Raw genomic sequence first — 576,716 nt, 5'->3', positions numbered from 1 at the left:
TTATGTAAATAAATAACATCCTAATTAAATAAATACACTCAGTGGCAATGCATTGAGACAATGGAGACAATTCGCCATTGTCTTAATTTTTTTACTCTGATTACTTTATGGCCCTTTTCCGATACATCAAACTCTTCAAATAATCCCAAACAATAATTCACATAGTCTTGAATGTACAGAAAAGCAAAGATTATCTTTGCAGAAAAGTATTGTTAACAATGACCGATGTCTTTGGCCTTGGGGGGATGATAGTTAGTCAATATTAAATATGTATGTTTTTGTATGTTGTTTCTAAGGAATTCTCAGTCTATAGACCAGCCATTGTCTACCCTACAAAGCTGTCAGAACCAAACCTTATCTTATAACATCTTTCATGAAAGGATATCCATGTAAATGGGAGGTTGATATAACATCAAAAATTCAATCACGCAATTTATTCTTTATTGGTTTAAATGTTGAACGAATTAGATACATGTTGTCATTCTATCATCCTTTATCCACTAGAAAACTGTATATAAGCACTAATACCTTACATTCTATAAAAATATTTGGTAATTTCTTCAAATGGAACAACAAAATTAATTTGTACTGAATTGTTCCCAAAACTAAGGCTGTAACACATTCTCTCTAAAAAAGACAAGTATAAAATTATTTAAAATTTTCCTGAAACTATTATTTTTCTAGATATATAGGGTTCTTATATCATATGTATATATAGATGATAGTAGATAATAGAAGAATAATAATTGAAAATAACACTGTTTCCAAAAATATATATAACTGTAGTGATATTTCTAGATAAAATGAACTGAAACATTTTCCAGACGCATGTTAAAAAAAATTAATATTCATTCAAGATGTACAAAGGCGTTTTGATGCCCTTTTTTGGCTTATGGAATGTATTCTAGAAACATAATCCTACAGTGATGGGTACTTGTGTATGTTCAGCCAGGCATTAGATCACCTTAGTAGTTTCCCCTATCTTGAGCATTGTTGTGAACGCTGAAACAAAATAATTAATGAATAAACATTTTTTTGATGTATTGAATTGGGAAGAGAAAAATATACATATTTCAAAGAACAAGAATATTTAGGGAGGATCATCATCCTTCCTTATTTCTGGGAAAACATATTTAGGTACACAAAAACCTATTTTATTAGCACAAGTTTTTGGTTTCCTACAAAAAGTATTTGGAACTGATGATTCATACAGGATGTTTCAAAATAAAATGCCGAATGCTGATCCTTGGAAAAGCGTATCTATTTCAAATTTCAAGAAAAAAAGTTCAAATATACTCACTATGCAAAATTTATGGCAGATGGCGTATCCAGCCAATAAAAAAAAATATATATCGAAAACGGCCCCAATTTTCATTGGGGCTAAATGTGAGCTTAAAGAGCAAATAAAATAAAATAATGATAGGTGGCGGTCAATGCTTAGAGGACTTGAGCCAAATTCCATAAAAATACCCAGATAGTTAATGAAATATGTGCTCAAGAATCAAGAGCTGTAGGAAATAGGTTTATTTAAACTTTTCTTCATTGAATGTATACAAATTTTATGAACTAGACATAGTTGGATATTAATATTTCAAGTTGTAATTTTGCCAATCAAACTACTATTTCATTTGATTCACTTCTACTATCAGCATTGAATACATGTTTGGAAACAATAAAATGTTTAAGATGTTCCTTGAAATATTCAATAAACTTGTATCACAATAAAATAATAATTATACAAAAAATTGAAATCAATAAATTCTCTCAAAATGAAACAAGAGGTAAAAAACCTAATACCTACACCAATAATAAATTATCAACAAAATGTTTCTAATTGCACTCATATTTCGATCAAATTTTCACATTCAGATTCTATAACATGATACAATTCGATAATGAGGTTTTAGGTGAACCCTCACAGTACATTTTAAATTCCATCAAATTATGGATTTTTTTATTCCACTATTTAACCAATAATTCAATATCAGATCTGCCCTGTATGACTTTAAATTTTTTGATCCTTGCTAAAAAACAGTTAAACCTGGCTTAACATGCACAAGTCGAACATAATATAGACAAATGATTCCCTGAAAGAGCAACAAGAGGTTAAAGGAGCGAGGGAACCAAGCATGATACGTTTAGAAGCATTACTTCTAATGATATAATTATGCCCGCCAGAAATTAGTCCAATGGGACAATGACTGGATACATTTTTGTTAAATGCCGTAAGCAATCGTTTCGAAAGATTCTCGCGAAGAAATAGAAATTACCATTTTTTACGAAGATTTATGACAGGATTAGCGAGTTGTTTGATAAATATCTTGCATTATTAGTAAATCTTCAATCATTAACCATTATCAACCATTAAGCAAGGTTTCACTGTAGTAAAATCAATAAATTTCGAAATACGAAATACAAACTTTTATCAGTTGGATATAAACATTCATGTTTGAACATTTCTGATGAAATCAGCATAATTAAGAAAATTCAATACAGCCAAATCATGCAGAGAAGGCTTATGCATAATATGCTTTACTATTTTCTATGTTAATAATGATTTCCATGCCGCACCATGAAGCAGGAGGACAGCTTTGTGGGATGATTAGTGATTCCTTGTTACATAAAACAGAACAACAAAATCACTAGTCTTCCATACAATTCTGCCCGTATCAGTTAGTAGCAGTAACAGTCCATGATTCCATGTTAGTTAAGAGTTCCTTGAAGGCTTGAATTATATGTTTGAATGATGTATCTAGTGCATATAAGTCGTCGATTTGATATCCAACGATATAACAAAAAAATTACAACTTCCTATCGATATTATTTGCACTAGATATATTATATTATGCAAAAATAAATTTTAATGAGTTTAAATAAGATGGATTACCTCTGCTGTAGAAGGTATTGCGCCATTTGAATTTGGTTTTGTGATCCAGTGATGGTGATAATTCGATCATTCGATCCTGGAAGTGGTTCATCAATGGTAATTCCTGCACCTGAATCCTGACGGATTTTTCTGATACGGCCACCACCCTTTCCAATGATAGCTCCAGCAAGCTGTAAAATATTAAAATTAGGCATTGAAATGATGATTTCATTAATTTCAAGAGTGGTATCCTATTGAATACGAAAACCAATCCAGTTTTTTTCTAAATCCTGTTGATATTCATTTAATACAATTCTAATATAAACAGACAACTATTAGGAAAGTTACAATTCCGAAGTTCGGTCTCAGCAGCTTTTGTAATATTCAATGAAGTTCTGAAAGGTCTTGAAATATAACGAGAAAGAGATTATTATTTTAAATTGCGTTTCAGCTGGGTGGAGATTAAAAAAAAAACAACATTACATTTTTGTAATAGATTGTTACTTATATGAAAAATAGAGAATTGACCTGAAAAGCTTAGGTAGGCTTGCTTCATATAATTGATGCATTTAGATAGAGAACCAAAGTTAGCATGATACTAAGTAGCTCAGACATGATTCGCCTTTTAATATCTCAGCCACCCTCTGAACATGGAATTAATTGGGTTGAATGCTTACGTCTTTAGGAATGGTGACTTGGGTAGAGTTCTTTCCACCACTTATTCCGCTGCCAAGTCCGTTGTGTATAGGGCTGCCTCCTAACATTCCACCTCCTGGGGGTGGTCTGTTCATGGGGGCGTTCAGGGGACTTTCCCAAATATCGCTGCTTCTAAAACTTCCACTGCCATTCAGAGATTGTCGTCCTCTTCCTCCGAAGCTATCGCGACCACCGCTGGACGATCTTTCATTAAATCTGAAAATTATTGCGTCATTAAATTAAAATCCTAAATAGAACAAAACTAGAAAGCCGAGGCACAATGAATAAAGGTATTTTGTGACACATGAAAATGTAGAATCAACTATTATTGAAATTTTGAGGAACTTCGAACTGAATGAAGTGAAAAATAAATTGGCGATAATTTTCACGTGGAAGTTGTATATACGAATGTTCCTTCAATTTCTACTGCCGCGTTCACACCAGAGCTCCAATGCCAACTATATTGACGGTGCCAATTAGTCTTGGGTTTCGAAAAGATTTGAAGGATTCGAAGTCGTGGTATACATCAAATTCATTTAGATGGTCAACAAATATGAAGTCCTTCGGAGAAGATTAATCGTAATCTAGCTTAATGGAGCTATAATAGTTTTAAACGGTCGAATAAAAAATTGTCCCACCTATCTAAAACAAATGAAAAGATTCAGGGAATACTTAATCGCTAATTCGAATTGAAATGCGAAGCAGCCATACTCTAGAAATGGACAATGAACAAGTTGTTTACTGAGGGGATCTAGAGAAGTATAGCGGCTAAAAGAAAACGGATGACACATTTTCGAGCTCTTTTTTCCCGATCGGGAGAAAGTATACCCTCTTATTGCATATCAAGTCAGTTTTTTTTTGCGTTGGTCCACTCCACGTAAAATTTTGCCAGTTCTGTCTGGAACTCGCATTAGATGAGTCATATAAAGCCTATTAAGGGAAGGTAATTCGGAATATATTCGTAATGTGCACTTCAAATTGGCATTCACTTAACATATACAGCAAACACGTCGAATTATTGTGGACCTTACATTTATTTGACATATGAACATGGTGTTACTAGGAATAGGTAATTGTTCGCTTTACCAAACTTAAAACAAATTGGTAGAAACTCCCCTATCGCACGAGTTTGTGACTCTCTTAATATGTTCTGCAGTAATTTGGATTATTTAATTTAACCTTGTGCATATTTGGGAAAAAAGTTAAAAATGTTTCTTAGAGAAAGTTATCTGTTTTAACATTTAGTTTAGTTGAGTTGTTTGGCATCTGTACAAAATCCTGTATTTTAGTAGAAATTGAGCATATTTATAATAGAATCTTTTCTGCTTGTATTCCGAATTTGAAATAAAATGAGAAAAAATTTTTTTAATGCAGAATATTGATTCATTCCATGTAACACTCACTAGCATCTCAAATAAATAAGTTGAGACGAGTACCTGGCGAGTATAAGATTGTGAATTGACAGCAACCATCCCAAAGTTACCTTTATGATAAAAAAACATCCCCTAAATGGATGTCATTACCGAAATATATGTGTATTTCATAGTTTCCTTACCTTCCCCCTCTTGGTGGTGGACCTCTATTACTACTCATTCTGGATGGGCCACCGCCGCGCATATCGCTGCTTCTACCACCACCACCACCTCCACGGCCACTGCCACCGAAGCTACCACCTCCGCCGCCACCACTACCACCTCCTCCACCGCCACCTCGTCTATCATTTCCTCCGTTTTGGTTTCCACCCCAACCGCCATACTCATCGGCGTAGAAGTCATCGTAGTTGTGAGGATCATAATTGTTGACCGCTCCTTTGATGGGGCTCTGTAAATAAAAATATAACATGAAATTGAACCCCTTCTATATTTACAAAAATGAAGATATTGTAATATATAAAGAAAGGCATTGTTAAGAAACTATGTGTCTTGTGTGATAATAAAATATGGAATTACAATGTAGAACAACTGGGACAAATTATTTTTGAATAAGAAATTGAAAATCTGAGGAATTTAGAAATTTTTAAATGCACTTTCCTTCATCCGTTTCGGAAAAAAAAGAAAATAACTGCCTCCAGAGAATTTACTTCCACAAACTGTATTTCGAGATATGATTTCATATAAAGTTCTTGTCCTAGTTTTCGACGTAGCATATGCCATTAAATTTTTTGGCTCAATTTCGTATTATGAAATTTCTGAAAAATATGGAGGAAAATTTTCGAGATACCGTGATTCGGGTGACTTGGGACGATTGTTGATTCTACTTGTCACATTTTTAAAACGGTGACCTATTTTTATCTGAAAAAGAGGTTCGAATATGCTTAATGACTCAGACTATAGATTAAGATATATACCATGCTTCAGAATTCGGATTTAAAAATAAAATATACTTGTCCCAAGTCACCCACCAATTTGGGAGGCTTGGACAAGTTATAATCTATTGATTTCTCAACTCTCAAATGGAATAGGTGACTTGGGACGGTGTATAGTTTCGAAAAATTAGAATCTGTGATTATATAGTTGAAATTCGGTAAGGAAATTAAATGATAAACCCCTATTACAGCGAAAGTAAATATATTGCAACTCAAATGTAAAAATAAACTGAACAAAACAAGGGAACTGTAATTTCTTTCACTCTTTGGTGATTTCTTTGTGGAAATAACGTAAATAATTATATCCTGCGGAAAATCGGCATATTTCCTGCTGCCAATGCGCCGCTTGTATCTATTCGGTATTGTCCCAAGTCACCCTATGAAACAACAAAATAAATGAATGAGATCCGTGTTGGCGTTTGACTTGTAAACAACCTTGTTTCATGACATATCTAATATACCAATATCCCACGTATCCGGAAAAAAAATTACATATGCACTAAGTGAAACACATGTACAGGACACTAAAAAGAAGAAGAAAAAAAATTAATTGTTAAACTAACCGAAAAAACGCTACACAATGTTCTAAGTTTGTCCTTTCACTCATAAATGGTAATAAACAAAGAAATCTGCAAGGGGGGTAATTTTCCCAAGTTACAGGACTGTCCCAAGTCACCCGAATCTACCGGTACCTATTTCTTTAAAATTCTTTTACTGATACGGTTCCAACTAAATTATGATCATATTGATATTCATCAAGTCTTCGTATTATACTTAGCTAGTTACTGAGTATTTTATTTACGGCCGTTTTCAATAATCCCACCTATACATTGTTTCAGTTACTGATGATAGAAAATGCATGGTGATTCCGTTTCTATGATCTATCTGTAGATATATTTTAGAATGGTTACAATTGGTTACTAATCGTCAGTAAGTGAAACGATGAATAGATAGGTTTATAAAACGGCCATAAATTGAGAAGCGTAAACCTATCCTGAAAAATTCGAGTCCTCAGATCATTTCTCTTCGAAGTTAAAGTGTGAAATTTTAAGCAGAACAATAACGCAGTCGTTTCTAGGAACAAGCGTGCAAAAAACTAAAAAAAAATTAGATAGTATTTTAAGAATGTTATATTCTTCAGATAGAAAAGAATTAATTTAGATCAGAGTTATCATCCGCGAAAAATAATAACTGAAGCAAAGAGCCTCGGTTGCCAGAAAAATCACTAAATTCCGTTGGATACTTACTCCTTTTATGAGGGTGATAACCTCACGAACCGTGTCAATGCATTTGTCTGGGTGTCCTTGAATTTGAATGATCCTGTCTGTACTTTGTGGTGCCGCATTCGAGAAGATTTTTACTCGAGCTCCAGTTTGCTGCAACAAAAAATTAATATTGTAGGAAGAGTTTTTATTGAGTTATGATTAGATAAGATCAAATATGTGGTAAATGAAAGCTGATTGCCCAAAAAATTCTGTATATTCTTGTAACACGTTTGAAAATTTCGATAAATAATTGAAAAAGCGGATATTCTTTTTCGAAAACAGTACTATCATTTTCCGAATAGAAAGATGCTGTTTGTCATTCATTAGAGGCAACCTCTGTCAGCTAAACTGCACCCAACAGATAGATAAAAGAAGAATCTCGACCAACTTTCAACTGGATCTAACAGCGAATTGAATCATTTCTTCCATCGCTATTTAATTAAGTTGTAATGGGTTTTATTGGTTTCTGTAGTAAATCTCCCCGGATCTAAACAGAGGATAAGGAAGGGGCGAAGTGGAAAAAGTTATTTGTTTTATGGCGTAATCGAGCTGAAAAATTGAGATGAATTGCGGTTTTTTCAGTGGGGGAAACTCATCGATATCTTTTGAGTTGGCGGTTCGTTATTAATGGGTTTTCGAGGGGCCTACCTTTGTCGAACTCAAAAAAGGGAGTTTCTGGGGCGCCACGAGACAAATCGCCACCTTTTAAATCTATTAAGAGGACGGAAAATCTTTCTCGCCTACCTATTCTTTTCAGGCAAAAATAATGTAGAGCCAGCGAAAACCAGCATCAGTAGAACCGCGGGAAATGAAAAGTTGGGCTTGATGTGTCACATTCAAAGGAGACAAGTGGTCTCCTTTGATGATATCTTTTATTTGAGATGTTGGTAAGAAAGACCTATTGAAAAAAGTATAAACTATAACTCTATGATACAAGAAGTGAACATATTACTAAGGTTAGTAGCCTTGGACAGAATTGATATTTCCCACAAATTCTTCAACAAAATTTTTAATCCAATCAATAGGGGGCATTTTCGGCTCAAAATTTCAAAATTACAGACCATCGAATAAATTCATAACGCAAAAGATTTCGAAATTATGTGGGGGGGGAATGGAAATGGATGGCGCTGAAGTTTTTTTCTAAACCTTAACGATTTTCCTGATATTCGAAGCGAAAGAGAGTAAGTGAATTAGTTAACTACTGCTAGAAGCATCCTCTCCATAAAAACAAGGAATCCAGTGAAACTTCCAAGCTGCATATGCCAAAAGCAGACGTATTTTCTACTACCTCCAAACAACGAAACTTTCTTGCAGACTTTGTAGTAGACTCAACGTTTGTCCTAGCCGGTCCGGCACATAACTTCGGACTTGTTATCCACACACTAGTCGACTACGAAAACTACCCCATAATAAAACTTTTCGCCTCACTTGTTTTCGTAACGTTTGTTTTCGATGCAAAATGATTCTGCCGTGTGCAGGAAGCTTATTCATCTCGAAACGGGCAAACATGCGAAAAACAACGTAAATTATCCTCAATTTCCTTCTCGCGATTGTTTTTGACAAGGCAGCTATATTTTCCCGTTATACCCACTACCTTACGTGAATCTCTGATGACGTATCTATGTTCACGTTTCGAAACTTGCGGAAGTTTCTTCGCGACTCGTTTATCTCATAACGTTCAGAATTGACAACGGTGGGAATTTGAACAAACGGCAGTTACATAATAAGACCTTGAAATATTTCAAATCGAAACGGATGGAAGACAGTTCTTGAACAGAACAACCAGGAACTTCATGAAAAAGGCATTATATTACCATTGTCCTACTTACGTCCAGTTGCAGCAAAGTCCGTTAAAATATAATGCACCATTAAAATTTTAATGGGCTATCAAATCTTTATGGACCTTCCTCTAACTCGCAAGTTGATAGCACTCAATATAATAAATTTTATCATTTATACAAAACTCTAATTTTGATTGTCTAGTAACTAATTGGGATAAAGTGATACGAAAGTTATGAACCAATCATTACGTGGCGACCTCTATTTTGAGTTTTGCTTATTCCTTCGACATTTTCGGAAAAATTATATTTGTAGTTTTCCGTTTGTCGGATGAAAAAAAAATTTAATTTTTGACTGATATATATGTAATTGGTTTTTTGAGCAGCCCCTGCTGACATTTTAAATTTTTACCAGAAATCAGAAAACTGACTTTTTTCCTTATTCATTTTTTAACATTAAATAATTAATTTTTGATAGCTTGATTCATTTTGGATGAATAACGTCTCCAGTTATTTCTTGCTGAAACTAACGATTCTTGAGAAAAAAATAATTTATCAACAGGTACGTAGCATGAGTCATATTATATACATATATTATAAAACATCAAGCTGAAATCAATTTCGAATTTTAATTGACTTACATAGTAGGCGGACATTATGCTGACATTTTTTTATTGTCTTTTCGATCCCATAGAATGTCTCTATTTCATTATTGTTAGTTTTTTTTTAACAAAAAATTAAATAAAAATTGCTTTTCAGAGGACATTTTTTATGGTGAGCTCATGCAGGGTTACTAAGAACTAATACCTAAGAATGGGACCAATCTCATGGCAGATGGTGAACATTGGATTAAAACGAAAAATCTAGGTATCCTTATTCCAATCTAGTTCAGAAAAAAAAAACTAAATTTCGGCTATGAGTTATATGAATTTGTTGGAAAGCTTGAGCATTTAAGAAAAAAGTTCCTTAATTTTCAATTCTCAAAAATGTACTGACAATCATATTTAGTAATTATTGATTATTATCAAGTATCGGTTACATTTTTTGGGGAAATATATTTTTATAATATTGTTTATTCCTTATTAAGCAGGGATTGCTTATCTTCTAAATCTGAATCATCTATTGTTTTTTCGGCATTGCCTATTTTGAATTTGAATTGGTTGTACTCCTAAAGAGAGGAAAAGATAAACGTATTATATCCTGGAAAAAATACGATATTGAATTATATGAAAAATCGATGATTTTTGAATGCCAATTCTCAGTTACAGATGTATGGTGTATTACAAACTAGGAGAGTAGACTATGTGAAAAGTTTCGAAGTGAGAAATAAACAATGTAAAAAATTTACGACAGAAAAGATGGAAATATCACAAGGGTGAAACTGTTTCTTTTCATTTACGAAGCAACACAAGCAAATATCCAGATTACAATTTTTTTGCAAAGGAAGAGCGCGAAAAAACGCCCCAGACCAGCCGTTGTAAAAAATTCTCAACAGAAATAACGTGGATGAAATCGTAGTTTTTAATTTCCAGAGTTTTAATTTTGAAAGAATAAAACTACTACACGTTTGTCCTCCAGCATTTTTAATTAAAATGCAGGAGGCAATACAAAAGGAACGGCTTTCGAAACGGACATGGAGAGCGACAACTGAAACGTGTTCTTGAACTACGGGCTCATCATCTGTTTGTTGAAAAAAAAAATCGCACTAATGAATGACGATGAAGCAGGGAGCAGACGAGAAGTCAATTTTATTTAATTAAGTCCGGAAAAATCGACAAAAAGGAATAACGAGTGTACTTTCCTCGCTCAGCGATTTCCGTTTCATCCGTTTTTATTGCCGGCTTCGGCTCCGAAATGAAAATTCGTGCGATTTTTTCGGCGTGAGCTCTGGAAAATGAGATCGCTCATAATTCTGAATATCAACGCGGATATGGGGTAACGTACCCAAAGAAGTACAGGTCCATAAATCGTACTGCTTTTTCCTTTATATATTGGCAAATACTAATACACAATCTTTGAAGTTTACAGTTTGTTAGTTACTTACATGATGTTAAAAAAGTGTAATTATTCCTTGTTTTATTTGTCTCTTTCTGAGGCGATTGAGTGACCCTTTAGAGTTGATAAGATTTAATATAAATAATAAAAGCACTATTGCGTGTTGTATAATCCATTCACATTTATTTAGTTTTTGTAACTTGAACTGAGTAAGGTTGGCACTCATGAAATATCGTTAATGTCATAACGCCGTGGCCACAACTAATATCAATTTTTATTACGAAAATTGGCGAAAGTGATTGAAAAAAGGTACAGGGTTTCAGGAAGTGCTATTTAGAATTCAGGTCCGTTCATTCAAGTAAAGGGTGTTTCAAATTGCGCGGTTTTTTTCAAGAATAAATAAAATATAGATTGCGCACCGAATTCGTCTGGGTATTATAACATTTAAAAAGTATGATGTATGACATTTATAAAAATGGCTTCGTAAACGATTCAACAACGCGTTCAAATTGTCGAATTATTTCATGAAAATCAGAGTTCTGAGAAAAGTGTTTTCAGAAAATTTCGTGAATTTTATGGTTTACATAATTGTCCATCTGAAAGCACTGTTGGTCGAATTATTAAAAAATTTCAAGAGACCGGTTCGGTGATAATCGAATTTTCGTGGCCTGAATTAAAGAATATTGATCAAGAGGATATTTGGTTTCAATATGATGGCGCTACACCTCACTTTGCAAATGACACAATTGATTTATTGAAACAATAATTTCCTGGACGAATAATCTCCAGAAACGCTGATGTCAATTGGACACTAAGATCATGTGATTTGACACCATTGGACTATTTTCTTTGGGGTTATGTGAAAAGCCAGGTGTGTAAGAATAATCCATAATCGATTCCTGAACTAAAGGATGAAATTATTCGTGTCATTAGTGAGATAGAGCATCAGTTATGTCAAATTTTCATTGAAAATTTTAACAAAAGATTGGACGTCTGTAGAGCTGCAAGAGGAGGCCATTTGGCAGATAGCAATTTGAAACACCCTTTAGTTAGTTATACCCTGATATTCTAAAATCCACAATACGTCAGACGGTAGCGAACATATTCAATGTAAGAGAATTTATATAATGTTTCATCTGAATCTAAACGACTTACATTTCAGCTGAATATTTACACAATCAGAAAGATTGTGAATGAAGAGGATGACAAAGAATTTCCTTCTATTGGGAGACCCAAAAAAGTGGTGGCATTTGAGAATTTATGTTTGATTGAATTAATGCGAAAAGTTTACTACAGGATTTTCGATGGATGTCATCGTAAAATAAGTTCCCGAAAATTGATTTTTCTATTTTTCATTTAACTTGTCCTATACATTGTAAATGTCTTAAGGTACCAATAAATACCTAATTATTATTATTATATCAATGCATTAAGATGAACATCCACAAATACGCGCCAGTTGTCCTGTTAATAGTTTATTCATTCATTCATTTGAAATTTTTGTTCAAAGGTGAAGTTCATCTTGACTTGAAACTTCAATTTCTTTTACTTACATTGATGCAAGATGATTTTTGTTGAAGAATTCAACATTCTTGTAATTATCTGTTAATTATTTCGGGTGATACCCATTCCCAACCACTGCATCATATGCATTTCATCTTCGGGTTAATATTTTGGAAATCTACAACTGATGTAACGTATTCAAACTTTAGCCAAAGAAGATAACGAACATTAACTCTCCTAAAGCTAGTGCATATTATGATATTATACTGATCTCTTGTATTTTCCATGCAAATAACTGGATTTGGTATGCCTTAACTCAGTTTGTATAAACTTCAATTATGTTCGTCACATATTTTCCGAAGAGATTCGACATTGCGATAAAATACGTAATAACAGAAACTTTTACGTAGAACGGGCAACACAGCGTTGATTTAAAACCCAAAAATGTTTTGACAAGCGTCATAACCCCACATTTTCTTACTATACAAAGTGAAATGTGTCAAATTTCCATGGCCAACCGAGTGCTAAAATAAAAGTGAATATATATGTATACATTACACATTTGAAAATTCTTCTTCCAGCGTGTTTACCATGATTGTAGTGCTTCTATTTGTGATTTGACCATGGAGTTCTAACATAACATAATAATCACAAGTGATTCATGAACGTCATTATTCTAAAGGAAATGGACTTTATGCATGGATGCTACACAAATTTTTCTCCTAAATCGATGATAATTATAGTTCACTTTTTAGAAAAGCTCTTTAAAGCAACGGATTTAGCTGCTTCACCATGGTAGGCGCTTTCTTGTACGATCTGAAGATGATGACCTGAAAATATTTCTTGACAATGCGTTCTGGAAGCCATTAAAGTGAGTAGATGCCGCAGTAACCGACATCGTGGGTGTGTTCATAAACTTACTCCGAGAGTAGAGTATGAGTATGGTCAATGCTTAGAGAGCATACTCTGAGGAACTAAAAGTACGTTTGTGAACGCTTCGAGTAATCAGAGCTTACTCAGAGCTTGCTCTGAGTAAGTTTGTGAACGCAACCCGTGACCGATGTGCATGTCATACCGAATACACGACATTTCCATCAACATGCAAGTAATTATATTCGAGGGGTCTCTCAAGGATCTCTTTCGGGACTCCGTTAACGATACAGTTGCCCTCGGCACCGCCAAGATTCGGGAACCGGAGAAGGTCGAGTATCCGGAAATTGAAGACGCGAAAAACACGGAATAAATGAGATTCTTGGATCATTGCCGCCGGGGTTGCCAGATGACGGGACACTTCCCTGGAATGGGGGGAGATTTCGTTATAGGGAATTTTCTCCCAGCAATATGCCTTTCGAACTCTCTGCTTTGAGATATACTTTCTAATTGTTCACTATGCTCGTGATACTCTTGAAACATTCAATTGTTTATTCTTCGCCGAATACTAGGTATGGCGAAAAGTTATTTTTGAATTGGAAATTAATAAGAATCTGGGGAATTTCCAAGTTTCCACAAAAAGACAATGCCAGGACGGAAAATATTTCAACTAGTTGACGTTGCTCGAACTTGAAAATTTTCACTCATTGAAGAAATAACCGAGAGGTATACTACACACAATACACAAAAAGATAATAGAGGATTTCAATTTTGAAGATGAATTTCGCTTTAAACATTAAATGGATGACGTATTCGTGCAAAGTAATTTCTTCTTGGTTGTAATATGGTTGGCATCGCCCAATGAACTACATTTTTCATGGAATATCTTGGAAAATCACATCAAAAGGAGGTCTGCAGCTGGAGAAAAATGTCATTAAAATTTGAATAAATATTCCCGGAGAAATATATTATAGAAATTTTCTCCCAGATATTTCATTTCTTTCTTTTTATTTTTTCACAATTTTTAAACATCAGAATTTTTTCTGATACCCTCAGGCGCAAATTTTTCAACCTTAAATCTTCAATGCATTTACCAAATAGTTTCGTTATCCATTTATGTTTCCGAGCATATGAAACTTCGATTGAACTTGGGCAAACACCTCATAATTTTCTTCTACATCTTGAATCGATCAGAAAATCTCACCCTACACCTTATATTTTTGGTATTCCTCTTCAATTGACCTTGAACCAAGCAGGAATTTTAATTTTCTTTTGTAAGTATACGAGATTCTCAGTGGAATGAGCTGGCAACCCTGATTGCCGCCACTAGCAGTTTTCCGAGAGCTTTTGATGGCTCGCTTGTAATTCTGAATATTCTGATAGTTTTTGCAAGTGGAACAGGGCACAGTCTTGAGAGGACCGCATTCTTTGAGGAGGGTTATTTTCGACATGAATTCGTAGAAGAGGAAGCTGAAAGATATTTCCTTAATAAGGAGGTCAACACTTTGAATTGGAGCAACGAAATCGTATTTTTGAGTTAATAATAAATGAACTTCCTATAACGTTCTCGAAAATAGGTAAAAGGAAACATTATACCAGATAAATTACTTACTTAGGTGATATTTAATCTCTCAACATGTTTCGAGCTCACTAAAGCTCATCTTCAGGAGTAATCACGTAAGTGAAGATGAAAAACATGGAGAAAACATGAAGAAAGCTTAAAAAACAAAATGAAACTTCATTTTGTTTTTCCCAACTATATTTGTATGCCCACATAGTGTATCAATCTACGTTTTTCGAGAAAAAATAAACAAGAATACCGGAACTACATATAACAGAAGATTGAGTCAGCAAAGAGGAATTATCTGAAAAAATTTGTTCATTTCTTTTCTTATGCATGAGAAAATTTTTTGCAAAAATTCGAAATTCACATAAATAAGCGAATTCACAGATTAATAGTACAGGCAATTCAAAACAAAAAAGTTCCTACAGAGTATGGTCCATGTTATGTTTCCACTGAAAAATTGTGGAATGGTTGCAAATTGACTGAAATTCGGCAAGATACAACTTTCACACCCTACCATTGAGCATCAAACTCAATGATAATGCGTATAATATGAAGTACAAATTACTTGATAAATTACTCGAAACTTAATTGTGATGAATTGATGTTGATGATTCAGTTCTATAAAATCCGAGAATATATAAAAGATTTTACTGATGAACGATGCTGCCAATGAAACTGCTATCCCCTTTTTAATCAAGGAAATATCTTTTTCAACCCTCCAAAATTTCCATCAAGTAATGACCAATCGAATCCAATATAAGTAACACGAAAAATTACCGGAGAAAAATCTGAAAACGTTATGGAAAGTAATGAATATTAATGAATGGAAACTCTGGAAAACAAAGTCGAAAATTTAATTAATTCACTTTGTTAGCTACAAAATATCTCAAATTATACGCAAGAAGCATTTTTTGAATACCCCAATCTTGGAATTGCACGATTCACAGATATCAATCATTTTAGAAATAATTTAATTTATGCTCATAAACATATATAAAATCGGAAATATGCGAGCAAATATGATCATCTATTTCAATTCATCCAACTTTATGAATTTATGTTATTTTCTGGATAAACCGAAACTTTCATGCCCAAGAAATCGAGCGCCAAAAATTAATTTGCATATTAATTTCACGAGATCCAGATGAAAGTAAAATATTCGGAATATAATAAGAAATCGGAAATTACAGGCCTGGAATGTTTCAATAGAAACATTAATGAAATTTTTAGGTTCATCTTCATATTTCGTGTCAAACTCAACAATTTATGATTCTTTCAATGGTTCAGTGTTCGATTACTATTTTTGTTTATATATTTGTGACCTAATGATGAACACATACAATGAATCTGCGTGGAAATTGATATTGAAATAATGCTATATTATTTTATAAAATATATTTTATCGAAAAAAAATTATAACATTTTTTCAATATCAATTTCCACACAGTTTCATTGTGTGTGTTTATCATTGTGTCAAAACATATAAACAATAATGGTAATCGAACATTGAACCATTGAAAGAATTATAAATTGTTGAGATTATGTATGTAAAATTCCATACAATTAGCTTTTATAGGTAAATTGTTGAAAATGCTGAGAAATTTATTAAGTTCTGAATTTTTGCTGTCTCAACAGAATTATTACAATGAGAAAATGGAGCAAAATTATCGAGATTATACTCGATTAATCTTTAACATGTTGGGAAAAGTTTAAAAAAATATAATTCTTTTTTTCGATAAATCTATTTAATAAAATGATATATTTTCTTGAACTTTTCCCAATATGTTCAAGATTAATTGAGTATAATCTCGATAACTTTGCTCCATTTTCTCATTGTAATAATTCTGTTGAGACAGCAAAGATTCATAACTTAAGAAATTACCCTTTCTCAGCAGTTTCAAAAATGTACCTATCAGAGCCATTTGCGATTGCTATTTGTATGGAATTTTATATAATCTTCAAGGTGCATTATCAAGAATAAAAGGTTGTCCGATTCAGCGAAGACCTAAGGGATCGTAAAGTGAGAGATGAGTGAAATGACTAATGATTAACTTTTTTGTTATAATAAAAGAAAATAATACGTAGTATCTGAAGGAAAGATAGAAACTACAAATGGAAATCGAAATTATCATAAATAGCAAAGTTTATTTTCAAATGCAATAATCTGATAATGGAAACTGCCGTCGCGTAATGAAAAGTATTCATTCTTTGTTCTCTGAAACGAATAATCTGAAAGAAAAACCACCTGATCATGAAAACCCCACACAATCACCTGTTAATCCACGTCCCTACACACAAAACTCACTGCTTAATCCAGCCCCTCGCTCCCACCAACCTGCACGGCACAACGTTTCTCTAAACCACTGACCGACCATCATCAGGCACAGGTGACTTCGCGATCGCGTACGCAAGCGACGGTAGCGCGCGGCGCTTCCTCGACGACGGCCGTCGAAAGAAAGCGCCGTGCCGTGTCGAGCGTAGCGAGCACAGGCGCTCGGCGTCGTTATTGATTTGGGACGGCGGCGGTGGCGGCCGATGGAAACGGCGACGTGGCGGCACGGCACGCGATGGCGGATCGGGCAGGTGAGAGTTGTCCCGAGCCCACCTGTCGTTAGGGGGTGGATCGGATATGTGGGACAGCGAAAAAACAAGTTATTGGTCGGGAGAAAGAACGAGAACGGTACGCGGAGAGGTCGTATTCATGGGTGCGTTCGTGGCTCGTTAAAAATTAATAGGTTCGGGGTAGACTCGACGCCAGGTCCCTTCGTGATATCCTCGAAAGGAGAATTAACCGGTGTAGTATTATTGATTGACGTGTACTTTATGTCGAAGGTCGATTTTCCTTACGAATCCAATGTCCGATATTTTTATACATATTTCATTTGATTTCTCGAAAAACCGAATACTATTCAGAGAGACAGAGCCTGTTTCCTCTTGGAACTTGAAGCGCTGCAAATACAATAAGATAGTCGAAATGGTTGGCATAGAAGCAAGCCTTCAAAGTCCAGACGGAGCTTAATACATATATGCTCACAGAAGATTACTAACAACTTCTTTAGATTCAACCGCAGAAATAAAATACATATATAAATATAGGGTGTATTTGAAGGTGAGGCTTTTTTTCAACGGTCAAAATGAAGCGTTTCACCAAAAATCACGTGGGCAAAACATTCATAATGACAAAGTTGAAAAAAAAATTGAATATGTTTACTGAATTAGATTCTAATACCTACGACCCTGGAATGTTTGTCAGCTCAATTATCGCAAAGCAGCGGGAAAAAACTTATCTCATGATTCGACCATGTGGTTTTGTTTAGGATATTAGCTCGTTCGATATTTACGTGGTAATGAAAATGGAAACTTAGGATTGCCGAATTGTTCTCATTATTTTTGTAACTTACAGGATTTTATGAAATGGCTCATTTCGATACAAACTGACAGAAGAAACTTAGGACACAAGTGTTAAAATTGGAATAATACTTGAAAATCTCACCAATAAAATATTTTCAACATAACTAACATAAGCATTTTCAAGAAACTGCCTCGATTTTCTACATTTTTTTCACCCTAAATTGCACGATACCACAATTATGATTCTCTCAAAAGTGACCTGATGCATCGAATCCGATGAACTCGGTACTGAACCATTCATTGTCCAGCCAGATGTTTATGTTTTGTTTCGTTTTTGCGATGCCAGAATCACCTTCCACAGTCCCATACTTGAAATTCAATGAAATTTTGTCGAACTTCCAGGGGTTGTATCTCAGCCACCTTGGATATTTTATGTAGACTATTTTTGGTTAAACGACTTATTTTGATGAGTTCTACCTTCTGTCAAAAAAAAAAGCCTCACCTTTGAAAACACCCAGTATATCCTAGGAAAGTATTGGAGGAATACTCAATTTGTTCGATTAAATCTAGAACCTAAATAACAAAATATCTTCGGTGAGTTCATAGACTTATGAGAAAAATTTTAAAGGGTGAATTTTTTAGCCAAAATCGAGGGGTCCATCATATAACTTTTTGTTTGAAACCAAAATATATTCGACTCATTTTAATATCATGTGGTTTGCTTATTATTATTTACTATAATGATTGTTTAATTTCTTATTGTGACATTTACAAAACTGGAAAATTAAAACTGAAAGTCCTTATGAAGTAGGCATTGTACCATACAAACTGCGATTCTATGTGGGGATAGTCTAAATCTCATTTAATTCTTTTGTGATCGAGGAAACAATTTCATGAGAAAACGTTAAGAATAGAAAAGCTTCAGATCAAAAACATCTTTTTAAATATAGAAATGCAGGCATATCAAAAATTCGGATGTAAAATAAGTTAGGGGTTGCTTCTTAACATTTCTCGGTTAAAAAAACAAACTGAAATTTTGCCAGCATAATTTATTTGTTGAACTTTATTTAAATACTCTTTTCGTAGATATTCAATGAAATCCTTGAGTTAACCCTTGAATACTCAAAGATGAAATAGACAATTTTGTCCTAATTTCGAAGGGCTTTCAAATTTGTCGCATAAATTTAGTCACACCCTGCATATGTTATTGGTATATGGGTCAGTGTTTATTACAAATACCAACATGAATATTTGATAATTTTTATTCTCATTATATATATTTTTTTTAAATAAACGTATACAGGATCAGTCTTTGACTATTACATATTTAATTATATTTTAAAAGAAGATTTAACAATTTTCCCTTGGGGTTGAAAGTCCATTAAAAAATGTAATTTCGAGTTATATTTATATCTCACAAAGGATTTGATCGAATGGATTGGTTTCCGGAATATAGTTTTTCATGTGACGAATCTCCTCCGAACATAAAATTCCACCCACATTTTCCAATTTAACCATTATACATACCATAAAAAAGCAAGAAATTCAAGTAACCCGACTCTTGAAAGTATGTTGAATGCTCATGAACTACTGCGGTCGTATAAAAAATAACTATTAGGCATACCTTATGCTTCGTTTTGTTATAGTTCATCTCAGAAGAAGTATGTTCCATGATATGTGCGAAGGCCAAAATTATCTATCGAATAAAGGATATGTCCAAAATTTTGCATTGGAAATGGATCTTATAGTATACGTTGAGTATGTCACCAAAGGCGTATGAACGGGGAAAAAGTGCGTATGAGTAATACAGAGCAGTCAAAAGCGGCATTAATTTTTTTCCCCTGCTCAATTCAAGTATTCAGGTAATAAAACGAGAACGGTCAGCGGAAAAACTGCGGGTTCCTTTCCAATTTCAGAACCCTTCCATGTAGCACCGTTAACCTCGGAAAGTCCCAACCCAAGTGGCAATCTTTCTTCAGCTATTCATTTAGATTTCTCGTAAATTTAGGGAAGGGTCGAATGCATTAAGCAATTTCGCCGTCCGTATTTGTCGGGATATCGATTTCAATCGAATCACACCGCAGGGCGTTCATTTGTACGGGATTTCCTTGATTGACCGACTTTTATCACACACATACTGACGCCCCCGAGACCACTGTCGGCCGCTACGAATGAAGTAAACCGACACTTTGAGGCGGCTCCGAAGGTGGAACATAACAAGGTCCGCCGAATAAATTGGCAGAAAGCGAAAAATTCACGAAAAAGATAGTCATAGTTTCAGAGGTTTCAGGAAATGAAGGGATCTGCTTTCAAAAAGAGCGCAATACTCTGATGAATACAAGGGTTGCACTGTAGAGTTTATACAGATTTCTTAAGAATTAAGTGAGACCTATGAAAAAGAAGAAGTTACTGGGCAGGTGGAGTTCACGCGAAAGCCATCTGCCAATGATGTGTTTATGCAAGAACTAAGACCTAGAAAAGGAAGCAATATAATTGGCAGCTGCCGATCACTTTATATACATCTACCAACAATAAAAATGCTTCCTTTCTTTGTTGAAAATACACCTATAAGGAAGAGTTTTTGGAGAAGGAGGAAACCGAAAGAGAAACACACTGGTTCAGTGGTTCATTAAGACTTAAGACACTCTTGAGCGCAAACGTAAACAGCCAGTGCCTCGGTCTGTAAAATAGGAGGGTTCACTTCCCAGGGCTTTAGAGGATCTTCCATATACGCCAATGCCTGTGCCCTTTTCAGATTTTGATCCATCAGTAAACCAAGTGGATGACTTTCTGACCAAACGACTTACGAAACTTATTGCACTAGGACGGTCAGCTATGATCATTGGCATAACACCCGATGGTTTTGCCAAGAGGTTTGAGTCCAGTTGGTTTTGAGCCACGCTTGAAATTATAAGAAATAAGTGTACAACATTGCTCCTCAAACTTTTCTATCGTTAATTTGCGAAACTATTTCTCTGAAATCATCTGAATTACAACTATTACAAACCAAATTTCCAGTTGCAAACAACTGGATCGAAATGTCCAATAAAAATGTGTAGAAATACCACCTCGCCTAATAGAACAGCTCAGCCCTCATATTCATAATAGCCATATTTCATGGCTAAATGCCGATTAAAATCAGAGTTGCGAGTTTCTTTACGCATCGCCTTTACCGCACGCATTTCCACCCTACCGCGATGTGTTCCAATACGCATTTCACGCCGTTTTAACCCCCGGTTCATTTTTGCCACCATGTGCGAAATATGCAAATTCCTTCCTGAAGGCAATCTAAAATCAACCATTATTACCTTCGAGCTAAATAAGCATACAGGCACACCCTGATATCCACTCGACATCATGGCGCTGGCTTTAGGCTCGGTTCGCAGTAAATAAATAGTTTTCATGGAAGCGACTGAAATGAAGAACAACATCGCCAAAATAGGTAGCAATAAGATTTCGCATATCATAAACCTCCCATGGTCCGAATTTAGTGATTTTCGTATGACCAGATTCTGAGACAAAAAGAAAAGACTACTTTTAGGGGAGAAATTCAGGGAGCTGTAACTCCGAAAGAAAGGACCTTCTGGCGAATATCAATAATAGGGTCTCGAGAAGCTGTGACTAAATTTGTTGCATTAATTTCGAAATCCGAACAATTGTTTTCAAACTTTTTTTTGTATTTCGGTTTTGGGCTGAGCAGGGAAAATATTACAAATAGAGTCTTTTATGTCATATATTCGCAACATTCATAAGAACTGTGAAATCATGTCTCCTGAACTGCAAGTCTCCCGAAGTTAAGATATACAGGGTGAGTCTTTGACTCGTACAAATATTTTAACATTAGATTCTTCTTGAATTTTCATAATGAGCTGTGTGTCACCACTGAAAAAATAGAATTAACTTCAGAATAACTAGCTAAATCTATGATACTTTACGTCTGTAGATCTTTTAAACAGAGTTGTATTCGGTCAAAGTAACTAATTTTTCAAATTTCGCAGATACTTTTTCAATTTTCGACTATCAAATTGCTCGAAAACGATGCATCATACGAGAAAATATGAAGAATACTTTTATTTTACAAAACGTTCAAATATTTATTAGATAGTGTCCAACTTAGTTTTAAGAGTTGGGTTCTTTGAATTTTTGATATTTTTATGATACCTAATAATAATCTGAATTCTGGAAGACGTAGGTCATATCTTGTGTTCGATAAAGATTCATCAAATAAATGAAAAAATATATTCCTGAATTCATTTCATTCGATAAAACCGTTTGTGAGAACACTTCAGACTATGATTTCTAATGGACAAACAATTATTGAACTCCGTTCAATAGTTCATCTCAATTCTTTTTTCCTTCAGAATATTAGTATAAATTCCCCTAGAAAATCCGATGAAGCCCCCCATGCAAATTGCATGGGGGATTTAATTCATGAACTTTTTCTCAATGACAGAAATCAAGGATATGAATCACTGGATTATAGGCCAAATCTCTCGACTGAATGAATGAATCTATACTCCAGTCACATTTATTTTAGCAGTCGGTTGGCCATGAAATAATTTTCTCAAGTTTTTGTAACTAGAACGGAGTAAGGTTGGCACTCATGAAATGTCGTTAATTTCATAACACCGTTGCCACAACTAATATCAATTTTTATTACGAAAATGCCGAAAGTGATTGAAAAAAGAGACAGGGTTTCAGGAAGTGTTATTTTGAATTCAGGTGCACTCATTCATATAGTTATATCCTGATATTCTAAAATCCAGAATACGTCAGACGGTAGCGAACATATTCAATGTAAGTGAATTTATATAATGGATCATCAGAATCTAAACGACTCATATTTCAGCTGAATATTTCCAAAATCGGAAAGATTGTGAATGAAGAGGATGACAAAGAATTTCCTTCTATTGGGAGACCCAAAAAAGTGGTGGCATTTGAGAATTTTATGTTTGATTGAATTAATGCGAAAAGTTTACTACAGGATTTTAAAATTTCCAATGGCCAACCGAGTGCTAAAATAAAAGTGAATGGAGTATAGATCCTTTGATATTTCCTCAGTGACAGAAAAATCGTTTTTCAGGCCATAGAGGCTACAGACAAATATCAATGTCAAACCATGCCTTTGTCCTGTTTATTATACATTAATATCAGCGTCGTTCTTTAAAATATTGACCCTTGCCTCCTTCCGTGCGTTGCCTGCAATTTTCCCAGGTGAACCTATAGCCACAACGGGCGAATCTATTAACATAAAAGGGTGCACACGTAACGAACGGATATGTTACTGATTAAATTCACTGCTCGGCAAGAATTATCTTACCCCATTCTGAATAATCTCGTTCGGTACTTACTGAAGTTATGAGGTAATGATTAGGAACAATATGCGCGCAAACAGAGAGAGCTACCCCGTAAAGGATGTATAGAGGTGCATTCGAATAGAAGGAAGGTAAGGGTCGATTATGAATGAGCCGTTATGGTGAATAATGGAAGGATCGTACGTTGGATTCGGTCCCACAGTCTCACATACATTATTGTCTGAAATATTACGAGCGATTCTGTAATTGCAGATATCAGATGAAAAGGTTGGGAATTCAGCCTAGATCAAGAGTACGCGATTAATGTTTACACCTTCAAAAATGGACGAGTTTAAAAACTTGTAAATATCCGACTACAATCTTACAATGGAAACCTATTTTTTTTTTATTATATCTGTTCCTTTCGGTAGCTTTAAGCATTTTCCAATCCTTGGACTGTCGCTGGTTCTCAAATACTAGTGAAATGGAAGAAAATTTATAATGTATTTTCATGGTAAGTTTTGACATTATTCATTATTTCGTGAATTATATTTATGGTTTCATCCATAGACTAATACATAAGCCATATTTTCGCGATTAAGACGCGTGAAGCTTCTTTAAGCGGTGCTATTCGAGCATAGACATAGAGACATGGACTGAGCAATGTCAGCAAGAAATTGGCTTTTTTTATAGAAAGAGAGAAATGATCGTCGGGAATTTACCTGTCTCTTTTTTGTTCACATAGAGGTGAGTGTAGACCAATCAAAATTCTTGAAAGAGACAACTGCATTCCCGACGTGCGTTTCTCTCTGTCACTTTTTTTGACCGTATTTCATGCATAGATAGAAAGGGAAGGCACAGTCCATGTCTATAGCCATATTTTCGCGATTAAGACGCGTGAAGCGTCTTTAAGCGGTGCTATTCGAGCGAATAAGTCATGACGTCAGTCTTTAAGACGCTTCAAGCGGAACCTGGCGGTCTGTGGAGAGCGCCTGTGTCATAGAGTCATCTTGTCTCTGGCCTGTGTCGTCTTAAGCGGAAAGAGGTAATATAAAGAAGAAGAGAGAATATGTTGTTTATATCGAATTTGATTTGAATTCCTACTAGGGAAGAGGGCTTTTATTGCCAATAATGCAGTTTCTGCATTATCATTTAGAATAAATAAATATTTTTCAAATAATAGCCAAAGAACAGAAATTGAAAAATTCACAATTCGATTCGCTGTCTCATGACAACGACAGATGATTCAACCATCAGCGATATTCTATTTTTGCGATAACAAAATTAATGACGTCACGCTTAAAGACGCTTTAAGACATCGATTAAGACGCTTAATCGCCAAAATATGGCTTATATGTCTATGTATTCGAGCGAATAAGTCATGACGTCAGTCTTTAAGACGCTTTAAGCGGAACCTGGCGGTCTGTGGAGAGCGCCTGTGTCATAGAGTCATCTTGTCTCTGGCCTGTGTCGTCTTAAGCGGAAAGAGGTAATATAAAGAAGAAGGGAGAATATGTTGTTTATATCGAATTTGATTTGAATTCCTACTAGGGAAGAGTGCTTTTATTGCCAATAATGCAGTTTCTGCATTATCATTAAGAATAAATAAATATTTTTCAAATAATAGCCAAAGAACAGAAATTGAAAAATTCACAATTCGATTCGCTGTCTAATGACAACGACAGATGACTCAACCATCAGCGATATTCTATTTTTGCGACAACAAAATTAATGACGTCACGCTTAAAGACGCTTTAAGACATCGATTAAGACGCTTAATCGCCAAAATATGGCTATAATTTATTCATTATTAGACTATGATTTCATCACAGAACGCCTGAACTACTAATGTGTTCTGTGATGAAACTATAGTCTAATCATAGACATATAGACATGGACTGTGCCTTCCCTTTCTATCTATGCATGAAATACGGTCAAAAAAAGTGACAGAGAGAAACGCACGTCGGGAATGCATTGTCTCTTTCTAGAATTTTGATTGGTCCACACTCACCTCTATGTGAACAAAAAAGAGACAGGTAAATTCCCGACGATCATTTCTCTCTTTCTATAAAAAAAAGCCAATTTCATGCTGACATTGCTCAGTCCATAGCCATATTTTCGCGATTAAGACGCGTGAAGCGTCTTTAAGCGGTGCTATTCGAGCGAATAAGTCATGACGTCAGTCTTTAAGACGCTTCAAGCGGAACCTGGCGGTCTGTGGAGAGCGCCTGTGTCATAGAGTCATCTTGTCTCTGGCCTGTGTCGTCTTAAGCGAAAAGAGGTTATATAAAGAAGAAGTAAAGGGAGAATATGTTGTTTATATCGAATTTGATTTGAATTCCTACTAGGGAAGTGTGCTTTCATTGCCAATAAAGCAGTTTCTGCATTATCATTTAGAATAAATAAATATTTTTCAAATAATAGCCAAAGAACAGAAATTGAAAAATTCACAATTCGATTCGCTGTCTAATGACAACGACAGATGACTCAACCATCAGCGATATTCTATTTTTGCGACAACAAAATTAATGACGTCACGCTTAAAGACGCTTTAAGACATCGATTAAGACGCTTATTCGCCAAAATATGGCTCATGTCTCTATGTCTATGAGTCTAATAATGAATAAATTATTTATCTATGGATGAAACCATAAATATAATGCACGAGACACGAAAAAAACGCCTGAATAATGTCAAAACACACCTTGAAAATATAATATAAATTTTCTTTCATATCACTTCATATCAATTCCAAGATTTGTTGGACTGGGGTTTCAGATGCTACTTTGAATTTACCACAGGGCTTAATTATTCCAAATGCCTTAAAAAATATTCCAACTCCAACATTTCCAAATCAAAATTTAATAAAAAAAAAAAGATTATTCCATTTTGTGACTCTCATATCGAAATTGGAATAAAAATGCTCTGTGGTTGATCGAAACTTCTTAACACGAAGCCAAGAAACCAGAGGCTGCGTGTATCGAACACCAAGATGACGGGAATATTGGACCATTTTATGAATATTACTAAAATGTCGTAAATTATTGGAAGGCAACAGGCGGGAAATTTAAATTTACATCCTGACTCCTCTGCCTGCAGAGGGAGAGAGGGAGATACAGGCGGCAATTTTCTACTGGTGGCAGAAATTGAATTTCCACCGAAAATGCGGAAGTTTTATTACAGGAAAGATTGGTAATAAATGCAGGGTTTTTGGGTCATATACGGAAGCTTTTTCTCACTATCAGTTTATCGTCTTTATCAACACCAACAATATGATTTTTTTCTGAAGAAAAGAATTTGAACTTAACTTTTGGGAATTAAAATCACAAAATATTCAAATTGAATGTATTCGATATAATATTTGATTTTCGTTTGAAATATTAGAAACTTAATGATAAGATATTGGAGTAAGTCACTCAAAAATATAAGTTGAGGTGGCAATTTTCCAGAAAAATGATCAAAAAGTATTGAACCTTTGTTGATAGTTCAATGCCATTAACTCCGACCTTCACTGAGGTGAAATACTGACCAGGTCTGTCACCAGTTACAATATTGTCTATAGGATATTTACTAAAGTTGCGACAAAAGGCAGTAGTTGTTTCAGTTATTATATCCTGAAGAAACATTGGGTCAAATATGCACCTATTGCCTTCTGAGAAAGGGTGCCAAAAAGGGAAAATTTTCTCACAGATGTAGGCCAATAAATCCTCGTATTGTTGTAGCTCGAATAATAGACGAGATAATATCTTGTAAATACTATCGTATGCCATTCAAAGCATATCCTCTAACAATTCTGACTAGTAGATCAGTTTAGGTGAGTTAATTCTTCCTTTTCATAGAGTACTACACTACGATTATCAGGATAATATCAAAATGTTCAAAAATCCGATAGTGTTTTGTATTATTTCTGACCATTTTTCTCGAAACTGATTGGACTTGACGAATAAGATCAAGAGGGTTTTTTTTTTTGAAAAATACTGGAAAGTAAGGAGTCTCTTAAGAGGACCCATCATCAAAATGGGTAGCACTTTGACAAAGATCATGAAACACTTTTGTATCAAATTTATTGATTTTCGTACGACAAGAAATTCAAAACGAAATATGCCTTCAATGTTAAAAACAAAAACACGACATCACAAATCTCTGTAGATGTGCATATTGGATCTCAAGTTTATGCAAAAAATAATGTTTTGGACATCATCTCCCATATTTTTGACGCAACATCAGCAGACACACTGTAGGTATGTTTGCATACGTATATTTAACCTTACATCATTTTGATAAGAAAGTGTGTGAAACCACGAAAGATATGCTGGTATCTAGAGAAATTTATCAAGCAAAAACCAAGTTTCTTAGTGGAAATAGCTAGATCACGGTGTTCCCTCTGAAAACTACCCTGCACATAAAAAGTGTCTATGATTTGTACATACTTTTGGAAGATAATACAAATAATTTCTACTGAATGAAAATATTCCAACAACATGACCCATTTCAATGAGGAAATATTTGAGGCTGCCGAAATTTTTCCTGAAACCGCTCAACGGGCTGAATAAACTGCATCCCGTAAAAAATATAAGTACTGAACTTCTCTAGTTTGATCTCCGTTTGAACTGTACGGCCATCTTCCGTCGGAAGATATCAGAGATGCAGCCCACATCAAAAACTTCCGCCATGAACCGCCATCTATTCAACCATTCGGTCGATCCAATTATAACGAAATAGACCTTTGGTAAAAAACTGGAAGTATCTGGCAATACGAGTCAACATCGTTATTTCCAGATTTCCCAACTTGTGTTCCACCTGCTTTGATATTTCATATTTTCATGCGAACAATGTAGAAAAAAGAACAGTTCGATTTTCATCGTTAACTATCCTTTTCAATATCGTTACTTGGTTTTGAACATACTATAATACTACGAGGATGTATTGATATCTAGTTGGCCAAGACCAGTTCCATCCATAAAAAAAATATTGCGTTACCTTAACAACGAACAATAACTCATTAGAAGTGTCAGTGTGAAGTTTGAGGTCAAAAAAGTAAACCAGAGTTACGCAATGAATTAAAAGATATAAGATGTCCACCGAAATTGTGAAAATCGAGAAATTGCAGTATCTAGCCATCATCAAGTACCTGTATTTAAAAGGTTTAAGAGGTGAGCAGATTTACGAAGATATGCTTAATAACCTTGGTAATCAATGTCCTTCGTATGCAACCGTGAAAAATTTGACTGCAAGCTTCAAAAGAGGTAAATTTTCAATTGAAGATGATGACCGATCGGGAAGGCCAGTTTCTTTGTCAGTCCCCGAAAATATCGATACAGTTCATGACATGATTTTATCAAACCATCGAATTGGGCTAAAACGGATATCTGAAGCACTGAATATTTTATACGAACGCGTTCATCATATAGTTCACGTCAATTTGGACATGACAAAAGTTGCTGCAAAATGGATCCCCAAATGTTTGAATGTTGACCAAAAGCGTGCAAGGGTAGAAGCATCGCGTTCGATCTGCGCTCGATTTGAAAGCGATGTAGACTTCTTTAACCGAATTGTTACTATGGATGAGACGTGGGTACATTTCTACGATCCAGAAACAAAGCAACAATCGATGGAATGGCGACACTCTGGTTCTCCAAGACCTAAGAAGTTTCGTATCCAAAAATCTGCTGGAAAAGTTCTTGCTTCAGTTTTTTGGGATTGCCGTGGAGTTGTTTGGTTTGGTAGGCTAAGAATTTTTCAATATATCCTCGTATATCCACGTTTTTTTTTTCATAACAATTTATACATGCATTGAAAACCTGTCTGTGAAGTGAACATACTTCATACTGATTGTACTTCACATACATGCTATGCCTATTTCCTGGCTTTCCAGCCACAACCCTAGCAATCTTCATTAGGATAAAAATCGAGAAAACTGAAAATCAGTCAATTCAGATTTGTTCCAACTGGAATTCCCAGAGAAGTCATGATCGAAACTCAACTGTGAATCGATTTCGGGATCATTGTCTCTCATCAGTACAGTGTAGCGTTAAATATTCCAAACCTCACTTCCTCTGCAGACCAATTCATGGCTCCCAGATTCAACTACTACCTGCAGTCAACGAATAATGAATATATGTACAACAATTCGTTAAGCGACCGCAGGATAAATCAAGATGGTTCGCTCGCCAGGTGGCGCATCGTAATGGGAATTGAAATAATTTCTCAAAACGTCGCCCCGACTTCGATCCTCTGGTTCGAATATTTAACGCTACACTCCACTAAAGAGGGACAATGATCCCGAAACAGGTCTTCAGTTGTGTTTAGATATTTCGACTTTTCTGGGGTTTTCTACGCTCATTCGGGATTAGCTCGCATTATTGGAATTTGTTTTATTGGCCTTCATCCGCACTAAGTTAATGTCTGGGTATTATCAAAAACAAATCTCAGATTTAAATCAAAGTTGATTGTGAGAACGTGAAACAATATCTGCTAACAAAATTCTTAGAAACTCAAACGACAAGGATTTGCCTGGAACTGCAAAAATTATGAAACGAGAAGCAAAAAAAAAAAACAATTCAGAAATGAAAGACATTTGATTTCTTATGGAACTTACATTTGGTGGACAATATCGGTTAAAAAATTTGTGAACTCACTAAATTTTTGTGGAGCAGTATTGCTTATCCAATAGAAATTGAGCGTGTTTTATAAGTTTGTCGAACAATAACCAGCTCATCTTGGTGTTCAGATTTCCATATCATCGATCCAAGATTACCGTATTTGGTGGAGACTTGATGATACCACGATTATTCCGTCATGATATTCAATGGAATTCGAAAACACCCTTTCAGCAACGCAACCAGCCGGAAGTGAGAAATCCCATTTAACCATTATCCAACAAACTTCATACATCGAATTTTCACATAGATACCTATCGCGGATCCGACACACGTCAGTTACTGAATGAAAATGACATTTTTTTCCATCGGAAATAGCATCATATATACCGTCGATATTGAAGATGGTACAGGATAAAATCTGGAACATGTTGAATTTCTCCCTTCAAGCCGCTGTTATTGACAACCTCCGAAGATGAAAGGATGGGAAGAGGAAATAACGAGAAAATATGCAGATATCTTATGTCACCTAAGGACGACGGTACAAGATGAGATCTCGCATGAAAGATATTGATTTGAGTTTGTGAAAGTTCGTAGAGGCCTTCCTCGACCCCCGCGCCATAAATATGGAAATGCGAAACGATATATAAGTGTGAATTCCGGGATGAATTTCAGTTGTGCATTTTTCAAAGTTCGTTCCCATCGGGAAACTAGAGATATACTTATGTCATAAGTGGAGGAATACGCCCGCGTCTATAGCGAATTCAACACTCCGCTGCCTCTAAGTCAGGTAATATGAGAGTGGTTTGAATTTTTCATATGTGTGGGGAAAATCATTTTTCGTTATAACATCTGATGTACAATATACGGCAAATTCGACAGTTGAGTGAGATGGTAACCTTAGTAAAACTCGATATGATTCCCAAAACAACCGAATGTATTTTCAATAAGATTTTTCTCGAGGTGAAATCTTGACAAAGAGAAGTCTGTTTTCATCCCAACCGTCTTCAAGCAGAGCTGAATTCAATAATTGGAAACCATCCTGTATCTCTATGATGAAAAAGGGCTGATAAAAAACCACCAATGTCCGAATCATTCTCAGCAACAAAATCATGTGCATTTCTGTGACATAAAGTTGGGTTTTTATTCATAAAAAAATTGACATGAATTTTGGGAAGAGACTTCGCCACTAAAGCCAATTCAATACTTCCAAAATGAATACTGGAAATAATATTAAATCAAAACAAATTGATAAAACAGATAAAAATTCACATGCAGTATTCGAATAGTAAAAATATTTCAATATTTCTTGAGGTCAAAAGAACCACTTTTTTCCTATACCATTCTTTCAGAATCAGCTTGGGCTAAAAGATACAGGCTGAAGAAAACCCATTAAAAAAATGTTATTCTTAGTTCTATCCCATAAACGTTTTTATCGAATGAAATGAATTTCGAAATATATAGTTTTTCATTTACTTGATGAATCTTTTTCGAACACAAGATATCACCCACGACTTCCAGTTTACTCAGTATGACAGTTACGTAGCATAAAAATACGAAAAATTCGAAGAACCTAACTCTTGAAACTAAGTTGGATGCTATTTGATGAATATTTGAACGTTTTGTAAAATAAAAGTATTCTTCTATTTCGAGTAATTTGCTTGTTATTCTGAAGGGAATTTTATTTCTCCAAAGGTGGCATAGCTCATTGTGAAAACTCAAAATAGCTATATCTTTTTATCAGGGCCGAATCGGAAAAAAAATGGTATAGGAAAAGTGTTTCTTTTAACCTAGAGAATCTACTGTTAAAATATTCGTACTCTCGAATAATCCTAAACATTATGAATTGTTTGCTGGACTGAATGCAACATCCAAGTAATAAAAATTTAATGCTATGGTATGGATCTTTATATCTGAGTGAAAATGCAGATTTCGATAATGCAGGTAGTATTCAAATATCAAACAAATAGAACTGCACATTCAACATTTACTTGATATCAGTAGATGCTTTATACAGGGTGAGTCAACAATGCTAAATTGGTTGATATGTCTTAGACATTTTTGAGGGGAATGATTCAAACTTAGGCGGAATCGACTCTACTTAGGGCATAAACTAAATATGCTTTATAGGGTGGTCCGAGAGTGGTAAATCACTACCACCCAACCTTTTCAAATGAGAATGAATACCCAATTCTTATATTATATTCTCTATCCAAATGAAATTCTGATTTCGAAATATCCCAATTTCATCATTCATCTGTGTGCCTTTTGACGAAGGCTAAACTAGAGATCCTATCTTGAAAATCGTTCGAGATAAATGTTTGATTTCTTTTAAACTGAATTCCCGAATAGTTCTCAGCTTTTTTCGAATGGCAGGCCCTGTAATTTTTTTTTTTTGGATACCCTTGTAGGTGGTTTTAATTTATATAGAAACATTTCGAGCCTTAAATGAATTTTAGAAATGTCCAGGGCAAGCCATTTGAAGAAATGAACTTATTGACATTTCTTAAAGATCATTTTCGAAAAATCAGAGGTTATTTCGGACCACCAGTTGGTAGATCAAATTTTTCAAAAATGACCTATAAAAAATTCCAATAACTCTATTTTTTCGAATGGCAAAACATTTCAGGACTAAAATGAATATTAGAAATGTTCAGGACAAGCCACTTGACAGTGGACAGTTCTTGAAGGTTATTCTGAAAAAATTGCAATGTCTTTCGGACCATCTGTACAGTAATACGAAAATCTGAAAACTTGAAAACTCATAGGGAATTTAGTTAAATCAGAATTTCATGTAGATTCAGAATATGATATAGAAATTGGGTGTAATCAGTTGAAAAAGCATGATGGCACATATCGTGTTCCACCACTTACGGATCATACAAAATAATTTTAGATTATGCGCCTAGTAGAGTCTATTCTCCTCTCGATTCTCCTACTCCAAATGACCCACCTGTATTTTTAAAGGAATTTGACCCATAAATGTGAACTTTGGACTCTGTTTTGCTTCCTAGTAACCATTAAGGGGATATAATACGTCAAAAATCTCCATTCAAAAAGGCATTCACTAGTTCTTAATTTACGCTTTCAATTTCTTACGTAAAGCCTTGATTTTTTTTAAATTGACGTCTTGATGTCACCCCGTCCCTTTTTTCCAATTTAGTTGTTTTTTTAATGCGAAAAAAAACTTGAACTTTTAGTGTCAATAAAACTTGTTTTCACAATCGTTTTTCGACGGTTTTTCGAGATATTTCGATCAAAATAACGACGGGGTTATTTTCATAGCGATGATATAATATGCAAAAATTAGGCTGAAATTCAGGAATAACTGAAAATTATTCAATATTCCTAATTAACCTCTAACGTGGTGATTTCTACTTTTCAACTGACTCAGTACGTAATTCAGGTTATTGCTCAAAGATGTGACACATTTTCGTATTTGTGGTAGCATCCGTAAAGCAACCAATGTCGATAGTCTTGATCTCGATTCTTATGTACCTACTACTTCCCCTTAAACACACTGTGCTTTAATCTTAATATTTCGCACTCTATTTAGTTCACAGTACCTACAATGATGAAGATATGATAAAAACAGTTGTGAGAACAGGCGCAGTTGAGAGGTCAGATGGGGGCACAATAGACCTTGAGGTCGCAGTCACCCCCTTCACCATGTAACCCCCTTATCAAACTAAAACTATAAGATAAAAATAAAAGTTTTGGATGGACGTTACTTTTACCAATCTTGCGAACATCATCGTGGTATAGAAAACCTCTTTACGGTTCGTTTCCATAGCGGCTTTTCCAAGAAATTGTGGAAATAGACCAATCAAATAAACCCAATTCCAGTATCCAATCGTAATCGGATTAATGAATCATCCTCGATGAAAAACCGACAAACAGCCGAGATCCCGAAAACATATTCTGGATATTCGTCTCTCCTGATTCGGATCATGGCCGTCCTCCACCGCCCGTGAGTCCCTACAATTTCAGAAAGGTAAAGATGACGGAAATTCGATAGGAAGCGGAGGCAAACCAATACAATTATTCTAGTTTCCTGGGCGCGAGCACCGCCAACGTGGATTCTTTCCGTGCCGATTTATTTATAGCGAGCTCATGCACAATACGGGGTAGCGACGCGGGGAGTCACGTGTTGCTAAAGGTGAATTTCATCCCCTTTTGGCCTTTTAGGACGGAATCATCCGGGGCAGGGCTGTAGCCAGGAGTTTCTAACGAGGAGAAACATCGATGTTTTGATGTCACGGTTTAGTAGAAAGTAGAAAATATACCTCTAGTTAGCTGCGCTGAACTGCTCTGAACAACTCGATGATGGAACTGCTACTTATACAGGGTGCATTTACTTAAAAGTGAGGCCTTTTTTAACAGGAGGTACAACTGGCGTTTCACCAAAAATCACCTAAATAAAACATTCAAAATGACAAGTTTGAAAAAAAATAGATCGTATACGAGGATGTATTGATATCGGGTTAGCCTAGACCAGTTCCATGCATAAAAAAATATTGCGTTACTATAGCAACGAACATTAACTCATTAAAAGTGTCGGTGTGAAATTTGAGGTCAAAAAAGTAAACCAGAGTTACGCAACAAATTAAAAGAAAAAAGATGTCCACCGAAATTGTGAAAATCGAAAAATTGGAGTATCGAGCCATCATCAAGTACCTGTAAAAGGGTTAAGAGGTAAGCAGATTTACGAAGATGTGCTTAATATCCTTGGTGATCAATGTCCTTCGTATGCAACTGTGAAAAATTGGACTGCAAGTTTCAAAAGAGGTGAATTTTCCATTGAGGATGATGACCGATCGGGAAGGCCAGTTTCTGTGTCGGTCCCCGATAATATCGATGGAGTTCATGACATGATTTGATCAGACCGTCGAATTGGGCTAGAACGGATATCTTAAGCACCGAATATTTCATACGAATGTGTTCATCATATAGTTCACGACAATTTGGACATGAGAAAAATTGCTGCAAAATAGGTCCCCAAATGTTTGAATGTTGACCAAAAGCGTGCAAGGGTAGAAATCGCGTTCGATCTGTGCTCGATTTGAAAACGATGTAGACTTCTTAAATCGCATTGTTACTATGGATACGACTTGGGTACATTTCTACGATCCAGAAACAAAGCAAATATCTTTGAGAAGCACTAAATTGACTAAAACCATTGATTATTAACCTCAAATTGAATACTCAAAGCTAAAACATAAAATGTACCGAGCGATGTTCACCGATGTTGAAGTTTCCAAGCCTGGTTTCCCTGATGATATGAAATATGATATGAAAGAAACATCAGCATTTTTCTACACCCCTCAACCTTACTTAATATGTCAGTGGGAATTTTATCATGAAAGCAGTAGTTTGTGGCTCGGTCGATTCAAAACTTTTTCAGGTAGAAATCGACAAACAAATATAACAGGTATCCTTCTCTGTCAAAGATCAGGTTTATTTAGGAAACCGTATTTCATCGTTTCGGAAAATGAACTCGACTAAAATTCCGACCCGAACACAACAATTCCATAACAAGGTTTTGTTTACAGGAAAGTTGAAATTGAGGGCTGCATTCTTAGAACTTCCGCCATAATGTATAGCCGAAGTTTTAATTGGGATAGGGCAATTCTAGTCGCGTGTTTCTTCTCCCGTTGATAACGGATACACAACGACGTATAAAAACGGTATGTGCTTATACGATGAACAGGACTCCGAACAGTCGGTTTTAATGATTATATAGAGCAGGGTTTCGGAAACACAGAAAGTAATATCTTCTATATCAAATGTTCCGCAAAAACATGCTCGAATATATAGATTTTTATTTAGAGTTACGCAACTTTTTATGTATGATACAATTATTTGAAATGGTATTACACAATATGTATTTATCTATTACGGAATATACACTATAGTGATAGAGGGTGAGCCTCTGATTTGTAGATATATCCTAACAGCAGATGTTTGTGGTAAAAGACACTTTTTTCCTTTACCATTTTTTTTCGATTCGTCCTAGATGAAAAGATATAGCCATTTTAAGTATTATAATGAGCTGTACTATAGATGTACAAACAAAATTCCCAACAGAATAACAAGCTAAATCAATGAACCTACACATACCTGTGGATCTTTTAAATAGGGCTACATTCAGCCAAAATTTTTCGAATTTAACAGATATATTTTTATTTTTGAATATCAATTTACAAGAAAATATGATTTTAATTTCTATTTTCCAAAATGGTTAAATATTCATTTGTGAGCGTTCAACTCATTTTTTAAGAATTGGCATTGAATTTTTGGTATTTTTATGGTCATACTGAAGAAACTGAAAGATGTTGGCGGAATTTTATGTTCGGAGAAGATTCATCCAGTCATTGTGGAAATCATTTCATTCGATAACATCGTTTCTGAAATATAAACCAAAATTACCTTTTTGCATAGATTTTCAACGTATCTTTTCAACCGAGCTGAATTGAAAAAAATAGAAAAGGAAGAAAGTGTTTCTTTCGACCTGAAGAATATTCTGTCAAAATATTTGTACAAGTATATAAATATATTTAAAATTTACAGAAAGAACTTTTCGATGCCACGGAAAAATACAGGGTGTTTCTGTATTGATGCGAAAGATATCAAAGGGTGATGCTTAAGAAAAAATTGAGGGGGTCTTTCATATAACTTTTTGTCAACATCCTTTTTTTCTCCAAGTTACAACCCTTTAAAATTCGTTAAAAAAAGTTGTTTTTATTCAATATATTCACTTTGAAATCAGAAGAAAATCTGGACAACACAACTATTTGTCATATGACTTCATTCGACAGCAGCTTACTCTATTTTTTTAAATAAATACTAACCTCTCTCTGAATTTATGAGGAAAAAGTTTGAATAGTATTTTATTATTTTGTAATCAAACTAACAACTTTATGATGAAAAGTCACGACATAAAAAAGTTGCAGATTGAGTCTGTCTTTTTAAATCAATTTTCAAATAGGAAAATATAGGCGCATTAATAATTTCAGATGCAAAATATTAAACGGGTTGATTTTTTCAGCCTCTTGTGATTACATTTCAGGGTAACAAAAACACTCAGTCAGTTATCTGCCAAATTTCATTGTACTAAATTTTTCCAAAGTGGATATATTGAATAAGGACAATTTTTTTGACCTAATTTCAAAGGGCTGTAACTTGGAGGGAAAAGGGTGTTGAACAAAAAGTTATATGAAAGACACCCCTTAAATTTTGCTGACGAATCACCCATTGAAATCTTTCGCATCAATTCAGAAACACCCTGTATATTTTTCAATATGCAGAAATAGTCAGTCTTGTTTTTTATATATTGCCAACGAATCCTTTTATCCTCCTGCTCTATAAGTCCTTGAATTTCTATCATTACCCCTCCAGATAAGTAGAAATAGGAGTTATCCGCATTGTAATATTTCTCTTTGCTGGTGATTTGTAATTCGTTGCTCATAAGTTATTGTAATGATTCTTTTTCCTGGGATTGCAGCATCAAGTTCAATTGTGAACTCTTTTTTTCTTACTCGAGCTTTCAAGATTTATATATATATATATACATCTCTATATCAGGAATATAATGTAATTTTTTGCATTTTAGTTTTCGCGAACTTTTCCAACCATAATTCTTTCAGTACCGCATAAGCCAATATTCCTACGAGATTTCGAGGCATAAAATCAGTCCTTACATTCTATATTCCAATCAACCCCCCGTCGTCTTTAATATTCATTTCAACAAAGCGAAATCCCGGTTATCAGCGGGTTAAATATAAATGAAATTAATCCATTCTGCTCGAGATGTGACTTCGGGCGATTGTAGTGGATTAAGAGCTCTCAGAAAACGGCTTTATCGTCGAGAAATATTCACGAGTACTTTCCTCGAGAAAGATTGGGCAATATTCGATCCGGAAAAATCCCTAACCAATCGAAAGAACCAATACAATCTTCATTTAACCTTCATTCCGGTTTGGACACTTGAACTGAATTATAAACGAGGTCGAAAATTTCCACTAGCTATTTTATTTATTCACATCTATAAGAGGAGTTTATACCACAAGACGTAAGGGGGGAAATACTACCAAAATGTGGGGTGTTGTCAGAACACTCGAACGATCAGTAGAAGTTACGAATATTACATTAGTTTGCACTTTATATCAGTAGGTTCCGAATTGTGGCGAATGGCAAGAGTTTTCGAGAAATTTTTGTATGTGGAAACTCTTTAAAAAAATCGTTTCACCTCGGAAAGTGAATAACATGAATGAACAATTGTTCTTCAATGAAAAACTTTTTCGAATTTTTTTCCATTTGACGAATAAAAAAAGATAGAAAAGTAGCAGCAGTGCACCAAAGTGGGAACCTAACAACTGCCTCCTTTGCAATCCAGTCTCAAAGTCGAGATTTATTATCATTACAGGATATAAAACATGGTTAAAGTTGATAAAGAATCGCATACAGTTGAAATAATTCATGACATAAGAAACAGTCAGAACCATTTACGACCACAGACACTCAGATAGCAACCATGTGCTAACAACTGTAAAGGAATATTTTGCGATTTCTTAAAAATCCCACGCCTCGTCGCCATATCAAAATGTCCAAAGACTGCGATATCGCCGTTCCTCTGGGAACATTCCTTACAATCGAATATGGCTCATTGATGACGTTATGTTCGGAAACGTGAATGCCATGTGGAACGTTGCTCTAACCACTGGAAAATAGGCTACGCTCAGTTTGACAATCCCTATCCGGAATAACAACAGCGGTTCAGAACTAATTTCACGAGGTTTCGGAGAAGGCTAGAGGTTATTGTGTTTTCTAGCGGTTTTATCGATATTCGTTAGTTGGCCGTGGTGTATTTTCAGTTGTTTGGATGCAACGCTCGTGGAAAGCCACGTACTTTTGTTGAGGAGCGTTCATAAACAAATTTTAATTTTTCTCCTCTAGGCCCTTGAAATGGTTGTGTTTCCAGAGCTAGAAGGGAGTTGATGGGGTCATAAAGAAAAATTGTGTTAGTAGGATTATAATACTGTTGTACAGGGTGCCCCAAATGCGATGTACAGGAAGGGAATCTTCACAGAAAAAAAAAAGAATGCTGAAAACCGTAGCCTTCTACAATCCTTTTTTTTGAGTTATTGGCAAAAATTGAGATTTTGACCATTTCGAAAAGTTCTCAACTTTTTTGTCTTTGAAGTTACAGATCTGAAACTTGAACTTTCTGCAGCCACTTTTATACGTAGAGTCTACTGACAAAAGATTTTTTCCAATTCAAAAATATCAAATTCAATAAAAGTTTGCATTTAAAAAAACGAAAGTTTGCCTAATGATTCGAAATGAAAAAATATTTTCAGCTCGTTAGTGGACTCTATGTGAAAAAGTGCCTGTAGCACGTTTCAGATCTGTAACTGCAAAGACAAAAAAGTTATGAGAACTTTTCGAAATAGTCAAAGTATCATTTTTTTCTAATAACTCAAAAACGAAGGATCCTAGAAGACTATGGTTTTCAGCATTCTTTGCGTCATCAGTTTTGCTCTGGCAAATCTAGTTTCCGAGATCCTCTGCAGCTAAAAAAAAATCCACATATTCAGTTACCATTAGGTACAATTTCAGAAGAGTATAGATGAAGTATTTGATTATTGATTTTCATCTGTTTGATTTAGGATTAGTTTATGATGGTCTGCGTCCTTTCAGGCTTTTCTATCCAAACTTTATTTTTCTTGTTTCACATAGGGCCTGTTCCGATATTGCTGGTAGTACTGGCCCGCAATCGAATAACAATAGAACTCGAACGACTGGGCCAATAGGCATCGTTTCTGAAATACTGACTGTACTGTTCAGGAATATCGGAACAGACGGATAGACGTTTGCTAAATCAAAGCAATCTTCCGAACGTGACTGCAAATTTCAACAAGTACAAACGACAAAAAAATAAATTCTTGAAAAATAATGTAAACATTTTTCAAATATGCTATAATAATTCAATATTCATAGTCCTATCAACCCTCAACAATATTTGAAAAATAATGTTGTTGATAATCACTTTATTTCAGCATTTAAAAATAGAAAAGACTGATGTAAAACCAAAGGAATGTTTTGACAAGCGTTGTAACCTCACATTTTCGTCCCATACAAAGGTGAATATGTCAAATTTCCAAGGCCAACCGACTGCTTTTAAATATTACTCCTGTATGTGCTGCATGTAGTTAGTTCATGATTTTTAATTATAGTTATCAGTTACAATGGACGGCAATAATCGAGCAAAAAGCAGCAATAAATACAATTAGATGCAATTTATTAAATGCGTATGTGGACACAGCTCCGATTAATATCAAATTTCCACGTGTTCTAGTGCATCAAATTACCCAACAGTTTCCGTTAATCTCCCTTGTGAATATGGTATGAAAACATATTCGCGTTCGCAGTATGGCATCATCAACGTAATAAAAAAAAACTATTTCATTTCCAGGGTGGGGTCGTATTATCGTGGTTTGTGACGCTGTTCGTAGGGGCCGAGAAAATACAGTTTCACGTTATTAACAGACTGGCAGCGGAAATTCAATTCGAATTATCCTCTAGTTTTTCGTGTTCCTATTTTTATCGGATTATGTACGGACGGGACTAATGAAAATCGTGCCATTTATTCACACAGCATTGGAATCATGCGTGAACTATACATTAACGAACTTTTTCGGGAGATCGATAATAATAATTATTCAATTGCTGACACGCCAGACTGCACGAAAGGATCCTGGCATCAGCATGTTGTTTTTTTGGAAAACTTACTTGAATTACTTTAATCTCATTTAGATAGGTATATATATTATATTGTATTACTGTATTTGGCTTTATAGGGCCATCTAAGAAAAAGCTGATCAATGTATAATAATGCACTCAAACATATTTAATCCAATGATTTCCATACTATTTTGTACCTCCTTGAGTTTTTCTTTGGTAGAGTTTGATTAGAGTAGGTATAAACTGTGTTGCTTCACAGTGATTTTTTGATAGCTTTAGAATTTAAGGTCACTAATCATCATCCCCGATATTTTTAAATAACTAGGACAATAGTAAAATACAGGGTGTCTGTAAACAAATGCGAAGGACTTGGGGAGATGATTCCTCGATGAAAATAAACAGGGGTAGTTCCTATAATTTTTTTCGAAATCGACCTCTCTTCCAAGATACAGCCTTTAGAAGGTGATTACGAGTTGAAAGTTTTTAATTTTTATTACGGGTTCTAAAAAACACTGAGTCATAAAACTAACAGTTGTTTTTAGATCTCATAACTTTGTTAGGGGTTAAAAATAACAACATGTATTTTACCGGGAGGTAGTGATTCTATGGAACACTTATACGATGAAATGGAATGAACAGTGATCAGAGCTGCTTTTGAGTTTTTATTTATACCGAGAAAAGTATCGACTGTATCGAAATTTTGCAAGAGACTTTTTTTCCCAAGAATTGAATGGGAAACCATTTTTTATTTTTCGAAAATCTATCTCACGAAAACAATTTCTGAAAAAAAATCATAAGGGATTGTTAATTTCAACCCCTGATAATATAGTTATGAGATCTAAAAAAACTGTGTAAAATCTTCTTATTGCTTCATATTATGTATAGTTTTATGAGTCAGTGTTTCTTAGAACCCGTAAAAAAAATAAAAAACTTTAACTCGTCATCACCTTCCAAAGGCTGTATCTTGGAAGGGATGTCGATTTCGAAAATTTTTTATAGCAACTACCCCTGCTTATTTTCATCGAGGAATCATCTCCCTAAGTCCTTCGCATTTGTTTACAGACACCCTGTATATATTATACATTTCTGTATCTGGATTTAAAGGGCACTTTTAAGAAAAAGCTGATCGGTAAATGTATTTTATTCCTCTTTGAGTTTTTCTTTGGTGAAGTTTGATTAGAGTAAGTATAAACTGTGTTGAGGATATTGCTCCACAGTGATTTTCTGATAGCTTTAGAATTTAAGGTCACTATTGATTATTCTCGAAATTAGGATATTTTTTAATAATAATAATGATAATTTTATTCTTCCCTCAGACAAAGTACATTTGTATAGGAAACGTCAAAGAAACCAATTGCTCCAATTAAGAAAACAATAAAATAAAAGGAAACTCTATATAAGAAATGTAACAAAACAACGATGCAGAAGAGAGTGCACCCTACTCCATGATTGCCTGACAATATTCATTCACATCATGATCATAGAAGCACCTTTCAAGTAGCAAGGTAAGAGGTAAGTAGAACAACAATAAAATATAACTGAAAAAACAATAAATGTATAAGAAAGTCAATAAATTTTCAACGAATACCTCTTGACATTCCATTTTTGAACCGCTTGAATAATTTCATTGAGTTGAAGCAGATTCTCCCAATTTTCTAAGTATAGTTGATGTGTGTTTTTGTTAAATATCCTTTTAACGATAACGACAAACAATAAGAATTTGATATTCGGCACGCCTGTGTAACCCTTCAGAGAGAGTAATAAAAATTAGGAATGACATCAGAAAGAACTCACTGTCTTTGATTCACTGAATTTATTTCCAATTAAAAAAACTGGTACAAAGTTATGCTTTTCTGACAAAAATATCTTGCAAAGGAGACGGAGAATACGTTTCGGAAATTTCCCCTTTAAGATCAGTCACCGTGAAATGCAAGAATGATGGCAGAAAATATTGAGGAACTAGTGGACTCATTTTGGGAATATCGTATCGCATGTCAGGAGGGTTCGTTTCACATGATGTTCCGTCATCCCCCTTATTGAATATTTGTGTTTTAGAATTTCCAGACAAACTTCGATTCGTTATTCAATCAGTCAACATTAAAAGCTTCCTGGAACGTATGTTTCCTCGACCATTTTACTACAATAATTTGATGATATACTCGACAGTCTTATAGCAAAACGGTTCTGAAGAAAATATACAGGGTTTAAAAGAATATTTGAGAAAAAAACTAAATGGTGATCCCGTGACGAAAAATTTGCACATTTCATTTTTTTTTTTGAGCAGCCCCTGCTCAGATATAGTTCTCTAAAGATGGCAGCTAAAAAGCTGCCATCATTAACGAACTGAATTCGCAAGCCAAGAGACTCCACTGTATAATTCAGTACCAATAGATTTATGTTCCTCTGAATCGAATCTTGATTGCTATTATTCAACCTCTCAGACGATTTGCATACATTTATGGCCAATTCCTGGCCTCTGCATACAGTCATTAATATTACTACTTTTTCCACTCCGCATCTCTGGAAGTATCAATGAAAGTACTACGATAGAAGTCGATGAACCGAACAAGATTCCAATGTATGCGCTGTAAATATATCACAGCGGAGAAACCGGTCCATTAACGACAATTTATGCGAATACAATATCATTTTATGGATAATCTCCTTTCCTGGACAAGCGATTCCAGATTTTATAATAGCAAATAAAACTAGTAACTTGTGGTCACTCACCTCTCTGATCTCTTTAATTTTCTGTCCGCTTTTGCCAATTACACATCCTGCCTGACTTCTGTGGATCAGCATACGTAAGTCCAATTCTTTCGAGCTTGATCCCGAATGCTGAAAACAGAAAATAAATTAGTTGAGCTGAAAATTCTAGGCATTTGAGTTGGTTGAGAGCCAATCCGGTCGTAAATTCCGTGTGAATTCTATGGAGAATAGCAGGGCTTGGATTCTCAAGTGTTTACTGGATTAGTACTAAATTGACCAATGAAATATATCCATGAATGCTTTCATTAGCACAATTTGGTGATGTCGTAGGCAAGGAATTCAAAAATAATCAGGAATGATTTAATGTGTGATCCGCTTATGTAGTAGAATGTTATAATAAATTATGGTGGGCTTCCATTTTCCGTGAGCTTTTGAGTGAAACAGGGTAAATATTTCCATTGGTTGCTGCTAAGGGGTTGAAGAAAAACCCTGTACTATTCTGTATTGAGTTTGTGGGTTGCTGCAGTAAAACTTCACAGTTGAATAATTAATCAGTTCGTAAAATTTGCAGTTTTCGATTTTTGATACTACAATTCAGCCAACTTTCTTGCGAATCTTAAAATGATGTTGTTATATATCAGTCATTTGACTTGTTATCACTAAGCTAATGATTTTGTTTCTCATTTTCAATCGAAAAGCGTAAAATGTGTGTTACAACTTAAAATAAATCCGTTCAGTTACTTCATCATCAATGTCAATAAAAATAATAATTGATTTGATATCAAAATTAGTTTTCTTTCATCATCTCCCTCTCTTTCGCAATTCAAGCAAACAAATTAATATTGTTTGATTTTCCGCTCTACGGCGTTCGGGCTGACAAATGTATAAATAAAGAAAAATTGCCCACTCAATATGAAAATGCGGATTTATTCGGAGAACTGAAAATATCATTGTGAATGGCTGTGCCATGGAGTCGCAAGGTTATTCACCTCAATTTTCACGTGATATACAGATATCACGTATCGTATACAGATACGAAGACGTCATAGTTTGCGCGACAACCTATCATTTGAAGGATCTTATTGTTTGGGACAGGAATATAGAGAAAAAAAATATAGAGTTGAAAACGATCAGAATTATGGTAATATCGCTGAATTCTGATTGCATGGATGAGCAAGTTTCACGAATCACTTGTTTGCGACTACTAGAGTGATGCGAGAATGCCTGAAAATTGTTTAATTTTCAAAGATTTTTGGGCCCCTGCACTGAAACACTAAGATTTTGAGGAGAAAAAAAAATTCTTAAATACAGAATCCAGAGTTTTCCCAAAATAATATTGTTTAGTTTGTTCAATGAGTATTAGGAACTAGAAGAAATTTTTGTTAATTTATAAGAAATTTATTCATCATACTTGCTGTGTTAGGAAATTTTGGATGGCATGGAAAGATAATAAATAATAGAAAGTTGTCAGTCAGAAATATTTTTTGAGAAGAGTCACTCCTTCAATAGAATAATTGAAATAATTTGCTTTTTATAAGTTACGATTCCGTTGATTGTAATACCAAATGAATTTATAATATAAAATAAATATAAAAAAAAATAAAAAAAAAATATAGCATCGACAGAAAAATATGATTTTCCTGTTGTAGCCAGATGAAATATAACATTTTTCTTTTGGACCACTTTAAAATACTATTTTGAAATGGAAGACAATTATATTAAATATTGTGTGCGTTTAATAAGTAGATATATTCAAATTGAGAAATCCTGATCTAACTTTAATTGAAACAAAATTTAAGTTGTTTCATATAATTTTTTCTTTCAAACTCCATTTTCCAGAGTGACTGCCCTTTGAATAGGTATGGGGGAAAATTTCTGTTTTAATGAAACATCTTCTGTATGAAAAGAATTTATTTTGACAGTTAAGCAAAGCTAATTATATGAGTTTCTGAAATTTTTTCCATGATTCTACCATGGCATTTCATCATACAATATTCTGCGTCATAATTTGGAGGCTTCAATATTTTTAAAAACCATGACTAACTTTATTGGGTTCTAACTGTATCTATTAAATTGTGAGTTTGATACAAAAAAATCAACGGATATGTTGATGGAACAATTTCCACAGAATTATATAGAGAAATGATTAAGGAGAATGGAACTTAGCGTAAGAACACTTTTTCTAAAGCCTAAATGTTATACTGAAAGGGTGAGGAAATCAACCCCTAAAATATTTTCCTAATTTAAGAATTGATTCCAGAAAAAAAAATTGGGTCTTTACGAAAATTGTGAGTGAAATTAAAAAACAAGAGATATTACTCCTATCACTGTAAATTAATTAATAGGATCTGATTTTTCTACCCCAACTTTGGAATCGAAAAAACAGTTAGCGACACTAGTTTAGCGATATTTATCTGCAGAAGTTCATTCTTATGGATTGCTCCATAGGAGACCTTTGATAAAAACTAAATTTCTCCCTCAATTTCGAAGGCAGTAACTCAGAGATTGAAGAGCGCAGAACAATAATTACCTATATGAAAGACCTCCCTCAATATTCATTTTTCAGAAACAGCTGGTAAATACTAATTCCTTTTGCTCATCCCGAACATACATAAGGAATAATAAACGAAAACGATGAGACCTCATGAAAGAATCACTCATCAGCTGAATACTCGCCACATATCCACCAAATCCCTAAAAACCCAACATCATCCATATCAATCAAATACAAATCGCCATATTTCACCGAACGACAAATCCAAGCTCATCGATCGATACCCCCGAAAAGGCGACCCTTTTAATCGCATCCATTTCGCGCTCGTGAAAAACCGCTGAAAATTTTCCCCGCGCAAATTTTCCGATAATCCCAACCGTCGAAGAACACAAACCGAACTTGTCGCAGGAAGTTTCGGTCCTTGGAAGAGCCCTAATTTCCGCTACGGAGTTATTCAAACAATTTAGGACCGGAAGGCAAGCATCCCGGCCGACACTCTTCGCAAACATCTTTTCTTTCCATTTGAATTTTTCGGTTGCGGGGGCAGGGAAAATCCTACCGAAGAACAGCGTTTTTTGTTGGTATCACTATGCTCACGAAAAATAGTGAATACGGATTCGAATGGAATAGATACATATGTTTTTGTCCAATAACAATTCTACATACTTAACCAATCTGAGAGTAACTTAAAAGAAAAAAACGCTCAATAATTAGCTTTGGCGGGTTCATATTTTTGTAGGTTTAGGTCAGAGTATCTCTCACTGTTTGCTTATGTCTGCTTATAATACAAGAACCGCCAAAGGATGACCTGAATGAAAATATTTTTGCTCTACGAGGATGTATTGATATCTAGTCAGCCTAGACCAGTTCCATGCATAAAAAAATGTTGCTTTACCATAACAACGAACAATAACCATTAGAAGTGTCAGTGTGAAGTTTGAGGTCAAAAAAGTAAACTAGAGTTACGCAATAAATCAAAAGAAAGAAGATGTCCACCGAAATTGTGAAAATCGAAAAATTGGAGTATCGAGCCATCATCAAGTACCTGTATTTGAAAGGGTTAAGAGGTAAGCGGATTTACGAAGATATGCTTAATACCCTTGGTGATCAATATCCCACGTATGCGACCGAGAAAAATGGGACTGCAAGCTTCAAAAGAGGTAAATTTTCCATTGAAGTGGATGACCGATCGGGAAGGCCAGTTTCTGTGTCAGTCCAAGAAAATATCGATGCAGTCCATGACATGATTTTATCAGACCGCTGAGTTGGGCTAAAACGTAAAACTGAAGCTCTGAATATTTCATATGAGCGCGTTCAGAGGAAAAGTGGTATAAGTCACAAATTCCGATTTTTGAGTTATACCGATATTTGGGTACCAAAGGTTGCATATTATTCTTCTTATGAGTGGTATGAGTCAAATCGTCATTTTGACCGAGTTATACCCATTTAATGTTTTTCCTCTTAACAAAATTTTCCATACCTATCAATGCCTTTGGTACCCAAATATCGGTATAACTCAAAAATCGGAATTTGTGACTTATACCACTTTTCCTCTGACCAGCTCATATAGTTAACGTCAATTTGGACATGAGAAAAATTGCTGCAAAATGGATCCCCAAATGTTTGAATGTTGACCAAAAGCGTGTAGGGGTAGAAGCATCGCGTTCGATCTGTGCTCTATTCGAAAACGATGTACACTTCTTAAATCGAATTGTTACTATGGACGAGACTTGGGTACATTTCTACGATTCAGAAACAAAGCAACAATCGATAAAATGGCGACACTCTAGTTCTCCAAGACCAAAGAAGTTTCGTGTCCAAAAATCTGCTGGAAGTTCTTGCTTCAGTTTTTTGGGATTGCCATGGAGTAATCATGATTGACCACTCTACACGGAAAAATTAAAGAGAAAAGATGCGGAAAGCTATCCAAAAGTGTTTTGTTTTTGCAGTACATATATCTCATGTTGCCATGCAAAAAATTAGTGAGTGAGGGTTTGAATTACATCCCCTTATTCACCAGATTTGGCTCCATCCGACTATCATCTCTTTCCTAAACTGAAATAAAGGTAGTAAATTTTCTTCCAACGAGGAAGTTATAAAAGCTGTGGGGGTCTAGTTTGCAGTGCAAGAAGAAACATTTGTTTTTGAAAGGCCTAGAGACGCTGCAGGTTCGCTGTAATAAATGTATCCAATTAAGAGGAGAATATGTTGAGTAATAAAATATTTTGACATTGAAATTTTGTTTGGTTTTATAGTAGGCCCAAAAATTTTTCAATATATCCTCGTATGTAGACACATTTCTTAGATCTTTTTTGGTTTACGATGCATGATGCAATTGGAATTCATGACATGTACGATCGAAAGATTCCTCAGTGTCAATTGTCTTCATTAATTATGTTCAAAGACAAATCAATCAGGTGAAGAAATTCGTAAAACATCATTGGAATCTGCATATACATGTCATTTTTAGTCAAGTGATCTTATCCACATAAGACATTCAATAACGTCTACAAAACCAAAAAACTGAAAATTCGACGCAGAACAGCTTCGATACTGATTTCAGAATGTCAAAAACTCTTATACAGGGTGGGTCTTTGACTCGTAGACATATTTTAACACTAGGTTCTTGAGTTCAACTTTTTTCCTTTACCATTTTCTCCGAATCGGCTCGGTTTAAAAAAATACTGAATATTGAATAACCATAAAAAAAAATTTTGTTTTATTTCACAAACGGTTTTATCAAATGAAATGCATTTCAGAATATAGTTTTTCATTTACATATTTGATTAAGCTTTTTCGAACACAAGGTATCACCCACGTCTTCCAGTTTTCTCATTATGACCATTATGATTATGTGCCATAAAAATACCGAAATTTTGAAGAACACAACTCTTTGAACTATGTTGGACGCTATCAAATGAATATCTGAACGTTTTGAAAAATAAAAGTATTTTTCATATTTTCTCGTATGATGCGCCTTTTTCCAGTAATTCGATGTTCAAAAATCAGAAAGTATCTATGAAATTTGAAAAATTGGATACTTTGACTAAATAAAACTCTGTTTAAAAGATCCACAGATGTGTAGTATCACAGATTAAGCTAGTTATTCTGAAAGTAATTTTTCCAGGGGTGACAATAAAAACAATTAAGAAGAAAGCGCGTTATTCTATAATTTGGCTTTTGAAATATTTACTATTAGTATTTTATTCTTCAACGTTTTAACTCGGATTCATCATTGATAAGTAATAAAATGGAAGGACGGCCTACTACAGCATCTTTTCGCAATACGCCCCATCGAGTGCTCCTTTATCGTTTTCTGATGCATGGAAAAACGTCTCCATTTGATATACTGAATATTTCAGTACGTCATCAAGTTGAAGAGAACTGAAACGTTAGCAATTTATACGGAATGGCGAAAAGAAGTATTTCGGAACGGTCTAAGCCTCCTGGATTCTGATACCGATGATGTCAACTGATTCAGGGAGCCGAGGGAAGATACTGAAATCATAAAATTATCCGATGCCGTATGGGGAAGCCAAATAGTTGAGCCTGAGCTGTAAACTGTTTCTGGCGTCAGTTTTTTCTGCCAAACAGAGCACCCATAAACTCTGCCGAAATCGAAACTAGAACAGGGTGATTGATCATAAATGCACCCCTCTCCCTCTTAAACTTTTCTGTGCCACTCTATAAACAATAAGTTTGATGCAACGATTTTATGGTTAAAAATAATTCACAAAAAAAATCTTTCACCAAATAATACAGGGTGTTTCAGAAAGCCTAGGCGTGATCTTACTTCCTTAATTCAAATGGACACCTGATCAGTGATCCTTCCCCTGATCATTCTCAATATTTTTTATCAGACATAACCTATACTTACATAAGACATTGACATCAAAAATAGGAAAGGCAAGTTTTTTAGAACAATGATTATCAAACAAAACAAAAAAAGAAGAAGGTCTCGACCGAATTGTGGATCTTTCAAAAAATCTCAGGCCACAAAAACGACTTGCACATTTTCTAGTCATTCGATATAATTCTCACCGCCAATCTTACGAACACGTTTCTCAATCTGAGTTGAAATGAAATCCTTCCTTCGTCAATCATACGAAATAATTCACTATACAGCAGAAACCCTTCGGGGAAAATTGATTGGGGTTATATAAAACCTCAGATAGAAACCAACCCATATTCCATAAATATTTTAATATCCATCAAATTTGTCATCTGAGCAACGTATATCTTCTGTCAATCTGAAATATATATGTATCGAAAGCATTCGAGTATCCATTTCCTGATCTCATCAAAAATATTTCTCGAAATACAGCACAGTATCGTCTTCAAGGTTAATACGGGCAAGTTTACGTTCATCAGAATCTTGAGATTTATATTCATAAATTTTTGGTTTCTTATTTCCGATAATGAACCTGTGTTATGAAATATGTATGTAACTACTCATCAAATTTCTTTTACACATTACTTGATTACTGAATAAAGGGCCTATTAGGAAATAGGCCTAATCACAATTTCGTGCTGAAAATTTGCATGTAGGTGTTTTTGAACTTTCTCCCTAAAATACTTTCAGACCTGTGAAACTTCCAGTTATATCGAAAAAAGTTCATTACTGTTTCATTGCAAATCTCAGTATATCTTCACATCTTCAGATAGCTGATTTCATGACAATCTCAACAGTGTGCCTCACCTTGAGTAAAAATCAACAGTTCATGAGTTATTGAGATTCTTAGGAAAAAATAGCACACTTTTTTGAATAAGTCCGCTGGCGAGTTTTTTTTACAATTTTTTTACCATTTCGGATTTTTCACTCTATAGCATTATATTTGCTGTTTGGACCGGAGATGTACAGGGTGTTTATGAGAAAATCACGAATTTGAACAAATCGAATTCATAAAATCAAACTACAATTCGATGTCCCGATAAATAATTTCGTCATTTCATAAATTCCCTGTGGATTCTCAACAATTTATCAGATAAAATTTATGAAATGTTAATATTATTTATTGGAACAGAATTCTGTTTTTTTTTTCTGTGGCTCACAGACTTATCTGGCACTTCGAAATGGCTGATTTCCCTTATTCCGAGGGTTAATATAGATAACTCCCCTTTTTTTACATAGAATAGAATGAAACAATGAGTATAATGTTGTTATTTGCAAATTTCAAGTTTTAATGAATTCAATTTGTCCCAATTGATGATCTTATAAACACTCGGTACATTTCAGGTCCAAATAGCTAAGAGAGTTATATTTCATTATGGAAAAATTCAAAATGGTAAAAATTCTTTTAAAAAGCCTCTACAGAAAAACTATCTCAATAAGTGTTTCACTATTTCTTTTATAAGAATCCAAATAACTCATCCAAGAAGAGGCACTGTTGAAATTGCCATGAAATCAGCTATATAAAAATATACCCGGAGTGTCATTTGAAATGAGGAAGGAGTAGGCTATTTCCGAAAGTTGCAGAGGTCTGAAAATATCTTATGGAGAAAGTTCATTATCGTAAACTGCAACATGCAAATTTTCAGCGCAAAACAATGATGAGTTCTCCATAAACGTCTAATAGGCCATCGCGGCGAATCGCCCTGTATGTATAATTATGGGCACATTAAATGCTGCTACATTTCCTAAAAACCCGCATTTGAGTACATTTTTTTTAAATTAGTGTCGCAATAATGACTGGATAAGAGTAAAGGTGAAGGATCAAGCGGAAAATTTCCAAATTGTTTCCTGTGTTGTAACAGAAACTTCCCACCCAGCAAAAAATATTTCTCGTTCATACACCGAACTTACTCTACCGACACCATAACTTTCCGCTACAACAACTTCGGCAATGAATTCTTTCTCCAACTTTTCTGCCAACTCCTCCGAAGACCCAAATATTAACAGGCCTGAATCCGTGAAAATATGGGACGTAAGAATTATGACGAAAGTTATTTCGGTAATGGCCCACAAATTTTAGTGGCTCGTAAATCGAGGGCCGCAAACAGAAAAAGAGAAAACAAAGTCGTAACTAACAATAAAATCAACTTACTTCCTCAAGGTTAGGTACCACATCGTTGATTATATTGCAGATGGTATCCAAGTCCGAAGATAGAGTCAGAATCCTGCAACACGAACTGAATTAGAGAAAATCAAAGCTGTAAAAACTTACGTCCACCTAGCCTGAAACTAGTGCCTACTTTTAAAAGTTCAAACTTTACACTTCGAACAGACGTGATGTATTAATAAGATCAAGTAAGTCGAGAACAATGTAGCAATGTAGTTTCAGACTAGGTGTGCTATTTTGAGATATCTACAGAAAAATAAATTTATAGTTTAGGGTTTTATAATTTCGAAAATGCGATTTGACTATCAGCCAATAAAACCCCAAAGGGAAGAACCATCTCAACGGAAATCAATTTTCAGAAGAACCAAAATTTCCAAGGCCTCTTTGGAATGGGAAAAATTCAAACCGTTCCACTGGAACTTAAGTGAAAGGAAACTGGTGTTTTGGAGCAAAGGAAGAAAATATCAAAACAACGGAAAGGAATATTCAACGAAAGCTAGAAGAGTAACAAAGAGTCATTCAGGGGAGTATATGAAAGAACTGTCTATTAGAATTAATACTGTAAGAATGATTGAGGAACAAGCTGGAATGACATGAAAATTCTAGCGTATAAGTGAAGAGCATGATCGATGGATTTTGGTTCAATGATTTCGAGAAATTTCTCATGGTTCTCCCTTATATGGGATGGAAACACATTGGTGGTAGCTTGGAATTTGTGTTCCATATGAAGAAGAAAACTAATGAATTCTCTTCTCGGGTGGGCAAATTCAAATCTTCGTTAATTTGGGACCTGCAAAAAACTTTCATGATTAATTACAAAAATTTTGTCCGCAACCTAAGGCGAAGCGTTATACGCTAGGTTAGGGGGACGCCACTTATGGGACAAAACTGACATAAACTGGTTGCACCACAGAATAATCATAGAATGGCAGACAAGTGGAAACTTAAAGTTATGATAGCTCTGAATTAAAAGTGTTAAAAAATGCAAGTGTTCAAAGAATCAAGAAAAAAATATTTAAAATAGTATGTTCTAGAAAGAAACAATGCTTGTAACTATAGTTATGGAATATCCTGCTATCCGTATCTTGGCTTGCTTTAGCATTTTTTCTTGATCATGATGAGAAAAAAAGGCAGTTCAAATTGGTAAATTCCATCCTTCAATACAGCATATAGATTGGAGTCTCTACTGAAGAAGCATTCATAGCATTACAACAGTTTTAGTTGTTCAGTCGATTAAGTTGTGTAGTAGTTAATTTTCGGTGAATTTGGATATTCAATTCTCTCTCAGTTGTTGTAGCCCAATAAAGGATTAATTCTTGTGATCTTCTATGACGTTCAAAATATATTGTAGTTGAAAACTGGAGAACATTTGAAAGTAAGTTTAAAAGTGAATGTTGCCACATTTGTTAAGGGTAATCAACAACGGATAGTATTTGAACTACAGCTAATTTTAGCAATATCTTGAATGACAAACTGAGTCAGTTGAAAAGTACAAAATATCACCCGAAAGGTTTGAAACTGATTAGAAAACACTTTTCAGTTATTCATGATATTCAGCTTTATTTTGTACATTTATCCATGAATACCATATCATTGAGTCGAAGTCAGCTTTTGTAGATTGCTGTTCAGCATATTCTTCTTAATCGAAAAACAATTGAATTGGAATAAACGACGCACAGTGACAACAAGACCTCCATTGAGACGAATCAAAACTTTGAGTGAAAAATCACAAGGAAAAATCATGAATTAGTGAATGCAGACAATTTTTTATACTTACGGCTTCAACACTTTACAGATTGTTGAAAGCTTTTATTTAATAATATTCCTCTGAAAATGCAATTCATTCGAGATTATATACTGAATTCAAATTGAAATATATCCTGAACTCATTTGATTCTTTTTTTCAACACTTTCTCGAAATTTTTGCACATGATTAAAACACGACAAAAAGTATAATACAGAGACAATTGAAAATGACTGACAAGCTGTATAATAAAAAATCTGAAGGAGATTTGGGGAAAAAATATAAATGAACAGAATTGCACAATTTTCATTACAATTCAACTTTTGATATAATAGTTTCTTTCATTCAGTTTGACATCTTCAGGTAACTGCAACTGAAATTTTAATTCCTCTACGCAGACCCAATAGGTAGTTACCATTCATTATAGTTTGAAATTGAAAAAAAAAGAATTTTTTTCAGACTTCAAATAACCATTTCCAACTGAAAATTGACTGCTTTGATGTAGATGTTCCTTGATGTAATCTGGCATCATTCAGGGTAAGTAAAGAGGATGAACCTGGTTTTGGTCTTTATCTGTCGTCACCATTATACGATAACTGTTCCTTTCAGGTCCTGCGACCTGGTTTCTTTGAAATTTTTATGAATTTCAGTTCAGTGAACGAACAATGAGACTTCCATTGAGCAGTCAATAAACATAATGATTCAGTTGTGAATTGTAGATTGTTGCTAAAACATTCTTGACTTTGTTTTGACTGCGTCCATTCATCCATCTTCTAAGCGAAAACCTTAGTTTGTCCATGTTATTTCTGAACGTGCATAATCAAGATATCGGTGAGTACTTCAACAGGTATCAGCAGGATATATCCATAACATTGAACTTTTTTGATAAAGTGAAGAAGTAGGAAAAAAAACTTAAAGAGAATAAGAGAAAAACATTAAAAGGCGTGTCTTGCAGTGCAACCAGGGTCGGAGTGAGAACAACTAAATAGAGTGGAATTTATTTTTACCGTTCAGGGCCCGGACAATCAGGGACCGTTATGGAGGCTTTGTACTGTTGATGGGAGTTGTTTCAAAATGGCGGGCATTGGCGGGCAGTCACGTGAATGGGCACAGGCACAGCCGGGGGACAGCCGAGGGACAAACGAAGTCATTAGTTAACGTAGTTTGGTAACAAGTTACTTGGAGGGTGCTGTAATCTCAAAATTATAGAAAAGGGCGGACGCAAGTGAGAAGTGGTCACACTCGCGTGGGCTCTGTTGATTTATGGTCAATGTGTGAGGCAATGTCTATAGGAGGAAGACTGATAACTAGATAGCAAACTGAAAATGTGACTTTTGGTGAATACAGATCCGAACATTTTTCGTCATTGCAGAGGTGACATACTTCACATTTGACATTCTTCTTAATTTTATTGGTTTGTTCTTGCTAGGGCCGTTTTTAAATTCAATATACAGCGTGTTTACTTAAGATTGGGCAAGAACGCCGTATGTGATTCCTTGCTCGAAACATTATCATTCCTTAAAAAAAAACATCGGATCATACATGCAACACTTTTAAGATATGCAGATAAAATAGATGAAATCGAAAATTTTCAACCAAATATCTCCATCCCTTTTTACAAGAGTTTTTTTGACCCCTACAGCTCAGACTGGTGCATATGTATTTGACGTTTCTGCAATAAATAATGTTCTCGATCAAGGAATCACCTCTTGAGTTTTGGCTGCATCTTGAGTGAACGCATCAGCATCAGTTTATAGACGAACAAAATGAAATTCCTTCAATACTGTCATGAAGTTTGCTGCTGCGGGATGAAAATGATAACCAGCATAGGTGCTGATCTTATTTCAATTCTTGAACTTGTACAGGTAATTTGACGTGATACATCAAGCAAAACGAGAAGTTTCAAACAACGAAAATCCACCGGTTCCATTTCTCGACCGGGACAATGACAAAGTACAGTAACCGTTGGGGAAACGCCTCATCAAAATTCTAAAAATGTTTCCATCTGTATTCAGCAAACGTTCACCTGCGTTATGATAAATGAGGTGTCACGATTTAACTGTATTTGATAGTATGCACATCAGGACCTCATTTGTTTCAATTGGTCGCATTGTTTAACCAAGCAGATTTCACCGAAAAAGCTGGGTTAGGATTAATATCAGCAGATTACGTGTAAATCAATTAGCGGACACAAGTTGCTCATTCAATGTGTTAACAGAAGTCTTTTGTTTCGGTAGTTATCTTCTAATCTTGTAATCCTCCGCAGGACCCTTTTGAAACAATGGGTCCATTGGTTTTGGTTTAGGAGGTGTTCACAATAAAAGCATTATTTGATGTGTTACACAGATTTCAACACTGAAATGAATTCATAATTTTATATATGCATGTTTAATTAGCAGATTCATACGATAACGAATTGGCCTTTCAAAACGTATAGCTAGCATAATATATTTATTTTGATAAAAATTATATTTTTGAGCTGAAAATGTTCTCATCATGTTCGTTCCAGGAAGTTCTTTTTTATTTTGAAAATACTCTTGGACCATCTTTCATAGGAATGCAAAAATGTTAATTGATCAACTGCGATATTCAGGGTGATTTTAAATTTGTCCGAAAATTGAGAGTATATAGAGCGATTACAAAAAAAAGTCCCTAAGATTTTTCTTTCTGAATTATAATATTATCCATCATAATAATGAAAAATACTCGGTTGTTTTTTGTAAACAAATCCCAATTTTACTTTTAAGCTCACCTAACGCAATAAAACGTATTTTCTACTTTCTTGCCTTTCAGTTGCAAGAATTTATACCCATACATGTCGAAAGATGACCAGAAATGCTGATCCTAGTTGATCAAAAACCCAACAGTGACCAACAGTTCTGACCCAACCTTGGGGCACAGTATATTTTTTGATGGTCAATTTTGAGAATAAATTGCCTTTTATATATGCTTTCCATTTCTGAACTTCTTTTTAGTATTACCTCGTACAGAGTGTCCCAAATTCGGTGGTCACCGAAACCGTCTCGAGAACTATAAGAGTAGGAGGAAAAAAAGAAAAGATATTTCGAGAATTTCGAAAAAAAATTACGTTACGCTACTTCCAGAGAAATGAGTTACGACTCAGGAGCTAAAAAGATAATTTTCAACAGTTTTTCATTATCAGATTATATTTGTTAAATATCATCATATAGGTTTTTTGAAAATTTCATCAGTTTCAAACTTACAGGGTGAGTCTTTGAATCGTACAAATATTTTAGCAGTAAATTCTTGAGATCAAAAGAAACTTTTTTCCTTCATCATTTTCCGAATCGGCTCAGTTCAAAAGATACAGGCTGTTGAAAAACGATAAGATTAGTTCTGATTTCATTGCAATTTTTTATTGAAATGAAATGTTCTAATGATTCATTTGTTTAGTGGAATAATCAAATTTCAGATCATTTCATACCAATTATATCCCGAAATAAATCTGACTTATTATATATAAGGTGTTTCAATTCATGAACAAATCTAGAACATCTATAACTTCGCAAAAGACTCAACAGCAACTCTGTTGAGAAACATTTATTTATAGGAATTAATGGAAACTATTTTTTGGGCCACGTAAAAGCTAAATTTTAGGTCGCAAAATTACTGAGAAAACCTCCAGGGATCTTTGAAATATCTCAAACAGAAACCAAGATACAGGATATATTTTTCAGAAATTAATCAAGGTACCTATGATCTGAAAAAGTTCGAGACCTTGACTATTTTTATTGTCCAATTTTTATGGTTCTCGAGATACTCTGAGTGGTCATCGAATTTGCGATATCCTGCATAATTGCTATTATTATCCGCTCATTTTGGAATAGCGATTTTTTACTACATCAAATGTTAATTTGCGCCCAATTGAAGTCTTCAGAAACATGAATATCCTGAAAATTATTTTGCCCCTAGACTTTCAATTTGTCCAATTCGAACTAATAAAAATAGTTCACATGGAAAGCAAACCGCTAAAATTTATCAGATAGCAGTGAATACAAATTCACCCCTGCAGTGGTAATATCTTTCATCTGCCATCCACTTCCTGCGGGGGAATGCAACAGATCACTGCAGAAACAGCGGTACGCCGAACGAGGTGGTCTAATCCTTATTTAATCATTATTTAGCGTTGTGTGCGAGCAGAACATTAAATGCGGTTATTTCATCTGTTATGAATATCTATTAAGGCTCGCTACATTCTTGGTAAGCTGGGAAAATGTCCCGGTGGGAAACTCGAGCTAATAAGATTCGGATCTTTTCCAGAAGATTATTATTAATGGTAGACGATTTCCTTGTTTAATTTGCGCACCCGATTTTCTTGAAATTGCAGAGTTTCGGTATCCACTGCCGGCCTAACCAATATGGACCGGTAATATATTGAATAACCCACTTTTGAACAGTTCAATGTTAACATCCCATTACGAGAATTTACTGGGATTTGTCAAATAATAGCTTTCAATATAGGGTCACAACTGAAACAGGAGACTATTCATAATTTCTAATGGTCTCGCCTGAACCCTTTGAGACACTTCCATTTACGATTTTCAGGGGAATTCATTTCATCAATGAAGCTTCAAATATAACTCAACAAGTTGTGAAACAAATGAAGTGACTTCAATTTGAGTATGATCTGGCATAAAGTGTTTTTTACACGTTGGCTAGAAACGTTGAGGATGTGCGAATGAATTATTATTGGCCATTATTTCACTTTGAGGGGAAGTGATACCTTCGCTTGCTTCTGGAAATGAAGATGCTACTTCAGGTAAGTAAATAAATAAGTCAACTTTTAGATTTTAGCTAGCTTGCATAAAAAACTGAGTTAGTTAAAGAGAAGTTATCACGATACAGGTTTGAAACTAAGCCAAACGCAAAATGCATATTATTCAGTACCTATTTCATGATTGTTAGCGCTATTTGTGTACACATATCACTATGGAAGTTGTTGCTGTTTACAGGGAATGAAATCACCGATGTCACTGTTGAGACTTTGAAAGGAATAATAGGTATTCATACAACAAGTGAGTTATATATTTACTCATTAGAAAGAAGTTTAACCCACGAGCCCTAAGGGCGAGTAGGTTCACTGTCTTGAATGAATAATCATTTATAACTCGCGTGTTGTATCCAAAATTTTTTTCCATCTTGATAAGGATTCAAATGATAACACTTTCCAGAGAATAATCTAATTTATGGAATGACATGAAAGGTATCGCTACTATTGATTGTTGCTACGGCATTATTCAACCTATAGCAGCAAGAGCAAGATGACATTTATCCAGTCACGCACATGTTATTGTTCATTCACTTGTGAATTAAAAAAAAAAAATTTCACTAAATGAATAAACGTCACCTTGTTGCTATGCGTTGAATAATGCCCTCTTTAAACGTCAAAATGAAATGAAATGAAAAACCGGGAAAAACAATAATTATGAAGTCAAGTTACATATAAACCAAAATTCAACATAAGTCTCATAATTGGACGAACAATTAAATTGAAAAAACAAGGCACAGTGACATTCTTTAGGCGAAAAATTGCAAAAGTAATCATTAATTGGATGATGCAGTTCTTAATTAACATATACAAGGTCTGAACATCCTTTAATATTATGATATGCGATAACATTCTGTTGGTTTCGAAGTGATCTTTATTAATGTTTTGCTGAATTTTCTTTGTGAAATGTACATCTAACAAATTAATACTGAATTATATGCAGAAAATTGAAGTTGATTTCGAAAAGCCAATTGGTGTAAAAACATATGCTACACCACACTCGGATTGAAAACGACCAATAAAGAAATACGTCGATTGGCCAGGGTTTCCTGTTAAAGTCCGTTTCAGTTGGTACATTTTGTATTCAAAGCTTACATTAGACCATCTATAATGCTGAATACTAATAAAGAATAAAATTTGAAAAAATTAAATAAAAAGAATACTCTAAAATAATGGAAGTACTATAAGAAATTTTTCATCCATAAATAATTGATAAAATTTTGACATTTTCGAACCGAATGATGAAAGACTGTTTCCGCAAAAATTTAGAAGAAAGGAACAAAATATTGTATAATTCTTGAGTGGCGAAACAGAGAACAAAACTCTGAACAAACTTAACTAACAAAATTAAAACTAATGCTCATAATCATAAATAATTTCATATCTAAGGTATAATGAACCATTTAAATATTACAACATGAAAAGATTGTTTTGGTTGGAAAAAGGTAAATTAAAACGTATCTGAATTGAAACGACATAATATGAGAAATAGACGTGACAAGTTAAAAATTTCTTGGAGCATGACAGTGCACGTAGTAATAAGGCGTATTTATCTCCGAGACAAAAAACCTCCCGACAAATGGGATTTTGATGGACCAACTCGTTATCATAATCTGCTTCTATGATAATAACAAGATATAATCAACCTCATCTTTCCAAAACTTACTATGAGGCAACAAGGTAGAAAGTAGCGAGGGAAAAAGGAAAACGCATTAAATTTTCCGCTAAATTACGAGCGGAATTAGCAACCTGTTGCCGTCTTTTCGTGGATCGGCCAAAAACGAATTAACAAATTGAATCGCAACTTGTTACCGCGAATGTCGTCGTCGTCGGGACGCCCACAGCTACGATGACAGGTCAAAGCTGGCTTTGATGAGTGACGGGTTCGGCGAATTTCTGGCGAGAGTTCATAAACTGGGGTAACATCGGTTGCGCTCCGTTGAAGCGGGCGAATTCTGCGTGTACGACCGAAATTCGAAAACAGGAAACGGTCGGTCGCGCCGCGGTCCCATTACTTCCATGTCCGGATGGGGTGGATCCGTTTCGGAACGGATTGTGCGTCGAAAAAAAATAAAAATCGTAAAATTCGGTCGGTACGATGCCAATCTAGATCGAGTTGGCGGCGGAATTCAGGGCACACATATATGAGCAATAAAAACGTCGAGAATTACAGCGAGGATAAAATTATACCTTGAGAATTACAGCGAATTTTTAATTATGACTAATACACAGTCGTTTGAAGTAAATCCCTGGATATTTGCGCAAAAAAATAGGTACAGAATTACAGCGAATATTTTACCGCGTACCAGGTACAATTTTCAATTACAGCGACAAAAATCACTGCTTAATTTCAACGAATAACAACGATGATAGAAATCACACTGAACAATGAAGAATTACAAGTAATTTTTCATCCTCTCTATTCACCAAGTGTTACAGCGTCAAATGCGTTCTATGATGAAAAAGTAGGTAGATTCACATTATTTTGCGGTGAATTCTGATAAACGATAATTACGCAATACGGTGAAAAATTGCGACGAATGTGATCCTCGTGTTACCAATTATTTAATAGCAGTATTGAAAATGCACAATGAAAACTAGATTTGGATCTGAGATAAAAAATTAGACAGTAATGATCAACGTAATTTGTACCGAATTACAGCGGCGGTAATAATGCGATAATTGTGCAATAAGGAGTTGTATAGTTTACAAAGAATTACAGCGATATTATAAGGGTTACATGAAGAATTACAGCGAATGTTCTCCTTACGTCTTTTATGGACAAATCCCTTTTAGTAACTGACTAAATATCTCAGTTTCATCGTCTCAAATGATATTTCTCAAACGATTTGGCTTTGTCAAAAAAAATTTTAAAAAGTGTTACTCATTATGTACAACTATAAAGCTACATGCTTACTGTTTTCATTTCCTCACGCATGGTGCACGAAAACTACCCCTTGAACTTATTTCCAATATCCGACGCCAACAATGCAATTATTTGGCAACAAAATCCTGAAACAGGTCAATTTTTGTTGCACCCTGTGCCTCCTTATCAACACTAAATTTTTTGAATAGGGAAAGTGGTGGTATTTTTTTGGCAAAGTCTTTGTATCTTCTTTACAGGCGTGCAGAAATTTTCAAAAAACAATTGTTTTTTTGAAAAATTAGTTAGTTCAAGAGGTTTTCGGTATGTGCACTTTGTCATGGCTCATTTATTTTGGGACGATGGTCCATATGAAATTTATTACTGAATGTAAGTCGACCATTACAGTTTTGCTCATGAACAACTTTCAACCCCTACGAAGCCTTTAATGGAGAAAAAAATGGAGTGAAGCGCAATCTTTCACACATTCTAATTTTTCACGTGAGGGGGTTGAAAGTTGTGCATGAACAAAACTGTAATGGTCGACTTTCATTCAGTGACAAATTTCATCAGGTACCATCGTCTCAAAGTAAATGAGCCATGAAAAAGTGCACATACTGAAAACCTCTTTGAACTAATTAAAAAAAAAAATTCTTCTTGAAAATTTCTGCACGCATGTAAAGAAGATACAAAGACCTTACCAAAAAAGTACCACTTTCCCTTCAAAAAAATTAGAGGGTTGATGGGGATGGTACAGGGTGCAACAAAAATTCTTCAAAAATGCATAAAAATTTGGTAAAAGTGAAACAAAAATCGACCTGTTTCAGGATTTTGTTACCAAATATGTTTCTTCTGAGAAAATGAATTTGATCCATAATTTAGACGCACACACGAAAAATAATTGACGGAATCGAAATTGTGCAACAAAATAGCCTAAAAAAAAATGAATTTTTTCTATGAGGAACCTATCAGTTCGAGGCATTGCTCGTGAAAGATGTCCGAGTAGGTACTTAACTAAGACTTCGCTCATGGTGAGTTTATACAGCAAAAAAAAAAGAAATTAGGAAATTAAACAAAATAGTGGAAATTAAAATGCACAACACTATGGAAGCGTTTATACAAAAAAATGAAACTAATGAAATCAAAAGATGGCCAACTTTCCTTTTTTCGCGTTTCTTTATTAAATTTTGTTTTTGAAGTGTAAGAAAAATATTGAAACAAAACAATTTTTGTTCGCTTGTTTTCCAGGGATTCATGGAAAAATTTTTTATTGAGATATCACTCTCATAGTAGTTTTTGATTGTGCCATTCTTAGTTCTCATTTAATTTTGTATAAACCATTCATTGGATTCATTATTTCTCATTTCCTTTTTTGTTGCATTTTTATTTCATTTACTGTATAAACCCAAACTTGAGGAGAAATCCTTCATTCCCAAGAGTAAACAAAGCAGGAAAGCAATTTGGCGTGAACCTGATTCTGGTTGAGGTGGCATCAGAGTTCGGCGTCAAAAAATAAATAATGGAATTTCCATCGCCAGCTTCAGGTTGTCCTACAAATTCATTTTGGGGATCTTTCGAAAATTTGTGCATCAGATTGAAATTTAGAGCCCATGAAAATAGCCAGAAGAAAAACGGAAATTGAAATTCGACCTGCTCAATGCATGGCGAACTCTCTCGGACAGAACTGTCGAGTTCGGAAATTAGTTTGTAGAGACGTCAAAGTGGCCAACCCGGATTCCAGTTTGAGTGCACCCCAGTACCGACATCCTGTTTTCAATTAAAATTTCAATCTTGAACAACACTCCCGCAACAACTGGTGCAGAAGGAGAGGAGGATCTTAATCACGGGACTGAGCAAATATTTGTCTACGAATAACGCGATAATTCAGCTGGCAAATTATAAATTCTTGGCGCACTTCCCGCCTTTTAAGCCATTAGTATAATACCCAAGGAAACTCGGCTGGAAATCGGCTCAAGATAATAAAGCGAACGGGGAATTATCTTACTCCGGTTTATGAACATATTGCGACCCCGCAAGGTCTGACCCCCAGGACCCCCTCGCCATATTCTCCCAAGAATTCGTAAGAGATGAAGCAGGATTTGACCATGCGTGCGCAGCGAACCTGTCGAGAGAGCTACCGGATGGCCATTAATGAATAATAAGAGAGAAATGTGATTTTTTTTCTCATTGAGTATACAGGCTGAGTCTTTGACTCGTGAAATACTTTGACAATAAATTCTTGAGGTCACAAGAAACCCTTTTTTCCTATACCATTTTTCCGATTCGGCCCTGATAAAAAGATATAGCCATTTTAAGTTTTCATAATGAGCTGTGCCTTAGATAAGTATAAATAGTTTTAGGAGACTATGATCGTTATCATCGAGGACCATCAACTTCTCAAGATACAGATGATCAAACCATCATAGCATAGGACGACAAGAATATACAATACAATATGCTGAATGAAGAATACATTTTGTGAGGTTTAGAGATGAACACAGGAAAGACAGAAGATCTAGTCTCATGTGAGGAAGCACATTGGCACAAAAATAAATAAAAACCACTGAACCCTTCAAACTCACATTAGAAGGAGGAAGCAATGAAGATATTATATCACCATTGGTCCAAGCTAGAAACGCCATCAGCTTATTGTATAGCCAAAAAGAAACAAAATAAGAATGAACAAGACAAAAGACAATCGTGAAGAGTATACAGGATGTCCCGGCACTACGTGATTTTTCAGGTGTGAATATACCTAGTATGTAAAAACGATTAAGGAATGCTTTAATTCACTTTCATACCACGGCGACGTGACGCCCCCCTGTGAGAAAATGTGCCTACAAATGGTACTCTCATAAATAGGTTTTTTTTTTTTGAGATAACTTTCGAACGACTCAGACGATTCAGGTGATTTTTTCAATTTGAGTCAATACAAATATCAGTAATGATTTGTTTCAACCCCCCCCAGTGAGTACGCGCCTTATGATGGCTGTGAATCATCAGCTGTTATTTTATAAACAAGCCATTGTTCTTTTTATTTTCTAGTAGGCGCTGTTGCCAAATCGTGAACTAGAAACGAAGCGATTTAAATTTCGAAACCTCATATTTGAAGAATGATTTTGAATAGTTTCCGCGGTGCACTTGAAAAGTTCATGAATGAAACTCATAATTATTCAGTTTAAACTTGCATATGCTGTTATAACCCAAATTGAAGAGTATTCCCCATTCTAGGTCCAGGCGAGTACTCCACGCGTACGTATGGATTCACCGATAGATTTACTGTGGACGGCAAATCAATCCTAACGCCACGAGTTGTCGTTCGAGCTTCGGTGTGGACGACGCATTAAAGCATCGACACAAAGTTAATTTGCAATTTTTGGCGAGTTGTCGCTAAGAAAGAATCAATGATATGGAGAATTCTGAACAGCTGGGATTCGAATTCTGAATGAATATTCTCGAACAAGTACCGATAAGCTAACTCCGGAAACATCTCGTAGTTTGGCTATTCACATAATCCGTTCTTTACTTCCATAGTAATGAGGAACATCAAACCGAAAATCGCTCGAAGCCGCATAATCTTAACCCAGTTTATGAACATAACTATAATAAACCCGCATTATCTAACCCGGTAAGGATGAAAGTGCTCTCTGACCATCAGACCAATTTTGATATCGTTCCTAACAAAAGGATTTAATTAAGCAGATCTCCTTTGTTTTCGGTGGATCGTATTGAAGTTAACGTTGTGATTGTTAACAGTCCGGATTACTTGATATCGAAATTGTGCGGTCTGGGGGTTAGCGAACACTCGTTATAGCAATAATAATGAGATGATGTGCAAATCCCAATTTAATACTGACCTGGCTTCTGAGTTTCGTTATGTTCGAGCCTCCCTTACCAATAATGGAACCGGCAACCTGAAAGAAGAAAAAACGTCAAGGGTGATTTTTAATAAGTACACTTTTTTTATTCCAAGTACGACAATTTACATGGAATATTTCATGATGCTCAAATTTCACACTTACAAATATTTCACCTGTGGACCACTCATAATGAAATAAAAAACAGAAAATTTGGGACCCAAGCGAGCTTCGACCTCAAAACGTTAAAGGGGAGTAGGAATACCTTGTGAATCTCCATCCCAAGACAAGATTATTCATGATTTACTCTTTTTCAAATTATGAAATTATTTTGACAGGCAATAATTCATTCCACGTATTTCGATCTCCGCAATTAGGTAGATTTGAAGACATGAATTTCATTTTATTTACAATATTATTCATTCTGCTTCATTCCGCAAGATTATAATAATAATTGTTATAAATAATGAATCAGAATATAATTATCATGTTTTGAAACCTTCGTGCATTTCAAAATTACCAATGCTAGTACATATTAGCATTAACAGCCCCATGTAAAATAGCAAGGGTATGTTCACTAGTCTATTCATTTAGCAACAGGCAGGTAGTGAAGTTTCTCATTCAAAGCACACCATAGTTTACTTTCATCCTTCAAACTGCTACCCTACTCATTCATAGGAACCCAAGGAGGTCGTCCATCGTGTTGATAAAACCGACAACATCCTCAGGGGCCTTGGCTGTTACATCGTGAGTATCCAGGACCCATTTCCCGATATGGACGGTTCTTAGGCCAGCCAGCTCTGGACACTTGCAAACCATGTGTTCAGCTGTTTTTGCTTCTGATTCACAGAAGCTACAAATCTCATCTGCTGACTTCCCCATACGGTACAACTGATATTTGTACCGACAGTGCCCTGTCAGCAGTCCCACCATCACTCGAAGCTCAGCTTGTGACAGCTTTAGCAGTTTTCTGGAATAAGTCCATGAGTGTTTCTCCAGAGAGTTATTCTGCTGTTCAACTCCCATTGCTGAGCCGCATATTGGTCTTTTCCAAGCCCACAGAAAGGCTCAGGTCCAGCAGCTGTTAACCTTGATGCTCTTTTTGCAAGTTCATCGGCTTTTTCATTTCCTTCAACGCCACAATGCCCTACTACCTATAGTAGAGTCACTTTAGTGTCTCTGGCACTTCACTTCATGGTATTACGGCTATCCCATGTCAGCAAAGATCCCTGACAGTGTGATTCGAATCCAAGGACCTTGGCATAGCAAGAGCAAGATGACATTTATCCATTCATGCTCATGTTATAAAGGGTGTAACTAAATAAGTGTAAAACATTTACGGGGGTGATTCCCCATCGAAAAAAAGATAGGAGCTTTCATATGAATTGGAGCATCCCTTGTTGAGGTACAGCCCCTTAAAGGGGGTAAATGCATGGGTTATGTCTGAAGGTAGACAATATATTGGACATTTACTATGATTTCTACATGTTGTGTGTTTTGTTATTAATAAATTAGTTTTGTTAATTACCCTTTAATCGTTTGCTGCAGGTATACTAACTGCAAAATAACAATAAATCCAGTTCGCATTCATTACGATGTATCTTTGTTCGTAAAATAATTTTTTGCTGCGAACTGGTTTATTTTGGGCAAAAAACCCAAAACAATTTTTTGTTAAGAATGAAACAGGCTATCGGAAATACATTTTTAAATGATAAACAAATAATAAGACAAAAATTTAAATTGGAAATAAATTTTAGGGGTTGCGTTTTCCACCCCTTACAACCATGGGCTAAACCAGATAAATTACTGGCTAAGTGTCTTTTAGGTAGTAGAAAACCTCAGGTTAATTTCAATATTGTAACTTTTAGAGTGCTTGTGAAAAAAATTGTTTAAGGGGCTGTACAAGGGATGTCTTAACAAGGGATGCTCCAATGAAATTTCTTTATATGAAAGATCCTATCTTTTTTCCATGAGGAATCACCTCCGTGAATGTTTTACATTTAGTTAGTTACACCCTGTATAATTTTATTGTTAATTAAAACAATAATTTCACTAAATGGGTTGAACAATGTCGTCTTTCAACATCGAAATGGAATTAATATATTTATCCCATTTGACGTTTAAAGATGCCACTATTCAACCCTTAGCAACAAGAGTATGAAGCTTGTTCAGTTTATCTTTTAATTTCACAATAACATGAGCATGAGTGAATACACGTCATCTTGCTCTTGATTGAGTAATGTTCTAACAATCAATCGAAGCTATATCTTTCATGTCAGTTCATAAATAACATAATTCTCTGGAAAGTGTTATCACTTGAAACCTAATTAAAATGGCATAAAATTTTGTATACAACATATTTATGAGTTTTAAACATTCAATTAACTCACTTGTATGAATGACTTTGTGACTGGTATATAGAAACGCAACATGGTGTCGCAGAAATCATTATTTTAAAGAAAAAAAAACATTCCTGCAAGGGATTTTTTCTTCCTGTTCTATACAGAGCACTCAACAACTCTACTATGAGGTCATTACAACTACAGCCTTCGTCAGATCAAGGATGGATGTATCGAATAATGTACCTAATATTCGCCATCAGAAGACGCCTTAACACATCCGGTGACCTCAAACAACCCGGCTGTTCTACCGTTTCCTGTGATGTTCGATTAAGGGGTCTTTAGAAAGGACCTTTCGCCTCTGGTATAAAACATTGCGAAGTTGCAATAACGAGAAAACCCCAGAGGTCAGTTTCGGCAAAGAGCCCAACACCGAATGTAATTAATCGGGATAACTCGATATCGGCAACCCCAGGCTAAAAGGACTTGGGGGTTGTCAGAGGATCGTGAGAACCGTTAAATTCCAATTTTATGAGATGGAGATACCAGTCAGACACTGTTCACTAGATGTGTTCGCATCTCTAGCTTGCGAGATGAATTATTTAGGGGTTCATTTCACCAAACCTACATTTACCACTTTTATGGAATTTTAGGAGCACATAACAAAAGTATAATGTTCCCAGAAATTATTATAATTCGAGAGAAAAATGTGAAAAGTCCACCATAATTTGTAGAAAAAAGCTCGAAAAGTTCAATTTTTATTGGAATTATGCAGTCTTTCACGAATGATTGAGGAGCTTGTCATGATTTTGAAGTGTTATCAAAGCTGAACATTTCACCCCCATAATTGAAAAGGGGTTAATTAAAGAAAAACCCATCCACAAGCATCCTCAGCAACGAAGGGTCTAGCCATTTATGAAGAAATTGCGTAATTTTAGATTGAATTAACACATTTGAACATTTTCTTTAATAGTAGTTAAATGTCCAAGATATTCATCTTTAATCGAATTAGATTCCAAGATTTTGAGCTCGCATTTTCAAATTGAGATCCCATGTCAAGTGATGCTAATGCGTAGTTTCCGAAGGATTGGTGTCCCTCAAAACCTACAGGTAGAAATTTATACGACATCGATTATCAGAAAAGAATTTTGACGTAATTAGCCATGAAGAATGAAATACAACTAATTTTTACATACATTAGGACTACCGTGCAGATAATAACAGTAATTATGACAAGTATTGGTTGGAACTCCATAGAATCTTCCCTATCATTTTTTTCGGCAGACCCTATAATTCACATTCTGTGCGTTAGTGAACAAACATATGGAGCTTATGTCATTTGGTATTTCGAGATCGAGCTATTTAACGAAAGTAGAACATTCTTCTGGTTACCAGATGTCGATAGGTTTTCAGGATCAAAATAAAAATGGTGACTCTTTGATTCGTAAATTCTTAGATGTTTCCCAACATTTGAAACACGGGGAGTAATAATAGAATTGTTTGTTGCGAATGTTCGTGCACCAAACACTATTTGTTAGAAACTATAGTTCAAAACAATATTTCCTACAAAATTATATGGATGTAAAAAGTGCCCATGTAACGACTCGCAGCCTATCTCAGAATCCTTCATCAGAACATGAATAAAAAAAATCTGTATAAATATCGACTTGGCAAGCTTTTTTACACATTTTTGGATATCACAGAAAAACATGGTTTTGTCAGTTGAGTGCTTCTTAGAGAGATGATGGATTATAAGTCATTCAAGTTATAGGGTTTATTTAGAAACCCCTTCTTTTGCTACGTAGAGTCGACTAAAACAATAAAAATGTAGGTTGTAATCTGAAAATCCTCATATTTGATGAAATCCATTTGTCTCAATGATTTTCGCACAAACATACTGAACATAGTGTACAGGGTGGGGAAAATTTGTTATCTACAGAGAGGATCCCGAGAACTATAGCAGCTAGAAGAAAGCTTATTTTCGGAGAAACAAAGAATGGTGAAAACCGCAGCCTCCTACGATACTTCGTGTTTGAGTTTGACAATTTCGTAAAGTTCCAATAACTTTTTTGTCTTTGCAGTTACAAATCTGAAACTTGAACCTTCTAGAGGCACTTTTCTACGTGGAAAATCCACTGATGAGCTCAAAATATTTTTTCATTTCGAATAATTAGGTGAACATTAATTTTTTTAAATGCAAACTTTTATTGAATTTGATATTTTTGAATTCGGAAAAAATTTTTGTCAGTAGATTCTACGTATGAAAGTGCCGAAGAAGGTTCAAATTTTAGATCTGTAACTTCAACGACAAAAAAGTTACGAGAACTTTTCGGAATGGTCAAAATCTCAATATTTTTTATAACTCAATATCTAAAAAAGATTTGCCGATTTTCTTTTTAGATTATGATTAGTCATGAAAAAAGAGCTCGAGAATATGTCATCCGTTTTTTTCTAGCTGTTATAGTTCTCGAGATCCCCTCAGTAGACAACGAATTTTGCCCACCCTGTACACTGTCGTGGTTTTTGAATCATCAGTATACCGTTTAATGATATTAACTTTAAATTCTGAGTAGTGTATGCCTTTTCCGATTCTTCCCTTTTACAGAGCATCATGTTAAAGTTCTTCTCAATGCTTACTTTTCTAATCATAACATCTCTAAAAAATTTCTCTGATGAGATGTACCTGTTTAGAGAGGAACAGGCTCTCTGACTTTGAATTATCTCATAAATGAACCTTCAATAGATATTCTCATAGCTCCAGTGATGCACGCATAGGCAAGCCTTTGTACCTTGTTGTTTCTCGTGCTCGTCTGCTCTGCTTTAGCAACCCAGAATACTGCTCCATAGCTTATAACACCAGTGTGATAATACGACGTAATGCAAAGATTGAAATTGGTAAAGTTTTTCTTGAAAAAAAAAAATGTCCAGAAGAAATGTTCAAAAAAGTGTGAGAACGGTGGTTTTCAGCATATTCCAATAACTCATAAAGCGTTAAGTGTCTACTCTAGGAAATCAGCTATCTTATAATGCAAAGATATGGGTGTGCAATAAAGTACTTAACGAAAGTACATTATTTTTTTTATTTTATGATGCAATAACTCAACAAGGAAAGCGGTTTAACTGGGAAACGGCTTTCAAAACTACTATACTCTCTAATACGGATTGCTCTTGAAGAAAACTATTGTGACACATCATAACAAGAAAAAATAAAAAACTTCCATTCCATTCCAAACCACAAATCGTAGCGTGATATCGATATTTTCATACATCGATGTTATATTTCAAGTTGTTTACATGCCTACGTAACAACTAATGAGGCTTTAAAGTCCATTTCGGAGCTGTCCTTTTCAGTAGATTGAGAACATCAAAGTGGATTCTCGGCGTATCCACATGAGTATTACCCATACTCATTTTAGTGGACCCACATAATGAAGGAAGAGAGCACGAGAATTGATGTAAAACTGTGCTACAATAGGAGTGAAACCGCGCAAAGCTATTTTCCAAAAAACGATATTTCACATTGCGCAGGAAAAACAATTCGATCGTCCATAAATATTTCTGTCCGAGTCCGTTGAACCGTTTCATTCGCAACGACAGAATGCAAACCGAACAAAAAGAAAACAAAATGACGTCTCCGAATTTATGGCGACATTTCGTTCTCATCTTGGCACGAACATGAACCCCCTGTAAATTCGAGAGAACCCTAAATTTCCCCCTTTCATATTGCAGCATTGCCATTCCCATCGCGTTTTTACCTTATTTATCACGATAGGGCTTTCGATGTGGCCAATTTCATTTACACCTTCATGTACTATTTCTATGAGGAAACATTAAACGCGCAATAAAATATATCTCGATTATTGTCGGGAGAGGTTATGAAAGAGTAAAACGCGAGGAGAACGTGCCCGGGTAAATAAAAACTATCGCTTCCACGTTATTTTTAGGTAATTTATTCGCGCTCCTCGATAGTGTACCCTCCGAATCGGCAAATCGGTTTATTCTCGAATCGCCGGATGTGAGCACGGCTAATTTATGTGGAGCATGTCCCTCGTACACCCGTCAAGAGTACCTTTGGAACAACGACTTCCCGGAGCAAAGAAACAGTCGGTTTTTCCGTAATGGGCGGAATCGCGTCGTCCATAAAATACGAATGATGAAATTTGTCGAAGTTCTGGACCACAACCTACAATGTTGAACAGTTCCAGGAGCGAAAGGAAGATCTTATAAATTGGACACAAACGAAATTTGATGATTACTTGGCATGGGTTAATAAAGTGTCGGAAATGTCCGAATTTGTTTAACTTTTTCCAGTTTTTTGAGAAATATTAACAGCTGAATGAATGGGAGATGATTAACGAACCTAAGGGGCATGTAGGGTTCCCTCAACACCGAGCTTAACACTCAAGCAGCAGAAGAACTCGAAAAAACGGAGGAAAGAGTATTCCCTTCAAATAAACTTACGTGTTTCATAATCAAACATTTGCAGGGTTTCATGAAACTTTGATTGTCCGATCAACGTTTTGACAGTCACTCGATTTCTAAAACGAAATCACCGAAAAATTTTCATTACTGAATATATTGAGGAAGTAGCAATTGAGAATGATTTAATGGACGTATGAATATCATAATTTGATGCGAGAATGATATTCTGAATGATTGTGACTGTATTATCGATTAAAAACAAATTGACATCTATTCGTCAATCAAGTATTGATTCCCCAATCAACCTTTATGAAACCCGGGGTTAGTCGCTTAAATTTTAAATCTTCCTTTAACCCTACTAAAAATGACACTACAGGCAGATTTAAGCTTGAAGGGACTTGAAATTTCATTATGAAACTGGACGTAAGTTTGAGTAGCTATAACTTCGATATTGCTTTGGTGAAGCAGGATTTTTACACCGAAATGCAAAGTGTTGTCTGTATGACCTGATAATCCACCCAACAGAAAGAAGAACTTTGTAAGGTCCTCATTGTTCCTGAATTCTTACTTGAAAAGCAGAGATTTTTCTGAAATATAAAAGTTATACTTTTATACATTTTCCTTCATTTCCCTCATTTCAATTTCTCAAATATCACTTTCAAGCAATAGCCAGGGAAATATCCAGATCCAGGTTGTGAGTTTCACAAATTATCAGAATAACATTTTATTCAATACATTATTCAGATAATTAGTAGAGATTTATTAATGAAAAAAACACAATTAAGTCAATGGTACGTATACTCCATTCACATTTATTTTAGCAGTCGATTGTCCATGAAATAATTTTCTCAAGTTTTTGTAACTAGAACGGAGTAAGGTTGGGACTTAATGTCATAACGCCGTTGCCACAACTAATATCAATTTTTATTACGAAAATGCCGAAGTTGATTGAAAAAAGAGACAGGGTTTCAGGAAGTGTTATCGAGAAATCAGGTCCGCTCGTTCAAATACTTATACCCTGATATTCTCAAATCCACAATACGTCAGACGGTAGCGAACATATTCAATGTAATAGAATTTATATAATGTTTCATCTGAATCTAAACGACTTATATTTCAGCTGAATATTTCCACAATCAGGAAGATTGTGAATGAAAAGGATGACAAAGAATTTCCTTCTATTGAGACACCCAAAAAAAGTGGTGGCATTTGAGAATTTTATGTTTGAGAGAATTAATGCGAAAAGTTTACTACAGGATTTTCGATGAATGTCATCGTAGAATAAGTTCCCGAAAATAGATTTTTCATTCTTCATTTGACTTGTCCTATACATTGTAAATATCTTAAGGTACCAATAAATACCTAATTATTATATCAATGTATTAAGATGAACAGCCACAAATACGCTCCAGCTGTCCTGTTAATTGTTTATTCATGTGAAATTTTTGTTCGAAGGTGAAGAAGTTCATCTTGACTTGACACTTCCTTTAATTCCTTGGGGAGATACCCATTCCCAACCACTGCATCATATGCATTTCATCTTCGGGTTAATATTTTTGAAATCTACAACTGATGATGTAATGTATTCAAACTTTAGCCAAAGAAGAAAACGAACATCAACTCTCCTCAAGCTATCGCATATTATACTGATTTCTTATATTTTCCATGCCAATAACTGGATTTGGTATGCCTTCAATCACTTTGTATAAACATCAATTATATTCGTCACGTATTTTCCGAAGAGATTCGACATTGTGATAAAATACGTAATAACAGAAACTTTTGCGTAAAACGGGCAACATAGCGTTTATTTAAAACAAAAAAATGTTTTGACAAGCGTCATAACCCCACATTTTCGTACTATACAGAGTGGAATGTGTCAAATTTCCATGGCCAACCGAGTGCTAAAATAAAAGTGAATGTAGTATAGGCGTCGTGTCGTTTTGTCAGTTTATGTTTTCTGCTTCAAATCGATGAGTGGATGGATCATTAATATGCACTTTTCATCGTTGCTTAAGGCCATAATTCACAGATTACAAGCCCAAATCAAATTAGACCCGGTACAAAATATTAGTTTGTCGACATGATGAAAAATTACAGAAACCATTTCATAATTCACAACGCATCTGTAAAAGATTATGCATCGGTTATTTTTGTATCGTCCGTGCAAGAATTTTCATCATCGACTAGAAATATCGCGGTTAATTCAATTCCGAAATGTTGGCATCCTGCCTAAGAAGTTTTATGTTTACGTTATCCGTGAAATTTCTGACATCGACCGTGCAATAAAATTAAAATATTTACGGCGCTATCCCTGGTATTTTCTCCGAATTCCTCGAGATTCCGCCTATTATGAGGCCCATAGCTGGGGTCCAAATGGATATTTACGTTTTCTTTTATGTTTGTGTTCTGGCGAAGAAGCCTTCCTAATGAACATGTCAAAACAAGTACACTCCATTATTAAGGGTCAAAGGGATATTCGGACTGAAAGCAGACATTTCGCATTCTCTTTATAATAGGCAAGCAAAAAACAAAACAAAAAAAAAACGTTCTCGCAATACTTTTAGCATAAAATGTTCAAGTTTTTGCCAAATAATATATTTAAAAAGACCAGTTTTTGAATAAAACATCAAATTCTCACAAACCACTCCACAGCTCTCCAAAGATGGATTCCCAGGAAAACATCGACAATTTGAAGTGTACGAGGATATATTGAAAAATTCTTAGCCTACTATAGAACCAAACAAAATTTTAATGTCAAAATATTCTATTACTCAACATATTCTCTTCTTAATTGGATACTTTCATTACACCTACCTTGCAACGTCTCCAGACCTTTAAAAAAAAAATTTTTTTCTTGCTCTGCAAATCAGACCTCTACAGCTTTTATTACCTCCTCGTTGATAGACAATTTACGACTTTTTAAACTTTTTTTCAGTTGAGGAAAGAGATGATCGTCGGATGGAGCCAAATCTGGTGAATAAGGGGGGGTGTTCTAGTAATTCAAACCCTAAATCACGAATTTTTTGCATAGCAACATGAGATTTATGTGCAGAGGCGTTATCCTGCAAAAACAAAACACCTTTGGATAGCTTTGCGCGTATTTTCTCTTTAATTTTTCCCGTAGAGTGGTCCGTAATGTCGAATAGTAATCTCCGGTTATTGTTCTACCCTTATCCAAAAAATTAATAATGATTACTCCATGGCAATCCCAAAAAACTGAAGCAAGAACTTTTCCAGCAGATTCTTGGACACGAAACTTCTTAGGTCTTGGAGAACCAGACTTTCGCCATTCCATCGATTCTTTCTGGATCGTAGAAATGTACCAAAGTTTCATCCATTGCAACAATTCGGTTTGAAAAGTTTACATCGTTTTCAAATAGAGCACAGATCGGACGCGATGCTTCTACCCTTGCAAGCTTCTTGTCAACATTCAAACATTTGGGGATCCATTTTGCAGCAATTTTTGTCAGGTCCAAATTGACGTGAACTATATGATGAACGCGTTTGTATGAAATATTCAGTGCTTCAGATATCCGTTGTAGAACAATTCGACGGTCTGATAAAATCATGTCATGAACTGCATCGATAATTTCGGGGACTGACACAGAAACTGGCCTTCCGGATCGTTCATCATCTTCAATGGAAAATTTACCTCTTTTGAAGCTTACAGTCCAATTTTTCACGGTCGCATACGAAGGACATTGATCACCAAGGGTATTAGGCATATATCTTCTTAAATCTGCTTACCTCTTAACCCTTTTAAATACAGGTACTTGATGATGGCTCGATACTCCAATTTTTCGATTTTCACAATTTCGGTGGACATCTTCTTTCTTTTAATTTATTGCCTAACTCTGGTTTACTTTTTTGTCCCCAAACTTACACTGACACTTCTAAAGGGTTATTGTTCGTTGCAATGGTAATGCAATATTTTTTGTGTGTATGGAAGTGGTCTAGGCTAACAGACATCAAAACATCCTCGATCTCATTTTGGTCAGCATTCAAATGGGAGGTCGTGAGCAGGAGACAAAAAATATAACGAAAAACTGAATTCGTTTCCTGCAACTGCAAACACAAAAATATACGAATTCAAGCTTGGTTACCAATTAAAACTTTAACCCCATTCTCAGAGCGCTTGTTATCATTCAAAAGCGTCCAATGCCCTTTATAACAGTATCCAACCTGTTTTATAACGCAGCTCAATCAAGCTAGCGTAGGTCTGTTGAAGAAGTATCTAGAGCCAGATCTAAGGGAATGGGTGAAAGAACCTTTCTGTTCCAGTTCGTCCAATAGGATGAGAAAAGCTTTACTTTGTCTTCGATCATCTGCTAGAAAACAAACTTATCCTTTTGTTCCCATTTCTTGACAGCCATCCCTCGATGTCTAGCTAGTCCAATGAAGAGGGCTTGTCTAATATATCATCCGAATAATTTCGAAAATTATAAAATCTTTCTTAATGTCACTGTCTGAGAATTTTGAAGACGGCAATAATATTGCCAAGCACGAGCTGTCGCGCCCTAAAAGATCCCTTTCCATTCATCGCCCGAGGCGACATCTGTCTGGCGCCCGTCCATGGAAAACCCTCTTCCGGTTAACCCCTTCCAGTATTCTTTGTTTCCTTCATTTCCCTCACAATTAGAATACATAAAACGGACATGAAATATGCAATGCAGCCTTTTTTGCCGATGACACATTTCAGGGGAACAATCGGACGGGGTCCGTCCCAGAAACGGCACTGGCAGTTCGCATTTTTATCTTTCATAATCAGCCGTTTCGCCGCTTTTTCCAACGAAAATTATGGCGGCACGAATGGAATACGCCGAGAAATTTCATTTCCGTTTCAGTTCATATCTGGTCGGATGGGGTTTTTTGATGTCTAGAAATTATTGATTAAATTGTTTACAATCTTTTTTTTTATATCACATCTCAATCTCAGTAGACGGTGCAAGCGGTGATAATAAAACTCATCCACTTTAGGAAGTTTGGGAAAACGTTGGAAAAAGAGTGAACTGTGCGCACTTTTGCCTTTCAAATCGAACGTATTTTTCTCTCAACAAAAAATAGGAAAGAGAAATTCAGTGCACGCATGCCCCGTATTGCGGGTGAGCGTGCGCGTACTCACGGGGTGAGTAAACGCATGTGCGGATAAGTAAACGCATTGCTTAGTTAACCACTCAAACACAACAAACAAGAAGTCATCAAAATGCTGCTTATTGTCAATATAAAAGCTCCTTCCTGGTAAGCACTACACTCGATCCATTTCTCTGTTGGTAGCTCTTCATATTTTTCTGAACAAAGAGGACAATAGTAATAGGGTTCTTTCGCTTTTGAAATGGAATACTTCGTTCTGTCTGGTTCTATGTCTTATTTTCTTCTCGACAGAAGATTGTCTCTTTTTAGCAGAACCAGTTAGGGACAAAGCTGATGGAGGAACCTTTCTTTTCCTCTTCTAGGCGTCTCTTTTCTTCCAGACGTTGTTTATAGAGGCTATCTATAATGATTTGTGATTTTATGGAAACCTTTCCATCCCCGTCTTTTTTCCTTAGCGAATTGGTTAACTGCTGAATTTTGGTTTGAGATATGGTCTGCAGATCTACAAATTTTCTCAGTGCAGGATCCATAAGACGGTTCTGTTGTCAGTAGATCCTCCAACGCAGTCTTTTCTACTGAAGGAGATCTAGGACTCATGAGCTAGCGCAATGTGTTCCCTTGTTGCTCCTATTATTTCAAGTTGTAACGCAGCGTTGTTCAATGATACGTTTGTTTCATTTTTTGTTGATATCCTTGTTGGGTAATGAGAAGCTGTTTCGCGAGGAAAATTTCGCTTATGTAAAAGCAGCTTTAGAAATTTTGGCTAGGGGAATGATACAAACTCCATCGTTTTCGACTACACTTCGCACATAAGCTAAAATATTTTTGACCCTAAAGGATGGTCCGAAATTGGTGAAACACGATACCACCCTGCTCACACCCAATTTTTATATCATATTCTGAATCTAGGGACATGAAATACTGATTTCGAAATACTCCAATTCTTACAATTTATGTACCTATGCCTTTCTGACGTAGGCCACATTTTTTGCCAATTTTCATGATTATGATTGTTTTAACTAGAGATCACATCTTAAAAACCATTCTGAGTTATTTTATTGAATTCCTGAAGAGATTTCAAGTCTTCTTCAGATTTTCGGATCAGGTGGTTCGAGAGGCACTGGGATTTCTCGATAATGATCTAGGTATACAGATCATATACATTTTTTCAAATGCTTAAACTTTTTGTCCATTGGATAACCCATTCACCTAGTGAGTAGTTTTCATTTTATGGAAACATAAAAATGAAATGAATTCCTTTTAAGCCCGTTTGTAACAGCCGAGAATAGGGAATACTCCTTCTGGCGAAAATGATGTATTTTTTATGAAATATCTTTGAAACGTCACATTTGAAATAACCATTTCAACCGTTTCCCAAAAAAAATTATTTTAAGCACTCAAAAATGAAAAATAAAAATGGGTATTTAAAGTTTAAAGCGTTTTGCGAGAATTGCACAAGCTGGCAACATCGACTGAAATATGCCTTGAACATAAAGGACAACAAATGCATTATCTTGATGAGATAGTCAAAGATGGCTATTCTATTCTATTCTATGAAGTCTGCGACGGACGAGGAAGATCGTAAAATTTTATGGGATTTTCATAGCCGGTTGCAGTTGAAGCTCGCCAGTAAGTACGCGCCTGTAGATCAACAGCTGTTATTTCACAAATAAGCTGATCGGACATTGTTCTTTTCATTGTCTTGTATGCGCTGTTGCCAAATCGTAAACTACACACAAAGTGATTTAAATTTCAAAACCTCATGTTTGAAGGATGATTTTGAATAGTTTCCGCGGTGAATTTGAAAAAATCATGAATGAAACTCATAATTATTCAGTTTAAACTTGCATATGCAGTGATAACCCAAATTGAGGAGAATTCCCCATTCCCTGTAGAATTCTCCACCAAATTTTGGTAAGAAAACGGCAAAGATTATTTTGTATGCAACTAAACAGTGAATTCTACCGAAAGTGCGTATGTAACTGTAAAGAATTTACGGCGCATTAATTCTCGAGTAAAATCTCTAGAGAATTCTCGGCTGTTGCAAACGGGCTTTAGACCTAAACTGTATCCATAATAATGAGGAACACCCGCTAGGGTATCTAATAGATGAGAAAAATTCAGGGCAGGTTTTTGTCAAATTGGAAATTGACATGTTTTAAGCTCATTCACGAAAAATCGCGGTGTCTCTCAGACCAACTGTAGAGTGATCCGAAAAACTGCAGAAGACTTGAAAACATATAGTTTCTATACTGCTCTAATTTGCCTCACGCTACAGGTTCTGTTCAGTATAAAGCTGGGTACAGACATGCAACAAAACTTCGCTTCGTAACATCAACACGCAACACCTTTGTTAAGCTGGTCACAGACATATAAAACAATCGCGCAACAAGTATGGAAGGCATGCAATAAAACGTGTTGACGCTGAACAAAATTGTTGTGCGTCGATGTTAAGCTATGAACTTCTGTTGCATGTCTGTACCCAGCTTTGAGCGACGAAGATACCAAGTTTTGTTACACACCGTCCAAACTTGTTGCGCGGTGGTGTTACCAAAGATAAAAGAGACGCTCTCTAGTCTTTTGATGCTACGTTACTCCTTTGAATAGTCAACTCCTTTAATACTCAATGGTTACACGTAAAGTTCGGTTACAGTGCTTTACGTGAAAACCCGTTTTGCCCTCACTACAAATGTATTAGGTTTGTTCGTAGAGTGGTTTGGAACGGTTGTGAATTGTACAGAGCAAGCGCAAATGGATTTTCGCTACCCTAAAATGGAATTGCGCTGGCTCTGTACAGTTCACAACCGTTCCAAACCACTCTACGAACAAACCTATTAGCTCCCGCCCACAGAAATAAACCTGAAAAACCTTGGCATTAAGCATCATGAACACTGAAAGGAAAATCACAGAACGTTGACAATTAATAACCCCTCAATTATCACAATTTTCTGAGGATTTTCATAGGAATGAACTGAAATTGTTGAAAATCAGCCAGATGCATTCCGGCAACTCATTAAATATACCACCACTGATCACAACGATACGGCTCCACGTGAATCAGCTTCCTGTTTCGAACCGCGGAATTTCATATTGCAGATTGAGTCACAACGTTGCGATCTCATAACGCAAATATTACGAATTCAGTAACGTGCGCAAATTATGATTTCCTTATGAAAATTCATCGGCACGACTGTTGGTAATGAATTCGTACCCGTAATATATATCTAGATTTCCAGAAAATCCATTTTACATAAATTATTATGTATCCGTAGGCGATCAACGCAACATATTTTTCCGACCCTGATATATACCGAATGATTCCATTTTCCATTTTATGCTGACGGTATTGAATAAATAAACTTCGATTTGAGCGAACAACAAAACAAATCCCCATGAGATTGAATTTTTCTTGTCCATGTGGAACAAATAGATTCCCTTTGAAAATCCTATATTTTATTTGTTACAATCGAATGTGCTCTCGGAAAAATACCAACTGCTGGCATTTCAAGTTTTACTTAATACAGGTTGAGACCTCCACATGTACCTACATTGATTTCAACTGTAGGTTGCTTAGAATAAGCCCAATTTTTTTAATATTTTTTCCACATTGGCCCTCCATGAAACTTTTTTTTGTATCAGTTGAGAGTTCGATCCCGGGCTAGAGAAGACATTTTCTAGTCGATAAAGGTACGGGACATCATTCACTGTTGTGTTAAAATCAACAGTGGTGTGCCTAAGATGGCGTAAGGACACAGTCACAAAAACAACTGATTATCTGAACTCGTACAAGCTCACAGAGCTTCTGAGGAGTACTTCGGATCCTAGGGAGAATCAGGATTATATAAAAAAATATAAATGTCTCGAAATTACATTCAAATACTTTGAAATTCAAGTAATGAAAGAAAATATTACATGAAGTATCAAGTAAGTGGGTAGAGTTGAAAGTAATGATTTTTAAGAATATGCCACTTTCAAAATCTGGACGTTTTTAACTAGCTGGTTATTCAAAGCCCACCTCATCTATGAAGAGGAATTAAGAAAAGGGGGGTAGAAATTGCTGCCGTTAAAATCAATGTATAGGCCTGCATAATCTGTATATTAGTTAGCATATAATCAGAAATGATAAGTGTGCTATTATTCATAGGTAACATACGCCTAATTTCATTATGAGAACCTCTCAAAAAACATATATGTACCATATATTGTGTAGGAATAAATAATGTTTCGAACAATTTTTTTTTTGTGATACTTTAGGATCTCTCTGAAACGAAATTAATTGAAAAATTTAAATAATTGATCTGCTCCTGTCAGGAGCAATGAGAATGAATAAAATTTATGAGATGTCGATCGTTTGCTGACCAAACTCTTCATACTATAGTGGTTAATGAGTGGAACTTGAATGGAACGCTGAATTGGAAAGAAATTTCACAAAGTTTTATCGGTAGGTAATTAATGTGATTCTACTGCTTAGATAAGTTCGGAAGTGAGGTTCGCGTGAGATGGTTCTCAATAGCTGAGAAAAAGTAACATCAAAGAATCAAATTCCGTCTAAAAATAACTTTCTTTTAGAGTCCATTGGAATGCTACAACTACATTATTTCTAACTGTGATATAAACAACGTTGATGAAACTTATTATGGCGCGATAACAACTAAATCAACATGAAATTATTGGTATAACAACACAGAGATAAGAATTTTCCCCAGTCGTCATTTGTTATTTATTGATAAGCGATAAGCTGTACGGCGATTTGAATTTGAGAGTATTGTGGTTATTGCAGTAAACTTAACATAGAAGAATTCAGAAAATTATCATGAAGTAAATGAAAGACACGATAATTCAGAAAATGACCAACACTTCTAGTGTAGTTTGGGCAAAACTTCAACAAGATTTGTCAATGTGGACCGACTATATGATTTTCTATCTATGGGATAAATATACAAGTATACAGTGTGACCCACGGGTTCGTGCCTGGCCCATAACTTTGTTTCTATCGAAGCTATCAACTTGTATTTCTTTCGAACAATAGGGCCGACAATGAGCATATCCTAAAAAAATTTTCATATGTATACAGGATGAAATAGATGGGTCAGCCTATATACTGTACTTCTCAAGTAACATCGCAAGAAAAATCTGAACGTGAAACTCATAACTGCGTATACAGGATTGGCAAAATTCGTTGTCAACTGAGGGGATCTCGAAAATAACAGCTACATAAAAAAGAATGACAAATTTTCTCTTTTTCCTGAGTAATCCAAATCTGAAAGCAGGGCATTTCCAGATTTTGACTTGAACAAAAATTGAGAAAATATATAGATGCATAGTAAAAATGATTCGACGATCGGTAACAGGCAATACTACTTTTGACGAAAATGGTGTATTTTTTATGGAATATCTTTGAAACGTCACATTTTGAAATAACTATTTCAACCGTTTACCAAAAAGTCATTTTGAGTACTTAAAAATAAAAAATAAAAATAGTTATTTAAAATTTGAAGCGTTTCGTTTCTATTGCACAAGTTGGCAACATCCACTGAAATATGCGTTGATAATAAAGGACAACAAATACACTATCTTGATGAGATGGACAAAGATGGCTGTCTGCGACCAACGAGGAAGGTCGTAAAATTTTATTGGATTTTTATGGCCGGTTGCTTTTGAGGCTCGCCAGTGAGTACGAGCCTTATGATGGCAGTAAATCAACAGCTGTTCATTTACAAATTAGCCATTGTTCTTTTTATTTTCTAGTAAGCGCTGTTGCCAAATCGTAAACTAGAAACGAAGCGATTTCAATTTTAAAACTTCATATTTTAAGAATGATTTTGAATAGTTTCCGCGGTGCATTTGAAAAATTCATGAATGAAACTCATAATTATTCAGTTTAAACTTGCATATGCTGTAATAACCCAAATTGAGGACAATTCCCCATTTCGATCACAGAGTATTTAGTCTGCATATTTAGCAGTCGCTATGGTAACGCGTACTGTCTTATTATTCAATAGTGAAACAGAATGCAGGAAAAAGTTGATATTTTTTCTCATGAAATATTCAGGTGAATAGTTATATATGATACATTTTCGAAATTAGCAAAATGTTTGAAAGATTAATGAACTTTTAACTATAGTTTACATTTGAAAAATAAAAAATGCCTGTTATATCTTGGAAATGGCCAGATCGAAAAATGTAATAAAATTATATTCAAATTACTCATAAAAAAGTGCCTGCAAAATGACAATGATATTCGAGTACGAGTTGGAACAGCATTATTGGAAATGGCAATTTCTCAATATTTGTTCATAACTCAAAATCTAGAAATGAAAGACCGATTCTGTTTTCAGATTCGGATTAGTCAGAAAAAAAGAGTTAGACAATGTGTCATCCGTTTTCTTCTAGTTGCTATAGTTCTCTAGATCCCACCAATAGACAACGAAGTGCACAATGAATAAAAAAACCAAAAAACCAATCCATGATTCTGTAGTTTCTGAAAGCTCGGAAGGTAGAAAAGTGAATTTGCTTATTAATTTTCTCGAATCTACATGTCTCCAAATGTAAATTATGGAAATTCCTTGCGTGATTTCACAGAATCATTATAGAAGATAATAAGTCGATAAAACAACCCATGATTCCCAATTCACATTACACGTTCCCCACTAGGCTGCTAGTGAAAAAAACTTCATACATCCTTCGAGATACCATTGCGGTTACTTGTCGGTACTAAACAACCGCTAAATACAATATCCAAACATCAGGAAATCGATTCGAATAGAAAAAAAAAGTCGCTCACCTTGCTTGGTATTAATAGACGCACTTCCTCATCTCCTCTGCGAGTTCTTTTTTGTGGGGATCCCATATCACCGTCAGCCTCTCGCTTCATGGCTACCTCTGCCTGTAAGGAAAAGGAAAACAATTAGGACACAAGTCTAAGAGCAATAAGCTACAGGATAATTCAATTAGGATTTTATGCTTGAAGGTGATTGGCCTAATCAGAGTATCGATTCCTAGGGAAATTCATCGGAAAGATTGCAAGGCCAGATAGCCTCACGTTCAGAATAAAGTTGAGGGATTGGCAAGAAAAAGCTTGGGGTGAAGAGCTATCGGGGTGGAGATGAACACAATTTTCCAATTAGAACAAAATTCGCTCCTTACATCCATTGATTGGCGAGTCTTTAATTGAAGGCAAATTCCAAGTGGAGAGAACTGCTTTTAACAGTCAGTATCAATTTAAACTGAGTGGCTTCAAAGAAATTACAAACTTTGCATATCATTATACAGTTTTATGATTTCCAATGTCTTTGCTTTAAAAAGTAACGTACGAAATTTATACCTTCGGTACACACTGTTTTGCATAAAAATGTTCGTACAGGTCCATTTGTATCTCAAATTTACTACTATACTTCTTTTCAGGTATAATGACTGAGGAGTTTGTCCTCGAGTTTGTCAAATATCCTCTACAAGAGGTGCAGGGTAGCTGAGCAATCCTAAATGTTTGTGCCACAAATTGATAGACCTTCTGTTACTGGGGCTGTTTTTTGAATTTTTTCATATCGATCCAATTCTTACTATAGAGATGAAATGGTTGAAGTTATTGAAATCGAATTTATTTCGAGGTCAATGATAATCACTCGAGCATTCACTGCAGGATTGATTGATGTTTTCAAAGTGGAAAACATGCCGTTTCCTTAAGGTAGTAATGATGTAAGATGAAATAATAACGTATCAATAAGCAAGCTTATTTATTTTCGTAATAGTGATTTTTATTTCAAATAATTCACACCATATTTAACCAAGAAAACGGCATGTTAAGATAATATTCTAATTTCATCCCTATAATTGAAAAGGTTTGGTTAGGATAACCCATCGAAATCCAAATCATGCTCTGCAAAAAAAAATATCTATTTCTGACACTGTAAGTTAGGGCTGCCACTCAAACAAATGCCTTCCATTCTTTATAGAGGGTGCATGACAATCTCCCCAATTATTCATGAAAGGTGGCGTAATTTAAAATAAAAATTGACCTGTTAGAACAGTTTTCTACGAAATGCCGAAAATTTTGTGCATTACTTTTTCCTTACTGTGTAGACTATTTTTTATATGTGTTTATATCAAAATTCGCAAAAAAAAATACATAATCTTTCATCACCTACAAAAATTCCGAAATACGTGAAATGTAAAAACTACCATTTCATTAGATACAAATATTCGTTTAAGAGGTTTTACGATACTGTATCAAGCAGCAAGAATTAGAGTATTTAAACTCTACTACCCCTGCTTATTTTCATCGAGGAATCATCTCCCTAAGTCCTTCGCATTTCTTTACAGACACCCTGTATATGATACCGAATAATAATCAAATACCTAATATTTCACAAAGGTTGCCATATTTCTGATTTGGAGCTTCCACATTTTAATGAGCCTACGAGCGGAATTCAGCATCAAAAGTATGAACCCTTCATGATATTCCGGAAACGAACTGAAGTGGTTATTTCATCTGGAGTTCAATTTGAGTTTTTCCCCCATTTCTGTATTACACTCTCTTCGAAATAAGTCAAATAAGACTTCCGACTTGGAGTTTAATCAAATTTCGTCCGCTGAAAGTTTTATACTAGCGATGAAAAAGTTTCCCAGTTCTTCCACATGCCTCTACTTCTCTGCTGGTCCATACCCGGAGGGAGGCTGAACTTATTTGACGAAACTCGAAATGAACTCCGATAGAAGGGATCATATGTTGGTCTTTTTATGGCAAATTCGCGGATTTTGCAGTTTTCACACAAATATTATATGACATAACAATACTTCAAGAATAATTAGTGCGGTCTCGCAGTAAAACTACAGGGTGGGCTTTTTAAAACGAAACAGACGAGACAATCACCTTAATTGTTGAAGAAAGTAATTACCAATAATAATAATAATTATTTCGTTATCTAATGTTGACAATTAACGGTTACCATCGTAACCACAGAATGAATTAGTCAAATAATTGATGATTTCACATAGCATGGTTAGCGGAATGACTGGTACTGTACGAAATTCAAAACTAAATATCTCGAAAACGAATGCAATGAATGAGAAAAAAATCAATACGCTGAATTCAGGATAAAAAGGCCTTTCAAATGAGGTATCACTCACCCTATCTTTCCTATTCAAAATTTAGGGGTTGTTGTTCTAACACTAAGGGTTGAAGCGATATAGTTGTGAATTTGACCTCAAAAGTTGTCCCCCTCGAAACAAAAATCGACGTGTCCGAGCATTTTTTCGAAATAAATTTATTCCGCCCGTTATCTCGTCTGTTTCGTTTTAAAAAGCCCACCCTGTATATAAAGAATTCAGATTTTAGTCCGGTTATCGTCATCATTATAATCACTAGCACCATCTATGTTGGAAAACGATAGTGTCAAGTTTGGTGACTTCCACGCTTTGAATGAATATGCATTATTGTAGTCAGTGCGGTAGAACACCAAGTCCGGATATGTCTGTGGATGATGAGGTACCTTTTCTGAAAAAAGATAAGGGAAACACTATGTCCAGGATAAATTGATGCGAGAGAATTAAGACTGTAGTGCTTCAACGATAATTGACGGCAATGTTTTGTTTTTATTGAACATTTTGTTCGTGTCTCGTGACTTGTTCTTTCAAAATGGTAAGTTCGATTTCAAACAGATGAATCAATACTCTTCCCACGTGAATTGATTTATTGAATATCTTCTTATCAATTCAGAATAATGAAATTTGGCAACTTTGAGTATTGAAACTCAAGGTTAATTAGATGTCGCTTTGGCACTCTTAGTGTCGTGACTTTTACACCTTAAATTGTCAGTTTAGTGTCAGTGACCACAATGAAAACTGAATTTTTTCCCAAATTTCGAAGGACAGTAACTTGAAAAGATATAACTTAGAACAAATAATAATCTGAATTCTTTCTTGGAAGAAAAATTAAATTGACTTGGAAATAAGGAAGTATAGTATTTAATCAGAAGTTCGTATAATGAGTAAGCCTTTGAATTTGCTTAATATTTTTGAATCAATGAGAGTTGATAAACGTTGATTTGCAAAAATCAAAAAATCTAAAATGGATCGGTTTATCGTAATAATATCGCACTGATTTTGTATTCATTTTTACTGATTCGAATGTGAATGTTTCGCCGACAAGAATTGAAGTATTCGCAATATGAAAAAATAAGATGTAATACTGTTAGGCCCTTCAAAAACTACCCGGCGGAAATCTCCCATTAAAAATTTTCGATAGATTTATAAAAAAAAATCTATCTTAACATTTCATTCGGTATGGGTGATATAATATTCTCAAGGCCACCATGCCAGAACATCGAGAACATCCTCCATCGACCATACCTTAGATTTCGTCATAAGTCATAACCTGACAAATTAACAGAAACATAGTTTTCGTCAGAAATTTTACTGGTGGTACTTCGCTCGCCGCATGCGTAGTTTAGTTAGAAAACGAGTTTTGCAACCGAAATTCGTACTTATTCTTTTGTACTTGTCTGCATTCCTGAAAGCTTGTTGCCACTACCCCCTACCCCCTACAACCATTACTAGCCGTTGGTCATTGCAAGGTAGTAGAAAGTATATATCCGTAGGCGTCGTCGAGATTATTAGGATAAGTGGCGTTCAAGAAGTGATATTCTTGATTTAAATAAATGGAAAATTTCAGTTAGTGAAGTTATAACTTCACAAGTGAATAATTCTGTGTCTATTTTGTGTTGTGTTATGGAACTTCAGCTACTTCGTATGATGGAAAAAATGAATCTAATTCACTACCATTTTGATGGAATGTACTACAAAGATCTTCACATCATCCTCTTCATATGAACAAGGGTAATGTTTAATGCGTCACTACCAGTATCCAATTCAGATTTAGTTTTTGATAAGATAAGATAAGATAAGTGATTAAGGAAGATGAGATTTGTGACGAAAAACAGGTCTTTTTTTTCAGAAAATCAGATACTTCTCGTATTTTCTACTTTACATGTGCATTATTGTTTGATATTCAAAGAGACCGTTTACATGGTAAGGAGGGGAGACCTTCCATACACCCAGGTATTTTGACCTGGGCTTCATAGACCCTAAGGGGTTTCAGGCATAACTTGAAAATTACCATCAAGCAAGAAATCCTGTATTTTTTCAACAATTCTTTTCGAAGGGGAACATTGGAATATTTGAAACATAAAAGGTGACCCGCAGGCATTCTAGGGCCTAATATTACACTAAATATCATTCAACATCTTCAGCATAGCCCCAGGCCAATTTGAACGTTCTTATTTCTTCGTTGACATCTGTTCGACTTGACTTTTTATTTTACAGTATATGTGAACTATAGATTCTGATCGACTTATAAAAATATTTTAGTAGGTCTCGACAACGAATGAAAAATAAAAATTAATTTATAGTATATTCGAGAGCATCGTCCTTCATATATGACAATATGACCTTTTACCTCGTCTACCTCTTATGCTTCATTTGAGCTTTGCAAGCCTTACCTTCTGAGTACCAATAACTGTCCGATGCTTCATAAAATTTGTTGTCAGAATTTAATTGAATTATTCATAATCTCTTCATATTGATTTTAATGAAATAATGAAAAAGTTTGTTTTTTTTTAGACGAACCAGTAGCATTCATTCAGTTGTGGATCTCCTGAAAACATGTCATTTCTAACGATGTGTCCTTTCGGTGCATGTACCTGATTTTTTCAAGTAGTGAATTCTTCATGAAAAAAGAGGTTTCCAATTAGTCAATTGAAAGACAAAGTTTCATGTTTGAGACATTAAAAGCCATTCCCAATTCCCACAAGGTTCATATCAAGTTAACTTAATTCATTAATGTTTTTGATTTCAATTCTTCAATTTATCTTTGAATTCTTTCTCTAATAATAGTGTTGCTGAAATTTCGATAAAAATAGTAAATTATATCATATTTTATCATGAATGGGGTCCTCAATAGTTTTTTTGATGATAATTGCAAATTTAGAAAAAAAACTCTAAGAGTGTAATTTTTCTTAAGTTGTGTAAAAAACAATATTAGAACTAGAGCAATTGATGAAGTTTTAAAACTCAACAGATTAAGTATCTCTTGGAGAATTATTCTTGCTACTACCTACGAATTGAGCAAAAGAATGTATAAAAGTATGTACTACATGCATAACTTGCTTTATGAATATTCATTTAGCAAGTTAATTTTATGATTTTTCTAGTATTATGGGGGAGAAAACATTTACCTTGACGAATTTGGAACTGGAAAGTTGGGAGAAAATTTAGGAACCTAGCACGAGTAATCTTCTAAACCCTAAAATTTAAATTGAAATAATTTGAAAATCAATTATATATAAAAACTGGCCACGTGGTATATATGTAACAAAAGATTTTTTTGTCATGAATGGAACCTTGAATGGAACTTACACAAAAAACCCTGAAGAGGTGCGAGTAAACCTTCTTGTTAGAGGTTAAATTTTGAATTCTGGACTGAGAAGCAAGGTGGGAAGTTTTGGTTTAAATAGAACCATTAACAATTTGATTCTGCGCGTGCTTATGAAATCCGCTAAAAAGTTATATTTTTTAATATGAACGTAATTTCATACAATTGTTATAATTGCAACATTACTAAATCCATATGCTTTATTGTAGTAATATAAGTTTTGTAAGATCCTATTAGATTTGAAGGCGAAAACCTAGAAGTTACTTGCTACCGCGAACTTTATTCTATGGTCTTTCGATGACAGTTCATTCTTTGGTCCTTCAAAATCCTCTGAGTCATAGAAACTAGAAGTTACTTGCTACCGCGAACTTTATTCTATGGTCTTTCGATGACAGTTCATTCTTTGGTCCTTCAAAATCCTCTGAGTCATAGAAACTTGATGCTGAAATCGAATATAGCTCCGAAAGGTCGCACTGTCTGTACGATCGAGTGTACGATACTAAACTTGGTATTATGAATGGAAAGTTTTTTGTATTATAAAAATTATTGATATTCCTAGGTATGGATAGGTACCAAGTTAGTTACATTCTATATTTTCATGGAACTGAGTGAGATGTGTAAAAATGGAAATAGGAAAAGGAATTTAAGAATTATGTTATAAAGGATCTATGATAAGGTAAGTATGTAAGTATATTGTGGTTACTATGAGATTAAAAACAGTATGGTTGTGAAATTATACTTTTTGACAAGGCGGAAATATTGATATTGTGGAATTTTCAGATTGAGATTTTATGTGAAGAATTATTTTCGAATTCTACCACTCTTCTCGACTTGCTATTATGAATGGAAATATTTTTATTGTGGGATTTCAATTAAGATTCTCGGTGAAAAAATTAATTTTCGAATTCTACCAGGCGAAAATTATTTTCATTGAATAATAAAGGTTATTTTCTAGTTTTTGATAAGGCCAGTGATAAGAATATGGTCAGCATTCGGATACTTGAATAATCTCAAAAAAAAAATGGAATGATATATATTCCTCAATTTCAGAATACATTTCTTTATTTCTAATTAGTCTGTTATTTATCCATCAACTGACATAACGAAAATTTAAAGGAATTCAAGTATTTTTTTCATAGTTTTAATAGAAATTTAAAAGAATATTTCATTGAATATTCCAAGGGGTAAATTTTTACGGAATTCCGTGTACAGATTGTCCGGAATTCCTTCGGAATTCTTTCGGAAATCACGGAATTCTTACGGAATTCCCGGAATTCGTTCGGAATTCAAGGCATTCTCTCGGAATTCCCTCGGAATTCCCTCGGAATTCTCCGGGAATTCCAAACGGAATTTTTGAATTCTAGGAATTTCAAGCCACGTCCAATTTGAACAGCCGGCAAAATATGGATAATATACAAATAGAAAAATACTATGCAGTTTTTTACCTGACACAGTTGTATATTGGCCGTATTTTGTCGGTTGAAGTCAATGATTGTTTTAGAATTAAATTTTTAAAGGAAGATTTAAATCGATTCTACTGACCCAAAGAAGATGACATAGATTCAGTAGATAAAAAATATATTTTTCATGGTCCTATAAACCAATTCCATTCACTATAAGTGAAAGTGAAATGAATATTCCGAGGAATATTCATTTCTTAACAGAAATACTGAGAACCGATGACCATTATATTTATTTCTAGAGCACCTCATATTTTTCCGTATTCATCCTAAGATAAAAGAGATACATATATACGATTTTATAAAATGGCGAATTCGTTGTATCCCATCCGTCTCTATCTTCTTTAAAAGAGGCTGCATTGAAATAAAAAATTTGTTGTTCACGGTGGATTCGATACGGAGTTCGCCTTTCATGAGAATGTGTAGAATTTATTCGATCAATATTGTAATGATTCAGACCCATTTGATGTAAATTTGAAATCATTTGAGCGGTGTATCGAAGGAATTTTTTTTAGTTATTATTTTGTTGTTTTATGTTATGTTGCCACTTATGTACACCATAGGATGTTGTGTAAATAGTTTTTTATGTATCAGAAGATACTTTTCTATGAGTACTTCTTCCTGTTTGTATCACGAAAATGAATAAATAAATAAAACTACGATAGTCAATCATTCCGATGAAATCAATAAGGTATTGCTTCAGGATTGGAGAATGAGAAAGATAATTTCAAAAACACTTAGTACGTAACCAATAAGAAACCTCGTAAAAAACAAAATATAACTTTTTGATTAAGTTCGATGATAATAAAATAAAGAGGAAAAACGAAAATTTTTTTGTTACATTTTCAGCGTGAACGAGTTTTTTTCATTCATCAATTAGGGCCGAGAGGTTTTTACTTAGTTCAATTTCTACCGTTCTGAATTTTTCTACCAACAGTTAAGAATTGTTATGATATTAGATATAAGATATAAGAATTATCGAGGATAGTACTATTTAACCTCGTATTTAACTGACACTATTATTTTTTATCACAAACCAAAACGAAGAGGCATAAAAAGTCATAGGAGGTATTGTTTGAAAAAATATATTCTGTATGATTCATTCAAGATAAGATAAAAAACATATAAAATGCGAGGACATGATTGTCTATAGTCTATGGGGTAATTTATTTGTTCAATTACTAAATGTACAACTTAAAATGTGCGAGAATCAAATTATATCTGCTGGTACGTTAGGAAGACGATTTTCAAGTTTAACCGAGAGTTTAACGCTTGTACTCCTGATATTAATATCTCCATTATAATCGTTTTCACTTCTCAGGGAATCAGTATTTGAGCGAATTTTGGTCATATACAGCAACTTTTTCCTATTCTTTCATAGCAATCATCAGAATGAATTACATACTGGCTTCGCACCGGCATTTTATCGAACCAACGGATTAATAACCACGTGTTCTCATTGATCAATCAACGCTTCAAACATGCTACCAGACGAAAAAAATCGCTTTTTTTCATTCAGAATATTTTTTCAATATAAAATAGAATCAAAAAAATCACCCCAAACATTTGTAAGTTCGTTGCAGTCGAATGCGTAGCACAAGCTTTTGGATCCTAAAATCCTCACAAACAATACTTAACTCTCGAAACTACACACACTTTCACACACACAGAGCACAAAATTTTCAGAAGGGAATTAACTGGAGGGCTCGGAAACTGGGAAACACTTTCAAAAACACATGGAACAACGCATCAACCAAAAATTGGGGTTAGAGCCAGCGCTTCTACTTGGCGTATATGAATTCTCACTCAGAAATGCCGGGCAAACGTTGTTGAATCGTTCGTTGAATGGTAGATAATCAAGTTACGCGTATGTTCCCCTCCTTCCCGCTTATCGAACAGAAGGCCGGCTTGAAATTCTTGCCTCGCTATTGCATCTTGGTTCTTGGCTTGGCATTAGACCTCTTCAAAGGCAAGGGATTGATGACTTGCATTCTTCAACATCGTCCTTCCCCAGAAATCAGCCATCTTTTGATACCTTGGATATCGTCAGTTTGGACATCGAAAGTTAAACTCTAAAACAATAATTTCCCACTACTGATTCAATGTTTTAGTTTAGATAAAATTCAGTTAACAACGCATTCAAGCTTTCAAAAACCTTACGAAAGTTTTCACAATGATTTTTCATTCATCACACATATCCAGTTTCCATGTGTAAAATATATCAGGAATTCAGTAATATAATGAAGAAAGGTTCTGAACAACAAACAAAATAAAAGAGTACTAACTTCGTCTTCTTTTCTCCAATTCCTCAAGATTTCTTGCTATGATTGCAAAAAAAAAGTAACTGGAAACTAACAATGGTTTTTTCCATACTATCGATAACCATTATTTGAAAATATTAGAAAATTATGCTGTTTACTTCAGATACCTCCGTTGAAAATGAATCAATATACTATAATCGATACTGTCAACTATTATCTGTATAGAAATAAATAGGTAGGTAGGTATTATAAACGAAATTTGCAACACAAGTAGGTATAAGTAGATTTTCGGTAATTTTTTCAACTCTTATCATAGGAGTTGTCATGTTGGCAAGAATGGAGGTTTTTGATCAATTAATCTATTACTGAATAATAACGAAATTCAACTGATCGAAAAGAAATTTACGTAGTACCGAAGAAAATTTTTTGAATGAAATATGGTAATGAGGTCGAAGAGCGAATTTCAATTGGATCAAATCGTTCTCGTCTTTTGGGTCAACAAGATGTGTAATCTTTCAAATGCTCGATAATTGTGCTTACATTACTTGAGAGGTAGAGAATACAGGTATTGTTCGGTTTGTGGTTTGCGGTGAGAGGTAAAAAAGAACGTCAAAACTTTGACGAGGGTGAGGGAGCTATTTGTCCAGATTTTAGGAATTGCTTACATTTCTAGAATGATCTGGAATGATCTAGAATGATCTAGAATGATCTAGAATGATCTGGAATGATCTAGATTCTAGATGTACTTTCAACGTTCCTCTTCAGGAATGTGAAATATTTTATTAAGAATTGATATTGATATTGATTGTATGGAACATGAACTAAAAACTCAGTACTCAAACTAGATGATTTAATTCCAAGTGGTGAAATGATTATTGTTTAAATTGAAAGGTGAATATGAAAAAAGGTTTTTTTTTTGAGTTGGTGTGTAGATACGCAGAAAATATACATGACTGATCTGTTCTGTGATATACTGAATAGATTTAGTGGGGAAATATCTCCACAAGGATATCCTGAACCCAATCATCCAAAATAGAGTATCCCATAACTATACCTCCCATTCAATTTTATTTATCTATCAAAGGATTGGCAATAACCAATCACTCCAACAGTACCCGCAGTTTTTACGGATCCTATCGATCGAAAAAAATTTATTCCACCAATACGATCTCGCATTCTTTGTTGAGAATGATTTGAATCAATTCTTACATTTAATCAATTACTAAAAATCCTTATGAATTTGAAGATAAATAAATTCATGATGAAATATGATTTCATAAGGCACTCATTTATTCAATTTTTAACGCAGTCACATATACAGAGTGTTTCCTAATTGAATGTTAATATTTATGGGGGTGATTTTTGGGCCCATTTAAAGAAAAAAACTTCATAAGAACATATGTCCTAAACGTCTTACAATTCTTTCTTACTTACATGCATAATGTAATTTATTTCAATGCAGACAAACGTTTTTTATTTTTATAAGCGAAAACCATGCATCGGATTGAAAAAAACAAGTGATCAACTTTGCTAAGAAATGATTGGGAATTTCAAAAATAATTTTTATTTCAGGAAAAATCTGTGGCGTACCATCAATGTCTGCGAAAATAGGTAGGTCAAATTACGTACGAACGCCACTGGTGGAAATTTAAAAAATAAGTGATACATTAAAGAATGCCACTTGATTCATAGTACATGTATGACAAGTTTCATTAAAATATCTGAAGTGGTATTGTAGATATCAATAAACAATGATATATTTTTGAAAACATTACCACCCTGTATCTCAAAAGGTAAGACGTTTAGGACATATGTTCATATGAAGTTTTTTTCTTAAAATGGGCCCAAAAATCAACCCTATAAATGTTGACATTCTATCAGGAAACACCCTGTATGTACCTTAAAAATCACATAATCGTGAAAATTAAAATTGCTCGAAGCGCATCCACCACTTCTAAAGAGAGTTCACAAAAATAATACTGAAGGGAATTCAAATGTGTACCTAACAGAAAAAATTGAACAATACAGATAATAAAGAAAACCTTATTATTTATAAGTTGTCATCGAAAACCATTGAAAAAAAAGCGATGGTGACGAAGAAAAAATATAATGTAATATTAAATATGAATTACAAAAACTTTTTTCACAATATGAGGGTATATTTTTACGTAAGCTGACTAATTTGATTTCGAATTCAACGAAATCTAAACTAATAAATGCAGTATCTGTCTGTACATTTCGAATACCTGAGGAGAGAAGTAAAGCAGAGCAGACTAGAAAAGTGAAGTAAAGTGAAATGATAGTTGAAATTGAGTACAGAAAACTCATCCTGCAAAGCAGGAGGGTACAGTTAGTATAATATTATTTTGCATTATCTTGGAAAACTTTTTTCAAAATGTGAAAGCTTAGAAAGTATAAAAATCTATTGTATATTATTTGTTTGTTTTTTTCAAGACTGAATAACATGATTTTCACTAACATGAGTTACTTATAACCAAAAGACCCACGTAAAGATGATACTGTCGTGGTTTCGTATGTTATTCAGTGTCTCGTTTGATTCCTATTTATGTTGCGAGATATTCCTGAACGCTATGAATTTCAAATAGAGGACTCCAATGCAAACCCTCGAAAATTATTGACATCGAAATAAATTCTCGCTACTCCAGGTCATCCAAATATATTTTTCCATCGTTTTCGTTCGACTGGAGGATGCCTCCTCACGCTCAAATAATTTTGTGTCGAGTTGTTTCCACGTGCCAAGTGAATAATAAACTGTGAAGGATTGTTACGATACATCAAGTCGTTCACAATGGGATATATCACATTATTATTCCGCACTCGTTTTCAGAGTTTACAATTTTATATGATGTTGAAGAATGTCGGCAACACGTGAAATGCTGCTGCTGCTGCGTACGTAACGTCCGGAGTGCCATCTTGCTCGGTGTTCCGTATGAATTTTCAACGAGGTTTAACATCGAACGATTGTTTTGACATAGCGTCAAGTTTTGGCCCTTTGATAGACGAAAAAATGGGAAACACTGACGTGGGTCGGGGGCTTTTGCGCGCTTGTCAAACTAATAAACAGAGCGTTTATCCAGGAATTAAACTCGTCCATCGCCGCTTGTGGCTAAGAAAAATTAATTATCACAATATTCTCTATTTAAGGTTCCTGTGAAAGTAAGTGTCATCTAGTGAATAGTTAGTTCTGAAATGTCCTTTTTTCAATCGAATTTGACTTGACAGGGTCATCTTGAATATTTTCTGTTGATGATTTTTGATGAAGTCCCCATTGGATGTCAAAAAAGAATCATCTTCAAAAACACCCTGCATGTATGTATAGGGTATCCCAACTTCTAGACTAGATAGGAAAAAACGTTGAAAGAATACCTGGGCTCAATTTTCTTGAAAAGTCCATTAGTGGGAACCTTTTCACGATATCTTCATTTGTCTTGAAGATTATAACCATATTTTAGTATTTTGTCGATTTCGAAAATGTGCCATAACTTCTTCTTTTTCGAAACTATCTAAAAACGATAAAATTTTCATACAGGCACTCATGCATAATGTCTTGTACTTAGGGAGGAAAAAAGCTACTTCGTTATTTCAAATATCTACGTATGATACATACAAAAAGGGAGCTTTTCAAAAAAAAAATATATGTATGTTGATATATAACTTACATCTTCAAGGCTAAATCAGCAAAAAGTGAAATAATCACTAGCTGTCGAGTCTCAAGCGCATTATTCTATGAATGAAGTAGACATTGAATACTTCAATACATTATAATAAGAATGAAAGAGTGAAGGGTGAAAGAGTGGAAGAGATTAATTTTTTTCTCTAGATTATTTCTAAAAAGAAGAATTGCCAACTTGGCAACTTCCATATCAAAATTATCTGGAATCACAAAAATACATTACTTTTCTAATTGGATAATTTATTCAGGAACCTGTGGATGAACGCATGCTACTATTGTCTGGCCAGCAAGATCATCAGACCTCAATCGTTTGGATTTTTTTGTATGGGGATATGTTGAAAATGAAATTGTCGAGGTTCCAGTCAGTTAAAGCAGATAGCCAGAAAAGCCATCAGACATTTCCTGAGTTATGGTGTTAGAAAAAGATGTCGAATTTGTTTGAAGAATAAGGGTAGGTCCTCAATTTGAGAAATTTTTATGAGTTAGGTATTAAAATTAATTAAGGAAATTCAGCTCGATACCTGTTTATTCAAATTAAGTGTATTATAAATTATATGATTTTACTGCAGTTGTGCCAGCTAACAAATGAAATTTTATGAACGGAAAGTTTTAATTCGTATCATGGAGCTGGAGATTTATTGAGTGTGAACAATTTTATGGTCAATGGCTTCATAGAATTCTGTATAAATTGAAATTTCTCTAAAATTTTGATTTTGAGTAAGGAAGTACATAATATAACGACACATATGTGTGAATATTTTGGAAAAGCTATTTTTTATGACATGAAGATATCATCCGTATTTAAAATAAAAAAGTTATTTTTTCCACCCTAATAACAAGACATTTTTAATGTGTCGTATTTCCAGTAAAAAGTGGATATTTTCGAAAATAAAAAGTTGTGAAGTAAGAAATTGAGTAATTTTTGTTTGTTAAACTGTCTGAAAAGTTTCAGGTGCGTAGTGTTATTTAGTTTTATTGCTTTCATTGATCAATATTGTTCTACAGATGATGAACTTCTTCAATAATAGTTGTAAAAGTTTCGAGAAAATATCTGTTGAATAGGCTAAAAGGGAGTGCGGGAGACTTGATCCATGTTATGGTCGGGAGACATAATCAGTGGTATAAATATATATACAAAGGTTCAAAAAAGTAAAAAACATATAGGAAATAAGTGAGAGCGACTTTGAAATAGAAAATATTTATTTCATACGCTCATACATCTGATGATAAAAACCTTGACATAGACGATAGGCTTCACGTAAGAAATTGAAAGCGTAAATTAGGAACTAGTGAATGCCGTTTTTGTATGGAGATTCTTGAGGTATTACTTCCGCTTAAGTGCTTCATAGTGAAAAAGAGTTCAACTCTACCTACTAGTACAATTTCGTACAGGATCGTTTCAATGCCCTTGAGTGTTTCAATTATAGTATGATTTCATAAATCAAGAACTTCATCGAATGAATTATAGTTTTATGTATACTCCATTCACTTTTATTCTAGCACTCGGTTGGCCATGGAAATTTGACACATTTCACTCTGTATAGTACGAAAATGCGGGGTTAAGACGCTTGTCAAAACATTTTTGGGTTTCAAATCAACGCTATGTTGCCCGTTCTACGTAAAAAATTCTGTTATTACGTATTTTATCACAATGTCGAATCTCTTCGGAAAATATGTGACGAACATAATTGTAGTTTATACAAACTGATTGAAGGCGTACCAAATCCAATTATTTGCATTGAAAATACAAGAGATCAGTATAATATCATGATATGCAATAGCTTGAGGAAGGTTAATGTTCGTTATCTTCTTTGGCTAAAGTTTGAATACGTTACATCAGTTGTAGATTTCAAAAATATTAACCCGAAGATGAAATGCCTATGACGCAGTGGTTGGGAATGAGTATCTCCCGAAGGAATTAACAGATAATTATAAAAATGTTAAATTATTCAACAAAAATCATCTTGCATCAATATAAGTAGTAAAAGGAATTAATGGAAGTTTCAAGTCAAGATGAACTTCACCTTTGAACAAAAATTTCACATGAATAAACAGGACAACTGGCGCGTATTTGTGTCTGTTCATCTTAATACATTGATATGATAATAATTGGGTATTTATTGGTACCTTAAGACATTTACAATGTATAGGAAAAGTCAAATGAAAAATAGAAAGAAAAATCAATTTTCGGGAATTTATTCTACTATGACATTCATCGAAAATCCTGTAGTAAACTTTTCGCATTAATTCACTCAAACATAAAATTCTCAAATACCACCACTTTTTTGGGTCTCCCAATAGAAGGAAATTCTTTGTCATTCTCTTCATTCACAATCTTTCTGATTGTGGAAATATTCAGCTGAAATATAAGTCGGTTAGATTCAGATGAAACATTATATAAATTCTCTTACATTGAATATGTTCGTTACCGTCTGACGTATTGTGGATTTTAGAATATCAGGGTATAACTATTTGAATGAGCGGACCTGAATTCAAAATAGCACTTCCTGAAACCCTGTCTCTTTTTTCAATCACTTTCGGCATTTTCGTAATAAAAATTGATATCTCTATGATTGATATTAGTTGTGGCAACGGCGTTATGACATTAACGACATTTCATGAGTGCCAACCTTATTCCGTTCTAGTTACAAAAACTTGAGAAAATTATTTCATGGCCAACCGACTGCTAAAATAAATGTGGATGAGGTATAGTATCAGTCTTTTTTCCGAAATCATACAAGAGTGATAAAGTTTTGGAAAAAGACAGAAAATTCATTTCGGGATATCATTCGAACGTCGTTCGTCAAAGCTGTGTGAAACCGACCTCAGTTTGGCGGATGAATTTTCGATGATGTTCAAATCGGGCCGACATACTGAATGGCGGAATCAAAAGCGGCATAACTGGATGGATCTGGCGTTCATCCGAACTCGAGTGGGGTCCAACGTATTTGTTCAATAATTTACACCTGCCCGTTTTGCGAAAGTTCAACACGAACCGAGATTTAAATTTCCACTCATTGATGGATTGGGTAAATATTGGAATGGTGTTTATCTCTTCGTGGGTATGTGCAGGTGTTTTTTCTACCTCTCGATCGATTACGGCTCACATGAAAGGAACCTCGTGGAAAAGACAGAGGAATCCGTGAAAATTTTTTAGATACACGAGCAGTCGCTTGAGTAGGCAAAAAATCTTTGTGTGGAAGGCTTTCTAATTCATTCGAATCGAATTATCGCCAGGGATGGGCAGTGTTTGAATGATCTACTTGTAATTAAAATACGTGATTGAAATGAAAATATACAGGGTGAGTCTTTGACTCGTACAAATATTTTAATGGTAGATTCTTGAGGTCAAAAGAAACACCTTTTTCTTTTACCGTTTTTCTCGAATCGGCTCGGTTTAAAAGATACATAGTCTGTTGAAACCATATAAAAAAGGTTATTTTAGTTCTATCTCACAAGCGGTTTCATAGAATGAAATGAATTTCGGAATATAGATTTTCATTTATTTGATTAATATTTTTCGAATACGTCTTCCAGTTTTCTCATCATGACCATTGCGTTCCATAAAAATACCAGAATTAAAAGAATCCAACCTCTGAAACTAAGTTGGACGCTATCTAATGAATATTTGAGCGTTTTGTTAAATACAAGTAATCTTTATATTTTCTCGTATAATGCGCAATTTTCGAGTAATTTGATGCTGAAAAATCAAAGAGTATCTGTGAAATTTGAAAAATTGTGTAATTTGGATGAATACAACTCTGTTTAAAAAATCCACAGATGTGTAGTGTCACAGATTTAGCTAGTTATTCTGAAGGTAATTTTGTTTTTCCAGGGAGCATGGCTCATTATGAAAACTTAAAATGGCTTTCTTTTATCAGGGCCCAATCGGAAAAAATAGTATGGGAAAAAAGTGTTTCTTCTGACTTGAAGAAACTTTTGTTGAAATATTTGTAGGAGACTCACCTTGTATATTAGGTATTGGTAATCCATTTAATTCTAGAATACGTAATTTTCAATTGTTTTTTCAAATACCTCACGATTAGATATTTTGTAGTTAGAATAACACTGATTTGGATACCTTTCATAACTCTTTTCCATAGAGAATTACTTAGTTCATTGATTGTTCTAAGAGGCTGGTAATTGAGCTTCCAGGGGGCGTTTAAACTTTTGGATTCGCCAATGAGATACCGTGAACCTCAGTTGAAAAGAAGGTTTAGCTATAACGCCTCTCTTTACCTTTTGCCTTTCCATCTCTATACAAAAAAAAATCCATTCAAAAATACACTATACCACATAGAAATTCCCTTTATTGACAAAAAAGTTCTTCCTTTGCAAGTCCTGCAGCATGACGTCCCTCAAATTTCAATATCTTCTTCTGTTCTAGATCCATAACGAAAATCTTGAATGTGTTATATTCTAAAATTACTTATAACTTCTTTTTTTACAAGCGATTCCCATGAAATTCTGAAATCGTTCAATATTATCGTCATTTAATGAAATTATAATATTTTTATTGAAATCAGCCTCCTAGATTTCAAGATACGACTTTTTTTTCTTATGACGGCCATTTTGAGTTCTCGCATTAAAAATAAATAATAATATTTATATTCAATATTCGATTTAGTTTATTCGAATATATATTTGAATATATTCGAGATATTGTTTTTTTTTTCGTTTTTGTTGGATACGTAGGTCAATTCGAGAATAAAATACATTGCCTTCTTTGTATATGCGCAGATATTTTGAAAAATGTCTCCAAAATTCTCCTTCTCGATTCGAATTTGTACAAGCTGAGAGTGCTAAGACTTATGTTGAATAAAAATATTATTAATAGTTTTTCAATATGGAAAATTGAATATGGCTGCCATAAGAAAAAAATATGTAGTTGAAAGTCGTTTCTTGAAATCTTGAAATTTTTTTGAAAATCATATAATCTGTTTGAGTTCAATATTTTTTGTATACCTTGTTTGAAATAATTTTTGGGTTGTACTGTGGTTTTTGCAGGGATGTATTATTTCATCTAAGCGAATAATGTTGGAAGCTCTCTTATACTTTTCAAAAGAAGAGGAATGTTTCAGATGTGATTGAATTTTTTAGGGAATAATTGAGCAGAAAATGCGAAATTACGAGGATATTTAATCATTTTTCAACTACCACGTTTCGAAACTTAAAATAACGAAATATAGTGGCACAGCGCATAACTTTGAAGACATTTATGTGGCACTGAACTGCAAATAATATACCCTAGCAGCCCAGCTCATAATTTCGAAAGACATTCCTCCGGCACTGGCGCCAATCCAGTGGCTGGTCACAGCAATTTTAGGGTCGAAGGCATTTATTTGACAAAGATTTGTAACTGCTTTCTGACAAGCGCACAGTTCAACAACTTTCATATTTTTGAAAAAGTTTCTTTGGAATGTACCAGCAAATGGTTTGCTCGCTCTAGAAAACAGACCCTTTAGGTAAGCAAGAAATTTTCGCCCTTTTTTGGTGCTTGAGCCTCATCTTTGTCGGTGTTTCGGTGTCTTTATGTTTTGTGACGAAGACGACATTGTGAGAAACAACAATCTGGAATGTTCGGTTACTGGACAGTTCAGTACTCCACCATATGACCATAGGGTCCATAGGGTGTCCCGAAGATTTGCCATGCGGTGGCAGAGCGATGTGTCATTCGTCTGGGCCACAGAGCATTTTTTGGCATCAGTACCTAATTACAGTTTTTATTCAACTTCCTGGAGAATTTGCCCGAAAATGTGCAGTTCATTTGAATTTGTTCTCAAAAGTTATGCTAAAAATACTCCATTCACTTTTATAAAAGCACTCGGTTGGCCATGAAATAATTTTCTTAAGTTCTTGTTACTAGACCGGAGTAAGGTTGGCACTCATGAAATGTTGTTATTGTCATAACGACGTTGCCACAACTATAATATCAATTAATATTACACAAATGCCGAAAGTGATTGAAAAAGACAGAGTATCAGGAAGTGTTATTCAGAATTTAGGGGAATTGAGGGATTCAAATAGTATATTCAAGTATATAGAATATATTCATGTATAAGTAAATTTATATTATGTTTCATCTGAATCTAATCCACTTATATTTTAGCTGAATGTTTCCGCAATCAGAATTATTGTGATTGAGGAGGTTGACAATAGAAGGAATGTTGAAGAATTCATCATTCTTGTAATTATCCATTAATTACTTTGAGAGATTCCCATTCCCTAACACTGCATCAAAATTTCATCTTTGGGTTGATTTTTTTTCAATTCAAAAACTGATGTAACGTCTTCGACATTACTGCCATGCTAACAAGAAAGTTCCTATCTGCAAAATGTGATGAATATAATATAATATATGTAATCCAAAATCTACTAACCGGGAAGAGAGGAATCAAAATTACATCTGTCTTGCAATTAAGTTCTATTCTTCGACATAATATATAAAATAAAACATGAAGACTTTGTTGAAATACTATGTGTTATACAATGAAAAAAATACAAAAACCGGATTTTCTCAAAACCTAAATTTTGGAGATTTTGGAACCTTTCATGTTAGTAACCACCATTAACTCTTCTCAAGCAATTGCATATTATGTGTCAATAATTTAATTTTCTTCCAGAAGCTTCATAGGAAAAACAAATACATTCAAAAACTGATCCCTTTCACTTTCCATTCAAATGAGTAGATTATGAATCTTTTTGATCCGTTTGTACGAACGTTGATTATGTTCATCGCAGATTTTCGAATTCCTTTACGTTCTGACGTAAATTCACATTACGAGAAACACGTAATTACTGAGACTTTTACGTAGAACAGACAACATAGCGCTGATTCAAAAATGGTTTTACGAGCGTCATAACCTCATATTTTCATACTATACAGTGTGGAATGTGTCAGATTTCCATGGCCAACCCAGTGATTCTATAAGAGTGAATGGAATTTACACTACATACAGGATGTCCTGGGAAGAATTCGACAATCAGATGATAGTAGCAAAAGCAGCCAAAATTGAGCAATTTGGGATTTGTACAACATTTCGAGAACAGTCTTAATGAAGATTCACGATGAGGCTCAGCCGCCATTCCTCTAATCGATCCCCCTGTGCTAAAGATGATAAAAAATAAAAATGAAAAAGACCGCCATCTATCAGATAACCAAATGAAAAATGGGTCTAAAACGCCATATTACATCCTAATATCTCACCCGCAAGATATTTATGCCCAACCGTCCGTTCTTCAGTATCGGTCGATCTATTCTCCTTGCAGTAAATAAATTCATCATCCCAACAGATTCCTCCCCGATTCTTCGTTATGGTCAATGTAAAGAAACATCCGTCAAAGCTCGCGGGCATAATGCGATACGGATGACCTGGATCGACGACCCCCCTTACAATGGGAAAAGAGGGTTCATTCCTTATCATTTATAATTTACCGTTTTCCATCGGAAAGCCCGATACGTTTGGGCACTTTGATCCGTCATTCCCGAAATTATTGGGTATGATTGTCAAATAACTTCGAATTATGAAAGCTGTTTCGGCCCCATAACAATGCCATCTGCCACGATCGTTTCCCTTCAAAGACGACGTGTTATCATCAGGCAGTTAGGAAGTTTGTACATAAATGACAGTTATGAAGGGATAAGTCGTTGCAGAGTTTCATTATTTAAGACCATGTGAAAATTTTATTTCGAGGAGGTTAAACATTTTGTTCATCTGTAGGAAGGGAAAATTCTATCAATTGAAAGCAAACTTTTTCCTTAGTTCAAGGCCAAACAAAATCGAAAGAAAAATTTCCTAGCAGTATGTGGTTGGTTAGGAAATTTAGCATAAATTGAAGGTGAAATTTCAAAAGCACTCGGTGCAACATGATTTTTACGATTTCCAGCTAAACCAATAATGGTTCGAGTAATGGTTGTATTCTGCTTTTCATCTGTATGTTACAAATCTGTAGCGCACGATCGATCTGTCAGTGTCCGATTGACAGATTCGTAAATAATGCAATTCTGGAAATGTTCCTGTAACTATCTTCTTTGCAGTGTTACTTTTGAACTACTTATCGTAAATAGTTTCGGATTCCTGTAAGCTACAGATCACTGAAAACGTCTAAATTGCAATTTTCCTGTAAGCTTAAGAAAAGTTACAGATTGGCTTACAGATGACAGAATATCACCATAGTTGTAGAATATTGCAATCTCTGAAACTTTTTATCTACCAATCTCCAAAATAAACTGAAACTCATGGGGAAAATATTATACTAAAAACCGATTTTTGTTTTTCAATTTTTCTTTCTGCAAGAAATAGTATCGATTCAATAAAAATTACTGAAAATATAGATTTTCATGTGTGCAATATTTTTTCTGGAAAGGTAAAATTTGGATGACGAAACTCCCAATTCTCAAATTCCCCAGTGCACATCTTCTGCATCAAAATTGAAAAATTTTTTGTATAAAAAAATTTTGTTTAGAACCAAAAAATTAATCCTGTCAAAATCAGGAAAAAATCCCTCTTTGAGGGACTGCATCCATCCAAGCAGGGGCCTGTCAAATAAAAATTCAATGAAAGACCCACATTATTTTTTGAATCACCCTCTTTCTTTTTTTTTCTGACGAAAAGGAGCTTCAACCCTTGGTTCTCGGCCTCAAATTAAGCACAAATTGAAGTCGACATACACTTACGTGCAGAAATCATTTGTTTCATTTTGAATTGAATTCGGATCAATATTCACTCATTTCAGGGGAATCCCTGATACGTGCCGAAATTAATTTAATTAAGGATGTTGCTACTCGTGACCTACCTACCTTCCTTTTCTATTATAGGAAACCTGGAGCTAAGACATCATATGGGACCTGATTTGCTGAAGTTGGTGCTCGAAACTTGCAATCATACTGGATATTGATGTGAACTTCTGAGGCATACGTCAGAGGAAACCCGCTTGCTAATTAGTTCAAGTTAGAACATTAATTTCACTAATACACATGTGTAACTTCAACTTCCCTCTAATTGGCACTTTCGAATTAAAATGAACGGTACTTTATCGGAATAATTTGTGGAAAACGAGCTATGTAAGATGTGCTCATTAGATTTTGGTAAATTGAAATTTTCTAACGATCACGAATAAAATAAGTAAATCAATAATTCAGAGCAATCCTACATTTTATTTTACCACATTTCACATTGAATCTTCCACTGATGTATCTTCTAAAACGAAATCCACAGTTATGGAATAGGTACATTTTATCTGATTTGATTTTTTTTCAATTAACTAGAATTCTTTCATGAATTCCGGCAAACAGTGTGTTTTATGGTTCAATCTTATGAAATTTCTTGGACCCGGGACTGGATTCCCATGTTTTTTTTTCTAAACCAGTCGATGGAGATGTACAGGTCATATAGGGTGAGTCTTTGACTTGTAAATAGAATTTAACTGTAGATTATTGGGGCCCAAGTAAACACTATTTTTCTTAACCATCCAGCAATTTCGTTATCGATAAATATCGAATATTCTTCTCTTGATTTTTATTTCATTCTCGCTAATAATAACGAATTAAGCTTAGCTCTGATATCTGATATTCATCTTCAATATGTACCATGAATTTTTGTGTTTTTTTCATTTTATTCATTTTGTTATAGTACACGAGATGCAGGAACTGGATTATGTAAGAAACGACTATTTTCTATGCAAATTCCAGAGGTTTTCATTTTGTTTGCTGACTTCAAATTTGGGTTAACCATGCAAACAAAGTGAGGCGACATATATAAAAGCAAACGATAAAGATGAACGTGATCTTTCAAGTTTTGGAAGTTTCCGCATGTGCTTCATTTTCGTCCCTGGTGTCAGGATTATCGCCGTATTATGTTTTGCTCCCTCAGCAATCTTTCGTTAAAAACGTGGTAATCCGTCGGGGATCACAAAATAAATTGCTCCCAATAAATTTTCAATATTATATTTCGTTATTTTTCATGGCCCCCCGGCGTGAACAGGAATTGATAACCTACCACTGAGTTTTCACTTCTACCAGGTATGGAACGATAAATCAATTAAATATCTGAGCGAGCTTTTTTCCCAACATGTTGAAGGATACAGCTATTGAAAGGAATCCTGGAATAGGAGCATTTGGAACATTTTTCTGACTAGAAAACTTCCCCAAATGTAACCCCGAGATTAATGAACTTAGGCTCTATTTGAAGGACATCAACGTAGATTTGAGAAACAGATATGTAACTACAACACATCGAATGTGCCAATCGGAAACTAGAGTTCATTATTTGAACATTATTCTAGATATAATTTTTTTCTGGGAAATTTCAAATGCAATGCTAACTCAAAGCTACAGATAAAATGCGAAATAGATAGGTACCAGTTGACCTGTTAAAACCATAAACTCATATATTTTATTGTTCCGAGGGTGTTGGTATTTTATCAATTCTGATCGCCACTCTTAACGAATCACCCTGAATTAACAATATATTTATCCTATTGGAAAAAATATCAGCAAGATCAATTCTACAAAGAAGACGAAGCAAGTTTGTAGCTTCGTTTTTGGGGTTCCTTGTATAATATGAAAATATACAGGGTGAGTCTTTGACGCGTACAAATATTTTAACAATGGATTATGTAGGTCAAATGAAACACTTTAAAACCATAGCATTTTTTTCCGATTCGGCCCTGATAAAAAGATATAGCCATTTTGAGTTTTCATAATGAGGTGTGTCACCTATGGAAAAACAAAATTACCTTCAGAATAACTAGCTAAATCTGTGACAGTATACATCTCTGGATCTTTTACAGAGTGGTACTACCAAAGTAACTACCCAATTTTTTAAATTTCACAGATACTTTTTAATTTTTGAACATCTAATTACTCGAAAACGGTGCACTATGAGGAAAAATATAAAGAATACTTTTATTTTACACAACGTTCAAATATTCATTAGATAGCGTCCAACTTAGTTTCAAGAGTTGGGTTCTTTAAATATTAGGTGTTTTTATGGTACGTAATGGTCATAACGAGAAAATTAGAAGACGTGGGTGATATCTTGTGTTCGAAAAAGATTAATCAAATAAATGAAAAACTATATTCCGAAATTCATTTCATTCCATAAAACCGTTTGTGAGATAACATTTTTTTATGGTTTTTCAACACCCTGTATCTTTTAAACCGAGCCGATTCATAAAAAATGGTGAAGGAAAAAAGTGTTTCTTGTAACCTCAAGAATCTAATGTTATAGTAATTGTACTAGTCGAACACTCACCCTGTATACGAAACTCTTAAAGGGTCGGTTGTTGGATATCCATAGGTATACTGAAACATTGAGCAAATGGTCTCATGCAAGCTTTGCCAACTAACTCGAAAAGTTTGAGTATCCAAAATTTCATGTACTGTCATGCAGGTGTCTTTCATATAATTAGTATGTAGTGGATACAAAAAGATTATTTAAACGTAACAGCCGTACAATTTTAAGTAATGAATTTTGTTAGATAACTGACACTGAACACTTTAGTTAATGAAATGGAATTAATTATCTGATTGATATCCTTTTTATACAAATGATTGTAGCAATTATTTTTTTGTCCTGAATTTTCCGCATGAAATCATGAAATATGTACTTAAATTGTTCTGATATAAATTCATAGAGGGTTATTATTTAACAAAAAATCTAGTTGGTCGGTATAGAATCTTGAATGGTTAACAAGAAAAGAATGAACGGATTTATTTTGAATTAGTCTATTTTCAGAAATAGGGGGTTATTATTTAAGAAAAAATCTAGTTGGTCGGTATAGAATCTTGAATGGTTAACAAGAAAATAATGAACGGATTTATTTTGAATTAGTCTATTTTCAGAAATGTGTCAATATAGGTAAACATTCCAGGGCAAGTTATATTTTTTGTGCTAAAATTGAAAAGTTTATTTTTATTAGGTTTGAAGGGAACCAAAATTCAATTCAATATTGAATAGTAATATCCTCCCATTATGAATTGTGATAATTTAGTTTTAGTCGGCTCTGAACAACGCGCAGAGTTTGAAATCGTTTCTCATACGAAATAAAATAGAAAGAGAATAGAAATAGAAAGAGGCGACACGATAAAGACCAGCCCATATGCATTCCGGAGGAAGAAAAGGGCAAAATACTGAATAGTCCCAAATTTTAAATTCTTGGAAGATGGTCGAAAACGACCAGTATAACAAAAGAGTGCACTTGTCCCATTATTCGCTCTCCATTTACTATATCGGTAGAAAAAGGTATTATCGTAAAATCCCAGCAAAAAAAGGTCACGCTGGTCAACAATCGATTCTACACCCATTTTCCTTTCCTTCAAAATCAGCTGAAGGACATAAAGGAGAACGCCGATTATTTCATACAAGTTGCTGAGAATAGTGATATACATACCACCATATTAGTTGAGTTGACATATAAAATCGTATATATCTTTTAAGTATATAATAAAGATTGAATTGTTCTTGTAGTTGTAGTTTTTTTCTTATCTATATATTTGTTTAATTGTGTACTATATTTTTTTAGCCCGAACAAGGAAGTTAGGGATTGCCGAAAGAAGTTAGGGATTGCCGAAAGAAAAGCCTGACCAGCGTTTTGTCCATTTGTAATGTGGGGTGCTGAATTCGAAAATAACATTATCGACTAGATTCGAAAATGGCTTTACAATGAAAATGGAGAAAAACCATAAAATTGCAGAATTTTTTTTAGATTTTTGCCCATAAATCCGAAATCACGCATGTTGGAAAAAAAATAACAGCTTATCAAAACGACAACTGATGAAATTTAGCAGAAAATGGTGATACAGTGTGAAGCCTTCAACAACAGAATCTATATTAATAAAAGAGGATCTATGGTTTACTTCAAAATGCTTTATTGTTCAAACGATCGCACCAAATTGGACAATTCTTTTTTTGTTTTATTTATTATTGTTAGGGCAAGGTTTATATAACAAAATATTCCCAAAAAAAATTGTACTTACGACCAATCGAGCAATCATAGAGTACTTATAGGTTTTCGACATTTGGACAAAAAGTTAAGTTATATCGAGTAAATCGAAAATTTAAAATTTTCGATCAGAAGTAACGAGTAAAGAACATATTATAGAATAATTTTATAATCATACTATGTTTAACAATTTTTTAATTATGATGTTTGAATGTATTTTGGGTTGCCTGACAAAAAGTAGACTGAATTCATTCTATTATAATATAAGGATTATTGATGTAAGATGAATCACACAATCACGATGAGTTTGTTATTATTATCTACCCTAGAAATAATTTAAATGGCAAAACTAGGTTTGCCGGGTCAGCTAGTTGTTAAATAATTTGCTAAGAATCCAAAAAAGTTGTGTTTTGCTTAGTTTGAAATTTTTATTCGGTTGTATTCTGATATGAACTCTATAGTACTGTAAGTTGATGAAACATAAAATAAATTTTATTTCATCCTACACTTCCTCCATACAATTCCTTGTAGATTATAAAAGTGCAATAAAATACTAATACAGGATGTTTTATTCAAAAACACCATGTTGTAGATCACTGAAAATATTTTGCTTAAAAAGAGAAACTCCTGCATATATATTTTCAGAAACATATTCATCTTGAAATAGCTGAGTTCACGGGCGTAGCCAGGGGGGGGGGGTTTTAGGGGTTCAAACCCCCCCCGAAATTATATAGGTATACATAATATCATTTTCAAAAAGTCCCACTTTATATGTCAAAATTAGAAAAATTTCATTTAAAACCCCCCCCGAAACTCAACCCTGGCTACGCCCATGGCTGAGTTCGTAATACTCTTTGCTAATAACTTTCGAATTTGACAACTATTGTCAGCTACAATTTTGTTTTGGATTCAAGCATGATTTCAAGACCAACAATACAGTGATGACTTCAATATTTTGAATGACTCCTAATCATCAGTTTTACCGTGAATATGACCAATATTCTGAATGAATATACTTTTTTGTTTTTTAAACCAATTTGGGATGAATAATAATTTAAAATAAGTAATGAAAAAATTCATAGTTTTCTCTGCTTCGAAATTGTTTCTACCCTTCCATAACATGAATTAATATTTACCTGTTTTCAATTAGCTTCGAGACTATCTAGTTACGTACCTGAAACGAAAATAATCTATTAGTAAGTAATTCATAAGTGAGTAAGGCAAGAACAAGAACAGGATTAACATCCATGAACATATATGACAGTAGCGACCATCATCATGGGTCAGCCAAAAATGGTAAGTAGAACAAGAATATACCTATCCATTGCTAATTCTACGGTTACCATGACCAAAGCGATATAGGTACTAGTGTTTTTTAATGAAAACGAATGCGAGAATGTGGTACGGAGGCTGCATCGATTTAATTGTTTGTTTACGTCGCTTCTCTTACGGAATGTTACGTAACACGTGACACGCCTTGCACACCAGAGAATCCTTGGATTTTTATGTTCGTAGTTGCGAATATTTATCTTCCCACTTTTCAAATATCTCCAAGATATCTTGTGAGAAATATAATTATTAGAATATGCAAGTTTTCTTTCTGGGGTGGCTCAGTTGCTTGATCCAAGATCTCCAAAAGTTTCGCGAAGAACGTCCAAAACTAAGAATGACAAAATTTCCCCCATGAAGAATCCGGTTCTTTAACCATAACCCATTCTCTCAAAATTTTACAATCGTTTTTTTTATGAGATCATTCTGGCCTTCACTTTGGAATGTGTTACAAAACCATAAAATTTGAGAAATAATGTACAGGTAAGCACTCGATTCATTGCAATGGATTGCACGAATTTACATCATTCTTTTCATATAGTGATAGCCGAACTCGTATTCTTCTGGGATGTAAGATTGTTGAAGTACGAATCATTCTTTCTTCACATTAGATAATGTCGATTTCTTCATTGAATTATTGAAACCATCAAATGATTAGGTACTTATGATGAAATGTGTGTTTTGGCCTGCTTACGATAATGTTTTTAATTTGAGGTAATTTAAAGAATATGAGGACTGCTATAACGAACAGGAAAATAATGTAGGTAGCTAAATACGTATATTTTAATCTGTTTGAAAGAATGATGGATCCAACTAGCAGTTTTTAGGAAAAACCTCAATTGGACAACATAAGAATGAATGAAGTGGCGGTTAGTCCTTACGTAAGAAAATCATAAAAAACATTGGGACAAGTCGAATTTCAAATTCAATGGTGCACATCTCAAGTCCAGCACAGTCTTTTCTTTCTATTTTAAATTGAACACCCTGTATAGTTTTTGTACTCAAAGCTCCCTCATAACCATTTCAACGAACTATTAAAAATTCATGGTCTTTTATGTATAATCCAGGTAAAATAATTTCAGAAATGCGCAATATTTCCACTACTAAATTGATTTTAGTACATTGGAATAAATGTTCAAAATGTTCCCCATTGTAGTTATTACTTAAATAAGTTATTAGTTTCACTTGTATCTCTCAAACTTAAGATAGTAAATGATTATTCTTGTCATTGTTCAATTTTTCTCCATCTTTGCAAGAACCAATGGCTGCTTTTGCATCAGTGATTTTGATCAGCTCGTTTTCTAGGTAGGTATTCATCAACTGAATTTATACAAGAAACACATGAAAATTGTAATGATGATGAAGTGGTTGTTTTATGTTAAAAAGGAAATTACGTAGCCATTATGAGTTCAAGTGGAAACTCACCAACTGCTTTGTTCTTTCAGGCTGTCTTCTGCGGCCATAAGAACATAAGGAGAGGATTTTCAAATGCAATATTCCAACAAAAACAATAGAGGATTCTTTTATTGAATCCACATATATCTATAATCTTGATAATTAAATTATGTATGAAGGAAAAATTCAAAACGACATGGATATTCTGACAATTTTGATCGATTGACCTATTTTGAGTAGTGAATTTTTGAGTGATACATAGAATAGAAATATTTACGAATCTATCCTTCGACTAGGTGGGTATTTGAAGACAATCTGATGATGATATATGGGTAAAAAGTGTGAATGAGATACTTGGGTCTTGAATTTCTGCATAACTCTCAGTGAATAATATTGAAATGATTTATTTTTTTTTCATTAAAGAGAAGATTGAAGATCAAAGATTCACTTCTTCAAGACAAGAATTACAAATTGCAATTCCAATAGAAAGGAATGTTCAAGATTAAAATTTAATAAAAAACGCCCAGCGTAGTTGAAGTTATGAAGAGAGGTATTTTATGAATCCGAGATGGATAATTCAAGAGAATGTAGGGAATGTAATATGTCAAGATATGATGATGAAAGAAAATATTGGAATAATCACAAAAATCGACTAACGCCATATTATGAGAGTAGAAAAAATTGGAAATACTTAATTATATCTCTCTAAAATGACTTTCTTCTGACTCGGCCCATGATATGCAACGTTCCACGTAATAATAATGTTAATAGCAGAAGGAACTTATAAAAATCTGTTGTCACGATAGGTAAGCTGACTGACTGACAAACAATGTCAGAAATTTTGTATCAAAGAATAATTAATATGGAAAAGGCGATTCTGCGTGAAATTCGAACAAAGTAAGGGACAAAAGAATGTGTTTGTCTCTACGGAAAGGTGTATTTATTAATAACTCCAGCATTGACTCCTAATGTGACAAAAGCGAATCAGACTTGTTTTTGCGGTAAATTGCTACTAGCAACTTTGTCTGAGAATCGCACTGAAAAATTCAGGACTTATTGAACAAATTCTTGAATTTTTGTAATGCTTTCCAGCGGATTAACGCTTCAACACACATCTTAGGTTTAGTTAGAGGTTTTTGGGCAACATTCTGGCAGATATCTACCGACTTTGCGATTGTTTGGTCCACATGCGATGGACTGTGAAAAGTGGGCAATCATGACACCTAACAAGATAGTAAAACGGCGATTATAGGTAAGCGACCACAGTTACGCATGGTACGCAACGCACGGATCGCATTAAAAAGATCAAGCGATGAATCCGGGCAGTGGATTCACTTATATGAGTTTGAGTTTTTATACAAAGCATTCTAAATAATACTTTCGATGCGATCCGTGCGTTGCGTACGATGCGGAACTGTGGACGCTTACCTTATATTATTATTGTACAGGAGCTTTTGAGTGGTTTTTTAAATTGAAAGTCTATCTAATGCCGGGTCCAGACGTACAACCACGTTGCGCGCACGTTTCTATTAAGGTGGGTGGTAATTTGTCAGGCTTTTGAAAACATATTTGCCTGAGAACTTGAACTACCTTCATAAAAACGACGTCCAGACCAACAATGAACAGAGTACATTCCTTTCAAGAATTATTAACATCCCAGTGGGCCTTGAAAGTCCAGACCTAGCTTGTCTGGTCACAAAATCTCCCCAATCATTTCTGTTTCGATATTCGATACATGTAAGTATATAAATATAACCCAGAAAAGTATTTGAAACGAATGAATACTAAAATTCGAAGCAAATGAATCAGCATTCAAAATTGATACAACTATTTTCTCAATTTGTTGATTGAATCAAGAACATAAACAACAGTACAAAACCAAGGGCGTTCAAAAAAAAAATTCGTCGAAATTTTATACCTAAACGTAATTCTTAGCTATTTACTGTACTATTTTCCATGTGAACTGTCAAGTCAACATTTTGGATAGTATTGAAGAGAATTATGAAGATGGTTTTTACGGACGTGCAAAAAGCATTTTCCATTGAACCCTACTTCAAAATTGGTGAGAAAATAGAAGGAGAGTGGAAATATTCTTATGTCCGAGCGACTAGAAGTATCCCAATGTGGCTTTAGATTATTACCAATCTTTCCAGAGTACTGTTTTACGATGTGTTGACGAAACAGGAATGTTCGATCAAAGAATAAAACCCCAGAGTTATTCAGCAATAATGAAAATAGGATGTCAGAAGCTCCACGAACCTCTGTTCGGGTTTTAACTCAAGTGGTTGGAGTATCCGTTTGCAAATGCCACACTATTTTGAAAAGAAAACAGACATCAATTTGTTTACACAAAGATTGACATGTTATCAGAAAATTGAAGACATTGATTACCTACCCTTGTAGCATCAAAAAAATTGCAAGTTCGGTATGCATGAGACAAAGTCAAATTGTGGGACCTATTTTCTTTGATAGAACCTTATGAAGGTTCCATTCATAGCTGAATTGAATTTTGAGAAATTGTCCAATAGTTATGTATCTAGAAGTATCATGACTCAACAGGGAGGCAATAAGCAATGAATAAAATAATAAGAATTATTTCAGATGAATACCACCCACCGATATGAATATACACAAGTGTTATACGATCTGAATTGAGCTAGCTAATTTGCCATCGTCAGGGCCACTAAACGGAGAACTTTCCACCGAAGAAAAGCAGATGCTCACCATGGTCTCGGAGTCATTTGGCCTCGTCTGAACAATATAGCTTTTTCTCCAATTGAAAAACGTTTGGAATTGACGAACTCTTATTCAATGATGGCAGTAATACAGAGTGCGGCCCAGTATGAACCAAGAACCAATTCAATCCCTTCCAGACGATTTATTTTCATGAAATTCAGTTATTTAGTTTAATTATGGATTTTCAGTAATGACCAAATCAATTCAATATGTTCTGCTCCTCTTTTTAAACAGAAATGACGGTACAAAAACAAAAAGGGTCGTTATTCACAGTGCATTATTTTAAGTCAAGAAGGATAATGGGAAATAGGACAGCCTATGAAACACAACTTCTTAAGCGAGCGACGTTTCATCTGTATATTCAGACTTCTGCACAGCTAAAATAGAATAGGTCATTACAGAATGTTTGAGAAACTTTTGGTGGAGGCTCACCCTTAGTTAACTGTTGTAGGCTAAAAGTGTAAAACATAAACCATTGAACACATAGGGTATAGATAAAATCATCGTCAAATATTTACAATTAAAATAATATATTAAAACGGACATTACATTTAAAAATATACGAGACAAAACACACACAATAAATGAATGAATGAAGCTGTCATTTATTGTGTGTTTCCGTATATTTTTGTAATGTCCGTTCCAATTTATTATTTTACTCGTGAATATTTGACGATGATTTTATGTATACCCTATGGTTTATGTTTTACACCTTTGGCCTACAAAAATTAGTAGTACGGGACAATAAACTAAGGGTGAGCCTCCACCAAAAGTTTCTCAAACATTCTGTAATGACCTATTGTCTAAATAAATATATAGACGAAACGTCGCTAGGTTAAGAAGTGGTGTTTCATAGGTTTTCCTATTTCCCATTATCTTGTTGACGTATAGGTATTGAAGGACGTGAAATTGTTGATATGAGTGCATTATTTTGATATTTATTTCATACAACTAACGATTGGTACTACTTGAAGGGAATATCCAATGATGCCCCCTGTGTTGAAACTGATTCATTTGACTCCTCTTGGGGAAAACACCTAAGCCAACGTATTCTTGTTAAATGCGTCGAAACCTCAAGAAATGAAGATTTGCTAAGAGTTTGTTTGAATTTGTTGAAATCATTCAGATAACTCACATCCGTACCTATAGAAGTTCGACCCACACTTGGCCTGGTTCATTATTGTAAACTCAAACAAATGATAACTACAATTTAGTTGGGATTTCACACTTTCTATAGCATCTTAAGGTATATTGAGATAAAACTTCACCCAGAAATACATACACCTGAGCTTGCGTTTCCAAAGATCACTTCCCAACTTTCTCAAGAGCAATATGAAGAAAAAAATTCCCCTCCGATAAACTCCTCACTAACTTTTCCTTCCGCTGCATCGAACCAGGCCAGGCAGGCGAAATCACGGGATCCCGGCATCATTTTTCCCAACCCCAGAAGCCAACAATATGCCTGTTTATATTAAATTTTCCCGAACTAATGTATCCGCAGAGAATATTAAATACGAAACCATGGGGTTTCTATAATAGCCCGCAGGATTGAGTTACCTAGCTTCAATTAACGTACCCTCAAACGGGCTTCCACATCGAGAGTTTGCTCATTAATTCCTTTTGATATTTGCTGGCGGGATATATTGGAGTGTTCGAATAACCGGAATGTTGTGAAATGGTAGCATTCATCAATGGGCTACCATTGTACGGAAGAAGAGTTGAATAAATGGTGAGTGGTATGAAGGCCACATAAACGGAAATGCTGTGCAAGAATTCAGAACTGGAGTATCTCCAGTTTTAAGTGGGACATGGATAAACCGTGTCATTTCGAGAATTTTTTGAATACAATTATGGAGAGTACACTGGATTAATACAGGCCTGAACTGTCTCAGAGCGCTAACCTCAAGTGGGAAATTAATTTCATATCTGTATCTACAGGATGAGTCTTTGGTTCGGACAAATATTTAAATAGTAGATTCTTGGGGTCAAAAGAAACACTTTTCTTCCATACCATTTTTTCCGATTAGGCCCTGATAAAAAGATATAGCCATTTAAAGTTATTATTATGAGCTGTGCCAGCACCCTTGGAAAAAAAAATTGCATTCAGAATAACTAGCTTAATCTGTGATACTACACATCTGTGGATCTTTTAAACAGAGTTGTGTTCATCCAAGGTTCCCAATTTTTCAAATTTCACACAGATACTTTTTAATTCTTCAACATCAAATTACTCGAAAACGGCGAGAAAATATGAAGAATACTTTTATTTTACAAAACGTTCGAATATTCATCAGATAGCTCGCAACTTAGTTTCAAGAGTTGGTTTTTTGAATTTTTGGTATTTTTATGGTATGTACAGGTCCTAATGCGAAAACTGGGGTGATATCTTGTGTTTGAAAAAGATTAATCAAATAAATGAAAAATTATATTCCAAAATTAATTTCATTCGATAAAACCGTTTGTGAGATAAATAAAAACATTTTTTATGGTTTTTCAACAGCCTGTATCTTTTAGACCCAGCCGATTGCGGAAAAAAGTTAAAGGAAAAAAGTGTTTCTTTTGACCTCAAGAATCTACAGTTGAAATATTTGTACGAGTCAAAACTCACCCTGTATACGCCATTTGGAGAATTATGATTACGGGAAAAAAAATTGATAGTTAAATAACGAAAGGTTTATTGTAAACTACTCGCAGTTTTTTGCTGAAAATCTGCATGTTTGGGGTTTTCGACAATGTACATTTCCCTGAAATATTTTCAAACCTCTGTAATTTCCGATTAGATATGCCGGAAACAGCCTCCTACTTTCTTCTTTCAAATGACACACCCAGTATATCTCTGCATCTTAAGATATCTGATTTGATGGTAGTATCCATACCTTGAGGAAAAACTCAACGGTTCATGAGTTATTGGGTGTCCTATGAAAAAATAGTGAAAACCGGAAGTCACACATTTTAGAAACTTTCTGCTGACGGTTTTTTTTTATTCAACATTTGAATTACATAAGGTTATTTGGCCTATACAGCCTATACCTTTATGAGAATATCATCAAGTTCGAAAAATCTAATTTTATGGAATAATATGAAGTGTTCTTTGATATAAAATAGATATACCTTTATAATTGTAATTGTAACCTATATGTTTGGAATAAAACTACTTTGAAACGAATTCTTATTTGAAGACGGAAAGAAAATCATTTTTCGTTATTCGATTTATCAGAAACTGGCACCTGGCACCAGTGGCACCACTAGTTGAAGCTACTCTCAGACAACTGAGTGATCAAAAGTTCTGCTGGTTTAATAAAAATCATAATCATTGCAATATTGGGAAATAACCCAATATTCGCACTTAGAACCAATTGAATCATGTGAGATTAATAAGTCTCAAGAAATGGCGAATGCGCATATACCAACAATTCCCCACGTTGTATAGCCTCCTCCAAACCTAAGCATGCGCTGCAAACTGTTAACAATTCATTCTGATGTTTATTTAATTAAAGTGACTCTCGATGGTTAGTTTCAATAATCTGTAATTTGGCAAATTTAGTGAGATATAAATGACAATACGATATTACTACTTCAGGAAAAGAAGTTTGTATTCCTAGTTTGATTTACTTGAGAATAGTAATCCAGCGACATCTGTGATATGACATTTGGAATACATATGGAAGAAAAAAGTTTGAATGAGAAGGTGTAAAAATTATTATAATAGATTTCTCGCACGTTTTTTCAACTGAGGAACGCCTTACAGAGACGTGATTGCGAAAAATCTGATAACCTATTGAAAAACAACCCTCGATTACTAGTTTCTGCAGCAAGCTTTCCCTCAAGGCCCCTTTTCAAATACACATATAAAAAGATTATTGTAGAATTCCCTCTACTTATTTTGGAGCAAATGAGCGATCGGAGTACCTCTATTGCATCGAGATTATTCAAATACAATAAGAAGCCCACAGAAAATAACGTATCGATTCCCTGAGAAACCGGAAGTCAAAACAAATTTCATCTCTAGAATACTAGTAAGATATTTCTTCCCAATTCAACTTCTTACCACAAAATATGTTCTTATCACTGAAAGTACACGTCACTATCATAAATAATAATAAAGCCTTTTCTACAGAAGATTCAATTACGATAAGGTGAAATGTAGTCTCCTTTTCCAGTTTACCGATGGTATTTTATGCGGAAACTATTTACAGACTGAATAAGTAATTCTTATATATTTCTGGTTCCCTTTAAGTCTCACGATACACATTTTTATCTCTAGCAGTTTGGGTTAAACTGCATCTTGCAATACAAGATTTATTGTTCATGAAATTACAAGTTCAAATGTTCCTCGAACTTTGTGTCTCCAAAGAGAAGATAATTTTCGATCCGATAATTTCAGGGAGTAGTTTTGTAGAATTCGATAAACAATAAATGACTATCTAATGAGGAAATCAATGAATGAATGAGGAAAAATAATAAATCTCCCTGTATCTTGGTAATAAGGAAAGATAGAACAAAACAAAATACAGGGTATCCAGAAGGACCTGTATGCGCATTTAAAAATGAATCACCCTCTATAAAACAATGTTGAAAAAGAATTCCTAGAATTATTGATTAAGTTAGAGTTGGACGATAAGTGTCATGCTTGATGAACCGGAATCCATCTGTTGTTTGGAATTTTATCACTGAGCAGCAAGAAAAAGTTTTTTAACCATTCATAAATACACAGACTATCACAGGACTTCGAAAGAATATACAGGGTGAGTCTTTCTTGAGGTCAAAAGATACCCCTTTTTTCCCTTATCATTTTTTCCCAATCGGCTCGGTTTGAAAGATACAGGCTGTTGAAAACCATAAAAAATATTATATATAGTTCTATCTCACAAACGGTTTTTCATTTATTCGATTGATCTTTTTCGAACACAAGATATCACCCACGTCTTCCAGTTCTCTCATTATGACCTTTACATACCATGAAAATAGCAGAAATTCAAACTAAGTTGGACGCTCTCTGATTTTTAAAATAAAAGTGTTCTTCATATTTTCTCGTATAATGTGCCGTTTCCGAGTAATTTGATGTTCAAACAATGAAAAGTATCTGTGAATTCTGAAAAATTAATACAATTCTGTTTTAAAGATCCAGAGATGTGCAGAGTCACAGATTTAGCTAGTTATTTTGAAAGTTTTTTGGTTTTTCCAGGGGTGGCATAACTCATTATGAAAACTTAAAATGGCTATATCTTTTTATCAGGACCGAATCGGAAAAAAATAGTACAGGACAAAACTATTTCGTTTGACCTCAATAATCTACTGTTAAAATACTTATTTGTATGAGTCGAAGACTCACCCTGTATATACAAGTTGGAGCTGTACGATCAGCGATCAAAATTTGAAGCCTTAAAATAATTCCTTCCTCCTATATCCACCAATCAATATGAAATAAGTATTTGAGCACACACAAGAACTAGAACTCTGCGAACAATGACAATCATATTCTGAAATTTCCCAGATATCATCTTTTTCGTTATTTCCGAGCATATTCGTGACTATAAACCAAGGTTCACTGCACGATAATTCTGCAATTGTGAAAAAATAAGACAAAAAGGTATATGTCACGAGAATTATTGTGTATTTAGTATGCCATCAGGATAGATTATTACCACGCTAACCAGAAATCAGCGTGTTATTTAGAACTCCAACCGCTCACATAAAATTCACTATGGAAGTTGACACCTTTCCATCTATTCATTTAGCAGTGAGCTTGAAAACAAATGACAAATGGTTGTGAACACTAACTGTTGAATGAACGTGTAAAGCAACACCTCATATTCTGATATGGTGTATTTAGTTTGATGGATTATATCCAAGAGAATGTTTGACATTGCCACTGTTGGAAGCAATCAATTATCTCTAATGATCAGAATCAGGCATCTTTCCCTATTAACGACATGATGAGTAAGAGTTTTTGTTACATTTTCAATGCGAATGAGTAATAATCTTCATAGTCAAAATCTCCACAACCTCATTTATTACGTGTTTGAGATATCTAGAAATAGATTCTATTGTATGAACAATCTCTTCAATTGGCCTAACAGCAAAAGACTAACATTGATAAATCCGGATGTCGTGGTGGCCGCCTGATAGAAAACTGACCATGGCATAATTCGCTAGAAGATGTATTTTCATATTTTTATACTTTCTTTCTCCGATTGAAGTTCGCAATGAGCATTTTAATTCATGGTTCTGCTTTTACAATCACATTTTGAATCGAAGCTATTTTTGAGAGAAGGAAAAACATTATTATTTTTGTCGCTTCGTTCTGATCTACCACAGACGAAAGCAAAATCCTTATGGGATAACCATTTCCTGTATCACCTCCACCCCAACGTGACGCCATCTTGTTGGCTTCTGTTTGCACAAGGAAATTGAAATCAAATAATTCATCCAAGTTATAATCAATAAATACGTCCAGGAAATATCCCCTTCAAACAGAAAGGAAAACTCGACTACAATATTATTTTTCGTTTGATATAATAATAAACTGTCCTTATTTGAAATGATTTGATTTGATTCAATTATAAAGATCATAGATCTTATATTTAGATTCCATTTTTAACAAATGAAACAATGAAGTCGTTCAATGAAGGCAATAATTGTTGGTAATTGAAATCGCGTTTCGTAGTATCTAACAAAAGATATTGTTAATGAATTATTCCATGAAAAAGTTAAATCAGAATATTTATCAGTTATGCAATATGCTAGTAATCGTTTCATAGTAAAGAGGAATTTGTAAAACAATAAGGACTGATGATCAGATTTTTGTTTAATGATTTAACATCTATTCTTGTATTTAATATACAGGGTGAGTCTTTGACTCGTACAAAAATTTGAACAGTAGATTCTTGAGGTCAAAAGAAACACTGTTTTCATAAACCATTTTTTTCGAATCGGCTCGGTTTAATAGATACAGGCTACTGAAAAAAAAAAATTGTTATATGTTTTATCGGATGAAATGAATTTCGGTTATTTGATGAATCTTTCTTGAACACTAGATATCACCCACATTTTTACCAGTTTTCTCATTATGACCATCATGTGCCATAAAAATAACAGAAATTCAAAGAACCCAACTCTTGAAACTAAGTTGGACACTATCTTTTGAATATTTGAACATGTTGGAAAATAAAAATATTCCTCATACAGATTTAGCTAGTTATTCTGAAAGTAATTTTGTTTTCCTGAAGGTGGCACATCTGTTTATGAAAACTAAAAATGGCTATATCTTTTTATCAGTGCCGATTCGGAAAAAAGATGAAGGAAAGAAGTGTTTCTTTTGACCTCAAGAATCTACTGTTAAAATATTTGTACGAGTCAAAGAATCACCCTGTAATTTCGAGCACACTAAAAAAATATACCCAAGGTATTCTCGAGATTACTTCCAAACTATGAATGAATATTTCAGCATTCCCAACTTCTGAAATACATAGTTATTTTTCCGCAAAAATTATATCGATGAAGAAATTTTCTCCAATATGATTGGCAATCAGTGAATGCAAAATGCGAGTAGGTACAAAATTCAAATCCATCCCCGTACCCACGTCAATATATTCCCAGAGAATATTATGTTATTGAGGTTGACTTAGATATTGCACAACTTCGCTCGTACATATTGTACCTTCCTTTTTTGCTTGTGTTAACGAATTCTTCAACAATCGGAAACACGAATCTGGTGGAAAGAATAAAGGATTTTGCATACAGACAGCGACTTCATCATTCCTGAAGAATGCAATGGGATTGCATTCTATTGTATGGATATCGTGTCATCAAGATAATGTACAATAAAAATGTTAATAACATTGTCGGAAAGAGTCAACCCGAAAAAATTAGCTATTGTTCATTTGATTATAGTCCAAGTCCAACTTGATGTTTTAACGTTTTTTTTTAAATAGTAAGGGGTAATCAGGACCTGAAATGCATTTGGTGTAGTTGGTGTTACATTTAGCGTCATATTTTGTCTTGAAAGATGAACTTGGAGCCATCTACCCAAGAATAAGGTCACAGCGAATTGTTAATACGAAAAACAACTGTTTCCCCTACAGTGAAAAATTATCTCCCGCAGGAAGTGGAAAAGGTTTCTGATGATACCGATTATTCCTGTTAAGAAATGCCACGGCTGAACACTTGCTTTGTCATTGGGAAGATCTCTATGGAAAAAGGCCATGCCACCTTGGCTCGTGGTTCTTGAAACCAGGTGGTAAGGGGGTTACATTTCACTGCGACCTTAAGATCTCTCTGGCCATTCAGCTCCAGAGTTCCAGTGAACTCCAGTATCAGAGAGGGCTTCAGGAAGGCTAAATCCTCCTATAATTTTTTCGTCCAAGACATTCCTTGTGCAGGCTTGCAATGGCGAGGCATTCTGTAACTAGGTGAACAGGAGTTTTTCCGTCTCCCATAGAATCTACACTTGTCAGTTTCTGGCAAGCCCATTCTCATCGAATTCTTCCTAAGGCGACAATGTCCTGCGAGGAAGCTACTGAGGAGCTGTAACTCATTCTTACTCAGATCCAGATACTTCTTGCATCTTGCAGATTTAAAATTCCAGAGGAATTTTTGGAATGATCCATTCCTGGAAGATTCCTCCAGATTGTTTCTGTTTTAGATTCTTCCTTCACCAGAAACTCTTTCTTATGAGAGTATTTTCCTTTGCCATAGAAAGGCTCTGCGCCAGTAGGTAAGTGGCGTTTGTGCTCGTTTTCTGGCGAGTGTGCTGGCTTCCTCGTTTTCTTTGATTCCAGAGTGACCTGGAACCCATACTAAGAGAGACCTTGTTGTTCTTGCATATTTCATTGAGTTTCCTCCGGCACTCCCATATCAGCTTGGAGTGGATGACATAGGAGTTCAGTGCTTTGATAGCTGGCAGAATGGATCACTATGTCACATCATTGATAGTTTCCTTCCAGGTTTATGTCTACGCATCTCTGTCAGCTTTCAATGAATTGATAATATGGTAGGTAGGTCAATGGTTAGGACTTCTCTACTTTTTAGTAAGAACTGTCTGATGCGATACGATTCTTAATGAGACGAGGCTTGAGATTATTCTCATTATTTTCAACCAAATTTTTAGCTAGTGGACAGCATTCAACGATTATATTAATAGTTGAAAAGACGCTGCTTATTTCAAACGCTGATCCGTTATGTTACATTGCTCCTCTTAGAAATTTTCAGGTTATATTATGAACGAGATTTTTGGGAGGAGATACAATGTTTATTGGGTAACAGCTTGGAACATAGATAGAAGGAATGGCCATTGCAATGCTACGAATGAAAAAAAGAAAAACACTTAATAATTCTTTAGGGCTAATTGCGACTGTGTGCCCTCCTGTGACTGAAGAGACCCAACCGTGACCTACAGATCCTTCCACACTCCGGGCATGGAGAGTCGCCAACCAGATCTGGCCGCCGATGTATCCTTCTGGAGTTTCCATTATAACTGTGCACCATAGACCACCACTGTGACCTGTCCAATGCTAGTTGTTCCCAACTAGCTGCCAATCATAACTATGATTGGCAGTAACTGATTTCAGGGATTGATGTAGTGTATCCTTAAACCGCTTATACTGGCCTCCTGGTTTCCGGGCTCCCTCTGTCAATTCGCCATACAGAGCTATTTTGGGGAGTCCTGTGTCTTTCATCCCCAGAATGTGGCCACTCCATCTGAGCCAGGCCCTCGTTACTTGAATCTCAATTGTTGTACAACTCGCGCGTTGCAAGACTTCTGCAATCGAAACTTTGTGGAACCATCTGATGTGCATCATATGTCTTAGATGACGTTGTTGCGTTTGTTCAAGCTGTTTGATATGTCGCCTGTAGGGCGTCCAGCTTTCGCTTCCGTAAGAAGCGTTGGGAGGACGACTGCTTTGTAAACAGCTGTCTCGGTCGTCAGATTGAGATCGTGATTTTGAAACATTCGATACTCTATCTAACGCGGCATTGAGGCAGTGGCGTAACATGAATAAATTTGTATACTTTCATATCTTTCCGCATTGAAAATTGATGTGACAACAATGTCTGAGCTAACTTTCTCAATTGTGATTGGCGACTAAGCAACTATCTCACTCCAGTCTTTGGACAACAACAAATGTTTATTTTCCATTCCATGTATCTATGTTCCAAGCTACCAGTAGACTTGACTAATTAGAAGACAGTTCTGCCAACTTAACAACATAAGAATGATTTTGAAGATCCTTTCAAGAGCGGGCTTTTTATGATCAATGCCCGGTTACTCCTTCTTGACACCGAATGTTGAAATTCCATTCTTCACACTCATCCCGCACCGTGGCGCGTATCAAATCAAAATTACGACTTTCCTTAGCTTCGTCCTTTGTCGCAAACGATTCTTCCTAATCGTCCAGATCACCCATCACCCCGAAACAGGAATCCTTTCAAATGTCACAGAAAAGAATCCATGGAGCGTGAATCAGCGCCGTCGTTTCGCGTTTTGAACGCGGCAGTTGTATCTTTTCCGGCAGGATGAATCCCGAGTTCCAAATTAATTTCCACACGCCCATAGCTTGCCGCTCGTGTTTCTTCGTCGTATTATCATCCGAATCTCCGGGTTCTTTGATAGTTGTCCCCTGTCGATGATCAAAGCCGTTCGTGCAGGAGACAGGCAGGAATCCTGTCGTTTTCATTATTCGCAATATTCAGCCTGGTGTTTCCTCGTTTCGTAATGATTGGCGTGATTCGTTATAAGGGAAAAATTGCATGGAACGACCTTATTATCTGAATCATCAATTATGCTTCAACGACATTGGGATTATCGATCGGTGATTTTCTTTTAGGCACTGAGAGAATAAGCGACAAATACTTCTTCGAGTGCCTATCCAATAAAGATGTTGGATGCCACATGGGTTTATTTAAGAATAAGAACAGGTTACGAACGTTGCAATAGTAAGCTTTTCAGGTGGAATTCAGTTGAAAGTTGAAAGATCTAGTTGTGAATGCGGGGAACCAGAGGAAACCATAAATCATCTGGTTAATCATTGTCTGATTTATAAATTTTGGATGGTTTTAGGGCTAAACATGCAGTTTCCGAATTTTTTCTGAATTGGGTTGTCAATTTTAGGTCAATCTGACATATTGAATCTAATTTTATTACTTTAACTTTTTCTGCTTTTATTTTCTCCCTATTTCAGATAAAAGTTTCTGGTAATTTGGAGAATACTTTCTGAATTGTCGAAGAATTAATTTTTGCAGTGCGAGATGCCCTTTAATACAAAATATTTCAACTTATTTCGTGAACAACTTCATTTCTTACGATCAACTACACTCACGGGGAGAAAGGGATTTTTTGACAGAGGTTTTTCCCTAAGCTCTTGTATCATACAGCAAATTGTATGGTACCCCTTTTACGCTAACTTCTGCTAAAACTGTATCTCATACACATGCTATAATTATTGTTTGCTGTTAAAGATTGTAATGACCTGTATCGAATGCTCTGAATGCTAGGTTAGAGTAGATCCGAAATATCTACAGGGCAAGTCTTTTACTCGTACAAGTATTTTAACAGTAGATTCTTGAGACTATTTTTCTTTATCATTTTTTCCGAATCGACTCAGTTTAAAAGATACAGGCTGTTGAAAAACCATAAAAAAATGTTATTTCTAGTTCTATCTCACAAACGGCTTTTATCGAATGAAATGAATTTCGGAATATAGTATTTCATTTATTTGTTTAATCTCTTTCGAACACAGAATATAATCCACGTCTTCTAGTTTTCTCATTATGACCATTACGTACCATGCAAATACCAAAAATTCAAAGAAACCAACTCTTGAAACTAAGTTGGAAGCTATCTGATGAATATTTAAACGTTTTGAATGAAAGTATTTTTCTATTTTCTCGTATAATACGCCGTAAGTAATTTGATGTTAAATAATAAATATCTGTGATATTTGGAGAATTAGATACTTTGGCTGAATGCAACTCTGTTTAAAGATTCACAGATGTGTAGTGTCACAGATTAAGCTTGTTATTTTGAAGGAAATTATTTTTCTCCAGGGGTAGCATAGCTCATTATGTTAACTCAAAACCGCTATATCTTTTTATCAGGGCCGAATCGGAAAAAATGGTATAGAAGAAAAGTGTTTCTTTGACCTCAAAATCTACTGTTAAAATACCCTGTTTATGGTGAAGTTTGGTGGTTTTCCGATTTTCTTCACTCCCATTTATACGTTGCAGTAAACTGTTGTTGAGTCCACCTTATTCTCACCATCCATCGGTAAATCATTCTTCAAATACCTCTAGTCTTGTTCAAATTTATATTGCACAATAGTCTTCTTATTTTGTTGAATGATACATCATTATCTGAGGTTTCTGGCAGTTTAGCTTCATCCCGTTCTTTTCGCCTACGTTCACAACCTGCTCTATCTCTTTCTGCATAGTGCCTCAGGTCTCATCACTGTTTGGTACCGTGTCATCGGCCTATCCAGACCATTAATTAAATTTTTTATCTTTTTATTGTGTTCTGATCTCCTGAGAAGACACCAGATGTCATTTTTAGTGTTGTTACTTAATTTCGAAAACACTGGCCTATCCTTGAAGTTCTCTGGTATCTCCAAGAAAAAGACAATTCCTTCGCAAAAAAAACCTCAAATTTGATAGTTCCATTTTTCACATCATCAATTTTATTTTCAAAATCTATCGTGCTTTATTTCTAGATTTACTATTTGCTTCCTACTGAGCTACTTTTTGGCGCTTCAAATTCTTGATTGTCGCGGACTTTAAGTTTCTACAATATAGGTTCTTCTGTAATCGCACTGTATTTCATGAGTGCAGTTCTTAGTGTTTTATTCTGATTCACAGGTTTAACCTCCGGTATATTAACCGTGATTGTATGTTTCGTCTTCCATGCTATTTTATTTGCTACCAATTCTTCTCAGTTTCTGGGATAGCCTTCTTTTCTGTAAATGTGGGCTTCAGTCCATTCTGGTTTATCCTTGTTCTTTCTTAGGAGAGCCGTTTTTCTTCATTCTTAATTACAGCCAATTTCAAATACTCTATGCTCTGTAATGTGGGGGTTTTGAACAACCTTTTTGGTTTTTAAAAATGTAGGTACACGCTGATGAGAGAATGATGCATATTGAGAGCTTTCTGTGTAGTAGAAACTAAACATTTTTCACTCCCAAAAAGCTCACATTTCATATGAAATGTCCAAATCTTAAAATAGTCACACTTATGAAATGAGACTTTTCATTTTCGTGGAAATTTTCCCAACGGAATGTGCATATTGGATTTTGCATATGTTTTTTATATTCCTTCATGGGTCTTTCATCACAAATAATTTCATTTTGTTGAATACTAGGAGGAATAATGATTTATTGGTATATGAACAAAATTTTTCAGGAATAGAATTACCTAAAAACACACATCAATAACTTAGGTCACGGAATGAATCAAAAAGAAACATGGACGTAGCCAGGATTTTTTCTGGGGGTGAGCTGTGAAGCTCAATGTAGTTTAATGCTTGCTTACTGGAAAATTTAGTCGATTTCAGTACCTGGCCCACCCTGGCCCCTACCTATCTACTCCCATGACAAGAAACGTCCACGAACTTTGACCCTCTCAGTAACACAGTTGCCAATTCCCGAAGAGTGTGACATGGCATATATCCTGAGAATTATGTTCGGGGAGTGGATGAATTCGAGAAGCAGCCCCGTTGAAATTCATCGACACGTGAAATTCCAAACGTGTCAACCTCACGTAACCGACTTCTCCTCCGTTGCCACGATGATAGTTCTGGATATCGATCGTTTCTTACGAGCCTCGTACGCCTCAGATTGACATTCACATGTTTTTTCCACGGGTTCGAAGAATCCCATTATCGATACACGTATGCACAATGCGTCAGCAGCCATTTGGTAAGTTCAAAGGGGATTTCACAGGTCTTGTGCCTTTTCTTATATCCTTTCCCCGCATTTTTGAACTCCTGAGGCCTTAGCCTTGCCCACGACATACTTAGAGCTCCCGTAGTGCTAGCAGAACCAGTTTTTTGGACTGTATAGTGTACTAATTTCTTGCGCACCGAGTAAGGGAGGTAAGAGGCAAAAGTCAGCTGATTCAGAGGGTTGAAAAATCGTGCCAAGCAAATACTCTTGATCCTGAAGCCAGATCGGATATGAAAAAAAAGCTTCAGAAATTCGAGACTTTTAACGTTTACCACAGGTGAACAAATCTATATAAGTGTTCCAAAACTGACAAAAAATGAAAGGTGGATCTCTTAGACTGCTAGTTTAAGGCTAATTTGGTAATTTATTGAATTATTTTTCGCTCTACAAAGTGCGGTAGGATTCGCCGGTTCTGCTTCTATTCACTTCTGATCAAACTGCCGTTTTTTTTATATATATTAAGGGTCAGTCTTTATACAGGCTGTTGCAAATCCATAAAAAATGTAATTTTCAGTTATATCCCACAAACGATTTTAAAGAATGGAATGATTTTTGGAATATATAGAAGATAATTGCCGAACACAAATTTCCATCCACATCTTCCAGTTTCTACATTGTGACCACTTCATTTAGCAGAAATACCGAGAGAAATACACGAAATTCTCAACAAAAAAAAGTTTAACGCACAGCGCTCAATAATGAATATTGGACCATTTTGGAAAATAAAAATATTCTTCATATTATTGTGTAGACATTTGAATAATGAATATCAGAATAAACTCTTATTCTATTCTATATTTTCTGGTATAATACGGCGTTTTTGAGAAATTTGAAATTCAAAAATATCTGTGAAATTCGAGAAATTGGGAACTTTGGCTGAATGCAACCCTATTTGAAAGATACACAAAATTGAATACAACATAACACATTACAGATGGGTAGTATCATAGATTTAGAAGTGACCTTGTTGTCATTATAGTGTTCTGTTGTTTGTCAACTTGGCAACGTTTGAGCGTTCGGAGAAAATTTCATTTATTTATTTATTTTTATCGAAATGACAGGCTAAATGTGTTTTGTTTGAATCAGGTAACTCTTGTACGAAATGAAATAAACGAGGATTATAAATTATTACATATTGGAGATGAATATCGGAGCAAATATGGGTGGTTGCAAGTCGAATTCGTTATTATTATCGAAAATCAGGGGAGAATATTTAATATTTCGTTTCTTCTGCACAGCTATCAACTTCGTTATTTTAAATGGAACACCCTATATAAGTATTTATTTTTACATTTTTAAATTCCTTGTTGAATTGAGTTTGATAACACAACTATGTCGGAATTCTCAACGGTTTTCTAGAAATTTGACTTTTTATTAGTATTTTGACAGTTTGTGGTACTCAGATAAAGCATTATAGCTCCGTCCCTATTCTATGTAATTGATTCAAATTTGGATTGTGTCTAGTCAATAAATGATACACTAAAAATTTTCTTTGTAAATTTATTATATACAGGGTCCACGAGAAAGTAGATCAATGATCAAAACAGAAATTCATCGAAATCTTAATTTTTTAAAATGGAAACCCATTTTTTTTCTGTTCTGTGAATCGCCTGGGTTTCTTTCTGGAACATCGTTTCATACTGGGTGGCGCTCTTTGTAACTGTATAGTACTCAGTAGTGCGCTGTGTTACTGGATAGTACTCAGTAGCGCTCGCCAGTAATGAATAAGGGTCCAATAATTCCAAACTTTCTCCATCGGAAAAAAAGCTATGTTGCTCCGACGAGGTCGAATGAGATCGAAACCAGCTAGTTCAGTTCAGATCGTAACACTTGTTGATATTCATATCAGCGGGTAGTATGCATCTGAATTAATTCTTATCATAGTTTTTTAACTTTCATATGGGATATTTATATCAACAGATTTGTCGTTCATTGACAAATCAAACACGTCATGGCGCCAAATCGCAGTAATTCCTGGAGGAATGTTGAAGATCTCATTGAGAACTTCACTGTATTATAAAATTTCTCTCTAATCCCCATTTGAGTGTCAAAATACAAAACTCCGTCCACAATTATTATTCCAAAAGCGGTCACACGATTTGCATCACCATGTTTTTCTACGAATAATAAGATTCAGGTTTGAAGATTCATTCTTCTCGAAATGATAAAACAGAATTTAAAATTGGGCGAAAAGCAGAACGGAATATGACGGAAGAGAAATGAGATTCCAATAAAATGAATTAGAACCAATTAATGAAAACCCACATCTTCCCTACCGGATAATCGGAAAACTAAATACCGGAATCCGGAACAGGACAGGAGAATGACGTCCTGATGGGCCCAACTCTGGAGATAACCCTCATAAAGAAGGAAGAAGGAGATAATTCAATTTCGAATTAGTCTTGGATTCGGGGCGCACGAACGAACGAACAAAATCGTTTTGTGAATCTTGGCATTGTTTAATGACAGTCGGGCACCATTTGAACCTCCGTAGCTCCTCTCATTTTCACTCAGGAGGCTGGGAATGGGGCCGTAGTCCTATTGTTCCTCGCCTTCCACACTGTATCCAGGATGTAGGAAAATAGGGCAGTATCTAATTTTCATGCAGGGAAATGAACATTTCTCTTGATGTAGTAGAACGTAGTTCTGCTAACAATCCGAACTTAACATTTCGTTATGTCAAGATGTAGGATTCACATGCTTGAGAAATGCATTTATACAAGTACACATATGAAGGTTCTCAACCCATTCAAAGACAAACAGCATGGATTTCTACAACTGCCATGATTTCACTGTATAGAATACATCAATGCGTTGCACAAGGCAATAGATAATTCATCAAACCGTTCCTAAAACGTTACACGAAAGACAAACCTCAGAAGCATTCCTGGAAACCACTGGGAAATGCGCATACAATCAGGGTAGATCGAGGAAACCGAGATGCTTCTGAATAACCCATATTTTACAGATCTATCATTCTTTATTTCCAAAATACAAACCGATTGACTGATTTTCCTCATTTTTTTCATTCAATCTCAACTTATTAACCACCCTACACATTTTTGTAATATTTGATTAGCAAGTTCTTTGCCTGGAGCTGTCGCTTAACAATGAAAAATGCGTTATTCCAGATCCGACCTCAAAAATATTAATAATTAGGTTTAGGGTCTAAACAACACCCTGTATATCAATATTTTGCAATTTCATTTACAATTTTGGAAAAAGCAGAAAAAATAAGTAGGTCTAAATGTAGTTGTTGTTTCTGCATACAACACATTCACTTGTTAACTTCAGTTAAATTTAAATGTAACACAAAGTTCAAAACAATATATTTTTTCCTCAAGAAGTACTTTTTCAGCTTGAACCATCAACTATTACTTAATGTCCTAAAATCTGGATTCCTAACCTGATTGCCAAACGTAATGGGATTAAATTTACTATGTCAAACAGCTTGTATGTGTGAATTCAGTATCACATTGGGCCACATTTGAAGAAGAATATAAAAATGAGAAAAACTGTTGGTTTCGGAAAAAACATAATTGTATTTCAAATAAAAATAACGTCGCTACAACAAATCTACATTTTAAAATTGGAAGGTTAGACATATAAACACTTTTTTTGCTAGAAAAAGAATAATCATTGCTCAACACTTATCTATTCTTGATGATAAAAATAAAATAAAGCAGTGTATACCTATTGTTTAATTGAGTTTAATAATATCCTTCAGGTTCGATATCCCATATTGTTGTATTTATAGACCTATAGTTTTTTATTTATTGAAATAAAACTAAATCAATCTAAACCCACAGACTGCTTTACCTACTTTTTTATTATTTTTAGCGGAAATGAATCACAGGAATCAGGCTCACTCTAGCTGAACAAATACATAATTAGAGCCGTATAAAAAATTCAAATCTTCGTATTTTCTGTTTTCTTCATCCTTCAAAACGTACATTTTTCACAACTTTAATTTTGTTCACAATTATGTTATAGGTACTTCATAATGCACATTATATTTATTTCTTATTTTATATTTTTTTCTTCCATGTAGTGCAATGAACAAATTTCATGTTAATCTTTCTTATTACGGTTACATGGTGTTGGAACTCAGTCATTGATAATAATAATTTGTCCCTTTAACAGGCATGTCCTATAGCTTTCTATTAAGATTGGTATCCAGTTAAGAGAATAAGAAGAAGTTGATGTTTTTATGGTATAACTCTGGAAAGAACTATTTGACTGTCTCTATTATTTTTGTAGAATCCACTTATTCAAAAAATGAGAGTGGAGTTAATGTTCTGTATTATAGTGCTCTGCTTGCTAATAAAGTGCCTCAAAAGATGCGCCATAGACAATATAGGCTATATTCCATATCTGAGCATTACGTTCGAAATTCGCCCTAAAATCATATGGTTATTTTCCAATTTTAAAAAACTATCAAGTCGGCCTTTCGAATTTTTGCGAGAATCTACTAGAAATTTTTCTTCAGAAGTTTTCATGTCGATTTACGTCTGTGTCATTGGATGTTCACAAATGCTTATTCTTCGATGAATGGAGAGGTACAAACTAATCTACAGTGATTATCATTTCGTGAATCTTATCATTTTGCATGACGTTACTTGAATTTTCTTCAGGAATTTCCCTCACATCATCATAATAATTTATTTTTTTATTGGAATTACGAAACAGACCATGATCAATTCCATTAAATCGGATAGTTTAATTAACTCTGAGAATAAATTACCTCGGATGAACAACTATCATTTTTTTCTAAATCTGAATGACTTCAACTTCTTTATTGACTAAGACTAACGTTATTCATATATTATATATAATGATGGCAATATGTAATACCTTGGGCCGAATGAAAGGCAAATCAACAACTATTGATCATCGCTAAGTAATGATTGATTTCTTTGGGAATTGAAAGCTCAATCCCAAGAGTCTTCAACGAAAGAAGGTCAAATGATGTAAGCTAATATGCATGTGATGATGGAATATCTTTTTTCCACTCAGGTAAGGCTATTTGTTAATTATTCTGTTAAATCTTATTCTGGTGTTGTCCACGACAAACAAAATTATAAGCTACAGCCACCCTTTTTTAGTTATGCTTCTCTGAAGCAATTTGAAAATTTTACAGGAAATTCAGATCCAGTCCTTAATCGACTAAAATAAGGGTACCTTCTCCTTCATGTAAATTTTTTATTACAACTGAATAATAAGGGAGTTATTAGGTACTCTTATTTCAAAGGGTGAATTTCAAGCTTTCCTCAAAAACGGTTTCTATAACGGAGTTCAAATTTTAGAAACGATTTTAAGACATTAGGATGATTGATTTCATGTCACCACCTATGGAGGATAAGTAAGGGTTGGTACGTCATATTTTTTTAACTCTGAATTGTTTGAAAAATCTCTTTAGACTTTTCTGAGCAAAATGGTGCTCTTGTAGCTCTTGTGGCCTATGCGCAATGCTGTTCAATTTATTAATAACTTCTAGAACTTTGAACACACCAGACGGAGTGTAATTTTCCTCTATAAGTTTACAAGAATCGGGAAGGAATTCTACTGCATGAGTGAAATTTGAAGCGTTTTTTCACTTCTACCCCAAAAATCAAATAGTATTTCATACCGGAGACTTCCCTAAATCATCTTCGGCCATTTCAACCGCGAAAGAATTCGTATAGTTGGCCTCCTAAAAGGTCCCGTTGGAGCGGGTTAATCTCAAGAGTGCGGTATAGAGCTAACCATCGGGATCGGTTTAAATTTCATGCCAGGACGAAGCACGAAACCGGAAACCCCTAATCCGGCCAGGGAACTCGCGAAAATGGACGGGGTGAAGTCTGAAGTCTACACAAAATACGCTTCATTCCATTAGGGAAGTCAGACATTATAGAACGACGTACGCAGACAACGGGAAAGAAGTGGATTTTACATCGATTTATCATTTCAAAACATAGGGAGGAGGCCAACTGAATGGAGAATAAACAATCATCTACTTCTCCAAGATTCATCATGAAATAGGGTCTGTTTGGAGGGAAACATGGACAATGTGGATTAGATGGATTTAGCCATCAGTATATATGGATTAATTCAAGATGAAATGGAGTTTCCGAAACAAAACTACATTTTGTTTGATTCGGGTTCCTCAGGGTTCAGGAGAAACAAGACGAAGAGCATATATGATTACTGATTGAAGGATGTTTTGGGGATTGCTTCCGTGAACTAAAGGGTTTATCCTCTTAGGAGAAAAAACTCTTCAGGAAGCATAATATGAGTGTCCAAACACTGTATATTTCGACAATTACAATACAATACTATGTAACTCAGGTAAATATGGCTTTAGAACTATAGTCCATTCAAGAATGATTGACATTCCGGGTGGCTATGGAAAATCGAATTTAAGTTGGTAATAGCCCATAAGTTGAGATTTTGTGTTGCGGACTTCATGTTGGTATTGTGAATAAACATTGATCTATAGACCTATTATATGTGAATCTATGCACTTACCGACGGTTATTTGAATTTTGTACAGCTGTTTATGCTCTTAATTTAATCGTATAAATTGGTAAAATAGTTGCGTCAATTTTGAATGCTGATTAATATGCTGCAAATCTGAATAGTTCTTATTTTCATATACTTTTCTAGGTTATATTAATATATTCTGTGATTGAAACTACAGAAAGTATTGAAGATCTTTTGTGATCAGATATTAAGCTGCGTCTGGACTTTCAATGCTTACTGGGATGTCAATCATTCTTGAATGGACTGATTGACATCCCAGTAAGCATTGAAAGTCCAGACGCAGCTTAATATCTGATCACAAAAGATCTTCAATACTTTCTGTAGTTTCAATCACAGAACTCGAATATATAAATATAACCTAGAAAAATATTTGAAAAGAAGAAATAATCAAATTCAGAGCCTATTAATCTGCTTTCAAAATTGAAACAACAACAGTACAAAATTCAAATTATTGTTGGTCAGTGCATAGATTCACATATAGTAGGTCTATAGATCAATGTTTAATCACAATACCAACCTGAATTCCGCAACAAAAAATCTTAACTCTGGGACTATTACCAACTTAAATTTGATTTTCCATAGCCACTCGAGATGTCAATCATTCTTGAATGGACTATAGTTTATATCGATCTTGTATCAATATCAAAACGCTGAATGATTTTTCTCTTTTCAACTATAGTGAAGAGAAAAGAAATACTTGATTGTAGATTGAGCAGACTTTTGAATTAATAATTCATCCACTGGTATTTTTCATTTGAAAGGATAGCCGAAGATGGAATTTTGGTGAGTAACAATTAATTTTTTTCGATTTCATACATTTCAGAGAAAAATCTCAAGGATGTGTAACGAACAATGCGTATTTTACGCTGAAAATGGTGGATTCACTCGCGAGCAAATACCATAATATAATACATAGCAAAACTTTTGAATTAATAATTTGGTTCGAAAATATTGTAGCGCAAAAGACAATTGAAAATGAGTGAAGAAAGCTTACCATATTAGAACACCAAAATGTATTTTCAAAAAAGGTTTTTCCCGACTGCTAAGTTTTTTTCAGGATTCACTAATTGATGTCTGCACACCTCTGATTTTTAAAAATATCAAACTTCCTTCAATTAATTGATAAAGGGTGTTTCAGAAAACCTGGCGTGATCCGACTCCCTTATTTCAAATGGTTTCTGTAATACGAGTAGTTGGGGAGCCGAAGAGGGAAATTCGGGATTCACTCGAGCGTGTCAGATTAATATAAGGGGACACAACTTGGACCCTGTGGAGTACCTCTACCAAAAATTAGACCTGTATATAGGGGGAATTGTCTAGGACAGCTTGTCAGAATAGTAAAAAAAAAACGATCATTGTACATACTCGAGCGTGTCAGATTAAGATATATGTGGTTAATTGCATGTTGAAAAGTATATATTCTCTTAATCTGACAATTTAAGCGTGTCGAAAATGTGTGGGAGGGCGCCAAAGTTGCAAAAAAAATGTCACGTGTACATTCTCGAGCGCGGAGGCGTTTGTTTTTATTTTGAAGCTAATGATTCAAGAATAACGGAAAAAATATAATCTGACAGTTTTAGTAAGCCGAAACAATAATAATTGGCCATAAAGCTCACAAAAATCAGTTTTTATGAATTATCCCCTCTCCTGGGCTTCAAATCTTTTTTGCATTCATTATAAAAGTTGTAGAGCATAACATACCTTGTCATTGTGACAATTGGATGAATGTAGATTAGAGTGGGATTCTACATTGACCTTGCCCTTTAGAATGTGTGGCTAAGCTCCTCGCCCTTATCGCTCTCTAACTCGAGAACGGTTAAGAGTATGTAAAATTGCTTCAGACAAAAGTTGTGTAGAATTTTATTATCCATAACTTTCATGATGAATACAAAAACGATTAGAGGTACAGGCAGGGAAATATTCGAAAAAAAGAATTTTTATCATGTTCAAAGTGTCAGATTAGGAAAACCCCCCCTGATTAGTGTCAGATTAATGGGTCAACACGTCTACAACACCGTGATTAACCATCTGTATGAAAATCTAACACGCTCGAGTATGTACAAGTAACGATTTTTTTTTACATTTTCAAAGGACCGCTGTGACCTTGCGTCACGTCCAAATTGTCAGTCCCTTGAAAAAGTAGCTTCCTTTGGTTCCAATTAACATATCCTCCAAAAATTTGACACGCTGGAAATTTTTTTTTTCACAATTTCTAACTTTTTTGCGAAAAAAAATTATTTTTACTTCATTAATCTTTGAAAGAAAGAACATAAAACTTCGGTACACCAAAACTGCATATTATGTGTCAATAATATAATTTTCTTTCAGAGCAAAAATCAATATACTTAAAAACATTGATATCTTGTACTTTCCATGCAAATACATAGATAAGGGATCCCTTCAATCAGTTTACAGATACATATAAACGTTGATTATGTTTATCACATATTTTCTAATTCTTTTATTTTCCGGAGTAAATGCCCAATGTGAGAAATACCTAAAAACTGGGACTTTATTGTAGAACTGACAATAATAAAAACCAAAAAAGTTTTGACAAATGTGAAAACCTCCCATTTTTCGTACTACAGAGTGTGAAATTTCCAAGGCCAACCGACTGCTTCTATAAAAGTGAATGGACCGTATAGGTTATAATTTTCTTTCGTGCTCTATATACTCCAAAGTTTCATTGTTAAAAGAAATGCATAATCGCAATGAATTCGTAATGTGGAACAGACAAACCAATCTGTCGATTCCAATAAGTAGGTATAGTTTGTCGCAAGGACTTACACACGATTAGGCATTGTTTGCATGGTTCCCAAATTGATTCCGTTATAAGTTGAGATTTCCTGGTAACACCAAGACGTCCACAATATGGTCATTTCGATACTCAATCTAGTTCGTGTAGGCCAATAAGTTCGTAATCAATCCCAAACGACATTTTCACGTGACTTGCCACCACCTTTACCCGATTATTATTTCCAGGAGATCAAACAACGGAATTCTAATGAAAATTCGTGTGTCGCTGACTAGGGTTTCCACATCAAACGACCCTAGTGGCGATGAAAAGGTGCTCCGTAGAGAACTGATGGAAATCTTTGCGGAATTCTCGAGTCAGACACTTGTTAAACTTGACTCGATTAAGTATTATAGAATTTCTACCGGATTAGGGAGGTGGGAGCATTTTAAGGATTCGGAATTTCCGGGGGATTCGAACAGATGTCATTTCCAAAGCCTTTCCTGTGGCATCGATCATTATTCGGTACGTAGACATGTAGGTATAACGATTAGTGGTTGTTCCCAAGAGTCCCAACTCGATTTCCAAACGAGACTTTTCTTGGTCTCGTGAAACTGTCTCGTAGTAGTCCCGTCAATACTTTGACAAGGGAGAAGTATTGCTTCCGAATAACATGGGTATCATTTCGTGTGTACAAGCACAAGTTTTTCTTCAGAATATAAAGAAATTATAGTAATACAGGGTGTTTTCAAAGGCGAGGCCTTTTTTTTTGACAGAAGGTGGAACTCATCAAAATAAGTCGTTTTACCAAAAATTTTCTATATAAAATATCCAAGGTGGCTGAGATAGAAATGAGCCAGTTCATAAAATCGTGTAAGTTACCAAAAAATAATGAGAACAATTCTGCAATCGAAGTTTCCATTTTCATTAGCACGTAAATATGGAACGAGCTCAATGTCCTAAACGAAACCACATGGTCGAATCAGGAGATAAGTTTCCCACTGCTTTGCGATAATTCAGCTAACAAACGGTCTAGGGCCGTATTAGGATCTATTTCAGTAATCATTTTCAATTTTTTTTCAACTTTGTCATTTTGAAAGTTTTGTATAGGTGATTTTTGGTGAAACGTTTCATTTTGATCAGTTCTACCTTCTGTTGAAAAAAAAGCCTTACCTTCAAATACACCCTGTATATGGAAAAGCTGTAAATAACGTGCTGTGGAAACATGAGGCATATTCTAAGACAAGAAATTAGTGTTTTATTGGTAAAACGTCCAATGGGCCTGCTGGCAGGACGAATTTATTGTACTCGTAAATCTCTTTATCAATCAAAATTTTTCTTTTTTTTTTTCAGTTGTGGATTCGTTTCAAATTTATTTTGAAAATATAGAAATTCATTGCTATAAAAAACGGCGCCAACTTGTTATGGTCTGTTTTGATCCCCTTTTTTATATTTTGTATGAATTTAATAGAAAATGAATCCACACATCGATAAAACAAAATTCTTCGATTTTAAATTTCACTTTGAAATTGCTATCCCAAAGAGGGTTCTCAGTTAACAAATCCCTTTGTAATTAAACAAAGAAAAACAAAATTTCGAATGATGAAGAGAATTGCATTTGAAGGGGATGTAAAATTGAAAAAAACCCTAAAAAGGATAATTCTATTGATTTGAATAAGTGAAAATAAGAAGGAAAATAAATTCGAATAATAGAATTTCAAGCAATGTCGAATTGAAATTTAAAAACAAAGAATTTTTGTTTATCGTTGTTGTAAATTCGTTTTCGTATTAAATTCATACAAACTTTTAAAAAGGGGTTCAAAATGGAACATAACAATTCGTATATCGAAAATAACAAATATATTGAACAACTTCGAAAACTCAACGTTTCAGCCATTAACTAGATCGAATACAGGACAAATCAAGCATAATTCATTAATCAAATTTTTTTCAGTGAAACTCAGTAGTTGCTGAGCGTTCATAATGATGGATATGTAGAGGATTCCACGCCTATGAAAAATTCTAGTGTACTGCTGGTAGCCAAAAAAAACCCGCGAGAAGGACCAGAAACATTTAAAATGTGTGTACTGCCAGCAGGACTGAGTGTCGTGAACAACTTCCGGAAGGACAATCGCTTGGATAATTATACTGAGTGAATATGTAACGCTTCAATTATCTCGGAAACGGATCGAACGATTTCGATAGATTCTGATGTGCAAGGATCTTGTGATATGGCCGATATTATGGTGATATTCACATTGTTCCCAGATCTTTCCTTTTCCGGAGTAATAAGGAACTTTATTATTTCAAATAATATTTTTTGTCTTCAGAAATACTGAATATATTTCATGTTATCTTCCCAATACCTGAACGCCATAGCTACATTTACATTACACTCCCAAATCTATAACAATCGGGCTATCCGTTGCGAGATAAATTAGGCGTTCAATACATAAAACCATCTCTATATAATTAATTTTTTCAATAATCAACATCTTCGATTGGTTCTGATCAGCAATAGTTTAATACCAAGACTTAGCACCGTTACTGGACAACAATAGATTTTTCTGCAAATCGCTAGGAAAATTTGACATTCCAGACAAAATTTCTGTAAGGAAATATGCATTTCCTTACTGTAAGGAAATTATATTTCCTTACATTACAACATTTTCCGAGAAAGAACTCGTGTTTTTACTCCTGCGCAAGTCCATAAAACGTTTCTCTTGATTTTTTTTGGAAATAATTAATAATTCTTATGAAGCAGTATTCACTGACTCAAACAGCTCTGAAGGAGTTCCAGAAATGGAAAATTCATCATCACTTATCATTTTACACTATTCTGTTTTCGAAAACACCAGCAATTAAATTAATATGCGTCAAGTTTGACAATTCAACATTAATACGTTTCTATAGTAGCGCAACCATTTTCAATACGAATTTCAAAGCACCTTTATTTATGAATAGAATAATTCGCGATTTTTCCAAAGTTAATTAATACTGTCGAATTTTAAACGATTTGCGGAAAATAGTATGTTTAACTCGACTCGCCTCGACTAAGCAATCTTCACAGAAGTGTTAGACACTTACCTACCCGGCAAACAATGTAGTGTTTTTCTACCACGTTTACTGTAAAAGCTTGATATTTCAGGGAATACATCATTTTTCCGGTGCTCGAATCACAAAACTTCATCATTCCGCTTTGTCTCGCTGTCATTTAAAAAATAAAACAAGCCTGAAAAAATGTATCCCTTATCAAAGTATCGATTCTATTCACGCGCGAATACAACTTCGTTTTGCAAATATTGTTCTCGTACATAAATAAAAAAAATGGAGTAAATCAAATTTGGCTCTCATAATTCGCCGGCCTCCTTTGATTCCATTTCGTGCGTCAATCGTGAATTTTTGTTGGGTCACGGGAAATTGCTTTTTGAAAGCTGGATACCTAACTCGATTTCCGATATGAATTTTACATTAAAGAGTACCCCGCTTGTTGTTTAGCGTCGACAGAGGGACGGCAACTGTTGACATAACTCGGTTAATGAGATGTATTTGAATCCTTGTGCTCAGGAAGATTCAACATTTTGAAACCTGAATGCAATTTGAGTTGTCTGTCATCCTCATTTAGACCGCAAAGTAGGATACCTACTTATTTTCATGCCCGATGAATGAATTCATTATAGCGTTTCCACAGATTGGAATCCAGGTCTTCAAAATTTGAAAAAGAAACTTCTACTTCTTCATTAAAAGTGACTGTAACTTATTTTATGACTACTGGATTCCCATCGATCTGGTCGAGCATCCAGTTTAATAATACTAGCAGTTTTTCTTTAAATTAATTACATTTTGTGTTTCCCATCTTCCATGAAAAAAGTATTTGAGTGTAGCAATATTTTTGTCGCCCCGATTCGGAATTCCAAACAAGCGATAAGCCCCCTGGTGTCAATTTTTGTAAATAAAAAGTAGATACACTTTGTTTGTTTGCATAGAGGAACGGAGAATATTTTTGGTGTTTCAATAAGAGTTTCCATAAAAAAATATATTTTAATCTGTTGAAAATATCTTTATCTATCTCGTGACAATGGGAAAAGCTTAGTGTAGTTTTCATAATTTGCATCCTTTGAGCAAATCTTCGATTACGAGTTTCTTGTGAAGATGCCAGTTTTTACTATTTTCCACGATGAAATAAATGAACGTTTAGTCAATTTTTAAGGACATATGTAACTCGTCCTTATTGCATGATATAGTTTTTGTACATTTCAAATTAGTTACGAGGAATAGAAGGTGAATTAGCTAACCTGGATATACAGGGTGTTTCATGAGTCGTTGGTCATAGCTCAATGGTGAATGCAGGTCATCCAGGCCTTTCAGAAAACTTGCTTGTTTTGTATCCTAAGGCTATTAGTTTCGGAGATACGGGGTGATTCATGAACATTGGCCTAAATTTGCGATAGCCATAACTCTGGAATGCAAGGTCCAATTTCGATCAAACTTTATGGGTTTGTTCACTCCGAAAAGCTCTTCCAAACGGTTTATGGAATATTAATATTTGCAGGGCAGTACTCAGAATATCCTGATTTTTCATTCAAGCTCCAAAATCTATATTTTTCACATCCCTTACAGAAATTTAGTTATTACCTCATGGTAATCGCGTCAAAGAACAATAAAAATTATCACCGAAGGAATAAAAACAGGACCGCATTTCGAAAAAATGATATAAAATATGAATTCGTCCGGTTCCTATTCCCTTCTGACAAGTGTGCCATGCAAAGTGAAAACTGAATTCCTTAGAATGGGTTATGTTGTTTTATGAAAAACAACATAACCCATTCTAAGGAATTCAGTTGTTTTATGAAAAACAACATAACCCATTCTAAGGAATTCAGTTTTCACTTTGCATGGCACACTTGTCAGAAGGGAATAGGAACCGGACGAATTCATATTTTATATCATTTTTTCGAAATGCGGTCCTGTTTTTATTCCTTCGGTGATAATTTTTATTGTTCTTTGACGCGATTCTGAATTATTTTGAATTCGGTTCAATGCTTCTTCATTTCAAACCCTCAGCACATACTGAGTGTTCGCAAGAAAGTGTTTAAAAGTATGCCAAGTCGAGCTGTGAATTCTTTTGAAATGACATATTGAATTTAGATACAAATGATGTTAACCCTCTTGAAACATGTAATCCGTAAGTGTATTTACTTCATGAATCACCCCGTATCTCCGATACTAATAGCCTTAGGATACAAAAAAAGCAAGTTTTCTGAAAGACCTGGATGACCTGCATGCACCATTAGGCTATGGCCAACGACTCATGAAACACTCTGTATAACCTCTAATTGAAAGGATTTACACAAAAATCAAATCTGTTTCCCCAGAGGGCCAGAGAGGACTTTTTCCATCTAGTAAGTCGATATACATATAAATTTCGATAACATTCACACAAAATTCATTTAGAAAATCATTTCTGATTACTAGTTCAACTTGAACAAGTTTTCTTACCATCAATGTTGCTATTTTAGCCATTGTATATAATGGAGAAGGCAAGATATCATAGTTGTGGCTCTCCATATAATCAATTTCCTTCTATTATATTATTGTAAAGAAGCAAGTTTGTCGATGTGAGGCTTGCATTCGAGCCGAAGGTGAACACTTTGAACAATTTTTATAGTCCCAAAATCTCCATCGATTATTTCGATTTGAACATAAAAATTAGATTTTTCAAATGCTTGTATCTTTTAAACAAAAACGAATTGGATATATGTTCATGGAAAAAAATGTTCAGAATAAGCACAGCTACCATCTGTCAAAGTTTGTCATAGAGCTTGAGAACACCTTGTATAGTGCTTACGTTACAACAGAAATTTGCAAGGGTTTATAACGAATGTTTAATAATGACCATGTTTGTTGTATGGCCTTCCAACTAAGCAGACCCAAAGGCAGTATTTTTCATTGGGATTTCATATAAATATTTTTATACTTCAAATGAAAAAAAATTTTTTTTTTGAAGAATGAAGTATGAGCATAAATTTTTAACGACATTATCTCCATGTCAGCTTGCTCCACCCATTTCAGTAGTTAACGATCGCATCTCTCTGTATTAGAAAAAAGCTATTATCGTCATAATTTCCAGTTGGAATGAAATGAGTTTTTCAAATGCAGCATACCACTCGGGCTAGGTTTACTTCAATAAATAATCAACGGAGAACAGAAAATAGTTCTTTCAAGTTTGCTCCCCTGAAAACAAATTTATCATGGTCCGATTAAATTTCATGGCAGCTGGGAACCTCAGATCTCAGATACCAAGCTGCTACGAAATTCAAATTAGAAATTGAACAAATACGCAACCTCAAACCATCGCATTCTCGCCTGAAACATTGTCCGAGTTCCCGGCAAATAATTCTCATCCTCTGACAAAACATTTATTCGCTGAATTTCAAATGGGACCGCTAAATGTTGAAACAATAATAAAACTGGGTCTTGAGTTGAAAAAGAAACTTACCGTGTAAATTATAGCGAATGTCGCTTCGTTCCCTCCAAGGGTTGTTTAACGGGCGTCTGAAATGAAGAATTTCATTTTAAAATATAATATTGAAGCGTAAAGCTTGAGAATGAGTCTGAACTTGGAGGCAGCTCTAATTAGAACCTACAGTATTGAAATTCTGATTCAATTGGGGAGGGTGAGACTGAAGGAGCTCTCTATATTTTCTGCAATTATTCGAATGAAATAGGTTTCTCTGACACCTTGGAATTCATTTCATAATATTTTATCAGCTTGTATTTTATAATACCCCAGAGTGAACCGGTGTAGAAAGATTAAATAGCTGTAAAGGAAAATATAAAATTTGACTGTTAAATAAATCTGCTGATGCCTTAAAAATTCACCGCAATAGGAAAAAAGTACAGGATACAAAAACAAAATTGAAAAAAAAAAACAGGATTCCGCATAGATGAAATGAAATGAAATGGTATGGCTTTATTTATATTCATATAGCCTGACCAGAAATCGCCTTATCAACAGCGAAGAATTTTCATTCCATCAGATGGTTGGAGCACCTTCGAAAGTAGAATTTTAAGGCAAAACAACAGACGAGTTCTCCAATATGTTCACTCTTTCCAAATATAACCTTCTTGTCAAAGGAATTCAGTTATTCAGGGCAAATTATAAAATCCTTGAATTAACGAAAAGCGAATATAACTTTCAACTGACAGCGATTTTTCAAAGAACGTAAATTCAAGAAAAATTAATTCACAGAGCATAAAACAGTCTTTAACACAGAGTTATTCGAGATGTACAAATTACAACACTGCGACCATACAGCTGCCGATGCAATTATACAGGCTGAGTCTTTGACTCGTACAAATATTTTAACAGTAGATTCTTGAGCTCAGAATAAACACTTTATTCTTTTACTATTTTCTTCGCATCGGCGAATGAACTTAGTTTCGGCATATAGTTTCTCATTTATTCGATGAATCTCTTTTTAACACAAGATATCGCCCACGTCTTTCAGTTTTCTCATTATGGCCATTACGTAACATAAAAATACCAAAAATTCAAAGATCCCAACACTTGACACTAAGTTGGACGCTATCTAATGAATATTTGAACTTTTTGTGGAACAAAAGTATTCTTCATATTATAATGCATTGTTTTCGGGTGATTTGATGTTCAAAAATTAAAAGTATCTGTGAAATTTGAAAAATTGGGTGCCTTGGCACAACTCTGTTTAAAAGATCCACAGATGTGTAGTGTCTCAGTGTAGCTAGTTATTGTGAAGGTAATTTTGTATTTCCAGGGTGGCACAGCTCATTATGAAATCTTAAAATGGCTATATCTTTTTATCAAGGCCGAATCGAAAAAAATAGTATAAGAAAAAAGTGTTTTCTTTGACCTCAAGAATCAAAGTCAAAGACTCACCGTGTAACTTCATTTTAGTGACCTCCAAAACTGATTGAAAACAGACAAATAATGTTGAAGGATCAGAACAAAATAATAACCAATGACTTAATCAACTCCGCCTGCAGTATCGTCGGGTGGATTGAGTAACTCGATGGTACTGTTGCCGGTCCCAAGCCCGGATAAAGGAGGAGGGTTGTAGCAGCAGGCTAGCTCCCTGCTATATGTGAAAAACTCAACTTGCTAAAAAGCCTAAACATCGCCCCGGAAACATGGACGGATTCACTGGTAAACGACAAAAGCAGAAAAAAAGGATAATGAATATGGGAACATGGAACGTACAGGGAGTAAAACACAAAATCGACATGGTTGTATCAGAAGTGGAAAAACTTGGAATAGATGTGGTTACTCTCACTGAGACAAAGAAAAAAGGCAGTGGTACAGAACGAATTGGTAAATACCTTCATATTTACAGCGGTGTACCGAAAGAAGAACGAGCCAAGAGAGGAGTATCCGTTCTATTAAAGGCAACACTTAAGAACAAAGTAACCAACTACGAAATGATCAATGAGAATATATTGACGGTAAACATCAGGATTCATCAACACGATCTTACCCTGATTGCGGTATACGCTCCTTCCGATGATGAATCTATCGCTAACAAGGATTCATTTTTCGAGATCCTCAATGAAGTTATCAACAAAATTGGGAATTCAAGAGAAATTATTATGATGGGTGATTTCAACAGCCGAACAGGACGAGTATTCAACAGTGATATTGTAGGCCCATTCGGAGAAGATCAAATGAACGATAATGGACATAGACTCATACAATTATGTGAAACTAACAACATGAAAATTACCAACGGCTTTTTTCAACATAAACATATACATCGGTACACCTGGGAACAACCTACACGTAATCTTAAGTCGATAATCGATTACTTTATCATCAAACAAAATTCAAACATACAGATGAATGACGTCAGAGTACTAAGGGGAGCTTTTGGTGGCGGATCAGATCATTTTTTAGTACGGGCCAAAGTATTTTTTCCAGCAAGGCGTCAGGTAAGGAGTAGAGATGATGAATTTATTGGCTTACATAAACTGTCACATACCGAATATAATCTCGATAGCTTTATGCACGACAGCACAGTGTTATTATACCAACAACGACTAAATAGTAAGCTAGTAACAGACATTCAAGAACGAACATTCCGCGAAACCTATGATAATATCATTTCAAGTATACACGAAGCTGCTCAAGAATCGCTAGGAACAAGAAAACAATATGAAAGCAATAAGTTATGGTGGAATGAAAAAATTGCCGATTTAGTAAAACTAAAGAAAGACTTATATCTGAAATGGTTAACAACAAAAAACCCTAATGATCTCGAACAGTACAGGATAATAAAACGTGAGGCAAGAAAATTAATACAAAAAGAAAAAAATCAGCTTTGGGATAAAAAATGTAATGATGTCAATGCTTACATTGGAGGACGGAAAAATGCGGAAGCTTGGAGATTTTTAAAGTCGGTTCGAACATCACATAAAGAAAAAGCCCCTCTGCAGGTAATAAAGACTGAAGCTTGGGTAAATCACTATAAAAGGTTGCTGACCGAGGACAGACAGGAATATTTGAGCAGATCAACCCCTGAAGAAATATCTATACAGGGTGAAACGATTGAAATCACGGAGGATATGGTCAAAAAGGCCATCAAAGGTTTGAAAAATGGGAGAGCTTGTGGACCTGAAGGCATATACACTGAACTCCTTAAGAATGGAACAGAGAAGTTATTCAGAATGATAACATATATATTCAACTTATGCATTAATGGACATCCTGTACCTGAGCAATGGAAATCGGCCTATATAACATCCATATATAAGAAAGGTGATAGAAAACGATGCGAAAACTACAGAGGACTATCAGTAACTAGCACATTCAGTAGACTGTACGGAAAAGTATTACGAGATCTAATAGAGGAAGAATTTAAGGATGAGGAGGAAGAAGAGCAAAGTGGATTTCGTGCAGGAAGAACATGTAATGATAATATATTCTGCCTCAAGCAGATTATTGAGAAGAAAACAGGAACTAACAGAGAAGTACACATTACATTCGTAGATTTACACCAAGCCTACGATACAATTCCAACAGAAAAACTTTGGGAAGTACTGAAAAGCACAAACATCAACCACACTCTGATTACAGCTCTACAGAATCTATACAATGGTATAAAATCGTGCATAAAAATAGGAAGATATGTTACTGATGAATTCACTGTCACTAAAGGTTTGAGGCAGGGTTGTTGTATATCACAGACATTGTTCAAAGTATATGTGGCAGCGGCCTTGAAACAATGGAAAAGAAAAGTTCATGGCATGGGAATAGAACTTAACAACACAACCCTCTATACCCTGCAGTTTGCCGATGATCAGGCAATAATATCCAATGATAAGGAAGATATGGAATATATGGTACGCAAACTAATTGAAGAGTACGAGATTTGGGGTTTGAAGGTCAACATTCAAAAAACCAAGTATCTGTGTGTCGGCGGAGAAGCAAGTGATCTCACGATGAATGATGGAAAAATAATAACACACTGCCAGAACTACAACTATCTGGGAGTTATTTTTGACTCGACCGGAACGGACAATCATGAAATAGAGAGAAGAATAACCACAGCAAAAAAGGCAATATCCTGTCTCAACGGCATATTATGGAATAAAAATATAACTAAAAGAAGAAAGTTCAACATTTATGAAACCTTAGTGAAAAGCAGTCTATTGTATGGGTCAGAGAATTGGAGACTAACTGAAAAATATAAGAGAAAATTGGAAGCAGTTGAAATGGACGCAATGAGAAGATCGCTCAGGATATCAAGGAGGGAAAGAATCAGAAATGAGACCGTTAAAGAAATGATGGGTATTGAAGGAACCCTAATGGATGACATCGAGAAAAGACAGCTGATATGGTACGGCCACATACAACGTATGTCAGAAACGAGACTCCCAAAGCAAGTAATGAACTGGCAGCCCGCAGAACGTAGGAAGAGAGGAAGACCAAAGACCAGTTGGAAACAGGGCGTCGTTAAAGCTATGAGCACAAGAAACTTGCAAGAACTGGACTGGGAAGATAGAAGAAGATGGAGGCAGGGCGTCGGACAACGTCGGAAGACGTTCTGAACCGGCATATATATATATATACTTAATCATATATTTAATAAATAACCAAGAAGCATAGATTTCATTATTATTATTTCATCATTATGGAAATGCAATTGCCTTGGAAAGAGTACTTGACTGAACAAAACTTCAGTTTAAGAAGGATGTGACGTTAAAAGATCCTCTATTGAAAAATGTTCACAAATTCTCCGTCTATGCAGGGTATCTGTAAACAAATGCGAAGGACTATGGGAGATGATACCTCGATGAAAATAAGTAGGGGTAGTTCCTATAAATTTTTTTCGAAATCGACCTCCCGTCCAAGATACAGCCTTTGGAATGAGATGACGAGTTGAAAGTTCTTAATTTTTTTTTACGGGATTTAAAAAACACTGAGTCATAACACTATACATAATATGAAGCACTAAGTAGATATTACTCACACAATTTTTCTAGATCCTTATGATTTTCCTTCAAAAATTGTTTACGTGGGATAGATTTTCGAAAAATAAAATTCTCTTATGGTTTTCCATTCAATTCTGGAGAAAAAAGTCTTTTGCAAAATTTGGATACAGTCAATACTTTTCTCGGAATGAATAAAAATTCACAAGCATTTCTGATTACTGTTCATTCCAATTCATCGTCTTCCATAGAATGACTACCTCCCGCTAAAATACATGTTGTTATTTTCAACCCCTAATAATAAAGTTATGAGATCCTAAAAAATTGTGCGAGTAACATCTACTTACTACTTAGTGTTTCATATTATGTATAGTGTAGGGCTCAGTGTTTTTTAGAACCCGTAAAAAAAATTAAAAACTGTCAACTCGTCATTGCCTTCCAAAGGCTGTATCTTGGAAGGGAGGTCGATTTCGAAAAAAATTTATAGGAACTACCCCTGCTTATTTTCATCGAGAAATCATCTCCCTAAGTCCTTCGCATTTGCTTACAGGCACCTTGTATACCAAATAATTCTATGGGGATTCAATAAATTGAATTGTTCCATCGCAGTTAGCATTGTATCATTCTGTGATACTCCTTACTGAGGGGTTTTTTTGAACTTAATGTCATAGAAATTCGAAATTGACAGCCACTGCGATTTTACGATCCTTTATAAACACCTGTATATAATGATATCATGTGACTGAATCTTTCCATCGAATAAAGGAACATCACCTCATTATATCGCGAAAATAAACTGCTTGAACTGTGTACAATGTAACCATCCACAACGACTAGCAAACTGGCGCATTCCTGTACAACACACACTGTCCCTAAATAGAATCACTTCATTATATCGGAAACACTGATGAGGTAAACAATGGGGGCCTCCTAGTTGCCCCCTGCCAAGGCCACGCAACACCACCGGCTACCTCCAATCAGCAACCCGTTCATTGTACAAATTGAATACATGGAACGTAGCGAGCAAGGGGGGCGATGGAACAAACGAACCAGGATTTTATTTGCCGTAATTATGAATTTTGATGCTGGTTAACAAGCGAAAAAGGCGATATTTTTCCAGTACAAACGTTTCCTCCAAACCGTCCCTTTTTAATCAAACGATAATGGAACAGAGGCGGGCTCGGTAATAAAAGTGGAAAAGCAGATAGACGGCCTGGAACAATGAAGAAGGAAGTGGGTGGTGGGTTATGGTACAACGATGCTTTGGCACCTTTTGATGAATGGCGCGAAAGAGGCCGGGACAATAAATCAATTCGCGAGGGATACAAGTGGAGGTTCGATACATTCAGGGTTGAGTGCGTTTGGTTCAGTTGCAAGGTTTCGTGACAAGTCATGGTAATGGAGTTTCGTCTGTTGAAATTCGTGCATTAGCACGAATTTCTTCCAATTTGGAAAGAGGTGAAAACTGAGACAGGTAGCGGATGCAAATTCATGGATATAATCTGGTAAACGACGGTGAAATATTAAAAAACCCCAGAACATGCATCGATTCGTATAAAAATTTGGGGTTGAGCTCATCTTGACCTTCAGGGTGTGTTGTGGCTCAAGTGTTGAATATTGCAAAATTTTATTTGATTTAGAAAACTAACACTAACAATAAACAAAAATTTGAATTAATTTAATTTGCCCGAGAGGGTTCAGTAAAAAAAATAAGAATTTGAAATATAATTCAAATTTATCTAATTTATAGAATTACAAACCTTATATCCTATAGAATTATAAATGAACAAACTACCAATCTATACTAATGAAATCTAGTCCTTTACACATTGAACAAATTTTTTTTTTAACTCACAGTCTCCGAAATTCCACAATGTCTATGAATCCGTGATTCTATATTCGTCTATGAAGGTTTATTCTTCAATCTATGACTTCGCTCTTTGACTTCCAAATTTTTTATATAAATATCCAATTTAAAAGATAATCCGTGTTTATTCTCCTTCAATATTGGTGATTTTAAATTCGTTGTTCTTGAAAAACCATAGGGATTATTTTCTTGAATGCTATCAAACTTGAATGATGTCTTCTTAATATCTTTACGTAATTTTGGTAAGTTGCTATTTTTTTATTTCAATATTATTTATTCAACAATCCTTTTATTTCAGGATACTATTATCTTTTCAATCTGATTCTCGAAACGATGCTATCTATACCCAATTGTTTCTCAAAAACTCCCTTCTCAAAGCCTTCTTCAAACAATCGTCAATTTCCAAATGTTTCAATGATACTTGATCATGTTTATTTTTATCTTATTAATAAATCATCGGGATCATGTGATCCATGTTAATTTTTGGTGAGTTACTTTTCTTGATACCGATTTTGAATAATTTTAATGCTAAATATAATTTTACATTAAAAATTGTCTAATATCTAAAAATTTTCATTTTGTTTTATCTAGGGTTCATTGATATATAATCAAATGAGCAAATTTTTTTTATAATATCATCCAAAAATCCTTCTTCTTGTTAATAAACACCATACATACATTTTTGATGGAAAATCTAACTTGTTGATTTCAATAAAGAATTTAAAATGACATTTCTTCAATTTGCTACTGGATTTTTATATTTCAAATTTTGTGGTGGAATCGCTATTTTATTTTGAGATATTCTTATTTTCTTGAATAAGGTGACGTATTGAAGTTCTTCTTCTCTAATTTTGAACAATATCAAAAGATAATATCTTGACAGGTGATTCATGAGTCTCTTGTCATAGCCTGATGGTGAATGCAGGTCATCCAGGCCTTTCAGAAAAGTTTCGGATATACGGGGTGGTTCTGTAATACAAGGTCTGATTTCGATCGAAATTCATTTGAATCTAAATTCAAAATGTAATTCCAAAAGAATTCATAGCTTGATTATGCAACTTTAAAACACCTTTTCACGCATACTCACTGAGAACTGAGGGTTTGAAATGAAAAACAGTTGAACAGAATTTGAAGTAATTCAAAATCTCGGCAGAAGACAATAAATTAAATCACCAACGGAATAAAAAGGAGACTACATTTAGAAAAAATTACATAAAAGATGAATTCATCCGGTTTCTATTCTCTTGTAACAAGTGTGCCATGCAAAGTGAAAATTGAATTCCTTAGAATTAATTAGGTAGTTTATCATGGCATAAAGAAATTTGTGTGAGGGATGTAAAAAATATGGATTTTGGGGCTTGAAAGAAAAATCAGTAGGTACTGTCCTGAAAATATTGATATTTCATGATCCGTCTAGAGTCTAGAAGGACCTTCTGAAGTGAACAATCCCATAAAATTTGATCGAAATCGGACCTTAATTGCATTCCTGAGTTATATCTGACTCAAATTTAGGCCAATGTTCATGAATCACCCCGTATCTCCGAAACTAATAGCCTTAGGATACAAAACAAGCAACTAATCTGAACGGCCTGGATGACCTGCGTTCTCCATTAGGCTATGGCCAACAACTCATGAAACACTCTGTATACTTAAAAAATAACCCTATTTCAATGTGTGTTCTTCATTTTTCAGGTGTGAAGGGTCCCTTATTTTCTATGAAGAGTATAAAATTAAGGATAAAGCATTCAGTAGATTAAAAACCAAATATAATATGCTGATTGAAGTTATTTAATCCTGAAGGTATCCTCTACGATGTGTTACAATATTCCAACCCCTTGAAATCTCAATCAAGTTTGGCAAAGTCGAAAAACTGAAAGTCAACTTACCTCTCGAGGAGGACTAATAAATCTTAAAAACTTCAACCAACAGAATAACCACAAATGTTGATATTTGAACCAAAAAAACCTAGTTTTTATGAGAAATGCAACACATAACATGATAAAATCATCATGAAATTTCTTTCGTCGTCCACCTTAACAAAAAATGACATTTTACGCACCAATTTCGAACGAAAAGTAGACAATTTTTGAAGGAAAATACTTTTCGTCTTCATTCACTTTTCGTCCTTAAACACTTTTCGTCCTTAAACACTTCGTCACCTCTGTTCCTCGCTTAGTTAGAGAGGGGCGATGACATTTGCATTGTTCAAAGTAATTCTTTACGAAATCTGCTACATTTTACGAATGAATTGAACGTGGTTGGCATATTAGGAATCATTATAATCAAGAATGGATAGTTATAGCGATATGGATATAAGTAGGTAACACTCCTCCAAAGTTGAGCGAATTGGCAACTACAGCCAGGTTGGATTTATAGCTCACAAGTGAGTACTCACTTTCATAAAAGTATGTGAGGTCGACGATAAAAAGTAAAATGCTTCTAGGTAAAAACTGTCTATATTGTCTCACCTGCATGCTAGCCTCGGTTACGCCTAGGCTATCAATTTGCAGGCTAATAAACAGTTTTTGGTCCTTGGTACATAAATATTCTAAAATGGTAGAAAATTATCGTTATTTTTGGGTTGGCAACTTCGACCGAAGTATCCTATGGGCTCACTATTTTCTTAAATATTGAGGAAATCAATTTAACTTGAACCCACTCCGAGAATTTTGAGGTCCTGGCTTATCTTCCTGAAGTATTTAAGGACAGAACTGAATTTCACCACGAACTCTTCATCAATCAGAAAAACACAATAGTTTGGGACCATTTCCGAAAAATTTCGGAGAATTTGGAAAGTACCGTCATCTGGACAAAATGATAACTCTTGTCCTTGGAACTAACGGGTTGAAAAGGTTTAGGGAATCTTGGAAACATTGTCCTGAAGTACACTTCTCTTGGCGCTCTAAATCTGAAGACAGCCAGGTTTACTTTGAAATATCAGAACCAGGGAAGCAGGACATGCCAAATCGTTGGCATCAACAAAATTGGAAGAGAATGTTGAATTGATGTAGCCGAAATTTGATGAAAATCCATAATTGAACCGAAGACATTCAATTACATTATTTTCTCTAAAATGGGGTACAATTACACGTGTTTTGCGTTCACAATAGCATCCTAAGATGGGCCAAGATGATGCTGTTTCACCTTCGCCCACCTGAAGAAGCGGTGATTGCGAAACACGTGTATGTAATACTTTTGAAGACCTCGATTTGCTTGCTTTCTGTTAGCAGTCATGTGAAAAGTACGGTGAAATACACGTTCGAAAACCACTCTCGACATGTGGACCATGTCTTAGCACGTCTGCAGAATCGTTTGCAAAACTTGTGTTTCAATTTACTATCTGTTCCATCTATTCTTCCTCCAGATAGCTGTTCCTTCGACTGGATTATGATACTACGTCTCAAACCCTTTTGAAAAGAAAAGACATCAGAACAACAAGCAGACAACACACGACTAGATCTGTGAAGCAGAAACGAAGTCATTTGGATCCCCACAAAACGAAAGAAGGAGTCAGAACATTCCTATCATAGTCAAATGAGCTTCGACAAAAAAAAAGAAAAAACCGATCATATACACACTTCAGTTCAACCTGTTGAACTCAGCCGCTCACTTTTACATACACCATGCTCAAAGACCCTACCTTCTGTGGGAAGAACTCGTAGGAGCACCTTCACTATTTGACATCTAGAAGAGAACTGACCACTGGTCACCACAATACCACCAACTTATTGGCGAGAAAATAGTGCCTGGTGAGCACCATTATATCGGAAATGTACGTGGTCACAATTGATTGTTTACACGGTAGCCATGGCGATATTTTGGAATACAAACAATTCCCAGCACATTAGATGAAATTATTCGTGCCCCTTGAAAGAGTGGGGTGATGAATGACGATTGAAAAAGAGAGGGGTGTAGTGCAACAGGGAAGGGTAACATCGGGGGGAAATGTACATCGAAATTATACGTCACAAAGTATTGCATAATATGATTATAATTTAATTATATATAATAAAAAGAGAACGTTTCCTGAATTCCAAATTGTACGGCTCGTAGGTTATTCATGAAATGTTTCTATTCTAAAGGGTGTCCACATGTCCTTGAATGTTTGCTTCATTCGTGGTAAATTAGTGTATTTGGGCGTTTAGACAGATACATACGAGGATAGCCTACTATAGAACCAAACAAAATTTCAATGTCAAAATATTTTATTACTCAACATATTCTCCTCTTAATTGGATACATCTATTACAGCGAACCTGCAACGTTTCTAGACCTTTAAAAAAAAATTTTCTTCTTCTTGCACTGCAAACCAGACTTCTACATCTTTTATTACCTCCTCGTTGGAAGAAAATCTAGTAATTCAAAACCTGAATCAAGAATTTTTTGCAACATGAGATTTGTGTGCAGGGGCGTTGTCCTGCAAAAACAAAACACCTTTGGATAGCTTTCCGCGTCTTTTCTCTTTAATTTTTTCCCGTAGAGTGGTCAGTAATGTCGAATAGTAATATCCGGTTATTGACCTCCCCTTATCCAAAAACTCAATCATGAAACAAGATTTTTGGACACGAAACTTCTTAGGTCTTGGAGAACCAGAGTTTCTGGATCGTAGAAATGTACTCGTGTCTCATCCATAGTAACATTTCGGTTTAAGAAGTCTACATCGTTTTCAAATCGAGCACAGATCGAACGCGATGCTTTTACTCTTGCACGCTTTTGGTCAACATTCAAACATTTGGGGATCCACTTTGCAGCAATTTTTCTCATGTCCAAATTGACGTGATGAACGCGCTGGTATGAAATATTCAGTGCTTCAAATATCCATTTTAGCCCAATTCGACGGTCTGATGTCATGAACCTCATCGATATTTTCGAGGACTGACACAGAAACTGGCCTTCCCGATCGGTCATCATCTTCAATGGAAAATTTACCTCTTTTGAAGCTTGCAGTCCAATTTTTCACGGTCGCATACGATGGACATTGATCACCAAGGGTATTAAGCATATCTTCGTAAATCTGTTTACCCCTTAACCCTTTTAAATACAGGTAATTGATGATGGCTCGATATATGGCAAGATGCTTCAAAATAAGTAGTTTTCTATTCCCGTAGATGGCTGCTGGAAGTGAAGATATTGCTACAATTTGTATATTTTCAAATTTTAGACAAATGTATTGAAGATGTCGCTGAATCTAGATTTTTTCCACTCCATTCTATTATTTATTATTACTCGATGAAAAACAGATTGCATTGATAGATTCTATCTCAGACTTTTCTGATTAATTCTAACAGTATACTGATCACACCCAAAACTTCATAGAATAACAATGGTTAAACCTCTTTAATTTTCGAGATCAAGGGTTGAATACACCAAGAATTGTTGAAAATTTTCGTGAATTTGAATGGATAAGAAGAAATTTTCTGATTTCTTCGCGCTGCAAAATTCTTTCGATGGATTTGGATCTGAATGAAGGTAAAATCAGCTTTCCTGGTTCACTATATACTCATACCTCCGGGTATCAGCTATGAGTTCATACAGGGTGTTTTGTTTACCAATTTCTTTTATTCTCGAATTTTTTTCCTAAAACCAGTAGCTGAAGAGAAAAACCATATTTTATAAATATTTTAATAAATTGAGTGGAAAACAGTAAAGATGTAAAATAAGAAAGGATTCATAATAAATTCTGGAAATGACAACCTCCAGCCAAAATACACGAACCCAGTCTACGTGTCATGGAGTGCCGTAACGTTCAAAGATTTTTGGTGTATTTCTTATAGTGTCACACGCTATTTGAATATACGAAGCTTCTAATCTCGGAAAGGGTAGGCTGAGGAAATTTTGTTATAGGAAAGACCCATCTCAAACAAGCATTCACCTCCTGAAGTTTATCGCATGAATTTAGGAACATCCTGTATATGCTCATTAAATCGTCCTCATATGTATCATTCATATTCACCTAAGAAAGGGATAAAAATGTGGCCCCTCACGCATTCCCCACCAAATCAAGCGCGAGTTTTTCATTAATACGATTCTTGATGAGTTGTACCTTCTGTCAGTGAAAAATTCAGCTTTGAAAACACCCGGTATAAATATTGACGGGAGTATTGAATTGTTCGCCCTCAACAGAACGCTCTTCATTAAAATAACATTTCCATAATCGATCAAATAAAATTCATCATCTTCCGGAAATGGCGCTCAGAATTGAAAATGAATCTTCGACAATTCCAGAAAATCTTGATAAATGCAGAATTATCCACCGTAATCCCCTCAATTCATTCCAGTTTTTGCATTTTAAATTGAATCAAGACGTTGAAAAATTGGAACCATTTTTTCTGGATCAAATCTGGCGGACAATAACCCATTAGAATATAAGAGATGAGTGCTAATTTGGTATCTGACATTCCCTCGGGTGCGTAGAAGGGAATATCTGAAATTGGAAAATCGAATAGCTAGAATCTACGAGAAAGTTTCTAGAAGATTTGAAAATCTCAGATTTTGCATAAAGAGCAATGAGATGTGACCTATCAAGATAATTGAAAACTGATGAATGCTCATGATGCTAGTACCCTCGCATTCCGTCATTCTGATTTTAGATGCATAGAGAATAATCTCGAGAATAATCTATCTACAGATTTAAAAATTTTGATGAATTACCTTTTCGAATGGCGTTTGCGTCTCAACCCAAATAAAACCGAGGTTTCGTGTTTCCATTTGAATAATCACCAAAAATATAGAAAATTGAGTGCAGTTTCCGGTAATTCTTTTTGGAAAATAACTTCAATCCTGAATTGATATTGCTCATGTGCAAAAAATTGATACACAGCTGAATCTTTCCATGAGAACTATAACTGGAACTATTAGATCTTCACCTATTCAATGGTTACCAGTTCTTTCAAACATTTTACCGCCTCATATTCGTAGAAACACTGCGGTTATGAATTCCTGGAATAAATTTCAATCCTTGCCCGACTCCTTTCCAATTCTGTCCTACATTCCAAAAAATACGATTCCAAGACTCAAGTCGCATACACCTTTATGGTCCAACACTTTTCTTAATTCAAATATAAGGGACAAGGACCATTGGCAGTCTGAATGGAATACATCCATTCATTCATTGCTGTATCCCGTTACCGGGAATAAATCTACAAAAAGAAGAAGAAAAAAAAAATTCGAACAGACTTGTAACTTCTTAGTGCTAGTTGCGACTGTGTGCCCTCCTGTGACTAAAGAGACCCAACCGTGACCTGCAGATCCTTCCACACTCAGGGCATGGATAGTCTCCAACCAGATCTGGCCGCCGCTGTATCCTTCTCGATTCTCCATTATAACTGTGGACCAAAGACCTCCACTGTGACCTGTCTAACGCTAGTTGTTCCCAGTTATGATTAGCATTAACTGATTTTAGGGATTGATGTAGTGTATCCTTAAACCGCTTATACTGGCCTCCTGGTTTCCGGGCTCCCTCAGTGAGTTCGCCGTATAGAGCTATTTTGGGGAGTCTTGTGTCTTGCATCCTCAGAATGTGGCCGCTCCATCTGAGTCGGGCCCTCGTTACTTGAGTCTCAATTGTTGTACAACTCGCGCGCTGCAAGACTTCTGCATTCGAAACTTTGTGGAACCATCTGATGTGCATTATCTGTCTTAGATGACGTTGCTGCGTCTGTTCAAGCTGTTTAATATGTCGCCTGTAGGGAGTCCAGCTTTCGCTTCCGTAAAGAAGCGTTGGGAGGACCACTGCTCTGTAAACAGCTGTCTTGGTCTTCAGATTGAGGTCGTGATTTTGGAACACTCTGTCCTTCAGCTTCCAGAATGCCCGTGATGCCGAATTGATACGGTTGTGTATTTCCGTGTCAAGGTTAGCCCTAGTATTTATGAAGTCTCCCAAGTATTTGAACTGCTCGACCTGTTCTAGAGTTTCATTGTCCAGGCTGATATCTGTTTGAAGGCTTTCTGGCGGACTTACCAGGATTTTGGTCTTGTCAATATTGAGTCTAAGGCCTAAAGCTTCGTATATATGTTTATAGGTGTCCATCATTATCTGTAGATCCTCTGAGCTGCTAGCGATGAGTGAACAGTCGTCTGCATATTGAAGTTCCGTGATAAACTTGGTACGGGTTTTTGCTCTGAGGCGCTTCATCTTAAACAGGCCTCCATCAACATCCACTATTTTCAACAAAGAATTAGTTACTGATGCCTCGCATAGAGTTCCTGGTTTTGATCTTCCCAGGAAAATATGGTGAATTCTGAATCGTATAAGAACGAGCACGGACGTTGCGATACTTTACTTTTCAGGTGGAATTCAATTGAAAGCCCTAGTTGTGAATGCGGGGAACCAGAAGAAACCCTAAACATCTGGTTAATCATTGTTCGATTTATTAAGTTCAGGATGGTTTTAGGGCTATACAAGCAGTGTCCAAATCATTTTGAATTGGGTTGTCAATTTTAGATCAATCTAATATATTGAATCTAATTTTATTATTTTACACATTTTCAGCAAAAAATTATTATAAATTTCTCCTAAAACGACTAGTAGGCCATCCCGGTGAATCACCCTGTATAATCAACAGTAGATTCTTTAGGTCAAGAGAAACACTTTTTTTCCATACCATTTTTTCGGATAAAAAGATGTAGCCTTTCAAAGTTTTCATAATGTGCTGTGCCACCCCTTAAAAACAAAATTACCTATAGAATATCTAGCTGAATCTGTGACACTCCACATACCTCTGTGACACAAATACCCAATTTTCCGAATATCGCAGATATTTTTTATTTTCGAACATCAAATTACTCGAAAACGAAGCATTATACGAGAAAATATGAGGAGTACTGTTATTTAAAAAAATGTTCAAATATTCATTAGATAGCGGTAAACTTAAGTTCACTAGAGTTGGGTTCTTTGAATTTTAGGTATTTTTAAGGTACGAAATGATCATAATGAGAAAACTGAAAGAGTGGGTGATATCTTGTATTCGAAGAAGATTCATCAAATAAATAAAAAACTATATTCCGACATTCATTTCATTCGATAAAACCGTTTGTGACACAGAATATTTTTTATGGTTTTTCAACAGCCTGTATCTTTCAAACCAAGTCGATTCGGACAAAATGGTATAAGACCTCAGAAATATAGTGTCAAAATATTTGTACGAGTCAAAGACTCACCCTGTATAGTCCGATTGTGGCAAATAACCTCTAATACAAAATGCAACCCCTTTGGAGGCTCACGTAAAATTACAAATTACTCTGTGTACCTATATGTCCAATAATTTTCAGGATAAAAGAAATGGAGCAAAAGATATTTTGTTGAATGAAGTGAAAAAAATTCAATATTTATTTATCGATAAAACTATGAAAACTATTCAGGTGGGTTATTTCGTCCACAAGTCACTCCTTTTTCATCCATTTCAAAATTTAAAGCTTCAGAACAACTTTGATGCTGTGTGATTCAAACCGAATTTCCACCACCTCAGAAATATTCCTCCTCCGATGTCACGGAAATTCGATAAATGGAGGCGAAGAATTAATTGAATAAAAATTCTTTCCGGACGACTCGAGGGTCTTTTCTAACATCTGCAATTCAAGTACGCTCAGTGATTTCAGGAGTTGATTAATTTAACTCGGAAAAAAAGGAGATTCCACATCATCGCCATTCATAAAAGCGTACTTCTGCGTGTTTTAAGCTTTCCGAGATGAGTTATCCAGTACCGATCGTCGTGGGAGGAAAAATTATGTTCCATAAATTTCTGTATGTGAAGATGACGGGTTGAGTTTGTGAGGGAGTTTAAAAGCCGGAGATGAACTAGTATGAACATGAGAGCAGTTTGCTTGAACTTTATCTGAACGGTATCCACTTTCCATGAGATTTTTATAACTCTGGAGAATAATATGCGCTCCGAACATTACACAGTTTTTGCACTTTGCTTCTTAAATTACTTTTCGAGGGCTGCTCTCTCTTTAAAGCCTTGTGAAACTCAGTTCATTAAAAAAGACATTCATTAATGATTTTTACAGGTATTCCTAAAGCTTTCGTTTGCTCTTGGAAGTGATCGAAGCAACAAGGGATACTACTTCAACTACAAAAATATGCCATTATTAGCAACAGCTTTTTCTCCGAGAAGAAGCTCTGTTGCTCTGACGAGGTCAAATGAGACCGAAACCAAAGTCAGCATCTGCTTTCCTTCGGTGGAACGTTCTCCATTTAGTTGCCCTGACGATGGCAAATTGGCTAGCTCAATTCAGATCGTAACATTTGGTGATATTCATATCAGTGAGTGGTAAGTATCTGAATTAATTCTTATTATTTTATTCATTGTCTCCCTGTTTGTTTAGGCATGATCCATCTTCATTACTTTAAAAATTACTTTCATATATGAAAGTTTCTGATGAATTTTTTATGAAGATTTATTTAATGGAACATAATTCCGAATAATTCCTAACGAATATCATCGGAAAAACGCACTACTACACTGAGAATGACCATAAATATTATATGAACCTGGTTATAGATATAGAGAGCTAATGGGGGTTGTCATCATCATTTGAGCATAAATAAATTTCTGATGCCCCTTTCACACTATACGATTCTCCCAGATGCTGATGTTCATGTAAAAATGGATTTTTTTGGGTCGATTAAAAAGCGTTTTGCATTGACGATGTAACTCATGCTTCCAATTGTTGTAATTTTGTCTGTTCATTATAAGTGGTGAGTTTTGTGACCATTTTGACATGATATTTTGTTCTAATGGATGTTTATCGATTCAAATGTAATATTTCGATATACATGGTAGGGTAGGTATTGAGATCCTTTTTGTTTGGTTATGTAAGTGAATGTAAGCTTATTCAAAATATTGGCACTAGGTGGAACTTTTTGCAGTTTTTTATGAATTAATGTCCACAGTTCAATATTCTGTCAACACATGACATTTTATGATGATCGAATAGAATCGAATACTTAAGAAAGGTATTTATCTTCAATTCGTGTACTGAAACAGCTTAACCCAACAAAACTTATATGCAATCATCCACAAAAAAGTTTTTCGAAATGTCGTCGATATCTAAACAATTCATTTTGAAATATCCTACCACAAAAAAAAACTCAAAGGGAACAAAATTTCAATTTAATTGAAACAACTAAATGAAAGATTTAATGTAAAATGTAGATTTATTGGGAGTTAAGAGTTTAATCGATCATCCATCATTTCATTTGGTCGATACATACATAGATACAGGATTACTAAACACATTATACAGGGTGCTCAAAGATAAATGGGAATAAATTCGGATATAGGTTCAGTACCTTAAAATAACACGATCCGTTGCTTCAAAAGTGAAGACTTCATTATGGACATTCATTCATTTTTTTTTAGAGGGACAAAGATAAATGAATGAAATTTTGCCGTGATATTTTTCAAATAGAGATGTACCTAGAACTCAATTTTTCACTGATTTCTCACAGCTAAAGAGGGCCAAATCGGCAACCCTTTTTGTATTTTCCACCATAACCTTTCTTTGGGGCTCATCAAAAAATATGTATTCAAATGACGATTGTATTCTGGAAACTATATTGCATTTTTACTGTGTCCTGAAAGAATAAAGTAGATCCTTTGATCTGTTTTTGAACAGATATATTAGAATTTCCCATTTGAAAAATGTTTGGCATAATTTGTGCTCAAACTATGTACACAAAAAGGAGTAAACTGTTTACACTAAGCTGGTCAAACTGACTTTCAAAATTACAAAACGTTGAACCTAAGCAACGAGAGAAGATCGTGGCAGTTTTTGATTGGTTGTTGAAAAACAGAGCAAAGGGCACACGAGTATTTTATTTTTTAGGAAAACACTATCATTTTCCCGTTAACAACTCAGGAAACCATAATGTTTTCAAATGAAATTGTCTTTTCGAAGCATAATTTTTAATTGTGATATTCGAAGCCTCTGAATGTTACGGAAGAAAATCAAAAATGGGTGTCCATTTCATCCCTCTCTAGCTATGAGGGATGAGTGGGAAAATTAGTTTCAACTTCATATATATTCGAAAAATACCCCTGCGAAATTTTATGTGTTCATTTTGGTCATACTTTGAAAAAAATCGAATAAATCCATAATCAAGTCTTTTTTGGAGCAACGTAACTAACTCTTCAACGAAGCGTTTGTAGACATACCCCCATGTCCCCACTCTTCTTCTTAAGTCCTGGACCTATATCCAAATTAAAAATTAATCCTGGTATATCCTGTATATTGCGTTCTTTTGGATTACACATCAAAATTTCCTGCAAATATTATCGCTTCACTCTCGATGTAATATCACCACATCGCCAAAAATCAAGTTGAAGAAATATTTTTTTCTGTGTATCATCCCTATCGTCGCCGAATACGCCAAAACCGGGAATGAGTTCGTGTTTTCCACACAGGTAAATCGATTCCCGTTCCACGTATCATCCGAACAGTTGTTAAAACGAATACGCCGAATGTTTTATCGATTTGTTTTGGAAAACCGGTGTGTTCCGCTAACAAAAATATCCCGAAAATAGCTTTCAATATTCGTATTATATTTGCGGTTCGCTTCGGATGACTGATAAATATGAATGAAGCACACCGTGGAAAAGGAACCCTCCACGTCCCTAAATTTCTTCTGGCATATATATGTTTTTGTCGGACGTTTGGCGATGATGGAGCCTAAAGGCAAGCGCACATACAACGGCATCGGACGGACGGCATGGATCGGAATAAATTACTTTCAATGGAACTGTATGGAGCAACGCACATATGTGCGGACGGCAGGCATCGCATTGCATCGCATCCGACGGAATTGAGGAACGAGAATTAAATTCCGACCGATGCGTGCTGTGCCGGCCGATCCCGACATATGTGCGATACCAATCGGAGATTGCCGCGGCATCTGCGTCATTTTACAAGTCTCTACATGCAGCGGCTTGTAGGTAGGGGTAGTCATACGAAATACGAATTCACGGCAAAAGCATGAGTTTTCAGGAGAACTTAATACTGCGCGTACAAAATTATAATGAATTGTACAGGGTGGGCAAATTTCGATGTTTTAGCACTACAGAAAGCTGCTAAAACATCGAAATTACCCGTTTAAAAGTAAACCAGAGGAAATAGACAAAATCTGATACCCCATTCTCGTTCTCTTTTTCCGAGAAACTTACAATAGTAGTAGTGATTTTTGGCCACTTTCTTTTGTTTTCGAGTTATAAGCAAAAATTGGAAAAATGGCGATATCGAAATAAATTTATATCTCCGCTTATACTGATGATAGAGCTCTGAAATCGAAACATTATACAGGCACTTTTTTACGTAGAATCCAGTGGCGTGCTCGCCTTTTTAGCAGGATTTTTAATTACGAAGCTATGATCCAAAGTATGGTTTTTTAAATGGGAACCCTAGTTTTCTGTGCAATTTTTGGAAAGCTTAATTTTTACTGATTTCAAAAATATATAACATCATATGGTTTGTATCAATATAAATGATAAAAAATGGTCAAAAACCTTTTTTCTCAATATTTCTATGGTTTCAACTTTTGATGAGCACAGAAACATATAGCATCGTATGATTACCACTGTCTCCTTCTTTGAGTCTTTTCATTATTATGAAAATTTATTAAATATATCTGATTCAAATTTTGTGAAAATTGGTAATCTGCATAGAAAGAATGACATTGCTGGAAGGAGACGGCTTTTGTTATAGGAAACTCTATTTTTCTGTGCTCGTCTAAATTTAAAACCATAGAAATATTGAGAAAAAAGGTTTTTGACCATTTTCTATTATTTATATTGATACAAACCATAAGATGATATATATTTTTGAAATCAGTAAAAATTAAGCTTTCAAAAAATTGCACAGAAAACTAGTGTTCCCATTTAAAAAAACAAAACTTTGGATCATAGCTTCGTAATTAAAAATCCTGCTAAAAAGGCGAGCACGCCACTGGATTCTACGTGAAAAAGTGCCTGTATAATGTTTCGATTTCAGAGCTCTATCATCAGTATTAGCGGAGATATAAATTTATTTCGATATCGCCATTTTTCCAATTTTTGCTTATAACTCAAAAACAAAAGAAAGTGGCTAAAAATCACTAGTAACTATTGTAAGTTTCTCAGAAAAAGAGAACGAGAATGGGGTATCCGATTTTGTCTATCTCCTCTGGTTTAAAAGCTGTAGTGCAAAAACATCGAAATTTGCCCACCCTGTACAATTTAAGTGACAGAAATTATAGCAACCATTTTTTTTTCGTCCTTCATCAAGTCCGAAAATAAATGAACATATTCTCCAAAATCCTTCCTTTTTTACATATGTCATGTATCCACATTCGTCTACGATTCCTTCGCTTTTGAAACTCTTCTTCCTCCAGAACGAACGCTGGTTCCTCACCGCAACTAATCTATTCCTCCGGAGTCCGGCGATTCCGATGTTATATGTGCGATACCTTCATAAAAATTCCGCCGCTGCCGTGCCGTTCCTTCCATGCCGTCCGTCCGATGCCGTTGTATGTGCGCTTACCTTAAGGGTCAGTTGGATCACTTAGTTATTCCCGGAGTTGAACTTTTTTGTTCGAAAGGATGAGTTACGGCTTTCCAAGTGAAAATTCGGGTATCGTACGCCTTGTTTTCCATTATGGAAAACAGGTTATTTCTTGAATGTAAAAACTACGAAAAAATGGGAAAAGAACTGACATGAAGTCAGAAAATTTTGAGCAATTCTTTAAATTCATAACATTGTTACTTAGATCCAGGTGTTGAATTTGGCCAACGGTGCTTATATTCGAGGAAAAATATTTTCCTAATACATATTTCCAAGAATACAGATCCGGTGGATTTGAAAAGTTACTTATGTTGGCCCTGAAATAATCTGGTTTCAAAGGTTTTTGCTAAAGTGACAGTATCTAACACAGTTGCGACAATGGAGTCACACCAAGGTGTCACAAATCCGCCGTATTCTTTCTTAATTTCTTTGTTTACGTCTTATCTATAATAAAAGTCATTTTATTGAAATATCGATTGAAATTCAATCTGGGAAGATTCTGCATTTTCAAACTTTCAAGGGTTTTAACTCCCAATCTCTGGAACAAAGTAGAAAAAAAAATGGTTGCCTGACAATGAACTGAAAAGAAGTTCCCCTTTTCAGTTCATCGTCAGGCAACAATTTCTTCTACTTGATTTGCTCATGAAAAATTAGTGCAAGAATTTACGCAGGAGCAAATCGTTTATTTCATTTTTTAATTGATTATGTTCCAGAGATTGGGAGTGAAAACCCTAAAAGGTTCAGAAAATTTTATTGAAATGTTCGGTCATTTCATTAAAATGTTTGGTCATTTTATTGAAATGTTTGATCATTTCATCAAAATGTTTAATCATTTTATTAAAATGTTTTGATCATTTTATTAAGATGTTTGGCCATTTCATCGAAATGTTCGGTCATTTTATTGAAAAGTTTAGATTATGTGTGGGTGAAGTTAAGATATCGGAGACAAACACATTGTTTCACTGAAAAACTGTTGAAAACTATGGGTTTTTCGATTCTGAAAGACAAAAATTTTTCGACTGATCCAGAAAAAATGCATCTTGATATTTGAAAAATTAATCTCAATATTCTGAGTACTGTTCTGCTAATTTTGGAATTGCATAAGCCATCTCAAAAGGTTATTGGAAATAAACGAACCCACAAAATTTCATCCAAATCAGGCCACTCATTCGCAAGTTATGAGTTTCGTAAATTTTGAACGAATTCCTAAATCTCTCTGTATCTCCAAAATTCATGGCCTTGGGGTACGAAAGAAGCAAGACTTCCGAAAGGCCTGTATAGCCGTGGATTCATTTATTCCATATAAATTCTTGTATTTGTTTGAAGATCAATACCAGGTTGTTCATGAATTCTGTATGTATGTACCTATGTATGTATGCTACAAAAATCATGAATTTTTTATTGGTAAATCGTCCATTTATTCGAATTGTGCTACTCAATTTCTGTAGGAAATAATGAAATTTCATTTTTTAATATCAATTGTAGATGGAATGCAGCAGTTTTCATAAACTGTCCGTGAGTGTCATTCATTTGATGACCGTCTCGCGCTGATGAGGTCAAGGAAGTCCGAAACAGTTTATGATTATTATGAAAACCGGCATAATTAATTGGATTAATATTAATCAGTTCATATGGATAAATTTCGGAGGTGTTATGTAGCCGGTAGATCAGATCGTTCAGTAAAATTAGTATTTTTTCTTTTGTATTTATACCAAATCTGCTTGTGGCACTTTGAAAAATGGGATTAATTCAAGCTTATTATGGATATTCTCAATGATAATTATCTAAAATATCAAAATACATCTCTAGCAACGCAATTGTTCTCTAATTATTCACCAAACTTATTAAGAAGCGGAAGATTACCACAATCGTGAGTTTTTTCAAGGAGTTATCATCAAAAGAGACGATTTCAGACCCTCAATGTGTTCCAGAGTCAACGTTTATCTATTACTGTTCACTGTTTGGATATTACTTCAAGTTAATATTGGCACTAATCAGAATCAAAATGACATTAGTCAAAATCAAATGGGCATCATCAATTTCAAACTGGCATTAATCAGAAGTAAATTGGCAATAATCAAGTTCAAATTGACATTTATCAATTTCAAATTGACAATAAACAAAATAAAATTGCAACCAAAGATTATAGAGTAGAAAGATAGGAAACGAAGCGACTAGAGTGATGTGAGCGCCATCTGTGTTTCAAATGTGTTTGTAAGGCCCTAAGACTGGTTAAAATTTTAATTCGAGGGACATATGAAATTTTGCGAGATGTCAGAGTCATATGGCCATTTTGATGAAACAGGTTCTGAATGTTTTGATTCTCGTATCCATAGACAACCTCGTATCGCCTTTTGTTTTTCAAGCCCGTTCTAGTTGCTGATTTTTGAAACTTGTGTCTAATTTCTTGGCGAAAAATTCAGAATATCGTTCGAAAATTATTGTATGGTGAAGAGCTGTGGATCAAATAAAACGAATTTTACTAAGGAAAATGGGAATGTAAGCATTAAAACTGGAACATGTGACTCGGTCATTCATTGATTATCATTTTCAGTGCTACGAAGTGGATAAAATTTTCAGGGCGTAGAGGCCTGCAAACACTACTGACCGCACCATGTGCAATGAAAATTTTACTGCAAGTCGATTGAGAACTGTTCATCCACGTAAATTGTTGTATGCAGGAAGCATCCCTTGCATGAAGGGCCCATTTAGGGGAAATTATGACTTTTATACGTCCATTCAAAGATTCTCAATTGCCTTCAATATATTCAGAAATGCAAAAGTTTTATGGATTACGATTTGGGAATCGGGTGACTGTCAAATTGTCGTTTGGAAAGTTTAAGTTTTATGAAACCTTCTGTGTGTTTCGTTCATTCGTCAATCAATTTGTATATTGTGCCATAAAGAGACCATACCATGGAGAAATCATAAAAAAGCATGAAGAAATTATACTGACGGGCTTGAATACAGGTCTTGTATACCTCTATAAGGTTTTTTTCAATTGTGGTTCTGAAAATTTTGTAAATAATATGTAAGTAACGGAAATGTGTATCCTATGACGGTAAATTGAATATTGGTTCATATCAATTTCTGATATAAATTGTACAAATTCAACTCAATTTATTAATTCAAAACGTTTTCACAGAAAAAACACGTTTGACGTACCTAACCATGTACCCTTGTATCCTAGTCAGAGCTCTATTCGTTGTCCATAATTTCAAATTTTTGTGAATTTTTTATAGATTGCAAATAAAAATTTATCACATCTAACAGCGTATTTAATTGATACCAATCGATTCCAAACAATGTTCAGATGAAAACTAACATCCTGGTCACAAAACAAAACCATCCTCTTGTTTTGTCACTCAGGATGTTTGTTTTCCGATCTCAACAAGGTCAATATTGAAATTCAATACAAGGAATAGAATTCGAATTTCGCGCCCCTTAATTATAAAATAGAAAACTGTTACTAAACAGTTTTTCTATATTGATAATACGTTTTCAGCGCCATCTCATTGTCAAATGTGTTTTCACTGGCCAAAATGTAGTCGGTTTTTAGTACTAGCGATATGAGGGCGTTTCCTATCTTTCTACTCTATAATCTTTGATTGCAACTTTAAACATCGAACATCGAAGTTCGAATGAAACTGAATCAGTTGATCACATGGATCAACACACCTTATCAGATCTTTTTCCCTCTCTTTTTCTGAACTTGAAAATGCATAGATACTTCAAGGACAAGAATACTTTATTCCTCAGGTGTGAAATGTCCCCTAAAGGGTGGATATTCGTAATTTTGTATTCAACGTATCTGATTAATCTATTTTGGGTTCAAGACATTCTTTATACCTCTTCATTGTAGTATTTGTAGTGGGGATTCCAAACTGACATCGAATAATGGGGCCGTCAACTAATACCATTTCGTCAGAGTTTGAGTTCTGTTGTTCTGACGAATTCAAATGAGACCGAAACCATGTTTTTTCGACAGAATGGTATTTCTTTTAATACCTTGATAATGGTTTGCTAGTTCGATTCAGATCATAACATTTGTTTATTTTTATCAGACGGTGTGAAGCATCTGAATCTGAATAAATTTCGTTTATTGAAAGTAGAATTTGTCAATGAATTTTATCAAGAATTAACCAGATCACTATTAGCTATTTTCCATTTCTCGTATCGAAAATCGATTAATTCAACTCCTACACGATACACGAAGAGTTCAACAAGTTACGCTATTCCAACTCATCCTTCACCATGTTATCCGTTTATCAAAGTAACCACATAGCGGAAATTGCACCCGAATACGCTTCTGATATTGGAATTTGGAATCCTACCAATTCGAACAAACCGTATATATAGCATATGGAACAGCAACAAACTAATTCATGGTTATATGCAAGCCTGTAACTGTATACGAATATTTTCCACTAATTGGATGAAGCTACAATCGGAAATTTAACAACTATAAAAAACGATATTCAGCATTGATGTAATCCCTCAGCTAGGAATTTGCGTTGGTTGTTCGATTCCAGAATATTCGTAGATTTCAGTCAAATTCTGCAGTTTTTTTACACACACTGTTTCATTAGTTTTGTCCCTTCTTCAGTTCTTCGAGCTGATTCCCTTCAGTTTCTACTATACCTATCTAATTAGAATTATACCAAAACTGTTAACTTGAGGGAATGTCATAAGATTTGAATAGGGTATAAAACAGTAAAAGGACTTAAATTTGTATACTCAAATGAGAAAGAACTGGAGAGTAAAGTGATATCAAAAACAAATCTCACATTCTAGAGACACTTTTTCACGTGGAATGCAGTGGCGTAGGCAAATATTTTTTTCAGTCTGCCATTTCAGTGATATAGTGGTAACTTTTATTTTTTTAAATATAAACTCTATGTTATTTTTACAAATTCCAGTCCCATATTCTTTTCTGATTCAGAATACATAATGTATGTCGTATCTCTAATTGTTCCTTCAATTAAAAAACTCAAAAACTAGTTCGGTCAAGTTGGCAGGTCATTTTCATTGATAATATGATAATGAACTTTATGCTCCTATGTTGTGTCAGGTTATGAGAGATGGAGATCACTTTCATTCCGGATATTCGAGAAGATGCGGAAATTATGAGAATTTTCAAGACTTCATATTTACCAATTTATCTATACTAGTACTGGCACAGCCTTATTTGTGAAGGTGTTTGAAAAGGCTGTGTTATCTTCAAAGTCTTTCATATTAGTAATAATAATGAGGTTCTAGTATTTAGATTATCTACTAGTTGGAAAGGTTTCGGAACATTATTCAGTCGAATCCAGGTTTATAAAATTTTCTTGAAGTAATTCATTCCATATCGGGAAATTTTTCATCTTTCCATATATCCGGAATGAAAGTGATCTCGAAAATCTCTCATATTCGTAATATTAATAAGGTTTATTCTTTGGAATTTACAAGGTTGTTACAATTTTAAAATCTTCTTCTTCTTCTTCCACATATCATAGGCCTTAGGCCTGTGTTTTCCAACTCTCAGTTCTCTTGAGACATTGATGACCACGAATCCATCCTGGATGATAAAACTAAGGAAATCCACTAAAGGCAAAGCCTCTGTCATTTAATATCATCTGAAACTTGAACCTTCTACAGGCACTTTTTACGTAGAATCCACTGATGACCTCAAAATATATTTTTCATTTCGTATCATTAGGTGAACTTTCATTTTTTTAAATGCAAAGTTTTATTAAATTTTTTTTTTGAATTGGAAAAAAATCTTTTGTCGGTAGATTCCGCGTATGAAAGTGACTATGAAGGTTTAAGTTTCAGATCTGTAACTTCAAAGACAAAAAAGTTATGAGAACTTTCCGAAATCATCAAAATCTCAATTTTTGTTTATAACTCGAAATCTAAAAATAATATGCCGATTCTGTCTTCAGATTTGGATTAGTCATCCGTTTTCTTCTAGCTGCTATAGTTCTCGAGATCCTCTCAGTAGACAACGAATTTTATCCACCCTGTACACTTCAGTCACTTGGCTGAATATACATCAACAATGAATTGAGTGAATATTTTTAATGTGTCAGTCAAAAATGCATGGAAAAGTTCCAAATCATTGCCATCGAAATTTTAATGCTAACCACAAACAGAGCGAACGAAAACATTTCCTTCAAGCCACGCTCAAAAGTGTAAACAAAATGAAAGCCCGACAATGTTTCGTGTATTTCCATCCTCATTAGCAAACGGATTACTTCAAAATGACCTATGTGACTTCACAATATAACCAAACTTTTTAATAAATAGACTGCAATGTTGTGATTCTTCAAATCTTTAATATGTAGGTACTATAGAAGATACTTCAATGTCTGAATTCTGTTGAGAAGGTTTTCAAGACATTGCAGATGGAATCCTCAAATTTCTATCAGTAGCTCAATGGCAGAGCGCCTGACCAGTCATCAGGATAGAAGGTTCGATTCCCTCTCCAGGAGGTACTTTTTTTAGACAGAATTCAATTATTGTCTGCGTGCCGTTGAACAACCATCAAATTTAGGTATGCACTATTTTTCAGAAAACAGGTAGAATTGCGGCTAATACATTGAATTAATCTTAAAACGAATATAAAATAGTATTATATATGATATTAAGATTGAGTGGTAGGAGTTTTTTGTTTACGTACATGAATTATACTTGAAGCAGTGTCTAAAATAATAATGAATTGATGCTGCAATAGTGCATTTCTTTTGATTGGTAACTTGTTGAATAATGAAAAACCCATATCTTGATTACCGTATCGTAAATTTTTGATAAACCGATTGACAAATGAGTGAAAAAACATGATTAATTACCATTAATCAACGAGCGTTCATAACTTCCATTCCGATCTTTCAGGAACGATTTTTCACAGTGAAATCGTGAAAAAAAGCACAACATCCCTGTTAGCCCGTCTAGGCTTCTAGTCTAATTGAAGGTGATTACACCTAATGCCTCAGCGCAATTTGTAATCTTCGTTACATTACGAGCAGAAGAAAAATGACCAGGCTGTCCACGGGCAATAACTCAAGAGCACAAACACCAACGTAACAAGTGTATCATTACCGGCATTTTATGATTGTTCACCTGATACGAAGCAAATAATTTCCACGTCGAAACGCTACACTAATTCATTATCCTGATGCGTACTTTTGTATATGTGTATACAAATATACTGGTATGATATGATGCTTGCAATCAAATTAATCCGAATCGTAAACACTCCAGGATAAAACGGTAATGAGTACTCGAAATAATTGACTCGACGCTTGAAATAGCAACCCGTCACTTCGATCGTCGATTGAAGCATTGATTTTTGAGGGTGGACATGCTGTCTACACACACTTCGAAACACGTAGTTCGGCATATAATATTTTCACTACTTTTATTTCGTTCCAACTTCTGTTTGTTTTAGCTCTGAGGCAATGATACGGAAAATAATATCGAAAAATTGGATAGGAATAAAGGTAGAGCGATAATTCTAGCCCATATACGAGTTGACTCGGAAATAAGTGCTTTTTGTCTAATTAAGTTATGTCTGAAACCATAGAAAGGGCCAAACGATAATGGGTTTTTCCAGTATTACTTCCAAAATATAGGTACTGTACGAGTAATACATTCGAATATTGGCTACCTACTATTTGAGGCACCAAGACAGGTTATTGCTTATACTTTTTTGATTCCTCGGGGTCAGTAAGGGTAGTTTTCAAGGGTTTATCAACCCTTTCTGTGTCTATGTTTTTTGTTACCAACTTTTTTAGATGATCCATATATGTAGAAATAGTACTCTATGCAGCTTTTTAATGGGAAAAGGCTCTCTGGATATACAGGGTGTTTTCACATGTGAGGCTTTTTTATTGACAGAACGTAGAAGTAATCAAAATAAGTCATTTCACCAAAAATCGTCTATATAAAATATTCGAGATGGCCTAGCTACAATCCCTTGACAAAATTTCATTGAATTTCAAGTACCTACGGGACTGTGGAAAGTGACTCCGGCACGGAAAAACGAAACAAAATATAAACATATGGCTGGACAATGAATGGTTCATTACTTCCGAGTCTATCTGATTAGTTGCATCAGGTCACTTGAAAAGATTGTTGTATCGTGCGATTTAGGGTGAAAAAGCGTAAAAAATAGGGAAGAATTGACAAACTGCTGTTATTCTAATTCTATTTCATCCCATTTTCACGACGATTGTTGGAGGGTTCGAACAAAAAAAATATTGTGATGACCATTGTAAAAAAATTTGTGAATAATTTAGACGAATTTATTTGTGAGATTTTGAACTAATTTTCAATTTTCCTACACTTGTTCCTCATTATTTTTCTGTCAGTTGGTATCAAAATGAGCCATTTAATAAAATCGTTTAAGTTACTGAATAATGAGAAGAATTCGGCAAGTTTCCATTTTCATTCTCACGTAAAAATCGAACGATATCGTGAACGGACCATATGGTTGATATGGTTGAGTCAATCATCATGAGATAGGATTTTTCCAATTGCTTTGCGATAATTCAGATATGAAATGATCTCAGGCCATACAAGGATGGTAACTATTTCAGTAACTATTTTCAGTTTGTATGGTTGATATTTGGTAAAATGCTTTATTTTGACCAGATCTACATTATTTTGAAAAAAAATCCTCGCCTTTAAATACACCTTGTATAGGGTGACCAATTTCAAAGCATCCATTGAAATTACTCCTTGTGATGAGTCCACGGACTCATTTTCAAATGATAGTTTCAGGGCAGAAAGCAGCCATCGGCCGTAGAAGTTGATTTAAAGGTCAAGAAGGACTCTTGTTTGCAGAATGTTGTTCTTCGTGAAAAACTATTAAAATTTTGTCTCTTTCATTTTTGACATAAAGTGAATCGTTGTGGGGATATGAAGTGTTTAATGCTCAGAATGGCTATGGTGAAAATCATCTACACAAAAACAACTGAGCATATATGAAGAAGTGAGTCTTTATGTAGAGACAAAAAATAAGAAATCAAAAATCAATTTTTCAGATAAAAGAAATGAAATAACACACTCCACAAATTCACAACGACCAGAAAGGGTGTATAGTTCATAAGCGGTTATTCTATACGTTATAACAGAGTACGTCAGCATCATATAATATAGTTGGGAAGCCCAAGAGGGAAATTCGGGATTTACTCGAGCGTGTCAGATAAATATAAGGACCCTGTAGAGTACTTCTACCAGGAAAACCTGTCAGAATAAAAAAATCATTTTTGATGCTCGAGCTTGTCAGATTAAGATGTATGTGGTTAATTACATGTTGAAAAGTATAGGTACATTCTCTGACAATTTAATCGTGACGAAAATGTGTGGGGGAAGCACCAAAAAAACGTCACGTTTCTCGAGCACGGAGGCTTTTTTTCTTATTTTGAAGCTAATGATTTAATTATAACAGAAAAAATATAATCTGACAGTTTCAGCAAGCCGGAACAATCAAAATTGGCCATCAAGGTCACAAAAATCAGTTTTTTTTAATTATCTTCTCTTCTGGGCTTCGAATTATTTTCGCATTCATTATAAAAGTTGTAGAGCATAACATTTTTTACAAATTTTGTTCGAAGCAATTTGTACTACTTTTGAAAGTTTTTAAGATATATGGCGATGAATATACATTAGACTGGGTTTCTACATTGACCTTGACCTTTCGCATGTGTGGCTTAGCTCCTAGCCCTTATCGCCTTCTAATTCGAGAACGGTTAAGGGTATGTTAATATTGCCTCTGATCAAAGTTGTATAAAATTTTATTATCTACAACTATCATAATGGAAAAGATTAGAGGTACAGGAAGGAAGATATTAAAAAGATGCTTTGTTAACATCTTCAAACTGTCAGATTTGGAAAACCCCCCTTATTAGTGTCAGATCAATGAGTCAACACGTCTGCAAAATCGAGATTAACCATCTGTATGAAAATCTGACACGCTCGAGTATGTACAAGTTACGAATTTTTTTGCATTTTCAAAGTACCGCTTTGACCTTGCGTCACGTCCGAATTGTCAGTCTCTTGAAAAGTAGCTTCCCTTGGGTCCAATTAACATATCCTTTAAAAATCAGACGACTCGAAATTATTTTTATTTTTACCATTTTCGACTCTTCCGTACGGTCAGCCCCACCACGCAAACTGTCAGATTAACATGAATTTATCATCAGAGGCACGCAAGGCATATACAGTATCTTAATATGAGCCGCTCGAGTATGTTCATCTGACGAGTTTTTTTACATCTTTGAAAACCTGCAGACGCTTTCTCCACCGCTGAAAAGGCATACATCATAGAATCTTTTTTTCTTTCCTCCATCTTATCTTCAAAATCCACTAGGTCTGCACGACGCTCGAGTTAATCCCGATTTAGCATCGTCGGCTCCCCAATTAATACGCTTCACCTATATCTCTCAAAAATAGAATGGAAGTTTTAACGGCATGCAGATAAGAATTGAATTCTGTACAGCTCACAACCATTGTGAACCACTCTCCTAACAAACCTATTAAATAGTCATCAAAATTGTTCTAAGGTCTATTTCAAGAGATTAAGAAGAAATGGCCTATGATTGAAATTCCTTCGTTTTAAGCCATGAGAGTTGCAAGAAAAAACTCGGCGTGACATGCGTTCGTGTCTCCCAAATTTCAGCCTGAATTTTTAACATTTTAATTGGAGCAGACCTCGACCTGCATGTAGTATCACTCGGCAGTTTAGCCTTTTTATGAATTGAGCGGAAAAGCATCATCTGAAAACTAATAACAGTCTTTCACGGCTACAGGGTTCGGTCCTTCTCTTCCCCCAATGCATTATGGAAAACCTGTTATCAATCATGTGGTCGACTTCTCACACTCTTATTCGATGCAGAACGAGGTTGAATTATATGCAGTGGTAGCGGGACTTTGAAGTAAATTGAGCCATTATGGGTAATTTCGATAAGAAGATGGTGTAATAATTTTTCGTCATTAAAGAGAAGATTTCGATCCATTTGTAACGATATGTGAATTGAGTTGGGAAATTATTGGTTCGATGTTGGGTATTGATTTCAGGAATATTCAGTGTCTTTCACAGAGAACTGTGTTCTCACCTTAAGTTTTTCCTTATTTCAATTTTTTCCACATAAAGTTTCAATTTCAGGTATAGGGTTTATTCAGGTGAACCTTCTTCTTTTTTACGAACAAACGACTGAGATAATAAAAAATATAGGTTGTTATTGGAAAATCTTGATCCTTGCGGAATTCGATTTGTCCAAATTGATCTTCTCATAAACAATCAGTGCCTACATTTTCCGTTAAAATAGCAAAGAGTATTATAATGGCAAAATTGAAAATGGTGGAGATGTTTGTGAAAAGAACTCCCCAACAGCAATTATCAAAAGAGTGTGGTCTCCTGTTTCCATCTTCCATCCCATTAACACATATAGTTGATGAGCCTAAGAGGAAAATTATAATATTGGGGAACCTAGAGAGTACCTCTACCTAAAATTAGACCTGTAAATAGGGGAATTGTCTACGACAGCCTGACAGAATAGTAGAAAAAACAGTTGAGCGTGTCAGATTAAGATAGATACATATACTTCATTCAAATTTATTTTAGCAGTCGGTTGGCCATGAAATAATTTTCTCAAGTTTTTGTAACTAGAACGAAGTTAGGTTGGCGCTCATGAAATGTCGTTAATGTCATAACGCCGTTGCCACAACTTTCATCAATTTTTATTAGGAAAATGTCGAAAGTGTTTCAAAGAGAGAGAAGACAGGGTTTCCGGAAGTGCTATTTAGAACTCAGGGCGCTCATTCAAATAGTTATACCCTGATATTCTAAAATCCACAATACATCGGATGGTAGCAAACATAGTCAATGTAAGAGAATTTATATAATGTTTCATCTAAATCTAAACGACTCATATTTCAGCTGAATATTTCCACAATTAAAGAAAGATTGTGAATGAAGAGGATGACAAAGAATTTCCTTCTATTGGGAGACCCAAAAAAGTGGTGGCATTTGAGAACTTTATGTTTGAGTGAATTAGTGCGAAAAGTTAACTACAGGATTTTCGATAAATGTCATCGGAGAATGAGTTCCCTAAAATGGATTTTTCTGTTTTTCATTTGACTTGTCCTATACAATGTAAATGTCTTAAGGTACTAATAAATACCTAAATATTATAATTACATCAATGTATTAAGATGAATAGCCACAAATACGCGCAAGTTGCCCTGTTACTGTTTATTCATGTGAAATTTTTGTTCAACGGTGAAGTTGCATCTTAACTTGAAACTTCCTTCAACTCCTTTTACTTATATTGATGCAAGATGATTTTTATTGAAACATTTAACATTCTTGTAATTATCTGTTAATTCCTTCGGGAGATACCCATTGCCAACCACTGCATCATATGCATTTCATCTTCGGGTTAATATTTTTGAAATCTACAAATGATGTAAGCCAAAGAAGATAACGAACATTAACTCTCCTCAAGCTAGTGCATATTATGATATTATACTGATGTCTTGTATTTTCCATGCAAATAACTGGATTTCACAGAGTGAAATGTGTCAAATTTCCATGGCCAACCGACTGCTAAAATAAAGTTGAATGAAGTATATATGTGGTTAATTAGGTACATGTTGAAAAGAATACATTCTCTTTATCTGACAATTTAAACGTGACGAAAATGTGTGTGTGGAAGAGCGCCAAACTTTTTTTCTTCTTTTGAAGCTAATGATTCATGAATATCGAAAAAAATATAATCTGACAGTTTCAGCGAGCCGAAACAATAAAAATTGGCCATCAAGGTCAAAAAATAAGTTTTTTGAATTAACTACCCTGCTGGGCTTCAATCGTTTTCGCATTCATTATGAAAGTTGTAGAAAATAACATTTTCTACGAATTTCGTCCGAAGCAATTTTTTTACATCTTAACGTTTTTGAGATATATGGCGATGAATGTACATTTGTGTGACTGGGATTCTACATGCAGACCTTGCCCTTTAGCATGTATGGCTGAGCTAATCGTCCTCATCACCCTCTAGTTCGCAAACACTCGAGAGTAGGTAAAAGTGCTTCAGACAAAAGTTGAATAGAATTTTATTATCTTCAACTTTCATAATAAATACAGAAACGATTACCTACAATTAAAGGAAGAGAGATATTTAAAAATAAATGCATTTTTATCCTCTTCGAACAGTCAGATCAAGAAAACCCTTCCTGATTAGTCATATTAATGGATAAACACGTCTACAACACCGAGATTAACCATCTGTATGAAAATCTGACACTCTTGAGTATGTACAAGTAATGATATTTTTTGCATTCTCAAAGGACCACTGTGACCTTGCGTCATATGTCCGAATTGTCAGAAGTAAATATCTTTGGGTCCAATCAATAAATTCTCTGAAAATCTGACACATTCGAAAATTTTTTTTTATCATTTTCAACTCTTTTGTCCAGCCCAACCACGCAAACTGTCATATTAACGTGAATTTATTATCAGAGACTCGTAGGACACATACAGTACCTCAATGTGACACTCTCGAGTATGTACAGCTGACGATTTTTTTTTACATCTTTGAAAACCTTGCATACATTATAGCATCTTCTATTTTTCTACCATCTAATCTTCAAAATCCACGACGCTCGAGTATATCCCGATTTAGCATTGTGTGCTCCCCAACTAATAAGTCTAATTTCGATTAACAAAACAGGTTTTCCTCTGTTAATCAGCCCCAGTAAGACGGAAAGTTTTTGCGAATTTTGGCCAGTTATATCTCAGAAACTAAGCAAACAATATCATTTAAACTCGCACAATTTCCTAATGACCCACCCATCCCACTACAACATAATAAAATTTCAGCCAATTAGACTGAGAGCCAATTTCCCATATCGTGTTTTCGTGTGGAGTTTTTATTATGCCATATCAATAAAATGTTATAATGTATGCTTAAGTTTTATCTCCTCTCCTCAAGCTTGAATGAAATATTATTGAGTGGAGTATATTCAACCATCCTCTAGGTGCACATATTTGGCAATGGACATCTCAATTCATTGCCATATAAAAACTTCCTGATTCACATTTATGCTGGTTGTTATTGAGTATTTTGAATCCTCTTTTTTTGAGGTTGTTTGGTTTGTCACAATGCCAAAAAAAACTTCTAAAAAAGAAAATACAATAACATAAATATGATTGCGGCGAAAAATTTGGGGTTAGGAAAATACCACGGCACCTGATGCTGACCATTTTATAGAAAAACATACGGTATGACACTGTGAAACAAATGGAGGAGGAACGTAAGTGAAATGATTTATACTTTGGGCTAGGAGAATGATTCAAGAAAAGGCGAAATCAACTAAACTAACGGCTTAGCGGCTTAGCGTATCCAATAAAATTACTTTTTACTTCATACAAAGTGTTGAAACTCGATACTAGCAACCAGCCTATTTTTACAAAAGAGAGCTCAAGCTCTCTATCAAACTATCAATAGTTTTAACCATCATGTAGAGTCCGACCGAACTTTCGGTTTCGTTTTCGGTTTCGGCCTAGTTTCGGCCAAAAAAACAGGTTTCGGCTCAGTTTCGTTTTCGGCCAAAATCCAGCCGAAACTACAGCCGTAACCGAAACTGAGTTCGGTGCAGCTGCGCTGCTAAGGGTTTTCCATAGAATTGTTACTCTTTCGTTATTCATCGCGTATGCGCTCATTGTAATTGTCCTCGCCGGATGATATCGAATCATTTGCGTGACTGGTATTGGCGCAGCGAACTTTGCATTAGTGCTGTTTGCTGTTAAATTTCGTTACGGCTATCATGACCTATAAATTACAACGTTATCCCGAAACGATAGAAGAAGACGAAGACAAAAGTCTTATTTTCTATTGGTTTCATTCACATCATGTATTTGAAATAAAAACTACAATATCATTCACGTTGTCGTCAATAGCGGATTTGCAACCCGCTAGGCACTTAGCCCTGTTGAATTTAGTCAAATTATTTCCACTTACTCTGTTTTTGTCACGAATAGCCGCCCTATCAGGCCTACTTTTGGCCTTAAGGCAAATCCGCCACTGGTTGTCGTTAAATAACGTTGAATAAAGATCTGTACAGCTTTTTTGATCGGCAGTCTGAGTTAACTTTTGTTCATTGACAAGATAGTCATCAAAATGAGCAAAATTTAGAAGATATTCTCTTTTCCTCAAGTTGAAAGAATATTTTTTTGTCTCGTACAATTAAAAATATTGAGAAAAAGTATTTCTGTTTGCATTCTTCATTTCATGTTTTCCACTAGTGTGTGTAATTCGAAGCTTAATGAAATTGGAAAGATATGGAAGGAATTACTCATTTCATTTCCACATTTTTTGAAACCACAAATTATTCACTGGATTAAAAAAATAATTATATGTTTATTTATTTATATTGATTATCAGTTTTAAGATCAGATTATCGAGATTATTATTATGTAACTGAGAAATAATGACTGATTATGATGAATTTTCTTCCACGGAAACATGGCATTATTGAAGTTTTGGTTTCGGTTTCGTTTTCGGCCGAAACTGAGACCGCAGCCGAAATTCCGTTTCGGTTTCGGTTTCGGCCGTAAAAACTAGTTTCGGTCGGACCCTACCATCATGTATTGACAAGCGTTCGAGATGAATGTATTTATGTACTCTAGAAGTGTTCCGAAAGACACTGCGATTTTTCGAAAATGATCTTCAATAAATGTGAATTAAGTTGTTCAAATGGCATGCAATGAACTATTTTTATTTGTTGGATACCCTACTGGGTGGTTTTCATTTTCAGGGAAACATTTGTGACGAAAAATGTTGTGTCATTCGGGCCAACTGTAGAGTAATAAAAAATTGCAGAAGACTTGAAAACACTTCGGGAATTCCATAAAAAAACAAAACGATTTTCAACATATGATCTCTTGAGAGAACCAACATAACCATGGAATTTGTCCAAAAAAAGTGGCCAACGTTGGAAAAGCAAATAAATAATGCAAGAGGAAAAGCTGGGTAGTATCTAAGGTAGTGTCGTGTTTCATCACTTTCAGACCACCCAATAAAGTCAAAAGTAAATTAAGCTTATGCGCTAATTAGAGAAGATTTCGGCAAAGTTTGAATCATTCTCCTACTCCGAAATTTCTGAGAGATATAGACCCCTCGAGCACTGTTAACTCACCCTGTTTGAAACAACACAAGTCGTCAAGGCATTTTTGTGAATGTTTATTGAAGAAAAATCATATTTTTAAATACTGTTGATAGGCATTCTATTTATTAAAAATGATAAATAGGTACGAGATGAAGTACGACTATTGTGTTATATCATCTGTAGGAACTAACTTAAACGAATAAAAAGATCTTGAATTGATTATGATGAACAATGTTATGAACAGGGACAAATTAACGCGAAACTATTCACTCCCTAGCAGAATGAATACCGCATTAAGTGCATTTGACAAGCAGAAAATTGATATTTTCTAGACTCATTATGGCTTCAAAGCTTTTTTGTCTGCCAATGATTTGGGCCATTTTAATTAGAATGTATCTGATAATGATAGAAAAACTGATTGGAGCTCTAATAGTGGGTATTATTATATTACAAATAACATTTTCACGATTTTCAAAACAGATTTCCACTGAATTGAATTGCCAATTACTATAAAGTAGGTATAGCATAAATTTCCAATGATAATAATTATTCTTCTCTTCTGAGATATGCAGACTCCGAAAAATATGCGGACTCCGTATAGATCCTCTCATAATCGATTACTTTTCGAAGTATATATCAACCCAGATTTTGATTTCAATCGAAAAATTTTGAAGGAGGATAATCAAAGGAAAAAGTAAAACATAGTCTATTATGGTACAGGTACACATAATTTATGATTGATAACCGAAATTCTAAAATAAGCCGAAAGGCTCCATGAAAATTGATACCGAGAAAATTCAGGAAATTCGTATTATAGTGAATGTGGAAAAAGGTTGTTTCACGAAAGATTGTGAAGTCTTTCAGTGCAGATGCAGGACATTTTGGGGAGTCTGAATCTGTTCGAAATATGTCCAACTATATTCAATAAATTTAAATCGGCATAACTATTGGATGCCTTCATAGATGTTCATGAAAATTTCAAGAATTGAGTATAGGAGAATGAATAATATTCACATCAAACGACTTGTTGATATCGCAGGTCAGGAAGAAAAAAATTATATTATTTATTCCACATCTTGTAAAACACCCTGTGCCAACATTAAAATTTCGAGAAATGAAATTTTTCTCAGAATTTTAGTGACAACTAAAATCTGTATCAAACAAGCCAATAGCTAAAATGGCACACTTCGTATCAATTTTTCATGTAGCATTGAATATCCTGAATTTTCAATTATACTATATAATAATAATTAATATAAATATTCAAATATTTATAAACGCAGACTTATGAATTTCCTGAGAATGCGTTAATCCAGTTAATCCATATTGAAAGAATAAAATTTCTCAGAAAGAAATCATTCTTACATTACCTTGAAGATTCTCGTTCTCGAATTATTTATCTTAAAATATTTTCCTTTCAGGATGAATGAAACAGATGCTAAAAAACCGAACATTTCATGGAAAAAAACAAAAATCATCATATTATTCATTGTTCTATTGATTGTGTGTCTTAATGGCCTAGGACGATAACGAAATATCTTAATGAAGAGTCTAATAGTTCTATCAATAACTTTATTACACTCGCCATGAATAAAAATGATATTCAAGTAATGCTAATTCATGAAAGCATTTGTATATACAGTAGGTACGATTGAGACGAATGAAAATGAATTTCATTGATGTCAACCATTTTTCTGATGGAATTGTTCGATAGTGGTATGAATAATTGAAACTAAATGCGTAAATATTTTCAGAAACGTGCTATTTGTTGAACATTGGGAATTCCAAACAAGCGATACGCCCCCTCGTTTCAATTTTTGTAAAAAAAAGTTAATGCACTTTTGTTTGTTTACATCGAGAAACGGAGAATTTTTAGGTGTTTCAATAAGAATTTTCATGAAAAATATATCTTAGTCTGTTTGAAATATCTCAATGTATCTCGTGACAATGGGGAAAGCTTAGTGAAGTTTTCATAATTTGCAAATCATCGATCACAAATTTCTTGTGAAGATGTCAGTTTTCACTATTCCCCAAGATGAAATGAACGTTTAGTCAATGTTTAAGGACATATATATCTCGTCCTCATAGCACGGTGAAGTTTTTGTTCATTCCAAATTGGTTACTAAGCATAGAAAGTGAATCAACTAACCTGTATATATAACCTCAAAATGAAAGAATATACACAAAAAACAAATCTGTTTCCCCCAAAGAGAATTTTTCCATCCAGTAAGTTGATATACATATGAATTTCGATAACATTCACACGAAATTCATTTAGAAAATCTTTTCTGATTTCAAATTCAGCTTGGACAAGTTTTCCTAGCATCAATGTTGCAATTTTAATCTTTTATATAATGGAGAAGGCTAGATATCATAGTTGTGGCTCTCCATATAATCAATTTCCTTCTATTATGATCGTGTAAAGAGCCAAGAAGTTCGGATTCAAAATAATTGCTCTCTTTTATCAACTGATTCAGAACATTCAGAACAGTCGGATTTTTTGAAATAAATTCTGATACTTTGATGATATTTATAAATATCTATAATCTATATATATTTGTTTTTCTTTGAATTTTGGTGAATCCCCATAAATGGGTTCATCCTGTCGGGGTTCCTGTTCATGTTTTCATGTAAATGAATAAATAAATAAATTATGTAAATAAATTTATTGACCTAAAATTGATAATAATTTACACACTCAGTGTCCACAACCAATCTTCAAAATTGAGAAAAAACAACTATGAACTGAGAGAAAAGGATTGATTTGAAGAAAATCTCAAAATCCCCTTCAAAATGACAATGACTGCATTAACTTTTTACTTCGAACTGTCATCACTATGTCGCTGCAATCTACTTTTGAATTTCCAATCTAGAAAACGGCCAATTTCTTATTTTTTGTAGGTTTTTAAAAGTACAATCATAATCCGATTTTGGATTTCCAATTGGAAGGAGGAAGTTCCTGATAGAAACTCGAATCAAAATTCACTGTAGAGTTTTTTAAACAAAATGATATAATTTATTCGACATACGAAATGTAGAGCTACTTCCGTAACAATCGAAAGTGAGATCCCGTATAGCACCCTGAAAATGAATTTCATGAATAGATGTACCTATCCTTTCTGGCTATCCGAATAATTTTGGGTGAGGTTAAGACAGAATTACCCTATACATGGTGAGCCTTTGACTCATACAAATAGTTCAACAGTAGATTCTTGAGGCCAGAAGAAACTTTTTTTCTATACCATTTTTTCCGATTCCGTCCTGATAAAAAGATACAGTACTAAATTCTTCGAATTTCGCAGATATTTTTTATTTTTGAACATCAAATAGCTCGAAAACGGCGCATTATACGAGAAAAAATGAAGGATAGATACTTTCATTTTACAAAACATTCAAATATTCATTAGATAGCGTCCGACTTAGTTTCAAAGGTTGGGTTCTTTGAATTTTTGGTATTTTAATGGTACGTAATGGTCAAAATGAGAAAATTAGACGAAGTGGGAGATACCTTGTGTTCGAAAAAGATTCATCAAATAAATGAAAGACTATGTTCTGAAATTAATTTCATTCGATAAAATCGTTTGTGAGATAGAACTAAAAATAACATTTTTTTTATGGTTTTTCAACAGCCTGTATCTTTCAAACCGAGCTGATTCGGCAAAAATGATATCAGAAAAAAGTGTTTCTTTTGACCTCAAAAATCTACTGTTAAAATATTTGTACTAGTAAAATACTCACCCTGTATATGTTTCTTCGAATAATTCGGATACATCATTAAACGGATATTCGAATACGTTAATCCTAGTATGTATGTATTTTGTTATGTATTGAAGTAATCGATTTTGGACATGAATTTTCAACGACCACGTTGCCTTCTGTTTCATTGTGGCATTGTCAACGGCTGAAATGCCTCACGTGCTCGCAAAGTTCTTCTCAACATTTCTGCAAATCAGTCAATAAATTAGTACATTCAGGCGATTCGTCTCTTTGTGCGTATCTGGCAGTTGTGAATCATTCGTAAGAGGAATTACCTGAGATGTAACGTTCTCTGTTGTGATGTAAATGGCGCGCATCCAGGACTAACAGGGGCATTGTCCGTAAATCGGCCTATTGAAATGATTATTCAACAATGTCGGAAACCCTCGCTTGTCATTAAGTGGCTTCTTGCATAGAAACTTAACAACAATGACGCGATAAGATGATATGTATTTATACTTGATGGGTTTAAATTCATAAGCGTTCAAAGTGAATGAGAAAAGGAATTTAGCCGATGCCGATCAATGGAGTGAATATTCCAAGTAGGTATATCATTCAAGGAGCGCTCATCCTGAGAATCGTACTCCTGAGAAGTGATTATTTACATTTTTCATATGAAATTGCTTTAATAACTTGAAACTGACAACAATTCTCACATTGATAACGACTAAATTAACTTAAGATTATTTTGTGAGGGGCTGCTACATCATGAATGAAAAACACCGAAAAGATGGAAAAAAATTGGAATTACAAAATGGTATTGCAGTGAGAAAAACAGTTGAACTTTTCGCAAAAGTCCTCCTTCATTTCAGAAACTTCAGTTTCTCCTCTGTTTTCCAGACAGAACTATGCTATATGCATATTAACCTTGTTGAATTTAATCTATTATAATCGCCTCTAAAATGAATCTTCTTGATTTTAATTATTATGTGAAGGCTCTTCATTAACATACCAAATAGTTTCCACTGATTTGCCATAAAGCGCATAAACCTTTAAATCGTCATAAAAATACCTCTGTTGCGAAAATCTGACACCAACAAATCTCTGTCAAATCATGCAGTACGAATGTTCATCATTGTTACAATTCTACAATAATAACAACTACATGTTTTCCCTTTTAGCAACTAGGTGTGTTACACCTGTATGTGCTGTATTACAAAAAGAACAATTTCAAATGGATTCTTCCTATGTTCATCAACATTACCTACTAGATCTCAAATGTTCAATCTCTTAAAAAAACTTGAATTTGAATTACTAATATGATTTTCGCAAATATAGGTTATTCCACCACTTACTGTGATAACATCTTCAGGATGTTATTGGATGGATTTTCATCGAGTATCGGACACATCAATTCAATATCCATTGTCATACTTTCTGTTCTATTGAAATCAACAGAAAATTCTGGTGGAGCTAATCTAAAAATTGGCAAATGTTACAAGTATTATTCTGGGTCTTTGACTCGTACAAATATTCCAACAGTAGATTCTTGAAATAACAAAACTCTTTTTCATTTTACCATTTTTGTCATTCTGTAATTTTCATCATTTCATATCGAGCTGCTCGTTGTGATACTAAATGGCGAATGCGCCTAAATGATTTCGGTGAAGTGAAGATTTATCTTTCTAGAATCTAGTTTTAGAGTATCGAAAGTTACTATTTCTAACCGACTGTGTCAGAGCTGGTGAAAAAGGTTTTGTGTTTGCTTTCATGGAGTCTAAAACAGATTGAACTTGATGGCAATGAATGTTTATTTAACTTTTGAAATTTAATATATCTTCGATTTCTAGCTCTCCAAATCAAAAAAATACTGAAATTTATTGTGAGTGACCTCGAAATTTCATTTGAATTCGCACAAAACATCGCTAGAACAGCAATGTGAATAAAAGCAGTTATTATATATATTCTAGAAATGAAACAATTCATTTTGAAATCGAAAAAATATCTCGATTTTCTATTTCGCTGTTATTTATACAGGAATAATCCCGATCAAAGTGAAAAATCTGACCCAAGCCAAATCAAAGTGAAAAATCTAATCTTAACGCAATTCCAAATTAAATCAGAACCTTACAATCCGCAAAACCAATTGAAGCCGAAAGATATCAAAGTATCCAATACTGAAAACAACCAATAATATTAATTATAGAGTTTATTGCATGGAAACATCAGTGCAGAAAAACTAACTGGTCCAAGTGTTCTATATGCTCTTTATGGTCACATAAAAGTTGTGGTAATCGGGGTATTCAAATTTTCATAATAAAAACTGTTCATAAGATAGTTTCTGTATAAATTCAAGTTATTTTCGGAGCAAATGTCTTCTGATTTTTGAATCTGAATAAAATTAATTCAAAGTTATTGAGTCCAAATTCATACTTATATTATTTCGACAACCCTTTGATTACTCTACACATATGTCGATTTCATATAACTTCATTATATTTATTTCATAAATATAATATATTTCATTATATTTATTAATTAATTGTTTTGAATTTTGTGGCCATTTCATAGAGGTTCTACCATTCTATACCCCGATTCCAAAAGTTATTGGAGCAAATGAACCAATATGCCAAAAGAAATTGTCCTTATCGGTCATTTCCTCCAAATTTAGTGTTATCATTATACTACTAATTATTCGAAAAAAATGCAACCATTTCGATGCCCCCTTATGATTCTGATGCGTGCTTCTTTGTATGTATAAAATATGGATTCCTAGTGGCCGCACATCGAATATAATCTATTTATCGCGACTCATCGGTTGACGATACTATCGCGTGTCTTTTTGATGGTAACCCAGCAACCGTACTATCACAACGGCAACAACCCCTCCACCCTTCACCCGGCCCTCATTCGAAAACGTTCATAAATTTTTAATCCAGATACCTCATCATTTATTCACCTATAAAATGATTATTGGTTGGGGTGGTATACCTGTATTGACAACTCTTAGGAAACTTTGTTAATTTCTACGTTTTATTAGTTTTCATTTGGCATGTTGCTACGTGGAAAAAACAATTTAATGGCAACGGTAAAACCTAGTTGCTTTTTGGTTCAGTAGCACGCTATCTCATACTTTAGCGGGCCGGTAAACTAGAACCGTTTAAGTAGATTTGTCGTTAATGGTTTTCTCATCTGAGGAATACGCTTCGATATCACTAAAGGTCATTTTATATTAATGGAATGAGGTGGACATATCTGTTCATTGATTTCGAATTTGTAATCTTTGCATAAAATATAAAGCATAAAATGACTGATGCCATGCGATGCAGGTCAAACCGAATGGAATCCTTTGCGAAGAACTAATCGGTTTTTATATTACAGGTCCAAGTTTGGGAACAAAATAATAACTATTCTAGTAATGGTATTTATTACGATTATTGGATTGATGGGTTGGATAGTTGATGAATCCATAATTCTAATAGGGTCTTCCAAAATTATACATAGAACTATAGAAGATAATTTCAGAAAATTCGTTTTCAGTGAGTTTTCTGGAAGAATAATCATAATGCCGTCATATTCAAAGCAGAAAATAATGATTCAAATCAATTCGGATACAAAAGGCCTGTTTAACCTGACGCGCCTCAGAGCAAAAACCCGTACAAAGTTTATCACGGAACTTCAATATGCAGACGACTGCGTACTTATCGCTAGCAGCTCAGAGGATCTACAGATAATGTTGGACACCTATAAACATATATACGGAGCTTCGGCCTTAGACTCAACATCGACAAAACCAAAATCCTGATAAGTCTGCCAGAAAGCCTTCAAACAGATATGAGCCTGAAGAATGAAACTCTAGAACAGGTCGAGCAGTTCAAATACTTGGGAAGCTTCAAGCTAGCCTAGTATTTAATAGGGCTAACTTGGACACGGAAATACACAACTGTATCAATTCAGCATCATGGACATTCTGGAAGCTAAAGGACGGAGTGTTTCAAAATCACGACCTCAATATGAAGACCAAGGCAGCTGTTTACAAAGCAGTGGTCCTCCCAACGCTTCTTTACGGAAGCGAAAGCTTAACTCCCTACAGGCGACACATTGAACAGCTTAAACAAACGCAACAACGTCATCTATGACAAACAATGCACATCAGATGGTTCCACAAAGTTTCAAATGCAGAAGTCTTGCAGCGTGCGAGTAGTATAACAATTGAGACTCAAGTAACGAGGGCCCGACTCAGATGGAGCGGCCACATTCTAAGGATGCAAGACACAAGACTCCCCAAAATAGCTCTGTACGGCGAATTCACAAAGGGAGCCCGGAAACCAGGAGGTCAGTATAAGCGATTCAAGGATTTACTGCATCAATCCCTAAAATTAGTAAATGCCAATCATAACTTGGAACAACTAGCGTTAGACAGATCACAGTGGAGGTCTTTGGTCTTTGGCTATAATGGAGACTCGAGAAGAATACAGCGACGGCCAGATCTGGTGGCTGACTATCCATGCCGAGATCCATGCCCAAAGTGTGGAAGGATCTGTAGGTCACGGTTGAGTCTCTTCAGTCACAGGAGGGTACATAGTCGAAAGTAGCCCTAAGAAATTATAAGTTTGATCGCACCGTTAGTCTTTTTATAGATTTATTCTGGGTAACATTTATTCTGGGATTCAGCAATGAATGAATGAATAAATTGATATAACTATCAACAAATATTAGAATCCTAAACCATCATTCGGTTGGCAACAGAAAAATTATTCCTTCGATTAGAAATATATGGTTACTATGATTTATGTATTTTTGTTGGATTCCCAGAAGGCCTTGGACACAATTAATCATATTTCATTATGTGTAAAAGTTATGTTTAAGTTGTATATGGTTTCACTCCACTTGCTGTTGCTCTGATCAAGTCTTACTTGACACTGCGTGCGTTAGGTGGTTGAGGTAAGTGGTTATGAGTCAGAATTGGTTCTTTTGCGATCTAGTGTTCCGCAGGAATCAATTTTGGGGCCACTTTTTTTCATTAATACCGCCAATCTGTTCGAGGTCTTGAGTTTTGTCTTGCATAGTTCGTTTAAAATGAGTGATCTGGGTGATGCTGTACAGCGTATTAATTGTGACAGAGTGTTTGGGATGTTGCAGCTTCGCATAATTTGAAGTTCAATATCAATAAGTTAAATATTGCATCTTTTCGAGTTCTCGTCAGCACTCCACAGTTGATTTTTCTAGCCGTGTATTTTGAGGACCGCCATTCATCCACTGAAACTAGTTTATACACAGTACACCTTGATAAATTATTTAGAAATTGTCCGAATGCTCGATCTATTCTCATCAAGAATATATATTATAAATAAATTTTTAAGTTTTATTTTTATGTTGTCTTCAATATTTATTGAATATTGATATCAAATTTGGAAGTATATCTACATGTTGCCATCCAGTATGTATATTTCATTTATTTTCCGTATACAGGGTGAGTCGGGAGGTGCCGACCAAACTCCAGGTGTGTATTATACACGTAAAAATAATTTCGAAAAACCCATATGTTCTCATACGATTCCCATTTGTTTTCAAAATATAGCGTAATTACAAAAAAACAAAATTTCCTACATTAACATGATTTCAATCAGAGCGCTGATTCAACAGATGTTCAAAAATACCGCCATTAACCTCTAAACACATTCTACTCCGTCAGCGAAGGGCTCTTGTTGCTTTTTTAGGTGATTAATGTCTTTAATTGACAAGCACTGCCGCATTTCTAATGCGTCGAATTAGGGCCTCTCGGGTGTCGACTTTCACTTTGTACACTTCATTTTTAGTCCAGCCGCAAAAACAATAGTCCAGTTTGGAAATCTTGGAGACCAACTAATTGGACCACCGCTACCAATCAGTACTCCTGGAAACTCTTCGTCCAAATATTTAAAACATTTTAATTACGCCATATCTTGAAAACAAATGAGAATATGAGTTTTTTGAAATTATTTTCACGTGTATAATACACACCTGGAATTTGGTCCGTTCCTCCCGACTCACCCCGTATAAGGATTTTAAATTTCCTCAATGTAATTTTGGATAAGAATACATAAAAAAAATTAAAGTAGGATAGATGATGTACTATATGTATTGTGCAAGAAAATTTGAAAATTCGAAATGAAAAAATTGATCAGAAATAATTGTCTATATACCTACCATTTGATTTCGAAAACCTGTCAGATCTACAGATTTTTTTCCAAAAATGGTTTTTCCTCACTAACATTCGATGTCTATGTTCGAAAGTTTTTCCGATATCTAACATATATGTCGAAAGCCTGTGAAAAATATTTCATACAGATAGTTCAGTTTTACAGTTGGTTCGAGGAATGAGTCACAAAATACAGTGAGTTAAAGAAACACACTGTACACTCGTGCTTGCGGAACGTTTTGAGTTTTACATAATGTTGTTAATACCAAAAGTAAAAAACCAGATAGTTATACAATCTTCAAAAACCTGTGCAACCTATGTTGAAGCCGAAAAAACAAGAAATATTTGCATTTTTTCTTCAAATTCTCAGTACTTAAAATGTTTCACGGAAGAAGCCGTTTGATTAACTTCTGTAGAAGGCTTGATTCGCTATCATTCGAGAATGAAACGAGCTCTCTATGAGCATTGGTTACCAAAATGTACTTAATGAAAAATTGAAAATTTTATCCAAAAAATAAAAAATTTCAAAATACGCATTCCACTGGAAATATCATTGCAAATGATAATGTGAGGTTGAATTAATCAGAATATGATATATAATTGAACAGAGTTCTGATTGAGTTTTGAAAAGAAACGCAAACGAACAATTTTAACCGCCTTTTTATTTTTCATCAATGAAAAAGTGACGTTGAATTTTTTCTTTGAGGTAATACAAACATGCCTCGAAGAAAATAATCTAAGCAAAAGGCCCACTTCACAATGATCATTAATTGATCAATTAATCATTTATCCCTATAAAGGGTGTTCTGTCGTGAACATGTTGGGTTGCCTAACTCGGACTTAGAAAAACGAAAACAAATTTTTCGTCTGTCAATCATAAATCAAGAATAATTTACTCGTCGGACCCACCGAAAGGTTTTTTGAAAAACAAAGTAAAGTTTTTGAGACCCTTGGTTTATAATATGTTCCTGCTTAGTAAGGAATATTAAGTACCTACTACATCTTCTTAGTGTTGCATTTCCATGAAATTGAGTACAAAAAATCACTCTTTTGCCAGCAATATCTACCACACACATAATTCGATTAACATCACAATTCCCTCCAGGGAGAAACGCCAAACCGAAATCTCTAGATGTACAACAGAAAAAGGTCTAATTTATTATTCCGGCGCAATAATGGCTATTCCGCTTTGATGGAAACATTTGAAAATTCGTTGAATATTCTGGGCGAAGTGCTTTCATCGCGGAAAATTTAATAGCTTACATGCATTTCCATTCGCAAGACTCGCCGGGATCTGGATACTACTTGAATAATAAAGAACCGAATTGGATTGTGAACTTATGCACTGGGGCACTCACTAGATTATAAAAATTCTCCACGAATCGGCTCTATATGAAGATTGAGAAGCATTATCCAGCGTAGGTATTGGTAATAGTGAGGCTTATGTAAGGTATCGAGAAAATAGGTGAATAAGAGAGGCGCCACAAAATACAGTGCAACTTAAATATTAAAAAACTGGAGTATTTTAGAAAATATTCGTTATACCGAGGTTATCATTTGCAAAAATTGGATTTCCAGTGAAAGGTTCATCATTTTTAACGATAAGGATGGGAATAAGTCAAACATAGAGTTCTGAGCTCAAAATGGGATTCTCACAAATTACCTGGATGAAGTTTATCTCTCATCTGAGCTACAAGGTGTTAATTTCGAAATTTTTGAATTATTTGGGCCCTTTACTCCGTAGCTTAACTGAACAGCAAATGAAGTGAGACAGCTGAAAAATTGCCTAAGTTTGACTTGTTGTAACTTCGACTTTGATGATTTTGGACTTACACCCCGAGATGTAAAGCCTATATGCCACTGGCACAAAGTGATTTTTTTCAATCACGTCTTGTTTTACAGGATGTAAATATGGGGTAGCCAAAAATGTTCGTTTCTTTGCGAAGAATTGGGAATAGTAGAGGTCTTCACAAAGTTTTTTTGATGCTGGGTGGATTATTAAGTCAACACTTCCGGACGTCTCTGCGTGTTGCTATGGGAATATCGCCATTTTATGAAATCGTCTTTTCTTGAAATTCTAGCTGTAACTTCGACACTTCGTTTTCGTCAGTAATCCTTAGTCTTTAGGAAACTGGACTGGGTGTTAATATAAGGAACTAAAATTTTACATTTTTTCGGCTGACAATTCAGAAACAGTAAGAGCCTTAAAAAATGTTTTTCTCGAGCATGTCAGATTTTTAGAGGATATGTTAGTTGGACCCAAAGGAAGATACTTTTCCAGAGTTGTCAGTCTCTTGAAAAGTATTTCGGATTTCGGACGTGACGCAAGGTCACAGTGGCCCTTTGAAAATGCAAAAAAAAATCGTTGTCAGATTTTCATACAGATAGAGTTTATCTCGGTGTTGCAGACGTGTTAACCCATTAATCGAACACTAATAGGGGGGTTTTCTTAATTTGACAATTTGAAGATAATAACAAGTTATTTTTCGAAATATCCCCTCCTGTACCTCTATTCTTTTCTGTATTCATTATGAAAGTTGTAGATGATAAAATTCTATACAACCATAGACAAGTCAGTTCTCGGATACAACTTCTGACTGAAGTAATTTTGCAAACTCTTAACCGTTTTCGAGTTAGAGGGCGGTAAGGGCGAGCTGCTTAGCCACACATGCGAAAGGCCAACATCAATGTAGAATTCCACTGTAGAAAATGTTATGCTCTATAACTTTTATAATAAGTCCAGGAGAGGAGATCATTCAAAAAAACTGATTTTTGTGACTTTTATTGCCAATTTATATTGTTTCGGCTTGCTGAAACTGATTCAGGGCCGCCGCCAGACGTTTTGACGCCCCCGCAAAATAAAATTTCGCCGCCCCCGCAAAATGATATTTTGCCACCTTGCTAGGACTATATTGAGTTTAAGTACATCATTCTTTATGGAATAACGTACAGCATGTTCATACTGTAGATATTCAGAGAAGTCTTCTTTATAAATTGATATGCCTTAGTAAATGTTGAATCTTAAAAAAAGATAAGAAAAAAAGAATCCAAAAGAGCGGGTTATATATCTACTAACCACGCCGGCGCCGGTATCATACAGTAGAATATATACAGTGAAACGTTTGAAAAATACAGATATAGAATTGACCTTCAACATGATCCAATTTGGAATTCTAAACTCCACAGATAAAGAGACATATGTAAATCTACAACAGTCTCAATTCGTATAAACACGATATACTATTGTGAAGGGTTGATAGGAACTCTTGCTTCTCAAGTATTTTGAATTCCTCCCATAAATTGATATTTCGAATTCAGATTGGCAAATTGACTATAAAAATTATTTATGAATTACCTATCTTGGAAGCCGTCCCAAAAACTATACAGTCTTTGAAGTTTATAGAAGAGACCTTCTAGCAAGAGAGCAAAAAAAGGGACAGTGAGTGGCCGCTGCGATGGGGATATTTACAGGCTGACTTTGATAGTTATTTATGAGTAGAATGTGGCATCTTTGATCGTTTTCCATCTGGCACTGGTGGTATTACCCTTGTTTCTGATTAAAATGCATTCTTATTCGGTACTTTGAGAAGAACATATGTGAATTGTTTGGCGACCAAGTGCAAATAAGCCGCCTTTTTGATTTCACTCTAAAGCCAGCCACAGACACAGAGAGAAGGATGGTTCGGAAGAGATGAATGACGGAGAACATGCAACATTCATGCCCTCACACGAGCGTTGATGGTTGTCCTTCTTTGCATGTTGCACGCCGTCTTCTCTCTGTGTCTGTGGCCGGCTTTATAATTAATAATGTTCGTCTTTTCGATTTTGAAGAAAAAAAAATTGCCGCCCCAGAATGTGCCGCCCCGGCAGGGTGCCCGGTTTGCCGATCCTGACGGGGCGGTCAGATTATATTTTTTCGCACAACATGAAATTGGCCCCATATATCTTAATCTGACACGATCGTTTTTTTCACTATTCTGACAGGCTGCCCTAGACAATTCCCCCTATATAAAGGTCTAATTTTTGGTAGAGTCTACAGTCTACAGGGTCCAAGGAATCTCCCCTTATGTTAATCTGACACGCTCGAGTAGATCCCGAATTTTCCTCTTGGTCTCCCTAACTATAACTGATGATGAGATAAGTTGTGCATGCATTATTGGACTTGCAATCTATAAAAAATGATAATATGGTGGCTGCATTTCAAGTGAAATGTGGTAATTTGCTAATAAAAAATATAAATAATTAAACTGTTCGACTAGAATTTCTTTCGCTACTTGTTAATGGAATTAGATCTGTAGGTTCAATTCTCAAGTAGTGTTGTTGGGTCGGTTGTAATTTCTGCAGAATAATTTCGATAATGGCATTTTGAAATATTTATATTTTTATTGAAATTCTGATATATTTGAATTCATTTATATTCACAAATAACATCAATCATATGAATGAAATGATGGAATCAAATTTTCTGGATTCAAGTTCTTGTAAAATCTTTATCAAAGGGCAGTTACAGCTGCAGGTAAGTTTAGGAGCAACTAGAGCACAATTAATTAATAATCCAATAATTTGATTCAACTATTCTCAGAAATATCGGGATAATCGAAAAAAATCTACATAAACGTTACTTTCACGATAAAGTTTTCGCAATGATTACTTATTTGACGTCATGTTTGTTTACAAGTCGGAGCGCCCTCATCGGAAGTTGGAATGGCCAATAGGTATTCCCCCACCCTAAATGAAAAATACACCACAAAAACATTTCTGACAGCTCATATCCCACAGAACACAAATAAATATCCCCAAATTCTTGAAAACGAAATGTTTCAGCCAATGCTGATAAACAGGAAACAGGCGTGCGTAGCCGCAGGTAAAAGCTAGAAACATATAATAAATAAACCCGGGTAAAGTTTATCCTTTCCAAAAAGAGCTTTTCATAAATAACGGAATAATAAACTTGCCGGGAAGTTGCATGTCGACCAATTTATTTATTTAAGTGCACCCCCGCAGATCGAACATTGGAACATGGAAATAAGTCGAAACAAATTGCCAGTTAATGGCTCGTGTTCGATTGGAAAAAAGAGCCTTAAATATCGGAATTTGTATCAAGCGTGTTACCCGGCAACCGTTCGATTTATCAGAAAAACATTTGACATGTTTTGTTGCATCACGGAAGTCATGGATTTTTTCTTCTTTTGCCCTCTCGTTTTATATCCGAATTAATGGTTTTCTCTCAAATAATTACCTTTCTTTTCACACTGGAAGAATTTCTAAACAGCGAATAGTTATAAAATGTAGCGTGTTCTATTTTACGGAATACAACTTTAGTTCCAACTTCAGACTGGACAATTCTTCTTTAGTGGAACCTAGGCAGGATCGTGATTTGATGAAGATTTCACTTTGAAAAACTGAACAGTATTTTGCATATAACGATTTACTTACTAACCTAACATTGCCAAAAGTTTTAAATGGCCAATTAGAATGTAAAATTAAAAAATTCGATTTCACTTTTTTACATTAGAGGCGAAATAAAAAAAAATAACTAAACTAACTGTAAGTCGTGCCTATTTTTCGGCCATATTCATTGAAAAAGTTGATCTTAATTGAAAACTACGGTAAGACAGCAATATTTTTTAGGGATCAAAGAACACTAAAAAATAGGGTCTTTGTCATGTCCGAAACCGCTTATAGGGTGCTACATTTCTGTTAAAGGGTTTCACGACTTTATAGATCTATCCTGCATAGCATAACCGGAAAGGGATACCTCAATGCTTATTTCATATTTGCGAATCCCAGGGCAAGATACTACCTACATATATTCACCGATTTTCGAGACTCAGTAACAGTGGGCTTAATAAAACTTTGATTGTACGATCAACGATTTAACAGTCACTCAATTTGTAAAACGAAATCACTGAATTCTTTTCATTTCTGAATATATTGAAGAAGTAGCAATTGAGAATGATTGAATGGACTTATTATACACATCATAATTTGCTGCCAGAATGATATGCTGAATAATCATGACTAAATTATCGATTGAGAAAAAAGTTGACGTTTATTCGTCAATCCAGCGTTGATTCCCTGATCAAGCTTTATGAAACCTGGAATAAGAATAGTTTTCAAAGGGCGAGCCACTTTTTTCAACACAGGTATATTTTGGTATCATTTCAACTCAGACTATTCGAATCAAGTGTAACTTTCGAGGTACTAGGGCCACAGCTTACATATATGTGGGATATATCGTTCCAAAATTTAATAAAGAACACAGTTTTCAGACTTTAGGAACGTTTCAAGAAAGATTTTTCTCTTCTTCAGGCTAAAATCCAAAACAATGGTATGAACAAAGTACTATTATAGATCTGAATATACAAGCAATCAAGTAACTCAAAATCAAGAATCAGCAGAGTAAGAAAACAACGAAAATCGCAATTAACTAACAAAAACAATGAAATCACAGAGACAAACAACAATGATACAGTTGATGAATTTCTCTTTCGAATAGATTTTATCATTGTTGTTTGTCTCTGTGATTTCACTGTTTTTGCTAGTTAATTGCGATTTTCGTTGCTTTCTTATTCTGCTGGTTCTTGATTTTCAGTTACTGTTTTTGTATATTTGGATTTATAATAGCATATTGTTCATACCATGATTTTCGATTTCAGGTTGAAGAAGAGAAAAATCTTTCTCGAAACGTTGCTGCGTGAATAGATGTAAATAAACTGTTCCTGAAGACACTCCCTGTAAACTGTGCTAGCGCACAGCATATAATAATGATATCCCAACCACATGCACGTTTGCCGCTGCATAGGCACAAAGCTTTAAAGGTTTAAAACAAATAATAACAAAAAAATATGTTCGAAGAAAACCCTTTAAAAACTATCCCTAGTGAATCCAAATAATGGATGAAGGATAGATAACATGAAAATATCGTGCCTTGCTCGGTACACTCAAATAATACCCAAAAATTGAATGTATTATTTATTATAATATTATATTACCCGATTTGTCAGGATCTTTGTGAGGGGTGTACTACCCGTAATGAGCATTATCGGACATTCATTCATTTCACAAAGTTCACTTATTTTGTGATTTTCTATCGTCGAGATACAACTCGATTTTTCTAATAAGGTACCTTAATGTATTTAATTACTACGGAAAATATATTTTGTTAATTAATAATTGTCACAGGGAATTGGGCAGCAAAAAGAACATTGTAATTTCGCCGACGTTTCGGAACAATTCGTTCCTTCCTCAAGGCTCATTATACAAAGTTAAAAAACACTGTCATATCGAGTAAAATGCTTCCAGGAGTCAAAGGAAGCGTCGGCGAAATTATAATTATTGTCTCATTGCTGCCCAATTGCCCAATAGCCTGTGACAATTCGTAATGGAAACGAACACTGAGGTATACTTTGTTAGTTTTAACATTCAAGCTGTTAGAAAGACCTGCAAACCATGTTCGGTGAAATATGTATGTACACAGTAAATTTTAACAAAATTTATAATGGATGTATTTCCGAAATTTATTGACCGAATTGAGGAGTGTTTCGAAATGGTGGATATATTGCTGCTTCGTTGGATTACCTTACTCTAATTGATGCTATCGATGCTTCCCTTGAAATCAGGGTTGGCCAGTATTTGAGTTACTTGTAATTAAAATACTTAATTGAAATACAAATACATATTTGGTATTTGTGATTCTGTTACTTTTTAAAAATGTTTCAAATTTGCAATTGGTATTTCAAATGCCTGACGCTGAGGTACTATTTCTTTATTTATTATTTGTTATTATATTTCAGTATGTATTTTAATTGAAACGAAGTATGTCTTACACCCAGCTCTGCTTCAGATAACATGTAATTGTTTGTTCTACATTCCTAAATAAGTATTTTCGATATTATATTTAATGAAGAATTTCTATTTCTATAATAGTTTCGACAGTTAACTGTAAAATGATTTCAAAAAACTTCGAACTACAAGTCTTCAACATCAACACTTTCAGGAAGATGGTATTTTTCATGTTTCACTCCTCAACCTCAACCAACAAAATGATGCTGAAATATAGGTATGACATTTACAGCATTTTCACTAGTTTTTTTCTCAACTTCACCTAAGCATCGCGATACCTCAATTGTGAGAGGAATATAATTTCACATTATTTGTTTTCAGAGTTTTAATATTAGAAAAATTTCCCCAAATTGCTGAGTGTAAGGGTAGTTTGGAAATGAAGCTTCAAGGTTGCTAATTCTATAATCCATAGTAAGAAATAAATCAAGTCAAACTAAGCTAGTGCTAGAAATCAACTTCAATCATGATTTCTTTGCCATTTTCGCAAAAGGAACTCAGTTTTATATCTAGTTTTGGTAAGGGGGTTACAATTCACTGCGACCTTAAGATCTATTGTGTCCCTCATCAAGCTGTTCTCACAACTGCACCCTCTGCAGATCGCCCACCAGCTCTAGAGATTCCTACACTTCCTCACAGAATCTGCACTTAATTTCTGATAAGCCCATTCTCATCACATGCTCTCTAAGGCGACAATGTCCTGTGAGGAGGCTTAACTTATTCTTACTCAGATCCAAATACTTCTTGGATCTTTTAAAATTTCTCCAGAGTGTTTTTCTTTTGATTTCCTCCTTCTCCAGAAACTCTTTCATGAAGGCTCATTGTCCTATACCACAGAAAGGGTCTGGGCTAGTAAGTGGTATTTGGCTCCTTTGGTTCCAGTGTGACCTAGAACCCAGACGAAAGAGATCTTGTTGTTCTTGTTCTTGCCTATTTCATTGAGTTTCCTTCGGCACTCCCATGTCAGATTTGAGTCGATAAAGGAGTTCACAGTGCTTTTATAGAGCTTCACTATTAGAATGGATCATTCCTTTCCAGGTTTATGTCCAGGCATCTTTCGATTGCAAGTATTTCTGCCTGAAAAGCAGGAGCCTAACAATAGTGTACACTTGGTGGTTGCCCCTTATATTCCAGCGCCAGCCCCTGTCGTGGTTTTTGAACCATCAGTATACCATTTAATGGTATTATCTTTGAAATTCTGGGTAGTGTATTCCTTTTCCCATTCTTCCCTTTCACAGAGCATCGTGTTAAAGTTCTTCTCAATGCTTAATTTTTCAATCGTATCAATAAGTAGGTTCGCTGATGAGTTATATTTGTTTAGAAAAGACCTCTGACTTTTAATTCACTCATCACCTGTACCTTTTCTATATATTCTGAGCGTGGCCTCTTGGGCTATCCTATCTATCAATAGATGTAGAAGAGTGAGATCTGTGATGACCTCAAGTGTTACAGTTGGGCACGTTCTCATAGCTCCAGACATGCATGCACAGGCAAGCCTTCGTACTTTGTCCAGTATTTTCCTCATACTGTTCCATACATTCGGAACGCGCATGAGTCCCGACGAAATAATTTAATTCGATATTTTAATCCGAATTAATCGGCGACTAACTGAAACCGTTTAAGTCCTAGCTTCGACGACTTATTGAAATTTAATGCACATTTCATTGCTGTTGAGCGAAGAATATTAGCGAGCTCCATTGAAATATTACAGTACTAAAATTCGATTATTTCGGTGGCCATTATTCCCGTATGATTGCGTGAAAAGCACTCCTGATAATTGGGAACAAACAAGTTGGACGTCTAACGGCGCGCTGGCACCATACAACATCGCCATCAATCAGCGCGAATTGAATGAAAATGATACGTGAACGAAAACGGATTGGCATGGCTTCTCAGGGGACTTTCGTATTTTATTTCTGTCCTTTGTTGTGGCAGATCTGAGGACAAGACAGCATTGCTTTGTTGATTCACGGGTACTTTCAACGGATTCTATCGTTAGAATTCCCGGAAAGCGTCGTAGGCCAGTCTGATGTGGTGTTCTCAGAAACCGTATCGATACCCTAAAAATAACAACTTTAGGTGTAGGCTGTAGGGATATGAGTCAGAATAACACATCGATATCGATGTTTTTCTCGGTGCAATGCTTAATTTTAAAACCAGATCAAACTAACCACATTAACAAATACATATTATTATGATGTGTACTCGAATACGCGCTTCAAGAATTATTGACATCGAATCAGGCCTTGAAAGTCAGAAGCAGCTCAATTTCTGTTTACAATTTTTTTTCAATTTCTGTGATTTCATCATGGAAATGAATTATAACCTATAGAAGTATTTGAACTACAGAAATACTCGAACTCAGAACAAATCAATCAGCATTCAGAACTGATACAGTTATCTAACGTGCGTTAAAAAATTCGTCGTCAAGTAGGCTGTGGAATTTTGAACGTCGATATTTCGTGTCTAAACGTAATTCTTAGCTAGTGCTATACTATTTTCCAGGTGAACAGTCATTTTAGCATTTTGGATTGTTGTTGAATTAAAATTATCAGCAAATTAAAAAGATGGTTTTTACGGACGTGTGAAAGGCTTTTACTATTGAATCCTACTTCAAAATTGGGAAGAAAATTGAAGGAGAATGGAATTATTATCCGGCGACTTCATAGAAGCCTATGTTGCTGTAGATTATTAAGTATGAATTTTTCCATTGTACTGTTTTGCGATGTGTTGACGAAACAGGTATGTTCAAACAAAAAAGGAAGTGGTGTCGACCAAAGAAGAAAACTCCAGAGTTCAGCAATAATGAAAACATGATGACAGAAGCTCGACAAACCTCTGTTCAGGTTTTATCTTAAGTGGCTGGAGTATCCGTTGGCATATGCCACCCGATTTTGAAAAAAAGATATCCATTTGTTTCCATAAAGATTGACATGTTATCAGAAAACTGAAAAGATTGTGATTACCTTACCTTGTAGCATCCAAGAAAAATTGGAGTTCAGTATGCATCAGTCAAAGGCAAAATGTGGACCTACTTTCTTTTATGGAACTTTAATAGCAGAACGTTATGAAGGAGAAAGCATCATGCCTTTTTATAGCTGAATTGAATTTTAATAAATTGTCCAATAGCTATTTTTATGTAATTCAGTTCTTTTAGTTTAGTCATGGATTTTCAGTAATTACTGAATCAATTCAATATTTATAGAGAATTAGTAAACATATTATTGAGATTCTTACTGTGATTTATTCATATGACTGAAGTAGCTAGAACCTTCTTACGAAAAAAACCATAATACCACGATCAATTCAAGATTCATGTCTCTTACGTAGGAAAATAGTTGTCGGTTAAAATTTTTATGAAGGATTTTTCTAACCGCCACAGATTGTTTGGATTTTTGTCATCTTACTCAATGAAAGAAATGCTTTTCGAACGTTGGGTGAAATTTACAGGTAACTTTTTCTAAAAATTGCATTTCCGTACAAAATTACGATATATAGGTTAATGTCATCATTGTTTACATTTTGGGAAGATGAAGTAATTCAAGGAAAGACATACGTTCAGCCACCGAACATCAGCCTTCAAAATTTCATAGCCTACTTGAAGACGAATTTTTTTGAAAGCACGTTATTTCATCGTTGCATCGAACCGCAATTCTTTTACTTCGGCCTAGGGATGAAAAATTATTGAATATCGATATCGATAAAATATCAACAATAGTTAGGGTGAAGACGACATCTATTCGTCAAATTATTTTTAGGAAGAAATCGACTATCAGGTTTGCGTTTTCGGAGTTGAGCGATGACTCCTTGAATATTCTTTGAGATTCCTAGGACACCAACTTTCGTTTTACAAATGGAAACCCTATAATTTATCATGATAATTGACTCCTCATGAAATTCTTTTCGAATTTTTTTCTAAATTTAGCTAATGTAAACGCGGCTTTCGATTCTAACGAACTAGGAGTCGTTATAAGAATATAGACATAAAAATAAGTAGCAGAATACTGCGACTACTAAATTATAATTAATTATACAGGGTGACCCAGAGAAGAACCGTCAAACATTCAGGATCGCTTCGTCAAGATAGAATAATGTTTTTTATTACCATAACGATGTGTCCTGACTTGCTTCGTTTTCTAAATACATAAGTACATGGTGTCAATGAAGAAAAAAGAACTGCTCAAAAATATTTTGCCTGTTGTGGATAAAACTAAAATTTATAACAATAAGGGGCTTCTTTCAATGTCCTATGAATTAAATTATTGATTTCTGACTTCTGTTGCATCCCATAAGATAATTCAATTGACAAACTAAACATTGTGAGCTACTAGTTTTTTTTTGTACAAAAATATGTATTCATTATTTTTCTTCAATTATGCAATCCTCTTTTTCTTGGATAATGAGAAAAAAATTAAAAAGTGTTTCCCTACGGATAGTAGATTATGTAGCTCTTGTTACGTGATGAACAGTCCTTTTCATCAAATGAGACCAAAATATTTTGACAAAATCATGAAAAACTTCTTTCAAAAAATATCGACACCCTGTATCTCTGAAACGAAGCGTTAGGACACATGATCACGAAAATAAAAGTTCTTATTTTTACAGATCACTACTCTAGGTATACAGGGTGTCCCGGGAATAACTGTACATAGGAGTGGAACTAGCTGAGTACGGATTGACTATAAAAAATTAATTTCTTGTTTTCCCTGGAAAGCTACAGGGTGATTTTCGAAAATCATGGAAATACTTAGACCATCATAAAAGCTAAAATTATCGACGGAATTCATTGAAACTTGTGAGGTTATCGACACATGTTGAGATCGAGTCAGAGACATATCAGTTATTTCAATATTCCAGGGCCGGACCTATTAATCCTCATTTAAAGTGTTCACTTCGTATTTCGAATTTCAAATTATGGTTTTGCTTTTTAGAAATAACCTAAAAAAAGCATTTATACATGGTACCAATCAAATTTGTCACATCTACAATCGTTTTTTCATGAATTTTTGAAATTGGACGAAGTTGGAAATTTTTTATTTATTCACATTAACAGGACTATGGAACATGAAAGGTGTAATATTCAACCAAAAGAATGAAGTTTGTTGTATCTGCACCAAGATCTTCAATCATCTTCCCAGGCAAATAAGAGAACTAAATGATTTCAAGTTCAATGTGAAACCGATAGAAATTGAATATGTTCCTGAAAATGCAGTGAATAAGAATAGCGTAAAAGGAAAGAACGGGCGAAAGGACCCAAAAAAGAGAAAAGTCAGATTCGCTAAAATCGAGGCTAAATATTAATTAGACTATAAGAAAAATAGTCCAATAGTTGAAACTAAATGCATCAGAATTGAATAAAGCAGAATTATAGTAAACAAAAACGGATTCTTCGGACGTCAAAATATTGTGCACGATAATCTGTGGAAAAATATTTTGCTGAAAATTATGTAGAAGCTCTACCTCAGATTAAAAACATTCGAAGTACTTTCGAAAGAAAATATTTATAAATAAAACATATACAAAAATGTATTCTTTCAAACTGAAAGTATGGTCTCTCGTGTGATTTGCAGAAATAAACATGGCTTTTAAAGTTACTTTTCATTCTTCTTTCTATGAATTTCGTTATAAGTGCAATAAATTTCGATATTTTTTTATAGATAGAATTCTTTATAAGGAATCGAAAGGTATTAGTTTTATTTTAATGTGCGGAGACCTTGAGACCTATAATAGTTCAGCAGCTTAAATTTCTTCTGATTGTAAAATAAGTTGAATTTCTTCAATTCGACATTGTGCTCACTTCAAACTGGGCAAACTTTTAATTAGAGAGTTATGCTTTTTTGAAAATTTCATCAAAATGCATGAGATGAGATATAAAAATATTCTCCTGAGATGTTATATCTTCACTTTTCGTCGCTTGAAAATGACTGAACCTAATCATTCATTACTTTCATTAATGTCTACAAATCCCTCGACAAATCCATGACAACCTACCCTATCCAAAAAATTATCCAGCTCAATTTTCATCCGATATTTATTAAACTTAATTTTTTTTTATGAATTACCTAACTAAAAACTACAAATTGTAAATTTCTGTTTAGGATAACATACGAATTAATGGTGAGTATTCATTGGAATTGACAATAATAAGCTTGCTTCTAAATCAATGTAACAATTGGAATGCATTCTGGGAAAATTTAAAAAATCATAGCTGAAAGTAGAAGTATCCGCAAATTGGGATTAACGCCATTCTATTCAAAAGAGAATCCATGAAAAAATAATCTGAAATAGTCATTTGTTGTTGGCATAAATCGCAGTGGAAGCCAAATAATATTCGTTCAATCGTTTTTTCACTAATTTTATAATTCATTTTTCGTTTTTCCCTCTTTTTATTCGAGTGAATATAGAAAAAGCAAGCATTGAAAAAAAATGAGACGTTTCCTGTTATGGCATTAAGATCTATAATAATTATTAGTCTGTAGTATTGAAATAATCTTCATATTCTATGAAATAATAACCGAAAATTGCAAATACCCCATCCAATTCTCCAGACCTATGTCGAAGTTTGCGAATGAAATATTCAGTAGCGTTTTGAAACAGGCATTAAATATTCTAACCTCAATAACAAATGAACGCGCTAACACATATCTTCTCATGAAATTGAATTGCCACGACGATTCAATAAGTGATGAAATTTAGTATTCCGTTCAGAATCATAGAACAAAAATCTACTGAAATCATCTATTCAATAGTTAAAAAGCTATCCTGCTCGAAGGACCAAATTTGAAGGGCACGAAATGAGTACCCCGGCGTCTGTAGATAAAATCATTACTGGGAAATTCTGTTGATCTTTTGCCACACCTAATAATTGCCTTGATCATGTACTTACCCAATCTGAAGTGTATATATGGTTAGTCGATTGAGAAGTCACAATTTTTGATAATTTCACAAAAATGGCGTCAACAGACCTTAATTAAATGGGCTGTTGATAAATGATAGTGGAATGATACAGCCAAAACGCAGGCGTCGCGACTCGCGGCTCGCGGCAAACAAATGATAAACGATTTCACCTCCTCGATACCAGTAGCGACATCTCATAGGGACACAGAACAACAACCATGCCACTGGTAAGAAATCTCCGAATGTGGTAATATTTGAGGGTGAGTTTTTGACTCTTATAAATATTTCAACAGTAGATTCTTGAGGTCAAAATAAATACTTTTTTCCTATATCATGAGTGCCAATTCGTCCTTGATAAAAAGATATAGCCATTTTAAGTCTTCATAATGCGCTGCGCCATCCCTGAAAAACAAAATTACCTTCAGAACAGAGATATTCTATATCTCTGCTTCAGAATAACTAGCTAATTCTGTGGCACTACACATCTGTGGATCTTTTAAACAGAGTTGTATTCAGCCAAAGTACCCAATTTCTCAAATTTCACAGATACTTTTTCATTTTTGAACATCAAATTACTCGAAAACGACACATTATACGAGAAAATATGAAGAACACTTTTATTTTACAAAACGTTCGAAAATTCATTAGATAGAGCGTCCAACTTAGTTTCACGAGGTGGGTTCTTTGAATTTTTGGTAATTTTTTGATATGTAGTGGTCATAATGAAAAGAAGACGTGAGTGATATTTTGTGTTCGAAAAAGATTCATCAAAATTATGAAAAACTAAATTCCGAAATTCATTTCATTCGATAAAATCGTTTGTGAGATACAACTTAAAGTAACATTCTTTTTCAACAGTCTGTATCTTTTAAACCGAACCAATTCGAAAAAATGGTAAAGGAAAAAAGTGTTTCTTTTGACCTCAAGAATCTACTGTTAAAATATTAGTACGAGTCAAAAACTCATCCTGTATACCTTTTGGAGAGTTATTTTTTTATTTAATCATGATGTACATTGTATATTATGTATAGATTAATATAACTCCTCGATCAAATGAATGACCTCCACGCGTGCACGACATTGTACAACAAAACAACTTTATACCACATACCAGAGTATTGACTTGGTATCTATACTTGGTGGATTCACTGGCTCACAGGCACTCTGTTGTGCGTGATTTTGGATGGTGAAAAAGTTTGAATTTCGTGTATGTACGGTTCAATTTCATTCTGTAATGACCGGGTGATTGTGGGCTTGTTGACATAAACCTCTGATCTCAAAAAACCTCTCGGTGTTAAGAGGAGTTTATCCCACGGGACGCCAACCGTATGAAGGCGTAAAGGGGGAAAGACTACCAGAATGCGGTACGATAGGTAGAAGCAAGAGGAAATCTTTAATGGGTACCACTCACGAGGCGTTTTCTCGGGACTAAACGATAGGGACTATCGAGGAATACCCATCATAAGTCCCCGTGTGTGGTCGACCAGCCCCTACTATCGACATCCCCAACATCTGGGAACATAAAGTGTAAGTCAAGATGGGTATGTTCTGTGTCTGGGAATTTCTCGTACTCGGGCGACCGAGTGATATTCATTGATGCTACACTCCAATAAGGTTCCTAGTCCCGAGTAGGAGCCCCGTGTATGGCCGACCTAGCATAGCCTAGCATCAGATCGCCAGATGTGATCCTCTTCGGCATCGATGCTCTCTACCTGATAGTCCCGAGAAAACTCCTCGTGAGTGGTACCCATAAGAGTTAATCTTTGGTAGAAGTTACGAATATTAAAATAGTTTCCACTTTCGTCGAAAAGGTGGCATCACTTAACGAACGTCCTTTTTCAATTTTACAGGATAGGAATTGTAGCCAATGGAGAATATTTTCGAGAAATTTTTTCATGTGGGAATCCATAGAAGAGATAATTGCACCTCGGAAAGGTAATAAAATAAATGAATATTTGTTCTTCAATGAAAAATTTTTTTTATTTTTTTTTTCGTTTTACAAATAAAAAAATTTCCTACTTTCCGAGATGACGAACTGATGGAATTGAATTATAATGAAAACCTCATATAAATTAATGGTTTCTGACGTAAGGTATTCATTTTCTCTTTTTGAACTGACCACTAAAACGATGCAGACCCCTCAAATCACTAAAATCACACGAACTGGTTATAATTCTGATCGCCGAAACGAGAAGTATAGGACCAGGCAGTTATATTTTTTGCAAAATTTCCTCATATTTCTCGGAAAATCTAAAATGAATGAAAAAGTTAGCCCAGCACTTTTGTTTTTTGCTCCTAAAAATGAATGGAATAATTTGTGCTACATTTGTGCTGACTTGTGCTGTAAATATTTTCTCGAAAAGAACGCCAAGTTCAAGAAAAAGCTAGTCCAGCTCTAAACGAAAACTCGTTAACATATGGAAATGTCTTATGCTACTCGCATACTGAGTTGTGCCGTTGAAAGTCTCACGAAAATTTTTCTAGTTTTTCGAAAAATAATGATTTTGGAAAAATGTTAGTACTTTGTTATGATTTTCAAACAAACTACTGATTATTACTAATATCCACAACTTGAAGAAAAATTTGGGAGCATTTCCTGAAAATCTCAACGGCACAGGTCAGCACAAATGTAGCAAATCTATATAAAACTTTTTCAACAAAAAGTGATGGGCTGACTTAATTACAAAATCTTTATTTTTCGAAAAACTAAGAAAAATTTCATTAGAATTTCAACGGCACAATTTAGTATATGTGTTGCACAATTTTTTTCCTTATGTTTTCGTTAAGGAAAAACATTTCACGAATTTTCGAGATAAAGTTGGACAAAGCAGATTTCCTCAGACTTACTTTGTCACAAACAGGCCCATTTTATATGTCAATCAAATTATATAATAAAATTCCTGCTGAAATCAGAGAATTTTCTGTGAAAGGTTTTAAGACTGTTATAAAGATGTTTCTGATTAAGTATGCATTTTACGCAATAGAGGATTTTTTAAACGAAAACTTGTGTCTTGATCACGCAGGAAACTTGTGTATCAATTTCGATATTTAAATTTGTATTTTGATTATTTATTTATGTAATTGTGAATATGTCCATTTTGTATTTTGACGAGTGCAAACAATTTTTCAATTGTAAAGCATGAATAAAGATTATTATATTATTATTATATATTACTAATGAATAATCCAAGTTTGTGACCTCAAGCGCCGAACGCAGGAATCGAAAAAACCGCGAAAAAATCGTAATTTTTTCAAATTTTGGAGATTATATAACCCTAATAAAGGACTAGTTTTTGGAAAAACTTTTTTTGGACATTCTTGAAGTAGACTAAATTTGCTTCAATATGATACTAGATCCGTCTCTGTAGACCCAATAGCAATAGATTCCGAGATTAAGACTTTCAAAGATAATCAATTTTTCTCGAATTTCGTTATTTTTTGCAGGTCTGTCGTTGTGAATGAATTTTAACCCCTATTATACTAACGAGGCCATTTACTTTTATAAAGGGATGCTGAAAAAGAAAATGGACGATGAATGATGATGTTTAAAGCTAATTTATAAGCTATAAATAATGAAGTAAAAAAGATAAGTACAACATAAGTTATGTGATAAGTTTATATAGGAAATTGACCTAATATTAAAAATAAAAAAAAATTTATTAATTTAATTATCTTACAGCGTTGCCAAATTTCAGTGTCCCTTAGCTAAGTTTTCGGGGGAACCGGTGCAAATGAGAAGATTTTCGAGTGAAACTATGGGGCGTAGTCTTTCTATAAGTGAAACTTAAGTCTGAGTGGAACCTAGCAAAGCAAAGAGGGACTTTTAAGGGTGCAAACAGGCGTTAATCTCGAAAACTACTGGGTCTATAGAGACAATTCTTAGTATCATATTGTAGCAAATTTAATCTACTAAACGTCCTGAAAAAGATCTTTCAAAATCTAGTTCTTTATGGTTATATGTAATCGCCAAAATTTGACAAAATAAAGATTTTTTCGCGGTTTTTTCAATTTTTGACCAAGTAGCGCTCGGCGCTAATAACTTGTATTATTCATTGAGCTACATTCACAATCAATTCAGGGGCCGAAGTGCACTTCGGCACGGAAGCTTAGCAGATGGCGTTCTCCGTTACCATTCACAATGAAATTCAAGACCAAATTTCTTGCAAGTCGCAAACTATCACTTCGTCAAGGAATTTCGTGCCGGCTATAGATGATGCTGATGCTTATGTTTTGATCAGTTACATTTTTGATTCATTTGAGTATATGGTTCCAAGATTATTGCGAATGGTAAATTTCGTGCCGAAGTGCACTTCGGCCCGCGAATTGATTGTGAATGCAGCTTTAGGCCAACATCATAGTGTCTGCAAAAAATCAGAACTACACCGGATTTTACGCATACTACGTCATACTGGTCATACTTTCAGGCAGGGCGGATTTAGGGGGAGGGGGGGGGGTACGTGTGTGTACTGTGGAGAATTCGTAAAAATGAATTTGAGGTTCATTTCTATCAGTTATTGTTGATTTTTTTGCTCGTCTGCCCGGTGTGCCTCCCACCCAGAAAAAAAATCCTCGATCCGCAGGTCACAAAGTTACTGAATTATTTATTCGATATTATTCCTCACCCTCAGTCTCCACCTGTCCCTCACGATACACTACGGTTTTCAAATGATACCAAAGAAAGAAATCGCAGGAATTTAGATAACGGCAACGTGCAGACCGAAAAATTGTCGGACCACCCCATATCAGAGATATATAGAAGGGGCGCCATATCTACCTATTTTGGTACACATTATTTCATTTCATTTTTACGTCTAAAGACGACATTCAACCCATATATAACAACAAGGGTAAGTTGACGTTTATCCATTCAGTGAAATAAATTGAAATAACATGAACATGACACTGGATAAACTTCATACTCGACTATTTATTTTTTCCTGGATATCTGCCTTTGTAGATGATTCTTTCAAAAAACCAGTGTATGCCTACACTTTTGAACTAAATTAATTAAAAATTAAAAATCCATGTCGCCGCAAATTAACATTTGCGGCGACATGGACGAATTCTCACCAGATATCATTCTGCGCGTACAATCACCTTGCTGCGGTGAAAAAAACTCTACAATTCCCTATTTTCCTCGATTTAGCTACGCCCTACGACGTTAGTCGTCCTAATTCAAATCGAAATGATTATATTATATCGATCATGCCCCTGCCTCGCCTCGTCGTACCGTCACCTACGGGTTCAATGCCTGATACTATGCAATCCCGGGTAAATTTTATTCCTTGCCTAAATTCGTATTTCTTCAACTGGACATATCTCACGAAACATCCGCTCTAAGGAGCACTTTTCATCCGGAATAAATGCCGCAGATAAAATAAATACAACCCCATATACCAATAAACCAAAATAAAGTTCTATATGTATATGGGAAAGAGATAATATTTATATAATTATATATTACAAAGAAATTGATCGGCTTCTAAGTATCGAAAAAATAGTTATTTTCCCGACAATTATTGTAGAAAGTGTAACAGACTTATTTAACAATCAGAGTAACATTATTTCTTTTACATTTTCATTATATTCCCTGCACTAATTCAAGTTTTTTTTATAGGTCGAGTATAAAGCTGCAAGTAGTCAACATTAGCATAAATATGTTATCAGAGAAGCTATATGTGCTAATGCTACCAGACGTTGATGCCGATACGTCGCTCATAAGCATGGCCAATGAGTAAAATATGAATAGTTTGGAAACTAATGAATCGTGGTTTTAACAAAAACGTCTTATATTATGATACTTGTTATACCAGGAAATTCCAATGATACTAGGGCAAGATTAATGACATCCCCATATTCAGAGCTCAATTCATACAAAGTTCACAAGGCAAAGCAAAATGCAGTTTAAACCTACAACTCTTTTATACATTTCTACATATTTGTTAGACAAGGCATAGGGTTAGCTTTTTGTGTATTCTTCCGGCTAGAACAATAGAACGAACCAGAACTCCGTAATATGTATATCCATAATGTTGTTTAATCATGTACACAAGATTTAGTTCTGTATATTTCTTTTCAGCCTTTTGGTTCTGATAGATTTTTTAATGCATGTCAACCATAAAGTAATCATTTCTATTGACATGGTTTCAAAACTTCATTCAAGAATTCTTTGCCAGTAGAACAAGGATTACTGTAATCTTATAACTGTATAATGTAAGGAACGATGAATAAATAAGAAAAAATAAGATACCAAACTTAAAAAATTTATTTATATATCAACTTAAATGTTATATGTGGTCTAGCTATTCACAATCAATATTTTTTTTCTCCTCTTGACTCTCCCAACAACTGATGAGTTTCTCCATTTCTGTCTGCTGTGCTCGAACTTGACTTCTCAAATCTTCTATTTCTACTTGGAGTATTGATGACACATTCCTAACCTCGTTTAATTTTTTTTTCAACATTTTCACTTGTTTTTTCAAGTGTTCTCCTTCAATTGACTCAACATCGCACTTACCTGTTTCAGGCCTCCTGGAAACAGGACAGATTTGATTATTATCTTCAACTTAACTCTTTTAATTCAAAGACAAGGTTGGTATTGTGTGAATGAATGTTACCCTTAGATGTCGTAATGTGTTTAATCTTAATCAAAATCTTTCAGAACTGCAAAAGCAGTATGAAGACATAAGCTCTAGGATAGGGAAAAAATTTCAAAACACCATTGAGCAAAATATTTTCTGAAATTAATCTCCTGAGTTCACTAGATCTACTTTCGAAGATGATAATTTAGAAACACTTGTAAAAGGCTTATCGACAGTATTTTTCAGAAAAAAAAAGGCAAAAAATTATGTAGATTTGATGAAATAAGACCTCAGAAAAGAGGGGAATATCTTTTTCATAAAAATCCTACCAAGAAGTTTCTTTGATGATAATAGGTCATTTTGTTTGCATAAAAAGTGTAGCACTTTTCTACACTCGATTTTAGAATTCGTTTGCTGATTGAATTTACAGCAGTGTAGAGGAGGTGTAGTTTATCTACATCTCCTTTTGACTATGTGTAGATAAACTACAATTCCTCTACCCTGGTATAAATCAAATCGAGTGTAGAAAAGTGCTACACTTTTTGTGCAAACGAAAGGACCTAATGTTGTATACTGCTGAAAGTGTTGTGAAAAAATATTTGAATATTCAGTCCTTCTATGCTTGTTTGCACCAACAAATTTAACGTCCAGTTTCATAATCAAATTTAAAGTCACTTTAAACTTTCTTCCGTGTCATTTTTATTGGGGGTGAAAGGAAGCTTCAAAATTAAAGCGACTTCAAGTTTGCTTATGAAACTGACCGTTAATAATGCTTTACAAAATGCTATACTTATTTCAGTGATTCCTACAGTGACTGCAATGGTAATCAGAGAAATGAGTAAGCCTGAAATTTATTGGTGCAAACGGGTATTAATGTCATAAACGTTCAACTGCATTAATCATGTTAATATTAGACGAACTTTATTTGTAATATTTTGAAAAATAAAATAAATGCTTAGTATCAGCAAAGAAGAACACAAGGCTTCTTAGATACAATTTCATCTCTGAAGACAGGCTTATTCACCTATCCTTAGAGCTATTGAACAACAATTTTTAAATAAAAATTTCTGTTGAAATATAAATTTGGCTTCATCAACTAGTTTCCCATTTTTTTATTACCTACCATGCGGGTCCATTGCTTTCTTTCTCTAATTCATGCAGGTTTTTGAGTTTCGTATCAAGATCAATGCTGGTAGATAATTTTTCTATCACAGTAGACATGGCAGTTGACAATAAATTGCTGTTATAATTCACCAACTCATTTTTCACTTTCAGAATAGTAGTTATTTTATCCACATCCTCTAAACTGAAATAAAACGTAGCAATTGAGAATCTCCTCATAGCCAATAATTTGCCTTTATTTCAATTGAATACAAAGCCAGAAAATGGGAAAGAAATCAGGCCGGGACTGGTGCAATATGAATTTAATAAAAACATATTGGCACTAATCAAGACCTGATCTCTAAACCTCATAATATAGTATTCTTGAAAATTGAAAAATTGGATCTCCACATCTGCTTTCCCTGTTAAAATGTTGAAAGTAGTAGGTGTACCAAAAGAAAAAAACCGTTACAAAGGCATTTCAATCAACAAAGGCCGTTGACATCTCACCTCACACAAGACGCTAATTTGTTGATGAATTTTTCAAACTCGTTATGAGCTGCATTAGGATTTTCTCTATAATTAGACATTCTTATTGAAAATTATAATGGAACATCCAAATTTATACTTTTCAAGGAAAAATATACATGAAAAAGTTGCAAACTACAAACCAAAAGTTCAAAACTTAAAGTTCAAGTCACAGAATAATATTTCACCACATGGTTTTGCGCACAGAACATGAGGCATAAGGAGCACAGAACACTAATGGGAGGAGAATCTTTTCTTCGGTCTGTCATTAATTTTATTTTCGGATCGTAATCAAGCATATCATTAGTAAATATTTCTTCTGTTAACTAATGATTAATTCATGCTATCCTGAGGATTTATCAATGTTCCGAATAATGTATACCTTAATGAATGCATTTCTTTTAATGCAAAAAAAAGAATGAGAATTTGTTACTAAAGGTAAAAGTTTTATCATTATTAAATGTGTCATTATCATATAACACCTTAATGTGACCATTTTAGAATCCAATAAACTGAAAAACATGTGTCTAGATTTCTGTGTCTGCTCTTTCCAGTGACCTTGTCTCGACGTTCATTTGTCATTTCCAATCATTTCACCTTGACAAATATTCAACATGGCCACTTGACAGTGACGTTTCTGTTTACATAATTGCCAATATTTAATATTCAGTGATAGAAAAATAATATTCTACAATATAAAAGAAGTTATCAGATAATTGAGAAGTGCATAATATCTATTGTGATATCTGGTGTTATCAGATTTATCATTGTTGTATAGTGAAACATATGATACTAAAATGATAATAACCTAGTTGAAAGTCTTGAAAGTTTTATTCAAAAGCTGAATGTATTGGATATGTTTTGCTCTGTACGTCTTCAAGTAGCTATTGGTCTTCATAACTAAGTAATGTAAGTATTTCTGAAGGATATTTATTATTAAAAAAATTCCAAACTATGTTGATTTAGGCTGACATTTCAATAGAAAGTTCCCTTTGTCTAACATTGGTTTTTGCGACCTAAATACCATTGAACGCGATAATCTACTTATTATTTTCAGTAGTCCGATTACCTATATAGAGAATCATAACAAAAGCCAAATATTGAATATTACGAATCATTTCCTATTTCGATTTCTTATGATGAAGTATATTGAGTTAAAATGAGGATGTAGAATTTAAATGTATTTTGAGTGAGGAAAGGCAATGATGACTTCATGTCGTAATATTGTTACACTATAGATTTTTCTTTCTAGCATTCTGTCTTGAGATAGTTGAGATAATAATGTAGTAATCATTGTTTAAAAATAATACCTCCAATTCCAAATGCTCAGTTGTAGGTTCATGATACTGATAATGTTTAGGTTTAAGATCGAAAAGTTTTGGTGTAGGTGGGTTTCAATTTTAGAGATTACTATAATAATTTTATCGTTCTATCCTCTCTTCTATATTCTGACACAAAAGCTTAACTAGAATAGTACAAGTAAATGAAATCGAAAATGATGACGTATTTGTAGAACCTGCAATCATTTTTCAACACCACGAGTTCTTACTCATTCCTGATTTCACGAAATCTTCTCCTTCTCTACGCCTTTGTTCTTTTTTTGGTACTGTTGATAATAGGTGACTTGATTTGGTTACCAGTTATTGTGTTCTAATGGTCTAATGCCTCTTCATCTTGAGTGATGCTGTTTTGGCTAAGGCTTTCCATTTTCAGTTTATTTTAGAGCTCTTTAACTGTTCTGGACTCTCCCTGCTAGATAATTTTGCGTCAATATTCTCAAGAATGTTAAGGCTGTTATCTGAGGCAGAAAGTTTTTTGGATGGGCAGTTTTCTTTACAAAGGTGCTTCTTTAGGCCACACCTATGAGAAGTAGTTGTTTTTTTCGTAGGAATCATACCTGTTTTAACAAACGATGCCTTAAATTAAGAACACCTAAGCTCATTTACGTGGCAGTTCTGCCAACACAGTAACGATTTCGTTGTCACCAATGTTTAGTTAGAGGACGATATAAAATGTTTCCTGAAAGTTGTGTCCCCAAAATCGTAGCTGTCGTAGTAGAAATGTCACTCAAATGGGCGTAGGTGTCCCTTAAAATTGAAATTTAGAGATAGTTGGTGATTTCACTATAACCAAGTCATCATTCAGGACGAGTGGGACGTAGGAGTTGTTACTCTGATGAAGTCAGATAAGACTGAAACCAAGGAAAACATACTCCGAGTGATGGTGGGTAGCTGGTTCGATTCTAACATTGCTATATGTTTATATCGATTGCTGTTGTGCGTCTCGAATGCTTTATACTGCAGGCAGTACTCCAGTACTGTGTGCTGCTCTTAGGGTGTTCGGTATTGTACTTCGAACTGGTCGGAATTCTGTGAATCGTTCGTTGAAGACAACCAGAAGGAGGGTACTTATCATTGAATATATTCCATCCATAAAACTATGTTACAATGGGACCTGCAAATAGATAGCAGAGGCGAAGCCGAAGCTAGCAAGCGAGCGAGATAGTAGACATTTTTTTTGCCGAGGTGCATTACATTGCTTGACCAAAAATTATTGTGAGGTGAATTGAATAATACAGTAAAATATAAAATTCGATTGGTTGATGGGTAAAATGTTATGCTCTTGGAACAGAACTATTTCTTAAAACAAGGCCGATGAGTTTCGATTTTTTTTATCTTCTTCAGGACTCTATAGTGGAATATACACAATATAGCACAGTCGACAACTAGAAAAGGGACATCACGAACGTGTGAATGTAATCTATAATTATCATTAACCTCATACATACTACATTGTTCTAATATTGCAGTTGATATTAAAGAGCAAACTCAACTTTTTGCACTCGAATCAAATTTTCAGCATTTATCACACAAACAAAATATGGTCCTAAAAAAATACTCATTTCTTTTTAGAGCGTTTTGTGTGGCCCGTATATGCAATAATGGGCTATCGCAACTCATTTGGTGTTGTGTAGTATCATCAATTGTGGATTTACATGTTAAATACGGGTTTAATATGTGTTAGAAGTCATCCAACTTGAACAATTGGTGAGTTGGTTGAACGAAGATTCAACTCAAGAAGTTGCTATTCGTCTCTGGGTTTCTCAAATTATAGTTAGCACTTAAATCGTGGAATCGCCCTCGTACAAGGAAAAGTTCTGCGTATACTCATGGGCGTGGAAGAGCAAGAGCTACAAGCGTCGCATAAAATCGGCTAATACGGTCAACTCCACTATGAAGTACCTTCAGAATATCCCGAATATTGGGATAGTTTCTGGTCAAACAATCCGGAATAATAGCTTCAATTTGAGGGAAAAAGATCCGTCAGGCACTCGCGATTGAGTAGGGGACAGCTGCGTATAAAAATATAAGAAATGGAACACACTGATGGAGATGTTGCAGATTTCGTGTGTATCAGTCTGATGGCGAATGTTGATGTGGCGACAACGGGGGTCAACGACATAATGAAAATTTACAACTCTTTTTGGTGGAGGTTCAGTTTGTAGTTAAGTAGGCATTTGTTTTGATGGACGAACAGGTCATAATATCCTCATTAACGAAACCATGACAGCGACAAGGTATCAAATTAGGACTGAAGAAACCTAACCTAACCTATTAGGTTCCTTTTGCCTGGGACAATTTTATGTTAATTCGACGATAAGGCAACGATCGCACAGAAATGCATGACATTAACTGCAATGTCACAGCAATTACACCGCTTACCTGACCCACCGCAGACATTACAACAGTTCGCCAATACTTTAACGGACATTTGGTAAAGTATTCAAAGGTTTATTTTTTACTCTACTAAAAGCTAAAGGAGGTCACACCTGATATTGAACCTTGATTTAAGGAAGCCTGCAGTCTCCACCAGGTATAATTTACTCTTTTTAGTTCTCTACTATGTTGTCGCTTTAAAGCTGTCTTGTTTACTGTTTACATTTCTGGCAGGTTAACTGTATGTAGACACCTAACTCAGTACATCAGTAGTACCAGTTGATATTCAGGGTGTTTCAAATTAAGTCGGCACTATTGCCAACTCCGTTATTATTGATGCTACAAATTCAGATAAGTGGGCAGATAAGTAGCATTTTTAATGGCCTTCTCGGTGCCGAAAACTAAAACAAAATTGATAGTCGCGTTCTCAAAATTTTTAATAAAATGTGACGGGGTGACATCGGCGATTCAATTCTTTATATAATTATATTTTTTACAATTATATATTGCACAGATTTTCATAGCGATATATGCCAAAATTACGCTGAAATTCAGGAATAACTGAAAATTATTCGATAATCCTAATAATACCTCTCACGTGGTAATTTCTACTTTTCAATTGACTCGGTACGTAATTCAGGCTATTGCTCAAAGATGTCACACCTTTTCGTATTCGAGGTAGCATCCGTAAAGCAACCTTAAGAAAATGAGCGACTTGTATATGCAAATATTTATTTCATTTACTAGTACCTACGACAAATTTCTTTGTTTTGGCGAATAAAACCTCATGAATATCGAAACATCCAATTTTAGTATGACAATATTTTTTTTGGGTTTTTGGACAATCATGATGTTTTTTCGCCAAAACAAAGAAATTTATTGTACTATAAAAAGTGCTGAAAACGTTTACAGGATTTTTATAAGACATTGAAATGCTAGCTGGGTAGTGAATTAAATAAATATTTCCACATAAGTCGGTCATTTTCAAATTTAGGAAGAACGGTGAAATGAGCTTTGTTGTTTATGTTATAACGAATCGAAATGCATAATGAAATATAGTGTTCCATTTATAAAAAAAATTATTTTATTTTCGGCATCGAGAAGACTATTAAAAATGCTACTGGTTTGCCCATTTAACCGAATTCGCAGCATCAATAATAACGGAGTTGGCAATGGTCCGACTTACTTTGAAACACCCTGTATGAAATCGTTTATTCATTTCCCTCATACAGGGTGTTACCGAATAATTGCGGATGATTTTAGGGGCGATTCCTTGCCGAAAATTAAGGAGAAAAAGGGAAAATTAAGTTGTTAAAGTAGGTATATTTTATTTTCAAATAATCACATTTATGAAGAGAAAAAAGAGCAATCTTGAAATGAAACATCTAAGGTGGACATTTTGAACTTAACCACTACCTTCACCTTTTCAGCTAAATTTTCATACACTTCAAATAAAAATACATTATATTGAGGTGCCGCAGCATTGTATCGTTATCTCGTATGAAATATCACAAATATTTGGCAGCTTCCTTTCTCGATCACATTTTTTCAGTCAAGAATGACCGTAAGGAAGAGGTTCACTTCTGAATCAAAAATAACGTCTGGCAATTCCTCTGGATCAATTTACATTAAGCAATCTCAATCTTGATTTATAAAAAAGCCCACACAATTTTTTGATAAGGAATCACTCCTTGAATTTCGTCGCAACTATTCATAAATAATATTATACGATCCGCGAACAAAACCTCAAAACCCTTTTACAAAGTCGGGACTGGGCAAGGATCCCGAATAAGTACAAGAAACTTGTTTGGTAATTGAGTCATTTGATTTCGTCAGTCGGGACTGGACACAGATCCCGAGTCGGGACTCTAGTCACAGCCTTGTTTTTAATAGGAAACTGTTGCATTGAGGACGACAATACAGGAGTCGAAAATATTTGCAATGAATCGTTCTTTGCAACAAATATTTTTGAATTGAATAGATCACAACAAAATTGGAAAAATAGTAGCTTTTTTATTGGTGGAACATGCCCACTTAATGTCATTCCTTCAACTTTCCAGAACTAATTTTCGAAAACGTGCAACTTTACAGGAAAAGTCTAAGAGCTTTATTATACATGAGACAACCCCTTTAATAATAAGTCACCCTCTAAAAACCTAATGATATAGTATATAACATTACTAGCAAGGTAAGAGGGTTTTTACTGGAGAATGGAGCCAGTAAAACCCGTTACCTTTTCTTGTATTGTTTTATATTTTATTTGTTTTTCATTTGTAAAAAGGTTAGATAAATTCCAAAAAAATCTCAATTTGTCGCAAATGTTGTAAGCTATGGAAGCGATGCCATGAACATGTCTGTTTATTTTTCTTTACATTTGTTTTGGCGAAAGCGAAAATGAATGTACCAAAAGAAATTATTGAGGCAGCCAGCAGTGTAGCTTCAAGTTTATTACCTGCAAAATCAGCTTCAAGGTACGAGCGAGAATACGACGACTTCAAAAAGTGGCAAAACAAAAATATTGTGATTGGGGTAACTGAAGATGTTTTGTTGGTCTACTTGAAACTATCAGCTAGATTCAGCCCTAATACTTTATGGGCAAAATGGTCTATGCTGAAAAGCTGCTTGGAAATGGAAAAAAAAGCCCCTGTTCGCAGGTTTGTTTTCCTTAAAAAATTTATTGAAAAATATGACGTTTGGTTGTCATTTGCAGATTTCAAAAGGTAATAGCGTTTCTGAAACGAAAAAATAAGCGTTATACGCCAAAAAACGCCAAGGTATTAAGTAAAGAAGAGGCTGAACAATTTCTTTTACATGCTCCTGATGACCAGTGGTTGCTGGCGAAAATTGTAACAGTATTTGGGATTTTTGGATGTTGTCGATGTGACGAAATTCTCTCCTTAAACATGAATGATGTAGAAGATATGGGAAAATACGTTATTGTGACATTGCGGCAAACAAAAAATTTAACAACAAGAAGATTCACCATAACCGATGATGTCTGCAGCTTCAAGCCTTGCATGTTATACAGAAAATATGTAAATCTTCGGCCTCCTGGAACAGAAAGCCTAAGATTTTTTTTGACATACCGACATGGAAAGTGCATTTCCCTTATTGCTGACCAGCACACTATTGGTGGTGTCCCAAAGCAAATAGCGAAATATTTAGGTTTAAAAGACCCAGAGTTATACACCGGCCACTCTTTTCGCAGAACTGGAGCCACTATGGTTGCGGATTCGGGTGGAGATATTTTAGCACTAAAGCGTGCAGGAGGGTGGAAGAGCACCGAAATTGCGATGAGTTATGTCGATGATTCGGTCAACAAAAAAATCGAAATGTCTAACAAATTATTTGGTAGTAAGGAGAGTACAAATGTTCTGCAGTCCTCGAGCTCAGCAGTTTCTGAGTCAACAGATGGTTCATCATCATCAGTATCAACTCTTTCATCATAAAAAATCTGTGTTACTGGAAATAACAATTGCACCATGATTTTCAACATATATGACGATAAAACAAAATTTTCTTATGTGAATAATACTACTAACTTGTAAAAATTTTGCAAGTTAACTGTCAGTTTTACAAGTTAGTGACTTGATAAAATAAACTTTCTTGATTAATATTGTGATTTTGGAAACTGACGTTTACAAATGAGAAACAAATAAAAATTATTGTAAGCAAAAGTACATATTATAAACTAGAAGTGTGTTGGGTAATGTGCTTGTGTGGAAAGCGGCCATCTGAAATTTCTGCCAGACTACTTGGCTACGTATAGCCCCGTGGCCGCGCGCTCGAGTTACGTGTGTGAATTATAGCGTCGTCTTCATCCGATCGGAATGCGGCATTACGCGCCAGGCGACAGGTGAGGTGAAGTAAAAGTTTCTTTTCACTGTCATCTCTCGCGTACGGAAAGATGGAAGAGAGAGAGATCGTTTAAATGCGTAACGTAAACAAACCACCGTTCTGGAATCGGCGCCGCGGGCGATACCGCATTCCGAGCGTCCCGCGAGAGCTTTCACGGGGCGCTCCGGAATGTTTTTGGGGGACCGCTTTGAGACGCGCCGCCGCCGCCGGCCGTTCCGCGCCCCCGGCGGCGGTCACGTCGAGATTCCCCGTCGCCGAGACGATAATTATCGCATCGGACAATGCCGGTACCGGCTCTAGAAACCGCGAAACGCCAACGTCGTCCGCATTGTTACAATGTAGGAAATGTCAATTAAAAGTCGATAGTATGCTGGTATGTACGAAGGCGTAGAGGGGCCAAGGAATTATTTTATTTCCAATCCCGACTTATGAGTCGGGATCTCGAGATACCTAGATAAAAGTCGGGATTATAACCTATAACTTTATGTCAAAGTCAGCTGACCGTTGTCGTGGGACACAAAGGATTTTATTGAACCGATGTGTGTTGAAGTCTTTGATTTCTATGCTTTTGAGGCTAATGAGAAAATGCCCGCTTTTTTTGTGTAGTCTATACCTTTTCAAGTTCAAATTGGCGCTAATCAAAACCAAAATGACATAAGTCAAAATCAAATTGACAATATCAATTTCAAACTGCCATTAATCAGTAGCAAATTGGCATTAATCAATTTCAAATTGGCATTTATCAATCACAAATTGGCAATAAACAAAATCAAATTGGCAATTCTGAACTTGAATTCTTCATTGGAATAAAATGTATTAATGAAAAAATTTTATTGAATGATATACACAGTAAATAACGTCATAATTAATTAAAACTATACGAGAATAACGAATTTTCTCAAAAAATTTATATCTTGCATATCGAATACAGAAAAAATGAATCTTTGGATATGAGCGATGAATTTTGCACAATTGAAACCGTTGCCTTGCCAATATTATTATGAACGATATTCTCTAATTTCTGGAAATTCTGGATTCTACCATTTCATTTCATTTACAGAACAGAGACGAAAGATCGTGTGTTTTTTAATAGGTTATCATATAAAGAGACGATTTCAGACACCCATTGTGTTTCAGAATCAACTTTTATTACTGTTCGCTGTTCTTTGGATACCTATTAAAATTTCATTTCGTAGAGTATGCAAAGATTTGAGAGAATCCGAATACATACTTAGTAATACTTTTCGAGATGTTGCCATCAGAAAAACTCATAATTTTTGACCGAAAAAGACAGAGAAAAAGAGCTGTGTTGATCTGTGTGATCAACTGATTCAGTTCTATTTGAACGTTGATGTTCGATTTTTACAATTGCAATTTTATTATGTTATATCCATTTGAAATTGAAAAATGCCAATTTGAAATTGATTAATGCCAATTTGCTTCTGATTAATGCCAGTTTGAAATTGATATTGTCGTTTTGATTTTGATTAGCGCCAATTTGAGCTTGAAAAGGTATAGTATGGAAACAGAGGTGAAAGGAACGATGTAAAGTTTTTTAAAATACCTCTTTTCGGAATTTAAAGAAAAAACTCGATCAAACGAACTGTCCATGATTCGGAGATCTAACCGCGGGAATAAAATGATTTCCAAAAATATGCCCAAAACACAATAAAACACCACTTAAACTCACGATAAAGCATGGGGATCAGTGGAGGGAAATACTTGTGTGCCCCTCGGCAATGAAGGGTCAGCTGATTTTGACAAATCGTTAGAGTACCCTATTTAAGATCCCTCTGTGTGTTGACAGGGGTGTGTGCACTTGTCATTTTTTACAAGCATCAACATCTAATCAAGTCGGAGGTATGGGATTAAGTTTCATGGCGGCGCCACCATGTCATTTGCTTCGTTCTATCCTTGTTCTATCAAAGATCACAGATAATAATAGTGATCTGTATAATCCCAATCGGTCAACGAGATCAAAAAATTAACTGGACCATTTTCTCAGCTGTTAATAGAAAATAAATATTTGTTACCCTTTAATTTTCGTTGTAAAAACAAATCTGTAGATATTTTAACACTGTCGAAGGGTACTAATCTTCTACTCTGTTATCTGTGAGGGGAATTCAATGTGATTTCAATAAAACACATCAGTTGGCTAAATATCTAAGTGAGTGTGTTCACACTAAACTCGTAAAGAATATTCGTAGACCAAACTCGAATGGATTCATTTTGTTTTTCCATATACAGGATGATTGGTGACGTAAGGGACAACGGCTAAGTGGAGATAGAGGACCTCAAACTGAATGAGACTTTAGGTTTTAAATGTCCCGTAAGGGTATTCGTTTCAGAGATATAGGGTGTTTTATGAAAAATTTCTGAATCTATAAACTCCTATATCTTCGTTAATATGGTAAAATTTTGGCTTATATTTCACAAGATTGTTCCTATAGGCATTCACCTATCACTATTTTTGTATATAGTCAAGGAAGTAGGTATTTGTACGAAAAATCAATTGTTCATCCTACATTGCGTATGGGGAGTCTGGGCGAATGAAAAAATGGGTAGACAAACATGGATCTATGATGGTTAAACGAACTAACTAACCTGAATTCTTTGCCATTGAAAAAACATCCTCACAATTAGGGGTATATGCTCAGAAAATGCTGGGGAGAAACTTTTCTTCCATATCTCTTGAACGGTGCGTGGCCAATGGAAAAAATGGTTGGACAACTACCTACAAACGACCCTGAATTTTTGGTTTCAAAATTGGAATTTGGGGTGCCAACTTTACAATTTTTTTTATTATTGATTTCAATGATTCGATCTATAATTCCACACCATTCAAGATACGTTCTCTCAATTTGGGGGTGCTGCATCGGTGATTGGGCAAATGAAAAAAATAGGTAAGCAAATATGGACTTACCAAAATTCTCATTTGGGGGCCCCATTGCTCTCGCTAATGTTTGACGCTTGTGTGTTGGATTGACTTCATGGAGACATGTTCTGACTGTGTTTAGGGAAATTGAAGTAGCATCTCAAAGTCATTTACTTGCAATTCTGAGAGGCTTTTTTCTCACCGAAAGAGTTACATGATCACACACCTCGGATCACACTTTGACTAATTTTGAATGAATAACGTCCAGTTGCAGGAAAATCCATTAAAATTCAAAACTTCATTAAAATCTTAATCCTCCATTTTCCCCTTCAAAAATGACAGTTTTAAATTTTGATGGGATATCAAATCTTAATGGACTTTCCTGCAACTGGGCCTAAGCCTCTTGCATTCGTATTCGACCAGTCTGAAACATCCTCAGCACTCTTTTGGCATAGTCATCGGATGAAACTTGTGTTGTTATAATGAAAATTCAATTTTCAATAGCGTAGAACCTTTTGATTTCATCGTACAGTAATGTAGACTGTGGAGGGTAACCTCTAAAAACAGTAAAACGAACAGTCGGCAGAAGACCTTATTTTCTGTTCAGAATGAAGGAATACTATTGATACACCAAAAATTTTAACAGAATCTCGAAACGTGAACTGGAAGATTCAGGGGGTGTATTATTTTTGGTGAATCTTTTCCAGGAATGAATATGTTTGGACAATTTGTTCATAGTATCGATTTAGTTGATTCAATAATTTCCTATTACAACTGACATATTTTCATGAAATGCAATCTAGTAATTTTTACAGATGATGTTGCCTTTACTGCTATCGCCATGGGTACTCCAGGCGATAAAATTAAAGGAAAGGTAGTAGAAGACGAACACCTGGATCCTCCAGAACAAACAACCGAAGACACTCCTTCTGTTAACCTTCCAGCTGCTCAGGCCATCGAAGAAATGGGTTTCCTCTCCGCTCCACCACCCCATCTGCAACCTCTCACAAATGTAAATATTCTACCCCAACCGATTGCATCACCTCAAATAATTGGCAAACCTGAGATATTTTCTTCAAGTAATTTAGAACAGGCTCGTATAGAAGATTATTACAGTCAAACCAAGTTCTATCCGAGCATTTACGAACCAAGTACATCATATTCTATCAGTTCAAGTCAAAAGCCATCTAAAGTATTTTACAGTTCAGAGGAACCCGGCCCATCGGGTTTGCAAACGCAAAAAACAAAACCGAGTACAAGTCTGACCAAAATCAATGTAAAGAAAAAAGTTAAAGCTCCTTCAAATATTCAGTTACCTAAGAAACCATTCACCTGTCAAGTCTGCCAAAAAAGTTACACAAACATCGATAAGCTGAACAAGCACCAACAAATCCACTCGACTGTTTCGCCATTCAAGTGCGAGCACTGCAAAAAATCATTCAGTTCTAAGTTCAAATTAGTAAGGCACATGTTGATCCATTCCGATAGAAAACCGTTTAGTTGTACAGTATGTGAAAGAACATTTCATAGAAAAGATCACCTGAAGAATCACATTAAAGTTCATAGTCCAACCAAAAAAATTTACACATGCGAAAAAGAACACTGTAAAAAAGAATACACATCCCTGCTTAGCTATAAGAAACATCTGGCTCTGCATGCGGCGCAAGAAGGCAGCCTGGAGTGTCAAATATGTTCTAGTGTTTTCAGTACAAAAGACGATATTTTATTTCACCTCAAAATACACGCAGGGAGTCGTACTGTTAAGGACCCCAACGAAAAGAAATACAGATGCGAACATTGCGATAGAAAATTTTTCACCAAGAAGGATGTCAGAAGACATCTGGTAGTACATACTGGTATGAGAGATTTTTTATGTCAATTTTGTCCGCAGAGATTTGGGAGAAAGGATCACTTAGGTAGGCATATCAAAAAATCTCATTCGAAAAATTTACCTCCCGAAGATCTAGATACTTCCTCGGAATCAACTAGTGTCAAAGTTGAAACGATCGTTAAGTCGGAGTTAACAACTCCCGAGTTCGAAATGCCTCAAGAAACAACCGAGGAAATGTTTATTGGTGGCCCCGAAATCATACCCTTTTCTCTTGGAGAGGGTACATCGTCTATGATGAAATACGAACCGAAATTTGAGGATGTAGCAGCAACCGAACCTCAGTTTCCCCAAGCTGCCCTTACAACAGATATATTGGGATATTGTTTAGAAAATGTACAAGAATTCGTTCCACCGAGTTATATTGATCCATTCTTGGAAGAAAATGTCAAAGATGATTTTTCTTTGATATTGTCTTCTCCCTCTCAAAGTGAACTGATACAGATTTTCGACATGCAATCGTCCGCATCCTCTTCAACAGTACCAGAGACTACTGTTTCTGATAACAGCGGCCTGCTAACTGAAACTGAAGTTCTGAGTAACCCAGAAATACAGAGGCTTCTTCAGCCTTCTGAAGAAGCGAATCTACCACTTCCTGGGTTCAGTCAAACGTTTCAGTCTCCCCCACCTCCTCATCCTCCACAGCCACCACCTTAAATTCATTTTTATAATTCTGATATCCCATTTCGATTTTTAACAATTTGTCCATGAATCTATATAATACAGTCGATATGGACACCTATTATAACTCTAATGAATTATTATTATATTGCCTCGAAGTCCATCTGAGGTCCTATCTCTGTGTGTATTCACTGAACTACTCAGTTACTTTTTGACACTAATAACAAAAATTTTTAATAATACACCCGATCGTCTCTAGTAACTAGGAACTTTGTTGTGGATTTTTCAATTTTCAACGATAGATACTCGTAACTTTCACCTACAATATCTGCATAGGGAATATCAATCAATTACATATCATTCATCAAAATGAGAAAATAAACGGTTAATTACCAAAAGCAGGCTCAGTACACAGATTTGTTAATTGTTTCAGAGAACGTATGAAAAAATAAAAGAATTACTATCCCTCCCACACCCGACGATGAAGATCAGAGCCGCTGCCAGTTGTATGTTAATTTTTGATTCGTCTAATTTGATAAAAAAAAATTATGTTGAAATATAGTTTTTGATGTTCCGATATTCTCCCAATTCAGCTACATTTCGGTGAAATTTCTCACATGTTTGTTTCTTTTCCGTTGGACCGAATAAATGAATATTAATGCGAAACTTTCTTCATTTTATCTTCTCTAGTTTCATATTGTCGGAGAATTTATTCCTAATATAGATGTACACAAGTCTATCCAATTCTATTATTTTTCGAAACATCATATAGTTCGAGGAACGAATTGATAATTGATTTTTTGGTTTATATATTTCCACATTTGTATTCCGTGGAATAAAGCATGTTTTTATGTACATTGATTCGAAATAGGGGCCATATTTGCCTATTTAGATATCTTGCATATCGTTACATATTTGCTTTACAAATTTGTGAATCTGAACCTCTTTTATCCATCATATCATACATTCATTTTCAAAATATGTAAGGAAAATCTCAGGGAAATTGTCCGCATACTATAATGTGGCTGAATTATAGTTTTGTTTGTTATCCAACTCAGGAGTGAAATTTTAGTTTATTTTTATTATTTTCAAAGATTCGCAACGTATTTATTATTGTTCATTTTGAATTCGATTTTCTTTCAGAGGTATATTGTATAGATATGGAAATCTCAGTGGTTTATCGAAAATATCAATCGTTTTGTTTACATATTGATGAAATGTGAAGTTTTTGTTGCTTTCAACTCATTTTCTGATCAATTGTTTTCATTTTTTATTTCAGAAGATTGTTTCTGTTGTGTATATACTTGTGTTTTATGTATATTGTTGCAGAGTTCATGTTTCTTGTTTACTATCCAATGTGAAATGAATATTATAACACTGCCTTATTCACATTATTTCCATAAAACAAGCAGCTGCAATATCTGGGAGATGAAATTGTATGTGAGTGTGAGTTGTTAATTATTGAAAATTTAGAGATTTTAACTACGTTCTAACCCCCCTTACTTTTCCTTCTTGATGTTGAAAACTATAAAAAATCTGTTGCTTTTCTATGAATTTTAGGTTATGGTTTGAACCTCATAGGGCCTTCGGATGGTCAAATATTTTATGCCTGTTTGTATGTTATTTATATTTTATAGTACCTACACTGTTGGATTTTTATAAAGATTTATTTATGTTATCCACTTAAAATGCATTTTAGTACAAAATTACCATATATTGGGGACAATCTGATCATTTTAAAATTGTATATTATAAAAGGTGTGATAAAAATGATCGTTTGTCTGATAATGAAGTAATAAAATTTTGGACCCATTTCCGTTACTAATAAGAAATCTACCTCATTTTTGCAACAATTCATTGCTGTAAGATCAGCTAGTCATAGGAATAAGATTGTAAATTTATTTAGTTTTATATTACACTAGTTTTAACTGAATTGTGTATGTATATAAAATATTATTGAAACATATGTACAGTATATATTTTTATACAAATTATAGTATTATTTATATTTAAAATCTTGTCTTATCTTTTTCCTCAGCATACTTCCCTTTCGTAAATTATTCCAAATTATTATTAATCTTTGGAGTATGGAAAATCATAGGGAGTTATCAAAATTTCAGTACACGAATAAGGAGGTGTACATTTTGAGTTATGACGTTTTTAGGGGCAGTTTACTAACTAGGCCAATCCAAGTCATGGTCAGGGGGCGGCAAGGTCTTGGGGACTGCAGAATCAGAATATTTTATAAGTAAAAAATGGTATGCAGTTTTGAAAACCAAAAACTTATTGGGATATTTATTTTTTCATCAATTTTGAATTTTTTTATAATACATTTTATTCTGTTACCTAGTTGAAAAATAAATAAGCCCTACAAAGACAAAAAAACCCTGAAAGGCTAGAAGATTTGTTTTATTGTGGTTAAATGAGTTCTTATTGGCGACTCCTAAAATATTAATACCGTCTAGCGGTGAATCACCGACCTACTAAAACCAGTAACCAGTGTACAACCAAAATACTGTTTTGCCAAGTGACTACACTTCTGGTAAATAAACCGAATGAAATGAATTCCGTCAATGTACTGCTTTGAATCTGGAAGTTTTCTTATTTATTCATATATTTTATTTTACTTTCCTCACTATTCTTTCGCGGGCTTTCTACGAACATATTTGAGGTCCTCTCACACCTCTGTGAAGGTACCTACATATAACATACAGGTTTTTAGCGAAAGAATTATTATCAAAATGAATCTGTCGAGAAAATAATAATTGGAGCATTCGCGGTCTATGGCGATCGTTGGGTAGAAAGTAATGGCTTTCGAAAATTTACACCAAGAAATAAGCCAAATAGGTTAATCTCGATAATAATATTAGCAGATTTAAATGGACTGACCGGATCAGAATGATTAGATTGCGTTGTTTGCAGTTTTTGCGAAAATGCTATTAACGACAAAACGGTCATAGAATAATAAACACACTCAGCAAACAAGAATAGGCGGTAAATAAATGGCACATGAGTTTTGCCACTTTGGCTGCACGTAGGCTCAACGTACCCGTATTTATTACGGATGTTTTGTAATTACAAGCATAGCTAAAAATTACCCACTAGAGATTTGCGCAAAGATTATATAGTAACTCTATAACCTTTGGATTTGCAATAATCTCGCCAATTTCGTTTTGACACGGTGGGTCCGGAACTATTGTGAAATAAAAACAAAAATGCTATATTGGCATTATTAAATGAATAACACTATAGAGGTCGGGGGTCGGTCCTATAGAACCGATTGCTGATTTCGTTGAGACAATAACTATAACTGGTGTCTTTTGTCATTTATGCGCTTATACCACACTTAAGTCTAAAAGTTCGCTGATTAAAAAGCCAGAAATCCTAGAAAAAATGTTAGCAGTTAATAATCATTCGGAGATCTGAAAAAAGCATATGGCCTAGCATTCCGCTGAGCGAACTATGGGAGGCCTTAGGCCTTTTAGAGACTGACTAAAAGGTTATAATAATCAAAAGCTGTAGAATAAATCTATTACTATCATATTGAAATAAAAATTGGCAATACACTCCCCAACTTTCTATACAAGGATGTATATAAGGGGTTCAGAGCTGAAGTGATCCAAGTCCATTCAGCCTAGTTTTGAGATGAATGGCTTAGAAGTTGTTTATCACTAATTAATTCAAAAGTGACTTCTCTAGATTTTAAAAGATTAGAATGTAAGCATATGCTTACATAAGAATAATAATAAATAAAGAAGTCACTTTTGAATTAATTGGAGATAAACAACATCTAAGCCATTATTCATCTAAAAAGTAGGCTGAATGGACTTGGTTCACTTCAGTTCTGAACCCCTCATATAAGCAGGGATGTTGTTTGTTTTACATACGCTCTTTGATCTTTCTAAAAAAAAGTTTGCTGCCATGGAAGCATGAATGTATTATATCATTGCAGTGTAACATTATAGATGCTCTCAAAATCCTACATGATTATTTCTATTTGTCTGTACTAAAGAGGGTGTCCGGTGGCTGATTTGATAATTATTACTGGGTTAGAGTGCACAGCGATCTTATCAGTACATAATACTTTAATACTAAAAGAACTAGTTAGACCGTAGATCTGCTTTAGTGGAAGATTCATCTTTTTGGGCTGCTACGCCTCGGCCGTGGCTCAGGCCTCTGCGGCCCTCATGGTTCGTGGTGGGCCTGATACCTTCCCAAAACAAGATATATTTTCCTTCACAACCTCGAAAAAACGGTTCTCGTAGCTTTCTATGAGACCGAGAAACCACCTTCCCCCACCGATTGGGGAAATTATTACCCCTCCACCCCAAAAATGTTCGCCCTTCCATCTTCTATACTTTGCAACTGTCGCCGAACCACAAGTGTAATCTGTGATTCAGGATTCAGCGCAAGTGTCACCTATGTGACGAGCAACAATCAGAAGAAATTCAAGCCACTCACAGAGTGGGGTGTGTTGTACATCGATGGAAATCATAAAGGAGCGTTCGTTTTTTACCATCGGAGAGATGGTGTTTATCATGATGATTATTCTTTTTCAAGTCAGGATTGAAAAAAAAGATCTATATTGACTGGGTCGTCAGATAATTCATACATGTACATATTACCTTTCGTTTTAGTTCGAAAAATTTTGTTTGAAATGGGTTACACCCCCACCCCTTCTTGAAGGAGAATGCTATTTCTCGGCCCAGGAAAAGAGTTACAGGTACCGTTCTTTCGAATTTGGGATAAAAAAAAATATTTTTTTTGCCCTACCACTTTTTTTGAAGGGAAAGGATCTCGGAGATCTGGACACCTAGGATTTCAGCGACTGTTGCAAAGAGGGGTAACACACGGTCGGGAGGGGGAAGGTAGATCTACGGTCTTACTAGTAAATAATCCGTCTGTTCCGATATTCCTGAACAGTACTGTCAGTATTTCAGAAACGATGCCTATTGGCCCAGTGGTTCGAGTTCTATTGTTATTCGATTGCCGGCCAGTACAACCAGCAATATCGGAACAGAAGGTCTATTGTGCATCCATGCAGAGTGTCCGGCAAACTTTTTACAAAAATGAAACTTTTGACAGATCTTGTTATCTGAACAATAATGCATCATGGACGGCTTGGGCGATTTTAATGAAATGTTGAAAGAGTGGATCCTAATTATATACATTGTTTTTTCGCATATCAGAACATTAGCAATATGGAATCTAGGTTTTTTGGAAACTCAAGAATCACTCAATGAATTCAACATTTATTTGGTTTGGTGTCACGTTAATATCAGTACATATTCATACAAATGTAAATTTCTCAACAATTATACATATTATGACCACGTAAATGGTTGCAACAAAGTACATAATATAATACATAATTTTAACAGCTATAGGTATATGATAAAGCTTACCTTAGGCACATATATATGTACATAATATGAAAAGATATTAAAATGTGGAAAATATGTGGCATTTTATTTTAAGACCACATTTTAATATAAAATGACATGGACGTTTCAAATTCCGAATTTTTATGCAACAATGAGAATTTGATGTATGAGAGTTGGCTGGAAAACATCTTGTACCATTCCTTATATCGATAGCACCAATGCAATTCTGTTTATAAAAACTATAAATGTTTCATTGTTCTCTTAAAGGGGACACCGACTTATTTCAACTCTCATACTCCTAACATTTAATTTGTTTCAATGAAATAAATATTTACAGCAAAGTTTGAGTTAATTCAGGCGACAATTCATTTCGAAGATGTTGATATAGATTTGGAGGTCAGGTATCAGCACCCATCAGCTAATATATTTAATGTTGAGCTTACACAGAGTTACTTAATACGAAGACCCAAGAAAAGAAAAATCTCATTGGCAGATATCGTTCACGTGATCGCTGTCTTATAGTATTAGTTCCCAAGAACTCTGTGTGAACTCACCATAATTAATTATTTCAGACCTCAAATAACGTAGCAAGTCTATTTAGATCGATTGAAATCACTGCTTTATATTAAATAATTAATACCCTTTGCTAATACAGATCTTTCCTTGTAACAGACAGAGATGAGCATTTGCTTCTCATTGCACTAGAAGAATACATCGCAGTACACGTCCAACCCCAAAGCTCGAACCGTTGGATAGCTTTCGAATGGATTTGGAAATCTCTATTGAGAAGAGCCTTCGGTGGTGGACGAGAGTTTATATCAAAGATAATCTTTAATCTTTGGTTTTATCCCAGACGTCTTCAGATGAGTATGTACTTTAGATGGCTGTGGTTATGTAGTATGGTATTGGTACCATTTTATCCAGTGTAATATGTAATGCTTGAATATGCAGTATTAAACAAGAACCACAAATATTCTTTATTACACGAATAATACCACTTCTGATTCTAGGATATTTTCAAAAATGAAATGTTTATTCTCAAAGGAAATTAATAGAAGATGAAAAAGCTTGGAGCCAATGAAGGTTTCTGAAAAATAATTTCTTGAAAATAGAAAAAGAAGAGGATAAGATAAATTTTAATTTCAACATTACCTCAAAAATACCAGCTATGGAACAATTGACTGTTGACATATATTTTTCTAGATAATCCTTTCAGTTTTCGATCTATCATGTTGGAAAAATAAGAAGAGTATACTTCAAAGTATTTATAGTTATAGTTATAGTGAGCAGGGGTTACAGTTCACTTCGACCTTAAGGTCTATTGTGCCCCCTAACAGAGCTGTTTTCAAAGTACTTAGATAGTTGCATAAGAAAATTGAAAGTGTTGTGAAATCATGAATTAAATGGTATCTCATACAAACAAATAATAAATTTCAATGCATTGGTACTGAAAAAATTTCTGACTGAGTCTCCTTTTCGTATTTGTGCCCCCAGATCATTGTGTCGCTTTTCTCTTTCAATTGAGTACATTAGGAAGGAAATGCTCACTGTTTGTTACATAATTCTTTTTTACCTCTTTATCTGTTGCACAATGGAAAATTTGCAAGGTACGGCATTTAATCGGATCACTCAACATTTCCTTCGAATTATTTCAAGGTATTTCACAAATACCAAAATGTTTTCATCAATAAAGACATACACTGAATTTTATCCATTCTGAAAACATGTTGAAAAAATAAACTTTTGTATATACATCTGGAAAATGGGCTTGATTGGACAAAATTCAGAAATTCAACAATTAACAACTACATCGAAAATTCATTGTATAAAAAAACTGGTTTCTGTGTCACTCCACTCATCGAGAACTGGTCCAAAGGAATCATTCAAAAACTGATCTATCTCCTTATACATGTGTATAGTGGTTAGCTTCGTAAATTCGTGAGTTTCATCTGGATATGCCTGAAAATAAGAATTTTCACGTAAAAGAAAATCTTCACTCAAGATCGATCCAAGTTGCTTTAAAAAATAGCATTTTGTTCTGTTTTCAATTACTCTCTGTAGTTACAGATCTCGTTCAGTTATGAGGATCTGTAAGGGCATTAAAATCACCACCTCTTATAATGTACAAATAATGGTATAAATACATAAAAATGGTAAAAACAAATAAGAATGCGGAGGCGGTGTTGGTTGGATATCGAAAGTTATGAATTGTGATCATTTTGTACTTACTAAATGTTGGAAAAGGACATCACGTTGGACTAAAGCCTTGGCAAACATGAAGGAATGTTGTGGAGTTACTGTTGAATCAGAAGTCCCATGAATGAGAAGAAATCGTCGATCTAGAAGGCTTCCGGCCTTTGATAGTAAATCGGCGTTTTCATATGCTTGAGGAAATTTAGATGGGAAGCCCAGATACTTTTCGGTGTAGTAGGAATCTGTAAGGAGAAAAATTATGGAAGTATTAATTTTTCATGGGAGTATAAATGCAGATGTACAGGATGATTCAGAACTCGAAACGAAAAATTGAGGAACGTATACAGGCTGCTATTCTTGATGAAAAAAGTAAAATATAATTTTTGGATATTGCCTTGTTTCCGAGATATACCTAAGTGTTAAAATTTCTGCATATCATCAATTTTAAACTATAAAAGCTGATAAAAAAACAGAAAAATTTGAATGAATTGGTCAAAAATGCCACCATTAGCATCGATACATGCTTGGCAACGCAGAATAAAGGAATTGTACACTAATTGTATGTTTTGCCTATTCTGAGTTGATTCGACTGCATGAATAATTCGTTCCATTAATTGTTCTTTATCATTAATTTCCACTGCGTAAACTTGTTGTTTCAAATGTCCCCATACAAAATAATGGTGATCTCTCTGGCTATAGCACCTTTGATAAGCGTCAGAAAACACCCGGCAAGATGGTTGTCGTCTATTAGGAAATCTCATGTTGTACCTACTCCCGACAAGCTTTTAATGAGTTGCCATCACAAATACCGTACACAAAAATAATATCGTTAGAAAACTGCATGTTTAACAGAAGGACTAAACCAGCAAAGCAATTTTTGAATTGGCAAACAATCAGGTCGATTCTGTTTGGAAATAGTAATATGGTTATAGAAAAGATATTGCTATCACAGCAAAGTTTGAAAAACTGGTATTCTAATCATTGATTTTGAGCAATATGATCTGTCAATTTCTAGAAGATCTTGTTATTTCAGTTTGCTATATTAGCAATATTTTTTAAGTACTTGCTATTTCATAACAAAGTTGGAAATGGCAGTGAATCTCTTGTTTTTATATTTCTTCCAAGCGTTAGAAATTTAAAAAATAGGCAAGTTATTATAAACACGCTTCGTGTTAGTAACTTTTTGGAAACCTTCACTTGAACTTTTCATTTATAGCGAAAGTATGAGACTACGATTTCGATGTATTAGGGACATCAGTAATTCATTTGAATTGCCTGATGAAAAGTTTCTTGAATAAGGAGAGAAGATTTGAATAGATTGGTAGAGGAACCGACCAGTAAAAATACAGTTCCTTTTTACCTACAAGTGGGTGAAAATCCATAGAGAATTTCTAGGAGATTGATTATCAAATCAATTCCATCTGATTTTTTGTTGTTTTCTTATTTTCAGACATGATGCACAGTTCAACCAAAAACTCGCAATCCAAATACCGAATAAAACATTAAACCAAAGAGTATCAATTGATGATACTCTTTGATTAAACACAAGTAACACAACTTATTCTTCTTTTCCATAGAACAATTATAGAATTACATGTTCTTTTCTATGAAATGAGAATCTTTTACCCTTCAAAACAGTGTTGTCAGCTCAAACATTCGATTATTTTTCAACAATATTGCTATGGTCAAAACTCATAACCAATCTTGCGTAAAACGGTGAAACAGAATATTCGTTCGCTCAGTCATATTGCTATATTTTATAATTATAACAATGTTGTAGATTTAGCAATGTTATAACAAGATGCGAACAGAATCGACCTGATTAAGTGTTCTGTCACCAGGTGACATTCATCTCATTTATTTCTAGGCTTACTTATGAAATTTAATTGGTTGCATACAGAAATATTAATGTCCAAAATTCGGAAACGAAGCCTCATCGGCCGAAAATTTTTATGTCCCTCAATTTTTCGCCTCGAGTTTCGAATCACCCTGTATATTGTGGGTTAATTTCTTGCATACCAGCTGTTTGGGTATCATGGCAATTTGTTCTATAATTTCTTGTGACACATGACCAAGGAGGTGTCAAGTCTTTGATTTTTTCGAGCAAGACGAAACCATGCCGATGGTAACGAATGTTTTTCGCATTTTTGATTGTTGATCATATGACATATTATTAAATAATATATGGGGTAATAAGTCTATGGCCACCTCGTGTATAATGAGGTATAAGTATAATGAAATTTATCGTTGTACAGAAAATTTCATTTCTTGTGTATTCAGTGGAACTGAATTTTGCTACAAAACATGAAAAAATACAACATTTAAGAAGTATGAGGAGAATTACAGACATACAAAGCCTCGGCTCGGCATATTATTGATCAGATTGTTGAAGTAGCTTTGATAGTTTTTTCTCTTAAGCTAGCTAGCTAGTTTTGGAGAGTCTGTGGGTGAGGCTGATGCAAATCTTGCTCAACTGCTCAATCCGGATGAAGTCGAGAGACAGAGGGGTGGTCTGAAGTTTATATAACATGAATGCGCACATTCACGTTCTCATGAAGTACCGACAGTTCTGTACACTTAAAATAAATGCCATCCCAGATAGCAACTACTCTACATTCTACCGATGTACGTACGAAAGGAAGTGCCAATACTATCTACTATCTAAAAACTTTCTCGTATCTGCAAAGAAGACGAGCATCCATTCCTCATTTCATCATCGATAAATTTTATTTATTATTTCAATTGAAACCACACCTCCAAAAGACTTTGTTTCATCAAAGAGTAAGAGGTGTTAGGTACTCTTTGGTTGCATTATTTAGATACGTAGTTGTTCTGGATAGGCGCTGCCAGCAACAGGAACCGATCTTGTGCACGTGTCTGTTGTAGCATCTTGAATCTCATACAAATTTAGGCCTCCAAATCATGCTTTATCCAACCTGATGAATTATGATTGAAAACGATTTGTTTCATTGCGAACGAAAAAAATTGCTATTTTCAGAAAGGGTTAAGGAATCAATTTAAAAAAAGGTGATGAACATGATACTATTGATATCTCAGAAATGTATCGCAATGTAAACTCTAGCTTTTAGTTTACATGGATCAAAAACAAAGTTTATCAACGAGACCCTAAGGATTCACTCTCATTCTGGAAACTTTCGTTTGAAACATCCTGGAGTGGTAGGGGATGAAAACGACAGCTGATGTTCATTCGTTGTGCAACTCGAAATTCGATTGGTTGCACAAATTACTCTTTTGACTGTTGCGAATTCTGGCCGCAATATTTCTGGCGCGTAGTGTCTCCCCACTTCAAGGTTTAAATTCCATGAGTCGGATTTTACCTTGTAAATTGACAAAGGGAATTGTCTTGTAAATACTCTTTGATCCATTTTGTGTAGCTGAGTTGCATTCTGCTGACAACTGTTATCGGTCGTTTCTTTCATTAAAGTACTTACTGTAATTCATCCAATTCGTAATAGGCGACAGACTGACGGAGCAATTGATAACTTGATGAAAATCTTGAATCATCATCATAGCAGAAGCATATCCTCCATATCCTTTACCGATGGTACAAATTTTACCACGGTCTATGAATTTGAAAGTATCTCGGAGGTAGGTCAGAACATTCAGCTGGTCTTGAATTTCGATGGTTCCAAGTCTTCTTTGAATTTCGCTCCTCATTTTTATTCCTTGATATCCCGATCCGCGAGCATCTATTTGAGCCACTACATAGCTTCTGGTGCTCGCCAGGTACCAGGCCCAGTCTATGTCCCATTTTGAAGACACCGTTTGTGAGAAGGGTGCAGCATCTCTGAAAGTATTTCAACATGAGAAACTGTTTTCTGGTAGGTTGAGAGTTGAGATTTTTATACTAGAACAACATAAGAAAAGGCTATTAATTCAGTTATTGAGTGAATTTTTTTATTTTCACTGCAGAATCTCCACACAGAGTCCTTTATCGAGTGGAACCTTGGAACATAGATGCAAGTAATGGAAAATAAACATTTGTTGTTGTGCGAAGACTGGAGTGAGCTATCTGCCTAGTGTCGCCAATCACAATTGAGATAGTTTACTCTGATATCATTGTCACATGAATTTTAGATACGAAAAGGTCGGGACGTATGACGTATGTGCTAGACAGAGAAGTTTATGGAATGTGTGTACCAAAACAACTACATTCGTAGCACTGTGATGGCCATTCTATGTATTTATGTTCCAAGACTGAAACCATTTCATGAATCATAGGAGAAACAATTAAATGTGTGAGATATCTTTTTTATCTGTGCACTGAGCACGGATTTGCTTGTGATAATGCTTTGTACTTACACCAGAAGCACCATAGGGAACGCTACATCCTCATATTCCCTCAAAACAGGCGGTAGATACATCTTCACCTGAGCCTTGTAACCAAATTCGATCTCAACCTGAATCTTCTTGATCTGAGGCTGTGCAAACTTGTTCACATTCTTTCTCAGCCTAGATCCGGTATCCAGCACTGCCATTCTCACATTTTGAGCAGTTTCTACAAGGAACACTACAGGAATATCTGGTCCCAAACATTCTTGGATGTAGTATTTGAAAGATTTACTGAATATCACATTGTTGTAGTCGCATTTATAGTCCGAGAGTAGACTATTGTTCAGCATTGTTTCGTTAATGTATTCTGCGAAATAGGCGTTCGTTACGTTGGGGTCGATTTTAGGCTGACAGGTGAGGCAAGTCCAAGATTGACTTGAGTTCATATCGCCTAATTTGAAGAGATGCCGAACGCCAGGTTGATTTTCGTTGGTGGCTATAGCATATCTGCAACAAGATCAGAACGAGTTATTGAAATTTTTCGATGTCTCCTTTCGGTTATTCAAGGATGTAACGAAGTTTGATTTTTTTTTAACAGAAATCCACCTTTCATGAAGTTTCGGCGAATTTTTCCGTTTTCAGTTCCAATCAGTATAATTTTAATTCCGATTCAGGATTCAGACATCGTTGGTTACCGTTGACGTTATAACGTTCCGGACTGTTTTTATCTCTTTCTTAGTTCTGAAAAACGATGCAGGACCGTGAAAAATAATCCCGAAATTGGAGATAACCGCGTTTTTGTTCGTCAGTACCGATAAGCCAGAGTGAAGTCATTTTCATCGACGCAAATTTTACCGATTTTTGGCACATGAGAAACATAACGTTTCCACAACCCGCAGATGGATGAAATTTTCAGAATATGTATCACATTTCCATCTACGGTTACTTTTATTGAGAGATAAACGACTCGAAAGCTGACCTTCGAAAAATCCTGAAAAATATGGGTTCAGTTAAAAATTCGTCAAGACCGAACAGTTGCGCCAAGATGGATGAAATTCTCAGATTTACTAAAAGACTTGCTCTCTCAGAATATGTATCACATTTGCATCTACAGTCACTTTTTTTTTAGAGATAAACGACTCGAATGCTGACATTCGAAAAATCCTGAAAAAGATGGGTTCAGTTAAAAATTCGTCAAGACCGAACGGTTGCGCCAAGATGGATGAAATTTTCAGATTTATCACTAGAATAGTTGCCCTTTCAGAATATGTATCACATTTCTATCTACGGTTACTTTTATTGAGAGATAAACGCCATTTTAACTGAATCTTATCAGCACAATCGACATAAATCGGCAAATTTACGTCTGATCTCGGTTTATGTCCTCGGTGAAATTGGTCCTAAGTGAAAAATACTCATAAAAAGAACCTATAATTCATCAAAAGCGGTACTTACAAAATATGTTTTTCCTCGTCCCAACCTAAAATTTTCGTTATTTCGAAAGCACCATGTGTCAGTGGCACGACGTTGCTATTAAATACTTGACAAGCGTGCATGTAGTGTCCATTAGCACCATCTTTTACAGGAAGTCTCACCAAAGCCTGTGTCCCGTTGTAGGAATAAACCGGATGAAAAATTGGCTCGGTCCAACCGATGTGTTCTTTTTCTACATGAAACTGCAAATAAATGGAACAAATGGGAACCACGGAAGAATTTTTCAGGAACATTTATCTCTTATACGCTAGTTTCCGCCTGTTTGCAATTATTTTACTTTCAATATACGTAGCGCAAGTTGAAATTTTAAATGTACAGGGTATCCCATTTTCGTAGGTCGTGAACAGATTGAATAGTGATCCCCTTTTTGTGCTGTAGGGTGATCTTAAGCATTTGACATTTTCAAACTCCACCTATACCTCGAATATATGTCCCATATAGGTAACGCATCACTCAATAAGCGAATTTTATTTTAGAAGTTCTACATAAAACATACTCTCATCACTCAAGAGTGATACAATCATTCCAACATTCTTGGGAAAGGGCAATATCCAAAATTCAAACAAAAAACAAGCATTAGATTTGAAGCTTCAATTGTGTCTTTTGAGCCTTAGGACATGCGTTTTTTCCTCCAATAGAGTCCAGAATTGCGAGTTGCATCATATTATATTCACACTTCTTGAAATTATAAGGAGGACAAAAAATCTTTCTTAAATTTTCTATTGCAAATGGATTTTGGAAGAAGAAGCGCTGAAAATGTTTCTTTCAAAAGGCTTATAGTGATCGATTTAATCAAAATCACTGCGTATAAGTGAACCAGTGCATTCACCATTTTGTTTGAATTCTTAGGAAAACTGGAGAACCGAAAAAGTTTGCTGTAAAATTTGATATCATGATATGATTTATTTCATTTATTATGTAACTATTCAATCGATAATTAATTCATGAACATTCCAAATATTATTCTTGCATTAAATTGATATACATATTATGATTCCCAGTTGCTACTTTTTCTCAATAAGTATAAGACATATCTAGGAATAAAAAAGTTTTACGTCCAGTTTCATAATAAAATTTAAAGTCACTTTAAGTTTGCAGCTTCTTTTACGTCCAGTTTCATAATCGAATTTATAGTCACTTTAAGCTTAAAACTTCCTTTAGTGTCATTTTTAGTAGGGTTAAAGGAAGCTTTAAAATTAAAGCGACTGTAGGTTTGATTATGAAACCGGCCGTAGGTGTCATTTTCAGTAGGGTTAAAGGAAGCTTTAAAATTAAACCGACTTTAGGTTTGATTATGAAACCGGCCTTTAGTGCATGTTTTGATTGTGGAAACCTAATGACAATCAAATCGTTGATCGGGCAACCTTGGGTCTATGAAAATATTTTGTCACATTGTCGGGATATTGTAACAACCGAAAATTTATTCTCTGAAAGATTTCATTGAATTCTGGATACAAATTCTGATACTCACATCTGTACAATTATAACTATTTTGAGCATCACAGCTGACCATCACGGATACATTCTGATTCCTGTTCAACCACACCAAATTCACGCCATTTTCAGCGTAGAAACTTGCATGAGTGATGTAGCTGCCAAGATCAACACTTGCTGTTGGCTTTAGTTCTACAGGGAATAAATACTTTGGAGTGGTAAGGTTTACTATCCAAGCTTTCACTTCTGGATTTGGAGTATCAGGCTGAAATCGAAATATTCATTATGAATGAAGTGTTATTATGTTTATGAACAGATATTATATATACAGGGTGTCCCAGGATTAATGGGAATGAATTTGGATATAGACTCATTCATTCATTGCTGTATCCCGTTACCGGGAATTAATCTACAAAAAGACATAAAAAAAGACTTATAATTTCTTGGGACTAATTGCGACTGTGTGCCATCCTGTGACTGAAGAGACCCAACCGTGACCTACAGATCCTTCCACACCCTGGGCATGGATAGTCACCAACCAGATCTGGCCGCCGCTGAATTCTTCTCGAGTCTCCATTATAACTGTGCACCATAGACCTCCTCTGTGACCTGTCTAACGCTAGTTGTTCCCAGTTATGATTGGCATTAATTGATTTTAGGGATTGATGTAGTGTAGGTATCCTTAAACCGCTTATACTGGTCTCCTGGTTTCCGGGCTCCCTCTGCCAATTCGCTATACAGAGCTATTTTGGGGAGTCTTGTATCTTGCATCCTCAGAATGTGGCCGCTCCATCTGAGTCGGGCCCTCGTTACTTGAGTCTCAATTGTTGTACAAACTCGCGCGTTGCAAAACTTCTGCATTCGAAACTTTGTGGAACCATCTGATGTGCATTATCTGTCTTAGATGATGTTGTTGCGTTTGTTCAAGGTGTTTAATATGTCTCCTGTAGGGCGTCCAGCTTTTGCTTCCGTAAAGAAGCGTTGGGAGAACGACTGCTATGTAAACAGCTGTCTTGGTCGTGATTTTGAAACACTCTGACCTTTAGCTTCCAGAATGTCCGTGATGCCGAATTCGTATATATGTTTATAGGTGTACAGCATTATCTGTAGATCCTCTGGGCTGCTAGCGATAAGTGCGCAGAGTCGTCTGCATATTGAAGGTGATAACCTTTGAACGGGATTTGCTCTGAGGCGCTTTAGGTTAAATATGCCTCCATCAAATCTGAATCTTATTCCAACTCCTTTTACAGGCATACTCATGTCAGCAATTATCGGGACACCTATGGCGAAAATATTGAACAGTAAAGGCGCTAACACGCAGCCTTGTTTTATTCCATATATAATGATATAGACTCAGAACCTCAAAATAAGACGAAAAATTTATATGGAGTTATGTTCGGTAACGCAATGTTGAAAATTTACATTGCTTTAGAGATGACTTGATTATGGATATATTCAATTATTGTAAAGCGGGACAGAGATAAACAAATGGAATTTTGCAATAGTATTTTTAAAATACAGATGCACCCTAGAACTCCATTTCGTTTTCATCCCCCAGCTACAGAGAAATGAAATTGACAACGTTCAAAAGGAATATAAATCGATAATCAATAATCAATAAATCTTTGAAGCAACGTAAAGCATAGAAAACTTTTCATCACATTTTAAGATTCTGAAACTACATCCAAATTTATTTCCATTACTCCGGAGACACCCTGTATATCCAATGGTTTATAAAGAAAAAAACTGATGGACTAATGCAGCTGAACCATTCGAATATAGGAGTATTGGATTGCTGTATATATGGCCAATACTTGATGAAAATCAATAACTAAACTGAAGAAACTGAGATATCCATTGAATTTCAATCTGGAGGACTCTGCATCTTCTGAAATTCTTTAGGGCTTTCACTCCCAGTCTCTGACATAAAATCAATTAAAAAATTGAAGTGATCGATTTGCTCCTGTAATATAATATTTCCGATTGGTCATGTACAGGGTGGGCAAATTTCGATGTTTTAGCACTACAGTTTTTAAACCAGAGGAGATACACAAAATCTGATACCCCATTCTCGTTCTCTTTTTCTGAGAAACTAAATATAGTAGTAGTCATTTTTGGCCACTTTCTTTTGTTTTCGAGTTATAAGCGAAAATTGGAAAAATGGCGATTTCGAAATAAATTTATATCTCCGCTAATACTGATAATAGAGCTCTGAAATTGAAACATTATACAGGCACTTTTTTACGTAAAATCCAGTGGCGTGCTCGGCTTTTTAGCAGGATTTTTAATTACCAAGCTATGACCCAAAGTTATGTTTTTTTAAATGGGAACACTAGTTTTCTGTGCAATTTTTTGAAAGCTTAATTTTTACTGATTTCAAAAATATATAACATCATATGGTTTGTATCAATTTAAATAATAGAAAATGGTCAAAAACCTTTTTTCTCAATATTTCTATGGTTTCAACTTCTGATAAGCATAGAAAAATGTAGCATCGTATGATTACCAGTGTCTCTTCCTATAAGTCCTTTCATTATTATGAAAATTCATGTAATATATCTTGATTCAAATTTTGTGAAAATTGGTAAAAAGCATAGAAAGAATGACATTGCCGGAAGGAGACTGCTTTCGTTATAGGAAACTCTATTTTTCTGTGCTCGTCAAAAGTTGAAACCATAGAAATATTGGGAAAAAGTGTTTTTGACAATTTTCTGTTATGTATGTTGATACAAACCATATGATGTTATATATTTTTGAAATCAGTAAAAATTGAGCTTTCAAAAAATTGCACAGAAACCTAGTGATCCCATTTAAAAAAACAAAACTTTGGGTCATAGCTGCGTAATTAAAAATTCTGCTAAAAAGGCGAGCACGCCACTGGATTCTACGTAAAAAAGTGTCTGTATAATGTTTCAATTTCAGAGCTCTATTATCAGTATTAGCGGAGATATAAATTTATTTCGATATCGCCATTTTTCCAATTTTTGCTTATAACTCGAAAACAAAAGAAAGTGGCCAAAAATCATTACTACTATTGTAAGTTTCTCAGAAAAAGAGAACGAGAATGGGGTATCAGATTTTGTCTATCTCCTCTTGTTTAAAAACTGTAGTGCTAAAACATCAAAATTTGCCCACCCTGTACAAGAAACCATTTTTCTTGCAGACGAAATATTCTTGAAAATTATAACTCTAAAAAATTTTTCGTTAATTCCTCCAGTTCTTGAGGTCTGGGGAAAGTCTGGGCCGGACCTGGACAGCAAAACAAGTTTGAGAGGTAGGGTCCTGACACTCCTGACCCTCTCCAGAAGGCTTTGGAAGCTATCCTTATGAACTTCCGTCTAGAGTTCGAGTTTCTGAAGTATACTGTGGATATGTTGAACGCAAATATAAACGGTATAGCCAATTCTATTTTGTTGAAAGTTTAGCGGAATGTAGAGCATGTCCACGAAGGTGCATAAGAGTTAAAGGTGGGGCCTTCTTCATCGAAATATATTTTCGAACATTAAAAAAAACAGCTCAACTTTTGTTTTGGGGGGAAGGGAAGGGCCAATTTCCATCATTCATGTTTGTTCCGAAAAGAAAAACACCTGCATGAAGTATCAACCCCCAAAATTTTTTCAATAGGTAGGGTATGTCGATTGTTGAGAGTTATATAATATCTTCTGTACACAACCCAGTTAAAATTTTCAAAATCGGTCTATTATTCACGAAATAATGAAATAATGTAGACTATACCATTTTCGCCCACGTAAGTATGTCTCAAACAGAATTATAATGCAGAAACGAAAGACTGGAACACATTTGAGAAAGAATCTTCAAAAAACAATATGTGTCATGAATTTCATGCGTTTCACACATTTTTCCATCATGAACGTTAAAAAAATCGAATATTTTATAAGTGAAAACATTCAAAAACTCAAATTGTTTTGCTATTAAATGAACAAATTTAGAAATTTCAACTGCGGTGTTTAGAGAACAGGAAAATCCACCTCCAACATCTCTCTCTCCCTATTCAAAAAATGTTGGGGGTTGTTTACCACCCTCAGGTGTTTCTTAGGTTCTTGAGTTTGGGTGGTTCAAATTTCTGTTCAACATCACCTTTTGAGTAATGAACCGATTTTGAAAATTTTTTATGGAATTTCGATTTCGAAAATGTACCGTATCTTCTTCATCTACAAAAATATCTGAAAACGGTGAAAACATTCTACAGGCACTTTTTCATTGGAAATACGATACCATATTCAACTTTTTTATCTGTTGTACTAAGGGTGGAAAAAAAAACAACTTCGTTATTTTAAATACGAATGCATTCTTTTTTTGGCCTCATATCCAAAAAAAATTAGCTTTTCAAAAATATATATATGTCCATATATTACTTTCTTACCCGAGGCAAAATCACCATTTCAGTAAAATTTGCATTTTTGATAGAATTCTATGAAACCATTGACCACAAAATGGTCAACTACCAGTAAATCTCCATTTCTATGTTACTAATTGTTCATATTAGTATAAATAGATGAAGTGGGGATCAATAGTGATGGGCTATTCAATAGACATAATGAATAATATTGGTCAAACCAAAATGGAAGTATTTGTAGACGAATAAACAGGCAACGACGGTTTGGATTCAATGTATGGCTTGAAATTGGGAACGGAAGATTTCTGGGACCTAAAATATATGGAGAAAATTTGGCTTATTCGAATATTTCAGAAAATTTTGTTGAGGAGTATATTAACAATATTCCTCTCAGTGAATCGAGGTTGCTTTCATCAGCAGGATGGCGCACCTGCCCATAATTCGCAACGAAGTAAAATCAAATTGAATAGTTTTTTCTTGAATCAGTGGATGGGAACGCCATAAAGTATGGGTGTGTTCTGTGGGGAACGCATAGTCCTATTGCCTGGCTTGCAAGATCACCAGACCCCAATCCATTCAACCCTTTAGATTTCTTCGTGTATGGATATGCTAAAAATAAAATTTCCTCAGTTATGCTATTGAATTCAGTGAATTCTGTTAGAAAAAGTAGTAGAATTTGTTTACAGAATAATGGAACTCAATTTGAGAACTTTTCATAAGTTATATAGGTACTAAAATTGATTTTATAAATTCTGTTCGATATTTATTCCAATTGAGTGTACCGTTAATTACATGATTTCATTGGAGTTGTAGGTGTTTCAGCTAACAAATGAAATTATATGATCGGAAAGTTCGTATCATAGAGATGGAGATTTATTGGGATGACAATTTTGAGGTCAATGGTTTCATAGAATTCTATCAAAAATGCAAATTTTACTAAAATGGTGATTTTGCCTTGAGCAAGAAAGTAATATATGATTATATCGACATATATATATATTTTTGAAAGGCTAATTTATTTTTGGATGATATAAGGCCAAAAAAAGAATGCATTCGTATTTAAAATAACGAAGTTGTTTTTTTCCACCCTTAGTACAAGAGATAAAAAAAAGTTGAATATGGTATCGTATTTCTAATGAAAAAGTGCCTGTAGAAAGTTTTTACCGTTTTCAGATATTTTTGTAAATGAAGAAGATACGGCACATTTTCGAAATTGACAAATTATCAAAATCTGGTCATATTTTCAAGACAAATGCAGATATCGTGAAACGGTTTTCTGTTATGAACTTTTCACGAAAATCGAGCCCAGGACTCCTCTCAAAGTTTTTACCTATCTAGTCAAGAAGTACCAGAAACAGCCAAAATCAAGCAATTTGGGATACCCAGTAGGTGAAAATTAATTTAAGTTACCACTTGAGTTTAGGATAGTTTAGCTTTGTAAGGTGATAATGAATACGATAAGGAAAACTTAGATAGGAGCTATAGGTGGAAATGGGCATAACAATTTCATCGTTCACTCATAGTAAAAAATCATATAAAGAATTTTGAAGTTATCCAAATGCCAAAATATACATAATGATTTCTACAAAGGATAAATACCTAGTTCCAACCCGGTGTAGGCTTGAATCATAAATTCATATCAATCCTATTAAAGACTATAGAATAAGGTTAGGTAGGTGATTTATATTTTTCAAGTATTATCATTGAATATTAATGATAATGAGGTTTAATAGTCCATAATACTGGTATTATGGTAGGGACCCCAATAACGTCTTCTTTCAACATCTCGCGGAAGAGTGGTGAGCACCGATAAAGGATCTCGCTGATGTTCATGAATATATACATATACCCTTGTTATTCATTCTGGTAATCGATAGGACTAGATTCGAATTCCCCGTGGAACATGAGAATAATTTCGCATAAATTTATAAAGCTTATCGCAACTCGCGAAGAATATTGTGAGCTACAGGTGGAAGCGCTTCTAATGAGATTTTGATTACATTGTTGAGCTGTTATTTATTATTCCTGTTATAACTCATGGCGAAGGAAATGAGATTAAAACTGTCACAGCCCCGTTGATAAATGAACATTTAGCACCTGAGAAGTTTGTTGCTAGTGGCTTTATAGATGTACATCGTACATATGGGGTTCACTCTTACTAAGATAATATTTCTTAATGTGGGTTAGAAATTTCGACAGATTACTACCAAGAAGCAACTTGATGATATTAGCTGTGAGTTGATAGTGGGATGACTAAAACATGGTGTACGCACTCGTCAATTTTTGAATGCAGTGATATTCGATCAATTTCAGAATTAAGAGATTTATTTCGTGGCGGCGCCACCTTTTCATTTGCTCCATTCTATCCTTGTTCTATCGAAGAAGTTCAATGATACTCTCTCGTTTTATTTTGTTCTGTGTTGATATCGATCACGGGATCAAAAAATTTACTGAATCATTTTCTCAGATGTTAATATTTGTGTTTTAAACTTGATATTTCAATTTTAGTTCTAAAAACAAATCTGCAGATATTTCAATACTGTGGAAGGAGTACTCCTACCTCTTCTATTCTTTTTCAACATAATTTCCGTTGACAAATTGTATATTAATGAGGTGGGTAATTCAATACGATTTCAATAAAATAGAATTGATTGGCGAAATATCCAATATATTTAGTTGAACGAATCAGAGATTTACTTATGTATTTATGTTCCTTAATAGGTAGGTACACACTCACAATTAATATATTACGTATTTCTTATATATATCCTTAGATTAAATATTGCTGAAGTTGTTGTATCTGTCCCGACTGTTTATCTGAGATTTGGTTTTGCATCAAATTCCAACGAAAAAAGGTGATAGTTCAACAACACCCAATTTTTAGCTGTAAGTCTTGATTGTTTTCGAAACTACCTCGCACACCAATAATGGCTTATAAAAAAATATAATTCATTCGTATGTCGTAGGAATGTAATTAAATTATTTTCAAATATCAATTAACAATAATAAGTTGTCAATTTCTGACCAGGGCTACCTGCAGAGCGAAAAACGAAACTTGCCATATTTCGAAATCTAATCTGTACAGGGTGGGCAAATTTCGTTGTCTACTGAGAGAATCTCGAGAACTATAGCATCTAGATGAAAACGGATGACACTTTCTTGAGCACTTTTGCCTGACTAATCCGAATCTGAAAACAGAACCGGGCTATCATTTCTAGATTTTGACTTATAAATAAACATTGGGATTTTGACGATTTCGAAAAGTTCTCATTACTTTTTTGTCTTTGAAGTTACAGATCTGACACTTGAACCTCCTTAGGCACTTTTATACGTGAAATCTACTGATAAAACATTTTTTTTTATTCAAAAATAAAAAATTCAATGAAAGTTTGCATTTAAGAAAACGAGAGTTTGCATTTAATAAAACGAAAGTCCGCCTAATACATAATTCGAAATAAAAAATATTTTTAGCTTGTCAGTGGATTCTGCATAGAACAGTACCTGTAGAAGGTTTAAGTTTCAGATCTGTAACTTCAAAGATAAAAATGTTATGAGAACTTTTCGAAATCGTCAAAATCTCATTTTTTGCTAATAACCCAAAAACGAAGAATCGTAGGAGGCTATGGTTTTCACTATTCTTTGTTTCTCTGAAAAAGAGCTCGGAAATGTGTCGTCCGTTTTCTTCTAACTGCTATAGTTCTCTGCCCGCCCTGTACATGCACCATGTTTTCAGACATCTTAGTTGATAGCTATAGTCACAACTTCAGTTTTCGAAATGAAAGAGGGGCAGGTTTTCATGATTTTCTTGTTGATTTGGCGAAAATAGGGATGATGGTGTTGATGGTTTGCCAAGCCAACAATTTTAAGGCTTTGAATCGAGTCGTTGCTAGTTCGCATCGGTATACTGTTCAACCGTTCCTTTAGGAAATTCTAGAGAATTCAAGTCCCCAATAAAATATTCAAATCCGCCAAATGCCATGTGTTTTCATGAGATTTCAAGTTTCAAGGGTGCATGTGTTCTAACGATACCGAAAAAAGTTAATGAGTGTTATTCATGTCTGAATAGAACTTGTTCCTTGTACAGGTGCCCCTTTTATATGTACTTCAACTATTGTAAACTTTTGTGTAGGATATATACTCTGGAAGTTTTCCCCTCAAACATGTTGATAGGTATTAGGTTTGTTTCTTCACAAACGAAAACCATGTTCAGCATGTTGATATTGGTTTAAACTGATTTCGGATTAGCAAAAAAGTTTTCTAATGAAATGAATTGCTACTGGATCTATCTAGAACGGCGAAAACAGTTTCAGACTCTCAATAAGAACTTTGATAGACGAATTCTTGGTAGTAGGAGCACAGGAGAACAACAAGAATAAACCCCATCGAATTAGAAAACGATAGTCAAACCATACCTTTAAGAAAATGGGAATAGTAGAGGGCTTCACAAAGTTTTTTTGATTATGCGAGTATTGTTAGCTCAACACCTCGGGACTTCTTTGCTACTTTTCGCATACAATGCATTGTTATGGGAATATGCGTCCATTTTATGAAATCACCTATTTTTCGCCATTTCCTGGTAATATAGCATTGCTATGGAAATAATTCTATTAAAGTCCGTTTTTCTCGTGTGATTCAACTTCTTTCGAGAAACAATACCAAATATTAAGTGACAAGTGTAAACTGCATCAAGGATATTCTCTGTAATGAAAATCATAAACAGCTTGTACATAGGTACACTGTTGTAGAGTACAAACGTTCAAATTGGAATTTTCTCTTCACATGTAAGATTTCAACTGAGAGTTTCTAACTGACGTTCCTTTTGGAAAAACTCCAAGTGAATCTAATGTCAGGGGTTCTATGAGGAAATTCACTACGATTGTAGGATTTTCTGGATTTTCCTCTTGACGATACTTGTTTACTAATTATGCTCTATGACTCCTCGCAAAATCGCCCATAGAAACAAAATCCACCGCACCCCATGTTACCTTTGAAGCTGAGTTTTACTCAAAATTGACTTTAATCATATCACATATCATATGTCCCGCACGTCAACGCAGTCTTCCGATAGCAATGCAATGTATCGTGAAAATGACAAAAATACCCAAAAGTAATGAACTAACAATCCACCCAACATAGTGAAAATCTCATTAGGGCCTCTCAGTATTTCTGGATTCTCAGCCAAAAAAGCCTGAAGGGGAAAAGGTATGTGGAATATAACAGGATAAGTTCCGAACTAGCATAAGTGTAGATACATGACAATGATTCGATTCTGAATAAAAGTTCAAAATAATATTAGAATATTTTGAGTTCAAGTGATTTATATATATATACTTTTTTCCTTTTTTATCAACTTACCTTGGGGAATCTGAAGGACCTAATTTCCGGATATATTCCACCAGGATTTCCACTGTCATACCACGTGTATTTGTACTCTCCAACATTCGTATCATTGAAACTCAAGTACAATAAGTACACACCGTCCGGAGAGAACCACAATGTGTGCGAGGTCCTGAGAATCTCGTTCTCGTAAAGCCAGTCCGGAACCCCATTATACATCTCGTTCAGGACTCCGGACATGGTGATTCTACATACTAGATTCTTATCAATTTTTGGCTTGTAATAGACGTCGTTGTCGTGAACGAAAGCTACCCCGGTGCCGTCTGGTGACCAAGTGGCGTATTGGAGATATGGGGCATTCAGATCTAGCTCCTTATGGGACAAGGGCTTTATTATCCTGAAATGGAAATTGTATTTGTCAGTTTTTATTGCTGGATGATATAAGGAAGGAGTGTTTGAACAGGGATTGTTCTCTATCGCTAAAGTGATGTGGCGTTTATTGGTTCGTCAACTGTTTTTTATTTCATCAATTACGGTTATGAAATTTTCAATATTGCAGCTACTGTATACTGAAACTGCAGCAAAACTTTTGGAACTGATTCTTTGTCCGAAAAGATCCGATATAAATATGCAGCAGTTATGAGCTGTCCATGAATTGGTTTTCGTTGATTAAATTTGAAATACGAGAGATATTTTGAGGAAACATTCAATTTGTTGATGATCTATTATTATTCTTAATAGAAAAATAAATTCACCCGTTTATTGTTTGTAGTGCACTGTACTACTGTACCACTAACTACGAGTACCCTGAGGTTTTCAGCTATAAATTTTCATCTTGTAAGTGTGAGGTTCTAAATATCTAAATGGTGGTAACTAAAAACACCACTTGAGTAACCAGAACGCTGATGAACTAAATGTTTCACTGTGTGAACCTGCCGTACTTATCTTATTATCCTTATTATGAGAGTTCACATAATAATAATGTGCATGCTACTGGCGTTTATGCCTTACTAACTTACTGTTGGCGTAACTTACATTTGGCGTTTATGCAAACTAAGAATCTAAATAACTCTTCACTATATTTTTTGTCGCTTCTTACACATGCGCTTTGAAATTCTCTTTCAAGGGATACCTGATACCAATATCTCAAATACGAATTTTTGGCGTTAATTTTTTTTTGGCGTAAATCCGTCGATATCATGTAAATGTAGAATATTGGACTCAGGTCTGGTTTATCAAAGTTTTTAAGATGATTTGAGATCTGAAGAAAAAAATGAGCATCCTGATATCTTGTATGTACTTGATTTATTCACTTTTACGAATGGAACGACCACGTGAGCAGAATGGATAAAAGCAGAATATCGCACCAGATGGTCGACCATAGTCACGACGACCTCCAGACAGGCCCCCCAAAAGATGGAAAGATTCTTGGACGTCCATATCACAAGAGAGCTGAATTGAAACTCACAGGCGTACCGCCTTAATTAAGGGGATGAAGAAGAAGAAGATTCACTTTAAGGGCACATGCTGTATAGCTCAGCATAGTGCAATTGAAAAGAAATTGATGTTTTACCTAAGAGAGAATTACTTCCCATTCAAATTTTAATGACATTTTTCCACCTCTACAGGTCTCCTATTGATAGGTGGTTTTCATAGATATATCATGAAGAATGTAGTCGAAAAGTCGAAAAGAACAAGAATTTTAGGAAGGTTTATTCTTCAATATAAGATTTCTTGGACTCGCTCGAACAGAAAACGAAACCTCTGCCTGCTGCGTCAGTCGTTTTAGAAAGATTTATTTTTGTTGCATTTACTTTGGAACACATTTGAGAATATAAATTCTTTTTGGCAGATGTTTTGGTTGTTGCTAAATGCCATCCAGACCCCAGACGTTTTTTATGAAGAAAAAAGTAAAATTTCAAACCATTTGATGAATTTCATATTATATCATCTGAATGGTCAAGAGTAAAACATGAAATTGGCAAACATAAATTCGGTTGCTAAAAGAAGGCAGATGACCTCAAAGTTTCAAAATACTGCGATATAGGACACTTGTGGAGTGAAAGATCGCAAAAGTATCACGGAAACATTTAAGAAAGGCTGAAATTGGCACACATCAATTCGGTTGCTGAAAGATGGAAGACTTTCACAATACTGTTTATTTGTCACGGACACTTGGGAAGTGAATGATGGCCAAAAAGTGGAGAAACCATTTCGGGAAGCTTAAATTTTGATATAACATTATCAAACCTGAAATTGGCAGACACCAAAGATATTAATGTAATATTAGTTAGTTAGGATATTAGTGTAATATCTTTGGCAGACACCAATTCGGTGGCTACAAGAAGGCAGACGACCTCAAACTTTCAAGATTCTACATCATCGGATACAGACACTTGCAAGATGAATGATGATCTGATATATTCAGGATTGTATACGACGATTTCACAGAAATCATACCTATGGAATATGTTCTTTCTATCTATCCATTTGTATCACTAATGCAGCTGACGAGGTCTTGTTGTCTTGAAATGAAAAAAAAATATTGATTCGGTGGTCTAGTTCACTTACCTAGTATGTATTTCGTAAATATAATATTTGGCTAACGTTGTATATTTATAAAGTTTCTTGACATCACATATGAGGAGGACATGTTTCAAGGTGCTCGAGATCTTATAATCCACTGCATCATATTGTCGCTGCAACAAAAGAAAGGAAAAGTACTTGCAGTTTTTAACCAAACAAAGATTCAGATTCATGATATCCATCCATCTAGAAATCAAAAGATTTCAATCAGCCACACCAACATACAAATTCATCGAAGAGTGGTGACCATAATTTTGGACTCATTGGTCCTCAACACAGAAACACAATTCACTCGTCGATGAAAGATTTAATTTGACCTCAATTTAGTTCGTGCAATTGCTTCTGTATTTAGGTTTTCTTGTAATTGCATCCTTTGATGGGGTTTAATGAGAAAAATATAAATTTCTCTTTGATAAGAGAAATTTATGATTGATATCAAGGAGCTGAAAGAGTAATTTTGAGAGAATTTCTTACTCCTCAACGTTGAATTTGAGCCGATATTCTCGTCTTGGATATTTTAGTTTTCATTTTATAAATAGGAGGTATTTTCGAAATATGATATAATATTTATTCTGATTGATATCATTTTCAATATCAGATATAATAGAATGAGAATGTTCTATTTGACAAGACTCATGAGGTGTAAAGACTTTTCAATTTCACATTGAATTCTCCGAGTAATCTATATCAGTAATAGTAAGCAAACTGATTTTGTATTTTTTTTTGTGATATAATTGGTTTAATAATCGAAGTTATGTTGAGAATTCTTATCACAATGCTTGAAATTCAAGTGAAAATTACGAAATCTGATTTCTAATAGATATATTGGCCAAATTATAATATTTTACCTACTGATTTTGTCCATGCAGATCGCGAAGTAAACCATTCATTTCATGAAAATATCAGACATTCCCAATTATGCCATGTATCCCAAAATGCTTGATTATGGCTGTTTCTGATACTTTTAGAGTAGATAGGTAAGAACGTTGAAAGGAGTCCTGGGCTCAATTTTCGTGAAAAGTCTATCAGTGGAAACCTCTTCACGATACCTTCATTTGTCTTGAATATATAACCAAATGTTGATATTTTGTCGATTTAGAAAATCTGCCATATCTTCTTCATTTTCTAAAATATCTGAAAACGATAAAAACTTTCTACAGGCACTTTTTCACTCGGCATAAGACATTCTTCTAAAATCTTTTGAAATTTTACACCCTTAGTATAAGAGATTGAAAAAAATTAATATAATTTTGTATTCCTGGTGAAAAACTGCCGTAGAAAGTTTTATTCGTTTTAAGATATTTTCGAAAATAAAGTTATGGCACATTTACGAAATCGACAAAATATCAAAATTTAGTTATGTCTTCAAGACAAATGAAGGTATCGTGAGACGGTTTCAACTAATAGACTTTTCATGAGAATCTAGCCCAGGACTCCTATTAACGTTATCAGTTATCACTATCGCTTGTCCAAATGTGTCAGTAAAGTGTTAGAAGTTTTTTGAATTTCTTTCTCGTTATTTCAATTTTCTACCACTGGTATATCTATGGGAGATGATTCCCCGAAATAAGGGTCCTGTAGTGTTCCTCGAACAACTGAAGAACAGAAGAATCATCACTTGGAAGACTGGACCTAGTCGAAAGACCCTCCCAGTCAAAAGCTAGATTTGGCTATTATTAATTTGAGTACTGAAGACATTTCTAACGCTGAGGGTGATCCTCCACCAAGATCAGTCGAGGATTTTTAACGTAGAGATGGAGATGATAGTACAATTGAAGGAAAAGTTATTTACCTATGTTTATTTTTTTTTCTTCAGTCATCATCATCTTTGAATAAGTTTTGATGAAAGCTTGATGAAATGGAAAGAGGACAAAGAAATTGTTATATCAATGGAAAAGAAGCCTTTCAGTATTAAAAGCTTATTCTGTAAACAAATTTGTCATCACTATACTACTCACGGGGAGCCAGGGTTTTTTTACTGAGGTTTCTCCCTAAGTTCTTGTATCATATTTCAAATTGTATGGTAACCCGTTACACTAACCTTTGCTTAAAGTCATACATATGCTATATTGTTTGATAACTAAAAATGTATTAGGGGAGACTAGGGAGCATTGATACATGGGGAGGCTTGATACAGGCTTATATCCGCGATCTGTAGCCGTTTTCAAAAGTATTATACTAGTGAACACTATTCTTTGGCAGATGGCATTGCGTGACGTTAATATGTAAGGGTAACAGTAGTTTGTTTGTGAAATATTCAACGAAGAGTGTTTCGATGTGAGAAATTGTAAGTTTTTACTCAAGTTACCTAAGGGTTTTATGATCATGCATTAATTCTTCGGCATAAACAAACATTTCACTGGGAAATATGCATAAAACTACTCAATTTACAGTTTTATTCGCTTTTCAAAATATATGGGTATAAGATGAAAACATAAATCACTTTAAAAATTGCTTTCAGGGAGGTTTGAGACATTTGTCGTGGGGAGGCCTGATACATGTATAATCTTCAGAAAATATTCCGTAGCTAGTTGGATAGGCCTACATGAAGGCGTCTTCACCATCCAACATATCAAAGGGATTTTTAAAAACCGTACAATCCCCATATATTTAACGAGGCCGACTTTTCTTGTGTGGAAGTGACTAACTGACAATTTCCTGATTTTTCTACACCTATAGGACCAAAGCAAGCCAGTATCATTGCTGACCTACCTACTGAGCTGAATAATCCTCTCGATTACTCTCCCAGTACATCGTATCAATCCTCCCATATGTGGGGAGGCTTGAGACAGTTTGCATGTTTTTGTGTTCAACGTTCTGTACAGAATAAGATGTTTATGTTTTGCGACTTCTATATTTATTTTGTTGAACGATTAATTGAAGAATTATATAATATAAGAAAAGTCCTGCTTCTTCATATAATTCAGTTTCCAGAATAAAAATTCCAAAAAACGTATCAACCCTCCCCAGTCTCCCCTACTATTCTTCAAAAAAATATATATTCTAGTTTGTACCAGAAACAGCCAAAATCAAGCAATTTAGGTTACCCTGTAGGGACATATAGAGGTTGGGATAAAGTTTGCCACCATCACCAAATTAATATATTTAAAACGGAACGGACGGTAATTATTTCTTTTTTTTATAGATTTTCATAAAAAATACGTCATGAAAAGCAGAAAGAGTTATCTAATACAAAGTATTTCGTTTTATTTCTCACTATTGATACAAATAACAACGATTTATTTATTTGAATGAATTTTTTCTCCAATGTACAAAAAGACTGAATTTCTTCTTTTTACAGATAATTTTTACATGGAACCCGATATGGACATATCCGAAACAAGGTGCACTTTCAGAATCTGCAGAAATATACAGGGTGTCCCATTTAAATAAAAAAAGTTTTGTCATTTCCGGTTAAACCAGAAGTATCTCATTAATGAAAATATGCTCATCAGATGCATTGTGGTCCATTACACTCAGCTGCCAAATTTCAAAAATATCGCCCGTTTTGTTTTAAAGATATTGATTTGGTGCCAAACTTTATCCCAAACCTGTATGTATGTTGTAGAATTTTCAATCCATATTAACACTTCTTCTTTGTGTTTAACGCGGTGATATACTAACATAAAAATATGAATATCCACTGAGAATGTTAATTATACAATTTAAAAAAAACGGTAGAAAATTCGTGAAAATCGAATATAATTCATTTGAATGAAAATCAGTATAATGTTTGAATGGGCATGGGCCCACTATTTGCATCGAATTGATTATGCATTCGCCATTTTGTAACAAATTTACAATTTCAAACAATTCAATTTTCATAATGCCTAAATTGATAGTTGTCAGATGAGAACCACCTAAATGAAAATAAGCTAAAGGATATTTGAATTAGTTTTATGATTTCACATATTCGTAGATTCAATTCGAAACATTTCCAAACGAAAATGAAAATAAATCCGTGAGTTGTTTAATGAAATAAACCCTACAAATAAGCTCTATCTGTAGTCTTATTGGAACTTGACAATTCTTCTCTTGAAAAACTTGAATATTGAACAGGCACGGCTATACCACAGTCCTAATGGAAGATATGCAAATATAGAAAAAAAATTATGAAAATGCTATATGGAATAAAATAAAACATGATATATGAACACTACTCACGAATGTCGAGTTTGTCATGATGACCTTCGTAGTCAAGTTTTCAGCATTGTACAAACTAACACCACCCTGCGAATCGGTGAATATAAATTCGGAATCTGAAACAGAAAAAAATCCATTATAAAAGCAGGATGTTGGAGTTCGGCGAAATGCGAACATGTTTATATTGATTCTCAATTTGTTCGAGTCTACACACTGACTCTCCCGTATTTATTCACGTTGAAACTGGAGTTAGAATAACAATGAAGGTTTGGTTTCTGGATTCTGGGTCCATAACTTTGGGATCTCTGTGATTTCGAGTGGATTGACTGCGGATTTGAAACTGTTTCTGTGCGAATTGAACAGGATTCGAATAAATCGGATACTGAATTCGAGATACTGGATTTGAATCAAAATTGCTTCTGTTTTTGAATAAATCCATAATTGTTCCGAATGTATTTGTATAATCGATCGAATAACATTTGGTTTTGCAAAGTCTTTCCGTAACTTTACCTCCCATATTCTTCTTGAAGATCTTTGGTCCTCCATGATTGATCCTTTTCAATATGCAATGAGCTCAATGCAATTTTTCCCTCCTATTCTTGTCACAGCTTTAAATTTTTGAATATTTTGAATTCCACCCTTTTGTTCTGGACAATGATTCACAATTTCACAGGACCAAATAGGTATGTGTTGTATATGTTACGGCTAAAGATAGGTGTGAGCATAAACTTAAGATTAGCCGGCTAAACTTAGGTTTATATTCGAGGATCGGCTAAAGTTCAATAAAATATTCATCTGCTTCAGGTCTTTTCATCTTTAGCCGGCTAATGTGCACATTAACCAAAACGAAACGGCTAAAAATGTATTCGATGGACACGCGGAGAGGTGATGTGTCATGAGTGACGAACGCAAACGGCCACTTTTTTGTTTAAATTTTTAGAATTGAAATATGCAAAAGAGTATCGAATGTATTGGGGTTGTATTACATAACGCCCATGCATGTGTTTTCAATTTAACATATAACGGGTTATTTTCATATGTTTGGGAGATTAATGTTCTTCAAACCGAGCCTAGTTTGTGAAAAACCATAATATGACTCCACAAGAAAATGAGATATTAGACATAGAAAATTTTTCCGTAAACAAAAGTATTTTTTCCCTACCATTCAATAATTGATTTTATGTTCGACTGCATCATAAACACTTCATTTATGAATTCGTTTAGTGTCCATAATTGACTACTTTATTGGACACCACTTTATTGGACTCAACTGTCACTATCATTCTGTCAAGTAAATATACTAGATGCGAATAACACTTTATTCAAGGAAGAAGAATTGAACTTCGACTTTAAAACAAAATTATGAATAACTATTCTAAGCATTAGTGTGGTAGTGAATATTAAAAACACATTCTTTGTTATCATAAAAATGCATGCCTGAGGAAGTCGAGCTTGAAGTGGAAGCACAGTTTTCGATCTGCAATACTCTTGATCAACTACTTCCTGGCCCAATATTCTGGTGGCAACACTTATTTTAGTACTTTCTGATTCATCTATGTAGTCCATAGCGAAGAAACTTTGTGAGCTTTCAATTCACTATTGAATAAGCCAGAATACTGTCTTCTGTTGATTTTACAATTTCCTTCGTTTTACAACACTTGTTATAGGCCGCATACATATTTTCATAAGCACTTTTAGATTTAGTGGGTAAGAAAGATTCTTTGTCGTTCACGGCTAAATTTTCTACGTTTTCTCCTCCAGCACTATCCATTTTTTGGATTATTATGACGTTTGTCACAGAATTAAGGAAGTAAACAACTGTGTTTACTGAGGTTGCTAAGGTCGCTGGTTACTAAGGTAGGAAAATCAAAAGCACACTTTATGTTTTTCAGTAATTAACCCTTAATAACCTGAGTTATGATCACTATTCTAATTGAATAAATATTCTTTATAGAGTGTACAAGACAAAAACAACTCAATTTCTGTTTGGAAATTGTATAGTTTTTGTTTGAGAAAAATGGTGTTACATATATGTAACGCTAATAGCTACAGTTACTGAGAAATAAAATAGATTTGCCAGTGAAATTTGCGTTACATATGTGTAACACTAGGTTATTATGGGTTAAGCCATTTTGGAAAATACAATTTCTGCATTGCAGTCGAACATAAAGCTTTGTATGCAACTCGTACATAATTAGGCTTTATGGACTTGCCCAAGTTATTGGCCTCGCTCGCTTTGCTCGCTCTGCCATAAACTTTTGGACTCGTCCATAAAGACCTAATTTATATACTTGTTACATAAATAGCTATTATAGAAAAATTATGAAATAGGAACTACAGTTTCTAACGTTGCAATTATTTCGCAAAAAGAACAAAAAAAAACTATGAACATGAACATAGTTGAAAACACTTTCTCTAGCTGATTTTGTAAAAAATTTCTTCCCGAGTCATTGAACATACGGGTTCCTAAATATGGCCTGTCGCCACCCTTGATGAATCATCCCGGGGGATACAAGTGCATACATCGTAAAGCTTATCAGCCAAATCAAAGATTATAGAGTTAACTGCGGCATCATTCTTGTCTTCTTTATCTCCTTCTGCTCATTCAATTCCCCTCAAATCATGAATAATAACAAGATGAAAAATAATCATTAACACCACAGTTTTCCCTCACACTCAAAATAGCATATCTCGAATTTTGTCATTAAGCGTTCAGATTTTTAGATTCATCAATAAGAATTCGTTGAGACACAGTTGACACAAATATATGTTCATTCTCCAATTTCTCAACTGCATAACAGAATGCTTTTCTGTTATTAAAATATGTGAAATTCATACAAAAAATGTATACCATTAATAATTTGATTATACTCGTATTACTATTTCTTTACATTCTTTTAATTGCCGAAAATTTGCTCCCCTCAAGCCTTCTACATTTTTAGCCGATGGGATGTGGTTACACTTAAGTTTAGCCGGTTAAAGATAGAAGGAACTAACATTAGCAAATACCCGAAGCTGAACCTAAGTTTAGCCGGCTAATCTTAAGTTTATGTTCACACCTATCTTTACAATACAAGACAAGGTGTCCCAGAACGAATGAAAATATTCTTCATGAACACTCCAATATATACTTATGTCGAAAACTGTATGAATAGCTCAGTGGCCAACTATTTTGAAAATATACGCCATTTATGCATGGATGAAATGTATAACGAATATACAATTTTCTGCTCTTCCTCACGTTACTTGTTTCATAAAAGTTGATAATAAGGAATATTGGATAATGAATAAGTGTACAGAGTGTCCGACAGAAAAAGACCTATACCTTAAGTATATGCGAAACTATATGAGATACCGAAAAATTGTCAATCAAAAGTTGTTTTGGATAAATTAGACTTCAATAATTCAATAAAATAATGTATTGAAATTCATTCAACACCCTATATTTCATTCGACCTCTGAAGAGAGCTCAAAAGACGGAATCAAATATATATAGTTTTATGGGTCTCGGATTGCTCGTTTCGATTTATTGATAATTTTCAGCAAAAATGGTCTTATATTCGAAATATTCATACTGTAAGTACATTACCTTACTAGCTAACAGACTGTAGTTTACACCAAAATTTTTTAGGAATATCCAACTTTGAGTCCTTCTGATGAACAGATCATTTCTAAGAGCTAAAAAGCAATGTTGCCATATTTCGAAAATTCATTTTTTTTCCCTGTTGCTTCAAATGCGACACCCCAAATAAAATTACATCATTATAGCGATTTTTAAATGCCGAATACAACAATATACAGGGTTAGAATTATTTAGAGGCTGACTATAGGAATGCAGGGTGGTTTAAATTACAAAAAAGTAGTACACCAGTATAATCGCTATATAGGATTATGAGTACAAACCGAATTTCGTGCAGCTATCTCCAAAAACAATTGAGATTTTTTTCGAGATATCGCAGGAAACATCAAAGATATTTTGGAACTGTTCACACCAACACACTCATCCATAAATAACGCAACTTTTTTGATATTTAAGCCACCATGTATAATATTTCTAACGGTTCTCGATATCCCTGTAGTCTCCCTTTAAATAGTTTTAACCATGTATACCACCACAGGCATAAAGCAAGTTTTTTGTTCGTTAGATTATTTTTATGAAAAGTGTCCAAAAATATTGTGAGTGCTAATTTGCACCTTATGGGTTTGCTCAAGCTGAATTTGAAGGAGGCGAGCGGTTACAAACCGTTGTCTCAACGAAGAAACTCTCAAGTAACGTTCTTGAATGGCAGTTGTTACCCGTAGTCTACCCTCTCCTGGTCTACGGACATTCATACCTGTCTCCCTGAATCGCTGCAACATTCTGGACACACTTGTATGGGAAACTCCAAACCTTTCTGCAATTCTTGTGTATGTCCACCCTTCTTCTCGCAAAACTACCGCTTGGGCACATTCCTCTTGGGTCAAATTGAGTGTTTCGCGTTGCATAGCGATCGAGTGTAGAAAATCAAAAGAAAGAAAAACTATTGATCACTAGAATTGATCGAGAACAACTGATTTTAGAATGGAGCCAATACATTCAAAATCTGATAATATCATCTCTTTTTATTCCTGCTGGGAAAAAACATCTGTATTGAAGAAAACCGTTGAAAGTGGATAACATATGCATGCATAATTCTGATAAAAATAATTATCATTGAGAACACCTTCAGTTGTAGAATAAATTTGAGATTTCCATAATGTGCGTTAATTTTTTGGCGCAGTGTATTATCGAATGACACCAACATTAGTTCAACGAAAATGTACCGTTTCCAAAATAATTAGAATTTTATTAAAATACCTAAAGTTGCTGATTTTCGAACTATTTTTCTTAATCACAGGGCCAGTTTGTGAAAAAGGATATCGATTTTAAATTATATTGAACTAAGATTTTTGTTTCATCTCCCCTAATTGAAATTATTTTAAGTAGTTAATCGATAACCTAAGTGAATGTAAATTGAAACAATTGTATTTTCTACATGATTTTTATTACTCAGAATAAACCTCGGAATAAACCTTTTCTATAGGGGTGATAATATGGGAGAAAAACGCTATCCTTAATCACAAATTGGTCTTGTGATTGAAAAAACAGTTCGAAAATCGACAACTTTAAGTTAGGTTTTTTCAGAAACGGTATACATTTTTGCTCAAGTAATGTTGGTGTCATTCGATACTATTTGATCTACTCTATCGTGGTGTGATGTTTGATTCACTAGTTTTGGGACACCCTGTATATCGTTGGATTCGAGATAGAGCTTTTAAATGATGCAATTTTATATGGGGTGTATGGAGCAAAAAAGAGAAAATTATTCATTATGTGGCAACATTACTATTGAGCTGTATATGAAAAGAGCTCAAAGTTAGATATTCCTGAATTTGTTTGGCTTAAACTGCAGTCCGACAGGTAGAAAGGTAACTTACTAATAGAATTTCAAATTCGGACCATTCTTGCTGAAAATTATCAGTAAATCCGAAACGGACAATCTGAGACCCATAAAACTTTATATACACCTGCTGCATCAGATGGTCTCTCATGAGGAGATAAAACTCGTCACAAATATTAATAGTTTTAGCGATTCAATATTGTCCAAAACCTCTTGGTATCCCCACTTGTTGAACCACGTAAGCCTTCCTCTCTTTTCTACGACTAAAAGAATATTTGAAAGTCTTAAAAATCCAATCAATCAAAACTGGGCTCCTAGGGCTCTTGTCATAATACAGCATGAGCTCTTTTATACTCGTACTATTAGTCAGAAAATCATATGGTGTTCGATCATCTGAGGTACAAGTTAACCACTACTTTCAAATATAAAACATGAAAAATCCATATTCTTCCAGGAATTTCCACGAAGAGATTGAAGATTAAATTATGGGCTGATATCAGGCATCGTATATTCATTCAGAATTCACATGTTGAGTCGAACATTTCAAAGGAATCCCCGCCTAAATTTCCAATTCACCGAATTCTCATATCTCCAAATCGCTCCTCTTCCTCCAGGTCCTTCCAGTGGATCGGGCATGAACCGTTGAAAAATGGGAACGAAGCCCGGCTTTATCGTAATCACTCCAGATGGATGTAAAATTCTATTGAGGCCCAGCTTCTCCGGCACATTCGAACGGAGTGAGCGTTGTCTAGGTAACAATATCGATTACTTATCAAACACTTTAACCCAGATCTTGGGGTATTCCTGTTACGAATTATTATCAGTTATTGGCTTTGAGTATTGTCTCATTTATTCCCGAAAGGTTTAATGGAGACGCGCAGGGATTTGAGGAATCAGGTCGGGATGCAAGGGTTTACGTTACGTTCATTAACTCCGATTTGAGCCGACTCTCAAGGGATGTTTAGTTTGATCTCTGGTTGGTATTGTACCAGAATTACAGCTACAATGTAATGGTTCATATTGTCACGCCTTGTTAATTGCAATTTACAGCACACCAAGAGTTTCATATTGTCTGGGGTATTATTCGATGCATTGATATTAATTACGAAAACAAGGATTATCTTATATCCAGTGAAAATGTTGAGAAGGAAACAAGAAACTTGTCTTGGTAATATAATTTACGAATAGCGAACATACAGGGTGTAAATGAATGGTTGCCAAAAATTTAAGGTATCACACTTTGTCAAAAAAAGAAGTGGGTCTTTCCTATATTTCTTTTTAATAGTCTCAGATACAGCCTCCTGAATATGGCACTGAAAGCAATTTCATTTTTTTCTCAGAAACCAGAAAACTGTCAGAAAATGAGAAGATATTTTATGAGAGCGGAAGGCATTTCAAACATATTTGGTGGAGAAATGAATCAAGGTATCAAAAATAAATTTTTCAATGGTATTGATAAATATAAAATTATTAACGAATTTCAGGGATGGCTTTTTTCTACCCCAATTTTAGGAAACGTGTAGGTACAGAATTTTTTTTATTGCTTTCTTGCTTCCATGGATTAACTGTTTTTTGTTTTCTTTGGAAAAAAATAATTGCTTGATTGCTTTTCAGATGTCATCGTAAGGGAGCTGTACAAGGTGGGCAAAATTGGTGATACCTGAACTACAACTTTTTAACCCAACGAGATGGAGGAAAATGTTTGTGCCATTCTTGTCTTCTTTTTTCTGGAAACTAATAATGCTATCAACTGCATTCCGCTATCTTCTTTTATTTTCGAGTTATAGGACAAAATTGAAATTTGGGCGATTTCAACTTTAGTCATTATATCTGTTCCTGTTTGTGCTAGGATGATGGAATTAGAACATTATGCAGACACTTTTTTGATAGCAATCCAGTGTCATTTTTCTCCCGTTTCAGAAATATATTATACATCACACATCGCTCTCAGATTCGTTCAGATATTATAAAAAATATAGTTTGTATGTGAATTTTAAATGATTGAGTAGGCTGAATCACAGAATAATACATATGTTTTTAAGCATGGTGTAATTATTATTTTGCGTTTGATCCAATCCACCTTATACCTACCTAAGCAAGAGCTGCTCAAAAAAAAATTGATATGAAAGACCAAGGAATCACCCCCTGAATATTTTCTCAACTGTACAGAGTAGTATCCCAAATTGCTCGATTTCTGCTGTTTCTGGTACTAGACTGGATATGTTGAAACGAGTCGTGGGCTCGATTTTCGTGAAGAGTCAATTAGTGGAACCGCTTCACAATATATTCATTTCTCTTGAAGATATAACGAAATTTTGATATTTTGTCGATTTGGAAGATGTGCCTTAACTTTTTCATTTTCAAAAATATCTAAAAACGAATATTTCAATTTCCTACTGGATTACAGATTAGGGTTAGACAATTTTGTGTCGTTTTCGGTCGGAGTGGAAGTTCTGCTGCTCTAATGAGGTATCTGAGATCGAAACCATGATCAGTATCTTTTTTTCGACGACATGTTCCTTCCGTTGGCATCCTCATTAATAACCTGTGGCTAGTTCCATTCGGATCGTAACGTTTATTGATATTTATACCCCCAGTTGCTATAAGTCTGAACTGATTCGTAGCAGATTTCTACAAAGCCTCGCAAGCTGGCAAGAAATTCACTTTCCATCAATTCCATCTGAAAGCATTGTTGGTCGAATTATTAGAACATTTTAAGAGACCGGTTCGGAGATAATCGAATTTCTGTGGCCTGAATTAATGAATATTGATCAAGAGGACATTTGGTTCAACAGGATAGCAGATTTCTACAAAGCCTCGCAAGCTGGCAAGAAATTCACTTTCCCACCCTAGTGTGGAAACTGATATGCGTGTGGAAAAGTAGGTTGAAAGGGACAGAAGTAGAAAACAGCTCATCTAGCAGGGTCAGATTCCTATATGAATAGCTTAGAAGGGCGGCGAAATTTTAATTTAATTTCGGAAACTGGATAGGCCTGAAGGTGGATTTGGTGAAACCAATCGATGATTTTTGATTTATTTCTGCATTTGAGATCAACTGTGGGAGGTCGAAGGTACAATTATCGTATTCAAGCTTGAGGGAACAGCGAAAGTAACTTCATTTATTGATGAGGTAGCAGTCGATGCATGTCGTCAATCCTTTCAAAACTTTTTACTCGCGTGCGTCAATAGCTAGTGGCAGTACCGGAATGCCCCATCTGTGCCATGTAAGATTTGAAAAAATAGAGCCCTCGATAGCCCAGCACATTCCCTCAGTTGAGTCACACACCAAACAAGTGGAATTTATATCATTATTTAGACTGAAGGCTGAAGGATCTCATGTCGATGGCTAATTGTTTACCTACGAGTATATATTATATTTGCAATAATCGACCGTTAGTACTATCTACTACTACTACTAAAGGGTGTTTCGAATTGCACGTATTCTTTAAGAATAAATAAAATATAGAATTCGTCTGTGTATTTTGACATTGTAATTGAAAGTATGATGTATGACATTTATAAAAATGCCTTCGTACACGATACAACAACGCGTTCAAATGGTTAAATTATTTAATAAAATCAGCGTTCTGTGAGAAGTTTTTTTTTTTTAAATAACGTGAATTTTATGGTTTACATAAATCGTCCATCTGAAAGCATTGTTGGTCGAATTATTAGAAAATTTTAAGAGACCAGTTCGGTGATAATCGAATTTTTGTGGCCTAAATTAATGAATATTGATCAAGAGGACATTTGGTTCAACAGGATGGCGCTACATCTCACTCTGCAAATGACACAATTGATTTATTGAGACAATAATTTCCTGGACGAATAATCCAGTAACGGTGATGTCAATTGGCCACTAAGATCATGTGATTTCACACGGTTGAACTATTTTCTTTGGGATCATGTGAAAAGCCAGGTCTATAAGAATAATCCACAATCGATTCCTAAACTAAAGGATGAAATTATTCGTGTAATTGGTGAGCTACAGCTACAGCCTCAATTGTGTCAAAATTTCATTGAAAATTTTAACAAGAGTGGCCGCCGTAGAGCTGCAAGAGGAGGCCATTTGGAAGATATTATTTTTCGTACATAAATGTCATAACTAATAATTCAATTACCAAAAAAAAGTTTTCGAACACGAATGCAAGTTATGTGTTTCATTTATTCAAAAAAAGCTGCTTAATTTGAAACACCCTTTATATTATTATTGACTGAGTGTGGTGTGGGCGATATACGAGGTAACAAGCATTCATGGTTACATGGGTTCCCCGCTCTGTACAAGTGTAAGGGTTGGAAAATGAATTCTTCAACAAACCAAATCAGAATATTCTCAAAATAACAATGAATGAAATAAACCTAATATCTTCACCACATCAGTGTCATTCAATAAACCTTTCGATAACAAATATAAGAAACAAATATAACCAGTTAATCGCAAGGCATCAACAATACCTATACCACATATATTGACGAACCAAATTACTAAAATTATAAGTGTTTTATCTGTACTATTGTTTTTTGACAACGTGCATTTCTACAGCGATATTTTGTTGTTGCCTCATTGCGATTAACTTGTTCAATTTGTTCCTGTGACCGAAAGTCCCATATTTTATTACTTTGAGGAAGGAAAATAATGATTCAATTACAAATTTAGACCGTTATGTTCGAGGTAGCCATGATCCATCTACAGACGGAATAGCAATTCAATGAGATCCTACATTATTTTGAAAGCGCAGTACTCAGTACCTAATGCCTAATGAAACGATATTTCGTGTTTTCTCTTCAAGGAGATTTTCACTTTAAGGATTAATCTCTTCCTAAAAAATTCGTCCCGCAAAGCGGCCGGGTACATGCGTGTCATATTCCTGGCAATAATCAATCCCGGAAGTTCTTTTGTGTGTGCAATAACTTTCCTTTTTTGGGATGTTTTCCGAGACCTAAGTGGGCATCGTGAGATTTTCTCCCTATCTCACCGGCTAAGTCCGGCACTGCTTGACGACATCAGTACTAAATATTTAAACGGCATGCACCAACGGCAGTTTTTTTTTATGTGAGGTAGGAGCGTGATCCTTACAGTAGACCTTTTCCATCATAATTACACTGGCTTCAAGAATTATTGACATCTCGAGCGGCCGCTGAAAATCGAAATTATGTTGGTGATAGCGCATTCTGTAAGGTTTTGAGTAGCGTGTTTCAGGTTGGTATTAGACATGAACATTGATTCATAGACCAATTGCATATTGTAATTACATTAGGCCAAACATTGACCAAAGATTGTTCGAGTTTCGTTGTTTATGTTCTTGATTTAATCGAACAAATAGAGAACATATCTAATTGTATCAATTTTGATTGCCGATTTTGGATTTCCCACTGTGGGTGGACTATTAGACGTTTACGGAGAACGGATCATACGATTGTTCTGAAAATTTAGGTAGTAAAGCTTATGCTTCTGATGTATCTGATTAATGGTGATATTCTGCTTTCATCTGTAAGCCAATCTGTAACTTTTCATCTGCTTACAGGAAAATTGCAATTTTGGACGTTTTTAGTTATCTGTAGCTTACAAGAATCCGTAACTATTTAGGATAAGTAGTTCAAAAGTATCACTGTAAAGAAGATAGAGGAATATTTCCAGAATTACATTATTTACGAATCTGTCAATACTGATTTTCGCTTCTCCATCCCCATATGAGTAGTTTTGTCTTGTACTTCTCTATCCCTATTCCTGATACTAATACTGATACGGTTTTCTACAAAAAATTTCCAAAAACATTGGTCCAATGAAATAGGTACAGAAAAGACATTTCATACTTTAGGAAGCTGAAATTTTGAAAATATGTTCCTGAGATATCGAGGATCAGTTTCGTGTAAAAAAAACCTGGTTTCTGATATACAGGGTGTTCTTCGTTCTCGATACAAAAACGGCGAAAAGTTGATTTAGTCAAGTGGAACAAAGTACTTTTCATTCGATATTATTTTCAATACAATACGCATCTAATAATGTAGCATGTCCCCATAAGTAAACTTCATGGTTTTGGGAAATAATGTCGAATTTCTTTGAGGGGGTTCAGAATGCCTTGCCTAATTTATCCAACAGAGACAATTCTTTATACGGAATGGAATAAGTCATACGCTGAAAACCCTCACATTCATAGAAATTTCACTTTATTTCAGAAACCATGAAGTTTTCATTTGGGAGCATTATACATCATTAAATGCATATTTTTATTTTTCCTGAAAATATCATATACAACGAAAACTGTTCTATTTGAAGAAATAATGTTTTGCCGTTTTTGTACCGAGCGACAAGACGAAGAATTTTTGAATAGCATAAGTACACAGGGCTTTTTTCAAAAGGAGGTACAACTGGTTAAAAAAAAGCGTACCACCGAAAATCACCTATGCAAAACTTTCAAAATGACAAAGTTGGAAAAAAAATTGAAAATGATTAAAATAGATCCTAATACGACCCTTGTAAGCTGAATTATTGCAAAGCAGAGGAAAAAACTTATCTTCTGATTAGACCATGTGTTTTGGCTTAGGATATTGGGTCGTTCGAATTGTTTTCATTATTTCTTGATAACTAACACGATTTTATGAAATGGCTCATTTCGATAACAACTGACAGAAGAGCCTTAGGACACAAGTGTAAAAAATAGAATTATACTTCAAAATCTCACCAATAAAATTCGTCTGAATTATTCATGAATTTCTTCACAAAGGCATCACAATCCTCCTGTTCGAACATTACAACAATCGTCGTAAAAATGGGATGAAATGGAGAAACATCATAGCAATTTTTCAACATAAATAATTAACTAACACAAGCACTTTCAAGAAATTGCTTCGATTTTCAAAATTTATTTTCACCCTATGTTGGACGATACAACAATTATGATTCTCTCAAAAGTGACCTGATGCATCTAATCCGATGAACTTGGTACTGAACCATTCATTGTCCAGTCATATGTTTATGTTTTGTTTCGTTTTTGCGATGCCGGAGTCACCTTCCACGGTTCCGCACTTGAAATTCAATGAAATTTTGTCGAAATTCTAAGGGTTGTATCTCAGGCATATTGGATATTTTACATAGACAATTTTTGGTTGAACGACTTATTTTGATCAGTTCTACCTTCTATAAAAAAAACTCACCTTTGAAAACACCCTGTATGTCACAATCTAAGTTATTTCTACACGAAATTCATGCTGAGGATCTCAGTGACCTATTCTCATGATTTCAGCTTCCCGATATATAAAATATCTTTTCTAAGCCTATTTCATTGAATCCATTTTTTCGGCAATTATTAAATTCAATTATTCATATTGGACATTGATAACAAAATTTTTTCAATCGACAGTCTACTCTTCAAGAATTAATCTCTGCACTTGCAAATCCTTACAAGCTCATTGTCTTGCTTTGCATTCGTTGCCATGCCTATCCTTCCCAACCCTTCTGATGGATGTTAGGAAGGACATGATAACTACAAATTTCACGAAGATTTATTGTCATCTCTGGAATATATCAAGGAAAGGTAGGCTTAGCGAATATTTCAACAAGATTATACCGAACTCATAAATCACTGCCCTAGAAGGCAACAAGGAATAATCATCAACTTCTGCCCCCAATACATCTCTTCCTGGGAATTTGAAATTTTATCAGATATCTCTACAATACGAAATCTGATGAAGCATTTCGAAGCAACATATACTCTCTTACCCGAAATCCAGGTTCCATTGAATTTGGCAGGATCTGGAAGCTTCAGTATAATATCTTCTAAGGAAGGCTTGATTCCTATATTTCTAGGACCCTCTTCTGGTGGTGACACTAAAACTATGCTGAATAGAATCAGACCTAGCACAGCCACTATAACAAGCAGGGCTATGAAGATGCCTCTCCAGTTCCTCTCATTTGGGGATGTGACAACCAATTCCTGAAAAAAATCGGTATGAGTGCTGCTTCATAATGAACCATACAAGTAGACAAAAATGCTATAGATAAGGTACGGGAACTAAAGGTACTTTGGTGTCATTGAATGTTGATCAGTTCACTCGCCCCAAACTATTTGACTTTAGGAACATAATTTTTCCAAAGAAACAGAATAACTTTGAAAATACTACTTTTATTGATGTACAAAATATGTATATAGGTTGAGTCTTCGACTTCTACATATATTTTACTAGTAGATTCTTGAAGTTAAAAGAAACAACTTTTTGCTTTACCACTTTTTTCCGATTCGGCCTAGGTAACAAAATATAGCCAAACGAAACTCCTTTCAGAATAAGAAGTTGAAACTATGACACAACACATCTGTGGACGTTTTAAACAGTGTTGCATTAAGCCGAAGGTCCTAGTTTTTACAATTTCTCAGATATTTTAAATTTTTGAATAACAAATTACTCGAAAACGGCCCAATATACGAGAGAATTTAAGGAATACATTTATTTCCCAATATCTACAAATATTGGTAAGTGAGCGTTCAACATACTTTTAAGAGTCAGGTTCTTTGAATGTCTGGTATTTTATGGTATGTTATGGTCATAATGAAGAAACTGGAAGATGTGGGTGGAATTTTGTGTTCGGAGAAGATTCTTCACATTAAGAGGGGTATACATCGTTGTAGTGGTCAGTTCAATAAGAGAAAATGAACATCTTACGTCAGAAACCAGTAATTTTTATGGGTTTCTCATTATAATTCAATTCAATCCGTCAGAAATTCTTTTATTCGTCAAACGGAAAAAAATAAAATTGTTTTTTCATTTAAGAACAAATATTCGTTCCTGTTATTAACTTTCCGATGTGCAATTATCTCTTCTATGAAAACATTTCTCGAAAAGTCTCGCCATTGGCTACAATTCGTATCCTTAGAATATAGAATAACAGGAAGGAGCATATTGCTCATTTAAATTTGACCGGAATAGAGGAGAAATATGGCCGACATATATTTCCGTTTCAACAGTGGCGTAGGACAATGAAGTTTCCAAAAAACTAACTTCAATATAGTCAGTGGATTCTGATTAATCAAAAAAATTAGGAAAAATTAGGAAAACACTGACGTAAAGTCTGCAACTTTTTCACTCTCGTTGAAATTGATAATCAAAGCGGAAATTCACCCCGCCTAACACTGCTTGGCTATATACTTAATGGTATTAAGGTCTATGACTTAACATCACCTACGCCCATGGAGTGTTATTGTCATGGGATAACCTTGTTATGTCATGAAATTCAGAAACTCATAATTAATACCTGATATTCAGCTTAAAAAATCTCCTACCTATAAATTATTCACGGTAAAATATCCGAAATCCTTATTTCCAGCAAATTTCAAGAATCCAAAATACCAAAATTAAGTTAAAACATCACTTTGTTCATTTGGCCACAGATAACAGAATCATTTGACTTCCAAGTCTGCCACTTTTCAAATCAGAATTTGGAAGACCAATATGGCCGTTTCCGTCGCACAATTCCCGTCACATTTATTCGAAAAAGCTCCTTCCTGATATTCTATGTTCTAAGTTCGTATCCTGGTGAAATTGAAAAAAGAGGTTCTTTAAGTGCTGCCATCTTTTCGATTAAAGTGAAAACTATTGTCATATTCGTAACTTCTACTTATCGTTCAAGTGTTCCGGCAACCCCATATTCTGGTAGTCTTTCCCCCTTTATGCCTTAAGCCCGTATGTAACAGCCGAGAATTGTCTGGAGAATTCTCTACCAAATTTTGGTAAGAAAACGGCAGAGATTATTTTGTATGCAAATGAACAGTGAATTCTACCGAAAGTGAGTATGTAACGGTAAAGAATTCACGGTGCATGAATTCTCCAGTAAATTCTCTAGAGAATTCTCGGCTTTTGCAAACGGGCTTTGAGCTCGTTTGGCTTTATACAGATGGTGAGAAAGTCCTGTGGTATAAACTCCTCTCAATGAAAACCTATACATCCTTTGTGATGTATAACTCAAAGTAACATTTTTTCATAGATTTACAAAAGCCTGTATGTATCTCTTCAACCGAGCCAAAGTAAAAAAATGAATAAGAAAAAGTGTTTCATTTGCCCTCTGGAATCTTCTGTTAAAATATACAAGTCAAAGTTTCACCCTGTAAATAACTTTTTGGGCGTTGTAGATATATTTGGAAAGGATATATTTTTTTATAGTCCATTACAATGAATTCCAATTTTTTATCTCATTCAGCTCTGCATTTTGTCTGTCATAAAAATCCTGAGTTTTTTCGTTTTTTTTCTTTTTGTTTTTGTTAAGCTTGCTTGCCACCCAATTAGCGCTTTCAGATCCCTCTCAGCAGTTTTAATTTCTACCAAAATTTGGTGTCACTGACTGCAAGTATAGGATCCAGGATATCCAACTCCTATATTTACACCTATCTTACATATCTTCATATAAGGTTATTATCATACTTTTGGATTAGGGTTTAAAGTTTAACGTCCAGTTTCATAATCAAATCACTTCAAGCTTAAAGCTTCCTTTAGTGTCAGTTTTAGTAGGGTTACGTCCAGTTTTATAATCAAATTTGAAGTCACTTCAAGCTTAAAGCTTCCTTTAGTGTCATTTTACGTCCAGTTTTATAATCGAATTTAACGTCACTTTAAGCTTGAAGCTTCCTTTACTGTCATTTTTTGTAGGATTAAAGGAAGCTTTAAAATTAAAGGGACTTTAGGTTTGATTATGAAACCGGCCGTTAGAAGGTTTAAAGGAAGCTTTAAATTAAAGGGACTTTAAGTTTGATTATGAAACCAGCCGTTAAAGGAACCTTTGAAATTAAAGCGACTTTAGGTTTGATGAAACAGGCCGTAAGTGCGCCTTTCGTTGTTCCTGTTATCTCCGTATATAACATATCTAACGTCCAGTTTCATAATCCAATTTCAAGACACTTTAAGCTTAAAGCTTCCTTTACTGTCATTTTTAGTAGGGTTACGTCCAGTTTCATAATCAAATTAAGCTTTAAGCTTAAAGCTTCCTTTAGTGTCATTTTTAGTAGGGTTGAAGGAAGCTTTAAAATTAAAGCGACTTTAGGTTTGATTATGAAACTGGCCGTTAAAGGAAGCTTTAAAATTAAAGGGACTTTAGGTTTGATTATGAAACTGGACGTTAACAATATTGCAGAATATGACTCTCGACGTTATCTCTTGATATGTGTATCAGGAATAAATACATCATTTTTGCTATTAGATGGCATCCCTTACTTCTTCTGAACACAAAATGAACATTCTCGATTATCTCCTGACATCCTTCTTTTTGTTTCCCTTTTCTTCTTCAAGTTAGAAGCTGTGTTGCCGAGAAGAACTAATAAGTATAAAATATTTTTTCTTCTTATTGAAGAAGAAAGTACAAGTATTTTTTAATTCATCACCCCGAATAATTCTCAAAACAATTGAGGATTCGCAAGGGATGAAGGTTTTATCATTATTATTATGGGAATTCACGGTTTAAATTTTCATTACGATGAAATCATCCATTACTCGAAGAATATTCTGCATGAAGATCAGTATCTTTTTTCATAGACAATTTGATGTCGGCTTACGAATATCAAGCTAATCGTTAACTGTAAGTGGATGTTTAATGCCTACTTCGCGTGTTCAACTGGGATTCGACTCCCATTTCTAGCTTTTGTACTACGACGTGTTTTCGCTTCTACGAAGGAATAGTGCTTGTGTTTAGATAAAACCGCTCCGTGTAATTGAAATCTGGAACAGAAGTTTCAACTCAGCTCTGAATAACGAAGTTTCCGAAATGTGGAGTGTTTCGAACTTGAAAAATATTCTTCGTGTACCTGAACACGGAGGATCGTTGGTGCAAAGAAACTAAGTCGTTTTAGAAGAAAAAAACAAATTTATTTCCTCCGAAGGCGGTTGAAGTCAGAATTTTTTTTTGTATGGGTAATCTAAGTTAAAATATAATACCCAGAGTGAACTTTTTCAGTTAAATGAAATTTCACGAAATAGTGGAAGTTTTAAACATTTTTCGCATTAGTTTGTATACAAGAGAGAATAGAAACTTCATTCAATCGATGGCATATTCTCGATTGAGTGGGATGAAAAAAATCTTTCCTTCTTTTACTTCCAAAAAGCGGGAGAATGTTTCAGTGCTCTGTACTGCGTAAACACTAAAAAATTGATAGAAGGAGAATCGAGTAACTATATTCTATAACTAAGTTTGACAATGAAATTCATTACATGCTGAAAAACGATGCAATATCAATATATACTTAAAATTCAAAAATATTATTCACATAAATGTAAAAAAGCATGAGACAAGTTTTATATTCTCTTATTAGAAGAGGCAAGAGTCGGAAATCAGCTAATTTAGAGGGTTATTCGTAAAATTCTCTATTTGTCCAAACCGCTTCGTCTACCCGCCCGTGAAACCAAACCGAAATTGAATAATCAGACCGTGCCAATGTAACAATCTAAACCTGGACCCAGATTAGCGAATTTCAAGGGTTTGGAAAATGGTCCAAATAGTAGTAGTAATCATATGCCTCACATTTAATCATTGTTTGCACTCGTCAATATAAAAAATATGCGGTATATCCCATGTAGATACACTTACACATGTATACTCAAAATATATACTATATAAACACATAATATATAGTAGGAAATGAATATAACAATTAAAACAGCAAACCGTCCAAACCGCTGCGTATCGCCGGCTTGAATTGATACAAACGAAAATCGAATCTAGTTCCTGGAAACCTATTGGAAAAACCGAAAAAAGGTTTTGAAAATTGAGACCCCCGCCTTATTTACTAGAGCGTCGTGGAGACCTAGTTGATTTTGAAGATTAAATGGTAGAAAGAAAAAGGTTCTATATATGATGTATGAACTTTCAACGGTGGGCAAAGAAATCGTCAGTTGTACATACTCGAGCGTGTCAGAGTAAGATACTGTATCTCTCTTAATAAATTTTTTTCGAGCGTGTCAGATTTTCAGCGGATATGTTAATTGGACCCAAAGGAAGCCACTTTTCGAGAGACTGATAATTCGGACGTGACATAAGGTCACGGCGGTCCTTTGAAAATGCAAAATAAATCGTTACTTGTACAGCGTGTCAGATTTTCATACAGATGGTTAATTTCGATAGTACAGACGTGTTGACCCATTAATTTGAAACAAATCAGGGGGTTTTCTAAATATCACAATTTGAAGATGATAACAATGCATTTTTTCAGAATATCTCCCTTCCTCCCTACCTCTAATCGGTTTTGTATTCATTATGAAAGTTGTAGATAATAAAATTCGATATGATTTGTAATTCGTTACTGTTTATATGAATTATAACGATTTTTATTAGTTCTATGTTTTCTTATTTACCTAATTCATTTAGATTCAAACCACTCAAATAATGCAAATGTTAAAAAAAATTTCTAATTACAGTAGGTATCTTAATTATGAAATGATATATTGTCAAGTGACATTCTGAGTCATAATTGAAAATCTAAAAACTGTTGATGATCTTCCATGTATTTATACACTATTCCATCTCTACTTTATATATTCTGCATTTCGTAAGCCTTTTATAATATTCATTTATGTCCTTTTTACTAACATGTTATTGTATTATAGTTCTCCTGGTGAAGAGATAATGAATAAATAATCTCGAAAGCTCGAGCAAGAAAAAAGAGTTCACGATTTAATTGAGGATTGCTTCTTTCAACTAATTGAAATCGTGATAATAAAATTCTATACAATTTTTGTCAGAAGCAATTTTAGATGCTCTTAGCTGTTTTCGAGCTATAGGTTGATGAGGGCGATGAGCTTAGCCACACATTCGAAAGCCAAGGTCAATGTAGTAGCCCAGTTTAATGAACATTCATCGCCATATATTTCAAAAACGTAGAAAAAATTGTTTCGGGCAAAATTTGTAGAATATGTTGAATATGCTCAAGAACTTTTATAATGAATGCGGAAACAATTTAAAGCCAAGCAGAGGGGAAAATTCAAAAAAACTGATTTTTTTGACCTTTATTGCCAACTTTTATTGCTTCGGCTAGCTTGAGCTGTCATTTATATTTTTTCCGTTATTCTTGAATCATGTGCTTCAAATTAAACGTGACTTTTTTCAACTGATTTAATAAAAACTAGCTTCCATTTTGATTTCACTAATTTGGACAAATGAATTATAACCTTCTACTCCGAAATTGCCCGCATACTAATTTTGAATTGAATCGGACAGTAATCTCGTCCACCATATGTGATCCGCCAGTTTTAATTTATCAATTAAAACTTAAAAATATTCTAGGTGGCCTGAGCCTAAGAAATCGTTCAGTGATTTGTGATTTTAATGAAGAAAAAACCTAGAGTTTGCACGACATACTCATATACAATTCATATTATAATACATTTTATGTTTGAGTAGGTACGCGTTTCCTAAAGAATGGCATTAATTTGCGTATTTGTTGTACCTATATAGTTTGTGACGGATGCCTAATAATTGAAAAACACATAGTAGGTACGAGTGTTATCATATTTGGATATATGATTGATCATCCGAATAAATTTTCGGCTGACGCAAATCATTTGCATGGAAATATTCGTGCATGGAACGAATGTGGAATCGAATTTTAATGTAGGCGTTTCGGTTATAGAATTGGCCATATATCTTGCTCTGCTTAAATTTTGATGCTCGCTAATATTGTAATTCCGAAGAATATTTATTATACAGGGTGTGTGAAGAGTGACGTACAGAATTCATAGTTTTATAAGAAAATACGCATCTTTTTCATGTATAAAGCCCGTTTGCAACAGCCGAGAATTCTCTAGAAAATTTACTCGAGATTTCATGCGCCGTGAATTATGTACCGTTACATACGCACTTTCGGTAGAATTCTCTGTTCAGTTGCGTACAAAATAATCTCTGCCGTTTTCTTGCGAGAATTTTGTAGAGAATTCTCCAGAGAATTCTCGGCTGTTGCAAACGGGCTTTATACGTAAATGAAGATGTCATGGACTCACGACGAGGAGTGGAGGGTTGAGTTTTTGAAAGGGCAACACCAACTTTTCGTGCTAGAAATGGATGGACCTTTGCCTTTTCATTATAGCGATGAATTCGAATTTTCATTTTTTTTTTTATTTTTTTTGGAGCTAATTCAGAGTGTTTGACTTTTGTGTTGTGTTATGAAGAACATACTTTTTTAGTATCTGAAATAAAAATCACAATTAAAAAAATCATTGAACATGTAATCCATACGTTCTCTTTACTTTAATCTATCTCTACCCTACGAGAAAAGGCATTTTTCGATAACACAAAATAATCAGTCTCTCCTAAAGTGTATTTTATTGGCTTCAAAGCACATAAAAGGGTAAGTTCAACCATATTATTTCATCTTCATACTCCAAAAAGCTACTCAGCAACAAGAGGTCTCTACATTTGTGGCACAAAAAAGTTAAAGTTGCCTTTAAAAAAAACTCAACTATCCTTCAGCACTTTATGAATAGAAATGTATCCCTGATTGGTGGTGTCATGGCTAGAAGTAAAAAGGACTGAATCGATTTTATCCATTTCTTCATTGGAATCTTCCTCCTAATATGTAGAAGGTTCCAAAAGGGAAAATAATCGGAAAAGTTGCATGGGAAACTGGTAAACTAAACGAAATTTGAATGTCTTGCCTTCACTTGTCTGTGGAGGGTTAACTACCCTCGATGGAAAAGTTATTGACACTTGCTGATGGTTGACAGTTGACAAATGACCTTAATGAATATTTATTCAACGTTCTCGAAGTTCAGCATTTTGGTCATCAGTAATTTTATTATTGTGGGTCTGAGTGATTAGTGGTTTGCACTTCTATATTCACTTTAAATTTCGGTTAGGTGTTAGGTTTTGTAAGTTTCATTTACGTTAAAGACACAATTACTGTTCTGAAATTTTAAATGCAACTTATTGAGTGTTTGCATTATTAATTTGGAAATCATGTTCTTCACTCGTTCAATTGTATGCAGCCTGTTCCTATGTTGCCAATTAACCATCACTTTTCTATTTGTTTATGCTACAAGCAAAACCAAACATGTTCACTTCAAATGAAAAATGCACAGAGTGTCCGCCAGAAAAAGACCCTATACCTTATATGCCAAACTATAGAAGTTACCGAGAAAATTTTAAAGTAAAATTTGTGCTTGATAAATCAGTCTTCAATAATTAATTAATTCAATACGACTTACTCATTTTCATACAGAGTTGCAATACAAAGTTATTTTGTTTTAAATGAAACACTCTATATTTCATTCGACATTCGAATAGAGCTCAAGAAGACGAAATTAAATATATAAGGTTTTATGGGTCTCGGATTCATTGATAATTTTCAACAAAAATTGTACAATATTTGAATTACTGTATGTACTACATCATTTTCCTTTTTTCTATAAATGGGACACCCCATATGAAATGGCATCCTTCAAAAGCTCTTTAAATCCCGAATCTAACCATATATATCATCACACTCATAAAGCCAGGTTTTCTGTTCCTTTGATTGTTTTTATGAATGCATTGTTCATTTTGAGTCTAGTTTCTAGTTTTCTAGCCACAAGAAGCATTATCTAGTTAATAGATTATATAGACATATGTTCTTATTACGATTGTTGAATAAAAATCTTATTGAAAGTCTAAAGACGAATCATACCCTTACAATATTTCGAATATTCGACAATTCTTACTGAAAATTATCAATAAATCCGAAACGAGCATTCTGGGACCCATAACTCTATATATATATTTGAATGATATATGTATTCAATCAATTCCTTCCATGGAAAGTTTAGAGAAAAACTTTTTTTCACTTTTCATACTATTTCACCTCAATTATTTTCATGTCTCATTTTCATCCATTTAGTAAACATTTCCTTATCATGACAGGACAACGACTGCTGGGTGAGCTAGTTTGAGATAAAAATTAACGTATTCGAGTAAATATGGTTTCTTCAGTATCCGATCTCAAAAGTAAAAATATAGACATTTGTTTCAAATTGCTTCCTATTCTTAACCCTCTAATACCCAAGTCCGCCTTGAGACTGGTTGCATATAAGTGGATAAAAAATTATTCTGCTCATATCCGCCTTCAGTATAGGTTCATTTTGTGAGTACAGGTGTTAATGTAAATCAGTTAACTATTTGCGAAAAAAAGATGTAGATTATACATAAGCTAATTTGAAACTATACGGAAATAATTTTAAAAAAGGAAAAAAACTTGGGCATTAGAGGGTTAACCAATTATTTAATTTATTGATCAATTAATTAATTATTTATGTTTCAACTGTTTTTCCCCTTCTTGTAATAAGAGGGTTTCGTGTATCACCTTGCTTCTTATTTCATCCTAAAAAAAAAACACTTGTGTGGGAGATTCATGCTCATAGTATGCATTTGTAGATTGTTTCCAAGCTTTGTTCACTCATTCATTCTCATAGTAGTCATAGTAGTAATAGAGTAATATGGAAATCAAATTTTATGAGAATTATAATTATCTACTCTACTGAAAAATGTGCAGTTACCTCAACGTAGGCATAGGGTGCATTGATTGTCACTTTATTTTGCGATTTCTGTTTTTTCAGTTTGCAAGTCTTCTTTATACCTTCAGTGGCAGCCATAATTACCACGAAGTCCTTCTTTTTCTTCGACAAATCACTTGACAATGGCATACATAAACGATTTAATAAGCCGTTACCGTGAAAAACTTCTGTCGGAAATATTTCTCTAAAGGGAATCACCTCTCAAAACATCGATTTATAAAAAATATGCAAGCTTCATGGCCTAGCTGAATATATCATATAGACGAATAAGTGAATAAGCAGGTGTATAAAAACAACACGTATGTATATAATATAGGAACACGGATCTAGAGTTATTTGATTATGAGCACATTTAAAGCTTCGTTCTAACTAATTCTAATGTACAGGCACGTTCATCAATACGGCGTAAAAAATTATTATTGGCTCGGCTCGTGATATTTTTTTCTTGCGGGCGCGGACGATGCATTCGAGGCAAGGGTAACACCCGAACTGTTTTCCTGTCAGATGGGCGCCAATAGAAGCGGAGAGCCAGGAGGGATCGAAATGAACTCCAGGGGTGGTTTTCCCCGTTCCCTCATCGTCTGTGGAAAGCTACGGGAGGAAGGGTCATTGTAGGTATGTATGTTGGGGGAGATGAAAATGTTGATGTTGGAGGATTGATTTGAGGGATGAGTGATTGATTGTTGTAGGCCGTTTCAAAAAATTAATGAATTGTTTATTGGCCTTGTTACCAGAAGAATGGAATGTTCTGGTTTCCAATGAATGCTTGTTTTCATCAGTGAGGACTTCCCTAATGGGATATTCTGTATCTGGAAATTTGGTTCGGTATTTCCATTAATTGACCTTTGGAATCGAACTCTGCGAATAGAAGGTGATCTGCAACGAACTTTATGAGCTTGGTGAACTTTAGTGAAAGTGAATCTGCAGGAAACAAGTCCTCTTGAGCATTTATTATTTATTTATTTAGCAGGAACGCAACAGATCAAATCCAATTAGAGAAGTTCTCTAATATAGCTACAAAAAATATTAAAAGCTACACTGTGACATAAGGAGAACAAAACATTAGAGTCATTCGGGGTAACTGTGCGCACTTTTGCCTCTCAAGCTATACCCTGTTTCAAATGTTGAAGCTAAGAAAATTAAAACATATTCATATGATAGAGAATTTTCTAATCTATAAAAAACATCAAAAAGCAAACAAACGAAAACTTTTTTTCCGCCAAAAAAAATTTTATAGTGAAAGTCGTAGTGCGTTCACATGCCCCGAATTGTGGGTGAGTGTGCGCACCCTAACGGGGTAAGTAAACGCAGTGCTTAGTGAACCACACAATCAAAACAAATTACAAAATAATGTCATCAAAATATTACAATATTAAAGAAATGCTATTTATTGTCAATACAGAAGCGCCTTTTTACAAGCAGTGCATTATTGTTCGTGCCTCCATTCCTAGTGAACACAACACTTGATACATTCCCTGTTGGGGCTCTTCATATTTTTCTGAACAAATAGGGCAATATTGATCGAGTCTTAACCAAGAAAATCAACAATGTCATAATTTATTCCTCACTGAACTAATGCCCATATCAAATCAAATCAAATTTATTCTGCAAATTATTACAAACGAATGGTAAACATAATAGTCATATAAAAAAGAAGGAAAACAATAACAAGAATTAAGTAATTATATAATTTTTACTACCCGACCTCATCTAACAAAAATTCTTCAACCGAGTAGTAACATTTTGATGTCAAAAGAAGCCTTACACGTTTTTTGAAACCGTTCGTCCGTTTTATTTCTTCCGGAAGGTGATTATATAATTTAATTGCTAAATAATTAGTAGCTTTCTGAGTTCTTCTTATTCTGTGGTACGGTATACATAGATCTTGTCTGTAACGTGTGGCATACTGATGGAATTCCCCGCTTTCGATGTATTTATGCTTGTTCTCATGAACATGTAGCAGACAAGCATAAATGAATTGGCCGTAGAAAGTCAGAATGTTGAATTTTCTGAAGTAGTCTCTGCAGGAGATGGTGTTGTTTATTCCTGCTAGAGTTCTTATTGCTCTCTTCTGTTTCAAAAAAACAATTTTGGATTCGGGTGAATCTCCCCAAATGAGAATGCCATAGGACATGGCGCTGTGGAAAAGAGCATAGTAGGTGTCCAAGAGCACATTTTTGGTTGTTAATCTTTTCAGTCTATTCAAGAGGAATATTACTGATGATAACTTCTTAATGAAATTCTCTATATGAATATTGAATTTGAAATTTTCTTGAATCAGCACACCAAGAAACTTTGCGCTTTTGATGTCATTTGATTCAGTTCTTAATCCTATCCTCAGAATTTTTGTTTTATTTACATTTAAATGAAGACCATTAGAGTCAAACCATGATTCAGCTTCTCTGAGGGACCTCTCCGTGTTCGTTCTTACTGAGTGTTTCGAGATATTCAGGAAAGAAGTGTCATCAGCATAGTTATAAACACAGTCGAATCTATGCGCACACTTACCCGCGCACACTTTTCCCAGTAAGCCAAAATTTGAATTGACGTTCTTATAGAGTTCAGCAGCTGAGGGAACCTAAAATTTTTTATTATATATTTAGATTAATGTGCGCATGATCGAATGAAATATTGTTTAACACTGTCGAACTCGGAACTTGGACATGGCAGAATTTGCAGAGATGCTAAAAATTAACAAGAAAACTAGTGATTTTGATTGATTGCAAATAAAAAGTTAACGAAATGTCGCGCGGCGCACTCCTATGAAAAACGAATTTGGCGATTCTGCGCCCTTCTTCACCCAATTTGAGTTCAATTGGCTCAATATAACATCAGCAAATATTATATCAGAGATCGCCGGAATCTAAACATGGAAATATTAAAAATGCCATTTAGTATCGGAATGATAATATAAAGATTTGCGAGCTTTCGGAACCCAAATGGAAACCACACGAAGGATGCGAACAATTGGGGTGTGTAAATTGATGAAGGGAAATCAAAGTAATTGTTTACAATTTTCTAGAGGAATATACAGCCATGTCGCACCCTTCTGTGCTCCAAACTCATGAGTCCATGCCGTCTAAACCCACTGTCATAAGCCTCTAAAAGTTGATCTCTGGAATATCTGTAGTTCAAATTTTTTTGTAATATTTTACACCCTTTTTATTCTAAAAATGTATCCAAGAAAACAAGGTGACCACAAATGAGTGCAGTACCATAGGTTACTTTTCACAATAACAACATACAAAACAATTAGTACATTCATTTTTGAAATTTTCCACACAATGAACCCAACTTTCTAAATGCACTGGTGACAACGTAATCAACTGTATCTTCAAGAACTAGGTGAAAATAGGCAAATATTCGCTGTATAAGCATTGAGGGTCAAACTCAACTTTAATACTCCATTAAATTAATGGTATAATGGCCGGTTTCATAATCAAACCTAAAGTCACATTAATTCTAAAGCTTCCTTTAACACTACGAAAATTGACAGTACGGGAAGCTTTAAGCTTAAAGTGACTTTAAATTTGATTATGAATCTGGACGTTAATTTATACATTCACTTTGTATGTTGAAAGGCCGGTTTTTTCTCGGAAATTACATGCCTCGTCAAGAGAAGTGACTCTTCGATACATTTTCAGCATACATCTCATATTTAACTTGAACAAAATATACCCAAAGATCATCTATATACAGGGTGTCTGTAAACAAATGCGGAGGTCTTAGGAAGATGATTCCTCGATGAGAGAATTTTATTTTTCGAAAATCTATCCCACGAAAACAATTTTTAAAGGAAAATCATAAGGGGTTGTTATTTTCAATCCCTAATAATAAAGTAATGAGATCTGAAAAAATTGTGTGAGTAACATCTACTTAGTGCTTCATATTATGTATGGTTTTAAGACTCAGTGTTTTGCAGAACCCGTAAAATAATTAAAAAAACTGTCAACTCGTCATCGCCTTCCAAAGGCTGTATCTTGGAAGGGAGGTCGATCTCGAAAAAATTTCTTAGGAACTACCCCTGCTTATTTTCCTCCATTTGTTTACGGACACCCTGTATAAATCAAAAAAGAAGGGTGCCAAATGGGAAACTTGTGGTACTCCAGATGTAACGTATTAATGTTGACCTCTAACCTAATGGTCAAGTCATGTGACCTCGGTGTGCAATAGAGCGAAGCGATTGAATTTTTCCTTCTACGCCTGAAAACGTGTAAGTAATGTACCTACCTACCTATCCTATGTAAGTCCTCACTCAGGGGTGACATGGAGGCTTTGATGGCTATTCAACTTACGTCTACGATATGGTAACATTGGTAACAGCCATTCATATTATCAGAATGTCTCGAACGAAGTGATCTTATAACAACTTTCCGGTCACTTCATAGTTATTTGGATAGATTTGCAGCTTCTATTCACAAAGAATCAAACCACCTTCGAGGACAGTTGAGAAAGATTACCACCTCACCATGGCACATATGGATCATGGACATGCGACTGAATATGCATTCAGTCGACCAGTTCAAGCATCGGTCTGACAGATGGGGCAACTCGAAGAAATTCATTATAATGTACATTCTTTTTTTTTTCATTCTTTAATAAATTCTTGTCTGACTTCATAGTTTTTATATCTCAAGGCTCTTCCTTTCGGTGATTGGATTGCGCTATTGAAGCTCAGCACACAATAGAAAAAATGAATGTGGTTCATGTTAATTTTCAAGAGGGCAGAGCTGCTTGCCGCTCAAGTTGTCTTTTGCGTGGATACTGTGTACTGTACTCAGGACGGGATCATGCTTTTCAACAGCAAAAGAGAAAATGCATTGAGATCCCCCAAAATTACAAAGCCTAAGTAAATGTGACAAAAATATACAAATTTGTATGGAGATATTCCCTGGCCACTCAAATCACCTACGTATATGCTGAGTCTTTGTAATTAATGGATTGATTTCAATGCTTTGCTTTCAGACGTTAATAGGTTCGGATTATCCATATTTGACTTCAGGGATGATAGCGGAATAAAAATTGATTACTTGTTTATTTTATCGATTGAGCAATAATCCCTTCATTAAAACTACGCCTGCAGGACCAGTTCCCGATAAGGGGCGTTTTACCAATATTCATTCATTCATTGCTGCATCCCGTTACGTTACGTTACGGAGAATAAATCTACAAAAGACTCAAAAAAAAACTATTGGTGCGAACAGACTTATAATTTCTTAGGGATAATTGGGACTTGTGCCATCTTTCGACTGAAGAGACCCAACCGTGACCTACAGATCCTACTACACTCCGGGCAAGGAGTGTAGTAGGATCTGACCGATCTGACAGATCTGGCCGCCGATGTATTCTACTCGTGTCTCCATTATAACTGTGCACCATAGACCTCCACTGTGACCTGTCTAACACCAGTTGTTCCCAGTTATGATTGGCATTAACTGATTTTAGGGATTGATGAAGTATATCCTTAAACCGCTTATACTGGCCTCCTGGTTTCCGGGCTCCCTCTGTGAATTCGCCGTACAGAGCTATTCTGGGGAGTCTTGTGTCTTGCATCCTCAGAATGTGGCTGCTCCATCTGAGTCGGACCCTCGTTACTTGAGTCTCGATTGTTATACAACCCGCGCGCTGCAAGACTTCTGCATTTGAAACTTTGTGGAACCATCTGATGTGCATTATTTGTCTTAGATGACGTTGTTGCGTGTGTTGCAGCTGTTTAATATGTCGCCTGTAAGGCGTCCAGCTTTGTCTTCCGTAAAGAAGTATTGGGAGTACCACTGCTTCGTAAACAGCTGTCTTGGTCTTCAGATTAAGGTGGTGATTTTGAAATACTCTGTGTCCTGTCTTCGAAAATCATCACTTTTTATGATATTAAAATTTATTATTACCAACATGAAAAAGATGGAAGATCAAATTTAATTTGTACGGATTCATCACCCTTATTTTTCTTGTTTTGTATACTCTATTGTTCCAAATAGCTCTTCTCTTCTCTTCCACGTGCTTTGAGACTGAGTTATCGATGGGAACAAAATTCATTCAGGAAGGATATCGGATTATTTATTCGTTTCATGAATACTGTTTTCCTTCATATTTTTATTTAGGTAATAATAAAGCTTGTTTTCATAGGAAGTCGACTTCATTTTTCATTTCATATTCGAGGAGATGATGTAGTAAAATTTCCAATTTTATTACCTAATCAGTTACATTCGACGCAGGCATATTCTGTAGATCACGAACACATACAAAATTTAATGAGAACCTATAGGCGCGACGTAATTCTTGCCTTCGAATTGAAATTGCTCATTCCGTCTGGTCCTATTTCATTTCAAACTTTTATATTTTGCTGTATTGGGTTGAACAAAACGATTTTTTTGTCAAATCGGTGAATAATTTCGGAAGACACTCTGTATATCAGAAAGGATGTAGATAAAATAATAATGTTAATAATTAAACTTGCTGTCCTCTATTCACAGTTCCCGTTTTCCATCGTGAAAAACCCTTTATTTTATAAAGAACTCAGTTGGTTCACAATCGCTCAATATCTAGGAGTAGGTACATTTCATAATACAAATTTATTGAGTCTATGGAATAATCCAATGAAAATACTGTAGTCTGTTCAATTTTTGTTTGACACTTATTCAACGGTATTATTCAATCATCCAAGTGAATAATAGCTATTATATGCAAACAGAATATTATACTTTTACCACGATTTAAATCCACCAAAACTATCTCATCTCATTTCCAATAATATATTCATTATTTCAATATAATATTCGTAAAATATTATTCCTTTGTACTTTTGTGGAGGTCTTGGTTAGTGGTTTTGATTACCAATTTTCTTGTTTGACCAGAAAGGTATACCTACGGACAACATCGACGCACATTCCTGCCTTCCCTCCTCTGCAGTAGTAATCTCATATAAGTATTTTATGATATACTCTCATTATCACAGGAAATATATCGATCCATTCAGATATAACATTAATCTTTGTGTGATACCCCACGCATTCGCCATTTTGTAACAATCCGTGCAATAGGGAATGCTCCTTCTGACGAAAATGATGTATTTTTCATGAAACATCTTTGAAACGTCACATGTTGAAATAACCATTTCAACCGTTTTTGAAAAAAATATTTTAAGTACTTAAAAATAAAAAATAAAAATGAGTATTTAAAATTTAAAGCGTTTCGTTTCTATTGAACAAGTTGTCAAAATCGACTGAAATATGCGTTGATAATAAAGGACAACAAATACACTATTTTGATGAGATAGACAAAGATGACTGTCTATGAAGTCTGCGACGAAGGAGGAAGGTCGTAAAATTTCATGGGATTTAAATTTTAATACCTCATATTTGAAGAATGGTTTTAAATAATTTCCACGGTGCATTTGAAAAATTCATGAATGAAACTCATAATTATTCAGTTTGAATGATAAATTCTAGAAAATTTATAATTAGATTTTCATGAATGTACGGTAGTTTTTTCAAATCTTTCATCAAAATAATGAGCAAAAGAAAAACTACAACCATTTCAGGTACAACAAGGTAAATATGACTTAGGGAATTATAAGAAAATTACGGACAAAAATTTTATGAATTTCTATATGAATTGAACACAGTCAAGGAGCCCCAATAAAGCGACAACGTCTACATTGATTGGCCCACTGGATTGCCAGATTTGAATCGTACGTTATGATATAAAGCATAGGTATATGATTTGGCAGAGATGTGAGGAGATGTAGGGGAAAGAAGTGGCGTCAAACATAACAGATAACGTTTAAAAAGTTATTCTTTCATTTTTCATATTCACAGTAACTTCTTATTCTCAGAATCAGAATGGGTTATGTCAATGAAAATATATTATAATCCTATTGTTATCTTCACACCCTGTAACCTTACATTGATTGCGTGGAAAACGACAGTTCCGAACATTTTATTCTATATCCTGCTTTTCAATAGAATCAATCTATAGTCGAAGAACATATTGTAACGTGCGTTCAAAAAAATTCGTCGTCAAGTAGGCTATGGAATTTTGAACGTCGATATTTCGTGCCTAAACGTAATTCTTAGCTCGTGCTATACTATTTTCCAGGTGAACTGTCATTTTATAATAGCATTTTGGATTGTTGTTGAATTAAAATTATCAGCAAATTATAAAAATGGTTTTTACGGACGTGTGAAAGGCTTTTACTATTGAATCCTACTTCAAAATTGGAAAGAAAATTGAAGGAGAATGGAAATATTCTGTTCCGGCGACTTCATAGAAGCCTATGTTGCTGTAGATTATTAAGTATGAATTTTTCCATTGTACTGTTTTGCGATGTGTTGACGAAACAGGTTTGTTCAAACAAAAAAGGAAGTGGTCGACCAACTCCAGAGTTCAGCAATAATGAAAACATCATGACAGAAGCTTGACAAACCTCTGTTTAGGTTTTATCTCAAGTGGCTGGAGTATCCGTTGGCATATGCCACCCGATTTAAAAAAAAAATATCCATTTGTTTCCATAAAGATTGACATGTTATCAGAAAACTGAAAAGGTTGTGATTACCTAACCTTGTAGCATCCAAGAAAAATTGGAGTTCAGTATGCATCAGTCAAAGGCAAAATGTAGACCTACTTTCTTTTATGGAACTTTCATAGCAGAACATTATGAAGGAGATCATGCCTTTTTATATCTGCATTGAATTTTAATAAATTGTCCAATAGCTATTTTTATGTAATTCAGTTCTTTTAGTTTAGTCATGGATTTTCAGTAATGACTGAATCAATTCAATATTTATAGAGAATTAATAAACATGACTATTGAGAATCTTACTGTGATTTATTCATTTGACTGAAGTTAGCTAGAACCTTCTTACAAAAAAAAAACATAATATCACGATCAATTCAAGATTCATGTCTCTTACGTATGAAAATAGTGGACGGTTAAAATTTTTACGAAGAATTTTTCTAACTGCCTCAGATTGTTCGGATTCTTGTCATCTTACTCAATGAAAGAAATGCTTTTCGAAAGTTGGGTGAAATCTACAGATAACTTTTCCTAAAAAGTGAATTTCCGTACAAAATTACGATATATAGGTTAATGTCATCATTGTTTACATTTTGGGAAGATGAAGTTATTCAAGGAAAGACATACGTTCAGCCACCGAACATCAGCCTTCAAAATTTCATAGCCTACTTGACGACGAATATTTTTGAACGCACGTTATTTCGGAATACATTGAATTAAGAAGAATATCTCAGGTATGTATTAATTTTTTGTAGTAGACGAAACATTATTTCAGTCTCAGTATAGAATCATTCCCTTATCGAATATTTAAAGTTGAAAACCTTGAATTCTGATATCACAGTATTTCATTCAATAATATGTACTGTAGTAATATTCATGTACTTATCCAAGACTTCGACAGATAGAGCCTTTACCAGAATCACCAGATACATAAGGTTCACTTCTATTTTAATTTAGGGTGGGATGCAGATTTTCATATTACTGACAAGAAGTAGTAAACTTCACAAAATTTTGAGCGGTGAGTGATCGGTTGCAATGAAGTCCACTACACTTACCTAAATGAGTAGAGCTCTACAGAATATTCGACAACGAAGGCAGCAGTAAGGAAAACTCCGGGTCGCCTGACCGTTTCGAATTTCCACCGCCAGATGGAGCTAGGGGATCAGCGAGAAGGAAAACTGAAGTATCAAATTCGACGAGAACTTGACCTCCACGCTTCCCGACTCGAACTTCAATATTCTCCTCGGGGAAGTTCTGATGCGGATAACACTTCAGCTTTCGATGTATCAAATTGTCTCCTGATTTGAATATCATAAGAATTTAAAATTATTTGTTTGATAACTGGTTTTATTTTCACAGGCAATTGGTTTCCGGGAAGAATAAAAGCGAAAGCGCTAAGTTTACTTGTAGATTTTATCACCGTTTCACTCTGGATATAAAAATTCATAAAGATTAGTTACTTCCCTGCTGATTGTTACTACCGTTCTTTCAGTGAGTCTATTGAAATCTGAGGGCAGATCGTTTTTTTTGTTATGCTTAACTTTTAGTTTAGTAATAAAATATGATTTTTGTATTTTTAATTTATTTTATTTTATTTATATTATATGTTGATTTCACGAATCATCGTGCTAATTTAGTTGTATATACAATTGCACATGTAGAATGTAGGTTTACGATTCGTAGCGCTGATGACGAAGGAGGTTTTGAATAGTCTTTATTTCACTCATTATTTATTTCAAGAATTTTTATGAGTTGATATTGGTGAAACAATTTTCGAACTAATTCTTCTCCTGGCAATGTTCTATCAAAACATCTAGCTCCAGTTCTTATATGTATATCATGGGCAATACTTATCTTATTTGGAATAAAAGTTGCAACAGTATCACTTTATTCTTTCGAACTAGGTATACCTAGTATATTGCAATAGACTCTTAATTCGGCTACAAAAAAAAAAGATATTACTTGGTACTTTTTATAAAAAAAATCGAATAAAAAACCTAGCTTCACGCCTGTGATGATATACATATATAGTTTAATTCGGGATTTAAAGAGCTTTTCAATGATGCTATTTTATATGGGGTGTCCCATTCGAAGAAAGAAAATGATGCATTTTCAAAATGTAGCATTTGAGCTCTCAGAAATGATCTGTATATAAAAAGGACTTAAAGTTGAATATTCCTAATTTTTTTGACAATAACTCCAATTCGATGGCTAGAAAGATAACCTACTTACAGTATTTCGAATATTCGATCATTTTCACTGAAAATTATCAATGAATCCAAAACGGGCGATTCGACTTCTGAAGCTCTATTCAATCTTGAATGAAATATAGGCCATTTAAAAAAGGTAACTTTGTATTGCACTCTGTACACAAATTATTCGTATTATTTTAGCGAATTATCGAAGACTGAGTTATGCAGAACAAATTTTATTTTAAAATTTTTCCGGTAGCTCCAATAGATTCGCATATTAGGTTTTTTTTTTCTGTAGGTACGTAACTACTGGCGAAAAGCGAAAATTATTCAGGCAATAAAATGATTGCGTGGAGTGGTGGACATTAGCCATGAACAAAAAAGCCAAGTTTCTATACACTATGATTAAAGGTAACACAGAAAATTAATATCTTTGATATTTTCGATTCTGTAAAAAGAAATACTCGAAGAGGTCAATTTTAAATCCAAATTACGCAACTTTTTCAATAATATAAAGGAGATTGTAATGAGGGGTGAAAGGTACAGTTGAGTTTTTCAAGTGGCAACCTTAACTTTTTCTGCTCACTGCTCAAAATAGGATGGCTTTTGTAGCTGGGAATCATTCGGTCATTGATGGGTTCTTTTATCAATCATTTTTTTATTATAGGAATGAAATAACTGAACTCATTATTCTTGTACTATTGAAACAATGCCTTTTGTGGGGTAATAATTGATGAATTTCCTCAAATAAAAAAACTTCTTATTCATACGTTCTTCCATCCTTCAACAATTACTACCCTACGAAGAAGGACTATTTCCGATAACACTTCGGGAACAATCTTTTCTGAATAATATGTCATTGACCGCAAAATATATACGAAAATTGGAAATTCGCTGTTTTTTAATTTTTTCCCCATAGTAAAAAAATTTTGAATACAAATCCCATCAATGACCAAATACACCCCAGCAAGAAAATATTCCTGCATAAACAGTTATAGAATAACTCACAGTTTTATCAGGGTTTACCACAATTGTATACTGTTGAATAAACTCATATCTATTGAGGACGAAATCCTCAATTTTATATGGAAATATAAATAAGTCGAATTGAAGTTTGTGCGTATCTTTTTAGACACTCTGTATATGATGTGGAATAGATATTAGCATATTAAATAGAGACGAATTGTGTGTTTATTTAATTCAACGTCACAGTATAATCAAAGTAGCCTGAGCATTTGAGTGATATTTATTCTATTTCTTGTCATGAAATTATTAAAAATAAAAATGGTCCGGCAAAATATTGATATTTTTCTATTTTGTCCTACGCCTTCTATTGATCAGTGCTACCTTGAACGTGAAAATATTCAAAATAAACGATAAATTCCCTGAAGTGTTTCGATGTATATTTTGTGGATGGATGTGATTCCCACCGAAATGCTTTACAGCCCTTTCGCACAAATCCGAAAAGTGTGAATTTTCACGAGCGAATCTATATGGTAATGAATAAAAACCCTTTGACGAAAAACTTACTACCAAGTTAATTTTTCATTTTTTGTAGCGTGAGGGTGGCTCAGCGAGATGAAATTCCACGGTAATCGATACGGCTTGGCGTGAATTCCATTAAAACGAATGAGATGACGTAAAGTCACAGCAGCTGTATCGTGAAAGTAATTGTACTCCTTTAACAGCATAATATTTTATTTCCACCAAGTCCGATTTCTTCATGTATAGGTAAAATGAGCACGTTGAGGTTGAAAAAAATTTATATCACATAACGTGATAATAGCCTATTCAGTACCAGTTCGAATTGTGGAATTTACGGTGGTATTGGAAATAGACACCGATGAAAAACCAATCACTTATAAGTCTATGCACAGGAGATATCTTGATTGGTACTTCTGTTTATATTCTAAGTTCAACCGACCATTTCTCAACCAACTCTTAAATAAAACAAGGATGCGTGTTAGCGCCTCTACAATATTTTCGCCATAGCCGTCTCGATAATTGCTGACATGAGTATGCCTGTAAGAGGTGTTGGAATAAGATTTCGATTTGATGGAGGCCTGTTTAATCTGAAGCGCCTCAGAGCAAAAACCCGTACCAATTTTATTACGGAACTTCAATATGCAGACAACTGCGCACTTATCGCTAGCAGCTCAGGGGATCTACAGATAATGTTGGACACCTATAAACATATATACGAAGCTTTGGGCCTTAGACTCAATATTGACAAAACCAAAATCCTGGTTAGTCCGCCAGAAAGCGTTGAAACAGATATCAGCCTGGACGATGAAACTCTAGAACAGGTCGAGCAGTTCAAATACTTGGCAAGCTTCATAAATACTAGGGCTAACCTGGACACGGAAATACACAACTGTATCAATTCGGCATCACGGACATTCTGGAAGCTAAAGGACAGAGTATTTCAAAATCACGACCTCAATCTGAGGACCAAGACAGCTGTTTACAAAGCAGCGGTCCTCCCAACGCTTCGTTACGGAAGCGACACCCTACAAGAGACATATTAAACAGCTTGAACAAACGCAACAACGTAATCTAAGATAACTTATGCACATCAGATGGTTTCACAAAGTTTCAAATGCAGAAGTCTTGCAGCGCGCGAGTTGTACAACAATTGAGACTAGGATGGAGTGGCCACATTCTGAGGATGCAAGACACAAGACTTCTCAAAATAGCTCTGTTTGGCGAGTTCAGAGAGGGAGCTCGGAAACCAGGAGGCCAGTATAAGCGGTTTAAGGATATGCTGCATCAATTCCTAAAATCAGCTGATGCCAATCATAACTGGGAACAACTAGCGTTAGATAGATCACATTGGAGGTCTTTGGTCCACAGTTATAATGGAGACTCGAGAAGAATACAGCGGCGGCCAGATCTGGTTGGTAACTATCCATGCCCGGAGCGTGGAAGGATCTGCAGATAGCGGCTGTGTCTCTTCAGTCACAGGAGGGCACACAGTCGCAAGTAGCCCTAGGAAATTAGGATTTGATAGCACCGGTTTTTATCAATTTTTTTGTAGGTTTATTCTCGGTAACGGGATACAGCAATGAAAAAAAAGTTCAAACGAATATATGGAGGAAATATGAAATATTTTATAATATTTCAATGCAGATTCATTATTTTTACTCGAATATTTCTTCAAGTCATATAAGTTTTTAAGTTAAATCTATATATTTTATTCTTACAACTAGGGCTACAGAAATTGTCAGTGATATTTATAGTAGCCAGATCAAATTGAGCTGCGTCTGGACTTTCAAGACCCGCCTTTAAATTATTGAGAAGCCAGGAGATTCACCTATGAGGACATATTCGCCAAAACTGAGAGTTTGGACTTCTCCCAACTTTCACAGAATCACAGATCTTTATAACGTGCGTTCAAAAAAATTCGTCGTCAAGTAGGCTATGGAATTTTAAACGTTGATATTCGGTGTCTGAACGTAGGTCTATTCTTGTATTACTCAATCTTCCCAAAATATAAACAATGATGACATTAACCTATACATTGTAATTTTGTATTCAAAGTGGAAAGGCACTTTCAAGGAATTTCGCCAAAAGTGCGAAAAGCATTTATTCCATTGAGTCTGATTGCAAGAATGCAAACTACCTGAGGCGGTTAGAAAAATTTTTGGTAAAAATTTTAACCGATGTCCAATATTTTTATACGTAAGGGACAAGAATCTTGATGGGATGAGGAGGTATTATGTTTTTTTTTTTGTAGAATGGTTCTACCTATTTCAGCAATATGAATAAAGCACAGGAAGAATCTCAATATATTTATTAATTCTCTATAAGAATTGAATTGATTTCGTCGTTACTGAAAATCCATTACTAAAATAAAGAACTGAATTACATAAAAATAAATATTGGACAATTTATCAAAATTCAATTCAGCTATAAAAAGGCTTGATGCTTTCTCCTTATTCATAACGTTCTACTGTTACTGTTAAAGTTTCATAAAAGAAAATAGGTCCCACATTTTGCCATTGACTGATGCATACTGAACTCCAATTTTTTGGATGCTACAAGGATGGGTAATCAATCTTTTCAATTTTCTGATAACATGTCAATCTTCATAAAAACAAACTGATGTCTTTCATTCAAAATCGTGTGGCATAAAATATGACAATAGATACTCCAGTTGAGATAAAACCCGAACAGAGGTTCGTGGAGCTTCTGTCTTTTGTCATCATATTTTCATTATTGCTTAATAACTCTGAGGTTTTCTTCTTTGGTCGACCACTTGCTTTTTTGCTTTGCTGTTCCGTCAGCGCATCGTAAAACAGTACTTTCGAGAGATTCATTCTTTCAGGAACATTGGGATATACATTTAGAATGTCGCTGGAACATTAAAGAATATTTCCACTCTCCTATTTTCTCCCCAATTTTTTAATATTCAACACGTACGTAAAAACCATTTTTATAATTTCCAGATAATTTTAATTCAACAACAATTCAAAATGCTAACTTCTAACTTGACAGTTCACCTGGAAAATGATACAGCAAAAGCTGAGAATTAGGTTCAGACACGAAATATCGAGGTTCAAAATTCCATAGCCTACTTGACGACACATTTTTTTACGCACGTTATTTTTCATATTTCATCTTAGTTATAACGTGCATGCAAAAAAATTCGTCGTACGCTTTGGAATATTGAAGGTTGTTGTTCTGTGATTCAATGTGATTATTTTCTTGAATCCCATTTCATCTTCCCAAAATATAAGCAATGATGACCTTAACCTATACATACAGCGTGATTTTGTATAGAGAGCAAGAAGTTAATATAGATTCTATATCTTCTTGATGGAAAGGACTCTTTAGGGAAAAGTTACAAGCATCGATAATGATTAATGGTTTCTTCCAACGTGAAAAGCAATTCAGAATCATGAATCGAGGCATTATGTTTTTTGTACTTTCAATTATGCGAAAAGGTCATATTTATTTCAGAAATAGATACCAATAAATCACAGTCAGAACCTCAATATCTTTAATTCTCTATAAATATTGAATTTGTGTGGCCAATACTTAATACATTAAAATCCATAACTCAAGGAAGTAAATTACATGACTATAACTGAAGTAGTTGTTGAAAATGTCCTTGCCTTTGCTCCGAACAATTCTCAGATCTTTTTGCAGATTCCGAAATATTATTTAAAATGGGAGGATGATCACTAATATGATGAATTTTTCCAATGACTAATCTTCAATTGATGCAAATCAGAAAAATATATTTAAAAAAAAATTCTTTAAATGAGGCCGGATGAAAAAATCATATGGTGTGAGATAATATGATTTAGGAGAAAATTCATTTCCGCTATTGAACCTAATGAAATGAGCCGATCTTGAAAAACATTCCTTAGATTCCTCAGGTTTCTGCAGGCAGCTCTTGAGAATAACTATTGGACCATTCATCTACATTCAGCTCAGTTATAAAGGGCATGATAATTTATTGATCATAATGTTCTACTGTAAAACTTCTGTCAAAGACAAATAGGTCACACAATTTGCATTTGACTGATGGCATAGTTAGATAATTTGTAATAATTGTATTTGTAATTGTAATAATTTGGAATTGAAAAAATTTTGAAATCAATGGATCATATAAATACAGTAGAAACTCAAAATTTTATTCGAATAAAAGCATGTCATGGCAGCCAGAATTACTATCTTGCGAAAATTTTTATAATATAAATGTTAAGATGAAAAAATCAGATATGTTCCTAGATGAAACTCATGTAACGTCTTCAACTGTCAGTCCTTGACGAACATTTTGTGTAGCACTCCAGAACGAACGAGCTGTTAACACATTTAGCGTCTGTTTCCACCGGAATAGCTGTGCGTTACTTTTTCATGTGGGCGAGTCCACTGCAATGAACTTTTGTGCAGCACAATGTGCGCAACAGTGCCGCACAGTGCAGCACTCCGGTGGAATCGCACCTTTACATTAACTCTTCCCAAACATCCAAATGTTTTGTGTCAATAATTCAATATTTTATCATAGCAAAAATAATTATGTTTATCATATATTTCCGAAGTAAATTCACACTGTGATAATATACGTAATTAATGAGAATATCACGTAAAACGGGCAATAGGCGCTGATTTCAAACCCAAAAATGTTTTGACAAGCGTGAGAACCTCACATTTTCATTCTACAGAGTGTGAAATGTGTCAAATTTCCATGGCCAGCCGACTGCTTTTACAAATGTGAATGGAGTAAAATTATGAATTAATTAGCAGTATTTTATAAATCTGTTCTCTTCACAAGTGAAAAAAGTAAATATCTACCTAAACAATTATGAACTATTTCTTGATATAATTGATTCGAATTTCCCAATGGAGCATAATGTGATTCATGGTACATACATTCTACATATTATCTCTTCCAAAATGAATTCTCCTAAGACCAAATGGAAAGTTTCAACTACACTTAATATTCTTTACATGGTGTTTACAGGTCGTTGATGAAAGCTTGAATCTAATGAGAAAAAATCTTGTAGTATTAACTACAAGATTTTCTCATATATTGATATGAGAGAGGTATTTCATTTGAGCACTGCATATACATTCCAGATTCTGCAAAATAAACATTTTTTTCAACGTGACGTACAGAAAAGCATCAACAAAATTTCAAAGATGAATTCCAGACTCTGAAAAGGAATATTATTTCCACGTGATAGATGAATGAACTGTCGGGATAGGGTAGATATGAATTCGAGAGAGAAGCAGACAAGCAACAATAAAATTTTCATAGGAGAATATTGCATGCAGAAACGGATCAACGGAGAATGCGAGCAATTGGTTGTCAATGTAATGAAGAGACGAAATTTCTTCAGCAGAAAATTTCTCTATTGTATGAATTATTCGGAATAAGAAGTTATTGTCTTTTTCTCTCTCAGGACACTCACTTGTTATACCTCTCATAATTTTCGAAAAGGTTGCTGTGATATTTATATTACCTACATATAATATATTTATATATTTATTGCTATGGTTTGAATTTTATCTGCATAATTCAGTTAGTTTGTTAAATAATGAGTAATAGATTTTTGTTAAATTATGAATTTGTAATGTGAATAATTTAGTTAGGTATCATAGATGCTTAGTATTTTGAAATTCATTATGTGATGGTAACGGAGGAAAAAGAAATTTGTCATTAATATTTCAGAACAGTCACTACGGAATTGAATATTTTTGATAAGTTGCGATTTCGTTGATTTGAATAACAATTTCATGTTTGAAATAAAATAATGCAAAACGAATCTTAACAATATATAGGATATATATTTAATTATATATATAATATACAACATGTCCCAAAATTCAACGATAAGCCGGCGCCGTAGGGTGTACATGGTCGTGACTACTTCAGAAAAAATAAGAAAAAAAATCCAGCTCACTTTGTTATTTAATTACAAAATAACTTAGAAATTCTTCGAAAATTAACAACCTTCATGACATTTTAAGTTACTTCGGCCACAATTTTTCAAAAATTTTTGTAAATTTTTTTGTGTCGGCAACTTGAGTAGTACTGCTGCCCACCACGATTCCTAATTCTCCTAGAATACTTATAGTTTTTACACAAAAAATAATCAAGTTATGTTTTTCCCATAAAATTTTGAAAGATTTTTCCGTTCAGCCCACTTTCCCTAATTGTTTTGTTAAAAAAAGTATGGAAACTATGGCGGCAAGTTTTTCTAAAAATTTACACAACTAACCAAGATTCCAAAATAGTATAATAATCCAAGAAAAATAGTCGCAAAAAAAATATGCGTACCATTTCTTAGAAGGACTAAATTACTTAATTGTTCTCGTTCATAGTGACAATTTTTATTATGTGCCGAAATGAGATTGTGTAAAGTCATTTCTTGGAATTTCAATGGAATACGTGTGTTGTTGATGAAATTTAGAAATTAAAGAGAAAAATATAGCGAGAGATACACCTTAGAGAAGGATAGTAGATGTTCTTTGTTTAATAACAATAGCACTGATAAAGAAGTTCCTATTCTCGGCAAAGTCAGTACCAATCTCAGAACATAGATACATGTAATGGACATTCTATGCTACGGATGAATTTTTTTTAGTTCACACATTCGATGTTCCTCTGTCTAGCACGACACTAAGGCAGTGGCGTTATATTGAAAAATTTACATACTTCCTATCTATTCGTACTGAAAATAGACGTTAATGATGTCCGAGTCAACTGTCTCAATTTTGATTGGCAACACTAAGCAACTATCTCACTCCAGTCTTTGGAATGTTTTTTTTTCCATTCCATGTATCTATGTTCTGAGATTGGTACTGACTTTGCCGAGAATAGCAACTTCTTTATCAGTGCTATTGTTATTAAACAAAGAACATCTACTATCCTTCTCTAAGGTGTATCTCTCGCTATATTTTTCTCTTTAATTTCTATATTTCATCAACAACACACGTACCCCATTGAAATTCCAAGAAATGACTTTACACAATCTCATTTCGGCACATAATAAAAATTGTCACTATGAACGAGAACAATTAAGTAATTTAGTCCTTCTAAAAAATGGTACGCATATTTTTTTTGCGACTATTTTTCTTGGATTATTATACTATTTTGGAATCTTGGTTAGTTGTGTAAATTTTTAGAAAAACTTGCCGCCATAGTTTCCATACTTTTTTTAACAAAACAATGAGGGAAAGTGGGCTGAACGGAAAAATCTTTCAAAATCTTGTGGGAAGAACATATCTTGATTATTTTTTGTGTAAAAACTATAAGTATTCTAGGAGATTTAGGAATCGTGGTGGGCAGCAGTACTACTCAAGTTGCCGACACAAAAAAATTTACAAAAATTTTTGAAAAATTGTGGCCGTAGTAACTCAAAATGTCATGAAGGTTGTTAATTTTCGAAGAATTTCTAAGTTATTTTGTAATTAAATAACAAAGTGAGCTGGATTTTTTTTCTTATTTTTTCTGAAGTAGTCACGACCATGTACACCCTACGGCGCCGGCTTATCGTTGAATTTTGGGACACGTTGTATACATAAATATTATAAAAATTCCTACCCAGGCAGAACAAAATAATTGATTTCGCCCACTCTTCATCCTTCCTTTTTCATCAAAGTGCAGCATACTAAAATATATCTAAAACTTTTACTTCGGCGAATTGAAAAGTTTTCAGAGTTGAAATGCAAGGGTCGCTGTTCCGTTTTCTAATGCAAGATCGTAGTATCAAGGGTTCAGTTGCTATAGATACAATAAAAAAAAAGAAGAGAGTTCACAAGATTTTGTCTAGAGCAGTAAAATTGTAGAGCTTCGAAGAATAAACGTTCTGCTTATAAAAGAAATAGTCTTTATTACTTGAAATTGTACATTTTTGGCGACCGTGACAGGACACATTCAAGACACACATTCAAGTAAGAATTATGGATAAGGCAAAGAAAGCAAGAACAGTACACCGAAGAATTTTCACAAAGATCTGCAATAATATTGAAAGCCGGATTTCCAATGGGAATTTTAATAGTGATGAAGTTAAAGCGGCTTTTCAAGTTCTGGAGAGTAAATATGAAGAGATCAGGACCTTAGACAAGGAGGTGTTTAACTTCATGATAGAAGAAAATATGAGTGACACCGATATTGAAACAGACTGTGATAGTGTGGAAGAATATTCATTGAAATTCAATGTTATAAAAGAAAGATTTTCATCTTCCACAGAAAAGGTTCGCGAAATATCTTCCTCAGAAGGCGAAGTTGGTACGCTCCAAAGAAAATTTAAGCTTCCACAGATAGAGTTGAAAAAGTTTGGTGGTGATATTCGAGATTGGCTGCATTTTTGGGGATTATTTAAGAAACTAGATGAAGATCCCACCATGGACAATGAGGAGAAATTTCAGTACCTAATTCTATCGACAATACCTAAGTCAAGAGCAAGAACTGTCGTGGAGAGTTTTCCACCCACCTTCGAGAATTATCCTAAGGCAATTGAGGCTCTGAAGTCCCGGTTCGGATTTTTTCCCATCAGAGTCCAACCCAAAAACGTTTCAACTGCTGTAATTCAATACCATTTACAGAAAGAATTGGAGATTTCTTTGAGAGACAAGTGTTCCTTTTCATGTTATGTTATAGAAAAGCTCATGAATAGTTTCTACGTTGATAACTGTGTAACCAGTGTAGATAGTGAGGAGGAACTTTTGAATTTCATTTCGAGAGCTAAAGATATAATGAGTAAAGCTAAATTTGATTTGCGAGGGTGGGAGCATAATAGTTCTTTTTACCCATCTGATAGAATCGACAGTATTACTAATGTACTTGGTTTACTATGGGATAGAGAGGAAGATACATTAGCCATAAATTCCAGTAACTGGGGCAATCTGAAGTTTGAGAAAATAACTAAAAGAACTATTTTATCGATAGCACATAGAGTATTTGACCCTATTGGTTTTACTTGTCCCGTAACTGTTTACCCCAAATTGTTGTTACAGCTCACATGGAAAGAGAAAATTGGTTGGGATGATGAGTTGGATGGATCAATCAAGAGTGAATTTCTGAAGTGGTTCGAAGGAATATCATATTTGTCTTCAATAAGAATCCCTCGATACTTTTCAGCTTACAAGAATAGCAGATGGTTGAAACTAGAAATTCATATATTTTGTGATGCATCTCAATCTTCTTATGCTGCTGTTTCCTTCTTGCGAATTCAGACGGAATCGGGCGTTGTTGTTCAGTTGCTTCAAGCTAAGTCCAAAGTTGCTCCTTTGAAAAAGATGTCTATACCGCGTTTAGAACTCATTGCGGCGACGATTGGATCGCGTCTAGTTAGAAATTTATATGAATCGAATGTTTTCCATGATGCTGAATATTATTTTTGGACAGATTCTTCTACAGTATTAGGTTGGATTAGACAAGACCAACAGTGGGCTATATTTGTTCGTAACAGAGTCGATGAAATTTTGAAAGTTTCTTCAAAGGAACAATGGAGATTTGTTCCAGGGTCTATGAATCCTGCTGATTTACCTTCCAGAGGATGCACAGCTAAAAAATTGTTAGATTCTGCATGGTGGGAGGGACCTGAATGGTTGAGGTATTCAGCAAGTTATTGGCCAACAGATAGTTTCTGCTATGACGAGGAGTTAGTAGCACGAGAGAAGAAAAAGTTTACCATTTCTTGCGTTGTTAATAGCAATACTGATGACTGGTATTATAAATATTTTTCAGTATTCCACAAAACAGTCTACATGTTGGGGTGGATTAGAAGATTCCTTCATAATTGTAGGTACCCTAACGATAAACATTGTGGATTTTTATCAGTTGAAGAGATAAATGATGCAGAATTGGTTATTTTTAGATTGATTCAGCATGATTCATTTAGTACTTTGAATGATGCTATAAAGAGTTTGTTTCCTTTTAAGGATGAATCGGGTGTTTTGAGAATAAGAACTAAGTTGGTAAATCTTGAAGATAGTTTTGACTTTCGGTATCCAATTGTTCTTCCCAAGCATCCCTTAGTAGTGAGATTGATACGCGAAGAACATGAAAGAGCTTGCCACGTAGGTGTTCAAGGATTGTTGTGTCGGCTGAGAGAAAAATATTGGATTATTGGTGGACGTAAAACGGTGAGATCGGTTATTTCCAAATGTGTGATATGTAAAAGGTTTATGAGTAAAAGATTGGAAACACTACCTAGTGCACTACCTGAAGATCGTGTTAGGGATGTTTCGGTTTTTGAGGTGATCGGAATTGATCTAACTGGACCTGTCCATTTGAGAGACGGCCGGAAAGCTTGGATTGCTGTTTTCACCTGTGCCGTATATCGAGCAATTCACCTGGAATTGTTAACATCTCTTTCGACCGAAATATTCATACAATCTCTTCGTCGTTTTATTGCTAGAAGGGGTCGTCCAAAAATTATTTATTCTGACAATGGGACTAATTTTGTAGGAGCTTATAATATGTTCAAGAGTTTGGATTGGTCCATTGTGACAAAATTTTGTTCTTTGGAGAGGATCATATGGAAGTTTAATCCTCCAGCTGCTCCTTGGTGGGGTGGATTTTGGGAAAGGTTGATTCGTATATTGAAAAATTTATTACGTAGAACTCTAGGAAAGGCTTCTTTGAACTTCGAAGAAATGTTTACAGTATTGTGTGATTGTGAAGCAGTAATTAATAGTAGACCTATAACTTTTTTGTCTGATTCTGTTGACGATTTATGTCCTTTGACTCCAGCTATGTTCATTCAAGATATAAAGGAAATTGGTGTTAACGATTGCGATGTTGTCGAGTGTAGTAAATTGACCAGACGTGCAAAATACAGGCAAAAGTTAGGTGAACAACTGAGGAAAAGGTTTCGAATTGAGTATCTTGGTCAATTGAAACATCGTTTCAAAACACAATCCGTGAGACAGTTGAAAGTTGGGGAGGTTGTATTGGTTGGAAATGATAATTCCAAAAGAGGAGATTGGCCATTAGCTTGTGTTACGGAATTATTTCCTGGTAAGGATGGTTCGGTAAGATTGGTACGTTTACGTACAAGTGCAGGAGAAATTCTTCGGTCAGTTCAAAGAATTTTTCCATTAGAATTAGACTCGTATGAGGAAGAAACAGAAATATCCAATATCAAAGATAAAGAGCATGAAACTCAGGTATCAGAAAGAGCAGATAACATTTTGAGTCGAATATTCAGAACTCGAAAAGGTTGTCAAACAGTCAAAAAATGTTCGGGTTAACTTTGTCATTTGTAGTTTTTAATTGTTCAAACGAATGTTGCTATTTCATGAAAGTTTATAGAATAGCAAGGTGGGAGAATGTTCCGTTTTCTAATGCAAGATCGTAGTATCAAGGGTTCAGTTGCTATAGATACAATAAAAAAAAAGAAGAGAGTTCACAAGATTTTGTCTAGAGCAGTAAAATTGTAGAGCTTCGAAGAATAAACGTTCTGCTTATAAAAGAAATAGTCTTTATTACTTGAAATTGTACAGTCGCAATATAGATTTTCATTTTCATAAATTTCCATTAATTAGTATTCCTCCATTTCGAACGCAGTCCAATAATATTCAGAGATCTTGTTTCAATATTCGTATGCAAATTCTCATGGGATTCAGGAGTTGTTTGAGAATTCAGTGGAAAACGGACATATTCAACTGCATGCATATTTAAAAGGTCTTGTAACGAAGGCTATTCATAGAGGAATTGCCTGAGGCATGAAGAATCATGGAAAATTTCGAATTCATTATCTGGAATGACGGGCTAGGAGAAATGCACGTCATTTTCTCAATCTGAACCCTGAATTTTTCATGCAATGTAGATTCTTCATTTGTATATGTGTTGATATTGTTGATTAGGTATTATAATATGATTTCAAACATGGGTGTTATTCGAATTTACTCTTTTTGTACTTCATCATGGATCAATATTGTGGGAAATATTATTTTGACGTACATTGAATAACACTGTCCCAAAATTCATCGATATCGAAGAAATTTATATATTGAATGATATAAAAAGCAATGGTATCTAATATGTGCTTTGATGCATGTGAAAAAATTTAGTCGGAGAGACCTAGGATAGGAACAATGTGAGAAAATAAAAGTTTTCCAATATAAAAAAAATTTCATCTAAAATGGGAGGACTTACCTATTTGCGATGATCAATCAATGAGGAAAATAGAGATTTTTTCAAGAAATTTCTTGGTTGCACTTCAATCGAACTAATACTTCATCAAACGAATTGAGATAGGTAGCATCATTGATTATACGACTCTACAAAAAAAATTTCGTTCTTTGTCCTAACGTTTATACTAGGATTTTCCGGTTGATTATGCACAAAAACGAAAAGAAAATACCTTTTTTTGGTATAAAGTTTGCTTTTGTGATAGTTATAGTATTAATATTCACTCTTCATTTTTTTAATAATTTTTAATAATTCAAAATGACCGCGCGATGAGAGCGGGGTGTTTATGTTTACAAGGTGCCGCTAAAGGGCACTCGAGCCATAAACAACGATCACGTGTTTTTTACAAGCCGAGACAATCTTCAAATATCGCCAAGAAAGTGTAAATACGATTGTAACGGGGTTTTCCTCGGTGGACTCGAGCGCCAGCTATTCTTTAAGGGAGAATAGCAAACCTACCCTGGCAGCTACTAGCCGGAGACAGGGTTCCCTTGTGTCTAGGGTGTTAGCGACGCACAATGATAGGCAGAATCAACGTTTACAACTTTTATTTGTCGATTCGAAAAAAGGGAACACAACTAGCACTATTACAAAATTCAGTGACTCGAAATCGGTGAGATTTACAGGGCAAAGACTAACGGAATAACACTGGATCCGATCTCAACGGTATACGGGGGTTAACGGAGTTGTTCGCCAGCCAGAACCTGAGACGTACACTTGACGGACAGATATTGGACTTCAGCCAGGTTAGGGGATAAAAGACAGCACAGAAATACGACGGCTCACCTTCAGGCTCGTTCGGCACTCCCCGGGCGTCCGCACCAGCAGAATGCCTCCCTAACCGTAAAGGTGAACACCGGAACGGGGTAAAAAGACGGGAACTGGGGAAAGGGTGCGCCACCCCAAAGTGTCCTCGGTACCCCCCGGGCGTCCGCACCAGCAGGGTACTTTAACGACAGTAGGGGTGAACTAGATAAGACGGGAAATTTCGGGAAAGGGTGAGCCACCCCAAAGTGTCCTCGGTACCCCCCGGGCGTCCGCACCAGCAGGGTACTTTAATGACAGTAGGGGCGGAACTCAGACTCGGGTATGAGAGACGGAAAACTGAAGTTCCAATATTAAAAAAAATATAACGGCGTGTCGTCTTACCTTTGGCTTGGCCACTTGCACTCCCGAATTTCAAAAATCACCCAATATGGTGCACACTAATTACAGAGAGAGAAAAAAAAACTAAAAAAAAATTTATATTCTGAACGGTGAAACCCAAAACTCAAAAAAGAAATCTTCTAATAAAATTCAACGGCGGAAGTTAAGGCGATTAAGCGTAATTCGAATCTAAGTGAAAATCGTAAGTGAACAGACAGAAAATAAATCGTAAGTCAAGTGGCCTGCGGGGGAACATCTGATTTTATACCCACAGGGGGGGTGCGGAAATCAGATGTGCCCGACAGTCGAAATTCGGTAAATTTGCGTCGATGAAGACGTTTTAATTTCGACTTATCTGTGCTAGCAAACCAAAAAAACTCGGTTATCTTCCAATTCAGGATGTTTTATACGGTGCGACATCGTTTTTAGGAAATAAAAACGGAATAAAAACGGTACGGTATGTTTACAATTCCGAACGATGTCGGAATCCTGAATTGGAAATTCGAAAAGATTTCTCGGAAATTAATTCGAAACAAAATTATTAAAATAATTATTCTAAAATGAGGGAATAGGTTGGAAAACCCATTTTCTCATTACACGATGCTTATGCATTTTGTTTCATATGTGGTCAATTTATTATAATTCGTGACGTGAAATACGAATTAAAGACATCTCACGTTCCCTCTGAAGCCTATGAAGCATATTTCGACTTTCTAGTTTGAAATCAAGACAAACCATGGGCTCCACATGTTGCTTGTAGTTATTGTGAATGACATCTTTGAATCCGTCTCCTAAACAAAGAAGCAAACTTTTTCATGCCATATATTTTTTTTTCGTCTAATTAGGATCTAAACTATCGAAATTTTATGCTTTGCAGTCAAAGACAAATTTGGTGTTGACCCGTGTTATATATTTAAAACTCAATGGTAGTATTAAATTATTTCATTCATTGAAATACGGACGAATATGATTAGTATTTTCATTTTCATTGATGAAATATTGCACGAATTGTGAGAATGTAAGATATTACATTTCCTGATTCTCCTGGAGAACTTTCAGCATCATAATAAATTTATGTCACAGACACGAACAAATTGCAGCTTTTAAGTATATTTTTCGTTATGGAGCAAACATCTAGAGGAAAGCCGTTTGTATATTTCAGTTTTTGTCTATCCGGAAGCTGGATGAGTCTATAATTTGTAAGAGCCTGATAACTCATTGAGATACATCGGATTTGAATTCAGCCCTTCAGTTTGTTTGGGTGAAATAATTATTGGCATTCGAACTACAAAAAAACTCACGTCAACTTGTAGTTTCTATGCCATTTATTTTTCTATTAAGATCGGCAACAATTTGATATTTCCACAGAATGGCAAAACTATCTATTTCATGTTACAAATGCCAAATTTCTCCATTGATATATCGTTCGCGAAGGAAACGGTTTCGATTTAGCTGAATAATTTTCCATTGAACTACAACATCACATGCAAGAGATTTCTATTTCTTCATTTTTTGTGATTGCCAGAAATAATTTGTTGCGTTTTGAAATATTGAATTATAATAACTACGGGGCTATGGAACCCACAGTTTGTTGTCAGTTTCCTCAAACGATATAGTAAGGCCGAAATTTTCAACCCCCAGACATTCTACCCCCAGCGCCTGCAGTTAAATGAACAAAGGGCAGTGGTTGTGTGTCTGAACACACCACACATCGTGCGATTCTTGTAAGCGGTTTGTATTGCAGGTGGATCAGAAACAACAACGGAGTTGTCTCTGAGGTGGATGCTGATTTCAGTAGAGCCCTTTGATCGGAGAAATGCGGACAAAACGATAAACAGTTTTATTTTTCAATTATAAATTTTTTATTATCGCAATAACAACCACATTTCGGTACTGAGTTCTATCTTCTGTTCATTGTTTATCAGTAATATCAGCTGAAAATTGAATGCAACTACAGAAATAAGAAACATAATAATTTTTTGCCTACTAACGAAAAATGTTTTGTCCATATGGCAAAATGATATCCTACTCTAGTTCTTCATCAGCCTTGTGTTTTTTCCATCATGATTTTTCTAACACTTACAGAATGTTTTGAGTACTTGTCGTTTCTTCTATTTGAATTGACTTTAGCAGCATCTTTTGCTTCTTCAAAATTCGAGGTTAAGATTTGTCTTATGTGCCAAATCGATTCCGAGCTTTTCGCTTTCTTTTGTCCAGAATGCATTTTGTTCGATCCATACTTTTCATGATATTGAAGCATAATTTCGAAACAAAAATAAAATATTGAACTTATACATACAGGGTGTTCCAACGAAAATTTAACACCTCCATTTTCCGACTTTAAAATCAAATGTGGAAAATCGCTCGGATCTGCCAATTTCTGATTCGAGGGGAAACAACAACATATCATATCAAGTACTATCTGACTTTAAAATTTCGCTTCAAAATATTCTTTGATGATGACAGCGAAAATAGTGAAAGAGGCAATGTGGAATTTTTTTTTTCAAAGGTATTTAGTAGTTATATTGATGATTTTTTGTCCAAAAAATTAGACGGACCATGTTTGTAATTTACCGTAGTCTCGTAAATTTTTAAGAACGTTACAAGTGTGTCAAAGCGATTGTGAATTCTGAATTTGTAGTAGTATGAAAATGGTGCATTCTGTAAAAGAAAGGGTGAAAATAATAAAATTATTTTTTACAAATAACCAATCTGCGTGAACAACAGCGACTTTATTTAACGAAAGACATCCTGGTATTTGACGCTTCTGGTTGAATCGGTAACAAAAAGAGGGTGCATGATAGATACGAAGCGAAGGACGTAGCTGTCTTATATAGGTTATGTAGCAATGTATCCAACTTTTAGTACTAGGAAATCTGGTGTTTCACGCACAACAATCATGACAATCCTCAAACAACATAAATTCCATTCTTATAAGATACGATTGGTTCAGGAACTGAATGAGGAGGATCCCGATCGTTGACTCCAGTTCTGTGTAATGGTCAATGAAATGATGAACAGTAATAAAAACTTGTTCGATATCTGTTTTTCGGACTAGTGTTCATTTTACCTTAACGGCATTCATTAGTCCTCCTCAATGGTACGATTGAAAAAATGTGGATCGGTATCACATCAAATACTCTCTGACAAATTCTGTTCTAAATGAACCTTTCAAGTATTCGATAATAATATAAAATAATAATTGAAAATAATGCGATAGTCCTGTAGCTAAAATGGCTGCTAACAAACATGATAGATGCACCTATTTCCTCCGTGAATGGGACAAAACTACGACGCCTTCCAGAGGTGGTGGAAACCTAACATATCATAGAAAATATTGTTCTATGACAGCCTGGCCGCATTTCCATATCCAACGTAGCAGCTCGGATTCAACCGAAACGCATTCTATAAACCAAGTGCGTGATCGCATCTTATCATAGGCAGAAATAAACATTTTGTGTGCACCTCTGTAGGGGGACTGAGGTCACCGCCCCCGAAATAAAGGTGGGTCCTATTTTCTTTTCTGAATTTAGTTGTTTTCAAAGCAATTTTGAGGAGTTCTGAAATTCATTGTAGTTTCACTCAATTGTTTTTCATCGATAGCAGAACGACGTAAAATGCCCTTTCGATTGGTTGAACTTTGAAGAAAATCTAAAAACCTTTAAAAACGAGTTAACATAACAAACTAGTATAAAAGAAATCTAACTAAGAGGAAGATTTAGAAAATAATCAGCAAAATAATTTTTTTGGGGAATAAAGAATGAATAAATATGAAAAACCCAAATGATAATAAGAAAAAAATATATCTAAATTCCCCCTACGTATGAATTCTACCCATATGTTTCAGATGTTGGGTGGATAAGATGTCTGAAAATTCTAGAAATGGCTAAAAACAACGAAAAAGCTCCAGAATAGCTGTTTTTCTTGTTCTGGCTTCTTTTCTTTCTTCTTTCTCCCCACTTTTTGTGCCTTCACCCTTCTCTTCACCTTTTCCTCCTTTTCTTTTTTCTGGGGAGGGGGATATATGGGAGGGGGGCGCGCCCCCCTGCCCCCTGTTTCCGTCTATGTATCTTGTGTAGAGATATCAATAATTGTGAAATAGCATTGAAATTAAATACTTATTATATAGATTAAGTATAGGTACTTAGAATCCCATATTTGCTGAATTTTCGATAATTTTACGTGTTACCTATAATTAAGAGATTATAATTAAGAAGAATTTTTTTTCTCACTCCGGGTCGATTAGAATGCTGTGTTTGATGATTCTTACAATTATTATTAATCATTTAAATTCATTTCTATTCCAAATCAACCATTTAGGCAAAAGTTACACCTTCTGCTATAACTATAGTTATTATAGCTACTACATCTAGGTTCATGAAATATTTCCAATAATACACTAGAATTTTTTTTGTTGCTTCAAGTCATGTAGAAATAAATCATATATATATTCTTACAGGAAACGGAGATAATTTTCTCAGATTTGGTAGACAAATAGAGTGCTTCCCGATAAAGACCAATCAATTCTGGCTTCAATCAACTAATTTTGTTTCAACATTAATATCATAAAAAGTTCCTTACACAAGAAGTATAACACACAGGACAGATTTCGATATATCCACAAATTCCGATCATAATTGGATGGGTAATGAAGGAGATAATTTTTGAATTTTATCTGAAATAAATTGAAGCCAGAAAAGAGAGGAGACTGAATCTTGCAAAAATCGAATAATTCGTGAATTTGTATATAGCAAATGAATAAAATCAGAATTAATTCCTTGTTTATGAATCCTTGCGCCTTCCAACCCAGTAACTTAGTATTACCTTTCCCTCACCTGAAAAACCTATTGTGAAAGCGAAACACTCATCTTTGTGAACTTCGAGTAATTCTATGTTTTACCCTCAGATTTGATTCACGAGTTTGTGAAATTCTCCACATCCACATAAGATGCATTGTGAAAGGTCGCAATTGAAATGAAATAACTAGAATCTACGAGAAATATCTTGCAAAAATTTATTCACCAGCACTTCATATAATTTGCATCTGGAAACTTGTTCTACATTCCGAGTAGTTCCTCAAAGGGCCATTAAAATTCCCATAATAAGCCGTCTATTTACAGAAACATAGTTTCGTGTGAATATCACATAAATGATAGGAGGATTTCCATTATGACAAGCCGCGATAACTAAATGCAAATGAGGACACTGCTAAATATTAATAGAGAGTGGGAAAATGAATGAATTAACTAAATTGGGCATAAGAGCAGAGACTGCCTCGGTAGAAGTAAAATCGGTTTCAACGTTGGCAACTTTCTTTTAATCATACTAATGTATATTTTATTTATAGGGCGACAGATAGTTTGACTGCCAACAGTTTTTCTTATTGGACTGTAAATTTTTGTGATTCCTCTAGATTCATCGAAAAAGGACTATTTTTTGTTATTTACAATAGGTTATATTGTTTTTATTCTTTTACTTACCTCGTTCTGTCGATCCTTCTTACTACCACCACCATGCCCACCGGTTCCACTACTTTGCACTGTGTTCATATTCTATCTCTACTCATTTGATTTCTATACACATTTCATGTAAACTATTCAAGAGTTTATAACTATAAAAAAATTTAACTGCAGGCTTACCAGGTTCAATGGTTTTCATGTATAATTTGATTCATGATTCATTTGATTCAAATATGGAGAGATTGTTATGGGAACTAGGAACTAGATATTTAGAAATGATGTATTCGTACCGAATTATTACATTGAAGTGCATGTTCCATAGAAGGGATTGATAAATTAACTTCTTGTCTATAAACAAAATTAATTTCCAGAATTTTTTACTCCATTTTGAGATGAAAAGTATCCATGAAATAATTTTTAAATTGAGTGCTGTAATCTATAATATTATGGAGGATAATTATTTATTAAGGTTGAAAGTAGTTCGAAACAGCCCTAAAAAGTTGCATAGGTTCTTATGGTACACAAAAAACTTTCATTTAGTTTTTCGTGAACATCCAAAAGCATTTGGATTGTTATGAATTCCGAGCTGATGCCAAACATTTATTCAGTACTTTTTCGTTTTTTTGTAGGTTTATGTAGTTGAACCCGTTTGTCTTCCTGATGTGTAGCAATGAAAAACGAAATAAATAAATATAAGGGAATACTTTTTACCGCTACATGACTTTTTTTCTCCGAAATCTCGAAGAAAATGTAAATATAAAATACCATTTTCTACTGTAGGACGAAAGTTGATACAGGAATTTTCTCTGAATATATATCTTTATACTTAAAAATGGAGTCTCATTTCGATTTGTCATCGCATTACGTAAAAACACCTTAACCGATTTGATTAATTTTCATTGGATATCTTCCTTTTACTTCGTAGAGAGTTATAACAGAAGAAAAATTAGAAACAGTGGCCAGGAAAACTGAAAATATAAAAAAACTAAACGAATTTTCAATTTCACGCGCAAAAGTAGGTTGGGTAGTCTACCATCCACGGACAAGTGATTGACACTTGCTGTTGACAGTTGACATATGAACAATTGATCTGAAGTCATTTAACGTCCTCAACGTCATATTTGTTATCAACCAATTATTTTGAGAGTCTGAAAGTTTGTTGATCAGTTCATTTATTATTGAGTACTATACAGAACTGGTCAAAATGAAGCGTTTTACCAAAAATCACCTATACAAAACTTTCAAAATTGAAAAGTCGAAAAAAAATTGCAAATGATTACTGAAATAGATCCTAAAACGACCCTAGACGTTTGTTAGCTGAATTATCGCAAAGCAGTGGAAAAAATTTATCTCCTGATTCGACCATGTGGTTTCGTTTAGGATATTGGCTCGTTCGATATTTACGTGGTAATGAAAATGGAAACTTAGGATTGCTGAATTTTTCTCATTATTTCTTAGTAACTTACTCGAATTTATGAAATGGCTTATTCCGATATCAACTGACAGAAGAGACTTATGACCGAGCTTGGGACACAAGTGTAAAAAATAGAATAATACTTCAACATAGTTACTGATAACTTTCACGTCCTACTGATGAGAATATCAACCATTATAATACTTCAACACCTCACCAATAAAATTCGTCTAAATTTTTCACGAACCTATTCACAATGGGCATCACAGTCTTCTTGTTCGAACATTCCAACAATCGTCGTAAAAATGGGATGAAATGGGAAAACATAGCACTTTTTTAACATAACTAACAAGAAACTGCCTCGATTTTCTACATTTTTTTTTCACCCTAAATTGAACGAATTCTGACTCTCTCAAAGGTGACCTGATGCATCTAATCCGATGAACTTGGTTCTGAACCATTCATGTTCAGCTATATGTTCATGTTTCGTTGTTTCGTTTTTGCCATGTCAGAGTCACCTTCCGCAGTTCCGTACTTAAAATTCAATAAAATTTTGTCGAACTTCTAGGGGTTGTATCTCAGCTATCTTGAATATTTTATATTGGCAATTTTTGGTTAAACGATTTATTTTGATGAGTTCTACCTTCTGTGAAAAAAAGCCTCACGTTTGAATACACCCTGTATGTATACATCGCGATTATGCTGTACACATTTCTTTTTACTTCAAATTTCGGTGAGAGAAAATATTTTTCACGAAAAGACACAGCAATAATTAAAAAAAGTTCATAATATTATGTGTATGAATATAAACTTGATTAATTTCCACAGCTCTTCTGAAGATTTATTTTAATTTATGTATCGAAAAATAAAGAAAAAAATCGCCCTGGGGGGTCATTGGGCTGAAGCCGATCCTGAACTAAATAGTTTGTGACCTTATTCGGGTCGAAATTACATCACTCTCGTTCTTAAAAAAGCGCAAGAAAAATTAACTGCAAAAGACGATTTCAACTTACAGTTTTTCAACTGTCCACTTATCTCCTAAAATCTTAAGTCTGAAAAAAATCCTTTAAAATATTTCACATTCATTTGGAGTTCTGTAAGTGGAAGCGTCTACGCTGAATAGAGTTTATAAGAGGTAAATTGGGAAAATTGGACAAAGCTTGGATTTATATTGAGCGTTCCAAGACTGATCACAATCAAAGCACATAGCAAGCTGCTCGGAGTTCATTAAATGACAATTTTACTTCGGTGGTGTGAGGAAATTCGGTGGATGTCTATGTAACTGATAAAAAGAAGTCGATATGAATCTAGCGTGTAGTCCTCCCAATCGTGAGTGGATTAATAGAATTAGTTTCCCGTCTTGTCCTTCTCATACCCTAGTAACACGTTTTCTTAGATTGAACTGGATTATCCTATCTACTGTTTCAGAAGAAAGGCCGCTTCTATTGGAGGAAACATTGCGGCAAAACATAAGGCTTTAATTGGTGAAATCCGGAGGTTTCTCTCGCAGTTTGAAGAGCTCTGTTGACCCAGAAATCCATTCAACACTGGCCGTTGCCTGCGTTGATTCTATCTATATCTTTAAGGATATATTCTCCTTTGTGAACACTGAAGTGGAAATTAGCGTTTTTGTGAATTTAATTGAATGGTTTCTGTTTGAAAAATATTTCACCTCAGCGTCATTCTTATAAGAAATATATTTTTTGCTTGGAACTAATTATTTGCTTTAAAATGATGTTCTGATGGTGAAGTGTTTCTGAGATGCAGAGTTTTCGTATCTTGCACAAGTGCACAAATCGGTACCCTACTGGTTCGGTAGAAATTTCAAGTACATAGTTATTTTTTTTCAAATTCTCCATCAATGAAGCAAAACCAATAGAAACAGTGTGTGACCATTCTAATCTAAGAATTCGATTATCACAGATTTATAAAAAGTGTCCACCCATCTGCCATGAACTCTCTACCCCTCTCTATTTAGCCCATGCTCATCATCTTACTTTTCGGGGTTCATTTCAGTAGAACATTTCTTATTCTATTCAAGGTGAGTACTTTTCTGAAGGTACACACATATGAAATAATTATTTGTTGCTCTAAAATACCAGTAAGTATTAGAATATATCATATTTCTTTCAGGTCTTACCGCTTATCATAACCTCTTATATACATCTTACTCCGATTTGTGGATAATTGATAGGATATTTGAATATAGAAGATATATGCCATTTATCTAATCGCTTCTCTAGATGAGTAATGACGCAAATTACATGAGTGTTTTAATTTCATTTTAATTAATCATAAGACATCTTAGGTTGAACACAAAAGTTCCTGTTAACGCTTATTATTTGAACAAGGTGTAAATCATAGACGGGTGTTGAGATTATGATGAAATGAATAGAAATAAAAATTCGATCGAATATGATTATTCCAAAATATTGTACGAATTTTGTCACCTCTTCACACATTTTGTTGAGAATAACCTCAAGCAGGCTGCAAATTAAATTTTATAGAGCCTAATATTTTCATTTGGTGTGAATTTGGTAAAATTAAACGTGAACACTATGGAGTAAATTTGAATGAGTAAACCACATTCTTCTTCGATAATTGACTAATAGATATTGATTCAACTGGATTTCATGATGACAGGCTTCTCTTGATGTAATTAAACTTGGATTGTATAATTCTTAATCCCGCCAAAGAGGATTATTCAATAGATTCAATGAAAATCGATTTGAGCCTCAGTTTATTGTCAGATTTCATATTTTTATTAGATCTTACAATTAGGCAGAAGAATAAATACTCCAGTCTGCTTAACATCAGCAGGAAATAATCAGGAGGATCAGAAAATCAATATTTCATAAAACATTATGGAATTTTAAGTTATCCTATACCTATTACACTAAAAAACTGAATAACTATAATAAACTGAATTACCGGTAGTTGAATAACTCATGATAATGACAATCATGAAATCCAGTTTTTCAGTTCAATTATGGATTTTTGTCAAGTATCTGTCACATCAATTCCATATTTCTTATATTCACTGAATAATCTGATTGATAGAATTCCGCCAATATACCTTGTCGTCTTTTTTGATTCTTCCTTGTAATGTGTTTGCATGTTACTTCACACAGAAAACAGTTCGTTAATTTAGCCAAATAACTCGAATGAATATTTTCTTACTTTTTTCGAGTAGTGATAATTCCGGTTTTCACGAGAAAGGGTCAAATAGCTATGCTTGCTCAGTAGAGTAAAAAAAAGTAAATTAAAAAGTAATTTATTAGTGACGCAATGATGGGCCTTTGAATGAGTTTTTGAAGCCTGATCTTCTCTCAATATTTTCCTTTTTAAATCACGTCCATAGATTTTTCCTGATAGGAAATATGATTCCTCAAACGAAACTATGCAATTTATAACATTAGCGATAACACATGAAGAATATACATATAAAATTATGGAAAATTAACACATTCTTATATTCTTATATTGAGTATTGCCTCCATGTGCTCTTATTACTGCTTCCATGCTGTGCGGTAAGATTCCAATACAATAGGGAATACTCCTTCTGACGAAGATGATGTATTTTTTATGAAATATCTTTGAAACGTCACATTTTGAAATAACCATTTCAACCGTTTCCCAAAAAAATTATTACTTAGTAGTACTTAGAAATGAAAAATAAGAAAGGGGATTTAATATTTAAAGCGTTCCGTTTCTATTGCACGAGTTGGCAACATCCACTGAAATATGCCTTGATAATAAAGAACAGCAAATACACTATCTTGCTGAGATAAACAAAGATGGCTGTATATGAAGTCTGCGACGAACGAGGAAGGTCGTAAAACTTGCATATGGTGTGATAACCCAAATTGAGGAGAATTCCTCATTGGCAATTGCCTGTTGTGGAACGTTTTCCCATTCTTCTAGAAGAGCTGTTCGTAGAGCTGGAATGGTTTTCGGTTGACGGTTGCGAATAAGCCTCCCTAACATATCCCACACATGCTACTAGGATAACAGTGTTCCTTAATCAAAAAGTTGGTATGTATTGTTCTAAGGCCCGGTTGCTGAGTTCGTGTTTAAGCCAAGATTTAAGTTGATCCTAGATCAACTTGATAGAATTGAACGGAAATGTCAAAATTAATCTAGGATTAACTTTAATCCCGACCTGAACAACCGGGCCTCAATGTGAGAGAATGCATGAAAAATTGTATTTCCTTTCAGGAAGGAGCTTTTGTCTTCAATTTAACAGTAAAGTGTTAAGAGAAGATCTGGCTTCAAAAACTCATTTAAATACCCATTATTGCGTAACTAATTACTTATACAGATTGTTCAGAAATTAAGAGGAAATTGTAACTTTCAGTTTTACCCTGTATACCATCAAGTTCAAACGAATTCCTGCAGACTCGACATCAGGTGATAAACTAGATGAAGAAGGTTACAAACATACAACAAAATGATTAAATTCGATGCACACCTTAAAAGGTTACTTCGAAATTAATTCGGTGAATGTTTTTTTTTCAGGAGTGTATATTATTATATCTACTTTTCTGTATACTAGTGTAGCGAGGTTGTTTTCCTCATTAGGAATCCGTATTTGTACTGAAACTGCTGGCTATAATATCCCTGGAAATCGCTTTCTGAAAACAGTTTTATGAGGGGCACTCAAAAGAGATTTTCTCCTCAATTAATAGGGCATAAAATGTGTCCTGTCACTTACAATTCCGTGCATATACACATACGGGTACGGAACTGATCGCATCATTTACGTGCAGAGCATTAGTTGAAATACTTTACATTGGTATTCCACGAGTTCAAAGGCTACTTTGTGCATGTTCGGATTTTTAATTTGAGGGAAGGATGGTAAATTTGTTTCGAGACACTATTTGAAGAGGAGAGATTGCGTTCCTCAGAGACATGTTGACGTAACAGGTTTTGCTGCGCAACCTACTCTGCATCCAATTTATTTCTTACTGAATATTGTATGAGCTAACAGCATCGAACTTTTTCTAATTAAAACGAAAAATACTTCCGGAATGGTAATTAAGAAATTCGATAATTTTGTACGTGTGTATGTTGTATTGTATTTTTTTGAATAACATAATCTGAAATATACCCAATAGTACAAAATATGCTGTTATCATCATTATCATCATCATCATTGCTGTATCCCGTTACCGGGAATAAATCTACAAAAAGAAGACGGAAAAAAAAAAAAAATCGAACAGACTTGTAACTTCTTAGTGCTAGTTGCGACTGTGTGCCCTCCTGTGCTGTTACGCACAGCTTAGCAGTCGAAATTTACTACTTTTCATCAGCGAGAATTAGGGCTAGGGCTCATTGACATAAAAGAATTTATTCAGAGAGGAAAAATCAGGCTTTCATTTCGCATAACTGGGATTTTCAATTCTTCATATTCCTGACCCACATTTTAGAGCACAGATGAATAATTCGGCAACCATATTCGCTCCGACTTCATTAATCACTATTAAGTTACTGCAAATCAACGAAACTGAACTCGAGATGAAGTCCAGTAAGTAGAGTTTGATGATCATCCAAGTGAGTAATATCCATAATAAGTGAATAGATTATTTCACTTTGTCCAAGATTGTAAAAAGATTATTTCTAAAATATCTCACCTCATTTTCAATAATATCTGTATTCATTTAAGAATTTCAATAATCGCAATAACAACTTTTCATTTCAGTATTGCTCTAGTTTCAGGGCTGCCCAGAGAGCAGAGAATTGCCCACAAATACCAAGTGATTGATGAATATTTGATAGACAACCAGTGAATAATGGCTCATTGATCAGTGATTTATGAATGCCATAATGATAGAGGGAATGTATAGATTATGATCACTTTAAGGATCGATCCAGTACAAAAATGGTTCTTATGCGGTTGCTCCAAAAAAAGGATCGAAATCATTTGGCGTATTTTAGTTGGATTCGTTGAAAAATATTTCGTAGTGGAAATCAATTTGTCTGCCCGTTGTCCACAAACATGTTGCGAAGAAAAAGAGCAAGGGACAGGGTATATTGAGGGTCTGTTGTCTGTTGAGGTCCAGTTGAGTTCATTAACGGGCAAGCTACTGATCCGATTATTCCGATTGCATACAGTTACAAGTTTTGATGTACCGATAAAAATTCCTGTGTTCACATCAATCGAAAATAAAAAACCAGTATATGAACATTTAAGATACTATTCGCTTGATGGTGCTCAAATTTTGTGAGAAGAAAAAAACATAGTAGTTAGGCAGCCCTTTATCAAAATATTACAAATAATCTGATACCATATATGCTACACACTGACATTGCTCGGCGATTTTAACCTTCTTGTCAAGAAGAACATGCTGCATATCGATACGAAAGTGTAAAAGACATTGAGATTCGAAATTCAGAACAATAAGGTAATAATTCATCAAACATATGGGGCCTGAAAAGTTGGATTTTCCGTTTATCCACAAGATTAATGGATGAAATTACAACCATTTGTCATATTTTTCAGCAGAGAGAGAGAGGTTCACTTGATATAATGAGAAACTATCAGAATTCGTTGAAGAACTTGCTTTGAAATGATCCGATATGAATTCTTCAAATCACTCCTTTTTATTGAGTTTTGATACAGTCCAACACTAAGGATGTTCGGCTCTTCATCAATTCAATATAACTGAGAATATTTTATTACTTATATTGAAAAAATTCAGAAATTGTGACAGCTTCTTATAATATCGATTGAAGTTCGATCTGGGAGGACTCTTCTGAAACTCTTTAGTGTTTTCTTGAGTAAATTCTTGCACTTATTTGTCAGTAGCAAATCAGATCAAAATGTTGCCAGAAAATGAACGAAAAATGGAACTTTAAAATGATAACTTCGCAACGTTTCGGAGTCTATATCAGACTCCTTCATCAGACGAATTCTTGAAAAATCTTCAGAATTGTAGTTTCTCAATTGACCATAATTGTAGAGACTGGGAGTGAAAACCTTAAAGAATTTCAGAAGTTTCTTATAATGTTAACCAATTGAAGTTGTTCAAGTGAATGAATACATGATGCAAATGAGTATTATCCGAGTTTTACTCGAAATCGTAGCTTACAAGCATTTTTTAACCAGTAAATCTCAATGCAAGAAACTAATTGCCTTAAATATTTTTTTATTTCGACATGCACTTCTTCGTAAAAAAGTTTTTCAGAATAAATTTTCAGATTAGAGTACTTTCTTCAAAATGAATGAACAAATATATCATTTATGTTCACTGTGGTTTATCGTGAAATTAGAAAAGGATAAAATTTTTAAGGTATTAGTAGAATCGGGCTATTCGAACAGTGACCTGATTTCATTTTGTACCTGGATGGAAGCTCGATAAACCGGTAGGTTACTGAGAAAAATCGTGTTCATTTTATCCTGAAGGGTAATTCTCGGGTTTAATTTGGGTTACGTTATAGAAAATGATTCGGAACAGTGAAATAACTCTCACAAATGAGATTTGTGATTGGTTTCTGAAGCAAGTCGTTTTTTTCACCCCAGAAAGTTATACAGAGATAATGTGGAAACCACTGATTTATCGTGAAATTAAAGATACGCAGTCAATTTTTCCGAATTATCATTCTTCTGACTGGATTTATGAGGCCGTGAGAAGATACTATCAACCAAAGATTATAGAGGTACTCTATACTCTATAATCTACTATATATATATAGAGTAGAGCAAAGTAGAGCTATCAACTTTTCAAAATGGGTGAAGAACCATTTTGAACGACTCAAAAAGATATTCCACAAACTAGGTGAAGTGCAAAACCCATCTGGGTTTCGTATTTATTCACAGCAGTAAATAAGGTAAATACATTCTTTCGTTAATGTTTGCAGGCCCTATTTTTAAAATCCCACTTGCATTGCTCGGTCATAGAATATCGACAGTTGAAAATTATTTCTTTATCTTCATTACATTGCTTCACAAAAAAACAAATAAAGCAGGACCACTTCAAAATGTCAAAAAAATTTTGACTGGCTATAATTTCGAAAGTTTTTTCTGGATCCAGAGCATTATCCTTGGTCTGAATTTTTTGATGCTGGGTATATAGGTATTATTCGAACTCTTCTTGTTGTGTGTGAATGCAGGGCCGCTTGAGTTTTTCGTTTTTATCGATTTGGAGATCATTATCTAGCGCTTTATAAGTTTTTTTTTCAGTTGAATTTCAACGTCAATACCTTGGGAGGTCTCTGCTACTTTTTGGATAAACTGTGCTGCTCTGAAGAAGCATCATTTCATGAAATCAAGGGGAGGGGAGGCTATTGTGCCCTTAGCTATAATTTCGACGTTTCTTCGCCGATATTTGATGCTCAAGATGTTGCTAAAAATAAGCACGGTGAATTTTCCATATTTTGTTGAAAAATTGTTTGTTTTTGTGCATATGTATCATATCTTCGGTCAGCTATGTGTATTGAGTGTGTTTCATGAATAAAATTCTTGTTTTTCACTATGTGAATATTGTTTTTTCAGCAACACAAGTGCTGTAATGAGAACCACAGTAATAAAAATCATATTAAAGAATTTCTGAATACAATTAAGAACGCAATCAAATGAAATATTTCTGTATATCAACATTATTTTTCTCAACATTGAATAATACCACAAAAAGATGAGGGTTTGAACATTTCAGTGATTAATGTGGTAGCCTACTTGAACTCTTCCAAATTGAGCTCTATAATCAAAAACGATGAAGCTGAGAGTGCAGTTATGGAGACTTTAACATATTCCGGTAAATCATTTATGCGAAAAGAAGTTAAACCAGTACAAGAACTGCGCCCTGTGGGACTTTAATATTAGCCTCGAACTCTTAGAGTAGATATCATCACTTATAACGATTTGTAATATAACTTGTCAGTCAGTAAGTTCGAAATATCATGCGCATCCCTTTTTTTCGAATAGAAAATTCTGCAAACTTCTTTAAAATAGCAAGAAACGTACCAGAATATACCGATAGATTAATCAAGTAAGCATAATAATAATAACGTTATGAGATCTAAAAAAAAGAAGAGTAGCATCTACTTAATGCTTCATATTATGTATAGTTTTATGACACAGTGTTTCTAAGAACCCATAAAAAAATTAAACTGTCAACTCGTCATCGCCTTCCAAAGGCTGTATCTTGAAAGGGAGGTCGATTTCGAAAAAAAATTAGAGAACTTCCCCTACTTATTTTCATCGAGGAATCATCTTCCTAAGTCCTTCGCATTTGTTTACAGACACCCTGTATAATCATTGTGAATGTAACTGACAGGAAGACCTCGGCGGTAGACAGTTGACTTATGTCAATAAAAATCTGTATAACTCGATTACTAATCTCATGCATAGGTAACGGTAATATTTCATTTTCACAATTTTTCTTATGTAATAATTTGAAAACCGTAAAATACATGACGCCCTCATCACGTACAGAGTTTGCTATTGAAATTAATAATTATTACATGATTAAATATCTTCTGATATGGTGCACCGTTCGTTACCATAGAGCAAACTTCATTATGTTCATCCTTTGCTTCATAATCCCAGCCATAAATATCGATAATTATAGAATAATTTCTTCTTCAAACTTCCCTACTAATGGATAGTCACAACACGCTGTTGTAACCGAACACACCTCATTACGTTGCGTCTTTATCAAACTAAATATTGTTTAACGAACTGTTCCGCCCCGTTTTGTTCACTAGGTTCTGCGTCAATATTTGCCTCGTTGGAGGACCATACGAAATCGCAATATGTGGAATGCTCCAATCTGCAGATAACCATGGCTGACCGGGCCGTCCTAATTTGTGAAATGCATCATAGCGACAGTTGAGTTATGATGAATTCTCCATCCATGAAACATCACTACGCTTGCATACAGTTTTGATTATTCGCCAACATCGAAAAAGTAGTAATGTGAATGATTTGATCGACAAGGTCCTGTTATGGATACAGTATCAACAGAACGTGTTTTCGGTGAAAATATTTGTTGTTGGATGGATTCCAAGTTTGAATAATTTGGCATGACAATAATATTGACTTAGGGCATATGACCTTTAATAACACGGGTCAACACCAAATTTGACTTTGACTGCAAAGCATAAAATTTCGATAGTTTAGATCCTAATCAGACGAAAAAAAAATATATGGCATGAAAAAGTTTGCTTCTGTGTTTAGGAGACTGATTCAACGATAGCATTTACAATAAAATCAAGCAACATGTGGAGCCCATGGCTTGTCTTGATTCCAAACAGGAAAGTCAAAATATGCTTCATAGGCTTCAGAGAGAACGTGAGATGTCTTTAATTCGTATTTCACGTCACGAATTATAATAAATTGATCACATATAAAACAAAATGCATCAGCATCGTATTTACACTTTCTTGACGATATTTGAAGTTTGTCTGGGCTAGTAAACAACACCTGATCATTGTTTATGACTCGAGTGCCCTCTAGCGGCACCTTATAAACGTAAACACCCCACTCTCAACGGACGGTCTTTTTGAATTATTAAAAATTAAAAAAAAATGAAGAACAACTATTAATACTATAACTATCACAAAAGCAAACTTTATACCAAAAAAAAATGTTTTCTTTTCGTTTTTGTGCATAATTAACCGGAAAATCCTAGTATAAACGTTAGGACAAAGAACAAAAATTTTTTTGTAGAGTCGTGTAATTCATGTAGTTAGATATAATTTATGGTTTCGTAAGGGGGTTAAATTCCTCTACCACCTTAAGGCCTATTGTGTCCCTATAAAAGTTGTTCTCACAATTACACCATCAACAGCTTCAGAGTTTCAATTAATTCCAGTATCTGAGAGGATTACAAAGAGGCTAAGTCCTCATTCCTCATATGATTTTCATTTCCAAGACATTGCACAGGCTTGCAATGGCGAGGCCTTCTGTAACCAGCAGGTAAAAGGAGTTTCCCATGGGCCGATTCTCATCATATGCTTGCTAAGGCGAAAATGTCCTGTGAGGAAGCCAAATACTTCAAAATTACTGTTTGAAAATCCTAAAAAAAATTTTTGGAATGATTCATCCTGGAAGATTCCTCCTGTGTGTTTTTCTGTTGGTTCCTTTCTTTTCCAGAAATTCTTTCTTATAGGTTTTGTGTTTGTGCTCATTTTCTGGCGAGAGTGTTAGCCTCTTCGTTCCTTTTGATTCCAGAGTGACCGGGAACCCATAATAAGCTGGTTGTTCTTGCATATTTCATTGAGTTTTATTTGGCACTCCCATATTAGCTTCGAGTCAATGACATAGGAGTTCAGTGCTTAGATAGAAGCTTGACTATCAGAATGGATCACTATGTCACATCCTGAATAGCATCTTTCCAGGTTTATGTTTACGCATCTTTCGAATCCAAAGTATTTCTGCATGAAAAAACTCTAGCACACTAGGTGCTTGCCACTTATATTCCAGTGCCAATACCTATCATGGTTTTTGAACCATCTCTGTACCATTCAATTCTATTAACTTTGCCCATTTTCACAATGGGCATCATTCATTCATTCATTCATTCATTGCTGTATCCCGTTGCCGGGAATGAATCTACAAAAAGACGAAAGCGGGAGAAAACAAAAAGAAAAGAAAAAGAAAGGAAAAAGAAAAAAAAAAGGAAAAAGAAAAAAAAAGGAAAAAGAAAAAAAAAGGAAAAAAAAAAAAAAAAAAAAAGGGGCGAACAGACTTATAATTTTTCAGGGCTTATTGCGACTGTGTGCTTTCCTGTGACTGTAGAGTCCCAACCGTGACCTACATATCCTACCACACTCCGGGCATGGATAGTCACCAACCAGATCTGGCCGCCGCTGTATCCTTCTCGAGTCTCCATTATAACTGTGTACCAAAGACCTCCACTGTGACCTGTCTAATGCTAGTTGTTCCCAGTTATGATTGGCATTAACTGATTTTAGGGATTGATGTAGTGTATCCTTGAACCGCTTGTACTGGCCTCCTGGTTTCCGGGCTCCCTCAGTGAATTCGCCATATAGAGCTATTTTGGGGAGTCTTGTGTCTGGGGGCATCACGATCTTCTTGTTCGAACATTTTAACAATCGTCGTAAAAATGGGATGAAATGGGGAGACATCATAGCACTTTTTCATCATAACTAATATAAGCACGGCAAGAAGCAAGAAGCTGCCTCAATTTTCAATTTTTTTTCTCCCTAAATTGCACGATAGAACAATTATGATTCTCTCAAAAGTGACCTGATGCATCTAATCCAATGAACTTGGTACTGAACCATTCATTGTCCAGCCATATTTTTATGTTTTGTTTCGTTTTGCGATGCCGGAGTCATCTTCCACAGTCCCGTACTTGAAATTCAATGAAATTTTGTCAAACTTCTAGGGATTGTATCTCAGCCATCTTGGATATTTTATATAGACAATTTTTGGTTGAACGACTTATTTGGATGAGTTCTACCTTCAGTCAAAAAAAAGCCTCACCTTTGAAAACACCCTGTATAATAGGATGTTCTTGCTTACAACTGATTTTCAGTTGTCTCATTACTTGTACCTTCTCTAGATATTCTGAGGAATGCCTCATGGGTTACCCTATCTATCACTAGATTAAGTGGAATCAGATCTGTGATGACCTCAAGTGCTATTGGACACGCTCTTATAGCGGGAATGCAAGCACAGGCAAGCATTTGCATATTGCAGAGTATTTTTCTCGTTCTCGTCCACCCTCTGCTCCAGCAAGCCAGTCTGCTTCTCCGCAGATTATTATTGATCTCACAATCATTACGTACATCCATAGCTGTATTATAGGGTTACTGCACACCATTATCTCTTGTCTTCCTACTATAGGGTTTTTCAACAAGAACTTTGTTTTTCACTATGGTCCCACCGGAACTACATGAAAGTTTTGACATTTGGTTTTTGAAATATCTATAGTAGAAACTTGGGCAATTGTTACAATGAATTCCATTTCACTCAAAAATCCTTTCAAAATGATAAAAATTCACTATGAAAATGGTGGATTTGTAAAAGTTTTACAGATCGGTCAACATAATCGAGAGATTTCAACAACTAAATTTTGGCCTATTGTTGAAGATATGGATATCACAAATATGTGGTTTCAACAAGACGGTGCCACAAGTCACACATCTACCGAAACAATAAATTTATTGCAAACCAAATTTCCTGATCGCATAATTTCACGAAATTCAGCCGTTAAAGGGCTTGCTAGATCATGCGCTGTAACCGTGGTCGTGGTGGACATTTATAAGATATCATTTTCCATTCATAATTGCCAAAACATCCTTTTCTGAATAAAATTAAAATTTCAAACATTGTCATCTTAATTTATTGTTTTATTTTGATTTATAAAACAAAGTTCTTGTTGACAAACCCCATACTTTTAGTTTTAACATGTTCATTCTACAGAAGGTTGGTGCCTTGGGTTAATAAGATATTTGACTTCAGACTCTCATTTTACGATATCTCTATTCAACGAAATGGATTTCATAGCTGAAAGGTTTTTTTTGAGAGTGAAGAGAAAGTGGGTCTTGGTTGAGCTAATTTTCAGCGTTTTTTGTGCGTTACTAGTTACCCACTAAGTATACTCGTATATCCCTGAAAAATAAAATACCACGGACGAACTACACATTACGAGGGAGAATGTTTGTTTCCAAATTTTTTTCAGAGTATCTCGAAGATGTTTAAGGCTAACACATTTCTTCTAGAAACGTGGTTCCCAACTAGTGGTCCGTGGACCACCAGTGGTCCGCAGAAGCCAAAATATGTTTCGCGAACTTTGAACATGGAACTTAATTCGAAGTCCGCGAATGATTTAGCTACAGTTTTTTATTTGAGATTTATCCGCTGCTTTCAGACCAAACTGTAATAGATGGCGACGATGGCGTTAGTGAATAGAATAGCTCGATAACATTTTCAGATTTTTAACTAAAAGAGTTGCTCTTTCAGAATATGTATCAAATTTCCATCTACGGTTATTGTTATTGAGAGATAATCCACTCGAAAGGTGACTATCGAAAAATTTCCAAAAAGATGGAATCAATTAAATAATCGTCAAGACCGTACGGCTGCATCGAGCTCCATAAAATTTTCAGATTTATTACAGGTGATCCCTGCTAACAAGAATAATATAATAGAAGACTGGCCAAGAAAAAGTTGAGAACCCCCGTTCTAAAACATCTGTTTTGCCTTCCCATCATGTAGAAATTTGAGGAGCAACTTTAATGGATGATGGAATTAGACATAAATTCTAGTGCTACTTGATTCATCGCATTAAACGATTAAACAACTTCAATTCGAATTCAGCTTTGAGAGCCTCATTCCATCCACGATATTACGTGAATTTATTCCTCTAATAGGGTTATTACTAGAGGACTCGTAAAAAAGAACGATAACAAGTAAACGAGGGTAATTAAACAAATGCTGCAAAAGCAAGAAAAACAAATTACTGAGGTTATTATTACCTTGAATTCTCATGGAATAACTCTAGATTGTTTTTAATCGACTAATGGAATAGCCAAAATTATATGTTGTTTATTGTCACAAGATAACTCTGCTCAAAATGTTCCACTTAATTGTTGCTCTAAATGCTGAACCAACCTTAGCATCTTGTTGTAAATTTGAGTACAACTGCCGGACACGCGAAATCATAAGAAGGAATGGAGGAACTTAAAACATTAATTTATTTTCGCTTTTGCTGTAAGTAGGTGTGAATAAAACGTTTTTTTTTTTTCAGAGAAGGTATAAAAATAAACCCATTCATATCACAGACCTTCATTGTTTAATATTTTTCAGAGTGCAGAATAGTTCTATTTTGTACTGAGAATATTAATTCGGAGAAAAAAAGGACCAAATGAATTTTTACCAGTAAAAACGTGAGTTCACATATTCATTATTTGTAAGGTAATATTTATTTTCTCAACAATTGCGAAAGAAGAACACGTTTCGAAAAATCATTAGATACAATAGTGAATTTCAATAAGAGAGCAAATATTGATTTGACAACAATAATTGCGACATTGGCAATTGACTTAATAATAGGCGTGTATAATATAACAGTCAACAAATAGGATTAACCGGAAAGTGAAAGAAATAAATAAGTCTGAATTCCGAAAAAAAAAACACCTAATCTATTCATCATATATATGGTAAACAATATTGTATAGAACGCAGACTGGAAATATAGTATGATACAAAACATTGTTTGAAATTTTTGTGTTACTGGTTGGAACCAGAAGAGATATTCAATCTGACAAATTTTCGGATACTGATTCAATTAATTTTAAATTGCTCTTTTGATATTCAAGGCTCCATCGCAGAGTAGCATCGAAATTGCTCTGATTTAAACTTCAATTACCCTGTGAAGTGACTCGAAAGTGGAATCCGTGTACTGGATTGTATTCTGATGTTCCAGCATCGATCTTATAGGGGCTATTATTCAATCCACCAAAAAACATCCCAACGAAAGAAATATTTTTCGATTTTTTCAGTTTCATAACTGCGTTGATTCAAAAAACAAAGAGCAGACAAATTTTTCAATATCTCAGAATCTTAGGTAATAATAATTCGCACATTAAAATACGAAAAATAAAGGAGTCATTGCGTTTGTTAAACGACTAATTTTATTGAGAAAAAAAAACATTATTTTTGCTTCAAATTCTTCCTTCCTTTCAAACTCATGTTAGTGGAAATCTTTTTAATTCTATAATCGAAATACTTTGCCCCATTGCGGTTATTGTTTCTTATACTTAGAAGAATTAAATCTGGGTATTCGACGAAAATAATGAATTCGTTTTAAATCTCACTTCTCCCGAAAATTTTCATAAATTAAAAAATTTAATAATCACATAATATTGTATGAGACCACAAATCTGATCCATTTTGCAAACGTGCAATGTTCCTATTGTCATTGAGAGATGAAGTATTTGATTAAACCTCATTCAAATCCCTGGAGGAGAATATTCACTAAAGTTGGCTAAAGAAATATATTTTTGGGTTAAGGCGATTCTTCATTGTATACCTTTATTTAGCTTCCAGAATTTTCGACTCAGTGGAGTTCCATCTCTGGTTTTCTCGGCGAATGAAATAAGAACTGGAAGTTCCTTGGATAACTCCAAGAAATTTGTTAATTACAAGAGTTTGTGCCGTGAGAAACAGGAGACGTAGAAGATGAGTATCCTCTCGAAAAAATACAGCTTCAAAGAAAGACCGAGTTGCAAACTTCAGCTAATCCGATGTACAATCGTGGTTTCGTATTCGAAACCGGAAATGTAATTAAGTTTTAATGAGCAAAAATTTAGCAACTTTATAAAACAGTATAGAATTTTAATTCGAATGAGCCTGTGATTAGGATCAACGAGGTGATAGATCCCTGGAATTAAACTACCTTTTTTTCTGAAGTGCATAAAATATTATTTACAATAAAATTAAAAAATAATTTTCCAGTAAGAATTTAACCAATAATTATGCGACTCTTTGTTCTGTAGTGAGGAATATCATAATCACTGGAAAAAAATTCATTTTATCAAATACACATAGCCTATGCTACACCGAATATTGTTATGGTAAATTGAGGCAATTTTAATGTTTATAATTATAGCAAAAAACGAGTTCATCAACAGATGAAATAAAATAGAAATATTTCATATATTTTTATATAACACCACAAGCAGTACTACAAACACAGTATGCCAGCAATTGTGAGAAATTCATCCAATTTTCAAATAGTATTTTATGAGTATTTTTTCTTGGTGGCTTGAATTCACACATTTGCTGGAAATTTGTGAAAAAAACCCTATTCCCCAAATTATTGCAGCTGTCTTCACCAAACTCGTCTCACGTTGTGCATTTATGAAATCTAATAATTAATAATAAATAATAATAATTATTACATATTGTTGATACATCATTATCAATAAAATGTATGCTCTTGTAAGGAGTTTTCACGATGCAATATTGGGATGTGACTTTTTAATCGCCTCTTCTTGATTTCTATGAATTAATAGTAGCACGGTGGAATTATCTAGTGAATAATAGGGACATAATTCTATCTACTATCGCTTTTGACTAAGCGGATATAGTTTTTCTTGATTTTTTTGAATACAGGTAATAATGATAATGGTAATTATCATAGTACCAACGTATTCAAGAGTTTGACTTTGTGATCAATTTTCATGTCAAAATTATCTTTTTAATGTACCGACTCATATGGAAACACGTTGATTTTTATTCCAAGAAGACAACTTTTAAGATCAAATTCAACCCTGTTACAAGTTCAACCTCAAACCCTAAATTTTGAATAGGAAAGATGGAGAAGTGATCTCTCATTTGAAAGGTTTTCATTTTCTGAGTTCAGTATATTGAATTTTTTTGCATTCAAGCAATTCGACTCTGAGATATTTAAATTTTGTTCATGATTTGCCATATCGACAGGCTGTGTTAAGCGATAAGAAAATTTTCAATGGTTTCGACGATAGCCCTTAACTGCCTGACTTTTATCAATAATTGGGGTAAAAATAAGGTCCTTTAAATTGCATAAAAAGTGTAGCACTTTTCTACACTCGATTTGATTTACACCAGTGTAGAGGAAGTGTAGTTTATTTACACATAGTCAAAAAAAGATGTAGATAAACTACATCTCCTCTACACAGGTGTAAATTCAATCAGCAAACGAATAATAAAATCGAGTGTAGATAAGTGCTACACTTTTTATGCAAAAGAAAGGACCTATAGTTTATTCATTAAATACATATTACATATTTTTTATTTTTCAAAAATAAGCAATGTGGAATTCATCGTAGAAATTGTTGAACAAATGAGTAAAAATTCGATCGATTCACAAAGCATCCTAAAAGGAAAAATCAGCATTCTTCAAAATTCAAATGTGTATTTCGAAAACGAATGAGATTGAATGAGGAAAGTTGGATATGCTGAATGTAAAGGCCTTTCAAACGAAGTATCAATCTTCCCTATTGAAAATATAGGGATTGGGATTATAACACTAAGGGTTGAAGCGATACGGTTTTGAATTTTCTCATAGAAGTTGTCCCACTGGAGTCAAAAATTAATATGTCCGAGTGTTTTTAAGATGAACACTTCAACAAAAATAAGGTGGCTTTTCATATAATTTCGTTTTCGAACTCTCAAAATGACTTGAGGTTTAGGATTTGTAGTTCTACAACAGCATAAGATGAATAGACTGCTTTCCTCAATTATCAATTCCGTACACAACTTTCCCCTTACTCTCTGCTGAGAATTTCCTTCAACCCCATTCAAGAGGGCAAATATTCAAATCTTGTCGACAATATTTCAAGCTGCTTAATCCTAAAAAACAACGAAAAATGGCAATTAAACGAGCCTGTTTGTATCCTATGCATCGAGAAAGCCATTCCCCGATACCCGAAAGTTTCCTAAACTTGGAACTTCGCCAATTTCTGAAAAACTGACAAACATTATGTTCTCCCTTTATCTGGACGACCATTCCATAAATTTATTCAGAACGTCCGCGCGAATCCTTGAATAATTCAGCAGTCGAGAGTGCGTATTCTGATGTAGTAAATTGATACAAGCGTTTAGAATCGAAGATAATAAGGTTTATTGCGATGGGGAGGTTTGCATAGGCGCTAAATTGAGGTCAATTTATGCGGTCCAATTTGACTGTGAAGTTTTTGGCTACGTTACAAGGGTTGTTCGCTATCGATTCTGGGCGAACCTCAGATGCAGAAAATAAGTTCTCAGTTTTTGTGGGAGGAATTTCCGAGGGAGAAACTGTTTCTCCTATATTACCCCAGTAAGTGGAAAAAGCCGGCAGGATATCAACACTGGAAAGGAATGGAAAGAGAAGAAACGAGCTAGAGTAAAATCGTACATTAGATCGCTATCGATTGCGATTTCTCAACATTTCTTTGCGTATTAGCCAAATCGACAAATCGAACACAATTATTGCTCAGAGAAGGGGGTCATCAGTCCGAGTGGCAGACAGGAACAAATAATTTAGGACAACTTTTTTCCCACATTTATGAAGCGTTGTCAATTGAGAACTCAGCGCTACCATAAAGGGAGATCATCATCTGTGTGTGTATCTTCACATTGCCTATAATCGAAAAGTTCACTCAAATATTCAATATGCACATAAAATATTTACAACCAATAAAGTCGGCGTTTTGCATGACTGCCTGTTCCATATTATCTATTTGAAGATGATTCAGCCAATCAGTCCAAATTGCAGACAAGAAGAAATAATTTAGTATTCTCTTTTTTACATTTTTGTAGCTCTGTCAATTGCCAACAAAGGACTTTCATGGTATCAGACGTAATATGCGAAATGTGAACGTGAAAGTGATATGTCAAATGATCAACATTCGATTCCAAATTTGTTTGTTCATTTTATTCGTTGTGAAGAAATATTGTTGTGTACCTGATTTCAAGAGCAACGAGAAAGAGTGAAAGAAGAGAAAAAAATTGCCTGTTCTTATGAGTTATAGAGTTATGGTTGGCATGATTCTTCATAATTCTTCAGGATACGGACTATTAGGAATTTGAAGAATAAATACTTTCTAATCACGCAGGATGTAGTACCAAAGAAGAGGTATGATTTTCTCATGAAGTGCTTGAAAGCTTTTCCAAATTTGAGGTATTTCAGCTTATAAAAGATGGATAAGTTTCATTTCACTGATTTTTGTTTGTTTGTCAATCCTATATTCTATTGTTTTTCAATTATCGTATGTGAACATATCATCTAATAAATTGTATATATGAACTCAGAGTATTATTTGTTACATAGTTGTCTCCAAATAAAATAAAATATTATTACCTAATCAAAGCGTAAAGAGCGCTCTCGACAAATTAATCGAGATTAGTTTGCTGACTTTTAAGAGATGGTGCAGTTCTTCGTAAAATTTTATCCGAGAGTTTCTCATCTATAGTGTTTATCAATATTTATCTATGGTGGTAGTTCAATATCGAGCACTCCTCCGGAGTTAAAAGGTGTGGGTGTGGTAGATTCTGCTATAGAGTGTTTACTGTTTAGTACCTGAAAAACCTAAAAGACAGTATAACACGATTTCAAAAACTGCTGTGATAATCAACGAGTTACGAATATGTATTGTTGGCTGTTGGCATATTTGAATCAAAAATTGAGAATGTCAAGTGTTCTTCCTAATGGTGCATCTATCTATTGGATTGAACAGTGCACTCTAGAGCAATGAATCTCGCCTCTTTCAATAGTCTGTATTTATTTTTGATTGTGATGATAGTTTTATTGTCTGCAATATAAAGAAATGAAGGTTTTTGGCTGCACGCAGACAGGAATTGAATTCTGAAAAAATTACCACCCAGAGCAGGATTCGAACCTACGACCCCACGATTACCGGTCAGGTACTCTCCCAACTGAGTTACACGTACTGCCAACTGCTTTTGGGGTGATGTTTATTGACAGCATTGTCCTTATTTTTCTCTGTAAGACTGATATATTGGTGGTGGTCCAAGAGATGATACCGACTGAGTAGCTCAGTACTGAGCAAGCGAAGGTATTATTCACAGAACTATAAAGATAGCATAGAATTATGTGGTATTAATCGCTTTGATCAGATTCTGGCTGTTAGACAAGATTTCATTATCCTTCTCAATCTTCGGATGAACTCCTCCGTTAATTCTTTCTTCATCTGTATCTGATTGATTTCTCTTGCCCGTTTTATTATTATTACTCCATGTTAAAAGGCATGTTCAACTTACGAGATGGAGTCGATATGAGAAAATATTCGAAGTTAATAACGTTTTCGATAAAGAAGTCTGTTGGTTATCTGACAAAAAAATCGAAAAAAAATAATATAAGCTACTTATCAGAATTATTTACCATGTGATGCATTGTTAATTGAGGGAATATCTGGGGCACTACGGTATACTTATATCAGAAAGTTTTTTCCGAGATGCATATAAAATTTTTTTGTCGCCTCACATACCTTTATGAAAGTAAGAAGTCGACGAAATAAAAACTTCGTTTTACCATCATGATTTCCGTACTTGAAAATTTTCAAAGAAGTCTGCTCAATAACTATTTAATAGAATTAACTATGCATGAGTTCCATATATATAGCAGTCGCAGTTGATTTTACACAAGGTTATCTCGCAACTTCATCAAACCCTTCCTAACAAGAAAATCGTACGTGTAATTCTCTTGGCAGAGCTTTCCATGTTTTCACCGCCTGTTGTGGATGGATGGGGAAAATCGAGAAAGTTTGATACTTCCTACAAATAATTCGTAGAAGAACAACCAGCTAGCACGTGAAATAATCGAATTCTAAAAGTTCATCCGACTTTGCCGGATATAATTCAAAACAAAGTAAAAAGTTCGGACATAACTTAATAGAGTGGAAAATAGATGGTGAATGGATCTCTATGTATTTTTGGTAGAGTTTGTCTGGCGAGTTGCAGAAGGACCCCCAATTAGATGTGAAATTCGATTATCGAAGTTTAGACTAAAGGGAAGAGGGGGATATTTGTTTCGCCAGAAAACCTGATTGAGCCTCAGAGTAGACTTATTACAAAAGTATTCCTATAATTTAGCTCTTCATTAACAAAATAAATGTTATGAAACATATGTCCATATGACCTAATTATCATTTGACAACCCCGAAGAAGGCAAAGATGTTTGCCAAAATCTTGGTAGTAGCAATAAAGAAAATACAATAGAGTCATTCGGGGCAACTGTGCGCACTTTTGCCTTTCAAGTCATACCCTGTTTCAAATGTTGAAGCTAGGAAAATTAAAACATATTCATAAGATAGAGAATTTTCTAATCTATAAAAAACATCAAAAAGCCAATTTTCGCAAAAAGCAATTTAGTGGTGAAAGTCGGAGTGCGTTCACATGCCCCGTATTGCGGGTAAGTGTGCGCACCCACACGGGGTAAGTAAACGCAGTGCTTAGTGAACCACACAATCAAAACAAATTACAAAATAATGTCATCAAAATGTTACAATATTAAAGAAATGCTGTCTATTGTCAATACAGAAGCGCCTTTTTATAAGCACCGCATTATTGTTCGTGCCACAATTCCTGGTGAACACAACACTTGATACATTCCCCTGTTGGTGGCTCTTCATATTTTTTCGAACAAATAGGACAATATTGATCGAGTCTTAACCAAAAAAATCAACAATGTCATAATTTATTCCTCACTGAACTAATGCCCATATAATGAATCTATGCGCACACTTACCCGCGCACACTTTCCCCACTAAGCCAAAATTTGAATTGACGTTCTTATAGAGTTGAGCAGCTAAGAGAACCTAAAATTTTTTATTATATATTTAGATTAATATGCCCATGATCGAATAAAATATTGTTTAACACTGTCGGACTCGGAACTTGGACCTGGCTGAATTTGCAGAGATGCGTCGCACGGCGCACTCCTATGAAAAACTAATATGGCGATTCTGCGCCCTTGCTTCACCCAAATGAACCCCTCTTTCATACATTGCATAGTCGAGATATACGCACTGCGCACACTTACCCACTGCGCTCAGTTACCCCGAATGACTCTAAACGTCAAGTCACTCTCGAACGAATACCTGAGAAATTCACACATATACATGAATGTTCGATAAATCTCATACAAAATATCAATAATGGAAACGATAATTCAAAGAAAAATGACTTTCCACTAATTAATCAATACGCGCTAGTCAGGAATCAGCGCAGGGTTTCCTAGAGAGAAAAAAACATTTAATCAGAAGTTGTAGACGGGTTTCGGAATTATTGTCCCTCATCAGCACAGTGCAGTGATAAACATTTTCAACATATTTTCAATTTTCATCACGATACGCCACCTGTCTCACCAACACTGAACCAAGCCTCACTTACTCAGTAGAATCCTTGACCAAACCATGACTCCCAGACATAATCACTACCTGCAGTCAACGAAAGTACAACTGTGGAACGGAAATATTTGGTGTTCGTGGCACTTGTCAGAGGAGAACTGTCTGCTCCAGTTCCTTCATACAAAATACCTGAAAATTATCCTGAATATTTCTGCCCAGGTGTTTGGAAGTTTATTCTCCCTGGCAGCAGCAAAATTTTTCGGCAATAATACCTACTACCCACCCCAAGTCTGTTCAGAGATGGATGTTGATTGATGAATTTTGTTTCTGATCAAGATTCACCTTAGGTTGGATTGTCGTCATATCCTATGTATATTATTTCAAGCCTTTCTTTACTGTTGAGTAGTTAATTGTAGTAAAAATTTTGGAGACAGGGACCAGAACCTGAAATTTTTTGAGGAAAGTCTACAACTGTACTGTGAACTGCTAGTCAGTTTTTTGGGACTTATTTTGTCTATCAATTTTTTCACATATCTAATAATTGATATTACATTAGCTTTTTCAGGTATGCGAAACTAAATAACTATTGCATATTTTGCTTTTAAATTCTGGGAGCTGTAACCCCCTTCAAATAAATAGAATTTAAGCTAATTTCACTGTCCCTTGGATTTGATTAACGTCCAGTTTCATAATCATATTTGAAGTCCCTTTATTTAAAAGTTAAAGTGTCATTTTCAATAGGGTGGAAGGAATATTTAAAGTTGAAGGACTTTTAGTATGATGATGAAACTGGCCGTTAAATAAGATTGAGTGGACTTTAAAACTGATTTTGAAACTAGCCATAATTCTACTCATCTAAAGAGGGGCATTATAGCGGAATTTTAAAGCAATTCTACAGCAGGTGAATATCGAAGCATCTGTCGAAATAATTAAGTCAACTAGACCGATGAAATGAAAAAGAAACGATTGTGTAGTATACACAGTTTTTTTTTGTAGAGTTGTGGAGTGTTTTCACTGATTTCAATTACTTTTAAGGCTTGTGGATTCATAAATACGCATTGTACCTTCTATTTGGCATTGAGAACATCTTCTATTGATGTGGTATTTTAGACTGGTATAGATTTGTCGAATATAGTTTGACAATATTGTATTGTAAGGACCCGAGTTCGAAAACCTTTAGATTTTTGCAGATTACGGAGAATCAGGATAATATTATATGATACGAGGATGTGTTGATATCTAGTTAGCCTAGACCAGTTTCATGCATAAAAAAAAATATTGCGTTACCATAACAACGAACAATAACTCATTAGAAGTATCAGTTTGAAGTTTGAGGTCAAAGAAGTATACCACAGTTACGCAATAAATTAAAAGAAAGAAGATGTCCACCGAAATTGTGAAAATCGAAAAATTGGAGTATCGAGGCATCATCAAGTAGGTACATGTACTTAAAAGGGTTAAGAGGTAAGCAGATTTACGAAGATATGCTTAATACCCTTGGCGATCAATGTCACAATGTCCTTCGTATGCGACCGTGAAAAAAATTTTCTATTGAAGATGATGACCGATCGGAAAGGCTAGTTTCTATGTCAGTCCCCGAAAATATCGATGCAGTTCATGACATGATTTTATCAGACCGTCGAATTGGGCTAAAACGGATACCTGAAGCACTGAAACTGAATATTTCATAGGAACGCGCTCATCATATAGTTCACGTCAATTTGGACATGAGAAAAATTGCTGTAAAATGGAGCCTCAAATGTTTGATTGTTGACCAAAAGTGTGCAAGGGTAGAAGCATCGCGTTCGATCTGTGCTCGATTGGAAAACGATGTTGACTTCTTAAACCGAATTGTTACTATGGATGAGACTTGGGTACATTTTTACGATCCATAAACAAAGCAACAATCGATGGAATGGCGACACTTTGGTTCTATAAGACCTAAGAAGTTTCGTGTCCAAAATTCGGCTCGAAAAACTCTTGCTTCAGTTTTTTGGGATTGCCATGGAGTAATCATAATTGATTTTTTGGATAAGGGTGGAACAATAACCGGAGATTTCAATTCGACATTACTGGCCACTCTACGGGAACAAATTAAAGAGAAAAAGCTCGGAAAGCTATCCAAAGGTATTTTATTTTTGCAGGACAACGCCTCTGCACACAAATCTTATGTTGCCATGCAAAAAATTCGTGATTTAGGGTTTGAATTACTAGAACAACCTCCTTATTCACCAGATTTAGCTCCATCCGACTATCATCTCCTTCCTCAACTGAATAAAAGTTCAAAAGATCATAAATTTTTTTCAACGAGGATGTACTGAAAGCTGTGGAGGTCTGGCTTGCAGAGCAAGAAGAAAAAATTTTTTTTTCAGGTTTAGAGTCGTTGCAGGTTGAGTTATAAAATATTTTGACATTGAAATTTTGTTTGGTTCTATAGTAGGCTAAGAATTTTTCAATATACCCTCGTATTATACGATTGAGTGAATCGATTTTATCGCGATTATAACTTTCGTTCGCTGTGTCGGACGTAGCCCTTTTTCTTATTATCGCAGATCGCAGTAAAATTTAGTTCCTTTCGTTTAATTATGCATATTCCATATGATGAACTCAATAAAGTATATCGAAGAATACTCCTCTTGGTGTGACGATCTATGTTTCCGAGTTGTCATTATTTCGTCTGCGAAATGGTTTCATGGAAGTTTTGTCAACTGCTATCCAGATTCAGTAAAACCAGCTTTTCGGATGTTGACATAGATTGATTAGCTTTAAAATCAGACCGTATATTTCATCGTCAGAGTGATTCACATCAAGGAACTTATCATGTCCAGAAAACCGACATGTCGACATATCGGCCTGGGAATAATTTGGTACACAGGTCAACAAGCAATCAATATGTCATTGATGACGAAGGGGTTAAAGCTATTCGCTATAAATCAGAAATGCGTGCTTTCGCCTATTAGACAACTAGTCACAGTTTCACAATGAATGACAGTAATGCTCATGGCGTACATCCCTCTGTGGAATATGTACATATCAATAACAACACTTCATGACAGGACCGTGAATACCAACAGGATATTGTCTGAACTGGGATCCCGGTTTTCATGAGAATATTGACATGGACACCCTCGCAAATATTGAATTGGGAAAATGTGTGTGTTCAACTTCCACTCAAATTGCTATACAGAACGGAATATTATGTTTCCTGGACCTGAACGATATTTCCGATTGTGGGTATTTTTAATTTGCTGATGTACGTTAATCCATAATTTCATGGTATCGAGTATCCCATATATGCGTGGAACTCATCAACTGATTAATAAATGGAAAATAAAAACTGATTAGCAGAAATTGTTGACGTAGGTGCATCCGAATGATATATCCTCTTATTGGGCAATAGACTGACTAAGAATAATTCCGAAACAGAAATATTAAATTGAATATGTAAAGTAGTGAAAAGTCCATATGAACAATATAAATATGTAAATATGAATATGTACTTGTGTATATTATCTTGTAGTTTGGGACCACAAGAGGGAACTTCGGGATTTACTTGAGCGTGTCAGATTAATATAAGTGAAGATACCTTGGACTCTGTAGAGTACCTCTACCAAAAATTGAATCTGTATATAGGGGAATTTTCTAGAACAGCATATCAGAATAGTAAAAAAACGTGCCAGATTAAGAAATATGTGATTAATTACATGTTGAAAAGTATCTTATAGTATTCTCCTAATCTGACAATTTAAGCGTGACGAAAATGTGTGGGAGGGCGCCAAACTTGCAAAGAAAAACTTCACGTGTACATTCTCGAGCGCGGTGTCTATATTGAAGCTAATTATTCAGGAATAACGGAAAAAATATAATCTGACAGTTTCAAAAAGTCGAAACAATAAAAATTGGGCATAAAGGTCACAGAAATCAGTTTTTTTTCAATTATCCCTCTCCTGGGCTTCAAATCGTTTTCGCATTCATTATAAAAGTTGTAGAGCATAACATTTTCTACAAATTTTGTTCAAAGCAATTTTTTCTACGTTCGAACGTTTTTGAGATATATGGCGATGAATGTACATTGTACTGGGTTTCTACATTGACCTTGGCCTTTCGCATGTGTGACTAACCTCTTCGCCCCTTAACTCAAAAACGGTTAGGTGCAGACAAAATTGCTCCAGCCTAGAGTTGTATAGAATTATATTATCTACGACTTTCATGATGAATACAGAAACGATTAGAGGTACAGGAAGGGAGATATTTAAAAAAAATGCCTTGTTATTATCTTAAAACTGTTAGATTGAGAAAATCCCCTCTGAGTAGTGTCAGATCAATGTGTAACACGTCTGCAACACCGAGATTAACCACCTGTATGGAAATCTGACATAGTCGAGATTTACCCACCGCTGAAAGTGCATACTTCATAGAACCTTTTTTTTTCTATCATCTAATCTTCAAAATCCACTAGGTCTCCACGACGCCCAAGTTAATCCAGATTTAGCATCGTCGGCTCCCTAATTATTGGTTAGGATTGAGTTATATTCTAATTTATCTTTTTTTTACTCACCTGACTGAATTTTATATGAATAATTATTGTTGATGTAATAATATACACCGTTACATTGATCGTATTTTTTTTTATTTATAGATGGTACTACTTGTAAACTCTTCCGGAAAAATGCTGTATCATTTGATTTTGGATAAGTATTTTTTGTTATCATCTATTTTTATAACTATTTTTTAAAAACTGTAAAATAATATAGGTCAGCAGATAACCACAGATTCGAAGGAAATGAGCAAAATGTACTAGATATACCTTACTCTTAATATATTTACTTACATTTTGATCGAATGAGTATAAAAAGAAATATACGAAACAAAATTTATATTCTTCATTGACGGGGCAGAAATATCATCGTTCTCAGCGCATGTAAATATGGTTTATTTCGAAAGATTTTATGAGAACAGTGATATTATTGCACTGTCTAAAAACAATAATATTTTCGAATTATAGGAGAACTAATACAATATAACTCACGGATCATTTATGTACCGAATAGAAACATATAGACAACGAATAACCCCCCCGTTCATGCATCTACTGAAGAATTTTCATTATAAGTATTCAGAAATTCTAAATTTTTTATTCCAATAAGATCGGAAGTCAGTTTAAATGAGATTTCCCACGCGTTTATAGAGAATTTGATCCCGAGTTTGATATCTTGTATGCCAAAGAGTGGCACATACACACAGAGGACCCTTTAAGTTCGTAGTTTACGTTAACCGTGAAGGAAATCTCCACTTTTATCTGAATAAGACCTGATTTTAAATACCTAATTTGCAAACTGAACACGTTTTGTGATGGGATCACGCTCCCAATACTATTTTCTCCCAAGCCATCTTGGATATTCGATGGAAGAAAGTTATGCAGACAACAAAGCAGAAACTGCAGTATTTTCCGAACAACTTGTTTTAATACTCATTCATTCGAACATAAAATTTTGATTTCGTTTCCTTTACTCATTTCCAAAACAAAAGAGAATATATCCTGTGTAGTCGAATAAATATGAATATGAATTTTTTTCACATTGAAATGTCGTTTGCGCATTTGAAAAAAATTTTCAGAGCCATTTCACCTTTAGATATTATTATGTCTTATCTAAAGTGTGTCACTGGCACAGCTTTTTATAAATCCAAATACTGAATTCTGCATTACTAAAAATGAGTTTTTTTCAAAGTACTGGACATTATTAGGGGACAATTTCTACCCTCCAGTTGCTGAATTATACATAGAAAAGTAATTTCCCATGAAATTATCCTAAGATCCTTATTATTTTTCGGATACTCGTTGCACTTGTCATAGGCGTGGTCAGGTAGAGGCCTGAATGTGTGCGGCCTCCCTAAGAATTCTCTGTGCCCCTGAGCCCCAGATAATCAAAGTGACATATAAATTTTGAGCAAGCAAGCATAAAACTTCACTGAGCCACCCAGGCCCCCCAAAAAAATCCTTGCTACGCCAATGACATTAGTGCAGGTAATGCGCTCTTTTACTGAATTTAGTTCAACACATGTCGCAAATTGGCGAATGCGAAAAGTTTCTGTGGTAGTTTCACCCATTATTCCACTCTTATCTAGTAATAAGAGGCCATTTTTAACTGAATTTCAACTTATTCTATGCACTTTTCTAATATGATATCTCTAAATATTCATTTCGACGACAATACAACCCAACCCTGCGAAATCAAAACTCATCATCTCCAACCACAAAAACAACAGAAGCTCTCCCAATATAAAACTTGGAAATAACACAATTACTTGAATTACTCCAACAAATTTATGTAAGTACCTGAACATACAGATCGATAGCAAGATGAACTTCAAAGCGCACTTAAAAACCCAAAAGAAAACAGCAACCACAAGTGCCGGGCACTCAAGATCTCTAACTTATAATTTAAAAACCAAAAAATCGGCAGTAAAGCTGCGACTATGTTCTGAAAAATGATATGCAGACCATCGTCATGATTTATGTCCGGAATAGTATACGTTATCATACTTAAGATCTACTGCATACATGGATTTGATAAGCTTTCATTTGAATAGCTTGTCTAATCTTGGTATTTTGGGTGCATTCGCTGAGCGATGAACGCAAATAACTCCAGTGTTAGTCGATTAAAGTTGGGAAGTCTCCTCTTGGAATTATGATCTTAACTTGTGTAATTATTGATCCCAGGAAATTTTCGAGAGTTTAGCTCGAATGTGAATGTAGTTAGGAATTCGTGTAAATTTGATTCGGAATTCGGTTAAGCTCGTTAAAGTTTTCGCATGTGAAATGTCAAACAGAACATAATTTTTCTGAAGAGCTTTTTCTACCTATGAATTTCTTGCTCCACTTGTTGCAGGCTGCTGATTCAAATAACTTCGCCCATGCTTTCAATAAATCTTTTTGTTCTCTTCCACCATTTCATTTTTATTTGAAATTATACTCTTCGTTCTATTATAAGGAGGTTTTCGTTTTTTTTTAAATAGGCTATGAAATGGATATGGATATGCGAACTGCTGAATATCTAAAAAATCAAATGGTACTTACAGAAGGTACATTATCTGAAAATGTATATATACCATTCATTTTCATTTCAGCACTCGGTTGGCCATGAAATAATTTTCTCAAGTTTTTGTAACTAGAACGGAGTAAGGTTGGTACTCATGAAATGTCGTTAATGTCATAACGGCGTTGCCACAACTATTTATCAATTAGTATTAAAAAAATGCCGAACGTGTTTGAAAAAAAGAGAAGACAGGGTTTCAAAAAGTGCTATTTAGAATTCAGGTCCACTCATTCAAATAGTAGGTAACCCTGATATTCTAATATAATATAATAATATAATAATTTCTTGTAATTATCCGTTTATTCCTTCGAGAGATACCCATTCCCTACCACTGCATCAGATGTATTTCATCTTCGCGTTGATTTTTTTGAAATATACAGCTGATATTACGTCCTCAACCTTTCGCCAAAGAAGATAACCTGCATTAACTCTCCTCAAGCTACTGCATATTATGTGTCAATAGGTAATTCAATTTTCATCCATAGCAAAAATAAAAATACTTGAATTCTGATCTCTTGCATTTTCCATACAAATAACTAGATTTGGTATGCCTTCAATCAGTTAGTATAAACGTCAATTATGTACGTCACATATTTTCGACTTCATAATTTCCGAAGACTGAGACTTTTACGTAAAACGGACAACATAGCGCTTGAAATCCAAAAATGTTTTGACAAGCGTCATAACCCCACATTTCCGTACTATACAGAATGAAATGTGTCAAATTTCCATGGCCAACCGAGTGCCAAAATAAAAGTGAGTGGAGTATAATTATAGGAAAATTAAATTATACCTAGTCATTCCATCAAATGTACTTATCACTTATCCTATTGATTTACTTATCTAACAGTAAGATATAATTACTATGACTTATCCCGAAGACGGAATTGTCTCTCTTCACGCTAGACAGTTCCAAACCGCGAAAGAACACATCAAATTAATGACTCCTAGGTTGGCAGGATATTCCTGCGGAAACTTCTGATGAAATCTGCAAACTCCGCTCCACACACTTCCCCACCTCGGCGAGGATATCTCAAGCGTCCTAGAAGAAGCGTTAAATACCCCTCGAGGAATGCAGAGTCACAAAGGAGGGTTTGTTCAGCGACGCAAGGTCTCTGTGAAGCTCGCTGTAGCTAATGCTCTAAATAATTCTATGACACTTGCGAAATGCTGAACGAGAATTTCCGGGAACAATAGGAGTGATATGTTGCTTGTTTGATTCGAAATTACTACAGGAGAACGTTGGAGTAGGGAAAAATTTCTATTAATTTTCAGTAGCAAACCAGTAGCAACCATACGATTCCAATGCAAGGCTTGAAATATTCTAATGAGTTTTTGTTGTTAATCCAGGGATAGTCGAAATATTTGAGAATTTCGTGTAGCTATACTTCATTCACTTTTATTTTAGCAGCCGATTGGCATGGAAATTTGACACATTTCACTCTGTATAGTACGAAAATGTGGGGTTATGAAGCTTGTCAAAACATTTTTGGATTTTAAATCAACGCTATGTTGTCCGTTCTACGTAAAAGTTTCTGTTATTACGTATTTTATCACAATGTCGAATCTCTTCGGAAAATATGTGACGAACATAATTGAAGTTTATACAAACTGATTGAAGGCATACCAAATCCAGTCATTTGCATGGAAAATACAAGAGATCAGTATAATATCATAATATGCACTAGCTTGGGAAGAGTTAATGTTCGTTATCACCTTTGGCTTACATCATTTGTAGATTTCAAAAATACTAACCCGAAGATGAAATGCATATGATGCAGTGGTTGGGAATGGGTATCTCCCGAAAGAATTAACAGATAATTACAACAATGTTAAATTCTTCAACAAAAATCATCTTGCATCAATATAAGTCAAAGGAATTGAAGGAAGTTTCAAGTTAAGATGAACTTCACCTTTGAACAAAAATTTCACATTAATAAATAAGTAACAGGCAACTTGCGCGTATTTGTGGCTATTCATCTTAATACATTGATGTAATAATAATAATTAGGTATTTATTAGTACCTTGAGACATTTAGATTGTATAGGAGAAGTCAAATGTAAAATAGAAAAATCCATTTTAGGGAACTTATTCTCCGATGACATTTATCGAAAATCCTGTAGTAAACTTTTCGCATTAATTCACTCAAACATAAAATTCTCAAATGCCACCACTTTTTTGGGTCTCCCAATAGAAGGAAATTCTTTGTCATACTCTTCATTCACAATCTTTCTGATTGTGGAAATATCCAGCTGAAATATAAGTCGTTTAGATTCAGATGAAACATTATATAAATTCTCTTACATTGAATATGTTCGCTACTGTCTGACGTATTGTGGATTTTAGAATATCAGGGTATAACTATTTGAATGAGCGGACCTGAATTCTAAATAGCACTTCCTGAAACCCTGTCTCTTTTCTCAATCACTTTCGGCATTTTCGTGATAAAAATTGATATTAGTTGTGACAACGGCGTTATGACATTAACGACATTTCATGAGTGCCAACCTAACTATTCGTTCTAGTTACAAAAACTTGAGAAAATTATTTAATGGCCAACCGACTGCTAAAATAAATTTGAATGAAGTATAATACTTCCTACTGCCAATACAGCAGCAGTGCATTTCATTTCAGACTATACTTAAATTATTAACTTACTCATTCTGCGTAGCGTTCAGTTTGTTTAGTACAGCATAATTCCTTGGTTCATTTTTTCAGGGTAGTGTGCATTTTACCTTGCATGCTTGTTGTAAAGTAACATTATTTTTATATTTTACCAACCTACGCTTGTGTTGTGGCTAACCTGAGTTGTTTTCTTAAATTATAAGCCGAAGAAACCATCGAGGAGGTAGTAATGAAAAATGCATTTTAAATTGAATTTGAAGCCCTATTATGAAGTATGCACAATAGTTATCGATATTAAAAGATATTCAGCAGGAATTTTTCGCTGAAATGATGGAGGTTGAGTAACGAAGCCAATATTGCTCGGAGCTGAATGCAAAGCAGTATCCAAGACTGAAAGATTGTTAAAAATGACAAATCGCTAAAGAAGGGTGACTTTTCAAGTTACATTATTTTCTACTTACTACTTAACTGTCCCGTAAATGAAGAATTGAATTTCTCGCAATCAGCCCACTTGATATTGTCCCATAAAATAGAAATAAAATTGGCTATTGCTCGAGAAAGGATATAACTATAAAGGTCATAAGGCAAAAAAAGTAATGTCAATTTAATCTGGATTCCCGGTCACTCGGGAATCGTAGGAAACGAGAAGGCCAATACACTTCCCAGAGAGAGCGCCACTCACTGGCCCCCAACCCTTCTGTGGTATAGGAAAATGCATCTACAAGAAGGAGTTTATGGAGAAGGAGAAAGCCGAAAGGGAAAAACTCTGGCGAAATCTCCCAGGAATGGATCACTCCAAAAAGTTCCTTCGGAACTTTGAAACAGCTAGATCCAAAAAATATCTGGATCTCAGTAAGAACCAACTACACGTACTCACTGGCTTTCTCACAGGACATTGTCGCCTAAAGATGCATCTGTTGAGAATGGGTTTGTCGGACACTGACTAGCGTAGATTCTGTGGGCAGGAGGAAGAAACTCCTATTCACCTGGTTACGGAATGCTATGCCATTGCAAGCCAAAGGAAAGAGTGCTTTGGACAAGAAACTTGTAGGAGTGGGGAATTATCCTCCTTGAAGCCGTCCCAGATATTGGATTTCATCAGATCTCTGGAACTGGAATGCGAGCTGTAAAGGGCGCGATGAAAACAGCTCTGTTAGAGGGCACAATAGACCTTAAGGTCGCAGTGAACTGTAATCCCTCCTCACTATAACTGTAACTAACATTCTTGCTGAAATGAATAGGTAGATCCATATTAGTATTCGTTTTGCCGCTGGATCATCTTTTGATGTTCGAAATATTCACGAAATATTTGTTACAAAGAACGCGTTGCAACAAGTCTTTCTTAACTCACGTGTGTTTTCGTGAGAAGTTTCGATAAAATAATAGAACAATATCTTGCATGAACAAAATATTTCGTAAAATAAATCGGAAGAATATTTTAGATGACCGTCGTGTTTTGTTTCTACGAAATTAAAACAATATTGTATACCGGTAGGTGACTTGGGACAGTCATGTAACTTGGGGCAATTACCCCCCTTGCAGATTTTTTTGTTTCTTACCATTTATGAGTGAAGGACAAACTTATAAGATTGTGTAGCGTCTTTTCGGTTAGTTTAACAATTAATTCCTGTTGAGTTTGCCGTGACTAGAGCGTTCGAATTGACAGGAAGAATTAACTAATTCAGGAGAGTAAAAGCGCGTTTTTTTATGGCCCTTATACTTTCTAGTGTCCTGTACATGTGATTCACTTTGTGCCTGTGTAATTTTTTTTCTGGATACGTGGGATATTAGATATGTCATGAAAGAAGGCTGTTCACAAATCAAACGGCAACACGAATCTTATTCATTTATTTTGTTGTTTCATAGGATGACTTGGGACAATGCCGAATAGATACAAGCGGCGCATTGGCAGCAGGAAATATGTCGATTTTTCGCAGGATATTATTATTTACGTTATTTCCACAAGGAAATGACCAAAGAATGAAAGAAATTAAAGTTCCCTTGTTTTGTTTAGTTTTTTTACATTTGAGTTGCAATATAATTACCTTCCCTGTAATAGGGGTTCATCATTTAATTTCCTTACCGAATTTCAACTATATAATCACAAATTCTAATTTTTCAAAACTATACACCATCCCAAATCACCTATTTCGTTTGAGAGTTGATGAATCAATAGAATTTTAACTTGTGTCCCAAGCTTCCCAAATCGGTGGGTGACTTGGGACAAGTATATTCTATTTTTTTCAAAATTTATATCCGAATTCTGAAGCATTGTATGTATCCTAATCAATAGTCTGAGTCATTAAGCGTATTCGAACCTCTTTTTCAGATAAAAATAGGTCACCTTTTTGAAAATACGACAAGTTGAATTCAACAATCGTCCCAAGTCACTCAAATCTACGGTAGCTTCACAAATCCAGAATTCTTTCGGATACCAGAGCAAAATCAAAACTGCGTGACATCTGGATCATTTGTAGATATTTTACAGTTCAAGAATTGTATTCAATTGTTTTTTTACAAGACTATATTGCTTTTTCGAAAATATTCCAAATTATGGAATTTTGTGTTTTTTTGAAAAGTTTAGTGGAAGATAAGTGGAAGTTGCATGTTTCATCGCTCTGAAACATCACAACAAAATTCAACTAAATATACATAGGTTGCCTTTCTATTGATACTTAGATGAGGTCAAAAAATGCGATTTCTCTAGCAAGTGAAGTGAAGTATTACTTAGTTTAATATCATTCAACTTCAATAATTAGAATATTTGATATGATATAAAATGAGGCTTACGAAGCTAAACTCACTGATGTATTGAACAAAAAAAAATACAAAAGAAAAACCGAAAGAACTATAATCGGAAATATGAGGCCACAAATAATAAAAATTTATTGTACATTGATTATTAGGTTTGGCTAAGGACCTACTCAACAGAAATATTTTCACAAAAGATCGATTTCCAGTTATACCGAAAGTAGCAAACTAGCCACTCAACTATAGCCACCCATTATTTTATGAGACCACAAAAGAGCCTATTTAACGACAATTACAACAATTGGCTTGTATGAAAAAATCGGTTCTCGACTTATTAGGATTTTTGCGTGAATAATCGATGTCTCGCATTTCTTCGAATAAAAAGAGAAAAGATTAGAAAATCTGAAAAAAAATTAAATATGCGAACAGGAGAATATCTCATAAAGATATTCCTAATGCAAAAATAGTGCGGAAGATGCTCCATTTGTGATGAAATAGTCGAAATGATGAGGAAAAATTCTACTTTGTATATTACATCGAATAAAACATCTCTAGGGATTCTCTTTCGTAACGAATTAGTATAACGTGCAACCATCACGGAAATTCCAGCATGTACGAGTTTATCTTTAGATACCTATTATGTTACATGCAGACCTTTCATGGCTCTCTCATACTTGAGCAAGCCTGAAAGGAGTTCATCATGGTTGAAGCGAAGTAAAAGGGTGAAAAAAATTAGGTTCATACAATGCGAGTTTCCGAAACGGGAAAATGCTATGCCTTCGTTATGATAAGTACATATATTTTTTTAAATGTAATGAAATATCCGTAATTGAGTAGGTACGCACAGCTTGTGCATCTTCAACAGAAAAGAATGTATGATTGGCATAAATTCAACAAATTGAATGAAATCTCCAAACCTCCCATGACAAAACGCATGAAACAATACGAAGATGTATTGATATCTAGTTAGCCTAGACCATTTCCATGCATAAAAAAATATTGCGTTACCACAGCAACGAACAATAATCAGAAGTGTCAGTTTGAGGTCAAAAAAGTAAACCAGAGTTACGCAATGAATTAAAAGAAAAAAAATATCTACCGAAATTGTGAAAATCGAAAAATTGGAGTATCGAGCCATCATCAAGTACCTGTTTTTAAAAGGGTTAAGAGGTAAGCAGATTTACTAAGATATGCTTAATACCCTTGGTGATCAATGTCCTTCGTATGCCACCCTGAAAAATTGGACTGCAAGCTTCAAAAGAGGTAAATTTTCCATTGAAGATGATGACCGATTGGAAAGGCCAGTCTCTGTGTCAGTCCCCGAGAATATCGATGCAGTTTGGACATGATTTTATCAGACCGTCGAATTGGGCTGAAATGGATATCTGAAGCATTGAATATTCCATACGAACGCGTTCATCATGTTGTTCAAAGTTCACGTCAATTTGGACATGAGAAAAATTGCTGCAAAATGGATCCCCAAATGTTTGAATGTTAACCAGAAGCGTGCAAGGGTAGAAGCATCGGGTTCGATCTGTGCTCGATTTGAAAACGATGTAGACTTCTTAAACCGAATTGTTACTATGGATGAGACTTGGGTACATTTCTACGATCCAGAAACAAAGCAACAATCGATGAAATGGTGACACTCTGGTTCTCCAAGAACTAAGAAGTTTCGTATCCAAAAATCTGTTGGAAAAGTTCTTGCTTCAGTTTTTTGGGATTACCATGGAGTAATCATGATAGATGTTTTGGATAAGGGTAGAACAACCTATTCGACATTACTGACCACTGACCACTCTACGAGAAAAAATTAAAGAGAACAGACGCGGAAAGCTATCCAGAGGTGTTTTGTTTTTGCAGGACAACGCCCCTGCACACAAATCTCATGTTTCCATGCAAAAAATTCGTGATTTAGGGTTTGAATTACTAGAACAACCCCCTTATTCACCAGATTTGGCTCTATCCGATTATCATCTGTCATTTTGACATTGAAATTTTGTTTGGTTTTATAGTAGGCTAAGAATTTTTCAATATATCCTCGTAATTTCACATTTTCATGTGCCACATCTATATTCATCTCCATTCGATGTACCTGCTATACAGTGCTCGATCTTCCGATAACTCATAGAAATCTTGGACTATATTATAGGAGAATTGCTCCCCATACACGTGCAGATCATCCGTCATATATTATACATGGCGAGTAAAATTCGTAAGGATATCCTTGCGTTTATGGTTAACCTTTAGTGGGTACGGTGGAATAATTATTATTTATTGAATCATCGTGAGTCAGTGGACAAGAGACATTTCAACCTGCTCATGGTAAGTTGTTCTTCAGGAAGAATTGCATTACTATGCGACATGCAATTCCTTCAATAAAGTGATGTTATACAATTCTACAAAACTATCAAATAATTTCATTAAAATTAAGACTACTCACTAGAGTATCCAACAGACAAAAGAAGTTAAGGCCATGCCATTTGAAAAAATGGGCGCATTAACCATTTTTAAAGATTATTTTCATTTGCAGTGTACTTCAGACCATTTATATTTTCTATATAGAATGATGTGAAAACAGAAGAAGCTTAGAAGACTCTTTGGGGCAATGAAAAAGTATACGACTTCTCCTCTGGTTTTCAAAATATGTTTCCTAGTTTAAACCATCCTAACCATGAAAGTCGTCAGAAAAAGAGGCCTTCGTCATAAAGGCACACAGAAAAATTATGGCAATTGGGGTATTTCGAAATCGCAATTTCATTTATGTTCGGAATATAGGATAAAATTTGGGTATTCTCCCAGGCTGGTTTTTCACCAATTTTGGATCAACTACACCTTATTGGGCTTTGAATTCAACTGCCTAATACCTTTTTTTCTCAGACTCTGGTTACTTACATATTGAGTGGAGCTTTGTTAAGAAACTAAGGTCTATAACCTATAAGGGAGTAGAAGGCTTTTTCTGATATACCTGACTGCGTCGGCACTGAGAAAACATTCCCAATGATTATTAAACCTCGGAACAATTATTCGTAGAATAATTGGGTAGTTATGAATTATTTTCCATTAGTCTCTCATTATCTAAATCAATATATGGGGCAATATGGTAGAAGAGTAAATCGAGGACAGAGGAAAGAATGTCAGGAAGGCCACTATGATGACATAAAATAAAATATTATGGAGAAAATTTGTTGAGATATATTATAATCGACGATTAATTAGTACCTAAAACCCATACACCGAAAGGTATAATGTGGGACGAAGATTTTATATATTTAATATTGTGAATCAAATGCCAGACCAACACCGCAAACACGGATTATTATATTTCTAGCACAGATTACAGAGAATGTAATCTCTGTAATCTGTGATTTCTAGCCCTATAATCCTTGACCGCAACGTAGTCGGCAGCATCTTTCCCAGTAGCCCGAACACTTGTACTCTTGCTTTAAAAACAAAAAAACAAACACCATTTTTCTGCGGTCTGGTGCCTTCCTTTTTATCCGACATAATGAATTTATGAAACGACTGCTATTGCCATGCAAACGGCATGTTTCGAAATAACAATCTAATGCCAGATCCAGATTTAGTCACCTTACCGAAGAAACACTGAATAACGCTTGTTGTTTTTATGGTGGTATAGTCTGTTTTCGGAAAGTCATGTCACCTCGGAATTCGCATAAAACCGAGCGAATTCTCACAGTTCATGTTTTCAACAGTGTGCTGCGTTGCCGGTGCACAAGAGATTTCTTTCAATCGTTTTGTCCGGGTCGAAGAGTTACATTCACTCCATAAAATTTGGTTTTCGATCAAATTTCGTCTGTTATACTAATTTTTCATTGGTCATTTGTTTTTTCATTATTTTGAGGATGAACGTGATCAATTATTTCATAACTCACAATGAATTTTAAATGTCTTGGAAAAAAGTTAATGGATTGTTTTCAATATTGCTGCTGAGCTCAGTGATGACGAAGAACTCACACAGGCCATATGAAAGAAGACGTACAGAACCAGTTTTTGATATCGATAACTTTGATCAAACTGCTACAAGCAATCTCATATATGATATGTACAATAATAGTAAGTATTCTCCTTCGATGGTTGTTAACTCAGAAAAATGTAACTGTTTCAAAGATACGTATCTATGTGATCATATAAAAAATGAACTCAATGATTGGCCTAATGATTGTCATAGATCTTTGTGAACGTTGGTTTTAAATTTTCTGAAGATGATCCAGGAAGGAGTTGAATCGAAATTCCTTCAGAATCTTCAAAAAGAATGAAGTTTTACAAAGCCTACATTCAATACTGAATTCAAGAATTGTGGCCGTTCATTCTCTCCAACAAAACTTGTATTCTCAAAAATACACTACTACTACGACTAAATTGTGGGGAAAATAGAGACTTTCTAGTTGATAAATGAAATATAATTAATCATTTAAGAATATAATTAAAGTATTTCTCTCGTGATTGCAATAATTGTAGAAACTTCATATCGGAAAAAATTCTGTTGTGTTCGTAAAGGACTGGAGGTTTTCAATTACTCATGATATGATTGAAGTAATTTTATGTTGTCACAGGTAGGTACTATGTTTTTCATACTCATAATTTTAAGGTGGCAGTTTTCAGATTCCGAATGAGAGTAATTATTAATGTAGTTCACAAAAAACTAAGTAAAAACAGTCGAACAGTTAGGATCGAGATTTTGATCAGTCCCTACATAAAAAAAAAATCTTTCAACCTCAACTTTGTTTATTCTCATTCATAAAGCAAATAAATTTCATTAGATTCTGAATGAATCATAATTCATTTTCCATTTCACATGAAAATTCTTTATAACCAATGTGAGCAGTGAAAGCTAGGATTATTTCTCTTTCAGTCTGGCAACTTCTGACGTCACTTCATTGCCAAGATGAACCAAGTCTATTTTTTTATACGATGTACGGTGCGTACATCTGAATCCGGCATAAAGTAGATGTGACAAGCCTTCAGTAACTTATGAGCAAGTTGTTTTTATTGCCAGCTCCCGAACCTTTTCGCCGATAACAACTCCAAGGGAAAATAACTGTACGTAGTCTATTCCTCGAACTGAACGTCTTCAATATGAATAACTTCAAATCGGATCCAATATATTCAGCGCCTTTTATACTGATGACGGGTGTGTTTACTTTACGGTAAGAATTTTCCCTTCGGATAAAACGATACAATATTCTACTTCATATTTGAATTCCTTTTCTCGCAGTGAATACCAAATTCGACTGCTGCGACAATAATTTCGTATTCTGATAAGATTCTCGAGGCTGTTGTGTATTTATGGTACCAGGCAAACTGTTATTTCAAATTTCGTCTGTCGATCGAGTTCGATTTTTCATATTTATAGTCCTAAAATCAACCTCGGGAGCTGGAGATCGAGTGGATATATACTCTGAATAATGGATTCACCGGAATGGAGGAAACAGAGCTTATCCAGGAATATTTCTCATCACATCGAAGAAGTCTGGATACACTCAGTAGTCCTTTGAGAAACCTTTAGCCCTTTGAGAAACAATTCAAATTATGACGATAAGCATAGGAAAATTCTGAACAGTATTCAATCATAATCAACTCGTAACAGAAGTAGATAATTCCAATTGGTAATCCAATCCAATTTGTACCATGATTAATCGTTTTTCAAGATGAAGAATCCTTGTACTTCAAAAACTCCTACCAGAGTCTTCACTCATCCAGGTACTGAACTCGGCCGAGAGCAAGAGTCACTGCACTGTAGCCCAAGGCTACATGGTCTTCCATCTGGCAGATACTTCCTGATATAATCCTGATAGAACCTTTTTTTTTATTTTTAGTGAGAGAATCACTTTGAAATTCTGCACAAGGCTCGGCATCGCTACTTTACATCTGGGCACTATGAGTTCAAATTCTGTTGCTGAGCATATTGGACAGGGTGGGCTTTTGATGACGAAAAGGACGAAATTAGAAGAAGAATGAATTAATTACTCATACTAGTTGCTCAGACAAGTCGATTTTTTTCGATTGGGACAAATTTACATCTATATATAACATTTCGACAATGTGTTATAATATGACATTTTTTGTTGCAAATAACTTGTTTGATACCCCCTTGAAATTTGGACCTTTTAAAAGTAGACACCCTGTATAGGCTGAATCGCAAAAAAAAAAGGGTACTTAAAAAAAATTAGTTCCATAAATAGTTACTACCGGAGTATTATTGAAGACAGAAATATAGAATTTTTGAAAATGAGGATATTATCTTCGAATTTTTAGGGTGCCATTATACTACTAAAGTTTAGGGTACAAACAAAATATTTTGTAACACCGAAATAGTGTACCACGTCAAATTCATAGAAATTTTGTGCTTAAACGTAGTTTGCAAACTGTCTCCCTTGAATCAAAAATCGCAATTCTTCAAAATGAATTCATTCAGAAGGTTTTGCTTTAGAAACATCGACTGTTTCTTTCACGAAACAGTCACATTGAATTTATACAGGCTGTCCCTAAAATGGAGGTACAAACGAAGAGTGGAGATTTCTGAAGTGATTTTGAGAGTAAAAGTCTCGCAAACGTTTCATTTTCAAGATACAGGGTGTTGAAGTTACCAGCTTACTAACTGAATTTTCATAAGAAATTTGATTTTTCTGAAGATTTCGATTTTAAATAAATCGAAAACTCGTCATTTTGTTGAATTGAGTCTCTTTAACCTAGCTAGACCAATAAGGACCCTCCCAATAGTTATCAGATCATCCTGTATATACACTATCGAAATTGGCCTGTCGTATGGTGTGAACTATCAATATCAATATTTATTCGAATTCCAGTTGATTATTTTATGAAGTGTTGATACTATGAGAGATAAACTTGGAAAAATTTTTAATTAATTAACTTTAATACCCTGTATCCCGAAAATGAACCGTTTCAGGTCTCATGTTTATAAAACTTTTTTTTTTTTTTAATTATTCAAGGAATGTTTTCTTTTCGTTTGTACTTTGTACAATTTAGGAACACTCTGTATAATCAAAAATTAGGAATGATTTGCACTTATTTGAGGAGCTTTGTGGAAATTTATATCCAACACAAAAAAAACACGAAAAGTGAGAAGTTGATTTCATGAAAGAGCACACAAATAACCTATTTTCCTCCATTTCACAGCAAAGCCGCAACACAGCAGAACAAACTTCGACATTTAATTCTATTTTTACTAGAATACATTGAGCCAGATCAACACAATGCGTTTAAATACAACATTGGATGGGGCTCAGTTCCGTATAAGCAGGCCTCTTATTATAAATACGAATTCTGGACAAATGACAACAGACTTGATCAAACATTAGTCCAAATTCTATCTTTCCTCGTTGTGCTAGATCTATTCCAGAATAACTTCTTCGTCTTTATGAGGAAACTTTAGATGACAACTTAATTGAGGCATAAGAGGATCTATTCACCCTTATTACTCGGCGGAAACCATGCTCAACTTTCACGAAAAGGATCACGAACGCTATTCGAACAGTTCAGGATCCATTATTTTATGAATCACGCAATACCGATGTCTATCAAATGGTGGGAATCATCGAAGGATTATTCTAACATGCTTTTAATCGACCGACCATCTTTCAGTCAGGATTTTCGGATGAAATATGGTTGTCATATTGTTGAGCTTCAATGCTATATGAAAACTTTCATATACAGGGTGTCTCAAGTGAACTAGCTACTCTTCATAACCAGTTGCACAATTGACTCGACTAATCTACGCTGCAAAATACACATATGATCTTCGATTCTATCTATAAGAATAAATATGAATTGTTACTTTTTCCAATTTATCAACTGCTCTAATTAATGAACCTTGTGAATATTCGAATGAGGAGAAATGCAATACTGGAAAGAGTTCTTGAAATTGAATTCACAATATTTTGATAATCATTCCATTCATCCATAGTGATTGCAACTGCAGACTATGTATATATAGGTATAGGGTAGCTATATTTCAAACAGTAGGTTATTTTTTAACGGATCTAAATTCTGTTTATTCTGTCAAAATTAAATGGATATATACCTATGAAGTTACCTCTATGTGCATTTGAACATATCCTTACACGTGGTTGAGATAAAGTTTGTAACCAAGTCCTTTTGAACCAAAAGGATAATGTTTATGAAATGCAATGGCGCAAAATGCAACTGATATAGGTACAAGTTTTTGCAGCTACTATACTTCTGATTGAACCGGAAATACCCTCATTTTTTTAAATTTATATAGGATCTCCTGTATATCTCTTGTATAAGATATTGAAAGAGCTTGGGATTTCGAATTCGTACATACTGGGTTCAGTGTACAAAATATGTATACACGAGGAATTATCTCACGTTAATCAACTTCTTTTTTTGAGTTTTTTACATCATCATAAAAAAACGTTCAGATATGATTTTGCGCCATTGAAATTACCGGCAAAATTTCATAATAATTGTCCTTTTCGTTCAAAAGATATTTACTTGGTTCTATACTTTATCCCAACCCTGTATATGAAATTAATTCTTGTATCTTCCACTAAAGTTATTTCACAGAAAATTTGATCATGTTTCGAGCATTGTGATGAATTCGAAGCGACTTAGGAATAACTTGATGTTGAAGATAACAAAGGTGAAAATTCACTGGTTGTCCAAAACACCATATATTTCATTACGATATATTCCTTCATATCTTTTATCCCTCTGACAAAGACATTTTCGAATTTCTGGAGAAAAATTGGTGCAATCAATAATAAGTTTCCCATTAAAAGTGCCATTTATCCTGTATTCTTCGAGATTGGAAAATTAATCAACTAGGCGGTGTTCAATGATAAATGAATATCCAGAATCATTTCCCATTGATATATTGATATAGATTATAAAGGTATCAACTGCACAAAGCTCTTATATAGAGAAATCGAATGAAATAGGTACTATTCTTTTTTATTTCACTATACATATAACGTTTTTCGACGACCTGGGTATTGTTTTGAGAGAAGCACGTCTTGGGAAACACTAAAAATTTTTATTTTGAAAATTCATATCTTTTCATCGAAAAAGTTGATGACTTTCAGGTCAAATAATGATTGATCCTCGCATCTGACGAAATATTTTCAATAAATTTTCCAAACATAAGTGGAAATTTTGTAGGAAATAAATTCAATTCTTTTGGAAAATTTTGGAGAACAATAAATGTCAGGGCATAGACTGATATGAATATTTGAAAATTTTGGAAAATAAATAATATATATATATATATATATATGTATATATATATATATATATATATATATATATATATATATATATATATATATATATATATATATATATATATATATATATATATATATATATATATATATATATATATATATATATATATATATATATATATATATATATATATATATATATATATATATATATAATATTCTCGTATTATTTTACGAGACGTTTCCGCGTAATTTGATATTCTAAAAATGGGTACTTTGGCTGAATTCAACTCTGTTTAATAGATCCACAGAATAAACCTTGAAACATATAACACATAACAGATGAGTAGTGTATTTTTCTTGTTATTCTGAAGGGAATTGTGTTGTTATTATAGTGTTCTTTGGAGAGATTTTGGAGATTAAAACAGAGTTAATATGAGTGGTTGCAAGCTGCATACGTTATTATTATCGAAAATAAAATTCAAATCAAGAGAAGAATATTCAATATTTATCGCCAAAAATTGCGGTAACTCATACATGATAAAAGAGAATGGAACAAGTGAGTTTTGAAAGTTGAAAAGGTATATTTTGGAAACGGTACATTTTCGCTGAAATAATGTTGGTGTCATTCGATAGTATTTTGTCCGCTCTATCGTCCTGTGACCTTTAATTCACCAGTTTCGAGACACCCTGTATGAAAAAGATCTCCTGTGACGATTTGCAATTGAAGGATGAATGGCAAGTTTAATAATGAAGTAATCCCAAAATATTTATGGATAGTCGGAAACACCCTTCGGAAATTGTGATCGATATTAACAGAGTCAATCTAATTCCATTCATTACAGAATTGATGCCCCATTTTGAAGAAGAAATATTCCAATCAACATTCCCATGAAAAATTTTAGAGTGCTGCAGAAGCTCAACAGATCAGAAGAGGGGTCATAAGGCCCAATAATTAAATTTTAAAAATTCGCAATGAACCTCTTTTACACTTGAGAAACTTCTCGTCGAATAGGGAAATATAAGGATAATTAATTTTCCTCAATATTCTACTGTTGGGAAAAAAGAGTTATGAATATTTCATATTGCGTAGGCTAATTCTATACAGTATTAATATTTGAATGAATATCGCACATTCTGCAATATTTCATAAATGTTTGATGCAAGTCGTGTGTCTTTCTGAGTACTTACTCGAATGAATTTGTTTGGGAATTTATTAGGAGAAAAATTACGACAAGAATTAAAATTATGAAAAATTTCAAATCAACATATGTATCAGATTTATTAAGAGAGTAGGAATTTTTCTCTCGCTCATTAACCTTACCGAAAATAATTGTTAGTATACTGAGCGTGATATGGAACCTGAAAAGAAAAATAAAGCACGTTGCAATCTATATTGCTTATTGCTCAAATAAATAATTGCGGGGTTTTACTAATGATATCATGTCAGTTTTTATCTTCGAAAACCAAGTTCTTTATGATTTTTCAACGAGACACATGTTCAGATTTTGAAATCAATAGATTACTGGCGCTTTGGCTTAGTTTTCTTTTGTGAAAAATATTTTTAGGAAAATCAAATCGCCAATTCTGATAGTTATTAAATATTTATCAAGGAATCCATTCTATAAATAGCAAAAGAAACTACGTTATCTCATCCAGACTGTTAATTGACGAGTACCTAACTATATTTTTTAAGTAATTTCATTTGCATGAAGACAATACAGGCTGTTCCTAAATTATTGCGATAAAATTCAGGGGTTGAATGTTCGTATGAAATTAAGATGAGTCTTTTCTATCTATAACAAAATTTCCTCAGCCCACCCCTTTCCGAGATATCACTCTTAAAAAGTGGAGACTAAAAGTCAGTTTTTATTTATTTGAACGTGTATGGAAACCCGTAACAGGAAGACTATATACGTTCGTGTATTTTGGCTGGAGGTGGTCATTTCCAGCATTTATTTTTACAAATTATTACAAATGAATAAAATTTATTATGAGTCCTTCCACAGTTAACATATTAACTATTTTACACTCAATTCAGGAATAAAAAAAACATGATTTGTAAACAAAACAATTTATAATTTCATTTCATGAAACTACAGAAAAAAATAAAAACTGAATTTTAGCCATCACCTTTTAGGGGGGATATCCCAGAAACGGGTGGGCTGAGGAAATTTTGTTGAAGGAAAGACCCACCTTAAATACATACGGATAATTACATCCTGAATTTTGTCGCATGAATTCAGACCTGTATATTAGATAAGATATTCTTTTTCTTTCATTATTATCAATAATTTCCTTTCCATGCAAATCTAAAAAAACAATAAGAATAAAAGCTTGACATCATGATATTTTTCACAAAGAAACATTTTGAAAGGTTATTGGCTGAATTTTGGGCTACTAGTGACTTTGAACTCTGCTACTTTACTCTTAGATGTTGAGATATGAACCCGGATCATATAATAGGGAATACTCATTCTGACTAAAATGATGTATTTTTTATGAAATATCTTTGAAACGTCACATTTTGAAATAACCATTTAAACCGTTTAGCAAAAGAAAATTATTTTAAGTACTTAGAAATGACAAATAAAAATGGGTATTTAGAATTTAAAGCGTTTCGTTTCTATTGCACAAGTTGGCAACATCCACTGAAATATGCGTTGAAAATAAAGGACAACAAATACACTAACTTGATGGGATAGACAAAGATGGATGTCTATGAAGTCTGCGACGAACAAGGGAGGTCGTAAATTTTTATGGGATTTTTATGGCCGGTTGCTGTTGAGACTCGCCATTGAGTACGCACCTCATGATGGCTGTAAATCAATAGCTGTTATTTTATAAACAAGCCATTGTTCTTTTTATTTTCTAGTAGGAGCTGTTGCCAAATCGTAAACTAGAAACGAAGCGATTTGAATTTTAAAAGCTCATATCTGAAGAATGATTTTGAGTAGTTTCCGCGGTGCATTTGAAAAATTCATGAATGAAACTCATAATAGGTGCTTTCGTTTGCATAAAAAGTGTAGCACTTTTCCACACTCGATTTGATTTACACCAGTGTATAGGAAGTGTAGTTTATCTACACATAGTCAAAACGAGCTGCAGATAAACTACACCTCCTCTGCTCTGGTGTAAATTCAATCAGCAAACGAATACTAAAATCGAGTGTAGAAAAGTGTTACACTTTTTATGCAAACGAAAGGACCTAATTATTCAGTTTAAACTTGCATATCCTGTGGTAACCCAAATTGGGGAGAATTCCATATTAAGCAGTATAAACAGATGATAATACATGAATATTGTATGACTGGCTATTCGAATAGCATAATTCATATTTGTAATCCTATATTGCCAAGCAATTGGTGGTTTTATATAGTCTTCCTAAGATCAAAGAATAAAAATCTACGTATATTCGACCTAATGGTCCGATAGTTCTCATTCGTAGGAAACTGAATGAATCCAATTTAATATGAACATATTTTATTCTCATGATATAAGGAAAAAAGTTGCAACAATATTTGAAAAATTTTTTCTTCAAGAATGTTTCTTGGTTTGTGTGTGGCTTGTTGAAGGAAACAATTGGAAACTTCTGTTAGTATTTAAAAAGGGGAAATATCATGATAATTATATTTGATAGAAGATTTCTGTAAATATTGATACCAGGTTTAAGAACGACTGATTGGAAGATCAATGCTTAATTGGCGAATCAACATCGATTTATTTTCAATCGATAATTCCGTAGGTAACGAGCATTTCTGCATCAAATTATAATCCACATAAACCCATTTAATGATAAAATCGATTGCTACTTCTTCAGTACCTATTTGAGGAATGAGAAGTTTTTAGTGATTTTAATCAAGAATTAAATTGAGTGAATGTTAAATCGTTAATCGAGCAGTCAAACTTATGTGAAAGTCACCGTAAACTGGGTTCAGAAGAACTACTCTCTATTAAATGAAAAGTTAAAATTCTTCAATAGAAAATACCGGGAGCTGGGAGCTGCCAAGTCCACGGAATTCGAGGCCATTCTGGGTGTACCGCAGGGTACTATAGACGGTCTACTTTTGTTCTTGGTATATTTGATGATTTGCCCGCTATCTCCAAGGAGACCGAACATGAAGAAGTTGGATCAGACATAAAGACCTTTTTATACGCTGACGATATACACGGGACTGAATGCGGGTGTTTGAGCAATAGTCCCAAGCTTAATACTGAGAAAAAAAATAAACTATTTTTTACGATCACTAGATCCAACTTTGATTACCGCTATATAGAATATAGTGTAGATAACCAAAAAATCGAGTGAGTCCTGATGCTAGACGTCACAAACGTCAAATCCTCAACTTAGTCACGAGGTCAAAAATCTAAATTATGTATTGTACACTTTTGTGGTCAGGGAAATCAAATTGATAGATATTGACACTTTGAAAACCATTTTTTGAGTTGGTAGATCTCAAACAAATAGGTTTTATTTTTATTGTGCAGAAACTGGCACTTCTAATTATGTTGCATATGAGATTCAGACTCGTTTCCTCAATAAAATATCTGGATATTTATATAAATGAACGAACTCCAACAAAACTAGAAGTATATGTCCATTTTGAAAATTGTAGTTCAAAATACATGGAAACTGAATTGTTTGAATATTTATCAGAGTGTGTACAGGGTGATTCATAACTATTGGGACATAGGCTAAGGGCAGATTGTTTGGACCAAAATATGGCGATAAGACCAAATATACCTCAATAAAATATTGCTGTGGAAAAAGATAGAGGGCGTTAAAGTTGAATTTTTTTTTTCGTTTTTGATAATGATTTCACTGTATATTTTCTCACCCGTTTTTGAGAAAATCACAATTGAACAGTTCAGAGCATCGGAAGGGGATTTGAAGTAACGATTTATTTATTTTATTCATTTATTTCGACGATAAAGCATAATTAAAAACACTGTAACATAAAAAGAAAAAACTTAAATTAAATGTTATACGTGGTCTCCTCCGATTCTTATGGCTTTTTTAATTCTTTTAATAAAGGACTTTCGAATTTCGAAGAAAATATTATTCTGTCCCCTTATAAAAAATTCAACTTTAACGCCCTCTATCTTTTTCCACAGCAATATATTATTGAGGTATATTTGGTCCTATCGCCATATTCTGTTCCAAACAATCTGCCCTTAGCCTATGTCCCAATAGTTATGAATCACCCTGTATAATTGAAGTCTATCTTAATTGAATATTATCAAATGCTAAATGTAGGAGCAAAAACCTTATGCTCTATACATATAGGTAGTATAGGTAGTCCATGTAGTTAATTATCACATAATAATTTCTTGTTTCATTGCCTTTCGATGATACCGAAAATAAACAATAAAAATTAACTGTTATCCAAAAAAATGAAGAAATTGATTTTACTATTATTGATTGAATTATGAAATTGTCATCTGTATAAAACAGTTAACTATATATAGAGTAAACAGAGTGAGAAAAAAGGAGACGAACGAAATTTATATCTTTATTCATGAAAAGTTCCCAAATAAATTCTTATTTAAAATTACTCAACTTCAAATGTTGAGGAATTTCTCATACACCCTCCATGATGAGAGAGAAGTAGTTTAATTGGAAATTAAAAGGGTGATTGAAGGGGTTTTTTCAACCCTTTTCATAGAAATAAAAAAATAGTAATTGATGAAAGATGCAATACGATATTTCTGGAATTGTGATTTTTATTTTTTTCTTAATTCGCCAACCCCAAAAAAGAGATATGTTTTCCATAATATTTCAAAAACAAGAATCAGTCTGCATAAAAAATGGTTTTTAAAGGTTTATCTATTTCAAGCTCAAAAAGTTCATTTAGAAAACTTAACAATTCTCATAAGAGGGTGCATAAAAAACTCATCAATTTTGCATAAAAAATTGAGTAATTGGCAATAAAATTGGCGTTTTCGAGAATTTTTCCACAAAATAGTAGATACCCTGGATAGTACTTTTTACTCACTCTATATATCCTTTTATCAGTTTGAATAAGTAGTGGAAATTTCAATATCACTGTATTTTGAAAAAGATTTAAACAGTTAATCATTGGGATAAACTCATGTAATTCGTCATAGTTATCTTTGTGGTAAACATTCAAATTTGAATAATAAATTTACTCTGTTCAACAATGCTCATTTCAAGCTATAGGTCTAGATGTAATTTACTTTGTTTTTTCAATCGGAATCAACAACCGTCCTATCTTCATTGAAGTGTTATTAAAAATTTTGAATTCACTGATAAAAAATTCGGTCGTTCCCAAAAAAATCACCACGTGAAATTAGGAATTCAATTGCCAAACACTGTCAACCTTGAACCTGGCAATCTACTTTACCAACTCCTGTTCCTTCGGGAAAACTTTTCTTTTGTCCTAACCGCCAGTGAGCCCCGTGCAATAAACGCTCTGTTAAGAGTTCGCGAGCGCAAATCTTCAGCGTCGCGAGTACGCCGAACGACTGAATCCTCTGTGCCACTGGCGTTGCGACGGAGTCCGTCGTAGGCGTGGTGTCCTAGGATTGCAGAGAAGATGCTGCATGCGTTAACGGGACGCGCGAAGTTAACCCGTGGTCCTGGAGGTTCGAACCCGCCAAATGTTCAGGAATGCACGTGTTGAATTATGAAAGCTTGTTTCGTCTGGAAGTTCGATGCACCCCCACTATCGATTGTGAAAGTTTGCGAGTTTTTCGTTCTCAGGAGCGACAAACTGTCGAGGTTAATTTTCTGAATGAGCTTTTACTTGGAAATCGTCCTAGTCAATTCATTCCGTAGTGGTTCTGGCTAGTGATTTATCCAGTATTTTCTTACGCCTTATTAGATTCTGTATTGAGTAGTAGTCATTCGGTATTTTCGATTATTTACGCTGTTTAGGGTTCAAATGGTCATTTTAGCTTTCTCTCTTGGTTTGCGAGTAATCAAAGTACATAGGCTTAAAGGTTGCCTTTCAGCCGGTATTTATTCTTGCTTATTTCATGTAGCTCTGCTTTTTCTGATTTTCCGCACCTTATCCGTTATGTGTAGGGTATTGAGCATGCTCAGCTCGACTTCCTTGCTGCTTACGCGAAAGGTGATCAAGTGTACGCCAAGTACCAGAGCAACCGTTGGGACCGACATCTACGTAAGGCCGTATATCGCGTCCAGATGTACGACAACACTCCGTACAGTAAACTTGAAACCTAAATTTCAACCCCCCCTGTCCTGTCCGAGTTCTACCACTGCTGGGGGTACTATTCTTGGCTGGCGTGCAAACCCGTTGGGAGCAGAAACCAGAGTGGTGAACAATGGTGCCTTTTTCCCCGTCCCATCCGGTTTTCCCCGCTGGAAGTACAATTCCTGGCTGGCGTGCAAACCTGTTGGCAGTACAAAACAGAGGGAAGCACCGTTCTTTACCACCATGCCTTGTTTCCCCGACCTCCGTATTTTTGAAGCTGAGTTCTGACTTCGTTGTCCGTTAAGTGAAAGTCTTGGTTGTGGCTGGCGAACCATTCTGTAACATCCGGGGTGCATTTGAAATCGGATCACTTTTTCTTTCCGTTTAATTGACCCCGTGAAATTATCACCTTCTCATTTCTATTCTTAAACAGGGTGTTTCAATGGGGAACGGAAGAGGTTTTGGAGATACCACATTCATTGGCTCCTACTGACTTCGTATCCCTATCAGACGAACCACCCGCTATATTTTCTTCATATTTGGCAAACGTGTTTCTTATTCAAAGCTCAAATGTATCATGCAATAACCCCAAGGAAAATCCAGTCCGGGTTGAAAAGAAATTATGAATCGTCTGAATCCTACAACACCTTGTACATGGAAATTTTGAAAATCCGTTTCAATGTTTGAGAAAACCACAAAAAACTTAACTTAGGAGTGTGCTTTAAATTTTCGCACAGACAGTTCTACTGCACAAATTTTTAACGTAAAATTGAAGTTTTTAAGAACTTGGATTCCTGAGACTTGTTTGAAGTGACTTTCAATGATGAATTACCAAAATTATTGGATCCATAAATATTTTGATATTACTTAGTAATTAGTTATTACCTTGGTTTCAATTTTTGTTGCTGCAAACCATTTCAGTTTTTATTTTTGAGTTACTCTCTTGTCATTTCCAGAAAAAATTAACTCTGATGTTGCTTGGATATTGCTATTGAATGTTTCAGTGAAAGAAATAAGATGAATTAGGTCAATTTCATTTCTGTTTCAACAATTATTTACAAGTTTTCAAAATAAAAAAAGTGTACAAAACAAACATAAATCAAGGTACCTTGATTTCAATCCCATGGCTTATTATGTCTGGGGTTACAATGAAATCACTATTATATTCCCCTGATGATGAGATGGGATGAGCTTATTTTAAAAATAGAAGAATTTAGCCAGAAAATAAGGAATATTCTGAATGTAATTCGGAAAGCAGTTCGGCTTGTTCTGAAACGAGCAAGAAAATATTTAGACCAAAATATACTACCTTTAGAGCAGTTTATGTAGTTTTTTCTTTAAATTTTGTATTTATGTTTGATCTTTTTTTTCTAATTTGAAAAAAAATCATATAATTGTTTTAACAAAAATGATACCGACCTAATTCATCTCAATTCTTCTACTGAAACATTCAATAACAATACTCAAGCAATATTAATTTCGATAATCAGTTAGCTACATACAGGGCCTTAATTTTTTCTGGAAATGACTAGAGAGTAACTTAAAAATACAAACTGAAATGGTCTGCAGCTATAAAAAGGAAAACCAATGTAATAAGTATTCACTAAATTATGTTAAAATAATTATGGATTTAATATTTTTGATAATTCATCATTGAAAGTCGCTTGAAACAACTCTCAGGAATCCAAGTTCTAAAAAACAATTTTACGTTAAAAATTTGTGCAGTAAAACTGCCTGCGTGAAAATTCAAAGTACACGCCTCAGTTAAGTTTTTTGTGGTCCTTTCAAAGATTGAGACAGATTTTCAAAATATCGATTTACAGGGTGTTGTTTCGAGGATTCAAACTATTCATAATTTTTCGCTAACCCGGACCTGGATTTTCCTTGCGGTAATTACATGATATACTTTGAGTAAGAAACACCTTTGCCAAATATGAAGAAAATTTACCGGTTGATTCGTCTGATCACCGAGAAATACTTTTCAGTAGATTGTTTGCACTGAAAATGTTTATTATTTTATATTTTCTTTAAAACTGCATGAAAGTGATATCTCTCGAAACATGAATGAGAAAGTTGGACTGAAAGAAATTAATTCCTATTCCTGACAGAAAACCAGTGTGCTGCCTAGATGACGGACCCCATAGATGTCATAAAACAGAATTCAACTTCAATCCAACTTTAAATTTCTAGTGAAGTTTTGAGTTCAATGTTTACACATATACGAAAAAACGATGAAGACGAGTCCGACTGGAGGGAAATTCCGTCTGACGTTGTATATGAATATCGTGATAATTAAAGGGACTATACCCAGAAGTTTCCGCTCTTCAACTGGGCACGGGCCTACAGCTCAGGGTTGCGTGGGGTAAATAGGTGCTGGGCCTTATTTTCATTAGAAAAAAGTGTGTTCTTGGCCCCTTGGCGTCGACATACTGCTGGACCGTGGGACCCTGGCTGTGTGTGTCCCAGGGAGTCCTATGGCTTCAAGAAATGGAGGTTTAGGGCTCAGTGATCCTTATTTAATTTTGAAGCTTCCTTCAACCCTACTGAAAATGATACTAAAGGAAGCTTTAAGCTTAAAGTCACTTTAAATCTTATCATTGGACGTTAGTCAGCTCTCTCCCAAAACGAATTATAACGAATTCATTCCAACCAAAATCAATAAAACCAATCGTTCATCTAACTCGATTCTCTCCGGTAAATTAAATCATTACTGCATTGGAAAATTCCAATCGTAATCGTCTTTCCATCTGATGCAATTTCGAGTTTCATTCCTCCGACAATCTGCCCAAATTGTCAGTTCTGTTGGTTACGTCTATCGCCTTCTCACATTCACTTCTTACTACAATCGACTGAACGAACTTATTCAATTATCTATCAGTAGCAGCAATTTGTCGAACAGTAGGACCTATTCAAAATTGACTTTTATTCGCTGATTGCATCCTTCATGTAAAAGCGATTTCTAGGTGAAGCCGAATCCCATTTATAAAAAATGTTATTAATTTTCTAAGGTTACCTTTAGAATGCGGACGGGGAATTCTTACAGAAAATAATAAACATTCAGCAGATATACAGAATGGGTAAATGTAACGAACTAAAAACAGAATTAAGTAGGTAACATGAGTTGTTTAACAACGTGAACTCAATGTACTACTATGTTAGTTTACTAGTGCACCTTCACCCTCCTGAAGGTGCTATTGTGATAGCGAAACACGTGTCGTGGTTTGAAAACTCATGTTAGTGAAGTTGATTCACTCTCTTTCGAATTCATCCTTGAAATATGCTACAATCTGAGTTTTAGGGGTGTGCTCTTGAATTGGTTACGAAGCTTCCTTGTTGGAAGAACTATGGCGGTAAATTTAGGTGAAAGTTTATCTGGGCCTCATCGCATTGTCCTTGGGGTCCCTCATGGTTCTGTGCTAGGACCTCTTCTTTTCATATTATTGATTAATGGTTCATCTAAACTTCATTCACTTTTATTTTAGCAGTCGGTTGGCCATGGAAATTTGACACATTTCACTCTGTGATGTGGGGTTATGAAGCTTGACAAAACATTTTTGGATTTTAAATCAACGCTATGTTGCCCGTTCTACGTAAAAGTTTCTGTTATTACGTATTTTATCACAATGTCGAATCTCTTCGGAAAATATGTGACGAACATAATTGAAGTTTATACAAACTGATTGAAGGCATACCAAATCCAGTTATTTGCATGGAAAATACAAGAGATCAGTATAATATCATAATATGCACTAGCTTGAAGAGAGTTAATGTTCGTTATCTTCTTTGGCTTACATCATTTGTAGATTTCAAAAATATTAACCCGAAGATGAAATGCATATGATGCGGTGGTTGGGAATGGGTATCTCCCGAAGGAATTAACAGATAATTACAAGAATGTTAAATTCTTCAACAAAAATCATCTTGCATCAATATAAGTAAAAGGAATTGAAGGAAGTTTCAAGTTAAGATGAACTTCACCTTTAAACAAAAATTTCACATGAATAAACAAGTAACAGGGCAACTTGCGCGTATTTGTGGCTATTCATCTTAATACATTGATGTAATAATAATAATTAGGTATTTATTAGTACCTTAAGACATTTACATTGTATAGGACAAGTCAAATGAAAAATAGAAAAATCCATTTTAGGGAACTTATTTTCCGATGACATTTATCGAAAATCCTGTAATAAACTTTCCGCATTAATTCACTCAAACATAAAATTCTCAAATGCCACCACTTTTTTGGGTCTCCCAATAGAAGGAACTATTTGAATGAGCGGACCTGAATTCTAAATAGCACTTCCTGCAACCCTGTCTCTTTTTTCAATCACTTTCGGCATTTTCGTAATAAAAATTGATATTAGTTGTGCCAACGGCGTTATGACATTAACGACATTTCATGAGTGCCAACCTAACTTCGTTCTAGTTACAAAAATTTGAGAAAATTATTTCATGGCCAACCGACTGCCAAAATAAATTTGATTGAAGTATAGTATTTTGGACTGTTCATTGTTGATATCATTTTCCGATGATACGTCCGTGGTTGCTTCTGCCAACAGTCTTTAGGAGCTCCATAGAGCCTGCAAAAGTATTTTTCCGGAAATTTTGAACTGATCCCGCTCTAATTGGCTTATGGTTAACGTTGATAAGACAGTATGCATCAATTTGTATTTGAAGGATAATGAGATAACAAGTTTCGGAGTAAGGTACGGTAGCTAGTGAATCATGAGATCTGATTCAACGAAGTTTCTCGGTCTCTATATAGATAATAATTCAATATGGACGACTCACATCGATGCCTTATATAAAAAACTGAACAGCTCTTATTTTGCGATCAGTAGAATAAAAAAAGTCTTGCCCTTGAACTGTCTATTGAATGTAGCCATATATATGGCCACTCATCTTATAATATCTTGCTCTGGGGAAGTTGTTCTGACTTCCAAGCATAGAACTTACAGATATGAATGTGTTAAAAATTGAGCGAAGCCCTCCTCCGACCTCTCTCTAGTCGACGCTACTGACCAGCTCCGGTGGCCACGTATGGTACCCGATTCGGCGGTGCGCTGGTTGAACGACGCAGCGGCCCCACTTTCCGTGTTTTTCAGAAGTGAAAAACCTACACATTTCACACATTTTTCTTAACATTCTCTTTGTTAGCTTCGTTGAATTGACTTCGCGCTGCTATCATTGTGATTTGTAACACCTCAATTTAAGTTCACCTCTTTTAGTTGTTCTCAATTTTTAAGTCTTCTCGCACAATCCTGGTGCTAAATTGTTCATCTCATAAGGTAACGTACTCTCAGACTGCTCAAGATTATAAATTACACCGTTTTCATGACCATTTCACTCTGAAGAAATTAGTCCACGTGCAAGAGATTCAGAGACCGGAAATGGATTCCGAGTCCTTGCGGGCACTGCTCAATTGAAATGTCCACTCAACTCAACTCGAACCATTGTCGTCTCGGATCTATATATTTTATTATATTTCATAGTTTATATAGATTTTCAGACTTCTCTAGATCTTCTCACATGAAGGTGGGTATGTAGCACCAGGATTGAGGCTTCTCAAGTCCATCTCAATAAAAATGATTGCTGATTCATTGTCTACTCATAATATTCTTTATTATTAGAATCAGTTTAATCATTTTTATGACAACTCTTCTGATCACCTCAAAGTACATGTGACTGATTACTGTTGTTGAGTTTCAGATGAATGAATCCTCATCTTCTCCGGGGTGGACCCTGGATGTAGCTGTTTTCTTCAGAACAGGATATGAACACCTCAAGTTTCGTTAAGCGATCAGTGATAATGCTCGATACACCTCGACCTAGGCTCCACCCTGGAAAGTCTGCTCGAACACTCATGTCTACTCACTTGGTATGGTCTACTCTTTATAATATGTACTCTCATTGTTTCTCTTCTATATTCATTCATCGGACTCAACATGCATGTTAGTTTTCTCAGCCTTCAGCACATCTCAAAATCTACGATTAGAGATTTATTCAACTCAGTACTCTCATGACTTCTCTTAATTTATCAATTGTTTCTTCTATTTTTCTGATGAACGTTCTAATCGTGCTTACTTGTAAGCAGTTCGTCTCTGTAAATGCTGAATTCATTGATAAATTTTTGCACTCTTCAAGATCATCTCAATGTATATGAATTATACTATGTTCTTCTCATATTAATTATGATTGTCCTTTTCATTTAATGAATTATTATCGAACTTCTCATTTAATTAGAATTTATTGCCCTTTTCATATTATTTTTAATATTCTAGTGCTTCTCAAATTCATTAATTCTGTGCTTCTCATTTAACTTGTGCTACTCTTGTTCTGCTCATACTTACATTAACATTATTGATCAACTCAAATTTAATGTATCGATTTCTCGTTGATGATCAGACTTAGACATTGCAGTTTCACCTCGGGCCTATTTCTCTGTACTCTCGCGTCTTCTCTTTAAAATTCAGTATTCTAACCTTCGCGTTTTCTGATAGAAAAAGGAGGCTCTCGCAATCAATTTTCAATTGATTGCCCTATCACTGTGTAACCGTTTGTGTTGATATTGAATTTATTGAACTCCTCAACGTCTAAGTCTGACATCAAGTGACTTCTCATTTGAACTGCTCTGGACCATCTCTTGTTTTTAATTGGATATTGTCTCTCTGAGTTTATAGATGTTGTTAATATTAGTTGCTTTTTACTGTATTAGCTTCATGCAGGTGACATATTCATTTTATGGTTGTGAATGATTCTTAATAAATGTTTTTATACCATCTCCAACTCAATTATCTTTTAATACAGTCCACTACTCTTTAATTAAAAATCATAACACCCTCGATTTTTTAACAGAATGCAATCCATCGTATGAGAGTATGAGATTTTTTAATCATCTGCCATCTTCTGTAAAACGATTGATGATCAAGAAAAAAATCAAAAACCTTCTTATGAAAAAAGGCTATTACTCTGTACAGTAATATTTGTGTGACATCCTAGCCTAGTTGCTTAGTTTCTTTCTGCTGACTTGTCCTTGTCTACACGTGTATACTTGTAGTCTTCAAAGGGATTAAATAAATTTATTATTATAGTTCTGTTTTTAGTTCAATGATGAATTTTCATCATGTATCGGCCACATCGATTCAATGCTTGAAATATATCCAAAGTGAACCCAAGATTTGTGTGATCTGAATTATCGGAAAGCCATGAAAAACACGTGGACTCTATGGAAACACTAATTTATGTCGTGATGACCGGATCAGATAAAAAATAAAATAATGTTTTTTCTTCGAACCTTCCCAAGCTCTCTCATCTTGCTTAATTATCATAATACTTACGATTTATGCAACCTTAGAGCAGAGTCTCTGCTTAGAGTTTAAGAAAACGCCATTTTCAATCTGAGAATTAGGAAAGTGAATTGAGTTGGTCCTCGTTTCCTGTCAAATGTCGCTGGGGTGCACTACCACCCATATCCGCTACTGACATCGAATAAAGGGGCCATCAATTCATTCTATTTTCGTCGAGTAAGGAGATGTGTTGCTCTGACGAATTCAAATGAGACCGCATTTACTCGTTCTCGATGAGATGGTATTACTTTTAATAGGTACGTTAGATTGATGGTGATTTGTTAGTTCGATTCAGATCGTAACATTCGTGGATTTAATATCGCTGGGTCTTATGTATCTGAATTTCGTTTACTACTCACCTGCTTCAATCTAGAAGGCCTTAACCATTTAGGATATTATGACAACGTCATTATAAGCAAAATTCTTATTTCAAACGTTACAAATTCCTGATAATTTCTATCAAAGCTCCTCCCCATACTCACAACAAGGGCAGAATCAAGTTTACTTTGTTCCGTTCAAAATAGGTACGAAGGCAAAGCTATCAGAACAAAATTAAATTCATTCATCATGTAAATTCGACTGAATTCGAATGTATTCACAATTAACCAAGTTTCCCCGAAATTTAAAGTAGGGTCTGATCGCCGTAACCAAATTGCGAGGGGAAGGTTAGCAGCCTGTTGCATTTCCACATTCGCGCCCTGCAGCTCGCAGGCTGCGGAAAATGGTTTCCATGGAGATTGTTGAGGTGGGTGTAACAAACCCTGGAATGCTGATTTTCCCCCATACGTGTCGCCATCTAGCGGAGGGTGCAGGAATGACATCATCCCTAGACAACTATGTTTATAGAAGTCTGAGACAACCTGCAAACTGTTTGCTTCGATTGTAGGTTTCTGTTTTACCTGTAATTGAGTGATTATAAAGTAGAGTTGGAGGATTCTGTTTTTAAGCAATTACGACGTTTTTTCATTTTTTGGATGAATTTCTCTAAGCTGAAATAGTCTTCCGATTCCTGATACCTTCTTTAGTACTGATCAAACAAAAATAAGACTTAGGTTCAACTTTACCTAACCTAGTTCACCTCCAAAAGGATCTATCGTTTTACATAACTGGGAATAGCTTATGTTATGAAATTGACATATTAATTTAGAGTTAAATATTTATTTATGAGTTCATCCAAGACCGAATTATGAAATCGAAAAATATAAATATAGAGAGGTTCTTTCAGTGGCGGATTCATTGGTGGGAGGGGTATTGAAAAAAAAATTCCTATAGAAGAAAAATTATATTCAAAGGTATTTGATGTTTGAAATATAAAATTATATTTATATAGTTACGAAAAGTGAAATATTTCGCAACTGATGATTAAAAAATACTTGCTTCCATAGTAACGGATGAAGAATTAAATATTTCCGTCATTAGACGATTTGAAAAGAATCTTCCAGGGACACTTTTAGTAATTTCAATTTGAATTCATAGCCACATCCTATTCAAAATAAAAAAAAATTATTGTTTGAAACATTTTGCGAAAGACTATTTTTCGTATTTCGAGTTCTTTTGCGCAACGAGTGGAGCGAGAAATTCGCTCCTTACAAAAAATAATGATTTTCCCTAAATAACTATTTCAAATATATTTTCAGACAACATGTTTAAACACTTGATGCGTTGAAGCATCGAAATGAAAAATAATTGAAGAAAGGGCATTTGATATCCAAAATATCGGAAAATCGCAATGAAAATTACTACTAAATAATTGAAACAGGACCGTCTTTTCAAAAATTAACATGAAATATAATTTCCTTCCTTCGTTTCTCTTTTGCAACATATGTGCCATGCGAAGTAAAAATTCAATCGACAAAAATGTCCTTTTTCAATTCTTAAAACTGAAACTTTTCAAAGGTTTTGTTATTTGAAAGATAAATGATAAATTCCGAAGACTGTCTTGATGACCTTGAAATCGCCATCTTCAAGAGTAATTGGAGGTCAATAATCCCGAAAAATTTCATTGAAATTCATTCTCACGTTGTAGATATCCAAAATTAAGGCCGAATTCCATGAATCACCTTGTATCTTGGGAACTTATGGCACTTTTTGTGGGAGGCCTAGATGACCCCCATTCACCATTAGCCTATGGCCAACCACTCGTGAAACACCCTGTATAATGTCTATTTTAGGGAAACATGGTGAACGAACACGCTTTTGGTATTTTTCATTGGCCTTTTCAAGATTATTTAGGTAATATAAACCTTTCATTGAGACTACATGATGTCCTCATACAGTTTGTTCCAAGGTGATCAATCCTTACTACATATTTTATATTCATTTATACTATTATAACAATAATCATGCAATTCAAAATTCATGTTGAGCCGTGGAAGTGGTATATTGGGTATTTTATTTGATTGCCGTGGAAATGTAGTGGTGAACTAGTTGGGATGTCCATTTTCCACTTAAAATTATTATATGCAGCATCAGAGCTAGCGAACACATAGAAGTGGGGTGAAAGTGGAAAACAATTATTATTCCGTACACTCCCATTTCAATGTAAATAAATATCGATTGAATTTCTAGGTGCAGCTAGAATATACAAGAAAAATGTTTATTATTGATAAACACTAGGTACAAAGTCCATGCTTTTTTGAGGGATAAGGATTCAACAGTAATTTTTCATTACACAATGCGATAGGTATATCTGTATGTACTTTTATGAATATTCATGCTTTAGGTCATAAGGATTAAGACGACGCCAACCAAGTGCGTGAAACTATTTGAGGAACTGAAGAATAAAATTTCACTTTTTCAAATTTTAATTTTAGGCGAAACAGTAAAATGTAAATGGAACAACGAACTGCAACTGCTGCAAAAATACACCTTGCTTTAGTCATTCATTCATTAAATCATACATGTTACAAGCAATTGAATTAGGTATATGTATAAATACTTGCCACCAAATTTCATTTGTCTTGTCAAAAAGTATAAAATTTAGACATATGCACGGCGTCCTTGAATGAATGCGAAAGACTTAGGGAGATGATTCCTCGATGAAAATTACTGAGTATAGTTCCTATAAATGTTTTTCGAAATCGACTTCTCTTCCAAGATGCCTTCCAGCCTTTGGAAAGTGATGACGGGTTGACAGTTTTAAATTTTTTTATTTGTTTCTCATTTGTAAACGTCAGTTTCCAAAAACACAATATTAATCAAGAAAGTTTATTTTATCAAGTCACTAACTTGTAAAACTGACAGTTAACTTGCTTGCATTATTATTATTCACATTAGAAAATGTTGTTTTATCGCCTGCGGCTAAAACCCTTTACCTTGCGTGTATTGTTTTATATTTTATTTGCTTCTCATTTGTAAAAAGGTTAGATAAATTCCAAAAAAATCTCTTTCTTTTCTTTCTCGCCATCCGTATAAGGCTTAAAGGGGGAAAGACTACCAGAATGTGGGGTGTTGCCGGAACACTTGAACGATAAGTAAAAGTTACGGATATTACAATAGTTTCCACTTTCGTAGAAAAGATGGCAGCACTCAACGAACGTCTTTTTTCAATTTCACCAGGATACGAATTGTAGCCAATGGCGAGACTTTTCGACGAATTTCTTTATGTGGAAATTCATAGAAGAGATAATTACACCTCGGAAAGCTAATAACATTAATGAATATTTGTTCTTCAATTAAAAAAAATTTAATTTTTTTTCATGTTGACGAATAAGAAAATTTCTGACTTTCCCAGGTGACGAACTGATTGAATTATATAATAATGAAAACCTCATATAAATTAGTGGTTTCTGACGTAAGATATTATTTTTTTTTTTGAAGTGACCACTATGACGGCGTAGACCCCTCTTAATATTCAGTTCTAATAAAGACTTGCAAACCAACTAGAGGTCTAGTCGTAGACGAGGACATACCTAGATATAAAGTGCAGATTTTCCACAAAGAAAATATTCATTCAATAAGACTCCATTTCTGAAAAAATTGTCAGATTTGACCAATCACTGAATAACTATTAGGTAGAAAATAAGAGAATTCCTTAGGACCACTCAGGAATGCTTGCCAAAACGTTGGAAAGAATAATCCGAAATGATGGGAAAAAGCTCAATGAATCCCTTATAAATTTTGCATCATTCACGTCAACAACATTTAACACCTGTACCTATTTCATTATTCTACAGGAATGGACCAGCCTGCATTTACGAAATAATCGGATTGAGCCTGGCTTTTTATTTAGCAGGAAAATGAGTCCGATAAAAGCATAGAACATAACAAAAGGAGCAATGTTTCGGTTCAGAATTTCATTCCGTATTGAAGAATTTTATGTTCATTATATTGTTCACGAATGACGAGCGGCGTAGCACGCTCTTTTCTAGGTTTCCGTTACAATGAAATGAATATGGAACTGTTAAGCGCCCCCTGTTCACGTAGAATTCGAAACATGGTTAAATTTCCGTTTCATTATTTTCATTGCAGCAAATCGTTGTTCGTGCAGAAAATAATTTGATGATGGGTTGGAATTTTATGATTCATTGATTTCGCTTTGTAATGTGTAAGGGTGGAAATGGGTAATCAAAAACTGACATTTTCATTATTGTCGAAGGGCCGGCTTTGAAACTGATCGAATCATTTCTACTATAGTCCATTCAAGAATGATTGACATCCTAGTAGGTCTTGAAAGTTCAGGCGCAGCTTAATATCTGATCACAAAAGATCTTTGAACATTTCTGTACTTTCAATCACAGAACTGAAATATATTAATATAACCTTGAAAAGTATATGATAATAAGAAATATTCAGATTTGCGGCATATTAATCAGCAGTCAAAATTGACACAATTATGTTTCCAATTTATACGATTAAAGTAAGAGCATGAATAAGCTGTTCAAAATTCAAATAACCCTTCGGTAAGTGCATAGATTCACATATAATAGGTCTATAGATCAATGTTTATTCACAATACCAACATGAATTACGCAACACAAAATCTCACTTTATGGGCTATTACCAACTTAAATTCGATTTTCCATAGCCACCCGAGATGTCAATCATTCTTGAATGGACTATAGATAGATCTCAATATGTTACAGTCAATGGGGTAAACAGTCAAAGAAAGAAAGTTAAAACTGGAATACCCCAGGGATCGGTCCTTGGACCTTTTTTTTATCTGCTCTATGTAGAAAGCCTGGCTCTGGTCAATTAACCTGGATATTATTACATGTTTACTGATGACACTGTACTCATATTATACCATAAAAATCTAGATCAACTGAAAATACTCTTTAATAACGCAGTTCTAATTTTTCACAAGTGGTTATGTAACAACAGTCTAATTGTTAATGAGCAAAAAACAGTCTATATGTTGTTCGGTAGTTTAAAGAACAGGAAAAAGTTTTGGTTATCAATAAATAGGGTTCAAAAGACAGCAAATGAGTGATACTGACACCTCCTCTAAGGTTCACGTCTATTTTGGAAACACCCTGTATATTCTGATATCCTGATTCTCCGTAGGTACCGAAGTACCCGTCAGAAGCTCCTCAAGCTAAAATGGAACAGCCAAGTTGACGCGGTTATAAGCAACATCAGCAGTTTTTTCGGAGCAATGAAAAAATTGAGGGATGTACATACTATAAAAAATAAGATAAGTATTTTATAATGCACATATCAACAGTATACTGAGTTACATACCTACTCGTAATCTGTGGTAATATGTACAGGGTGGGCAAAATTCGTTGTCTACTGAAAGGATCTCGAGAACTATAGCAGTTAGAAGAAAACGGATGACACATTTCCGAGGTCATTTTTGGAGAAACAAGGAATGGCGAAAACCGCAACCTCCTACGATACTTCGTTTTTGAGTTTGACAATTTCTTAAAGTTCTCATAACTTTTTTGTCTTTGAAGTTATAAATCTGAAACTTGAACCTTCTACAGGGACTTTTTACGTAGAATCCACTGATGAGCTCAAAATATTTTTTTCTTTCGAAGCATTAGGTGGACTTTAATTTTTTTGAATGCAAACTTTTATTGAATTTGTTATTTTTGAATTGGAAAAAAATCTTTTGTCAGCAGATTATACGTATTAAAATGCCTAAGAAGGTTCAAGTTTCAGATCTGTAACTCCAAAGACAACAAAGTTATGAGAACTTTTCGGAATCGTCAAAATCTCCATCTTTGTATATAACTCGAAATCAAAAATGATAGGCCGATTCTTTTTTCAGATTTGGATTAGTCATGAAAAAAAAGCTCGAGAATGTGTCATTCGTTTTCTTCTAGCTGTTATAGTTCTCGAGATCCCCTCAGTAGACAACGAATTTTGCCCACCCTGTACAACCAAATTTAATATGAATAAACTGAAACGATTACAAAATAAGGTGGTGAAATACTTATTCAAGATGCCATTCGACACCTCTACATCTACGCTATATGAAACATATATGGCAATATCCCATGCCTGTAAACAAGGTATATTTGGAAGAATCCTATGTATTTTTCTATAAGTTCACTAATAACCTTATGAAATATGGATTATCTGTGGAAGAGAACCTTGTTCATCGCTATAATACAAGAGACAAGTAGAGGTTCTACCTTGATAAGAATGTGAAGACAAATTATGGAAGAAGAAGACCAAGTTATGCTGGTGTTGACCTTTTCAATAAACTTCCGAAAGGAATAAGATCTTTAAGTTCACTGGCTCCTTTTAAGGGGGCAATGAGGAGACATTTGAAAGAATTGCTATACTTCATCAATTCTTTCAATTCAATTACATCTTATTAAAAAATTCAAAATCTATTGATATACAGAATGTATTTTTTGTTATCTGCAACTATAAGTTGATCAACAGATTAATATATTATATTACTATTATTGTCGTTTCGCATCAAACTCAACTTTATCAGGTAAAACTCGCGAATCTTACTTATATACTGTTACCACGTGAAACTAATCTATCTCAAAAATATGATCTTGTGATTTCAGGAAGAGGAATATATCATAAAATGGAATTGAAGCATTTTCCATAGGTACCTTAAAATTTCCACCTAAGAGTGCAAAAACTCTTTATTTTATCGAGATGTTTCGTTTCTACCTCCTCCTCCACTCCTACACAAACTCAGTAAATTTTACCTCAACACTCAACATTATTACCTAGATTTCTTTCAAAAAGAAATTTTCAAGAATCTGTGAAATAATAGGAATTTGTGCGTAGGTACTGTTTAACATCAATTTCATTGCTCGATATTTTTCCACAATTCAGTTCTTTCAAATGAAGTACATATTTCCAAAGACTGTTGATCTTTGTTTACGAAACTAAACATAAAGTCTCACTTTTGAAAGATCCCCATATCGAACACAAAATATCGAACTGAAAAAATTTTCGTCAATGAAAATATGAAAGATTCGAATTTCATCTTATTGTAGTTTTGAATTTAGATTCACATGGTAAGCGTCTGTGAAGTTAGGGATCATCAATAACAGCTGACATCTCTAACTTCTCACTTTTGAAAGATTCTCATTTCAAATTCCCCATATCAAACTGCAATGGTAATCGGAAAAAATGTGGGCAATGAAAAAATATGGAGGATTTGAAGTCGATAGTTTTAGGTCTAACAGTAGAAATATTCGAGATTCAAGTACAAATCAGGGTCAGCGGCTGACAGTTCATAACGTCAATGTCAACTGAGCTACTCTCGCTTGGATCGACCTTAACGACTAGAGGGAAGAAATTTCTGGAAATTCGCAATTTCTCTAGATATTTTGCGTCCGAATGTGGGTTACGGTTCGTGCTACAAGATATGGAGGATGATTTTCTTGCTATAAGTAGGCGTTTTCCATTTGATTTCGTATATAAGAGGACGTAGGTTATCAGGAACGATAAAACTCCTCCGGAAACTATGAGAAACGACAGGCCGGAGGTGAAGTTGTTGGAGGTGTTCACATTCGCGTTGCAAAATATCGAATTTCTGAAACTTTTCTTTCTTATTTCCGATGTGTTTCTTGAGTCGAGCTGCTTATGCTCCGGTTATTCGTCTTTTGTTTAGCATTTTTTGCGGACTGGGACATGCAGCTGTTCGTTTAGAGATATCGTCCCGACCCTCTAAATAAGCTGATTCTCCCCTCTTCACGAAATTAGTTTTACCCGATTACTCGACAAAGGAAGAATATTGTCAAAGACTTATTCTATGTGAATCTGCGTATTCACCAAGCACCAACACTCCTGTACGTTCATTGAAACAAATGCATCCTCAGACAGTAATTGTACCACATTTAAACGGATGAACTCCCTGAATTGATCTTCGTTATCCGGACACCAAAGGATGAGTCCATACCACACACCGATTATCCGAAAACCGTCGATATCTCGACTCATCTGTGAACAATACAGACCTCCGTTGATCGTTCCAATTCACGTGCTCATTGGCCAACTTCAAAGTCGCACATGATTTCGAGTTAATAAATACAGTCCTTGTCAAAAGTCGTTGAGAATGTTTCAATCGGAATAAAAACACAAAAAGTAGTTGTGTAATGATTTGACAAGTACTCAAACACTCACTACGGTAAAAACGGTCATAAACCGATCTTGTGCAGGGTGGATAGATCTTGGGCGTCCACGTTTCGGACTCTATGGACTACCCGGGAAAGAACGCTTTAACTAACTTGAAAGAAACTCTCTGATTACGTCCCGCCATGAACATACGAGGATGTATTGATATATGGTTAGCCTAGACCAGTTCCATGCACAAACAAAAAATATCGCGTTACCATTGCAATGGTAACGAACAATAACTCATTAGAAGTGTCAGTGTGAAGTTTGAGGTCAAAAAAGTAAACCTGAGTTACATAATAAATTAAAAGAAAGAAGATGTCCACCGAAATTGTGAAAATCGAAAAATTGGACTATCGAGCCATCATCAACTACATGTATTTAAAAGGATTAAAAGGTTAGCAGATCAACGAAGATAGGCTGATCTGTCTTTGATCAATGTCTTTCTTATGCGACCGTGAAAAATTGGGCTACAAGCTTCAAAACAGGTAAATTTTATAATGAAGATGATGATCGATCAGGAAGGCCAGTTTCTTTGTCAGTCCCCGAAAATATCGATGCAGTTCATGACATGATTTTATCAGAACGTCGAATTGGGCTAGAAAGGATATCTGAAACAATGAATATTTCATACGAACGCGTTCATCATATAGTTCACGTCAATTTGGGCATGAGAAAAAAAGCTGCAAAATGGATCCCCAAATGTTTGAATGTTGACCAAAAGCGTGCAAGAGTAGAAACATCACGTTCGATCTGTGCTCGATTTGAAAACGATGTAGACTTCTTAAACCGAATTGTTACTATGGATGAGACTTGGGTGCATTTTTACGATCCAGAATCAAAGCAACAATCGATGGAATGGCGACACTCTGGTTCTCCAAGACGTAAGAAGTTTCGTATCCAAAAATCTGCTGGAAAAGTTCTTGCTTCAGTTTTTTGGGATTGCCATGGAGTAATCATGATTGATTTTTTTGATAAGGGTAGAACAATAACCGGAGATTACTATTCGACATTACTGACCACTCTACGGAAAGCTATCCAAAGGTGTTTTGCTTTCGCGGGACAACGCCCCTTCACACAAATCTCATGTTGCCATGCAAAAAATTCGTGATTTAGGGTTTGAATTATTAGAACACCCCCCTTATTCACCAGTTTTGGCTCCATCCAACTATCATCTCTTTCCTCAACTGAAAAAAGTTTAAAAGGTCGTAAATTTTCTTCCAACGAGGAGGTAATAAAAGCTGTGGAGGTCTGGTTTGCAGAGCAAGAAGAAAAATTTTTTTTGAAAGGTCTAGAGACGTTGCAGGTTTGCTGTAATAAATGTATCCAATTAAGAGTAGAATATGTTGAGTAATAAAATATTTTGACATTGAAATTTTGTTTGGTTCTGTAGTAGGCTAAGAATTTTTCAATATACACAGAAGTAATAGCCCTATTGGTTATTGAAGTAAACAAGCCGGAATGAAAGTTGCAACGAATGCTTGTACCTATAATTTTTCAGTATTTCGAGCACAATTTTTAGCACCATTTTCTCGTGCACTAACGAGCTTGGTCGGTGAGATCCTTACCCATATCAAGATAGTACACTTAACATCTTCAAGAAATTCTCATTCATAAGAGCAGCATCTTTCGTTATATTGCAATATCATGAAAGTGACTTAAGTTAGCTAGCGGACAATATGGAATCGCATTTCATTATCCTCTTTCTATTCACTTCGGAATTTATGAGTCTCGTCGGTGGATAAACTAATAAATTACTTCACTCCACGTAATTCCTCCTGGTAACAGCGTGAAAAGCAGGATAATTGAAATCTGTAGCCCTAGCTGGTGTCTAGTGGTGTAGGAACAAACTCAAGTAACAAACACGTCACGATTGTTGACGAACGACATGAAAGTTCTGTATTTCACAATATTGTAGTTCTGAGAAATAAAACACAAACTTTTCGTAAAACCAATAATAAGTTTTCTCATTTCATATACTCCTTACGAAATCCACACGAAAAAAGATAACGATCTGATCTTATTTATTTTGTGTAAGAACTTTGTCACAAATTCGTTTATTTTCATGGATAAGAGCGTAGCATCACATTTACATAAATCATATATAAGGACGGATGAATTAACTCACTATTTATAATCCAGATGAATTCTATGTATAAGGCCCAGTTTCACAATATATGGTTTACCCAAAGTTATGTAGTGACCAGTGGTTAAATCAAAAATTCTGTTTCACAAAGTGTGGTTTATCGTTTGACCTAAAGTTAACTTGTGGTTGACTTGACCCCGAAAATTTCATGAGTTAACTGGACATAGAATTTTCGTGGCGTATGCTTTTCTGCATAGATAACATATTTTGAGTTCTGTCAGAGACAATTCAGCATTTCTTCGAGATTACTGATTAGGAAGCGTTACACATGTATTGGGTGTTTATTAGTCATTATTTACGAACATCGTGGACGATTATGATGTGAATATTCATAGTAGTGATGAGGAAACAGTGAGGCTCAGAAGATTTGGAGCTTGGAGGAATTATTTTGAGGAATATGTCGACATGGATTTCTTCTGTAGATTCAGAAATACAGTGGAAAGAATGGCATTTGGAAGCGAAGAATCTCAGCTCCTTCAATGAGAATATTAAAAGTATAGATGCAAGCAATGATTAAGTCCACAGTTTTTTTTACATAACATAACTTGTAATGCAAACGAAGGACAACCTTCTTCAAGAGGAGAAGAAGAAGCAATGAATTTATATCAAAATATTGCTGTGCCCCCTATGGGGGATCAAGAATTATTGTCAAATTATAGAACTAGAAGAACTAGACTGAATCTGATGAATAGTTATTATGCAAATATGTTGAATTAGAGTGATGAAATTTGAATTTTTGAAATAGATCAAAGCATTTCAATTCAAACTCAAATAATCAATAAAAATAGGCTTTTGAAGAATTGTTGAGGAAAGCACCTCATAGATAGATATGCATTATTCAAGGAACTTTAAGTTATTTTTCAATAAAGTAATAATTTCTATTGGTACAGCACAGTTGCACTGTTTTTCCCTATTTCGCACAAGAAAAAACGAACGCTTCAGCTTCACAAATCGAAATCTAAATGAAGAATAACCTGTAGGCAATTATGAAACTCAAATCGGCACAGAACATCAAATATTCGTAAGGAACTCATAAGTTTTATTCGTTTTCTGTAATATTCATAACAATTTCTATATTCTAAAGTTCTTGTTTCACAGAAATACGAAATGTCAGTAATAAATAACCCAGAAGTAGATCTATCGTACACGAAAAACATTACCAACCCTCAGAAAAAATTTTTAACCGATGGTCAAATAACCATCACTCATTTTTTGTGTGAAACGAGCAGCTTTTTAAACCTTGGGTTAACTCACAGGTAGTGGTTAACAAACCACCACTGGTTACCAGTGATTGTGAAACTGGGCCTAAGAATCATATCTTCGAGGAACTAAATATAAACTCAATTGAAAGAAATTTCTTTTAAGTTCTGCTTCTCTATGAAGACGGACTCTCACTTATAACTCGAATAAAACAGTGATGTTTACTGTATAAAGAGCCAATTAAACGCTTCACCGAATTAATTAGCGAAAAATTGAAGCGATATGATGTTTTAGCCGGGCAATATTGATCCCCGTCATGAGCCAATCATATTTTCCGGCTTCTAGAAGGACTTGATGAATTGAAGTGGAGACCCCGTCTAATGAAATTATGAAATTCAATTTTGTTCGCTGACAGGCCAGGTTGAACTATCCTCGTTGTAATTGGAGGTCTCTCCTTATTAGTTTCGAATGAGCTCAACATGACACTGACGATATTAGCGTGCCAAATTTTAATCTTCTATAATCACTAACTGTGAAGGCACTGATTAGTTTCTGCCGAATCGCTGAATTCGGAAACCCTGATTGAAGAAGTTGGAACCCCCGATTGACAGCGGGATTAACAAGTAGCTATTATGTACTGGATGAATGCCGATTCATTCCTCATATACTCCATCATTCGGTCGTATATAAGGATAAATCCAGGAAAACAATATGATAATATCGGTAAGGATATAACTTTGGTCGACTCGAATACCAAGAACTAGGAATCTGAGCAGTTTATTGAATTTAAATCAACTGGCGCATTCATCATTTTGTAACTACATACCTATTCCGATATTCAAAAAGCAAATTGAAAACACTGACTCAGAAATATATAATTTATACAATGTTTCTCAGCTACATAAACACATTTACATAATCCTTGTTCGAGACAGCCAAAGAATAAACTGGGATTGATTTTAAGATCTACTCATTTTACGTATGGTTTTCGATATGAAGGATATGAAGTGGACAAATTACTGATTCTCTCCACATACACTTTATGTGTGCCCAAATGTAAATAATTTTTATTAGATACTGTTCCAAAGTCAGCTCGATTGAAAAGTTGATCATTGCAGATCATGAAGAATTCTGAGAAATGTTGCAATTATATATATTATTTTCGTTGTGATAAAAATATTCATAAATCTATAAGGGAAGAAACAAATGAGAAATATTAAACATTTCCCTACCTCGTTTTTACTATCAAACACCGTTAAATTGTCTGAAAATATCAGCGTTTTATGAATTCATTGTTCACATATTCAGAGCAAACCTATAAAATGCAAATGGATAGCACTGGAGTGAAGTCAGCGGATTTCACATGCTTGTTCGAATCAATAAGATATAGCAAAGGTGGTGCACTTCAGTTCAAAGCTGATTAAAAGGGTGATGACGTAGGAGGAGGAAATGTCAAGCTTACTGTCAGAACTCGGTCCGATAGCAGTTGCATAGACAATAAGTAAATAATATTGATAATTATTAAATTTATAAAATTTTTCATGCTTCGCAAACTCGTAAGCAAGATGCAAATTTGCTGCTGAAAGCTCCGTTCTCCGAAACCTTGAAGAGATTGTCGAAAAATGGTTCACTTGGTACTTTGCAACACTCCTCTTTCAATTTTCAAATGAATTACTACAATACACCAAAAATAATCAGATCTGAAAAAAGGAAAGTGAAAACTGAAAAGCACCTTGCAAAAATATTAACATTTTTTGGTACCGAAATATAAATTCTTCAAATTAAATTTCACATCAGTTTAAATTTAAATGGAGAGTAGAAAGTTGCTAAGTAGTTTTGTGCGATAGGTACCAGGCCTTATTATCTGAACTGTCTCAACCAAACTGTTTTCAAGAAAAAAGGCCTGGAAAGATAGAAAGCAGCTCTTACAAATACTACGCAGGTGACAAAAATTTTCTGTTTAAGATAATATAATACTATTCATATATCGAAAATTTCGAGGACACAACCATCAGTTATTTCGACGAAAAGTTCTCTCATTTGGGACACCCAATTCTTCGGGGTCAGTTGTGGCCTCATCGAAAAAATCAGTAAATATAGTGCCCCACAAAAGTTGAGAAAGTTCAGAAATTTTGATACTGTCTCAAAAGTTACCATTTTCTCAATCAATTCTTCAAATATGAGAAATCTTAATGTTTATCTACTCACTTATCAAACCCTTTTTTCCCATTTCTTCATAGGTTTCACAGTTTCAGATATGAATTCATTTTTGATATTTATTTTGTAGTACAAAATCAGTTCATTCAAAAAATTTTTAAAATGAAGTTCTGTGAAGCGTTTGGCCTCCTCGAGCATAAACTACAGCCTGACAACGCCTTTGCATACTTTTGAGCAGATTATTGTTGAGTAGCTTTGATCAATTCCTTTCCAGAGTTGCGGTGAAAGCCATCTGAGTTCTTGAAGTGTATGTGGAGGTGGTAGATGAGAATTCAGAGCTATTTGTAGTCGATACCAAGCGCGTTTAATGGGATTTAGATCTGGCGACCGAGGGGGAGTGCAAAATGCGAAATATCGTCCAAAATTTAGAAATTTGGCCAAATAGAAGAATAAAACAAAGTGATATTGACTTGCTCTATTCAAATCATACAATTATGTACGTCCATTGAAACAAATGCCTTCCCAAACAGTATGAACACATACTGGAACTAACTGAAAACCGTTCATATCTCGAGTTACTGTGAACAGTACAAACCTCTGTTAATCGTACCAATTCACGTGATCATTGGCCCATTCCATTAGAAGTCGTTTATGATTTCGTTTTAGAGAATTCTTCTCAAAAGTCGCTGAGAATCTAGATTTACGTCTCGAAGTCTAGAAGTGGAAAGAAATGATTCTGAAGCATGAATGAACATCGTCAATAAGGGATCGATTTACGCCGTATTAGAAATCCAATAATCGAATTATTATAGGTTTGATTGAAGCGGTAGTCGGACGGAAACGTTCAACATTGGAAAAACTCTCATACGCTAGGCGAGATAATGGATTCATCCTACGAAGTCGATCAAACTGAATAGATTTGGTTTTCGAGTGAAATGCTCTATCCCTGCTTCCCTTGGATTCGTATGTGTGTACTTAATTCCAATTTTCGATCCACCGAAATGTGACGGGTACAAAAAACAAAATTTTTGGATCAATATTCTTGTGCTAGTTATAGAGGAAGATAGATGTTAACATCTAATCATCAGAAATTGAAAATTCATCACTGAGCTGATTCAGGAGTACATATTTTATGTACTTCTCTTCAAAATATCAATTTCTCCATAGTATATAGAAGGCTTAAAGAAGTCGACACTTGATTAACCAAAAAGGCTCATTCAACCAATACCAAATTTTGACATCAAGACTTCATTTATTTCATGAGAAACTCGTTTCCAATTGAACCAAACTGATTCAACGCAGACTGAATTAAGTTTGCGATACACCACCTGGGGTCAATTTTTTTTTAAGTTAAATGTTAGTAGCTCCATGTTTGTTTACATTGGGAGACTGAAAAGAATTTTTACGTTTTAGATCTTATTTCCATATAAAAGTTGATTGAATTTGGAGATGCCTTCGTGTTTTCAGAAATAATGAGATGATCCAATACCAATTATTACTGGAGCGTCTCACAGAGTAAATCTTCGTCAAGACGTTTTTCTTGTAAGGGTATCAGTTTTCATAATTTTCCTAAAGAAAATGAAAGAAAAGTGTTGGTGAGAACCAGATTTAGTTTCGAGGAATACATATGGACAGACGACAAGCTTGAATTTATGTCCTAAAAGTTATGAGGACTTTGTCCAAGTACATGAGTTATGTACTTGTATGTTTCGTCTATTCTAATGAAAACTTTTATTTTTCTAGTGGAATTCACTAAAATGCAATCGTCTTCCTAAATACCTACATTTTTATGTGAAAAAGGATTTTTGAAAAGAAAACACGAGAGATTTCCCTAAAACTGGCGTTTAAACGAATACTCTTCTTCATTCTGAAAAATTCAACTAAGTTTGAGGAACAGTCTAACGAAAACTTCAATCAAAATATATCCATCTGATGTTTTTTGAGGCAAAATGTAATACTTAAACCCCGGGTTTCATAAAGCTTTATTGGGGAATCAACGCTTGATTGACGAATAGACGTCAATTTGTTTTCAACCGATAATTCAGTCCATGATCATTCAAAATATCATTCTCGCATCAAATTGAGATATTTATATGTCCATTCATATATTCTATTCAATAATTGCTACTACCTCAATATATTCAGAAATGAATGACTGATAACTGATTTCTTTTCAGAAATCGAGTGACTGTGAAATCGTTGATCGGACAATCAAAGTCTCATAAAACGCGATCTTTTAAATCACCAATTTTCTTAAATTTCTCAGTCAAATAGAAGATATCGAAAAACTACTAAGAATCCCTTTAGGGTGATGTTTTTCTTTAGGCAATACTCCGCCAAGGAGAGATTGAGAAAAATCTGAAACTATTTCAGAAATTAATAGGGTCTTGGGTTACATTTTTTTCATAATTGTATGCTTAATTTACCAGACTATAAATTTACTTAAAATTACTTTCTCCAGTAACACTATTCGCAATAAGAATGAACGTGTAACAGATAAGAAAACCTTAAATATTTATCGAAAATCCCGAAATCGTTTTCAAGAATGACAATCACTCTATTAATAATTTACTTCAAACTATCATCTCCATATGGCTGCAATCGACATTTGAATCTGTAATTAGATTGGTCCCTTTCTTAGGTCTTAGTTCTGGGGTGCTTGTTTATCACTCGTTACGCCAAATCTTCATGAAATGACTCATAGTATGTGATAAAATAGGTAGTTTTCAATGTAACAGTACCTGTTCAAAATATTTCTTTCCTCCCATGATCTTGTGTAGAGGGAAATGCAGAGAATATTAATCTTATTGCCTTATTTTTGTGATTTATTTATTCCCCTACAAAGTTCACATGTACAATTTGTAATCTTGCGATATATAACGATAAGATCTACCATCCAATTTCATTCCTAAGCCCAGGATATATGGCTTCTGTGCTGTAGTGCCAATAAAATTCTGGAGCATCATGGTCCATATAGATCTTGTTTTATCTATTCCTATTGAAAACGATATACCCTTAAGCATATATATTTAGCCATATAATATCCCTTTTATGTGGATATGGAGTATTACTTCATGATTTATAGGTACCCTAAAGTTGTTATGTAAGCATTACATCTCCGTATTCAAGATATCAGTTTGTTATAGCTCTGCCAGGATATGAAAACATTAGATTTGATCGTTCTACACTCCCATCCCAATTTGTTGAAATTATACAATATCTGAAGAAATTGATATGCAAACTGGTATAAAAAGTTAATTTTTGTATCCAATTCAAAGTGCTCTGCATTGAATACGGACGAAATATGGCCGATAATACTGGTTCTGTTCTCAGTGAAGAAAAATATAGATTCAATCAAAGGTTATTGGACATTACACCGAAAAACTCTTTTTGTATTATATATTGAATTGTTTCACCTAATTTGGGTGATTCTTGTAAATTTCGAAATGAGAGGAGGAACCCTTTATGAGACGAAGAACATTTAGGATTAAACAAGAACTGGAATACATTAGTTCTATCGCATGAAATGAGATCAAACTGTTTGTTAAAAGTACCTGGCGCATTCATCATTTTGTAACTACATACCTATTCCAATATTCAAAAAGGGAATTGAAAACAATCACTTATCAATATCATTTATACATTTTTTTTCAGCTACATAACAACATTTATATAATTCTTGTTCGAGACAGCACAGGAATAAACCGGCATTGATTTTATGATCTTATTATTTTACTGATAGTAATATGATAGGATATGAAATGGAGAAATTATTGATTCACTCCGCATTCACTTTAAGTGTCCTCAAATAAGAGACATTTTGATAAGATACTGTTTCAAATTCTGCCCGATTGAAAAGATGGATCATTTCATAAAAAATTATGAGAAATGTTAGCATATATGTATATCATTTTCGTTGTAATAAAAATATTCATAAATCTATAAGGGAACAAACAGATGAGAACTATTAAACATTTCCCTATCTCGATTTTACTATCAAACACCGTTAAATTGTGTGAAAATATCAGCGTTTTATGATTTGATTGTTCACATATTCAGAGCAAACCTATAAAATGCAAATGGATAGCACTGGAGTGAAGTCAGTGTATTTCACATGCTTGTTCGAATTAAGAAGATATAGCAAAGGTTGTGCAATTCAGTTCAAAGCTGATTGCAAGTGTGATGACGTAGGAAGTGAAAATGTCAAGCTCACTGACAGAACTCGGTCCGTTAGCAGTGGCGTGTAGCATAGACAATAAGTAGGTAATGTTTGATAATTTTGAATACATTCAACTTTTGTGCGAAAACGTTACTCTTTTAAAGAATGCGTCACAGTTCACAGTAAGTGCTGCAAATACTTTCGCGAGCGAAACGAGTAAGTTGATTGGCTACGTCAATGCTAGTAGTGTTACTTCCGATCTCCTATTGCACCTCCTTGTATCGAACCCATAACCAGAGTTTAGATCAGATTGATGATTTTCTCATAAACACTTTGTATATTTCTGGTCTACACAGCGAACCTTGTTATAATGGAACAGAATGGCAAAATAGAAAATTCCTTTTGAAAAATACTTAGGTAGGTCACACTACCGTTTATATCCTTGGTGGGACATACTGTTGAAAGGGACATTTACAAATCATCTCTCTAACGTGATACTGGATCTGTGCTAGTTGAAATAATGAAATAGTAAGATGTTATACCCTCTTATTGCGAATTTGCAGCACAAAATTGTGATTAGTTTTCCATAAACATCAACGACTCACGTTGAAAATGTGTGTGACATATTTTAATACTAATAATAATAATAATTTTTATTAGTTGATAAACTATTTACAACCTGTAAAGTAAATGAAAGAAAAACTCAAAAATGCCCCTTAACGTAAGAAATCAACAATCTCTTGAACGCTCTATAATTGGTATATCTCTTTATCTCGCTAGGTAAACCATTATAAAATGTTAATGCTCCAATCAAAGTAGATCCCGATGTAGAGCTCGTACGGAATGTTTCTACATAAAAGTTGTTCAAGTTTCAGATTCGTAACTTCAAAGACAAAAAAGTTACTAGAACTTTACGAAATTGTCAAACTCAAAAACGAAGTATCGTAGGAGGCTGCGGTTCTCACCATTCTTTGTTTCTCCGAAAAAGAGCTCGGACATGTGTCGTCCGATGTGTCGTTCTTCTAGCTGCTATAGTTCTCGAGATCCTCTCAGTAGACAATGAATTTTGCCCACCCTGTACACTCCATACCAATATGTATTTGGAAAACTGCTGTCCACGTTGAAGTTTCAAGTGAAGTAATTCATATACCAAAGTCAATTTTCAAACATAATTCTGTATTCACTGATTCATATCTCTGAATAATTTAAGGTACAATTACTAACTGAACCACACAAAAAAGAAGGGAAGGGCAATATGTTAATTTTCAGAAATGCCTAATTGGAATGATTCATTTCCGGAAAGCGAAATTTCTCCTGGAAATGAAACTTTGTACCATATTTCAATTTCGAATAATAATTTCACCCTTCGCAGAATTTATTTTCGTGAATATATTTTCCTTTCTCTGTGCTGAACAATTTGCTCTTGCTATTTCTCGCCTGACGAATAAAAACGAAACCGTCCGTCATTCTATTTTAACAACTCATTCCATTCCTCTGGGGATATTTCCATAGCACGTCCCCGTGGAATGTCTTGAAAATATAGATACGAGGAATGCTCTGCAAACATAAAATGCTGTATTGTATCGTGTATTTGCCTATTGATTTTCAATGCTGCATGATTATTTCCCAGAGAAAATCCCGCTCACTTGGAATGGCATATTGAAAAATTGAGTGCGAAAGATAAATCGAGAAGATCCTCGTTAGGAGTTGTTGTCCCAGAAAATTCGTGAGTGTTTTTAAATCCTGCAAGCTTGAAACGTTGGATTTATTATTTTTTCAGAGATCTGCCGACCACTGAAGATTTGAGCTTTAGCCAAGGACAAAGAGTTTTCGTTGCATGTGATATTTAATGAATTTTTTTGAACAATGTTGATTTTTTTGGTCATACCACTAACAGGAGTTGGCTGTTATTGAATAAAAATTATAGTATCATTTTCAACAAAGGTAATTGATGAACATGTTTTTAATCATCCTGTTATTTATCAGTATAACAAGAGATCACATGACCACTGTTTAGGTAAGTGATTCATCCAACGTTAGTTCAAGATCAAAGAATAATGAAATACGAATACCAATTTCCGTAAAATCAAAAGTCGGAAATAATGGAGCTCTAGGTCTTATGAATCAGAAAAAGGATCCTCTGGAGCGATCCAACTTTTTGAATCGAGATAATGAGCATTAGGTATCGCTATGCAAACTCCACGTTATTCATTATAACATTTTCTACGATTTAAATTGTCATCAGGATGACTAAGCCGTTCAATTAACGAAGGTTCAGAAGAAAAATTTACATAGCCTACTTGGCGACGAAGTTTTTTGAAAGCTTGTTATATTTAAGTATGCGAATAATGACGTTCGCAGAACTTTGTGAAGCGGTATCAAGGAAAAAGGTACTGGCATTTCTACTCATACTCTGAGTCAGGATCTTTTCAAGAATATGATATGTTTGAATTTTCACTGAGAATAGAATTAGGAAAAAAGAAAATCTGAAACCCTGTTCCTCGGTCGTGTACTATTCTTTTATACGAAACAAGTCAACCAAGTACAAGGTTTTTCATTATAATTTTACCCCTCCCCTTCAACTTTGTTACAAATAAAGATACAAAAACTGATTGAGACTTTATACGAATAGGATAATGAATCACAAAAGCCTTTTTCTCGACTAATGCCGACGTTTCGTTAGTATTTTCCAACTTTTATAAGGCTGTAAAATTCAATTAAAAAAGTTTTAGTTGAACACAATAGTACATGCCAAGAAAACATGAAAAGGAAGACACACTCAACTTATACAAACGTCTATAAATAAAATAAATAATTAACAAATAAAATAGACAACTGTACACCACACACGTACGAACTCACCAAGTCAAACAAAGCCAATTTCAAGATATTAATATTGAGCATTGGACAATATCATCACCAAAGGCACATATGTAGGTACTACGAGAGAAAAATTGAAACATTTGTTCATCGGGCATCATGGCTAACACAACATCACTCCCATTTTGTTCACTTATGTGAGGATTACAAGCTTCAACTTGTCCACTTTTATTCCCCAAAACAGCACTTTTTTCCTACCTTGAATTCTGAATTGACTAAAAAAATAAACGACAATTCCTCCCAACTGTTCATGCTCACATCCCCGTATGCATCACGGGCTGCCTACATGTTATCAAGGAGTATCAATAATTTGTACCTAGTACCTGTGTAAGATATTCGCATAAATGTAACTTAGATTATGTGTGTCCGTTCTGTTATTGGCAGTATCGTTTATTTTGATTTGAATCATTTCGCTGATGTTACGCTTTAACTAGTTTTTTCTCTGTCCAAAATTTCAACGTTGTCAAAATTGAAGCAGTAGTTGGTCTCAAAATGATGCCAATGCAGTTTGTTCTCATTCATGCCTGTTGTTTTCTGTACAATCATAACAGTGTTGTTTGATTCTGTTCTTTAATAATTGTTTAGTTTTCCAATATAGGCTTTGAAGCCAGAATTACATGGAATATTGTACACAATGTCGGAATTTTCAAGCACTGATGTTCTGTCCTTCAAGCGAGAAAACAAACAAGAAGTAGTCGTGGTATCATACAATGCAAATTGTCGGTATAAGTCAAGAAAAAAGCTTTTGTGATTCATTATCCTATTCCTGTGAAGTCTCAATCATGAATACACAAGGAAGTGAAATCTTAGAGGACCTAGATACAAAAAATGTTTTTAGAAAAAGAAGTAATACGGAATCAACTAATTGATGTCAAAATAATTCCTCAAAAGGCAGCAGATTAAATGCAACTTCGTTTTTTCAAATGGAACACATATGTGTAATTATGTAATCGCACCCCATATTAATTCAATGTTACTTATCAAGGTTAACCATAAGTATTGTATATGACTATGTTGCAGCCTGCAAAATCAGCAGTGAACACCTGCAGTGCTGAGTCACATCCTATAGATAAGATATTTGTATAAAAGCATCTTCTTCCTTGCCTTCATTGAAGAAATAGATCTAGAGCCTTAGTCGATAGTCATAGTTTACACAGAATATTCAAATATTCTCTATTGTAAATAAAGTGTTTTTTAAAAACCAAGTCTTCATCCCAAAAATCATAATTGGCGACGAGGTGATGGGATTGTGCCAGGTCTGAAGAAGAGTGAATAGTGCCAGTCAAGAGTACCAGCTCCAAATCAGATACCTGTTGGTTTCAACCATCAAGCACACCCTGAAGAACCAGTGGAAGAAGACCAGAGAGTCCGATTGACGGAGTAGCGACCTCAACGACTTCAAGACTATCGGTGAGCATTTCCTATTTCTCCCCAGTTTCCCTAATCTGGTAAAAAATTAGTGAACTTGTATAGTTTTTCCTAGGTTTCTTTAAAAAACCGATTTTCAAAAAGTTTTTCCTAGGTTTCTTTGAAAAAACCGATCACTAAAGAGTTTTTCCTAGGTTTCTTTTATAAGAAAAAACCGATTACTATTTTAATATTGATAATTTATCTTGATACCGTAATTACTTCATAATATTTAATATTTTTATATTTCACGATTACGTCGATAAAACATTTTTCGGGTCGTAAAAAGAAAATAAATAAGATGGCTCAAGAGAGAATAGATTTGTCACTAGCTGAAAAATTTGGTATGCTCTTGCCTAAATTTTCTGGTATTGAAAATGAACTTCATTCGTTTATTAAAAGTTCCGAACAATATCTATTGATGTTTGCTGAAGAAAATCAAATAGTAAAGAATTATTGTTATGCTGTCGTTAAATCAAAACTGACTGATAGAGCCCTAGCTGAGGTTTCTACATCTGATGTTCCTGATAATTGGGGATTATTAAAAAACTTTTTATATAGCAAATTCGGTGATAATATTAATTTAGACGTTTTGATTCATAATTTACAATTTTTGACTAAAAAACCTAATGAAGATTTATTAGCTTTCATTGATAAAATTATTGCAATGAAAATTAGAATCAATTACAGAATTGATGCCGATTTAATGCCTGATCCAGAAAAACAAATTTATAAATCTAATATTCATAAAATTTGTAAGACTGTATTAATTTCGAATGCCCCTGTAGAATTGAGAACTTATTTAATTACCAATAATGCACTTTCTTTCGACGAAACGGTCAATGCCGTGAAAGATTATCTGTGCAATATGGCACAATATGAATTATTAGATAGGAGCCGTCGCACCAAGAATGTGCAATCGTCGAATAAAGCATTTAATTATCAATCGACGTACCGAAATAATTATTCGTTCAATCATCAACCGAGAAATAATAGATTTTATAATAATCAGCAGAATTTTCCATCTCAGCCGATTCAGATTCAACAGCGGCCAGTGAAAACTCATTATCCTTCATATCGCGAAACTTTTGAAAGACCAAATCCACAACGAAATCCAAATATTAATGTTTTCAAGCCTAACCCTAATTATAAAAATAATAGTCCGCCTGAAAAAATGTCTATACAGACTAGAAACTACCCGCAGAAACGAGCGAATTATTCAACGCAATATAATGTTAATCCACAAAGAAACTTCTATAATAATCGTAATGAAAATTATCCAAATGCGAATAATCATCGTAATGAAAATATTCCTAATTTAACATTCGAAGAATTAACTCACGCTGAAGAAGAAAAGCGAAAAGAGAATTTTTATAATCAATCAAAACCTTCTACGTCAAAGATGCAATCAAATGCCAATCAAAATTTTCGTCAATCAGCCGAAAAACTCGCATTGACTTAAATCAGACGTTAGAATATCATAATCAATTACCCTATATAGAATTTGAATATCCGAAATGTAAATTATTGATTGATAGTGGATGTTCAGTTTGTCTAATTGATCCAAAATTCGCTTATAATAATTTTAAAGAAAATATTTTTAGAGAAGATACTACCCTTACTGCATGTTTCAGATCCCAAACGTCAAATGAAAAAGTTTTATTGCCTTTATTTCCCGAATTAAAAATGAATGATTGTCATCCCTTTGTTCTTTATAAATTTCATAAAAATTATGATGGTCTAATAGGAGCAGATTTTCTTAATAAATACGATTTGAGAATTGATTTCAAAAATATGGTTTTAGAAAATGATTATTGTCAAATCCCTTTCAAATATCAACAAGTTTGTCAAAATCCAACAAGAATTCCTATAGATTTGAGTCACTTAGAACCTAAAATAAAAAGTCAACTTATAAAAATCTTTCAAACTAATGATAAAGTCCTTCAATTGCCGGGTCAACCGTTGAATTTTTCAAGTAAAATAAAACATAGAATTAGAACGATCGATGAAAATCCAGTTCACTCTAAAATCTATCGTTATCCAGAGATTCATCGTGAAGAGGTGAAAAACCAAATTGAAGATTTATTAGAAAAGAAAATAATCAGACCGAGTATATCTCCATGGTCATTTCCCGTAGTAATTGTTCCTAAAAAACAGGACTTATCCGGAAAAACTAAATGGCGTATGGCCATAGATTATAGAAAGTTAAATGAAAAAACTATTGACGATAAGTACCCATTACCCCAAATTGACTCTATTTTAGACAAACTCGGTAATAAAAAATATTTCACAACCTTAGATTTAGCATCCGGATTTCACCAAATAGAGTTGGATGAAAATTCGATTGAAAAAACTGCTTTTACTGTCGAAAACGGACATTATGAGTTTTTAAGAATGCCTTTCGGACTTAAGAATGCGCCAGCAACTTTTCAGAGATTAATGAACGAAGTTTTGAAAAATTTTATTGGAAAGATATGCTATATTTATATGGATGATATAATAATATTTTCAGAAACTATCGAACAGCATTTAGCTGATATCCATAATATTCTAGAAACACTTGCATCGGAAAATCTGAAAATTCAGTTAGATAAATGTCATTTCTTTAAAACAGAAATTGAATTTCTTGGTCATGTAATTACTCCTGAAGGAATCAAACCAAATCCAAATAAATTAGAAGCTATTCAAAATTATCCTATTCCTAAAACACAGAAAGAAATTAAATCTTTCCTTGGTCTTATAGGATACTACAGAAAATTCATTCCTAATTTTGCGAAAATTACTAAACCATTGACAATGTGTTTGAAGAAGAATGCGAAAATAAATATTGATAATTCTGAATACATTGAATCTTTTGAATTATGCAAAAATAATTTATTGAATCACCCAATACTTCGATATCCCGATTTTAATGCGCCCTTTGTTTTGACAACTGATGCGTCAGGTTTTGCGATAGGTTCAGTTTTATCTCAAGGAGAACCACCTGATGATCTTCCGATCGCCTACGCAAGTCGTACTCTAAATCCCGCTGAAACTCGATATAGCACGATAGAAAAAGAATTATTATCAATTGTTTGGTCATGTAAGCATTTTCGACCATACCTCTACGGAAGGAAATTCACGATCTATACAGATCATAAACCATTAATTTGGCTATTTTCGTTAAAAGAACCGAATTCAAGATTAATGCGCTGGAGAATTAAGTTAGAAGAATACGATTACGAAATCAAGTATAGAAAAGGATCCATGAATAATGCCGATGCGTTAAGTAGAATTATATGGAAATCTGAAAATGAGAAAACGTATGAAAACTTCTTAAAATTAAATGAAAATAATGAAATTCCTGAATCTAATAATGTTAAGGAAAAAGAAGGAAATTTATTTAAAGCTCCAAAAAAGTATTCATTTGCACACTGTGTATCTAGCGATCTAAAAATGAGTAAAGGTATCGCGTCAATTTTTAAAAATAAATACGGAAATGTAGATGAATTGAAGCTACAAAATAAGACTATTGGTGAAGTCGCGTCTATTAGAAAAGATAATAAGAATATTTATTATTTAATAACGAAAGAATTTTATTTTGATAAACCTAATTATGAAAATGTTTTTGAATGTTTAATCAAGCTCAAAGAATTATGCGAATATAATAATGACAAATATTTAGCATTACCGCGATTAGCAAGTGGTTTAGATAGACTAGAATGGTCATGCATTTACAATATGATCAAATATATTTTCAACGAATCAAAAATCAATGTAGTTATTTATTATCTCTCAAGACCAAAAAATGAGTATACTGAAGAGTTTAATGGAATCGAAGATGACGAAATTTCTTTGATTAATCACATATCAGATGATGAACTAGACGAATGCGTTGATCTTTTAACTAACCCTAATGAGGAATTGCCAGTTTTAGAAAATGAAGATTTAAGTGAATTAAAAACAGGAAATGTTATTATACATAGCGATGTCACAGTTCACAGTGGTATTGAAAACCCCATTTTAGAAATCCCATACACTGAAAGAAGCGCAAATGCCTATCCGTTACAAATTATTTTCAAAACAGCATCGAATTTTAATGTTACGAAAATTAAATTATTTGGAGATAAACTCAGATTTAGAGTGTCTATTAATTCAATTGATAAAGATATTTTTCAGTTTATTAAAGAATTCGTAAAACCTAAAAAGTCATACACAATATATTTCGCGTCTCAGGAATTAGAAAAACCTTTTATAAACATTTTACAGAATAAATTTGATTATAAAACCCTCAATTTCAAAATTTCAAATATTTTACTAGAAGATATAGAAGATAAAGAAGAACAACTTTTAAGAATTCAACAATATCATGAAACCAAGACTATTCATCGTGGCTTAAGAGAAAATTTAATAAGTTTGAGAAAAAAGTATTATTGGCCGAATATGAATAAAGATGTTCAAAATTATATTAATGCATGTGAAATTTGTCAAAAGAATAAGTACGAAAGAACACCGATTGAATTACAGTTTAAACCAAACCCGATAGGATCAAAACCTTTCACACACATTTATTGTGATACTATAAGATTTGGACAAAATTATTGTTTGAGCATTGTAGACTCATTTTCAAGGTTGGGTCAGTGTTACCCTTTACTTCAGAAAACGGGAACAGAAATTGTGGATAAATTAATAATATTTTTCAGTCATTATGGCATTCCTATAAAAATAACATGTGACAATGGACTTGAATTTAAAAATAGCGTAGTACAAGATTTTTGCAGAGTCCATCAAATAGAAATTCATTATATTACTAATTATAATCCTAATTCAAATGCTCTAGTAGAAAGATTCCATTCAACCCTGATCGAACAAATGAGAACCATTGAATCTAAAAACTCATCATTCCAAAGTAAATTGGCACAAGCCTTGTTAAGTTATAATAATTCAAATCATTCCAGCCTAGAATTAACGCCTATGCAAATAATAAAAGCAGATCAAAATTATTCTTTACCAATCGAACAAACTCACAATGAGAAAATTCAAAATTACGTTGAGAATTATATTGAGAATTTAAATGATATAACGAAACATTTGGAGAAAAATCAAAAGCGGGTAACCGAAAAGTTAGATAAATTAAACGAAAAGCGTTCAGCAAAAAGTACTCATGAATTAAATAAAAACCCCACTTTTATTAAAAATCCAATAACGCGTAAACTCGATCCCGTGTATAAAAAAGTAGATATTCGCGAAATCGATACACATAGAATTCAAGATAATAAAAATAAACACATTTATCATAAGAAAATTTTGAAACAAAGAAAAAAGTAGTTGAATATTTTGTTTCAGATCAAGATGAAATACGTCACATTTATTTTCATAATACTCGAGGCAGTAGAATTAATAACGAACCTCACAATTATTCCCTTAGAAAATAATATTCTTCCAATCTTATTAGGAAAAGCCTATATTACGAAAAGGCATATACAATTGATTTATCATATTGATTTGAGTCAAATTGAAGACCTAATAATCAAATATCAAAAAGAGATTGATCATTTTAAAAATAAACAACTAGGGTTTTCTCAGACAGCACACTATCAGTATTTACAGCATTCAAATTTAATAAATGTAAAAACATTAGAAGAACTTTTAACTCAGAGAATTAGAGAAAAAAGAGGATTGATTAATGTTGGAGGCAAAATATCAAAGATACTATTTGGAACATTGGATTCTGATGACGAAGAGCTTTACCAAAGTTATTTTGAAAGTATAAAGAAAAACGAAGAGACACTTATGAGGAATCAAAAACAAATTGCTACTATTGTAAATGACTTGAAAAATAAGTACATTAATAAATTTCAAAAATTAACTGAAAATTTCAAATTGCTTCGTACTGTACCTCAACTTGAACGTATTGAACAAATGCATCTCATGACTTTTGAAATTAAAGACATCAAAAATATTTTGGATGAGATTCAAACAGCAGTGAGCTTTGCAAGATTGCATATCCTGCATGAATCTATTCTCCCTTACACAAACGATACTATTATTCCAATGCATCATTTAAAAGATTATTTTCAGATATGTCATACTAAAGTCATTTTCAAAGAAAAAACATTGTTGTTTCTAATTTCAATTCCAACGGTATACGAGGAAAAATATAATCTATACAAGTTTTACTATATCCCTCAACGGAATTTGTCCCTTCCTTTCACAAACCCCTATATGCTCACTCGAGACGAAGAAATAAGATGGTCCACAAAACAATGTCATCAAGTAGAGGAAGACTACCTCTGTGATCAAGATTCCCTCGACAGGCCTCCAGAATGCATGAAAAATGTTTTGAAAACTCATTTAGAAAGCTGTCCCAGAAGAGAATCACCCTCAACACCAAATTTAAAAACATTGGAAGATGGAAATATTTTGTCTATTAATAATTTGGAAATTCAAGAAAAATGCCCACAGCAGACAAAGTATCATTTTACCCCGCCAATGGCTATAATTCAGTCCAAGTGTATCATAAGTAACAATCAAAAGGAAATTTACCCCATCCAAGTTAAGAACGAGGAAAAATACATCGTTCTACCAAAACCAATATTTTTTACTAATCACTCCAAGGAAGAAGACTTCAACGTCAAGGATGAAGAGATTCCAGATATCCAGCTAGATGAAATTGAAGACTGGAAATGGAATTCATCGTTATCAACATTTATGATTATTTTGATTCTTATAATAATTTTAACAGTTATTTGGGTAATTTGTAAAGTTTTTCATAATTTTAAAGCTACACCTCAAAGAGGTGATACCTTTATCCAAAGGGGGGAGGAATTATGTAATCGCACCCCATATTAATTCAATGTTACTTATCAAGGTTAACCATAAGTATTGTATATGACTACGTTGCAGCCTGCAAAATCAGCAGTGAACACCTGCAGTGCTGAGTCACATCCTATAGATAAGATATTTGTATAAAAGCATCTTCTTCCTTGCCTTCATTGAAGAAATAGATCTAGAGCCTTAGTCGATAGTCATAGTTTACACAGAATATTCAAATATTCTCTATTGTAAATAAAGTGTTTTTTAAAAACCAAGTCTTCATCCCAAAAATCATAATTGTGTATATTTCTTTATTGTTGGCTCAGCTCTCACACTTCTGATCTCAAAATATATACATACATATGCATCTATATGTATATATGCATATTTATTCATTCATTTATATGAATATTTATATTTATTTATGTCTATCTCTCTTATTTCGAGAACTCCTTATTTTAAGAACCACTTGTCAAGCTCAGTAATTCGATGTCAAGTAGAAGCCTGTGATCAATCGACCAACTGCATCGGTAACGTTATAAACCGGATCAGGACTATAATAATGCTATCTCAAATCGTCTAACCAACGCGAGAAAACGATTTGAATTAATGGTACCTACAGGGTGTGGCGGAATAATGGATAATATGGTACCTGCGGATAGAGAAGGTTGTGGTGGTTCAGAAAAATATGTTTTATGTTCAGTAAAAAGCCATCGGTTTTCGAGATATTCGAGATTTTAGAAAATTCAAACAAATTACACCCTTTGACACTCTCTTTGCAAGCAATACTCCAAATGAAAGAATTTTCTCAATATGTTTTTCGAATACTATTCCTGGATAGATACGCTTTTGAATATTTTTTACAAAAATTGTTCAGAGTGACCACTACAAGCAAACATGCTCAACACCTTATGAACGGTTGCTTTATTTTTCATATCTCATTTCAGTTACTGAAAATTTCGGAAACGAGGTTTACATTGAACTAGGCTTTGACTCCTTGCGACAGAAATTTATTTTGTATTGAATGCTCAAAATACATTTCGGCATCGCATTGAAACAGGCCTATTTTTTCTCAATTTGGTACTCAGATAACCATGTAACCAAGTAAGATTGAACTTAAAAACCAAATAAGCAAAACAAGAAATTTGACTATGATCTTTGTTTGAAAAAACTTTGTAGGCGCCCCAAAAATCATGAATAATATTCGATAGCGCAACTATCCAGGATTACTATCCAATAAACAGATTCAGAAAATTCTTTCATTTGCTGTCTTGACAAGGCAAAAGGTATTTTTTTAAATATTCGAAAATGTCGAATAGCTACTATAGAAAACCGAGGAACTTTTACTCAACATGAAACTTATTCTGAACCGCCAAACTGTTTTTTACCTTTACCCGCAAGTTTCATATTATCCAGTCATTACGCCACACCCTGTATATTCGAAATCAGGAGAAAAAGTCCTACCAAAAAATAGAAAAACATACATGGTGTGTGTTTCGAAAAAATGAAGTTTCATTCATTATATTGTCCATCCTGTATATATTTCAATTGGCGTAATTATATCAAAAAAATTCATTTGATTTCGTACAATTTTTGTTCGAAATATTTTTATATTTCTCTTTTTGTAATAAAGTCAGTTTATTGTGAAAACCCCGGTACAACATATCTAATATGGATTGTTAGGAATGGGCCTTTCATTTTAATCAATCGAAAATGTGCGAACCGGATAATTCGGTCCTCTCTTCCAGTATTCCGAGCCTAATGCGATTTCGAATCATAAATTTAGTTGTCAGAATTCAGTTGAATAGCACCGGAAGAGCTTGAGGGGGATTGATTTTATTGTATCGATTAAGCAGAGTGCCCCAATTTGCGAAACCGCTCTGACCAACCCTCAATATTCACTTCCTGGAGATAATTAGAAATTAATGAAATGCTCGTTTTTGAGGATTTCGCTAATGTAATGAAGAAGCAGATCTGAAAATTTCATTACTGCACTGACAATGGGAATTTAATCCAATTGATGTAAACATGTTGGACAAGAGCCGGTGTGCTTATTGGGTTTTTCATTCAACTTTTCTATTAGGATAATACTCTCAACATCTTAAATAAAATTACGGTCTGCTTGACTGCATGAGTTTAATGAAAACAAGAAAATGACTTATATTTGGGCGAGGAAAAAAATTTAGCTCATAATATTTCTATAGATATTATATAAATTAGCATAAAACATATTTAACAATAAAGTGTCAAGTTATCGGAGAAAATTTCATTTCCTGAAATGCCAACCATTTTTACAGCAAGAGCTTTTCAAAACTGGTTATACAGAGTGTTAATATTTGACACCAATTTTTTTTTCATATTTTCATCGGCATATTATATTAACATTCAATTCAAGGTGATTTATAATAAATATGATATGCTTGATGCTCCTTTGAGTGAGCAGAATCAACATTAGAATAGAATAGAATAGAAGAGAAGAGAAGAGACATCTGTCTGAAGAATGAAGCTGTCGTTTGTTGTGTGTTTCTGTCTCGTATATTTTCAAGTTTAATGTCCTTTCTAATTTAGTATTTTTATTGTAAATATTTAACGATGATTTTATCTATACCCTATGTGTTCAATAGTTTATGTTCTACACTTTTAGCCTACAATAATTAGTATTGTAGTTGTGTTTCATAGGCTATCCTATTTCCTATCATCCTTGATGACGTATAGATATTGAAGGACGTGGAATTGTTGATATAATGCTTAATTGTCGATTGTCGTTCACGAGCTTCATCTTCGTTTAATGAAACGATGCATACGGCATCATTTTCGAAATTATTTTTTATGATTTCCTATCGTTAATCGACAGGGAAACCAAAACAAAAATGATTATTATTAATGGAGAACATTCAACTAGGAAGTACCCATTTACGGTGTCATATACAGGATGTCCCAAAACTAGTGAATCAAACGTCACACCACGATAGAGTAGATCAAATACTATCGAATGACTCCATCATTAGTTGAGCGAAAATGTACCGTTTCTGAAAAAACCTAACCAAAAGTTGCCGATTTTCGAACTATTTTTTCAACCACAGGGCCAATTTGTGATTAAGTATAGCGTTTTTCTCCCATATTATCACCCCTATAGAGGGGGTTTATTCTGAGTAATAAAAATCATGTAGAAAAAACAATTGCTTTAATTTACATTTACTTAGGTTATCGATTAACTACTTAAAATAATTTAAATTAGCGGAGATAAGACAATAATCTTAGTTCAATATAATTTGAAAGCGATATCCTTTTTCACAAACTGGCCCTGTGATTAAGAAAAATAGTTCGAAAATCGGCAACTTTAGGAATTTTAATAAAATTGTGATTAATTTAGGAACGGTACATTTTCATTGATTGTTTGGTGTCATTCGATAATATTTGGTCTACTCTATCGTGGTGTAACGTTTAATTCACTAGTTTTGGGACACCCTCTATATGTGATCTTTTTGTTCCAAATTTTTGTATAAAAACATTGGGCTTAAGGACCTTCCTTTTTGAAATCTTCACAAGGATTAGTGACTTCCAGTTATAGCGGAATGGAAACGAAATACCCTGTATATTTTCGATTTATTGCTGTGCTGCTTTTAACTAAGTTGTTTAGAACTAAATGAAATAGAAATTGCGCCCACTGCGATGCAATAATCATTTATAAACCCCCTGTAGAATGCTCTGAGAAAAACCCACAATCTTTGATGATTCCATTTCAAATTGTGAATTCGATATATCGATCCCAAATGGAACAAAAAAGAATTGGAGCCAATTGGATGAGATTCGAAAACTGTAAAAACAAGAGATTTTAATTTCAGTTTTGGCTTCGAATAACTCATAAGCGATCAATATTCCTCACCAAAAATAAAAAAGATAATAACTGTATACTGAATTGACAACAGTGTACCCTCCCAGCAAAATAACAATGGATGAAAAATCCCCACCCTGAAAGGCTTGATGCTGACACGAAAGCAAGAATGAATTGAAGAGTAAATCAAGCAGAAAAGTAAATAGCTTTTTTATAGCGAGCAGATGATTGGTTTTTTCGTCGGCTAAAGTGGCTGACGTAACTCAAACTGTGGCTTGGAGGGACTCGAATTCCTTTATTGGAAACTTTTCCTCGGAGGTCAGTTAATACGAGGGCTCAGACATAATTTATTGGGTATAAAATTCCTCATAGAGAAAATTAGAGATTGGAAAAGTGATCTCGTAATTTTATGGCGTTTCGTAGCTTGCATGACATGAGAACTGTCTGCAATAGACTAATTGATAAAGGATTTATGGGTTTTTAGATGGATCCCAACGACGATTCCATATGAATGCATGATATAAAATTGATATACATTCTCCCTGATGGCGAATGAATCGACAGTTTTTTTTTCATGGAAACATTTCATTCAAGGAGAATATCATGATGACTATCAAAGTGAAGATTCCTTCTGAATTATCTCATCTCTGTTGAATCATATCTGTACAGGGTGGGCAAAATTGGTGATACCTGAACAACAACTTTTTAACCCATCGAGATAGTAAAAAATGACTGTACCATTCATGTCGTCTTTTTTCGAGAAACTAATGATGCTATCAGCTGCATTCCTCTATCTTCTTTTGTTTTTGAGTTATAGGCCAAAATTTAAATTGGGGCGATTTCAACTTTGGTCATTATCTCCGTTTCTGTTTGTGCTAGGATGTTGAAATGAAAACATTATACAGACACTTTTTGCCATTGGCGTACTATGTTTTTTTCCTACAGATTTATGTGCTGAGTTATAACACGAAGTTGTGTTATTTCTTATGAAAACAGTAGTTTGAAATGACTTGGAAAGAATCGCCATTTTTTTTCCGTTTCAGAAATATATCATACATCGCCCTAAGCCTTTGTTAGTCATTTCAAACTACTGTTTTCCTATGAAAAAACACATCTTTATGTTATAGCTCAGCAAATATACATGTTGGAAAAAATCATAGCACTCCACTGGATTGCTATCAAAAAAGTGTCTGTATAATGTTTTCATTTTAACATCCTAGCACAAACAGAAACGGAGATAATAACCAAAATTGCAATTTTAATTTTGGCATATAAATCGAAACAACATAAGATAGAGGAATGCAGTTGATGGCATTATTAATTGCTTGAAAACAGAAGACCGTAATGTGATAATGCCATCAACTGCATTCCTTTATCTTCTGTTGTTTTCGAGTAATAGGTCAAAATTAAAATTTGGTCATTATCTCCGTTTCTGATTGTGCTAGGATGTTGAAATGAAAACATTATACAGACCCTGTTTTGATAGTAATCTAATGGCGAATTATGATTTTTTCCTACAGGTTTATTTGCTGAGCTATAAAATGAAGTTGTGTTTTTTCTTATGGGAACAGTATTTTAGATGACTTAGAAAGCCTCAGTGCGATGTATGATATATTTCTTAAACGGTAAAAAAATGACGATTCTATCCAAGCCATTTTAAACTACTGTTTTCCTAAGAAAAAACACAACTTTATGTTATAGCTCAGCAAATGAACCTGTAGGAAAAAATCATAACACGCCATTGAATAACTATAAAAGAAAGGTCTGTATTTTCCATATCAACATCCTAGCGCAAACAGAAACGGAGATAATGACCAGAGTTGAAATTGCCCAAATTCAAATTTTGACCTACAACTCAAAAACAAAAGAAGATAGAGGAATGCAGTTGATGGCATTATTAGTTTCTCGTAATAAAACACATGAATGGCACTTTCATTCTCTTCTATCTCATTAGGTTAAAAAGTTGTAATTCAGGTATCACCAATTTTACCCCCCCTGTACATATTTCGAAATTTCGATGCTCGATACGGCACCAGCTGTTATTTATAATGTAGCTAAATATCTATGTTCAGAGCCAACTCCTATTCGGGCTCTTGCCGCTTTCTGTGAGTTTTCTGATAGTAACCATAGAATAGACGTCTGTTCCTCTTTGTCTGCGGTTGTCATAGACATATAGACATGGACTGTGCCTTCCCTTTATATCTATGCATGAAATACGGTCAAAAAAAGTGACAGAGAGAAACGCACGTCGGGCATGCAGTTGTCTTTTTCTAGAATTTTTATTAGTCCACACTCACCTCTATGTGAACAAAAAAAGAGACAGGTAAGTGCTCGACGATCATTTATTTCTTTCTATAAAAAAGACATTTTCATGCTGACATTGCTCAGTCCATGTCTCTATGTCTATGGCGGTTGTGACCATGAAGTTTGATAGACCAGTGAATAATGACAAGTGATTTATGAATGTCATTATGCTGAAGAAAATACATAGATTTATAACTTCATCAAATTTTTGTGGACAAATAATGAAAAATATCTATACATATCCATTTTTCATTCGATGTGAAAAAATTGTTTTTTTCTTCTTTGTAACCTCGATTCGCTTCTGGGGAGAACCTTAACTCCCTGGTTTTACATAGGTGTTGGACGTATTGAGATATATCTTTCATCCCATTTATTTTCGAAGGTCCCATCTACTATATTGCCTTATAATTTTACGTGAAATTTTCATCGATGAAGGAATCGCAGCTAAAGTTGTAGGAAAAGCAAAAGTCAGGTGTTGCCGGCTATCTTGTTGGAAAATGATCTATGAGGGTCCTCTTCATTAAATTCCTTAGATTCCCACCCAAACGATTTTTTTGTTGTGATACTTAGTATGGACTTGAAGTAATACACTCGGATTATTATCTCAATGAAGAGCAGGGGTCTAAGCGAATCCTTCAGAAACTTGTTAAAGATGCTTAGGGAGGGGAGATATTCAAAGTCGAGAACAGAGGAGATGAGCGGAAGGAGGGGGGAGAACAAAGAAGGTTCCGCATTCATTTGACTTTCTCGTGCCACTAGGAAATATTTTATCATCCCAATGAAAGTCCATAAAATTCCATACAACCATTATTCTTTGAAATTTTTTTGAATACCCAACTGTTTAAGAGTTCATCATCCGCTAAAGAAATTCTTGAGTTACGGATTGGTCCCATTTTCTTTTGCACAAACAAATCTGTATAAATTTGAATAAATTCCATTCTCATAATCAAATTCAAAGTCCCGTCAAGCTTAAAGCTTCCTTCAATATCAGTTTTAGTAGGACTAACAGAAGGTTTAAAATTAAAGAGACTTCAAGTTTGATTATAAAACTGGTCGTTAGGGTCACACAAAAATTTCGCTCTCACAATGAATTTCGTGTGAACCCTTCAATGGAAACTGCCAATTTAACGACAGCAAATGAGTGGTACTAACACATCCTCCAAGGTTCACATCTAATTTGGAAACACCCTGTATATTCATTAATCAGTTCAGTTCCAATAGTTATTTTTTGGGCTTGTTACACAATCTTCCATTTAAATATTTGATTGAAATATGATCATAATTTAAGTTTTATATGAATATCTGATTTAATTTTTATAATTTTTGGTTTTTGATGCGACCTAATGGAAGGTACTGTATGTATATACATACAGTTTTACTGAACAGGGTATGTTTCGATACATAAGTTCAGCACAAATGTGCTTCTAAAGATAGGAGTGCCTCGAAGTTGTATTTTTAAACATTTAATCTCTTTGATATTATGACATTTTCAATATTTTTCGTGTAGAATGTACAGAAAAAACTAAAATAACCAACAATTTCATGAAATTTTCAGTTTCTCTCCTAACAAGCCCTAACTTAGTGCTCCTATCGTGTATCAGTAATATATGAAAATATTGCTGACCCATCATTTGAAGTTGAAATAGGTATATTGAAAAATAAGAAATTAAACAATGAACAGTTGTTTCTATTTTTTTCTTGCTGTGTAAACAGAGTATGTATATAATATTTAGTCCTTTATCCCTCTGATTGCCGATTAATGGTATTAACTATCTGATTAACATTCCATCAAAGTATTTTCCCTCCTTCCCTCCTACTAGTAGGTACTAGAAGAGTCACACAAGAGTGGTGAAATGGTGTTGACTACATAATTCCAGGATTCTTAATAAATTAGGTGTTTCATCTCTAGAAAGCCATTTAATATAAATTATTCCAATCTTGTAGCTTGTCCAAGTGACGGTTACAGTAAGCTGTTTCCATAGAGATAACATCTATTTGAGAATAGCTTATTGGTTATCTCATGTTTTCACAAAATATCCTCCTGAGTTTATTGTCCTTATCGACCCACTCCGAAAGCCCAACTTGCACATTTCAGGACGTAGGTGGAAAAAGGCTGGTGACAAAATCCCCACAAGATGCATGTTCAGCATCGGTGTGATATATGAGGATCGTTTTCCTTGAAATATAGATAGGGTAAATACGTGCAAAATATTGGGCTGTTCTCCAACAGGGATGTGATGAATGATCCTCCAAAAGGACATCACATCACATCCTGTTCCTATCTATCGAATTCGATATATTGTGTATATTTATAAGAACTGGTATCGCCCAATATAATTTTGATGTCTTTCTGTTGAGCCTTGTTCCGACTAGGGGACTAGGCTATTATATTCCATTCAAATTTATTTTAGCAGTCTCAAGTTCTCAAGTTTTTGTAACTAGAACGAAGTTAGGTTGGCACTCATGAAATGTCGTCAGGTCCGCTCATTCAAATAGTTATACCTTGATATTCTAAAATCCACAATACGATCGACGGTAGCGAATATATTCAATGTAAGAGAATTTATATAATGTTTCATCTGAATCTAAACGACTTATATTTCAGCTGAATATTTCCACAATCAGAAAGATTGTTGATGAAGAGGATGACAAAGAATTTCCTTCTATTGAGAGACCCAAAAAAGTGGTGGCATTTCAGAACTTTATGTTCGAGGAAATATATGCATATATGGATTTTCGATGAATAAGTTCCCGAAAATTGATTTTTCTATTTTTCATATGACTTGTCCTATACATTGTAAATGTTTTAAGGTATATACCAATAAATACCTAATTATTATTATTATATCAATATATCAAGATGAACAGCCACAAATACGCGCCAGTTGTCCTGTTAATTGTTTATTCATGTGAAATTTTTGTTGAAAGGTGAAGTTCATCTTGACTTGAAACTTCCCTTAATTCCTTTTACTTACATTGATCCTTTTACTTACATTGATGCAAGAATTTAACATTCTTGTAGTTATCTTCCTTCGAGAGATACCCGTTCCTAACCACTGCATCATATGCATTTCATCTTAGGGTTAATATTTTTGAAATCTACAATTGATATGACGTATTCAAACTTCAGCCAAAGAAGATAACGAACATCAACTCTCCTCAAGCTAGTGCTTATTATGATATTGTACTCTCTTGTATTTTCCATGCAAATAACTGGATTCGGTATGCCTTCAATCAGTTTGTATAAACTTCAATAATGTTCGTCACATATTTCCCGCAGATATTCGACATTGTGATGAAATACGTAACACAGAAACTTTTAGGTAGAACGGGCAACATAGCGTTGATTTAAAATCAAAAAATGTTTTGACAAGCGTTATATAACCCCACATTTTCGTACTATACAGAGTGAAATGTGTCAAATTTCCATGGCCAACCGAGTGCTAAAATAAAAGTGAATGGAGTATAGTTTATAGGCAAGTAGAGAGTGATTTAGAGTGTGAACACAATAATTCAGTAGCGAGTGTTTTTGTAACTAAATTAGGTACTCGCTATTCGACTTAACTACTAGTCTAGTTCGAACGAGGCTTCAGAGATTTATTCATCCTTAAGCCAAGCTCGGCAGTACCATTGAGTAGTAAACTTCCCTTACCCATACTCAATGGCAGTACTCTTCACAGATAACCAAATACTGCACTCTCGTGTACACTTCTGGTTTTCTGTAACCGATACTGAGTAGACATGGTGAAAGACTTCAATACCTGCTTCTTTTATGAGGGTTCTTTTTATCGGATACTTTTTATTGTAACGATCTACGCAAGTTCGAACTTTTATGTGCCTGTTCAGCGCATTCCTAATCAGCAAAAAACTCCAAGAGAAGTTGAAATTTCAAAAAAAGTGTGAGGAATTTCTTTTGAAAACGTGCCTGCATAGTTAATTTGCCTCGCAAGCCACAATTGCTCCTCCTAAGTTTAAATTGTATTCCACCTATATTTCAGGCTTCAAATGAACGAAAACTGCCTGCACACATTTTTATGTAACATAGCCATCCCATCGATATGAATCCAACGTGTTTAATGAAACAAAAAAGGAATTACACACACAAAATTTGTATAATTTTTTGTGTGTATATTTTTTCGGACTTTAATTTGACTGAAAAAAACTTTTCAGTTTTCAGTTCGGTTGATAACTGAAGAATACCTGAAGCGGCTGGAAAATGCTTGCTTGAATGTTGGATATAATAATCCTGGATGATGAAAATAGCCTAATAAATCCTATAACAAAATTTTCATCATCCATTATTTCACGTCAGTATCCGCAAGGGTATTGTTCATAAGCCTGAATGGTAATTGCAAAATGGTGCATGAGCCTGCGACACTTTTCGCTGCTTGAAGTGCTTGAGTAATTCAAACACAGGTTGTCTCAGATGTCGAAATAAAACCGAAATCAAGTGATAGGCCAAGTTGAAATGATGATCATAAATACACTCAGGGGCAAAATTAACCGGCCACCTACATTTTACGAATTCATTCGAAATTCTATGGTAATTCAATTAATTATGTGATGTTTTTACATCGGGCAAACCCTTATAGTAAAAAAAAGACTTATGTTAAATGTAAAATAGTTTAATTGAAACATAAAATAAAGAAATATCGTTTTGCAGTCAACTAACAGAAAATAAAAATGATTAATTAAAAGAGAAAATCGCTCTGAATCATCGCATTAATATCGCGTATTTCCTCCTCTAGCCCTAATAACCTCCCGTAACCGATTCGGGAGCCCATCCATAATATTTTGAATATCCCTTTGTGGAATATTTTCCCACTCCTCAAAAGCTGCAGCTTTTAGCTCACTCATGGTCGTACCTGTGAGCATCAACGCTGCCTCTATCAAAGATGACCATCTCTGTACGGGCGTCGTAAGCAATGCCAGCCCACACCATAATCGACCCACCTTCGAAACCTACTGTTTGCACCAAACAGCCTTCAGTAAACCTCTCACCACGGCGTCTATACACTCGCTGACGTCCATCAGGATGTCGTAAAGCAATTTATGTGTTCTCGGGCAAATTCAAGTCTCGCTCTTCTATGAACTGTGGTCAGTTCTGGGACTCGAGCTGGTCTATATGCTCTGAAATCCCTCTCCGCCAACCTTCTTCTTATTGTTCGAAGACTCACACTAATATTCCGTACCTCAAACAAGCGGTTACGAGCCTCAGACGCTGTTGTGAACCGATTTCGCATAACGTTCGAGACGATGTAACGATCATCTCTCTCTGATGTACACCTTCTACGACCCTGTCCTGGCCTTCTTGTGTACAAACCAGTATCTCTGTAACGCCGAATAGCATCTTGTATCGTGGTTCTTGGATATCCAAGCAGTCTTCCAATCCTACGCTGGCTGAACCCGTCGTCTGCAAGTGCCACAGCCTTAGCTGCTCCGGCTGCGACCAATGGCTTTTTTTTTAGTATGGAGAAAATAACCGCTTCCCAACACCTCAGTTTTATTGGAAAAAATTTTATCACAACGCTTCAAAACAAATTTATCCTGTACATTAACGTTGCGACGAGAATGTCAACTTCCGACTGAATTCATTATTGTTGAATAAAAAGGAAAGAAGTTAACAAAACATATGTATGATTGTTTTATTGGTTGTCGATTTCCCCACTCATCACATTGCGCCAAGTTGTCGAAGAAAAAGTTATGGAAAACAAACCATATGCGATTCGAGATGGGTGGCCGGTAAATTTTGCCTCTGAGTGTATATGAAAAAAAAATTGAGTCACATATTTCAGAAGTTACGGATATTTGAAAAAAAAAATGAGAGAATCTACATCCTCTGATGCTCTCTTCATTACTGTTGCTATAAGTCTTTACTTTTCTTAATATGTTTTTTGGTTATGTACCTAATCCTGAATAATGTTTCCTTATTCTATGGCCTGAAGTTTTTTTCAGTAGTCAGTTGAAGCTGGGCGAATTATTTATTTTAAATATTTGGTTGGCCAAAGTAAGGTTTTCTTTTAAACTGGAGCATCTGGCATGAAATTTTAGAGCAGAGTTTAATTATAAGATTAATCGACTTACCTTAAGGAAGATTAATCCTAATTTTCCGAGCTTGTCCGAAGATATAATTATCACATTGTAGTTTCTAGAAACTTACTCGTTGTCAGCACGAAGTTTAAAAATCCAATAAAAAGTTAGGATACCTGATTCACCGCTTCTTATCTCCCTGAACCATATGTATCTCATTCATTGAGTGCGAGTGGAGAAACAAAAAACAAAAAATTGACCGCATTTGGGTAGTATAGGGTGGGTAGGGTAATTATATCTTCGGACAAGCTCGGAAAATTAGGATTAATCTTCCTTAAGGTAAGTCGATTAATCTTATAATTTTCCTTCGCTTGTCCTTGATATAATTATCACATTGTAGATGTTCAGAGCATCTAGTGGTCGATTTTTTTTAATTCCATTTTATTAATTCCATTTGGTAATTCTGACCATTACAGAAACATTATATGAAAGGGTTAGGTATACTATACCAAATTTTATTAATGATAATCGAGATAATATATAATGATCTAGATTATATTACAAATCATATTTCAACTGATATATAACAACAATAATAATGTTTATTCCATAATTAATATACAGTTCCATTGAAGTACAATTCAACTCAGAAATGCCAAACAGAAAACAAAATATTATAAGTAGGTATATAAGGTATCTAGTATCTGGTAATAGTAGTGGTAACGACAAACTCAAGACTCAAGGACCTACTCAGCATTTTACTATAGCCTTAGCGAATGTGTCACTGGAATCTTTTACTGGTCTATTATAAAATTTGAAGAATGTGTGGGAGGATGATGTCCATCCCGCCGTATTTTTGATTTGCTCTATGTTTACGCCTGCTCTAAACATAGATGTATAATACTAACTAATTGGTATTATAGGTCCATGGCTCTAAACGCAGCAGAAGTTGATGAGTGGCGAGTACTATGGGCTGAAAACATTGAAATATCTACACCACCTATGTGTAGTGTTTTCTTTATCCAACGACTGATTGTCTGCGAAGAGGCCGCGTGAATTGGTTTTTTATGGGTGAGAATCAGATTCTGTTCTCCTTTTCGTTGGGATGATGATTTTTCAATATAAAATTCAATTGTGGATGCCACACACAGCTCCGGTTTTTTCTCGAAATATGGGAAAATGAGTAAGGGTTGACATCTTCCACGTGCGGATGTTTTTACTCTATCAGGAATTCTAATTTCAATTTTTTCTCTTAATACTTTGATATTTTCGATTTTTATTAACGCCAATGTTTGTACCCTACATGCAGACGTGAGAGCCATGAGAGTTACGAGCTTATAAGTGAGATTCTCCATACTCAGAGTTTCTAAAGGATACCATTTTCCCAATTGTTCCAAAATAGGATCCGGATCCCAAGTGGATGCATATTTAGGTTTTGGTGGGCGAATATTGGATATTCCTTTCAAAAATCTAATTATAACTTTTTCGTCTACAGAACTCATAGGACTAAAAATTAAATTCAAGGCCGATCTGTACGAGTTAATGACAGAGAAGGAATGTCCATTATTCAATACATCTGTTAAGAAATTCAAATAATGTTCTAGGTTGTAGACTAGTGGATCCTGATTATTCATTATTGAAAACTCCCAATATTTTTTAAAACAAGCTGTATATTGTTTCAGGGTTCCTTTGGAAATTGATGCAGTTATGACTTCAATTGCGGCCTCTGGTACACCTTTTTTCAATAAAGACCGCCGTATAATCTCCCTGCCACCAGGGAAATTTCTCTGTGGAGCGGATGACTCTCCCTAAAAGGAGAAATAAGTAAATATTTTTCAGGTTTGAATACTATGGGGCTTTTTGTCAGGATTCTATTGAAAACTGGGTACCATGGCTGTGATGGCCAGTTAGGAACAACAACTATTCCTAAAGCTTTTTCCTGTATTATTTTCTCCAATATTTTTGTTATGATAGAAAAAGGGGGAAAAGCATAAAAATGAAATTTTGACCAATTTACTGTGAACGCATCAATATGAAGAGACTCTGGGTCTGGAAACCATGAAATAAATTTGTCACATTTTTTGTTAGTTCTAGTTGCAAACAAATCTATCTCGGGTATTCCAAATGTTTTTGTAATTTGTTTAAAGGCTCTGTTATTCAGCTCATATTCTATGTCAATAGACAGTGATCTAGATTCCACATCTGCCTCTACGTTATCAGATGAGGCAATGTAACTGGCAAATACTGAAATATTTCTTTTTTCACACCACTGCCATAGTTCTGCAGTTGCTTCATTTAACTTTGGATATTTAATGCTAACACCTTTGTTTATACAGGAAATAGCTGTTTGATTGTCTACTCTTAATAGAATATGAATATTTTCTTTATTCTTTGCTAGCGACTGTAAAGCGTACTGAGCAGCTTTTATTTCTAAAAAGTTTATGTGCATTTTTTGCTCCTTTTCATTCCAAAACCCATGACATCTACACCCTTCACAAAATCCGCCCCAACCTGTTAATGAGGCATCCGATTTTATCTCAAGGGAAAAATTTTTGGGTTTTATATTTTGTCCTAGTCCTATGTTAACAAACCACCATTCTAATTCATTTGATAATGATTTTGGAACAGTCATCCGTATATTGTAATTATTATGGTTTCCCTTAAGTGCAATGTATTTCTCTCTTTCAAAAGGTTTTAAATGAGTGAAGCCGTATTTCGTAGCAGGACAAGAAGATACTAATTTACCAATTAATACTGAAAATTTTCTTATTGAACACCTTTTTTTCATTTTGAAAGAATATATGAGTTTCTTAATGGCTTTGATTTTTTCTAGTGGAAGTGAAATTGTCATGTCAATTGTATTATAATTGAAGCCTAAGAATTTCAATCTTTGTGTGGGATAGAGGGTGCTTTTCTGTAGATTTATAATGAAGCCTAAACTATTTAGTTCATTCAAGATTAGTGTAGTATTTCTTTTACATTCCAGCTCCGTACTTCCTATTATAAGAATATCATCTAAATAAAAAACAGTAATTATTCCTCTGAGTCTCAGTTTCTTTGCTACAGGTCTCAAAAGTTTGGTAAATATAAAAGGTGCCACATTGAGACCAAATGGTAAGCAATTGAATTGATAAATTGAATTTTCGAAACTAAATCTCAAATATTTTTTATATTTGGATCTAATTGGAACCAAAAAATATGCATCTTTCAGATCAATATTTGAGAGGTAACAACCCTGACTTAGAAGCTTCAAAACCGTTCTATAGTCCTCTAATTTGAAATGGGGCGCTTCAATATAAGTGTTGAGTTTTTTTAAATTTAATATAAATCTATTTGAACCATCTGGTTTCTTTACAAGAAAGTATGAAGACAGAAATTGATCTCTACAAGGCTTACATTTTTCAACTGCGCCTATTTTCATTAATTCCTCAATAGATTTTTTATATTCTTCCAACCTATTTTCTGGTATTTCAACAGAGGGTACAGAATATTGTATGGGCTTAGAATTAAAGGGAATACTTATTCCTTCAACCCAATTCAAGACCACTCGGTCATTCGTGATGGATTTCCAATAATTATAAAATTTGTTTAGACGGCCAGCATAATGTCTTACCGTTTGCTCTGAATCTATTGTTGTCTGTTGTGTTTCCTCTCCTTCGTGAATGTCCTGTATCGAGTAAGCGGTTTCTTCTCCTCCCTCCTTTGGTTTTTCATTCTGCCTTTGTATTTGGGACGCTGGTAGTTTAAATGTCTTGAATGATGAGTTCCAGAAGAGCCTGGTAGATTAATCGGTTGCCAAGTAGTTTTCTTGAATTCGGAACTTGCTTTTCTCATAGCTTGTTCATTTTTTACGGCCTCTGCGAAATTTTTTGTGAATAGAAATTCTTCTATGTTCATGGTTTTGGCCACCTTTCGGCAGTCCTGGTTCAAATAGGGAATAATTTTGTATTTTCGGTGAGCTGAAATGGCGTAATGGATGTTGTAGAATAACTGACAGGCATCAGCTAGAGTTTTTATATTTTCAGCTTGCTCCTCAACAGAAATCATGGTTTCTATGACTGTACCTACAGCCGTCAGTCCATGAGCTAATTGTTTTTGTAAGGCTATCAGAAAATAATCATTTTCATTAGCTGACTTAGGTAGACATGGCAGAATCTCCTTATTGACCAGAGGGGGGATCAACATTTTACAGTTCACGGGAAGTTTATATTTTGCCATTAATTCTTCACGTTGGGTTTTGTCGAATCCTTTTTGAAGATACGTATTCCAGCGCACTATTATTTCTTCATGGAGAGATTTTCCTATTTCATCCTCATCATTGGGTTTTGAACCTAGGACACTAAAATCTTGTGTTGGTGCCTCAATTTCCATATCGTCCTTCTGTTTATATGACTCGTTGTCTGATGATTCTGCAATTAAATCAATTCTAGGCTTTATATGTATATATCACTCGTAAGTCTGTTTTCTACAGGATTTCCATGTTTCAATTATTCGATATGTTGTAGGTGATCCTCCACCCGGAGGCCAACTCACGTTAAATGATTAGCGATCCTTCACACGAAGGTCGACTTGTTATTGTTTTTGAAGAAATCACTCGATTTCTTTTCAAACGACAACTCGCAAGTACATATTCCATTCAACTTTCATTCGAAAGCTGCCTATCTTATAATAATTATTTCAATATATTGTTGTGATATGCTGTGATCCTTCGACCGAAGGCCAACATTCGTTGAAGAAGAAATCACTCGATTTCCTTTTCAAATATATTGTCAAAATAACGCTCGTTATTATTGACCGATAGACAGTTACTGTGATAAATAATTAATTAATCTCCAATCAGAGAATGGTTCTTAATTCCTATCATCGAGAATTCTGTTTATTCCACATTATTTATTTTTTTGCTATTATGTAAAACCTACCTGAATCTGAAGATTCCTCTTTGGAATATGTGTGGTCCGATTCGCTCGATTCACTCGATTGAATTTTCCTGATTTGTTCTTCCATTTGTTTCAATTTCTTCTTCAGTTTCCTCATTTGGGCGTCCTTTTTTCGATGAGATGAATGAGCTCTTTTTGGCATTTTGACTTCACTTTCAATCCACAATCCAATATTCACTTGAAATTATTTTATTTTCCTTCGATGTTAACCGACACGAGCACGAAACAAGAATGAGATACATATGGTTCAGGGAGATAAGAAGCGGTGAATCAGGTATCCCAACTTTTTATTGGATTTTTAAACTTCGTGCTGACAACGAGTAAGTTTCTAGAAACTACAATGTGATAATTATATCAAGGACAAGCGAAGGAAAATGGAGCATTGTACGGGATTACACAAAAAAAAAATTATATTCAAGTGACGAGGGTGCAGTTTTTCTCGATTTTTTTCGAAAGTCTATAACTTATTAAATACGCGACTCAACTTATTTCACATTTTTTTTCTGATTACCATTTTAATTGGCACCCTGTATAATATCCTGTGAAAATTTCTTGATGTTGAGTAGCTCTAACTACTATGCACATGAGCTGAAAGCACATACAATTCCCGAATAAACCAATTCAATTTGTGAAAGCTAACATAATTTATTTTTCGGCAAATATCTTCTCTAAAAAGAATTCTCAAAACTCAAGCAAACTCATGAAGAATCTAAGTCAATATAAAATTAAAATATCTACTTCTTTTTCACGTTCATATGTACCTACTCACAGAAAGAATGGAAATAGTAAATATTCTCTCCTTTGAGAAAACATCAAATATACATGTTCCGTAATGAGAAAGATATAAGAATCCATTTATCATTCGGAAAGCATGAAAAATGCATGTCTCTTGGATTGAATAATGAGATATTTTACAGTTAACCTTATATCTACAACGGCGTCGCCGTTTTTTATATTACGAATAAAATTTAAACACTTACACTCGTCATTTATACTGTAAAAAGTGACTGTAACAAGAGACAAATCAACCCACATATGAAACCAGTTAAACTTATGAATCAATTTTATGATTTTCAATTTCCTAGAATGGTTGAGAAGTTATAAAACACTGAGGAATTTTCACCAGAGGGACCATAAACTATCCTCAACGGTTAACTCGGCACTCAAAGTCTTTCTAATCATGTTAGTTCGACGGTTAATGTTAAGCAAGGAGATCTTCAAAGCTTTCTGAAATATCCCCAATTCCACTTCAGATAAGTGGAAGAAATGCGATAGCCCCATGCATTTCGACGAGTATATTTGATGTAAGTTGACTTTGTGATTCGGAGTCTACCCAGGAAACACACCTTGGTTTAGTATACGTCTAATATTCATCCTGATGGTATATTTTTCGTTTTGGTCTATCACAGTACAAGTATTTTACGTCTATATTATACCATTTTTTCTGTAGTAGGTTTATAAAACGTCTTTTAGCGTTAGCTATATATACCACACTATATGTTTTTTGCTTATCATTAGTTTTTTCAAGATCTGAAGATTATTTTTGTTTTATATACTTCAATTATTTTAAACTCTTCGTCATATTCATCAGTTATTGACGAAGTCTACAAGATCTCCGAATTATACGTCGAATATATTGTACTTTTCGACGTACTTCCTACACCTATATTAAACGAATATGTGATAGGTTTTTGAAATGTCTATAAGTGGAAGTCATATATACATAATGAGATCTATTTTGTCTCCCAGTTATGTTTATCCTATTGGAATAATATGCATCCTACAAAAAATATCGCTTATTTCGCAGCTTTGATAATTTTTCATAATTTATAAACTAGGTCTATAAAGTTCCACAAATTATACGAATATAAGTCGTACATACTTCAACCTTCCTTCCTACTCCATGAACTTAGGTATATTAAACGGATATATGGTAGGTTTTCAATCTGTCTATTATCGAATTTTTTTAACACTCATCATTGAGGTCTACACTGGACACATATATGAAAGGTTTCAAATAAGCCATATGTAGATACCTACTACATTACTTCTAGTTATCAGGGAGAAAAAAAAATGGTCCTTTATTCATTATTGTCATATCGATGTTTCTAAGTTTTATACACCTACATATAGTTACAAACATTCAAGTTTTTTGAAGTTGAAAAAGCGACTCAGCTTATATGTATAAGTGCTTTAATTGTTTGAACTGATTTCACCAGGTAGCTAATTAATCAGCTCACATCACACTTAATCTTTTTCCATAAAAATCACCATTTAAATGATAGCTGTATATAAATGGTTGAGCCGTGGCAGGAATAATTTATATGTATAACATTCATACTAGATATTCTTGAATAGAGGGTACAACCATAGGTGCAATAAATGAAAAAAAAAATATATACATTGAACGAAAAAATGCATATTTGTATATTTTTCTATAATTTCCTCGCCAAATGGAGTTTAATTCATTCGGATTTATGGTCGTCAACCAATTAAAAGATATTACACATATAATATCTTTGATTAAAAGTCCCCCAATTCGACAATTCACAGCGTTGTCACATGAAATGAAATAATGTCCTGTCCAATCAGTGTATGATTGCTTCAACCATCAAATATTCTGCTGTCTATACTTGTGATCTGGAAAACTGAATGAGCCCTCTTCTATTCACTTGATATAATTGTAGTCTATTAGTTCTAATTCAAACAAGCCTAGCAGATTTATGAGAATGTTCAAGATCTACTACATTTTTAATAGCTTGGCAACGTTGGTGCCCGTAGGCAGAGGATTGAGAATCTACGCAGGCCCGACCGGCCAATAAGCAATTATACTTCATTCACTTTTATTTTAGCAGTCGGTTGGCCATGGAAATTTGACACATTTCACTCTGTAGAGTACGAAAATGTGGGGTTATGACGCTTGTCAAAACATTTTTGGGTTTTAAATCAACGCTATGTTGCCCGTTCTACGTAAAAGTATCTGTTATTACGTATTTTATCACAATGTCGAATCTCTTCGGAAAATATGTGACGAACATAATTGAAGTTCATACAAAATGTTTGAAGGCATACCAAATCCAGTTATTTGTATGGAAAACACAAGAGATCAGTATAATATCATAATATGCACTAGCTTGAGGAGAGTTAATGTTCGTTATCTTCTTTGGCTTACATCATTTGTAGATTTCAAAAATATTAACCCGAAGATGAAATGCATATGATGCAGTGGTTGGCAATGGGTATCTCCCGAAGGAATTAACAGATAATTTCAAGAATGTTAAATTTTTCAATAAAAATCATCTTGCATCAATATGAGTAAAAGGAGTTGAAGGAAGTTTCAAGTTAAGATGCAACTTCACCATTGAACAAAAATTTCACATGAATAAACAGTAACAGGGCAACTTGCGCGTATTTGTGGCTATTCATCTTAATACATTGATGTAATTATAATAATTAGGTATTTATTAGTACCTTAAGACATTTACATTGTATAGGACAAGTCAAATGAAAAACAGAAAAATCCATTTTAGGGAACTCATTCTCCGATGACATTTATCGAAAATGTAGTTAACTTTTCGCATTAATTCACTGAAACATAAAATTCCCAAATGCCACCACTTTTTTGGGTCTCCCAATAGAAGGAAATTCTTTGTCATACTCTTCATTCACAATCTTTCTGATTGTGGAAATATTCAGCTGAAATATAAGTCGTTTAGATTCAGATGAAACATTATATAAATTCTCTCACATTGAATATGTTCGCTACCGTCTGACGTATAGTGGATTTTAGAATATCAGGGTATAACTATTTGAATGAGCGGACCTGAATTCTAAATAGTACTTCCTGAAACCCTGTCTTTTTTTTCAATCAATTTCGGCATTTTCGAATTTTCGTAATAAAAATTGATATTAGTTGTGGCAACGGCGTTATGACATTAACGACATTTCATGAGTGCCAACCTAACTTCGTTCTAGTTACAAAAACTTGAGAAAATTATTTCATGGCCAACCGACTGCTAAAATAAATTTGAATGAAGTATAGTTATCGTTACAATACACGCATGTGGCAGTCACGGCCGTGTTTCTATGCTATGCTATGCGGCATGCGCTGTTCGTAGTTCGTTCTCCTTGTCGTCCATCTTGAAATAGTTTCGTAAGCTGTGTGTGTTTACTGTGTTTGTTTTGTCTGGAGGAAATTAATTGTACTTGGTCATGAGTGATTGAAATGGATTCTGATTCAACATAGTGATGGACATGTTTAAACATCTGCTAAAAAACAAAATGACATAACCGATTTTGAAGAAAGCTCTCCACTTTCAAGTCTACTAATATGATGAAAAAGATATTTGGTATGTTTTGTTCGACATGTTTTTTTCTCCTAAAACTAACTGAAATAACATTTTACAGAGGCCGTAGTGCTGATGTGGGTACATCTGATTGAAGCAATCTAAAAATATAGGAATAGACCATTATATTTAATTAAAGAGATGTGCTCAATGTATATACCTTAATTTTGAAAACTACTATTTTATTATTTTCTGAATAAATTGGTTTGAGATCTGAATAGTTTAAAATTTAGTTCTCCTAAAATCCGATTGACACTACGTTATGTCTTATTCGAAACTATGAAAAGGATAAGTATGGAAGAGGGTAAGATTGTTATAATAAATGTTGATGATTGACTATATTCAGAGCAGTAATATCTAACAACAAATGAGACTAATGTTCATTCATACGATATTCGACAATATAATTATTGATGACCCGAAAGTGCATTTATTGTTCTTTTAATTTATTATATTCGAAATCATCGATCAAAACATATTAATGCAATTTCGGATCATCGTATCGTCGGATATCGTTTACATGAACAGTAGGTCTAACGTTGTTCAGAGACGTCTATTACTGATACTTAATTGTAGTACATATACGATTATTAAACGTCTATTTTTGGTACATTGAAGTCGTTGAAATATAGTCTATACTATATGAGTTGTGAACGTTTATAGACGACTGGTTTTCGACGTAATTTCTGAATTACTTAAGTAGTCTAAAAGACGTATATGAAATACGAGTATCAGACGTATATAAAATACGAATAGGAGACGTATATCCAGGATTGATTTTATACGTCTACCACGCGGACATTTGTCCTTCTTATTTTGGTCTAATGAAACCGTATTTATACGTCGGAATAAGTTGACTTATATATGTTTAATAAACGAAAGGTGGTTTCCTGGGTACAGATTGCTTTCCTTCATACGTTTGTGTATGTAGGTACACGAGTATGAAATGATCGGATATATTGTGCCGCAGACTAGTGGAAAAATTGAGATTCTTTCATTTCACATTCTTTTTCTAGGTCTATCAGTTATAGAGAACTACATATTCTTGTTTGATTATCTGATTATCTATATCTGTAAAAAAAATTAAAAGCAGAAAACGATGAAAGAAAAAGTGAATAATATCTTGGTAGATTGAGGTAACCGTAGTGCTCCAAAATAACCTATTCAACGGGTCTACTCTTCTTTGTAACCAAGATACAGGGTGATTCCTGTAGATCCATACCCTATCGTCTGAGAGCTTCCATGCCCCTTAATGAATTAATTATCTCAACGCGGGCGCTGATTAATAGCATGTACGTATCATCCGGTTGCTTGTGAAAAGTGAACCTGAACTCTTATTAAAACTCTTTCGATATCGGGTAAAAACCAAGCGTTAAAAAATGATGCTAAACATGCCATACAAACATAGACGCAAGGAGATACAGATATATCTTCTTGCATCTATAGACTGATAGATAACATCATTTATGAGGAGCAAATGGCTATAATAAATTTTCAACTATTTCACTTAGTTATGATACACAGTACTCCACTCTCCCGGAATCTTCATTTCCTGCTAGTGGAAAATGATCGAATACCGCCATATCCGAAAAAACAATTATAATGAAAGTTTTGGAATCTGCTTGTTTTCATCTGATGAATTCTAAATAAAATCGAAATTTTACAACGCCAGTAATATTTTATCATTCATATCCACAGCATCGTTTGTGTGGAATGTAAATAGGATTAGTGAATACATGAAACAATGAAAATGGGATGATATGGATATTCAGAATATTCAATGAATTTTGTAGGTTTGGGATGAATCCATTTTTCAGTCGAACAGTAATAACGTAATCCGATTCGCATGAATGGAATGCATTCAATGTTGCAAATATAATTGATATTTTATATTCATCATATTTCATGAGATATTTTTAAATTGATGCTGTCCATGAGGACATCATTTTTGAAGTATGCTATTTATTATTAAATGTTCTTCTCCAGAAGATGTTCAGAGTTCACCTCTTGATAGAAAAAGTTCAGCTTGTAATATACCATTGTGAGAAAAATGAATATGATTTCAAAAACTCAACAATAAAACCGGTCTCAATCAATCGATTGGATATAGGTATTTCATTCAACTAAAATTTTTCTCTGTTCGTCTATTTCTACTTCAGGTTTCGGTATTCATGAGAAGCCTTCGCTGCTTTTTTCAGCATATACCTTTCACAAAATTTGATCATGGAATCAACACTTGATTGGGGGATAAATGTCAATTCGTTTTCAAAGGATAATGCAGTCATAGCATTCAGAGAATATCATTCTCTCATCAAGTGTAGATCTACATACGTCCATTCAATGGCTTTCAATTGGTACTTCCTTAATATATTCCGAAATAAAATGGTTTTAGTAACATCCTTTTGGAAATCGAGTCAAATCTTGATCAGACAATCAGAGTTTTGTGAAACCCACTGCAATTCTTGGAATTGAAAACTAATAGCCGTTATATTATGTAAACCTAAGTTTAGCCGGCTAATCTTAAGTTTATGCTCACACCTATCATTAGCCGTAGCATATTCAAGGTATTCCTAAATTGGAGGTACAATCGAAGAAAGTAATTTTAAGAGAAAAAGTCCCATAAACATGGGATCGCAAATGATTCGTTTTCGAGATACAGGGTATTAAAGTCTGTGATTTTTCTCAAGTTTTTTTTTCATAATATCTACACTCCTCGGAAATTTGACATGGATATTAAAATTGACAGTTCACACCATGTAGCATGCCAATTTCGATAGCAAATATACATTTTGATATTTTTTTTGGAACACTCAGCCCCTGTTTCGACCCAGAACTTGCTGAGCCACTGTTAATTTGAAAAAATTTAAAAAGAAGCTTTATTGTTATACTTCATTTTCTCATGTGGTTTTGTCGTATCTACTACTACCTTCGAGAAAAAAATGTTGAACGATTCTCTGAAAATCCCCGACAAAATCCAAATGAAACATTGAATCAAACTTCTGTGAAGTGGAGATACTATGAGAGAAAAACTTGAAAAAAATTCTAACTTTAACACCCTGTATCCCAAAACGAATCGTTTTGAAGTCTCATGTTTATGAGACTTTCTTTTTAAATTACTGAAGAAATCTGTTTTCATAAGCACCTCCAATTCAGAAACACCCTGTATAAATTTGAATTTTTGACATTGATAGATATAAGTAAATTTCTCCCATGCTATAATTGGCGCAGGCTGTGGAATGGCGTATTACTTAAATAAAATAAAATAAAAGATAAAAATGAAAAGATTTTTAATGAGAAGCAAATACATAATCACATTGCCCTTGTAAGCAGTCCTTCAAAATTTAATTGAATTTTCGCATTCTCCTCCTTAGTCCCTGTTTTATCTGATTCCCCATTCGACCACTATGTATTTCTGAGGATATGACATGTTCGGATCAGTTTGCACCAGAATCATGCTCATCCACTCTAGTGACCGAAGTTCTGGCTTGAATTGAATTCAATTTCGGTCCACAAAACTCTATGATTAGATTAATAATACGGGGCTTAATTGACTGAGACGTAAGTCCCCTCGGAATACTCAGACTGTTCCCAGCATGAGTTTATTAATGGAATTGGAGCAGTATTCGTCGCGAGGAACTGAAACACTAAGGTGGCGTGGGGTGACTTGTGAAAATAAGAAGTAAGTTCACTTCCGAAGAAATTTTCAAGAAGGTCCGACGTAGGTAATTCAGGACCCACTTTGTTCCGACCCTGGCAGGTGTGGGGCGACCAGGCTTTATCCTGGGGATATCTTGAATAGTGTTGTTATTTGTTGTTGTATATCACCCCCTCCACAGTTTTCCATATTATAATGATTAGCGAAATTAAATGTGAAATGTTCATCAATATTCGAAGAGGGTTATATTTCGCGGTACTCAAGAGCACATTTCAGATTCTGATGGAAAATTTCACACTGTGATTTCTGTCTCTTATATATATTAAGGATAACAATGTTTTCTTCTTCCTTTCCAATAAGATTTATTTTGAATCTTTGTTAATACGGATATGTGAAAATCTAGGTGAAAAATTTATCCCAATACAAAAACATTAGAATTAATTGAAAACATTCAATACTCAAATGTAAAAGTGCGATGGCTGTATAGGGAGAATTTTCAACCAGAACCATCTTAACCATTTTGTTCGCTACAAATACATTTAATCTACAGTGGAAAAATTCAAGACTAATTCAGTTATGCACAAAAAGACCCACAAAAAGTCGTCAATGATGCAGCTAGTGAAGTTAATGTTTCAGGCCTTGTTTCTTCTGGGGTTAGCAAATCACAAATACTGATATCTACCACACTTATGAAATAAAGCTCGTGTAATAGTTGAATGAAGATGTTTTAGACAGACGTCTAGAATTTCACCAGAATAATGATCCGCAGCCTCTGTAAACAATTGCTTCTTGGAAAAATTTACGTTTTTCTTTGAATGGACACGTGAATCGCCACAACTATCGAAATTGGAGTGATGCTTATCCTCATTAATTGAGAGAAATACATAACATATAAAAGATAACAAACCATAACATCATTTTGAGAATTATTTCTCAAAAGGAAATGATAAATCGTCGAAATAAACATAAAGTAAAAAAAAACATTTTGGATATTCAAAAAGAATATAACTTTTGAAATAGCATATAATTCGATTCCAATAATTAAATCAATAAAGAAATTTTTCTTTAAACTGGGAAGATCTGAATGTAACACATTCAGTTTTATTAGTATTCAATAACAGTTCATTTCGACTATACCAAAAATCCATTGAATTAAAAACCATCTTAGCAGGATTTCAAGTCTTTATAACTCAATAAGGCGTTCGCGTAATTAACAAACAACAACAGGCTCAACTAGCCGCTAGCAAATAATTCATATACAATAGAAAAAGAAGAGGCCCCATAATGCTAACCTGAGGTACTCCTCTATTCACAATTTCATCTTCAGAAATTTGGATGCTTTCGCCTGTGTTAACAGAGACTCTCTGTGTTCTATTCTTCAAAGAACTACGCAACAATTCAAGCCTAAAGTCATGAATTCCATATGAAAATAGTTTATGCAGGAGGTTTTCATGGTTCACACTATCGAAGGTCTTAGATAGATTCATGAAAAGTCTGATAGGTACTTCTCCTCGTTCGAGTACTACGACAATCTCAAACGTCAACTCGTAAATAGCAGTGGTAGTACTTTTGCATCGCAGATAATTGGTTCGCAAAATTTTCGCGAACAATTTCATATGATTATTATTGTGGATATTGAGCAACTGAACCGGTGAAAATTCTATTTCTTACCCCAACTGGCTTAAGAAGAAACATAGGTGAATCTCCACTGGTCTGGTAGCAGAAAGAGGGTTCCAAAATCAACTAACCTTCCTTAAGCACAAGTTTTGTGGCTATCATCAAGCTGATAGAGAATACACAAGCCACTCAACTCAATTTGCATAATGTTACTCTGGTTCACTTAATATAGATGTTTTTAAAATAATATAGATATCAAATGGTGCGATATATTAGAGGACTCCTCTGATTCTTAGAAAACTTTCGGATCGTTCAGGGATGAAATTATCAATTATTATTATGATTGACAAACGAAGAGATTTTTTCCTGCCCGCAATGTGCCGCTAGCATTTAGGACAAAAAACGCCTGACAAACCCAAGTCGGGCAACCTAACAGTCACGACCCCACATGCCTCCTGGAAGATGAACCGAAAAGAATGCGCAGACGAGAGAATCCAGAAGCAATCTACTGAGTTTGAAGAGGACAGAATTTGACGACTGGTCGTTGAATTGAAGCAGTAGCAACATCAGCTACCCGAGTGATGACCACTTAAGAGGAGGAATATTGTCATCTCGAATGATGACAACGGTATTTGTAAGGATGGGAGTAGATGGATGCAACCACTTTTGACGTTGCTGCAAGTACTCCTGACGCCAACGCTTCCAAAAGTCCTGCTGAAAAGGAAATTCAATGATTTTGGAAATGAGATGCAAATCGGCCTTTGTTCCTCATTCCAATACTTGGAGATATAGTGCCCTCTCATAGGTATTTTGTTTTCAAAACTTTTGAGTAACGCATATTGTGCTAATGAATACTACAAGAAATAACAGGGATAGCTCTTCTTCATTTGTACACTATGTATATTTGAATATTTTCAAAAATATTGGCTCTATGATAAATTTAGCTGGCGGAGTTCTTTTTCGATCAATCAACGTCACTTTCACCCATTCATGATATGCGAAATCTGAAATATAAACTATAGGTATACACCCTTTGTAATAAATACGAGCCAAAGAAAACAAAACCCAATACTTTTCGAGTATTTGAATAATTAAACGATAGCTCCGATTCTACGAAGATTATGTTTCATCCGCAATATGATTTTATTTTCTTATATTTTCAGCAAAGCAATGACGTGAACGGTGAATTAGAAATGTCGTTGCCAGTCTATCAAAACTACTCTCCTAATATTTATTTTATGATGCCAGGAATATTCCTTTCCAATGAAAAATATTGAGAATGCGTATTGAAAAGTACATTTCCTCTTATGCTATAACCTTATTGAAGGTTTTTTAAAATTTCCTCACATCAATATTTTACATTAGAATTGAATAGAAATATGTACTTACATATTGGCTCTTAACAGTTTTCTGCGAAATTCTCTTCCGAACAAGTGAAAGTATCTTTTAATCAGAGTGATTGTATTATGGGGCACATGGCACATTCATAGTTCAGACTATCCCCCGGTTTCACAAAGCTTGATCGGGGAATCTACGCTTGATCTACGGATAAAAGTCGATTAGTTTTCAATCGATAATTCAGTCAGTGATTTCGTTTTGGAAATTGAGTGACTCTCAAATAGCTGATATCGCAGAGAAAGTTTGGTGAAACCGAGGGTATATCTAACACAATATTCTTTCAGTTCTTCGACACCAGAAACAAAGCTTGTAAGGTTATTACTCATTATTTACTCATTTCTTCTTTCTTATGGTTTGATTAGGCTCGTAACTATAATTTTTAAAATAATTTCTCAATTGAAAAAAAAAACAAAAAAAGCTTCAATTACACATGAATATAGAAATTTGGAGAAACATAAAAAAAAGGAATGATATTTCAACAATATACAATGAAGTTAGAATACAAGAAGTTGCGGATGCAATTGCATTGTTCGGAAGAGCATAGTCATCTCGTATAATAAGGTACTCAAATGCTCCTCTTAAATTGAAGAATCTATACTCCATTCACATTTATTTTAGCAGTCGGTTGGCCATAAAATAATTTTCTCAAGTTTTTGTAACTAGAACGGAGTAAGGTTGGCACTCATGAAATGTCGTCAATGTCATAACGACGTTGACACAACTAATATCAATTTTTATTACGAAAATGCCAAAAGTGATTGAAAAAAGAGACAGGGTTTCAGGAAGTACTATTTAGAATTCAGGTCCGCTCATTCAAATAGTTATACCCTGATATTCTAAAATCCACAATAAGACAGACGGTAGCGAACATATTCATTAGGTATACCTATAATGTTTCATCTGAATCTTAACGAAATATATTTCAGCTGAATATTTCCACAATCAGAAAGATTATGAATGAAGAGGATGACAAAGAATTTCCTTCTAGTGGGAGACCCAAAAAAGTGGTGGCATTTGAGAATTTTATGTTTGAGTGAATTAATGCGAAAATTTTACTACAGGATTTTCGATGAATGTCATCGTAGAATAAGTTCCCGAAAATTAATTTTTCTATTTTTTTATATAAATACCTAATTATTATTATTATATCAATAGAGTCATGTGAAATTTTTGTTCAAAGGTGAAGTTCATCTTGACTTGAAACTTACTTTAATTCCTTTTACTTATATTGATGCAAGATGATTTTTGATGAAGAATTTAACATTCTTGTATCTGTTAATTCCTTCGGGAGATACCCATTCCCAACCACTGCATCATAATCATTTCATCTTCGGGTTAATATTTTTGAAATCTGCAGCTGATGTAACGTATTCAGACATTGTGATAAAATACGTAATAACAGAAACTTTTACGTAGAACGGGCAACATAGCGTTGATTTAAAACCCAAAAATGTTTTGACAAGCGTCATAACTCCACGTTTTCGTACTATACAGAGTGAAATGTGTCAAATTTCAATAGCCAACCGACTGCTAAAATAAAAGTGAATGGAGTATACATATACATGTTACAATATGTAGGTACCGAAACTTGATTATTTTGGTATGTTTGTCTCATTTTGTTGTTGTATCATATTGCCTGAAAATGAAATTCAATGAGGTTCACAACATTATTATGTCAACTTTCAAATAAACTTGGAGTTGAGAAGATTTTTTTTAATTACTTCAACTAGGTATATAGGTTAAAGTTATGAATATCAACAACTTATTGTAAAAACTGTGGGTTTAACAGATGGGAGGACTGACACCAATTAATCAAGATAAGAAGCTTTGGAAATTTCCTAGTTCTCTGTCATTTTTTGAGGACACGATTAACTTGTCAAAACGAACAGACTATAAGATAATTCATTGACGTTTTATTATTTAGCGAAAATATGAGCTCATTAATATCCTGATTGATTTAGTTAAATTGTTGTGGTTCTGACATTCCCTTATTGGAAAACTTTCATTATACACTATGTGATATTTTGACGTCGCGAACTTTGTTGGAAATTTCCACTAGCAATTTTCTGTCGCTTCCTCCCGGTGGCATTATGTCCGCAGATGGAGTTCCGTTCATCTCCTGACTTGACAAAAACCTATTTTCAGCCACCCGTAGGATTAGGTATACTCCCACATGCGGTGTCGTTATCTTATTATATTCCATCATATCACGGTGAAAATGGGTCTGTGGCAAACTGATTCAACTTTTTTCTATGGATACTCGGGAATTCAACTGGCATCTCCGGATATTTTTCACAGCTCCATGGAAACAGATGGCCTCATTGTGTGAGTGAGGAAATTCCCCGGTGAAAAGGAGGGATGGAAAAAATATAATGAAGTGGGATCATATATTTCAATAATACTCTGATATTTTACTTGAGGTTTTTGGAAGGTTCTGATGCGAGGGAATTTCCAGTTTTTGCCATTTTTTTAAGAATTCCTTCACTACCTAATATTATTTCTGTTGAAGTTATGCTACGGTTTGCTTCAAAAACCGAAATCTATTGGCTACGCTGCCTTGAGTATACATCCAAAATATTTCGAGTTATTCAGAGAAGTATAATATATATTTTATATTTTTATTTCTTTGAAGGGAATCTTTCATATTCTTGCTGTACATATATGTTTTCTGATTCAATAAAATGAAATTGAAATTTGTTTTAGAGATTTTTCATCACTCAATGTTTCAGGTACGTCTTCAAGAAGCCCTACAAAAAAAATTCTTGACATCTTGATTGACAGGTAGTACCTACATCTTGAATTCATAAAAAGGAAAGTATAATCCTCGATCGACAAAACATCTTCCTCTAGTTAATTTTCATTAGAAAAGAGCAGTTATCTGGAGCAAAGTTATAATCGTGAATTAATTCAAATTCCCATTTCGATTCTTTTTACAAATCTAAATCAAACAACAATTAACATATTGCTAATTTTAAGCCCATGCATTTTAAGAATGAAATGAAAATCTTTGAGAGTGAAGAAACATATCTAAGTGTGATGTATTTATAATAACCGCCACCTTCACCATTTTGTAATCACAGCCTTCTAAAGTCTATACTTTAGATATGGTAAAATATACAAAGTTGCTTACATATTATTTTGTAAGCATTTTTCATCCGCGTCTACGCTTTGATTTCAGCCTTTGAAAAACTTCTATATTACCCTTCGTCTTATCGTTGAAAATAAAACATCATCTGACATTAAGAATATTATGTTCAAACTTGAAATTATGGTTACTTACTTATAGAGGGTGATTCATTACTATTGGGACAAAGACTGAGGGCAGATTATTTGGACCAAAATATGGCGATAGGATCAAATATACCTCAATAAAATATTGCTGTGGAAAAAGATAGAGGGCGTTAAAGTTGAATTTTTCATAAGGGGACAGAATAATATTTTCTTCGAAGTTCGAAAGTCCTTTCTTGAAAGAATTAGAAAAGGCATAGAAGTCGGAGGAGGCCAAGTAGAACTCATTTAATTTATTTTTATTTTTATGTTACATTGTTTTTAATTATGCTTTATCGACGTAATAAATAAATAAAATGAACTAATCGTTACTTCACAAATCCCCTTCCGATTCTCTGAACTGTTCAATTGTGTTTTTCCCAAAAATGGATGAAAAAATATACAGTGAAATTATTAGCAAAAAATGAAGAAAATATTCAACTTTAACGCCCTCTATCTTTTTCCACAGCAATATTTTATTGAGGTATATTTGTTGCTATCGCCATATTTTGGTCCAAACAATCTGCCCTTAGCCTATGTCCCAATAGTTATGAATCACCCTGTATTTGTAATTTATATAAATGAGATATTGGTCTTTTCTCTGTCATCCTTCCATATAATAAAGCCAGTCTCTGAAAACGGCAGGATCTCCTTAGACCCTTTTCCTGCAGTAGTCACTCTGCAGCCCAATTCTAGTCTCATCAGTGGACATTACATTACCCAAAAGGGTTGTATTTATTTCAGTAATACGAATAACACACATAACTAAACTCAAGAAACTGAACTACATGATTTTCAGTAGAATGAGTAGGTAGGTATTAGGTTTCAGAATTTTCTTCGAATGAAAAAGTTGCTGGAAATGTTCTCTTAGTTATTTGCCCCAAACACTTACCACATCTTCTCCTTAAAGATTCAAAAACGTTAATTAATGGATTTTTCAATGATTTCAGACTTCAGTTGGTCCAATCAAAAATAGGAAAAATTGAATTCTTCAAATGCCATAGGGAAAAATCACATAGAGTAAGATCACATGATCGAAGCATGACAATTTCTTTTTTATAACATTCTGCTATCAAAGTTCCCTCAAGAAAATGGGTCCGACAATTCGCCTCTGACTGATAGCACAGCAAGCAACATTTTTTGGGAAGTGGTGTTTCATTAACATTTACTTGTTTTTGGCTGTCCCACCTCGTAATATTTTGAGAGATAACACATCCAGAAAGATAAAACCAGGCTTATTCGGTTTATCAATGAATCGTTCAAGAAAACACTAGCAGAAGGCCTTCCTGAAAACACGTCAATCTATATGGAAACAAATTCTTTCAGAATGAACACAAATCAATTTCGAATTGCAAATTATTCACGTATTCCAGAGTGTAATACACTCGAAAGTGTTTTTAGTCCCGAACATAAATGAACAGCTGCCTTAATGGTTAATTTATGTAGAAGGAAAGTGCTCTGGGACAAGATTTCTTCGGAGAGCCGTTAAAAATTCTAGTCTCGAAAAGAGCCAAATCACTCTTCGAGTAAATGAACTCGAACGAGTTTGTCACGGAGAATTTAACATAAATTTTAACCTGGCCATCATTCGCATACGAAAGGTTGTCAGAATATTGAAATTTTGCTCATTATACAGAATGCATTTTCGAATTAAGTATACAAATAATTCAGTGATAGTTTTCTGAGGGCAAGGAATGGTTGTTTTCTCCATTCATTATTCTGTGCGATAATTCTTCTGAAATAATATAAAAATTGGAATTAGAGCTCCTGGTAGTTCGAAAGAAAACTACAATTAATACATTCAGAAAGCAATGCTTCTCTCATGAATGCGTTTTGAACAGCTGCGAAACTAACTTAGGTTTGGTTTTATTAAATCAAACGAATTCTCAGTTTATTAAGGTTTCATCATTTATATTTTCTGATTTCTCAACTGTTGAACTGTTATGTGCAAATTATTTCAAAATCAATTGCATTTCAGAATAGTAAATGAAAAACCTGTCAAATGAGATACATACGCTGATAAACGATCGAGTGTTTGCAACTCTTATTCGCGAATAAACTATAACCATAAATATATAATCAGGACAGCCACCCATTCAGGTTCTGTATCGACCAAAGCTGCTCAGCTTATAGAAAAAAATTTTGTCAAAATATTTCCGAAAATACGAATCACATCATTCTCTAATTAGATGATTCTCACAAAATATCCTACAAGGATGTTATGGATACCTACCATTGGACTTTCAACTGAGTTTCAATTCAATTGGATCGCAAGTGTTCCGAAAAAACTTCATATGACCAAACTCCAAGACCATCAAGCGTTTTTTGCTCAATAAAGAATTCAACTGGTACATTCGAACTTAAAACTTTCACGTGCCAAGCTTCAGAGGTTGAAATATTTACGGACGGGTTGAATTTATTTTAACCCCCTGTTATTTATCACCATGTTCGATCCAATCATTTGAGGCCATTTTTGGCTCAAAAATCAAAAAGATATTTGGGTGAACTGATAACGCTTTCATTCTTTGGAACGAGTGCAAAAAGCACCAGCTCATCTGCCCGTCAGGCTTTTTTTTTGAAATATTTAAACTTCACTTCCTCTGTGTAATTATTTACATAATCCAGGTATGGTCCTCGCAGGATTTAGCTCCTATTGACTCGTTTGGAATGTAGAAATTAATGACTGGATTATTAAAAAAAAATATTTGTGCGTCTTCCCAATCTAAATTTTCATCGACTGGGTTGGGGATTTCAGTGTCAACTTGCTTATTTCTAATATGGTAGGTATTGTATTATCAGATGTATTTTTCAATTTTTTTTATTGTTCACGTTACCTTAAGCTGTACTGAGTACTTCTCGGGTTAGTGTTGATGAAATAGCAGATATTTGTCTAGGGCAGAAACTACAGTGTGTTTCACGTAAGCGCGTAACTGGATTTTGTGACTCAATCATTGGCAAAGTTATAATGTATAATGTAAATCATCAGTACTATAGTATTTTTCAATGTATGTTAAGGAAACATTATTAAAAAAAATGAGTTTCAAGGTGTAAAAGATGGGCTCTTGTACAGGGGTGGAAGTCGAAATAATACTCCTCGTACCAATTGTTATTTATTTTGTAGAAATGTTTCGAACAAACTTCTGGATAGAACAAAAAATCTGCAAAAAGGCAAACGTCAGAAGGACAATATTAACCCTGAAATTATGAACTGTTTAGTCCGTTTACGTTTAAACCACGATAATATTTTCTTATTACGCTATGAGTAATTTGAAATAATCTCTTCCACAGGGATTGCCGACTTCTTCTCATCCATGTTACAACTGTTAATGAGCATTATTCTCTTCTGCCCCTCCTCAATGCTAGATGCGCGAGTTCAACCGCTCACACCAACTACAAATAATCCTACACCCACACGCATATTTGAGATTGAAATAAATTTTTTCCTAAATTTTCGTTACAGAGGATGAAACTGTTCTTCACCATTTATTAAAATATCATAAAATGATATATAGTCCATTCAAGAATGATTGACATCCCAGTAGGTCTTGAAAGTCCAGGCGCAGCTTAATATTTGGTCACAAAAGATTTCTAAAAATTTCTGTACTTTCAGTCACAGAACTGGAATATATTAATATAACCTAGAAAAGTATATGAAAATGAGAAATATTCAAGCATATTTATCAGCATTCAAAATTGACACAACTATGTTTCCAATTCGTACGATTAAATTAAGAACATTAACAGCTCTACAAAATTCAAATAACCGTTGGCAAGTGCATAGATTCACATATATTAGGTCTATAGATCAATGTTTATTCACAATACCAACCTGAATTCCGCAACACAAAATCTCAACTTATGGGCTATTACCAACTGAAATTCGATTTTCCACAGCCATCCGAGATGTCAATCATTCTTGAATAGACTATATAGTCCATTCAAGAATGATTGACATCCCAGTTGGACTTGAAAGTCCAGACGCAGCTTAAATCTGGTCATAAAAGATCTTCAATAATTTCTGTAGTTTCAATCACAGAAGTGGAACATTTAAATATAACCTAGAAGAGTATTTGAAAAGAAGAAATATTCAAATTCAGAGCATATTAATTAGCAATCAAAATTGATATAATTATGTTTCCAATTTGTTTGATTAAATTAAGAATGTAAACAGCTTCACAAAACTCAAATTAATTTTGGTCAGTGCATAGATTCACAATAATTGGTTTGTGGATCGCCGTTTATTCACAATACCAACCTGAATTGCGCAATACAAAATCTGAACTTAAGGGCTATTACCATCTTAAATTCGATTTTTCATAGCCACCCGAGATGTCAATCATTCTTGAATGGACTATAGAGACAATTTCTGACCATGTTTTGTGTCATTTCATCCCGGTTCTCACTAAACGGTAAATATCTTTTGAACAATATTTTTTAATTTTTTTCATATTTTCTGAATTCTCATTTCGAATATATAAACTTAGCGCAGTTTTATATTCATTGCAGCCATTTTTCCTCATAATAATTCCGGGGAATTTTAAGTCACCAATCGGAAAATATACCCATGTTGTCTATGGTTCAACAAATTCTTGCTGTCGCCTCTCTCTGCTACTATTGTTCTTTTTATCGAGTTTAGTGGGAAAGATTCGATTAAAAGAACGATAGGAGTAGAGAGAGGCGATGGAGTGTATTTTTCGAACTTAGGCATTGTCCACATGGATAAAACTTCAAAATTTGACATCTAGTAAACGGATTATAGAAAAAGTTTCCGTAATCTGTGATCTAGTATGAGGTAGGATCAAGTAGCATATTCAGTACCTGACGACGAGTTTGAATGTGAGTAATATTGAGTGATAGTCAGATGAACATTCTGAGTACAGCAATTCTTTTTTTAGGAACCGAAAATTGGCTCATGTCTCCCTAACCCATGGGGGAGTTGAACAGGGGGCGAGAGAGACTTGACCATAAGTTTGTTTATCAGGATAAACATTGAAAGAAAACAATTTCCAATGACCAACGATTGTCTATGTCAAGGTTTTGATCATCAGATGTATCAGCGTATGAAATACATATTTTCTATTTCAGAGTCCCTTTCCCTTATTTCCGAGATGTTTTTCACTTTTTTGAATCTTTCAACATTTTTTTATATTATTCAATTTTCTTTTTTTGAAGCTAACTGTTATCTAAGCCCAGTGCGGAAACTTGGATAACAGGAGATGTAGATAAACTACACCTCCTCTACACTGACTGGTGTAAATTCAATCAGCAAACGAATAGTGCAATCGAGTGTAGAAAAGTGCTACACTTTTCATGCAAACGAAAGGACCCATTATGTCTCCCGACCATAGCATAGGTCAAGTCTCCCGCACTCCCTTTTAGTCTATTCAACAGATGTTTTCTTGAAACTTTTAGAACTATTTTAAAAAAGGCTCATCGTTTGAAAAACAAAATTGATCAATGAAAGCAATAAAACTAAATAACACTACGCAACTATTAAACCATTCAGACAGTGTAACAAACAATAATTGTTCAAGTACTTCTTACAAAAAAATCACGTTCAACCCTCTAACTCTCAAACTGTTCTGATGGCGGCCAAACTGGAACCGCCACTAGGTGTGCCTTGTTTACGAGTATGTCACAAGCTATTTACGATACCGGTAGCGCGAAATTTAAATTGTAATATCAGACTTTTTATAGCTTCATATGCTCTAAAATCTTGCCCACCTATTTCAAAGTCACCTTGAATGTATATTCTCATGATGTCCCGTGTATAACAAATAACTATATCCATTTTCAAAGTATAAAATTGAATACTTACAACCAATCCCTGGACCATCGCGTACCAATTACATCTTGACTACAGATTTCCCTTCTGAAACATACATTCTCGGAATTTATAGCCGTATACGAGTTGCGTTCGCTGAATCAAGCTTGGAATATTTACTCAGATCGCCGATTGCCATGTGGGACGTTGAAATGTAGGCATCGGAATTGAAAGCAATATCGATTCTGCGAAATACTCTGTATCTAACCGCAGCTATCGGATACAATTATTGTATATATGTGAAAACTGATGCGATTAGGTTATCCTGTGGATATAACCGAAGCGAATTGCAATTTAAAAAGGGCACCCGTGAAAATCAATTAACCAAGTTGAACCGTTTCAGGGAACTCGTGTTCCGGCATGCTTGTATTTAGCTTTTCATGTAGTTTTGGTGAAAATACGAAATAGAGAAACCGACCGAAAATAAATTTGAAGAGAGTTCGTTACTTTTTGGTGAAAATTTGTTGAGAGGTCTATGTTGAAATAATCTGATAAGTGGATGATATAATATAACGAGTAATATACAGGATGATGCCGGAGAGATTCCGAGTTTGGGGAAAGTTTACACTAGACAAAACAGCTTCGAACCATTATTCGGTTTATGGCTGGGGCCCTCTATTGAGTCTCTACAGGGTGATTTGTCCGATTCGTACGATTTTAATCTTTTGATCCCATTCAATGTTAGGAAAATGTTCAGCGTAGTACAATATGAATGAGTAAATTTAATAATTCTAACACGTTTTTCAAAATACAGGGTTGTTATTGTGATAATTTTAGATGAATTCTGCAGGTTGGAAAAAACACTCTGTACATTGCATTTCCAAAACTTCGCTATCCGTTTCAGATTTTACCATATTGGATCATTATTCCAGTGGTTTCAATTTTTTTGGTGCACCTCTGGTTTTTCGAGAATTTTTTTTTTGAAAGAACAATATCGAAATTTCACTGAAATGCAGTGGGAAACTATTTTCCTCTTTTTCGTAAACATGTTTATGCTACTTTACTCAAATTTCCTATAGGATTTCGCCATGCAGTCAACCTTATTAGCGGATCTTGTGTGACGTTTGTAGATCTTGCTCTTTCATTACCATGAGTATATGGAGAACTTTCACTAGTACGATAGCCACTAGCTACTAGCTACTAACTACATTACTAACTTCATTATCTAGTTACATCACCTAATCCTGGACAGTTAGCAACTGCTTCTTGAGCTAAGCCTACGGTTTCGTTTAACCAATACAATTAAGTTGAGAGGCTTCTAAACGCATGACTCGTGACAATTGACCACAATTGTCACTACAAAACAACAGATGGGTTGCAATAGCCCATTATCGCACATTCAGACCACAAAAAATATCACATATATATACACCATTCACATTTATTTTAGCACTTGGTTGGCCGTGAAATAATTTTCTTAAATTTTTGTAACTAGAACAGAGTGAGGTTGGAACGCATGAAATTTCGTTAATGTCATAACGCCGTTGCCACAACTAATATCAATTTTTATTACCAGAATGCCAAAAGTGATTGTAAAAGAGAAAAAACGGGGTTTCAGGAAGTAATATTCAGAATTCAGGTCCGCTCATTCAAATGGCCCTGATATTCTAAAATCCACAATGCGTCAGACGATAGCGAACATATTTCAATGTAACTTCTGAATTTATATAATGTTTCATCTTAATCTGAACGACTTATATTTCAGCTGAATATTTCCACAATCAGAAAGATTGTGAATGCAGGGGATGACAAAGAATTTCCTTCTATTGGGAGACCCAAAAAAGTGGTGGCATTTGAGAATTTTATGTTTTGAATGAACGAATGCGAAAAGATACTACAGGATTTTCGATGAATGTCATCTTAAAATAAGTTCCCAAATATTGATTTTTATATTTTTCATTTGACTTGTCCTATACATTGTAAATGTCTCAGGGTATCAATAAATACATAATTATTATTATTATATCGAAGTATTAATATACACAGTCACAAATACCAGCCAGTTGTACTGTTAATTGTTTATTCATGTGAAATTTTTGTTCAAAGGTGAAGTTCCTCTTGACTTGAAACTTCCTTTGATTCCTTTTACTTCCATTGATGCAAGATGATTTCTGTTGAAGAATTTAACACTCATGTAATTATCTGTTGATTCCTTCGAGAGATACCCATTCCCAACCACTCATCATATGCATTTAATCTTAGGGTTGATTTTTTTGAAATCTACAACTGATTAACGTATTCAAACTTTAGCCAAAGAAGATATAACCAACATTTACTCTCCTCAAGATAGTGCATATTATGATATACTGATCTCTTGTATTTTCCATGCAAATAACTGAATTAGATACGCCTTCAATCAGTTTGTATAAACTTCAATTATGTTCGTCACATATTTTTCGACATCATATTTTCCGAAGTGATTCGACATTGTGGTGAAATACTTAGTCTTTTACGTAGAACGGACAACATAGCGCTGATTTTTTTTTATTCCACAACAGATGTAACGTCTTCAACATATTAGCCGAAGAAGATAATCAACATCAACTTTTCTCAAGCAACTTGTCCTTTCCATGCAAATAACTAGGAAAGGAATCCCCTCAATCAGTTTGTATAAACGTCAATTATGTTCATCATATATTTTCGACTCTATCTTATCCGAAGTGATTTCACATTGTAATAAAATACGTAATTACTGAGATTTTTACGCAGAACTGACAACATGGCGCTGATTTAAAACCCAAAAATGTTTTGACAATCTCACATTTTCGTACTATACAGAGTGAAATGTGTCAAATTTCCATAGCCAACCGAGTGCTGAAATAAAAGTGAATGGAGTATACAAGAAATTTTTGTAACTTTTTGTAACTTTTTTTCACTAAGAAATTATGTGTCATAAGGGCCATATTTTGTGTGCGAGTAATAGGCGCCTCCCTACATGGTATTATATGTACAGCAATATTGAAAATCGTATTCAAGCGCAAAAAGTAAGTTTTCAGTCAAATATAGACATAAATTTTTAAGCAGTGTATGATTATTGCTGTTGTTTGGATATTTCCATTTCATTTCTCAGACTAAGCAAAGATTGAAGTATTCCTAAATAAATGAACAAAAAAGTAGTAAAGTAAAAGTGGCTTCAAATAATTTTAGCCAAATCTTGAGAGAATTAACATGCTTAGTGTTTACAGATAATATACATATAAATAATTCTCGAAATGTTTGAGAATTCATTATTAATTCTTGAAACATTCGTAATTCGCTCTTGGCTTTTTCAAGCGCATAACCTTATAAAAGCTTTGAGAATTCCTCGTTCACCATTCAAATCGTCCACCTGATTCGAATTTTCAAATATGTCGAATTCCAAGAAGAAAATCGAATCACTCGATTTCCAATGCTCATTTCAATTTCCTCTCAGCTAAGGGGCACAAATATATTTCTCGGATTCACAACTTCCCAGCCTTTTGATAATCCCTTCTGAAACTTTATTACTCGACCATTCGCTTAACCTTTTGCAGTCATGCAACTGAAACTCACTTCCGGCTTTTCAGCCTCCGGATGACTTTGTTTTCAATTCTTCCAATTATAGAGTGACAAGGCAAACTTAGGGCTCTCTTCCTGCCCAAACAAAGTTTGCGTAATATAAGGACACAACAGTGGAGAAAAGCCTATGAGCACGAGTGGAGCACTGAATTATTCATTCGATTTGTGAAGATTGGGTGGCAATATTTTAAGGCGGCTTTTCTCTCAGATCCTCATTCCCGATTTGTGCCATTCTCTAACAATTCGCAATCCCCGATTTTAGATTCAACGATTTCTGATGAGAGTTTAAAACCATCATCAAGCGTTTCAAGTAATCCAATCGCCGCCAAATTGGGCTGCAAGGAAAACATTTCTTCCAGGTGAAAGGACGAAATAGAGAATAATGTCCCTATACAGTTAAGGTAAAAAGTAACGCACATAATTCATGTTCTTTATAATATAAGTATGTACCTACTATCTATAGTCATTCAACTGATTCACTCGGTGAATCGGAGAGCTCTATGGAAAATCATGGGACGCCTTGGAGTACCCGAAAAATTCTTAGCAGTGTGTAAAAGCCTTCATACCAACAACACCGTTAGAATACAGCATGATGGCTCTACAACCGACCATTTCTTCACCAACTCTGGAATAAAACAAGGCTGCGCGTTAGCGCCTTTACTGTTCAATATTTTCGCCATAGCTGTCTCGATAATTGCTGACATGAGTATGCCTGTAAGAAGTGTTGGCATAAGATTCAGATTTGATGGAGGCCTATTTAACCTGAAGCGCCTTAGAGCAAAAACTCGTTCAAAGTTTATCACGGAACTTCAATATGCAGACGACTGTGCACTTATCGCTAGCAGCCCAGAGGATCTACAGATAATGCTGGACATCTATAAGCATTTGTACGAAGATTTAGACCTTAGACTCAATATTGACAAAAGCAAAATCCTGGTAAGTCCGACAGAAAACCTTCAAACAGATATCAGCCTGGAGGATGAAACTCTAGAACAGGTCGAGCAGTTCAAATACTTGGGAAGCTTCATAAATACTAGGGCTAACCTAGACACAGAAATGCTCAACCGTATCAATTCGGTATCACGGGCATTCTGGAAGCTAAAGGTCAGAGTGTTTCAAAATCACGACCTCAATCTGACTACCCAGACAGCTGTTTACAAAGCAGTCGTCCTCCCAACGCTTCTTTACGGAAGCGAAAACTGGACGCCCTACAGACGACATATTATACAGCTTGAACAAAAACAACAACGTCATCTAAGACAGATAATGCACATCAGATGATTCCACAAAGTTTCGGATGCAGAAGTCTTGCAACGTGCGAGTTGTACAACAATTGAGACTCAAGTAACGAGGGCCCGACTCAGATGGAGCGGCCACATTCTGAGGATGCAAGACACAAGACTCCCCAAAATAGCTCTGTATGGCGAATTGACAGGGGGAGCCCAGAAACCAGGAAGCCAGTATAAGCGGTTTAAGGATACACTACATTAATCCCTAAAATCAGTTAATGCCAATCATAACTGTGAACAACTAACGTTAGACAGGTCACAGAGGAGGTCTATGGTGCACAGTTATAATGGAGACTCGAGATTCTTACAGCGGCGGCCAGATCTGGTTGGTGACTATCCGTGCCCGGAGTGTGGAAGGATCTGTAGGTTGGGTCTCTTCAGTCACAGTAGGACACACAGTCGCAATTAGCCTTAAGGAATTATAAGTCTGTTCTTTTTTTTTCAATGTCTTTTTGTTGATTCATTTCCGGTAACGAGATACAGCAATGGATGAGAACTGAGCGCAGAGGTAAATGAGCGCCGTGCGTATATCTCGAGTGTGGAATGTTGAGAGAGTGTTTCTTTTGGGTGAAGCAAAGGCGCAGAATCGCCAAATTAGTTTTATTATGGGAGTACGCCGTGCGATGTTTCGTTAACTTTTTATTTGCAATCAATAAAATTTACACTTTTCTGGTTAATTTTTAGCATCTCCTCAAATTCTGCCAGGTCCAAGTTCCGAGTCCGATAGTGTTAAACAGTATTTTATTCGATCATGCGCATATTAATCCAAATATATAATATTTTACGTTCTGTTAGGTACTCAACTCTATAAGAACGTCAATTCACATTTTGGCTTAAAGTGTGCGCATAGATTCATTATATGGACATTAGTTCAGTGAGGAATAAATGACGACATTGTTTATTTTCTTGGTTGAATCTCGATCAATCCTATTTGTGAAGAAAAATATGAAGAGTACCAACAGAGTAATGTATCAAGTGTTGTACATTGTGAACACCAAGAATGGTGGCACGAAAAATAATGCGCTGCTTGTAAAAAGGCGCTTTTTTTTGCTCTGATTAATCGGAAAATTTCCATTTTATGTAGGTAATAGAGTTTATTTATGTTACTCTCCCTTCCTTTTCTACGTAGAATTGATTGAAATAATAAAAAATATTGGTTGTAATTTGAAATTCTTGAGTTTCGATTGGGCCTTTACATTTTATGTCCAAAGTGTCAACAGTTTTATATTACTACATAATAGAAAAATCGAAAAGGTTAAAATTTTTTTTGGAAAAATCTCCTCTATAGAAATATTCCAAAAGATGGATTTGGATTTTAATAGAAGTATTTCGGAATTTAGAAACAGCTTCGCATCTTGCCTCCTTTGTCGATATAGCTTTACTTCCTACTTCAGAATATTCTCACTGCATTGAACCAAAATATCGATATTGTTCTCTCTTAAAAATTATTTTCCGGGAAACCGGAGGTGTGTCAAGAAAATTGAAAATACCGAAATAATTATTCATTATGGTAGAATCTGAAACGTACAACGAAGTTTTGGAAACGCAATGTATAGTGTGTTTATTAAACCTGCACCCACAACCTGACATTATCACAATAACCACTCGGTATTTTGAAAATCTTGTCGGTATTATTAAATGTACCTATATATATTGTACTACTAAAAATTTCATCCAAACTGAAGGAACCATACCCAAGTTATTGTTAAAATTGAAATCGGACGAATCACTTTGTAGAGTCTCAATAGAGGTCCCCAGCTACAAATTGAACTTTGTTTCGAAACTGTCTAGTGTAAACTTCTCCTAAAATCTGACGTCTGCTCTGGAATCACCTTGTATGTTATCTGAATTATTTGAACCTTTATGTTTAGCATGATATCAAAAGTTTAAGTTAAAAAACCTGTTCCTCATTATATACCTATTATCTATCTGTGTACGAAGAAGTATGAAATGAGGTGAAGTGAGTTTTCTCCTATTCAATAGCAGGAATTTTTCAATACAAAATCTTATACTTAGACTACGAAGATGGAATAGGGAATCGAAACTGCAGAAACTTCTTTTTAGAATTATTCCTCATTTGAGTTCTCCATCTTGCGATTTTCATATTCAAAGTCGAATCGTATCAATTTCGGCAGAGGTTTCGAATTTCGCATTGAAATTAGTTCAATCAAACAATGCCCTCCGAACGAAACGGATTGTAATATCTACGATCTAAATCTCAGGAAATAAATTCAAAGGTAGGTAAATGATACAATGAATATTTCTCTATGGCGACAACCGTATATATCAGCATCAAAATATACGGTTGCTATGTAACGAACGTATATTAATTCCTCTGAAGTTAATTGCATAACGTTCTGCCGACGTCATATGTTTCGGGGGTTGGTTTGGTAGAGTGCCATTCACTTTGTCTGACCACTTCTCTGCTTCCCGATATAATGGTCTGATAATATAAAACGGCTTGTGAGGCTGGCAAGCACTCTGAAAATTCGTGGGTTATTTGTGGGTTAGGCCGAATTTACCTTTGCCCGCATACGGCATAGCGCCATTTATATTGAAATATTGACTAAAATCCAGATGAGTCGCAAATTTTATGTTATCTAATAGATCTGCTACACCTTGTGCTAATTATGGATTCAATCAAGTACTCCGTTCAAGAATTATTGTCACCTATGAAGGCCTGAATAACCAGTCGCAGCTTAGAAGCAATAAATCAGTAATTATTTCTGCAGTTTCATGATAGGAACAGAATATTAAAGTGAAAACATACGAATCAGCATTAAAATCATTCAATTGTCAATTTTTCGTATTGAACCAAGAATATAAACCACAGTACAAAAATCAAAATATCTTCGATGAGTGCGACGAAACTAGTCTATGGATCAGTGTTCATACCAACACCAACCTGAATTCAGCAACTCAAACTCTTGCTATATAGGCTATCAGCAACTTATTCATATTCGATTCTCCATGGAGTCTCATAATCTTAATAATTCTTGAAGCGAGTATAGAATAAACGTCAATTCTCCTTTGTTTTTTCAGGCTTGAAAAATCAATCCCATACTGTGTGACCTTCAATGGCCAAATTATCACCTTAGTGAAAAAATGCAGTGGGTGATTCCGCCAAATATTTCGTGAATAATATGGGGTCGAATAGGGCTTCAAGAATGGTGACTTTCTCACGTTTTCATAGATGAAGTTGAAACAGATAAGTATATATTCACAGGCAGCAAGCGTACGTCTAAGTGACGTACTCAATTGGTGATTTCCTGACGGTGAACGTCATCGACGCAAAAATTACGTACTATGAACGTTATTGAAGGTGACGTTATAAAGAAGTCTTCACGTGACGCTACTGTATAGTACTTAGTAGCGCGTGCCAGTAGAGAGTTGAAGTGCAGCCATGAACATAAACGTTAACGTTATAATTGACATCTACGCATGCTCATTCGTCCGTTTTTAACGTTAACGTTAGCGTCAGCTTTACGGCCTACGTAAACTAGCGGTCTCCCACGTATACCTTAAACATCGACGTACGTTAACCGAACGTTAAACGAGTAGCACCGATGACTTGCGAATGGCCGAATTTTGATTGTTAAATGCAATTCTCGATAACCTCAAACTGTCATTGTTTACATTTCCTGTGTATTTTCTCATAATGAATGAAAATTATAGGAAATCAGCAGTGATTTGAAAGTTATCAAAAGGATTAAGTTAAATTACTGTGTTATCAGATTACATTCAGTACATAAGGAAATGGCTGAAACTACACTGCAATTCTCATGTCATCTCACATGAATATTTCATTGATAATAAAATACTTCCAAGCTGAAAATTCTCTTTATTAGGCATATGAATCATTAGAACATCAAAATTCCAAATGTTATTCCAGCTTTCGAAGCTCAATATTAGATAAAAGAGAGTTCACGCGAAACGAAAGCAAAATCAAATTGATAGGTTATGTTTAACGTCCGACGTTTCATGATGGCAGCACTTCAACTGAAATTTCATTACAACACGTAAACGTTATATTTGACGTTATTTGTCACGTTAACGTTTACGTTCAGGCTAACGTTCTGTGCGCACTTCAACTCTCTAGTATTGAATAAGAGAAGGAGCTTTGGTGCTCTAACGAGGTCAAACGAGACCGAAACCATGGTCAGCATCTGCTCTTCTTCGATGGATCGTACTCTGTTTGGTAGCCCTGACAATGGCAAATTGGCTAGCTCATTCAGATCGTAACTCCTGTCGAATTCGTATCGGAGGGTGGTATGCATCTGAATTAATTCTTATTATATTCATTGCCTTCCTCTTGAGGCGATATCCATTCCATAAGACATTTGACCGTCATCTAGACGTCGACTTTGAGGTCTATATGACGTCTGACATGAACTTTAAGGTACGTCATTATGACGTACGCATGCTGCCTGGGTTATTTTATGGAAATTTATGATATGTTAAAAGCTCGTGGTGACAGAAGCAATTGGACATCAAGTTTGTCACCCCATGACTCAGAAGAAAGATATCTGCATTTTGTAACAATGATACTCATAGATCTGACCCTCAACGTTCTCTAGGCCCCGAAAAATATGGTCTAAAACCATCGGAGAATAACTTTACCCTTCAGGTAGAAAAAGAGACTAGAAGTCTTGCCTGTCGCAGGTTTATGAACCTATTGGACAGGTATAACAAGCCAGAATCACCAGAGAGAGATTCGGTATCAATTTGGCAAATTACCATTTGTAAGAGGTCTCCTCAAAATAAACTATGTTTTCAAGTGTTCCTCAAGTGTTTCAATGATACCCGTGAACATGATACTCCAATGGACTTTTATTAATATCTCTTCCACACTTAATTAAAAAGAAAATGAGAAAAAATGTCTCATTTCTGACACGAATTCCAATAATCAATTCGAATCGAATCAAACAAATATTCAGTATTTTCTATAAATATTTATGTTTTTGCTATAAGATCTGACCAAATGTTCATTTGAAACTGTTGCGGCAAACTGCGAAACTTGGGGTCTTAGAGATTCGGAGCAATTCTTATAAGAAATTTTATTTTATGAATTCCGTACCTACCCACCGCTTATAAATACGCTAAAAAAACTATTCGAAGAATTCTAATTATTTGATTCACCTGCAGTCGGAGTTGGTTGTTACTGAAAAAATGAGACAAGCACTGACGTGAACCCAGGAGCTTTTGTGAGCTTGATCAAATTCATAACTATAAGAAATAGATCACGCCTTCAACAGTAAGGCAGGTAAATAATAAACAAATTAATTCAGATGCATAACATCCGCAGATAATTAAATCAATGAATGTTACGATCTAAATCGAACTAACAAACTACCATCGCTCGAAGAATTACCAGAAATTTCATTTCGTCAAAGAGTAGATGCTGACCATGGTTTCGGTCTTATTTGACCTCGTCAGAGCAACAAAACTCATTCGTCAACGAAATGCTATGAATTGCCGGCTCCCGTTTCTCTGTCAGATGTCGGTACGATGTATTTATACATCATACCTGCTACTGATATGGAATAAAAGGAGCCGGCAATTCATACCATTTCGTTGACGAATGACTTTTGTTGCTCTGACGAGGTCAAATAAGACCGAAACCATAGTCAGCATCTACTCTTTGTCGACGAAATGAAATTTCTGGTAATACTTCGAGCGATGGTAGTTTGTTAGTTCGATTTAGATCGTAACATTCGTTGATTTAATTATCTGCGGATGTTATGCATCTGAATTAATTTGTTTATTCATAACTATTTGGGCTCACAGACTGAAAACACTGTTTTTATGTATTCACTTAAATACATATTCCATCTAGTTGATAACTAGGACTTGACTCTAAAATAAAGTACTAATGCTTGAAGTTGAATCAGAATTTGAGAGCTACATTTTGTGAGAAAAAAGTTCTTTTTCCATTTTAGCATATTGTTTGACAGCTTCTCACTTAGTTTCTAGGAGCATACAAGTTTACTGAAAAAAAATCATCCTAGTGCGATCGAATCAACTTCCTAGGCCGTATACTGGACATCTGAGTTCCGTAACCGCGTAGCACTGACATGGCACATCGCCCGAAAATTTGTCACGAAATTTGAATTTCGTGAATTACTTAAAAACTAACCAGAATCATCTCCAACCGTCTACTGGAACACGGAAGTGGGTAGCTATTCGAATGACCTTCTACTACCATACACATATTAAAATATTTATCACTTGAAAAAGCCCAGATTATGTAATAAACTTTTTTTAGTACATCAGAATTTTTTTTTAAAACCATTTAGAAAGAAATTAGAAAGATATCATAATAGTAAATTATTGAAAACAGCTTTCTAGATAGTGAATAGTGAAACCAGATTGAAATTCACACAATTTTCTTTTTGTAGAATCCACTAACACGCTCAAAGAATTTTTCCCTGTTGTACATTTTCGCAAACTATTATGGAATTTTTTTATTTTTGAATTGGAAAATCGTTTTGCAGTATAATTTCTACGTATTAAAGTGTCTCTAGAAGTATCAAGTTTGTATCTGTGACTTCAAAGACAAAAAAATTGTGGGAACTTCGAAATAGTCAAAATACAATTTTTTGTTAATGACTGAAAAAATAAGGTACAAAGGATCGTTTCATCGGTTTTGCTCTAGAGATCTCTTCTGGAGATACAATTTGGGACACCCTGTATATTTCTCCAGTTTGGTTCAGTATGGCATGAAAAATAGAAAAAATTTCCGCGGAATATTCAATGTTTGTAACTTTCAACTTTGTTTCCTCACGAAAATTTGAAAAAAGTTGAACCAATAAATATTTTTTGTCGAAACTTTCATTAAGTGGGCAATTAATCGATAGATATTTATCGATTATAATCATTAACCCGTTGGTTTGAGCAAGACTTCCATGAAACGCTACCGCGTTGGATGGGTAATAAATAAAATACCGCACGCCCATGCTAATTTTGAAACGAATCGACTGAAGTTTACTTTGCGGCGTTGCCGAAAGAAGGGGCACAACAAGGAGGTCCGATGTTTTATCTTTCTCGCACTCGTTGTGCGAAACCTCAGTGTTGGAATCACAACAAACCCTATATTTGTATAGCGATGTTCCGTCTTCTTGAGTATACTGGGCTATCGATAACGTATGCTTTTACCTTTATTGAAAGTAGTAGTTAACCACAATGATACATGTTTTTCAATATGAAAGTGCACTGAGTACAATACACGGCATCAACAGAAAATGACTCATTGAAATTCTAAATGATGAACCTAATGTTTCTTGGAAGTATCACAATACAATTCCAGAAGAGTCAGAAGAAAATTAAGAGGTGGTACTTTAGGTAGGGACAATAATCTTTGAAATATTTAATTTATGCGCCCTGATTTTAGTGATTTTAGACGGAGGAGCAAATTGGTCATTTTAGGGGGTTCTAATCCCTTATTTATTTTCGACCAAAAAATTGGGACTTGGGAGTTTTTTTGCCAGAATTGTAGCCTTGGCAAGGCTGATTATAGAACTGGAGATCTGAATTGGATCGCAGGAATTTAACAGGATTCAACGCAGATTAAAATTTGCAATTTTCGAAAGAAAAAAGCAATTTCAATGATGAAAATCTAAAGGAAAAACGAAGGGATATGGGCTATCGGAATTTCTGGTAATAGATTCATCGTGACAAATGAGATAGTTCCGTTACTTTCAGCAAGAAATAACAAGAAATCTAGTTTATGTATTCAGAATGAATCAAGCTATCAAAAATTGAATTTTTCAATGGTATTGTATGGTATGTATAGAAATATTGAAGTGTGTGATGACCCTTACGACAAAAGCATCATATCTTATAATGTACAATGTGTTATTGTGTTATATAATGATAAGAAACAGTTCATCTCCACATCTCACGTAGGTCATTTTGAAATTCACTGAAGAGAACCTACTAAATAAATTCAAAATAAAATAGATATAATAATATAAGGAAAAAAGTTTCTTACAAAACAAATTGTGGCTCTTTTAACATTTTGGAGTTATAGAGAAACAACACCAAAATTATTTTAATTGCCTTCTGGCCACCATAGAAAGCCTGATCAAATTCATTTTTGTCAGTTCTACGTTTTGTTGGAAAAAATTCAAGAAGTGTGTTCATGCAGGGGCTGCTCAAAAAAAAATTATATGAAAGACCCTTACTATATTTTGACGAGGAATCACTCCACAAATGTTTTCGCAACTATTCATTTACCCCACTTATTTTATACAAATTAATAACATGAATGAATCTATATCTCTTAAACCCATGTTTAGCTCTAGAGGTTCTTGTATTATTAAATTAGTTATTCGCTCGAACCTTTGACATAAGCGGCTAAATACTTAGTTCACCCAATCCAAATATTCTAAATTTCATTACTGAAAAAAGTAAATAATTTCAATAATTGAGAATAATGAACCAAAAAAAACTATAGGAAATCAGATAATGGGAAAGAAATTATCGAAACGAAAAATATGAATATGTGAAATTTTCCGATTTTTTTTCAAGACGAATTACCACTATCTACATTAAAATTGGGTACAATAGACAACATCAGCTGAAATTGACTCATTGCAATTCTTACCGAACATCAGGTTTCTCGGAAATTCATCACAATGCAATCCCAGAACGTTCAGAAGGCGATAAAGGGGGTGGTAGGGTAATTAGGGTAGGGGCAGTTATATCCAAAAATGTCATTGTTGCACTGTAAGTTTCAGGTAACTGCAAAATTTTACTTAAATAGGTCTTACGAATTCTTGCAGCTTCAGTTAAGATCAAGGTCTTCTCGAGCCACACTTCGATCTCTGTAAAGTTGAGAAAGCTTAGTTATTTTACATTTTTTCGTTCGTTTTACGTCAGTAGTTTGAATATAAACATGGAAAGTAGCTGTAACTACAATCCTGTAAAAGATGCCTTTATTTATAACATTGTGTTTGTTTGGCCAGTTCAGAAAGTTGCCGAGTTTTTTAAAAACAAGGCAGCCAAATGGGATTTCGAAGTAAATACGGAGAATTCGGGAAGGAAAACAGCCCTAGATCTTCTAGTGAGAAGAAAAATTAGATCAGAGAGGGACAACGAAGTCATCAAACTTCTTCTTGAATTTGGTGCTAACCCGTTGTGGAAAGACGGCGATGGAAAAACAACACTCTGTAGGATTATGCGACATAAGAAGGGTGAGTTTTTAATATTTAAAATGCAGTAATATTGTAATTTAACACATATTTAAAGAAAAATTACGAGAAAGGCATCGGCAAACAAAAAATTATAAACATCTATTGTGATTTCAAAACAAATTCTTAAACTTCATGGAACCAACTTTTTACGTTTCTTGAAATACACATTTGTTTTTACTACTGTACGTCCGGTTACTTGAAATATTGTCAACCCTTTTCAGTTCTAACGGAGAACCCTGTATAATTTTGCAGATTTTAAAAGCCTAATTATTTGGAATTCATGCCTACTGATTATGGTTGAAATATTTCGAAAAAACTAGAAATAAATCAGTTTATGCAGATGCAGAATAATTAAATTCATAACAGTGTAATCACGTGATTCTAGATCATTTTAAATACTTAAAGGATGTTTAAGAAATAAACGCCAAAGTTGCCAGAGTAATTAAGAGAAATTATTTGTCTTAACCCCCGGTTTCACAAAGCTTGATCGAGGAATCAACGCGTGATTGACAGATAAACGTCTAGTTGATTTCAATGAATAATTCAGTCATGAGAATTCAGAACATCATTCTCGCATAAAATTATGATCTTTATACGTCCGTTGAACTATTCTCAATGCCCACTTCTTCGATATATTTAGAAATAAAAAGTTGTCAGTGATTTCGACTGTCAAATTATTGATCGCTCAATATATGTTTTGTGCAACTAACTGTGGAAATTGTTCATTTGAGTGAAAAATCTTTGGGATAGGTAGATGAGGAGATAGGAGTCTCATCTTTGAGTATTCAACTTAATTAATAGTAGTTGATACTCGATGATCTCAACAAAATATTCTTCACATCACAGACTTAGCAGTACATTCCATTGTTGGAATTAATAATCATTCGAAACACATGTTTAGGTCTTTATTTCCATGAGTTCTGAGTAAATAAATTTACCTATCCTTTTGGTTCCAAATACTTTTCAATGAATTTAATATACAGGGTGTTTCACAGGCTTTCAGTGCAGTTGAAGGAGTCTGAATCAGTGTTCGAAATATGTCCTACTAATAATGGTTTAAGAGATAAAGGATGTTTTATGTACTTTCATAACAAAATTTTTTTTCCCATCGCCCAAAATAGACTTTCAAAAAAGTACTCCCTATTTTCAGAAGCTCTAGATGACGGAAATTCTTATGGTTGTTATATTCGGCATTCCTCTAATTCTGTTATTAACTTTTTGTTACAGTCAGTAAATTAAATGATTTTTTCGTTACAGATACAGAACTTATAATAAGATTTCTGGAAAAAGTAGACGATATCAACGCCACCCTAGACACAATCGGTGTAAACGCACTTTATATGGCGGTGGATACAAGGAACGTGGCAGTTCTTCTATATATCATGCGAAGGAAACCAAATCTAGACATCACCTCCTACAGAGGAGTCTCCCCACTACACGAGGCAGCATCAGCAGAAAATCCAAATATCTCCAGGATACTGCTGGAAAACGGAGCAGATGTAAACATTCGGGATGAAGATGGTGAGACACCCATCTTCGCCGCACTCAACAGGAAGATTTCTATGGAGCAGATCCACATCCTTTTGAAACACGGAGCTGACCTCAAGGCCAGGGACAACGCTGGAAGAACTCCACTTCATGTGCTCTGTGCAAACGAAGTGGGTATCGATGTTAATATTCTGATAGTTCTCTTGCATTCAGGAGCCGACCCTAATGCCGCTGACTCAATGGGAAGAACACCTATGGAGTGTTTCATTAGAAACGATGCAACAAACATATATATAAAACATGCTCTGGTGGTGGCGGAGATGCTGATTGGACACGGTGCGCGAGTGAACGTAAGGAATGGACATAACCAGACGCTGCTTCACGTTGCATCTAAGTCGGGCCCTTGCACGTTCATCAAGTACCTGATCCATAAAGGAGCCGACACGAACGCTGTTAATGGACAGGGCAAGACGTTCTTGCAGCTTCTTAAACACCAAGATCCATGCTGGAGAAAGGTACTGCAAATGCTAGTGTTGAAGCAGTTCATGGGTGAATGCGATTTTGGCGACAACCTCCAGCGCTCGATCCACGCCAACGTCGAATTTTCGAAATTCGTGGCGAGAGCTAGAAGGGAACTGACCCTGTTGAGTGATCGCCACACGGAGAGCATTTGTCCGTCTCGGTTCGACCTCCTCATCTCCAGTGAGAAAAGAGCGATTAGGCTGTGTGAAAATGAGGGTATCAAGTCGGCAATGTCCAGCATGGACTTCGCGGATTTCCCTATATTCGGCTATAGACTTGAAGTGAAATACGATAAATCCTGTAGAAGGGCTAGGGCTGCAGCTGCAGCCGAAGAATTCTTCTTCGAGATATCGAATGGTCGGTTGAACAAATATGCGGCTGATGTTATAATTCAGTTCATCCCTACTGAATATCTGTTAAATGTCGAGGAGTGTTATAAAGATATGTTGATACGGAGAGTGCGAAAGTGAAAACTCTAAGACTCCTTTCTCCTCATCGGATTTTTACCGTCAGGTTTTTACCCAATTTCCCAGTTATATTGATCTAATGGAATCTTTCACACATGTTCAGATTCACCTTCGTAACGAAAAGTGGTTGTATAATCTGTAAATCTGGTTGTATTCAGGTAAAAACCTGACGGTAACAAATTGTGGAGCCTAAACAATTCTAATCCACCTGCCAAAGAACTTATCCCAGGATATCATTAATTTTATGTTATGTATAAGTTACGAGCAATGTAAATAATTGGGCATTGTTTATAATGCCCGGCAATTTAAAAAGTGCCCAAAAGGATATGACAAAATGATAAATTATGTTGCAAATATTACATTGCCCGGTTATTATATAATGCTAAAAATCAGATGGGCAATTTGAAAATTATATATTATTCATATTTCTTTTAAAAAATAACAAATTTTTGCATACCTGACTGACAAAGTAACAAACAAAACATAACAAATAAAATTTCACATGCTGACAAACAAACCGGTGGGATGAAATAAGTACAAACAAAACGTAAGTCCAAATAAAACTAAAGTATTAGATATGTACGTACTTTCAAATTTATATTCACACAAAATGTCAATACGTAGCAATACAGGCCAATACAGGCTCTATTCATTAGAGCAGTTTCCACTTTGGTGACATTTCGAGTTACATAGCTTTTTTTCTTTACGACACTTGCGCTCGTCGGATGACAATCTTGCACATTCTCTTAGTTAAAACTCTATCTGTGGAATATCTTCGCCATTCTTTTCACATAGGTTGTCCCTTTGGTGTCAATTAATCAAAGTGCCCAAAGAAATAATAGCGGTATTTATAATGACCGGGCAATGTGAGAAATTATTGTAAAGTAATTCAAATTTATCAAATTGCCCGATTTTAATGGTCATTATTCATAATAACCAAGCATTATGAATACTGACCTAAATAATTACATTGCCCGTAACATATATATTCGTTTTGTTTGTTTCGAAGTGATATTGTTTTATTGAATAAATAAGAGATTTGAATACTGAATTGTTTTTTTAATCGAATATTTGGCAATAATGCCACCAATTTTTCTTATGATTATCAACCGAACAAATAACAATTTGGGGATGAAAATTAGCATGTTTTGTTGTTCGAACATGAACTTTCTCCCCAAATATTTTTTGCAGGCGTAGTACCTATATTCAGGTAAGTAATGAAGTTTTTCCCTAATTTACTATACAGGATGTTTCCGAATTAGACGTGAACCTTGGAGGAGGTGTTAGTATCACTCATTTGCTGTCGTTTGAGCCACATTTATTGATAACCAAAAATCAACAGTTTCCGGGATATTTGAGTTCTTGTGTTTTTCAAAAATTTCTCACCTTACTTCATTTTTCGTCAATTTTTTCTACGTTGGCCAAGTTTGATTATAATTTTGGATTATTTTCATCAGAAAAAGATATGATACGTATGAAAAAAGCAACACTTTTCTGTATTAGACGTTGAAAAAGAATAAGCATGAATTAAAATTTGGTATATGAATTTGCTGCAACTTTCGACTTTCATAATTCATGTATGAAAAAATTATTTTAAAAACTTGCCAAATTCCTTCTTCATTCCCTAAAAAAGTTTTCGTTAGAATGCATATACCAACTTTTAAAACATACTTTTTCAACATCTTATAGCGATAGTATTTTCCCTTGTAGTATATATGCATATCCTTAAAGTAGTTTGAAAAAAACGGTAACATCTCTGTTTCCCTCCATTACTTTTAGTGGCGTGACTTCTAGAAATACTGTGCATAACGGGGCTGAACACGTTTATAGAAAATTACTGTTTATGGAAAAGAGTGCATTTCTATCTAATATTCGATAACTAAACCCTGCATCCTGTTGAATATAGAATACTCTGAATACCTTTTTCTATTCTAACCACATCGACAGACTCGATATTGCCGAATGAAGAGTAGAATATTCTGATGCGAATTTAATTTCCGAATGCATCGGGTGTTTTCAGCGGATTCGAATAAATTATGTATTCTCTGAACCAAAAGTTCATCTGGTAAACAAGTAAACAGCAGCAGAACTGTTTTGTAATAGCACCTAACCGCTGTTATAATTAACCTCGAATCAGATAATTATTACAGAAGCTTCCAGCACTTCCGTAACATAAATAATGAAGATCAAATAATAATATTCATGCGCAGCTCAACGCATCCTGCATATTCACCACAAACTAATGTAATAATATAGGTAAGTGTTAAGCTCCCCAGAGTTCTAGATCAGAGCCAGTTTACGTCAAATTTCTTCAAAGAAACTGAGTATCTACTTAATAATTTATTCCTCAAGTGCAGGAATTAGTGACATTGAGAATTCAGTAAGTAAGGACGATTATATGAATGGGTCGATTATAAGACAAAATGAAGAGCATTGACGTCCAGTAGACCAAAGAATTTTGAATGTTGATATTCTGTGTCTGATAGTGTTTTTTCCTTGAATAGCTATGCAGTCATTGAAAACGTGAACCTGTAGCATAATTTTGTATACTCCATTCACTTTTATTTCAGCACTCGGTTGGTCATGGAAATTTGACACATTCCACTCCGTAGTCCGTATAGTACGAAAATGTGGGGCTATGACGATTTTTGGGTTTTAAATCAGCGGTATGTTGACTATGTTGTCCATTCTACGTAAAAGTCTCATTAATTACATATTTTATAACAATGTCGAATCACTTCGGAAAATTCGAAGTCGAAAATATGTGACGAACATAAATTGACGTTTATACAAACTTCATGAAGGCATACCATTTAGTTATTTGCATGGAAAATATAAGAGATCAGATTTAAAATATATATATTTTTGCTATGGAATGGGTATCTATCGAAGGAATTAACGGATTATAAGAATATTATAGATTTCTCAATAAAAATTATCTTGCATCAATGGGAGTTTCAAGGCAAGAGCAATTTCACCTTTACAAAAATTTCACATGAATTAACAATTAACAGGACAAATGGCTCGTATTCATGGCTGTTTATTTTTAATACTTTGATATAATAATAATAATTATATATTTATCGATCCCTTAAGTCATTTACAATGTAACTATAGGACATACAGGAAAAATGGAAGAATTAATTTTCTGGAACTTATTCTACGATGATATTCTTCGAAAATCCTGTTCACCCTAAAATAAAACTCTCGAATGCCACCACTTGTTTGGGTATCCTAATGTAAGGAAATTCTCTGTTATCCTCTTCATTCACAATCTTTCTGATTGTGGTAACATTCAGCTAGAATATAAGTCGTTTGGATTCAGATGGAACATTAAATAAATTCACTTACATTTAACATATACGCTACCGTCTGATATATATTGTAGATATTAGAATATCAGGATTACCTACTATTTGAATATGCGGATTTGAATTCTAAATAGCAGTTCCTGAAACCCTGTCTTCTCTCTTTTTCAATCAGTTTCGGCGTTTTTCTAATATTAATTGATATTAGTTGTGGCAACGGCGTTACTACATTAACCTCGTTCCATCAGGGCCAACCTTACTCCGTTCTAGTTACAAAAAATGTTTTCATGGCCAACTGTGTGCTAAAATAAAAGTGAATGGAGGTATTTTTGCAGAAGAAGTTACTAGCATTTTCAAAAGTATGCCGGAAGCCTTTCCTGAGATTGAAAAAGAGAACAAAATTCTAATATCCAAGTCTTAGGCGAATGAAAAAATTCTCTTGCAGAATGGTTCGACAATCGGTAATTCCGATCACAGAGTATTAAGTTCCTAAAAAATAAATGCATTTTTAATAGTCACTATGGCAACGCCCACCTACTTATTGTCTTATTATTGAATAATTCTTGAATAATGAAACGAAAAGCAGGAAAAAGTTCATATTTTTTTCTCATAAAATATTTAGGTGTATAGTTACGTTTCAAACATTTTTAAGTCGTCCAAAATTTGCAGCAAGATAAAAGAGCTTTGAAAATCAGAGATTTCAAGATATGAGACGATCTTGAAAAATGCTGAATCGAAACATTTAATGAAACCATATTCGAATTACTCATAAAAAATGCCTGTATAATGTCATAATCATTTTCGAGTACCAGTTTAAACAAGCTTGTAATTGAGCATTATTGAAAATGGCATTTTCCCAATTTTTTTCATTACTCAAAATCTAGAAATGATAGGCCAATTCTGTTTTCAGATATGGATCAGTCAGTTAAAAAAAACTAGAAAATCAGGGAATGTGGTATCCGAACAAGAAGAGTGTATTGATAATAGGCATATTTTACAGGGGATTTTAAGACAAGTTTTCGTATTTTTTTATCGACTATACTATATCGGGAAAGTGTATGTTCCGAACAGGTATATCTGCAGATATGGTACATCTATCAGCTAACCAGTACTGTTCCATAAGTAAAGGAGATCATAGACTATTATACATGTCCTAGCAATACGAACATACCATCATAGTTATATAAATTCAACTTCATATGAAAGAAACTCACTAATCACACCGCCAAGATCTCATATTTCCATAGACCGAAAGTTCATCAATTATCTCTCTTGCATCGTAGGGAATTGGTCACTATTTTCATGAATTCAAGATATCAACTCTCGAACTATTGTGTTGATTACGTATAATGCATAGAACATGGAATATAAGTATTTCAGGTACCTAAATTATTACTATGAAGTTTTAACATTTCTTTTAGCCCCATGAATTCCTTGAATGCAGAAACTCGATTCTCATGTTTTTATAATATACTGGCCTACATTTGCAACAAAATTTAAATTTAATGTCCGCAATACATTTTACTTTCTATTTATCGAACACTATAGCATGTGTTTGAGTTACAGCAACGGTTAGTGTACCAGGGTGCCATAAAATTGATATAAGAGCTTAGGTAAACAACAATTATTTTGTATTAGATATTTCCAAGGGACTACCAAGTTCAATGTTGAAAACTTTAATTCATGTCCACTTTCTGAAAATGCGCATGCGCAAAACGGAAGGCACATGTTTTCATTCATCAAATATGCAACCACCCATTAAATAAGAGTATTTAAAAAATTCCTTACCCTTGTGCGTCCAAGAAGTAGGGCGTCCATCTCTCCTTCAGGTTTGACCGTTACAACCGTAGACACCGGCTTCAAATCAGGTACAACATTCGCCATATCATAGAAGCAGCACCGTTAAAACACGTTTTCGGCACACTCGTGAATAATACGCTTTTGATTTATTCTCTTTCGATTTTTTTCAGGTCAACTTTCAAAAATAAATTGGCTCAGACATATGGAAAATAGATTCCGGGATTTTTTTGAATATTTGGCACAAACATTCACGACTCTATTTGAGTATTATGGCCCCACATGGAACATGTATAAATATAACATCTATAATTTACGTTAAGTGCTATTTTGGATATGCAACATTTACTTTTCTAATTGAGCACATTGAATCTAACAGATAAAATACATAAATATAAATCTGGGAATTTGTAACATCGAAACTACTCTAAGGTTCCTATAAAATGGTCCCTATAAAAATTATCAAAAATACTACAAAAGTTATGTATACTCTCCTATTGTTTTCCTCACGTATCGTTTAATTTTCTTCCGGATATGTAGAGGGAATTGATCGAGATCGATTTCAGTTATTATTTTCTAATTTTTGTTTACATCCATAGTTTGAAAGTTTCTCGGAAACGAAACCTCCACATCGCGAACTTTCATCGAGAAGGTGGCAGGGTCCGAACATACGTACTGTCGAACGTTCGCAAGCGAGTGTGGTGAAAAGGGAAGGTTTTCCGCTTTTCCGTTAAGATCTCTGCCTATCGCGGTGCTCGTGGCGCCTCTTGCGGAACCCTGAAGAACTAAGTTATATCGATCGTTTTTCATTTAGGATTCAAAAATATGATATTTTTGCTTCCTTTCAGAGCATCTCTGGAGGCAGATAACAGAAGAATTATTTCGATAAAAATTCCCTCCACCTAGTTATAAAAGAGAAAATTGTGATTTTCCAGGAATCTTTCCGCACGATTTCCCAACTATTGATTTTCCCAATGAACTCGCTGCATTCTGGCGATTATAGAGATCATAACGAAGTTACAATGCGAAATATTGTAGGGGAAGCAGATAGAGGGCGCCAGCAGTCTCATGACAAAAAACAAAAAGGTCGCAAAAATTAATGTTATTTAGATAAAACATGATAAAAGCCTGGAAAAAATTCGAGCTAAATTATCTTTATGTTAAAAACTTTATTAAATATATTCAAACATCCTTTCTATATTTATTCTATACGAAAATTTGTTTGAAGTTTTTTCATTCATTGAAGTGCTTTCATTCTCTTTTCACTACACTGTAGATTATGTACAACTTTCAGGACTAGAAGATGAATCAAAATAGTATGCAGTTTATTTCATTGATGTTTATATAGAGTGATTAAAAATTTATAGATATTTATAAGGTCCTAAGTTGATATACAGGGTGAATAACAAACAAAAATTCATCTTCGGTATAAACTATCTGGTAAACAAATCGCCATCACATCAATTTTTATTTTATACAAGTCTTCATGTATAATTGAAAAGTTTGATATGTAGAGTCATTCGGGGTAACTGAGCGCAGAGAGTAAGTGTGCGCAGTGCGTATATCTCGACTATGAAATGTAGGAAAGAGAGTTTCATTTGAGTAAAGCAAAGGCGCAGAATTAACAAATTAATTACTTCATAGGACTGCGCCATGCGACGTTTTGTTAACTTTTTATTTGCAGTCAATCAAATTTACTAGTTTTCTTTTTAATTTTTAGCATCTCTGCAAATTCTGCCACGTCCAAGCTCCCAGTCCGATAGTGTTAAACAATATTTTATTCGACCATACGCATATTAATCTGAATATATAATAAAAATTTTCAGGTTTCGTTAGCTGCTTAATTTATAAAAACGTCAATTCACATTTCGGCTTAGTGGGGAAAGTGTGCGCGGGTAAGTGTGTGCATAGATTCATTATATGGACATTAGTTCAGTGAGGAATAAATGACGACATTGTTGATTTTCTTGGTTGAAACTCCTTTTTGTTCACAAAAATATGAGGAGCTAGTAACAGAGAAATGTATCAAGTGTTGTGTTACCAGGAATGGTGGCACGAACAATAACGGACTGCTTGTAAAAACGCGCTTCTGTATTGACAATAAACACCATTTCCCTAATATTGTAACATTTTGATGACATCATCACTAATCACTGCGTTCACTTACCCCGTGAGGGTGCGCACGCTTACCCGCAATACGGGGCATGTGAACGCACTTTCACTATTGAATTTTTTTTGCGGAACAAAAACGTTTTTGGTTGTTTGCTTTTTGATGTTTTTTTATAGATTAGAAAATTCTCTATCTTATAAATATGTTTTAATTTTCGTAGCTTCAACATTTGAAACAGGGTATGGCTTGAAAGGCAAAAGTTCGCACAGTTGCGTTGCGTTGTTGATGATGATTGCTTTCGTAATTAATGTAATTTTTTACTAACCATTTTTGGGTACTATAGGAATGAAACTTTCAAACTTATAAATTTCAAATCTTGAACTTTTTTATATGTGTATTTTGACTTTAAGAGTGATTGACATGCTTTTGAAGTGTTATCGAGAACATACCTTACCTTACCGTAGGGTATAGGTTTCTGAAATAAAAATCACGAATCCAAAAATAAATGTGAATTGGGTTCAATTTGAATTTTAAAAGAAGATGTAGGTTCTGCTCAGAGAAAACTTAAATTGCAAATTCAATGAGTTAAACAATTTTATTCCTATAATGAAAAAATGTTGATGAGAATCTCCATCAATATCCAAATCATCCTCAACATCGAGAGCTCTATCCATTTCTAGCACCAAAAGTTAAAGTAACTGAAAAAGCTCAACTACCCACCAACCTTCATAGAGGGTGCATGTGCATGACAAATTAAAACATGGAATTTTCAATCAAAATAAACTTACTCAATCATTAAAAAAACATTTACTATTTGTAGATATAATTTTTTGCCATATATCCGATGGTCATGTGTGATTGGCTGAACTTTGTGTTAGATTATCTGATTTCAAGTCACAAATGAAATGAATATTTGCTACTTACGAATATTCTCCTTTTTCTAGTATTTGTTTTGATATTTTAAAGCCTATTCGGACTAACGCAACTGTTCAAATGGAAAATAATCTTTCAGAACTGAATACTCGATCATATCAGAAAAATTAATTTTCGAAAATTCTTGTGAGAAGATTAATTAAATTCCCTGTATAGCCGAAACCGCTAACGTTTGCTCAAAGTGAGGTTATGCAGCAAAGAGCAAATAAAACAAGAATTGAAATAAAACAGAATATGAACGCGAGGTTGGTAGATAACGACAACGTAACCAACGGCGACCATAAAAATTTACCTATTTCTACAAAATAGTGAAAATCAAAAATATGAATTTCGTTTATGACTTTTTACACTATAATGGTGCTTTAGTTAACTTCTGTTAATATAAAATCTCCCTTAAAGCTCCCTGTATTGAGTCAATAATATTGACGGAAAAAATTTTGAAGACTTTCACCAAATATTGAGTTAATAATATTACTTCAATATAAAAAGCTGTTAACTTCGAGTATGTAATGACATCTGTATCGAATTTGTTATTTATCTGCCCTACATCAGATACATGTCAACATTAAGAATTCAATATGAACATATAGTAGAGTCGCTTCGAAATGTTGTTCCTCGTCTCAGATGTGAATTCATCGTGACGACGTTCCCTACAAATTTACCGGAACAATAGGAAGAGGAAGCGGAGCAATAACAAAATATTCCATTCCATTCCACAAGAGACGCCAAGCTCATCAACGAACTCATTGATATCGTCTGATGTCTGTAGTAATATCCCCGTGACTTCTTATCATCGAGTAGAATCGATAATGATCCCAAAGGAGGTCAGGGATAGATGAAAATGTAAAATTTTCAATATCTCCCGCCGCTACGGGTATTGGAGCAGGAGAAATTTTCAATACTTGAGGTGAAGTCTCCTATTTTCTTTCCTCTTTCTCAAGTGAGTCTGGAGACCAATTTCAGTGTTGTCTAAGACTGGTAGAAAACCTCCGATAATTCACATATACAAACAATAATTTCCACCTCCATTATGATTACAAAATTATAATTACAAAATACCTATGATGAATAGGTGATCCACATGGAAATTTTTCATAAAATTGGAGGTGATTTTGAAATGAATTTGTTTGCGGCAAATTTATTGTGGTTGTGTGGTTGACGCCAAATAATAGGTACGATATCGTTTCTAAGTGATCTGTCGGAATGAGCTAGTTTCGTTATGTGAGTTTACTGAATTGAAATATGTATTTTTGTTCCTCGCATTATCTGAACTCCTGGAGTGCAATACTCTGTATATAAAAAGTTTTTATAGGTATTTTCTGAACCCAACATTGAAATCAATACAAACCCTCAATACCAGATCATCCTGTACATTGACACTATCAAAGCAACTCAACTATAAAATCCAAAAACTTTGCTCAGCAGGGTCATACTGGATGAGTATCGAATATTTTTTGCGAATAAAATTATTTTTATTAATTTTTTCAATTGGCTTGATAGGTATCGCACTCTGTATTATGAAAAATATCACTATGGCTACCTCGATTCTACTAATCTCTAATCGATTCTATGACACCTATGATTCAATTTTTTTGGGAACCATGAAAGAAGAGGTCTATGTGGTACCGATCCATAGTAAAAATCTATTCCTGCAAATATTTTTTAACGGCTTGAAAAAATTTGAAACTCACCAAAGGAATCTGTGAACCACCCTTTGATACGTGCTCAAACTGATAATTATTATGTTGTATTTATGTTCTTTTAGTTTTCTTCTAGTTCTATCTGATATCATTTCTTCTTCAATTTTTTTATTCTTTCTTTAATTTTTGATTTTTGCCAAATACATTCTATATTCATTGTTAACTAATTCACAATTCCGAACTCAAAGTTATTCCAATATTCGGTGGATTGTGTGGAAAAACAATGTACATCAAGACATTTGGGATTCGAAAACGTTGAGAATGTTATTGTTGTTTGATTTTTCAGCGGAAAAAATAAAGGATTTAGTAATGAGTGATATTTTACACAATACAGATTGAAATAATAATAAAACCAATTGAAATATTAAAAGAACAATGTTTTTGTTCATTATAAACCTGTATGACAGTGCCAAGCAATTTTTTGGGATTTCATAATTGTGTTTTTCTTTGATAATAAACAGGAAAAAAATGTAGAGCATGATCTAATATTGAAGTGTATGTGAAAAGTCAAGAATATCCCAACTACAGTCCTGACTTTTCGGTTTCACAAAAGGTTGAAGGAAGGCGTTGGATAGGGTGATACAACTGCAAACTTTGAAATTTTATACCACTTCAGGCAACTTAAAACTTTTTGATGAACTCAGTATGATGACCTCAGATTATGTTTTCCGTTTGTCACATTCTTGCGATATAACATTTTTTGATATGCCTTTATTTTCGGGATATAAGATTTAAAATTTTCTGCATATCATTAATTTTTAACATCAATAAATACCTAATATAAAAATGGAAATCTAAGTAATTAAATCAAATGTGGAATCATACGTTTATTGAATGTTTTGCCTGTATTGAGCGGATTCGACTGGATCTCGAATAACATTGATAATTCGTTGCATTAATTGTTTTTTATTATAAATGCCCACTATGTGAACTTGTTGTGTCAATTGCTGATACAACAGCAAACCTACAGAAAAATCTTCAAGCGAGATCGTTTTCTAAAAATTACGTATATCATGCTTTCAACTTATTAGGGAGGACTTGAATCGGAAGTAATCGTCCATTAAAAACTTCGGCTCATACAGAACAGAGAATCTTTGTTGAAAATCTCTTCTTTTGAAAGCGTGAGGATTTTCTAGACACCATACATGTTCATTAGGGCAATTATTTATGCCAGTCCGAGTAAGAGTAGCTTCGTCTGATCAAAGCGTCTCTTTTAAGAGGAAATCGCAACCCTTTCAGATTTCAAGGACATTTTTCTTCTCTTACAGACCTCCAACTGAATTGTGGTTCTCGAAGATATTTCATGAAAACGGTAGAACATTGGGCAAAGCCGATATGATATAAAATGTAAAAATTTTTTGATTCGATTATATACAGAAAAGCTTAGTGTGGCGGCTTTCCAAGAAAAAAAACATCATCTAAGGATGATATAAACGGAAAAGATTTATCCATGTTGCAAAATGGCGAAAACGCTGAATAATTTTTGGGCATTCTAGATGCATAATTATTTCGTTCACTGGTAATGGGTGCAGTAAAATCCATAAATGCCATTCATTCTTCGCTGCCTGGACAAAAATTAAATTTGACTGAAAATTAAACTAGTCTCTCGTTAGTGTATTGTCCTCATTAAAAGTTGTTGGCCGGCGATTTACGAAAACCTTCCTAAGGCAGTTGATTCCAGAACATAAAAGGTGTATTATGGAAGTAAATGCGATTTCGTCAAGGGTGTAATAGGAGATTTCAAAACGGGAGGATTTTATGGCATAAAAACTGGAAATGGCCCAAAAAATCCAAGAGTAATTTCTTAGACACAATTCTCCCACAATTTCATCTCCACCAGCATATTTTTCAATGTGTTGTCATCGAAGGTCGTGGATGAACTAAAATACCAAATGTCATAAATTTTCATGAAATTATCTGACCTGAATTTTTAAATATATGTAGGTACCTAAGACTTCAAAAATAACATGAATATTGGAATAATGAAAGCGCTTACTATACTTCATAATAACTCAACAACATTTCAATAAAACAAATAGCCTCAATAATTTTTGTGCAAAAAAAAAGCCTTTGCTCAAAGCGTTACAGAGAGCTTCATTGTCAGGAAAAATGTGATTTTGTGATTATATGCATTCTAACTGAAATACTTATTGCCATTTGCACAGTTTCATTAAACGAGATTAATTTCTTAAACATCTTTTTTTTCCATAGAGATTATATGCTCAGACGTCGATTTAGAGCTTAAACCTCGTTCAATCAAGCGGTGCAAATATGGCCATTACTGCTTATTTCGAAAAATATAATAAGCGTCTTTCACTTTGACATTCGTCAGCAATATTTTCATGTTATTGACTTCCAACATACTTAAAGCGGGTTTCATAAAAATTTGATTGTCCGATCAACGATTTGACATTGACTCGATTTCTAAAACGTAACCACTGATACTTTTCATTTCTGAATATATTGAAGAAGTAGCAATTGAGGATAATTGAATGGACGTATAAACATCATAATTTGATGCGAGAATGATATTCTGAACAATCATGACTGAATTATCGACTGAAAACAAATTGACATCTATTAGTCAATCAAGCGTTGATTCCCCGATCAAGCTTTATGAAACCCGGGGTTAATATTATGAAAAAAATTCTTTGATCCTTATTAATGAAAAATCTAATAAAAGATGAATTTTTTTATTGGAACATAATTCTAATGACAGTGTTTAACTGAGTAAAGTAAAAAATAACACATACCCATGTCATCATAATGACATGTGTAATTTACAATAAATTCAGAGTAAATTTTTAAACTTCCCACTATTAATGTCTGTATGTTTCGCGTCCCCAATATTATGATGAAAGTATATACTAGGAGTTCACCTAACGTTTCGCCAACTTAGCCTCTGATGAAGCCAAAATAAAGTTGGGGAAACGTTAGGTGAACTCCTAGTATATACTTACCTGCTACACCTGTCCTAGCAACCCGCTACAATACTTTCCCACTATTAAGTTCAGCCGTGGTTCAGTAAGAATGCATATCATCACAAAATCACTTTTTCCTATGAAGAATGGTGCACCGAAACGCTTAATTTATGGGTCAATGCTTACTTTAGAACTTTAGATAGTGTAAAAACTCATGCATGATGATACTCAGATGGAAAGTAACTTGAATCGATGTGCCAATCTACAAATTTTTTGCTTGAGAAGGATAAAATGTATGAAAATTTCAATACTCATTTATCTAATAGAAAACTTCGAACTCCAAACGAACAATGGCACAGAACGAATTATTAATTAATACTATAACGTTGATAAAATATGATCACCGAATCGTATCAAATTTTTTGCCACGTTGAAGTGTCGGTGGAGGGTATGGGAAATTTGAAATGGCGAGCGCCGAAGGAGCGTGGCCGGGTAGAGCGGTAAATGGAACGCAAGAGTAAGAATCGAGCTTTCCGAAAATGCCTAGATCGTATTTTTACCCCGTCTAGAAGTGTCCGAAAATTGCGTGAGAAAATCGCGAAATTCACGATTTTCGCGAAAAGGTACCAATTTGATTTGATTAGCTTGAGAGATCCGCGGTAGCTCGAGAGCCGGGATGGGTGTCGAACTAAGCTCGAAGAACCCGAAATTAAAATAGGCCTGTTTTTTTTCCCGGAGCCCGAACGATATTACCTAAAAAAGCGTAAGAATTTTGAAAATTTTTGACGTCTATTAAAAATCGAGTGACATTCCACAAAATTAAATTATTTTCTATTGATTATCAGAGAAAATTAAGTGAAAGTGCACTTTGACAATCGATGTCAGAGTGTGATTTAAAGGTTAACGTCAGTTTTGACGGCTTGGCAGCGATCACAGAACGAGGTGCCTTAAATCGATCGGGCTTTTAAAACACGTTTTTGGCCTAGATATTTATAAAAGGTGAATCGAGCGAGGGCCGAAGGCCCGAGCTACGAACAAAAGGCGTATCGCGAGGGCCGTAGGCCCGAGCTACGGACGAAAGGCGAATCTGCCAGTGAAGGTGAATCTACCTACAAGGTGGATCTCCTGGCTATACTAGTTAATACTATAACGTTGATAAAAAATGATCACCGAATCGTATCAAATTTTTTGCCATGTTGAAGTGTCGGGGGAGGGTGTGGGAAATTTGAAATGGTGAGCGCCGAAGGCGCGTGGCCGGGTAGAGCGGTACATGGAACGCAAGAGTAAGAATCGAGCTTTCCGAAAATGCCTAGATCGTATTTTTACCCCGTCTAGAAGTGTCCGAAAATTGCGTGAGAAAATCGCGAAATTCACGATTTTCGCGAAAAGATACCAAAATGATTTGATTAGCTTGAGAGATCCGCGGTAGCTCGAGAGCCGGGATGGGTGTCGAACTAAGCTCGAAGAACCCGAAATTAAAATAGGCCTGTTCTTTTTCCCGGAGCCCGAACGATATTACCTAAAAAAGCGTAAGAATTTCGAAAATTTTTGACGTCTACGAAAATTTGATAAATTAATTTCCAAGAGCATAGAGTTAATTTCCATCACGTCTGACCTTTCGAAAGGGGTTTTTGCAGTTTTCGGAAACTCGAGTCGATTATTATATGAATAATGCCAAAATAGGGAAGATAAATGCTAGAGAAGCATTCTCCATATCCTGTAGCATCTCCAGGTACCCATATTTCGGCTCAATATGTACAGGTAAGTTTGCAATTTTCGATATTACGAAACCACCTCGGTTAAGCACCGTTCAGAACCTTCGTTTTGACCCTGAATATTTTCAGTCATTTCGTGATTTTTAGCGTTGAAATTGCCAAGATAAATTTATATTAGGAAAGTCGAGGTCACTATTCAGCCAAAACTAACTTAAAATTTTATAATTTCCATAATTTTTCAATTCGTATAACGTGTTTTCCTGTCATTTGAGTAGAAGTGTTGACGGAGCCTTAGGCCAGTTTCATTTGACTGTTGACAGACCGTGAAAAAATTGATGTAAATTTTTAAGGTTTAATTATTATTGAAATTAAAGGATATATTTACTACATTTCTCCCCGTACAATAGCATAGCAGTGATAGCACTTCGAAGCTCACATCACAGATGAATTTTTCCCCATAATCCGAAAGTTAGGTTATTATTGATTTTCCAGATATGAAAGACAGACAGTTCTTGGACGTGAATCTGTATCAAAATCAGATGTAATAACTGAAGGTTTATTTTGTCACTAACAATACTTATTTTTCAGGCACATAAAAATTCATCATATCAAGAAATGTATGAAATTCACAAATGTCAAATATCATCTCTCGGAAAGTCTCATTTTAAATAAAAAAAGCTTCTTCAGGGGTAAGCTTCTAAGCAATTGTTTCAGAAGAGATAGTATTTGAAGTATATGATCCATTTGTCAAGTTTACATAATGGATTTCAGATTAAATTACATGCAAACTCACAGAATGAGAAACATCCTTAATCTTGGTGTATGAACATAAGAATTTCTAGATAACAAACGGTTCTTGGGGGTGAGTCTGCACAGAAAATCGACCAGGAGATTCTATATTTTATAATTGAAATTTATTTTCAGGCATATATAAATTTATCAGATCAAGAAATGTATAATATCATCTCTCGGACAGTGTTATTTGGTAAAAAAAAGTTTTTTCAGAGTAAGTTCATAAAGCAATTCGTTCAGGAGAGTTTCCATGTGAAGTAGATGATCTATTTCTCTTCTTTTCAACTGAGTACATCAGATTTCTGACAACGTTCAAGCAATTGGGTAGTGTATGGAGATGATTTTCTTAGTCTAGATCTATGGCAAAATACATTTTGAGATAACTTATTCTGTTGGAATTATATAATGATTATTGAAACACAATCTATGAGTTAGCTTTTGCGTTAAAATTCTATGTTTATAGACATTTGTCGAGTTTTCTCATTCAAGGTAAGATTTTTCTCTTATCGTAGAGAGAGGGACTCTGTAGGTTTTTGTTCGAAATGAACTGAATTAAATGTTATAATACTTGGAATCTTCATAATTAGGCTTATTTTCAATTCCATATAACAGATTTTGGCCAATTTTCAAGCTTTTTGATTAGTGTACAAGGATTATTCTATTCGCTCATTCCAGAAATAGGAGAAATGTTTTCAATTAACTCATTCAAGTGGAATAATAAAATGATTATTGGGATGATAAAAAGATTATTGAAACACAATCTATGAGTAAGGTTTTACGTCAAAATTCTATATTTATATGGACTTTCGCCAAGTTTTTGTCATTTGAGGTTAGTTTTTTTTCTTATCGTAGATGAAGGGATTTTGTAGATTTTTGTTCAAAATGAACTGAATTAAATATTATGATGCTTGAAATTTTTTTAATTAGGCTTCTTTTCCATTCCATATAACAGATTTTGGCCAATTTTTAAGCTTTTTGATTATTGTACGAGGATTATTGTATTTAATCATTCCAGATAAAAGGAAAAATGTTTTCGAATAACTTATTCGAGTGGAATGATATAATGATTATTGGAATACAATGGCAGGGTGTGTTTTTTGCGTTAAAATTCTACTTTTATAGACTTTTGGCCAGTTATTCTCATTTCAGGTTAGTTTTTTGTTTCATCGTAGAGAAAGAACTTTGTGAGTTTCAATTCAAGATGAACTGAATGCATGGAATCTCCGTTATAAGGCTTCTGTCCAACTGAATATAACTGATTTTTGCCAATTTTTGAGCAGTGTATGAGATTATTTGTTTTCTTTCGTGAAATTTGCGACAATGCCTGTATATATCGAACGGTGTGAGTTATGTGTGATACTCAGTATTGTATAGTATTCGCGTATCATTAAGTGCGAGGGCCGTAGGCCCGAGCTACAGGCGGAAGGCGAATCGCGAGGGCCGAAGGCCCGAGCTACGGACAAAAGGCGAATCTGTCCATGAAGGCGAATCTACCTACAAGGTGGATCTCCTGGCTATACTGATCTGCCAAAAAAGGTAGATCTATCAATAAAGGTAGATCTATGGGCTTACTAGTTAATACTATAACGTTGATAAAAAATGATCACCGAATCGTATCAAATTTTTTGTCACGTTGAAGTGTCGGTGGAGGGTATGGGAAATTTGAAATGGCGAGCGCCGAAGGCGCGTGGCCGGGTAGAGCGGTAAATGGAACGCAAGAGTAAGAATCGAGCTTTCCGAAAATGCCTAGATCGTATTTTTACCCCGTCTAGAAGTGTCCGAAAATTGCGTGAGAAAATCGCGAAATTCACGATTTTCGCGAAAAGATACCAAAATGATTTGATTAGCTTGAGAGATCCGCGGTAGTTCGAGAGCCGGGATGGGTGTCGAACTAAGCTCGAAGAACCCGAAATTAAAATAGGCCTGTTCTTTTTCCCGGAGCCCGAACGATATTACCTAAAAAAGCGTAAGAATTTCGAAAATTTTTGACGTCTATTAAAAATCGAGTGACATTCCACAAAATTAAATTATTTTCTATTGATTATCAGAGAAAATTAAGTGAAAGTGCACTTTGACAATCGATGTCAGAGTGTGATTTAAAGGTTAACGTCAGTTTTGACGGCTTGGCAGCGATCACAGAACGAGGTGCCTTAAATCGATCGGGCTTTTAAAAAACGTTTTTGGCCTAGATATTTATAAAAGGGGAATCGAGCGAGGGCCGAAGGCCCGAGCTACGAACAAAAGGCGTATCGCGAGGGCCGTAGGCCCGAGCTACGGACGAAAGGCGAATCTGCCAGTAAAGGTGAATCTACCTACAAGGTGGATCTCCTGGCTATACTAGTTAATACTATAACGTTGATAAAAAATGATCACTGAATCGTATCAAATTTTTTGCCATGTTGAAGTGTCGGGGGAGGGTATGGGAAATTTGAAATGGCGAGCGCCGAAGGCGCATGGACGAGTAGAGCGGTACATGGATAGCTAGAGGAAGAATCGAGCTTTCCGAAAATGCCTATATCGTATTTTTACCCCTTCTAAAAGTGTCCGAAAATTGCGCTAGAAAATCGCGAAATTCACGATTTTCGCGAAAAGGTACCAAATTGATTTGATTAACTTGAGGGATCCGCGGTAGCTCGAGAGCCGGTATGGGTGTCGAACTAAGCTCGAAGGACCCGAAATTAAAATAGGCCTGTTCTTTTTCCCGGAGCCCGAACGAAATGTCCTAAAAAAGCGTAAGAAATTTGAAAATTTTTGACGTCTATTAAAAATCGAGTGACATTCCACAAAATTAAATAATTTTCTATTGATTATCAGAGAAAATTAAGTGTAAGTGCGCTTTGACAATCGATGTCAGAGTGTGATTTAAAGGTTGACGTCAGTTTTGACGGAATTGGCAGCGATCACAGAACGAGGTGCCTTAAATCGATCGGACTTTTAAAAAAACGTTTTTGGCCTAGATATTTATAAAAGGAGAATCGAACTATGGACGAAAGGCGAATTGCGAGGGCCGTAGGCCCGAGCTACGAACAAAAGGCGTATCGCGAGGGCCGTAGGCCCGAGCTACGGACGAAAGGCGAATCTGCCAGTAAAGGTGAATCTACCTACAAGGTGGATCTCCTGGCTATACTAGTTAATACTATAACGTTGATAAAAAATGATCACTGAATCGTATCAAATTTTTTGCCATGTTGAAGTGTCGGGGGAGGGTATGGGAAATTTGAAATGGCGAGCGCCGAAGGCGCGTGGCCGGGTAGAGCGGTAAATGGAACGCAAGAGTAAGAATCGAGCTTTCCGAAAATGCCTAGATCGTATTTTTACCCCGTCTAGAAGTGTCCGAAAATTGCGTGAGAAAATCGCGAAATTCACGATTTTCGCGAAAAGGTACCAAAATGATTTGATTAGCTTGAGAGATCCGCGGTAGCTTGAGAGCCGGGATGGGTGTCGAACTAAGCTCGAAGAACCCGAAATTAAAATAGGCCTGTTTTTTTTCCCGGAGCCCGAACGATATTACCTAATAAAGAGTAAGAATTTTGAAAATTTTTGACGTCTATTAAAAATCGAGTGACATTCCACAAAATTAAACTATTTTCTATTGATTATCAGAGAAAATTAAGTGGAAGTGCACTTTGACAATCGATGTCAGAGTGTGATTTAAAGGTTAACGTCAGTTTTGACGGCTTGGCAGCGATCACAGAACGAGGTGCCTTAAATCGATCGGGCTTTTAAAAAACGTTTTTGGCCTATATATTTATAAAAGGGGAATCGAGCGAGGGCCGAAGGCCCGAGCTACGAACAAAAGGCGTATCGCGAGGGCCGTAGGCCCGAGCTACGGACGAAAGGCGAATCTGCCAGTAAAGGTGAATCTACCTACAAGGTGGATCTCCTGGCTATACTAGTTAATACTATAACGTTGATAAAAAATGATCACTGAATCGTATCAAATTTTTTGCCATGTTGAAGTGTCGGGGGAGGGTATGGGAAATTTGAAATGGCGAGCGCCGAAGGCGCGTGGCCGGGTAGAGCGGTAAATGGAACGCAAGAGTAAGAATCGAGCTTTCCGAAAATGCCTAGATCGTATTTTTACCCCGTCTAGAAGTGTCCGAAAATTGCGTGAGAAAATCGCGAAATTCACGATTTTCGCGAAAAGGTACCAAAATGATTTGATTAGCTTGAGAGATCCGCGGTAGCTCGAGAGCCGGGATGGGTGTCGAACTAAGCTCGAAGAACCCGAAATTAAAATAGGCCTGTTTTTTTTCCCGGAGCCCGAACGATATTACCTAATAAAGCGTAAGAATTTTGAAAATTTTTGACGTCTATTAAAAATCGAGTGACATTCCACAAAATTAAACTATTTTCTATTGATTATCAGAGAAAATTAAGTGGAAGTGCACTTTGACAATCGATGTCAGAGTGTGATTTAAAGGTTAACGTCAGTTTTGACGGCTTGGCAGCGATCACAGAACGAGGTGCCTTAAATCGATCGGGCTTTTAAAAAACGTTTTTGGCCTATATATTTATAAAAGGGGAATCGAGCGAGGGCCGAAGGCCCGAGCTACGAACAAAAGGCGTATCGCGAGGGCCGTAGGCCCGAGCTACGGACGAAAGGCGAATCTGCCAGTAAAGGTGAATCTACCTACAAGGTGGATCTCCTGGCTATACTAGTTAATACTATAACGTTGATAAAAAATGATCACTGAATCGTATCAAATTTTTTGCCATGTTGAAGTGTCGGGGGAGGGTATGGGAAATTTGAAATGGCGAGCGCCGAAGGCGCGTGGCCGGGTAGAGCGGTAAATGGAACGCAAGAGTAAGAATCGAGCTTTCCGAAAATGCCTAGATCGTATTTTTACCCCGTCTAGAAGTGTCCGAAAATTGCGTGAGAAAATCGCGAAATTCACGATTTTCGCGAAAAGGTACCAAAATGATTTGATTAGCTTGAGAGATCCGCGGTAGCTCGAGAGCCGGGATGGGTGTCGAACTAAGCTCGAAGAACCCGAAATTAAAATAGGCCTGTTTTTTTTCCCGGAGCCCGAACGATATTACCTAATAAAGCGTAAGAATTTAGAAAATTTTTGACGTCTATTAAAAATCGAGTGACATTCCACAAAATTAAACTATTTTCTATTGATTATCAGAGAAAATTAAGTGGAAGTGCACTTTGACAATCGATGTCAGAGTGTGATTTAAAGGTTAACGTCAGTTTTGACGGCTTGGCAGCGATCACAGAACGAGGTGCCTTAAATCGATCGGGCTTTTAAAAAACGTTTTTGGCCTATATATTTATAAAAGGGGAATCGAGCGAGGGCCGAAGGCCCGAGCTACGAACAAAAGGCGTATCGCGAGGGCCGTAGGCCCGAGCTACGGACGAAAGGCGAATCTGCCAGTAAAGGTGAATCTACCTACAAGGTGGATCTCCTGGCTATACTAGTTAATACTATAACGTTGATAAAAAATGATCACTGAATCGTATCAAATTTTTTGCCATGTTGAAGTGTCGGGGGAGGGTATGGGAAATTTGAAATGGCGAGCGCCGAAGGCGCGTGGCCGGGTAGAGCGGTAAATGGAACGCAAGAGTAAGAATCGAGCTTTCCGAAAATGCCTAGATCGTATTTTTACCTCGTTAATACTATAACGTTGATAAAAAATGATCACTGAATCGTATCAAATTTTTTGCCATGTTGAAGTGTCGGTGGAGGGTATGGGAAATTTGAAATGGCGAGCGCCGAAGGCGCGTGGCCGGGTAGAGCGGTAAATGGAACGCAAGAGTAAGAATCGAGCTTTCCGAAAATGCCTAGATCGTATTTTTACCCCGTCTAGAAGTGTCCGAAAATTGCGTGAGAAAATCGCGAAATTCACGATTTTCGCGAAAAGGTACCAAAATGATTTGATTAGCTTGAGAGATCCGCGGTAGCTCGAGAGCCGGGATGGGTGTCGAACTAAGCTCGAAGAACCCGAAATTAAAATAGGCCTGTTTTTTTTTCCCGGAGCCCGAACGATATTACCTAATAAAGCGTAAGAATTTTGAAAATTTTTGACGTCTATTAAAAATCGAGTGACATTCCACAAAATTAAACTATTTTCTATTGATTATCAGAGAAAATTAAGTGGAAGTGCACTTTGACAATCGATGTCAGAGTGTGATTTAAGGCAAGCGCACATACAACGGCATCGGACGGACGGCATGGATCGGAATAAATTACTTTCAATGGAACTGAATGGAGCAACGCACATATGGGCGGACGGCAGGCATCGCATCGCATCGCATCCGACGGAATTGAGGAACGAGAATTAAATTCCGACCGATGCTTGCTGTGCCGGCCGATCCCGACATATGTGCGATACCAATCGGAGATTGCCGCGGCATCTGCGTCATTTTACAAGTCTCTACATGCAGCGGCTTGTACGGGTAGTCATACGAAATACGAATTCACGGCAAAAGCATGAGTTTTCAGGAGAACTTAATACTGCGCGTACAAAATTATAATGAATTGTACAGGGTGGGCAAATTTCGATGTTTTAGCACTACAGAAAGCTGCTAAAACATCGAAATTACCCGTTTAAAAGTAAACCAGAGGAAATAGACAAAATCTGATACCACATTCTCGTTCTCTTTTTCCGAGAAACTTACAATAGTAGTAGTGATTTTTGGCCACTTTCTTTTGTTTTCGAGTTATAAGCAAAAATTGGAAAAATGGCGATATCGAAATAAATTTATATCTCCGCTTATACTGATGATAGAGCTCTGAAATCGAAACATTATACAGGCACTTTTTTACGTAGAATCCAGTGGCGTGCTCGCCTTTTTAGCAGGAATTTTAATTACGAAGCTATGATCCAAAGTATGGTTTTTTAAATGGGAACCCTAGTTTTCTGTGCAATTTTTGGAAAGCTTAATTTTTACTGATTTCAAAAATATATAACATCATATGGTTTGTATCAATATAAATGATAAAAAATGGTCAAAAACCTTTTTTCTCAATATTTCTATGGTTTCAACTTTTGATGAGCACAGAAACATATAGCATCGTATGATTACCACTGTCTCCTTCTTTAAGTCTTTTCATTATTATGAAAATTTATTAAATATATCTGATTCAAATTTTGTGAAAATTGGTAAACTGCATAGAAAGAATGACATTGCTGGAAGGAGACGGCTTTTGTTATAGGAAACTCTATTTTTCTGTGCTCGTCTAAATTTAAAACCATAGAAATATTGAGAAAAAAGGTTTTTAACCATTTTCTATTATTTATATTGATACAAACCATAAGATGTTATATATTTTTGAAATCAGTAAAAATTAAGCTTTCAAAAAATTGCACAGAAAACTAGTGTTCCCATTTAAAAAAACAAAACTTTGGATCATAGCTTCGTAATTAAAAATCCTGCTAAAAAGGCGAGCACGCCACTGGATTCTACGTAAAAAAGTGCCTGTATAATGTTTCGATTTCAGAGCTCTATCATCAGTATTAGCGGAGATATAAATTTATTTCGATATCGCCATTTTTCCAATTTTTGCTAATAACTCAAAAACAAAAGAAAGTGGCTAAAAATCACTAGTAACTATTGTAAGTTTCTCAGAAAAAGAGAACGAGAATGGGGTATCCGATTTTGTCTATCTCCTCTGGTTTAAAAGCTGTAGTGCAAAAACATCGAAATTTGCCCACCCTGTACAATTTAAGTGACAGAAATTATAGCAACCATTTTTTTTTCGTCCTTCATCAAGTCCGGAAATAAATGAACATATTCTCCAAAATCCTTCCTTTTTTACATATGTCATGTATCCACATTCGTCTACGATTCCTTCGCTTTTGAAACTCTTCTTCCTCCAGAACGAACGCTGGTTCCTCACCGCAACTAATCTATTCCTCCGGAGTCCGGCGATTCCGATGTTATATGTGCGATACCTTCATAAAAATTCCGCCGCTGCCGTGCCGTTCCTTCCATGCCGTCCGTCCGATGCCGTTGTATGTGCGCTTACCTTTAAAGGTTAACGTCAGTTTTGACGGCTTGGCAGCGATCACAGAACGAGGTGCCTTAAATCGATCGGGCTTTTAAAAAACGTTTTTGGCCTATATATTTATAAAAGGGGAATCGAGCGAGGGCCGAAGGCCCGAGCTACGAACAAAAGGCGTATCGCGAGGGCCGTAGGCCCGAGCTACGTACGAAAGGCGAATCTGCCAGTAAAGGTGAATCTACCTACAAGGTGGATCTCCTGGCTATACTAGTTAATACTATAACGTTGATAAAAAATGATCACTGAATCGTATCAAATTTTTTGCAATGTTGAAGTGTCGGTGGAGGGTATGGGAAATTTGAAATGGCGAGCGCCGAAGGCGCGTGGCCGGGTAGAGCGGTAAATGGAACGCAAGAGTAAGAATCGAGCTTTCCGAGAATGCCTAGATCGTATTTTTACCCCGTCTAGAAGTGTCCGAAAATTGCGTGAGAAAATCGCGAAATTCACGATTTTCGCGAAAAGGTACCAATTTGATTTGATTAGCTTGAGAGATCCGCGGTAGCTCGAGAGCCGGGATGGGTGTCGAACTGAGCTCGAAGAACCCGAAATTAAAATAGGCCTGTTTTTTTTCCCGGAGCCCGAACGAAATCTCCTAAAAAAGCGTAAGAAATTTGAAAATTTTTGACGTCTATTGAAAATCGAGTGACATTCCACAAAATTGAATTATTTTCTATTGATTATCAGAGAAAATTAAGTGAGTGCACTTTGACAATCGATGTCAGAGTGTGATTTAAAGGTTAACGTCAGTTTTGACGGCTTGGCAGCGATCACAGAACGAGGTGCCTTAAATCGATCGGACTCTTGAAAAAACGTTTTTGGCCTAGATATTTATAAAAGGGGAATCGAGCGAGGGCCGAAGGCCCGAGCTACGGACGAAAGGCGAATCTGCCAGTAAAGGTGAATCTACCTACAAGGTGGATCTCCTGGCTATACTAGTTAATACTATAACGTTGATAAAAATGATCACTGAATCGTATCAAATTTTTTGCCATGTTGAAGTGTCGGGGGAGGGTATAGGAAATTTGAAATGGCGAGCGCCGAAGGCGCGACGCGTGGACATGCTGGGTATGAGTCTCTAGAGGAAGAATCAAGCTTTCCGAAAATGCCTAGATCGTATTTTTACCTCGTTAATACTATAACGTTGATAAAAAATGATCACTGAATCGTATCAAATTTTTTGCCACGTTGAAGTGTCGGTGGAGGGTATGGGAAATTTGAAATGGCGAGCGCCGAAGGCGCGTGGCCGGGTAGAGCGGTAAATGGAACGCAAGAGTAAGAATCGAGCTTTCCGAAAATGCCTAGATCGTATTTTTACCCCGTCTAGAAGTGTCCGAAAATTGCGTGAGAAAATCGCGAAATTCACGATTTTCGCGAAAAGGTACCAATTTGATTTGATTAGCTTGAGAGATCCGCGGTAGCTCGAGAGCCGGGATGGGTGTCGAACTAAGCTCGAAGAACCCGAAATTAAAATAGGCCTGTTTTTTTTCCCGGAGCCCGAACGATATTACCTAAAAAAGCGTAAGAATTTTGAAAATTTTTGACGTCTATTAAAAATCGAGTGACATTCCACAAAATTAAATTATTTTCTATTGATTATCAGAGAAAATTAAGTGAAAGTGCACTTTGACAATCGATGTCAGAGTGTGATTTAAAGGTTAACGTCAGTTTTGACGGCTTGGCAGCGATCACAGAACGAGGTGCCTTAAATCGATCGGGCTTTTAAAAAACGTTTTTGGCCTAGATATTTATAAAAGGGGAATCGAGCGAGGGCCGAAGGCCCGAGCTACGAACAAAAGGCGTATCGCGAGGGCCGAAGGCCCGAGCTACGGACGAAAGGCGAATCTTCCAGTAAAGGTGAATCTACCTACAAGGTGGATCTCCTGGCTATACTAGTTAATACTATAACGTTGATAAAAAATGATCACTGAATCGTATCAAATTTTTTGCCATGTTGAAGTGTCGGTGGAGGGTATGGGAAATTTGAAATGGCGAGCGCCGAAGGCGCGTGGCCGGGTAGAGCGGTAAATGGAACGCAAGAGTAAGAATCGAGCTTTCCGAAAATGCCTAGATCGTATTTTTACCCCGTCTAGAAGTGTCCGAAAATTGCGTGAGAAAATCGCGAAATTCACGATTTTCGCGAAAAGGTACCAAAATGATTTGATTAGCTTGAGAGATCCGCGGTAGCTCGAGAGCCGGGATGGGTGTCGAACTAAGCTCGAAGAACCCGAAATTAAAATAGGCCTGTTTTTTTTCCCGGAGCCCGAACGATATTACCTAATAAAGCGTAAGAATTTTGAAAATTTTTGACGTCTATTAAAAATCGAGTGACATTCCACAAAATTAAACTATTTTCTATTGATTATCAGAGAAAATTAAGTGGAAGTGCACTTTGACAATCGATGTCAGAGTGTGATTTAAAGGTTAACGTCAGTTTTGACGGCTTGGCAGCGATCACAGAACGAGGTGCCTTAAATCGATCGGGCTTTTAAAAAACGTTTTTGGCCTATATATTTATAAAAGGGGAATCGAGCGAGGGCCGAAGGCCCGAGCTACGAACAAAAGGCGTATCGCGAGGGCCGTAGGCCCGAGCTACGTACGAAAGGCGAATCTGCCAGTAAAGGTGAATCTACCTACAAGGTGGATCTCCTGGCTATACTAGTTAATACTATAACGTTGATAAAAAATGATCACTGAATCGTATCAAATTTTTTGCCACGTTGAAGTGTTGGGGGAGGGTATGGGAAATTTGAGATGGTGAGCGCCGAAGGCGCGTGGCTGGGTAGAGCGGTACATGGAACGCTAGAAGAAGAATCGAGCTCTCCGAAAATGCCTAGATCGTATTTTTACCCCGTCTAAAAGTGTCCGAAAATTGCGTGAGAAAATCGCGAAATTCACGATTTTCGCGAAAAGGTGCCAAAGTTATTTGATTAGCTTGAGAGATCCGCGGTAGCTCGAGAGCCGGGATGGGTGTCGAACTAAGCTCGAAGAACCCGAAATTAAAATAGGCCTGTTTTTTTTCCCGGAGCCCGAACGATATTACCTAAAAAAGCGTAAGAATTTCGAAAATTTTTGACGTCTACGAAAATTTGATAAATTAATTTCCAAGAGCATAGAGGTAATTTCCATCACGTCTGACGTTTCGAAAGGGGTTTTTGCAGTTTTCGGAAACTCGAGTCGATTATTATATGAATAATGCCAAAATAGGGAAGATAAATGCTAGAGAATCATTCTCCATATCCTGTAGCATCTCCAGGTACCCATATTTCGGCTCCATATGTACAGGTAAGTTTGCAATTTTCGATATTACGAAACCACCTCGGTTAAGCATCGTTCAGAACCTTCGTTTTGGCCCTGAATATTTTCAGTCATTTCGTGATTTTTAGCGTTGAAATTGCCAAGATAAATTTATATTAGGAAAGTCGAGGTCACTATTCAGCCAAAACTAACTTAAAATTTTATAATTTCCATAATTTTTCAATTCGTATAACGTGTTTTCCTGTCATTCAGGTAGAAGTGTTGAGGGAGCCTTAGGCCAGTTTCATTTGACTGTTGACAGACCGTGAAAAAATTAAAATTGATGTAAATTTTTAAGGTTTAATTATTATTGAAATTAAAGGATATATTTACTACATTTCTCCCCGTACAATAGCATAGCAGTGATAGCACTTCGAAGCTCACATCACAGATGAATTTTTCCCCATAATCCGAAAGTAAGGTTATTATTGAATTTCCAGATATGAAAGACAGTTCTTGGACGTGAATCTGTATCAAAATCAGATGTAATAACTGATAGTTTATTTTGTCACTAACAATACTTATTTTTCAGGCACATATAAATTCATCATATCAAGAAATGTATGAAATTCACAAATGTCAAATATCATCTCTCGGAAAGTCTCATTTTAAATAAAAAAAGCTTCTTCAGGGGTAAGCTTCTAAGCAATTGTTTCAGAAGAGTTAGTATTTGAAGTATATGATCCATTTGTCAAGTTTACATAATGGATTTCAGATTAAATTACATGCAAACTCACAGAATGAGAAACATCCTTAATCTTGGTGTATGAACATAAGAATTTCTAGATAACAAACGGTTCTTGGGGGTGAGTCTGCACAGAAAATCGACCGGGAGATTCTATATTTTATAATTGAAATTTATTTTCAGGCATATATAAATTTATCAGATCAAGAAATGTATAATATCATCTCTCCGACAGTGTTATTTGGTAAAAAAAAAGTTTTTCCAGAGTAAGTTCATAAAGCAATTCGTTCAGGAGAGTTTCCATGTGAAGTAGATGATCTATTTCTCTTTTTTTCAACTGAGTACATCAGATTTCTGACAACGTTCAAGCAATTGGGTAGTGTATGGAGATGATTTTCTTAGTCTAGATCTATGGCAAAATAGGTGAGTGAGCTTTTGCGTTAAAATTCTATGTTTATAGACATTTGTCGAGTTTTCTCATTCAAGGTAAGATTTTTCTCTTATCGTAGAGAGAGGGACTCTGTAGGTTTTTGTTCGAAATAAACTGAATTAAATGTTATAATACTTGAAATCTTCATAATTAGGCTTCTTTTCAATTCCATATAAAAGATTTTGGCCAATTTTCAAGCTTTTTGATTAGTGTACAAGGATTATTCTATTCGCTCATTCCAGATAATAGGAGAAATGTTTTCAATTAACTCATTCAAGTGGAATAATAAAATGATTATTGGGATGATAAAAAGATTATTGAAACACAATCTATGAGTAAGGTTTTACGTAAAAATTCTATATTTATATAGACTTTCGCCAAGTTTTTGTCATTTGAGGTTAGTTTTTTTTCTTATCGTAGATGAAGGTATTTTGTAGATTTTTGTTCAAAATGAACTGAATTAAATATTATGATGCTTGAAATTTTTTTAATTAGGCTTCTTTCCCATTCCATATAACAGATTTTGGCCAATTTTTAAGCTTTTTGATTATTGTACGAGGATTATTGTATTTAATCATTCCAGATTGAAGGAAAAATGTTTTCAAATAACTTATTCGAGTGGAATGACATAATGATTATTGGAATACAATAGCAGGCTGTGTTTTTGCGTTAAAATTCTACTTTTATAGACTTTTGGCCAGTTATTCTCATTTCAGGTTAGTTTTTTGTTTCATCGTAGAGAAAAAACTTTGTGCGTTTCTATTCAAGATGAACTGAATGCATGGAATCTCCGTTATAAGGCTTCTGTCCAACTGAATATAACTGATTTTTGCCAATTTTTGAGCAGTGTATGAGATTATTTGTTTTCTTTCGTGAAATTTGCGACAATGCCTGTATATATCGAACGGTGTGAGTTATGTGTGATACTCAGTATTGTATAGTATTCGCGTATAATTAAGTGCGAGGGCCGTAGGCCCGAGCTACGGGCGGAAGGCGAATCGCGAGGGCCGAAGGCCCGAGCTACGGACAAAAGGCGAATCTGTCCATGAAGGCGAATCTACCTACAAGGTGGATCTCCTGGCTATACTGATCTGCCAAAAAAGGTAAATCTATCAATAAAGGTAGATCTATGGGCTTACTAGTTAATACTATAACGTTGATAAAAAATGATCACTGAATCGTATCAAATTTTTTGCAATGTTGAAGTGTCGGTGGAGGGTATGGGAAATTTGAAATGGCGAGCGCCGAAGGCGCGTGGCCGGGTAGAGCGGTAAATGGAACGCAAGAGTAAGAATCGAGCTTTCCGAGAATGCCTAGATCGTATTTTTACCCCGTCTAGAAGTGTCCGAAAATTGCGTGAGAAAATCGCGAAATTCACGATTTTCGCGAAAAGGTACCAATTTGATTTGATTAGCTTGAGAGATCCGCGGTAGCTCGAGAGCCGGGATGGGTGTCGAACTGAGCTCGAAGAACCCGAAATTAAAATAGGCCTGTTTTTTTTCCCGGAGCCCGAACGAAATCTCCTAAAAAAGCGTAAGAAATTTGAAAATTTTTGACGTCTATTGAAAATCGAGTGACATTCCACAAAATTGAATTATTTTCTATTGATTATCAGAGAAAATTAAGTGAGTGCACTTTGACAATCGATGTCAGAGTGTGATTTAAAGGTTAACGTCAGTTTTGACGGCTTGGCAGCGATCACAGAACGAGGTGCCTTAAATCGATCGGACTCTTGAAAAAACGTTTTTGGCCTAGATATTTATAAAAGGGGAATCGAGCGAGGGCCGAAGGCCCGAGCTACGGACGAAAGGCGAATCTGCCAGTAAGAGCCCGTTCCCACTTATCCGATCAGTCTATTTTCCCGGTCCGTCTAAATAGACGGATGTGCCAGTGGCAGTACAATTTGTGAACAGCTCCATAGGAGCTGTTCACATTATGACTGATCCGATTTATTTGACGGACATTTTGCCACTGCGATGATCAGTCAAAACGCCCGGATCGGATGAGTGTGAACGAACGTTCCGTCAAGACCATAGATGAATCTATGGTCAAGACTGAAGACGAGCCCGCTCTTTCTCGCGTCGCTAGTTGTTAGTGCTAGTGGAAAATGGACGTGGACGCTTGCGCGTTAATATCGCTAGTCGAAAATAAACCCGTATTGTGGGATAAAACTTTGGACGATTACAAATTAACTAATCAATGTTTCAAATGTCCCTGTGGAAAATCGGTCTCGAAGTATAGGATGCACCCAATGTTGTCTTCGTTTTCTACATCTTTTTCGTCTCATTCGCCTCAAATACCACCACAATATAAGAACATCATCGTCGCCGTCCATCGCGTACAAAATACAAACGTAAACTGGCGGCGAGTCGAACCACCGACCTTCCGGCAAAACAGACTGATCGGATATAATGTGAACACCCACGTCCGGCGTCCGGTTTCAGGGCAAAAAGACTGATCGGATAAGTGGGAACGGGCTCTTAAGGTGAATCTACCTACAAGGTGGATCTCCTGGCTATACTAGTTAATACTATAACGTTGATAAAAATGATCACTGAATCGTATCAAATTTTTTGCCATGTTGAAGTGTCGGGGGAGGGTATAGGAAATTTGAAATGGCGAGCGCCGAAGGCGCGACGCGTGGACATGCTGGGTATGAGTCTCTAGAGGAAGAATCAAGCTTTCCGAAAATGCCTAGATCGTATTTTTACCTCGTTAATACTATAACGTTGATAAAAAATGATCACCGAATCGTATCAAATTTTTTGCCACGTTGAAGTGTCTGGGGAGGGTATGGGAAATTTGAAATGGCGAGCGCCGAAGGCGCGTGGCCAGGTAGAGCGGTATATGGAACGCTAGAGTAAGAATCGAGCTTTCCGAAAATGCCTAGATCGTATTTTTACCCCGTCTAGAAGTGTCCGAAAATTGCGTGAAAAAATCGCGAAATTCACGATTTTCGCAAAAAGATACCAAAATGATTTGATTAGCTTGAGAGATCCGCGGTAGCTCGAGAGCCGGGATGGGTGTCGAACTAAGCTCGAAGAACCCGAAATTAAAATAGGCCTGTTTTTTTTCCCGGAGCCCGAACGATATTACCTAAAAAAGCGTAAGAATTTTGAAAATTTTTGACGTCTATTAAAAATCGAGTGACATTGCACAAAATTAAATTATTTTCTATTGATTATCAGAGAAAATTAAGTGAAAGTGCACTTTGACAATCGATGTCAGAGTGTGATTTAAAGGTTAACGTCAGTTTTGACGGCTTGGCAGCGATCACAGAACGAGGTGCCTTGAATCGATCGGGCTTTTAAAGAACGTTTTTGGCCTAGATATTTATAAAAGGGGAATCGAGCGAGGGCCGAAGGCCCGAGCTCGAACAAAAGGCGTATCGCGAGGGCCGAAGGCCCGAGCTACGGACGAAAGGCGAATCTGCCAGTAAAGGTGAATCTACCTACAAGGTGGATCTCCTGGCTATACTAGTTAATACTATAACGTTGATAAAAAATGATCACTGAATCGTATCAAATTTTTTGCCACGTTGAAGTGTCGGTGGAGGGTATGGGAAATTTGAAATGGCGAGCGCCGAAGGCGCGTGGCCGGGTAGAGCGGTAAATGGAACGCAAGAGTAAGAATCGAGCTTTCCGAAAATGCCTAGATCGTATTTTTACCCCGTCTAGAAGTGTCCGAAAATTGCGTGAGAAAATCGCGAAATTCACGATTTTCGCGAAAAGGTACCAATTTGATTTGATTAGCTTGAGAGATCCGCGGTAGCTCGAGAGCCGGGATGGGTGTCGAACTAAGCTCGAAGAACCCGAAATTAAAATAGGCCTGTTTTTTTTCCCGGAGCCCGAACGATATTACCTAAAAAAGCGTAAGAATATTGAAAATTTTTGACGTCTATTAAAAATCGAGTGACATTCCACAAAATTAAATTATTTTCTATTGATTATCAGAGAAAATTAAGTGAAAGTGCACTTTGACAATCGATGTCAGAGTGTGATTTAAAGGTTAACGTCAGTTTTGACGGCTTGGCAGCGATCACAGAACGAGGTGCCTTAAATCGATCGGGCTTTTAAAAAACGTTTTTGGCCTAGATATTTATAAAAGGGGAATCGAGCGAGGGCCGAAGGCCCGAGCTACGAACAAAAGGCGTATCGCGAGGGCCGAAGGCCCGAGCTACGGACGAAAGGCGAATCTGCCAGTAAAGGTGAATCTACCTACAAGGTGGATCTCCTGGCTATACTAGTTAATACTATAACGTTGATAAAAAATGATCACTGAATCGTATCAAATTTTTTGCCATGTTGAAGTGTCGGTGGAGGGTATGGGAAATTTGAAATGGCGAGCGCCGAAGGCGCGTGGCCGGGTAGAGCGGTAAATGGAACGCAAGAGTAAGAATCGAGCTTTCCGAAAATGCCTAGATCGTATTTTTACCCCGTCTAGAAGTGTCCGAAAATTGCGTGAGAAAATCGCGAAATTCACGATTTTCGCGAAAAGGTACCAAAATGATTTGATTAGCTTGAGAGATCCGCGGTAGCTCGAGAGCCGGGATGGGTGTCGAACTAAGCTCGAAGAACCCGAAATTAAAATAGGCCTGTTTTTTTTCCCGGAGCCCGAACGATATTACCTAATAAAGCGTAAGAATTTTGAAAATTTTTGACGTCTATTAAAAATCGAGTGACATTCCACAAAATTAAACTATTTTCTATTGATTATCAGAGAAAATTAAGTGGAAGTGCACTTTGACAATCGATGTCAGAGTGTGATTTAAAGGTTAACGTCAGTTTTGACGGCTTGGCAGCGATCACAGAACGAGGTGCCTTAAATCGATCGGGCTTTTAAAAAACGTTTTTGGCCTATATATTTATAAAAGGGGAATCGAGCGAGGGCCGAAGGCCCGAGCTACGAACAAAAGGCGTATCGCGAGGGCCGTAGGCCCGAGCTACGTACGAAAGGCGAATCTGCCAGTAAAGGTGAATCTACCTACAAGGTGGATCTCCTGGCTATACTAGTTAATACTATAACGTTGATAAAAAATGATCACTGAATCGTATCAAATTTTTTGCAATGTTGAAGTGTCGGTGGAGGGTATGGGAAATTTGAAATGGCGAGCGCCGAAGGCGCGTGGCCGGGTAGAGCGGTAAATGGAACGCAAGAGTAAGAATCGAGCTTTCCGAGAATGCCTAGATCGTATTTTTACCCCGTCTAGAAGTGTCCGAAAATTGCGTGAGAAAATCGCGAAATTCACGATTTTCGCGAAAAGGTACCAATTTGATTTGATTAGCTTGAGAGATCCGCGGTAGCTCGAGAGCCGGGATGGGTGTCGAACTGAGCTCGAAGAACCCGAAATTAAAATAGGCCTGTTTTTTTTCCCGGAGCCCGAACGAAATCTCCTAAAAAAGCGTAAGAAATTTGAAAATTTTTGACGTCTATTGAAAATCGAGTGACATTCCACAAAATTGAATTATTTTCTATTGATTATCAGAGAAAATTAAGTGAGTGCACTTTGACAATCGATGTCAGAGTGTGATTTAAAGGTTAACGTCAGTTTTGACGGCTTGGCAGCGATCACAGAACGAGGTGCCTTAAATCGATCGGACTCTTGAAAAAACGTTTTTGGCCTAGATATTTATAAAAGGGGAATCGAGCGAGGGCCGAAGGCCCGAGCTACGGACGAAAGGCGAATCTGCCAGTAAAGGTGAATCTACCTACAAGGTGGATCTCCTGGCTATACTAGTTAATACTATAACGTTGATAAAAATGATCACTGAATCGTATCAAATTTTTTGCCATGTTGAAGTGTCGGGGGAGGGTATAGGAAATTTGAAATGGCGAGCGCCGAAGGCGCGACGCGTGGACATGCTGGGTATGAGTCTCTAGAGGAAGAATCAAGCTTTCCGAAAATGCCTAGATCGTATTTTTACCTCGTTAATACTATAACGTTGATAAAAAATGATCACTGAATCGTATCAAATTTTTTGCCACGTTGAAGTGTCGGTGGAGGGTATGGGAAATTTGAAATGGCGAGCGCCGAAGGCGCGTGGCCGGGTAGAGCGGTAAATGGAACGCAAGAGTAAGAATCGAGCTTTCCGAAAATGCCTAGATCGTATTTTTACCCCGTCTAGAAGTGTCCGAAAATTGCGTGAGAAAATCGCGAAATTCACGATTTTCGCGAAAAGGTACCAATTTGATTTGATTAGCTTGAGAGATCCGCGGTAGCTCGAGAGCCGGGATGGGTGTCGAACTAAGCTCGAAGAACCCGAAATTAAAATAGGCCTGTTTTTTTTCCCGGAGCCCGAACGATATTACCTAAAAAAGCGTAAGAATTTTGAAAATTTTTGACGTCTATTAAAAATCGAGTGACATTCCACAAAATTAAATTATTTTCTATTGATTATCAGAGAAAATTAAGTGAAAGTGCACTTTGACAATCGATGTCAGAGTGTGATTTAAAGGTTAACGTCAGTTTTGACGGCTTGGCAGCGATCACAGAACGAGGTGCCTTAAATCGATCGGGCTTTTAAAAAACGTTTTTGGCCTAGATATTTATAAAAGGGGAATCGAGCGAGGGCCGAAGGCCCGAGCTACGAACAAAAGGCGTATCGCGAGGGCCGAAGGCCCGAGCTACGGACGAAAGGCGAATCTTCCAGTAAAGGTGAATCTACCTACAAGGTGGATCTCCTGGCTATACTAGTTAATACTATAACGTTGATAAAAAATGATCACTGAATCGTATCAAATTTTTTGCCATGTTGAAGTGTCGGTGGAGGGTATGGGAAATTTGAAATGGCGAGCGCCGAAGGCGCGTGGCCGGGTAGAGCGGTAAATGGAACGCAAGAGTAAGAATCGAGCTTTCCGAAAATGCCTAGATCGTATTTTTACCCCGTCTAGAAGTGTCCGAAAATTGCGTGAGAAAATCGCGAAATTCACGATTTTCGCGAAAAGGTACCAAAATGATTTGATTAGCTTGAGAGATCCGCGGTAGCTCGAGAGCCGGGATGGGTGTCGAACTAAGCTCGAAGAACCCGAAATTAAAATAGGCCTGTTTTTTTTCCCGGAGCCCGAACGATATTACCTAATAAAGCGTAAGAATTTTGAAAATTTTTGACGTCTATTAAAAATCGAGTGACATTCCACAAAATTAAACTATTTTCTATTGATTATCAGAGAAAATTAAGTGGAAGTGCACTTTGACAATCGATGTCAGAGTGTGATTTAAAGGTTAACGTCAGTTTTGACGGCTTGGCAGCGATCACAGAACGAGGTGCCTTAAATCGATCGGGCTTTTAAAAAACGTTTTTGGCCTATATATTTATAAAAGGGGAATCGAGCGAGGGCCGAAGGCCCGAGCTACGAACAAAAGGCGTATCGCGAGGGCCGTAGGCCCGAGCTACGTACGAAAGGCGAATCTGCCAGTAAAGGTGAATCTACCTACAAGGTGGATCTCCTGGCTATACTAGTTAATACTATAACGTTGATAAAAAATGATCACCGAATCGTATCAAATTTTTTGCCATGTTGAAGTGTCGGGGGAGTGTATGGGAAATTTGAAATGGTGAGCGCCGAAGGCGCGTGGCCGGCTAGAGCGGTACATGGAACGCTAGAGGAAGAATCGAGCTTTCCGAAAATGCCTAGATCGTATTTTTACCCCGTCTAGAAGTGTCCGAAAATTGCGTGAGAAAATCGCGAAATTCACGATTTTCGCGAAAAGATACCAAAATGATTTGATTAGCTTGAGAGATCCGCGGTAGCTCGAGAGCCGGGATGGGTGTCGAACTAAGCTCGAAGAACCCGAAATTAAAATAGGCCTGTTTTTTTTCCCGGAGCCCGAACGATATTACCTGAAAAAGCGTAAGAAATTTGAAAATTTTTGACGTCTACGAAAATTTGATGAATTAATTTCCAAGAGCATAGAGGTAATTCCACTTCTGACGTTTCGAAAGGGGTTTTTGCAGATTTCGGAAACTCGAGTCGATTAGTATATGAATAATGCCAAAATAGGGAAGATAAATGCTAGAGAATCATTCTCCATTGCCTGTAGCATCTCCAGGTACCCATATTTCGGCTCAATATGTACAGGTAAGTTTGCAATTTTGGATATTACGAAACCACCTCAGTTAAGCACCGTTCATAACCTTCGTTTTGGCCCTGAATATTTTCAGTAATTTTGTGATTTTTAGCGTTGAAATTGCCAAAATAAATTTATATTAGGAATGTTGAGATCACTATGCAGCTAAAAATAAATTAAAATTTTAAAATTTCCATAATTTTTCAATTCCTATAACGTGTTTTCCTGTCATTTTGGTAACAATGTTAAGGGAGCCTTAGGCCAGTTTCATTTTACTGTTGACAGACCGTGAAAAAATTGATGCAAATTTTTGAGGTTTATTTAATTATTATTGAAATCAAAGGATATATCATAGGATATATTTACTACATTTCTCTCTGTACGATAGCACTTCGAAGCTCACATCACAATTGAATTTTTTCCCATAATCGGAAAGTTAGGTTATTATTGAAGAGATATGAAAGAAAGTTCTTGGACGTGAATTTGTATCAAAATTGGATGTAATAACTGATAGTTTATTTTGTCACTAATAATACTTATTTTTCAGGCACATATTCATTCATCATATCAAGAAATGTATGAAATTCATAAATGTCAAATATCATCTATCGGAAAGTCTCATTTTAAATAAAAACAGCTTCTTCAGGGGTGAGCTTCTAAGCAATTGGTTTAGAAGAGTTTCTATTTGAAGTATATGATCCATGACTCAAGGTTACAGAAGGTACTTCAGATTAAATTACATGCAAACTCACAGAATGAGAAACATCCTTGATCTTGGTGTATGAACATAAGAATTTCTAGATAATAAACGGTTCTTGGGGGTGAGTCTGCACAGAAAATCGACCAGGAGATTCTATATTTTATAATTGAAATTTATTTTCAGGCATATATAAATTTATCAGATCAAGAAATGTATAATATCATCTCTCGGATGGTGTTATTTGGTAAAAAAAAATGTTCTTCAGAATAAGTTCCTTAAGCAGTTCGTTCAGGAGAGTTTCTATGTGAAGCAAATAATCTATTTTGATTCTTTTCAACTGAACACAGCAGATTTCTGACAACTTTCAAGCAATTGGGTAGTGTACAGAGATGATTTTCTTAGGCTTGATCTATGGAAAAATATGTTTTGAGATAAGTTATTCAGTTGGAATGATATAATGATTATTGAAACACAATCTATGAGTGAGTTTTTGTGTTAAAATTCTATATTTATAGACATTTGTCAAGTTCTACCATTTAGGGTGAGATTTTTGCTATTATCGTAGAGAGAGGGACCGTGTAGGTTTTTGTTCAAAAGAAACAGAATTAAACGTTATAATGCTTGAAATTTTTATAATTAAGCTTCTTTCCCATTCCATATAACAGATTTTGGCCAATTTTTAAGCTTTTTGATTATTTTACGAGGATTATTGTATTTAATCATTCCAGATGGAAGGAAAAATGTTTTCGACTAACTTATTGGAGTGGAATGATATAATGATTATTGGAATACAATGGCAGGGTGTGTTTTTTGCGTTAAAATTCTACTTTTATAGACTTTTGTCCAGTTATTCTCATTTCAGGTTAGTTTTTTGTTTCATCGTAGAGAAAGAACTTCAGATGAACTGAATGCATGGAATCTCCATTATAAGGCTTCTGTACAACTGAATATAACTGATTTTTGCCAATTTTTGAGCAGTGTATGAGATTATTTGTTTTCTTGGCCCGAGTTACGGGCGGAAGGCAAATCGCGAGGGCCGAAGGCCCGAGCTACGGACAAAAGGCGAATCTGTTCATGAAGGCGAATCTACCTACAAGGTGGATCTCCTGGCTATACTGATCTGCCAAAAAAGGTTGATCTATCACTAAAGGTAGATCTATCAATAAAGGTAGATCTATCAATAAAGGTAGATCTATCAATAAAGGTAGATCTATCAATAAAGGTAGATCTATCAATAAAGGTAGATCTATGGGCTTACTAGTTAATACTATAACGTTGATAAAAAATGATCACTGAATCGTATCAAATTTTTTGCCACGTTGAAGTGTTGGGGGAGGGTATGGGAAATTTGAGATGGTGAGCGCCGAAGGCGCGTGGCTGGGTAGAGCGGTACATGGAACGCTAGAAGAAGAATCGAGCTCTCCGAAAATGCCTAGATCGTATTTTTACCCCGTCTAAAAGTGTCCGAAAATTGCGTGAGAAAATCGCGAAATTCACGATTTTCGCGAAAAGGTGCCAAAGTTATTTGATTAGCTTGAGAGATCCGCGGTAGCTCGAGAGCCGGGATGGGTGTCGAACTAAGCTCGAAGAACCCGAAATTAAAATAGGCCTGTTTTTTTTCCCGGAGCCCGAACGATATTACCTAAAAAAGCGTAAGAATTTCGAAAATTTTTGACGTCTACGAAAATTTGATAAATTAATTTCCAAGAGCATAGAGGTAATTTCCATCACGTCTGACGTTTCGAAAGGGGTTTTTGCAGTTTTCGGAAACTCGAGTCGATTATTATATGAATAATGCCAAAATAGGGAAGATAAATGCTAGAGAATCATTCTCCATATCCTGTAGCATCTCCAGGTACCCATATTTCGGCTCCATATGTACAGGTAAGTTTGCAATTTTCGATATTACGAAACCACCTCGGTTAAGCATCGTTCAGAACCTTCGTTTTGGCCCTGAATATTTTCAGTCATTTCGTGATTTTTAGCGTTGAAATTGCCAAGATAAATTTATATTAGGAAAGTCGAGGTCACTATTCAGCCAAAACTAACTTAAAATTTTATAATTTCCATAATTTTTCAATTCGTATAACGTGTTTTCCTGTCATTCAGGTAGAAGTGTTGAGGGAGCCTTAGGCCAGTTTCATTTGACTGTTGACAGACCGTGAAAAAATTAAAATTGATGTAAATTTTTAAGGTTTAATTATTATTGAAATTAAAGGATATATTTACTACATTTCTCCCCGTACAATAGCATAGCAGTGATAGCACTTCGAAGCTCACATCACAGATGAATTTTTCCCCATAATCCGAAAGTAAGGTTATTATTGAATTTCCAGATATGAAAGACAGTTCTTGGACGTGAATCTGTATCAAAATCAGATGTAATAACTGATAGTTTATTTTGTCACTAACAATACTTATTTTTCAGGCACATATAAATTCATCATATCAAGAAATGTATGAAATTCACAAATGTCAAATATCATCTCTCGGAAAGTCTCATTTTAAATAAAAAAAGCTTCTTCAGGGGTAAGCTTCTAAGCAATTGTTTCAGAAGAGTTAGTATTTGAAGTATATGATCCATTTGTCAAGTTTACATAATGGATTTCAGATTAAATTACATGCAAACTCACAGAATGAGAAACATCCTTAATCTTGGTGTATGAACATAAGAATTTCTAGATAACAAACGGTTCTTGGGGGTGAGTCTGCACAGAAAATCGACCGGGAGATTCTATATTTTATAATTGAAATTTATTTTCAGGCATATATAAATTTATCAGATCAAGAAATGTATAATATCATCTCTCCGACAGTGTTATTTGGTAAAAAAAAAGTTTTTCCAGAGTAAGTTCATAAAGCAATTCGTTCAGGAGAGTTTCCATGTGAAGTAGATGATCTATTTCTCTTTTTTTCAACTGAGTACATCAGATTTCTGACAACGTTCAAGCAATTGGGTAGTGTATGGAGATGATTTTCTTAGTCTAGATCTATGGCAAAATAGGTGAGTGAGCTTTTGCGTTAAAATTCTATGTTTATAGACATTTGTCGAGTTTTCTCATTCAAGGTAAGATTTTTCTCTTATCGTAGAGAGAGGGACTCTGTAGGTTTTTGTTCGAAATAAACTGAATTAAATGTTATAATACTTGAAATCTTCATAATTAGGCTTCTTTTCAATTCCATATAAAAGATTTTGGCCAATTTTCAAGCTTTTTGATTAGTGTACAAGGATTATTCTATTCGCTCATTCCAGATAATAGGAGAAATGTTTTCAATTAACTCATTCAAGTGGAATAATAAAATGATTATTGGGATGATAAAAAGATTATTGAAACACAATCTATGAGTAAGGTTTTACGTAAAAATTCTATATTTATATAGACTTTCGCCAAGTTTTTGTCATTTGAGGTTAGTTTTTTTTCTTATCGTAGATGAAGGTATTTTGTAGATTTTTGTTCAAAATGAACTGAATTAAATATTATGATGCTTGAAATTTTTTTAATTAGGCTTCTTTCCCATTCCATATAACAGATTTTGGCCAATTTTTAAGCTTTTTGATTATTGTACGAGGATTATTGTATTTAATCATTCCAGATTGAAGGAAAAATGTTTTCAAATAACTTATTCGAGTGGAATGACATAATGATTATTGGAATACAATAGCAGGCTGTGTTTTTGCGTTAAAATTCTACTTTTATAGACTTTTGGCCAGTTATTCTCATTTCAGGTTAGTTTTTTGTTTCATCGTAGAGAAAAAACTTTGTGCGTTTCTATTCAAGATGAACTGAATGCATGGAATCTCCGTTATAAGGCTTCTGTCCAACTGAATATAACTGATTTTTGCCAATTTTTGAGCAGTGTATGAGATTATTTGTTTTCTTTCGTGAAATTTGCGACAATGCCTGTATATATCGAACGGTGTGAGTTATGTGTGATACTCAGTATTGTATAGTATTCGCGTATAATTAAGTGCGAGGGCCGTAGGCCCGAGCTACGGGCGGAAGGCGAATCGCGAGGGCCGAAGGCCCGAGCTACGGACAAAAGGCGAATCTGTCCATGAAGGCGAATCTACCTACAAGGTGGATCTCCTGGCTATACTGATCTGCCAAAAAAGGTAAATCTATCAATAAAGGTAGATCTATGGGCTTACTAGTTAATACTATAACGTTGATAAAAAATGATCACTGAATCGTATCAAATTTTTTGCAATGTTGAAGTGTCGGTGGAGGGTATGGGAAATTTGAAATGGCGAGCGCCGAAGGCGCGTGGCCGGGTAGAGCGGTAAATGGAACGCAAGAGTAAGAATCGAGCTTTCCGAGAATGCCTAGATCGTATTTTTACCCCGTCTAGAAGTGTCCGAAAATTGCGTGAGAAAATCGCGAAATTCACGATTTTCGCGAAAAGGTACCAATTTGATTTGATTAGCTTGAGAGATCCGCGGTAGCTCGAGAGCCGGGATGGGTGTCGAACTGAGCTCGAAGAACCCGAAATTAAAATAGGCCTGTTTTTTTTCCCGGAGCCCGAACGAAATCTCCTAAAAAAGCGTAAGAAATTTGAAAATTTTTGACGTCTATTGAAAATCGAGTGACATTCCACAAAATTGAATTATTTTCTATTGATTATCAGAGAAAATTAAGTGAGTGCACTTTGACAATCGATGTCAGAGTGTGATTTAAAGGTTAACGTCAGTTTTGACGGCTTGGCAGCGATCACAGAACGAGGTGCCTTAAATCGATCGGACTCTTGAAAAAACGTTTTTGGCCTAGATATTTATAAAAGGGGAATCGAGCGAGGGCCGAAGGCCCGAGCTACGGACGAAAGGCGAATCTGCCAGTAAGAGCCCGTTCCCACTTATCCGATCAGTCTATTTTCCCGGTCCGTCTAAATAGACGGATGTGCCAGTGGCAGTACAATTTGTGAACAGCTCCATAGGAGCTGTTCACATTATGACTGATCCGATTTATTTGACGGACATTTTGCCACTGCGATGATCAGTCAAAACGCCCGGATCGGATGAGTGTGAACGAACGTTCCGTCAAGACCATAGATGAATCTATGGTCAAGACTGAAGACGAGCCCGCTCTTTCTCGCGTCGCTAGTTGTTAGTGCTAGTGGAAAATGGACGTGGACGCTTGCGCGTTAATATCGCTAGTCGAAAATAAACCCGTATTGTGGGATAAAACTTTGGACGATTACAAATTAACTAATCAATGTTTCAAATGTCCCTGTGGAAAATCGGTCTCGAAGTATAGGATGCACCCAATGTTGTCTTCGTTTTCTACATCTTTTTCGTCTCATTCGCCTCAAATACCACCACAATATAAGAACATCATCGTCGCCGTCCATCGCGTACAAAATACAAACGTAAACTGGCGGCGAGTCGAACCACCGACCTTCCGGCAAAACAGACTGATCGGATATAATGTGAACACCCACGTCCGGCGTCCGGTTTCAGGGCAAAAAGACTGATCGGATAAGTGGGAACGGGCTCTTAAGGTGAATCTACCTACAAGGTGGATCTCCTGGCTATACTAGTTAATACTATAACGTTGATAAAAATGATCACTGAATCGTATCAAATTTTTTGCCATGTTGAAGTGTCGGGGGAGGGTATAGGAAATTTGAAATGGCGAGCGCCGAAGGCGCGACGCGTGGACATGCTGGGTATGAGTCTCTAGAGGAAGAATCAAGCTTTCCGAAAATGCCTAGATCGTATTTTTACCTCGTTAATACTATAACGTTGATAAAAAATGATCACCGAATCGTATCAAATTTTTTGCCACGTTGAAGTGTCTGGGGAGGGTATGGGAAATTTGAAATGGCGAGCGCCGAAGGCGCGTGGCCAGGTAGAGCGGTATATGGAACGCTAGAGTAAGAATCGAGCTTTCCGAAAATGCCTAGATCGTATTTTTACCCCGTCTAGAAGTGTCCGAAAATTGCGTGAAAAAATCGCGAAATTCACGATTTTCGCAAAAAGATACCAAAATGATTTGATTAGCTTGAGAGATCCGCGGTAGCTCGAGAGCCGGGATGGGTGTCGAACTAAGCTCGAAGAACCCGAAATTAAAATAGGCCTGTTTTTTTTCCCGGAGCCCGAACGATATTACCTAAAAAAGCGTAAGAATTTTGAAAATTTTTGACGTCTATTAAAAATCGAGTGACATTGCACAAAATTAAATTATTTTCTATTGATTATCAGAGAAAATTAAGTGAAAGTGCACTTTGACAATCGATGTCAGAGTGTGATTTAAAGGTTAACGTCAGTTTTGACGGCTTGGCAGCGATCACAGAACGAGGTGCCTTGAATCGATCGGGCTTTTAAAGAACGTTTTTGGCCTAGATATTTATAAAAGGGGAATCGAGCGAGGGCCGAAGGCCCGAGCTCGAACAAAAGGCGTATCGCGAGGGCCGAAGGCCCGAGCTACGGACGAAAGGCGAATCTGCCAGTAAAGGTGAATCTACCTACAAGGTGGATCTCCTGGCTATACTAGTTAATACTATAACGTTGATAAAAAATGATCACTGAATCGTATCAAATTTTTTGCCACGTTGAAGTGTCGGTGGAGGGTATGGGAAATTTGAAATGGCGAGCGCCGAAGGCGCGTGGCCGGGTAGAGCGGTAAATGGAACGCAAGAGTAAGAATCGAGCTTTCCGAAAATGCCTAGATCGTATTTTTACCCCGTCTAGAAGTGTCCGAAAATTGCGTGAGAAAATCGCGAAATTCACGATTTTCGCGAAAAGGTACCAATTTGATTTGATTAGCTTGAGAGATCCGCGGTAGCTCGAGAGCCGGGATGGGTGTCGAACTAAGCTCGAAGAACCCGAAATTAAAATAGGCCTGTTTTTTTTCCCGGAGCCCGAACGATATTACCTAAAAAAGCGTAAGAATATTGAAAATTTTTGACGTCTATTAAAAATCGAGTGACATTCCACAAAATTAAATTATTTTCTATTGATTATCAGAGAAAATTAAGTGAAAGTGCACTTTGACAATCGATGTCAGAGTGTGATTTAAAGGTTAACGTCAGTTTTGACGGCTTGGCAGCGATCACAGAACGAGGTGCCTTAAATCGATCGGGCTTTTAAAAAACGTTTTTGGCCTAGATATTTATAAAAGGGGAATCGAGCGAGGGCCGAAGGCCCGAGCTACGAACAAAAGGCGTATCGCGAGGGCCGAAGGCCCGAGCTACGGACGAAAGGCGAATCTGCCAGTAAAGGTGAATCTACCTACAAGGTGGATCTCCTGGCTATACTAGTTAATACTATAACGTTGATAAAAAATGATCACTGAATCGTATCAAATTTTTTGCCATGTTGAAGTGTCGGTGGAGGGTATGGGAAATTTGAAATGGCGAGCGCCGAAGGCGCGTGGCCGGGTAGAGCGGTAAATGGAACGCAAGAGTAAGAATCGAGCTTTCCGAAAATGCCTAGATCGTATTTTTACCCCGTCTAGAAGTGTCCGAAAATTGCGTGAGAAAATCGCGAAATTCACGATTTTCGCGAAAAGGTACCAATTTGATTTGATTAGCTTGAGAGATCCGCGGTAGCTCGAGAGCCGGGATGGGTGTCGAACTAAGCTCGAAGAACCCGAAATTAAAATAGGCCTGTTTTTTTTCCCGGAGCCCGAACGATATTACCTAATAAAGCGTAAGAATTTTGAAAATTTTTGACGTCTATTAAAAATCGAGTGACATTCCACAAAATTAAACTATTTTCTATTGATTATCAGAGAAAATTAAGTGAAAGTGCACTTTGACAATCGATGTCAGAGTGTGATTTAAAGGTTAACGTCAGTTTTGACGGCTTGGCAGCGATCACAGAACGAGGTGCCTTAAATCGATCGGGCTTTTAAAAAACGTTTTTGGCCTAGATATTTATAAAAGGGGAATCGAGCGAGGGCCGAAGGCCCGAGCTACGAACAAAAGGCGTATCGCGAGGGCCGAAGGCCCGAGCTACGTACGAAAGGCGAATCTGCCAGTAAAGGTGAATCTACCTACAAGGTGGATCTCCTGGCTATACTAGTTAATACTATAACGTTGATAAAAAATGATCACTGAATCGTATCAAATTTTTTGCAATGTTGAAGTGTCGGTGGAGGGTATGGGAAATTTGAAATGGCGAGCGCCGAAGGCGCGTGGCCGGGTAGAGCGGTAAATGGAACGCAAGAGTAAGAATCGAGCTTTCCGAGAATGCCTAGATCGTATTTTTACCCCGTCTAGAAGTGTCCGAAAATTGCGTGAGAAAATCGCGAAATTCACGATTTTCGCGAAAAGGTACCAATTTGATTTGATTAGCTTGAGAGATCCGCGGTAGCTCGAGAGCCGGGATGGGTGTCGAACTGAGCTCGAAGAACCCGAAATTAAAATAGGCCTGTTTTTTTTCCCGGAGCCCGAACGAAATCTCCTAAAAAAGCGTAAGAAATTTGAAAATTTTTGACGTCTATTGAAAATCGAGTGACATTCCACAAAATTGAATTATTTTCTATTGATTATCAGAGAAAATTAAGTGAGTGCACTTTGACAATCGATGTCAGAGTGTGATTTAAAGGTTAACGTCAGTTTTGACGGCTTGGCAGCGATCACAGAACGAGGTGCCTTAAATCGATCGGACTCTTGAAAAAACGTTTTTGGCCTAGATATTTATAAAAGGGGAATCGAGCGAGGGCCGAAGGCCCGAGCTACGGACGAAAGGCGAATCTGCCAGTAAAGGTGAATCTACCTACAAGGTGGATCTCCTGGCTATACTAGTCAATATAATAACGTTGATAAAAAATGATCACTGAATCGTATCAAATTTTTTGCCACGTTGAAGTGTCGGGGGAGGGTATGGGAAATTTGAAATGGCGAGCGCCGAAGGCGCGTGGCCGGGTAGAGCGGTAAATGGAACGCAAGAGTAAGAATCGAGCTTTCCGAAAATGCCTAGATCGTATTTTTACCCCGTCTAAAAGTGTCCGAAAATTGCGTTAGAAAATCGCGAAATTCACGATTTTCGCGAAAAGGTACCAAATTGATTTGATTAACTTGAGGGATCCGCGGTAGCTCGAGAGCCGGTATGGGTGTCGAACTAAGCTCGAAGGACCCGAAATTAAAATAGGCCTTTTCTTTTTCCCGGAGCCCGAACGAAATTTCCTAAAAAAGTGTAAGAAATTTGAAAATTTTTGACGTCTATTAAAAATCGAGTGACATTCCACAAAATTAAATAATTTTCTATTGATTATCAGAGAAAATTAAGTGTTAGTGCACTTTGACAATCGATGTCAGAGTGTGATTTAAAGGTTAACGTCAGTTTTGACGGAATTGGCAGCGATCACAGAACGAGGTGCCTTAAATCGATCGGTCTTTTGAGAAAACGTTTTTGGCCTAGATATTTATAAAAGGGGAATCGAACTATGGACGAAAGGCGAATTGCGAGGGCCGTAGGCCCGAGCTACGAACAAAAGGCGTATTACGAGGGCCGTAGGCCCGAGCTACGGATGAAAGGCGAATCTGCCAGTAAAAGTGAATCTACCTACAAGGTGGATCTCCTGGCCGTGCTAGTTAATACTATAACGTTGATAAAAATGATCACTGAATCGTATCAAATTTTTTGCCATGTTGAAGTGTCGGGGGAGGGTATAGGAAATTTGAAATGGCGAGCGCCGAAGGCGCGACGCGTGGACATGCTGGGTATGAGTCTCTAGAGGAAGAATCAAGCTTTCCGAAAATGCCTAGATCGTATTTTTACCCCGTCTAGAAGTGTCCGAAAATTGCGTGAGAAAATCGCGAAATTCACGATTTTCGGGAAAAGGTACCAAACTGATTTGATTAGCTTGAGAGATCCGCGGTAGCTCGAGAGCCAGGACGGGTGTAGAACTAAGCTCGAAGGACCCGAAATTAAAATAGGCCTGTTTTTTTTCCCGGAGCCCGAACGAAATTACCTAAAAAAGCGTAAGAAATTTGAAAATTTTTGACGTCTATTAAAAACCGAGTGACATTCCACAAAATTAAATTATTTTCTATTGATTATCATAGAAAATTGAGTGTAAGTGCACTTTGACAATCGATGTCAGAGTGTGATTTAAAGGTTAACGTCAGTTTTGACGGAATTATCTTGGCAGCGCCCAGGAAACCACCTTTCGTTTATTAAACATATATAAGTCAACTTATTCCGACGTATAAATACGGTTTCATTAGACCAAAATAAGAAGGACAAATGTCCGCGTGGTAGACGTATAAAATCAATCCTGGATATACGTCTCCTATTCGTATTTTATATACGTCTGATACTCGTATTTCATGTACGTCTTTTAGACTATTTAAGTAATTCAGAAATTACGTCGAAAACCAGTCGTCTATAAACGTTCACAACTCATATATTGTAGACTATATTTCAACGACTTGTATGTGTACCAAAAATAGACGTTTAATAATCGTATTTTGTACTACAATTAAGTATCAGTAATAGACGTCTGTGAACAACTTTAGACCTACTGTTCATGTATACGATATCCGACGATACGATGATCCGAAATTGCATTAATATGTGTTGATCGATGATTTCGAATATAATAAATTAAAAGAACAATAAATGCACTTCGGGATCATCGTTCATACTGTCGAATATCGTATGAATGAACATTAGGCTTATTTGTTGTTAGATATTACTGTTCTGAATATAGTCAATCTTCAACATTTATTATAACAATCTTATCCTCTTTCATACTTATCCTTTTCGTAGTTTCGAATAAGACATAACGTAGTGTCAATCGGATTTTAGGAAAACTAAATTTTAAACTATTTAGGTCTCAAACCAATTTATTCAGAAAATAATAAAATAGTAGTTTTCAAAATTTAGGTATATACATTGAGCACACCTCTTCAAATAAATATAATGGTCTATTCCTATATTTTTAGATTGCTTCAATCAGATATGTACCCACATCAGCACTACGACCTCTGTAAAATGTTATTTCAGTTAGTCTTAGGAGAAAAAAATATGTCGAACAAAACATACCAAATATCTTTTTCATCATATTAGTAGACTTGAAAGTGGAGAGCTTTCTTCAAAATCGGTTATATCATTTTGTTTTTTAGCAGATGTTTAAACATGTCCATCACTATGTTGAATCAGAATCCATTTCAATCACTCATGACAAAGTACAATTAATTTCCTCCAGACAAAATAAACACAGTAAACACACACAGCTTACGAAACTATTTCAAGATGGACGACAAGGAGAACGAACTACGAACAGCGCATGCCGCATAGCATAGCATAGAAACACGGCCGTGACTGCCACATGCGTGTATTATAACTAATTGCCTATTGGCCGGTCGGGCCTGCGTAGATCCTCAATCCTCTGCCTACGTAAACATGGCACCAACGTTGCCAGGCTATTAAAAATGTAGTAGATCTTGAACATTCTCATAAATCTGCTAGGCTTGTTTGAATTAGAACTAGTAGACTACAATTATATCAAGTGAATAGTAATTGAAGAGGGCTCATTCAGTTTTCCAGATCACAAGTATAGACAGCAGAATCTTTGATGGTTGAAGCAATCAGTGTATGGACAGGACATTTCATTTCATGTGACAACGCTGTGAATTGTCGAATTGGGGGACTTTTAATCAGAGATATTATATGTGTAATATTTTTGCTTTTAATTGGTTGACGACCATCAATCCGAATGAATTAAACTCCATTTGGCGAGGAAACTATAGAAAAATATGCAAATATGCATTTTTTTCGTTCAATGTATATATTTTTTTTTCATTTATTGCACCTATGGTTGTACCCTCTATTCAAGAATATCTAGTATGAATGTTATACATATAAATTATTCCTGCCACGGCTCAACCATTTATATACAGCTATCATTTAAATGGTGATTTTTATGGAAAAAGATTAAGTTCGATGTGAGCCGATTAATTAGCTACCTGGTGAAATCAGTTCAAACAATTAAAGCACTTATATAAGCTGAATCGCTTTTTCAACTTCAAAAAACTTGAATGTTTGGAACTATATGTACTAGGTGTATAAAACTCAGAAACATAGATAGGACAATAATGAATAAAGGACCAGTATTTCTTTTCTCCCTGATAACTAGAAGTAATGTAGTAGGTATCTACATATGGCTTATAATAATAGTCATATTTGAAACCTTTCATATATTTGTCCAGTGTAGACCTCAATGATGAGTGTTAAAAAAATTCGCTAATAGACAGATTGAGAACCTACCATATATCCGTTTAATATACCTAAGTTCATGGAGTAGGAAGGTAGGTTGAAATATGTACGACTTATAGTCGTATAATTTGTGGAACTTTATAGACCTAGTTTATAAATAATGAAAAATTATTAAAGCTGGAAAATAAGCGATATATATTGTAGGATGCATATTGTTCCAATCGTAAAAACACAACTGGGAGACAAAATAGATCTCATTATGTATATATGACTTCCACTTATAGACATTTCAAAAACCTATCACATATTCGTTTAATATAGGTTTAGGAAGTACGTCGAAAAGTACAATATATTCGACGTATAATTCGGAGATCTTGTAGACTTCGTTAATAACTGATGAATATGACGAAGAGTTTAAAATAATTGAAGTATATAAACAAAAAATAATCTTCAGTTCTTGAAAAAACTATTGATAAGCAAAAAACATATATTGTGGTATATATAGCTAACGCTAAAAGACGTTTTATAAACCTACTACAGAAAAATGGTATAATATAGACGTAAAATACTCGTACTGTGATAGACCAAAACGAAAAATATACCATCAGGATGAATATTAGACGTATACTAAACCAAGGTGTGTTTCCTGGGCGATCACAGAACGAGGTGCCTTAAATCGATCGGGCTTTTAAAAAAACGTTTTTGGCCTAGATAAAAGGGGAATCGAGCTACGCACAAAAGGCGTATCGCGAGGGCCGTAGGCCCGAGCTACGGACGAAAGGCGAATCTGCCAGTAAAGGTGAATCTACCTACAAGGTGGATCTCCTGGCCATGCTAGTATAAATATAACGATGATTATTTGCGGCAATACGTCAGGGAGATGGTTTTTCATTCCATGAGTACCTAATTCATTTTGAAATTGTTGCGTGATATTCCGAACAAATGAAAAACACGAACTGGATACTCATCTTCTCATAATCATGAATGAGGAGCATTCAAGGTATTGTATAACTTGCTTGATAATGATCAAATTCTTCAAATTTACAACAGCATATTTTTCTGTGGAAATATTCTTGCCAGTTCGTTTTTAGGAACTACTTTTTATTTTTCCCTAATGTGTTTGATTTCAAAATGTTTAGCTAAAATTACGAATGAATTTAGGTTGCAAGTGGGGTAAATCCATGCACAAATTCGGTGTAATGAACATATACATTTTTTGTTTCTATCCTATTGAATAAAAACTCATATACTAGTTGAGAAATGCGGATACGAAGGCTTGGATTTACGTTTATTCTGTTTACCCAAAAAATTCCTTATGAAAGGAGTAACACAGGGTGTCCAAGTTAAAGTGTTCCTATACCTTATTGTGAAAACTGAATGAGCTAGAAGAAAAAGTTGAATAAAAAATTTTGAGGTGACTTTGCTATGACAACCATGGTCCGATTCTGAGATATTCGACTTTTTCCTAAAATTTTGACAGCTGTAGGTGCTCACTAAAATAGCTGATACTAGAATGTATCAAAACCAAATTTTGCCCATCCCAAATGGCAACCTATATTTTTTTCTTGTTCATCATGTGGAGCAGGTTGAAAGCAAAAAATTAATTTAAACTTTTTTTGTGAAGAATATAAAAATATGAACAAAAAGGTGCATTTTCCCGTAAGAACCAATGTTGGTTTTGATACATTCATTAGAAAACTAGTATCAGCTATTTTAGTGAGCACCTACAGCTGTCCAAATTTTAGGAAAAAGTCGAATATCTCAGAATCGGTGAGATATTATAGGAGCATGTTTGTCATACCAAAGTTACCCTGAAATTTGACAAGGAATTCAAAAATTATACAGAGTATTCCATTTAAAATAAGAAAGTTGATACCAACAGGGAAAAGACGGAGCACCCTGTATTAAGGTGGGATATAAAAAATAAAAAGTTCAATCGATTACAGACAAATTTTGTATTTAACTTTTTCTTCTAGCTCCTTTAGTTTCCACAATAAGGTATAGGGACACTTTAACTCGGAAACTCTGTACTCTCATACGTCAATTTTGAACAGTTTAAGTATTGAGATTAATGTGCAGGTTTTTTCTAAATTATGGAAATATTGTGTTCATATTATAATAAACATACTGACGTGCGGAGAATGAAGGAATAATGCATATAATATACAGGGTGATTTCAAATTAGACGTGAACTTTGGAGGGAGATTTTAGTATGAATTAGTATACTAGGGTCAGTAGTGAATACTTTTTGTTGATAGAAATATTTTTTAATTCTTTCGATTGGCGTGATTGATATTTCACTCTGTTGTTGTGTAGAATATCACTTATTACTAGAAAAGAGTCGGATAGTACCGGACAGCGGGTATCACCGGACATTCATGGTTTTCTTGGATTTATCATTTTACTCCCTTCTTTGAATGGCCAAACGTACTGATTCTATGCAAGCGAAAACATATCTTCAGTTGACCTTGATATTTTTAGCCGCTTAGGAAATAAACGTTAAATTGTTATTTTTTGTGATTGATGCATGGAAAGAATAAACTTTGAAGCCTCTCTTCTTTTGATTGGTAGGTGTTCAGATGGTCTCCTAGGCATAGTGCAAGCATCAATGAGTAGAGAGATTAAAAACGTACAAATACCCTGCATTTCAAATATCTCTCCAGTAAATGGCTAATTGATTGCAAGGTGCATGTCGGGTGTCACCGGACACAAGCATGTCTGGCATGACCGGACAAAAATAATTTCAATATTTTGTTATAAAAATGCCGAAGTCATTAAGTTCTAGGAAATCTCCTCAAAACCAAAATACTCCAACAAAGATCAACAAACATGATACTTTCTGCTCAGCACAATCCAACAAAGGCAGAAACTAATGGTCAAAAAGAAAATATTTTTGATGAACAAATTCACAAAAAAAAGTTTGCGATAATCTCGAAGAAATTTTGCCAGTTCCGAATGCTGCAAAACACAGAATAGTTAAAAAAAAATACTTGAAAAAATTGCTCACTTGCAATCCATTATAAATGACTTGGAAGAGAAAAATGAAAATGAGGCTGAGGGAGTAAAAAAAATTTGAACGAAAGTTTAAATCAAAATGTTTCGAAACCAGTGAAACAAAAACAAAATGTTTCGACGAAGACTGGATCCAGTGTTGTCTCTGGTTGTGAGTGTAATGGATGACAAGTGTGATTATTGTTGAAATTTAGCAGTATCTACAATTTTTTTTTCGTATCCGATGTTACCCGCAAGTCTTGAAGAAATTCAATATGTTCACTTATTTTCTTTGAACGATGTATGGTTATTTTATGAAGTGTATGTTTGTACCTTGTTCAGGACATGTGAAGTTTATGTGGAATAATCATTTCAAACTAAGTTTGTTGGAAAAAATCGAGAATAAATTAATGTTTTACTATTTTTTCGTATCATGTACAGTACTACCCGACTTTCCTCTATAGGTATACTACATTAATGCAGCTGAAAGATTACACAAAAATAATAGTCATTACTCCATACAATACCAAATATTGTGAATGAAATTAAATGAAACCATTCGTTTGTACATTCAAATTTCATGAACAGCAAGAATCATATTTCATAATATCAGTTTAATGTTTGGAGACTTACGTTTCATAATTTTTCTCAACAATCTAGCCGAACATTGGTGACATTGTTGATTATTATACAGTCGTATAACAGGTGACCTCATTTCCTTATTGGTGTGTAAAAATGGTATATGAAATGTGTTTCGATTCCTAAGTGCTCTGGGAGGTACAGTCCCTGGCCATATTATTAGACGCATTGATTCGATGCAAAATCTCAATATTGAAGTATTAAATTTGATGTGTATGTTACCTATACTTCATCTGTAAAGGGTTTTCACATATAATATATCATATTCAATTAGAAATATTGATTTATTGATGATTAAACATGAAATTCTAATATTTTGCTGAGCCACCCTGTGTAGCTATGAGAGCTTCATACTATCAATGCAGAATTGTTCGGTTTGCTGCATTCGAGGATAATGATTTCGTATGTGGATTATCGAAATAACGTCCGAATCTGCAGAATGCAAGACGTCCACTGGAAGACATAGTACTGATTCATACTTGAGTACTAATACTACAACATCAAAAATAAATGCCAAATAGAACAATTTAATGAGAGTCGTAGATAAAATTGACATTCTGTGGAAATGAAATTCAAATATTCTGCTTTTTCCTCGGGCAATACCAGTAAATATAAAAAAATCCTCAGTGCATCTAATAAACTGGCCAGGGACTGTACATGCAGAGATATTTCACGAAGAATTTCATTCGATTTGATTCTATTATTCAGCATACCATAGAAGAATTAAGGTCACTTATTTTTCTTCCACTTTCGAGGCTGGACAGGCCAAATTTTTTGAGGCGTATTGAATAATTTTCAGCATTTGAACGAAAATGGTCGTAAAAACTGCAAAATTTGAAATCAGTCTTTTGATTAATTCTAGATTTAATGAAATTTGACCTTTCATTTAACGTCTTGATATCTTACTATACAGGGTGAGTCTTTGTCTCGTACAAATATTTTGACAGTAACTTCTTGATGTCAAAAGAAACACTTTTTCCCTTGCCATTTTTTTCCGGTTATATCGAATGAAATTAATTTCGAAACATGGTTTTTAATTTATCTGATGAATCTTTTTCGAAAACAAAATATCCCCCATGACAGTTTTTTCATTGTGACCATTACGTACCATAAAAATACCAAAAATTCAAAAAACCCAAATCTCACGCTTTATAATCGATATTTGAAAGTTTTGTAAAATAAAAGTATTCCTCATATCTTCCCGTTAATGCACCGTTTCAGAGTAATTTGATGATCAAAAATTAAAAAGTATCTGTGGAAAAATTGAGCACTTTGGCAGAATACAACTCTGATTAAAGTTCCACAGATATGTAGTGTTACAGATTTAGCTAGTTATTCTGAAGGTAATTTTGGTAATGGTATAGGAAAATAGTGTTTTTCTTACCACAAGAATCTTCTTTTAAAATATCTTTACGAGCAAAGAGTGACCCTGTATATCCTAAACATATCTTCACGGTACCCGTTTGTGGCATAGATTTTCGAAAAATATAATTCTCTTATGGTTTCCCATTCAATTCTGGAGAAAAAAAGTCTCTTGCAAAATTTCGATACAGTCGATGCTTTTCTCGGAATAAATAAAAACTTACAAGCAGTATACGAAGGCCTATGAAGCACAGAGTTGTTGTATTAATTTTAGAGGGTGGTAGTCATTCTATGGAACACTTATACGATGAAATGGAATGAACGGTGCTCAGAACTGCTTGTAAGATTTAATTTATTCCGAGAAAAGTATCGATTGTATCGAGTGACCCTATTCCTCCAGAATTGAGTGGGGAAACCATAAGAAAATTTTATTTTTCGAAAATCTATCCCACGAAAACAATTTTCAAAGGAGAATCATAAGGGGTTGATATTTTCAACCCCTAATAATAAAGTAAAGGAATCTAAAAAAATTGTGTGAGTAACATCTATTTAGTGCTTTATATTATGTATAGTTTTATGACTCAGTGTTTTTTAGAATCCGTAAAAAAAATTGAAAACTGTCTACTCGTCAGCCAACATCCAAAGGCTATATCTTGGAAGGGAGGTCGATTTTGAAAAAAGTTTATAGGAACTACCCCTGATTATTTTCAACGTCCTTCGCATTTGTTAACAGACACTCTGTATATCGAGAATTGCGTTAAATCAACGATAGTGAGTTTGGAAGAATTTTTTCGCCAAGCAAGCACTAATTTTTCCATCGAAGTAACCTGAAAAGTGGTTAGTACAAATCTGATTCATTGAGTTTTTTCAATAAATCAAAACCAAACGTGTAATCTGAATACCCATTCCAAAAAACACAAACTTTATCTTCATTCAACCCTCCACTGTTGTTTTGTTTTGAAACCAACAACAAGGTCAAAATGTCCAATCCTCATTCGCGAAACGTTCCATAAAAAAAACAGCTCACTAATTAAGTGTATCAACTATTTATATCTAGCCGAATGGAATGAATCGATCGTTATCGGGCAATTCTCCCATAGAGCAGTTATGTTCGCCAGTTATTTTCCTGATTAGCCTATTTCGATGCAGCTTCAATATTTACCGCCGTACGATTGGCGTGTTTTAATTACCCTCTCAATCATCGAGTTACATGTGATTACAGCCCGAATAGGGCTGATTCTATTAGGGTTTTGCGAAATTGAAATCCTAGTCGATGGATGGAGGTATCATAATATACACATTATACGAGTGTTTGGGCCTCGTATTGCCTTTTCGAAATGATAAATTCCGTTGTTTTTACTCGATACAGGATTTCCTAAGTACATCGTGAAAATTTATATGAACATTCTCGAATGAATCCTTTATGCCGAATGAGCAGGTCTAAAATAGGTACTTTGGTAGGTGTCCTTTCCAACTAAATGAATTCGAAAAAAATAACGAAATCGATTAACTGTAAATTACGAATTATTGACCATTCGCAACGAAGGTAATTCTTGCACTTAGATACTTACAAAATGTTAGATCTTTCCTTTTATGTATTTCAGGGCGATGGACGCGTTGTCGTGCATTTTTACTCCACTGAGTACTTCATGAGACTCAAAACCGAGTCGTTGCTAAGCACCCAAGGAAAAAAGGAATGTACGTATAAATATATTTCTCGAAGAAACTGTTGAACAAAAGTGTAGACATTTATTCCGTCATATGTCACATCTGTTTTCTGAAAACTCACATTTCATTCAATGTTTGGGCAGTCCAGTGAACTCTAAATGACTTCTTTAAGAGTTCACTGGGGCAGACTAAAGTAGAGATGTCAAGGGAAAAGTATACATACAGGCTGTCCTACGAGTGCCGCTGCGGACGATGTAACTGTAGCGGTCAAAGTTTTACGAAATTTATTGATGCAAACTTGAATAACTCCAAGAATAGCACAACCTGAAAATATTTTCGAATATATCGGGTGTCCCACAAAAGAGTAATGGAGGTTGACTTTAATTTTTCAAATGGGACACACTATATTCAGTAGTGTTTTTCAATTCTGTGGAACTTCCAACATGCTTTTTGTATACATTTCAGATATTTTTCTTCAATAGTTTTCGAAATATTTGTCATTTTGACAGAAAAATTATACCGGTAGAATTTATGTTATTTAATTTTAATATTCACGAATCCTTGCACAAACTAATAACAGCCCTACATGTATTGAGAGACAAAATTTCAAAGAATCGCAGCCAGCTATAATAAAGCATCTGCAACATATGAAGTGTCAACAAAAAAACTATCAACATGACGTATTTCAAATCGATTTATCTTAATTTTTTCAAATGCAATGCATATGATTTTTTTTCATCATTAAAATAATTATTTCACTCCAAAAGTGAATTAAAATGAATAGTTATTTTAATGATCAAAAAAATCATATGCATTGCATTTGAAAAAGTGAAGATAAATCGATTTGAAATTCGTCATGTTGATAGTTTTTTTGTGGACACTTGAAATGATGGAGATGCTGTCTATGATTCTTTGAAATCTTGTTTTTCAATCCATGTGAAGCTGTTATTGGTATGTCCAAGGGTTCGTGAATAATAATTAAATAACATAACCTCTACAGCTATGATTCTTTTGACAAAATATCAAATATTTCGAAAACTGTTCAAGGAAAATATGTGAAAAGTTTACAAGAGCCTGCAGTAAGTTCCAGAGAATTGAAAAACACTGCTGAATATAGTTTGGAGAAGTCAAGTCACCCTTCATTTCTCTTTTGTGGGACACTCGATATATTCGAAAATATTCTTAGGTTGTGCTATTCATAGAGTAATTCAAGTTTGCACCAAAAAATTTTGCTTAACTTTCACGGTTACGCATTTATCGTCCGATGCGACACTAGTGGGACACCCTCTATATTCTTAAAAAACTTGTTACACATTTCCTAAGAGTTATTATGAAAATACAAGACAAAGTTTGAAATATTGCAAAAAAGGAAATAAACATAAATTGAAGAGATATTGCTGAAAATATGTGAAATTCACAGTCGCAAGTTGCTATCCCTCAGCCAGGTAAGGGCTGCTGGGGTGAAGTCGTGGATGTTTTGTCAAACTAACATCAAAACGTCTTCCTTGACACTCGAGAACTATATGGGTGATTGACTTTCTACGGAATTGCACCTTTGAAATGAAAGGTCCTCAGTCTTTCACGACTGCTTGAGAGCATTTTCACAGATTCCATGCCTAGTTTTTATTCGCTTAAGTTTGTACCAGTTCCTTCGCCCATTTGTGAATCTTGCCACTTTTATTGTTGTCTACAAGGTAGGGATTTCTGACTTCCTATTGGCTACACAATATACGCCAGTGCTCTGCAATAAAGCTTTCATGATGATTATCCTCTTTAACTACTGGGGCTCTTGACTTCAGTCTGAACTGTGTATTATCCTTGAGTATTATTGAGTTAATACTCAATGGTATTATTCAGTTCCGTTATATCAGCATTAATGGTTGATGAGGGGATAAATAAAAAGAAGTTGAGTGAAGTGCAATCAGAAAAGTTAGTCAAAGTTCTTCCTGCAGGCACAGCTAGTTTAAACTGAAAAATCACCTATTCCGCCATTGTTCTACAAAGCTGTAAATACCGGAGATATAAATGTTCTGCTTTTTTTCTTTATTCACTGCGTATTCTACCAATAGACGCCAATATCATCAAAAATGACTATAAACCACTATTTCTGATTGGACAATTTGTTGAAAATCTTTGTGCTACAATTCAATATCCAAGAATATCGTCCATGATTCTGCAGTTCATGAAGGAAGAATATCTAACAAAATTCTGAGGTTGAGTGATCTGTTATTTGATTAAAATTCAGTGGTACGGATATAAATTCGATTTACCCATTCAGTTGATTGGACAGGTAGTTTGATTAAAGTACTCAATGATGCTTGAATATCCGACAATCTATTGGAGGTTAAGTGTTAATTAGTTCTTGATCAGAATGTTGGGTCTACTGATGACCCGTGAGTCCAGGTTCAGCTCCATTGTGGAAAATTTGCGATTAAGAACCGATGGTGTGAATCTTTGGATCTATTAAGTTATTTTGAATTTTGGGATACGTTAAATGATTGAATGCAAGTTTTTTGGAAATGTAGTCAGTTTTCAGAAAAATATAAAAAGATTCAGCAATGAGATATTCTTAATTGAATTTTTATGAATTAGGAATTTCACATTCTTCAGCTCAGTTTCAACATTGATATTAATCATTATCAGTATTTCCATTTTCAACGACTATACAATTGGAAATCTTTTCATTTTTGTTTCGAGGTTAGAAAGCATTTTACAAATGTGAATGAAAAAAATCGCTTGATGGGTGGATCACGAATTACATTTTTCACAATGCGAACTAGGAATTTACTTCTTACAATTCGTCAAGTTAATAGACGAAACCTGAAAAATATTTCATATGGAAGTTTGAAATTGTAGATTAGTTGGTGAAATATGCTGTTAGCTTAGGCTTCGATCAACGAAAAACTATACAAAATGATATTGAATACTGAGAAGATGTTTGTGGGTTCTTACCCACCTCAGAAACATGTTTTTCCTAATATCTCGGAAATGGTCAATTCCACACATATGGTTGAAAAACATTATTTGTTTGTAAGAATAGAATCATAATAATAATATGGATTCCAATTTTACATATTTAGAAACAGAATTCGACGAAAACTCTAATCGAAAATTTATAAAAAAAACGGAGTTAATGGCTGAGTACTTCCGGTATAATTGGAAGTAACAAAAGATAAAATATTTCAGAGTTTCTGGGTACACAGAGAATGAATTTCAAGATAGCTTGAGTCATTGTCCGTATAATTTTGGTTGAGTTCAAGAAAGACCTGGTGTAGATCACCAGTTTCAAAACATATAATTCACACAAGCAAAAATTTCCAAATTGGATATTTTTTCAGAGGCTCTCAATTTAAGTTGTATAGTTTTCGTAACTCACTTCTTGTGATACCAAACAATTCTTACCACTGAAACAAACATTATTTCCTGTGCTTTCAGACCGGTATTTCTATTGGACATGTTTGTGTGATTCCAGTTTGCCTTCGTTGAATTCGTAACATGCATAAATGGCATAGATTTGGATGGAATTTTGGGAAAACCAGAATAAACAGACAGTTCCCAAGTTACAACATTTCCCAGAGGCGGTTAATCTGCTAGTCGTGTTGATTAGGGTGCATTTGGACGCTATTAGCCTCACAGGAGGGATGTAGTCATTTGGTGAATAATGAGTTTACAAGGGAAATGGGAAGCTCTGAAGTGAGAGTGTCAAATTGTTCGGTTGGAATGCTCAACAGATTAAGTACAGCCTGAGGGGAATTTTAATATTCTAATCCTAAGATTCTGCTAAATTGAGTTGGAGTTCGAAGATATTGTGTCTTTCAGATTGTACGATATTGGGAGTTTAATTAGCTCCAAAGGAGTTTATTCAACTTAAGATTCTCGAAAAGAATGGCTGTTGAAAAAATATTGTAAATTTATCAATTCACTACTACGAATAATCCAATCAGTTCAGCCTGGACTTTTGATTGACTTCATTGATGTCTCATACAATCTGTATTTACACACGTCATCATCATATGTATTTTCGAACAATTAAACCAGATATATTCAATTCGAAATGTTCATCACACTTATAAATAGCATAACTAGTTAAAAATGATTTCACATGTTTCTTAAATTTGTTAATGTCATAATTCCTCAAAGAGGACGGTAATACATTGAAACATTTGAATGAGAAGAAACCAGAACCACCATGCCACTTGCTCAAAGTAAGGTAATTTAAATTTTTAAATCTGGTATTGTAACAGTGAACATCAGCCTTCCTCATTGCATACTTAGCATGTTTGTGTGCATACAAAGATGCTCTATTTTTTTTATTGGTCTGAAATTTTGTTTGCGAATCACAGCAAATATCAGAAAATCTTGTTTTACTGTAACATTTGCATCAACAAATTTATTCACTGTCGCATTCCTCACAGCTTAATCTTGGAGAAGTTTATTTCAACTTTCCTTCTATTTTCTCACCATTTCTGAGATAGGCTTCACTAATAATTTAGTAGGAATAAAAATAATGATAATTTCAGAAATCCAAAACGCTAACTTGACACTTTACATAGGAACTGGTAAAACAGAGCCATCTTAGGTTCTTACGTTTAGACACAGAATGTTGACGTTTATAATTTCATACACTTCCTGACAAAATCTTTTGCACTCACTTTTTATACAGAGTGATTCAGAACTCGAGGAAAAAAATTGTGATACGTATACAGGCTGCTATTCTTGATAAAAAATTTTTTGGATATTGCCTTGTTTCCGAGATATAAGTGTTCAAAATTTCTGCATTTCACAAATTTTGAACTTAAATAGTTGATAAAAATACAGAAAAAATTATCAAATCTTCAAAAATGCTACCATTAGCATCAATACATGCTTGGAACGTAGAATAACGAAATTGTACATTAATTGCATATTTTGCCTATTCTGAGTGGATTCGACTGCATTAATAATTCGTTCCATCAATTGTTCTTTATCATTTTTTCAATTGTCCCCTTACAAAATAATCAAAAGGATTCAAATCAGGGGATCTCGCTGGCCATATCACCATTGATAAGCGTCAGAAAACACCCGGCGAGATGGTTGTCGTCTATTAGGAAATCTTATCTTGTTCTCCTGACAAGCTTTTAATGAGTTGCCATCACAAAAACCGTACACAAAAATAATATCAGCATATTCTTCGTAGGAAAACTGCATGTTTAACAGAAGGACTAAACCAGCAAAGCAATTTTTAAATTGGCAAACAATAAGTGTTCTGTCACCAGGTGGCATTAATCTCATTTATTTCTAGTCTTACTGTAATTTATGAAATTTAATTGGTTGCAAAAAGAAACATTAAAAAATTTTTTCACGTTTAATCGAAAATATCAGTCTCTATATGTCCCTTAATTTTTCGCCTCGAATTTTAAATCACCCTGTAGTTCACTGAACTCAACAGGATGAAATATCAGTATCTGTGTAACAGAAAGGTATTTTTCAATACTTCGATGTTCAAATCACTACATAATTGGAATAGCAATTTCTTGCGGAAATATGGGTACATTGCTTGAATTCTAACCATCAACGGAATTGATCAAATGGAAGGCACGAATCCCATCAAATGATTCCATTTAAATGTCAGATCATCCAGGATAACAAAAGATAACGGGGTTACTAAGCGTGAAACTTCTTGATTTTGCTACCTACTTTACATGTCCTCTGCTGGATGGCACATTGCAAGTCACTTCATTTTGTGATGCTGTCATTCCAGAAATCCGAAGACATGCAATTCGTAGTTGTTCTTAAAGGAACAATGGGGCTTCAAGTTTCACCCATAATTAATGCTGTTCCTCGGGGATAAATGAAGAGGGTTTCGAGTTTCGTTTTCGAATGAAGTATCTTCAGATTCTCTATTTTCCAGATATATACAGGGAAAACAAATAATGCGGGTGAAAAATAGAAAAAAGCATTCATTCGGTACAGATTGTATAGAACAAGTTTCTTCACAAAATTCTCTTCTCTTCCAAATTTTGTTTCAGAATAAAGCGTCTTCTAGAATTCACTTTATTGATAGCAATAACCTATATCAACAAAAATCAACTAACATCGCGAATGAGTAGCCAGATAAGATTGCTTTTATCAAGAATTGCCCACAATTTTAAAAAATTTGAAAATATGTATATTAATCAGGAGCTCCTAAAAAGAAAGAATTAATTAATCTTGATTATCTATGCTGTTGGTGTCAAGCAAAGAAATTTCTGCGAAATCGTATCGTATGTTTGCGTAGCAATAATGAAATGGATTTTTTCTTCGAAAAGTAAGTGTATAGGGGATATTTTTGCTTTGTGAAAAAAAAACCTAATATTCGATATTTTACGATAATACGACAATATGGAATCTACGCCTTTGGCAATGCATGGTTGAAAAAAACCTTCCAATACTGTTTTGCATGTTATGAATATTCATGTTGGCATTTATTTGCGCTGGAGATAAAATACATGTTTGTTTTGCTGAATAACTTCAGCACATTTTTAATTCGTTCGTTTTAGTTGCGAATTCCTCAAATTAAAGTTCAAATTTTCCTGGAAATTTGCACAGAATGTGTGAGGAAGACGTTCAACTGCAGGTCATGAAAAAAATTTTTCATAGTGAATTAGTCCTAGTCAAATGAAAGGGAAATTTTCTCGTGATCGAAATTACAGTGGTTTTTCCTGTTTGAGTTCAATGGAAACGCTTGACAATCTTGAAAATATTCGACGGAACATATACAATAGAAAATTAATAGAAATTTATTTTTTTTTAATTCTATTCGGGTCTTTCGGTTTCCTTAATCATTTAACAATCTTTGGATGAGCGCTGGCTAACAAATCCAAATGATATGATAGAAAATATATACATATTTTGTGTTTTCGAAGTAGTTTGGGATTTTTGTGTATTTTGTGCATAATATTGATGGTTTTGGAACAACTACTAAAGAGTCAAAGTCAAGTATTAATAATATTGCAACTTCACATAGAGTTGATATAAAACTTTGATATTACCACAGAAAACTTTGGTAGTTTAGTTGTTCTGTGACGAAACTATAAATTGTAATAATAGTGGGTGTGCTATCGATGCTAAATCGGGATTTATTTGAGAGTCGTGGAGACCTAGGCGATTTTGAAGATTATATTGTAGAAAGAGAAAAATGTTCTAAGATGCATGAACTTTTAGCGGTGGGGAAAGCGTCTGCAGGATTTCAAAGATGAAAAAAAAATCGTCAGGTGTACATACTCGATTAAGATACTTATATTATGCCCTATGTGTCTCTGATAATAAATTAATGTTAATCTGTCAGTTTGCGTGGTGGGGCTGACCGTACGCAGGACTTGAAAATGGTAAAAAAAATTTTTCAAACGTGGCCGATTTTCCGGGGATATATTAATTGGACTCAAAAGAAGCTACTTTGCAGGAGACTGACAATTCGGACGTAACGCAAGGTTACAGCGGTCCTTCGAAAATGAAAAAAAAATGTTACTTGTACATACTCGAGCGTGTCAGATTCTTATACAGATGGTTAATCTGGGTGTTGCAGACGTGTTGACTCATATATCTGACACTAATCAGGTTTTCCTAATCTGATATTTTTCAAAAATATCTCCCATTTCATTCCTCTAACCGTTTTTGCATTCATTATAAGAGTTGTAGATAATAAAATTCTATGCAACTTTTGTCTGAAGAAATTTTTCATACCCTCAACAGATTTCGGGCTAGAGGGTGATGAGGTAGAGAGTAGCCTAGCCATGCAAAAGGGCAAGGTCAAAGAAGAATCCCTGTCTAATACACATTCATCGCCATATATCTCGAAATCTTATGTTCGTAGAAAACATTGCTTGGGCCGAAATTCGGAGAAAATGTTAGGCTCTAAACTTTTATAATGAATGCTTAAACTCCAGGAGAGAAGGAAATTTAAAGAAATGTTTTTTTGTGCTACTTATGGCCAATGTTTATTGTTTCGGCTTGCTGAAACTGTCAGATCATATTTTTTCCGTTATTCTTGAATCAGTAGCTCCATAATAAGAAAAACACATTTTCGTCACGCTTAAATTGTCAGATTAAAAGGGGTCTACATCATTATGGTGGTCAGTTGAAAAAAAATAAGGAATATTTCATGTCAGAAACCACTAATTTATATGGGGTTTTCATTATAATTCAATTCAATCAGTTCGTCACCTCGGAGAAAGTCAGAAATTTTTGAATTCGTCAAACGGAAAGAAAAAATTTTTTTTTCATTAAAGAACAAATATCCATTCATGTTATTAACTTTCCGAGGTGCAATTATCTCTTCTATGAATTTCCACATGAATAAATTTCTCGAAAAGTCTCGTCATTGGCTACATTTCGTATCCTGCTGAAATTGAAAAAAGACGTTCGTGAAGTGCTGCCAACTTTTCGACGACACCCCACATTCTGGTAGTCTTTTCCCCTTTACGCCTTATACGGATGGCGAGAAAGTCCCGTGGTATAAACTCCTCTTGAGGGAATGCATACTATTCAACATGTAATTAACCACATACACCACATAACAAAACCAGACGAAAATACCAAATAATATCAACTTTCCTTGAAAATATAATACAATATAAATCTTATAGCATCACATTTAATAGCAGGCGCTTTTCTGAGGATTTCTAAGATTGAGGCAAACAAAAAACACAAATTTTGAAAAATACGTTTCAATTGTGGGTGTTTTTCGATTATTGTTTCTTACCTCGTCCATTGGCGCATTCGTCAATTTGCAATCAACTCCAGTTAAAAACTTTTCACAGCTAGAAATCTTCAAGGAGTTAATATAAGTTTAATCCCAAATAACCAACATTTATTTAAGAGAATAAACAGTTACCAATTGGTGTACTTGAATGCTCTTTGATATGATGGATCGGGTACAATAGAGATAAACCAGGTGTGACCGCATTTTCGAATAACTCAACGTTCATGTTTATTATCGTCTCACGCCATTGAGACGAGAGACAGTTTACATGTACAAACGATTCACTAATTTAATAATTTGTAAATACATGTATTCACAAAGACTGACAAAGAGTGGTTTGAGTCTAAGGTTAGAAATGCGACAAAAAAACGTTGCGAATAAAATTGGTAATTCCTATCTGTTATAATAGCGGCTCATAAGAATTACCATGAAAAAACCAAATGTTCCCTCTTCTCCTTGTTGTGTTCTGAGGTTGTTTTTGAAGGTACGTTCCAAACCAAATTTGTGGTGTGCTGCTCCATAACGAGGCAGTGTATTGAAATATGTTGTACTGTCGGACATCTACATACGTGTCTTTTTACTAAATTTGGTTTTATCTGTTAAGACGATCTATCTTTAGGGGACTGTCTACCTGGTTGGCCGTCATGTCATAAGAGGCTACATGCATCCCATCGTGTTTACCATTATTGTGTGGATTGATTCTTTAGAGTGGTCGATCAGTATGAGTCAAAATCGTTCGTGCGTTACCTACTGGAAGAAACCAACGTTTTTTCCACGTCTAATATGTGTTTATAGAAAGTCAAAAAAAGGTGGGCTGAGAACACCATTATTCAAATTATTATGCTGAGATTGAATTGGGCAGAAACCGGGTTAGGCCGCGGTAACTGAAAGATCACTGGGTAATCTTCATAACTTCCTTCTGCTGAATGAACGCCATTTCCTGTTCAATGTCATGTACGAGATCGGCACGCAAAATTAACGGGCAATCCGGTGCAGATGTCTCTTTCATTATTGCTCCTGAGCCACGCCTGTTGACAGTTTATCCGATAGGACCAGATATCGATAGTCAGGTAGAATTGGAATTGATTCCGTTAATCCCCTATTTTTATGCTTCCCATTCGCCAAGAATGGATGTGGCTTTCTTGTGCTGATTGCTGCCGTTCCGGATGTTAGGTTTCCGATGTTTCACTTGAAGAGCTCATTGCCTGAGTGGGTAGGTGAATCAGAGGGGGATGGAATTTACATTATATCAATTACAAATAAAACCTGTTGCCTGTAGGTATCTTGGTGACTTTTTCAATATTATATCCGGCTTCAGGTTATCGTTACGGACCAAGAACAGCCTCGGTTTGATATGGATATCAGTGTAATTCAATTAAAAATTGGCCCCAGAAAGGATCATTAATTTTAAAAATTCTTTTAACTTTATTCATTAATACTATAGATCATTTCCCATCGACTGAGGTGAACAAGGTGGGTCTCAACTCAACTCCATGTTTTGCTGGAAATGTATATTTTTTGCAACTTCGATTTCAATGTTGAAATATTAACAATGGAGTTTCCTGGAATGAAAAATAAATAAAAATAATTGGGTAGAAAAAACATGCATTTTGTTTCAGTCCCCAATGAGGGGTGGGGTTGATTCATAATTATCGTGAGACGCAACTCTAACGTCTTTAATATAAACGTAATGTTGTTGTTATTCCTAAGGTGTTCGCATGATTTAAAAAATAGGGAGAATTTTCAAAGGAACAAAAAAAAAGCAAGAAGAAACTGAAAAGGTACAGCCAGATACTAAATAATGCTCTTACCGAACTAAGAGACAATAAATGGAGACAGACATTACGAGAACCACGAATACTCCTTCACGAGATACTCCTCCTGGAAGATGCAGAAATATGGCGCAAAAGACTGTTTTATTTCTTGAAGAAAATAGGAGAATATACACTAAGCTTGAAAAAGCCGAAGCTCTTGCCCACTCAATAGACAGAGCCAGAATAAAATACAAGAATGATGATAACAATGAATATCTAGAAGAAGTGAAGGTAAACGAAAGAATGATGATGGAATCACCGGAAACCGAAACTTTTCCTAAACCGACATCAACAACAGAACAGAGATCATCAAAATCAAAAAACACTAACGCGGCAGGAAAAGAAGGGATAAGAACTTTGCCCAGAAAAGGAATACAAGCGAATATAACAAAGGAAGTGAGGCGGATGAGGAGGAAAAAAAAATCCCCACAACTATAGACTGATTAGCCTAATATCAGCATTAGGAGAAACGTAGCATTGAGAGCAATTTGGTTTTGTTTATTTCATTTTTGCTTTTTTTGTTACATAATCGGTTGAAGGTTCATGTATTTGTTGAAAATTCGGATTAAACATAGTGTATGGTTCTTCAGTTGATTGACAGAAAAAAGGTCAGGTTTGTAGAACAAAAACTACTCCTCGATACAATGCCTCAGGATTCTGCAATGAAAGATACATTTTAAAATATAGCGTACACAACAAAAGACATTACTGAACTATGTGAACAAAATCTTTAACTATAATGAATCAAAACAAGAATTTAAAATGGTGGTGAGATCACAGCTTTGATTAAGTTGTTAAATGTCTTGTTTATAAACAAGAAAACGGTCAAAACTCGTTTTGCGTTGATGGAAGATACTTCTTATTGTGTTTATATTCAGCAGAGGAATTGAAAGAATTTCGGAAATTTACTTACAGTTCAAAATGGTCTGAGTCATGTAATCAAAAAATTGAAACAAATAAACCTCACAAAACATCGAGTGAAGGCGGATGGAAAACTGACAGATTAATTTGGAATTCTAAGTTCCAATATGTGGTGAATGCATATGTGAAACGTTGATTTCTCATTAGGAATTTCGATTTTCAAGTTCTATCCCTGATCTTATTTGAGGTAATAACAGGCGGTGTTCAAGTTTTCGATATCGGTCCTCTTATTAATTGATTTTTCCTCTTGTTTTATGGAAATCATTTCATGTAGTAAGCATTTTCTGAAAATTTCCTGATGTCCTAATATTTTAACTGACTGGATGTTGAAGTCAAAGGAGTGAAAAGTATTCGAAACATGCTCAGCTAGCGCGTGTAATATTCTTTCTTCCTTTTCAAAGGATTAAGTATGTTGAGGTCATCTCTCTGGTGTTCCGATATCCTGTCTTTGAGATAGCGACCTGTTTTTCTCATACAGGTGGATTGACAATCCTTGCAGAATATCTTGTAAACGACATCACTGAGCAGCTCTTTAGGAGTTTTACTTTTTATTCTGGTGAAGAGTCTTTTGTTGGTGTTTGAAGTTGAAGATCTGGAGGCAATGTTGATATTCATAGGTGGAATTTTTTTTCTTATCTGTACTGAAAGGCTTTCCACATAAGTCAGTCCATAACAGCTTTCATTCTCATCCACTGTTCCATTCTGAATCTGTCGTCGATTAGTTTCTTGGTTTATGATCTTATCAATGATTTTCGCAGGGTAATCATTATTTTTCAGGATACAACTAACTTGAATAAAATATGATGCATCCTGAAAAATAATGATTACCCCGCCAAAATCATTAATAAGATCATAAACCAAGAAACTATATAATCGACGACAGATTCTGAATGGAACAGTGGAACAGATAAGAAAAAAAATTTCAGCTATGAATATCAACATCGCCTTCAGATCTTCAAACACCAACAAAAGACTCTTCACCAGAATAAAAAGTAAAACTCTTAAAGAGATGGTTATAAACAAATAAATGGTCTACTCCACTATATATTTAAATTATGCACTATGCATTTCGGCAAGGTAACTTGCCATCATCAGGTGCTCTAAAATCAAACAATTTGTCAAACAAATGAAAAGATCTTGAATTTAACAAATTATAACCTACCGATGCAGTTGTTAAGACGTCAACGATGTAATATGAGCAAAATGGAATAAAAATAAACAAAATCATCAAGAAAACACACTAATAACGACATCTATGTTTAACAATTAAAATCAAATTAAACATATCCACAATCACATGTTCAACAAAAAGGGGGAACATGCGAAAACACACACATTAAAGAAAGAAAACCCAGATGTCGTCCCGTTCTTCGATATTGTCTAAAATTACAAAAATGAACAGTCCACGAACAAACAAAAACAATAAAATAATAAAACTCAGCAAAAATCAGGCACCTCGTATAGAATTGAAAAAAGTTGAACAGTCAAAGTTAATCTGCTCATTGACGCAGTTATATTCTTGAGACCTCAACGCTCTGTTGATTTCCAAGATCTCCAGAAGATCCAATTGAAGACTCTTCTCACAAACATGCAAAACTTTGACACCAGTTCTTGGATCGAAAGTGTGGCCTGACTCTAAGATGTGGTTGGCGAACTGTGATGGGGTGTTGACGATATCTTTTTCTCTGTTTTTTTCTATATGTTTCAGATGTTCACCAACCCTTGTTTCTATTCTCCTCCCACTTTGACCAAGTGACATTGCATTGGGGTTGGGAGCAAAAAAGTTGGTAAACTCCAGACCTTTGTGTGATGGGTATTTTATCTTTAGTGTTGATTAAATGTTTAGCCAGGGTATTAACCGTCTTGAAGGTAATCAGAGTATTTTCTGTGTGAGCACTAAACAGTTTTGCGATGCTTACTGATATCTGTCCAAAAAACCTCAAGCTTCTATAGGTCTTCTGTTGAATTCCATCTGTGAGAGACTTATTCAGCTGCCTGTTCATGTGTCTTCGGTATATTCTCTCAATTGCGCGCTCAGGGTAACCATTTCCTTCTGCAATCTGTCTTATAATTGACAATTCCTTTTGAAAATTGGAGGGACTAAGAGGGATGTTGAACAATCTATGGAACATGGAATGAAATGAAGAGAATTTTTGACTGTACGGGTGGTTGGATGTGAAAGGTATTACGGAATCAGTAGTTGTTGGCTTCCGGAAAATATCAAAATTCAAACTACAATTATCCCTCTCAATAATCAGATCTAAAAAAGGCAAACGGTCATTCACCTCCAGCTCGCACGTAAATTTGATGGAGGGGTGAAGACTATTCAACAAGTCGAGGAAACTCATCAGTTGACCATGGGTGCCCCTAAAAATGGCAAAAACATCATCGACATAACGGTACCACTTCAAGATGTGCTTAAGGAATAAACTTGTTCTAGACAAGTTTTGTTCAAATTTTGACATGAATGCTTCGGATAAAAACGGTGATATGCTGGAACCCATAGACAACCGATCAACTTGACAGTAATATTTATTCTCGAACTGAAAGAAATTCTGTTTAAGGACAAGGTCTAATAAAGTACACAAATCTAAAATTACATGAGTGTGAAGGCCAGATTTTTCAAAGAGTAATTGTCGTACTATCTCCAAACATACATCTGGAGGAATACTAGGGAAAAGGTTAACGACATCAAAAGAAACGAGCATGCAATCCGAAGGAATAGTAAAGTTCAACAACCTAGAAGAAAGCTCTAACGAATTTTTAATCGAAAACGTGCTTTCAAACTTCAAACATGATGGGAGAAAGGTAGAAATCATGTGAGACAACTTGGAGGCCGGGGAACCTGTGAAGGATACAATAGGTCTGACCGGGCAATTGGGTTTATGGATTTTAGGTAAGCAATAAAGGAGTGGGGTTGAACCCCACAACAAAAATTCGTTAGAGCTTTCTTCTAGGTTGGTGAACTTTACTATTCCTTCGGATTGCATGCTCGTTTCTTTTGATGTCGTTAACCTTTTCCCTAGTATTCCTCCAGATGTATGTTTGGAGATAGTACGACAATTACTCTTTGAAAAATCTGGCCTTCACACTCATGTAATTTTAGATTTGTGTACTTTATTAGACCTTGTCCTTAAACAGAATTTCTTTCAGTTCGAGAATAAATATTACTGTCAAGTTGATGGGTTGTCTATGGGTTCCAGCATATCACCGTTTTTATCCGAAGCATTCATGTCAAAATTTGAACAAAACTTGTCTAGAACAAGTTTATTCCTTAAGCACATCTTGAAGTGGTACCGTTATGTCGATGATGTTTTTGCCATTTTTAGGGGCACCCATGGTCAACTGATGAGTTTCCTCGACTTGTTGAATAGTCTTCACCCCTCCATCAAATTTACGTGCGAGCTGGAGGTGAATGACCGTTTGCCTTTTTTAGATCTGATTATTGAGAGGGATAATTGTAGTTTGAATTTTGATATTTTCCGGAAGCCAACAACTACTGATTCCGTAATACCTTTCACATCCAACCACCCGTACAGTCAAAAATTCTCTTCATTTCATTCCATGTTCCATAGATTGTTCAACATCCCTCTTAGTCCCTCCAATTTTCAAAAGGAATTGTCAATTATAAGACAGATTGCAGAAGGAAATGGTTACCCTGAGCGCGCAATTGAGAGAATATACCGAAGACACATGAACAGGCAGCTGAATAAGTCTCTCACAGATGGAATTCAACAGAAGACCTATAGAAGCTTGAGGTTTTTTGGACAGATATCAGTAAGCATCGCAAAACTGTTCAGTGCTCACACAGAAAATACTCTGATTACCTTCAAGACGGTTAATACCCTGGCTAAACATTTAATCAACACTGAAGATAAAATACCCATCACGCAAAGGTCTGGAGTTTACCAACTTTTTTGCTCCCAACCCCAATGCAATGTCACTTGGTCAAAGTGGGAGGAGAATAGAAACAAGGGTTGGTGAACATCTGAAACATATAGAAAAAAACAGAGAAAAAGATATCGTCAACACCCCATCACAGTTCGCCAACCACATCTTAGAGTCAGGCCACACTTTCGATCCAAGAACTGGTGTCAAAGTTTTGCATGTTTGTGAGAAGAGTCTTCAATTGGATCTTCTGGAGATCTTGGAAATCAACAGAGCGTTGAGGTCTCAAGAATATAACTGCGTCAATGAGCAGATTAACTTTGACTGTTCAACTTTTTTCAATTCTATACGAGGTGCCTGATTTTTGCTGAGTTTTATTATTTTATTGTTTTTGTTTGTTCGTGGACTGTTCATTTTTGTAATTTTAGACAATATCGAAGAACGGGACGACATCTGGGTTTTCTTTCTTTAATGTGTGTGTTTTCGCATGTTCCCCCTTTTTGTTGAACATGTGATTGTGGATATGTTTAATTTGATTTTAATTGTTAAACATAGATGTCGTTATTAGTGTGTTTTCTTGATGATTTTGTTTATTTTTATTCCATTTTGCTCATATTACATCGTTGACGTCTTAACAACTGCATCGGTAGGTTATAATTTGTTAAATTCAAGATCTTTTCATTTGTTTGACAAATTGTTTAATTTTAGAGCACTTGATGATGGCAAGTTACCTTGCCGAAATGCATAGTGCATAATTTAAATATATAGTGGAGTAGACCATTTATTTGTTTATAACCATTATTAAAAACTCCACCGATGGACTATTACCAGATTTCTTAAAGAGATGCTCAGTGATGTCGTTTACAAGATACACTGCAAAGATTATCAATCCACCTATATAGGACAAACAGGTCGCTACCTCAAAGACAGGATATCGGAGAGATGCCCTCAACATACTTAAATCCTTTGAAGAGGAAGAAAGAAAATAACACCGCGCTGACTGAGTTTCGTCCATCAACGCAAAAAGAATTTTGACCATTTTCTTGTTTATAAACTAGATATTTACCAACTTAATCAAAGCTGTGATCTCATCACCATTTTGAATTCTTGTTATGATTTATTATAGTTAAAGATTATGTTCAAACATTTCAGTAATGTCCCCCTTTATCTTTTGTTGTGTACGCTATATTTTAAAATGTATCTTTCATTGTAGAACCCTGAGGATGATTTTAGAATAAAATCGAAACTAGTCGGCATTGTTTTGAGGAGTGGATTTTGTTCTACAAACCTGACCTTTTGCCTGTCAATTAACTGAGGAATCTAATAATAAAGGTCTCAAATCCACACTTTCAATAGTGTATGGTAATGCAAATAGGGAGAAGATAATTTTGACAGTCTGGCAATGGCATTTCTTTCCGGTTCATGACGTCAATAAGCTGCTGAAATTATTTTTAGACTATACTCATAGGTTCCTGATAGGTTTACACGTATCTTTCAAAATTTCACCTCATTTTCCCTTCAAGCTATTAACGACGTCGCATTGTCCGTATAGCCTGAGATTTAGGAAAATCGCTCTTGCATAATCCGCTCATAGCGTTATTCCCACTCGTTGGGCATTAATGAAGATATCAACGCTAACTGGGTCGTAGGAAGCATTTTAGCATCCATTCGGAAAGTTAGATATTAAGCCATTCGCACTTTGCAAACGAGAGGTCCATTAGCCAAGCGAATGTGCGTACTGATTACTCTGGAAATATGGATTTCAAAGTTATTCTGGTACAAATTTGAATCAAGTTTTTACGAAGTTCCGGAATGAAGCAATTTGGGGAGATTTTCGGGTTAAGCTTGCAGAAATAAGTTTTTTGTTTTATTATTTTCATTTATAAACTTCCGAAACCGAGCGTTGAAAAAAGGAGAAAATATTATATTATGTTATATAATTTGCCCAGGGCCGGATTAAGACCACTCGGCGCCCGGAACACAAGAAATTTTTTCGACCCATCCCATATTTCAAAAATGATCAATTTGATAAAATAGTAATAGAGATATTTTCATAATGAAGTGTTTCTCATCTGAAAGTAACAGCCAGCAATAATTATGAAGAAATACGGCCATATGCATATGATACAGATAGTTGGAAAAAAAGGTGAATTGAAAACAACTTATATATGAATTACGTATCGCTGAGTCAAAAATTAAGAGTAAACCAATGTTGAGAATGCATTAGACAGTATTCCCAAAATATTCTAGAAAATTTGAATTTTTTTCCTACAGCCTTTTTTTTGTGTTTCACGAGACTGAATTTTTGAAAACAGTCGCGATTTTTATTTTTTATTCACTATAATATCGAAAAAATGAAATTTTTTCTCTACTTTTCAGTATTTGAGATTACGGAATGCAAATACGTATTCTCAAACTTTCTGCAGTTCTTCCTATTTACTCCCAAGCATAAAATTTGAAATTTTTTTTATTAAATCTTCGTTTGTGGTATACTATATGACTCCTTGTTCCCAAAATAATTCTATCAAATTCCCTCGTTCTGCCCTGCACTTTCCTACTGGGTCATTTAGACTTGTTCGTTAGTCGTATTCACCAACGAACATCCAAAATACTCGTCCACAGACCAAGTTTAAAAGTTTAAAACTGACAACTATCGGTTCGCTCCGAACGACGCAGGTGTTCAGTTCGCAATACGTCACAAACCGACGAAGAAAGTCAGAAAATTTTATGGGATTTTTATTGACGAACCGTTTTTCAGTGAGTACCCGCTCATGATATTCAATTTAAAAAAAAAACGTTTCTCACATTTTTCAGACAAAAAATAGGTAGTTATGAAAAAACAACATATTTTCACAATATGTATCGCAAAATAATCCCTTCAACCTGGAAAGCGTGGAATGGAGATCGAAATTCACTTGGGGGTATCAAAATTTTTAAAGAATTTAATCAACACTTGAATTGAGCTTTGCGCCTTTGTGCTTGTTCCACTTGGTCTAAGCCTTAGACAAAAGTGTCTAAGGTCTAAGCACTCTTATTCTATTCACTTTTATCGTTGCGCAGTGGACAACCTCCAATGAAATAAATATATTATGACGTAAATCGACAGTACTTTTAGAAATATACAGTACTGTTAGAAATATACAGTAGTGTTAGAAATATACAGTTCTGTTAGAAATATAAAAACAGAATAACAGAAACAATAAAATAAAATCACATGCCCGGCTTTGCGGCATTCACAGAAGTGCTTATTTCCATATTCCATATTTCCATAACGCAACAATTCGTTTTCGATGCGTGCGCTTTCTATTCACCCTGTAACGCTGACTAGTCACAATATTCCCGAGTGAATAGAATGCGCCATAGCTAACGGTTCGTTTGGAAAGTACATGGAAAGTAACGTGCGTTCAAAAAAATTCGTCGTCAAGTAGGCTATGAAATTTTGAAGGCTGATGTTCGGTGACTGAACGTTTGTCTTCCCTTGAATTACTTCATCTTCCCAAAATGTAAACAATGATGACATTAACCTATATATCGTAATTTTGTACGGTAAGGCACTTTTTAGAAAAATTTACCTGTAAATTTCACCCAACGTTCGAAAAGCATTTCTTTGATTGAGTAAGATGACAAGAATCCAAACAACCTGAGGCGGTTATAGAAAAATCCTTCGTAAAAATTTTAACCGTCCACTATTTTAATACGTAAGAGACATGAATCTTGAATTGATCGTGGTATTATGTTTTTTTTTGTAAGAAGGTTCTAGCTACTTCAGTCATATGAATAAATCACAGTAAGAATCTCAATAATATGTTTATTAATTCTCTATAAATATTGAATTGATTGATTGATTACATGAAAATAGCTATTGGACAATTTATTAAAATTCAATTCAGCTATAAAAAGGCATGATGCTTTCTCCTTCATAAGGTTCTGCTTTTAAAGTTCCATAAAAGAAAGTAGGTCCACATTTTGCCTTTGACTGATGCATACTGAACTCCAATTTTTTTTGGATGCTACAAGGTTAGGTAATCACAACCTTTTCAGTTTTCTGATAACATGTCAATCTTTATGGAAACAAATGGATATCTTTTTTTCAACATCGGGTGGCATATGCCAACGGATACTCCAGTAACTTGAGATAAAACCTGAACAGAGGTTTGTCGAGCTTCTGTCATCATGTTTTCATTATTACTCTGGAGTTTTCTTCTTTGATCGACCACCACACATCGCAAAACAGTACAATGGAAAAATTCATTCTTAATAATCTACAGCAACATAGGCTTCTATGAAGTCGCCGGAACAGAATATTTCCATTCTCCTTGAATTTTCTTCCCATTTTTGAAGTAGGATTCAATAGTAAAAGCCTTTCACTCGTCCGTAAAAACCATCTTTATAATTTGAAGATAATTTTAATTCAACAACAATCCAAAATGCTAAAATGACAGTTCACCTGGAGAATAGTATAACACGAGCTAAGAATTACGTTTAGACACGAAATATCGACGTTCAAAATTCCATAGCCTACTTGACGACGAATTTTTTTGAACGCACGTTATACGACGACTGATTTCGATCGAAGAAACCGTATGTTTCTAGTATTTGGAATCGGTTTTCTCGATTTCAGCGATTTCTGTATTTAGATACTGTTACTAATAATAAATTCGCCGCCAATACTGAATACGCCCAGGGCAATTGCCTTTTTGCCCTGGGGTTAATCCAGCCCTAAATTTGCCGTCACTTATATGAATTCATACCAAGTAACCTACATTCCCTGCATTTAGGGTCATCCAGATAAATCCTTCAAACGTAAGAGAAACTCGTGTCTCAGTAATATTCTGCATTCTTTCGAAGTTAAATTTTCTTAGATTGCAGTAAAATAAAATGAGTTGATGAACACAATGAAAAAAGTCAATTTCCGACAATAAGCGTCCCAATCCAGGCTGTAATGGATAAAATTTATTTTATGAAGATACCCTGCCTTACCTTGTCACGAAGGGTGGGAGAGGTATTCCGAAAGACAGAAAACTGTAATTTGACGTGAAATCCCTCGAGATGGCCCCGACAGAAGAATGAAACGTGTTGAGGATTATCTTTTATTCAAGTGTGCTACGATTCAAGTCCCCAGAATAACTTGGAGGCACTCCCTCGTGAACAGGAGAAATCAAGATTATTGCAGGGACTTGTTTTGAATGTGGCCCTTTTTATATTGGAAGGATTCACTTTCACCGTTTTCAACGAAAGGTTATCATTGAGAATAGCTTGCTCGTATTTGAGAAAAACGTACCTACTTCACACTATCCCTGAAATATGTCATATGGAAATATGTATTGATTATTGATTATTGATTATTGATATATAATAATATTTTCGAAAACATGAGAAAGATTTGTAGTTGATCAGGAAAAATAAAAGACCAATTCCAAAATATTCAGCATGGGCATATTTTTTCTAGTTCGATAAAGAAACGAATAAAGAATCAATTAAAAAAACGAGTATTGTCAATATAATTCCATATATTTTTGCATTGCAATGTGTTCACTAGGAGATTCTAGCTAGCTGCATCCACACTATGCCGAGAGGTTTGATATACAGTTCTGGACAAAAAAATCGGACAAACGAAATGTTCACCGAATTCATTTTGAAATAACTTTTTGAGGTGTGCATCGATTTTGATCATTTTATCGTCTATTTGTAACCTATCTCATCTAGTTCATCACCTGATGTTGAGTTTTCAGCATTGCAACTATTTCCCTCGCTATTTCAATTGAATTTTATGCTATACAGGGTAAAGCTGTGAGTTGCAATCTCCTGAAAATTTTTGAACACCCTGTGGAAGTAATTAGTGACGTAAGGATGGGTCTTCAAATGAGATATTGAAGCCTGATCTTCTCTTAACCTTCTCTTGTTTAATTCACGTCAGAAGCCCTTTCCTGAAAGGAAATACGATTTTTCAAATTATGCAATATACATATAACATTAAAAATTACACATTGAGGTACGGGTGAAATTATGAAAAATAAACATACTTATATTCTAATATTGTGGATTGTTTCCACTTGCTCTTATCACTGCTTCTATGCGGCGGGATAAGCTTCCATCACAATTGGTAATTGCCCGTTGTGGAACGTTTTCCTGTTCTGAAAACTGGAATGGTTTCCGGTTGACGGTTCGAATAAGCATCCCTAATATATCCCACACTTGATCAATTGGGTTTAGATCGGGGCTACGTGGGGGCCAGTCTAATCGACTATCAGGCTTTAAAAATTCATTTAAAGAGTCACTAATTACCTCCACAGGGTGTTCAGCAATTTTGACGAAATTGCAACTTTCAGTTCTACCCTGTATACCATCAAATTCAATGGAAATTTCTGCAGACTCGACATCAGATGATAAACTAGATGTAAAAGGCTACAAATAGATGACAAAATGATCAAAATTGATACACACCTTCAAAAGTTATTTCAAAATGAATTTGGTGACTAATTTTTCATTCCGTTTTTTTGTATAGGAGTATAAGTAGTATCCTAAGATTTTCTGAAATTTTGTCGCAACTAAGGAACAAAGTTCTTCTAACTATCATTGCCAATCACAAAAATACGGATTGGTTAAGTGAACAAGCAATTGTTAATCAGTAAAACTTCAAAATGAAATCGTCGATTGGCTCCATAAATGCAAATTAACCTGAATGTTTTTTCCTATATAATTTTTTTTTAAATTGAAGGAGGACTTCAATCATTGATTAAGCGAAAAATAATAAATAAGATGTGTAACCCTTTATGATCTCCGTGCTGATATCATGTTTTCAAAGTAGTTATCTTGGGCGTTTTCGTTTAACCTATCTGTCCATAGTTTTATTTACTGAAGATAGAAAAGGTAATATAAGACCGATCACATGGTCGACATCTACTCTTCTTCAATGGGACGTCCTTCCTGGTGGCATCCGAACGAAGGCAAAGTTGATATTTATATCAGCAAGTCATATGTGTCCTAAATAATTCTTATTATTTCATTCATGCCTCATTGATATGGGCGTCATCTGCTTCTTATAATATATTATCTTCGTAAATTTATTTCATCCTATCAAACTGCTGCTGCAGAGAAAAAATAACAAAGTTTATTTGATGCAACATTCTATATCTTTGAGGAGTAACGGAGTTCGCCAGGTTAGCTCGTAGAGCTATAAATTGCAGTACTTGTATTTGAATTAGGTATGGATGGTTGGGTCATTCTTGAATCATTTTTTTCGTTTTGTGGAAAAATATAACGTCACTCACTTATTTTTCATATTCTTTCTTTATTTTGTATGGACAACAAACAATTATAGCTATATTTTCTGCACGGGAATTCAGATTATTTTGAAGTATAAAATATATCTTAGAATTCTGTAACCCCTAAACTATCAAAGCTTTACCTTCTCGAATTTTCGAAAAAAACCAAAGTGTGTCCGTCACTTATAATATAAGTTCAGAAGAATATTCCTTAAAACATATATAAATATCAGCCATGAAAAAATAAGTTAAGTTACACCTATTTTTAGTTACCTTTGCCACCTGGTATCTGCCCAGGTGTCACTAGGCAAGCTCCACAAGTTCGCAGGTATTCAGGGCACATGAGACTCTACTGAGATCCCAAAGTTTCATCTGTGTTAAAATAAGTTATGTCTGGTCGCTCTGGGATCTTGGACTATTACATCAGTATATTTCAGGATCTAATTAAAGAAGCAAAGATATGGAAAAAACTTCACTCAAAAGCGCTTATGTGATCAGTAGAGCTATTTCTGAAGCAAACCCCAAATCAAACCTTCAACAACAATTAAAACCTTTGAGTGATTAAGATGTTTCGTCTTGAGAAGTTTTTCAATGATTAAAACATCAAATCAAAATCAATGATTGACAATATTCTGGTGCGCTTTACCTTCTTGTTTTTTGGTCAGTAGAATTCAGAGTTTATGTTATTGCGATACCCCCCTCCTCCTTCTAAATCGAGGACTGACCTCTATGCTAATCCCTCATTCCTCTAGCAAGCAAACAATCGAGTTCAACTCTGTGCATCTGAACGTGAATCAACATCCTGCATTGTGGCGAACTCCGGCTGTGAAACCCGCAATATCCTGGACCACAGAATGACTTCAACATGTTACCCAAAACCAACAACACCGACGACGCGACGGTTCGCGAATATAAGAATGAAACGAGCTTCATTTTTCTTCAGCGTGTCAGTTTCTGGCATGAGTAATGGATGGGCAATGAATGGACGCATTAACCAGAAGGTTTTCATGCCAACTCAATTATGAATTTATTTCAAATCCGGTATAAAGAGAGGAAATTTGGAGCACATTAGCGTTTATTACGATGCCAATGCCAAATGGAAACTTACCAATTCTCCAGATATTATAGCTCCATTGCAATGAATTTATGGAAAGAGTCTATTTCTTTGGCACTATTGAATTAAAGCCATAAATGTAATTCATGAGACAATGGTAAAGTCTTGCGAAATTTCTTTATAACTGATGATACATTCCCAGAATTGAGGATAGTTGCTTCAATATTAATTTTTCTAGAGTAAATTCTAGCGTGATACTCATCAGAGCTGTGCCGAGTACTGAAAAAAAAATGTCTGGAGCACTAAGCACCGATTATTCACAAAAGGCTCGCGATTACTAAGCACTTTGTGAAAGTAAATCGTTTTTGAGTGCACTAAGTGCTAGGCTATTTTCTCGAAAACTGTAGGAAAAAGATTATTTATTTCAAAAACTGCATTCGATCGAAAAAACAACGCTTCCATAACTTCGAAGCTATAAGTTTTTTGTTCTACTCTAAAACAGTTTCAAGACTTCTTAAGTATGGGAAGATAATTGTTTCACGAATGGAAATATGAATTCTAAAGTAGAAGAGGGCCACATGATATTTTAAAAATATTTTTCGCTAAATTCCAACTTCACAGTAGGAATTTTATTCAGTTCCGAACTTTTAATGGGTGTTCTATGATTACATGAATCATTTCCTGAAATACAGGTTGCATTTTCAACGAATATTCATATGAAACTGGGTGTTAACATATTTATGATAGATGAATATTTTATATGTGGCCCTTCTACGCCTTCGAAGAATTCCATAGCCAAGTTTTTGATGAAACATTTCACTTGAAATACGTAAAAAAGTATTGCCTTTATATTCTGTATCGGGTTTAGTTTTCAAGGGTTTAATCTCGAGCGTCAGCTATTCTTTCAATAAGGGGGAAATAGCAAACCCACCCAGGTATCTAATAGTCGGAGACAGAGTTCGGGTTTATCCCGGTTATCTAAGGTGGTAGCAATAACAAGTACTTCAAAACCGAATTTATTACAATAATCAAAATAACAGTGAACCATACAATGATTTTCAAGTCAAGAAATATATTATACAGCTAATGACCCAGTTCAAAATGAGGAAAACAGAAATGCAACAATTAATATGTCACGGTGGTCAGAAATTCAAAATCAATACAGTGAAATTAATGAATTAAACAATATTCAAATTAATTAAATTCAGTCAAAATATCAGATATGAAAGAAAGAAAGTAATCAATAGCGGTCACTTTGATTCCTTCTGAGACAATAAGGGATGTAAGGGGTTCACACAAAATTTACAGTAACCGGTTGTCTCAGAAAGATCCAAGTCCCTGTAATCGGTTAATTTAGCGATGGGTTTGATCCCGAGCACTTTCAGTTTACAGGCCGATCAGAATTGAAACTATTCAATAAACGGGACGTGTTTGATTCAGGTGAAACACAATGCAACAATTTACGGGATAACGATGTAGTTTATCGTGGTCCGTGAAACGGAATATCTAAATTACAACTAAAATCTCCATCAGACGGTGATTTTGATCACTTATTCTTCATCAATAGTCTAATCCATTAATATTTGATGATCTTTGGTAGCCTACATGCTCGTTAAGTCACAACCCCTTGATCGCTTATTCGTTTTTCAACAAGATTTTCAAAGCACTTATTGCTTAGGAATCCCCAGAAGTACTCGCGAGCACATTAGTGCTCGGGAGCTCCTTAGAGATACTACTAAGCATTGGTTTTAAAAAGTTCTCGGCAGCACAAAAGGGCTTCTAGTGCTTTCACTAAGCACTAAGCACAATGCTTTAACGCATTGTTGACGTTGAGAAGTGGGAACTTTTCATAATGGGGGAGGCCGCTTGTAACATTTCTGTGGCAAAAATTGGTAATCTGAGAAAGGAATATCCGGAATCATTCCATTTGATTTACAAATATATTCAATATTCGATTCGTTCAAATCAAACAATGCTTCTTATAAACATTTATCAAATTATATCATTTTGACAGCTAGAAGTATGACGATATTGATACAATATTTCAGTTCAAATCAAATAAACTAATTCTGGGGATCTTTAAAACACAGTTGAATTCAGCTTAAGTACCCAGCTTTTAGAATTTCACAGATATTTTTGATTTTTGAATATCTAATTACTCGAAAAGGCACATTAGCTGAGAAAATATGAAGAATACTACCATTTTCCAATATGGTCAAATATTCATTAGTGAGCCTTCAACTTATTATTAAAAGGGGATCTTAAATTTTCTGGTATGTAATGGTCAAAATAAGGAAACTGAAAGATGTGCGTTAAATTTTATGATCGGAGAAGACTCACTACATCAATGAAAAACTTCATTATGAAAATTAAATCATTCGATAAAATCTTTGGTGAGATATAACTCACATTATTTATGGATTTTGGATTTTCAACAGCCTGTGTCTTTTCAATCGACTAGGTTGAAAATGAATGGAAAAAATGGTAGAGGGAAAAAGTGTTTTCTTTGACCTCAGGAATCTACTGTTAAAATATATATGTACAAGTGAAAGACTCACCCTGTAGGTATACGTAGGCGCAGAAGAGACACAAATTTTTTTAATATTTTTCGCTAATTTTCCTCCTTACATTGACTCGACTGATGTCTAACGGGATCGATAAAATTTTCATTTTTATTATCCTTATTAATCGTGTGCCTCTACTTCTATGACAGTAGGTTCTTCAGGTTTGTGAAGGCGATAGCGAAAGTGGTGAAAAATCATGTAATTAAGTCAACTATGAGAATAAATGTTCACCAAGGATCGGCCACATAAACTCTTTTGAATATTTTTGAAAATTCAGATTCAGGTCAGGTTTCCTTGCAATGAACATAATTTGACCATTCCCCTCGTCTTGAAGTATTACGTAGCGTCGTAATGTTTCATCCTCGAATATCTTCGGAGCTATCGAGAACGGAATGGGAGTAAATGTACCAGACCATCCTAATAGGGTGATGATAACGAAGTTGTTTCCAGATGAAATGTTGAATGAGATCGCCATTCATGATAAAATCCCTATCACCCAGTTTTTTGAGTGATTCATTCTCATGAAGGAAACGTTATCCTTACTTTACTCCGGGAAAACAAGAACATTCAATTTTGTTTCGTTACAGAATTCGAGTGAGAAAGCGATGTTTCATCGCAGATAACAAGTGATTCATTGAATGTTTTCACTTAGAAGAACATAAACAAATGAAATAGATATTATTTGGCAACTGAAAAAAGAACTAGGAACTTTTCAGTTCAGGCTGGTTAAGGGTCCGAAGGAGCCGGTCAATTTCGATTCGCAAAATTCACAAGATCTAGTGAAATGTGTTTTTTCCAATTTTCAGACAAAATACTCATCAACTGAAATTGAAATTGTGTGAATAGTTTTGGATTAATGATATTTTAGCGGGTTTCATAAAACATCGATCAACGATTTGACAGTCACTCAATTTCTAAAACAAAATCACTGAAACTTTCATTTCTGACTATACTGAAGAAGTACCAATTGTAAATAATTGAATGGACGTGTGATCGTCATAACTTGATGCGAGAATGATATTCTGAGACCCGTTTGCACCAAACGCACTTAGTGTTAAGTGTCCCTTAAAATGAACCCTTAACTTAAATTACGTTGCACCAACTGTAAAGTGACATTTAAATAACTAAAGTTAGCCTTAAATTCAAGCGCTCCTGTAATGACCACTTAGGTATTTGAAGGCGGGATTCTAACCTATATAATAATTTGTTGAACTCATAAACTGGCTGCAGAACTGCTGTGGTGGTTCTAATAACGTCAAGTACCTTTTATTTGACAATCCATTTCATTATCAATAATAATGCTAATTCAGCAACAAAAAGTTGTCACTGTTTGATAATAATAAAAGTTAGGTTAATGAAATGAAAACGATCATCGGCAACCGGCCAACCAATGAAAAGGCTTTATTAGACTAGAATGAAGTTGCATCAAAATAAAAAACTTAAATATCACTAGATGTGAAAACTTAAGGGCCCCTTACTTAAGATTCTGTTAAGCCGCAGTCGTGCAACTGACAATAAAATTAAGCGTACATTAACTTTAAACTACGCTTAGTTAAGTACTCATTATTATCGATTGAAAACAAATTGACGTCTATTTGTCAATCAAGCGTTGATTCCCTGATCCCGCTTTATGAAACCCGGAGACTCATACAAAACTCATCCGTGCTGAAAATTTGCACAAACCTTCAGGATGAGGTAACACAGCCAATTACCAATTGTCTGGACAGATAATTTGAAGAGCCAGGTGAGGTTATTATATTTAAGCCGGCTCAAAACGTTCTACGTCGTTTTCCGACACCCAATCTCCACTCCTCTCTATTTGTCCACAAATCCTCAGGTATGTCTCTATCTCTTAGTTCTCTGTCAATTCCCTCTCTCCAGCTCAGCCTTGGTCTACCTCTTCTATTTCTCCCTAGTGGTTTCCACAGCAATGTCTGTTTGGGTATTCTGTCTTCTGGCATTCGTTGGACATGCCCAAACCATACCAATTGTTTTGTTCTGATGTCGTCCACAATTGTGTGTTTTATACCCATGATGTCTCTTATTTTTTCATTCCTTATCCTTTCAGTCCTAGATCTTCCTGCTGCCCTCCTCCAAAAATCCATCTCGGTCGCCAACAGTACATTCTCCATTCTTTTTTTCAACCGCCAAACTTCACTTTTATAGGTTATCATACTTCTTACAATGGTATTATATATTCTCTTTTTGTTGTCTTTGGATATTCTTTGATCCCATAAAACTCCATTCAACATTGATATCGCCTTCCTGCCCAGAACTACCCGTTCCTTTATCCCCTCATCCATCAATCCATCTCTAGTTATTTTCAATCCTAGGTACTTATATTCCTCACAATCTTTAATTACTCGTCCATCTTCCAGTACGACATCTTCTCTAGTTCCTCCTATGCCCATTCTTTGGGTTTTCGCAATATTAAGTTCTAGCCCCCATTTCTCATACTCTTCAATGAGTTTTCTTGTCATGTACTCGAGGTCTTGTTGGTCTTGGGCTAGTAGTATTTGGTCGTCCGCAAAAAACAATGTGTATAGGGTTTTCTCGTCATTTAGGGGGATTCCCATTGCTCCACATTTCTTTCTCCATAGCTGTAAGGCCTTTTGAAGATATATCTTGAAGAGCACTGGGAAGAGGCAGCATCCCTGTCGTAGTCCTTTTGTGATGTGTATATAATTTGAGAGTGTATTCTTTATCTTGACTCTGGCAGTGGAGTTCTTATAAAGATTCTTGGTGGCTCTTATCAAGTTAACGTTTAAGTTAGTTTCTTCTTGCTACAATAGACCGTTGGTCGCGGTGGCAGGTTTGGGTTAGTCCGTCCAACACACCTAGCAATCAGTAAGTAGTTTCTTCTTCAAAAAATTTCAACTGCTCATAATTATTTCGTCTTTATTTAAGGCTACATCAGGAACTTAAACCTTGTGCAGAGGCACATTTTTGAAATCAGCAAAAAATTGCAGCAAGATGAAAGAAATTTCAACTGTAGTTTACATTTGAAAAATCAGAAATCTCCGTCGTATCTCGAAAATGACTTGATCAAGAAAATTACAATTTCTCAATTTTCGTTCATAACTCAAAATCTATGAACGTTAGGCTGGATCTGTTTTCAGTTTTGGATTAGTCAAGAAAAAAGAGCTAGCTGCTATAGTTCTCAAGATCCCTTCAGTAGACAACGAATTTTGCCCACCCTGTACATAAAAAAATAAGAATAATGGAATGATCTGGAAATTTTCTGGCCTTGGCCAACTTCCTTCTGGATACAATACAAATTGAAATTCAATGCACCTAAACAATATTTATTAGCTCGAACTTATCAGAAATGATGTCATTGTTGTTTTAGAAACACTAATTTAATTTATTCATTTATTCCAAATTAGGAGTACACACAGGAAATATAGTTTCCAAAGAAAGTATCCACAAAATTATCGAAAATTATGAAAAAGATCATGTGATGGTGTCTGACTAAAAGAAACAATTGCAAACATCACTTGAATTTTCGAAATATTATGGAGAGTCAAACATAACTAAATTTTCTCTATTGTAGGTACTTGAGAGGAGTTGAATTAGGTTATACATTAACTTAATCATGCCCATAGCTCATTCTGATCATTTGTCCAACTTTCGAATGGATTTAGGTTTTGTTCATCTTTAGATAAATCGAAAATTATCGCTTTTTTCAAAATATTCATAGACAGAAACAAAATTTCAAACTTATGATATAACTTTTTTATCTATCACGCATGCTATATGGGTTTGATGTTGAAGATTTATTGCTTGTTATATGGAACGATTAGGAAGGTTCAAAAATCAAAATAGATGAAAACTGCAAACTTTGGGTGTGAATTTCGAATTCCCCTCGATACGATAATTCTGTTAAGAGTCAGGTCATATTATTTTATTTGTCAATGTTTACTGAACGTGCTCTCAGGCTAAATAACTGAAAGGAGCGTCAGGACCGAAGATCGATTTCTCACATTGGAAACGTATGAAGTCAAAGAAGTGCCTAAGAAAACTCGTCTTCTGAAGAAATGAAACCCCGTTGCTTTTTATAATTGAAGTTTTTAAAAATCGTGGCAAGTATTGAATGTTCATAAGGATTTCGTTGTTAAATATCACTTCAGATAACTGTATACACGAAAGTCTACCCCCTACCAATGGCTGTCAGTGTTCTTGTTTATGAGAAAAAAACTAAAAATTGATTTACAGGTGCCATCTTTAGGGAGCTTTACCCTGCTCAAAAAAAATTATATGAAAAACCCAAATTATTTTGTTACAGAATTCACCTCGTAAATTTTTTCGCAACTATTTATTCACACCCTGTTTACATCTGTAAACAGGGTGTGAATCACTTTCATCTGAAAGTGAATTGAAGCAGTTTCACAATTGATTCACTCGTTTGAAAATTCTATATTTATATTTCAGTCGTCGAAAAAAAGATGTAATAAACTCTATCAAACTGCTCTGTGATAAATCCCAATCTTTTATTCGGCAGAATATTCTCCAAAACAGAAAGTTGGACATAAGCTTTATGTTTCCGCACTCAATGTCGTATCTGTCGCTCCATTTTCTCGTAGGATATAAATTTATGGCATATTGGATTTCAGTACGATACATTCCGAACGCCAAGATAAATTGTTGTTGAATAAAAAAGCTTAGGGGACTGATGGATTCTGGAACTTCACGAAGCAGATCCCTATCAGAGTATAATCCCAAGTGATTAATTTCGGTGGAACAAAATTTGATTGAGGAAGACTAATATTCCTACAAATGAGTTAGGCTGAATCTTTCCAACTTTAATGGTTTCATTCAGAATTTGTATTCAACTTATACATTGATAAATAAGGAAATGAAATTTTGTTTACTTTAGTTTGATCCATAATTCCTATGATTCGAGCTAAATTTCAAAACGTTTCTAACCCAAACAAAGCATCTGATTGGCACTACTGAAACTTTATGGAAATTTTTCTTCCAGTAGGTATGCGATGGAATTTTCAATCTTGATGTCGCATATATATGTTTATCTTTTCGATCATCATAAGCTGCAAAACTGGCGATTCGGTAATAAAAAATGATGATTCATAGACGATATTTTCAGTCATGATAGTCCAATATTGCAGTCATGATTCAGGAATAAACAGTAATATGAAGGCTACCTGGTTTTTCTTTCAGGAGAGGAACTCTCCTCACATGGAATGTTTTGATAACCGGTGTTGTCGAACCGCAATTACAAAATGCTTCAGTGTTTTTCATTAATTAAAGCAACATTAAGGGGAGTAAGATAAATGATCTACTCAAAAAGGAACACCAAAGTTGATCAACGTTTTGAATGTAGGTACAGTGCATGCCATTTTGGGTGAGACAGTCAGGTTTCTCGCTTGTTATTTAAGATAGTGCCTCGCGGTTTTCGCGTTCCTGTCCTACTTCCTACTCAAGTTGGCCTAATCAGATTTTGCATAACTGTTTCCGTTTATGAGATACAGGGCGATGTTGGAAATTGATACTTTTCGGATCCCTCCTTTATCTCCGAAGTTATAAGAAATAATGCTGAGCTGAAAACTACATCTGATACAAAATTCTGCGTAGAATCCAGTGGCGTACTCAATTTTTGTTTCTGGGTATAGTTTTGAAGATACGACACAAACCTATATTTTTTTCAATGGAACACCCCGTATTTCATTACTTCGTTGAATTCGTTATTTTTTCCCTTCAAAATGATGTATCACACTATATGAGTAGGATGTTCAGAAATGCTAAAAAACACTAAAACATCACATAATGATGATTACTGATTACTGATTGCTGGGTGTGTTGGACGGATAAACCAAACCTGCCACTGCGACCAAGCGGTCTATTGAAGCACATAGGCAAGCTCATAGAGATGGATCTCTCCCTCCAGTCCCATCCAACTCAAAAAGGAGATGATGTCGGAGGGGGAGTTATTCTTGGATTCCTCTAGGACCATCTTCGGAGAACCAAATACTCCAAGCCTGACCTTGTCTGCAGCCGGGCAGTCACAGAGGATGTGCTCAATCGTTTCGTCCTCCTCTAAGCAGAGTCTGCAGAGCGGGTCATTGACGATGCTAACTTTTTTAAGTTGTATTCTGAGTCTATAATGTCCTGTGAAAACCGCCATGACAGATCTCAGATTTGTTCTAAAAAATCCTAGCTAACGACTGGTGTATGGGTTGGGAGGCACTGAAATAGCCCTGTGCGAATCGCAGTCCAGGACGGTTGCGCCAGTACTCCAGGACCTTTTGCCTTATCCAGCTGTTGTTTCGTTCCCTTATTAAGGAAGTATAGGAATTTGAAATTCCTATACTTGGTTTCTATGCTTGGGCCAATAAGCGCTTTCTCTGGCTAGAGCATCCGATACTTCGTTGCCTCAGAGGCCAGAGTGTTCAGGTACCCAAATCAGTTGCAGTCTGTTTAAACTTCCCAATTTGGAGAGTTTAGATCTGCATTCAAATACCTGTTCCGAGTTGCATTTGTTCTGCCAAGGATTTAATCGCGGCTCAACTATGCGTTAGGATTTTTATTAACCTACCCGCCCAACCCATGTTAAGCAAATAGTTGGCGCATAGATCAATGGCGAAGATTTCTGCCTGAAATGCTGTCGCCGACTTTCCCAGACTGGCACTGAGTTCAGTCAGCGGTCTACGACTGTAGACTCCTTGGAACATAGATACAAGGAATGGAAAATAAACATTTCTTATTGTCCAAAGACTGGAGTGAGATAGTTGCTTAGTGTCACCAATCACAATTGAGATAGTTGAATCTGACATCATTATCACGTCAATTTTCCATACGAAAAGGAAGGAGCTGAACAAATTTATTTATTTTACGCCACTGCTTTAGTGTCACGCTAGAGAGAAGCATCGAATGTTTGTACCACAACAAATACATTCATAGCACGTCAATGTCCATTCCATGTATTTATGTTCCAAGATAGACTCCGACTCCAGATCCCTGACTGGTTCTGGAGCCATCAGTAAACGAGGTCCTTGTAGATAGAATTCTTTGTGACGGAGCCATTCGTCTCTGCTTGAAATCAGAGGACTGAAGGTTCCATCCGTGCTGGTTCTTGTGATTATCTGTCAGTTCTCATGCCCATCACCTTGTCTGTCTCCAATTGGACTGCAAGACGAGCAAGACGACAATTGGGCACGAAAATGAGTTTGTCAGGCTCATTTACGGTAAGGTGGTGGAGCCTGTGGGTTGTTAGCCTTGCCTCTCCCTGGACAAAAATGTGAAGGAGAGGGAGGTCTCATAGCATCTCCATGGACGCAGTTGGAGTAGAGCGGAATGCCCCCGAAATTATGAGGCATGCCGTCCTCTGGAGTTTCGAAAGTTTGTGTTGGGTTCGAGCGCGTTCTGTGCAGGACCACCGGGCGATACGGCCGTAGGAGATCAATGGTCTGATCACCACGACGTACAGCCAGCGGAGCTGCTTCGGCGCTATGCCCCAGGTTTTTCCACAAATCCTTTGACAGTCCCATAGGGAGTGCCTGGCTTTGTGGGTGACTCTCTCTACATGAAAGTTCCAGTGAATCTTCCTATCCAGGGTAATATCTAGATATTTGGCTTCCTCTACGAGTGCAATAGTCAGATCATGTAGACATAATAAAGCAGCACTTATCTAAAAGTTCGAGAGACGATATTTAAGGTCATAGCATCTCTTTTAGTTCATACCAGATCAGATCCAGAGTTACTTCGGCTGCAGCAATACATGGTTTGTTGCTGTATGTTGTAGCTACCAAACTACTAGGTTAAAGCAGGTGGATTTGTAGATCGTTAGGTAGATACGTATGAGGTAGGTACTAGTTGATCACCAAGTCGGATGCAAGGAGAGAACCCGAAAAGTGCTTTAAGTACACAAGTAACAATTTCCTAAAATAATTCGAGAAAGCTACACTCCACAAATCGATATAGGTAAGTACGATAAACATGATCTATAGGTAAGCCTTGAGATCTCTGCCAGAAAAAAGTGGAGAAAAACCCCCAGACATCGGCCTCGCGAAGTTGAGATGGGGTTTCTTTATTCCATTATTTAAATGTTCATTCGTACCGTTACTAGAAAAAAAATGAAAAAGTAATTTTGACATAAAAATTTCTTCTTCAAACGCTCTCTTTTCCATGCAACAAAAAACCATTAGAAGAATAATTTATAAATTGATTCAGATCCGAACTCCCATTGGTCCGCCAAAAAAACTTGAAAACCTATCAATTCAAGTAAAGTGTATCGGGTATAGACTCCAACGCTCCTCTTCAAATAATAAATTGTGTCGATAAAAGTCGGGAGGAACCAAGCGGAAATTTCTAAGGAAAGTTGCAACTTCAACGCCCTTCACTGAAGTCATCTGTTATCGACAAACGGTTTAGCGATGATGAAAGACGCACTTTACTTTTTCTTTTCGTTCTTCTCCGCACAAATGCGGGCGAGTTCCAAAACTATAAACCCAGTAATGCACAATTTCTTTTCTACAATATCTACTGATTCTCGTGGAATGAAATCGAAAATCAAAAATACCTATTCATGTGAGTCACAAAAAATATAACTCAAAATATTCTTTCTGAAGGTATATTATCCTTTGAAGACTGCTCGTTCAACGACGATTGTTCAAAGTCAATCGTAGAACTACTACTAGTGCTCCCAACTGAACTGAACAGTGAATGAAGAGGGCAGCCAAAAACTTGCCTGAGTTTAACTAGCTCTAACTTCAACATTACTTGGCTGATGTTGGATTTTCAGCCAAAGTTCAAAGCAATATCCTTGGTCTGTTACAGAAATTTCTTTACTTTTTATTTTTTGAAAGGCCGCAATAGCTTTGTTGAAGAAATGGAAATACAATACAATCGCGATAACGTGAACAGAATAAAACCAGGGTTGTTCACAAAATAGAGGTTGTTCATGTTACCGGAGGTCACTGAAATACAAACTCTACAACATATTGCTATACAGATTTATTATCTTATAAAATTAAAATACATTTTAATCGACGATTCACAATGGTTGAAAAAGTTGTGAGATCTTAGTTTGCACTTTTTTGGTAGAAACATTGTTGTTCACGCTATGAGCCGTTCGAACGAGCGAGTGTTCACAGTATCGCGATTGTACTGTAATTGAATTTGAATATATGAATATAATGATAACACGGGTCAACACCAAATTTGACCTTGACTGCAAAGCATAAAATTTCGATAGTTTAGATCCTTATTAGACGAAAAAAAAATATATGGCATGAAAAAGTTTGCTTTTGTGTTTAGGAGACTGATTCAACGATAGCATTTACAATAAAAACAAGCAACATGTGGAGCCCATGGCATGTCTTGATTCCAAACAGGAAAGTCAAAATATGCTTCATAGGCTTCAGAAAGGACGTGAGATGTCTTTAATTCGTATTTCACGTCACGAATTATAATAAATTGACCACATATAAAACAAAATGCATCAGCATCGTATTTACACTTTCTTGACGATATTTGAAGTTTGTCTGGGCTAGTAAACAACACCTGATCATTGTTTATGACTCGAGTGCCCTCCAGCGGCACCTTGTAAACGTAAACACCCCACTCTCATCGGACGGTCTTTTTGAATTATTAAAAATTATAAAAAAAATGAAGAACGACTATTAATACTATAACTATCACAAAAGCAAACTTTATACCAAAAAAAGTTATTTTCTTTTCGTTTTTGTACATAATTAACCGGAAAATCCTAGTATAAACGTTAGGACAAAGAACAAAAATTTTTTGTAGAGTCGTGTAATTTGTCAATTCTTTCATTTGATTTCATTCAAGATTGCACCCATGCAACAATTCAACATTCAGAATATACGAGGATGTATTGATATCTAGTTAGCCTAGACCAGTTTCATGCATAAAAAAAATATTGCGTTACCATAGCAATGAACAATAACTCATTAGAAGTGTCAGTGTTAAGTTTCGGGTCAAAAAAGTAAACCCGAGATGCGCAATAAATTTAAAAAAAGATGTCCACTGATTGCCTCCGAAATTGTGAAAATCGAAAAATTGGAGTATCGAGCCATCATCAAGTACCTGTATTTAAAAGGGTTAAGAGTAAGATTTACGAAGATATGCTTAATACCCTTGGAGATCAATGTCCTGTGTATGCGACCGTGAAAAATTGGACTGCAAGCTTCAAAAAAGGTAAATTTTCCATTGAAGTTGATGACCGATCGGAAAGGCCAGTTTCTGTGTCAATCCCCGAAAATATCGATGCAGTTCTTCACATGATTTTTATCAGACCGTAGAATTGGGCTAAAACGGATATCTGAAACACTGAATATTTCATACGAACGCGTTCATCATATTGTTCGCGTAAATTTGGACATGAGAAAAATTGCTGCAAAATGGATCCCCAAATGTTTGAATGTTGCCCAAAAGCGTGCAAGGGTACAAGCATAGCGTTCGAACTGTGCTCGATTTGAAAACGATGTAGACTTCTTAAACCGAATTGTTACTATGCGTGAGATATATATTTCTACGATCCAGGAACAAAGCAACTATCGATGGAATGCCGACACTGGTTCTCCAAGACCTAAGAAGTTTCGTGTCCAAAAATGTGCTGGAAAAGTTCTTGCTTCAGTTTTTTGAGATTGCCTTGATCAATTTTTTGGATAAGGGTAAAACAATAACCGGAGAATACCATTCGACATTACTGACCACTCTACGGAAAAAAATTAAAGAGAAAAGACGCAGAAAGCTATCAAAAGGTGTTTTGTTTTTGCAGAACAATGCCACTGTTAGTTTAAAAAGTCGTGGATTTTCTTCCAACGAGGAGGTAATAAAAGCTGTGGAGGTCTGGTTTGCAGAGCAAGAAGAGACATTTTTTTTGAAAGGTCTAGAGACGTTGAAGGTTCGCTGTTATCAATGTATCCAATTAAGAGGAGAATATGTTGAGTAATAAAATATTTTGACATTGAAATTTCGTTTGGTTCTAAGTAGGCTAAGAATTTTTCAATATATCCTCGTATGGTTCACAGAATACTTGATTCAAAAACTATCCATTTCATCACATTTGATGTCAATTATTTATTGAACCATATAGAATCGATATATTTTACGAATTTCGATTTTGAACTTTCTCAGTATAATTTTGAATGGAATTACTTGAAATAAATGTAGTCGAATATTTGAATTGAGAATTGATTACGCTCTCAGAAAATATGAGCACAAGATCCAATTTCTACATTGGGTAAGATTTTTGAAGGGATGTAACAGGAATATTGTGAAGACAATTGTGAGAAGTTATTGATTAATTTAGAAGCATTTCAATGGTTTTGAACTAATATTCCATTCTTTCAGACTTGTGTCTTCAGTCTTTTTCTGTCAGTTGGTATCGAAATGAGAAATTTAATTTAATTTCATTAAATCGTTGATGTTACCGAATAACCGAATTCGGAAATACCAAGTTTCCATTTTCATTCCCACGCAAAAATCGAACGGATCAATATATTCTAAACGAAACGATATAGGTATACACCATTCACTTTTATTTTAGCAGTCGGTTGGCCATGGAAATGTGGCACAATTCACTCTGTATAGTACGAAAATGTGGGGTTATGACGCTTGTCAAAACATTTTTGGGTTTTAAATCAACGCTATGTTGCCCGTTCTACATAAAAGTTTCTGTTATTACGTAGTTTATCACAATGTCGAATCCCTTCAGAAAATATGTGACGAACATAATTGAAGTTTATACAAACTAATTGAACGCATACCAAATCCAGTTATTTCCGTGGAAAATACAAGAGATCAGTATAATATCATAATATGCACTAGCTTGGGGAGAGTTAATGTTCGTTATCTTCTTTGGCTAAAGTTTGAATACGTTACATCAGTTATAGATTTCAAAAATATTAACCCGAAGATGAAATGCATATGATGCAGTGGTTGGGAATGGGTATCTCCCGAAGGAATTAACAGATAATTAAAAAAATGTTAAATTCTTCAACAAAAATCATCTTGGATCAATATAAGTAAAAGAAATTGAAGGAAGTGTCAAGTCAAGATGAACTTCACCTTTGAACAAAAATTTGACATGAATAAACAGTCAACAGGACAACTGCCGCGTATTTGTGGCTGTTCATCATTGATATAATAATAATAATTAGGTATTTATTGCTTCACATAAAATTCTCGAATGCCACCACTTTTTTGGGTCTCCCAATAGAAGGAAATTCTTTGTCATCCTCCTCTTCATTCACAATCTTTCTGATTGTGGAGATATTCAGCTGAAATATAAGTCGTTTAGATTCAGATGAAACATTATATAAATTCTCTTACATTGAATATGTGCGCTACCGTCTGACGTATTGTGGATTTTAGAATATCAGGGTATAACTATTTGAATGAGCGGTCGGTTGGCCATGAAATAATTTTCTCAAGTTTTTGTAACTAGAACGGAGTAAGGTTGGCACTCATGAAATGTCGTTAATGTCCATAGACATAGAGACATGGACTGTGCCTTCCCTTTATATCTATGCATGAAATACGGTCAAAAAAAGTGACAGAGAGAAAAACACGTCGGGAATGCAGTTGTCTGTTTCTAGAATTTTGATTGGTCTACACTCACCTCTATGTGAACAAAAAAGAGAAAGGTATATCCCGACGAGCTTTTCTCTCTTTCTAATAAATAGCCAATTTCATGCTGACATTGCTCAGTCCATGTCTCTATGTCTATGTTAATGTCATAACGCTGTTGCCACAACTAATATCAATTTTTATTACGAAAATGAGACAGGGTATCAGGAAGAGCTATTTAGAATTCAGGTCCGCTCATTCGAATAGTTATACCCTGATATTCTAAAATCCACAATACGTCAGACGGTAGCGAACATATGCAAAGTAAGAGAATAGAGAATTTATATGATGTTTCATCTGAATCTAAACGACTTATATTTCAGCTGAATATTTCCACAATCAGAAAGATTGTGAATGAAGAGGATGACAAAGAATTTCCTTCTTTTGGGAAACCCAAAAAAGTGTTTGATGAAAATGTTTGAGTGAATTAACGAGAAAAGTTTACTACAGGATTTTCGATTAATGTCATCGTAGAATAAGTTCCGGAAAATTGAATTTTCTATTATTCATTTGACTTGTTCTATACATTGTAAATGTCCTAAGGTACCAAGTACCAATAAATACCTGATTATTATTATATTAATGTATTAAGATGAACAGCCACAAATATGCGCCAGTTGTCCTGTTAATTGTTTATTCATGTGAAATTTTTGTTCAAAGGTGAAGTTCATCTTGACTTGAAACTTCCTTTAATTCCTTTTACTTATATTGATGCAAGATGATTTTTGTTGAAGAATTTAACATTCTTGTAATTATCTGTTAATTCCTTCGGGATATACCTATTCTCAACCACTGCATCTTATGCAGTTCATCTTCGGGTTAATACTTTTGAAATCTCTGCGACTGATATAACGCATTCAAACTTTAGCCAAAGAAGATAACGAACATTAACTCTCCTCAAGCTAGTGCATATTATGATATTATACTGATCTCTGGTATTTTCCATGCAAATAACTGGATATGGTATCCCTTCAATCAGTTTGTATAAACTTCAATTATGTTCGTCACATATTTTCCGAAGAGATTCGACATTGTGATAAAATACTTAATAACAGAAACTTTTACGTGGAACGGGCAACATAGCGTTGATTTAAAACCCAAAAATGTTTTGAAAAGCGTCATAACCCCACATTTCCGTACTATACAGTGTGAAATGTGTCAAATTTCCATGGCCAACCGAGTGCTAAAATAAAAGTGAATGGAGTATATTTAAGTAATTATTTTCCATTCAAAGGTGCAGGGTCCTCTAAATCATATCTTCAGGGAAAGTAATCTTTATCATTTCATCAGCAAAATCAGATAAGACGTCATACGTGATACTTAACTTTGTTATTCTCTCTCGAGCTCTTAGAGTGGAAGCACATTTTTATTTGAAATAACCTAATCTACACCGAAGTATGTTTATACCCAAATAATATTTGTCGATGTCGGGTGAAATATTCAACATTTCACGGGTGACATGCCGGCTATCCAATATATGCGAAGCTGCTACGTCTATAAAATATTCAATTTCTCTTTATTGAGCGAAACTGGTAAAGGGGAATAGGAAATGTTCGGGGGAATCAGAAGGGCGTAAATTTAGGTCCTTCGATGAGGCAGAAACGAGTAGGTTGATTCGTAATTGTATACTGACGGAGACTCTAGAAACTTGAAGTGAAACTGTCGTTATAACGTCCTCAATCCTCAATTCCTCAATGACCCACCTACAAGATTTCAGAGGGATGAGCGTTTCTTTATGACATCGAATTCTTTGATCTTTAGTTGGGTTTGAGATTGAAATATTGGTATTTGGGTGGTGCAAATATTGTGAATAAACATTGTCGACCTTAAAGGATGTTAGAAATCTACTATGGAGTAACCTACACCGATCCATTCATGCCTTGCGTAGTATCTGTAGTAGGTACTAAATAGAATAGGGATCACGATGTCATCAAGCAGTAATCTAGCAGATAAGCTTGATTAGGAAATAGGCAGCTTATTTGTGAAATATCGTTATTTGCTTCAAATCGAAGTTTCGACGACTTTCGTCATCTTTTTCAGGGTGCTATGAAACACAGTTATGCTCATAACTGAACGAGTTAGACTACACAAAACTCACCAAACCTTGAGACAATTCTTAAACATTACATTTATTTTTTTGATTTCTGATTGTGCAAGGTTCAAAATACTTGAATGTTATTCTGTTCAAGAATTATGTTACGTTTTGATAAGTTTGCATCTAAAGGCTTATTGCTATACTTGGCGTTGTATTTGAAAAATTTTGCTTTTTCGCATTTATCACCCTTCAATTCTGGACTTTCCCCGAAAACATTATGATTATCTTGAACAACAAATAGAACCTACAGAGTACTCTGAGGTTAATAAAATTTTTAACTCTGTAGTAATTCTCAGTAGGAAATTATTCAAAACTTCCTTTACAACAAATTTGAGACAAATGAATCAATCTCTTAGGAATCTTTGGTGGACAATCAAAGATGTAATAAAATACAGGTTGTTTCACTTGAAATGAAAAACATTTGGCTCCATCTCAGGTAGTTGCAATTTGCATCGAGATGAAAATATTTTAGCTGAATAGATCCAGGTTTTTCATTATACAGGGTGTTTCAAAATTAGACGTGAACTTTGGAGGAGGTTTTAGTATCACTTATTTGATGTCGTTTGAGCCATATTTATTGATAACCAAAAATCAATAGTTTTCGAGATATTTGAGTTCTTGTGTTCTTCAAAACTTTCTCACCTTATTTCATTTTTCGTCAATTTTTTCTACGTTGACCAACTTTGATTAAAATTTTGGATTATTTGCATCAGAAAAAGATATGATACGTATGGAAAAAGCAAAACTATCCTGTATCAGATGTTGAAAAAGAATTAGTATGATTTAAAACTTGGTATATGAAGAAAAGAAATATCAAATTCCAATATCAATTTGCCTGCAATTTGCCAAATTCCTTCTTCATTCCCTAAAAAAAGTTTTTGTTATAATGCAGCGGATTTTTTTTTATAAACAACCTTTTGAATGTCCAGTATGGAAAATAGTGAATGAGTTATCAGGATAATTTTGTTTTTTCATACGTACATATCATATCTTTTTCTGATGAAAATAATTAAAAATTATAATCAAACTCGGTCAACGTAGAAAAAATTGACGAAAAATGAAGTAAGATGAGAAATTTTTTCGAAAACACAAGAACTCAAATATCTCGGAAACTGTTGATTTTTGGTTAGCAATAAATATGGGTCAAACGACAGCAATAAATGAGTGATACTAACACCTCCTTCAAGGTTCACGTCTAATTTGAAAACACCCTGTATATAATCCACGAATTTTCATTCCTTTCTCTAGATACTTCTACATTGCATGAAGGAAGCATCCTGTAAGACTTACGCTCTTTCGGATAGGTTTAATGAACAAAATTGTATACATTATTGTTGCTGATAATCATTACTATTCTTGCTTTCTTTGCTCCTTCTCATAGGTGCCTTTGTTTGCTAATTGATCAATTTACAGTATATTAGCCGATTTTCTTTTTGGTACTTTTATCAACTTCGGAATGATTGTGTTGAAAGAACCTAGATTTCAGATTTTCTCTCGAAAAATTGAAGGAAATAATGATAGAAAACGTATTCCATTACGCGTCAAATGGTTTGTCGATAACAGATGACATCAAGGCAGTTTGATGTGGAGCTTTCCAAGAATTCCTGTCCTTTTCCTTTCTTCCCATTCTCAGGTTCAATTACTCAGAGAGGGGACATAGATCCGTTCAAGAAATTCTTTTCTTCTGCAGTCTGATATTTCTTCCCTTAAACTTTTTGAATATAGGTAAATTCCGTTTAGCATGAAATTGTAAATTTCGTTTTTCAGTATTTTGTCCGAGTAAGACATTATTGGTGAAGACAAAAATACTAACCAGATATTGATAGGTTGAGGAGATTTTTAAATAAATTAACAAAATGGAATTCAATCAGTTTTTTATCGTGTCTAATCCTGATCCGTCTAGTAGTACTAGTGAGAAACTGGAATTATGGCTCTAAGAATACTGTTCTTTCAAATTGCTAACTGTTACAGCACTTTATTCGAAATACATACTTCATATCTTATTCATACGGGGTGTCCAGAATGAATAGATAATCCTGAAACACATAATAGGGCCATTGAGCTTTCTGAAAAAAAGGAAAAAAAAATTGGCTCTGCAGAAATATTTCTTTTTTCAAGATAATGATTTTTCAAAACAAAATTACGTTTCTGGGGACCAAGGTTACAAATATGTAAAATAAAGGTTGAGTCTGATTTTCGAAAATATTTCAACAGAAGATTCTTGAGGTAAAAAGAAACACTTTCTACCTTCACCTTTTATTCCGAATAGGCCTAGATAAAAAAATAAAGCTATTTAAAGTTTTCATAACCCCTGAAAAACCAAAATCGCAACTTCAAATTTCATAATAAGATGTGATTCCACTATACCAAAAATATGCGCCTTTTATGCAGATTCCAAAATGGTACAATTTTTCATCTAACTTGTGCAGAGTTACTTCTATTAAAATACAGAAGATTGAATTTCACTACGCATGAGAAGATATTGAAAATTCGGTGACTTCTTCTCTTAATCTATACCTGCCTATAAGCGTTTCATAGAACATAACATAACACGTCGATGAATCGACACTGAAGAGAGCTCTAGATATTGTAACATGCACAACCTGCACAGCCAGCAAATTTAAGAGTCCTCATTTAATGCGAGAAGGCAGATCCCAGTAACAGTTCAAAAAAAATTACATCGAATGGAAGGATAATTTGCCCTTTTGAACTGACGGCTGACTTAACTCGTTAGAGCTATTTAGAATTCCTTCGATATGAATTTCCAGCTTTATTTGAAGAGAGGCCCGAAGGAGTGAAAGAGAACCAATGGTTGCGAAATGATCGATGTCCTGCACACTATGCAGTCAACGTGCTTACTTAGCATCAGCTTCTCAGATAAATGCATTGTTCGTTTAGGCCTTCACGATCCCCAGATCTGAATCCGTTGAAGTTTTTTCACCCGGGTTGCTTAAGTGCGGATTGACCAGAAATTTAGAAAAATTTCGCAGCCGTGTATATGTATACAGCAGGCATCTTCAGAGATTTCCGATCATTGTCATGCGAGAGAAGCGTTCATTTTTGAATATGTATCAGTATATAAGTTCAGAGACATAGCATTTATTAAAGTCTGGTGGACATAGATAGATATTATCAAAACATAAGAACAAAACTTCGTATTCACATAAGTTATGAATATGCTATTTTGAAACCTGCAAATTTTTCGAGTAGTCGGTCGTTCAGGCTCAATACATAGTTTTTGTCACGAGAGCTCAAACCTTCGCAAAATGAACTGTACTTTACATTTATCATGCCAGTTGCGATTGTTCTACCTGTCACTGAAAAGTGGCAGAAGCTTTACATATGCTTTTGTATATATCTTTTATTATGTTCTGTATAGAATTGTTGTACATAGAACAGTAACGTGGTATATAAACAATCGTTATAAAAAAACAAGACGTTTTCTCATAGGATAAATTTTTTGGTTTTTTGTTTCAGAACACCCGACAACTCTTCTATGAGGTGTTTTAGGATTATCCATTCATTCTGGCAAACCCTGTGTATGAAAATTAAAATTTCGTATGTTTGTGTCCACAAATCTCTAGATGGATTGACTCGAAGATTTCCCAGAACATTGCATTTTATCAAAAGAGTGACACATTTGTGATAATTTAACTTTGAATTGTTAAAAATGTATATTGACTATTGATAAAGCGGACATTTCAAAAGTCTCGGCATTCTGTATAATAATATTCAGACTATGTATTAGAATTAGCAAAGCAAGCATTATACAGGGTGACCCAGGAATAATGGAAATATATTTGGATATAATTTCAGAACCTCAAAATTAGACGAAAAGTCTTCATGGGGGCATATCCGGAAACGCTTCGTTGAAGAGTTACGTTGCTTCACAGGCAACTACATGATTGAGGATGTATTCAATTTTTCCAAAGTGGGACGGCGATAAAGAAATGAACATTTGCAGAGATATTTTTCAAACAGAGATTCATTTAAAATTCACCCATCCTCCATAGCATCCAAGCATCCAAATAAAATCGTTTTTTCAATGCATAGTTTTCAATGATGATCCAAAGCCTGACTGAATGAAAGGTTATGGTGAGAAATAAAAAAGGGTTAGTGATTTCACGTCTCTGTAGATGCTATGGAAAATGATAAAAAATTGAGTTATAGGTACAACTGTATTTGAAAAACACCACTGCAAAATTTCAGTTGTTCATCTCAGTCCCACTTTTGAAAAATTGATAAAATTCATAATCAAGACTTCATTTTCAAAGTACTGATTACAGAATGCTGGGTGTGTTGGAAGGATAAACCAAATCTGCCACTGCGAAAGTGGTGTTATTATGATGTTCTGAACCTATATATAAATTGATTCCCATTATTTTTGGGACACCCTGCCTATTACGATGATATATTATGTGTCTTTTAAGAAACATAGTAGGATTTTTATATGCAACTTTTGTTTGTATGTACTGTTATGATCCGCTGAATTCAAATTTTATTTATATATTATTTTGTTAAATTCCATCAACAGAATCGTAACTTATAAAAAGCAAATTATTTCAGTTAGTCTATTCAAGCAGTGACTTTTCTGAAAACTATTCTGAATCACTATTATTTTTTTTATGTTTCCATGCCATCCAAAATTTCCTTGCATAGCATCTATGATGAATAAATTTCTTCTAATTCCTTGTACTCATGGGAGAAAATAAACTAAACAATATTATATTTGGAAAACTCAAACCATAACAGTACCTACCGTTGAAATAACCAAACCAGTATTCGAATTTTCATGGAAACGCATTGAACTTTCTAGGATGATAAATACGCCATTTTAAAAATTCCACTTAGATGTTCATCAGTGAAATTGATAAGTTCTTTCCTCTGTCAGATTGAAGATTTTGTACCCAATTATTTCGAAATCCCTTCGGTAGTTTTCTAGAATACCTCTGGTGGGTGGAAAGCAAACTGCAGGAGTGTTTATCGATTCCCGAAATTCACATGATAAAAAACGTGAACTGTAGTAATTTCAGTTGAAAACAACTTCTTGTTTACAACGGTTAATTTCCGAAAATAAGGAACCAAAAATGGGTAAAAGCATTCAGGTATAATTTCGCTCATACAACTCGACCACGATGGATGATAACAGATTTTATGTTTCTTACTTAGTTCATGTTTCATATCGCCCCATGTGATCTCTGAACGAAAAGTTGTAAATTTTATTTTCTGGTCACAAATATATAGCATGAAATAAAATAGAGTTCACCAGACCTTATCATTTCCTTTCGTTAACAATTTTTTGCCTTGGGTAATAAATCAGTCTGAGAGTAGTGTATGGAAGCGTGAATAATCAAGATTAATTAACATCTACGAAGAGAAAATGAGGCACAAGCCAAATTCAAACTCTGCTTTTATAAGTCAGGAAGAATGTGTGATTGTGGTAGCTAAATAAGAGAGAGACCAATATTTGAACAATAGGTTGTTTTCACTCGCTTTCTCAACAATTTTTTTCTCGAATTGTCATAACCGAAAAATGGTGTGAGGTTATGATGCTGAAAAGAGAAAAGATTGTTCTCTTTAGAGATATAGCACCCCAATGCATTCTGATCATTAATGCATCGTGCGATGTTGTAGAAAATTCAGTAGAAAACTCTCTAGTTGTTCTACTATATTTTTCAATTTCCAACCTCATGTTCAAACAATAATTAATGAGCTGCTATGATCCCCAGAATCGTAGAAACACACTTTTTTCATTAGGAAACTTTAGAAAATTCGTTTCCACCTATGATTTATTCGTATTGAATAGAAATTATTAGGAAAGCTCATTTGAAGTAGTAGGTACGCTATGATATCAAAGGTTAGTAGGTATAATTCTACAGCTCAGCATTAAACAATCCTCATTATGAATTAAACAAATTTTCTGTCAGATTCTGTTCCACAATTTATCTTCAAATGGATATGTACCTTACATTCCTCTTCAGACTACAGGGAAATTTCTGTATTTGACCTACTTTTCCACAACCGTCTTGTGAATATCATCTATAATATACTATCTTGGTTTTACGTAAACCACAATGAAGGGACAGTAAGTAAGCTTTGAGGCGATTAATATTCATGGGTATTATTGAAAATTTTTATCACTGCTTCATATTTTAAACCGCGACTTGTATCCTGAAAACTAACTATTGGAGGTTGAAGAATAGTGCGATTTCAAAAAAAAAATATTCATTTATTAATTAGAGAGACAAGCGGCTGTTCCTATTCACTTATAAATCATGAAAGAAGAATTATTTTACTTTCAGAACATCTTAAAGTTTTAATGTCGAGCTAGACACTTAAGATTCATTATTAGAAATGATAAACCCAACAAACATGTTCCATTTGAAGGATGGTAGTTTTTTGGTCATAACGTGTGAGCCCTTTGGATAATGAATCATGTTGTAAAAACAGAATATTAATGGGAAGAGTTGTTTCATAACTAAAAATTTAGAATCACAAGAGTATTTTATGGAATGTTTAACGGAGGCAATGGATATAATTACTTTCCCAATAAATTCCAACTTTTAACTGCCGTAACGATTTGAAAAAGAAAATTTTTACTATTGGATTTCTCAGTTGCTAACAATTTTCGAGATCACCTGATCAATTTTTCCCTAAAGAAAACTCATTGACAAAAAAATCTCCATTAGTATTGCTAACAAGAAAATTTCACTTTAATTGGAGAGTACATGCCATTTTGCCGAGCCTGAAGATTCATCAAGAACACTAAAAACCTATCGAAATGTTAGTTGACATTTCCGTGTTCTAACTACAAGAAATACAGCTCATTGAAAGCTCGCGATCATACAAATGAAAACAAGTAAGTAGTCACATAGCAGCAAGAATTTTGACCGGCGTATACGCCATTTTGTGTACTATATGAATTACAACTGTGACAAACAACACCATTTGAACATGTTGTTCAAAAATGTCACTTTAATTTGAGCAATCAAGAAATGGAGATAATTACCCCCCCCCTTTTATGAGCATAAAAATCAATACAATCTGTGGTCATGTGAATTTTATTTGAAAGGTTATCTGACGAGAAAAATTCAATAAATAAAATATATAAAATGCACTTATTTTTTAGTGTTTCAACATCCCTAGAAATATTGCTCGACATTTCCGATTGACCTTGAATATAAAGAATTCAATGAACTCTTTGATGGTGAAAAAAATTTCGCGCTTGCCAAATGTGAAATATCATAACCTAAAAATATGATCATAGTCCCTAAAGGGCCACTAAGCCATATAAACAAGATTTTCTAGTTTTTCACTATGTTGACCTTTGACTGTCATCGGTTTACTCTGTCGTATTCTCTCAGTCTCTGTCCATTCGACATCAGTTTATATCTGAGTTTGGAATCGAAAGAACAAACCTATAATTAATAACACATTATTTTATACTTTCCTATTGTTTTTCTGGTAGGCGAAAATCAGTTGCTGTGTGACACACATGCTCTTAACTGCCCTCGCTTCGTTTAGTTCGCTCGTGAAGCTAATAGCCGTGGTCTGCTAAAACTTATTTTCTACCCTTGTAAAACAATATACTATATGATCCTAAAACGGAAAAACTTTTTCAAGAACTATGGCATAAGTGAGAGTCGGAAATAATAAGGCAGACAAAATTTGTAGGATATGGACAGAAAAAAGGGCATTTCAATTACACTGAGTTTATTGATTTCTATCAATGGCATAGGTTCTGTTCTTTCAATAATATTTTGTTACCTCACGTATGAATTTTAGTGTTACATAATTCATATCAAACGTTTTGAAAATCGCATATTCCCTTGATTCCAAAAGAGCTGTTATCTCTGTTCCTTACTTAAATATCTTTTTATATGTCATACCTAGCTATAGGGTACATGTCAGATAAAAAACATTCAGAATTTTCCAGGAATTATAGGATCAAATGAAAAAGGGAATATGCCAATCCTGAAACGCCATGTAGAAATGAAAACATTTTTTTTTCACATTTCATTCTGAATTTTTGTTCGAAACTTTTCTATACAGTGCTCCGAGAAAGGTAAAGGTGGAGAGGGGGGGGCATTTATAATGAATCAGCCTGTATTTTCGATACTCAGGCAACTGCATCGCTACCACATTGGCAAAAATATTCATCAACATTTGCTCACGCTCTCAATAAACACTGTAGACAGTGGTGCACCTCTGTCTTCCGTGTATATTTCAGCTAATTTCGAAATAAAAATAATAATCCCTGAGGATTAATTACCTTTGTGATCCTTAAAAAAAAAACAAATTTCAGGAAAATGAACATCGTCGTAATGGATTCCAAAGAAAACTTATTAGATACGAACACGAAACCACTTATAGTGGCTACCAGCGTAAAATGATATAAATTATCCCCACAACATTTCACACTTGTCTGCCTCTGAAACTGATAAATATTTCGAAGTTCAGACCTAGTGTTCTACGGACGGAAGTTGGTCTAGTTTGTACAGCCGTTGCTTGAACGCCAGGGTTTCTTCAATGAATATTCAAACAATGCATTGACAAATATTCCCAAACCCGGTAATGCAATACACTGAGTGACGTGAACATTCCTAGTACCTACCCTTCATTTCATCGTAGGAGCAATATGATTAATCCATTCTGATATACAGGGTGTTTTTCGAGTGGTGAATGCAGCTCATCTAGGCCTTTCATGAAAGTTGCCGCTTTTGTGCTTTAGGACATTTATCGGAGATACAGGGTGGTTTATGGATTTTGTCCTTAATTTTCGAAATCTATAATGTGAGAATAAGTGCTGGTCCGATTTTAATGAGATTTTGTGGACTCGTTGACTTCCAATAAGCCTATTTCAAGATAATCAGGACAGTCCTCAGATTATTCAGATTTATCTTTCAAATATAAAAATCTATGTTTTCTGGTTGAGAAACTTTTGTTTTCAGAATTGAAAAACGGACATTTTTGTCAATCAAATTCAATTTGCTGGAATCAAAAGAAATCTTGAAAGATGAAAATATCACAGTAATTGACCAAACTTAAAATAATTTCTGTTTTCGATGATAATTTCTTCCATTACAATTCACTTATACAGGGCGTTACACGAGCGGTTGGCCATAGCCTAATTGTGAATGAGGGTCATCATGCCTTTCAGAAAAAATGCTCTTCTTGTACAGAAAGGCCATTAGATTCAGAGATACACAGTGATTTATGGTTATCGGCTTAAATTTTCGGTATCCATATCATGAGAACGAATATTCCGATTTTGATGATAATTTGTGGGCTTGTTTACTTTCAATAGCTCTTCGAGATTGCACTGGCAATTCGCAGATTGTTAGGACAGAACTAAAAATATTGAGATTTATTTTTCATTTATCAGAATCTATATTTTCTGGATCAGTTGAGGAATTATTAGGCTTGTTCGTAAAGTGGTTTACAACGGTTGTGAACTGTACAGAGCAAGCGCAAATGGATTTTCGTCCCCCTAAAATGGGATTGCGCTCGCTCTGTACAGTTCACAACCGTTGTGAACCACTCTACGAACAAACCTTTAGTTTTCAGAATTGAAAAAACATATTTCATTTTACTTTTCAATCAAATTCAATTTTCCTTCGCATGGCATACTTGTTCCAAAAGGAAAACAATTTCCTTCTGGGTGGACGATGCAATTTAAACTGGAAACCACTTCCGAAGAAAATTAATTTCGGAAAAAAGATCGCTTTTTGTTATATTGAAAAAATATGACTTTTTTTTATATTGAAAAAATATAATAGATTGAGTGCTAATGTACATACTTGAATCCATTGCCCATCAAAATTAAGCCTCTTCGGTTCAAATGACAACGAGCCGCCACTGCTAAAAAGTATGGATAGAAATTATATTTGATGATTAATGTCTACCGATGACAAAACCAGGATGAATGAAAATATGACTTGAGAGGGTAACGTTGCTTATTCAAACAATTATACAACCATGAATCATTCTGTAGATAGTACAAATAATTTCCTGGTGCGATAGTTTGAGTAATGAAAGCAGAAACTCTTATTGGAGCCAGAGACAACAAGGAGTTGCTTTTTCGGAGCATAATGTCATGTTTGTGTAATTTTGAAATATTTTATTAGGATTAATAATTGACCAAATATCACGCTGACGCATATCAGGAAATTTCATGTCTCATCTCTTCAAGTAAGACATAAATGTTTATACATATAATGAGAGAGTATATCAAGGATAATCAGCGTTTCCATACCATTTTAAAGCGAGAATTCTCATTAATCTCAGTCGCTCAGGATCGTAGACGCCAACAGTCTATAATTAATCACAAGTAAACTGCTTCACAACATTTCTTCTTTATTCATTTGCATATTTATTTATTTTTTATTTATTTTATTTATTTTATTTATTTATTCATTTACTTCAACAGGAACCCCAACAGGAAACCCAATAATAGAGGTTCACAAATTTTTAACTTAATTATAAATAAAAAACATGTATGTGGTTTCTTAACATCTAACAGAACAAATATTCAGAATAAGAAAACATATTCGCCTACATACGTTATTCACTTCCAAGAAACCAGAAAAAAAAAGAGAAAAAAGGAGGAAACATCCCATCACCGCGAACTCTCATCAATATGATGACTTCAAATATCCTATAACCGACTTTCTGAAACAACCCATGCTCACTAAGATGTCTAAAACACTGGTGTGTGCACTTGTCACTTTTTGCAAGCATCAACATTTCAGAAAATCGGGGATATGGGATCAGTTTCGTGGCGGCGCCACCATGTCATTTGCTTCGTTCTATCCTTGTTCTATCAAAGGAAGTCCAATGATACTCTCTCGTTTTATTTTGTTTTGCGTTGATATCGAATATCGATCAACGAGTGAAAAAAATGGCCCATTTTGTCAGCTGTTGGTTTATTTGTGATTTACAGTTCAATTTTCGTTGTGAAAACAAATCTGTCAATATTTCAACACTATCGAATAAGGGTTTGAATGAAGATTTACTGTTCTTCTTCAAGATAATTTCCTTTTGACAACTTGAATTCGTGAGGGGGGTAATTCAATATGATTTTAATAAAACACAGTTAATTGGTCAAATATCCAATATATTCAGTTGACGCAAAGGAAATTTTCAATATATCTACTCATGAAGAATATTTGAAGTAACAGACTCGAATAGATTTATGTATTTCTGATTCTCAACACATGGTCACAATTCACATTACGTATTTCCAATACAGTTTCTTTGAAATATTGCTGAAGTTTCCATAAAACTTAGCTATATCGGTCCCGAATGTTCGTTCATCTGATTTGGTTCTGCTTCAAATTCCAACAACACCGAATTCTTAGCTGTAGCTCTTGATTGTCCATATGGAAAACTGATCTTACTGAACGGCATGTTGAATAAATGAATGTTCTACACCCCTTTCTCGAAACTAACACATTTTCACACACCAATAATCGCTTATAAATACAACATATTGGTACGTCGTAGGAAATTATCATAGATAAATATCAATATCAAATGACAATGCTCTGTCAAATTCTAAACAGCGCTACCTACAGTGGAAAAAGCGAAACTGATCCCATATCCCCACGAAATTAAAAACAAAATCGAATCAGTGAATACACCAGAGTTTTAGACATCTTAATGCTCACGTTGAAGACGTCTATGTTACTTATGTGCCAATTATAGAAACGCATGATCCTGAGAAACACTGAATGATATCTCCCATTTGTAGAAGCCTTAGCTATATAGCATATGAAAAATACCCTCGGTATATTTGATTTGATAAATATGTATCATATCATATGTAAATGAAACAAAAAATTATGAAATTCGCTGCACCCACACAAAATTATTCAATTGAAAATTCAAATGTTCAGTAGGTATCTAAATGTTAAACGTAATAAGTTGGCTCAAGATGAAATTATGTGAAGCACCCTTGGGAGAGCTAGTTTAGAAGTAAAAGTTGGTTCACAAGTGGAACTTGATCTTTGGATGACCTGTTGGGAATTCCTAACTGAATTTATCTTCAACCAATGAGTGTAACTGCAAGACAGACTCTCGATGACATTTCCGTTAATTTTCTATGCAAACCACATAGCATCAGAGAAATTATTTAGGTATTTTTATATTATAAGGTTTTGGAATTTCTGTGTAAAATTTGGAGATATTACACTTTTCAATCTCCTTGAAGTCATTTCAGATAGGTATCTACTGGAAATGGATGATGAGCTGCAGATGATATAGCGTCGAATACAGTGGGACACAATAGATCTTAAGGTCGATGAACAACGCCCTTAAAATCTACAGTTCCATATAACTTCTCATCCAGTTCAAATTACTAGTAATTCACTCTTCATTTTCGCGAAATAGAAAACTCAGAACAGTGCAGAGCAGTGGCGGCTCGTAAATTTTCCTCATGGGCTGGCAGTTTCAGAATCCCATTGAATTGTTCCGCAAGTACAAAATTTTTGTTATATCAATTCATTATATTTGAATTCCCAACAAAAAGCAATGAAAAAAGAGATCAAAAACTGAAACAACCCAAAAAACTGAATCGAATAAATATTGAGGAACTACAATGATCAACAATTGAAACAAAAATTGAATCGATTAGAACTGAGAAATGACAAACCTGATCATTGTAGTTCCTCAATTTTTGTTCGATTCAGTTATTTAGATTGTTTCTGTTGTTGATCTCTTTTTTCACTATGTCTCTTGTGTTTGATTTTAGCCTGTGAAGATGTGAATAAATTTGACGAAACGTCCGTAGATAACTTGAGTTTTTTTTGTTCCATTAAGCCATGAGAAAACACAGTTATCATTCTTGGTGCAAGTAATTGAGCCACATTTCTGGATTAGTTTCTATATATTATACATGTTAGAAATTAAAAAAAAATTATAACGTCATAGGTATTTTTCCATTCTTTTCCATTCTCACTATGTGGAGGTGCAAACTAAGCGACACGTGTAGATGCTAATTAATAATTATACACGTTTGAAATTCCATATCATACTTGACGACGAATTTTTTTGAACGCACATTTCGTTTAAGAAAGAACGGTGAATGGGTACATAATAACTTTCATCAATTGAACCATTGAACGCTCTAAATATCATGAACACGAAAGCTCCTTGAAATTCCTTATACGCATTACTGCCAACTTATTAAAATTCTCATTGCGAATAGTGAACTTGAGACGTCTGAGGCCTTCAAAGGAAATCATCTTTGGATCTCCAAGTTCCCAAGTTCGTTATTTAGAATGAGTTTCTTATCAAATTGAATTTCAGTTTTTCAACCAACTATCCTCTTTTTATTCTTGTGGGAATTTCTTCTCTGCATTTGAACGGAGACTGTCAGAAATCATAAAGAATTTAATTTTTTTTCAGTATGTAGTTGAATTCTGATAGCATCCTTACTTATACAGGGTCATTTATTGGGAAATGCGCATAAAAACAGGGTAAATAGAGGGCACTACATAACCCACATTTTAAAGATGTTTCGTCCTTTTTCACCAATATACACGTTGAATCATTGATTTTCCTCATTTATTTAATTGATCATATCTCATGAAACACCCTACACATTTTTTTAATATTTGGTCAGTACATTCTTTGTCCACAGGGAGTCTGCAAAAAAATAACGAAAGTTTTATCCCAGGTTCGGCCTTGAAAAAATTATGAATAGGTTTCGAGGCCTGTGTATCAATAATTAAAAATTTCATTCACAAATTTGTACAGACTAGAAAAAAATGAGTAGGACTCAAAAAACTTTCATTCTTTTCTCGAGTCTAATGTAGATGTTTTGTTAATGAGAACGCAGAAAACAGAAAAATAATCAGATTGCCTTTTCCAGAGTTATTTCATAAAATAACGTTTTTCAATATAAGTGGGATCCAGTAATTAAGAGAATAAGAAATAGTTGATGGGTCAAACTGTAAAAGAATTACTTGGGGAATTTTGTATTGTTTTGAGTTGTGTGCTCGTTTTTTTGTCGAGTTTCTCTTTTTTTACATAACGAAATTCGAACAAGACTTGATTCAGATGTTGATCTTTTTGAAAAAGTTGTAGCTGCAATGAAATCGAAAAAAGAATATGAAAATGCGTTGGCTTTGGAGGTAGAAATAAATCGTTGGACGAGACAAAAAGTTCCGTTCAATACGATCTCTTCAAATGATTTGACAAATTTCCCTGAATTAACGGAACAAGAATTGAAGATTTTGATCATATCAAATGTCTCAAGCTGTTTCTTACTTAGCTGAGTTAATAAATGAAGACGGAACAATAACACTGCAATACGTAAACACAACACCAAATATTAACAAACTACAAGTGAGGTCTCTGCATATTAAGTCAAAAACATACCATTGTTTTGAAAAGAATGAGATTTCTGGAATAAGGCGATATTTTTGTGATTCTGCTAGTGGTATACGCACTATAGGGTGCTATTCTCATATTTTAGCTAAAATATTTTATCTTTCTTACGCTCAATATTTGGCAAAAATAGCAAAACCTGCTGAAATATTGTGTCGTCTCTTCGTAAATGAAAAAATTAATGCTGTTGTTAATGACAGTGACGAAGACTAACCGATATTTATATCTATATATATTATATAGTCTTCAATATTTCGGATGTGAACCTATATTTCATTGAAAGTATTTTCTTATTTTAATTAATTTTTGTATAGAAAAATTTCTATCGCCAATTTTTTGATGTCCTTCGATTTTCGAATGATGGATTTATGTTTATTGTATCAATAAAATAAATGAGTTTGGTATTATATTAAATTTCAATTATTAAATGAATTATGTACCTATTCTCAGTTGAAGAATAGTGTTCTACATATTTTTTTCGAAGCATAAGTGTTTCTATGCATGAAACATAGTATTATGATAAAAATTGTTTTAATTCTTTTCTATTATGTTCCACCACTTAAAAAAAAATGAAAAATTTCTTGAGATTAGATAACTACGAAAGTCATTTTCTGACAAAGTTTCGTGGTGGACACCTTTAAGTAACATATAAAAAAAAATATTTTTATTTTATATCTGCTCCCAAAAATCAGATTTTCAACTGACAGTGATAATGAAATGTTTCCCTTATCACTCTTACTACTGAAAAAAAAAATCACCATAAACAAATTTTGAATTTCAGTCGAGATAACCGTTGGAGATAAACAGCTGAAAATCGGGGTGAATTATTTTTGTTTAATGTCAAATCGATCCCCTGTTTTTACATCGGAGAAGCCGCGGGGGCAGATTTTCCATATAAACCCGGATATACCCTTTGACTCACTCAAGCTTACAAGTACAAAAGTTGTATGCGGATAACAAATACATTTATTCTCACTTTTTTTTCTGCTCTTTCAAAATTTGTAAATGAAATTACAAAGTATTGATAAAAAGGGTGTTGTTTAGATCCTAAACATAATTATCAATTTATTTGAGGCTGGGCCTGGAATACGCCTTTTTCATCAGGTAAATCGAGAGCATTCCGGACAAAGAACGTACAAATAAAATATTACAAAAATGTGTAGGGTGGTTCATAAGTTATGATTGATTGAAAAAATTAGGGAATTCCATAAATCACCCTGTATCTTGGTAATAAAGAATGATAGACCTATAAAATATGGGTTAATTAGAAACACCTAGGTTTCCTTCCTCTATCCTAATTATATGCGCATTTCCGAAATTTCTTGAAATTTCTGATGGGATAAAGTTGAGACAATCATCAACCTAAAAACCCATACTTACGTTTTAATCCCAACAGAATCAATTCAAATGTAAAACTCCGACATATTATATATTCATCCCTGATATGCTAGAAAATTTCCATAAACTAGTGACATAAAACATTTTTGCGAACTGCACTCTCTAGTATTCCGATGAAAAATACATATCTGAACCAAAGCTGTCGTTTCGTCGTTTGTCGGTTGGTAGGTATTTGCAGTTCATATAAAGTTTAGTACTCCTCTCAAGCTGTTCCCTTAGATCCCATTCATATTTATGATTATTGAAATTTATGTGCACAGACTTCCGTGATTTACATCACAATCATCTGTGTGGAAACAACTCGTGCAGCTGCATTACTCGTTTTCATTACTTCTGATGAAAAAGCACCAGGACCAAATAAATCCAGTTCAAAATCCGCATTTCATAAAACATTGGGAGCACCACGGACTACAGTCCATGTTTCTATGCTACTTATGCAAATTTATATTCAGGACCTTGCGTGATATCAAGAAAGAATATAACACTAATATAGAGGGTATAAAATGTGGACCCTTAAATTATGCCGAAAAGTGCCATTTATTCAACAGAATAGCGTATCAATAACTAAGGAGTTCTAAGAAATTCACGATGCAGTCTTTTGAAATATTGAATCTTTAATTGCCGTTGGATAATTGGACAATTATAGGTAATGAGGAATTGCCGACAATTTTGCATAAATGGTTATAATGGATAATAATACAAACTCTTTTTTCAGTTTCTAGACAAGTGGTGAATTGGTGTGGCCGATACTTGATTGAAATGCATAATCGAACTACAAAAACAAAATAACGTTAATTCAGTTTCTTCAGTATATATCTGGTCAACTTAAGAAGTACAAAGTACCAATCTACTCCACCAACTCACTGTGAAATGAATTTCACCATTCAATGAAAAAAATTCAGAAAACTTCATGGCTAGTAACCTTTTTTTGAGAGTGATTATTGGAATTAATAGACAAAAAACTGTATCTCTGTTACAAATAAAAACCAGCATTGTTTAAGATTCGTGTCAGTAATATTCCAGAAATAGTAAGCTTTTAATTGGGAATACTCCTTCTGACGAAAATGATGTATTTTTTATGAAATATCTTTGAAACGTCACATTTTGAAAAAAACATTTCAACCGTTTCCCAAAAAATATTATTTTAAGTAGGTACTTAAAAATGAAAAATAAAAACGGGTTTTTAAAATTTAAAGCGTTTCGTTTCTATTGCACATGTTGGCAACATCGAGTGAAATATGCGTTTATAATAAAGGGGAACCAATACACTATCTTGATGAGATAGACAAAGATGACTGTCTATGAAGTCTGCAACGAACGAGGAAGGTCCTAAAATTTTATGGGATTTTTATGGCCGGTTGCTGTTGAGGCTGTAAATCAACAGCTGTTATTTCATAAACAAGCCATTGCTCTTTTTATTTTTTAGTATGCGCTGTTGCCAAATCGTGAACCAGAAAGGAAGCGATTTAAATTTTAAAACCTCATATTTGAAGAATGATTTCGAATAGTTTACGCGGTGCATTTGAAAAATTCATGAATGAAACTCATAATTATTCAGTTTAAACTTGCATATTGCTGTGATAACCCAAATTGAGGAAAATTGAAAATTAATTCATTTCAAAGAGACAAACAGTTGAAAATGTGTGGATATATTTCGGGATTCATAATGGACAGATTAGGGTGAATCTCCATAATAAAAAAATCCAATATTCTTGTTATTTTTCGATAAGATAAACTATTATCTTTCCCATTTTCTGCGAAACCATTTTTCTCATTAATATCAAGTCGAAATCCCCACTGTCAAACCGAAAGGCCCATGTAATCCAACTCATTATCTTCTTATATTTTTTCACACCCCCATCACTTTCTACGTCTCCTCAGTAACCTCGAAATAAATGACAGGATGGCGTCAGGAGAAAAACTTAATTTCAGATTCAGGGTTATCACGGACTACAAATTTGTCACCCCATTTCCTTGTGCGTGGGGAGCTCGTGGAATATGCCAGGGAATGTCATATAAAAAGATAAAATATACCGCATATTTGAATTCGGAATTTTAATGAGAAGGGAATGGATTTTCGGATGAGACAAAGCAGCTTTGAATAATTTTTTGTTTCTAAATAATTACATCAGTATCGAAAATCATAAGCCCGTCATATTGTGCTCAGAAACCCGAATAACGAGGTAGGAACTATTCATAAAGAACAGTTGCTCAAGTATTTATTGAATCATAGTCGATCATTTGAAAAATTTTTTTATTCTCCAAAATTTTGACTTGAATTTTGAATCCATTAACTTTCATCTTTCTTGTTGATAACACGTAAAGTTTTTAAAAATAATAAATTATTCAAATATTGCCTTGAAGGTTCACCAATCTACAGCCAATTTTTTTCATATACTAACACAAGAGTGGATGGTAAAAAAAATTTCAAGCTGAGTGGAAACTGATTAAAAAATTGCTACATCATTGTCAACACCTTTAGCACTCAAATAATCAATAATCATCATTCCGACCGTTGAAGATAAAATTGACCTCAAATAATGGATGCTATACAGAGTGAGTAAAAATTAACCCACGGTGTTTAGGTTTTATTTTGCAGACTCAAACGAGTTATTTTGTTTTAAGCAGCTTTTTATGTACAATTGGGGAGATTGTAGGGGAAAGGGATATTGGCTTCTGGGATGCTGGGATAAATAATACACTGTTTTTCAAATCGTCGACGCTTTGTTTCTTTTTAGGATCTTCCTCGGTACTATGTACCGATACTATGTACAATACTATGTATTTTCAATTTTGGAAAAATGAACAATCTATGTTTAATACGATTTATTTCAATCCTTTATACTTCTGTTTTTTGAAAAATACTCTAATCTAAAAACAAAAAAATCGTATTAAACATAGATTGTTCATTTTTCAAAAATCAAAAATAAACATTATTGTCCTGAAGAAAATCCCAAAAAAGAACGAAACGTCGACTATTTGAAAAAGAGTGTATTATTAACCCCAGCAGTCCTGGAGCCAATATCCCTTTTCCCTATTGAACAATAATAATAGGGTGTTTAGGTTTTTCAAATCGTAACTTTTTATTCAAGATATACACAGACAAGAGTCGGTTTTCCAAAAAAATTTCTAATAAAGATTGAGTCATTGCTTGGTTATTTTTTATGAACCCTTTTCTTATTATAGGGATTAAATTGTAAAACTCATTATTATGTATTTTGAGGCCAATGACATACCTATACTTCACGAATGATTAATGATTTTGAAGTATTATCGAAAATGTGAATTTGTCGTTATAGTGATCGAAAATCATGTTCATTCATTTTCGTGATAGTGATTTTTACTTCAGATAATTCATCAAATAGTACCTTACCAAAAGTGCTTCAGGTGTAATATTTAAGATAAGTACGAATAGTGTTATATTTTTGTTTTATTTGTTACTCATATTTTTATAATAATCTCGTTGCAAATTTAATCGCGACGTCTCTATAGTAGTTCCAGATGTTCTGAACATCTGAACATCTAGATGTCACCCAACGAGGTTTGGGGACGATAGAATTTTATTTTTCGATATTTGTCATCTACATCTCTCAGAACTCTCATGACTCAAGTCATGTTAGAAGTTAGAAGTTAGACATTCCAATAATTTATGCGATTAGATATTATATTTTTTCTAATTTTGCCATATTAAGTGACATTTTTTAAAACTAATTAACGTTTTGAAACGTATAATCTTTCGAAATCAGTTATGATAACTAAGATATTTCGCAACTGATGATAAAAAAGATGCTTGATTCCAAAGTCACGGAGTGAAAAATTAAATATTTCTATCACCAGACGATTCAAAAAGAAACTGCGAGGGACGCTTGTATAGAAGTTAGTGGTATTTTTAATTTAGACTATTTTTCGTATTTCGCGTTCCTTTGCGCAGAAATACGTTCATTGCGATAATGCTTTTCCCACTGGTTACACAAATAACTATTTCGAATCACTAACAAACTAAGAGCTAGAAATGCTTGAAAACTACACATCGTACTCTGTACAATTAACATCGAACATAATTATTTGCTGAAATTAATGAATTATTCGAATTATATCTCATATAATAGACTGAGCCAATGTTGACACTTCAAAGAACTTCGAAATGAAGAAAAAGATTTGGCTTCCATTTCAAATATTTCGTATTAGTCCTAAACGTTGGACAAGGTTAGACACAATGTTTGGTTTGAGAAGTGTTAGATTTAAATCATCTCCAAAATTGATTAATAAATATATTATCCTTAAAATTGCTGACAACAATATTCTCAAGTGCATAATATTATATTTCAGAATGATACATGTAAGAATCACACATCGAAAATTCGAACACAACGTCAAATGAAACTTGGTCAAACTAAAACATGATGCATTCAATCGACAACTTTTTCTTGGACGTGCTTTATTCATAATCGTGCGTGCATGCCGTATCAACTCCTTCAGGTTCTACAGGAGGAAAAACTTTTATTTGGGGGTAAATAAAGTGAAGTTTTGGTTGTCCCACTATTATTATATAATTTTCCTTGTCTTCCTATATATCACACATGTACTCTTTCAAAGTTTTTGTTACATCGTTTGAGAGTTTATGGGCTCTTAGATCTCGTTTCTTATTCATAATTAATAGAAATGAAAATAGAGTTTTCATTTTTTTTTGGGAAAATGTTTCAATGGGAAGCATTTCTTTCGAACCGTTATAGAATGGAATCGATCATAATGAAATTATGATATACTTTTCAAGGAAAAGCTGTTTAACTTCATCTAGGCATTCCTTATTACAAAAACCATTTTGACCGTGTTGACCTTATCTTGGAAACTGAGGGATTGGTTATGACTTGTAAAGACGGAGTTGTAAGAATAATATGATGAAAGTGGACATCCTAACAACTTGCAGGGCATGCCATGACAAGCTGGAAACTGTTGTGCACATAATGTGTGCTTGTTGGGCCCATGCTCCATCAGGGTATATAGAGGGACACAATGCGGCACTCTGAATTGTCTACAATTATCCGATAGAATTTTATGAATAGCGTATAGAGTAAAGGCGAAGAATCAGTGTTCCGTATTACTTTTAAGGAGATTGAACCAGTTGTTAAGAATAGTAAAGAACGCGTATACATACTAGAATTATACTCTTTCAACAATGCGGCACGCGGCAGATCCACTCAATAAAGCCATAGATTTGCAAGAGTAGCTCAAACTAATGTTTGTGATTGCATGAGTGATACTAAGTGAATTTTAGATCTCATACATGAATCAAGCATGAAATTGTGATTCTGAGCTCCTTATTCAGCTTGCAAACTCAGAGTACTACACTAGAGCATATCGGTTACTCGAACTCATGATTTTTTACCAACCCAAAACCTCCTGAAGCAATTTTCACTCAAGAAAAAATAATCCTGAATAAAACTGTTACCACTCCTAGAATTTCGTCATATTAGAAGATGATTATAATGCTCTTTATATTCGATAATAAATCTCGAATATATTTGAATTTTTTCTATTTGAAACCTCAAGGATCTAAATTGCGAGTATGTCCAAAAAATCTCTGTCAGAAATTAATACTGAAACTGACTCCTGCGCCATTTTGTAGCCATATCTTAAAATTGAGTTTATTCCCTAAACACGTGGTGACTTCCTAAACAAATTTATGAGTGTCAAGAAACTTTTCCAATTTTGATTCATAATATTTCCATAACAATTGAATATTTAATGTGAATATAAAGAACATTAAACATTTATTTGTTTTTGCTTAAAATCAGGATCTACCTAAGATAATTCGATTGGAGCATCCTTGGATTAGTTGTGAAATAATGGGCATCAGATATGGAATATTTACATCTTCTTTCCTGGTAAAATATTATATGTACATATATTATATAACTTCAGACATAAAACAAAAATTAACGTTTCGATAGACCGGAATCCTATTTCCGTAAATACTAAAAGCATCTTCCAATTCTTCATTACTTCATCCACTTTTTCATTGAAGTATCCGCAAAAATTTCAGCCTAACTTTAACCGAATCCTTCATTCAGTTTTGCTTCATATTATTGTGTTGTCTTGAGGGATAAATAAAGTATTGTATTGTTTATTTCGAATGAAATCCATTGAAAATATAAGCTAGTTTTGGTTCAATTTGAAAAAAAATTCACTCTTTCCTTCTTCCTCCGTAGAAAATTTCATTAATTACTAATGCCCGTAATGCTCCTAGAGTGAATGTCATCTAATATGATGTTTATTAGGTACTTGTTGTTAGATGATAATACATATATCAAGAATAATTTTTGGAACTGCTTCATTTTTCTTAATTTCTCTAATTAATGTATTGCATTATTAACTATAAATTTTGACAACTGAACTTATGATAAAGCAGTAGTTAATAGTTTTGAAAGACGATAAAACGAAAGGGTTGTCTATCTAGAAATGTATTTTTAAAATACTGAGTCAATTCGAGATAGGCTGATTATGAAACAAATCGAAACAATGTAATTGATGATCTATCATGGCATACTTTGTTGACTTGATTTAATTTCTACAGTCCGTAAACTTTGTAATTGATGTCAAAAATAATTTGGATTTAGCACCAAGAAAAACCACGAGAAACATTCACGGTAGGAAGAGTATTTATGTAATGGTTTTTGAAATTTTGATTTCTCCTTTTTCATAGGGAACCATTTTTCTTGAGATGTGATATCAATATTTAAGATGGAGAAAAATAATCTAGATTTGGAATAAATTATGGGTTGAATTTTGGATAATTGGAAACAATATTTGAATGAATTTGGAAACAGAAAAAAACTGAATTTTAATACGTTACAAGAATCTATTCCTTCTATTCGAGTTCTTGATAATTCCACTTAAAAATTTATGTTTTCCCGAAATAATAAAATTCAAAAATACGAACAGAAACGTTCAGTTTTGAACTTCTAATTCATATTTAATTGAGGTATTCAAAAAAATTTCGTTTTCCTCCAGTGAGCCTGAGCTCATAGACAGAGGTGAATATAACTATATAATTTTGAATTAGAACCATAGTATCATGAGATAATTATTTTCACTCGGTCGTTTAGTTCAGAACAGTATTGTTTTTCTCTTCAAAAAAAGTTCAAAACATCATTTTAAACAAATACCTCATATGTTCTTCCTTGGCCACCACCTTTTATCCTATGCTCAGGAGACCTCAAGTTCTTGGTGTCTATATGAACATTGGTCTGCATGGTGCACCGTCGTCGTCACGAAGAGAGAGAGTAACAGGTGAGAGTCCAAACGTAACACTCTAATTTGTCGGCAACATCGCACAAAGCTTTCAACTACACTACTGAAAGCTGAAAGCTTCGCGAGTCGCCTCGCGTATCAAGAAGGCTATGTGGGATATTTTGGCGCAGAATTCAGTGGCCATGCGGACGATCTCCATTTCTTCCTTATTGTTGCTCGATGTGATATTTGATTTGGAGTGTGTTGTTTTATCGGAGAGTGAGAAGAGGCTGTTGTGATATTTTTTTCTGAGCCTCTTGCCTCTTCAGTTCCTCGAATTATCTTCTGTCCGTCTTTAGAATATAATTGAACATATTAAGGAGATAATGAATTTCTCTCGACGTTTATTCGCGTCA

General features: G+C 34.8%; 6 protein-coding genes and 2 long non-coding RNA genes across 16 annotated transcripts; 4 read left to right on the top strand and 4 right to left on the bottom strand.

The window, feature by feature from the left end:
- Positions 1-424: 424 nt before the first annotated feature.
- LOC123306396 (heterogeneous nuclear ribonucleoprotein K) lies at positions 425-207,453 on the bottom strand. Of its 3 annotated transcripts, XM_044888377.1 has the most exons (12): positions 207,322-207,453; positions 145,196-145,251; positions 84,047-84,148; positions 65,408-65,464; positions 54,906-54,949; positions 52,140-52,212; positions 43,623-43,730; positions 7,175-7,303; positions 5,118-5,383; positions 3,544-3,778; positions 2,888-3,057; positions 425-1,002 (listed from the first exon to the last, which is right to left on the bottom strand). In XM_044888377.1, exons 3-12 carry the CDS (start codon positions 84,134-84,136, stop codon positions 966-968), a joined length of 1,209 nt encoding a protein of 402 aa, XP_044744312.1. In that variant the 5' UTR covers positions 84,137-84,148; positions 145,196-145,251; positions 207,322-207,453; the 3' UTR covers positions 425-965. The 3 variants fall into 3 exon arrangements, with proteins under 3 accessions (XP_044744312.1, XP_044744310.1, XP_044744311.1); XM_044888375.1 differs by lacking the exons at positions 145,196-145,251; positions 207,322-207,453 and adding an exon at positions 92,707-93,010; XM_044888376.1 differs by lacking the exons at positions 145,196-145,251; positions 207,322-207,453 and adding an exon at positions 92,787-93,010.
- On the top strand, positions 86,490-106,241 carry LOC123306397. 2 transcript variants are annotated; one of them, XR_006536907.1, is made up of 3 exons: positions 86,490-86,899; positions 88,879-89,400; positions 89,469-89,626. It is a non-coding gene; the product is annotated as an uncharacterized LOC123306397 (long non-coding RNA). The 2 variants fall into 2 exon arrangements; XR_006536906.1 differs by lacking the exons at positions 88,879-89,400; positions 89,469-89,626 and adding an exon at positions 105,923-106,241.
- Positions 207,454-213,581: 6,128 nt separating the features above from the next.
- LOC123307428 lies at positions 213,582-215,730 on the bottom strand. Its single transcript, XM_044889727.1, has 3 exons — positions 215,525-215,730; positions 215,037-215,219; positions 213,582-213,863 (listed from the first exon to the last, which is right to left on the bottom strand). The coding sequence occupies exons 1-3, from the start codon at positions 215,602-215,604 to the stop codon at positions 213,635-213,637; spliced, it is 492 nt and encodes a 163-aa protein (XP_044745662.1). The 5' UTR covers positions 215,605-215,730; the 3' UTR covers positions 213,582-213,634.
- A 417-nt stretch (positions 215,731-216,147) lies between these two features.
- On the top strand, positions 216,148-229,023 carry LOC123307304 (zinc finger protein PLAG1-like). 2 transcript variants are annotated; one of them, XM_044889552.1, is made up of 3 exons: positions 216,148-216,451; positions 226,807-227,003; positions 227,883-229,023. In XM_044889552.1, the coding sequence occupies exons 2-3, from the start codon at positions 226,833-226,835 to the stop codon at positions 228,534-228,536; spliced, it is 825 nt and encodes a 274-aa protein (XP_044745487.1). In that variant the 5' UTR covers positions 216,148-216,451; positions 226,807-226,832; the 3' UTR covers positions 228,537-229,023. The 2 variants fall into 2 exon arrangements, with proteins under 2 accessions (XP_044745487.1, XP_044745486.1); XM_044889551.1 differs by having other exon boundaries at positions 226,807-229,023.
- A 6,176-nt stretch (positions 229,024-235,199) lies between these two features.
- LOC123306498 (inactive dipeptidyl peptidase 10) lies at positions 235,200-576,432 on the bottom strand. Of its 5 annotated transcripts, none has more exons than XM_044888539.1 (12): positions 365,905-366,034; positions 313,640-313,770; positions 272,862-273,075; positions 259,743-259,837; positions 255,564-255,691; positions 253,011-253,389; positions 243,336-243,563; positions 241,826-242,046; positions 240,401-240,877; positions 239,530-239,885; positions 236,114-236,319; positions 235,201-235,843 (listed from the first exon to the last, which is right to left on the bottom strand). In XM_044888539.1, exons 2-12 carry the CDS (start codon positions 313,706-313,708, stop codon positions 235,703-235,705), a joined length of 2,514 nt encoding a protein of 837 aa, XP_044744474.1. In that variant the 5' UTR covers positions 313,709-313,770; positions 365,905-366,034; the 3' UTR covers positions 235,201-235,702. The 5 variants fall into 5 exon arrangements, with proteins under 5 accessions (XP_044744472.1, XP_044744474.1, XP_044744475.1 ...); XM_044888540.1 differs by having other exon boundaries at positions 365,881-366,020; XM_044888537.1 differs by lacking the exons at positions 313,640-313,770; positions 365,905-366,034 and adding an exon at positions 462,152-462,838 and having other exon boundaries at positions 235,200-235,843.
- LOC123306502 lies at positions 416,779-420,775 on the bottom strand. The gene is made up of 3 exons (XM_044888543.1): positions 420,434-420,775; positions 419,128-419,923; positions 416,779-417,322 (listed from the first exon to the last, which is right to left on the bottom strand). The coding sequence occupies exons 1-2, from the start codon at positions 420,591-420,593 to the stop codon at positions 419,142-419,144; spliced, it is 942 nt and encodes a 313-aa protein (XP_044744478.1). The 5' UTR covers positions 420,594-420,775; the 3' UTR covers positions 416,779-417,322; positions 419,128-419,141.
- Positions 454,279-457,064, top strand: LOC123306501 (ankyrin-1-like). The gene is made up of 2 exons (XM_044888542.1): positions 454,279-454,578; positions 455,836-457,064. Exons 1-2 carry the CDS (start codon positions 454,281-454,283, stop codon positions 457,056-457,058), a joined length of 1,521 nt encoding a protein of 506 aa, XP_044744477.1. The 5' UTR covers positions 454,279-454,280; the 3' UTR covers positions 457,059-457,064.
- Positions 472,375-472,995, top strand: LOC123306503. Its single transcript, XR_006536919.1, has 3 exons — positions 472,375-472,401; positions 472,464-472,492; positions 472,536-472,995. It is a non-coding gene; the product is annotated as an uncharacterized LOC123306503 (long non-coding RNA).
- Positions 576,433-576,716: the final 284 nt, after the last annotated feature.

This window comes from Coccinella septempunctata, chromosome 2, assembly GCF_907165205.1.
Source record: "Coccinella septempunctata chromosome 2, icCocSept1.1, whole genome shotgun sequence".
NCBI lineage: Eukaryota > Metazoa > Arthropoda > Insecta > Coleoptera > Coccinellidae > Coccinella > Coccinella septempunctata.
This window is presented reverse-complemented; position numbering and strand designations above follow the sequence as displayed.

What these genes read in the sequence shown, in the direction of transcription:
- LOC123307304 (XM_044889551.1), top strand. Translation starts at nt 226,833, where the DNA reads ATGGGTACTCCAGGCGATAAAATTAAAGGAAAGGTAGTAGAAGACGAA.
- LOC123306502 (XM_044888543.1), bottom strand. Translation starts at nt 420,593, where the DNA reads ATGCCAAAAAGAGCTCATTCATCTCATCGAAAAAAGGACGCCCAAATG. An exon ending in AGAGGAATCTTCAGATTCAG is followed by an intron (nt 419,924 to 420,433) that starts GTAGGTTTTACA and finishes ATTTAATTGCAG; the next exon opens with AATCATCAGACAACGAGTCA.
- LOC123306396 (XM_044888375.1), bottom strand. An exon ending in TAACGAAACTCAGAAGCCAG is followed by an intron (nt 54,950 to 65,407) that starts GTCAGTATTAAA and finishes TCCCATCAACAG; the next exon opens with TACAAAGCCTCCATAACGGT. An exon ending in TTATCACCCTCATAAAAGGA is followed by an intron (nt 5,384 to 7,174) that starts GTAAGTATCCAA and finishes TTTTATTTACAG; the next exon opens with AGCCCCATCAAAGGAGCGGT.
- LOC123307428 (XM_044889727.1), bottom strand. Translation starts at nt 215,604, where the DNA reads ATGTCTAATTATAGAGAAAATCCTAATGCAGCTCATAACGAGTTTGAA. An exon ending in AAATTAGCGTCTTGTGTGAG is followed by an intron (nt 215,220 to 215,524) that starts GTGAGATGTCAA and finishes GTTTTATTTCAG; the next exon opens with TTTAGAGGATGTGGATAAAA. An exon ending in GAAAGCAATGGACCCGCATG is followed by an intron (nt 213,864 to 215,036) that starts GTAGGTAATAAA and finishes TCCTGTTTCCAG; the next exon opens with GAGGCCTGAAACAGGTAAGT.
- LOC123306501 (XM_044888542.1), top strand. Translation starts at nt 454,281, where the DNA reads ATGGAAAGTAGCTGTAACTACAATCCTGTAAAAGATGCCTTTATTTAT. An exon ending in GATTATGCGACATAAGAAGG is followed by an intron (nt 454,579 to 455,835) that starts GTGAGTTTTTAA and finishes TTTTCGTTACAG; the next exon opens with ATACAGAACTTATAATAAGA.
- LOC123306498 (XM_044888536.1), bottom strand. Translation starts at nt 282,781, where the DNA reads ATGCCATTGTCAAGTGATTTGTCGAAGAAAAAGAAGGACTTCGTGGTA. An exon ending in TCATGACAAACTCGACATTC is followed by an intron (nt 255,692 to 259,742) that starts GTGAGTAGTGTT and finishes CTTTTGTTGCAG; the next exon opens with CGACAATATGATGCAGTGGA. An exon ending in GACGAGGAAAAACATATTTT is followed by an intron (nt 240,878 to 241,825) that starts GTAAGTACCGCT and finishes ATCTTGTTGCAG; the next exon opens with ATATGCTATAGCCACCAACG.